We start from the raw sequence: 489,653 nt of genomic DNA, 5'->3' as shown, positions 1-489,653 counted from the left end.
TCCCTGAAACACTAGCCACCTCAAGAAAACCATACAGGGTGTGTGTAGGGGAGATAGTGGAGGGTCAGGGGAAGGTATGGAATCAGGCATAAAAAGAAAGCACAGGATTAGGCAATAAATGTAAATCAGAGAACCTGTAATATCTACATTTATCATATTCCCCCCAATAACCCCATCATCTAATCAATATCCAAGGCCAGGATTGTGACAGTTATCCCTGGCTTCTTCAAATCTATCATTCATTCACTCATTCAACAAGGATTTACAGATCGCCGGTGATGTGCCAGGCACTGTGCTGAGTACCGGGGATACAGCAGTGTATGCTCCCATCTGTTCTATCACATGTCCCATCAACATCTGTCTTAGACTGGGTACTATAGAATCAGTTTCTGAGATAAGTAATGGTATGCAGCTGTTTTACTGGGAGACCTCTCAGGAGCTACACCTGTAAGGGAGTGAGGACAATGCTGACCCATAATGCAATTGCAACTGAGGCCTCAGCTGATCCTATGGGGGGCTCTGGAGCTCTCATGGCCCTTCAATGTTGCCTGAGATTGAGGCCTTTGTTTCTCCACATCAGCAAGTCACTGGTCATGGGCAGGTTCACAGGAAGGGGCATAACCTTGGGCAAGGAAGATCTCTGTCACTAAAGCCAAGTCCCAGAGAAGGACACAGCTGTGAACCATGAACACCAGATATTCCCAGCAGCTGCATCAGCCTAAAGAGGGGGTCTGAGGGGAACACCACAATTATCTACTGCTATACCCCCTGCCAACCTCAGCATAGTCCCTGTTGGTCTTTAGGACATCTTGCTGCAGACCACTCACTCTTCTGCCTTCACTGTGGTGCCCTCTCATGGTGACCTTCTAGTCTTGTACTTGAAGTATCAGAAACACTTCAGTTATCTTTGGGAAAATATTTGAGATCTCAGCTGTGGAGGTCTTCGGGTGTATTCGAGAGGACTTTAAAATCTCTAAAAGAATGTTTTCCTCTGTTCGTTTCAATGGTATTAACATTTTTTAATACAATTATATTCTGAATCATCTGGATTTCCACTCTAAAACCAAGTACTAAACTGACATTTTACTGCCCACATTTGCATCTGTTAATAACCACATGGCACCAGGTAGTACTATTTTAATTTCTCCAGGTTAACGAAAGAAAGTCCGGAAATAAACGCTGAATAGATAATGGGCTTGGGCCAAATGAAGGTTGAAGTACTTCATGTCACTGCCCAAATTAAGGTTTCACAGTATTTGAATAGACAACAATGGCGAAGAGTTGAGTCATCTCTGACATGCAGTACAAGTCAAACTCAAAACAATCTGTCCAATAGCAGGATCATTGTCATATTGAGCGTGACAATTTGATTTCTCCAAAACAACGTGATCTGACACATTGAATTAATTTTTTTATTTTATTTTGTTTAGTTTTACAGTTTTATTTGTATTAAATTTGTAAATTGTCTTTGGTTTCATAGTTGCATAGCTGCTATAAATGTAACGACATTAAACCAGGTTTTATAGCTGTAAATATTTAGGTAAAATCACAATGCAATCATTTAAGTTAACACTGGGAGATTTTGAGGATTTTTGGCCAAAAGATAAAGTTGGAGGGTGTCATAAATTGCTTAAGTGGAAAAAGCAGATCTAAATAAACTCCTTTGCACAGCTTCTGTGGCCCCTCATGATCTGGTCCTCACCCACCTGCCCCAATCTCTTTCTCCTCACAAGGCTTCCAGCAGACTAGAAGAGTGAGAAAATTGTTATGTGATATCTAAACTGGCTGTAATGACTTTTACCTTCCAGTGGAAAAGCAGCCTGCATTATTTGTAAAATAAGAAATTAGGCATTTGCTCTACTCTATCCCACTTATAAAAGCTAAGGCTGGAGGGAAAATGGAACGACTGAAATTTCAATGCCTTTCCTGTGTCTTTCTGTTCTTCTGCAAAGTGAAGCCCAAAGCATCCAGCCCATTTGGCTGACCTCAGTAGGCTGTGTTTCTATAACAGGTCTCTTAGCCAAGGGGAGGGTTGATGATGCAGTAACAAAGGGAATTAGACCAAATAACAACCTAGATGTTGGGTTTTTAAACTGCCAGAGGAAGGATAGCAGACAAGGCCTGTGAAAGGTGTTGAGTTGGAACAAAGACCCTTTAGAACCAACACCCTCTAAATGCTGCAGGCACAGTGGGAAGGGAAAAAAGCCCACTAGGGCATAGAACAAGAAAACTTGTTTCTGCTCAGACTCAGGGTGAAAAGAGTGTCCTGTTAGGTATCAAAGCTGCAGAGATTGTGCTTTGCATAGTTTGAGAGGCTAGATTTTTACTACCCACATTTGTGAGAATATCCAGAGAAATCATTTGAAGAACTGTCCCTGAGCCAGTGGTCCCCTAGGTATCTTCAAAAACAAAAGCAAAGCCAGTCTAGGGGATATTTCCATGGCTCAAACCCCTTGAGATTCTCACAGCATCAACCAGCCCTGATGGAGCTATGCTTAGATAAAAGAATGAAAACACATGTGAAAAAACTCACCATAAGCACAAGTGTCATAAATATGATGACCCAACATCCTCGTTTGCACAGGAGAGTCTGGTTTATACCTGCTATAGATCAATTAAAATCTATCAATTATTTTTCATGTCCCTTTGCACTATAAAAATGTCTCTGCTTGGATGAAAAATGATATATATAGTTACCTTAATTATAAGGAATAACTAAGAATATTCTATATGTCAAAAGAAAACAATTCATAAGGAACATTTAATCTCAAACCAGTATTACATAACAACATAGCCTCAAAATACATAACGCAAAAACAATTACAAGGAGGACTGGATAAATCCAATCAGGTAGAAGACTTTTACATATGTCTCTTGGTAATGTATAGATTTAGCAGACTGAAAATTAGTGAAGATAAATAAGGTTTAAACAATACTTGATATACACATACAGAACCCTACGTCCAATCATTACAGGCTATATATCCATTTGAAACACACATGAAACATATATAAAAATTGACCACAAATATAAGTAGATACAAATGTATAGTTATACAAGCATAACCTTAACAAATACCAAAGAATCACTATCTTACAAATTATTTCTGATATCAGTACAATAAAATTAGAAAGCATAAACCAAAGGCAGAAAAAAAAACTTCAGGAAATTTGAAAACACACTAGTAAGTAACACTACTGGTAAAAAAAACTCATACCACAAATTATAAAATATTTAGAAGTGAACAATGAAAATATTACATAACAATATCAATGGTTTTCAACCAAAATAGTAGGTAGAGACACAATTACAGCCATGAATATATCTATCAAAAGGCAGAGCGGCTTAACTCAAAGCTCCGTTATCCCTATATATGGTTCCATGACACATTATTGAGGCCTTACACACTACATTCAAATTTTCTGTTTGCTATGTGCCTCCCCTACCAAAGCGTAAAGGACTTGAGATCCAAAATTCATATTTTCATGCTTGTTTTCCAATACATACTCCAGTTACTAGCACATAGTTGACACTCAGTATTTGTAAATGGAATAATAACATTCTAAAGAAAAACAGATACCCTAAAAAATAACAAACTCTAGCAAACAATACATGATAAGAAATGTATTATCAATATGCAGTAAAATACTCAATAGAAGTAATACCATTACGTTAAAAACAAGACTCAATGTCTTTCTTCTTTCAATGCCTTGTCTCCCTTTAAAGCCACTTAATGGGAATTTGCTCCTCTGCAGTGGGGATGGAGGGGAACTAAGAGGCTGACTGATGTTCAAAAACAACTCTTTCTTGTTTGGGATGCTTTTATGGGTTCCAAGGAAACTTTCTCATAAAACACTTGATTGCCCCCGCCTTAGTGCAAGCCATACCTCTTCTGCCCTTAGTTGCTTATAACTCCTTCCTCAGGCCCTGGGCATCTGGCAGTCTGTCCATGTCCTACCCATGGTTTCACTGCCCATCTGTGAGCCCATTCATCCCCTCGAGTGAAATCCAAAATACCTCCAGGCCAGCTCCCAAGTGAAGGTCCACAATTCCTAGAAAAATCATGCACCTTGAATTACCACTGACATCGAGTAGAAAGGTTGCTGTTTGCCAACACCACCATCCTTCTTCACTCCCATGCCAGACAGGGTGTTCCATCCAGTTCTCTTCTGTGGACCTTATCAGGCATGAGACAGTCACCAGTCCACTAGAGTCCCTAAACTCCAGGGAACACAAATCAAGGCCCCAATGGGTCTCTAAATTATGTCTCACCAGATATAACCACCCTCTTCCTTGCCCCATGCAGACGTAATGAGAAAGTTACAGAGCAATCCACCACCTTTCTTTAAAGATATTCTCTCTCCCTCTTAGCCTTTTCAAACTCAATCATGTTTAATCTCAATTTGAGGGTTGATTAAGGGTCACAAAGCTGCTTCCCCCTGACCTCTTTCACCACCTTGCGTAGAAGGTCTAGCACTCCATTTTAGAAACTGAGGGGAAGAATCTATTCTTTTGTGATTACATTTTTACAGCCTCCACTGAAACAAAGATAGAAGAGTCCTATTTTAACACCCTGTTAACAGAAGTGTAAATTCTATAAAACCTGGGTATAAATTGAGTAACAGAAGGCTGTCCTCTAAAATTAAATAGCAGATGATTTCAGAAGGTTTAAGATCCCTTTCTTTAATTCAAGATAAGAATTCTGTTTCTATGAGGACATGAGACCCTGCCACAAACAGTCAGCATAAGGACTCCATAACATCATCTGGAAAGAGAAAATTATCCTAAAATGATGGTGGAGTGAGAGAAGGAAAGGGGATCATTTGAGCAGAAGGTAATTTCCTGCTAGGCTGAGAAGGAGGCGACAAATATGGCATATAAGCAACAAGAGCTCAACACACAAGCAGCACTTTTACTCACAAAGTGGCTTCTAACGATGCACAAAACAGAGTAGAAGGGGATTTATGGCTGAATTTGGGATGACAGGAAGCAAAATAGGTTTGGAGAAATATGTTCACAACAGCCCTAAAGAAATGAGTCTTAACAACAGATGTTTCTCTGCACAATAAATAAAATAAAATAAAGAAATTGAACTTCATACGATCTTTAATACACAACTACACCCATTGGGATAAACAAGACCCCTGACTTTACTGGAATATTCATTTGAGCTTCAAACATATTCATTAACTTTCCACAGTTCTTAGGGAGCATTCAGGTTCTTGTTTTTTGAGAGAACAAAAGTCTATGCAGTCAGATTCTAAATGTCAGAAGTTTACAACAAGACTAAAGGACATTTAATTCTATTTTTCTATTTCTGATTTTTTTAATCCATTGATGTTATAAGGAACAACTTCTTTTCACTAAGAAGACATTTCTATTCCCTATTTCTTTGTGTTTCCAAGAAGAGACAAAAGTCTTTTAAATTTGATTGTGGGCCCTTTATCAAAGAATCAGATCAACTAGAAGGAATCTGAGAATTACAGCCCAACTCTCATCATTCTGTAGATGAGAAAACCAAAACTCAGATGAGGCAAGTGATTTATCCAGGGACATAGCTTATGTGTTTGCAGTGTTTTCTGGAAAGAAAGGCATGATTCAGAAACTCCATCTCAACATGTTCCCATGATGGCAGCAGCAACAGAAAGGGAGACGCAGAGTGCTATAATGGCTGTGAAAATGTGTGCCTGGAAGTGGCACCTATCCCCTCACAGTTCAATAGTCGAAAGCAATCACATGCCTATGTCAACTTCAGTGGGAGTGTGGAAGTTCCCTTTTACCATGCACTCCTCTTTGTGGGCCCCCTGTAGTAAAGGGAATGTGAATTACACCTCACTATTTCCCTGTGTGGTAGTAAATGCTGCTATCAGGAGGGCTCAAAATCTTTTCCAGCCTTAAGCCAACAGTCTCTCCCTTTATAAAGTCCTCCACTCATTCTCCTAGGCCCAATTCAAATCCACTTGTCAAAACTTCTTCCTTGCTACATGCAACCCAAAGTAATTTCTCAAGTCTCAAAATTCCTAGCCGGTGTACATGCCGTGGGCACTTTCATTAAGCAGTTTCCACAGCCTTCCTCATTTTTGTGTTTTTCTCATTGCCCAATTAAACAACAGACTCAGAGCAAGATACCCTTTCATGCTTGAGAAATCCATCCAGTGAACCAGGACAGTGTAGAATGCCCAAAGTAGATGTCATTCCTTAGAAATATCCAATTCACATCTAATGCAGACAACCATAGATTTCAGACTAAAGCTTCAAGTAAGTGTATTATGCACAAAATTAGTAGTCATCAAGACCAGAGAGGTTGCAATTGACCTTAAGGTTACATTTAAACTGAACTTCAGGACCACACTACAGCCCCCTCACTCTGAGAACAAATAACTCCCTGCAAGGTCTTTGTAACAGCTTGAGTTGGACCTGTTTAAGTTACATTTCCTAAAAGCAGGGACTGAGACAAGGATTTGTGTCCAAGTGATTTATTGAGGGAGTGCTCTCAGAAGAAATCTATAAAGGAGTAAGAGAACAGGACAGAGGTGAGACAGAAACTACACAAGGATAAGACTTTCAGGTGAAGTCTTGCCTCAACCTGATCTCATAGGGAGCTCTGGAGCATAAATTGCACCTTGGATCTGTCCTGTTTTGCTGTAAGAGAGCAGGGTTTTGTAAATCTCCTCCCATCCAGCCACAACAAGCAGTGATGACTACGTGTTGCTCTGGCATTAATCATGAAAGTGGGTGTAATTCTCAGATATCCCCAGGTAAGGTGGCTGCAGTCACCTGAGAGCAGTACTCAAAAGAAGGCAGCTACTGTAAGCCATTAGCCACAGCACCCACAGCACCTGGACATGAGTAAATCAGACTGGTAAAGTGGAGGCTAGGGAATCTGAAAAGGGCACCATCATCATTTGCTATGTCCCAAAAACCAGACTGTGCACAGAGATGGTCTTAACATTATCTTTCACCTCCAAAGGTACCCAAGGATGAGTAAGTGACCCAGTCATGGGCTGACAAGAGCACGTGCAACAGCTTCTCTCTCCCATAAAGAGATACTTAATAAGCATGTTCATTATTAAGAGAATCATGAATTTGAAATCACTGTGCCAGACAGACTCTCATCTCTGCTCTTCGTCATATCCAGGTAACTACACCTGGCTAAGGTCATTCTGACCCTAATATGCCATCCTAATTGCTAGGATGACTACAGAGGGCTTTTGATGGGAAATTCAGCGAAAAGTGGGATGAATTTTGCGTTTCGGCAGCCACAAAGGATTAGTTTCCATGGAAGGGCTGCTCTGAGGGATGATGTTTTGAGAGAATGCCTTGAATTGATACCTCAAAGGACTTCTTTCGAAGGGATGATTTATACATCTCAAGACAAAGAGGATTTATATTAAAGAAAATGGATTCCTTTTCTGAACTGTTTTGAGGAAGATGGATAGCTTCCTGTAAAGTGCAGTTCTGTGTCTGTGAGCTGAGTGTTTCCAGAAAATTACTAAGGTAATGCTGTCCCTGGGACCCACCACATCGTCCCTGTCACCACCCACACATGTGTGTGTGTGCGTATGTGTGTGTTTGTGTAAGAGGTGTGTGTGTGAGGCCACAGAAACTGTTTCCTAACCAGACTACCCCTACTAGACAACTCTCCAGAGAAAAATCTGTGTTATCCTAACTATACATGCTTAGAAGTTAATAATAATCATGATGAGGGAAATTTTCAGCTTTTTAAGTAGTGTAGTTATCGTTGCTGCTGTTGTTATTTGCATATTTGCCTACCCAATTTCTCCTACAAAAGTGCTACTCTTGTCTACTAAAAAGTTCATTATAAGGACAGTTCTTCACATTTTACATAACTCTAATGGATGCCCACATAATCTTCATGCCAGCTTTCATGTACATGTGATGAAGAAAATTCAACAGAATCTGAGATTTGTCAAAATGTGGGTAAGGTAAAGGCTTATCATTGCTAATCAGGCTTCAGCTCCCTCCCTGACCACTGGGGTGACTAGAAGTTATCAGAGAAGAAACAAGTGGAGTCATATAGTTAGTGAAAACTTCCCTTGAAAGATGAGAACAACTTCCATAAAGCAATCTGGAAAACTGTCTGAGGAGTCTTGCAAACACCAGGCTGTGGCACCAGCCTTCAGAAACCAAAAACTAAAACTGCCTTTTATTGACAAATTGACTACTAATCTCTCAATTTCATTTCATCCTTGAAGCAACTCGTACCCAGTACCGTACTGATTGGGGGTTGGGGAGCAGGGAGACTCTGACTTGCAGTGTTTGCTGACTTTTGCGGTGTAAATGCTCCCATTATGGCCAGTTGCAAACTACTGATGTGATGTCACCAAACAAGTAGTTGTGAAGAGATACACATGATTAGCTCTCACAAGGCAGAATAAGCTGGCTCTAAATGAGCACACTGAGAGGCACAAAAAGGTGGAAGTTTGAGCTGACATGCTGTGCAAAAACACCTCTTTCTACTTTTGTGTCCTCCACCTGCAGATCTGTAGATCACAAAAAGGAATACTGGCAAGTTCCTGGCCCTGAGTGCAAAAAAGTTGCATCACTCCAAGTGCGAGGCTTTGTAAGACACATTGCTAAGTCAATCTTTGTCCAACACAGGAAAAAGCTGCTTGAATACAGGACCTATGTGTTATCCAATTCTGTGTCACCCAAATGCCTAGCACAATGTTTTACTCATGGTGGTCAGTTATGGATCATTACTGAGAGAACAGTTTGAGATGATGAAAAAGTTCTAGAAATGGATAGTGATGATGGCTGCACAACAGTGTGAATGTACTTAATGCCACTGAATTGTACACTTAAAATAGCTAAAATGGTAAATTTTATGTTATGTATTCTTTACCACAATAAATAATAATAATAATAAGTGTGTTTCTTGGAGCTGGACTTGAGCCCTCCCAAGTCCTCTTCCATTATAGCCGAAGGCTTCATATAGTGAATATGCTTCCCTAAGATTCTGTAAGCACCAATCACATATTAAATACTTAACAAAGATTACTTCTCTTCCCCAGAGATTATTTATTGACACACTTTCTTCACTCTGTTTTATGATAGAGAACAGACAATTGTTTTTCCACATAATTATGTCTGCTACCCCAGTTACATATCAAAATACAGAAATATTCTTTAAAAATCACTTTTGAAAACTTTTGTCCATCACTATTTTGTTTCAAGACTGCAGTCTGTGGATTAAGAAAATGTGGCACATATACACCATGGAATACTATGCAGCCATAAAAAAGGATGAGTTCATGTCCTTTGTAGGGACATGGATGAAGCTGGAAACCATCATTCTCAGCAAACTATCACAAGGACAAAAAACCAAATACTGCATGTTCTCACTCATAGGTGGGAACTGAACAATGAGAACACGTGGACACAAGGGGAACATCACACACCGGGGCCTGTTACGGGGTGGGGGAAGGGGGGAGGGACAGCATTGGGAGATATATCTAATGTTAAATGCTGAGTTAATGGGTGCAGCACACCAACATGGCACATGTATACATATGTAACAAACCTGCACGTTGTGCACATGTACCCTAAAACTTAAAGTATAAAAAAAAAAAAAAAAGACTGCAGTCTGAGCTGTAACTGCACCATCCAAGGCCTCTATGAATCTCTTCCTGTGGGATTCTTAGTGGACCAGTAGAACCTTTTAATGATTCCCAAGCAAAGGGGACAGGGACGCATTATCATATCATCACAGGAGCAAAGTCAAAAAACAAAGGTGTCTTTCATAAGAGACCCTTTAAGCAGGAAACAATCCATCTGGGGTTAAACCAAAAAGAGAATGTTTTCTTTTTAGTTTGCAATATTCCCAATGTAGTTTTGTTTGTTTGGGGGCTTAGTTTGTTTTTAAATATCATGATCATTTATCATATTCAATATCTGTTGAAATAGCCACCTTCAATCAAAATAGCAATTCTAGCAACATCTAGTCTAACTAAAGTAACTTTTTCAAAGAAAAATCCAATCCAACCTAGTGTCAAATACTTTGCTATACTGTTATATTCAATTATTCTGGTTTTTCTCCACCTCTATCTTGTGTGTTACCAAAAATCCAAATATATTAAATTTATTTTTTCCTTTCATCCACCAATTCTATAATTCCATCAGTGGGAAGCTATCGGGGGGTTTTTTGGCATGATGCTTTGTTTACAGACCTGAACTGTTTATTGCTCATGATTCTATTATCCTCTGTATTATCGTCCGACTACAGATTTCTTTTCTCCTGGTACTTACTCCATTATTTTACCAGAAAATTAAAATCTCTTCCAACAGATATCCATTTTCAGTTTTCAATATCTTTCCCATTTTTCAAAACCTGTCATTACATCTACCATGATTCCATCTTTCAATATCTTCATTTCATAAATGCTTCTGCCATGATTGCTGGAGTTGATGACCCAGACCCAGAAAAACTGAACTAGGCCCAGAGACAGTGTACTCAGAGGGCATGCAACATACAGAGACACCAGCTGGGGCAGCTAAAGGAGTGCTGGCATCCCACCTCCTGACCCTCAGGCTGCACAGCTCCCAGCTCCAACAAACATCCCTTCCTAATATATTTATTTCTTTTCAATAGTTTTCCCTTGAGGGGGAAGAGAAAAAAACTTACAAGGACTCTGTTTTTCATGGGCTTTGAAGTCAGACAGACCTGGGTTCCAATCTCTGCTCCATCACTTACTAGCTAAGTAACCTCTGGTAAATTGCTAGACCTCTCAAAACGTCAATCTCACCTGCAAAATAAGGATAGTACCATCATCTCTTTGGGATTGTTATGGGATTATATAAGCAAGTCTATGTAAAAGCCATTAGAACATAAGAGGTACTTAAAATTTCCTTCCCTTAACCCCATTCCATCTTCTGCTCCCTCAACTACACACACCTCCACCTCATCCCAATACCCCACCCCAAGGCAGTAAAGAATCATTCTAGCAACCTCCAGGTAACCTCTATTTAGCCACCACCTCTTCTGTCTGTTGCCTCTCAAACAATAACTCAATGAGACCTGAAACTTCACTGAACACCGGAAATTTCGCAGTGACTTCATTGGTGGCAGAACATGGCTGTAATCTAGGATAGTAGAGGGGGAAAGTGGTCCAAGGACCTCCCTAAAAGGCTCTTGCTTTATTTTCCCAATTTTGAGTTCCCTAATCTGTTTATTTTGATCCTTAAGCCGTCACTGTAGAATCTCCCTGCATGAGTGAATCCTACCTGTTTGAGTCTTATTTTTAGTTTGTTTTGTTAGTTCCAGAATTTTCAGTACCTTGATTCCTTATTAAAAATACCTTCTCTTCCTCCTCGATTCTGCTCACCATCTTTAAATAAATACAACCAGAAATGTTTCTTTACCACAATGAACTCCAATTAGTTCTGCAGTAACAATGATTTTTTTTAAGCGCTATGATTATTCCCACATTTCCAATTGTCTCTTTCCTATCTTTTGCAATAAAGTTCAGAGGACTTCCCCTAGGACTGATTTTTCCTCACTTTTGGAGCATACATTTGCTGTCTTTATTGCTTGTTATTTATAATCCTCTTCTGCTTTCCTAAGAATTGAGCAACAAAGTTACTGTGGGAAGTCTTCTGGCCATTAAATATCCTAAAATATATTCAAGCAGACCTGCGAACTGTGATTTGACAAAGAGATCTTAATAGTTATAGTAAGAAACTAATTGAGGAGGGCAGCCTAATTTACTAAATTAGGCAAATGTCACAGGACTAATCCCATCTTGGAAATAATTACACCCTCATTTCCTAACACCAAATGAGCACTTACTATGTCTAGGCATTCTGCTTCACAGTTTACATGCACCTCTCACTCTATCCTCACAAACATATTATGATCTAACTGTTGTTGTTGTTGTTGTTGTTGTTGTTGTTATCACATCAATTTTACAGATAAGGAAACTAAAGCTTTAAAAGGCAAAGTAACTTGCCCAGTGTCACAAGGCTAACAAGTGATGGGCCCAGGATTCAAATCCAGACCAATCTGACTCCAAAACTCAAGCAGTCTATCCCATTGCTTTTATGTGTGCCCAAATAACCTGGCCTTTTCATAATGAGATTCGGGAATCTCATGCAAATCTTTGTGACATGGTGTACTAACAAGTAGAAGTCTCTCACTTGTAAAGAAAAGAATACCTTCTGATTCGTTTGTTAGGTGTAAGAGTCTACAAAGTAACAGTAGAGGCCCAGAAGTGAATTATAGACTGCCCCTCAGAAGAGAGTGATTGAATTATGAAATGTGGATATGGATTTGAAGTGTTGAAAGCAGTGCAAAGATCTAACAGAGGACACTTCAGCAGCAGAATTGAGGAAATTCTTTTCATTACTTTTTAAAATATTCCCCCAACCAAAAAAAAAAAGAAAAGAAAGAAAAAAACCTGTTGGTTTGATATCCAGACCAAATGAAATGCTAAATGGAAAAATGTGATTAATTTTTCCCCAGGCTATATAAAGTCCAATGGCAAAGAACCCAACTTTTTGCTGAATACACAATATTTTTTTATTTATCTGAGGTGAAAGTGGGGTCCAGAGGCTATTGCAAGACTGGCAGCTATGTCCATTCTACACCAGGAATTCCTGAGGACAAGGAAAGAGGGTATGAACAGAGTCACAAACAGCATGTGACCCACAAAGGTGGCTCACAGCCTTTTGGGAAATCCTTGTTCAAGCTGTCATCAGTGACATGGAAATGAAGGAGCAATATCAACTTTATATGTATCTTTTTCTCTGTCTCTCCAAACCAAATTTATATTGGAAATGGTAGTAAATATAGGACACATGTCTCCTTGCCCATCCTGCAATAAAGTTTCTGCTTTGTAATAAAGCTCCTAAAGTGTTCTTTATGGAAAATTCCCTTTTTCTGCTGCTTTTATTCTGTCTTCATAATCTCAGTGGTGACATGTTATGAAAGGGCTGTTTGTGCTGCTAATAAAAGCATTGCTTCTCCAGTGTTTGAGTGGCTACAGTTGTCTCCAGGCTGCTGGCAGGTTAATGCGGCACAGTTCCAACACAGCCTTGAAAAATAACAATAATGTGATTTGGGTCTAGTGTCATTAAACTTGATTAGCTGGGTGAGCTCATGAAAATCCATAATTAACTAGAAAAACAAGAAGACAGATGTTTTTGCCAGGAAATTGAGAGAACCTGGTCCTCAGTTAGACTTCTTTTCTTCCTATCTAAGGGCCTAGGCAACTCCATACCTCTCTTCCTACTCATCTGCAACTAACAATATCCCCAAATATGACTCATCTCTTATCTAATCGCACCACTTTTCATGAGAAGGTAGGAGAAAAGGAAATGCAATTCTCTTAGGTGCATTGAACCTCATCAGACAAGTTGGTAAATGTCTTGAAATACGTCACCATTAGTCCAGCCCAGCTCAGCCCCTCACTCTCCCACTCTGAGGTCTCCTGGGCCCAGCGGTTCTCAACTAGCAGAGATTTTGCCCCTCTGGTGGACATTTAACAATGTCTAGAGACATATTGGGTTGTTACAATGGAGAGCATGCTACTGGCATCTAGTGGGTAGAAGCCACGAATGCTGCTAAACATCCTACAATGCACAGGACAACTGCCACAGCAAAGAATTGTCTGACCCAAAATATCTATAGTGCTGATGTTGAGAAAACCTGCCAGAGCCAAAGACAAGCCCAGAATGGGGACATACTCCAATGTAGACCAGCTACGTCCCATCTCTGGGGAGTTAGATCCTCCGATCTCCAGGTCAGCACTGATTTGCACATATTGGTGATTCTGAGGGACAATAAACAGAAGGAACTAATATGCAGCAGCCCCACAGAGGTTCACTCAGCCCCTGAAAGAGTCATCACTTCAGGAAAGCCAGCCCCAGCTCAAGAAAGCGTGCTTAACAGGAGAACCACTCCTTAATGTCAGTATATGGTATAGAGGCTGTGACCTCCTTTATTACACTCTGCTCAACTCCTGGGGAAGGTGGTTTTGTCACAATCTTTCTCTAGATTCTCATTTTCAGTTTATGCCCTTAAAGTGCAGGGCAAGGGCAAGAAACCACAGACTGAGTAATGGAAGAACAGGTTCACTCACAGATTTTGTTCAACTTGGTACAAGTAACCTTTGAAACTTTGATTTCCCCAGGTGCTAAAATAAGGTTGCTTATAATATTTCTGTCTCACAGGGATAATTTAAAGAAGTAAGATGAGAAAGACATTCCAAAACTCCTATTAATATATTTGGTTGAACCACATGAAACTGCCATTTTTGTAGGACAAAATTGGTTCACTATTGGCATTTCATTTGGCTCAACTTAATACTGTGGATATTTGGAGAATACTAACTACAGCTTTTACACTTATCTAAACACTTTCAATTCTATCCCATCTGAATTCTCAATCATCCTGTGAGAAAGGCATTAATTTCCATTAATATGCTTATTTTGTAAATAGGGAATCTGAGGCTGGAGGAGTTTCAATAAGTAGCTCAGTGCAACACAGCTAATGTAGACAGAGGACTCAAATGCTAAACTTAAGACTTCAGAACCTGAATTCTTTCTACAGGCTACTCAGCCTTATACAAGTAAAACATGCTCATATCTACTATTTGATGAGACAATTACTCTGTACAAAAAAAAAATGTTTACAACTGAGTTTGGAATTAAAGTCAAGGTGAGAGTTGGCTTTATTCTCACCTAAGAACGTTTGCCAGAAGGGAAGACAAGTCTAGTCCAGGCTCACACAAAAGCTGCATTAATTCAGAAGGAAACGAGTCCCTAGGTTGATAGGAAAAGACCTCTGTGACTGGCAACAGCATCCTCACTTCCTCAACTCCCACCCCTGGGCCTGATGTACTCCCCTGTCTCTCAAGCCTGCAGATGCACAAACATGTTCTTAATGAGCTTCGGTGTCAAAAAGCAAGCGTCATGGGAGCAGGGCCCAAGTTCCTGATCAATGCAAGCAATATTTAGCTTCCCTCGGCCCTGCTGGTCTCCCTCACCCGTTCAGCAATTCTGCAGTGTTATTTTTAGTGTGTTAAGTTAATAGGGATCCCTGGAGTGATGTGGAAAGAGCCAAGTCACTGGAGGAACTCTACTAAATTTGTAACTGGAAAGAGGCCTGCAGCTACAGGGCTTCATGAAGGAGCCCACCCAGGAGTGAGATGAACAATGCACCATTGTTTCATATTTTAACAGAGGAATAATATTAAGGCTGCTGGGTGCCTGGGTAGGAAGAAGGGACTCCAGCACAATTCTTCTTCTGCCTCGATGATTTTTTTAAAAATTACACAATAAAATAAGAATAATGAAAGTATTTGGGGAGGAAAATAAACCAGTAAGTTTTTGTTGCATTAAAATATATGTTAGGAAATAAAAATCATTCATTCTTAACTGATGTCAAACCTTCGGTTTTATGTTTAAATAACCTCTACCCTAACACTCCTTCTGAAAAGCTGTCAGTGTAATTAGAAATGTAACAAAGGACATACAGACTTACCCAGGAAAGAAAATTATGACAGGCTTGATCAAAATTACCCTATAAATATCACGTTATTGTTTTAACTACCACGTTTTAGTTCTAGGGTCATGAAAATGAGTCACATGCTACCCAAACTAGGCATAGAGATGAAATTTGATTCATTCCTTTTATGTCATCCACATGTACAGATGTGCTCACTAAGAGACTCACCCCGTGATTAATGCATACAAGGTCTCTGGTGGGCGTGGTCCATAAGTGTGAAAGTCATACCACAAGGAAACCTGAAGGAATAAAAGTAAAACTTTTCCGCCACCTTTTGCAGCTAACCCACAAACCTTCAAGGTGCAATTTCCCCAGCCACAGAGATAGCAAAGGATCAAGTAACTCACAACCAAGGAAAATGCAACTGGTGCACCTGACTGCTCGATGTTGTACATTGTTCTGGCTTTTTATTTCATGATAACTTAGAAGGTGATGGGTTTTCACCAAATTCGAAATCTACACCAAGGAGCACAAAAGATGTGACAGGAAAAGAAAGAGAAAGAAAAAATATGTTTAAATCTTCCTTCTGGGAACAATAGTTTGGCTAATGAACATTTACAAATGATGATTTTTTTCCAAATGATGATCATTTTTGATGTTGTTCATTGAACTTCACTATGACGATTGAAGCTACAAAGCAAAATGTCTTATGAAGGGGAGAAAATGACTTAATTTTATCGTAAAACAAAATGAAGAAAGCATCCATACAATTTACTAGATTGTTTCATATAAACATGAATCATTTTACCTTGTTTCTGAATAAGGACACTCTCATAGATCACTTCTTCTAGAAGTGGAAATCAGAGGCTCTGAAATCTGTTCATTGATACAAGATTTGATTTTGACTGACTTGCCAGAGGAAAACATGATATTTTTGTCTCTCTGGGTCCAGGGGAAAAGGCTAGACTCTCTTTCATAAAGGCTTTTGTTTAAAATAGTAAATACTGTTAACTAAATTAAGATGATTAAATGAAATAATTAAGAGTTTCCAGAACCACTGGCCCAAAATATTAAGAACATCTAAGAGGTCAATCCAGGTAATATATTTTTTAAACAGTATTTTCCAGATTTGTCGTGATGCCACAGAGATTCACTCTCAATCTACTCAATTCCTGTTTGTTATGGGGAATTTGGAGACCTAGAAGGAAGAGGAGGCAGGAAATGTCCCAGAATGCATTTGTCCCATACATTCAGCCTCTCCACCTCAGGTCGGGCAGCTACTGTCCCTACTGGCTGCCCTGAGGAGCACTGACTGACAAGGTAGGGAGGAGAGAGGACATGGGGATGGGATGGGTAAGAACATTCCGAGGGGCAGAAAGATCATCAAGGCAGACTGAGGCGGTCTTGCCTAAGCCTGCTCAGCAATAACAGGGGGATAGAATTTGTCACCAATATGCCACCACTATGATTTGAATGTGTGTCCCCTCCCAAACTCATGTTGAAATTTAATTGCCATTATAACAGTATTCAGAGGTGAGGCCTTTAAGAGCTGATTAGGCCAGGAGGGTTCTACCCTTATGAATGGGTTAATGCCATTATCATAGGAGTGGATTCATTATTGTTGGAGTGCATGCCTTATAAAAGGACAAGCTCAGCCCCCTTTATCTCTTTCTTTCTCCCACCCTTCCTCTCCATCTCCTGCTCTCTCTCTTCCTCTCTCTTTCTTTGCTCTTCTGCCATGAGATGCCTTCTACCACATTATGACACAACAAGCAGACCCTTGCTAGATGCTGGAAACTCAACCTTGAACTTCCCAGCCTCTAGAATGTTGAGCCAATAAATTTCTTTCATTATAAATTATCCAGTCTGTGGCATTCTGTTATAAAAGCACAAAACAGACCAAGACAGCCACCATTAGTGTGCAGATCCTTCACATTTTGCCTTTACCAACACAGGACATTCAGCTATTTTCCAAGTGTCATTAAGGGCTGCTGTCAATCTGTCCTACCGAGGAAGCGCTGGTTTTGCCAACAGACTGCCTACACTATCTGTTTCAAACACAAATTGGTATTTTGGTTATAATGTCTAATGAAAACCAAGCATCAGTTTTCTTAAACCAGTCATTATCTCATTAATGTCTCATCAGAAACCATATTAGAAGCCCTACATCTGATGAGCACTATTTTTTACAGGGAAAACTCAGAGATTGCCATTACCCCTGAGTACCCAGTGCAGTTCTTGTGCCCACTAAAGCCATCCAAAAAGAGAAAAGCCTGAGAATCACTGTTCTGGGCTTTTTTCTAGCTTCTTGGTTTCCACTATCCCAGCACGTCAGTGGAATAACCTGTTCTTAAAATCCACCAGCAGAGATTTCAAACCTTCTGGGTTTCATTCATATAATGAGATGGTCCTTTTTAACAGATGACTTGAATTCCCCTGACTGCAATTTAAACTTATTCCCTCTTGTCCTCTCCTACTTCAGATCTGAACCACAAAACTGGAGAATACAAATTCAACTGACCAAACTATTTTCTGACCTTCAGCATTTCATTTTCACATTTCTGTCTGAGTCTCAAAACCAACTGAGGGGGGCTAGGGGAGAGAAGCAACCATTAGATTAATAAGATTCACAGGGAAATAATGATTACCTAATTTAGCAGTGAAGAGAGAATGGGAACAACCTTCAAATGTCATCATCGGAGGCAGTGTTGAAATGCCTCCTTTTTCTGACACAATTCTGTCAATTAGCTGAGCATGGCAATTACCTTTCTTTTCTCTTTTTTTATTTGCAAAGAACCAAAACTTTCTAAGGATGATAAATGACTCCCTGGAAAATTCTATGCTGGTTCTGCTAAATTTGCACTTTCCATATTCTAAGGGTTTAGATGGACTTTTTTTCCCCAGTTATGTCTCATAACCAATGGGGTGAGCAGCTAAAAAAGAAAATCCTGTGTAGAATTCAGAGCTGCAGACCTTAAAAGAAATCAAGCACACTCAGATCTGCCCAAATGACCAGTGAATGAATACATCCCTCAGTGTAATTAGTACAGTCAAGGATGTTGTTAGCCAAATGATGAAGTAAATTTCATTTTAATTGTTTTGAATTCTATCCCTATTGCCCTAAAAAGAAGAAAAGAAAATGTATTCAGATTATGACCTTTGAGAATTCTGGACTCATTAGCATTTCATACAACACAGCACTGAATTAAAGCAAGAAAATGGATCTGCAATGTTCCCTTAACTGCAGTGTGTATATCATTAATGGCACATAATTAAGGAGGTGTCAGTGTTGGTCCCAGTCTCTGTTGACAATGGCTCACAAACAGCATTTTCAGTCCAATGTAATAGCCAGCTAACAGTGGCTAAACCTGTTCATTAAAAAAATACAAAGGAGACCTAATTTTGCTCCAGTGCTAGGACAGGGGACAAAAGAAATGGGGGGAGTAGGCAATGATGCATATCCTGAACCAGGTTTCTGAAGTTTCTGTAGCCTTGAGGGCTCCCCACAGCTATCGAAGTGAAAGAGCAGGAAAGAGGTGAGGAAAACCAGGCACAGATACAGGCCATGGAAGGGATGGTGAAGGAAAAAATTAGAAAGAAGGGAGGTGGGGAGTGGGAGAGCCATCAGTACTCACCCTCTGCAGCCATTTGGGCAAAGGGGCCTAAGACATCTCTTTAGGAGACTCTTCCCAGAGGAGCCCAGCAATAGCCAGGGTCCCCCATTTTAATCTGTCTGAAGAGGTCTGCTTCAGTTCTCTTGCAGTATCACAAGCCACTCAAACTTAGTGACTTAACACAACAAGGTATTATTTTTCTCAGTTTTGTGGGTTGGTTGGGTTCTGCTCCTTGTGGAATAGCTGTGGTCACTTGTGTGGCTGCATTAAGGTAGGAGCTCTGCAGGGGCTGGAACTTTCAAGATGGCCTCTCATCCTTTAGGGCATCTCTCCTTGAGGCTTCTCATCATCCAGTGATCCATCTGAGCTTCTTTATAACATGGCAGCAAGCTTCTGAGAGACAGTTCCAAGAAGATAAGCCCCAGTGGGCAAGTGCTTATCTAGCCTCTGTTTGCTTTATGTTTACCAGGGTCCCATTGGCCAAAGCAAGTCATGTGGCCAAGCCTAGAGCCAGTGTAGGTGGGGGCTATCCAAGGGCATGAATAAATACCAAGATCAGTGGTTCACTGGAGAGCACCCATCTTGTTACTACAAGGGCACAGGACTTGCTAGAATCAAAGCCATCTTCAGAGGCGTCACTTCTTATTTCCATTGGAGCTGGTGGAAGACACCTAACACAGCAGTGCTGCAGAAACCGTCAGGGATGAAAGATCTCCTCCCAGCCCCGAACCCTTGCACCTCCCCCACTCCACACACACACACAGTCCTCCAGTGTTCCTTTATTCTATGAATGGTGCCATGATCTGTTCCATCACACATGTCCAGAGCCTGAGAGCCCCCCTTGATACTGTCCTCTCCCCTCACCTCCTGACTCCAATCCATTTCCAAATCCTGTCCACTTTTAATCCCCAAATCTGTCTTGAATCTTGCCACCTCTCAGGATCTTCAGGCATCCCTCCAGACAAATGCAGTAACCTCCTAATTGGTCACCCCAAGGCATTTACCACACTGCAACCAGAGCGAACTTTGCAAAACATAAATTAGATTATGTAATGCCCTCCTGCCTCTCTTCCACTCTTAATTCTTTCAAAGTCTTCCCATCACTCTTAAGATAAAGACCAGGGTCCTTTCCTAGCCCACAAGACCCTGGATGCTCTGGCTTCCTCCCGCCCCTCAGTCACTCCCTTGGCTCTCAGCTCTCCAGCCACATCAGCCTTCCTCACTTTCTCAAACACACCCACACTCCTTTCCACCACAAGGCTTTTACAGACTCTGCCTGGTCAACTCTGATGCCACAATCAAATCTCAAATATCACTTGCTCAGGAAATCTTTACCGGGTCTCCCAAACCAAGTGAACTCTCCTTCCCTCAAACCCAGTCATTCTTCACATCTATGTGTATCAGTTACTAGAATATAAGCCCATGAGTGCAGGAACTGGCTTTGTTTTAGGTTTCCTAGCATGAGATAATGTTAACAATAAATATTTATTGAGCACTTACTAGTTGCCAAGTACTATTGCATGTTGGGGATACAGCAGTAAAGAAGACGAAGTCCTTACCCACATGGAGCTTATGGTCTGGTTGGGGAAGCAGGTGACAAAAAAACAAATACACCTACATACTCTGTAATGTCTCCTAGTGGTAAGTTCTAGGAAGAAGATTAAAGTGGAGTAAGGAGGTAGAGAGTGAGAGGAGAAGATGCAATTTTAGATAAGATGTCCAGAATAGGCCGGGCGCGGTGGCTCACGCCTGTAATCCCAGCACTTTGGGAGGCCGAGGCGGGTGGATCACGAGGTCAGGAGATCGAGACCATCCCGGCTAAAAACGGTGAAACCCCGTCTCTACTAAAAATACAAAAAATTAGCCGGGCGTAGTGGCGGGCGCCTGTAGTCCCAGCTACTTGGGAGGCTGAGGCAGGAGAATGGCGTGAACCCGGGAGGCGGAGCTTGCAGTGAGCGGAGATCCCGCCACTGCACTCCAGCCTGGGCGACAGAGCGAGACTCCGTCTCAAAAAAAAAAAAAAAAAAAAGATGTCCAGAATAGGTCTCTCTGAAGAGGTGACATTTGAGCTAAGACCTAAGTAAATATGCAAACGAGTCATGGAACCATATAGGGAAGAATGTTGTAGGCAGTGGGGATGGCAAGTACAAGGGTCCTGAGGACCAAGTATATTCAACATGTACAGCAAGCAGTCAGTAGGCCAGTCCAAGTAGAGACTGGTTAAAAATGAAACTGGAGAAGTAGCCAGGAACATTGTAAGCCATGACAAGTGTATCATTTCCCTAGGGCTGCATAATTGCACCACAAACTACATGGCTTAAAACAAGAGACATTTATTCTTTTATAGTTCTGAAGGCCAAAAATCCAAAATCAAAGTGTTGGCAGAGTTGGTTTTTTCCTGGGGACTCAGAAGGATAATCTGTTCATTCAAAATTCATGTCCTTCCCTGAACAATGGAATACTGCTCATCAATAAAACAGGACAAGCCAGTGACATATGCAACAACATGGATGATTCCCACAGATCCCATGGATCATTCCCACAGATGATTCCCATGATGTTGAATGAAAGAAGCTAGACCCAAAAAAGTACATACTGTATGATACCATTTCTAGGAAGCACAAGACCAGGCAAAACAGATTTGTGAGAAAAGCCTCCTAGCTTCTGGCGGTTGTAAGCAATCCTTGGTGCCCTGGCCTACAGATGTATAGATTGGTGCAAAAGTAATTGTGGTTTTTGCCACCTCTTTTTTTTTTTTTTTTTTTTTTTGAGACAGTCTCACTCTGTCGCGCAGGCTGTAGTGCAGTGTTGCAATCTCGGCTCACCGCAACCTCTGCCTCCCAGGTTCAAGCAATTCTCTGCCTCAGCCTCCCAAGTAACTGGGATTACAGGCGCCTGCCACCACACCCGGCTAATTTTTGTATTTTTAGTAGAGACAGGGTTTTGCCATTTTGGCCAGGCTAGTCTTAACCTCCTGACCTCGTGATCCACCCACCTCGTGATCCACCCACCTCATCCTCCCACAGTGCTGGAATTACAGGCATGAGCCTCCGTGCCCAGCCGGTTTTTGCCACTTTTAATGGCAAAAAACACAATTACTTTCACAGCAACCTAATATCACTCCAATCTCTGGCTCTGGTGTCACATGGCGGTCTTTCTACTGTTTGTGTGTCACTCTGTGTCTCTTTTCTTCTTATAAGGACGCCAGTCATATTGGGTTAAGGGCCCACCCTACTCCAGTATGACCTCATCTGAACTGTACTAATTATATCTGCAATGACTCTATTTCCAAATAGTTCACATTCTGAGCTTCAGGGAAGAACATGAATTTTGGAGGGACACTATTCAACTCAGTAACATGAGGAGTTGGGGTTTTATTCTAAGTGTTGATAGCAATGAATGAATAAATGAGCAAACAGACAAATGCAGGAGTAAATGATCAACTAGGTGAAATAAGCAGCCATCACTTGCCGAGGGCACCAGATGGGCCTTTGTAAGTCACCAGTGGACACTGCTCTGTGAAGGGAAAAGGCTTTTGCCTCTGGCCCCTCTTTCTGACTGGCTATTCAAATAGTGTTTTTCAAAACTTTGCAGAAGGCATAAAGATATCGCTCAAAGTTTAAAAAAAAAAAAAAAAACAAACAAACAAACAATGCTCACAGCAATGAGCTTCCAGATTCCACACAGGGAGATTTTCAGAGCACACAATATTTCTGACAGGTGGCCACCCCCCTTGTCTCTTGCACCCCCAAACCCAGTTCTTCCAGACTATTGTGTATATATATATACACACACACATAATTAGGCCTGAATTTGGGTCTACCCAACATAATGACAAGTGCCCAAAGAAGGCCAATCTTATTTCCCTGCTCAGCCCTCATTATAAGTCTCAGCTGATGGGCTGCTGAGTCCTGACACTGCACATTTATTTAGAATTGCAAACACCTGTGTACTAGAAAACCAGGCCAGCAGAAAGTCTTGCCTCCTCCTCCCCACCCCCTTCCCCAACAGCCTCTATCTTCAGGGGCAGCCTGTCCTCCTGCCACCCCTGAGGCCCGAAGCCAGAAGTCACAGTGATGCATGCACCTAATGAAGGCAAACCTCACCCACATAAGAACCTGAGACAGCCTCATTAAGCTTCCCTGGCAGTGCAGTCCCATTCCATGCTAAGGTGCTATCCCACCAGGGGTTAAAGAAATAATTATTGTGGGGCTGGGAGACTTCGTAAATAGCATTCGCCTAAGGAGGAAGCAGGTTTCCTGAGCCCAGCTGAGAAATACAATTAAGCTGTAATATTTTGTCAGGGCTTTTTCCTCCTCCTTACTGTTTATCAGTGTTAAGAGACAATTTATACTTTGCAATTCTCTGGGATGGTGAGTGTACCTCACAGCAGGCAGGTAAGATTAAACTGTCTATCACAAGGCGCTGGCCTTCCATGTTGCTACATACACATAGCCGGGGAGATGAGAGCCTTGAGCACTAGAGGTCTTCTGACTTGAAACTTCAGTGGCTGAGAGCAGGGCACATCATTGCCTCCTCTGCCTAAACTATTGCCCAGAAGCTGGAATCAGGACCAATAGGAAAATTCAGAATTTCTCTTACACAATGGGAAGCCTACAGTCCTCTCTTCAACACAGAGATGTCTTGTAGCTTTACTCCCAAGGGTCGCTGCTTCCCCAGTGAGTCGAAAATGGGGTCCATTAGGAACCTCCCTTCCTGCAAGATAATCTATGACTAAGCTGAAGGCACCATGATTAATTCATTTCTTCACACAACTCATGTAATGAATACATTCAAATGAGGTAATGCATCTCAGAGGGGACACATTTAGCCTGTCTTGAAGTCCAATCACCCTTGGATTTCTCTGTTATAGTTTCCTCACCCTGAATAACTGAAAATCTTTTGACTCTCTTTATCTGTGTTTCATCCACTTTGAATGTGTATGTCCACAAACAGACTTGTACATGAATGTTCACTGCAGTGTTACTCAAAATAGCCAAAAACTAGAAACAATTCAAATGCCCAGGAGAAGGGATAAACAAACTGTGGCATAGTTATACAATGGAATACTGCTCACCAAAAATTAGAACAAGCCAGTGACACATGCAACAACATGGATGATTCCCACAGACATGATGTGGAGTGAAAGAAACTGGACCCAAAAAGTACAAACTGTATGACACCATTGCTATGAAACACAAGATCAGGCAAAACTGATTTATGGTGACAAGGCAGAATAGTGGTTTTCACCAGAGGGGGAATTGACTGGAAGGACATTTTCTAGGATGATGAAAATATTCTATGTCTTGATGGCCCAGTTGTCACATGGGTGTATATTCTTGTAAAAAAAAGCCACCAAATGTACATTTAAGATTTATTCATTTTACTATATGTAAATTAAACCTCAATAAAGAACTTCTAAAATTTACTCATGATGTCATTTAACTTGAATTGTATCCTCCCCTCCAACCTACTAGACTGTCCAAAGCCTCTAGCAGTCTGCTCAAAATAAACTTTTGCCAGCACTTTGGGACTGTTGGCTTCTCCACCAGGCTGTAAACTCCCAGCTCACCATGGGGTCCTTAGATGTTTGCTGGATAGATGAATGGGTGGATGGATGGATAGGTGAATGGATACATCATTCCCTCCACCTTACAGAAAGAGGGAAACCTATCCCACAATGCTTAATTCCTCACCCAGACGAAGGGCTGAATCTGTGCTCATTCAATCATCCACCCTCACCTGGGCCCCCAGGTGCCAACAACACATAGCAAGGTAATGACCAGTTAGGGTCAGACTACATGACCAGATGAAAGACTTAATTTAACGGTCCCACAGGTGATGAAACAATAACTTAGGCTGTATCAGTGGTCCATTCATCTGAGCTACTAGAAAACCATATTTATAAACTACAATGAAAAAAGTACTAATTTGGATAACCCATATTAATCCAAAAATGACTTATATATGTATCTTGAAAATTGTCACTGTTGTCTAATGGTTTAGTTCAAGATTTTCTTACTGGAAGAATGGCTACAATGAGCAGGAAGTACATCAAATTAGCTAGGAAGATGGCAGGGCGGAGAAAACACTTTTATGGGCAACTAAAGTCTGAGAATCTATTTCCAGTACAAATGCAATTAGTCTTTGGATCTCTGTTATCAGGGGCATCTTGTTTAGACTAAAACCGTCCATGTCAGGATCCATTTCTCTGCTTTGTACCAGAGTTTGGAGTCTTTATCCTTTTAACTCAATGTATACACAGGAATTTTCCTTGGAGGACCAAGAAAAAAATCTTGGCTATAAAATGCATTCTCAATTCCTTTACAGAGAGAGAGAGAGATTCCTCAGACTTCAAGGAAAGGTACACAGGGGAGAGCAGCAGCACCACCTTGCTTGAAAGGGGGATTCTTTCAGCCTTCTGGGGTAGAATAGATGCAAAGGTTTGAGCAGAAGCAAAGGTTACAGGTGTAAAAATGTTAAAAAGTGTATAGCTAAATGTTGAGAGTGCTGAGGTAATATTAGGCATTGATTTTTTTAAAGATAAATGCTAAACCAAACTTGCCACACATGTCTCTCTACATACTGAGTCTGTGATATCTGAGTTACAACTAGTTAGGCTTTCATAAACAAGGATGATGTTGTTCTTCTAAACCAACAGAGCATGCAACTGTAATGGATTATACAGCCTCCAGAAACCTGATCCTGGATGAGCCACCGCCTGTATTTTACAAAGCTTACTCTACACAGGGTGCTATCCTCAAGCAGCCAGGAGCCCACAGCCTACAGGTACCAAAGTTAATCAGGTGGCTATTTGTAGCAATCCCCCATAGACAAAGGTAAGTGTGTGCATGCACACACACACATATGTACACACACATTCACTCACTCATGCACATGCACACACATGCATGCGCACACACACACACACCCATCCCACCCTGCCAGCATCCCATCACCAGGTGCCAGAAAAACCCCAACTGTATAGCAGGTCCCCCTGGTCTGAATATACCACAGAGAATATAAGACTTCTGAAACTTGTATCCCACAGCTCCAATCTGTAAACTCAGTTTTCAGAAGCCTTTCTTCCCTGCACCTTGAGAAGCCCCATGTCACGTTTGTCTGACCATACACTGGGGCTGTCAGTGGGAGGGTAGCCACCAATGGCATGGGCCTCCCCACACTCCTTTTTCAGTGTTTCACAAGCCTCTGACAAAAGCAGCTGCAGAATGCCTGTGTAGCATATTTTCACACTGTCTCCCTAAGAAAATTCCACTGTCTCTCTCATTTATCATATTCGCATAAGGGGCATGGGGATGTGATCCACAACTTGTGGCTAATGCAACCACATCTTTGCCTGCACAAGCTGGAGACAGGAAGAGACAGAGCCAAATTGAAGTTTGAGGGCAGCCAATCTGGTCGGAGAAGGCTCTGAGAAGAAGTACTCACCTCTGGAATGAAAAAAGAATCAGGAGACCATGAGAAAACTGACCCCTATAGAGCAGGGAACCTAGGAAAGAAAAAGAAACATGTGTCCACCATGGTGTCAGGCAATCTACACCCTCGAGTTTAATCCCAGCTTCCATCCTGTCCAAGGACCAGCTGAGGCTTCAAAAAAGGGGTGGTGGCAGGAGCTGCTTCAGATCATGGGCCCTGAAGCTCTCAATTGTGGCACTCACTCACTGAGTAACACAGCTCTGGGCCTCAACACTTTATAAATGGGCCTCAGTTTGTCCATCTATAAGGTACAGATTAGGATTAAATGGCTAATGTATATAAGGCCCAGGGCATCATGTCTGGCACATAACAAGTACTCAAAATTACATTAGAGATTAACACAAAGATAAATAAGAATCTCAACAAGATCTGGAGGGCTGCTCTTAGTCCAGAACCACCACTGCTAAGGTTGTTTCCGGACAGAAGGCATCATTCCACTTGTGGCTCTTTCGTTATCACCTCCCCTGGACAGCCTGGGGGACCCTCTTCAGTCTCCGGATGTTCCTTGGGCCATTGTTATCACTATCCATTTTTCCTTCTGGTGACAGGAAGAGGAACAGAAAGGAAAGAGCAATGGGAGGGATTGCTATGTCCACCCTACTTTGTGCCATGATGGCCTCGTCACTCAGAGGCACCCACAGGCCTGGCATTTAGGGCCCAAGACTCGCTCTCCTTCCCAGAGAAAGCCCCAACTGCAGGCCTGTCCTGAGTCATTGGGTGAGTTCCCCAGCAATGTTCTCTGTCCCCCACCACCACCATAAGCCCATTCTTGGGGTTCCTTGTGCACGTACAGCCCAGGAAACTGGATGCCTCCATGGTCGAGACACCTGGTGATCTCCAGGCCCTTGGTCAACATCTTTTGAAGAAATTGATTATATTTTAAGTCAAGATGGAAATGAAGGAGCCAAGAAATCCCCCAGTCCTCTTTCTCCTGCACGAGGTTTCTACCTAAGAAAAAACCTCTTGTTCTTAGCCTGAGAAGACACAGTGGTGGAACCTGAAAGTTTATGAGACTAAAGAGACTTAAACAAGATGAAAAACAGGAGAAAGAGAAATAGCTGCACCAGTGTATGTGTGGGAGGAAGCTGAGTCCAGGGTGGGAATTAGAAGCCTGGATAGTGATGGTGAAAAGTGAGGGGCAGCAGGGAGGGAAGAAGTCTTGGGGCCCAGAGTAGGGTGAGGAAGGAAGACACAAGATAAACATTGAGAGGATAAAAGACCAGCCCAAGCTCCTGAATCTCTACCTCACATTCATCATCTCGAAAATAGGATGCCTGCCATCCCCACTCTAATCTTGACAGGAAGCACTTCATAAATATGCTATTCTATAGAGGTGTTTGTTGTCATACGAATGCCACCTTTTGCCAGGCCTCCCTGTCAACTTGCTCCTTTCGTCGTGAACTGCAGCTAATTGAATAAAATAAGAGTGGTTTCATACCCCAGAGCAAAAACACTGAGCATCCTCAGTGTTTAGGAGTGATGGCACACCTTCAGGTTTCCATTCCGAAAAATATATATATATTTTTACCAAATGTCTGTGAAAGGCAGATGACCTAAAATGGAAAAACGCTTACGGCAGAGATTAAGAGGGAATAAAGGAGAGAAAGGGACGAGTGAAACAGCTTCTACATCCCAGTTTCTTCCAGTTACGTTCGGAAGGTTGAAACATCCCCCAAATGCTCAGCTCACTCACTTCTCAGAATCCATGTGCTTACCCTCTGTACATTCCAGGGAATGACACTCCATGCAGAGGATGCCAGAAGGTGCTAGAAGACACTGGAACGTGCAGGTAGCCCTTGTTGACTGCACAGCAGCAAGAGATTTTGAAGGACCCTCAAGCTTTTCTCTCCCCATCTTTATGATCCCATTTACTGAACCACCCCACTGAACCTCCAGCTGCACAAGCCTTGTCTGCATCTTTATCCTCAGAGCCTGTCACGGGAAATACACATCAAGCTCAGGAAGTTCTCATGCACTTTTCTGGAACAGGAGGGCCTAGATACTCAATTTCATACACACTGATAGGTCACTGATGTAACAGGCATGGTTATCTGGTTGACCTGGAAACTCATAGTTCCTCTCCATGTTATAAATACTGAAGCACTTCAAACAGCAGAGACAGTGAAAAACCAAGAAAGCTAAAAAGATAGCAAATAAGGGGGGAAGGGTGGAAGAAAAACATAACAGTCTGGAGGCATTTGGTGCAAACTTGAGTGCAGTTCCTCAAAATATCCCCTAAGTGAAGCCACAGAGACGGTGCTGCAGCTCAGAACAAGAGGAGCCGCATCATCTTCATGCAGCAAATGATGTACTCAGCATACTCAGAATTCCTCATGCCTATCTCAAAATCCTTCTCAAAAATGAATCTTTTTCCATTTCTTTGCATCTATTAATAATGACTTCATTTTCAAAGGGAAAAAAAGTGCTACCACAGCACAGTACAATAAAACACCCTCATTTTTAAGAGATGAAAAGTCCTAAACTTCAATTCTCCAGAAAGAGCCTGTGAATGCCCAAGGTAAACCCGGTATTAAAATTCAGCTAGGAAAGTCTCTCTCAAACTCTATGTGTTCTTACTTAACATAGAATTTCAACACCTTTCCAGACTGGATTACAGAAGACAAACTATGGGAAGTTCTGGTAAAGGCAAGGATACAGATAGGAGAAATACACTGAAGGGTAATATCTACTACCACACATACTACATAAGTACTGTTCATAATGATGACCTTAGGTCCGCATAGAAAAGGTGAACTTACATAATCTATGGAAGAGGAGGGGAGTGGGAAATATAGATGGAATAAGGTTGGTCAAAGTTGGCTATGAATTGTTGAGGCTGGCTGTTGGGTACATGGGGTTTATCACATGACGCTCTCACTTTTGTATATGCTTGAAATTTTTCATAATTATAAAAAGATATTTCAAGGCTGAATTGATTTTAGGGCACTCTGCTTTAAAAGGGTAGAAATCACATCATACATTTTGAAACTATTTATTTCAAAAACAATCCCACTAAAATATGAAGGCACTTTAAAGGATATACTCCAAAAATACACATTTATCTAAAAATAACTCATTTCTCGGCAGTAATTTCTTTATGTGGGGAGAGGGGCTGTGTCTATGTGGATCCTCTCTCTCCCTCTCCTTCCCTCTCTCTCTGCCAGGGCCCAAGTCTATTCTTTCTGCACTGATAATCTCCTCCACACAAACCAGCCAGCTCTGAAACATGCAGCCCAATGCACTGGTAGCCATAGGAGATGAAGATGCTGGGCTTTTTGCCAGATCTTGCATCAGGAAAGATGCCTTCCCGAACTGAAGGGCACAAGTACCTGGAATCAGGATTTCTATCTGCCACTGACTGACTAGGTAGGCTGGTGAGGGCCAAGCTAGATTCAGGTTCTCAGATTTGGGGTTGGCACACATGCATCATCACTACCCTACTCCTGGAGCCTGAGGGGTTTCACCTACCCACTTCACGTTGGCCATTAGGGAAAATTGGTGCTGCAGAGCAATGCACTCTCAGACCAACACTAAATTGAGTTTGCAGGAAACATAAGCAGTCAAGTCTGAGCAGAATCTAATCATTCATTCCAAAGCAGGTTAATTTGTTCTTTATATGTTCACATCAACAATGTCGCAATGATTTGGGCTCAACATCCCGGGATTGTGGAAGGCAGCCAGCCTTGGTATTCCAGGGGGTGTGCTTTGAAGCTGCAAATTATTTGCTCTTTGTGAATACTTAGAGCTACTGGCCTTCCCTATGTGCTCCTGTCAAGAACCATTTGAGGGGGACCTTGGTAGTGATTCTTGAGGAAACAATGCACCAAAGTGGGTAACTCTTATGGACAGTCACTTAAGGCAATAGTGGCCATCCACTTCTTTTATATCAGTCCCCATCTCATGGAGTGGCACCATCAGCAATCTGAAAACAAACCTGGACACTCACCCAGATGCTACCTTCTCCACTACCCCACATCCAATACAGTCCATTTTAATTCCTAAATATCTCTCACACCCATCCCAACTCTCCGTTTCCACTGCCAATGCCCTCATCTGCTCTAATTTCCTTCAGCTTACTGAGAAAAACGTTCAAAATGAGGCCAAGGAAGGGAGGAAGCACCTCTGCACCCCAGGAAGGAAGATGCTCCGTTCCTGCAGGTAAAATGTGGTATCATTGAATGTCAAATCCTCCCTGTGTCTCAGCATCTGACTCAACCCATCATCCAGAAGTGGAGCCAGTCAGGCCCAGCACCCAGGAGGGAGATTTGCTTGAAGGGTTATCCCTGAGAACCACTCAAGGTAGGAAGCAGAAAATCAAAAGCTCCATCCCAAGGAGAATGAGAAGGTGGTTGAGGAACCCAGTCACGAATCTGGCATGAGGCTGCTGGGGTAAAAAGCTAATGGTTGCATCTTCCAACAAGGCAGGCTGGCTCCATGTGAAGCTCATTCTAACTCTTGAGGTACTCAGAGAGGTAGCCTGTTGACCCAACCAAAAGCATTTTGTTCATGGTGTTTTCCAAAACTGGGCTTCACAGTCTTTAGCTGGAACATGCCATCTCCATTTCATCCAATGCCCCACCATACCTGACAGCATGAAACATTTCTGCAACCTTCTGAACCCTCGACACATTTAATTTTTTACTCCCATAATTTGAGCCTAACTGTCAACAGAAAGGCCCAGGGGAGCACTTTTCTTCCTGATCCAGTGGTTTCTAGAAAAGGAGGAAGGTAGGGTCTGGCCCAGGACCTCATGCCAAAAACAAAAAGTAAGGCAAGTCAAATGTCCTTCAGGTATTCACAGGCCAATAGACCCAAAGAGAAAAGCAAACAGCCCTCAAAGTCAAACTAATGAGAAGTAGAGTGTACAGCAAACTTCCAAGACCAGGCGGCATGGGAGTGGCGGTGGTCAGGGCTATCACCCAGCTGAGGGGCTGGCTCATGTGTCAGCCTCCCTTGGTGCCAGCCACACAAATGGTTCGTTTGAGGAACCCCTACAGAGGTCTTCAAATGGATGGCTGCAGTCTCTTCCATAGTCCCTGCTCCTGCCTGTGCCTTCTCGCCAAGAGCAGAACATCCCTGGGTGAAAGAACAGTTGAAAGATCAAGGCTGCAGGTGTCCCTTCCCCTGTGCTTGCCCCAGAGAAGACTCTACTACCACTGGCCCTCAAGGGGATAGGAGGCCTCTGTCAAGTCCTCCCCATCCCAAGTGGAGTTCCTCATGTCCAGTAAGGTCCTGGCACTTCCATCTCCTGCCTTTTAAAGAATGTGGTTCAACCTGGCCGGGCATGGTGGCTCATGCCTGTAATCCTAGCACTTTGGGAGGCCGAGGCGGGTGGATCACCTGAGGTCAAGAGTTCGAGACCAGCCTGGCCAACACGGTAAAACCCTGTCTCTACTAAAAGTACAAAAATTAGCCAACTTGGTGGCAGGTGCCTGTAATTCCAGCTACTCAGGAGGCTGAGGCATGAGAATCACTTGAACCTGAGAGGCGGAGCTTGCAGTGAGCCGGGATCTCACCATTCCACTCTAGCCTGGGTGACAGGAGTGAAATTCTGTATCAAAAAATAAAATAAAGAATGTAGTTCAATCCAGCTATTTTTTTTTTTTACTTTTGAAACCCTTTATAGAAATCTATATTATCCAGAATCCCAAGTGGAAGGAGCCAATTTCTGGGTGGTTCTGGAGGTGGTAGTATCCCTCCCAGACAGAAGAGATCCTCTCCAGGAAGCCCAGAGGAACCATCATAGACTTGAACACAAAAAGGAAAATTCTCATGTGTAGATAAAGAAATTGAAACCCAGATAAGTTAAATGACTTTCACAAGGTCATGCATCTGTTTTACAATAGGCTAGAACTAGAAAGTACATTTTCTTATAGGAATATGTATGGCGCTGTCTCACCAGACATCATGTTCTCTTCCTAACTTTGAATAGCAAGCACCCTCACCTCTCAAGGAGGGACCTAGTTTTGCATCATAGAAATTGCCTGAAACTGAAATATAAATATGAGTCTAACTAATGATAGAATTCTTATCCTTAGGTGAATAACATTCTGTTAAGAATGTTAAAAGGATGGGAAAACTATTTGGCAACTTATAGAAGATCCTCATATGTCATCATACTTTCCAAGTAAAGTTATTTCCAAAAATATCTACCTGTAACTTCAATTGAATACAATATGCATAGATAAAATCATAAAGATTTATGTCAGCTACTTGAATTAGCATAAGTCCCCGGCCTGAAAGAAATTAAACAAGTTTTTTTTTAATGTAGTGTCTTGAAAGTGTTTGAGTTAAAAAAAAAAAAAAAAAGATACACTCTCATACACTGTGACAGACTATATGAAAAAATAGTCAAAAATTCTTTGCTATGTGACTTCACAACTTCTCCCATCAAAAGGTAGAGTCTATTTACCCACACTTTGAATCTGGACTCATCATGAGATTTGCTTTCACCAATGAGATGTTAACAATAAGTACAAGATAACTGGAGGCTAGAAAAGCAATTGTACCCTGGGACTTGCCCTCTCTCTTACTGCTCAAGGAACCATGCAAACACAACCACCATGTAAATGGGTCCAGCTAACCTCCTGGAGGATGAGAGTCCATATGGAGGAGAGCGGAAGTGTCCCAGCTGACAGCCAGCCAACCACCAGCCCATGCAAGTGAGGTCATCCTGGACTGGTCACAAGCCAATCCACTAACTGCCCACAGACTCAGTGAAAGCCCATCTGGAAGGCCATCATTCCAGCCATGCCAGGTCAGGAGAACCATGGCAACCCACAGAATCAAGAGCCACCAAGTGTTGAAGTGGCTTGTTATGCAGCAAAAGCTACCTGATTCATTTTCCAGCATGGCAGATACCTTCATATTATCAAAGTCCAATGACATCAGAAATCTCTTTCATTTTGTTAAGGAAAAGAAAAAATATTATGGAGTGGGCCAGCAGAGATTTCAACCTGGGACTGATAATTATTTCTCTGAGTTTTCTTCCACACCAGCCCAAGAAGCCCCGTGGTGAAAGGCCTCCCATTTGTTTTTATTTCTTTGCTGATAACCACCACTTCACTGTGGTTGAAACTTCAGTGTGGGTATCAGAAATCAATAATCAATACCAAGACTCATCTAATGTCCACCAAGGATTCCAAATGATGAAAGAAACCAACAGAGATTAAGTTACATGGTACCCACAGATTGGTCTCTTTAATTTCACCAACCATGTTCATTGTGATCCTGTCACTGAGCAGTATGGGATTGGATCTTCTCTGAGTTTCAAATCCTAGATGAGTTGTACATGTCAAGCAATGGCTGCTCTTTTCACCTGCTGGTATCATTCACTCCTGCATTCACTTTTTTATTTGCCCATTTGTTCATTCATTGCTATCACACACTTAGAATAAAACTTGAAGTCCTCATTTTGGCTTACAGGGTTAATAGCTACATCATATCTCAACACTCAGTTCACCCTGACCTCCTAGCTGCTCAAGTCACACACATAAAACATCCTTTGTCCTCAGGGCTTCTGTACTTGCTAAGGCAATTCATCAGCTCCATGTAGTCTCTCATCCTCCAGAAGCCTAGCCTGGGCCTGCCTACACGGTAGTAGGTAGCTCAGCAAGTTTCTGAGAAAAAGAAAGCAAGCGCATAAGACCTAGGATGGGAACTGGCACTTAGTCACTGCTGCCACATTCCACTGAACAGAGCTGGTCACAGGGCCAGCCCAGATTCAAGGGATGGGGAAGCAGACTCCACTTCTTGACAGAAGCAGCTTCAAAGTCACAGAGAAAAGAGGGATAGGTAGTGGAAGGAGAGAAACTTTGACCATTTTTGCTATCCATCATATTGACATAGGCCTACAAAAAGGCCTAAGAGAACCATCCCAGGGGTGGGAGCTGGGCTTTTTACTTTTTAAATTTTTTATTGGTCTGTAAGAGTTGTATATATTGGGTGGGTACATGTGATATTTTGATACATGTATACAATGTGTCATGATCAAATCAGGGTAACTGGGATATCCATCACCTCGAACATTCGTCTTTTTTCTTTATATGCTTTCTTATCTCTGTTGGATTTTGAACCCATTAAACGATAAATAGACAAATTTTAACTAAATTGTTTTGAACTTTTTTATTCTTAATGTCTAGTAAGGAAGGAGATGGAAACTTTTAGCTAAAGAAAACATGGGGCTTTGGGCAGGGCACGGTGGCTCAGGCCTGTAATCCCAGCACTTTGGGAGGCCAAGGCGGGCGGATCACCTGAGGTCAGGAGTTTTCGAGACCAGCCTGGCCAACACAGAGAAACCCCGTCTCTACTGAAAATATAAAAATTAGCCGGCATGGTGGCAGAAGTCTGTAATCCCAGCTACTCAGGAGGCTGAGGTGGGAGAATTGCTTGAACCTGGGAGGCAGAGGTTGGAGTGAGCCAAGATCGTACCACTGCACTCCAGCCAGGGTGACAGCGAGACTCCGTCTCCCAAAAAAAAAAAAAAGAAAGAAAGGAAGGAAGGAAGGAAGGAAGGAAGGAAGGAAGGAAGGAAGGAAGGAAGGAAGGAAGGAAATATGGGGCTTTACCATTTAAGATGAATAACCACATGTTGGCTGGGTCACATATCTCATTTGTCAACTTCTTTGCGTTTCGGTTCTTTCTAAAGTTCTACCTGTCCTTAAAGTGTGAGATAGCTGAAGTGTCAGTCCAGAGGGGCAGTATAATGTGATGTTACACCCAAGACCTCCAAGTCACACCTACAAGGGTTTGAGTTTGAGTTATGCCATTTCCTGTCTGTGGAATCTCAGGCAACCCATCCATCCTATTTCAGTTACAGTTTCCGCCTCTGTAAAATGGAGATAACATTTATCCTGTAAGATTTGGGTAAGGATTAGAGAAAATATATACGGAATACCTAGAGAAGTATCTGGCACATAAGAGATGCAACAAATGGTAAGTATTATTTAGAAAGTAGAAATTTGCATTTTCTTTCCACAAACCATTTCCTATATTACTTTTAAAAATAAACCCTTTCAGATCAGACAGCTAGCTAGTGCCCCCACAGGAAGCCTGTTAGTCAACTCTTGAAAAAGGCATGAAAATCTGCTTATTGTTTTTGATTTTCAAAACCCAGGTCTACTTAAGGTAAACAATGCTGGTGTTAATCATTGTCACTCAGAAAGCAAACCTATCCCCTAATCCATTAAATATACCATCAAAAGACACTGGGCATTTTTTACAGATATAAATGAGTCAGGTCTCCAGGCACCCAGAGGCTGGGACCAGCACAGAGACGAGTAGGGTTTGGAGAAAATTAGACTCTAATTCAGAATTTAGGTGGCTAATAAGAAAACAGTATGATGCTATATGCTCTGGAAGGTCTCCTATAAACTCCAGAGAAATAAGGCTCAGGTCTATAAGATGCCTCCTGGGATTTGAGCCTATAACTGGGATGGATCAAGTGGATTATCAAAATTTTAACTAGGCTGATTGCATTCTTGCCAGCTTAAGCACAAAGGCACATCTCTGGAAGGGTAGGGCTCCACCCTGGCTAAGAGCTCAGAAACAGAAAACTTGTGGTACCCAGCCAGTGGGGGTCAACACCGTCCTGGAAGCTAAGATGTGAGGCAGCTGTTCGGGGTGCCTGCTGGGTGGCTAAAGACTAAAGACATTTGCTTTCCAAAGACAAGCTCCAGCTCACGCTCATTCACACATACAGATTTATTACCCAAACACTGTCTGAGAAGCAAAATTTTATGTCTTTGACAAAGAAAGAGCATTCTGAACTAAGAATTTACAACAATCAAGAAACAACAAAAAGATACAGTCCTTTGCATCCAAACAGTGCAGCAGTCTGAGAAATGATCATGGCTGCGTTCCTTGAGGGCATTCATCAGAATGACAATGAGAAACTGGAAACTTCCACAGTGGAAGGGCCAGGGCTGGCACAAGTGTGATGAGGGCTGAAGTGCTCATCCAGACTGCTGGCTGTTCTCGCCTCCTAGCTAGCCTGCCCTGTGATTCACCCCTGTATCCTCTCCCTCCTCCATCCCATTCCTCCAACATCAAAAGCTAACCCTGAGGAATGATCGAATTAATCCAGGGACTATCAAACGTTTTTCTGTTAAATGCCAAATAGTAACAATTGGAGGCCTCACAGGCCACATGGTCTCTGTTGCCAACTACTGAATTCTGCCACTATAATGCAAAATTAGCCATAGACAAAACGTAAATAAGTGGCCATAGATGTGTTCTGATAAAACTTTATTTATGGATACAAAAATCTGAATTCCATATAATTTTGGTGTATCATGAAATCTTTTGCTTTTTTTTCCAACCATTTAGAAATGTAAAAATTATTCTTAGCTCACAGGTCACACAGATTCAGGCTGGCAGGCAGAATTTGGCCTTGGGGCTATAGCCTGCCAACTCCTGATCTAATCAATTCACACAATCTGAGGAGTAAATGACTACTGAGGTTGAAAGTGTCACCTTTCCCAGGGTTATATGCATGTAAGGGCTCAACAGAATCCATTCTTTCAGTAAGTAGTTACTAAGCACCTTCTAAGGGCCAAGCAACAAACTAGACACTGGTGATATACCAGGTGACCAAAAAAAGGCCTGGTCCCCAAGTTCCTGGAGCGGATGGGTTAGCAGGGAACTTCTCTGATTATATGATGTGAAGACATAGCTGGGCACTGGGGAGAGGATATCTTAAAATGACCACAAGGCTCCCTGGACACAGAATCCACACCACTGAGCCCAAAGTGGACCTTGGACAAACCCAATGGCTAAGCCAGCCACAACACAGCCCTGCCATTCTAGACAGTTTCTTCAGGCTCTAGAATTTCCTGAGGAAGCCACAACTGCTTTCTCCCTGCAATGCTGTTAGATGATAGGCCTTAACTGTGTGTATCTTGGAAAGACTCGTGCTTTTTGTTTTGTGGTTAGGGTGCAGTGCAGGGGTGAGGGGACCGGGCAAGGGAAAGAATTGAATGATATTAAAGCTCAAATCACAGAGTTGTGATGGGATTAACATCTGTTCCTAGGCAAATTTACCAATGATAATTCAGAACTTCACATTTTCTGGGCAACAAGACTCATTTACACAGAGCATTTGAAAATTCTGTTGTTCTGTCTCCCTAGCCTGTGAAGAGCATGCAGAACGCAATCTGCACTTGCTTATTTTGTATCTAAGCAACTGTCAGATTCCATATCTACTAATAAGAAAGGGTATAATTATACCCTGATACTTTAATTAGTAGCAGATGCCTGTGTTTGTGAATAAAATGTAAGATTTTTAGAGGTCCGGAAGCTCAATTATATGCAAACTTCAAGTGCCTGATGTTTAGGCCCCTAATTCTTCCTGTTGGTCAGCACAGACACAGAAGCCCAAACAGTAGCCTTTACCAGATTTCACAATAGTGAGGAGGGCTGGGGGTCTATTTACCTGAGATATTCATATCATTGCATACCACTGTGTAATAGATGCAGCCATTCACTAGCAATTTTCCAGAAAAGATGGTAACATCTTTATTTTTAATTCACCATTTCTTTCTACCTACAAAACCTACTCAAGTAATACACCCTAAAAGAAAAGAAATAGAACTTGGAGAATGAGGGCAGCCCACTGTAAATTGTGGTTGGGTTGCAGTTTGGACAGCATCTTCCTGGGTGTATTTTTGAGTTTATCTATCGCAGAAGGTGTATTTCCTCAAGCAAAAAAAAAAAAGAAAGAAAGAAAGAAAAGAAAAAAAAGCCTTTAAGTGTACTAGCTTGGTTTTTTCCCCCTCTTAGAAGTTAAAGCAAGTTCCCATAAATTAAAAAATAAATAAATTTGCTTCCTCAGGTCTAAAAGCACTATGTCTTGTATCAAGGCCTTTGGGGAAGGACAAAAGTGATCAAACATGTCCTTGGAATCACTAATATTGCTGCTTACTCATTTCCACCCGGTAAATGCAAAGCCCTCAAGGTTTAAAATATCATCAGAATTAAAAAAAAAAAATGAAGAAAGGAAGGAAAGAGGGAAGGCAGGGAGAGAGGGAAGGAGGGAGGGAGGGAGAGAAGAAAGAAGGAATGAATCCTTCCATAGTCTATGCCTGTGTTCATCACTCACCAGCAGGCCAGCCAGGTGACCTGGGCTTACAAGTTGAATCATAAGCTAGATGGATAAGCTGATCACTAATCCATATACTAATAGGTACTGTGTCTCATACTCTTCGTTATAACCTAGATCTCCAGCACAGGGATTGGCCCAGAGTGGGCACTTGCCTATGTTTTGCTGAAATAAACCAAATGGAATTCTCTGGGCCTCAGTTTTCCCATCTGAACAAGGCAAGAGAGAGACAGAATAATTTCTAGCATCCATCCTATAATTCTGAACCCTATTACCTATAGGCTTGTAGACTTCTGCACTGGTCAGCTGTCCAGCCAAGCCTAAATTCAGCTTAGAGAAAGAGAATAACTTGCAAAAGTCCAGATCCTGAACTTAAACACTGAAATCTCTAAGAATAATGTGTCTCTACCCACCTGTCATGACTCCAAGATATTTCAGGCAGCACTCTCACCAACAAGTCAAGAAAACATGGCTTTTTCTTCAACGACTGTCCAACAAAATTCTTCAACTTTTGGCTCCACTGACCAAATGAGAGGGTCCTACCGGAACCAACCACCATAGAATAAAAGAGGCCAGCTCTATAAGGTGACCCTACAATTTGGGGAATTTCACAAAACTTCCCTTTGCCTTGTTTTCTTAGAAGCCAAGTCCCTCAAGTCCAAAGATGGACTCCAGCCTCTCCAATATGAGTGCAACAGGGCTCCACCCTACAAGTTAGTCCCAGGGAATCTGTGGAGGGTGAAGAAAAGAGAAATTTAGGAGCCAGGATAATTCTGCTTTTTTTTTTCCACCCCAGATTCAGCCAAACAGCTGGACACAAGAGGACTGTGATCCAAGCACTTCACCTCCAAGTCTTTAAGAGGCATGAGGGTGTTACCCACGAGCACCGGGGCAGCATGTGGGCATATCATGCCAGCACAGGGCGTGGTGGGAAAGGATGTGCTCATTCCCTCAGGCCAGCTTTCACTAACCAATGTTGCAGAATGCCTGCCACTGCCTCCCTGACCTCAGGGAGTAGATTAGGAACTTTTGACCCATGCTTAATTCCCTCAGCTTCACCATACCAGCTGCTGACATCCCTCCCCTGTGGGGAGACTGGTGTGTTTAACATAGCTAGAGGCAAAAAAGAAGCAATCACTCTTGCCCAAATCTCTCACTCCACAAAAAAACCTTCCCAGACTTGCTGGTGAAGTCTCAGTTTCTTTAATATTATCCCAACAATCTCCCTTCACAACCCAACTGTGCTCAAGCGCACTTCCTCCCCCGGCACCTTGCCTTTATCATTTTGTCTTGCCCCTTGACAGTGACAGAGCTATGCCTGCTTCCCGCTCGTGCCTGGCCATCCATTGCCATCTAGCGTTTGCACACTGGCAGATCTGCCTAACTCAGAGAGCTGCTGAGAGTATTTCTTTGGGCTATTTTGTTCATTGCCCTGGAAACAGATACTAAAACTGGGTTTGGCTTTCCCCATCCCTTGCAGGGAAATCGTTGTTTCTGACAACAGGGACACACCAGCATGGGACTTCTAGGTATTGCATCTGCCCCAGCCCCCATTCTGAAAGAAGCCCTTGAACTAGCTTTTGTATAGCAAAAACACCTCTAGAGCTTCTCAAATGGTACACTGGACCAAGGAGGACCTTGTTAAAATGCAGATTCTGATCTAGCAGGCCTGGGGTGGGTGGATCCAGGAGTCTGCAGTTCTAATAAGCTTCCAGGCAGTGTCCATGCTGCTGGACAAGAGGCTGTGCTTGAAACACAAAGAGCTAAAGGAGAAACAGAGACTCGTCAACACTTAATTAGCAGCTAAGTACTCAAAAAGAGCCTCAGTTCTGTCTTTAAATAGCACAGTGGCCCCTACACAGTGCACAGGACAACCCTGTTGCAGACAGCTTGGAGTGTGCAGGAAGCCTGCAGCCGTAGTGGGCAGCAGAGGGGAGTGTTTTAAGTACTTGCACCTGGAGCTTAAAATCCGACTCCACCACTTACAATGTAGTCTCATCCTCAGTTTTCTTCTTAATAAAATGGGGACAATAATGACCAACTGACCGAGATAATACACATGGAACAATTTAGCCCTGTGGCTGGCACTGAGTGGCTCACTATTACTATGATTCACTGTTAGGAAACCACCAAGTCCCCCGTTGCACTGCCCTTGACTGTCACTTTGTTCTACGAGAGATGATGAGTATGAGAATAGACAGGGGCTTCTCGAGGCCACAACAGCAGACCCTTATATTAAAAAAAGCTGGGAGATGGAGAGGAGAGATGTGAGGAGCAGACGAGGTAATAACTGCTGCTGCCTTTTGATTTCTGCTGAAGCCTCTGGGACCTGCCTCCTCAGTCGTAAATTGTTCTCCAAGGGAATGCAACAACTGATAACCCATGGGGGGGTGGGGTGCGGCGGCTGTCCTCCAGCCTTGCTCGCACACCTCCTCCCCCGCCCCTCTACTTGATGGCCACAGCTTTTATTTTTGCAAGACCTTCCTTGCTTCTACCCACTGGGCAGGAGAAGTGGGTAGTCAAGTCCCAGCTCTGGGGGCTTTGGGCCCTGAGGTGACACCATGAAGAGTGGGTGTCGCCCAGGACAGTGGTGGGTGATAGGCAATCCTGCTCAGTTCTCAGGCTGAGGCCCCAAGGAGCTGACAGTGTGAGGAGTCAGGGAGGACAGAGCTTGTTTTCTTTATTCAAGTCATCTTGCCCAAACTAACCTGTATTAAAACTCCCACATAAAGGAATAAAGATTATAAACTTTTTTAACAAAGTTCATTCCTAGTTCCAGCTTCCTCAATCTGATAGCTAGAAAGAGTTGTCTGCCTGCTAAATCCCTTTGTTATTTGAACCCATAATCAGCCTGAGAAGCAGCCATGATCTAAAGCTTTAGAAGCACTGAGAGGAGAATACATTAGCATTGTTCTGATTAATTCTTCCCAAGGCCTTTTCCATTGTATTTTTCTTTTTCTTTTGTTTTCGAGACAAGGTCTGTCACCCAGGCTGGAGTGCAGTGGCACGATCATGGCTCACTGCAACCTCAAACTCTTGGGCTCAAGTGATCCTCCCCCATTGGCTTCCTGCCATTCTGTTTTTCTATATTTGAATAGCAATTCTATAGAAAATGATTTTTTTTAAGGTAGTAAACCTTTGCAGGGCTGGCAGTACTTTATAACACATCTCCAGGAAAGCCTTGGAACTAATGACTTCAGAGTTACAGATGGGAAGACTGGGGCAAGTTTTTGAAAGAACTGGAGCCAGAACATCCAGCTGAGGTAATCTCAGGGTAGGCCAGTCTCATCTCACTTCAAGAGGATGCCAGTGGAGTAGTCTCCTAGTGATGGTCTTTTGAGACACCTTGAGCTTCCCCCTCCCTTTCCTCCATATCTGCTGTCCTTGTTTTGAACCTGAACTATGTTCCTACTGACTATAAGGCAGCTTCCTCCATCCTTTCCACCATGGACAACTTTCTGCTAAAAACACTGCACTGAAGGACACTGCCATTTGTCCTTCCAGAAGTGGCCCCATTCTGAGGCTTCAGGGGCAAGAGAAAGCTCAAGCCCCATGCAACGAAGGGCTAGGTCAGGAGGGCCTGCTGTCCACCTTGCAGGCCTTCTGGTGAAAGGAGAAGACAAGAGGTCCAGGTGGTATACTCTTTCCCACCTGTAGGAGGTCACCTGTAGGAGGTCAGTGGGGTGGTGTGGAGAGAGAGATGTAGGGAGTGGGAGGAGAAGAGGTCATAGAGGCCAAAGACCAGATCCTCCAGGGCCTGGTGGGCCAGAGTAGGGACTCCTGAACATGCCAGGCACACCCTCCCTCCGGGTCTTTGCACTTGTGTTTTCTGCTCTGAAAGCTCTTCCCACAGAAATCCATATAACTCACTCTTTCACTTCCAAAAATCTCCTTCTCAGTGAGGCCTTTCCTGACTACCCACCAACACTTTGCATGCACCTTTCCTCCTTTATGTTTTTCTTTCTGGTATTTATCATTACCTACCATACTGCATATTTTACTTCTTTGTCTTATTTATTGTCTGTCTCCCCTATTTGAATAAAAGCTCCATGAGGGCAGGGGCTATTGAATCCTGAGTGCCCAGAACAGTGCCCATCACATAGTAAGATGTTCAATGAATTTGTGTGGAATGAATGAATGAATGAGTGAACCTGGGTTCATTATCGAACCTAAACCCTCAAATAATATCAAGTAGTTACGGAGCATTAACTACAGGCAAAACCCTGTGCTGGGTGCTATGAATTCAATGAACAATAATGCATTGTCCCTGTTACAAAATGCACACCGTTTTACCTGGAAGACAAGTCATAAATGTCAGGAAAGTTAAATAATAAAAAAGGACTTAACCTTTTGTGACCTATCAGTATTTTATGGTCTCTCTAAGACAAAGTCTTTATGGTTTAGGAGGCTGAGCTTCTGGTTTTATAAATTAGTGATTCCCTACTCATTGAAGAGTCCCTTATCCTCACAAAATGACAAAAACCTCTTAATATGTACATGGGGCAGTTTTACAGATATGATAAAGCTAGTACATCAGTCAAGGTGCCAAAACAGAGAAGTAATACACAAAATTTCAGTGTGTTACAAGCTCAATAAGAATTTAAAATCATCATTAAATAAATACCATGAGCAGGTATGTTTAACGTTACCATGTAAACCCCAGAGAATATTATTACCAAGGGAGTCAGGGGCAGTAGAAGTCACTTACGATGGCTTAAAGCAGGACAGGTCAGCGGGGAAGTCAGTTCTAGCCAGAGTCTCAGTTGACCAAGCCAATTTGAATGTTGCCTGTGGGGAGACCCACAACATAAATGGAGACATTTCCCAGAGACAGAGGAACTCCTCTGACCCATTAAAAACATGACCAAACCCCAGAACACTATGCTCTCGGAATTTCCTTCTCAGAAGCTCCCCCTCTCCCTCAGGGGTGTCTCGATGAAGCACCCTGAGGGCTTCAATCCACTTAGAGCACCTATGCCATGCTTAGTTTCAAGGATAGTGGTCTTCATTTCCCAAGAGATTTCCCTTTTGTCCTAGTCTAAGGAATGCTGAGCCTCGGGGTGACTTTTAGGACTAACAGTTCATGCCTGGTGGAGCAGGCCTGTCTTCTCATCCACAACTTCACTTACTGTCTTTCATTCATAAGTACCTCTCACTTTCACTACCAGGTTCAGTGAGTTGCTACTTGGTGAGGCTTTGTTGTGTTGGAAGTCTCTAGATGTGAGTAGGTGTCATGCTCAGGAGAGAGGGAAAGACAATTATCTGTTGAAATGTACAACCACCAAAATAGTAAGGTGGTGAGTCACTGAAAAATGTCAACCATGAAGATTATGATAGTGATATCATCACATTCAAAGAGGAAGAATGAGGGAGAAAAGAGGAAATACTCTCAAATTCATATTCTCCTTTAAAAAAAATAAGAGCTGGAATATGAAATGGGGGTGAAAGCAAGAAATTGTTCTCAGCAATAAAGATCATTCAGCAGAACATGACAGCCTCCTCACTCTTCCAGCCCTCAACCTACCCGCCCCTGGAAAGTGGGTCCTTGCTGCCTAAAGGAAATTCTTGAGATTCATCCAGCAAACATTTTCTGAGCACCTACTGTGTGCTGGGCTCTGTATTAGGATGAATCAAGTGAGCATCTAACACAAAGGAGTTCAGTCTTTGCAAGGTACTCTGAAGTCTGGTTTCCAATTCCTACTCACAAACTCATCTCGACCGTTTTTATTTTAAGCCTGTCTGAGAAGGAGCTGCCATCTAAAAATCAATCTTACTCAACTCAGCTTCCAAAGAGAGCAGTTTCATTCGCCCCTTGCAAGAGTCTATTATATCCTGTACATGACAACACAGAGCCAAGAGGGGAGGAGGATGCTCCTTTAAAGTCTAACAACAGAAAATCTATGTGCAGAGGTCACCCTGCGGAAGTGTAGATTCCATCTTGATCTACCTGCCTTCTACTTAGGGGGTCGATACAGCAAGACAAAAACTGTGGCCACACCGTGCAGCTTTGTGGAGCCAAGGAGGGTCCTCTCCCAAGAAGAATTAGATGTCTAAGTTACTGCCCTCTCTTGGGAATAGTTTTAACATCCAGCTGATTCCCTTATTAATTAATTAGTTAAATAAAAATTTGATACATTTTCATTCTATGTTTGTAGGAGAACAATGTTCTTTACTTTTTGAAAATTATGTTTTGATAAATCCAATAGCATTAGATAGCATATAGTTTCCAGTTTGGGTTTGAACTGATTCACTTGAAGGTTTAGGAATAGTGTTTAGTTGGGGACGGGGCAGTGGTGAGGCAGCTGAAATCTTTGGTTGGGAAGAGGAGCTGTTAATTTGATTGTAGTAGCTACCCATTATAGTTTGGGGTTCACTCCTTAGGCCCTACTGAGATCCTTTTATTTATGATCTTTTTTTATTCGTTCCTACCCTGCAAATATCTCAATTCATCCTCTTTCACAAAGAAAAATTATTATAAGGTCCTGCCCCCTTTTGACAGAGAAGAAAAGAAAAATAATATTGTTTCCTGCTTGGAGATATATCAGAAAAGCCTGCAAGACAAAATTAAATCCAAAATCAATCAGAACCTCAAAGAGAAGAGCCAGATTGCAGGGTTTAGCCCTGCAGAGAGCCCCACCACTCCTCTGGGGAAAAGGGACTTGGAATAGAGGAGCTGCAAAGCCCAGGGAACCCCCCAGGTGACCCCACCCCTGCCTCTGAAGGGTGCCCTGAGCTGCCCTTTCAGTCCCAGGGCCTTCTCTTCATGATGATGATAATTTTCTTAAACTTGCTCTGATTCCTGATTTCTAATGTGTTTTCTTCATCTTTTCTCACCACGTTTTCCTCAACAGTGATGTCAGTGATGAAAAGTAAAGAGTTGAGAACATGCTTATTTTAAATAAGCTGAGGATAGTCTTCGTGGGTTGTCAAAGAATGGCAATTAGCAGCTAAGCATTGTGCCCTTCCTCTGTCATTTTCCTTAACTTGGTAAGAAATAAGTTAGGTTGATTTGGGATTTTCTTTTTTTCATTTTAAATTGCAAGTAGCGGAAGCCTAAAATGTCACAAATACAAAAATAACATCTCTTTACACTTTGCAGCTTAAAAGTGTTTCACAGGGAGAACTATATGTTCTGTTTCTCTACATTTGTTTGGCTTACATCATTCTTTCCCTTCCATGTCTTGTTGATAAAAATCACTGGTTTCTTTCCTATCCCTTAATTTTTGCTTGCTTTCTGATCTTCTGCAGCATTTTTCCTTTCTCAACTTCCCTCTTTCCTGTGGGCTCTAAACCTGCCTATCAGAGTCTCCCAGCAGCCAAGTCTCCCCAGCAGCCCCATCTCCAGCCCAACTTTTGGTCCAGGAATGCCCACCCTCTTATACACAGGATCCAGTTTCCTTAGGTGATGGACTCTTCCTACCTGCTCCCAGACCTCTCTCATCATTCTCTATGTGATGATCTGTGGTTCAGTAGTTGGAGCTGAGGCTCAGGTGAATGGAGACCTGGGCCTAGCTCCAATGCTATCATTTATCAACTGGATGATAGGAGCAAATCACTCATTGCCTCGTCTACGTGATGTGAGTGATGATAGCCGCAGCATCTCAGGGCTGCTGTGGGGACCAATGAGATGATTTATGAGAAGGCACATCAAAGAGTCTAAAAAGCACTAAACAGATGCTAACTCTGGTTTTCTTTTGCCAAATGCATGGCCATGGTTTCTCTCACTCGGAAATTTCCTGCGAGGTTTTCCTAAGGCAATCCAGCAGAACACCTACCCTAGAGTAAGAAAGATGACTCTGGCTGAGAACTGGAGAACTGGAGTCCTGGCTTCTGAGCAGTTGTGTGGCCCTGACCAAGTATTGAGCCTTCCAGGGCCTCTGCTTCCTTATCCATGAAGTAGGAATAACAAATACCTCCCCAATCTTTCTCAGAAGTTATCAGGAGGAGTAAATTAACATTTTTTATAACCATCAATTTTATAGAAATGAAAGGCATTATTATTTCTTCATTTAGAGAAGAGGGGGCAGTCCTTGGCTTCTATTCGAAACTTTTTCTCATAACCTCCTGTCCCTCCTTATAGGAAAACTGGACTCTTAGATGATTTCCCCTAAGAAAGCTCATTCATTCGTTCATTTATTCAATCCATCAACAAAAATTTTCTGAGCACCTGCAATGTCTCTCTGCCAAGCAGTAGGCCTTAAAATTGAGTAAAACAGTCCCTGCTATCTAGAAGGTCACAGGTGAGCGGGAGATTCAAACGCCCAGGTGAGACAGGAAATGTAATGGAGTGGGACAGGGAGCTTCAGGAACACAGGGGAAGCGCAGCCATCTCCATCAAGGCGACGGGGAAACCTGCGCCCCTGTCCTTGGTTGATGGAGGCATGAGGCCAGTGACCTTCCCTCTCTGGGCTCAGGGGCTCCTCGCACGAAAAATGCAGAGGTTGAAGTAGACATTCTCTAGGACTCATACATGAATCTACCATGTCCTGTTATTCAAAATCCTATTACCAAAGGAAAAAAATGAAGATTAAAAAAAAAAAAGATTCTAAGCCTCAGGAGGTCTACATGCTCTAATCAAATTGAGATGCCACACACAAATTTCCTTCCACCATACCTCTCTCTCTCTCTCCCTCTCTCTCTCTCTCCCTCTCTCTCTCTGTCTCTCTCTCTCTACACACACACACACACACACACACACACACGCACCCTTACCATTCACTCTGAGGGGACTTGGCACATAATTCACAACCAGTCAGCCTTCCATCCATCTCCCACTCTTTTGGTCATGGCTGAAAAATATTGCAAGGGTCTTCTGGATGCAGCTGGAATAAATTCAGGTTGTAGCCTAGCCCGGCATAAAGCTGCTGAAGTTAATATGGAGGATATCACAGCTTCGGGAGGTGGTTCAGGACTTTGAGCTATTTATAGTCGTTGCAATAGGCAGAGCTGTTGCTTTACAGTTTCCATTAACCCCTCAGAGGTTTGAGCCATTAGATTAATTTCCCAGTTCCCTGAGGAATGCTGACCTTTATTAACCCCATTAGACCATTTTCTTTTGGGGTTCAATTCTCTGCATATGAAAAACACTCAACATCTTCATAGGCCTATTCAATTTACTTTGTACTTCTTATGCCAGAAAAGTGAAAAAGAGTTTCCAAATTGTAAAAATCCAAAGCACCCTTCCCCAAACACCTTTCAGGGCAAACAAATTCAACATTTGAGGTTGGTGGAAAAGTGGGGAGAAGGGGACATAATTAGAAGAAATAATGCATGACCCATGTATAAGCATGGTATTTTATATACATACATAAATGATAATATGCATGACTTTGTAAGTATTTAATCAAACTGTTTTAAAAAACTGTATACTGGCTGGGCGCAGTGGTTCAAGCCTGTAATCCCAGCACTTTGGGAGGCTGAGGCGGGTAGATCACCTGAGGTCAGGAGTTTGAGACCAACCTGATCAACATGGCGAAACCCCGTCACTACTAAAAATACAAAAATTAGCCAGGCTTGGTGGTGGGTGCCTGTAATCCCAGCTATTCGGGAGGCTGAGGCAGGAAAATCACTTGAACCTGGGAAGCAGAGGCTGCAGCAAGCCAAGATAGAGCCACTGTACTCCAGCCTAGGTGACAAAGTGAGACTCCATCTCAAAAAAGAAAAAAAAAAAAAAAACTATATACATGACCTGATTTTAGTCTGCAGCTCTGCCACCAACTATTGCCATGACCTTGAGCACAGCTTTCTACCTCTTTGGGCATAAGTTACCTTTTGTGTAAGATAAGAGAGTTGGAGGCCGGGCACGGTGGCTCATGTCTGTAATCCCAGCACTTTGGGAGGCCGAGGCGGGCGGATCACAAGGTCAGGAGATCGAGACTATCATGGCTAACACGGTGAAACCCTGTCTCTACTAAAAATATAAAAAATTAGCCAGGCGTGGTGGCGGGCGCCTGTAGTTCCAGCTACTCAGGAGACTGAGGCAGGAGAATGGCGTGAACCCGGGAGGCGGAGCTTGCAGTGAGCCAATATAGCGCCACTGCAGTCCAGCCTGGGCGAAAGAGCGAGACTCTGTCTAAAAAAAAAAAAAAAAAAAAAAAGGGATAAGAGAGTTGGATTAAATCAGTCATTTTCAAAATTTCTTTCTTTCTTCACATTATATTGTAGGGAATCTCAGTATATAAAAAAGATGCTCCAATATACAAGGAAGATGCTCCCACAGGCCCAATGGGCCTGAATCCCACCTGCCTGTCCTCTCTTATCCCCATCTTGGTTCCCCCAAGGCATCTCAGATACCCTTAGGGATCCCTGGAGCACAGACTGAAACTGCTTGAACTGAGTTTTAAATCCTCACCAAATCCCAAGTTTCATATTCTCATTGCCAAGTTCAGCCATCATCATCCCAATCACCATCTTAGGATGCTGTGCTGTTTTAAACGGTTCAAATATATAATGGAAAAATGTCTAGGACAAAAAATTATAATGATCATTTCACTTGGGGTAACGACATATGACCCAATTCTTCCACCACACAGCACTGGAGCACGGGGAAGCAAGAAGCAACAGAAGTGACCCCACTTCACAGGGGGCTACAGTAAAGTGTGAGGATTGGACAAATGGCTCAAGATCACCCAGGAAGATGCTGGATAAGTGATAATTCAGATCTCCACAATAGAGCATTCCTCGCACACATGGGTCCACCCATTGCCCACCTGCAGCTGTCCCTAGAAAAGGATGCAAAGATGCAGGTGAATCTTCAGGGGAAGTCGTCAGCCACTGGGCAGCATTCAGCTCTGAGTATGAGTAGCTCCAGCAACCATGGGCAAAGCCTCCAAAAGTCTTGGAATTCCTAATCCCTGCAAAGACTCTACAGCTTCCATAGTCCTCAGTCAAAAACTCAATTTAAGAAAGTATCTGCAGGCTTCATTGCCTGTTCCATTAGGCAGACAATCTCCTGCTGGACCTAATGAGGAAAGCTAGCAACTTGTCTCTTCCTTCAACAGATATTGAATGCTTATCATGTGCCCTGAAATGCACCAGGAATTAAGCAATAAATAAGACAAATTATTCCTGCAATGTCACTAAATCCAACAGACATTTATCAGTCTTTATTTTATGGAACTTTTCAGCATTCGACACAACTGACCACCCCCTTCTTGGATCACTTGCTTCCTGTGGCTTCTACAGATGAACTCTGGTTTTTCACCTACCCCTTGCATCTTTCTGCTTCTCCTGTGCAGCTTTATCCTTCTCTGCTTGATGGGAGACTCCATGCTAGCATTGTAGGTGCTCTCTTCCTCTCACTTTAGACCAGGAGTTTTAACTTAGGGTTGAGGGACAGTAAACATAAATGTGAAAATGTCTACTTTGGTATTTTCATTCACCTCTTCCTGAAATTTAGCAATTCCTTTGATTATGAATGCAGGCAACAAACTCCAGCAGTATTAGCAGTACCTGTGACTTTCTCTCCAATAATGATGCCAGGTGTCTTCATCCTACACAACAGTTGTAGAGGTCTCAAAATATACACCCATCACTGCTTTGAAATTATAGTAATTATAAGAACTGCTACTGTTTATTGGCATTTAAGGAGTTAATAAAATAAAGAAGCATATATACCTTCACATCACAAATTTATTTTTAATATTTGATAACTATATTTCAATGCAATTAGTTTCCACTGTTATCCTATGCATTTCATTTTGTACATTTTAAAACATTGGGCTGGGTGCGGTGGCTCATGCCTGTAATCCCAGCACTTTAGGGGGTGAGGCGGGGCGGATCACAAGGTCAGGAGATAGAGACCATCCTGGCTAACATGGCGAAACCCCATCTCTACTAAAAATACAAAAAATTAGCCGGGTGTGGTGGCACATGCCTGTAGTCCCAGCTACTCGGGAGGCTGAGGCAGGAGAATCGCTTGAACCCGGGAGGTGGAGGTTGCAGTGAGCCGCGATCAAGCCACCGCGTTCCAGCCTGGGTGACAAAGTGAGACGCGGTCTCAAAAACACACACACACAATGGCTGCCAAATGAGTCCAAGGCACCAAAAAAAATGGTGAGTCACTTCCCAGGGGATCTTATTTATGACTGTGGCTTCAGCTGTCACCAACTCACTTACAAGTGTCTTCAGCTTACACCTGTCCTCTGAACTCCAAACCTCTAACTGCCTGCACAAGATCAACCTTTGAATATCTCAAAGTTATTTCAAACTCAACATGTTCAAAGTTAAATTCATGATAGCCCCTTCCCAAACTCCTCACCTAGTGGAGAGGGCTCTGTGTGATCGAGTCCTGCCACCCTCCCCAGCCCCATGCTGTACAGGCAACTCCTTACTCTCTGCCCTCCAGCCTCTCCTTTCAGTCCTTTATATCCCACATTCTGCCTCCCACCAGGGTATGGTTACAGCTGTCTCACCACACCCTTCCCTTACCCTCAGCCTTTGCCTAGTAACATTTACTCTCCATATCTCAGCACTCAGCAAAGCCTTCCCTGGCCTCCTAACTGTATCAAATTGCCGCATTAGAGAGGCGTACAATGCCATGCACCCCCTCTTTTGTAGAACTTACCTCTACTGCAATTTTACTTTTGTTTGGTAGTTAGTTCTTAATGTTGGTCTCCCTATGTGATTATAAATTCCTTGAGGGCAGGAACAGGGTCTATTTGTATCACCACTACATCCCCAGCACCTTAGCACAATGACTAGCACATAACTGGTGTCTTAGTCCATTTTATGTTGCTATAAAAGAACATGTGAGACTGGGTAATTTATAAAGAAAAGAGGTTTATTTGGTTCACACTTCTGCAGGCTGTACGAGAAGCATGGCACCAGCATCTCATGTCAGAAGACAAAAGAGGAGTCACCTGTGCAGAGATCACATGACAAAAGGAAGCAAGGTGGAGGTGAGGAGATGCCAGGTCTTTTAATAACCAGTTCTCTTGGGAACTAATACAGAATTCATTCACCCCCAAGGAAGGGCATTAATCTATTCATGAGGGATCTGCCTCCACAACCCAAACACTTCCCACTAGGCCCCATCTCCCAACACTACCACACTGAGGATGGTGTTGAATGTTGAAATTTGTTGGGGACAAAAAAATCACACCCAAACAATAGCAACTGGCATTCAATAAACATCTGTTAAATAGATGACAAAATTAATTAATTAATTAACTAGTTACAGTCCATGGAGTACAGGAAAAGATAGATATTAAACCAACATTCAAAATAATTATTATTTCATTCCAATGGTCATAAGTGCTACCAAGAAAAGAAAGATGTGCCGTGAGAACTTATAACTGCAGAACCTCATCTAGGTCGTCCAGATTAATCAATAAAGATTTCCCCCAAAGAAAGAACATTTGAGCTGAGACCTGAGAGATGAGAAGCCACTGAAGAGACCAAGGAGGAGTAAATAGAACAGCCTCTGCCCCCATCAGATCTTGACACTCTAGTTGGAGAAAAAGATGGAATTCAAGGAAACTGGACCCCAACTGGAATAATGAGGAGACACTGGGGTTGACCTTTCAAAGCAGCCTCCCCAAAAGCAATGGGGGCCTTTCCAGTTGGAGCCTTTCCCGACTCCATGGCTGCCGTGCTTAATACTCCATGGTTCTGTATGTGGCAAACAAGGCCCTTCAAGGGCTGGGGCCTAAATGCCTACCTCCCTAGACTTAACTTCCCTCACTCTGACCTTCCACCTTCTGCCACAGCAGGAAAGGACAATGGTTACAAGCATAGGCTCCACCTTAAGGCTGCCTGGGGGCAAATCTTAGCCCCACCAGCTATGAGCTATCTTTCTGGGCGTCACTTAACCGTTCCCTGGTTTCCTCATCTGCAAAGTAGAGAGAAAATTGTACAGACCTGAATGTTGTGAGAATTAACTAAAATAATGTTTAGCACAGTGCTTGGCACTCAGTAAGTGTGCAGAAAGCATTAACTGCAATCATTAGATTCTGGCTATTATTATCATTATCATTATTATGGACTTTGAAGTCCAACAAACCTGATCCACTCCTTATTAGCCACTTATGAACGTAAATTTCAGATAAGTCATTCAACCTCCCTGTGCCCCAGTTCCTGAACTATGAAATGAGATAATGACACTTCTTACTTCTTAGGCATAGTGTGAGGACACAAGAGACAAGGCAGAGAAAACAGAACATTCCCTGGCACTTGGTAAATGAGCAATACATTTTAGCCAGGAGTCGCAAAGCAGTGTGGTGGTTGTCAAAATATGTCATGCTATTTGGCACCACTGTGACTTTCCTGTTTAAAATGCCCTTGTCCATCCACCAAGCATCCATTCATCATGGGAAACCTGCCTACACCCCTCTTCCCTAGAAGCTTCCCTGATACACATAGTAGCCCAGCCACCCTCTCCTGGGTACAGCTGCTATCAAGGGCACAAGATCTCTAATCCTTCTAACGTTGCCCATATCTCTTTGTGTTAAGGGTAACTGCTTACACATCTGATCTCCAAGAGTTTCCCAGACACCTCTGGACCCCCAGAGCCCAGCACAGGGCCTGGAACACAGCAGAGCTCAGTAAATGTTTGTAACACTGAACCTACTCGGCAACAGGGCACCTTTGACTCATAGTAAGGCTACAGCTGCAGAGTACAAAGCTCTGTGGACACATGGGTCCCTGAGAAAGGTGGGGAGACACTGAGACCTCAGAAGGCAGTCCCTGTGCCCTTGACTTCTTCCCTCAACTCCACCCTCTCACTTTTCTCAGCCTTCCTTGTACTCCTACCCAGAAGGGAAAATGGAAGCCCTGAAGAAGTAAGAGGCTCTGCAGGTAAGGACATGCCATCGGGACTTTTCTGCTAAGTGGCCTGAGTTTGCAGGTTTCCTGAGGGCCTAGCCCAATCCTTAATGAGTTGGCAAGAAAAGATTTCTCATCCCAGCTTGCTGCTCCAGCCTGAGTCAAAAAAATGCTAAATGACATCTTTCTGTTCCAAAAGGAAGGAGGGTCACACTGAGTCTGTCACGTTAGATAACACACCAGCAGGCTGGGACTTGTGTGAACCTGGATGCACCTTCCTGTCTCCTACTCTCCTGGTAATTGGCCAGGGCTCTCCACGCAAGCCCTTTTCCCTGTACTAATGGCCTCACAGCCTGGCACCACCAACTGCTTTGTGCACTTTACCCAGTGCTGCCTGCAAATGCTCTCAGGGCTCTCCTCGGTCATTAATTCAAAGTTCCTCATGTCCAAAAAGACTCTGGGTGGTAGGCCTGAACACCAGAAGCCACCTAAGTGTCCTATCAACTGTCTCCATCAGGACTGTTGTGTGTGGGTGGGAGGGACAGGCTTGGTGGGAAAGGACAGAAAGATGTTCTCTATTTTTCTTTAAAAATCTAACACAAAATGAAACTTCTCACTCATTTATTTATTCATGTTTTAAAAATGTATTGAGCCGGGCACTGGGGCTCACGCCTGTAATCCCAGCATTTTGGGAGGCCAAGGCAGGTGGATGACTTGAGGTCAGGAGTTCAAGACTAGCCTGGCCAACATGGTGAAACCCCGTCTCTACTAAAAATACAAAAATTAGCCAGGCGTGATGGTGGGTGCCTGTAATCCCAGCTACTTGGGAGGCTGAGGCAGGAGAATCACTTGAACCCAGGAGGGGTAGTTTGCAGTGAGCCGAGATCATGCCACTGCACTCCAGGTTAGGTAGCAGAGCAAGACTTTGTCTCAAAAAATAAATAAATAAATAAACAAACAAATAAATAAAAATGTATTGAACACCCACTACATGCCAAGTTCCATACCCATACTAGGCGCTAGGCTCACAGGAGGCAAAGCAGACATGGTCCCTGTTGTCTCTTGTGGGGTTTACACACTGGTGATGGAGCCGGATTTGAATCGAGGGATGTTGGAAGCAAAAGCTTAATTATGCTCTGTGATAGCTGTTACAATATCCAGAGTGATGGCGTTGGGGCCTGCACTACAGGACAAGAGGCCCAGACTGGGTGTGAGGCTGGGGTTTTGCAGAGGGCTTGCTCCTTGAAGATTCAACAGATGGAATGCATCTGATGCAGAAGCAGGAAGTAATAATGCCTGACAAAGACGGAGGGGAATGGGGAAGGACAGAATTAGGAGCATTTTACGGGAAACGGTATGTGTAAAGTCCCCGTGCTGAGAAAGAGCAGAGCCCAGGGAAGACAGTGATAGGCTCAAGTTGAGTCTGGAGAGACAGATAAGGCCAGATGGCGCCTGGAGAGCAGTAGTTGTTATTACATGAAGACAACTGTAAATATAAAAATGACTATAGGATCTAGTCACTGCCACTGTCGTCATAACACCTTTGCATTCTAGCATGAGCCTTTGATATTGTCACACAAAGGCAGAGGAATATGGCAGTTTCAGATAGAAGTGCAGAGTCAGCGGGGGCCATGCTTTGGGCGTATGCACATGTGCATGATTAGCAGCCTTCCTCCCTCACATACCTCACTCAGCTAGTAGGGAAACTGAGAGCTCTGAGGCTGGTTGTAGGCCAATAGCTGGGAAAGGACCTAGAAGGAGAGCCATCCAGGTTCTGAAGAGTCACCCCTGCTGTGGAACCCACCAATGGGCCCTCCAAGTGTAAGAACAGGGCATGTGAGTGCAGAGGTGGCTCATCAGAACCTGCCTGATCACAACTCCAGGGAAATCAGGCCCCAGGAAGCAGGACTCCAATAAGCAGGACTCCAACCCACCTAATCACAACTCCAGGGAAATCAGGCCCCAGGAGGCAGGACTCAGGAGAGGACACCAAGTGATCTGCAAAACTCAAGTCTCATGGAAGCCAGGTACAACCCTAGAGAGTGTCATCTCCATAAATTTTGCCCCTGCAAGTAGAAGTGGCATGAATGATAATCACAAAAATTGGGAGGAAAAAAGCAACCATGAATATAGATAAATTCTCATTGTTAAGGGCTTCTTTTAATAGAAATGAATAGAAAGATTTCATCCATTCATTCCCTCATTCATTCATTTTTTCAGCTAATATTCATTGGGTATTTACAATATTGGGGTCACTAGCATTATACTGGCATTGTGGAATTAAAATTAAATCATACAGCAATAAAAACATGCAAACTGTTGATACATAGAAGAACATGAATGAATTTCATAGACATGATGAGTTAAGGAAGCCAGATACAAAAGAGAACATGCTGTATGCTTCTACTTATAGGAAATTCAAGAACAGGCAAAACTAGTCCATGATGATGGAAGTCAAAACAGTGGAGATAAGAGAAGTTATTGACTAGGAAGGGTCACAAGAGAAACTCCCAGGGAGCTGGAAATGTTCTACATCTTTGATATGGGTGGTGATTCCACAGGTGTATCTATAAAAAAGTTTATCAAACTGTGCACTTAAGATTAATGTACTTTGCACATTTTATGTATGTTATGTGTCAATAAAAAAGAAAAAATAAGTTAAATTAGATTCAAGTTCAGACCTCAAATCTGATCACGTCCTGCCCATCTTAAAAAGAGACATCTGGTCACTCCTAGTCTTTAAACTAGAACCCACACTCCACATCCAAGGTGTTTGACTGTCAAGCTTCATTTCACTCCATCCCACTCCCTGTGCTCCAACAGCCCTGAATACTTCATCACACCTGAACATATTGGGTCTTTCTCTCATGTCTTCTCACAAGTTTTTTGGTTTTTGTTGTTGTTGTTGTTGTTGTTGTTGTTTGAGATGGAGTCTCACTGTGTTGCCCAGGCTGGAGTGCAGTGGCACAATCTTGGCTCACTGCAGCCTCCGCCTCCCAGGTTCAAACAATTCTCCCGCCTCAGCCTCCTGAATAGCTAAGATTACATGTGCACGCCACCACGCCCGGCTAATTTTTGTATCTTTAGTAGAAATGGGGTTTCACCATGTTGGCCAGGCTGGTCTCAAACTCCTGACCTCAAGTGATCCGCCCACCTCGGCCTCCCAAAGTGCTGAGATTACAGGCATGAGCCACCGTACCCGGCCATCTTCTCACATGTTTTTCCTTCCCTTGTCTTATCTGCCTAGCAGAATATCTTCATATATTCACTCACCAAATATTTATTGAGCACTGATTGGATTTCTGTCAGGCACTCTTAATCTTGCTTCAAGACTCAACTCGTTCATCAACACCTCATAGCAGCATCTCCCAGGTCTCTGAGCCCCAACACGTTGTAGAATCATCCATGACACTCATTCCCATGTCACAGATCTGTTTCCATAAAAAGCCTCTCCCTTCCAGACTGGGAAATCCTGTAGCACAGCACTAGGCCCCTCCCACCCTGTGACTTCAGTACCTGGTAGTGAAAGAGTGCTCACTCTGTGTATGAGGAAGGAGTGACTGGTCACAGGAGGCTTGAGCCAGCAGAGAATAGAAGACAGACATAGAAGCCTATAACACAAGGCTGAAAGTGACAGATTCCACACAGGTCCTAAGAAAGGGCTCCTGGACACCACAGGATGGAGAGGCCACAGAGACTAAAAGGTGCCATCCCCACATCCTAGACACTGTGCAAACTCAAGATTATAACAGGCCTTAGCTCCAGTGAGAGGCGCACCCCTTTCATGCCTAGAAGAATTACAGCTGTACAGACAGAGCAGAGCAGAGCATGGATGCACCAAAAACAAAGAAACAAAAATGAGCCAATCCTCCTTATAAATATCATTGCAAAAACTCTTAAATATTAGCAAACAGAATCCAGAAACAAATTTAAAAATTAATACTACCTGGCCAAGTGGAGTTTATTCCAGGAAAGCAAAGATGGTTCAATATTAAGTAATCTATTAAAATAATTCAAAAAATAGTTTAACCACCTCCAGAGATGTTCAAAAAGCATCTAACAAAACTATATATCTTCTTGAGGACAATTTCATTTAATAAAAATAGGACTATTTCAGAGACCTGTAGAAACTGTTAGGTGTTTCCAATATGCATCCTTTCCTTGCATAGTAATTAAGTACCTGAATACTATGTGGACACTTGGCTGCCTAGAATAAAAATGGTATTCTCCTAGCTAAGTGTAACCATGTAACTAACTTCTAGACAATGGGATATAGGCAGAAATGGCATGCACAACTTCCTGGACATATACTTAAAAGAGGAGAGAATGTCCATTTTAGTCCCTTCCCTCCTTCCTGCTGGTGGGAAAGTGGCACAGCTCCTGGTGCTGGAGCAGCCATCTTGGACCACAAGTGGAAACTGAACATTGAAGAGAGCAGAACAACAATGAACCTTAATGTAAACAGAATTTGGTATGCACAGGTAGGAAGCTTCAAGTTACAAAGCCTAAAAAGTGATATTATCCAGTACAATTAGGGAGACAGCAGACGGCAAAGACGTAGACATGGGTACTTGTCTAAGCTGCACATTTTTGCACATTCTTACATCTCTGAAAGTGATCTGCATCCTAAAGCTAAGAGCATCTGACAATTGTCATAGGCCTTTTTTTTATATGTTAACATTTTTGAGTAAGATGTGTCTAACAATTACTAACATCTTACATGAAATACAGTACCACAGGCTGATAATCTGGTGACTCTTACTCCATACAAAGCTCATGGGTGAGTTAAACCCTCACAGGTGGTATCTTGAAGACAACCTGCCAAAGGAGGCTGAAGCATTAGGAGAAAATCTTAGTTTTGGTGGGCATTAGCTGCTTTTTTGTTTTCTTTCATGCAACTCTACAAGACAGATGACCTCAGTCTAGAGCCAGCCCATCAGAAACAGAGATGGAAGGGAAAATAATTTTGCTAAGAGAGGTACTTTCTGTCTGTGGCTGAAAACCTAAGTTGACTGATAGTGCAGTATTTTTATGGCCATGAGCAATAAAAGACAAGGAAGAAAGTTCCCTTGGGCAGAGGCAGGGACACCAGTAGATAATGAACAGGGCATTTTTCCCAGAGAACAGAAACAGGAGATCCAAGTAGCCCCACCATGAAATGTGTTCTACAGCCAGAAAAGGGAATCTTTGCCATTAGAGCTCACTGTAATCTCTGCCATGGACCAACGTCTACAGCATTTCCCATTTTCCCTTTTGAGCATGGGAGTTTCTGTTGTGATTATCCTGTGTCCACTGAGTGACTGTATGTCAGCTGTGTTGTGACTAAATAACTTTTCTTTTAGTTTAAAGACCACCAGACCAAGACAGTGGCTCACACCTATAATCTTAGAGTTTTGGAAGGCCAAGGCAGGAGGATTGCTTGAGGCCAAGAGTTCGAGACCAGCCTGTACAACACAGTGAGACCCTGTCTGTACAAAAAAAAAATGTAAAAATTAGCCAGGCATGGTGGTGTGCCTGTAGTCCTAACTACTTGGGAGGCTGAGGCAGGAGGATCACTGGAGCCCAGGAGTATGAGGCTCCAGTGAGCCATGATCACACCACTGCACTCTGACCTAGGTGACAGACCAAGACCCTGTCTCTAAAATAATAATAATAATAATAATAAACCAAAGGAAGCCTATTTGGACTTCATGGGCAGAACTGGCCTTTGGTCAGAGGCAGGACCTAAATGGAACTCCCCTTGGGGCAGGAATTATTATGTTCCACATAGAAAAAAAAGCAGATACTTAGCTACCGTAAGCAGTTGGTTGTAGCAGACACTGCTAATGACAGATGCTTTGTTGATGTGATAGATATATGTATCTCAGTCTTTAAACCAGCCTCATATTTAATGGGAAAACACAAGACGCACTCTCATTAAAGTCAAGAAAAAGAGAAGAATGTCCACCATTGCCCTTATTATTTAACATAATTCTGGAAATTCTATCCAATGAAGTCAACAATAGATGGAAATATAAAGTACAAAAAAAATTAAAAGTGAAGACAAAGATAGGAGTACTTGTTACTGATATGATTATTAACCAATAAAAGTCCAAGAGAATAAGATGAAAATCTATTGTAAACAATAAAACATTTTGTAGGTTAGAGGGATAGAAAATTAATATGGAGAGCTTAATAGCCAGTTAGAAGGTAACATAGAGGAAAACATCTCATTTGTAATAACCAAAAATGATAAAATACATAGAAATAAACTTAAGATGTGCAAAATCTGTGTGAAGAAAAGTTTAAATTACCCCTAAAGGATGTATAAAAAAAAGACCTGTACTAATAAGAAGGTATACCATATTCTTAAATAGAAAAATCCTTTACATGGGCAAAGAAAGCTTTTCAACAAACATCTCATTTTAAAAAGCAATTTGAGACATTATGATATGTTACCATATTATAGTAATTAAAATAATAGGGCAGGACACATGAAAGAATAAATACATGAAAGGAACAGAATGTAAAGCCCACAAAGAGGCCCATGTGAGTCTGCATAAATAGATAAACACATCACATATGGTCAGGGTTACACTTTAAGTCAGTAAGAAATGGTTTTTTTTTTTCAACAAAATAATGTTTGGAAAACTAAATAACTGATAGCAAGGCCACCACATTACAAATATTTTTTCCTAATTTGTTGGGGTTTTTTTACTTTCCATATGGTGTTTTTTGCAACTCAGGTGTTTTTTTTAATTTCCATTTTTGTTTTATGTAGTCAAATGCATCAATCTCATTTACTATGATATCTGGGTTTGTATAGTTCTTAGAAAAGTCTTGCCCATTTTGAGATTAAAATAATTCTATTTTCTACTAATATTTTATGACTTTACTTTTTAAATGCCCAAATCTTTGATCTACCTGGAACTTATTTTAGTGAAAAATGTGAGGTAAGACCAAGTTTATTTCTTCTAGTGTGACTTCACAGATAACCAAGCTGTGTTCAGTAAGAAAAGAAATCCCTTCTCTGGTTCCAGGTTCTTGCCCCGGAACCAGATGACTTTACCATTCTTGGCATTAGAAAAGTACTTACTGCAAGGAGTCAAACAGCCTGCACTGGATGGGGCCCCTGTCTTCAGCACCAACCCTACACAATGAAATGTGTACCTGTCAGTGACCCTGCATTGCCTCCAACAAGAACAGGCTGAAGGAATTTGGGACCCTGCCCTGCTTTTCACTGCCATCTCACTGTGGCTTGCTCTCTAACCTCATTATCTGGGATGAAATACCTTGTGGTTCCTGAAATTCACTGCTCACCACATTCCTTGACTAACTCATTTTTCAAAACTAAACTTTGCCATTAGTACTGGAAGCCTTGCTTTACACAAGACACAGACACACACACACACACACACACACACACACACACACTAAACTACACTTTCCTTACCCACACCCGTCCCTCTGGGTAGTCCCTCCCTTTGCTCCCAAACCCCTTCACACACACTATGACCAAAACAGAAACCACATTCCACATTGTGCTGTTCACTGCTGTGTATCTTCCCTTCTAGACTCCAAACAAATATATCTGCTGCTTATGCTGTCTCTTCAGTTAGTGCAGAGGGGTGCTGAATAAATGGTTCCTGAATGACTAAAGGTCTTCTAAACCTGTTCCATTAGTAAGTATTTTTCTAATGCCAGGAATGGCAGTCTTCAAGAAGAATATGATGTTCATGAAACTGCTATACATAATGTCGAAAAATGCAAATTATAAATGCTTAATTTGCAACAGAGCCAATAGTCAGCCAGCCACCCTGGTATGCGACAGCATGGCAGATTTTTTTGCAAAAATAGCCCAAATTATTCTCCTCCCTATATCAACACCTCTTTTCAATGTGACTTTGCACATCCTTCCATCCAGAAGCAGAATCTGTGTCTGTCGTTTGGGTCTGACCCTGGGACTAGCTTTGGCCAATGAAGTATGGCAGAAGAGACATTTTTGCCAGTTTCGAGCACAGGCCTCGGGGATCCTTGCATGTTTTTGCTTGTTTTCTTGGAACTCTGTCCTACCATAAGAAAAGCCTAAGCTGGCCTTCTGGTGGATGAAATACCTGTGGCGAGTTATCCCCATCACTCCAATTGACCTTGCAAGATCCAGAAGCAGATTGCCTAACTGATCAGCAGCAGACCACAGACACATGATTGATGCTAGTCAAGGCCATAAGAATCACCTAGCTGATGCCAGCACAAATTGCCAACCCACAGTTTCACCCCAGGGATGCAGGGATAGTTTAACACATGCAAGTCAATAAATGTGATACATCACATAAACAGAATTAAAAACAAAAACCAAATAATCACCTCAATAAATACAGAAAAGTATTCAATAAAATCCAACATCCCATTATGATTTTTTTAAAAAAACCCTCAACAAACTAGGCATAGAAGGGACTTACCTCAAAATAGTAAAAGTCATATATGACAAACCCACAGCCAACATCATACTGAATGGGGAAATTTTGAAAGCATACCCCAACAACTGGGACAAGACAAGGATGCCCACTTTCACCACTTCTATTCAACATATACTGAAAGTCTTAGCCAGAGCAATTAAACAAGAGAAAGAAATAAAGGACATCCAAATTGCAAGAGAGGAAGTCAGACTATCACTCTTCCCCAGTGATATGGTCATATACCTAGAAAACCCTAAGGACCCCGCCAAAAGACTCCCAGATTTGATAGATGAATTCAGTAAAGTCTCAGGTTATAAAATCAGTGCGCACAAATCAGTAGCACTGCTATACACCAACAACAAACAAGTTGAGAATGAAATCAAGAACTCAATCCCTTTTACAACAGCTGCAAAATAAAACAAAATACCTAGGAATATACTTAACCAAAGAGGTGAAATATCTCTACAAGGAGAACAACAAAATACTGCTAAAATAAATCATGGATGGCACAAACAAATGAAAACACACCCCATGCTCACGGATTAGAAGAATCAATACCATGAAAATGATCATACTGCCCAAAGCAATCTACAGATTCAATGCAATTCCTATCAAAATACCAACATCGTTTTTCACAGAATTAGAAAAAAAAATCCTAAAAATCATATAAAACCAAAAAAGAGCCCAAGTAGCCAAAGAAATCATAAGCATGAAGAACAAATCTGAAGGCATCACATTACTGGAATTCAAATTATACTACAAGGCTGTAGTCACCAAAAGAGCATGGTACTGGTACAAAAAGTAGACACATAGGCCAGTGGAACAGAATCGAGAACCCAGAAATAAAGCCAAATACTTTACAACCAACTGATCTTTGACAAAGCACACAAAATCATAAATTGGGGAAAGGACACTCTGTTTAATAAATAGCACTGGTGATTCTAATGCCCCTTCCAAAGATGAAAAAGTTTGGGTATTAATGGAAAGAAAGAGAAATAGTAGCTAAGAGTAAAGAAATAAATAAGTGGGTTATTAATTGAGGAAAATTCAATATTACATTAACGACCCAAGAGTCTCAGAGCAAAAGATGACATTGTCTCTTAGCTCATTATTCCAGATACCTGTAAGGGTGAAGCTGTATATTTACCAAGGCCACTCCTGCTTTTGGAACCTGAAAAGATTGTGAGGAAACCTACAAATGTGAGTGGCCTCATCCTGGGAGACATTCATACAATATGATAGACTGAACTAGTTATTAATGATTGTGTATACAGAGATAGATAGATAGATAGATAGATAGATAGATAGATAATAGATAGATAGATAGATGTAAAGGATCCGTGGTTAAAAATCAGGAGTGGCCTGTGGTGTTATGATATATATTGATTTTCATCCACAGTTCTGGCTCATAACTCCCATAACCCTTGTTGCAGTCTTTTGTTATAATGCTGGGTGTGTTAGGCCTCTGACCTTCTCCCGCCCTCCTTTCACCTGCCCCAAGGTAGGACTCTAATGTTCTCCACCTTTCTGATTGTGGATGTTTAGACTCTCCCATGAGAGGGTCGCACACTATCCCCTGGGGCAAAGGAATACTGATGTAATGAAGCTTCCATAAAAACTCAAGAGGACTCAAGAGGGTTCAGTGAGCTTCTGGAGAGCGAACATAAGGAAGTTCCTGGAGCAGGGCCCACCCAAGGAGAGCATGGAAGCTCCAAATCCCTTCCCCTATACTTCATCCTATGCTTCTCTTCATCTGTATCCTTTGCAATATCTTTTATAATAAAATGGTAAATTAAATAAATTAATAAATGGTGCTGGGAAAACGGGCCAGCCACATGTAGAAGATGAAACTGGATGCCTATCTCTCACCTTACCCAAAAATCAACTCAAGATGGAGCAAAGAACTATTTAAATCAAAGACCTGAAACCACAAAAATTCCAGAAGATAACCTAGGAAAAACTCTTCTGGGCATTGGCCTAGGCAAAAAATTAATGACTAGGACCCTAAAAGCAAATGCAACTAAAACAAAACTAAATAAATGGCACCTAATTAAACTAAAAAGCCTCTGTACAGCAAAAGGAATAATCAGAGTAAACAGACAACCCACAGAATGGGAGAAAATATTTGCAAACTATGCACTCGACAAAGGACTAATACCAAGAATCTACTAGGAACTCAAACAAATCAGCAAGAAAAAAATGAATAATCCCATCGAAAAGTGGGCAAATGACATGAATAGGCGTTTCTCAAAGGAAGATCAGGGAAATGCAAATTAAAACCACAGAGAGATACCACCTTACTCCTGCAAGAATGGCCATTACTAAAATGAAAAAAAAAAACAATAGACGTTGGTATGGGTGTGGTAAAAAGGGAACACTCACATACTGCTGGTGAGAATGTAAATTAGTAAAACCTGTATGCAAAACAGTATGAAGATTCCTTAAATAACTAAAAGTAGAACTACCATTCAATCTAGCAATCCCACTACTGGGTATCTATGCAAAGGAAAAGAAGTCATTATGTCAAAAAGACACTTGCATGTGTATGTTTATTGCAGCCAACTCACAGTCGCAAAGAAATCAATCAGTGTAAGTGACCATCGAACAATGATAAAGAAAATGTGATATACATACACACCATGGAAAACTACTCAGCTATAAAAAAGCACAAAATAATGTCTTTTGCAGCAACTTGGATAGAGCTGGGGACCATTATTTTTTCTTCTTTCCTGGCCCACTGGCTACAAAGGAGAGGAGGCCATTATTTTCAGTGAAGTAACTCAAGAATGGAAAACCAAATACCATACGCTCTCACTTATAAGTGGGAACTAAGCTATGAGTATGTGAAGACATACAGAGTGAGATAATGGACTTTGGAGACTCAGAAGAGAGAGGGTGGGGCACAGTGAGGGATAAATAAACTACACATTGGGTACAATGTTCACTACTCAGGCGAAGGGTGCACTAAAATCTCAGACTTCACCGCTATGTAATTCATCTGTGTAACAAAAAACCACTTACACCCCAAAAGCTATTGAAATTTTAAAAACTATATTAATTTTTAAAAATTACAAACCCACAGAATTATGGGCTAAATGGATTGTTTCTTTTAAGTCACTCTGTTTTAGAATGGTTTGTTACACAGCCAAAACTAACTTATAAAACCGGTTATTAAATTGTTGCAGGGGCCAGGCACAGGGGCTCGAACCTGTTCCAGCACTTTGGGAGGTCAAGGCGGGAGGATGGCTTGAGCCCAGGAGTTTGAGACCAGCCTGGACAACATGGTGAGACCCTGTCTCTATAAAATAGATAAATAGATGAAAATGAATTGTGGCAGGAAGATCGCTTGAGGCAGGAGTTTGAGACCAGCTTGAGCAACCTAGCAAGACTCCCACCTCTACAAAAAAAGAATTTTAATTAAGAAAATAGTTACATTTCTTCCATATCAGTTAGTAAATATTCCCTACCCAACCTCCCAACCACCAACAATCTACCCTACAATCCAGCAACAAATGAATTAATGTCAGGTCCTACAGAGACCTCCAGGACATACTCTGTTTCTATAGCCTAGAGTGTTCTGATTGATCAATATGAATATCAGTTGTTAAATATTTTTGAAATTACCACTGGTCAAAGGAGCATGACTAAGCCAATTATGATATCTCAAAATATATAGTTACTAAAAATAACTATATGAACTGTATGTTTATAAAATCATGCTATAAAATAATATTAAATGGAAAAGAACAGATTACAATCAACTGATATGCATTCATTATAATAACACTAAATGCCTATGTGCACATTGACAAAGATGAGAATTGAAATTGTAGTACCAAAAGCTTGGTGGGGTTTTTTTCTCTGTACTGATTTTATTTTAGTGCACAAGAGAAAACAACTATAATTTTTCCAAGTAGAATGTATTTAGAAACTTTTCTTCCTGGAATTGGGAATCTCAGAGCAAAGCCCTAATCTTGAATATAATGCATTAAGAAAAAGTGTTTAGCTTCCTATAGGCAATATGTCCTAAATGCCCATTTAAATTTCTATTTTTAAAGGCTAAAAATTTGCAACATGAAAACAAAATCAATGTGCTCTAGAATCAATCATACTCATTTAGGCTAATATTTATTCATCTGTAAATAACTTTGCTTAATAAACTCCTATTCCCCAACCCAACATGGAAAGAAACCCTGTTTTTGCCAAGTCAGCTCCCAGATTTTTGTGATGCAAAAGTTATAAGATGAGTATGGCAGACATTGCTAGCTTCTTACACAATATCCATTCTTCCCTTATCTATTCAGGGCCTTATTTCCAAGGCTCCCTTGTAGCTAGCAATGGCCATGTGACCGTCTCTGGCCAATGAGTGTAGGGAGAATTCTACCGGCTGGGGCTTCCAGAAAATCAATTGTTTTTCTGATGTAAAGAGACCATTCAGCAGGCACATATCTTTTGCTTTTGGCCATTCCCCCTCTTCTAACCTGGAATGTAAGCATGACGCCCAAAGGTGCAGCAGCCATCTGTGAGATGAAGCAAACCATCCACCCTAACTGGCAGAGCAGAAAACCAGGAAGAGCTTCTGGCACAGCTGTGGAGCATCTGCCTATGGACTTCTTGTCTGGGGAGAGATTATAAATCTCTTACTTATTTTAGCCACTGTAATGAGGTTTCTGTAACATACTGCCAGACACAACACTGGCAGATAAAAGAGGGGAGATGAGTCCTGAGAGACAGGAAGAAGGTAGGGAGGATATGCGCAGAGAGGCCAGGTCAATCTCTTTAATAAAGAACTAGATGAGGAAGGAAGAAGCAAGAGAAAAATCAGCTCTGGATTGTGGTTACAGGAGCAGCTTGGGTGCTGGCACAAGAGACCATCCGGAGGAGCTGAGGAGTAGAGGCAAGGGTCCTTGAAAAGTGGAACTGTGGCTGGTGACTCTTATCCCCTCGAAGTTCAACAGAGTCATGCAGCAAATGGAATTCCTTCTCAAGTACTTCTGGCTGCTGAATTTTGTTTTGTTTTTGTATATGGAGAACTCTGCAGAGACTGAGCCATGTGGAGGCCCAGGGTTCACTAGGGTTATAGAAGAACTAATCTGGGAAAGTTATAGATGACAAGGACAAGTGTTGCTGTAGTGAAAAGGGCAGAAACAAGGAAGCAAGGGATGTGAGTTCAAGTCCTCATTCTTTCACAATCTGCTGTGAAGCATTAAGCAAGCACTTTGTCGCATCTTGCTTCAGGTGCCCTTTTGTAAAAGCAGAGAGGCAGACCAAATGTACCCTAAGAACCCTGTCAGCTCTGTGACTATAGTATTCCAAAAGCTACTGTAAGGGCAGGACATCTGGACTCCTAGAAGGATATCCCTTCCTCATGTAGCTTTTCTTCTTGTCTTTGATGGCACTATATTGGGTGCATGAGGGTGGGGTTTGCAAGGAAAAAGAGGTCCAATTCATTAACCGATATTCCAATTCAATAAACATCTGCTGATCACCCGCTCTGAGTTGAGCACTCAGATTAATATGGCCAGAGGATTCCATCTAAGCTCCTTAGCAAGCCCCAGAGGCCCCCACCATAGGGCCCTGTCTGACTCCTTGGGCTTACACCCCCTGGTTCTCACCCACGTCCTTACTTCTGGTGTCCCTCAGCCTACTGGGATACTCGGTACCTCCCCAGGCCTACTCCAGATATGCCTTCTTGCCTCATATGCCCATCCCTTTTTGACCTTCCGATCTGGGAAACTCCTACTCATCCTTCAGTGCCCAGAGGTGGAGGGGTGATGGGGAAGCAGCCTTGAGAGTTTTCAGCTGGTAGCTGGCCTCATCTCTACCTGCTAGACTGTGTTGTCCCCTGATGAACACAAAATCTTTCAGAGAATATCAGTAGCAGTTGAGAACTTCAGAAAGACTTCAGAAAGAACTTCAGGAGCAGATGGCTGCTCCATGATCAGACCTGAACAGAGGTAAAAACAAAGACCCTGTGCAATCACAAGAGTGACCAAACCTCCCTCTCCCTAGGCTAACATGAGATGCTGCTGCTTCTTTTCCAGTGATACCTCTAACCCCAGTATTAGTACACTAGTACTAGTGTAAGATGCTCACTCACCAAATTGCCCCACTTTCTGACAGCACCAATCCAGAACAGAGCCCAGCTTCATTGTACTCTTCCCCAAATCACCAAACACATGACCAAATCCTCCAGTAAGCCCCACTAACTCCCTCTTATCCACACATCCACGGTTCTCTGTGGCATTCACTCTCTTTTGGTGTAGCAAATTATGACTGCAGGTGTTTCCCTGGTGGCCTTTGGCAGGTGGCCATTGACAATCTTTTCCACTCTGATCTTCAATCCAGCAGAGCAAAACTTCTCTCTCATGTATTCCTGTGTTACCTGTGCACACTTCCAGCTTCCTTGAATCCTTTTTGGAACAACACTCTGTTACAACACTTCTCACTCCATATTGCATTTCCTGGTATCCATGTCTGTCTACATCTCTCCCCTGTGACTGTTTATTCACCAATGACAGGGTCCCTGTCTTCCTTATCACTTCCTTCCAGCACCTAGCCCAGGGTCCGGCACAGAGTAGGTCCCCAGGATGTCTTTGTTGAATAAATGCCCCAAGACTCCACACAAAGCAGCATGGGTGGACTCTGAGAATCTCAATTCAAAGCACCAATTGGTTCATAACTCTCTTTCCTTCACAGCTCACATCTCATGTGGAACCACAGGAGGAGGATATTAGAAAGTTGCTCTTCATCAGCACTTCATGCGGCTTCTCATTTCTGCCTCGTGTGCTGTTCTTAAATTTGCAAAGTTGTCATCACTGTTGATTATCCAGTGTGGCCACCTCCGTGACTTCAACATCCCCTGACAGTGCTAGGCCCGTTTATTGAAAGCAGAGGACTGCAACTGCAGGCAAATAACAGGAACACGAGCTAATGAGTTGGTAACACCAAGATCCTTCACGAGAGGGAAGAAAGGAAGAGTCCTAGGGTTTAAATCACCTCCATAAAACATCCACAAACAGGACTCTGTGAGGCTGTCAGGAGCCTATGGTTTCTGTTTAACATGCACAATTAGCATTTTTAGGAAGCAGCCTTTTGGGGATAAGTATGTCCTGAAGTGTACCCTTTTATTCCTTTTTCAGTTAAAACACATCTGCTTAAAGGCAACCTGCACTTGCCCTGGCCCATGCACCAACAGTGCACCATCCCTGGCTCCCCTCCCATCCCATCTTCAAAGGTGCTATGGAAGAAACTGCAGCTGCTTTCACTAAGGAAAATGTGATTTTTCTCAGTTTTACCAAATGTGAAGCAAATATTTTTTAAGTGGTCAAAAATAACAGAAGTTTTTTTGTTTTGTTTTGTTTTTTCTCTCCAAAATGGCTCCCTTGGATGACAAGGGTTGTACAGACCCCATTCACTGAAGCTTCAAATGAAAACTTTACGTCCACTCCCGTGTCCTCACTCTGCAGCCCCCACTCCTGGTACCTCGCTCACGTCAGTAAAGAATTAGGGTCATGGACAAATACACAGGAACAAGGCGCCCAGTGGGCTCTCTGAAAAAAGAAAAGAAACAGCTCTCTTTTTTCATAGTTGAGGGGAGGTTTAAATATAACAAAATGACCTTTTTTTCCAACAAAAATTAATTCTACCAGCCACAGGAAGGGTTGTAAACGAGATGTCACTTCTCAATGGTTTAAGAAACATGTAACCTGGAGAATCACCTCAATTTTGTCACCTATAAAGCAAGGTTCTGTTACCTGACCCCAGCATCAAAAAGTTGTTATAAGAAATATTTGTACAATATCTTTAAAGTGCCTGTGGTTTCTCAAAGAAAAAAAATGGAGTATGAGGCAAGACTATAAAATCAAGTGTGGGCATGTCCATAAATAAATGAAACAAGTTCTGAGACCACAAGCAGAAATTGATCTTGCAGCTTAGAATTCCAGCACACCCAGGACTGACCCAGGCGGAGGAAGCACCAGGGCCCTCTGGGAGAATAGCCAGGAGTCCTGCAGAGCTAGAATCAGGCACAAACCTAGTTCTTGAAGTTGGCACTACCATGGTGGTCACAGCAAGGATGGCCTCCAAGGAGTCAGAGAGAAGCGCTGCTCCTCCTATCTTGTCACCACTGCCAGAGCCTGCCACCACCAACTGCTGCCCCTACGGCTCCATCACCACCACCAACCAACTATTCCATCATCATTTTCCAACCTACACTACCAACAGCTACCTCCTCATCACTCCACCAACCCTTCATTATCATTCCATCAACAACACCAACACTACCTGTCCATCACTCCACCACCATCACAAACAGCCACCCCAACCGACCTACCACTCCACCAACACCAACCACCCCACCGTACCAACTATGCACCACCCCCAGTCCACATCATTCCACCAACACCACCTGACCATCACTCCATCACCCACTCCACCACCTCACGTCACCCCACCAATGATGACTACCCACGACCACCAGTACACATCATTCCACCAACACCACCATTACCCCAGAAACAACCACAGCACCAACAACTACCTCACTACAACCACCCAGGCATCATCACACCACCCGACCTTCACCCAACCATCACTCCACCACCGTGGTACCACCACAGTCCCACTGCCACTGATCAACTACCTCCACCATCACCCCCACCACCGTACCACCCAGGTTCATCCATTCCCATCCCATCCTCACCCCACTACCCTAGCATGTTGAGGAAACAGGTTCCAGAAGCATGAGACCACTGGTCTAGACTGTCTAGAAGATTCACACAACTCTTGAAATTTGTCATCAGAGAATGTTTAGCAAGTTGTCTAGGACAATAACAGTAATAATAATAGCTCATAATTTTGAGTAATTGCTAATGTGCCGGGGACCATTCTTAGTGCTTTTCATGCATTAACTCATAATAACTTTATGCAGAAAGTACCATTATGGTCCCTACTCTAAAGATGGGAAACTAAAGACAGAGACACTAAGGAACTTGTTTAAAGTCTTGCAGCCATAAGTCATATCTGGGACTTAGCCCAGGCCATCCAGCTCCAGGGCCCATGCTCTGCACCAACTTGTCACACTGTCATCTCACAAAATAAATCCTGGCACTTTAATGAAGAGCAGTTATTAAGTTCACCAGGTTATTGGCAGCACCAGTGCCATAAAGTGAGGCAGGATGCACCAGCAGCCCATGCTCTTGGCTACTATTTGTCTGTCCCATGCACACCATATGCTTAAGGAACAAAGCTGTGATCCTCAGTAACAATGGCCAGGCACGGTGCTAACTGTGTATACTATCTGTTTCCTTACTTCTCACCACAATCTCCTGAGGTAAAAGAATTCCCGTTTTATGTATGAGGAAACTGCGGCTCAGAGAAGATCAACAACTTGCTGGTCACACGGTAGACACACCTGAAAGGACCGTATTCAGAGGGGTTGTATTTACCCAACACGTGCCAAGCATCCTGTGAGCTCTAGGGATCCACAGCACTTACGGCTGGTTCTCTCCTGGCCCCAGCATTTAGGATGGAGCCTGTAAAGCCCTGCTTTCAACAGTGAGTTGTTCAATGTTGCTCATAACTAACATTGGGGGACAAAAAAAACAGGCAACAATCCCTAAAGGCCAGAGAGGCAGACAGTGTAACAAATGTTAATTTTGGAGTCACAAGTAGGTTTGAACTCAGAACTGTGTTCTGTGGCCGCGACTGCGCCCACGTGGACATCTGCTGCATTTACTCCAGCCTGACCTACTTCAGGGCAAGTGAGGGACTGCAGAGCTACTCCTCCGTAGGATGCTGACTTGTGAAAGTGGCTGCCGCCCTTTGCAATTAGACACTCTAAGACCTCAATTCTGTGCACTTAAATATATACGGTGACCTAAGTGCTGATGTGGCCAAACGACAAGGGAACGTGTGAAATTGTTCCCATTAAAATCAGCCCTAGGGGCAACCACTGCATAACCAAGTGGAAGGCCTGGCCAGGTCCTCGGGTTTTTATTATAGGATCACAGCCTCTCTCCACCTCTAAAGCTCTCATTTCCCTCCCTCCCACGCCAACCCTGCCTCTGCCCCCTTCCCACACATACACACAAACAACACATTCTTCTAACAGCCACTGTATTCGTGGAAAACCTTCAGCTGTGTTTCTAACCTGAAGAAGGAACTGTTCCTATGAGAATAAAAAAGGAGGTATCGTCTCTGCTCTACAAGGTTTCAGGGGGCAGGGGGAAGACAGCAAACAAGCTGGGGCACTAAACTTGGCATTCTCATCTAGTGCCTGGGAGACTCACTTTTTCATATCACGTCTTCCTGGGTTCATGAGACAGGGATGCTTCAGCTCTTGGCGGGGTATCCGCTACAGAGCCTCATCACAGCACCCCAATTACACTGCTAACAGTAAAGAAGAAAATTCGAACCAATTTTAGAACGAGTTAAGAGGAAATAAGAAAAATCCCAGCTATGATCTTTCTAAACATAAGTTGTGAAATAGTTCCCTCTTGTGGCTAAACTGGGAATTGCCACTTTATCCTTCCAGTTCTCCAATGTCTAGAAGTTTATCAATTTTTTAGTGTCAGAAGAAGCCTATGGACTTCTTCCGAAATTCATAATTACAAAGAAAACTAATTGCATTTCAATTAATTTATCCAATTATGAAACAAGTGGGGGCTATGCAGATAGATGTTCTTTTTTAACACAGTAAATAACAAGACCTAGTGGCAGGTCTAATTACCATAAATTCATGATATGCTCCTTTATGATGGGCATAAATGACATTTTGAGAAATCAGTGGCAGCTGTAACAATATGTGAAAAGCTGAGATTTCTAGAAATAAAGTCTCAGTTTCTGGTAATACTACAAAGGTTGGTTTGTTGCTATTTATAACTGAAGGAAATTCTAAATTTCAAAAGTTAAGCTCTAATCTCCCATTCTAGTTCATTGAGCTGTTGAAGCCTCGGCCTCCCAAAGTGCTGGGATTACAGGTGTGAGCCACCATGCCTGGCCCTCTAGTTCACTGATCCTTTGAATTCTGTTCCTGGGCCCCTTGGGCTTGGTGAAACCCAGCTGTTCTAATCTAGCTTAATTTATTCATTGAGCAGTCTCTCTACACGAGGCGAAGTTACCACTTTCGTAGTATTTCCGGGGAAAAATCCTCCAAGGTGTGTGAGAACTAGGAAATCTGAATTAAATGGTCAACCCAAAACATTGTATCCAGCTGAAGCAAATCCAAAAAAGTCAGGAGCACCAGCTTCTGTCCTGTCTTGGCTGAACATCCCCCTGTTGAAGTGAATTTCAGCAAAATAAAGTGTAGAGAGGACTGGGGGCAGAGGAGGGCCAATAAACCCAGCAAAGTCTCCACAAGCGTGGGGTGGTGGGGGCAGGTTTGCCTGTACTAGGAATAATTAAAACAGCCAAGTGTCTGAGCACCTACCAGGGCCAGTCTGTTCAGCTTTCTACCACTCTCAAGAAGGGATTATTACTCTCATTTCAACAGTGAGGCAATGGAGGCTTAGATGCAAAAGTCTTGCCCAGAGTCATACGGCTGCTTGGTGGTGAGGCCACCACTGCCTCCCAGAAGACCCCATGGGTCCCCACGGCTTGGGGAGAAAAGCCAGTCCACAGGGAGGCTCCCTGTTGTATCCGTGCCTCTGGGAGAGGCAGCGAGTAGGCAAGACTGAAGGTCAGTTGAAGGCCCCACAGCCACAGATAGTGACTCCCACAGCACAGCACCCATGGCCCACAAAGGACGCCCTGGATGGAGCACCCAGACCCCTCTCTATAAGCCTCTAATCTGCCAAGGAATTCCGCATCAAGTCCAAATGTACTCCTTCTCCCTGCTGAGCTATCTAACCCTCATCTGACCACTGCTCTCCTGTGCTTACAATTTCTTGAGGCTTTTTACATTTAATTGAGGTCTCCTGCCTGCTGCCCCTTCTCACCTCTGAACCCCTCAACACATGCCTCTTTGTCTGAAATGCTCCACTGCCCAGCCGGCACAAGCACCACCTTCCCCACTCCACATGAAAGCACACACAGAGAGGGCAGCAGTCTCCCCTAGGAAGGAGCACCAGTGGTGTACTACCAACTACTCTTAGGCCCACCCTGGATTCCTGCCCCCAAGCACTCCTCAGCCATTAACATCAACTGCAAGATTTCTTGATGGCTGAACACCCTGTGAAATGTCCCATGTCTCCCCACATGTCCCAGTGGCCTTGTCAGGACCAATCCCCAAGGACGGTATGCCTGGCTAACCTCACCGTGCCCCCCACCGGTAGGCCCCCGCCTCCCACAAAGGGCAGAGGGTAGACCCTCACTCTTGGGACCCAGAATCAAAAGCCCATTTCCCAGGAGTTTGGGAGGGTCCTTCAGGATAATTAGCTTTGGTGACATGTCAGCATGTGCTGGCCTGAACAGCAAGGCCTGGGTGCGAGCCACCAAAATCAGCTTTTCTCTTTGACTGGTTTCCGTCACCCGTTAGTACCCAGCCTTTACAGCGTCTGTGGTTGGGAGCAGGTGTGAGGGTGAGGGTCTGTCAGATAGAGCTTGGAATGGGATATGCCACTCAGGTTTGTCCACACCGGTTCTGAAGACACAGCCCTGGCTTGTGAAGTCTAGCACTGAGGACGAGCCCCTGCACCCTGTCCTCACTGGGTAGGTGCAGACACTTTTCGGCAGCCCACTGTGTGCTGGTGATGGTTGCAGCATCAAGAAAGCCTACTCTGGAGCTCTGAGTAGTCAGACTCAGCACTGAACCTTCCTGTGCTCTGAAAGCCCTGGGGCCCGAGGGCCTCACCCTTGTGATGTCACTGAGCTCTGCAGTTTCTCAGCCTCTGATCTGGTGCATCTCAAAAATGGGCCCCAGGGATCAAATAAGCGTCTTCTGACACTAAAAAGTTGATTAACTTCTGGTGCATCTCAGAAATGGGCCCCAGCAAGACTCGAATGCTCTTCTACTGGGGCCAAGTGGGAGCTTCATTCTCCCCAAAACACCCATTGTTTCCAGTGGGTTCATTTCCACCATGACAAAACAGCCTTCCCCACAGGTGGGGCAATGCATTGGCCTAGGCCTTACATGGCATGACCAGGCTGGGCCACTGTAGGAATATTCTTGAATGCCAGGATTCAGGTTCTTCTCTCTCAGTCATAGGGTATTTTGCCTGGGAAATAAGAAAAAAAAAAAAAAAGAAAGAAAGAAAGACGGAAGAATCTCAACACTGTGGAATAAGTGATTTACCTCCTCTCCATTCTGGTGACCCTCACATCTGACCAGTGGGTGAGAGCATTCAGGCTGCTCTTCAAACTCAGCTTCGTCTTCATCCCCTTCCCAACAGCGGCTTCTGAGAGCCTTATTTCTGCTCAGCAAATCTCCAATGGGCGTCATCATCAGACCATGGGGTGCAGTTGTGTGTGATGTAAATATTCTTTGCCATTCCAGAGATGGACCAAATGTGGTGGGTGGATGTGAATTGAAGCCCACCAATCCAGGGACACAAGAAATATTCACTGATTGATTGATTGATTGATTGATTGATTGATTGAATTTGTTTCTGCCTCAGAAGCTCATTCCTCAGGGTGCTGAGAAATTCCGTCTCAGTAATTACTGGTTCCCCACACAAATACCCCAGGGGTTGCCAGGCACTCCCTGGGCTGCTGCCTGGCCTCGCTGTCCCTTCAGATGTGGAAGCTCCACTGCGTTTGAAGCATGATACCTCTGGGAATGCTGTGATCTCCTAAACCAAAACCTCATCCCCTCTGAAATGTTACCACTCCCTTTGACTCCTGCCAGAGACCCCAGCTTCTGCTCCCACCCACCCTCCAACCCAACAAACAATCCCAGGGGCAGGAATATGCAACGGGTTTAGCCACCTGGCTGGAGATGAAAACAGGGACAAATACAAGAGCACTGCCACCCACAAATTCACATCTTAATACAGTATTCACTTGCAAACCTATCCTTCTAGTTCAATATCCTTCTCTTCTGGAATGCAAATTCCCAGGCACAGTTTAATCCCCAGCACCTAGAAGAGTAAGTAGTCTCTCAACATATAGTTTTGAATGACTGGGAAGAAAAAAAAAATGAAGGAATGAGAACAAAAGTCTTTCTACAAAACAAAACTCCATGAAACAGGAGAAACTTTGAAAACTAACATCTAACTGCAGTGAGATCCCAGCTTCATCACAGGCCAGTCCCAGGTACTCAAGCTCCCCTGTGCCTTGTTTCTTCCTCTCCTGTAAAATGAGAGATCAAATCAGTGGCCACCTCACAAGTGGTGCTCAGCTAAAATAAGTTAATGGACTTTAAATTCTTAGAAGAGGACCTGTAACATGACAAGCGCTCTATAAACATTAGCTGTTTTCAGCGGCAGAGGCAAGAGCAGCAGTCAAGAGGAAGCTACACTTGTTGGAGCAGTTCAGATGAGAGGCAACAGGGTGAAAGAAACCTGAGCCCCAGCTCAGCTACTTGGCAGCCATGTGGCCTTGGACAAGTTGCTCAGCTTCTCTACAATGAAGCTGACTCCTCTGTTTTCAATGAATATGAATGAAAAAATACCATTTTCATAGGGTTCATATGAAACTTCAATGAATTACTACTGGCTGGGCATGGTGGCTCATGCCTGTGTGAAAGGAAAATCTTGGAAATCTTGGGGCTCCAAAATTACTAAGCTAAAGGGAAAAGTCAAGCTGGGAACTGCTTAGGGCCAACCTGTCTCCCATTCTATTAAAAGTCAACCTTCTGCTCACTGAGATAAATGCGCATCTGATTGCCTCCTTTGGAGAGGCTAATCGGAAACTCAGAAGAACGCAACCATTTGTCTCTTATCTACCTATGACCTGGAAGCCCCCTCCCGGCTTGAGTCTTCCTACCTTTGCTTCAAGTTGTCCCCCTTTCCAGACCAAACCAATGTTCATCTTATATATGTTAATTGATGTCTCATGTCTCCTTAAAATGTATAAACCGAACTGTGCTCTGACCACTTTGGGCACGTGTCGTCAGAACCTCCTAAAGCTGTGTCACAAGCACATGTCCTCAACCTTGGCAAAATAAACTTTCTAAATTAACTCAGACCTGGCTCATATTTTGGGGGTTCACACCTGTAATCCCAGCACTTTGGGAGGCCAAGGCAGGAGGATCACTTGAGGCCAGGAGTTCAAGATCAGCCTGGGCAAAATAGTTAGACCCCCATCTCTACAAAAACAAAAATTGAAAATTAGCCAGGTGAAGTGGCACACACCTGTATTCCCAGCTACTTGGGAGGCTGAGGTGGGAGGATGTTTTTGAGCCCAGAAGATCGAGGCTGTAGTGAGCTATAATCATGTCACTGCTCTCCAGCCTGGGCAACAGAGTGAGACTGTCTCTGAAAAGTAAAAACAAAATGAATTATTCAAACACTCACCAGTGCTTAGAACTAGCAAGTGCAAATACATAGTTGATGTTGAGCGAGTCACTATTGTAAAGTCAGCCAAGAGAAAGGACCAGTAGACCCAAAGTCAAGCAAGTGAGTTTACTGACCTGCTGGGCTGCTCCTTGACAGGCAGAGGAGGCAGCCCTGAGCTCATACGCTGGGGTGGTTTATGGGGGTTGACTGTGGGGGCTGGTATGGCATACATTCTGCGTAAACACACATCCTAGAGTTGTTTTGCTAAATTCTAACAGCGCTGCATTATTTCTAGCTCAGGTTACGTAACATCTAAAGGAAATGGGGAGGGGGAATCCTTGCAGGAACAGGGGGCTAATTTTCAACTAACAACGATTATATAAAAAAGAGTGGCTACCATGATATCAGTGAAATCAAGCAGCTACTATCTACAGGGGAAAATGTGAGATCAGTAAAGATTGTACCAAATCATAAAATATCATGGCCATATTTGAAAATGTTTTGGAATGCTCAACATCACTAATCATCAGAGAAATACAAATCACAACCACAATGAGATGTCATCTTACCCAGTCAGAATGCTACTATTAAAAAGACAAAAATAACAGGTGTTGGTGAGGATCCGAAGAAAAGGGAACTCTTATACAGTGTTGCTGGGAATGTAGACTAGTACAGCCACTATGGAAAACTGCACAGAGATTTATCAAAAAGCCTAAAATAGGAGAGATGGAGCAAGGTGGCCAAATAGAAGCCTCCAGCCATCATCCCCTCTGCAGGAACACCAAATTGAACAACTATCCACAAAAGAAAGCACTTCACAAGAACCAAAAATCAGTGGTTGGACATATAACAACATTCTCTATAAAAAAAGAGTATATTGAGAAGTAAAACTTAGTGATGATTTTATTAAAAATGTCAGTCCCTAATCATTCTTACAGTATTTTGCTATGTTGAGAATGTAAAAGAAAAAAAGTAAATTGCAAAAAAATTATATCTATAAGCAATTTAAAAATCTTTAGTATTAAAGAGTTAATTCAAAAAAATGGTTTTTAGTTTTTTTTTTTAAACTAAAACTAGAATTGCCACTTGATCCAGTAATTCCTCTATTGAGTATCTACTCAAAGGAAAAAATATCAAAATACCAAAGGGGCACCTGCACCCACAGGTTTATGCAGCACTATCCACAATAGCTAAGGTATGGAATCAACCTAAGCACCTATCAATAGATGAATGGATAAAGTAAAGAAACTGTAGTATATATATACACAGTAGAATGTCATTCAGCCATAAAAAGCAAATACAATTATGTCATTGGTAGCAACACGGATGGAACTGGAGGTCATTATCTTAAGTGAAATAAGCCAGGCACAGAAAGACAGATACCACATGTTCTCACTCAAATGTGGGAACTAAAACATTTGATCACTTGGAGGTAAAGAGTGAAAAACTAGACAACAGAGACTGGGAAGGGTGAGTGGGGGCAAGAAGAAGAAGGGAAGTGGGGTAAAGGGCACAAACGTAGAATAAGATGGAATAAATTCAGTGTTTGATCGCAGAGTAAGGTGGTTATGCTTAACAGAAATGTATTGTTCTTGGGTGATGGGCACCCTGAATATCCTGGCTTGATCACAATGCATTATATACATGTATCAAAATGTCACATGTACCCCATAAGCTTGGACTAACTTTTTAAAATGCATTGGTGACAGTGTGTGGCAGACCAAGTGCTGCAGAAAAAGGAATTGTGAATTAGATTATTTCAAGAAACTTCTCCAATCAAGAAAAAGGTGGAAGATTAAAATAATGGGTAAAAAATAATAGTAGCTAACATTACTAAACATTTATTATGTGCTACACAGATAGAAAACATGTGGAGAGATCTAGTATCTGTAACAATAGAGATTCCAGAAGGCAGTCGAGAGCACATGGAAGAGAAGTGAAAAATCCTCCAAGCTTACTAAAGGCTTGAGTATTTGTATCCAAAGCTCATCTGGACTTCTGGGGTTCTGCTCTGACATGTGAAGAGCTCAGCAACCACCCCTTCATCCTCACAACAAAAAAGAGCTGAACAAACTGAAAATCAACAATTCTTTTTTTAATCCACCAGAGAATTGAGATCACAGGGCAAACAAATAGCCCCAAGACTGGAGAAACAGACAAATACAGAAGCAGGAGCCGAAGCCACTGGAGCCAGGATCTAGGAGGAAAAAAACTGTAATGGACAAACTGCTGGAAGCTGAGTGGGGCCTAGACTGTGTGTTAAAAACTCCTGGGGCCCAGGCCCAGAGGGGCCCCCATGTTTTCATGAGTTTCACCTGCAAAAGCCCTACCAGGGTCTCGTGGTGAAAATTTGGGGGAAATCCCCTGATGCTTCCAGCAGAAGGGGAAAGTAACCATCTGAGCATTCTGTTCTCCACTTGCCCTCAAGGGAAACTATACTGGTTACAATGTAGGGGAAAGGAAATACAGTCCCCACTCTGTGTCCATAGGTTTTGCATCCCTAAATTCAACTAACGTTAGACCAAAAAAAAATTTTTTTAATTGTATCACTACTGAACACGTACAGACTTTCTTTACTTGTCATTATTCCCTAAACAATATAGTAAAACAACTACATAGCATTTACATTGTATTTGGTATTATAAGTAATCTAGAGATAATTTAAAGTATATGGGAAGATGTGCATAGGTTATATGCAAATACTATGCCATTTTATATCAAGGACTTGAGTATCCATGCACTTTGGTATTTGTGAGAAGTCCTGGAATCAAGCACCTACTGATACTGACAGAGACAACTGTACCCAACTCCAGCCCCCTTTAACTAACTTCCTGTCTCACCTAAGGAGTAAAACAAAAGCTGGGAAGCACTTGTGAGGGTCACAGGCCATGGCCACAGGCTCCTTGAAAGATTGAGACCAAATCACAGGATTATAGAACACTTCTACCCTCACACCTCAACACCACATCAATAAGGCTCCTGTGTGACAACAGAGATTACAGCTGAAACAACTGCAAGCCTGAGGCTCTGTTTAAGAAAGAATGTCTAGGGAAAACCAAAAACAACAGGGAAAACAAAAATGAGGACACTGAAGAAAACTGAAATCTCAGACATCTACAGCTATGGTAAGTGATAAACACAGCCAAGTTCTTAGCCAGATAAACATAAACCCTTATCCTAAAGATCTGTTTACCTCAGGTCCTTTTAGCCAATATATCAAATCTGCCTTTCAACAGTAAATTACAAGGCACATTAAAAGGCAAGAAAAACACTCTGAAAAGATAAGCAAACAACAGAACAAGACTTACATATGGAAAAGATTTTGATACTATTTGACTGGGAATTTTAAATAACTATACTTAATATGCTAAGGGTTCCAATGTAAAAGTGGACAGCATGCAAGAACAGATGAGTAATGAAAGCAGACAGCTCGAAACTCTAAGAAAGAAATGAAAGAAAATACTAGAAATCAAAAGCCCTATAATATAAATGAAGAATGCCTTTGATGGGCTCACTGGTAAACTAGATACAGATGAGAAAATATTCAGTGAGCTTGAAGATATGTCAAGAGAAACTTCCCAAACTGAAATGCTAAGAATGAAAAATTGGAACAGAATAGCCAACAACTGTGGGACAATAACATAACATGTAATATATTCACAAAGAGAACACCAGAAGCTGAAGAAAGAAAGGAGAAGAATAAATATTTGAAGTAATAATGGATTAGAATTTTCCAGGATTAATGACAGATACAAAACCACAGATCCAGGAAGCTTGGAGAACACGAATCAGGACAAATACAGAAAAGTCTACACTTTAACAAATCATATTCAAACTTGCAGAAAACCAAAGACAGAGAAAATCTTGAAAGAAAGCAGAGAAAAACCTGCCTTACCTATAGAAAAATAAGGATAAGAATTCCATTAGACTTCACAAACAATGCAAGTAAGAAGAGAAGGGAAATATTTACGGTGTTGAAAGAAAATAATCACCAACCTAGAATTCTGTATTTGGCAAAATTATCCTTCAAAAGTAAAGGAGATGATCATAGACATAAATATAAAACACAAAACTACAAAATTTCCAGAATATAACATAGGATAAAAGCTAGGTAATCTAGGGTTTGACATAGATTTGATATAACACCACAAGCACGAGCCATGAAAGAACTGGTAAGTTTGACTTCATTAAATTAAAAACTTTTGCTCTGTGAAAAAGCTTTTGCTCTACAAACTGGAAGAAAATATTTGCAAAACACATCTGATAAAGGAACTACATTAAAATATACCCCAAAAAAGCATTAAAATTCAATGAGAAAATCCAATTCAAAAATGGATAGAGGTCCTGAACAGATGTCTCACCAAAGATACAAGATGGCATATAAGCATGTGAAAAGATGCTCAACGTCATAAATCATTAAGAAATTGCACATTAAAAATAGTAATATACCACTACACACCTATTAGAATGGCTAAAATCCAAAAATCTGACAATACCAAATGCTAGCGAGGATGTGGAGAAACAGGAACTCTCATTCAGTGCTGGTGGGAATGCAAAATGGTACAGCAACCTTAGAAGACAGTTTGGCAGCTTCTTACAAAGCAAAACATAGTCTTTTATGATCCATGAATTGTGCTTCTAGGTTCTCACCCAAATAAGTTGAAATTTTATGTCCATACAAACCTGCACATTAATGTTTATTCATAAATGCCAAAAACTGGAAGCAACAAGTGTGTCTTTCAAAAGGTAGATGGATAACCAAACTGATATATCCAGTATTCTCATACAATGGAATATTACTCAGCACTAAAAAGAAATGAGCTATGAAACCACAAAAAGGCACAAAGGAAACTTACATGCCAAGAAGGCGGTCTGAAAAGGCTACATATTGTATGATTCTAACTGTATGACATTCTGGAAAAGACAAAACTATACAGACAATAAAACGATCAGTGGTTGTCCAGGTTGGGGAGAAGGGTGAGTAGGTAGAGCACAAGGGATTTTTAGGACAGTGAAACTATTCTATATGAGACTGTGATGGTGAATACATGACATTATGCATTTGGCAAAATCCACAGATGTACAACACAGAAGATGAGCCTTAACATAAATTATGTACTTTAGTTAATAATAATGTGTGAATACTGGGTCATCAATTGTAATCAGTGAGCTACACTAATACAAGATGTTAACAAGAGGAGAAACTGTGAGGGGGTGGGGTAAGCGGGGTATAAGGGAACTCTATGCTTTCTCCTCTATTTTCTTTAAACCTAAAACTGCTCTTAAAAAAATCTGTTTTTTAAAAAAAGTTCATACATTACCAGGTAATTTGAGTAAAGACAGATCTTTGCTGGAGAAAAATTTCAACTCTAATGGTTAAAAGTTTTGTAACACATTACTTACAAGGAAAAAAAGGCAACAGATATCTCTTCCACAGCACTGTGGTCTGTTTCCAAGTGCCTTCCCTTGTGCAGTCGCCTCACTTCCATCTACATTGTATTTCCTTTCTGAAAACCCCAATAGTGATAAAAGACACTGTTATGGAAAGGGAATAACATAAAGACCCTAAAATACGAAACAAGAAATAAGAAAGTGAATCTTCCTTTAGGAACCAAATACTCTTTCATTAAAGGGAATGGTGCAGCCAACGCTGGGCCCACGTGGCCTTTGTGGAGTCACCACCGTGTTGTAAATTCCCACCTTCCTGCTGATGAGAGAAGCTAGAGGATGCAGTATACTCGGTATAACCCAGGGAGCAGAACAAAGAAGTTGCTAATAAACCAAACTGAGTATAATTTATTTCCTGTTGCTACGATAATAAACTACCACAAACTTAGTGGCTTAAAACAACACAAATTTATCTTACAGTTCTGGAAGTCTGAAGTCCAAAATTAGTCTCACAGAACTGACGTCAAGGTGCTGACAGGCCTGTGTAGGCCTTCCTTCTGTAGGATCTAGGGGTGAATCTTCCTTCCCTTTCCCAGGTTCTAGAAGCTGCCCACTTTCTGTGGCTCATGGCCCCATCTTCTTAGCCAGCAGCATTAGGTCAAGTCATTTTCATTCTGCCATCTGTCCTTTTCTCCTTTTTCCATCTCCTCCTTCCACTTTTAGGAAACGGAAATCACACGGATTCAGCCTGATAATCCAAAATCATCTCCCTATTTTCAAATCAGATGATTAGCAATCTTAATTCCCCTTTGCCAAAGAGCCTAACGTATTCACAGGTGCTGGGGAACAGGACACGGACATAGACAGGCCATTATTCTGCCTGACGTTGTCAAAAGGAATTAAATGTGGTTATGCTCTGTTCCCTTTCTAGATATAGCTATTCTCTGTGATTCAATGTTACAAGTTTCTTGCTGAAAAACTACTTAAATATCAGCCTAAAATGCAAATCTTTATAAAAAATTATGATATATACCTTGGATAATTTTGAAAGAACATGAAAGCATAGTGGGATTAGAAATTGGCAGCGATTCAGTACATGTTACTGTTCTTAATAATGTCAAGCGTAGCTGAACTTAGAAATAATTCTCTAGCTAAAAACAGTCTTTGGTCTCTATGAAAGAATAAAACTCCAGTTTTAGATGCAACTATCACAATTCATTGTGTGCCTTCCACAGAGGGTCACAACACACCTGCTTCTGGGAGCTGTTAAGTCTAAATACAATGTGAACCCTGTGCGCCCTGGTAGTGGAGACTGTCTTAAGGAAGAAAACTGGGTCAAGGGACAGGGGCAGGAAGGACACTTACTATCATACACCATTTTCTACCTTTTGAAATTTATACCGTGTATTGCCTATTCAAAAAACATACTACTTTTAAAAAGAACACATTATGCAGCCCAGTCCATTGTGGGAGGCTGATGAAGGCTGAAGGGGCCATTCTTGTGCACCCCTCTTCTTCCAGGGTTCAGTGGAAAAAGAAGACACTGGCCCCTCAGGGAGTTCCTCATCCAGAATCACTGGCACCTGCTGGCAACAGAGAAGCCCACAGGCTGGAGGCAGAGTAAGACTGGTCTAAGAGAGAGGGCAAGACCAAACCTCCTGAATGTTCAAAAGCATCCCAAGAAGGGAACAAGAGAAGAGGACCAGCTATAACCAAGTTATAATAGACCATGTTTACATATTTTATAAATCGAGTAATAAAAAAATGCAAACATTAACAATTATAATCGAGATGTACAATGTAAAAATAATAGTGCATTAGCAATTATGAGCCTAAACCCTGTTTATAAGTTTTCCCTTCCCCATCCCCCTCCTTTTTTTTTTTTTTTCAGACAGAGTTTCATTCTTGTTGCCTAGGCTGGAGTGCAATGGTGCGATCTCAGCTCACTGCAGTCTCCGCTTCCCAGGTTCAAGCGATTCTCCTGCCTCAGCCTCCTGAGTAGCTGGGATTACAGGCGCCCACCACCACACCTGGCTCATTTTTTGTATTTTTAGTAGAGACAGGGTTTCACCATGTTGGCTTAGGCTGGTCTCGAACTCCTGGCCTCAGGTGATCCTCCCACCTCGGCCTCCCAAAGTGCTGGGATTATAGGCGTGAGCCACCGGGCCCAGCCCATCCCCTACTTTTTAAGAAACAACATATGGCTGAGAAGGAAAAAAAGAATATTAATGCTTTCAAAAATTATAGGTAATAAACAATATTTCAAACAACTAGGAAACATAAAAGAACACATAATCCAAGCAATGACAGATATAGAAAATAGAAAGGATAAAATATTTGTATCAGACAAAAATATCAGATCATTTAATTTTACCAAAATTGTTAAACTTCCCTTTTAAATTACTAAAAAAAAAAAAAAGGTTGAGTCAAGTAACTAAATCTAAACATCTAAAACTAAAGCAGGTGCACACATTAGGTTAGAAAACCTGCTAATGCATCCAAAAACAAAACAAGAGTAGTCATATAAAACAGTAGCCGGGTGCAATGGCTCATGCCTATTAGTAATCCTAACACTTTGGGAGGTCGCGGCAGGTGGGTCGCTTGAGCTGAGGAGTTCAAGGCCAGCCTGGGGAACATGGTGAAACCTCCATCTCCACAAAAAAAAAATTAGCTGGGCATGGTGGCAGGTGCTTGTAGTCCCAGTTACTAAAGAGGCTGAGGAGGTTGAATTGACTGAGCCCAGGAGTTTGAGGCTGCAGAGAGCCAAAATAGCACCGCCGCACTCCAACCTGGGCAACAGCGAGAACTCGCCTCAAAAAATAGAATATACTGCAAGATGGAAAAGGGCCACTTCATGTTCACAATAAAGACATACTTGATGAGTGCGAATCATGTGGGCTTCAAAGTGTGTAAAGCTTAAAACAGTTAAAAATATAGGAACACTTAAAAACAATGGTAATAGACTTGAACCTCTTCACCTGTATCACCTGTGTTCATAACTTACGCAACTTTTAAGCAGAAAGGATCGCGGGAGCCACAGAACTGAGAGAAGCCAGGATCCTTTGCACAGCACCAATGAGGAGAAAAGGCAGACAGCTTGGATGTGCCCCAAATTGATAACTTACAAAGGCAAGACCGGTCATTGGGCAGGGACACTGACTGGCAGTAGCCTGTGGTCTGAGGCTCGGTGGCATGAAGCCCTCTGGTTCACAGGCTGTAGTCGGTCTGCTCACAGGGAGTTCCTAAGCCAATCCTGCCCTGTGATAGCAGTAAATACTAAAGCAGGCCAAGCACACAGCTTCTCAGTCATCTTCACTCGGGATGCAGCAGAACCCATCCCCCTTCCCCTCATCAGCTGATGAGTATAGTAATCTTGCTGATCATTTCCAAAAATTAACCTAAAAAGTGGTATTTGAAAAGAATACTCCTAGAGTAAATCACATAAGCAATGAAAAACATGGCCCATCCATGACCGCTAAATTATCAGGTTGCAGGTGTGAAAAAAAAAAAATTTAAACACTATCTTCCTTTTGTAGTCTCATGCATTTAGTCAAAGTGGGTATTTTTTTTACATTTTCCAATTCACCATTTGTCAAAGAAATAATGGAAACTATAAAGCTGAAGAATAAACACTTTAAATAAGAATTCATACTCCAAAGAAGTAAGAATCTTTCAACTTTTATTTCTAGCATACATTCATCTGGACCTTTTTGTTTCTTTACAATGTTCCCCCTAAGATAAATGAATACAATAAAAATATAATCCAACTACCAGCAATGTTTCTAACCAGAAAAGAATCTAAAATCTCTGGTGTGATAATATAGGATTTTTTTAAAAAATATAAACTTCATACCAGAAATAAAGCCTGAATATTCTCTTTCTTTAAAAATATAATTTTTCCTTCTTTGCTCTTCCAAGTAAATCTTAAAATGAACCTGTTCTAGTCTATTTTTAATCTAGCAATTATAACACTACCTAGCAGGGTTTTTTCCTTTATACCTTGTTCTGTACTGTGAATCAACTAATAATTGCAAACGTCTTTAAAAAGTGAGATGCCATTTGGCTGTAGCAAGATTCTTCAAGAGATGCTGAAAATTAAAAAACAAAACACAAAAAATCCCTATTAGCAAACTGAAACCCACTTAACAAATTATCCTGTTTCTGAAATTAGAAAATGTATAAAAGCACTTTTGCAAACTGTAAAGTTCAAATGGAAAACATTTTTTATAATCTGTTTGGACTATAAAGACTGCTGACTGGGACAGAACTTTAGGGACACAAGGCTCTGTGAAATCCATTTTTTTCTGCAACTCCTTAGTTTTGAAGGGGAGGTTTATAAATTGCAAACAAGCTGGGGTATGGATACAGGAATATCTCATAAAGATTGATTGGTTTGTCGTGACATGTGACTGTTTTTCTTAATTGAGAATAAAGACCAAGGGGCACAGGGAGAGTTCTCTTAGATCAATACTTTATACCAGACTGATAAAAATTAGACAGTGTTTTCCCCACTTCTGACTAGTTCCTCTATGCAGAGCTTCATTATTTAAGTACAATCCAGTTTAAAATAGTATTCCAAAGCTCAGCATAAATGGTCTGGGGATGATTTCCTTTCCTTGATTTAGGAAGATAATAAAGCCTAATTATAAATATGGGTACAACACACCTGAATCACAGAGTAGTACCCTTCCAACTCCAAACCAACAGTATGATCCTTAACAGTAATAAAGGGCTGCATTTATTGTGATTGTCTGTGCCCAGACACAGGTGATTAAAAAGAAACCAAAGGATGAGTGAACTGACAAGAGGGAAAGGGTTTGTGTTGCTACATTTAAAAGGTTACACTAACAGAGCCGAGTGAGTCAGGTGTGCTGTGGCAGGATCAGCTGTGGGGGCCTCCTTTCCTAGTTTCTGAATGATCTTCCTGTGGCTCTGTGAGCAGGCCCAGCATGGGGAATGGGCTAAAAGGCTTATACATCTCTTTTGGCCCTCAGATGCACTTACCCTTTTCTTTGGTGCCCTCTTTCCCCAAGAGAATATTCAGGCCAATTTTGCTTTTTTCCTTGTTTCTGCATTAGTAAGACATTATAAACTAGCAACTTGTAATACCTCTAACTCTCACTGTCTTATGTTAGTATAAAGTACCTCAAGTAATAAGAATGTGGAACTTAAATGCCACTTACAGAAGTCAAACAAGCCCATGTCACACTTTGATGAATCCAAAGTATTAAATCTTAGCAACTGATGAAGTAAAAAGCTATTTTTGCTAAGGTTTAACTATTGGACTTTAAACCAACTTTAATATTCCATGAAATCAAAGGTCATTTATATTGAATTAACATGCCTTCATGTTTCCTACACACAACAAAGTTTAAAATATACATATATTTTTAAACCAATTCACTCCCTTTTACAATCATACTTTCATTCGAACATTTAAAATATAAATCCAAACTCAATGAAAACAACAGTGGGACAAGTAACACTATCATTAAAATGAAACAATAATGCAAGAAAAGGTCAGCGTTGAAACTCAGAAAATAAACATAAATAGATTCACTGGAAATCTGCTCATATGCCTAATGTGTTCAGAAATGAACCTCACAAAAAACAGATCCCACTGTGATGTTAGACAACTCATTCCTTTCTCATTTTCTCATTCCATGATGCATGTCTTCACTATTTTTACTGAGGTTTATACAGTGAGTAGATATCCTAATGGCAGAGATTAATATTAAATACATAGCCTATTCCATAATTGGCATATGTTCCCAACCATTGTTTTGTATGCTCCTTGAATTATAAAATACTCCAATCTTTAAGGAAAAAAAATTAAATGGCTTAGATCTATTCATACATATTGGGCATTAAATGTCACTAAGTTAACACAGTAAGGTGGAAAAAGGATGAGAGGGTACAGTAAGTGTTCCCCAAACAATTCCATTACATTATGAAGTATTGCCAATGGCGTATTTATTTTAACCAGGTTATGGGGAAAAAATGCAAGAATTATTACCAGAATTTGCATCAATTTTCTGGAGAAGCTAACAATAAAACATTAAATATACACATTTATTTGTATGTTTATTTGAAGAATCTTTGGTAGCAACTGTTTGTTTCTTCCACATTATAGGACTTTCTAAAATAAATGTCAAAAATCGTTTACTAATCAGCATACGAAAGATAAAGTATGATAATATTCTTTTGATTTCCCTGTAAAACATCCTTGATAATAACTTGTACTATTCATGCACTTAAAAACAGTATCTGTTTAACTTATATACATACAAAATGAGACTAATACCAGAAAAAAAATTAGACAGTAATGAGAATCAATAACAAAACATAACAATGACAACTGTTCTTAAGTAATTTATTTTAAAATTATAAGATTTACAGTGCCTTGATTATGCAAAATAGCATAATGGAAATTAAACCAAATCAATAAACCAAAGAGAAAGAAAACTTAATTTTCTCTAGTATCCATACTTAAACCATCTTTGTAAGTATCTGATGTCCCAACCATGTCTTATGTAGAAAGTATAATCGTTTCAAATGTTTCACTTGCAGGTTTAATTTCTCATTTTCAATTTTTATGAACTGTAATGCAATTTCAAATCCTATTATACCTAGTGTTTATACTGCAACAGCAGCAAATCTCACATGTGTAATCAAATGTGGAACTGGGGCACAGCTTCTAGCTGTAGACAGAAATTATACACTGCATTCAGTCCAGGAGAGTACATTACATTAACCAGAGCGTAGAGTTTAGTACACTTATTGCAGGGTTGGTATTTCTTTCCCTCTGATCTGAATCAGCTGAGCTGCTGAGCAGACATATTACTGCTGTGGATAGTAAGACTGCTGTGGGGGCTGAGGGAAGGGGTATGAAGGCTGCTGGGGTCCCGGGTATGGAGCCTGTCCAGGACTCTGGTGATACACTGGTGGATATGGCATATTATACTGGCCATACGCATAAGGATTATAGCCCATGGGCATGGGCATTTGGCAATACCTGATAGAAGAAAACAGAAAAATCTTGATTGGTAAATCAAATACTAAAAAATAAAACAATAATCATTCTAGAACTACGTTTTTCATGAAAGTCATTTCTATTTTTTAGTCTATTAAAGAACAGTGGAGTGAAAAAAACTGTTTCAAGGCACTTGTCAGAGAAAAGCATTCCTATCCTGTTATTAATTAAAACAAAAGAGTACCAAGTGTTTAATACTATCCAAAAATAAATACTGAAGAAAATAAGATTAAATATTCGAGTATTAAAGAAAGAAAAAAAATGGAGACCCTTCATTTTAACGTGGCAAAACTAGTCATCTAAATACATTCCTCTTCCACAATATTCAATATTCACTGTGATATACATAAATTTACAACTTATAAAGTTCTAATATTTGGCAGACAACATGTACTTACTAAGTAAAATTTAGAGCACATCTTAAAAGGTAGTCAAATGTTTGGATTTTTAAAATTAAGAAATTACCACAGAGATTAACCTTTAAGAAAGTGCAACCCATAATTAGATAAATTTCTATTCAACTGTTTATTAAATGCCAAGTATTCTAAGTATAGGGACGTAAACAAGGCCTTATCAGTTTTGCTATGCTACGCTCAGAAAAGGTACCTGTTTATCACCTAAAGTCCAAGGAAACACCTACTAAACTCTATAATACAGAAAAGATTATTTAATATAAACCCAATATGTAAAATATAAAAACATAAATTTTAAAAGCCTAGGAAATAGCTATCCTATTCATGTAAGTGACCATAACATTATTTTCATTTCTGGATAAGCTGACAGTGTAGCTTATTCATTCATGACACCTCCATTTGGAGAAGGGATGACCCTGTTTTTAACAGGTTAGCCAGAGCCTAGAAACAACATTAGCCAACTTGGGATACACAATGTTGCAGCCTTACCCAGGATATCCTGGATAGGTGGGATAGGGTGGTCCCTGCGCCTGTGGAGGAGGAGCTGAGCCAGGCGTTTGTGATGGAGCTGGCGCAGCAGTCCCAGCCCCCACTGGAGATGGAGCAGTAGCAGAAGGAGCTCGATTTGCTGGAAGCACAGGTGGTGGAGGCCTGGCTGGGGGCTGGGGCTTAGTAGGCTATAAGAAAAAGTCAGCATTGACTATAAAATGTTTCATATTTCTCTCAAATTGCTATTAATTAAAATTAATAAGGACATATGAGAAACTCTAGAATCCAACCAAATATATTTTTAATTCCCATTCTTAAATACCGGCTTATTACTATAGAAATATATCATAGTTGAATAATTTTCCAACCTGTGGAAACTCCATAGCCACTGCTCTTTTCCTGGTGCCTCATATTTAATCATTTACTGCTTCCTCCAGTGGTTGGACATTTGAGGTGGAAGGAAGCAGCACAGGTACTGTTTACTACCATCATCTCCTCCTAGTCCCCAAACTTTACATGAAAAATGTCACACACCAGAAAATTTGTAAAAAATAGTATATAAAATAATCACACATCTACCAATGAAATTCAACAACTATTAACATTTGTCATTTCTGCTTTATCTATAACTACATCCATATATATTTGCAGAATCATTTGAAAGTAAGTTGCAAATTTCATGACACTAGCCCTAAAGACTTCAGCACTCAAGTTCTCATAAGGATATTCTCCTACATAATCACAATACCATTTTCATCCTTAAAAAACTAATGCTATTCCCCAATGTCATCAAATATCCACTCCAAATTCAATTTTCCCCTAATTAACACAAAAAAGCTCATATAGCTATTTTTATAAACCAAAAGCAAATAAAGTTCATATACTGCATTTGATTATAAGGAAACTTTCATCTCTTTTCATCTAGAATATGCCTCTTTTTTAAAAAATCTATGACATTCACTTTTAGAAATGATCAACTCAGTTATTTCATATAAATGTCCCATGTGAAAGATTTGTCCAATTGTTTCCTAATAGCATAATTTAACTTCTTATTTTATCATTTGTTTTATTTGCTATAAACAGAAAGTTTAAGGGCTTGATTACATTCAGGTTAAGCATTTTTTTGTCAAGAATTCTTGAATGATGCTGTGTTCTACATATTGCAAAATATCAGAAGGTTGGTTACCTGATGCAGGTGGTAACCACTAGATCCTTCCTATGTAAATCATGTTTTATCCGTTAGAACAAGTAATCATCGTTAATGTAAAACCTCTGTTTAAAATATTTATTTGCCTACTAACCGGCATGGTTCTTGGCGCTGGAGTTGGAGGAGTTGGTGCATGTCCTCCTGCTGGTGAGGACTGATACGCAGGTGTAGGAATTGAAGGAGCACTAGGTTCTCTGGCAATGCTTTGTTGCAAGTCCCTTATCAAAGACAGAGTGTTAAAAATTAACATGATAGAAAAAAATTAACACACATAAAATATCAGCTTTTCTTTTCTTCATACATGAAACATAGAAAATGGATTCCAAACAATGATGGTATTTTAAAATATACTACATTTCAAATTAGTACAGTGACTATGGAAAACAGTATGGAGGTCCCTCAAAAAACTAAAACTAGATCTACAATATGATCCAACAATCCCACTGCTGGGTATATATCCTAAAGAAAGGATATCCATATACTGAAGAGATATCTGTATTCCCATGTTTATTGCAGCACTTCCAACAGCCAAAATATGAATGCAACCTAAGTGTCCATCAGCAGATAAATGGATATAGTGTAGTATATATACACCATGGAATATTATTCAGCCATAAAAAATATAATGAAATTCTGTCATTTGCAGCAACATGGATGGAACTGGAGGCCATCATGATAAGTGAAATAAGCCAGGCACAGAAAGACAAATATTGCATGTTCTCCTCCATATGTGTGAGCTAAAAACAAGGAGACAGAGTAGAATGATGGTTACTAGAGTCAAGAAAGAGTAGGGGGTGGGGATGAAGAGAGGGTGGATAATAGGTACAAAAATACAGTCAGAGAGAATAAATAAGTTCTAGTGTTTAATAGCAGCATAGGGTGATGATAGTTAATGATAATTTATTGTATATTTCAAAATAGCTAGAAGATTTGGAATGTTCCCAACACAAAGAAATGATAAACGTTTGAGATGAATATCCTAATTGCCTTGATTTGATTATTATGCATTGTATTCATGTATCAAAATATCACATGTGCCCCACAAATATGTGATGAATATCCTAATTACCCTGATTTGATTATTACACATTGTATTCATGATCAAAGTATCACATGTACCCCATAATATGTATAATTATTTATCAATATAACAAAAACTGAAAAAAACAAAATATACTACATTTTTATTCTTGACTAGAATCTAAATCCTCTTTCTTCCTATTGTTTAATAAAATGAAGTTGTATCTTTTTTATATTTCTGAAGACTGGGGGAAAAAGTAAACATTTTCAGAGATCACAGTTACAGCTAGAGTAAGAAACGTGTCAAACTGGGCAAGTAATCCTAAAAGACTGCCCACCCTCTAATAAAAGGTAGTCCCTGGATTTAAAAAACTCCTAACATCATCTATCTAAAAGTTATCAGAAAACTACAGTGACTCATAGTTATGTAGCTAATGTTTTAATCACTATATCAGTGTTTATACAAAATAAAACAGGTGAAAAGGCTAACCTTTTATGCAAACCATTATGCAAATTTCTAGATAAAAACTTCCTGAAGATATTCAAAGAAATGTGGCGTTGAAATATTTTATATTAAAAGATAACACATCACCTGTCACTAAGATAAACTCATGAAAGATATATTGCTGAAAATACTATTACAATTTAGTATTAAATATTAGAAAATTCTGTCTCCTCTAACAGTAAATTGAAATTTATCCCAAAATCACACTAAACAATACCTAAGGTAAAATGCACTCCATGTAATACATGATGTCAATCATCTTTTCACTGCACTGATTAACGTACACAAAGAAGTAAATATGACATGTCCCAAAACATCTGAGACAGTACCTTTTGCCCTGATTTAACAATTAACAGCAAAGCCCCACACTGTCCGCATCCAACCTTCCCTCTCAAGAAGGGCCCCAGTCACTCCAGACATAAAGAAAACTAGTATACATTCATCAAAAAAAAAAAACAAAACTACTTCTTAAGTAAATAACTGCTTATAAAATAAATAAGTTTTTAATCAATATCAAAATTCTAAAAGGCCAGATTTTGAAATATCTAAAATATATACGTATATTATAAAGCTTTAACACAATACCTTTCTTTTCCTTTGATAAACTCTAGGGATGGTTGCAGTAAATAACACATTTATAGAGCAAATGATAATTTCCTAGCCACTTATAAAAGATATAAATCAATGCTATTAAATAAAATCAATAATGTAAAAGAGCAAAAAGATATAAAATAAAATGCCACTAGTACTATGCCCAACAACCTGACAGTAGTATTCAAACCATTAGTCAAAAGAAAGTAAAGCTCAGAGTAAAATATTCATTCTTCTTAAACGCTTTAAACTTCTGATGAAAGATTTCAATGAAAACAGAAATTAAAAAGCAAAGCCTCCAGCTAATAAGTATATAAAAAGGACATATTAGTCATCAGGAAAATGAAAAATTAAAATCATACAATGAGATAATACTACAAACCCAGCAGAATAGCTAAGGGCAAAAATGTGGAGCAACCAGGACTCTCATATATTGCTAGGAGGAATATAAATTAGTACAATCACGTTGGAAAACTATTTGACAATATCAACTGAGCATACACACATATCCTTTGACCTCGATATATACCCAACAGCACTGCATATAACATGCTCACCAAAAGCATGTACTGTCTAATACAGTAACCATTAGCCACACATGACTATCAAACATCTGAAATGTGGCTACTCTGAATTGAGATGTGTTGTAAGTATAAAATACATATTAAGCCGGGCTCGGTGGCTCACGCCTGTAATCCCAGCACTTTGGGAGGCCGAGGCGGGTGGATCAGGAGGTCAGGAGTTCAAGACCAGTCTGGCCAAGATGGTGAAACCCGTCTCTACTAAAAATACAAAAATTAGCTGGGCTTGGTGGTGGGCGCTTGTAATCCCAGCTACTCGGGAGGCTGAGGCAGAGAATTGCTTGAACCCAGGAGGCGGAGGTTGCAGTGAGCCGAGATCGTGCCACTGCACTCCAGCCTGAGCGACAGAGCAAGACTCCATCTCACAAAAAAAAAAAAATACAGATTAGATTTCTAAGACTTAGTGTGAAAAAAAGTAAAATATCTCTCATTTGTAATTTTACATTGATTATATGTTAAAATAATACTTTGGACATACTGGGTTAAATGAAATATTGAAATTAATTTCACCTGTTTTTTTTTTTTTAACTACGGCTACTACAAATTTTACATTTTCAATTGCATATGTCACTGCATAGTACTTCACCATATAGATGTAGTTTTATTTAATTAACCAGAACCAGACATTTGACTTGTTTCCATATTTTTACTGCTACCAGCAATACTGGACAGCAGTGATTTACAACATTCATGCCAGCACTATTTATAAAAGCTCAAAACTGGCAACTACTCAAAATATTCAACAGTAGAATAAATAACTTGTACATTCACATAATAAAATATATGCAGAAATGAGAATAAAAGATCTACAAATACACACAACTATACTGATGAATCTCACAAATATAATGTAGAATAAAAGCCAGTCATGGAAGAGTACATAATATGTGATTCTATTTATATACAATGCAAAAACAGGAGAAAGTAATCTATGTTCTTACAAGTTAGGATAGCGGTTGCCCTGGAAAAGAAAGATAAAGACTGACTGACTGGGTGGATGCATTAACAATGCTTTTAGGGTGCTGAGAATTTTCTGTGTATTGATTTAAGTGCTGGTTGCCTGGGTGTACGCAGTTTGTGAACATTCAACAAGATACACACTTATGTATACTTTTCCGGTATACATTATATCCAGTAAGATTTCAAAGGATTTTGGCCTTCAGTATTAACAACGACTTTAACAAAATAAACTCTCAGATATTCAAAAGCTAATATTATTATATGGCCTACTTTTCCATCTTTCATTCACCTTTCAATCACTGAGCTGAAAATACTTGACAAGTGTAAATAAAATATATACTTGTTTACAACAAACCTGATTTTTAAATTAGATATATGAAATATAAAATATTTTAAATGACGATATTCCAATCTTTCTTCCTTAGAATATCCAGAGCTTCCTTGTGCGTAAACAAGCCAATTTCTATATTTGTTATTTTCTTCCTTTTTACACAAAACATACTCTACACACTGTTCTGTGTCTTTTTACCATAACTATCTTGGAGATCTTTCCATATCAGTAAATTGAAAACACCCTGATTTTTAAAATAGCTGCACAGCATTTCACTATACAAGTATAGCTTTATTTCACCAGCCCTGGTCACTTTGTTTCTACTTTTTTACTGCTATTTGCAATGTAGAAATGAATAAGCTCATAAATATGTCATTTCTAGCATATTCTAATATATCCTCAGAATAGACTCCCAAAAACAGAATGGCTGGATTAAAGGATGTTTGAATTTGCAGTCTTATTATTCTTTACAGCTAAAATGCCCAACACAAGGATTGCACCATTGGGTATTCTCACGGCAATGTATGAAATCTATTTCTCCAACATGTGACAACAAAGCATATTATCAAACTTTCAGATTCTTGCCAATCTGAAAAATATTACTTCAGACTAATTTTAATTTGTATTTTATAATGAATGAGGGTATTCATTTTTTTTCATTTATTTAAGAGCCATTTGTATTTCCTTGTCTGCAAAATTCTGTTTGCGTCTTCTCCTCAGTTTTCTATTGGGTTTTCTTCTCGTTCACTTCTAGGAGTTCTTTTCTAAATAAAGTAAATTAGCCTTTTGCCTGTGAATAAGTTTCAAATATTGGATTCCCAATTTGTCATATCCTGACTCTGTTTATCATATTTCTATGAGAAACTTATTCTTTTCTTTTTTTTTAATGGCTTCTGGATTTTAAGTAGGAGTTATTAGATCCTGCTCATCCCAGCTTTATTACGGAATTCTCCTCCATTCTATTTTACACCTTATATTTCATTTACAAATTTCAAGTTTGGTCCACTCAGAACTTACTCTGGTATAAAGATAACTTTTATTTTCTAAATGGCTGGGCAGTTGTCCACCTCTTCTGGTTGGCTGAAGATCTTTTACACTAAATTCACGTATGTATTTGAATCTATTTCTATTTTCTATTCTGTCTTTGTCTAATCATGTACCAGTACCACTGTGTTTTAATTAAATATGGTATTATATACCTTAATATCTGGTAGAACTAGTATTCCTTCACTACTCTTTTTATTGTTTTCCTGGCTGACCTTGTTTCTTTTTCTACTTGAACTTTAGGATCAACTTGTCTAATTCCAAATGAAAAGCTGCTGATTTTTTTTAATCAAAAGCATGTTTGCATATCAAAAGCATGTTTGCATATCAAAAGCATATGAATGCATGTTTATTTCTTTTGTTTTGTTTTGTTTTTGTTTTTGAGACAGAGTCTCACTCTGTTGCCCAGGCTGGAGTACAGTGGTGCAATCTCAGCTCACTGCAAGCTCCGCCTCCCGGGTTCACGCCATTCTCCTGTCTCAGCCTCTCGAGTAGCTGGGATTACAGGCGCCCGCCACCACGCCCAGCTAGTTTTTTGTATTTTTAGTAGAGACGGGGTTTCACCGTGTTAGCCAGGATGGTCTCGATCTCCTGACCTCGTGATCCGCCCGCCTCAGCCTCCCAAAGTGCTGGGATTTCAGGCGTGAGCCACCGCGCCTGGCCGCATATGTTTATTTCTTTATTTATGTTTGTTATTAGAGATAGGGTCTCACTGTTGCCCAGACTGGAGTACAGTGGCTATTTACGGTACAATCATAGCGCACTACAACCTAGAACTCTAGGGCTCAAACCATCCTCCCACTTCAATCTCCCAAGTAGCTGGGACTAGAAGTGCATGCCATCACGCCCAGTTGATGCATAAGTTAACTTAGAATTGACATCTTTATGAAGTTGAGTCATCCTGTCCAAGAACATGTTTTTTAACTTGCTCAAGCCTTCTTTTTGAAATACTGTTTTCTTCACATAGGTCTCATATATGACAAACTTATATTTTATATTTTATCCTTTTTGTTGCTACTGTAAGTGGGTCTCTTCATCTTATCCTCTATAGGTTTATTTACATGAAAGCCACTGATTTCTACAAATTATTTTTATGATCAACAACTTCAGTAATAATAATTTTATTATTTGCAGAGTTTTGGGGTTCTCTTGGGTTTTCAAGTAGTTGTACAATCATAATGTCTGTAAATAGTGCTAGTTTTACTTCTTCCTTTCCAATTTTTTAATTTCTCTCTCATGTGATTGTCTTGGCTGGTACTGCAGTATAGTATTTAAAAATAGTGCTGACAGTGACATTTGTTGTCTGTTCTTGACTTCAGAGGGAACTGTTTATAGTGCTTCTCCATTAATCACTATACTGAGTTTTGGGCAGAAATATATACACACACATACATATATATATTTTCATGTTACGGAAGCATCTATCTTCTATCTATTCTTATTTTACTGAGTATCAGAACACTCATTTTCTCAAATGCTTCTGCCTCATCTATTAAGACAAACCTGTGATCTTTCCTTTGATGTGAAAATACTGAATACTGAAACTGGAATAAATGCCCCCCTCCCCTTGGTCAATAATTATTTTTTAACGTCCTGGTGACTATTACTGGCAAATACTTTATTTAGGACTTCTGCATCCATATTCATAACTGAAACTGGTCTGTAGACTGTTTTGTATTAATCTTTGTTAGGTTTTTTTATCATTAAGACTAATATGGAGAATACTCATCTTTTTTTAGGCTGGGGGGGTGGCTCACCCCTATAATTCCAATTACCTGAGGTCAGGAGTTCGAGACCAGCCTGGCCAACATGGTGAAACCCTGTCTCTACTAAAAATACAAAAATTAGCCAGGCGTGGTGGTGCACACCTGTAATGCCAGCTACTTAAGAAGCTGAGGCAGAAGAACTGCTTGAACCCGGGAGGCAGAGGTTGCAGTGAGCCAAGACTGCACCACTGCACTCCAGCCTGGGCGACAGAGCAAAACTCCATCTAAAAAAAAATCACCTTTTTTTAAACATTTAGAACCATTTTTAAAACATTCTAATTATTTGCTTTTTATAGGTTTAGTAGAAATATTCTAAAAACAACTAACCTGCTCTTTGTTAGAGGTAGAAGAAAATAACTTCTCTCATGAACATGAGCAGAGAGGTGAATGAACATGAACATGTTCATTCTCTGTTCATGAATATGAACAGAGAGATGAATAAAGATCTAGTTGGCTGAAAGGGTCATCGGTATAAGACTCTTTCAGCTCTTTATATTTATTACTAATGAATATATGGCTTTTTATGTACCCAAAAGACAGTCTGGATATAAAATCTTTAGCATGTATTTACTATATGATATAAAATCTTTAGCTCATATTTACTATCCTTGAGATTACAGCAATCACTCCACTCTCTTCTGGCATACAGAGCTGCCAGCCTAATTTTTTTCACCTTTTTATAAACTGGCTTGACTGTTTTGCCTGACTGCCTAAAGGATTCTGCCATTATCTTTTAAGGCCAATAATTTATATGCCTTGATGCTGACAGTTCTTGTCATTTTCCCCTACCATATGATATCCTCTTTCAACAATCTTCACTTAAGAAAATGTTCTTGAGTATCATTAAATAAGTGTTCTGTTTACAGAACGTTAAATAACTGTTCTATCTGGTTTTTCTTCTGAGAGAAATTCAGTTTTGCCTATATTAGATCTTCTGTGCCCATTTTCTCTCTAATTCTTTCTTGACTTTGGTTTCATTTTAATTTCCTCATTTCTACTCTGTGTTCCTGTGTGTTCTTTAGTGTTTATTCGCCCTTTGTGCTCTTTCCCATGTCACGGTTTTATTCTTCCCTTCTACTTCTTTCCTGAATTCTGACACCTCACATCTTATCACTTCCTGTTTTCTTACCATATTCCTGCAGTTCTGGAATTTCTGCTCAAAGTGTTCCTTAGAGGAGCAGTCCCCAACCTTTTTGGCACCAGGGACCGGTCTCATGGAAGACAATTTTTCCACAGGGGAGCGGAAGATGATTTCAGGATGAAACTGTTCCACCTCAGATCATCAGGCATTAGTCAGAGTCTCATAAGGAATGCACAACCTAGATCCCTTACACGGGCAGTTCACAATAGAGTTTGCGCTCCTATGAGAATCTAATGCTGTGGCTGATCTGACAGGAGGTGGGGCTCAGGCAGTAATACTCGCCCAGCTGCCCGCCTGTCTGCCACCCACCTCCTACTGTGCAGCCCAGTGCCTAACAGGCCACGAACCAGTACCAGTCCAAGGCCCCAGGATTGGGGACCCCGGCCTTAGAATGATTGCCTCCTTACATTTGTTGTTGTTGTTGTTTTTGTTTAGCTCATGGTCAGATGTTTGCTCATAATTTTCACCTATTCTGTGACAATATTATTTTGGTAAATGTTCTTCATCTATGAAGTTTTATTAAATTTTGTTAATGTTTTCCACCTTTTATCAGCACTGTGCTACTCTGTATTGATTACTCAGCAGGAAATGAGTCGTATGTTAACTGGCCCTGCTTTCTCAGCAGCCTCCTTCTGAAAGTGATTTTGCTGGTATTCTCTGAGCTATTCATGCTGTCTCCTCCATGTTCTATAGCTCTAGTTTTATGTAAGGAACCTATTTGCCACTTCAAAATAAATTGCTTGTATTTACTGGCACTTCCTGAGATCTGCCACCTGAACTGTTTTTATCATTTCTGTGACCTCACTGTACTTCCTGCATCTAGAGTTTCTGCTTCTTTTCATCCTTTCATTCCCAGATTATGCAGCTGTTTACTTGTTGCTTTGTAAAATACTCTATCTAGTTCCTTCTTCCATGAGAAGAGGAAAATTGCTATCTCATACTACCAAGTTCATACCAAAAGTCTCTACATGATTTTTTAAAAGAAAATTCTTTAAGTACAATTTGGTACACAAAACAGACTTACTTTAAGAGTTCATCTCTTTCTGTCTTCCGTGCAAAAACTATATCACTGCATTTGTTCTGGAACCTGACCAGGATTTCAGTCAACTCATTGTAAAACTATAAGCAAAGAACAAATACAAGTAAGGAACAAGAACAATTTTTTAATCCAGAGAGTAATGTGATCTAAAGCTAATTTGTCAATGATAGTTAGAGCCGAAGAACTGAGATCTGCATGAGATACATTTATACAATTTACTAGGCCCAACAACTTAATATTAAATATGATCTAAGACTCCTAAAGAAAATAAAAATAATAAAAGCATTTTTACAGAACATTATCATAAAAAATGTAACAAGTTAAAAGATTCATGATCATGAAAACCTTCCTAATTCCTAGAGAAAAGTCAATTGTTTAATAACATTAAACCTATTTAAGTGGAAGGATTAGGTTTTCAAATTCACTACAGAAATGCAAGCATACTTCAGAAACCCTTAAAAGAATTTCTAAAGGCTCTCTGGAGGGTTTTCTCAGCTTACCTATTTAAACAAAGCATTTTAAACCAAATTAAAATGGCATTTTACTATCCTCTCTATTTGGAAGGCTTTGCAGTATTTTCACCCTCTCTTCAGAGGGTTTTACATTTTACCTACTGTATTTATATCAAGGTAACTTTATTCAGTGATTATTATGAAGTTAAGTACCAAAAGGAATTATGCATCTGAAAAAACTTAAAAATCACTGTTCCCTCAAAAACAAATTGGTAAAAAGAAATATAAGCGAATTCCCTAAACTTTTTAAAGGACAAGGCAAGAAAGTACTTACATATTCAGTAAGCCTTCTGACACTTGGGCAGGCCACAAGTCTGTCCTCAGCAAACCACCGCAGAGAACATAAAAGTCATGCCCCTCCGCTTTTCCATCACAAATCAGCTTTGACTACTCCTGCCCCTCAAAATTCATCAAATTAGTCAACTTCCTATCCCTTAAAAAGGTGTCATTGACATCTCTGCTAATTCCTGCTACCTGGAATATTTATACCCCTTTTCTGCCAGTTGAAATATGCAATTCATTCTTCAAAGTTCCCATGAAATGTTGCCACCTTCATTAAGCTTTCTCCCTCCTATAACAAACTTCGCAGCAGCAATGGCATTAAAGCTAAAATTCTAGGCAAAGAGCAATTTGGTTCAACTGGAAATACCACTTAACTTCCAAACTATGCGTTCACATCTGTACTTGCTAGCTATGGTTCCTTTTGCATGTACTTCATACCTTTGTGCCTTCCTTCAAATTAGCTACAAGTTCAACAAAGTTGTCATATGCAGTAGCTAAATTCTTCAAAACTTCTTCTCTTAAGTTAGCTTCATTATTAGATTGTTTCATTTTTGAAAATTCCTGATGTGAGACCTTGTTAAAAGAAAGATTTACATATTTACATTTATTTATAAAATTAATATAGCTCATAACATTTTTATTGATCTTTTCCAATTATGAAAATCATATGTAATTAAATACATATGCAAAATTACTAGAATACCTAGTACACTCTTTTGAAGCCTCATTATGCTTTAAATCTTTCTTAAGTAAAAATTTCAAAAATCCAATAGGAGTCAAAACAACCAATAATGATCACAGATTTCTATTAGTATATAACACTTGTAAAAAATATAACATGAAAATTATTTTACCTTTTGGAGTTATTTTATATCATATATAGATACAATGTTTAGGAGTAGAAATATATGTTTAATTTTGCATATTAACTATTAAAAGGGCAAACTTTCAAGTATTTGTTAGTCCAAACTACCTATCTGTAAACACGAAAACTAACTTCAAACTTCTCAACATATTTACTTTGCATTATTTTTTTAAAAAATGACTGAAGTCTGTATGTATGTTAGCCATACAATTAAAGGTATCAGTAATTCCAACTAATTTCGATTTTCCTCCCATATGGAAAAAAAACCAAAGCTATTAAAAACTTGGAACCATGAAAAATATCTGAAGTATCAAGCACTCCTAAGTAATATGCAACATTTTAGCCATAGAAATGACTTTGTTTCTGCAGGGCATGGTGGCTCACGTCTGTAATCCCAGCACTTTGGGAGGCCAAGGCAGGAGGATCACGAGGTCAGGAGATCGAGACCATCCTGGCTAACATGGTGAAACCCCGTCTCTACTAAAAATACAAAAAATTAGCCAGGCGTGGTGGCGGGCGCCTATAGTCCCAGCTACTCGGGAGGCTGAAGCGGGAGAATGGCGTGAACCCGGGAGGCGGAGCTTGCAGTGAGCCAAGATCGCGCCACTGCACTCCAGCCTGGGCGACAGAGAGAGACTCCATCTCAAAAAAAAAAAAAAAAGAAGTGACTTTGTTTCATAGATAAAACTGATGTGCCAAGTTTAATTTTACAAAATATACATGTATTAAGTTCTACTCTTAACTACAGATATTCTCCAATGTCATTTTCCTAACTGAATATAGGTTTAGTCCAGACATATCTTTTCTGTAATTTTTAAAACACAGATCTTATTAAATATATAAATTTCACCTGAATATTTTTAAGAAGTCCCTCCTGTTTCTTTAGAGATTCTTGGACTTTAGTTGTAAGACCTCCATAGACTCGATCTAGTTCAGTAACAGAAAGAGCTTCTTCATTTATCACACCATCTTGAGCCAGGGCTGTCAAAAACTTGCTTGTCATGTCAAAATTCACAGATTTCAAGTCATTCTCCAGACCCTCTCTTTCCTTCTTTACTTCATCAAGATTTGACAATAAGGATTTTAAGACATTTACAACCTAAACAAAAAAGACACCTTAGTTTAACTGCAAAAAAAAAAAAAAAAAAAGCCAATTTCGAGAAGGAAATAATATATAAAGGTTCATTCGGGCTGAGAGAGAGATGATTTCTCAGAGAGCCAAATATAAATTGAACGTCAGGTTTATATAGATAGACACTGTACCTTCAGTTGACTCATATTAAAACAAAAGCAGCATTAATAACAATAGCCAACATCTACAATTTACTGAACTCTTATGTGTTAGGCACCATGCTAAAACACTTCAGAAATATAATTTCATATATTCCTTACAATACCCCATGGGGTATATATATTTATGACCTCTATTCCAAAGATAGGGATAACGAGTCTCAGAAAAATTAAGTGACATGGTTATACAGCTACTAAGGGGCAGAGGTGAAATTTGAGACCTAAGTCTGACTAGTTCCAAAACCAATCTCTTAGCCACTCTACATTCTACTCCCTCCCAATCATGGCTGTGAAGCAGGGGAAGGTATGATTTTGCTAGGTAAGTAGATATCCTATTTTGCCTAGAGAGACTGAGAGAGATATAGAGAAACAGAGGTGAAGACAGAAATAGAGACAGCTATGAAGCAAGCATGGTAGATGGAGAAAGAAATAGAGAAAGATACAGATATAAGTGTATATACCACATTTATTTTATATACTGGGAGAGGAAAAGGAAAGAGGGTTCTTGTGCCTCTCTTCATACCATTAAGAGTTTTAGGCCAGATGTAGAGGTTCATGCCTGCAATCCCAGCACTTCAGGAGGATCACCTAAGCCTAGGAGTTCGAGATCAGCCTAGGCAACAAAGTGAGACCCCATTTCTACATTGAAAAAAAAAAATTAGTTGGGTGCAATGGTGTGCACCTGCAGTCACAGCTACTCCAAAGGCTGAGGCAGGAGAATTGCTTCAGCCCAGTGGGTCAAGGCTGCAGTGAGCCATGATCATGCCACTGCACTCCAGCCTGGGTGACAGAGAGAAACCCTGTCTCAAAACAAAATACAAAAACAAAACAGAGATTTATCTCTTGTATTCAGTCAAGACACTCTCTGACCTATACCCACCTGATTCATAAATACCCCTTCATATTCATAGTGTTCAAGTGCCTTCTAATGAGCACTTTCAAGCTGCCCCTTTCACTCATCTCTTCATACTTTGCTAAGACCACCAAGAACATCAACCCAATCTCTCTATTCTGCTTGCCCCAATGATGCTCATAGAAAGAAAACTGGGGGAAAGACAAAGGAAGAAGAGGACATCACGAGCCCTGTCTCCACCCCTGTCTTTCTCACTACCAGCAGCAATTCCAATTCCCATGGATTCCCCTACCAACTGCCTGTTTCTAAAAATTCCTATTCTACTCTTTCTTCCACAGTCTTAGTTAGCTCCTTGATAGGAATGTCCAAAGTAACATCCCTTTGTGAAGACCAGAGACTCGAGGTTTCTGCTAAATGTAGGTGAATTTCCTTTTTGGCCTTGTTTACATCCATATCTCCTAAACATCCTAATTTTAAAATGGAAGGAAAGGAAAGGAACAGAAGAGGGAGGGGCGGAAGAGAGGAAGGAAGGGGGAAGGGAAGGAGAAAGGGAGGGAGGGAAAGAAGAGGGTACAGGGGAGAAGGCTGTGGAAAGAGAAAGAAATATGATTCCTAGAGTCTAGAAAGCATCAAACCACAGAAACTCTAAAAGGAAGGAGGAGGAGAAAGAATCATACGTGGGTGGATATGACAAAGTCTGTTTAAAGACCTAGCAGAACTTGATATCAGACGATGTGAATAAAAGTTTCCTTCCAAGTGACTTCCAGGACATATTATTAAATGAGAAAAAAAGGATACAAAAGCATATACAGTATGCTGCAATTTGAGTAAGACAGAAGGAAAATCAGAAAATAAATATACATATACATAATATGTATATATGTATACATATGTATGCATAATTTGGGGTGGGGGTTGTTTGTTGTTGTTCTTGCAAAAAGAAAATCAGTAAGGACAAACCAGAAACTAACGAATATGGTTACTTACAGCAAGTATACAGGAAAGAAGTAGAGGGAAAAGGAATGAGGCTTCTCTGTATGTACCTTTTGAATCATGAACATTTTTTACACACTCAAAAAACGAGATTAAGTTCAAAACTTGAATATGGAAACAAATGGGTCTAACAAAGTGAAACGTAATTACATAAAAAAATGTAATTACATAGAAAATAAAAAACACTTCAACTCTGACTATACTCCCTTAGAGACCATAATGGACTTAGTTACTGTGCAATCAAGGACAGGTTACTACTAAGAAAATTCAATTTTCACAACTGCAAAATGGGCATAATAGTACCTATTTCAGGACTGTTGTGCAGACTGAGATAATCTATATAAAGTGCTCAACATAACTTCTAACAAAGGGTAAGTATTCAATCATATTACTTAGATTAGGAAGAAAAGCTAACCACAACTTCCATGGTATCCAACCAGACTGATACAGAGAGGGTCAAATAGTTAACAAATTCTGTGATATTCAAAAATGCAATAATTCTAACTTTCTGGGGAAAAAAAAATGCCATTTCAAACAACGAATTTATGAACGAACTTGTGGACTACCACACAAAGATAGAGATCCCTTATATTATGAACATCTTTTTAAAAAAATTCATATGCAGTACACTAGTTTAACATATTTCAGATTATAAGGCACTGGCCTCATTTTAACAGAGTAAATGAAGTAGAAAATGAATTAAACTGCTTCCACAAATGAATGACCAAGATAATAAGAAAACCACTGCCTAAATTTTCTTATAAATTCAAATTTGAGGTTTAACATGTTATCAAAGTATATAAATAATTAGAATCCTAGCATATTTATTTCTTATACACAACTCCAGCTACCTTTCAACTGCAATTAAATGTATCCCTTTATTAAGTTAGGCTGCCAGTGATGATCATTCAAACAAATACTTTTGTTTTGGGTACCATTCTAGATGCTATGGACACAACTACTAACAAAAACAGTCTTTTCCTTCATTTGGGGACCAGAGAGGATTAAATAAATATGCAAAGGGGAGGATTAAACAAATACACAAAAATAGAATAATGTGGGTAGACAATGACAAAGATGGAGAAGAGGTGACATCTAAGACTAATGAAAAAGAGGTAACAGCCACGGAAATGGGAAGAAAGCCCTGCACAGAAGGAAACGCAAATGTAAAAGTCCTGTGGCAGGCACAAGCTTGGCAGGATCAAAGGAAAGAAAAAAACGCCACTCTGGCTGAAGCATAGTAAACAAAAGGCAGAACAGGAGATGAGGTCAAACAGAATGGCAGGAATGGCATCACCTAGGTTGTCAATACTTTGTCTTTCAGATCAGGAACTTAAAAACTTTTTTGGTAAAGGACCAAACAGGAAATATTTTTGCCTCAGTAGGCCACAGTCTCTGTTGCAACTCTTTTAACTCTGCTTTGTAGTGTGAAAGACAATGTGTAAATGAATGAGCGCAGCTATGTTTCAACAAAAATGTATTAACACTGAAATCTCAATTTTATATAATGCCCACATATTAAAACATTCTTTTGACTTTTTTTCAGCCATTTAAAAAATGAAGTAGAAAGTAGAGTTTTACATTTTAAAAATGTAAAACTCATTCTTAGCTCACAGAACATACAAAGAGAAGAGGCAGGCTGGATTTGGCCCACAAGCCACAGCTTCCTGACCCCAGTTTTAGATTTAAAATCCTCTGTGGCATTTAACAGCACCAAGTACAATATGAGACAAGAAATGCCCTCAATGGGCCGGGCGCGGTAGCTCACGCCTGTAATCCCAGCACTTTGGGAGGCCAAGGTGGGTGGATCACAAGGTCAAGCGATCGAGACCATCCAGGCCAACATGGTGAAACCCCGTCTCTACTAAAAATACAAAAATTAGCTGGGCACAGTAGCACATGCCTGTAGTCCCAGCTACTCGGGAGGCTGAGACAGGAGAATTGCTTGAACCCAGGAGGCAGAGGTTGCAGTGAGCCAAGATTGCGCCACTGCTCTCCAGCCTGGGTGACAGAGCAAGACTCCGTCTCAAAAAAAAAAAAGAAAGAAAGAAATGCCCTCAACAAAATCTTCTATTTTACTTTTATAACCTTGTCATTTTATTTTCAGAAAAGGCAAATAAGCAACTATGTCTACAGCAACGAACGCAGAAACTTGATACATTTACCCTACACTAAAGGTAACCTAGAGGAGTTTTTTGTCTCTTTATGTTAGGGACCAAGGTACTCAGCACAGTTCTGGAATAGTAGGCCTTCAAAAAACACTTGGTGAGTAAATAAATAAACAAACAGATTCCAGTCATTGTCAATATGTCTATAAACTTTCTGTCATGAGAAATCAGGAGTAAAAGCTGTGTTTGCAGATCCTCCACTAGTCTGTGAATCCAAAAAAGGCACTCCTCTGGGAGGGCACACAGTTTTAAACAATTCTCTTTATGCTCTACCTGTAAGGAGGTAAAGGGTTTTTTTTTTTAAAGGTACCCCCTCCATTACTCCCAGCAGATGTAACACTTTGAGTATAACTGAACATCAACCTTGTGCAAAAAAATACATGTTCCTTCCTCTGGCTAGACTCAGCCCCATATACATTAGGGCCAAGGCTTGGCCAGCCAACCATAGACTGGACTTCAGGCCACAGTACATCATAGGCAACCAATCACAAGCAGTGATCCTAGGTATTTAATACAAAAATCTTTAAATACAAATTACCACTAGTCTGCAAAATTTGTCAGAGTATCTCAATGTCTAAAACCAGATGTCCAAAGAGACTGAAAATAAGTAACCAGACAGTAGGCTTCTTCACAATAAAAGAAAAAACAGCCCTACCATCAAACTTGGACTTTTTAATAAAACATGTACATTTGCATCACTCTAATCAGCAATCAAAAAACTGAGTTTTTATCATAAAAATTCTGGCTAAAATCCGTCATCAACTATTATAACCAGTCTGAAATAGCTTTGATAAACCTGATGCTTGCCTTATTTGATTAAGGCACATGACAAACGAATATACAGAGAGTACTGAAATTTTTGTGGTTACCCCGTCAAGAAAATCTAGCTTCCATAAAATTACTTCGTATTGACTATAAAAGTTCCTTTCTCCTGTGTAACACAAGTAAGGATTAATAAAACTGATATAACTGAATAAAATAGCAATATATCAGTGCATACTAATGCAGATTTTGCTTAGCACAAACCATTTTTGCTTTTCTACTGAAAGCAGAAGAATCAAAGGACGAAAGCCACATAATTCTGAGTCATGTACAAGACACCAAAAAGAATACAAAGAAAGTACTAACCAGAAATCTTTTTCTAAAATAAAAAAGGTACCAAAATTTATTGCTGTTCGAAGGGTCTGCAGTTTCTTCTTCAGGTTCGTTGTTCTTCACAAGTTAATCTTCTGACCACCTCCTTTTCTCCCCTATGTCCTCAAAACAATAACTCACATTCCTTGTTCCATTGGGTTCCCCCGTTAGATCCAGGTTCAATGCACATTCAACTATGTAGCCTTCTCTTCCCTTTGAGAGGTGCCCAGTACCTGTGCATTTACTCTACACTAAAGGTAACCCAGAGCAGTTTTTTGTCTCTTTATGTTAGGGACCAAGGTGCTCAGCACTGTTCTGGAATAGTAGGCCTTCAAACACTTAGTGAATAAATAAATAAACAAACAGATTCCAGCCATTCTCAACATGTCTGTAAACCTTCTGTCACAAGAAATCAGGAGTAAAAGCTGTCTTTGCAGATCCTCTGTACCTCGGATAACTCTCTAGACACAGCCACTACTCAGCCCTTCTCCGATCCTACACGTTTACTTTTTCTGCCTATCCACTCTGTTCTCATAATGTGCCAATCTCTTAAGAAGCCTCTGAAGAGAACTACTCCAAAATTACTGAAATTTAAGTACTTCATCTAAATCCTCGTAACATACTTCCTATACTTTCCCTGTGACATTTTTAAACTTCTTCCCTATATTACAGTCATCCTTGTACATGACTAATATTCCACAATGGATCATAAATTGAGGGTAAAGCCTGTGTGTAATTTGTATGTTAATTTTCCAATGTACCTACCATAGTGCCTTACACAGAGCAGATATCCAGTAGGTCTTGGAATAAATACATGAAATATATAAAATGCTTCTATGGAAAGACAAATAAGGAACAAAACTCAAACTTTTCAAAACTTACTATCCCAGGAAATTCACTTTTTTCAAGAAGTTTTCAGCAGTATTTCTTGCCCTTTCGCTTGTTTTCCTGTGCAGAGATTTGGGACCTCTATCTTTTCCTACTAACTTACCCTATCTCCCTGTGATAGGTCATTAAATTATACTTGCACTTTCTCTTCTTTTAGGACTTTCCAAATCAGATGCCCTACTATTCAATTTTCTCTTTCCTGTCATCAGTAGAAATACCATGATGGTGCTATCCATTTATTAACATGCACACCTTGTCAATCTTCCTTTCAAAGGTAGTTCCGGTGAAACAAGGTGGAAAGGAGTATAGAATAATGTAAGAAATAAAGAATTTGTGTATCTGGCTATACCCAGTCCTTTCATTTCAGGAAATTTCTATACTTCCAAGCTTCTCTCTTTTATAAAACCCAAATTAAATACTGTTGACCTATGAAGTATCTAAAATTTAGTTCAAAAAAGGGCATTCAATAAATGGAAGTTACTATTACAGGACAGTTAATATTAGTATAATTATCTATTACACAGTCTATATACTACTTTAAATATAACAACCCCAATTTATTTCTGCATTTTTTTAAAGTTGACAATAAGAAATTGGCAGTTCATTATATAAAATGGCTTGAATGTGGTTTTCTTAAGCAGATGACAACCTACATCAAAGTGTCCTTCTTACCTCACTGCCCTGCATGGTCTTTGCTGGATTAGCAGAAGGGATGGCAGCATTCAGCTCAGGCTCTGGCTTACACAAAAGCACGATGGTGTCACGATGAGACTGGTAACATTCTTTCACTTGTCCATCTGCCTGCACAGCTTTATCTAAAACTGTTCTGAAGTTGGTTCCCTCTGGGAGAAAATAAAAGTTTGCAGAGCACAGAAGTGATTCTAACAGCAACGTTTATCGGCTGGTTATATGTTGAGTTCTAGTCTCCAACTTTACTTATCCTCCCCTTCTATAGACCCCAATTCACTTCATAATAAAAACAGCTCCTGACAGTCTTTGCGTTCTCGTTTTTAGAAAGATGACAAAATCACTTATAAAATCAAAAGCATAGCTATACCTTAAAATACATTTGGTGGTTACTATCTGCCAAATAAAAGTTAATTAATATTAATCTTTTCCTATAACTCATGAATGAAGAAGAAATCATTCTCTCCAAAAACTGGTCCATTTATTTTAAAAGTATTCCTCTGTCAAAAGAGCAATGTGACTTAAAAAAAAAAAAGATTTTTAGAAAAATCTCAATAATATATGAACTTTTTACAAAGATAAATAAAACTAATCTCCAGCCACCATGAAGATAGCATTTATCTCAGCAAGCACAAAATCTTAATAATCAAAGTCTTAAGAAGCATAAATTTGGCCTCAAAATAACTTAAAGCTCATTTTTTTTTTTACCACCCAGGATTCACTACTAAATGAAAAAAATTACAAAGCCATAAATGTAATATGCTCTCATTTATGTTTTTAAAATATGCACAGGGGCCAGGCATGGTGGTTCAAGCCTGTAATCTCATCACTTTGGGAAGTGGAGGCAGGTGGATCACTTGAGCCCAGGAGTTCAAGACAAGCCAGGGCAACATGGTAAAACCTCGTCTCTGCAAAAAATACAAAAATCAGCCGGGCATGGTAGCACATGTCTACAGTGTCAGCTACTCAGGAGGTTGAGGTAGAAGGATTGCCTGAGCCCTGGAGGTTGGGGCTGCAGCGAGCTGTGATCCTGCCACTGCACTCCAGCCTGAGTGACACAGCGAGACCTTGTCTCAAAAAAAATAAATAAAATAAAATATGCACAGAGTTTGGAACAGAAAATGAAAGTTGGAGGATCATTTTAACTTTTCACTTCATACCTTTCTTAAAAATCTGTACTTCTGACAATTGGCAGATTACTTTTGTGAACTTTTTTAATCTTTATACTAAAACTGAGGAAAAACAGTTTCGGTAAAAATGAATTTACAACTGAGCCTAATTTAATCAAGCAAAAACGTGGGTCGAAATTGGGAATTTATTCAAATGAAGGTCATTTATACACATTTTTACCTGCTCTTAAAGGCTTATACAGTTCATTGGATGGTGTCCTTTGCCAACGTTCCTTAAATTTTGCTCTTAAATCATTATCGGTTGCTTCTTCTTCATCCAACAACCTTAATGACTTTAAAAGGAAGCAAAAAGAACCCTGAAATGTCATTTCTGGTATAAAAACTTTAATACATTTAATAAATGTTCATACACAATATAAGTGAGAATTTGGTGAGATGGGAATACTAGGTTAGAATATAAATCGACTTTTTTCTTGCAGACATCTAAGTTATAATGCATTTAACAAAAAGTCTTATAAATTTAAGGGTGAATTAGCTATCACCTTTCTCAGTAAAAAAAAAAAAAAGGAGGAATAAATAAGAGACTATTTACATCCATATATCAATTTAAAGAAAGTTTTAAGATTAAAATAAATAAATAGAAGCCATAAACAAAAGGGGAAAACTGATCAATTACATTAAAAAATATAAAATTTAGACTTTCATTCCAATACAACAAACAGAAAATTATGTTTAATATATTTTTAAATGCCTTTTTAATGCACAGATAAGATGACAGGATAGTAGGGGGCCAGAAACACAAGGAAATACTAATCTACCAGTAGACACAGTGCTAGCACCAACAATGTATGACAATCCCTGATAGCTTAGGACAAAGAATAGCAAACTTGTGTCAAACACCACAGAGTAAATATTTTAGGTTTTGTGGGCCACAGTCTACGGTACATAGAATTCTTCTTTTTTGACAATGCTCTAAAAAAGATAAAAATTATCCTTAACTAGTGAACCATACAAAAAAAGTAGGCCACAAGCTAGCACTGGCCCACCATCCATAGTTCACCAGCTGTGTAGTTCACCATTGACTTGGATTGTGAATTTAGAACATGAAAAGTCAACAAGAAACATAGGTAGGGACAATAAAAGGTGAGAGGTCAGATCAAAAGCACTCTCCACCCTCAAACTGGTATACTTCCAAACAGGTGATTCTCAGTGGATGAATTTTTAAAACAGAAAACTGCCCTACAAAAGAAAACATGCCTGTCTGGACCTTGGCTCTAAAGAAAAAAGAAAAAACAAGAAGTATTATCTGAGATTCCTGATCAAAAGCCTGAACTTGGGACTAGAAACCGCACTATCTGTGTGACACAAAGTCTTAAGATAAATTACTACTATAATTAAAAGATTATAAAAGAAAGGAAAAAACCTCTTAAGTTTGAGGAGGTACCAGGTATATAATGCCTTTTTATGGCAGAAGCAAACACAAATTCTTTCTAGAATTCACCTTAAACCCAGATCTCAATGAATTCCCACAAATAAGTACAGGAAATATGAATGCACAATCAAAACTCACTGAACACTAAATGCAATTCAGTATTCTGTACTGGATCTTGGAACAGAATGAGGAACACTGGTGGAATAACTGGTAAAATCTGAGTAATAATACTGTACCAATGTCAATTTCCTAGTTTTAACAAATGTGCCATGACCGCATAAGATTTTAACTTTCAGGGAAGCTAGGTGAAAAATATACAGGAACTTTCTACACTAAATTTGCAAAGACTCTGTAAATCTGAAACTATTTTTTAAAGTTTTAAAAAACAGTAACAAAAAAACTGAACACAAGAGAAAACAAGCCACCATAAGCAAGAATCAGCAAAAATTACAAATCATAGACTCAAACCCACAAAAACTACAGATATTGGAATTATAAGATAAATAATATAAAACAAATATATTTAATATATTTTAAGAAATTAGGGATAAATTAAAGGGTTTAACCTTCCAGGTTAAGACAAATTAAATTAAAAAGAAAAATCTTGCTACATGCTATGCATAAAATAAATCAATAATTACAAAGACTGAACAGTTTGTATGACAGTTGATTTCTCACAGTATACTAGTTTTACACAGTGGTCATTTGAGTTTCATTAGTGTGTACTTACTTACCCTTAAGATAAGAATGAAACCCATTCTCACTCAACCAGAATTTCTCTTATGCTAAAGAGAAGGCTCTGGGCCACAGTAAATTCACCAAAGTGATGAATACTAACTACACTGTACTAGCATGAGGAAGTCTCCAGTCCCAATCCCTGCTGGACATCAAGGGATCACAGTGTTTATACTTGAAAAGCAAATCTTATAAAACATACCTCATCTAGGATTTCTCTATTTCGTTGCAGTAATTCAGGCAGTTCTTTAATCAACTGATCAACAGTCTGGATGCCTCCCTGTTCAATCACAGATCTGGATTTAGTCAATATAGACTGAGGTACAGTGTCTCCAGACACATCTTCAATTGCTGCTGGAAGATTAAGGGAAGCTAGCACCCTGAAAAAATGAGATACTATGTTATACTGAAGTCTAAAACAATTTAACTCCTCATCAATACTTACTTTATTTAATTTAGTATTCTATAACCAAATCAACAGCAATGGAGTTAGCACCCAGAAAAACTGGATAAGCCCTATCAATTAAAAGCAAAGCAAAGGCCGGGCGCGGTGGCTCACGCGTGTAATCCCAGCACTTTGGGAGGCCGAGGCGGGAGGATCACGAGGTCAGGAGATCGAGACCATCCTGGCTAACATGGTGAAACCCCGTCTCTACTAAAAATACAAAAAATTAGCCGGGCGTGGTGGCGGGCGCCTGTAGTCCCAGCTACTCAGGAGGCTGAGGCAGGAGAATGGCGTGAACCCGGGAGGCGGAGCTTGCAGTGAGCCGAGATCGCGCCACCGCACTCCAGCCTGGGCAACACAGCGAAACTCCGTCTCAAAAAAAAAAAAAAAAAAAAAAAGCAAAGCAAAGATTAACAGAAAAACAAAAAAAATCAGTGATTGATAAAATTAAACCAAAATCATTAAAAAATGAAGCCCACAATTCAGAATTAAAAGCCAAAAAATAGGCTGGTGCAGTGGCTCACACCTGTAATCCCAGCACTTTGGGAGGCCCAGACGGGTGGATCACCTGAGGTCAGGAATTCGAGACCAGCCTGGCCAACATGGTGAAACCCCATCTCTACTAAAAGTACAAAAATTAGTCAGGCGTAGTGGTGAGCACCTATAATCCCAGCTACTTGGGAGGCTGAGGCACAAGAATCACCTGAAGCCGGGAGGCGAAGGTTGCAGTGAGCCAAGATCTCACCACTGCATTCCAGCCTGGGCGACAGAGTGAGACTCCGTCTCGGGGGAAAAAAAAAAAAAAGTCAAAAAATAAGAAAAACTATGACCGCATTAAAATATATTAGGTATCGTCGGCTTACAGTTCAAACTTCTTTCAGTCTAAGTAATTAAAAGTCAAAAATTCTATCCTAAAAAAGCAGTCTTTTATACTTTTGATTGTTACAGCATCTCTAACAAGTCAGAAACAATACACAAAATAGTTATTTTTTTCTTTTTTGCTCTCTTTCAACAGAATCAATAGTTATAATTTCACATCATCTAGGCAAAATGTCAACAGAAAATAGATGATCTAAGTATTCATTACAGAATCTTCATCTGTTCTCAGTTTTGTAGCACAATAACAATTCCTCAGTTATTTCAGTTACATGATGGCGAAGGGAGGTACATATCCCTATCTACTATGTAACGACAAAAAGGCAAATGAAATGATGTAATACAATGAACTCCTCAGAAAATAAGCTCTGTAAAATCTCAGACTGCCTGTTTATCATATGCTAGAGTAAACTTACATTCCTTTCTTGTTAGAGAAAAATGATGGTAAAATCCATGCATTAATCAAAACTAAAAACATGAAAAGGCAAGCCAACTACAAGAGAAATACAGTTGGCCCTTGAACAACACAGATTTGAACTACATGAGTCCGTGTACCTGTGGACTTTCACCTCTTTCACCTCTGCCACCTGTAAGACAGCAAGACCAACCCTCCTTCCGCCTCTTCCTCAGCCTACTCAAACTTGAAATAGACAAGGATGAAGACCTTTATGATGATCCATTTCCATTTAATCATAGTAAATATATTTTCTCTTCCTTATGATTTTCTTAATAGTATTTTTTCTCTAGCTTATTTATTATAAGAATATACTATATAATACATATACAAAGTATGTGTTAATTGACTGTTTATCGGTAAGGCTTCTGGTCAACAGCAGGCTATTAGTAGTTAAGTTTTGGGGACTCAGAAGTTATATGCAGATTTGACTGTGCAGGGGGGTCAGCATCCATAACCCCATGTTGTTCAGGGTCACCTATATTCTCAATTATATGTATCTGACAAAGGACTTGCCTCCAAAATATGTAAAGAAGTCTTTAACTATTAAGAAAAACTCACTTTTAAAAACTGAGAAAAAGATTTCAATAGACACTTTACAGAAAATATATGAATGGCTAGTAAGCACATGAAAAGCTGCTCAGTATCATTAGCAATTAGGAGAATGCAAACTAAATCACAGTGAGATTCTGCTACACACACACTAAAGTAGCTAAAACTAAAAAGACTGACATACCAAGTATTGGTGAGGATGCAGAACAATTGTATTTTCAAACAGTGCAGATAGGATATAAAATGGAACAACCACTTTGGAAAACAACCTGGCAATTTTGTATAAAATTAAATATGCTAACCACACAACCTAACAATTTGTCTCCTAAGTATTTACCCAAGAGAACTAAAATATGTCCACACGAAGATTTATACATGAATGTTCACAGAAACTGAAATGCCCATTAACAGGTGAAAGAGTTAACAAACTGCTCTATAACCATAAAATGGAATACTGCCGTATAACCATAAAATGGAATACTGCCCTATAACCATAAAATGGAATACTGCTCAGCCATAGAAAAGACTGAAACTGATACACATAATATAGATGAATCTCAAAAACAGTAGCTAAGTGAAAAAAAGCAAAACACATTCTAAGTATATACTGTACATACTGTAAGTACTGTATATGCATATGCTAGAATGATTACACGTGTTTTAAATTGTATAAAAAGTAAAACTAAACTTAAGACAGGGAGCAGATCAATAGCGGCCAGGGGCTAAAAGAAGAAGGACTGGGAAAGGGGCATGAGAGAATTTTTTTAGGGTAACAGTAATGTTCTCTAACTTAATCATAGTGCCGGTTACATGGGTACATACATTTATCAAAACTAACTAAATGACCAAGCATGGTGGCTCATGCCCGTAATCCCAGCACTTTGGGAGGTCAAGGCAGGAGGATCGCTTGAGCCCAGGAGTTCAAGACCAGCCTGGGCAACAAAGTGAGATCTTGTCTCTATAAAAATATCAAAAAATTAGCCAGGTGTGGTGGCTTGCACCTGTGGCCTCAGCTACACAGGAGGCTGAGGCAGGAGGATCACCTGAGCCCAGAAGGTTGAGACTGCAGTGAGCCATGTTTAGTGTTTACACCACTGCACTCCAGCCTGGTGACAATAAGACCCTGTCCCAAAAAACAAAAAATATATATATATACATAAATATATATATATACACATACACACACACACACACATATACATATAATAATTGAACTGTGCACTTAGAATAGGTGTATTTTGTGTGTGTAAAATATACCTAAAAATTTTTTAAACCAATGAATTATTTTCTTAGTATTCAGTCCATCAGAAACAAAAATTGGTTCAGAACACTAAATGTACCATGTATCTGAGTTCATTTCTACTTCTCATTTCCAAATAAATACCTCTTAAAATACAAATTTTTAGTCCTCATATCCTCACCTTGTTTCTATAATTTCTTCCAACTATATTTGCTAGAGCTTCATAAATACAGTGTCCAACAAAAATAGTTGTAAGTGTGTGTCTACATTTTCTATTTTATATACTCTTGACATTTAGCTCTAAGCTCAGAAACTAAAATGTTCATAAACTAAAGAACAACCAAACGGAAAACTTTAGGCTCTAAAATTAAGCTCTACCTACCCATTTGCCAAAGTGGTGGCTTCTCTCATCTGAGCAATTGATCTGTTAACCAAATCGGCTTTCCTCTGATTATAGGCAGCCAAAGACTGCTGTACTGACACGGGAACCATCTTCTCAAACAGATCTAAAATTAGGAAGAGAAATTACAACAAAATTTTTAGACAAAAACCCGAACTGTAAAAGTGACTGTTTATATTTTCTTTCCAATATTCACATAGTCTATAAATATTTATTGTCTATTGACATTTAAAGATCAAAACTAAATCACTATTTAAAGCACAATGATAAAGAGAATTTTTAGATCACTACATTCATGGACAACGGCAACAATGAAAAGTTTCTTCTTTGAACTTAATTTTCTTTCTTTTTCAGATGTGTTCATCACTGAGTTTGAGGGATCTTCAGTGACACTGTTCATCTGTTGATTAAACTGAATGAGGGGCCGGGAGCAGTGGCTAAGGCCTGTAATCCCAGCACTTTGGGAGGCCGAGGCAGGTGGCTCACCTGAGGTCAGGAGTTCAAGACCAGTCTGGCCAACTTGGCAAAACCCCATCTCTACTAAAAATACAAAAATTAGCCAGTGTAATGGTAGGAGCCTGTAGTCCCAGCTACTGGGGAGGCTGAGGCAGGAGAATCGTCTGAACCCAGGAGGCGGAGGTTGCAGTGAGCCGAGATTGCACCACTGCACCACAGCCTGGGCAACAGAGCAAGACTCGGTCTCAAAAAAAAAAAAAAAATTGACTGAGTGGGTCACGGCAGCAGGATTCCATTTCTGGCTCCAACACTTCCTAGCTATGTGACCTTGAGGAAATTACTTAACCACTCTGTGCATCAGTATCCTCATCAAATAGGGATAATAACAGTACCCATCTCAGGGCACTTCTGAAAACAAATGAGCTAATATTTGTAAAGTGCTTAAAGAGTGCCTGGCACATGGTAAACACTTTGTGTTTGCTAAATAAACATATAATCACCCTTTCCCAGTAACAGAATATTCTCCTTGGAATCTCAGCTAGAGGCTACCATCTGTTGTATACATCTACAATATAATAACATGTATTTATCTCATACAAATACCACTCCAGAAGTTTACATGTTTAAAGAAATAGGCCGGGCACGGTGGCTCATGCCTGTAATCCAAGCACTTTGGGAGGCTGAGGCAGGTGGATCACCTGAAGTCGGGAGTTCCAGGCCAGCCTGACCAACACGGAGAAACCCCGTCTCTACTAAAAATACAAAACTAGCTGGGCGAGGTGGCAGGCGCCTGTAGTCCCAGCTACTTGGGAGGCTGAGGCAGGAGAATCACTTGAACCCAGGAGGCAGAGGTTGCAGTGAGGGAGACAGCACCATTGCACTCCAGCCTGGGCAACAAGAGCGATACTCCGTCTCAAAAAAAAAAGAAAAGAAAAAAATATATATTTTTGTGGTTTATTTTTATATTTATTTTATTTATTTATTTATTTATTTTTGAGAAAAGATCTCTCTCTGTCACCCAGGCTGGAGTATGGTGGCACGGTCTCAGCTCACTGCAACCTCCACCTCCTGGGCTCAAGCGAGCCTCCCACCTCAGCCTCCAGAGTAGCTAAAGCCACAGGCATGCACCACCATGCCCAGTTAATTTTTTTTTTTTTTTTTGGTAGAGACAGGGTTTTGCCAGTTGCTCAGGCTGGTCTCTAACTCCTGAGCTCAAGCAATCTACCCATCTCAGCCTCCCAAAGTGCTAGGATTACAGGTGTGAGCCACCACATCCAGCCATATTTGTTTATTTTTAATGGCAGCATCTTAAATAACAAAAGTTAACAAAATGACAAGTGCTACAGTCTTAATCAAACACACAGTTTCAAGTCTTCTAACTATTGTATACTTTACATATGCTTTATTATTGTTTACTTTCCATCTTAACATTGCACTGGCACAATATTTATTCTCATATTCATTTTAAACAACATGAATACAAATTATATTCAAAGCATACAACAGCAATTATGTGATTTTTAGCTAGGAAAAACAGAGTAAACTAGAGAAAAATGAGATTAAAGTGTGTCTGAATAACTGACATACCAGTAAATTTCTGACTGATGGGTACATTGACCGGGGTAGATTTCACAAGTGTGGCTTTGCCAATAGGATCTAGATCTTTAAGGTCTGGAACTCGATCATGATAAATGAAGTCATTATCCTTCTTTGCTGCAGCAAGGGCACGATTGATTTTGTCAGAAAAATCCTTCACATTAACATATTCATCATAGCGAGATGCCACTGTTTTAATCAGTTCTGCTGCATGCTAAAAAGAAAAACGTCAACAACAAAAAAAAAAAAGAGGGAGGTGATTTTATTTCTCTTTCCCCACCAAGTATTTAAGCATTGGTTTCAAAAAAAAAATCTTTAATCTGAAGACTTGCATTTCCAGCAATGTGGCTGACAGGGTTACCTGGAAATTCTCCGATCACAAAATACCCGAAAACTGAAGGATAATACATAACAGCTATCTCTATAAACACACAGGCAGATTATCAAGATAATAAAAGAAATCCATGAGCCCATCAGTATAAACTGACATTGAAGAAAGCTGGCTGTTGGGTTCTTTCTTTTTTTCCTTCTTTTTTTTTAGACAGAGTCTCACTCTGTGACGCCCAGGCTGGAGCACAGTGGCGCGATCTCGGCTCACTGTGACCTCCACCTCCCAGGTTCAAGCAATTCTCCCACTTCAGCCTTCCAAGAAGCTGGAATTACAAGCGTGCACCCCCACACCAAGCTAATTTTTGTATGTTTTGGTAGACATCGGGTTTCATCATATTGGCCAGGCCAGTCTCCAACTCCTGATCTTAAGTGATCTGCCCAACTCAGCTTCCCAAAGTGCTGGGATTACAGGCTTGCGCCACTGTGCCCTGTCTGGCTGTTGGGTTATTTCTACATCCAAAGAATTAGCAATTAAAACTTATTAAAGGCCCTCATGGAGAACTGAAACAAGGGTCTGGAAACCACACAACACAGAGAATTGAGATGCACCTCTTTCACTCCTTCACATGAAGGCAGGAACCTCAAACGGCCTAACTCTCAGTGAAAGGGTGGATCTGAAAAAAATTATCCAACAACACAGGAAGTGAACAACATGTCAACATCAATAAGAATTTTTTTTTAAGTTTGGCCTTATAAAAAAATGAACATAAGCCGCATACAAATTTAGGTGGTATTAGATATAGTGACACCATATAAAATAAAAAGCATTATTAGGGATAAATATAATACATAATCTTTTAATATTTGCCAATTTGCCAGAAAGATGTAAAATTTCTTATATTTTGCATGTAATAGTATCTATATAAACAATTATAATGAGAAATTGACACATTTACCCATAATCAAAGTGGAAGATTTTAACATATCTGTCTCAGCAATGGCTGGACCAGATTAAAAAAAAGTGTAAGATTATAGAAGATTTGAGCAACACAATTAACGAGTTTGGTTTACCAGACATAGAGAACACTAGACTCCACAAATAGAGAACACATTATATTCTCAGGCATATAGAAAGCATCTACATCTATAAAATGACCAGATGAAGAGATAAGGCAAGTCTAAAACACCAAAATAACAAGAATACAAAAATGGTTTAATACTAGAAAATCTACTTATATAATTCTCCAAAATAATAAGTTAAAAAATCAAATTTCTCCATAGATGTTGAAAAAGTATTTGATAAAATTCAATATTCTTGATTTTTTAAAATCTTCGTAAAATAGAAATTATAGTTCCTTAACATGATAAAAATCTTAACCTCCAAAGCTGGTATCATGCTTAGAGAAAGATAACCAAAACAAAACAAAAGCTACCCTTCAGTGTAAACTAGGAAACGGGAAATTGCACAAATTTAAATCACTTTTTAAATTTGTAAATCAAATTTGATTTGTAAATGTGGTTGAACCCTCCCCCAAATAGCAAACACTAGTACCAGAACCGTAGGTACGCTATACACAGAGGGGGAAGAAAGGGAAGTGCTAAGGGTGCCACCCTAAGTTAAAATTACTTTAAGCAAATCTGAAAACAACAAAACAGGATGAGAAAACCTTGCCAGGTGACGGTAAAGGCAAAGCCAACTGGCCCCTATCATGCCACCAGGGGACCACAGAAAAAAATGTGATGCTGAGGGGCCTCATCCCAAGAGAGCTGGTGAGAAAAAGAAGTAGACAGATTAACTAAAAAGACAGGGTTGCTAGGGGGAGCAGAAAGAGAGAACAGAAAAGTAGGGAGGGAGAAGAAAGGGCATAAGCACTCAGAAAATGCCAGCAAAATATAAACCCTAAAAGTAGATGCATCAACTTGAAATGCAAAGGCTGTGAGGAATTCAGGGAAGCACAGGTACAGAGGTAGTGGGATTCTTCCTAATCCAGGGTAGGCTTTAAGAGCCAGAGAAGTGGACCTTAGGAGGGAGCCCTTAACACAATGATGCTTGTAAAGCTAACCCCTGCCCATTTCCCTGCACAGGAACCCCCAGCAAAATCAATCTCATTCAAACCTAAGTAACTGAAAAGTCAACTCATCTCTCAATACAAAAAAACCATAAGGAAAAAACTGAAAACAAGCAGTATATCTTTCCAGTAGATAATGAAAGCTCACCAAAGAAATATTGCCGCAAAGCAGATGAAAACAGCATGCTAAAAACTAAACTAAACTAAAACACTTAAGAACACAATGACAGTACCAAAAGAACAGAGGACTGGATGGCCCAAACCAGAGTGAGTGATAGCCAAATAGCAAAAGAATATGAAACAGGAAGTGACAGAACTCACAAAAGTAAAGAAAAATACAAATTTATTTAAGAAAGCAAGACTGAGACATTTATACAAGGAGCAAAAGGGAAAACAGACATCACAGAAATCATAGTAAAAAACATACAGAACAAGAAAAAGTGAAGAAAACAACACAGAAGTTGGGAAGGAGGAGGCTGTTACAAATTAAAGATTTAGAGGGCATATCAATCAAATGCAAAGTGAGGACTTTGTGTGGATCCTGATTTGAACAAACCAAGACCCCTGAGAAAAAAATCAGGGAAAACTAAACTAGATGTGGATAATACTGGATTATGACTATTAACTACTAATTAATATTAATATTAATTTTGCTAGATTGGGATAATGACCCATCTAGCAAAATTTCTTAATTTTTTAAATTTTTGTTTTTTAATTTTTTTAAATCTTTATCTCTTAGAGACACAGGCTAAAAAACTTAAGAATGAAATGATACGTGAGATAGTTGTAAAATACTCCAAAAAAATGAGGAAAGGAGAAATAACTAAAACACAAAATAGCGAAATACTGATAATCACTTAAGTTGGGTAACAGAAGTTCAATGATTCATACTTTTATATATGTTTGACCATCATAGTTACACAACTACACTTTTATATATGTTTTCCATCATAGTTAAACAAAAGAAAATTCATATGAAGAAACACATGCAAGAATAGTCAGGAAAACCCAGAAAATGACAAAATTTAGGAAACAAGCAAGGACAGGCAGAAAAATTCAAAAAATGAGAGATAATACCTATCAGACATTAAAACAGTCTCAAGTATAAATAACTAAAATGATATGGAACTGGAGTATGAACAGATAAACAAGTCAATGAAACAATAAAAGCAGAAATAGATCCCAATATATACCGTGAATCTAATGTGTGATAAAGTCAGAATGTCAGATCAGTGAGGTAAACAAGGCTATTATAAAATAAATGGTTTGGGGACAATGGGCTAGCCATTTGGAAGAAGACTTTAAAAACTGGATCCATATCTAGCACCACACATCAGGATAAATTCCAAGTGGATCAACAATCCAAATATGTAACAAATTACAGACATATTTATATTTTGCTATTGGCAATCCCATTTCTATTAATTTATTTAAGATATACCTGCTGCTATGTACGGGACTGTGCTCCCCAAATTTCGTATTTTGAATCCCTAACTCCTAATGTGATGGTATTTGAACATGGGACCTTTGGAAAATAATGGGGTTTAGATGAGGTCATGAAGGTGGGGCCTCATAGGGGATTAGTTCCCGTACAAGAAGAGACACCAGAGGGCTTCCTCCTGCTGTTCACCATATGAGGACACAGAGAGAAGGCCATCTGTAAATCTCACCAGAATATGACCATACTGGCACCCTGACCTTGGATTTCCAGGCTCCAGAACTATCAGAAAATAAATTTCTGTTGTTTAAACCACCCAGTTTATGGTGTTCTTATGGCAGCCTAAGCTAAGACACCTGCTGAAGTACAAGATAACTTGTGTACGTGATTTTTTACTGTAGCATTGTTTATAACAGTGAAATCTTGGAAACATTCAAGTATCCAGCAACAGGAGACAGCAATAAACTGTGGCTTACACAGTGAAGTACAATGCAGCTCTAAGGATGGTCTCCCTGTTGCTGAATTAAGATGAAGAGATCTTCAGGATACATTGTTATATGAGAAAAGAAGGTACACAACACTGTATATATTAATAGCATACTACCACTTCAGTAAGAATGACAAGTGAGAATGTGCAATGTGTGTGTGTGTGTGTGCTGTCTATGTATATATTTGCTTCTATTTCAAAGAAAGAAAAAAAACAAGAAATTAATGGAAATTAACTATGGGGCAGTAGGAATAATGGATGGAGGGAACAGGATAGAGGGAAAAAGAGGAACAGGAATTGAACTATATAACCTTATATATACCTATTTTCCCAATTTTGAAAAATTTCAAGCCCACAAAATAATTAGCTAGGTTCAACAATTACCATTTTGCCACATTTGCTTTATCTATTCCTTTCCCATACAAACACATAATTAAGTACTATTTTTTCTTTTATTGCAGAACTACATGAAACTGAAGTTAGATGTTATAAGCCCTCATCCCTAAACACATCAGCAAGTATTCTATAATGACAATCTCCTTAATACCTACAACCTAGTACCATAACTAAGAAAACAATACTTGCACAAAATCAGATTTACAATCTTGCTAGGTCCCTCATTAATGAGTCAAATAAATCTTTGACATGTAGTCATTCTATGTGAGTCATGTTTTTATATCTGTGTGTGTGTGTGTGTGTGTTTCTGTATCTTTTTGAAAACTGTATTTCATCATCTTTGAAGATCCACCAAGATGACCAAGAAGATCCATCTTCTGGGGCCACATAAACTGCACTGTTCAAGAAGTGCAACTCATGAGCTGTATTAAGCTCAGGTACAATTTTTCTTGGCCCCAGAAGTGATTGATTCCAAGCAGTTATTTTACCTTTGCTGCCATTTTATCTATTGTTTTGATTTTCCTGATTGTGATTTTATTTTCATTTCTGGTTTGCACAGGACCAATAAGTTATTTCTCTTTGCTAGTAGCCATAACTAGAAAGTTGGTTTAATAGTGTGACCTCCTAAGATCTCCGTCAGAATCATGGGGTATTATTCTCTACTAAGTGAGAAACTACAGCGAATATGGTTTATTGGTCAACTTCTTGTCTGTTCTGTTTGTCTTCTTGGGAGTGCAAATCAATTAAAAAATATTTCATGCCTACCGGAAAGAATAACTGTCCTCTGAAATATGGATCAGTGAGTGTGTTCTGTGTTAACTTTTTTTTGAGAAGGGGTGTCACTATATTGTCCAGGCTGGCCTCAAACTACTAGCTTCAAACGATCCTCCCACCTCAACCTCCCAAGTAGCTGGACTACAGGCAGGTGCCATCACACCCAACTTCTGTCTTAACTTTAACCTATAACTAAAGCTGTAAAACTAAAGCTGCAAAATCTATGTGTCTATAACTGAGGAAAAGTATTTACCTCCCTCCCATTGTGTGAATCTGAAATAGTTTCCTTTTTCAGGGGTACTTAAAAATGAGATTAAATTTCAAAAGGAGTTCTTTCTCTGACTGATTTATAGAGACTAAATATGGGCTTACTTAAATCTAATAGTCCCAGAAACCAGAAAATAAAGAAACTAAACTTACAATTTAAATATGCTAGCCTTAAAAAAAGAATCCTTCCCACAAATTCCTTGTTCAGAATCATTTTTATATATAAATCTAAGTTACTGTAATCAAAGTGAAGCCCCAGACACATCTGGGTCTGACTTTTTTAAAAAGACTTTCTCTGATTTGGTCACTGTGAGATCCTTTCCCATGAAAAGGCTAATTAATTAATCTGAACCTCCTAAACAACATTTCCATTGTTATGGTCTGAATGTGTCCCCCAAAGTTCATGTGTTCCCAATCCCAAAGTGTTGGGACGTGGGGGCATAATAAGAGGTGATTAGGTCAAGAGGGCTCTGCCCTCATGAATAGATTAATGTCATTATCATGGGAGAGGGTTAGTTACCAAGAGAGGGGCTTCATTGAGCAGTTTGGCTCCCTCTTGCTCTCTCTCACTCACTAGCACTCTCTTGCCTTTCTACCTTTCACCACAGGTAACACAACACAAAGGCCCTCACCAGATGCCAGCACCTTGATATTCGACTTCTCAGCCTTCAGAATTGTGACAAATTTCTGTTCTTTATCAATTACCCAGTCTGTGGTATTCTGCTATAACAGCACAAAATGAACCAAGACATCCATAGTATCTTCTAAAAATCAGTACATATTTAAACTTCCCTAACTCAAATGCCATAAGTCATCTTTCTATCCTCTGTCTACCAATACTCAAAACACAAACAACTCATACAAACAGCTCTTGCTCCTGCTGGCAAGTTGCCTCAGGTGCCATAATGTCACAGCAAGTTTCTGACAACCCCAATGCCAACAGTATGAACACAACTGCATAGAAGGTACTCTGCTGTTCACAAGAGATATATGTGTGTATATATATATATATGCACACACATCTCTCCACTGTCGTCCTCAAGTTGTGGAAGTATATGCCCCAGTTTAGACAAAGACCAGGCCACAAGTTAAACACTACACATACTCCTGGAGCATGGCAATTAATTTAGAATTATTTTTACACTAAAATAAACATGACCAAAAAAGAGAACTGAATGCAAATTCTGCATGAATTTTTCAGATAAAATATGAGACCTCAAAAAACCATGCAGTAAAGTCTAAAGACAAAAACAATCTGGAGATGGCAATTAATTTAGAATTATTTTTACATTAAAATAAACATGGATAAAAAAGAGAATTGAATGCAAATTTTGCATCTATTTTTTAGATAAAATATGAGACCTCAAAAAAACATGCAGTAAAGTCTAAAGATAAAAACAATCACTTGTCCCTGCTGATAGGGGTGATGAACGGGAAAGGTTTTTATGGGCAAACTTGGAAATCTCACTAGGAAAAAAAAGAGAGATCCAAGTTAGTTACTTAAATATTTATTACCAAGAGACTCACCTGTAACCTTGCAATTTCTTCTCCAAATTTCTTCTGCTGTTTTGCCAGGATAGACTGATGGTACTCAGCATTGGCCTGCATGATACAGTGCTTTGCAGCCAAGACAGGGAACACCTCCTGGAAATAAAAATACTGACCAGGGGAGAGTCCAACCACACAAACCACCACAGACAACATGGGATGCAGGAAGAAAAAGGAAAAGAAGACAGAAATTAGAATCACCCCATTAATGGTTTAGAGATTAAGGTTAGTCATTAGGTGTAAACAGAGAAGACGACATGATTTTGTGTGGATTGAAATCTATGAATTAAATTTTTTTTCTTCCAATTGAAGGGGTTTTTTTTAACTGTTAACTGAAGCCAATTTAGGTTTTTACAATTCTCTTTAATTGATCCATGAAGTCAACATTTTGTTTACAAAAAGAAAAGCATGCATTATTAGAAAGAGAAGTAGAATGGACATTCACAGAGGAACACAAAGCACAGAGCTTTAGAAGCTTTCTTATGAGCCCTTACCCAGCCTGTAGAGTTAACTAAACCATCATTACTCACATATACTAATGAAATTGCTCTATAGATTACTGTTTCATCATGTTTTAAAAAAAAGACAGTAAATTTTCACTTAAATTCATATCCTAAGAGAGTTCTTACTGAAGATGATTTTAGCCATATAAAAATGATTTAGTATCATAGATACACTAATATTTCAGTGTCATATACTCAAAAACATATCATAGACAAATGCACTAAGTATATGACCAATGATAATGATAAAGTGTTATTTTGCCTATTTGTTTTGAAAATAATTCCAGTCAAAATTAATTTCAAAAGATCCAAAGACATAAAGCAGGAAAGCAATTATACTAGTGGTGGCTCTTCCAAAACGTCAAAATCTAACCTGTAACCTCACTGCTTTTAGGAAGTATATGATATTAAAAAAATCCAAGGAATTAGGCTAGACAATCACTATCTAAACAAAAAATGTAAGAGAATCAAAAACTGAATTACTACCTTGTGTGCTTTCCTGTCTCCCAGGGAATAATTTCCTACCTTCCTGGATCACTACTTGCAGACTTTTCAGTTTTATAACTAGAATATGAAAATACCTTATGAGCTTTATTAGTAAAAAGGAAAAAATAAAAGACATCTAAATTTCAAACTACACTCATGCCAGTTCTCAAGGTAAGGCTGGAGCAACTTGGTTCTGAAACAGGAGATTTTCAAGGAATACCAGGAATGCTGCAGAGGTAGCTTCCAAGTCTTTGTAGGTGACTTTCTTCTCTCCATGACAGGACTGAACTAATGGCCCAACAGGATGTAACGGAACACTGTGCAGCTGAACATGAGGTCTTTCAGATGAAAAAAACATGAGAGGAGATCCCAAGTCTCTTTTTAAGAGGAAGGCTGTTAATACCCAAGAATCCTGGGCAAATTTCTACTAGGCTCTTGGTGTATCTTAAATCCCCAGGAATCGTCACATTAATTCCTTATTGATCATTTTCTGAGTAATAAGTACTGTTAATGCACTTATGTGCATTTTTACTTCACCCCCAAGTTGTCTGCAATTTTTTAATGTACAAAGATTCCTGAATATGACTTACAAATCAATAAATTCCCCTACCAAAAAAAATCATGTAACAGATACCATATGATGAAACTAATTCCTTGAACATTTCTGAAGGAAGTAGTTGAAACATATATTTCACTCAATCTTTAAGTTTTCTTTATTAATCATTCCAAATTTACTAGTGATTTGCTTTGTCATTAACAAATGATCATCACTGAATAGTCTTTACAATTGTCACTTCAGAAAGGTTTACATTAAAACATTATACTTCCTGTGATATGTGGTTTAAGATGGTTGCTTTCCTTAGCTGTCCATTAGCAGCCCAATTTTTTATCCCTGTTGGCAAAACTGAATTCTAATCAAAGTATCAGATGAATTTGTTAAGTTTTCTTTTCCTTTTTTCTTTATGTCTGTTTTTGCGCTTTAAGGCTCATCTTTAAGAAAACAGGACAATAATTAAAAGTGTGAATCATCAACATGCTCAAGTATACATGCTTGTACCAAATCACCAATGATTCAGAACTACACAATGCCTTGATTTGATAAAAGTATTGAAAACAGATGGTCAACATTTTCCAGAAAGAGTTCTAGCTTGGAAAAACAAGTTTAGTAAAAGGTAAAGACAAAGGCATCCCCTAAACATAAAAGAATTGTTCATGCATCTTAAATTAAAAAAAAAAAAAAACTATTTCTACTATATACTTCAGATAACTCTATTAAAACTTCAAATTTCTTTATAAGTTTCAACTTGCTTCTTATACACAAAAAAGTCTAAATATTTCACATGCAAAGTAAGCAAGTGTTTATAAAAACAATAACTGACCTTGGGGAGAGTATCTTTGTATTGACACTGTTTGAAAGCATCACCAAAATAATCTGCAGCCTGATTAGCCAATTTAGCTATGATGGCATCTTTCATTTTATCTGGAATACAATATGACCATTATAATTAAAATAAATATGAGCTAATCTGACATGTCTCAGTATAAACACTGAGGTCACAAGTTTGTACACGCATCTGAAAACATCTTTCTTGATGAAATCACATTTTCTGCACAAAATTTAGAACAGACAAAATAGATTAGTGGTTGCCAGCAGTGGGGGAAAGGGGAGTGAGGAGTGACTGCTAATGGGTACATGGCTTCTTTCTGGGATGATGGTAATGTTCTAAAATAAGATAGTGGTAATCAAAACTCTATGAATATACTAAAAATCTTATGTTGTATACTTAGAAAGGGTGAACTTGAGTGTATATAAATTCTATCTCAATATAAGCTGTTATTTTAAAAGAAAAAAGTATTCCAATTCCTATTTCTTCCACATGATGACTTATCTCTTATTTTCAGTTTCAGCCCATATTACATATTCAGCCCATTTTCAATCTCTCATGCTAACTTATATGCCTTATAAGAATTATTCTTATTCCCTCATTCCCAGGGCTAGGGACTGTGCCTGGATGACTCCTTCTTGTCATTTAGGTCTACTTTAAAGAGGACCTCCTGAAAGAAAGCCTTCTTGACTAATGAATCTAAAATTAGCCCAGCTTCCCCTATATCCCTATCCCATAACCATACCACCAGCCACTATCATATAATTCTCTTATTTTTTATAGCAATTATTTCTGAAATCTTATAGCAATTATTTATGAAATTATCCTGTCTACTTAATTCTTGCTTATCATCTCTCCCGTCGCCAAAACCTAAGTTGTTTTCTAACTCCGTTTATCTAGAAACTAGAACAGTGACTGGCACAGAGTAAGTATCCAATAAATATTTGCGAATAAATGTCTGACATGTTAAAAACATACATAAATACTATTCCAGAATGGAGTGTTTAAAGACAATTACTAAAGATCTATTTCATGACTTCAAACACAGCCTACATTCTTAAATGTAAATTTGTGCCACAAATTCAGAAAAGGATAGCTGAAAATTTTCCATAATTCATGTATCAAGTTCAAGAAGGACAGCTCGACATTGAACATATTATATTCTAATCACTTTCTTAATTTAAAAGCCTTATCACTTTTTTTCACATGCAACAAAAAGATAAATTGGAGTTACCTCTTGTGGCTTTTAAAAAAAATACTTCTTGAGCCTGTGCCAGCATAATAAGACTGAGGGTCCCAACAGTATCTGGAGATATGTCCACGGTCGGCTCTCGACTTAAGGCAGATAAAACCGTCTCTTTAATATGTAAAAAGGCACCACTAGCAAACTAAAGGGGGGAAAAAGAATTTCTTTATAGGAACTCAGCAAGACTTAATTTCCTACTGTTACATATAAAAGTCATTTCAAATGTTAACTCAGTGAACAGTTAATATATTTAAATTTTTATATTATGCAAAACCAATCTAAAACATCTGACCTACAGACAATAAGGTTATCTTTCTAAAACTCTATAGCGTAACAAGAGATTTAACAAAGATTAAAAGTAAATTACAAGGAAAAACAAAGTAAACTAATGGAACAATCTGATTAAACTATTTTTAGATATACTTCCTCAAAATTAACATGAGAATAGAGGCGGGGATAAACATTAAAATATTTTTAGTACTGCAATGCTCTTGCTTTGGTCCCAAACAAATTCATCTTTCAAATAATTAAACATGCCGTAGTTAGGGGACACCCCAGGTAGTACATACACCTAGTCCTCTGAGGAACAGCATTACTACCCATTGCCAGTGATTTCTGTCTGGCCTTCAGAGCTCACTAGTGAAATGTTCCCCATCAGATTTTTCATCTCAATTATATTTTGTTAATACTAAAATAACTTTGCTTTCATGAAACAAATTATACTAAGAAAAAGAAATAAATCAGTCTGGGATTAAAAGGTGTCATGAGTTGGCCGGGTGCGGTGGCTCACGCCTGTTAATCCCGGCACTTTGGGAGGCTGAGGTGGGCAGATTACCTGAGGTCAGGAGTTCAAGACCAGCCTGGCCAACATGATGAAACCCCGTCTCTACTAAAAATACAAAAATTAGCTGGGCATGATGGCACACACTTGTAATCCCAGCTGCTCGGGAGGCTGAGGCAGGAGAATCACTTGAACCCAGGAGGCGGAGGTTGCAGTGAGCCAAGATCACGCCATTGTACTCCTGCCTGGGCAACAGAGCGAGACTCCATCTCAAAAAAGAAAAAAAAAAAAAGGTGTCATGAGTTAGATAAATAGACAACACAGAGAAAACTCAAAGTCAAATGTATTAAAATGAACAGCATGTTTCTGCAGTCAGTAAGTATTATAACACTAGAGTATCTGCTAGGAATGAACAACTGAACTTGTTCAGTAAACTAGTGAATCAAAGTCTACAACAGCAAAGTGTCTGAGTCTCTCATTTACAGATAAGGAACTGGAGGTACTAGAGAGGTTAAAGAACTTGCCCAACGGCACAAAGCTTCTGGGTGGCAAGCAGCCTAGACAAGGACCTAGGTCTAATACCACCAGTTATCTTTCCATGATACCAGGTGCCCTGCTGTGAACCCTCACAGAATGGAATGTTTCTTTCATAATTCAGAATGACCTTTCTAAAATCTCATATACTAACTAACTGAGTTACAGTTAACCAAAAGCTAAATAAAATTTTACTTCGTTTTCACTACTGTATTTTATTTTATTTATTTTGAGACAGAGTCTTGCTCTTGTCGCCCAGACTAGAGTGCAATGGCACAACCTCAGCTCTCTGCAACCTCCGCCTCCTCGGTTCAAGAGATTCTCCTGCCTCAGCCTCCCGAGTAGCTCAGACTACAGGCGCCCACCATCACACCCAGCTAATTTTTCTATTTTTAGTACAGACAGGGTTTCACCATGTTGGCCAGGCTGGTCTGGAACTCCTGACCTCGTGATCCGCACACCACAGCCTCCCACAGTGCTGGGATTACAGGCGTGAGCCACCACGCCCAGCTCGTTTTCACATTTTAAAATATTTGCCATGTATAGCCTCAAAAAGAAATAGCGTATGCATTATGTTTGTCATCTATGCCCATTCAAAACTGTAAGGCAAGCCACAATTTGGAGCGTGTTGTTTGCTTACGGTATATTTTCCTTTTACTTTCTCAGAACAGCATCACTCACCTCTTCCCTAAACATAAACAACGGGAAAAAGCAGACTACCTCTGAGACAAGCAAATTTCATGGGAGGTTTGGGAGTGAAACAGTGGAAGGACATTTGGAATTACATGAAATTTGGAATCAGAACTATTGAAACCCAAATAGACTGCTTTATTAAGACTTCGGACCTTTAGCCTCCTCGTATGTAAAATCGGAATGACATTATATGACATACATCACAAGGTTTATCTGAGAGTCAAATAATGTACATGAAAACACTTTGTAAATTAGAAAGTAATATAAAATGACAACATGATTATATATATATTATTTAACAGTAATCATTTACTGTTCTTTTAACCAAAACAAAAAAAAGCTGAATAAATAATAAACAACTGCTGGCCGGGCATGGTGGCTCACATCTGTAATCCCAGCACTTTGGGAGGCCGAGGTGGGTGGATCATGATGTCAGGAGATCAAGACCATCCTGGCTAACACAGTGAAACCCCATCTCTACTAAAAATACAAAAAAAATTAGCCAGGCGAGGTGGCGGATGCCTATAGTCCTAGCTATTCAGGAGGCTGAGACAGGAGAATGGCGTGAACCCAGGAGGCGGAGCTTGCAGTGAGCCGAGATTGTGCCACTGCACTCCAGCCTGGGCAACAGAACAAGACTCCGTCTCAAAATAAATAAATAAATAAAATAAAATAAACTGCCACAAAATAACATGCCATATTAGTAAATGATCAGTACGTAAAACAGATTAGGCAACTTATGAACATTATGTGTCTGACCATATTTAAATATGACCTCTCCACAAGTCTCAAAGTTAAAATTTTATTTTCTTGCCAATTTCTTGTCTTTATTTTTGTAACAACAGTGAAATTTCAAGTGTGTCTCACTCTAAGAAAACATATGAAAATAATGTACAAATTTTTTTTAATTAGGTAATTTATTTAAAATGGATTTACCCTAAATGCCTGAGATGAAATCTCAGACATTTCATAATTTCTTCAACCAACAATTATTGAGCCTCTATTATGTGCCAGGCACTGTGCTAGGTGCTCGGTATAAAACAATGAGGAATAACAGACCTGGTCTATAGACAGTTTATCTAAGGGCTTTAACAGTAAGAATAAATTCATTTTAAAAGTGCATTCGTTTTAGAAAACATCTGTTGCGTAAGAAGTATCTATAAACCTAAATGCAAATTATTTTCCACTTAATCCAATTTAGTGTTGACCATTATTGTAGTAACTACTTTTCAGCATACCTGGTAATGTTTAGCAGCGATTTTCAATCCTTCATCATTATCCAGGTTCTGTTCTGCTGCAATTTGGCTAGCTAAGGCTGCACAATTGAACAACACACAGCTCTTTTCATATCCTAAGCTTGCAAGAGCTGTAAAAAATTGAGAAGGAAAAATTCATCAGATTATTTTTTCTAAAGAAAACAAATGTTTCAAAGAGAAATACTATGACCTCTCTCATCCCGCTGACTCTCACAAAAACAAGTTTCCAGACCTGTTTTCTTGCTGTCATATGCTCCCATATTTCAAGCTGCCCTTACAGGCATTTATTTCCACAACAATATTCCCATCACCCAAAACGCTGAAGAACAGTAAGTTATTCTTTCTCTCCTTCCCTTTACTTCCACATTTCTATTACAATCAAATTCAAATGTAAAAGTCATTTTCATGTCATTTCTCTCAGTTTCTTAAATTTGAATAAATTATTTCCATTTTTCTGTCACCTCTCAAAATCACATTGTCCCACCACAATCAAACCAATTCCTCATTACCACAAATCTAAGTCAATGCAATTACCTCCTAGCTGGCCTTATGCTTTACTCCCTCATGCAAATACATTTCTCAAAGGGCTAGCAGGTTAGCTGGGCTAAAACCCAACTCTGATTAAAAAAAAAAAATCTACACACCTCACATCCACTTAGGATAGCTCCTATTAAAAAACAAACAGAAAATAAGCATTGATGAAGATATAGACAAACTGGAACTTTCCTGTACTGTTGGCAGGAACGCAAACTCGTGGTTGGGCATGGTGGCTCACTCCTGTAATCTCAGCACTTTAGTAGGCTGAGGCAGGAGGATCTCTTGAAGCCAAGAGTTTGAGGTCAGCCTGAGCAACACAGCAAGACCCCATCTCAACAAAAAAAAAAAAAATTGTTTTTAAACAGCCAGGTATGGTGGTGCATGTCTATAGTCCTAGCTACTCGGAGGCGGGAGGACCACTAGGGCCCAGGAGTTCAAGGCTGCAGTGAGCTATGATCATGCCACTACACTTCACCCTGAGCGTCAGAGCAAGACCCTGTCTCAAAATAAAAAATAAAAATTAGAAAAAGTACAACTGCTGTGGAAAACAATATGGCAGGTCCTCAAAATATTAAAAATAGAATTGCTATTTTATCCAGCAATTCCACTTTTGAGTATACACCCCCAAAAAAATGAAAGCAGAGTCTCAAAGAGATATACGTATGCCCATGTTCATAGCAGCATTATTCACAAAGCCAAACATGAAAGCAACCCAAGTGTCTGTGATCTGATGAATATATAAACAAAATGTGGTATATACATACAATGGAATATTAGTGAGCCTTGAACAAGAAGGAAATCATATGCTATAACACGGATGAATCTTGAGGACATTAAGCTAAATGAAATGTCAGTCACAAAAAGACAAATATTGTATGATTCCACTTATATGAGTTACCTAGAGTAATCAAATTCATAGAGACAGAAATCAGAATGATGGTTATCAGGGATGGTGGTAGGGGGAGGGGGATTGTTGTTCAATTAGTACAATATTTCAGATTTGCTAGATGAAAAAGTTCTGGAGATGTATTTTACAACAATATGAAATACACCCAACACTAGTGAACTGTATACTTAAAAATGATTAAGATAATAAATTTCATGTTGTGAAATTTTTTTTAAATGCAGTCTACGACTCTACTTGTATGAGGTACCTACAGTTTAATTCAGAGACTGAAAGAATGCTAGTTGCCAAGGGTTGAGGGGGGAGGGAAGAATGGGACATTATAATTGTTTTTTTCTTTTGAGACAGGGTCTCATTCTCTCACCCAGGCTGGAGTGCACTAGTGCAATCACACCCATTGCAGCCTCTACCTCTTGGACTCAATCAATCCTCCTGCCTCAGCCTCCTGAGTAGCTGGGACTACAGGCACAGGCCACCATACCCGGCTAATTTTTGTATCTTTTGTAGAGACAGGGACTCACTATGTTGCCTAGGCTGGTCTTGAACTCGTTGGTTCAAGCAATCCTCCCACCTCGGCCTCCCAAAATGCTGGGATTACAGGCATAAGCCACCGCCCCCAGTCTGTGAAGTTATCATTTACTGGGCAGAGTTTGTTTTGTAAGATGAAAAAGAGTTCTCGAGATGATGTTTGCACAATAATGTAAATGTACTTAATACCACTGAAGTGTACACTTAAAATGGTTAAGAAGGCATATTGTGTATATTGTATCACAATTGAAAAATAACTTTTAAAAAAGAATCTACAATAGCTCCCTATTACTCACAGAATTCAATCAGTTTGGAATTCAAGATCTTGCATAATGTGCAAGGCATTGACCACTAGGCAAAATAAGGCTCCTTACAAAAAACACTGAACAAACCAATCTAGGAGAATCAGAACAACACTACATTTGTATGTTTGTGCCACAGAGTTGTACCATAAAGTAAAGCCCTCCTTGTTACAGTACTTTGGTGGCCTCCTAGGTAATAAAGGCCAGTTTTCAACTTGCTTCCAAACCAGTTCTAGTCTCCTCATTCTAAACTAAAGCAGACATAAACACCAGCTACTCTAACCTACTTTATTAAACATATGGAAAATCCAAAATAACCAGGTTGTGAAAAAAGCCTGCAGCAAAATAAAGGAAGAGCAATGCGAACTGAAAAACTAAGCCCAAAATAAATAAAGACAATTCCAGTCATAAAAGATTATATTCCAAATATCACAATTAGCATTCCTTAAAGAGATTCAAAGACAGTACATCCATAAAAGAAAAGGATTTTTTAAATTAATAAGACAAAGCTCCTAAAAATTAAAAACTTGATTGTTAAATTTTTTTCAAAAGTTTTAAGGGCGGAGGAAGGAAAAAAAATTTTTTTTCAAGTTTTAAAATTAATATCTAGGCAATCTCAGAAAGAACAGAAAGTCAAGAAAAAATATAAAAATTACGAGTGAACAACTCAGAACAACCAACATCTAATAAAGTATTCCAAAGAAAGAGAGACAAAAGAGACAAGAAAATTATCAAAGAAATATAAGAAAACTTCCCAGAGCTTAAGGGAGATATAAGTGTTCAAACTAAAAGGGCCAAAAAGAAATGCCCTACACACGAATAAAATGAAATCCCATTAAGTCTTTTGAGATTTCTAAACATGAAAGATAAAGAGAAGACTGTAAAAATATTCCCAAGAGCAAAGAAACAGATCACTTATAAAATAACAAAAATCAGACTTTTCATCAGTAACACTAGATACTAAAAGGCAAGGGATTGGCCAGGTGCAGTGGCTCACGCCTGTAATCTCAGCACTTTGGGAGGCTGAGGCGGACAGATCACGAGGTCAAGAGAACAAGACCATTCTGGCCAACATGGTGAAACCCTGTCTCTATTAAAAGTACAAAAATTAGCTGGACGTGGTGGCGCACACCTGTAGTCCCAGCTACTCGGAAAGCTGACGCAGGATAATCGCTTGAACCTTGGAGGCGGAGGTTGCAGTGAGCCGAGATCGTGCCACTGCACTCCAGCCTAGCGTCAGAGTGAGACTCCCTATCAAAAAAAAAAAAAAAAAAAAAAAAGCAAGGGATCAATATCTTCAAGTTCTGAATATAATTTTAATTAATTCAATAAATATATACATTAGGCCAGTGTGGCAGGAGAGAGCAAGGAACAAAATTAAATATCAGCCAGGCGTGGTGGCTCACACCTGTAATCCCAGCACTTTGGGAAGGCAAGGTGGGCGGAGCTCTTGAGGTCAGGAGTTCGAGACCAGCCTGGCCAACATGGTGAAACCCCGTCTCTACTAAAAATACAAAAATTCGCCAGGCGTGGTGGTGCATGCTTGTAATCCCAGCTACTCAGGAGGCTGTGGCACGAGAATCACTTGAACCTCAGAGGCAGAGGTTGCAGTAAGCCGAGATCATGCCACTGCCCTCCATCCACCCTGGGCAACAGAGCAAGACTGTTCTCCAAAAAAAAAAAAAAAAAAAAAAAACAAGAATGAAATATATTCCAAACAAGAAATAAAAGTAAACTGTTTATATATTGGATACATATCTCAGTCTATTATGTTGCCCATAAATATTATCATACCAGACTGTAGTCTCTCATTTTATTTTGACAATTTGTCATGTATAAGAGCTTTTATGAGATTTTACATATAAGAGCTATTTTATCTTTTTTTCCTTTATTTTTTTCTATCCATCTAAACTTAAACCAGGTTTTCAAAACAATATTTAATTTTCCTTTTTTTCAAAGATGCCTTTCTAAGTATTTAACTGTATTCTTGTTTCTTACTTGCTCTCTTTTAAGTTTTTCTTTTATCTTTTTTTTTTCTTTTGAGACAAGGTGTCACTCTGTCACCCAGGCTGAAGTACAGTGGCGTGATCATGGCTTATTGCAGCCTCAACCTCCCAGGCTCAAGCAATCCTCTCACCTCAACCCCCTAAACAGCTAGGACTACAGGCACACACCACCATGTCTGGCTAATTTTTTTATTTTTTGTAGAGACAGAGTTTCGTCTGTTCCCCAAGCTGGTCTTGTACTCCTGGGCTCAAGTGATCCACCTGTCTTGGCCTCCCCAAGTACTGGGATTACAGGCACGAGCCACCACTTCCAGCCTCTAAGTTTTTCAAAACGAAAATAACTCATGAAAATAACAGCTTTCTAAAATTCAAACAATTTTTCTAAACTACAAAAAAATAATTAAAAATCACCCAACATCTCATCTTCCAGAGTTAACCAGAATTTATTTTTTGGTATCTCACAAATAACTACATAAACATTCACACACATAACTTTTCACAAAGTGGATACTATACCACACTCGAGTTGCCTGGAGTGCACAACTCGAGGGAGGAGGAATTACTCTGAGTTCTGTATGAGGAGTGTCCCAAGGAGCCCAATTCCGGGGACCCTAGAGTTGTACAATGCAACAACTCTGAACTAAGGCAGGCCTTTTATTCAATATTCCATTGATATAACTTTACATATCAACAAATACATATATGCATTTTTATTCTTAGTATTCCAAAAGTACACAATATTCAAATGAATGAGTAGCCTTTTATTTAACCAAGACATTACTGAAGGACATTTAATTACCAATTTTTGCTACTAGAAATGCCTTGATGAACCACCTCCTGTTTATGATCTAATTTTTTGCTTCCCAGTTCTTCTGGATACTTGAGTTCATCACTCAAGTGTCTCCTAGTTCTCCTGCCATCTGCTCCTTATTCTCAGCCTACCAAATTTCTTAAGTCATAACAATACTAAAAATCCTTTTCTGCACCTTGGCTCCCTCTCAGAATGATGCTCCCTTTGTCCCCAAATCTTTACTGTAGATTTCCTGAAATGAGCAACCCACATTTACTGTTTCCATTCCCTCACCTCCCATTCACCCCTCAATCTGATGCTTATTCAGGATACTCCAAGAGAAACTTCTCTCTGCTAAATCCAGTGACTTCTCCAACCTTACATGACTTGAGTTCTGCCACAATGACTCTGTCAAGGATGTTCCAGCCTGGACCTGGGATGATCATCAGAATCACCTGGAGATATTTTCTTTTTTTTTTTTTTTTTTTTTTTTTAGACAGAATCTTGCTCTGTCACCCAGGCTGGAGTGCAATGGCACAATCTCAGCTCACTGCAACCTCTGCCTCTCAGGTTCAAGTGAGTCTCCTGCCTCAGCCTCCTGAGTAGCTGGGATTACAAGGCGTGCGCCACTATACCTGGCTAATTTTGTATTTTTAGTAGAGACAGGATTTCACCATGTTGGTCAGGATAATCTCAAACTCCTGACCTCGTGATCCACCCACCTCGGCCTCCCAAACTGCTGGGATTACAGGCGTGAGCCACCGCACCCGGCCACCCGGAGATATTTCCAAAGATACTAATTCCAGTGCCCTACTCCAAAACTTTCTCCTATCACATCTGGCACTCTGTATCTTCATCTTTAAAGATAAACCTTTAACATTTTTCCCAGGTAATACTAATACGCAGCCAGGTTTGGGAACCACTGGACCACATCACCTTTGAAACTCTTCTGGCATTCCTTCACATCTCTATTTTACCCTGGTTCCTGTAAGATATGAAAGCTTTTTCTCAACCTCATTCCCAGAACCTCTTCCTCTATTTCCCCTGAATGTTATATTACTTAGCTCTGACTTTGATACTTTTCTCAGTCAATTATCTGCCAGAAGGAATAAATTTATTATCACCTAATAATTGTTCCCGAATGTATATCTTTCTCTTCTGAGCTTTAAATCCTTTATTTCAAAATGCCAGAGAAATGTCTACCCAGACATAACACAGAAAAATCAGAGTCAACCTTTCTACTAAAGAGGAATAAATATCCAACAGGTCAAACCAACTTATTAAATCTCAGAGTCAAGCCTCAACTCTTACTCTTCCTTCTGACTGGTAGTCAGCAAATTCAGTCAACTTCACCTCTGAAAAGTCTGAAATCCCTCTCTTCTGTAACTTGCACACACTAGCTTGTCTAACCTCATCATCTCTCATCAGTCTCCTCACTGGTCTGTTTCTCTCTAGTCCCGGGAGTTAGGCCTTCTAGATTCATATCCCAGCTTCATTAAATCCTAACCATATGACTTCAGAAAATCACGTAATCTTTCTAAACCAGTTTGTTCAACTGGCAATAATAGTGCCTTTTCCTCATTAAGCTATTGGAGAATTCAGTAAGACTATTTATGAAGTCCCTTCCAGAGTACCTGGGTAAAATAAATGCCCAATAAACATGCACTATTATTATATAAGAGGGAAAAGTACAAAGTCAGGAGCATAATATTTGCAACTCTCCACAATCTGCTTTCTAATATCATCACCCTCCATAATCCCCAATTCAACCTATGGTTACAAGCCATAACAATAATTATTATTAAATTAACATTATATATAATATCTACTATAAAATATATATTTCCATTTCCTCACCTATATATAAGTATAAACCTTATATAAGATATATAGATACATGTATGTATATGGTATGCACATACTATATAATACATATTATACATCTATATCTTAGAAGGTATATAGTATATATTATAGCATATCTTAATGTATATGTATACTATAAAAAGGATATACCATAAGGCATATTATACATACTTATATATAATGCATGTGTATATATACATATTTCTTATATATAATATATACATATATGTATATGTGTACATGAATATATATGTATATATGTATATACATATATGTATATGAATAATACATGCATATAGTATACATATTATATATACTATACATACACATAAATGTATATATGTATACAAATATACTATATATGTGTGTATATGTAAGTATATATACATATATGTATATAATACATTATATACTTACATATATACATACATATATATAATACACATTATATACACATATATACATACATGCATATATAATACACATTATATATGCACATATAATACACATTATATGTGCATATATAATACATATATACATATAATATACATGAAATATACATATATACATGAAATATACATATATCACATATACATTACAATGTTATATAATAATATAATTATTCATTGCAGCTAATAAAGCACTGTTCTTAGGACTTTACATGTATTCACTCATTTAATCCACATAAGAATCTAATGGAATAGGCCAGGGGCTCACACCTGTAATCCCAGCACTTTGGGAGGCCGAGATGGGTGGATCACCTGAGGTCGGGAGTTTGAGACCAGCCTGGCCAACATGGTGAAACCCCGTCTCTACTAAAAAAATTACCCAGGTGTGGTGGCGGGTGCTTGTAATCCCAGCTGAGGTAGAAGAATAGGAGAATCACTTGAACCCAGTAGGCAGAGGTTGCAGTGAGCCAAGATCGTGCCACTGCACTCCATCCTGGGCAACAAGAGCAAAACTCTGTCTCAAAAAAAAAAAAAAAAAGAATCCAATGAGAGAAATAGTATTATCTCCATTTCACAGATAAGAAAATTAAGGCACAGAGAGGTTATCTTGCTGGAGCTGGTAGATCAAATGTCCTCACCCTTCTGACCTATGGTTATGATTTTGTATCTGTAATATTATTTTCTACAAATCCATCCTTCAAGGCCTAACTCAAACATTGTCTGCTTTCAAAAGGTAGAATTACTTTCTTCCTCATATATGCTTCCATGAGTTTGTTCATAGGCTATTACATATTACACTTTTAAATGATCAACTATCTTCCCAAAAACTAAGTACATCGGTTTTATTCATTTTTATAACTAGGACAGTGCCTGGCAAGGCATGGGCTCTCTACAAATATTTCAAAATTGCATTAAAAGTTGAAGCTAAAAAGAGAATGAAATGTAAAAAACTTTAGTATTTACAAAGAGTCATTAGGATAACAATTTTAAAAACTAAAAACAATGCAAAGTAGTTAGACCAATTTTCCTATCACTTTTATTAAAAATTACATACCCAGTTTTACAGAGCCTCCAAAAAGTGAACCTTTATCGAAAGCATCCTTCCAGGTAAATGTCAAGCAGATCTGGATAGAATGAAAGAAAACAGAAAATTAGGTAACCTTCCTGAATCTCATTAAATATTAAGTCTTCTTTGAAGAAAAATCCACCATGAAAAAAAGGACAAAAGCTCAAAATATTATCTCCTATAACCACCCAACTTCCTTTCCTTCTCCTTTTAAATTGAAATCTAAAAAAAGTAAAATACTGGCACTGGGATATTTCAAATGGTCATTCTGCCTTGGTAATCATAAACACTATCTTATTCATCTTTATAAACACACAATGACTTCAACGGAACAAAATAAGTAGTAGATCCTTGTCAAATAAGCTAAGTGAAGCAAGGGAAATAAAAGTAAGTACTACAGGTTTCCTAGAAGATGAAATTAAAAACTATTCCATGATGACAAAAGTAGGAGAATGGTTATTTTGGGGAATAGGTTAATATTTTATTTATTTATCTAGGTGGTGGTTATACAGACATATTCACTTTGTAAGATTCAAGCTATACCCGTGATTTGTTCACTTTTCCATATGCTACATGAAAATTAAATGTTTATTAAAAAACTCTCTCTCTGCTCCTGAAATATGTATTATCACATACAAAGATTAGAAAGAAATAAACCTCATTTAAATTATTTATTGCAATCTAATACAAAAATTTCTAAACTCTTGATTAGGGAAATTTTCAAACATACAGAAAAACTAAAGAGAATAAAGAGAATGAACTCCAGTACATCCATCAGCAGCTTTAGTCTTTTGCCCTTCTTGGTTCATCTACCTCCCAATTTGCCCTGCCTCCAGCCACCTACACTTTTTTTCCAGGAATATATTAAAGGAAATCTCAACATATAATTATTTCACCTGTAAAAACTTTAGTACAAGAATGTTTAAAGTACTTTTCTTATAACTATTTTAAAATTTAAAAGTATCACTAATTTTAAAATCTTTATCCAATCTCCAAAATAAAACTATAAGAAATTATCAGCATTTTCAACATCTAGCCTTTAAGGAGAAAATAGTTGACATTCATGTAATTAACATTTAATCAAAACAGCATTTGCAACTTTTACATGCAAATGTAACTTGTGCGAATAATTTTTAAAGCACATAAACTGAGACTAATAATTCCTGAATTGTGCAGTTTCCTTCCTAATTCTGAAAAAGTCAAAGGAAAGGACACAGCAGATTAATCAGTCAACAGATCCTACTGACATAAAATGAAGTCCAAAGAAAAACAAACCATTGCTCTACATGAGCCCCAGAAGTGACTGAAGAATGACATGAACAGAATTCCAGGAGATTCTTTCTTCAGAAGCACATATATTCGCATTAGACAGATCTAAAAGCTCCTATTTTTATAACACTATCTCATAAAACTCTAAAGACAGTGAAGATATTGGCAGAAGGAAATGGGTGCTATTACCATATAATTTTAAGACAGAATTAATGACTTACCTGATTTTCAGAAAATGGGAATTTGGGTTCAATAGAACAAATCTGATCATAATATCTAAAAAATAGAGCAGAATTAATAATTACCAGAGCTAAATATTACATGCATTTATGTAATTACAACTGGTTTAAAATGATACAAAAATTATTCATGCTTACTTTGAGCAGCTATTTTATATGAAAAAAAGTTTTTTAATACGTAAACCAGAAGCTTAAAAAATATATGCAGTGAAAAACTATGAACAAAAAGTCATACCCACCACCACAGAAAAATATTTATCAACTGTTATTGGCTAAAAGCAAACTAACATCTGCTCTGAAAACCAAAATATTTCTTAAAAATACTATTTCTTACTAAAATAAATAAGTTTGTATCCATTAGACAAATTAGTATCTCTGGTAAACTGCCAATTAAAAACAGGTTTACCGACTTTTAAATGTTTTGGGTAAGCCCATCTCTATCTGTCTCCAGCACTGCCACACAGCACATCAAAGCTACCACTGTCTTTCAGCTAGAAATCCAAAAGTTTCCTAGACAACCTCTCCATCTCCTTTCTCATTCTTTCCGACCTGTTTTCTGCATAGCAGCCAGAATGATCACAAAATATAAAGCAGACTTCCCCCCATCAGGGTGAGCTGTCAGTCAGCAAGTCTGGCAGGGAAAGGAGGAGAAAAGGGTCAGGCCAAGCTTTCTAACTGGCCTCTAATCTTTCCTCCTTTCCTTTTTCCCTTATACTTCCCCCACCCCTTCATCAGGGGTATTTTTGTAATGATTATTTCTGGGGGCAAATTTTCAGCAGGAGTGGGCAACATATCTGAGACCAAGCTTTTGGCTGGCATGGCTATGAGTTTGGTTATAAACAGGAAAAACTATCCAATTAAGTAAATACATTGAAGATAATGGAAGCCAAGTTTCCCAAGGTCAGAGATACAAATACCTGAAAGGGCCAGGCACAGCAGATCACGCCTGTAATCCTAGCACTCTGGGAGGCTGAGGCAGGTGGATCACTTGAGCCCAGAGTTCGAGACCAGCCTAGGAAACACAGCAAAACCCTGTCTCTACTAAAAATACAAACATTAGCCAGGCATGGTGGCGCACACCTGTGGTCCCAGCTACTCATGAGGCTGAGGTGGGAGGATCACTTGATCTGGAGGTCATGGCTGCAGTGGGCCAAGACAGCGCCACTGTACTCCAGCCTGGGCAAGAACCTGTCTCAAAAAAAAAAAAAAAAATCCACAAACATGAGAAGGCAGAAGGTTAGAATAACTCCACAGTTTTAAACTGGAACTGGAGATATCAATGTGAACTTTTTTTGTTTGTTTACAGACAGGGTATCATTCTGTTGCCCAGGCTGCAGTACAGTAGCACAATCACAGTACACGGTAACCTTGAACTCCCAGGCTCAAGCAATCTGCCCACTTTAGCCCCTGAGCTGCCAGGACTACAGGTGCATGTCACCACACCCAGCTAGTTTTTAACTCATTTTTTAAAGGTAGCAGAGAGAAATAAAAACAAGTATAAATGTGTAACTATGTATTTCCTAAATGTATATGCTAAGAGGGCCTATAAGCAGTAACACTTCACAGTAGCAATAAGCACACCTACTGCCCAGATAATCTTTTGCATTAAAATGAGCCAAGTGCTCCTTAGAGAAATGGCTGACTCAAGGGCTGAGACTGAAAAAATTCAATATTCAAGTCTAAAACATCTTGCTATGCCAGAAAGTTAAGGAAGTACTCAAAAAATGATGAGGACATGTCAAAAGGGCACAGGAGGTAGCTTTAAGGGGCTCCCAATGGCTAAGCACTGAACCAATCTAAATAAAATAACAGTAAAAAATAAGAGCCCATTGAGGAAAAGACCACCATTCGGAGGTAAATAAACAGGTGAATAGGGAAAACTCTATCCTACGGTACCATAGTCTAGATGAAATTAGAAAAATTACCATTTGGTACCTTTCAGAGTATAATATCTAATTCTGGTAAGATTCATCAATAAATGATAAAATAATGAAAAGTGTGTAATGAAACAGGATATTACATAGTCCCAAAGTATCTCCCCACAAAATATTTACTAATTAGTACAACAAGCTTATTAACTGTAAGGTCAAGAAACCTGGCAAACACCATCTTAACCAAGCGATAAAAATAAACATTACCACTACAGAACAAATCCACATCTTATTTTTCCTGATATGCACTAGAAAGAACACAGCATCACTTCGCTGGTACTCCTATGCAAAAATGCAGAAATCACAAGAAAATGAGACAAGCCTTTATTGAGGAAAATTCTAAAAAGTAATTAGCCTGTACTCTTCAAAAATGTCAAGGTCATGAAAGACGAGAAAAACTGAAGAACTGGTCCAGATTGAAGGAGATTAAAGAGACGTAACAATTAAATGCACTGCATGATTCTAGATTAGATCCTGAACCTGTAAATAATATTAGGAAAATCAGCAATATTTGAATGAATTCTACAGATTAAATGGTAATAATGAATCAATGCCAACTTCCTGACTTTGAAAGTTGTACTATGGTTATACAGGAGAATATCTTTGTACTCAGGAAATAAACTCTGAAGTATTAAGTACTGAAACCCTTTGGTGGATTCCCATTACACTTAAAATTACATCCAAAAATGTTGAAGGTCTTACAGGATATGGCTATCATCCAACTCTCCAGCCTCATCTCAGGATATTCACTATACATTCGAGTCACTAAATTATAGGCTCTCCTTGCTCAGGGCCTTCACTCTTTTTACCACCATTTCTCACTATTGTCTAGGCTGACATTGTTATCAAAGAAAGTTTTCCTCATTCATTCATTCAACAAATATATACTAAGAGCTTACTATGCACCAGTTTTAGGACATTAAGAATTTAGCAGTAAACATCTAAAAATCTGTGCTCTTGTGAAGCTTTTAGAGGGGAAGACAAAAAAGCAAAAATATTATATAGAAGACAGTGGTAAGTGCCATGGAGAATAAAGAGACAAGAGGAATAAAGTGAATATATGAGGAGAGGTAAGAAGGTTGTCGTTTTAAATAACATGGTCATTTGACTACATGAAAAAAAGTTTTAACTCTAAAACAGCATGACCATAAAAGGCATGAAAAAGGTGATGAGGTGAGCCAAGCAGATATCTGAGAATTTCCAATCTAGGGAAAATCAAGTGCCAATACCCTGGGACAAGAGGGTACTTAAGAATGTATCTGGCATGGCAAGGAGACCAATATGATCATAGAGTGAGCAAGGGAGAAAATAGTAAGTGATGAAGTCAAAGAAGTAATGATGCCTTGAGTGCAACTGTAAGACTTCTGAGTTTTACTATATAGTGTAAGAGTGTGAATCATCAAAAGGTTTGGACAAAACAGCAATATGACTTATTTTCATACAGTCACCATGACTGTTGTGTAGAAAACTGACTGCAGGTGTGCACGAGCAGAAGTAGAGAGATCAGTTAGGAAGCTACCGTAGTAATCCAGTCAAGAGATGATGCTAGCACGGATCAATGGAGTCCACGGTGGCAGCAGAAGTGATAAAGTTAATCTAGGCCAGGCGCTGTGGCTCATGCCTGTAATCCCAACACTTTGGGAGGCTGAGGTAGGAGGATCACCTGAGCCTAGGGGTTTGAGACCACCCTGGGCACATAGTGAGACCTCATCTTTACACATACATACACACGTCAGCCAGGTGTGGTGGTGGGCCTACAGTCCCCCAAAGGGACTATGCAGCGGGATAAGGTGGGAGGATCACTTGAGCCCAGGAGGTCAAGGCTGAAGTGAGCTGTGATCCCACCACTGTACTCCAGGATGGGCCATGGCGTGAAATCTTGTCTCAAAAAAATACAGTCAATGTAACCCCTTTTTAAAATTAGTTGCCCCTCCATTTATAATCTCTCAGGTCCCTGAACATTTTCTTCATAGGATTTAACACAATTTGTGATATATTATTGGTGGGATTATGTTTATTGTCTTTTCTCTCAAAGGATTCTAAATTCCATGAAAGCAAAGACTAGATCTATTTGCTCTCTGTTTTGTTGCTAGCCCCAAGCAAATGAATCGGTAAAATGCAAAGTTTTCTTCTATCTCTGAAAAATAAAACCTAAAATTCTGGTTTGTGAATGAACAGGAGCTATCAAAGAACAAGCCCATAAGAAGGGAACAGCAAGTGCTAAAGGTCTGAGGCAACAACGCCTAAAGGTGTGCTTGGCACAGCAAGGAGGCCAATATGGCTATAAAGCCAGGACTGGCAAACTTTTTCTGAACAGTGATATTCTAGACTCTGCTGGGAAAAAGGCTAAATCAAGCATATAATAAGTATGTAACTACTTATATAACAAGAGGAAAAACCCCTGCCCTGCCCTGTACCTTTTTTGCCTAGGTTGGGCCATCCCAAAATTGTGGCACACGGCTGCCCAGGTGCCATCCTGGAGACATTCTCCAAAGAAAAAGTACCTGTCTGATGGAAAGGAGCCATAGGGAGACAGGAGGAGTGACCAACATGGTCAGTTTTACTCTACCCCAATGAGATCAAAATTCTCAGGGAGAGTCTACTGTGGGCACCTGCCCCAGGGGGCCGTAGGTGAGATAATTTGCTGAGTCACCAATTTCCAGACTGAGATTATACCATTTAGTGCCAAGCCAACGCCAAGCAGAATATTTACTCTGGTGTAGGCAGCACCACAGTAAGTCTGGGCAGCAATAAAGCATGGCCACTGGCCAGGGTGACAGGAGCTAGAAGCAAAGGGGAGAATGGAACAGAGGCAAACAGCTAAGCTAGTTCTCCAACACTCACAATGCTAACCCACTGGAGTGGTGCTCACAGGCCATACAAAAACAGGCAGCTGAGCAGGCCTTATTTTGCTGACCCTTGCTATAAAGTAAACAAGGAAGGGAGTAGTAGGAAATGAGGTTACTTCCTCTGCAAATGGGTGAGGAAAAGAAGAATGGCTAAACTGAATGCACTAAAATTTTTATACCCATTCTCTTCACCCCAAAGTTTTTGAGGCCAACTAACAAAACCTGAGCTGTATGGGGGGAACAGGGCATTTATATCCTGTAACTGAATGATTAGAAGCTATGTGATGAAACCCTCAAAGTAAAATGGCTATCTTAGGACAGATTATAGAAGTTGAAATAAAAGTACAACAGGAGGGCAATCACTGGAAATCAACAATGTCTGATCAGCATGGAGAAAACCCCAACAAAATGAGAGAGATCAACAAATGCTTTACAAAAGAAAGCAGCCATTGCTAACTGCAGTTACCATGAGCAAAATCTGTTCCAGGAGATCCAACTACCATAAGCTACTCCTTCAATATAATTCCACAAGGTATTATCCCTCATAGTTCAGCCCAGATCACAAGCATCAAAGTTCTCTAGATAGGGAATCCACAGAAACAAGAGAATCTACCACACCCTTCTCTTTAACATTTAAGTACACTTTACTATAGCAGCAGACTCTAGCCTAGGATGTATCTCTAACAAAGTAGACCTAGGCTGCAAGTTTTGTATAAGTAGGCACAGGGAAAGCCAGTATGCTAAGCCAGGAGTTGGCAAAAACTAGCACATTGTGGAAAATAATGGTGCAAAAAAATTGGTGTCTTCATAGATTCTATTTTAGAAATAAGCGAATTTTTTTAACCAAAACTATAAAATCCCAAATATATTTAAAAGGTATAATGTCACAGTCTTTCAAGTCAGATAGCCCTGAGTTTGAATCCCAACTCTTAGCTATGTGATCATGAAAAAATTATTCAATTTCTCTGAACCTTTCCTAAAGAGTAATAATACCTCCTTTAAGCGTGAGGAATAAATGGTACTGTATATGAAGTGCTTAAAATAGTTCCTGGACACACAGGAGTACATGTATGACAAATGGTAGTTACAGATTACTGTTTTGCAACAATGGAGAAGTACTTATATATGTTCTCCAGTATTTTATAAAACTCAACCACTTTGGCACAAATATATAATAACTCAACTTAAAAATCTCATGGGGAAAAAGAAACTAGGAAATAAATACATTTCTTTGAAATACCACAAATAGGTACAGGACAAATTCCCATTAGAAATTCTAGTTTAGGCTGGGCACGGTGGCACACGCCTGTAATCCCAGCACTTTGGGAGGTCGAGACAGGCGGATCACAAGGTCAGGAGATCGACACCATCCTGGCTAACACGGTGAAACCCCGTCTCTACTAAAAACACAAAAAAATTAGCCGGGCGTAGTGGTGGGCGCCTGTAGTCCCAGCTACATGGTAGGCTGAGGCAGGAGAATGGCGTGAACCTGGGAGGTGGAGCTTGCAGTGAGCCAAGATCGCGCCACTGCACTCTAGCCTGGGCGACCGAGTGAGACTCCATCTCAAAAAACAAAAAAAGAAATTCTAGTTTAAAAAAAAAAAAAAATTGGCCAGGTATGGTGGCTCACACCTGTAATCCCAGCACTTGGGAGGCCAAGACAGGAGGACTGCTTGAGTTCAGGAGTTCAAGACCAGCCTGGACAACACAGCAAGACCTCCTCTCTACTAAAAATTTAATAATTAGCCAGGTATGGTAGTATGCACCCACTTGGGAGGTTGAAGTAGGATTGCTTGAGCCCAGGAGATCGAGGCTGCAGTAGGCTATTGTGGCGCCACTGTACTCCAGCCTGGGCAGCTGAGCAACTGAGCCAAGGCCCTGTCTTAAAAAAACAAAAATGTTAAAATTTTTAAATAAAGATTAAATTCTATATTTAATTTTTAAAAAGGAAAAAAAAATTTTTTTTTTTTTTTTGAGACAGAATCTCACTCTGTCGCCCAGGCTACAGTGCAGTGGTGTGATCTCGGCTCACTGCAACCTCCACCTTCCGGGTTCAAGCAATTCTCTGCCTCAGCCTCCCGAGCAGCTGCGATTACAGGCACCCGCCACCATGACCGGCTAACTTTTTGTATTTTTAGTAGAGACAGTGTTTCACCATTTTGGCCAGGCTAATCTCGAACTCCTGACCTCGTGATCCACCCGCCTCAGCCTCCCAAAGTGCTGGGATTACAGGCATGAGCCACCACACCCGGCCGGAAAAGAATTTTTTAATTTAAGGGGAAGGTGTGGGGATCAAGAACAACCAATCCACATGGCCAAAATAATACTGCAATGCTAATTCACACAACCCTATTCAGCTGCAATCTGTATTTAGGGATGTGCAACTCCAGACCACCAACTAGAGGATGAAACAAGAGAATCAGAAAAGCTGGGCCAGAGATATTGGCTGGAGTTCATAGATTCTTTGTGAACTTTATTTTCACACTTCTTTCTTCACCCAATTTAACACATGAAAAATCATTAATCAAGCACTACTGCAGCAGAGAGTATGGCAAAAAGTAACTAGCTGGGGAATCAAGAGGTCAGGATCTTAGTCCAGTTCTGCCATAAAGATAGCTTTGTGGGCTTAAATCTCCTGTGTAAAGCACCTCAGAAGATTCTTCTTACAGATACACAGAATGATGATAGTCCTGATAAGATTTACTAAACACCAGAAAAGTCAAAACACAGAAAAACAAATCAGATTTTAAATCTTCCCATATGTTTATTCACCTATGTGGAATAAAATTACGGAGCCAAAAAGGTCTGCCAATTACAGATATTCCTTGAGACCAGGGACCAAGTATATCTTTATATCCTCCACATTGTCTCCTACAGTATGGTTCACACAGACTCTCCATTAGTATTTGGTTAACAAATTGTAGCAACGTCATTGTGCTAATATTATCTCAATATTGAGACAGCCAGGTGGGAGGGGGTCCCTGGAGAAATTCCAACCAGCCTGTTCACTAAGGTGGAGCCTTGGGAAATTCCATAGGGAGGAGACTGGCCCCTCCTCTTCCTGTGCGGAACCTGAGATTCAAGCTGCAGGCGGGATGTGCTCTAACTGGGACTCTAGCTTTGTGAGAGTTCCTGTTTCCCCCTTTTCTTCCTTTTCACCCAATAAAACCCTGCTTTACTCACCCTTCAAACCGTTTGCAAGCCTAAATTTTCATGGCCGTGGGACAAGGAAAAGTTCTGCAAAGAGTATGTTCACCACCAAACCAACAACGAGAATCCAAACAACAGTTATGAAGTAAAACAGAACATTTTCTTTACTGATCTATAAAACACTACCATGTAGAAAATATTTCAGAAATTAAAAGAGTATTCCATCAACTTCATTTTACAAATGAAAAAGTCAGTAGGATGCAACCAATACAGACTGAGAAAAAAATACACAGTCCTAAAATATATTAGAAAAACCAAAAAGATGGAAAACTAACCAATCAATACAAAAAGATAGAAAAAAGGAACAAAGAACATTTTTTAAAAAAATGAATGACAAGGGCAGAAAACCAACCAAAAAGCCTTGGTTTTAAACAAAGAAAAGGTGGCTCCAAACCTTTGGCAAATCTGAGGGAGGAAAATCACACATAACACATGCACAACATTAGGAATAAGAAAAAAAATGTTAACTACAGATTATGAGATGACAACACTTTTGGGAGAACTTCCATGTGACAAAAGATAGAATAAACACAGTTGAGAGACAAGAAACAGATTGGAAGATTTTTGCAACATACCTAATGAAAAAAGTATAAATATCCAGAAAATGCTACAACTCCTACAAATTAGTAAGGAAAAAACAACTCAATAGAAAATGGGCAAAAGAAAAGAACAAGCAATCACAGAAAAAGAAACAAAGTGGCCAGTAAACAAAAACTGTTCAACCTCAGTAAAATAAGAGGAATGCAAACTAAAGGTACTATCTCTCACCCATCAGTTTAGCAAAAAGCAATAAATTAAATTATTAATCAGTACGTATTAGCAAGGATATGGAAGAATAAAGTACTCCCATATACCTGCTGATGAGAATGTAAATTGTTACAAGCACTGTGGAGAGCTGAAAATGCAAACAAGTTCCTCTTACAGTTAAACAAATAAATCTGAATAAACATCCTTCTTTGCTCCCCGCCAAAACCCACTAAAACAAGAATTTAAAAATGTAAAAGATGTACATGAACATGGACAAAAAGAACGGGAAATGACACACAGGATATAAGAGGTTTCAACAAAATTTACTAAAAGGTGAAAAGTGAATGAAAAAGAGAAAGCCAAAATCTAACTGGCTAAGAGGGAAGGGAGCCAAAGCAGAAGCCAAATCATGCCAGAGAAGCCAGAAAAGGATCTGAATTAAGAAACATGAGGTACCTCTGAAGGTAGTTCAATGTGAGGCTGGAACGAGAAGGTATGGTTGAAAATCCTTCAAAGAAAACTTCAGGCTCCCAGATCCTCTACTCTGAAGGTAGGTTCACTCTCAAAAAAACGTCAGAGATTGGCCGGGCACAGTGGCTCACGCCTGTAATCCCAGCACTTTGGGAGGCCGAGGCGGGTGGATCACCCGAGGTCAGGAGTTCCAGACCAGCCTGACCAACATGGAGAAAGCCCGTCTCTACCAAAAATACAAAATTAGCCAGGCAGAGTGGTTCATGCCTGTAAATCCCAGCTACTCAGGAGGCTGAGGCAGGAGAATCGTTTGAACCCGAGAGGCGGAGGTTGTGGTGAGCCGAGATCATGCCACTGCACTCCAGCCTGGGTAACAAGAGCAAAACTCCACCTCAAAAAAAAAAAAAAGAAAAAAGAAAAAAATGTCAGAGATATCAAATATAACTAAGGTGGAGATCAAGCACTGCTAAGTGGGGTAGGGAGTGCTAATTGACTACATCATTATCAGTCTATCCTATTCCTTATTAACAAAACTGTGTCCCTTTAGCTGAGTATACAGCTGCTCATAATGAAAATTCCTTTTCCTAGCATCCTATCAGAAGGACACACAAAATGGCCGGTAACATATAGGCAGGGTGTTGTGGAACAGTTGCCAGGAAACACCCTAAAGGGCGAGCCCCGTGCCTTTCTCCATCCTACTACCTGGAACTTGGATATGATTGCAACCTGGACCTGAGAACAATATTCTAGGTTTCAAACAGCAGAAAGCTGAAAGGAATCTGAGCCCCAATTAACTCCACAGAAACACTACACCAGCCCTGGGCTACCAGAACTACCTACCTGCCAACTTTTTACAAAATAAAATCTTAACTCAGATAATTTGGGATCTACCACACAGAAATGAACCTAACCCTAATGCAGGTGTCATACTAAAAATAGATGTACCTGATAGACTGCATACATGATTGTTAAGATCCCCAACCTCCATTCCCCAGGATAAAATTTAGAAAGCTGATAAGCAGACTTTTTCATGGAAGACTAGAAGCTTTCTCTCTAAAGAAACTGATCACCACAAAAGAAATTACACAATGCTGGTAAATGGTATATCTGGAGCTTCAAATAAAATACAAAATAAAAATAAAAAACCAGCAGGGTTCCCATTTGATCACCCTAGGTCACCATTTACCAAGGTCTAATCAATTTTTAGTAAAAGCCACTTTATAAAGGAAGAAGTATCATATAAAAGGGTTTTTTGTTGTTGTTGTTTTGTTTTGTTTTGAGACAGCGTCTCAGTATGTAGTTCAGGCTGGTCTCCAACTCGTGGGCTCTAGTGATCCTTCTGCCTCAGCTGGAATTATGAGTGCATGCTACCACACCCAGAACAAATGAGTTTTTAAGTACTCATTCTCATTATTATAATATGCATAAATGTATATTTTAGGAAATTTTAATAGAACACCTACAAGTTAGTAATAAGAAAACAAGTCTATCACTGGAGCAATATATGGAGCTGCATATCAGGACTTATCAAGCTGGCTTCAATTATTTAGGAATTAGTTTAAACTCTGTTTTTCAAAGTTCATTAGTTTAAAAAGTTCATTAAGTTAAAAAATTAATGTTAAGTTTACACAATTATCCAAACATAATTATTAAAAATAAGATATTCTGCCGGATTTGAATGAACATCACACAACTGATTCACATCTAATTTTACAGCGTATATACCTACAAAACTTTTGTACCTACCTCCATTATAAACTTTAGTAATATCTCCAAGCTTACCCTAACCCCTCTAGAAGCCCAAAAAGTGAAAATACTTAATATTTGTTGAATTAATGTGGCAGGAGGGGATTATACAGAGGTGACTAAAGAAACATGGTTAGTTTCAAAGAGACTATATCTACAACAGGTCCACTACCTAGGAACAGTTCACACATTTAAGTCTGGTAAAAAGAATAAAGGAAGGAACAAATGAATTAAGTTTTAAAGTTGACAGGAGAACCGTATCCAAACCATTATCCACCAACCTCCCATGTCTGTTAGCTTAAAACCCATGCACCAAGTGCTTCTGAAGACCCCAAATCTGAGGGCTGGAACCAAATTTGATATATTCAACAAGATTTTTATCACAGGGCTCATTATACCACAACTATGTTTTCTTAATATTACTAATGGAAAATCCTCACTGAATGCTATTCATGCCTACATAAAAATTACCTTGAAATTGTTTAATTATGTTAATTCTAAAGAATGGCTAAGTATTTCTAGGTTAACTTTAAAAAAAATGCTTATGCTATTAGACTAATGATCCTTGCAGCCCAACAGTTGTAGCTCTAAAATTTGACACCAAGGGGTCTTAATTCCTCTGAGCAATCTATTCAGTACCCCTTCCTTCGGAGAACCAACCCTTCCCCAGTCCGGACTCATCTTGCTTTGATCCATGGGGTAAGGAGAAATTAAACCGGCTGGATGACTCAGATAAGGGCAATTAACTTAGCCCATTTCCCACCATCATAAATGGGTGCAAACAAACCCAGGAGCCTCCCATGGACTTCCACCAGAGCTAAGGAGAAAAGCACTCCCTTCTGTAAGATACTGAGTGTTGCGGACGATTGTTATTACACTACAGCCATCCCTCTCAATACATGAACAAAGCTTTCGAGGGAAGCATCACGGAGGCAAGACGATCTCCAGTGATACCTAAAGCTAAGGAAGGAATATCCCTAGACTTTTCAGTTAGCAGAATAAGTCTTACTTTTTTTTTTTTTTTTTTTTTTTTTTGAGATGGAGTCTCACTCTGTCGCCCAGGCTGGAGTGCAGTGGCGCGATCTCGGCTCACTGCAAGCTCCGTCTCCCAGGTTCACACCATTCTCCTGCCTCAGCCTCCCGAGTAGCTGGGACTACAGGCACCCGCCACCACGCCCGGCTAATTTGTTGTATTTTTAGTAGAGATGGGGTTTCACCGTGCTAGCCAGGATGGTGTCGATCTCCTGACCTCGTGATCCGCCCGCCTCGGCCTCCCAAAGTGCTGGGATTACAGGCGTGAGCCACCGCGCCCGGCAGAATAAGTCTTTTCTTAGCTCAAGCTAGTTTAGCCTGGGTTTCTGCTACTTGGATTGGAATACAATTGTGATTCTCCTGTGAAACAAGTAGAATATACTATACGGAGAAAACGAGATTAACAAGGTATGCAAAAGAAATGTTTAACTATAAAATCGTAAAAAATGTTCTTATAACTATTAAGTATCATGAAAGGAACCCTCATTAAATCAGCATGAGCTAAATAAGCGTTTGCTAAAATAACAAATTTACTCTACTGTGTATATATCTGTTTGTGAACAAACTGCTTTTAAACAACCTACCTTGAACGGTTCAACTATGTAACTAGAGTTTTATTTCAAATAGTTGTAGCTCCTAACTTTCAGAATTCTCCATCTATCATTTGATTATTTTGAACTGAGGAAGACGGTCCATTTCATGTGGACAATGTGATGAGCTGATCAGACATTTGGTCCAGTGTCCCAATTCCCCCACTTCCCCCACTGCCTTCAAGCAACTACTATTATGAAATCAAAATGTGGCCCAAGAAAGACAGTGATGGAAAAATGGGGCGAAAGGGGAAGCTTCAGTTAGAGACCCAAAAAAGTGAAGACTAGTTCTAAGTAAATGTGGCAAAAGAGATCAGTACAGGGCAGACTGCTGCTCCCAGGTATCTGATCCACGGAGCCCTCGCCGACCAAGGGCTAGAGCAGACGTGCAGGCAGGACAAGCGGGCAGTCACAGCGGGCCTGCAGGGCGGGTCCTGCTCACCAGCAAAGAATGCAGACCACACCTACGCGCCTGGTCAGGCCGGGACGGGGCGGCTCCGCCCAGGTTACAGGATTGAAGGAAGGGGGGAGACGGGAAGAGGAGCGGCGAGCGACGGCTGGCAGACAACCTACCCACTCCCAGCCCCGCGCCCACCTCAGGAGCGTCTCGAGCGCGCCCTCGTGCTTGTCCAGCGGACGACCGACTGCGGCGCGGCGCAGCTTGCTGAGCTCCTCCGCCGCGCGGCAGTACTGGGCCTGCTCTTCCCCGCCGCTTGGGTAAGTCTGCTGGATGAACTTCACCAGCGGCTTGGCCAGGTCCACCTCTGAGGTCTTTTTCAGCTGCACCGAGATGAATGTCGCCATGATCAGCGCCTCCGCCGCCGTTCGGGCCAAACAGACCGCGGACAGCTTACGAGGGCCGAGGAGAGAGAGGTACTGGGCTGGCGGACTGGCGGACTGACTGGCTGACAGACTTGCGCTCCGCCTGCGTTCCGGGTCCGGCAACTTCCGGGAGCTCCAGCGCAGGCGCACTGGATGCGGGGTCCTTAAGCTGTCCGCGGTCACGTGAAGGTGTCGCGGCGGCTACGCCCACCTGGACCCAGTTTACCCTGTACTGTGCTGCAAAATATTACTTTCTCCCCATCTGGAATTCTTCCCTTCCTCCTTCCTGCCGCAGTGGTGTACTGAGCACTTTCACGTAAGAGTATTCCTCCACTCGAACAACCCCCCGGAGAAGTACTGGTGTCACTGCCACCTGCGAGAGTTTGCGGCTACCTCCCCAAGAGGCAGTCCCAGGGTTATTGTGACCTATGATGTTTATTCAACTACTGTTGACGGGCTGCTGTGCACAGGGAACCTAGTAGGCAAGACCCCTGCCATCGTGCAGCTTACTGTCAGGTTGACACAGACCTTAAGGTAAACGGAAAAAGTATCAGGAAAAAAACAGGGTGCTTGGGACTTAGGAGATGTTAAGATCGCTTGGAGGACCCTAATTTAAATAAGATAAAGTAGGTTTTCTCCGAGTAGGTTAACTGAAAATGAACCTGTGTCTCTGGTTGCTGTTTTGTAGAAAGAACAAAATTTTAAATAAATTAAAAACGACACCTGTAATTTGAGAAGATGCTTGATATCAGAAGAGGAGAAGAGTGGAGAGGGGTGGAGTGGCAAAGGAGAGCCTCCAAACCAAAAGCCTGCGGCAGAGGCCCTAGGAGGCAAGCACTTAACCATGTTTCAGGACTAGAAACGAAACATGTGACAAGACCTTTAAAAACAAATAGAATGGGATGGAATAAAGTTGGATGAGTAAGCAGGCATCAAATCATTCAGAAACTTGTTGTCCAAGTTGAAGAATTTGTTTAGTATTGTATAATAAATGCAGAGGAAGCTATATACACTTATAATTTACATTTTTTAAAGGCCACGTTGTAGCTCAATCGGATAGTTTGTCTTTTGATGGGATGTAGTATACAGTATCATCATGGTATATTCCAGGCAAAAATATTTAACTTGAATCTGTCAAGCCTTTGCATCTAACACAGTTTATAAAAAATACAACAGATAGATGAACAAACTAAATGATGCCAGAGGAAGTAACTAGACAGATCCAGAAGGTGAAACATTCTGCAGGATAACTGGCCCATCTCTTCAACAATTTGTCATGATAAAAGCAACTGCTTTATGAAAAGAAATTTAAGGGACATAACAGTTTGAATTGGATCCTGGTTTGAACAGACTGTCTATAAAATGCATTTTCAGGACCATTAAAGAAATATGAATGTAGATGGACTGAGTATTGGATAAAATAGAACTGTATTGCCATGGAAAAGATCATTAACTGAAAAGAGCAAGTCACGAAATAGTATGTTACAGCATCTCATTTTGGTTTAAAAATGCACATATATGTATTTATGTACAACTAAAAAAATAGTGGGCTTATACCCTAAGGTGTTAGTATTGGTAATCTTTGGAAGTGGAAATGTGTATTTTTTTCTTTGTGTTTGCCTATCTTTTTCATTGTAACTTTTGCAGCACATAGACTACTTTCATTATAGTAAAAGTTTATTTTACCACAATTTTTTTTTTTTTAGAAAGAGTCTCACTCTGTCACCCAGGCTGGAGTGCAGTGGCACAATCTCAGCCCACTGCAACCTCCACCTCCCAGGTTCAAGCTATTCTCCTGCCTCAGCCTTCTGAGTAGCTGGGACTACAGGTGCACACCACATGCCTGGCTAATTTTTGTATTTTTAATAGAGACTGGATTTCGCGATGTTGGCCCGGCTGGTCTCGAACTCCTGGCCTCAAGTGATCCACCCGCTTTAGCCTCCCAAAGTGCTGGGATTACAGGCGTGAGCCACTGCACCCGGCCTATTTTACCACAATTTATAAAAATTTTTGTTTATTTTAATTAAGCTATTCTATGTTAAAATAAGTAGCCACCCTTGGCTGATGCATAAAGAAAAAATTAGAGGAAGGAAAGAATGGAGGCAAGGAGGCAAATCATGAGACCATTTCAGAAATCAAGACGAAATCAGGAAAGCTAACATTAGCAAGAGTGAACCAAACTGATAATATCTTTGAGTTTAAAACTGAAGAATTTACCAATGAACTGCATAGGAAAGTAAAGAAAAGAGAGTGGTCAAGATAGGTCCTGGTTTTGGGGCCTGAACATCTGAGTGGTTAGTAGAATCATTACCAGTTGATAACCCATGGAAGAGGGTGGGGGATGGGTGGTGTCTTGTAGGTTGGTTGACAGGACTGACCCATTGGGAAGATAACGAAGAAGCAAAGTATATGAAAAGAGGAGAAAGGGTAACCAGAGGAGGGAGGATACAAAGGGAGTGATTAGCCATCAGAAAGATGAGGGACATGACATTTGTTGAGGCAGATGGCGGAGAAAAGAAAGTTAACATAGATGTGGTTAGTTTTGTGGCATTGACCAAAGGAAGATTAAGGTGATACTATCTGATGGCTTGGAATGAAAACCAAACTCCCTGCCACAACATGATGATCTTTCTCTGCAACTTCATATTTTGCCTCTTGTTCCTCATTTGTTACCACTGAGTCACAATGGTCTTTTTAGTTTCTCAAACACACCAAGATCTTTCTTGCCTCATGTGACCTAGAATGTTTTCTCCCTTTCTTCATATCTCAGTTGAAAGGTCTCCTCTCCTCATCATCATACTATCTAAAGTAGATTCCCTCCCTTGTTAACCTCTAGCGCAGCCATTAGTTCCTTCATAACACTTACCCTAACTTGCAAGTATTTTGTTTGTTGATATAATTTTTATCTGACTTCCCCACTAAAATGTAAGCTCCATGAGGGCAAAAATTGTGTGTTTTGTATACTGATGCATCTCTAGCACTTGGTATAGCAGGCATTCAATAAATATCATTAAATAAGTTTCACCCTTGTAAAAAAAAAAAATATATATATATAAAATATATTCTCTACTTCCAAAATAACACACTTTCACCAACAACAAGCACTCCAGCTAATTAGGCAATAGGCCAATAAGCAAAGAATTATGGTATATTAGTCAAGATTGGCTAGCTTATGTTCTGACAATAAACAATTTCAAAATCTCAGTTTCAATTTTAAACTCAAAGATACTAATAAACATTTGTTCTTTGCTCACACAAAGTCTAATATGGAACAGGCTTAGAGTTGTCCTCCAACCAGTGTCTGAGCAATCCAGACCACTTTGATCTTGTAACTCTGCCATCCCAACATGAGATTCCACTTTCACTGCAGAAGAGGAAATCTGTAGCATCATGCAGCAGCTTGTCACTACCTCAGCCCTCCTACTTCCACTTGCATTTCACTAGCTAGAACCTTTCACATGGCTCCACCAAACTGCAATGGGACTGGGAAGGGAGAATCAGATATTAGGGAGCATTTATAATGCCTTCCAAGGGTGTGTTTCACTGCTTCCAAACTTGCTTATGATGATGTTTTTCATTTATGTAATGAAATGCCATATGTTCTTAGTGTGTATTCTCAGCATAACGAGTACATTTGGAGAATATTAAGTCAGTGGACTTTCCTTCTTGAAAATTCCTGGTTCTGGGCCTATCATTAACCCCACTGATTGAACCAGTGGAAATAGTTGCCTCTTCGAATGGAGAGAACCCTGCTGAAGGCAGCTTTGAGTTTCAAAATAGTGTGTTTCAAGTCCACATGGAGACGATAGCCTGAAAGTAAGCACTTATGATTTTTGGAGGAGTCTTTGTTATTAAGGAGAAAAGAGGCTTACAGAAGTCAGATTCAGAAGACTGTAGTATTTTTACAATAAATGAGAGTAAACAGTATAAGGATTTGATGTAAGGGAAGTTCCTGCAGTGCAAGAAAGAAAGTCCTTTTGGTGCTGAGCGGAACAGTCTAAGAGAGAAAAGGTGAAGAACAAAAGGAAAATGTAAATGTGGTATTCACACTTCCCTACTCCACACTCAGGATAAACCTAGAGTATGAGGTAGAGGCGGGAATCTAGAGGGGAGGAAGCATAGAATAGGAACACCCAAATAGACTTGATGAAACAAAAAACATCAAGGATGGCTCCCGTGTCACCTGGGAAGACACACTTCATGTAAGGAATGGAAAAAAGGCAATGGTAAGGGACAGGGGCCCTGGATTTTTTACAACATGCGATAGAGAACTATTTGTCTCCTTAATTTATTTAACTTTAAAAAATAATAATGAATGAAAGAAAAATTACCCATTTTTCAAATATGGGTGTGTAAGTTTTTTCCACTTTGTACAAAAAATTTTAAAGAAACGAAAACTGCTGAACACCTTATATTCAGAATTACTCCCTGTATAAGCCCATTCCAATTCCATATACTGCTGATTAAATTTCCATCAGTTGGCAGTTCTCTAATATCAGTTTCACTGCTATTTAACTAACTACTGCCCTTTGCTACCAGTGTCTCTCTTGGATGAGAGTCACTTTACTTGAATAAGATAACTTCTGAGAATAAATCTATGCACTATTTTGGAAGAATTGCTCTATAGAGTAAAAAATAATTCTGGATAATTGAAAGTTATCTTGTGAGTATCTGGACATTAAGGATACATTTCAAGACTCCTGTTTTCACTAAAATCCAATATTTGTTTAAGCACTTCAAGTTAAAGAGGAGCACCTTCCCCTTTCACCCTGACTATCGTTGTTAATTCGTTTTTGAAGCTATATAAGAACGTTTCTTTAATCGGTTTTCCCTTAGGCATACATTAGCTCTCTGTTCAAGACTTAGTAGCAGAGAGTAGTAAGTAAATGGTTATTAGTGGTTCTTCATATAAAACACATTTGAGTTTCTTAGAAGAAAACTATGCATAAAGATTACTTTCAGATATCATGTCTGTAGTTCGTTAATAGAGAAGTTTCTCTGAACGTGTGGAACACTGTAATAAGATAAATAAATTTTTAAAAAGAAAAAGTAAGCATATATACAAAATGTATGTAATTTCATTTGTCTTCACTTATTTAATATTTATAACCATACATTAAATGAAAACCAAATCCTACAAGCTTCATGGTACAAAGTTTTGGTAATACTTGGATGACCAGACTAAGTTATTCAGCAGATATTTTTTGAGCTTATACTGTGTGCCAAACAAAATGTAGTTCAAGAGAATTCTATGACCAATCTATTAATCTATTGTATATATTTACAGAGGTCTTTAATCCACCCTTATATAAGGTAGTTCAGCAAACAGTTCATAGGAGGAGGTCTAGGAAAGCAGTTAAGGAAAGTCCTAAAATGGCAGCTCTGCAGCAAGCAGAAAGTACAACTAGCCCAGAATAAGGAGAGGGTGGAGGGGCGCAGGAGGAAGATCCAATAGAGGGAAAAAAAAGGTTGAAGGGATTAGATAGAATAAAAACCACCAGGGTTCTCGTTGGAAAAATTATTCTTTTCCCTTTGTAATTAACAACTAATTTGTGGGAATATAATTCGAGGCTATTAAACATACTGTTCCACATTAAACTTTCTTCCACTAGTTTTAGCATACTTCGATGATTCTTCCATGAATCTAATATTTCTGTGATGATTGCAAAATGGTAATTTTCTTATCCATTATTCTGCCTATATCTATTAGCTGACATTATTCTAGAAAGAAGAATTTTCTTTTCTCCCTTATTTATTCATTTATATGTTTATACCAGCATGGACCCATAGATTTTTATTTAATTTGGTAGATTATAATCTGTTATTATTATTTATTTTGACGCTCAGATTGTCCAAGATTTGACTGATATGAACACCCTCAAGCTGGCTCCTGTGTTCTTTTTCTTCCAATATTTTCTTTTCTTTTCTTTTCTCTTCTTTTCTTTGTTTTTTTGTTTTGTTTTTTTGAGACAGGGTCTGGCTCTTTTGCCCAGGCTGGAGTGCAGTGGTGCAGTCATGGCTCACTACACCCTCAACCTTCCAGGCCCAGGCTCAAGCAATTATCCTACCTCAGCCTCCCAAGTAGCTAGGACTACAGGTGCACACTACCATGCCCGGCTAATTTATTTGTTTATTTTTTGTAAAGACGGAATATCCCTATGTTGCCGAGGCTGGTCTCAAACTCCTGGACTCCAGGGATTCTCCTGCCTCAACTTCACAATTCATTTTTAAAATTTCAGCCACAGCATAGAGTTTTGCAATAAACACTCACCTACCCACCACCTAGATTCTAACATTAACATTTTACTATGCATGCTTTATCTCACATTTGTCCATCTAATCTTCCCTCTATCCACCCATAAATCTACCTTGCTTTTTGGATCCATTTCATAGTAAGTTGCAGTCATCAGAAAGGAAAAGTAAAATAAGTAAATTTATTGGTAAATAGGCAATTGATGGGAGTCAAAAGATATTTAAATGATATCAATGAATGTCACTTAAAGTTAAAAAATCGAATAGCAGAAGGAGGTAAAGAAAAAAGGAAGTAAAGAAAAAGACTTTTAAAATGACTCACAAAAGAAAACCCAATGTGATAGATTATAAAATTGGCCACAAACTCTTCCTCTCCCTTTATCATGATTTTGCAGTGTGACATTGCAGATCTTCCCACCAGGAAGTGGAGTCTTTTTCTGCACCCTTTAAGTCTAGGTCGTTGATGTGAGCTGCTTTGGCCAATGGGGCATTAGCAGTTGTGATGCAAGCAGACACTTCAGTCATCAGGGTTTGTCCTCTCTTACTGCACTTGCAACCCCGTGACCTCCATGTGTACCGTCTTGCCTGCTGGATTATGAGAGACGTGGTTGAGTCACTCTCCTAGCCCTAACCAACAGTCTGCTAATTGTCAGACATATGAACAAGGCTATCTTAGATCATCCAACAACCAGGCAACACCCTAGATGACCTCAGACACAGAAGCAAGCACCTGAGAGATCAACTGAGCCAATCTAGACCAGAACTGTTAAGCCAACCTACAGAATTATGAGCTAAATAAATGGCTGGTTTTTAAGTTTTGGCATGGTTTGTTATGCAACAGAAGCTAACTGATACACTATCATTATGGTACATGCAAGCAACATACCTAAAACAAAATGATTCAGAAAGGCTAAATAGAAAGGAATAGACAGACATACTAGGTGCTGTGGACTGAATGTGTACCCCCAACAGTCACTTCTTGAAATTCAGTTCCAAATGCGATGGTATTTGGAGGTGGGACCTTTGGAAGGTAATTAGATTGTGAGCACAGAGCCCTCATGAATAGGATTAGTGCCCTTCTAAGAAGAGACGCAACAGCACTTGCTTCCTCTCTCACTCTGCTATGTGAGGATACAGTAAAAAGGTGTCTATATGCAAAGCAGTAAGAGGGCACTCACCAAAACCCAATCATGCTGGTACCCTGCTCTTAGACTTCACATCCTCCATAACCGTAAGAAATAAATGTTGTTGAAGCCACCCAATCTATAACAGCTTGAACTAACTAAAACACCAGACAAATGGAAACAATAGGAGTGCAGGGTCGTTCTTTTGATATCAGACAATTCAGACCAAAAAGGCTTAAATGTAATTAAGGACATTTCATAATGCTAAAGGCTAAAATTATCCAGAAAAAAAAATGTAGCTAAAAGCCACAATAAAGATAAGAGTTTGAAATATCAAACTTTTGTATCAGCTAACCCAAAATATCTGTGTACCAAGTAACACAGCAACCACCATCATAAAAAAGAAACTATGGGATTACATTTCCAAGTAATAATTTCTTATCTTTGGCCAACTCTGTGAGTAGCTAAGGGAATTTTAAAAAGTGTTACTCAGGGATGATCCAAAGAAGATACATTTGGAAGCAAGATAGGTGGATTAAGTCTGTGCTGAATAATAATTTGTCATACCTCATTATAAGAGATGTGGCCATGGCCAGGCGTGGTGGCTCACACCTGTAATCCCAACACTTTGGGAGGCCGAGGAGGGCAGATCTCTTGAAGTCAGGAGTTTGAAACCAGCCTGGCCAACATGGTGAAAACCCAATTCTAATAAAAATACAAAAAAATTAGCCGGGCGTGATGGCAGGCGCCTGTAATCCCAGCTACCGAGGAGGCTGGGGCAGGAGAATCACTTGAACCCGGGAGGCAGAGGTTGCAGTGAGCTGAGATTGTGCACTACTGCCTGGGTGACAAAGCGAGACTCCGTCTCATAAAAAAGAGAGAAAGAGAGAGATGGCCTTGTAAAATTACAGGACAGAAGGACAGATGGGAAAATATGTATCTTCTACCTTGTGGTTAGGCTGTACTCTATGAAAATTAATATTTGTCCTTGGGAGATGGTGATTCAGCAGTCCCCTGCAGCACAGTCAGGAGAGCAAAGAAGTTCATTGATGACTCACAAGAGAAGTGAGTTCCTTCACCTGTCCTTTACTTTTTGGTGAAACCTGGATAAAGTTCCCCACGTTCTCCACCCTAACTTGGAATATAAGAGAACTCCTCTACTCTCACCCAGCACAGTCTCCCCCAGAGTATTATTCTAGCTTACTTGTTATTAAATGGGTAATTTTGCTCTCCAGTGGTCATTTTTGGTTGTCACAACTTGGTGGGAGAGGATGCTACTAGCCTCTAGTGGATAGAAGCTAGAGATGCTTCTAAACATTCTACAATGCACAGGACAGTCTCTCATAGCAAAAATATTATCCAGCCCTAAATGTCACTAGTACTAAGGGTAAAATTCGCTTGAAAAGCATATTACTCAGAACAGGCTCCAAATTTTGAGAAATATACCGCTAGGGGTATAGTCTGATCTATTTGGAAGGGGTGGGTTGTTCAGAGAATGAATAAAGTCTTGCTTTGAAAGGTGAGAAGAAGGAAGCATTGTTGCAGAGATATTGGCTCCTAAGAATAGGGGAGAAAAATAAGGAAGTGGAGTACATCAATGAGGGGTGAACTTCCAGAGGAATTTTCCATTAAACTAAAGAGAAATTTACTGCCATTTTCTTTATTGACCCCACCCTCATTAAAGGCAGAATGAAGGAACAAGACAGCAAAGAATGTGACTGGCCCCATGGAAAGGAAGTTGTATCCTATCCTGGGGACTCTGTCCAGATGTTCCAGGTGGTGACAAACAGCAACATAATATAGTGGTTTATGCAGACTTCTTCACACATGTGAGGAGCAAGCTTGGAAGTTCAAAGGGTTTGATGTAAGTTGCTCTGTCTGGTAGGCATTGTGGTTCTTCTACCTCCAATATACTTTCACCCATTCACCCCTCTCTGAAGTTAGTATCCTCCTGATCTCACCCTGGGTGTCCTCGCCTCTCCCTCTTTGTTCTTTGTCTTAAGCCTTAAGGGATAAGAATGTGGCTCAGGCCTTAGATCATTATCATAATCCCGTCCTCAAGCCCCAGTAGTACAGAAAAAAAAAAAATGACCCAATTCTGACTATAGAGATGTAAAAAGAGGTTTGCCAGAGATAACAGAGAAGGAAGCTTCTTAGCTCTTTTGAGGGAATTTCTGAAAGTTACCCCACTCTCTAGATGTGGCTGAAAAAAAGTATCTCTGTGTATTAGGGTTCTTGCACACAATAGAAATGAACTGTGGATAATTTAAGCAGAAAGCAAATTTATTAAAGGATATCAATGAGTTCATAGACTCTCTGGAAGACCAGAGAATCCGGCTTCAGGGCCACACAACAATTTATCCTATTGTAGAACTGCTCCAAAGAAAACACCACCATTGCTCCCAATGAGCACAAATACCCCACTGGCAAGGGTGCTGGTCCCTAGGGACTTTCACCTGAACTTCTGCAACTGCTGCTTCTGGAGCTAGTACTGCCACTCTTGCCAGGAGGGTTTCTGCATGGTGATTGCATCTTCATGTCACCAGATTTCACAGAGCTGCAAGGGAGACTGGGAAACAATTTCTGATTTTCACATTGAGAAAATAAGGACTTATAAGATGGAGAACTCTCCATAGGAAAGGTTTTCAAGGGTGCCTTGTGGCCATAAAGAAAACATATGTCCACTATACCTTGGGAGTTGTTGTCAGCCATCTTATAACTTTGATAGGGAATTAGTTTGATGTCCCAGAAGCCAGAAAACGGAGTTAGAAAGAAACTAGGTGGACGATGATATCTCTGAGATGCTGAGTCAAACCCCAGGTGAAGTCCACTCTATTTCTGGGATCTCGGTCCATTGCCTAATAAATCCCCTCCATTGTTCAAACATGTTTGAATTGGGTTTTTTCATCGTTGTTCTTTACAAATGACTGCATCCTAATTGATACATTAAACAAACAAAAAATCATTAGAAAACACTCCTAAATTCCTTTTTTTTTTTTTTTTTTTTTTTTGAGACAGAGTCTTGCTCTGTTGCCCAGGCTGGAGTGCAATCAATGGTGCGATCTCAGCTCACTGCAACCTCCGCCTCCTGGGTTCAAGCGATTCTCCTGCCTCAGCCTCCCGGGTAGCTGGGATTACAGGCGCCCACGACCATGCCCGGCTAATTTTTGTATTCTTAGTAGAGATGGGGTTTCACCATGTTGGTCAGGCTGGTCTTGAACTGCTGACCTCATGATCCACCCACTTCAGCCTCCCAAAATGCTGGGATTACAGGCATGAGCCACCGTGCCCAGCAACACTCCTAAATTCTTAATGATGGCATTACTGGATTATAGAATATGTGCATTTTAAATTTGGGTATATGTTATCATAGATTATCTTCCAATTTTTTGCACGATTTTTTATTTCCAGTAACAGTTTTTGATAGTTTTCTTATACCCTCACTGACACTAAATTCTGTCCTACTTTTTAATATTTATTAACCTGTTAGATGAAAAGTAGTGTATCATTGTACTTTTAATCTTTAATGAATGAATTGTGAGTGAAATCAAAACTCAACATTCAAATTGATTAGGTGTACACAGTACATCATGTTTTCTACGTGTTTTTGTCCTTCCATGTTAAGTTCAGGAACAGAGTCCAAAAGATCAATCCTGCTTATAACTGACTTTAAGAAAGATAGAAAACTACTCCAGTCCAAACAGCCCCCAGCCTCTGCTACCTCTGCCCCACAAGGTGTCACTGTTGAGACACAGAATATCTACTACAGCACGACCTTTCGCAGGATGGAGCTATTAAAATTTAAATGCTCTGGGCTGGGCGCGGTGGCTCGTGCCTGTAATCCCAGCACTTTGGGAGGCCAAGGCAGGTAGATCACGCGCTACTCGGAAGGTTGAGGCAGGAGAATCGCTTGACCCCGGGTGGCGGAGGTTGCAATGAGCCGAGATCACATCACTGCCCTCCAGCCTGGCTGACAGAGCGAGACTCTGTCACCAAGAAAAAAAAAATGTAAATGCTCTGACAATCTATGGTTCCAAAGTTACAAACACAAAGGGCTTTTTTCCTAGGACACATGTGTGATGCTAGAGTAAAATTTGTAGGAACTGAGCTAGAAACTTGTTGTTGCTGCCAGGATTGTTAAGTCCAGGTAAGCAGTCCAGGCTCCCCTCTCCATGGCGAATTTCTCCTGTCTTTTGCTGCTGCCACGTCAGGTCAGGGCCATTCCAGTCCAGAGGTGATATAGCAATATTAACCCTCCTAAAGGAAGTGATCAGGGGTCTCAGTAACTGCCTTCCCAGAAGCTTAGTCTTTGGGAAAATTTGCTGACTTTCTCCCAGCAGCCTTTGAACTTCATGTACCAAAGAAAATGATGAAAAGAGCTTCATTGTCAATTCCCACATGTCCAGCTACAACCTTCCCCTGTGTTTCCTTACATCTACCTAATTAAAATGATCCCTCGGTATGTCTCCCAGAACAGAGGGCTATTAGGGGATCTCCACTAACGGAGATGCTTTACTTATTCGAGGCAGTTCAGCCCAGTGGATAAGAATGTCTGGAATCCTGACTTCCAGAGTTTAAATTCTAACTACAATATTTATCAGCTGTGTCACTCACTCTAGGCCGTTCACTCAACGTCTCTAAGCCTCAGTCTTCACACCTAAAGATGATAAAGAATACTACCTACCCCAAAGGGCTATCATGGGAGTTAAATAAAATACATTAAATACCTGACAGGCTGCCCAGAACACAGTAAGTACTCAATGTTAGTTACTGTTGCTTTTTTTTTTTTTTTTTTTTTTTGTAATTTTATCACTATCATTGCTGAAAGCCTCTTTTTTTTTTTTTTTTTTTTTTTTTTTAATAGTAATGGGGTCTTGCTTTTTGCCCAGGCTGGTCTTGAGCTCCTGGACTCAAGTGATTCTCCTGCCTTAGCCTGCCAAAGTGCTGGGATTACAGGTATGAGCCACCATATCTAGCCAAAAGCCCTTCTTTGTATCTCCTCAATGTTTAGAAGTAGAAATAGTTCATCTCTAGAAAGAAAACATTCTATTAATAAATGATGGACAGAGTGCAGAGAGTTTTTTTTCTCACCAAATCTCATTTCACTTCCCCAAGTCAACCTCTTACCAATAACGGCCACTTTTTATATGATAAATTTAATATGATATCTTGCTGTTAAAAAAAAAAGTTTAAATGAAATTAACACATTTATTTGAGTAAAAGAATGATTCATGAATTGGGAAGCACCAAGACCAAAAGAGGTTATGGGCTCTGCTCTGGAAGCACCTACCTATTATAGGCTGAACACAGAAGCAAAGTGAAGAAATTACCTGAATTGCTACAGCTAAGTGTTTGCCTTATTTGGGTATAATCTGATGGGAGACACCTAGTTATATAGCCAATTCACTCAGTGGCTGTTTGTGATTGGTTAGGGCTGTATTTTTGTTTGTCTATTTAAGTCAGTTATAAGAAATACCTCTAAATTAGGCTTTGGGCTGGGCACGGTGGCTCACACCTGTAATCCCAGCACTTTGGGAGGCCGAGGCGGGCAGATCACTTGAGGTCAGAAGTTTGAGACCAGCTAGGCCAACATGGTGAAACCCTGTCTACCAAAAATATAAAAAATTAGCCCGGTGTGGTGGCACGTGCCTGTAATCCCAGCTACTCGGGAGGCTGAGGCAGAAGAATCGCTTAAACCCGGGAGCCAGAGGTTGCAATGAGCTGAGATCATGCCACTGCACTCCAGCCTGGGTGACAGAGTGAGACTCCATCTCATAAAAATACATAAATACATAAATAAACAAATAAATAAATAAATAAGGCTTCAGCTTGCTTATGTAAGGGCTCAGGGTGCAGAGACAACCTCAGGCTAGTGGCCTTCTTATTTGCTTTAAAACTGCTGAAACATCCCATTGCCATGGGAGTGACTTAAGCCAATTGTCTATTTTTGAGTATTTAGGTTGTTTCTACTCTTTTTTTCTTTTCTTTTCTTTTTTAAGAGAGACAGGGTCTCACTCCATCACCCAGGGTGGAATGCAGTGGTGCAATCATAGCTCACTGTAGCATCAAACTCCTGAGCTCAGATGATCCTCCTGCTTCAGCCTCCTGAGTAGCCAGTACTACAGGCAGACACCACCATCCCCAGCTAATTTTTAAACTCTTTGTAGAGATGGGGTCTCGCTATGTTGCCCAGGCTGGTCTTTAACTCCTGGCCTCAAACAATCCTTCTGCTTCAGTCTCCTAAAGCACTGGGGTTACAGATGTGTCACCCCACCTGACCTGTTTCCACTTTCTTGATGTTGTAAACAACATGGCCAAGATGGTAGTTAACTCTTTATGTGCATTTGTCATTCATTATTATTTTGTTGGATTATTCCAACAAAGTACTGATTATTCTAAGTACTGATTTGTTTTTTTTTTTGAAACAAGAGTCTCACTCTGTCACCCAGGGTAGAGTGCAATGGTGCAATCATAGCTCACTGTAGCCTCAAACTCCTGGGCTCAAATGATCCTCCTGCCTCAGCCTCCCAAGCAGCTAGGACTTACAGGCACATCCACCATGCCTAGCTAATTGTTTTATTTTTTGTAGAGACAGGGTCTCACTATGTTGCACAGGCTGGTCTCCAACTCCTGGGCTCAAGTGATCCTCCCACCTCAGTCCCAACGTGCTCGGATTACAGGCCTGAGCCACTGTACCTGGCCTAACATGGACATTTTTTAAAGCTTTTGATCTGGCTTACGGAATTTTGCCTCATCTAGAAGAGATGGTTGACTGCATTTCTAACAACAGTGTATGAAAGTACTGAAACCTAACCAACATTAGCTATTTTGAGTTTTTTTTTTAGTCTTCACCAATTAAAAAGATGAAAAATTGTTCCTCACAGTTTTAATTTGCATTAATTTTATTTCTAGTAAGTCTATGGATTTTTCTATATGTTTCTTGGCTGATTTTTTGTACACTTTTGTACTTTTTTCCTTTTTTTCCCTTTCAGTTCTAGACCTACAGATGTACTCTTTAAAATGGCTATTTTGAATATTTCTTTTGTAGAATTTTTCTTCTAAGAGTGCTTTCTATTATAAGAGTAATAACCCTTTATTTTTCAAGTTGCAAATATTTTCCCCAATTTTTTGCTTGTGTTTTGGTTATATTTATGGAATTTTAAAGCATCAGGTTTCTGACATGTGGAATTTTCTACTCTTATAGGCCCATACATTGTGAAATATCAGAACATTAGAGACAAAGAGATAATGTTCTAAGTGTCTGGAGAGGGAGAAAAAACAGGCCATGTACAAGGAATGATAATAAAAATGACTCTGGGCTTCTCAGCAACATTTGAAGGAAGAAGACAATGGAAGAGTGTCTTCAATGTGATGGAAAATGCCTTCCAACCTAGAAATCCTATAACCAACCAAACTGGCAATGTGAAGATTGACTATAGACACTTGTAACATCTGAACAAAATTAGGCCAGGCGTGGTGGCTCACACCTGTAAACCCAGCACTTTGGGAGGCCAAGGCGGGCAGATCACTTGAGGTCAGGAGTTCGAGACCAGCCTGGCCAACATGGTGAAACCCTGTCTTTACTAAAAATATGAAAATTAGCCAGGTGTGATAGTGGGCACTTGTAATCCCAGCTACCTGGGAGGCTGAGGCAGGAGAATTGCTTGAACCCAGGAGGCAGAGGTTGCAGTGAGCCAAGATCATGCCTCTGCACTCCAGCCTGAGCGACAGAGACTCCGTCTCAAAAAAAAAAAAAAAAAAAAAACTGAAAAAATTATCATTTATATTGATTTTCTTTGCTGCTATAAAAAATTGCTACAAACTTAGTGGCTTAAGACAACACAAATTTATTCTCTTACAGTTCTGGAGATCAGAATTCCTAAATCAAGATGTTAGCAGGACTGTTTCCCTTCCAGCGGCTCTAGAGGAGAATCTATTTCCTTACCTTCCTCGCTGCCAGAGGCTGCTTGCATTCCTTGTCTTGTGGTCCCTTCCTTCCTACATCCATATTTAAAACCAGCACATCTCTCTCTTCTGTCTATCTCTCGCTGTCTCTGTCTGTCTTTCTCTCATGCATACATACACATGCACACATATACCTCCTACTATCCTATTATATAGACCTTCATTACTACCTGTGACCACCCAAATAATCCAGGATAATCTCCCAATTTAAACATTCTTAATGTGATCACATCTTCAAAGTCTCTTTTGCCATTTAAGGCAACATATTCACAAGTTTTAGAGATTAGAATGTGGACATTTTAGGGAACCAGTATTCTGTCTACTACATCACACAATCACATTGCCTGTACTAAGATGAGAGAGTCATCTGAGAAATAAGAAAATACGGAATATAGAAAATAAGAGATTCAACACAGAAAAAGGAAAAGACTCTCCATGCTGGTGGTGAAGTTGTGATATTCAAATGACAACTGCACAGCAGTCCTGATTGGGGCAGTGTGGTATGAGAGAGAGCCATGTCAACCGCTGTCCTTACCATGTTTCTGCCATTGTAACATACTTTTAACTTGATGGATATGCTTCACCAAATAGGGAATAAATCTAAATGTAGAAAGACAGATTAAGGACCCAGAGAATCTAACTAGAACCCATAAGGCTAGATAACAAAAACAAAAACCAACAGAAATAAATGATGTCAAACAGCCCTGAAAGAATCCAGATATTGGAATTATTAAACACAAATAATAAAACAACTATATTTACTATGTTAAAGGACACAAAAATTATGCTTGAAAATTTCAACAGGAAACTGGAAACTATAACAAGCAACAGAGCATGTTTTAAAAAGAATCAGATTGGATTTGACAATGGAAAGAAACCATAAATCAAGTTTAAGATCAGTGAATGGGTTTCCAGCAGATAGCAAACTGGAAGATATATTGAAAATACAATCATAAAACACTGCGACACTGCTGGGAATTATATTCGCATATATGTAATAATGTAAACATTGATTATTGATTTGACCAACTATTGTAATATAACTATATTGAGAATATTAAGGATAGCAGAAGACAGAATGACATTGTAAGACAGATAAATTCTCATCTACTACAATATGAAGCTGATAGATAATAGCTAAAGATAGTATATGCCTATTATTTACAAATTAGGTAGAGGTGTAAATGCCAGAGAGAGCTAAAAGCATAAAAAAATAGTTGTCTCTAGGAAGGAGGGAAGAAAGTAGAGAGGGATGGGGAAGGGAAATGCTGCATTTTATCATAACCTTTTTGGTACTACTTAATCTTTTTAAATATGTATGTATTATTTTAACAAAATAAAATTAAAATTGAAAAATAAAGATTAAAAAAGCTGTAGGACTGGATGAGATCATAAGGTAGACAGCTAAAAAAAAAAAAGCACCAATATATAAGCCTAGGTCCTTCCAATATTTAGAGGTCAGGTAAACGAAGAGGAACCAGCAAAGGAGACAGAGCAGCTGGAACCATAGGAGGAGAACCATAAAAGAATGGTGTCCTGGAGTCCAAAGTATAGAAAATATTTCAAAAAAGAGAGAATGATCAATCACGCAAAGTGCTGTTAGGAAGAATGAAATTTGATTATTAAATTTGCTATCATTAAGGTCAACCTTCAGGAGCAATTTTGGTGGAATGAAAGCCTAATCTAAGTGGGCCCAAGAGAGTATGAGGGTGGAAAGTAAAGATGGCAGGAATAGAAACTCTATGGTAAGGAAAGGAGAATAGAAACCAGTGGGTCAAAAGAGGGTTTTGTCTATGTAAGTGTGAGCCTGTGTGTATGGTTTCAATTTTTGTTTGTTTGTTTGTTTGTTTTGTTTTTTTTGAGACGGAGTCTTGCTCTGTCGCCAGGCTGGAGTGCAGTGGCGCAATCTCAGCTCACTGCAACCTCCGCCTCCCAGGTTCAAGCGATTCCCCTGGCTCAGCCTCCCAAGTAGCTGGGATTACAGGCACATGCCACCACACCCAGCTAAGTTTTTGTATCTTAATAGAGACGGGGTTTCACCATGTTGGCCAAGATGGTCTCGATCTCCTGACCTTGTGATCCAACTGCCTCAGCCTCCCAAAGTGCTGGGATTACAGGTGTGAGCCACCGCGCCTGGCTGGTTTCAAATTTTTAAAAAAATTTTTGGCCAGGCATGGTGGCTCACACCTTTAATCCTAAGACTTTGGGAGGCCAAGGAGGGCGGATCACTTGAGTCCAGGAGTTCTAGACCAGCCTAGACAACATAGTGAGACCTTGTCTTTCCAAAATAATACAAAAATCAGCCAGGTTTGGTGGAATGTGCCTGTAATTCCAGCTCCTCAGGAGGCTGAGGTGGGAGGACTGCCTGACCCTGGAGAGGCAGAGACTGCAGTGAGCTGAGATTGCGCCACTGCGCTCTAGCCGTTTTTTTTTGGTTTGTTTTTGTTTTTCGTTTTTTGTTTTTTGTTTTTTGAGACAGGATCTCTCTCTGTTGCCCAGGCTGAAGTGTAGTGGTGCGATCTTGGCACACTGCAGCCTCCACCTCCCCAGGTTCAGGCGATCCTCCCACCTCAGCCTCCCCAGTAGATGGGTCTACAGGCATGTGTCACCATGCCTAGCTAATTTTGGTAGAGACAGGATTTCACCATGTTGCCCAGGCTGGTCGAATAAAAATATTTGAATGTTGATGAGCATGAACTATTACATTATGGGTCAGAAACATGATTAATATGTATATATTCCTAAAATCTACTGTGTCAGATAGCATCTATCAGCTTCAGTAGCGATAAAGAATAATTGCTAAACAGGTATTATTAAAACCTTAAAGAGACAGCTATCTTACTTATGGCACACAGCAGGCACTCAGTAAACATTTCTTGAATGAATAAATGTTATGCTGGCATTGTATCTGCTTTGCCAATCTAAACTGTATAACTAGTTAACCAAAATTTAAACTGGACTATAAAGCTTCTAAATATCTTAAAAGGTATATATTGCTGCTTATGTTAAAAAGAGCCCCCAAAACATGAACTAAACCAGGAAGGGATATTTGACATAAAACTGGTTTAAGCCATCATTCATGTTGTTTCTAAGAAGTACACTGCCAGATTCATTGAAGAAGAATTGAATTAGGTGATGGCAAGCCAGTTGCAATAATGAATGAAATTTACAGAAAACCTGAGGCAGAGATGTGGTTCAAATGAACCATTTCAACCTGGCCCCAGGTAAGCTCATGAAACTGGCTTGGTCTATCTGTGTGGCCCCTAGATCCCCCCTCACTCCTTCAACCTTTTTTCTAGGCTAACAATCCCTTCCTGTTTTCTCCACTCTCCCCGTAACTTTTCCAAATTATAAAGAACATATGTAGTATGTTGAAATTATCACTAAAGATACTCCTAATTCGTGTATCAAAATAGCCTCAGGGCACATTCCCCAGAAACAGCATACCACCCCTGAGTTTAAATATGTTCTGGTATTTTCTCTGGAGGAAACGGCCATGATTTCTGGCCTTTATTTTCTACTTTTATCCCAAGAGTGTGCTTGCTGAAAGCCCACTTTCCTCCTCAAGTTTTGTACAGGTAGTTAGACAGGACTTGACATGGATCTTGTAGGGAGGCAGTGCAAGGAAGTAAGCTCTTTAACATGTTCAGTAATCACACAACAGCCTTGAATTCAGGGATTATTTGGTATGTAAACACAGCTCCTAAATAACATTCGCCTAGAAAAGAAGATAATCTAATGCGAAATGAATTTCTTTGGCAACTTATTTAGAATCTCCTGTTCCTGCATGATTAGACCTACCCATGATTCTCATTCTGACCAATATTTTACTGCTTCACTGCTAGAGGATAAAAGAATGTCACATTTTTAATTCAGTACATTATATCCAGTATATATCCAGTATATAACTGCTGAGAGGGATTAATGAAGACTTAATAAATCACTGTGTTACAGCATAATACAAGATAGCCCTTTAATATTGTGTATCTGGATCTGACATCTAGAACTGCTGCAGCCATCTTACATCCATGAAGAGAAGAATAAAATAAATTTTTGCTGAACTTTGAGTATGTGCATTCAGATTTGCACACTGTATAACCCAGAGCTCCAGAAGATGGAACCAAAGTAACCACTTTTCAGAAAGCTCATCAGAGTCAGTAGGAAAGCTGCCTGATGATAAATTTGTGCCTCTACTATCTGGATTCAACAAACTGACTTGGGGCATAACAGTCAGCTGTGCCAAACTCTACTGTAACCAACCAACTTTGAGCTGACAATCCAAGGGGTTGTTTAAACCAAGCAATCATTTTTCCTTGTGAAAATGTGTGATTTCTGCTTTTAGAGGTCCCATCCTTGCCTTTGGTTGGAGACACAGGCTTCAGAAATCTGTGCTTCCTTTTATATACCTATAAACGCGTAAATACTCAAGACTTTACACTAAAATTGTATTCAAATTATATCTTTTCAGCTAAAAACTTACTCTGCCCCAGAATTTCTATTTTTCTTTTGTTTGGAACTCAAAACTGATATACCAACGATGGCAAAGCAGAAAGAACCTGGTTCCCTGATGATATCCTTGTTACTAACTAAGAGCGCTCCTACCTCTGGACTTGTTGTTATGTGATATAATAAATTTCTTTTTTGGTTTGGGCCACATTCAGTTGGGTTTTCTCTTATTTGTACCAAAAGTAAAAGAACTGATATACCTTATTTTATTGCTCCATCAAAAAGAGTGTCTCCCACCGCATCACACACTGCTCCTTTATCCTTCTTTATTTCTCTTTATATGATTTAATCACTACCTGAAACTACATTATATATATATTTTTTTGTTTGTTTGTTTGCTTATTTGTTTACTTGTTCATTGTCTATATTGCCCACTAAAATATAAGCTATATAAGGGATGGAGAATCTGCTCCCAAGCTCTCTCATGTGGTTGTTGTTAGCCCTCAGTTCCTAACTGGCTGTTGGCTAGAGGCCCTGTTTCTCACCATGCAGGCCTCTGCATGGGGCTGCTGGACATGTAAGCTGGCTTCCTCAAGTACTAGTGATCCAGGAAAGAGAGAGAGAGAGGGCACCCCAGACAGAAGCCACAGCCTAATCTCAGAAATGACGTACTTATAAAGCTTTGCATTCAGACTCCAGGGTTTGAGTCCTGAGCCCTGCGGGTCACTGAATACTGTTTGCCTCAGTTTATACATACATAAAATGGGAATAATAATATATACTTTTTGTCAAGGACTAAAATAGCTAATATATATTAAAAGCTTTGAATGTTATGATATTTACAGGTGAATTATAGGACATCTGATATTTGCTTTAAATACTCCAGAAAAAGAATGAGCGGGGGGAATGATAGTGATAGATAAATAGGTATAGCAAAATGTTCAAACGTTGATAAATAGTTGAAAGTGGATAATGCACATATGGAAGCTCTTTTTGCTTTTTTCTTCATTTCTTAAGTGTGAAATTCTCCATAATAAAAAGTTACATAATGCTGGACGTGGTAGCTTATGCCTGTAATCCCAGCATTTTGGGAAGCTGAGGCGGGAAGATGACTCGAGGTCAGGAGTTCGAGACCAGCCAGGCCAACATGGTGAAACCCCCTCTCTACTAAAAATACAAAAAAATTCACCCAGCATGGTGGCACATGCCTGTAATCCCAGCTACTCGAGAGGCTAAGGCGGCAGAATCGCTGGAACCCGGGAAGTGGAGGTTGCAGTGAGCTAAGCTCATGCCGCTGCACTCACCTGAGTGACAGAGCGAGACTCCATCTCAAAAAAAAAAAGTTACATAATTGTTTACATAAAGTGTTTATAATAGTACCTGGAACATTAAATAACTCAATAAATATTAGTTATTACTTGTTTTTTCTTTTGAGACAGAGTCGCACTTTGGCCGGAGTGCAGTGGCGTGATCTTGGCTCACTGCAACCTCCGCCTCCTGGGTTCCAGCGATTCTCCTGCCTCAGCCTCCTGAATAGCTGGGATTACAGGCATGCGCCACCATGCCCAACTAATTTTTTGTATTTTTAGTAGAGATGGGTTTCGCCATTTTGGCCAGGCTGGTCTCAAACTCCTGGCCTCAAGTGATCCGCCCACCTCAGCCTCCCAAAGTGCTAGGATTAGACATGTGAGCCACTGCACCCGGCCAGTTATTACTTTTAAAATGCTGGTTAAACAGATTTTTCTTTATTCAAATGCTATAATTTCTTGCCTACTGGGTCTTCATACAAGCATAATTCTTAAATAAGTTAACTTAGGTCTTTACATTACTCATTTAAAAATTATCAGTGCAGGCCAGGCACGATGACTTACGCCTGTAATCCCAGCACTTTGGGAGGCCGAGGCAGGTGGATCGCGAGGTCAGGAGATCGAGACCATCCTGGCTAACACGGTGAGATCCCGTCTCTACTAAAAAAATACAAAAAATAGCTGAGCGTGGTGGCATGCGCCTGTAGTCCCAGCTACTGGGGAGGCTGAGGCGGGAGAATCGCTTGAACCCGGGAGGCGGAGGTTGCAGTGAGCTGAGATTGCACCACTGCACTCCAGCCTGGGCAACAGAGCGAGACTCCGTCTCAAAAAAAAAAAATCATCAATGCCTTCAGCTATAATCATCTTTCTACCAGTGCCCAAGTAATCTTTGCAACTGCAAAAATGCAGATAAAATTTCCTATCTCTTATATATCATATATCCTATGAACCACAAGAGGGAGCCTATGTTCAGAAACACACAAAAAGTAATTAAACTTTTCATGAAAATTTGTAGGAATTTCAGTTAACCCCTCAACAACACAGAGTTAGAGGCGCTTATTCCTGCACAGTGGAAAATCTGCCTATAACTTTTGACTCCCTAAACTTTTAATGACTAATAGCTTACTATTGACTTACTGATAACATAAATGGTTGATTAAAACATATTTCATATAACATGTATTATATACAGTATATAACACATATACTGTATTCTTACAATAAAGTAAGTTAGAGAAAAGAAAATGTTAGTAAAATTATAAGGAAGAGAAAATATATTTACTATTGATTAACTGGAAGTGGATCATCATAAAGGTCTTTATTCTCCTCATCTTCCACTTTGAGTAGCTGAGAAAGAGGAGAAAGAAGAAGGATTGGTCTTGCTCTTCCTGGGGTGGCAGAAATCCACATATAAGTAGAGCTGTGCAGTTCACATTCATGTTTTCCAAGGGTCAACTATACCATTACCAAGAATGGTAGTCCACTGAGCTATTCCTCTGAACAAACGGAAGTATCAGTCCCCAGATAACAGCATTCTCTACTCCTTCCCCCAGCAGAGAGGCCAAAATTGTTTCTAAAGATTCAAGAAAACTTAAACAGAATCTTCCCAGTGTGAGATGGTGGGGTGGGCTATCTTGGTAGGGAGTGATGTTGCGGTAGGGAAGACTGAGGACATACTTTGGTAGGCCTGGCAGAGTGACCTGTGTTTAGCTTTCTTGCAGTGCTTAGGAAAAGAGCCAGATACTATAGAGCCTGTCTCATGGGAACAAAACTCACAACAATATAAAGGAGCACCTAAAGGCATTTCCTTTTTTTTTTTTCCTTTTTTTTTTTTTTGAGACAGGGTCTCAAAAAAATGTTTTTGACGCTATGTTGTCCAGGTTGGTCTCAAACACCTGGACTTAAGCAATCCTCCTGCCTCAGGCTCCCCAGTAGCTGGCGTTATGGGTACATACCACCTCATTCAGTATCCCTAAAAGCATTTCCGAGCAAAATATAACTACTTGTTCTGGTGCCTCAGATTTTCCTGATTAGGATGATTCATTCCTTTAGAAGATGACCATGCTTAAAATGCACTTAATCTCTGGATGAGAAAGAAGACTACTTTTCACTATCCTGGGGCTATTTTTCAGGTTACCCAGGAAGAGCACTGGGAAAGGAATGAATATCAGGGTCACATGAAAAAGGCAGTTCTGGGAAGGTACCAGGCACCTGGATTGGCAAGCTAGAGGAGCTTAACAGACACTACCAACTTCAGACTGTCCCAGAGTCAGTGTGAAAAAGCACATAATAGATAATTCCAAAGACTGAGATTTGCCTAATTTTTATAATCTAGGATTCAGTCACATTTATTTTCAGCTTCGTAAACCATTTTTTGTAGAAGCTTTATGAAATATGCCCAGGGTTGGCAATTTTGAGGCAAACAAATTTTCCACTTTTTTCTTTTCTCCTGATTACTATAATTTTTTTAGTCTTATATAAATACTTCTCTCACAGAATTATGAACTTAAGTGCTCTGTGTAGAATGCAATTTTTCTTCTTTTTTTTTTTTTAAGAAAGAGCCTCACTCTGTCACCCAGTCTGGAGTGCAGTGGTGAGGTCTCGGCTCACTGCAACCTCCACCACCTGGGTTCCAGCAATTCTTGTGCCACAGCCTCCCGAACAGCTGGGACTATAGGCGCACACCACCACGACCAGCTAATATTTTCTTCTTTGTATTTTTAGTACAGACGGGGTTTTGCCATGTTGCCCAGGTTGGTCTCGAACTCCTGGCCTCAAACAATCCACCCGCCTTAGCCTCCTAAAGTTACAGGCATGAGCCACTGCCCCCAGCCTTTTCTCTTAATACATCGAAATTTTACCTATGTGGCCAGGTGTGGTGGCCCATGCCTCTAATCCTAGCACCTTGGAAGGCCGAGGTGGGTGGATCACTTGAGGTCAGGAGTTGGAGCCCAGCATAGCCAACATGGTGAAACCCCATCTCTAGTAAAAATGCAAAAATTAGTCATGCATGGTGGCACTTGCCTGTAATCCCAGCTACACAGGAGGCTGAGACAGGAGAATCGCTTGAACCCAGGAAGCAGAGGATGCAGTGAGCTGAGATCATGCTACTGCACTCTAGCCTGGGCAACAGAGTGAGACTGTCTCAAAAAAATAAAAAAGAAATGTTATCTACCTGTTTATGGATTTGGATCTAACTTTGGTTGTAGTAGAGCCTTTTTAAAAAATATCCAGCATATCAAGATCCAACCATGGTGTACAAATGACACATTTAAGCTTCCCTGCAATGTTAACTTTATATAATGATATCTAATAGACATGTATTAAAAGTAAACTATGTGGGAGTACCAACATGCATAAGATCAGTGGGGTTTCTGAGTCTGATTTTTTATTTGGCTGGGAGGAGGGAAGGTTATAATAATTAATGCAGCTTATGTTAAACCTGGGGATGTTCTATACTCCTACTTTTTAGTTATATCATCCTTAAGGTTGCAGAACAAAATCATAGAGATACCCTAGAGCAGCTAAGTAAAAGGAACTTTTTTCCAGGCAAACACATGCTTTTAGCATACCTGATACTTACTGTGATGGAAACAGAGTTGGTAAGAAATACTGATATCAGCAAGCGCCTCCTTCTCCTCTAATAAAGTGAGGCCAAAAATGGTTTTAGAGACCACTTGAAGAAAGCTTATGTAGGATTCTCCCAGAACAGGGGGGATGGGATGGACTGGCTTAGTAGAGTGATGTCAGTGGATTGGGAAAGTCTGCAAGGCTGAGGGAGGCATAGCATTTGGTGAGTTCAGTGGAGTGATTTGTGCTTAGCTCGTTAAAGCTCCTAGAGGAGTATTAGGCAAGCTTAACCTTGAAGCAGCAAAGCAGCCCTCTACCTAAAAACCTGGAATGGGACAACTGATGAGAGGCCCCAGAATTGGCCATCAGTGTCCCTCTCTGTTGTGACCTGTGCCCTGACCTTGCATCTCTTAAGTTGTCACGGAGGAGGGAGATACCCACATTGCCTTCCTTGTAATGTAGTGTAGTAGGGAAGTTCAGAGGAATTCCAAGGCATGAATCTTGTCTAGTAGTTAAAGAAGACAAGGCCGGGAGGCATAACCACTCATTATTGCAAAGTGAGGGATCTTTTTCTTTAAGATGGAAATAGCTTTACTGATTTTTATGATTATAAATATAACACATGTGCACCGCACTTGATCTTAGCCAAAAGGCAGAGAAGTGATAACACATGTGCACTGCAAAAATGCAAAAAATAAGGAAAGAATGAACTCTATGATTTCAGTGGGATTAGTCCATAAATGCTGTTTGATACCTGATTTTTTCACCAATAGTATATTTTAGACATCTTTCCATGATAATGAATATCATTATGGCCACCGGGTATGTCTTTGTGTGAATGTCAAACTTAATGCTGTCAAAAATTCACACTGCTTACAGTATAGTTTCTAAATGAAGAAATAGTGATACAATAAACAAAGAACTTTGCACATGGATTCAATTATTTTCTTAGGCTATATTTCTAGAATTAAAACTGTTAAGTCAATTATTACATACATTTTTAAAATCTTGATGTATACTACCAAGTTGCCTTCCAGAAATTTAGTACCAATTTGTATCCTTAGCAGCAGACTATTGATAGTATGTATTTTCTACATCCTTATCAATTCCACACATTGTCATTTTTAACTCAACAAATTTTATTCCTTACTCAAAATTTTAAGAAACTTCCAATCCCTAAATACCAATAATATGATACTTTTTTAAAGTTTATGAAAAAATAATAGTAGTCTATCAAATATTCATCAATACACTTTTTTTTTTTTTTTTTGAGGAGACATGGTCTTGCTCTGTCACCCAGGCTGAAGTGCAGTGGTGCAATCATAGCCCACTGCACCCAGCCAAGAAAACTATATTTTTAAATAGTCACTCCTGCTTCCCTCTTCTCCCAATCTCTGGCAACTGCAAATCTACTCTCTTTCTGTATGCAAATCTACTCTCTATCTACTTTTTTAAATTTTAATTTAACCTTATTTATTTTTGAGACAGGGTCTTGCTCTGTCTCCCAGGCTGAATGGAGTCCAGTAGCATAATCATGGCTCACTGCAACCTCAACCTCTCAGGCTCCAGCAATCCTCCCACCTCAGCCTCCTGAGTAGCTGGGACTACAGGCTCACTCTACCCTGCCCAGTTAATTTTTTATTTTTTGTAGAGACGAGTTCTCACTATGTTGCCTGGGCAGGTCTTGAACTCCTGGGCTCAAGCAATCCTCCCACCTCAGCTTCCCAAGCAGGGAGGCTGTGTGTCACCAAGATTAGTGAGATTCTTCTTAGCAAGATCAAAGTTTTGCAAAATGTCATTAGAAAATCTGGACCCAAGATAGGGCTATGGTAGGAGAGAAGATCTTTGCACTCTTGAGGAAAGTTACTTGGATGCTCCGGGTAGCAGTGAACAATCTGTGCCATAAACAGAACCAGCTCTGCTAATTCTTTGCTCAATTTATTTGGTTGGTATTTGAAAATCTCCACATTGGAATTGTGGTGATTATACTGCTATAGATACTCTTCAGTGTGGACAGGTGAGTCCTGCTTGATTAGATTCTGTCATTGCACCAGGATGCTGGGCACACTGTGGTTTCTGTTGGATGTGTTGGCTGCAGACTGGCTCCATGGTGAGCAGTTCTATGAAAACTCAGATGGCCAACAGCCACCAATCAGTTCTAGCTGCAACTTCTATCAGACATTTTTATTATAGCCATCCAAGCACTATGTGAAGTTGTATCTTTGTTTTTGATTCGTGTTTTCCTGGTGACTAATTATGTTGAGCATCTTTTCATGTGCTGATTGACCATTTGTATTTATTTATTTATTTATTTATTTATTTATTTATTGAGACAGTGTCTCACTCTGCTGCCCAGGCTGGAGTGCAGTGGCACATCCATGTCTCACTGCAGCCTTGACCTCCCTGGCTCAAGCGATCCTCCCACCTCAGCCTCCCCAGTAGCTGGGACTACAGGCATGCACCACCATACCCAGCTAATTTTTAAATTTTTTGTAGAGATGAAGTCTCACTATGTTGCCAGGGCTGGTCTCAAACTCCTAGCTCAAGAGATCCTCCCACCTTGGCCTCCCAAAATGCTGGCGTGAGCCATCACCCAGCTCTTGATTCAAGACTTCAACTTTCACTCTGGTCCTCAGTTCACTCCTTGGAATTGAGAACAGGATTCCACGACCTGGCCTTTGTTACTGCCCAGCACTGGACTCAAATTCTGCCAATGACCCCTTGTGTTTCTGGCACTTCTGGCAACTACCTTGCTTCCCCCACCTGCTTCCTGCAACCCCATCCAGACTTTGAGATGCCCCATGTAGGGTTTTCAAATAAAAATACTTACAATGTTTGGAACATACTTACACTAAAAATTAATTATTCATTTGAAATTCAAATGTGATTTGATATCCTGTATTTTTATTTGCTAAATCTGACAACCCTAGCCCCAGAGTTCTGCCAAGAGGATTCGGGGGAGGGGGGAAATGCATTGAAAAAAATTCATGAATACCTTTTATTTTTTTCTTCTCTTTCCTGGTATAGCCATTTTTCAAAGCACTACCTGGGTCTGTATGTCAAATACTTCAGCAGCCAAGCCAATAGTCACAAACTCAGATTTAAACACCTATAATCCTGCCTTCAAGAGAGAAGATATTGTACATTGAATCTGGTAGTGTTTTATTCCACTAGGATTCACCGTCATGTAATGTATTATGTTATAGCAAGCTACATGGTATGGCCATTTAACCACATATATTTACAATGTGCTAATTTATACTGAAAAGCGTATTTTCACAAATTGTTAAAAGTATGAATCTCATATAGTGAGTGTATGTCAAAGTTTTATTTAATTAATGAAGAAACCAGAAGAAAAAGACAGTAGTTTGATGAGAATATGAGAAACTGGAATATATGTGTCAGTGGGAACAGAAATGCTGAAATCAGATTGTTATACAAGATATGAGCTGGGCACATGGCTGATTCCTGTAATCCCAGCACTTTGGGAGGCCAAGGCAGGAGGATAACTTGAGCTCAGGAGTTCAAAACCAGTGTGGGCAACATGACAAAACCCCATCTCTGCAAAAAATACAAAAATTATCCGGACATGGTGGTGCACGCCTGTAGTCCCAGCTACTCAAGAGGCCGAGGTGGGAGGATCACCTGAGCTTCAGAGATCAAGGCTGCAGTGAGCTGAGACTGCACTACTGCACTCCATCCTGGGTGACAGAGTGAGACCCTGTCTCAAAAAAAAAATTAGATATAAAACTGGTTATAAGCTACAAGGCAATAAGGCTGGGCATGGTGGCTCACACCTGTAATCCCAGCACTTTGAGAGGCCACAGTGGTGGATAGTTCACTTGAGGTTAGGAGGTCAAGACCAGTTTGACTAACGTGGGGAAACCCCCTCTCTACTAAAAATACAAAAGTTAGCCAGATGTGGCCGGGCATGGTGGCTCATGCCTGTAATCCCAGCACTTTGGGAGGCCAAGGTGGGCAGATCACAAGGTCAGGAGTTCAAGAACAGCCTGACCAAGATGGTGAAACCCCCGTCTCTACTCAAAATACAAAAAAATTAGCCAGGCGTGGTGGCGGGCACCTGCAATCCCAGCTACTTAGGAGGCTGAGACGGAGAACTGCTTGAACCCCAGAAGCGGAGGTTGCAGTGAGCCAAGATGGTGTCACTGCACTCCAGCCTGGGTGACAAAGCAAGATTCCATCTCAAAAAAAAAAAAAAAATTAGCCAGGTGTGATGGCGGGTGCCTGTAACCCCAGCAACTTGTGAGGCTGAGGCAGGAGAATTGCTTGAACCCAGGAGGTGGAGGCTGCAGTAAGCCAAGATTGCCCCACTGCACTCCAGCCTGGGCAACAGAGCAAGACTCTGTCTCAAAAAAAAAAAAAAAAAGTGACCAGTCAATAAAACTATAACCTTTGGGTTAACTTCTCCACCAGAGAGAAGGAAAAACTGATACCTTACCAGGTTTTACAAGTTAACGTCTATTAATAACTTTCATAAAGTCACATTTCCTGAGCAATATCACCCTCAGGTGGGTCTATTAGAAAATGTCTAATGTGATTTTAGAAGGCCACTTAGTAGAATTATTTTTTTTGCCTTTTGTTCAATTTTTGGAAAATTTTTCCTGTATAACATGTACTACATTTATAACCACATAATTAGACATGGAAAAATAAGGGATAAAGACAAATAATATGCTCGATCTCCCTACCAGTCCATTCTGGGGTGAGCCTGAGATAAGGGATTAAAATATCTACTCGTCTTCAGTTCCTCTAAGCATCCTGGGGACTCAGATCGATGAATATGAGCTCAATGTTTAATGTTGTAGATTTTCCAAACAGAAGGTTACCTAAATGCAAGCCAACTATTAAATGTAGTGCTGGTCCAAAGAAACATAATCTGTTCCAATACCAGTGGAAAAAATGACCAGTTTGGGTCCCAAAAATTGCTAAGGATTTCCAAGGCTAACTTTTACTGTTTTAAATTTTGGCATACATGCTGAATTTAGAATCCATGAAAACCACCAAAAGAGATCCTTCTGTAATATTGATTTTTTAACTGATTTTTTTTTGAGGAGGTAAACACATATTTTATAGATTTCAGAAAATACAGTGAGGTTGTATCAGACACGTATCAGGCACAGATCTCTTTTTCTAATCTGGTCCCTTAGCGGCTCTGAAGGTGAATTGCTAATTGCTCAGAGCTGCCTCCTTTTCTAGAGAATTGTCCCGGCCAATAGGAGCCACCTCTCCTGAAAGGGTACTCCTCCTCCTGCGGGCAGCTCACAGCCAATGACTGACTGAGAAAGGTACAAAAGCCTGGCCCCTTTGTCTCCAGGTAGGACCAACTCGATGGAACTATTCACACTCCAGAGCTCTTCAGGGTTTCAAGTAGAAGCTAGGCTCCAGCTAAAACCACAACCTTGCTTGATTTTTTTTTTTTTTTTTTTTAGACAGAGTCTCGCTCTGTCGCCCAGGCTGGAGTGCGGTGGCATGATCTCGCCTCACTGCAAGCTCCGCCTCCCGGGTTCACGCCATTCTCCTGCCTCAGCCTCCCGAGTAGCTGGGACTACAGGCGCCCGCCACCACGCCCAGCTAATTTTTTGTATTTTTAGTAGAGACGGGGTTTCACTGTGTTAGCCAGGACGGTCTCGATCTCCTGACCTCGTGATCCATCCGCCTCGGCCTCCCAAAGTGCTGGGATTACAGGCCTGAGCCACCGCGCCTGGCCCCTTGCTTGATTTTTGATCCAGGCCCTGTCCTCCTTGCCTCACTCCTCTTAGAAGAGCACAGACTCAACAATCTCTGTCTCAGACTCTAATTATAGGGAAACTGATGTAAGATGAGGACATAGAGTGAAAAGTAATACTCCTTCTTGTGTCTTTCCTTCAGCCACCCAGTTCACTAAGAGGGGATAATCAAGGTTGCCAGTGTCTTGGGTAAACTTCCAGAAATATAAAAATATACACATATAATACATATATGTATAATAACTATATTAAATATGTGGTTTGTGGGTTTATTTTTGTTTTATACACAAATGGTATCATACACTGTCACTATTCTTTCCTTTGCCTTTTTATTTGATACTGTATCTTGGAGACAGCTCCTAACCAGTACATATAGTGCTGTTCCTTTTGTAAAGGCTGTTGAATATTCTTAATATCCAAAGCTATTAAGGTAATTGGTCCCTTAATTATGGACATATAGGTTATGTTATGCTATCAAATAATAGGTCTTATTCATTCTTTCTAACTAGTTTTGTACCCATTACCATCCCCACCTCCCCCTAGCTCCCCACTACCCTTCCTAGCATCTGGTAACCATCCTTCTACACTCTATGTTCATGAGTTCAACTGTTTTGATTTTTAGATCCCACAAATAAGTGAGAACAAGTGATGTTTGTCTTTCTGTGCCTGGCTTATTTCACTTAACATAATGATCTCCAGTTCCATCCATGTTGTTGTAAATGACAGGATCTCATTCTTTTTATGGCTGAATGGTACTCCACTGTGTCTAAGTACCACATTTTCCTTATCCATTCATCTGTTATGGACTCTTAGGTTGCTTCCAAATCTTAGCCATTGTAAACAGTGCTGCAACAAACATGGGAGTGCAGGTATCTCTCTTCAATATACTGATTTCCTTTCTTTGGGGTATAAACCCAGCAGTGGAATTGCAGGATCATATAGTAGCTCATTTTTTAGTTTTTGAGATACCTAAACTGTTTTCCAGTGGTGGTTGTACTAACTTATATTCCCACCAATGATGTCAAGGGTTCTCTTTTCTCTATATCCTTGCCAGCATTTGGTATTGCCTGTCTTTTGGATATAAGTCATTTTAACTAGAGTGAGATGATATCTCATTGTATTTTTTATTTGCATTTCTCTGATGATCAGTGATATTGAGCACCTTTTTGTATACCTGTTTGCCATTTGTGTGTCTTCTTTTGAGAAATGTCTATTAAAATCTTTTGCCCATTTTGATCAGAATATTAGATTTTTTTCCTATAGAGTTGTTTGAGCTCCTTATACATTCAGGTTATTAATTCTTTGTCAGATGGGCAGTTTGCATATATATATGATACTATATATATGCAAACATATGATATGTTTTATAATATAATATATATTATATCATATATGATACATATCATATGTATCATATATGGTATGTCCATTTTTGCTTTGGTTGCCTATACTCATGGGGTACCACTCAAGAAATTTTTGCCCAGATCAATGTCCTGGAGATTTTCCCCAATGTTAGCTTGTAGTAGTTTCATACTTTGAGGTCTTAGATTTAAGCATTTAATCCATTTTTATGTCATTTTGCATATGGCAAGAGATAGGAGTTTAATTTCATCCCTCTGCATATGGATATCCAGTTTTCCCAACACCATTTATTGAAGAGACTGCCTTCCTCAATGTATTTTCTTGGCACCTTTGTCAAAAATGAGTTCACTGTACGTGTTTTGATTTGTTTCTGAGTTCTCTACTCTGTTCCATTGGTCTATGTGTCTGTTTTTATTCCAGTACCATGCTGTTTTGGTTACTATAGCTCTTTTTATTCCTCCAGTTTCATTCTTTTTGCTTAGGATAGCTTTGCTGTTCTGGGTCTTTTGTGGTTCCATATAAATTTTGGGATTTTTTTTTTCTCTTTCTGTGAAGAATGTCACTGGGTATTTTGTTTTTTGTTTTGTTTTTGATGTCACAAATTACATGCTTTTTATTGTGTATCCATTAACATATTTTACAAATTATTTTTTATCTTTTTGTCTTTTTATAAATGATACTTTAAGTTCTGGGATACATGTGCAGAACCTGCAGGTTTGTTACATAGGTATACACGTGCCATGGTAGTTTGCTGCACCCATCAACCCATCATCTACATTAGGTATTTATCCTAATGCTATCCTTCCCCTAGCTTCCCACCCCCCAACAGGCCCCAGTGTGTGATGTTCCCTTCCCTGTGTCCATGTGTTCTGATTGTTCAACTCCCACTTATGAGTGAGAACATGCGGTATTTGGTTTTCTGTTCTTGTGTTAATTTGCTGAGAATGATGGTTTCCAGCTTCATCCACATACCTGCAAAGGACATGAATGCATCCTTTTTTATGGCTGCATAGTATTACATGGTGTATATGTGCCACATTTTCTTTATCTAGTCTATCATTGATGGGCATTTGGGTTGGTTCCAAGTCTTTGCTATTGTGAACAGTGCTGCAGTAAACATATGTGGAATGTCACTTGTATTTTGATAGAGATTGCATTGAATTTATAGATTGCTTTGAGTAGTATGTATATTTTAACAATATTTATTCTTCCAATCTATGAACATTGGAATATTTTTCCATTTTTTGGTGTCCTCTTCAATTTCTTTCAGGCGTGAGCCAAAATGCCCAGCCTGATTATTTTATATGGACTATTATATTCATCATGCCTTGTAAATATTTCTTGGCCACATAAAAAGAAAATGTGTCTCTGTTTGGAGGATATGAAGTTATATAAATTAGAGTTACATAATTATTTATTAGTTATGTCTTAAGATGTTTACATCTGTTTATTAATTAAGCCTTTAGGAAGTTATTAATTAGATGTTACCTTAAGATGCTTAAATCCATGGTGGAATGACACAGAAAAAAACATACTTTAAAAGATGTTTTTCAACAGATTGAAGTCTACTTGAGGTGGGAGGGGGGAGGGGGAAGAGGAGCAGAAATGGTAACTATTGGGTACTGAGCTTAATACCTGGGTGATATAATAATATCTGCAACAAACCCCCATGACATGTGTTTATCTATGTAACAAACCTTCACATATACTCCCAAACCTAAAATAAAAATTTGTTTAAAGATATTTTTAATACTCCCTTGTTGTAGGCTGTTTCTAGTATTGTAGGGACAAGAAAAAATATTGCTGTTTGAAAAATTATAGCCATAATTTTTGTCTTTCGCTTTATAGGTTATTAGGGAAAACAGTACAGTTCTAACAACCTATAAAGCAAAAGACAAAAATAAAGCAAAGAGTGTTAGTTGATACAAAATAATCAACATTTTACAGTATGGATGATTTAGGAGTAATGATGACTGATGATATACAATTTTTATTTTATTTTATTTTATTTTATTTTTTTGAGACAGGGTCTCTCTCTGTCGCCCAGGCTGGAGTGCAGTGGCGTGATCTAGGCTCACTGCAAGCTCTGCCTCCCGGGTTCACACCATCCTCCTGCTTCAGCCTCCCGAGTAGCTGGGACTACAGGTGCCCACCACCACGCACCAGCTAATTTTTTCCATTTTTTAGTAGAGATGAGGTTTCACCGTGTTAGCCAGGATGGTCTCGATCTCCTGACCTTGTGATCTGCCCTCCTCAGCCTCCCAAAGTGCTGGGATTACAGGCGTGAGCCATCACTCCCGGCCTTTATTTTATTTTTTGAAACAGGGTCTCGCTCTGTCACCCAGGCTGGAGAGCAGTGGCACAATCATGGCTCACTGCAGCCTCAAACTCCTGGGCTCAAGCCATCCTCCCCCTCAGCTTCCCAATTAGAAGGGACTACACGTGCACATCAGCATGCCCAGCTAATTTTTTTATTTTTTTGTAGAGACAGGGTCTCACTATGTTGCCCAAGCTGGTCCCAAACTCCTGGCCTCAAGCAATCCTCCCACCTCAGCCTCCCAAAGTGCTGGGGTTACAGGTGTAAGCCACTGCACTTGGCCTTGGTAAACAGTTTTAATGTTTTATTTTTTTCTATAACAATACTCTAATAATATGCTAAAACTTTTGGTAAGCCTGATATATGAGGTGCTGTGGGGGAAACTGAAGCAAGACATCTTTGAACACTTGATGAAGCAGAGGGCTGCAACTACCTGGGGCAGTTATGATATGGGAAATGGTGACTAGCAGGAAAGGGCCAGTTTTGGTGCTGAGAATTGAGACCATAAGGTGGCAAACAGGAAAGGTTGGATTCAAGTGTGGGTTATTCAGAAGTGGACTTGAGATACTGTCTTCTGCAATATATTAGATAGTGCAAAACGTTGAAACAAGAAGTGACAGCCTGCTGATCCATGGGTTGGTACAATCTGGTTTATATCTAGGTTATGCTATGTTGTAAATAATAATAGCTCAATGCTGTATCGAGCACTTACTATGTGCCAGCCATTAGGCTGAACCATATATATATATATATGGCAACCAGAAATGCCAACAGACATAAATAAAAGGGGAAAAATGTCCAAGAAAAGCCTGTTCTTTCTCACCAAGGGAAAGAACAAGAGAAACCTAGCAAGAGAGAAAACTTAGACAATAATTGTCCTACTGTAGTGAAATGCCACAGGAAAAATTGAGGTCCCCATCCCCACCCTTGTAGACTTCCACTCTCACCCAGCTGGCATGAGGTATTCCTCCTCTCCTCCTCCCCCAACACTGTGATGGTGTCAGAGAAGACCAGGTGGGGCACCTAGGATTGTCACCCTAATCATGCAGTAACAAGCCCCTCCATTCTCCACATTTTCGGGGGAGACCACATGAAAAGCTTGAACCTTCACTTCCACTTGGCAGTAACAAGGCGCATCAACCTTCCCCTGACTGGTGCAGTATCAGAGGAAACCTGATAAAACCAAAGACTTAAATAAGATCCAGAGCCTCACAACATAATAACCAAAGTATCCAGGATTGCATTTTAAAAATCATTCATTATTCCAAGAACCAAGAAGATCTTAACTAGAATGAGAAAAGACAATTCACAGATGGCAACACTGAGACGGCACAGACACTTGAACTGTCTGACAAGGATTTTAGAGCAGCCATCATACAATGACTCGATGAGAAATTTTGAACATGCTTGAAACAAATGAAAAGTAGAAAGCTTTGGTGAAGAAACAGAATATGTAAAGAAGAGCCAAATAAAACCTTTAACTGAAAAAAATACAATAAAATATTAAAACTCACAGGATAAGCTCAATAATAGACTAAGGAAGACAAAAGAATAAATCAATTAATCTGAAGTCAGATCAATAAAATGTAACCAACTTCAACAACATGAAGAAAATACACTGAAGAAAAAAATCAATAGAACCTCAGAGACCTGTGGAACCTTAACAAAAACCAATAAATTGTATTATCAGAGAGGAATAAGAGTGTGAGATTGAAAAAGTGTTCAAAAAACTCATGCCTAAAATTTTCCTAAATTTGGCATTAAGACATAAACTTATAAATTTCACAGGCTAATTGAGGCTTAAACAGAAAAAAACAAAGAAATATAACCAAGACACATTATAATCAAACTTCGGAAAACCAAAGACAATGAAAAATTTGAAAGCAATAAGACAGAAATGATTTACCTGTAGGAAAAAAAAACAATTCAAACAACAGATTTCTCATACAAAACCATGCAGGCCAAAAGGAAGTGGGACAAGATTTTTGAAGTGTTTAGAGAACTGTGGGCCAGATGCCGTGGCTCACGCCTGTAATCCCAGGACTCTGGGAGGCCGAGGCAGGTGGATCACTTGAGGTCAGGAGTTCAAGACCAGCCTGTTCAACATGGTGAAACCCAATCTCTACTAAAAATACAAAAATTAGCTGGCCATGGTGGTGCATGCCTGTAATCCCAGCTACTCGGGAGGCTGAGGTAGGAGAATAGCTTGAACCCAGGATGCGGAGGTTGCAGTGAGCCAAGATCGTGCCACTGCACTCCAGCCTGGGCAACAGAGTGAGACCCTGTCGAAAGAAAGAGAAAGAGAGAAAGGAGAGAGAGACAGAGAGAGAGAAAAGGAAGGAAGGAAGGAAGGAAGGAAGGAAGGAAGGAAGGAAGGAAGGAAGGAAGGAAGGAAGGAAGGGAAAGAAAGAAAGAAAGAGAAAGAAAGAAAGGAAAGAGAAAGAAAGAAAGAAAAAGAGAAAGAAAGAAAAAAGAAAGAAAGAAAGAAAGAAAGAAAGAAAGAAAGAAAGAAAGAAAGAAAGAAAGAAAGAAAGAAAGAAAGAAAGGAGGGAGGGAGGGAGGGAAGGAAGGAAGGAAAAGAAAGAAAGAGAGGTAAAAACTGTGAACCCATACTTTTACATATGGGCAAAAATAGTCTTCAGGAATGAAGGTAAAAATCAAGACATTCTGATATTAAGAAAAACTAAAAAATCTGTCACCAGCAGACCAACTCTAAAAGAATGGCTAAAGGAACTCTTTTTTTTCTTTTTTTTTTTTTTTTTTTTTTGAGATGGAGTCTCACTTTGTCGCCCAGGCTGGAGTGCAGTGGCACGATCTCGGCTCACTGCAAGCTCCGCCTCCCGGGTTCACGCCATTCTCCTGCCTCAGCCTCCCGAGTAGCTGGGACTACTGGTGCGTGCCACCACGCCCGCCTAATTTTTGGTATTTTTAGTAGAGACGGGGTTTCACCGTGGTAGTCAGGATGGTCTCCATCTCCTGACCTCGTGATCCGCCTGCCTCAGCCTCCCAAAGTGCTGGGATTACAGGCGTGAGCCACCGCTTCCGGCCTAAAGGAACTCTTTAAACAGAAAAAAACTAGAGAGAATCATGAAACATCAGGAAGGAAAAAGGAACAATGGAAAGTGTAAAAATGTAGATAAATACAACAGACTTCTCTTCTTGAGTTTTCTAAATTATGTTTGATTATTGAAGCAAAAATTATAACATTGGCCAATGTGATTCCCAAAATATGTAGAGGAAACATTTTAGACAATTATATTGTCAATGGGAGTGGGTAAAGGGAATTATAGGGAGGTAACTGTTCTATACTTCACTTAAATTGGTAAAATGTTGACACAAAAAAATAAAACAAAAGGCCGGGCACGGTGGCTCACCTGTAATCCCAGCACTTTGGGAGGCCGAGGCAGGTGGATCACCTGAAGTCGGCAGTTTGGGACCAGTCTGGCCAACATGGTGAAACCTCATCTCTACCAAAAATACAAAAATTAGCCAGGCGCGGTGGCAGGCGCCTGTAATCCCAGCTTCTTGGGAGGCTGAGGCAGGGAGAATCACTTGAACCTGGGAGGCGGAGATTGCAGAGAGCCGAGATTGTGCCATTGCACTCCAGCCTGGGTGACAGAGCGAAACACTGTGTCAAAAAATAAAATAGTTGGCCAGGCACACTGACTCACGCCTGTAATCCCAGCACTTTGGGAGGCCGAGGCGGGTGGATCACGAGGTCAGGAGATCGAGACCATCCTAGCTAACACGGTGAAACCCCGTCTCTACTAAAAATACAAAAAATTAGCTGGGCTTGGTGGCGAGCGCCTGTAGTCCCAGCTACTCGGGAGGCTGAAGCAGGAGAATGGCGTGAACCCGGGAGGCGGAGCTTGCAGTGAGCCGAGATCATGCCACTGCACTCCAGCCTGGGCGACAGAGCAAGACTCCATCTCAAAAAATAAATAAATAAATAAATAAATAAATAAATAAAATAAAAATCCAAAGAATACAAAAAGAAGAAATTGATAAATTATGCTAATCCCATTTATTTAAGTAAACCAAAAATCTTCTTTTGAAATGGAGATGTGAAAGACTTCACATTACTAAATTGCTCAGTATGACGATGATAAAATCTCTTCATACTATAGGCAGACTATTTTAGAAAAATGATTATATTCTATGCCCTAAAGAGCAGTGTATAAATATATGTGTGTGTCTGTGTGTGTGTGACCACGTTCAAGTTTATGGCTCAGCCTGTTTTCATCATTAGCTTTATGAGACTTTAATGCACTCAGCTGACAATATGCAATAGGCACTTATGGGGCGGGCATTCTCCCCACCTTGACTTGAGAGCCCACACAGCTCTGGCAGCCCTGGGAGGTAATAGGGAACTCGGGAGAAAGGACTCTTCTTGGAGAACCCCTACAGTCAAGGAAGCTAATGAGAAGCAGGAGCAGAAGAGTGAGAGTAATTTTGTCCGCATCATGTGAGACAACACCTGGGGAACTATGAGAACAGACAGGGCATATATGAGCAGAGATTAGGTTCTTCAGTGGGTAGGCAGAAGCTCAAAGTCATTGTAATTAGAATACTAAAGAAAATGTAGCTTTTTTTTTTTTTTTGACAGTCTCTCTCTGTCGCCCAGGCTAGAGTGCAGTGGTGCAATCTTGGCTGACTGCAACCTCTGCCTCCTGGGTTCAAGACATTCACCTGCCTCAGCCTCCCGAGTAGCTGGAATTACAGGCACCTGCCACCACGCCCGGCTAATTTTTGTATTTTCAGTAGAGATGGGGTTTCGCCATGTTGGGTAGGCTGGTCTCAAACTCCTGACCTCAAGTGATCATCCCTATTCGTCCTCCCAGAGTGCTGGGATTACAGGCATCGTCACTGCGCCTGGCCAAGCTTCATTTTTATTTTTAAGTTCAGTGAAACTTAGGCATATAGGCTATTGTTGCATTCTCAGAGGTCTTATGATATGACTTGTTCTTCAGTTCTAGGTAGCTAAATCACTTCTGATGAATGATCATTTCTAAAAATTATAAAAAAGAATTGTGTATATTCCCTCCCTACCTCTATTCATTGTGTAAGAGATGTTACTATTTTAAACTTGTTCCTACTTTTAAACTATACTCTCCCAAGATGTATTTAAATTTTATTTTCTCATATTTTGTTTTCATTTGAGTTGGAAAACAGCTGACCTTTATATTTATTTTTAAAATTGTATTTTAAAAGGGTATTATTAAATCATTCTGATTGCATTAGTTGGGATTTTTTTGTTGTTGCAAGTTACAAAAACTCAAAGTAGCTCAAATAAAAAAGGATTATGGTTACCTTCAACTACAGTTGGATCTGGGGGCTCAAACACAGTTCTCAGGGACTCATGTTTTTCTCTTATAATCAGCAGCTATGTCAGTCTCAAAAAACTCTCATTCCAACAAAAAAGCAAGAAAAGCCCTGGAGAGTACTCTAATTGGTCCAGCTTGGTTCACGTGCCTATGTCTGAACCAATCACTGTTTCCATGGAGAAGAATGGCTAGGCCTGGTCATGAGTGAGTGAACATGGAGAGCCTCACCAGAACCACATGAAATGGCTCCCCTACAGAAAAGGGGTGTCCTAGTACCAGAGTAAGAGGAAAGGAATGCAAATCACACCCATATGTCCAACAGATGTCTACCCACTGTTCCTGGCAACGTGAATACAGAGGTAATAAAACATGGACACTACCCTTAATGGGCTCATTCTCTCCCATCTTCTTCCTTTTTCCTCCTTGATTCATTTGACACTTCAGTAAAGTGCTTTACCTCATTTGTAAGGTGCTACTCCAGATTGGAGCCTTCTGATTTCTGTTTAAATATCTTTGTGATCTGGGGGTTTCCATTTTGGAATTATACTCAAGAAAAATTCCTGAACATTTTGGGACTCTCCCATTCACTGTGAGAACAAAAACATTTTAAATTAAAAACATTATTTGCCTAATGTTGTAAGGGGTTGTAAGTAAAATATAACTGGTAAGACCAGAGGCTCCTTTTATTAAAATAAGTAATGCATGATTGAAGCAATTCTGGGGAAAATAATTTCAATCTAGATCTACCAATCATGGTATAGGTGTGCCTCTGGCATGTGCACACATGTCCTAGGCATACCTTACATATGCACATCATTCATGCTCACCCCACCTCTCCCAGGAACCTGTAGAGTCAAGGAGTGTTTCAGTTATTACTAAGACTTGAATAAAGGGTGGGGGTGGGGGTAGGGGTAGAAGTGTATATGAAGCTGCAAATGCCAAGACCCACTATCTAATTTACCTGCCTCCTTCATTTTTAAGATTACCATTTATAATATGACTATTTAATGACTTTGATATGTATATCAAAATATCAAATATATATATAAAATATATATAGTCTAATTTACCGTCTCCTTCATTTTTAAGATTACCATTTATAATATGACTATTTAATGACTTTGATATGTATATCAAAATATCAAATATATATATAAAATATATATAGTCTAATTTACCTGTCTCCTTCATTTTTAAGATTAACCATTTATAATATGACAATTTAATGAGTTTGATATATATATCAAAATATCAAATATATATTTTATATATTTTAAAGTCATTAAATATGACTAATGACTTTGATATTATATATGTGTGTGTGTATATATATATATACACATATATATAAATATATATACACATATATATAAATATATATATACACATATATATAAATATATATACACATATATATAAATATATATATACACATATATAAATATATATATACACATATATATAAATATATATACACATATATATAAATATATATATACACATATATATAAATATATATATACACATATATATAAATATATATATACACATATATATAAATATATATATACACATATATATAAATATATATATACACATATATATAAATATATATATACACATATATATAAATATATATATACACATATATATAAATATATATATACACATATATATAAAATATAAAAGAGAAAAGAACCTGAACGATTGCTTAGTCTATTTTCTTGCTTCAGAGACAGATCTATACCTGATTCAACTTAGGAATTAATCCTTGGGCAATAACATTCCAACCACTCTTGGTAATTTACTGCACTGGGGCCAATCCCTAGTACCCAACCCAGAACTTAGTTGGATTGGAGAACAAGATGGGGCATAAATGAACAAGGTGGGGCATACATGAATGGAAGTATTAATGAGCGATAGACAGAAAGAGAGCAAGCAAAAAAGCAAAAGCAAAAAAAGGGTGGTTTTTGAAATGAGAATAGAATTATTCAAAAAGTTATGTGATTCGATTTTTAGTTAAACATGACAAATGAACCGTATCTATTTATTTTGCTACATTCTAAAACTTCACCAAAACAACTATACTTGAATTTTTAATGGATTTATTGAGGTACACTTGACATACAAACTATACATATTTAAAGTGCACAGTTTTATAAGTGCATGCGTGTGTGTGTGTGTATATATGTGTATATCCATCTCCACCATTAAAATCAAGATAATGAACTTACCTATAATCCCCAAAAGTTTCCTTGTTTCCCTTTGTAAACCCTTCTTCAGATTCTTCCCCATCCAATACCCTTTCCCAGGCACCCACTGATCTGCTTTCTGGTCACTATACATTGGTTTCCATCCTAGAATTTCATAAAAATGAAATCATACAGTTTGTAATCTTTCATGTCTGGCTTCTATCATTCAGCATAATTATTTTAGAGTTGAGATGTAGAAGGTATCAATAGTCCATTCCTCTTTATTGTGGAATAACATTTTGTTGTATGGACATACCACACTCTGTTTATCCATTATTTGATGAACATTTGAATTATTTCCTGTTTTGGGCTTTTACATAAACTTCCTACGTATATTTGTGAACAAATCTTTGTATGGATATATGCTTTCACTTCCATTGGGTAACTACTTAGGATTGGAATGGCGGGATTGTATGATAGGTATGTGTTTAACTTTTAAGAAATTGCCAAGTTGGTTTCCAAAGTGATTATTGTCCAGCAGTGTAGAAACATCCTTGACAACAGTTGGTATAGTCAGTCTTTTAAATTTTATTTATTTTAATAAGTCTGCAATGGTATCTCATTCTGATTTTAATTTACATCTTCCTAATGACTAAAGATGTTGAGCATCTTTTCATCCATATGTCTTCTTTGGTGACACGTATGTTCAGATATTTTGCCCATATTTTAACTGTGTTGTTTGTTTTTCTATTATTGGCACTAGAGAGTTCTTAATATAATTTAGATATGGCTCTTTATCATAATTTTACTTTGAAAATATTTTCTCTGAGTCTATGGCTTGGCTTTCCATGCTCTTAACAGTGTCTCTTGAAGAGTAGAACATTTTAAATGTTGTTGAAGTCCAATTTATAAATTTCTTCTTCTTTTTTTTTTTTGAGATGAAGTCTCACTCTCTTGCCCAAGCTGTAGTGCAGTGGTGCAATCTCAACTCACTGCAACCTTGGCTTCTAGGGTTCAAGCGATCTTCCTGCCTCAGCCTCCTAAGTAGCTGGGATTACAGGCCTGTGCCACCAAGCCCAGCTAATTTTTGTATTTTTAGTACAGATGGGGTTTCAACACGTTGGGCAGGCTGGTCTCAAACTCCTGACCTGAGGTGATCTGCCTGCTGTGGCCTCCCAAAGTGCTAGGATTACAGGCATGAGCCACTGCACCCAGCCTCTATCAATTTATTCTTTTATGGATTGTGCTTTTGACATTATATTTAAGCAGTCTTTGCCTAATCCAAAGTCACAAAAATTTTCTCTTAATGTTTTCTCCTGGGAGCGTTATAGTTTTATATTTATGTCCCGATCCATTTTGAGTTAATTTTTGTATAGGGTAAAAGCCATTAATTGAAATTTTTTTAATTTTTAATTTTTAAAATTTTTTTGAGACAGAATCTGGCTTTGTCACCCAGGTTGGCGTGCAGTGGTGCAATCCTAGCCCACTGCAGCCTCCAACTCCTAGGCTCAAGTTATCCTCCTACCTCAGCCTCCTGAGTAGTTAGGACTACCAGTGCACACCACCACACCCAGGTTTTTTCTTTTTTTAAGAGATGGGATCTCACTATGTTGCCCAGGCTAGTCTTGAGTTCCAAGCCTCAAGCAGTCCTCCAACCTCAGCTTCCTAAAGTGCTGGGATTACAGATGTAAGCCACTGTGCTTGGCCAAAGGCTTTGTTTTTTAATTTTTTTGTTTTGTTTTTGTTTCATGCATATGGATGCCCAATTGTTCCTGTGGAGGCATTTGTTGAAAAGACTATAATTTCTCCACCGAATTGCCTCTGCATACTTTGGGGAAATCAGTTGTCCATATATGTATGGGTCTATTTCTCTTCTTTCTATCCTATTCCATTGCTCTATTTGTCTCTCTTCATGCCAATACCACCCTGTCTTGATGTCCATAGCTTTATTCCTTTTGAAAGTAAGTGGTGTTAGTCTTCCAGCTTTGTTCTTCTTTCTCAAAGTGATTTTAGCTGTTGTAGGACCTTTGCATTTTCATTTGAATTTTAGAATCAGCTTGTCAAATTCTGTATAAAATCCTGCTGGGATTTTTATTGGAATTGCACTGAATTCAGAGTTCAATTTGGGGAGTGATATGGTTTGGCTGTGTCCCCACCCAAATCTCATCTTGAATTATAGCTCCCGTAATCCCCACATGTCATGGGAGGGACCAGTGGGAGGTAATTGAATCATGGGGATGGGTTTTTCCTACACTATTCTCATGATAGCGAAAAAGTCTCATGAGATCTGATGGTTTTATAAAGGGCAGTTCCCCTGCACATGCTCTCTTGCTTGCTGCCATGTAAGATGTGCCTTTGCCCCCACTTTGCCTTCCACCATGATTTTGTGGCCTCCCCAGCCATGTCAAATTCTAAGTCCATTAAACCTGTTTTTCTTTATAAATTACCCAGTCTCAGGTATTTCTTCAAAGCAGTATGAAAATGTACTAATACAGTAAATTGGTACCAGGAGTGGGGTGGTACTGTAAGGATACCTGAAATGTGGAAGTGACTTTGGAACTGGGTAACGGGCAGAGGTTGGAATAGTTTGGAGGGCTCAGAAGAAGGCAGGAAAATGTGGGAAAGTTTGGAACTTCCTAGAGACTTGTTGAATGGCTTTGACCAAAATGCTGATAGTGATATGGCCAATAAAGTCCAGGCTGAGGTGGTTTCAGGTGGAAATGAGGAACTTCTTGGGAACTGGAGTAAAGGTCACTCTTGCTATGCAAAGAGACTGGCAGCCTTTTGCCTCTGCCCTAGAGATCTGTGGAACTTTGAACTTGAGAGAGACGATTTAGGGTATCTGGCAGAAGGAATTTCTAAGTAACAAAGTGTTCAAGAGGAAGCAGAGCATAAAATTTCAGAAAATTTGCAGCCTGATGATGCAATAGAAAAGAAAACCCCATTTTCTGGGGAGAAATTCAAGCCTGCTGCATAAATTTACATAAGTAAAGAGAAGCCAAATGTTAATCACCAAGACAATGGGGAAAGTGTCTCCAGGGCATGTCAGAGACCTTCATGGCAGCCCCTCCCATCACAAGCCTGGAGGTCTAGGAGGCAAAAATAATTCTGTGGGCTGGGCCCAGGGCCCCCCGCTTCTCTATGCAGCTCCCCTGCTCTATGCAATATGATGTGCTGCGTCCCAGCTGCTTCAGCTCCAGCTGTGGCTAAAAGGGGCCAATGTACAGCTCAGGCTGTTGCTTCAGAGGATGCAAGTTCCAGGCTTTGGTGGCTTACATGTGGTGCTGGGCCTGCAGGTACACAGAAGTCAAGAATTAAAGTTTGGGAACCTCCTCCCAGATTTCAGAGGATGTATGGAAATACCTGGATGGCCAGGCAGAGATGTGCTGTAGGGGTGGAGCCCTCATGGAGAACCTCTACTAGGACAGTGCAGAAGGGAAATGTGGGGTGGGAACCCACACATAGAGTCTCCACTGGGGCACTGCCTAGTGGAGCTGTGAGAAGAGGGCCACCATCCTACAGACCCCAGAATGGTAGATCCACCAACAGCTTGCAGTGTGCACCTGGAAAAGCTGCAGACACTCAACGCCAGCCCATGAAAGCACCTGGGAGGGGTGCTGTACCCTGCAAAGTCACAGAAGTGGAGCTTCCTAAGGCCATGGGAGCCAAGTTCTTGCATCGGCATGACATGGATGTGAGACATGGAGTCAAAGGAAATCATTTTGGAACTTTAAGTTTCAATGACTGCCCTATTGGATTTCAAACTTGCATGGGACCTGTAGGCCCTTTGCAATAGAAAGGTTGAAAATTACAACAGAGGAAGTCCCCTAGAAAGCAGAACAAAAATCAAAGATATGGAAAAATAGAAGAAAAAAATATGAAAATTAGTGAGGGCATCTAGTCCAGGAAGTCCAACATCCAACAAATAAGAGTTCTGGAAAGAGAAAACAGAGCAAATAGAGGGGAGACATTTTCAAAGAGTTAAGACAAAATTTCTCCAAATTAAAGGACATGGATTTCCAGATTGCAAGGGTTAATGAGTGCCTGGAAAAATACATTACAATGAACTATGTCAAGATACATCATCTTGAAAGTTTACTACAATTGAAATAAAGCATTCTACAACTGCTCAGTGAAAACACTGAAATCCAGAAGACTTTGAGCAATGTCTTCTAAAATGCAAGATAAAGTTATTTACAACATAGAATTCTATAGACAAACCACTCAATAGTAAGTGTAGAATAAATGCAGTTAGAAATACTAGGTCTTAAATAATTTATCTTCCAGTGGAGGATATGCCTCACAAAATACAGGTATAAACCAAGAAGGAGAAAACTATAGAATCCAGACAATATGCAGGTATAAACCAAGAAGGAGAAAACTACAGAATCCAAGATACAATAAACCAGAGAAGGGAATTCCTTGAATTTTAGTAAAATGAAGTCAAGACAGCTGTGTAGCCCACCTAGAAAGCAATCAGCCTAGGCTAGGACAGAACAGAGGGCTCCAGGAGAAATATCAAGCAATTGCACTGATAAACTTCTATGTGTTTATAGCCATTGGGAAAAGTTTTATGATTCTCACAAATATTTTGAGAATGAATTAATGCTAAATATGTGAAATATTAAACAAAAAACCAAGGCAATTATATATTCACAGGTTGCATGCACAAAAAATTGCACAGAAAGGAGATATAATCACAATTTTCTATGTGGCTCAGTAATAAACAGTTACATAGTTCATAATAAAATTACTATGAATATTAAGCTAACCACAAATTGTGATTTAAATATATTGGAAAAATGGGATGAGAGGAAGTGAAAGTGAGGAAAGGAAAATGGAAATGTAAGAAAAATAAATTCTGAATTTCCATTTGGAAAAGAATAGCTAATATTTAATTTTGAAAAATTTTTAAAAATGGCCTCATAAACTGGTATTTAGAAATATGGTAGTAAGTACCAAAAAAAAATGCTTAAACAGGTTACTTATGGGGAGTGGAAAGGAAAAATGGGGAAAGGTGTGCTATTTTTTACTGTCAAGTTTATTGAACTATTTGACCTTTAAAAATTATTCATGGTGGGCAGATCACCCGAGGTCAGGAGTTTGAGACCGGTGTAGCCAACATGGTGTAATCCCATCTCTACTAAAAAGACAAAATTAGCCAGGTCTGGTGGCACATGCCTGTAATCCCAGCTACTTGGGAGGCTGAGACAGGAGAATCGCTTGAACTGGGAGGCGGGGGTTGCAGTGAGCCGAGATCGTGCCATTGCATTCCAGCCTGGGAAGTAAGGGCAAAACTCTGTCTGGGAAAAAAAAAATTATTATTCATGTGTATAATTAAAATATTTTATTGAAATACAATATGTATACATAAATGTTCACATTTACAAGTAAAATTTTGATTTAAAAAATACATTTAAATAAGTCAAAGGAACCATAAAAAGCTTTACAGATGTGGCCTCGGGCATAGTTCACTGTTGATGGAAATGATGAGCCACTAAAAGTGTTTCTGAAGGTATGATTTCAGAAGCATTGGTTTGTGGTTCTCAAGCACTTTGGAGTTTTCTGAAGAAAAAGCAATAAACAATATTACTCATTCTTTTGAAATAAAAGATTAACTGTGACTTTCTGAGAAAGCTGATTACGTTCTTATAAGTATTACAGTCTTTTTTTTCTACACTGTTCTGAAGGTACATCAGCAATTTCAGTCTTAAAGAAGGATCTGAACTGCTCATTTTGACTAAAGTTCAGTTAACCAGATATAGATTATCTTTGCCAGAGTGTTTTGGAGTTATTTCTATGTGATTGTTTACTTTTGTCAAACTTAATAACATGGCTCTTGGAAGCCAAAAGTTAGTAATGAAAACAGTAACTGAAATACTACTACTAAGAATAATTTAGCTATTCTAGGCATTTGTCAACATCATTTATTTGGGCTAAGCCCAATTTCAAGCCTTTAAAAATGAACAATAAGTGGAAATTTCAGAACTCCAAAGAAACAGTAATTAGTGAAATATTCTGCTGCTCCTTTTTCTCCATGGCAATGCCCCCCAACCTTGCTTGCACACTGGAATCACTTGGGGAGCTTTTAAAGTTCCAGTCCTCAGGCCACACCTCAGAACAGGTAAGTCAGAATCTCTGGAGGTGGGACCCAGGCATTGGTATTGTTAAAACTCCCCAGGTGATTCCAACATGCTGACAAGGTTGAGAACAACTGCTTAACGGAAAATCATAATGAACAACATTCAGGTACTATCACATTGGTTTCAGTCCTTTTTTTTTTTTTTTTTTGAGATGGAGTTTCACTCTTGTTGCCCAGGCTGGAGTGCAGTGGCCCAATCTCAGCTCACTGCATCCTCTGCCTCCCGGGTTCAAGTGATTCTCCTGCCTCAGCCTCCTGAGTAGCTGGGATTACAGGCACCCGCCACCACGCCCAGCTAATTTTTTGTATTTTTAGTAGAGATGGGGTTTCACCATGTTGGGCAGGCTGGTCTCGAACTCCTGACCTCAGGAGATCTGTCTCCCTTGGCCTCCAAAAATGCTGGGATTACAGGCGTGAGCCACCATGCCCGGACGGTTTCAGTCCTTTTCTTAAATAATCCTTAAACCTCTGCTGTGAGATCCTCCAACTTTTTTGAGGGGAAGGCATTAGGGAAGGGGAGATTATCCTCTCAACCAGACACTGGCTTTAAAGGAGATGTTTGCTCCAACCCCCAATATAACCCCGCTTAGGGCAGTAAAGATTGGCAGGGATGACATCCAATCATAACTCCACTACCCACTTGAGCTTAGCTTCATGAGCAAGTTCCTCTCTGCTCTTTAGTTGCATTATTAAATAAAAATTTAGCACATTTTAAAAAATAACAGTTTCATTGGGTTATGATTTATATACCATAAAACTCATCCTAAGTCTGCTGTCTTAAAAAAAGGTCACTCATTGAAAGTGCACAATTCAATGTTTTTTTTAGTATATTCAGAGAGGTGTGCCACCATCATCACTATCTAATTTCAGAACATTTTTGTCGCCACAAAAGAAACCCCACATCCTTTAGCAGTCACTCTCCATTCTCCCTCTAGGGAATTCCCAGCTCATAGGCACCACTAATCTAATTTCTGTCCTGTGGATTTGCCTATTCTGGGTATTTCATATAAATGGAATCATACAATATGCAGTCTTTTATGGTGGCATCTTTCACTTAGTGTATTCTCATGGTTCATGTTGTAGCATGTATCACTGCTCCCTACCTTTTTATGGATGAATAATATTTCATTGTATGAATATACCATATTTTCTCTATTAACTCATCAGTTGATGGACATTTGGGTCGTTTTTCTCTTTGGCTATCATGAATAATACTGTTATGAAATCTGCATACACATTTTTGTCTATTTTTATTTCTCTTGGGTATATACCTAGGAGTAGAATTGCTGAGTCACATAGTAACTCTATACTGAACTTTTTGAGGAACTGCCCAACTATTTGCCACAAATTTTGCAACAGTTTTTTTGAAGTCATGTGCAAGTATTAAATGTTTAATTTGTAACAATAAAATAGAATACAATTTATTTTTCTGAGAATGATGTTCAGAGATTTTTTTTTTTTTTTTGAGATGGAGTCTTACTCGGTCACTGAGGCTGGAGTGCAGTGGCATGATCTCGGCTCACTGCAAGATCCACCTCCTGGGTTCAAGCAATTCTCCTGCCTCAGCCTCCCCAGTAGCTGGGATTACAGGCGCCTGCCACCACACTCAGCTCATTTTTGTATTTTTAGTAGAGACGGAGTTTCACCATCTTGGCCAGGCTGGTCTTGAACTCCTAACCTCGTGATCCACCCACCTCGGCATCCCAAAGTGTTGGGATGACAAGCTTGAGCCACCGCGGCAGGCCGATGTTCAGAGATTTTAATGTGACTTTCTTGAGAAACGTAGTTAACAGCTGTCCTCAAATTTTAACTTTCATCCCTTCCCCATCCCTTTCTGGAGAGGAAAAAACTGTTTTATGGACGGTGAGGGGACTTAAGACTTTTAAAAGTGGATTGAAACAAGGATCTCTTGCTGGGTGTGGTGGCTCACACCTGTGATTCCAGCACTTTGGGAGGCCAAGGCGGGCAGACCACTTGAGGCCTGGAGTTCAAGACCAGCCTGGCCAACATGGTGAAACCCTGTCTTTACTAAAATACAAAAATTAGCCGGGCATGGTGGCACGTGCCTGCCATCCTAGCTGCTTGGGAGGCTGAGGCAGGAGAATTGCTTGAACCCGGGAGTTGGAGGTTACAGTCAGCCGATACCATACCACTGCACTCCAGCCTGGGCAACAGAGTGAGACTCCGTTTAAAACAAAACAAAACAAACAAACAAACAAACAAAAACAAGTAGCTCCTGATGAGTTGTCACAGATCTTTAGGACAAATATATAATGGATATGTGTATACAACTAGATTTTTTATATGACTATGACTATTTGGACATTTCGTGGGGAGCTCAGAAATTCATTTTTCCCTAGTCCACAGTATATAGTCTGTTCTAAAACTTTGTCAATTACTGGTATAAATTCATCAAAATGTAATTTTGTTTTCAAAAAGGAGCAGTGACCTTGCTGGTAAAAATCTATTGTGTGTCTTTCTTGAATTAGTGCAAAATAATGACTTCTAATAAAGCTAGTAAGTCTTGTTACAAACATAGGAGAAGAGACCCAAACTAGAAAAACATCATTCAACGTTGCACTCTAGGTAACAAAAACAGGAATAAATTCCATTATTGTTGGCTGGGTGTGGTGGCGCATGCCTGTAATCCCAGCACTTTGGGAGGCCGAGGTGGGTGGATCACGAGGTCAGGAGATCGAGATCACCCTGGCTAACACTGTGAAACCCCGTCTCTACTGAAAATACAAAAAATTAGCCAGGCGTGTTGGCGGGCGCCTGTAGTCCCAGCTACTCGGAAGGCTGAGGCAGGAGAATGGTGTGAACCCGGGAGGCGGAGCTTGCAGTGAGCCGAGATTGCGCCACTGCACTCCAGCCTGGGCGACAGAGTGAGAACTCTGTCTCAAAAAAAAAAAAAATTACATTGTTGTTAACAAATCTTGGAAATTCACGCAACAAAATTAATGACAAAGAAGCTTGGAGAGCTAAGAGAATGAACTATTGGCGCAAAACTGATTTATCAAATGACATTATTGGACGTAGAAAATAAATTATAATGTATGTATTCTCACAGATGTTTATCTCTTTAGTTGGACAAAGCTATTCTGTGCAGAGCAGGAGTCAGCTCTTGGCAAATAGGGAAGATTGCTCAATGACTTCTTGTTCTATTTATTATCAAAGCCCATCTTACAGGAGAATGTTTTCTTTTTTGAGTTTGAACCATCTCACCTTGGTCTCCCATCTCCTGTAAGGACTGGGGAAATAGCCAGAATAGCCAGCTCCTCTCATGTTCATATCAAGTCAATGCTCAAAAGCAGTGAGAATAGGAAGCTTCGTTGTCCCCCTTTCCAGATTTTCTCCATATGGTAGCACTGATAAGCAAGACAAGTGAGTCCATATGGATCCACAGATTCTTGGTTGGTTTCCACAGGTTGTAACTACACCAGGGGAAGAAACAATAGGTGCACATGGTGGCCAAGATACTGAGGAACTCACAGGTGCAGTATATTCCTTTTATCTAAAATCTATGCCAGATAATTTAATACATATATATATATATATTATAGGTGTAGGGTCTTACTCTATTGCCCAGGCAGGAGTATGGTGGTGTGATCATAGCTCACTGCAGGCACAAACTCCTGGGCTCAAAGCAGTCCTCCTGCTTCAGCCTCCTGAGTAGCTGGGATTAAAAGCAGACACCATCATACCTGGCTAATTTTTTTTATTTTTTGCAGAGACATAGTTCTCACTATGTTGCCTAGGCTAGTGTCAAACTCCTGGCCTCAAGTGATCGATTCTCCCACCTCAGCCTCCTAAAGCTCTAGGATTACAGGAGTGAGCCACCTGTGCCCAGCCTTAATTTTTAAGTCTTTTCCTCAAACTTTGTCTAATGACATATTTCCAATAAACCCCTAAGTGCTCCATTACCTCTGGTATACAACTTATTTTATTTTCCTGCAACATTGCCCATTACAATATAATTCACACGGGCAGAAGTCATTAGCATGCAATCATATGGTTATGCAACCTGTTTTCAGTCAAGATCTCCATCACCCTTGGTCAGATCCCACCTCTTTTCTTGTCTCACTTCACTTTTTGACTACAAAACTGTAGAAACTATACAAACGTTTCTTTTTTATAATGCCTATGCTCTTGTGCTAGACCAGTCTTTGCGTTGCTGTAAAGAAATACCTGAGACTGGATAATTTAATAAGAAAAGAAGTTTAATTGGCTCACGGTTCTGTAGTCTGCATATGCATGGCACTAACATCTGCTTAGCTTTTGATGGGGCCCTCAAGGAGCTTTTGCTCATGGCAGAAAGTGAAACAGGAGCAGCCACGTCACATGGTGACAGTGGGAGCAAGGGAGGGGAGGTGCCACACTTTTAAATAACCAGACCTCAGGAGTACACACTCACTACCGTGAGGATAGCCCCAAGCCAAGAGGGATCTAGCCCATGACCCAAACACCTCCTATCAGGCCCCACCTCCAACACTGAAGATTACATTTCAAAGTGAGATTTCGGCAGGACAAATATCCAAACCATATCAGTCCCCAAATACTCCACTGATTGAAACATATTCATCTAATTCCACTGATTATATTTTACACTAAATTATTTACAAAATATTTTTCACCAAACATTCCTGAGCATAGATAACCATATGATTACATATCTTCCTTTTCAAATCCTCTACTAAATATAAATTACTTATTAGCTATCTTAAATATCTGAAATCCAATAAAATAAATTAGTAATATTACTAATTAATATTATTTTTTATAATATTACTAGTCTGGAAAGTGTGCTTTTATATCTGGACTGATTACATAGACAGCAAGGGAGGGCACCAATATGCAAATAAAAAAGGTTGGACTGAATGTCAATCCACATACTGCTTTATTCACTGTTTTGGTGAGGAATGATATGCTAATTGACCTTGACTTAATACTGAAGGAAATCATGAAAATAAATATTGTAAACACAGAGACTGGAAGTCTGGAGAGGCCAAAGGGCACTACATCAGGTCAGCTGCAGACAGCAGTTGCAGAGCCCTCAGTCACTCAGTATTTATGCAAATAGAAAACCTCAAAGTAATCTGTTTTCAATGCAAAGTAGCTTCTGTTACGTTTTTAGGATTTCAACTGAACAGCATAGATTTAAAAATGGGCAGCCGGGCGCGGTGGCTCACACCTGTAATCCCAGCACTTTGGGAGGCCGAGGCGGGTGGATCACGAGGTCAGGAGATGGAGACCATCCTGGCTAACACAGTGAGACCCCGTCTCTACTAAAAAATACAAAAAAGTAGCCGGGCGTGTTGGCGGGTGCCTGTAGTCCCAGCTACTGCGGAGGCTGAGGCAGGAGAATGGCGTGAACCCGGGAGGCGGAGCTTGCAGTGAGCCGAGATCGCACCACTGCACTCCAGTCCGGGCGACAGAGCGAGACTCCTTCTCACACACACACAAAAAGGGCATATTGATGCTACACACTTGCTTAATTGTATAAGCTGCCAAATGATCCTGGCCATTCTGACCAATCCTGATGGATTTTCTCTGAACATTGAAGTTCTCAACTGACTCATACTCACGTATAGGTAGTCACAGTGTTTGAGATGCAGGCTGAGAAAAATGCAGTAGCAAACTGAGGTGGAGTTAGGCATTTGCCATTGTAGACAACTTATAAAGACGATCATGTTACCTGGAATTAGTAGTGATAATAGAGAATGAGGGTTATGAGGAGAAGGGACTATATGAGAATTCATAATATATTTGTTGATATTTTCCTGTAATTTTAAAATTTTGAAATAATTTTTAAAAAACAGAAAAATTTCAAGAGAGAGAAAGAGATGGTACAAAGAACTATTGTATCCTTTTTTTTTTTTTTTTTTTTTTTTTTTGCGACTGAGTCTCGCTCTGTTCGCCAAGCTGGAGTGCAATGGTGCGATCCCCGCTCACTGCAAGCTCCGCCTCCCGGGTTCACGCCATTCTCCTGCCTCAGCCTCCAGAGTAGCTGGGGCTACAGGCACCCACCAACACGCCCGGCTAATTTTTTGTATTTTTAGTAGAGACGGAGTTTCACCATGTTAGCCAGGATGGTCTCGATCTCCTGACATTGTGATCCGCCTGTCTCAGCCTCCCAAAGTGCTGGGATTACAGGCATGAGCCACGGCGCCCGGCTTCTTGTATACTCTTTATTGCAATTCACCACTTGTTAAAGTTATGCCACCTTTGCTTTATTAGTCTCTCTCTCTCTCTTTCTCATTCTCTCTTTTTTTTTTTTTTTTTTTTTTTTTGAGACGGAGTCTCGCTGTTGCCCAGGCTGGAGTGCAGTGGCGCGATCTCGGCTCACTGCAAGCTCCGCCTCCCGGGTTCACACCATTCTCCTGCCTCAGCCTCCCGAGCAGCTGGGACTACAGGCGCCTGCCACCAGTCCCAGCTAATTTTTTTGTATTTTTAGTAGAGACAGGGTTTCACAGCCTTAGCCAGGATGGTCTCGATCTCTTGATCTCGTGATCTGCCTGCCTCAGCCTCCCAAAGTGCTGGGATTACAGGCGTGAGCCACCATGCCCGGACCTCTCTCATATTTTTATTTTCTGGATCATTTGTGAGTAAAATTGCTGATGTCACAGCCCTTTACTCCTAAATGCTTCCAATTTCTCATGAAAAGAAAGAGATATACCATCTTCTCCCAGATCTCCTTCACTAAAGGAAAAAACTACTTACAGCCCTGTCATCTTTAATCAGAGTTAATATCATGAATAGCAGAACAAAATGGTGTAAGATTCTATGAAGAAACTTTTCTTTCTCTTCAAGTTTATATATCCCATCTAGCAGCTATGTATTGTTAGAACAGTATGTGATACTTAAAAAATTTTCCTCTTATGTTTACATATTTAGGCCAAATAGTCTAACTGCAGCTATTGAGTGAGATAAAAAAAAAAAAAAATCTAGATTATTAGAATGAAATCAAGAAACTATGTCAAAGACATAGTTGTAAACCTGTGTGTGTGTGTTTGTGTATGTGAGATGGTGTCTCCCTCTGTCGCCCAGGCTGGAGTGCAGTGGTGCAATCTCGGCTCACCACAACCTACACTGCCTGGGTTCAAGTGATTCTCATGCCTCAGCCTCCCAAGTAGCTGGGATTGCAGGCATGCGCCACCACACCAAGCTAATTTTTTGTGTGTTTTTAGTAGAGATGCGGTTTCACCATTTTGGCCAGGCTGGTCTCAAACTCCTGAACTCAAGTGATCCACCTGCCTCAGTCTCTCAAAGTGCTGGGATTACAGGCGTGAGCCACCATGCCTGTCCCATAGTTGCAAACCTTTCTTAACTTACAGAAAAATTGCAAGGACTCGTACAGATTTTCATATACTCTTTACCCAGTTTGCGTACATTTGTCTGCATTTGCTTTATCATTCTCACTTTGTATATGCAAATGTATGTATTCTTTCTGTATCATTTGGAAAAGGGAAACATTGTACCATTAAATACTTCAGTGTGTATTTCTAAAGTACTAGGAGATTCTCTTAGATAAGCACTGTGCAATTATCAAAATCAGGAAATTTAACATTGATACAATACTATTATCTAGTTCACTATCCATATTAAAGTTTATGGATTTTAATTCACCTTCTATTGCTGTGTTTCTGCCAGTCCAGAATAATGCACTACATTTAATTGTCATGTCTCTTTAGTCTCCTTTAATCAGTAATCAGGAACACTCCTAACACTTTTCCATGTATTTCTATATTTCTTGATCTTAACCATTATAAGACTTTAAAAAATTATTTCACCTGCCTTGCTAGCTTCATGAAAGAGATTCGGAATTGTAACCAGCTGTAACTATCAATGTTAGTACAGTTTATGTTAGCCATGATGTCATATTCTTGTTGGAAATGAAACATATCTACAGGGCCCTTCCATGACAGTCTTGATCAAAAGTTGCCACCATTTATAGCAATTGTCACCACCTAATTGTTGTTTATGGGAAACTTTCAGAAATTGGCCAATAGCTTGGTTTTATTTTACCATGTTATGCAAGTAGAGTAATAAAATAAATAGTTGGGAAAACTTTAAACATAAATTGCAACACATTACATATATGTCTTTCTATGTATATACTTTTAAAAGGGCAGCAACAAGATCTATATGAAAGAAACTACAAAGCTCTGATAGGGAAATCCAAGAAGAACTAAAACAATAAAGAGATAGTTCATGTTCATGGGTAGGAAGACTCACTATTATCAAGATAGCTATTTTTCTTAATTTATTCTCTAGATTCAACACAATCCCAGTCAAAATCCTAGTAAGTTATTTTGTTGTTTTCAACAAACTGATTCTAAAGTTTATACAAAGACCCAAAAGACCCAAAATAACTAACACAATATTAGATAAAAGCAAAGTTGGAGAATTGAAACTATTCGACTTTTAAGACTTGCTATAAAGTACAGCACCAAGCAGTGTTATTGGCAAAAGAATAGACAGTAGATCAACAGAACAGAATAATAGACATCCCAGAAATAGACCCACATATAAATACAGGCAACTGATTTTTGACAAAGGAGCAAAGGTAATACAATGTAGAAAACATAGTCTTTTCAACAAATGATATTGGAACAACTGGACACATAGAAAAAAATGAATCTAGACACAGACTTTACACCCTTCACGAAAACTGATTCAAAATAGACCATAGAACGAAATGTAAAATGCAAAACCATAACACTCCTAGAAGACAACACAGGAGAGAATCTAGATGACTTTGGGCATAGTGATGACTTTTTAGATACAACACCAAAGTGATGGTCCATGAAATAAATAATTGATAAGCTGGACTTAATTAAAATGAAAACTTCTGCTCTGTGGAACACTGTCAAGAGAATGAGAAAACAAACAAGCCATAGACTGGGAGAAAATATTTGCAAAATGCATATTTAATAAAGGACTATTAATAAAAATATACAATGAACTCTTAAAAGTTAATAATAAGAAAATGAACAAGAACTCAATAGCGAGAAAACAGATAAACACAATTTAAAAATGGGGAAAAGACCTGAATAGACATTTCTTAGATGAAGACATACTATGCCATAAATTTAAACAACTAAAAATAGTTTAAAAAGAAGACATATAAATGGCCAAACAGTACATGAAAGAAAATGCTCAACATCACTAATCATCAGGGAAATGAAAATCAAAACTAAGGCAGGCACAGTGGCTCACACCTATAATCCCAGCGCTTTGGGAGGCTGAGGTGGGCGGATCACCTGAGGTCAGGAATTTGAGACTAGCCTGGCCAATATGGTGGAACCCTGTCTCTACTAAAAATACAAAAATTAGCCGGGAGTGGTGGTGCATGCTTGTAATCCCAGTTACTCAGGAGCCTGAGGCAGAAGAATTGCTTGAACCAGGGAGATGGAGGTTGCACTGAACCATAATCGTGCCACTGCACTCCAGCCTGGGTGACAGAGTGAGACTCCATCTCAAAAAAATAAAGAAAATAAAGCAAAACTGAAATGAGATATTACCTTATACCTTAGAATGGCTATTATCAAAACATCAAAAGATAGCAAATGTTGGCAAGCATATACAGAAATTGAAATTCTTGTATACGGTTGGTGGGAATGTAAATTGGCACAGCCACTATGGAAAACCATATAGAGCTTCCTCAAATAATTAAAACTAGTACTACTCTATGATCCAGCAATTCCATTTCTGGAAACACATCCAAAAGACATAAAATCAGTATCTTGAAAAGATATCTACATTCCCAGATGCATTGCAGCACACACACACACACACACACACACACACACACACACATATTTACACATATACACAATGGAATATTATTCTACCTTTAAAAAGTAGGAAATCAGCCGGTCGCGGTGGCTCACGCCTGTAATCCCAGCATTTTGGGAGGCCAAGGTGGGCGGATCACGAGGTCGGGAGATGGAGACCATCCTGGCTAACACTGTGAAACCCCGTCTCTACTAAAAAAATACAGAAAAAATTAGCCGGGCGTGGTAGCAGGCGCCTGTAGTCCCAGCTACTCCGGAGGCTGAGGCAGGAGAATGGCGTGAACCCAGGAGGTGAGCTTCCAGTGAGCCGAGATTGCGCCACTGCCCTCCAGCCTGGGCGACAGAGACTCCGTCTCAAAAAAAAAAAAAAAAAAAAGTAGGAAATCCTGTCATTTGCAACAACATAGGTGAATTTGGAGGACATGATGCTAAGTTAAATAAGCCAGGCACAGAAAGATGAATACTGCATGATAACTCTTTTATGTAGAATCTAAACAAGTCGAACTCATAGAAGCAGAAGGTAGAATGAATGGTGTTTGCCACGGGATATAGGACAGAGGAAATGGGGAAATGTTGGTCAAAGGATACAAAGATTCAGTTATGCAGAAGAAATAAGTTCTGGAGATCTAATGTATAGCATAGTGACTATAGTTAACAATAACATATCATATACTTGGAATTCACTAAGAAAGTAGAACTTAAATATTCTCACCAAAAAAAGGTAACCATATGAGGTAATGGATATGTTAATTAGCTTGATAGTGGTAATCACTTTACAGTGTATACATATACCAAAATAGTACATTGTACACTTTTAAAATATATAATTTTTAATTTGTCATTAAGTTTAATTTGTCATTAATTTGTCTCAATTAAGTTGGAAGGGAGATTGGCAAATACTCTGAACAGATACCTTTTCAAGGAAGATACACAAATGGGAAATAAGCATGTTAAGAGATGTTCCACATCACATATCATTAGGGAAATGCAAATTAAAACAACAATGAGATACCTCTACACATCTATTAGAACAGCCAAAACTCAAAACACTGACAATACCAAATGCTGGCAAGGATGTGAACTCTCATTTATTGCAAAATGAGATAGCCACTTTGGAAGACAGTTTGGCAGTTTCTTAGAAAATTAAACATACTCCTTGGTATTTACCCAAAGGAGCTGAAAACTTATGTCCACACAAAACCCGTACACTCATGTTTAAAGCAACTTAATTCATAATTGCCAAAAACTTGGCAGCTACCAAGATGTCCTTCAGTAGATGAATGGATAAACTGTAGTACATCCAACGATGGAATCATATTCAGCACTAAAAAGAATGAGCTACTGAGCCATAAAAAGACAGGGGGGAAACTTAGGTACATATTACTAAGTGAAAGAAGCTAATCTGAAAAGGCTACATACTGCCTGATTCCAACTATGTGACATCCTGGAAAAGGCAAAACTATGAAGACAATAAAAGGATCAGTGGTTGCCAGAGGTTAATGTGAAGGAGTGACAAATAAGTGAAGCACAGAGGATCTATTCTCACTATTATAATACCATTCAGAATAGTTACATAGCCATTTCATATAATAGTGGATACATGCCAGTATAGACGTGTCAAAACCCACTGAATGTACAACATAAGAGTGAAACTTAAGGTAAACTATGGACTACGGGTGACACAGAGTTGTCAATGTAGGTACATTGATTGTAACAAGTCTACCATTCTCTGGAAGATGTTGATAGTTGGAGAGGCTGTGCATATGTGTGGTAGAAAGTATCTGGGAATTTTCTGCAGTTTTTGTTTAATTTTGTTGTAAACCTAAAACTTCTCCAAAGCATAAAGTGTATTCTTTTTTTACCCATATCCCATATTTTACCCATACATTTAAAACCCACATCCCTCCAACCCAGCCCCGGTTGGTCACAGAGTATAAAGTTTCAGCTAGACAAGATGCATAAGTTCTGGATATCTATTGTACAGCATAGTGACAGCAGTTAATACTATATTGTATACTTGAAATTTGCTAAGGGCAGGTCACCTGAGATCAGGAGTTCGAGACCAGCCTGGCCAACATGGTGAAACCCTGTCTCTACTAAAAATACAAAAATTAGCCGGGCGTGGTGGCGGGCACCTATAATCCCAGCTACTCGGGAGGCTGAGGCAGGAGAATCGCTTGAATCCGGGAGGCAAATGTTGCAGTGAGCCGAGATCGCCACTGCACTCCAGCCTGGGCAACAGAGGAAGACTTCATCTCAAAAACAAAAACAAACAAAAAGAATCCATTTTTTCTCTATTCCAAGTTGAAATATTTACCTTTCTAGTATGGGGCATATGTTCATGTAGTGTTGAAAATGGCATCAGTGAGAAATTGCTTAGTGATTTCAGGGCTTACACTTGATCATATATTGAGGAGTAGCTAACAGTGATAACCAAAACATGCTGCCAGTCCAAATGATCTGGAGTGGAGCTTAAGGTCAACTACTTTAGCAGGTATAACATTAGAAAATAAACCAAAAAATAAAAATAAAAACTCCACTGGATGTAGAGCTTGACCTACAGCTCAAGCTGTATAGAAATTCTTTTCGAAAGTCTTCAAGTAACATCATCTGTTTCACACACACTAACCTTTATTCACTATAAAAATGTAAATGAATCTTTTTTTAAAGTTTCCTAAATTTGGTGATCCAAACAGCCACCAAGTAGCCCATATAGGCAAAGTTGGAGAAACTATGTTGACCTCCAAGACTTACAAATATTTTGGGACGGTCTCCAACATACTTTGGACCAGGGGGGTTTTAACTATTTTAATATATATTTTTAAAATTTTGAATAAAGCTTTTGATTTTTCATGACTTAAACAAATTTTTAATTTGAAATAATCTCAAGCTCACAGAAAAACTGTAAGAATAGTACAAAGAACCCCCATACATACCTCACCTAGCTTTCCTAATTGTCAATATTTTACAGTAATTTTATTTTATGTAGTTTTATTTTTAATTATAGAATTATTACATGTTTATTGGAGAAAATTATTAAAAATATTCAATAGAATAAAGAACATAGATATCATCAATCATCCACTATGAAGAGAGAGCCACTGTTGACATTTATTTTATCTATGTCAGGCTAAAATTTTTATTCTTAACTGCTTTTTTGGTAATGATTGGTATTTCTTTCCAAGTCTGGGATTAGGGTGAGGCAAGTGATGTGTTTAGGGCACAAAATTTAGGAGGCTCTCATTCTCAGAGTTCTGTAGAGTGAGCATTTATATGATCCTGAGAGTGAGTATGTCCTTACATTTTGTGCTGTAGGTACCTCAGATGCCTCACTCTATTCCCTGCCCTGTTATTTTTTATGTTTTCTTCCACCCTCCATTTCGAGCTATGAGAGCAGAAAGAGAACAGGATGTCTCTTTCTCACTTCAGAGTTTCAAAACCCTTAAGGATGGAAAGTGCTCAATGAATAAACAATGTTTGGGAGGGAAAAAAACTGAATAATATTTGCACCAACTCCTGCCTTGTCACTAAATATTATTTTATGAGTACAGGGAAAAGAAGAGGGGAAAGGGAAATGATGGGAGTTTAAGGAAAAATGAGACCTTGCCTCTTACCCACTCTGGGAGAACATGAAAGCCAACTCCCAGAGTGCTAGAGTGTATCATGCTATAGTGTAGCATGGGAATAGCAGTGGGACCTGAAGGCAGCTTGAGTATAGGAATTAGGGTCAACTCAGCAGCGATTTGCCTATGCCTGATAACCTAGGTATCAGATGCTGAGTTGAAGGTTATCAGGGCCCTACTAAATTCCCCCAAAGGCTCCTGGAACTTAGATGATGCAACTTGAGAAAGAAGGTGTAGCTAGAGGGACACACAATTTAATGAAGATTACATTTCTACCACCCCAGTGGAATGGAGGTTTACAAGAACAATTATACAGGAAAAAATATGTAATGTTTTCTGTATACCTGAACATGTCCCCTAAGATGTGTGTCCATTATGCAAGAGCAGAATGACCCACTGATCCGAATCATATTATATGACCATGAGATATGGGTGGGTGAGTAAAGGTTGAAGTTATATAGCAGAGATTCAGTCTTTCAGAAGACAGGGGATCCTCTCAGGAACCCGTTTGCCACTATGGCTTTCTTTGTGTTCTCAACCTTACATGTCCAACTACCCATACTATTTCCCTCAGTTAACATACCCTCCACTTCCAACTTTTTGTTTGGAAATGTTATCTGCCTTCTAAAACCCAGAACATAAGACCCACTCCAAGACTTTCCTGATCATGAAGCTATGGGCACTTCTTCCCCATCTCTTTGGGAACCCACCATGTGTATTTAGGGGATATTTAATATTTTCTGCATGAATAAGTGATATGTGGTCTCAAATCATACTGTGAGTCTCCACATCTTATTAATAAATTTGTACTTTTCATGCAAGTATGAACTGTATCATACATATAAACATGAAGGTGTTTTAATAGTACTCAGTATGTATAAGAGGTATTCAATGTACATGTATGAAAGGATGAATTCCCACGTTGTCTGTCCACCAAAATGGAATACCTAGTGTCTTCGACTGACTTCTCCCAGGACTCTGAGCCAAAGTTTCAGGTGGAAGTGATTTATTAAGAAATTGCACCTAGGTCAAACTAGCAAGGGAGTGAAGGAAGCAGGATAGGAAAGGGGATGCAGACAAGCAGGGTACAGGTTTAGATGACTTCCTGGACTCACTCTGATCCTGTGGAGAGCTGTGTAGCATAAGATACATCTGTGAGTTCATCCTGTCTTGAGGCTAGGGAGCTGGGCTTTTGTATGCTAGTCAGTGGCTGGCTACCAGCTATTTTGGGGGATGTGAACTCCCAGGCATCTCCAACCTTCTAACTGGAGGTGGCTCCAATAGCCCAGGGGCCATCCTTCAAAGAAGGTTGCAGTATAGCCTGAGGAGATTCTGAGGGGATCTGAACGGGGTACCAGTATGTTCACTGCACCTGGTGACACAGTTTTGTGGGCTTCATTCTGAGGAAGATGCTCCTGTTGATCTTTGTTTTTCAGTCAGTTAATTCATTTCTTTTTTTGGTCTGTTTGCTAATTTATATCCTATCTCTTTGTGTTGGTTTCTACAAAACAATAAAACATTAAAAAGTTATCCTTAAAGAAAACCAAATATCAGATAATCCAAAGATTTATGTCTGAAAAAAAGGAAATCATAAAAGTTCTGGATGAAGGCTTAGAGGGGCTTTGGGAAGCAGGAGCTTAAGAAGGTTAAGCTGCTCTATAGAAGGACATAGAAAGAATTTTTTTTACATATATTTTTTAACTCTGAAAGGCAAGCACAGGGAAGAGAGAAGTGAGTACAGAAACAAAGGATGTAGCCAAAAGACTACTAAGAAGAATATCTGATGTTTGATCTTAAGATGACTATGTGGCTCCACCTCCCTAAACATTGATCGTAGACTGCCACCAACTCAAAACCTCGGGTAAATAGGAAATTTTTTGTTTAGTATTAAAACTAAGGAATGGATTGCAGACAGGGTAGAGATGAAGTTGCAGAATGGAAAGCAAGAAGTCAGTGGAGGCAGCCAGAACCAGAAGAACCATGAGACCATGACTCCACAGAGAAGAGCCACACATCTTGGCAGGGACACTGGGTTTCCCTTTCCCTAAGGTCTAGAATATGAACATTGTAGCGTACAAAAGCCCAATCTTATCTAGATCCTTCCGATAACTGGATTACTCTAAGGAAGCTAACAGCACTTTAAAATTTCTTTATAAGGGGCTTTTATAAAACAATATACAATCAAAATATGGGAGAAGTTATGTGAGTCACGTGAAAATGCAAAACGAGGAAGAGGCAAAGGCAGAACCAGAGCCCAGACATTGTGAGTCTTAGTCTGGTCTTCTGCTATATATTATTGTTCCCAATAGCAATTTGCAATGGCAGGAACAGAGTTACTGACTGTGTCTGAGGCTTCTTGGAAAATCTTAGTATTAAAACAGAGAGTCTGAAAAATGGGTTCATTAAATTCCCTATGTGTCATAGCTGAGAAGCTGTTCACCCACTCACTTTGGTTCAAATCCAAGGTATTCTATGGACTTGGAAAAATTGGCTGGGTGAACTTTTCTTTTTAACAGCACATTAAATCTCTTCTACTCCATCCTTCTTTTTAAAGACTTAACAAGTAGGCTTTGGTATTAAGGAAAAGTAAGCTATTCACGACCTGAAAACTTTTAGAATGGTGCAGGCAATTCCTGAGACCAGGGAGTCACTGTATGTATTCCAGGGACATAAGAAAGGCTTTGGGTTTTTCAAGAAACAGCAACTAGTTTCTTGTGACTGGGGATGTAAGGTATACAAAGCCTGGAGAAATCATAGGAGCTAGGCCAGAAATTTGTAATCTGTCTTTCAGCAATGGGAGGTTACTGAAGGTTTTTCAGTAAAGGAACAGTATTAAATCTATCTGGGAAAGATCATCGGTTGCAAAGTGCAGAAAAAGTCAAAGGGAAGCCGGGGGTTTTAGTCAGCTTGGGCTGCTATAACAAAATGCTATAGGCTGGGTGGCTTAAACAATAGACATTTATTTCTATTGTCCAGCATTAGAGTGCCAGCATGGTTGGGTTCTGTGTGGGTCCTCTTCTGGCAGATGGCAGTCTTCTTGCTGTGTTCTCACATGGGGTGGGGATGGGAGAACACTCTCTGGTCTTCTCTTTTAACCCCACACTAATTCTATCAGGAGGACCCCATCTTCATGACCTCATCTAAACCTAATTACCTCCTAAAGGCCCTATATCCTAATACTATCACATTGGTGGTTGGGACTTTGGCATATGAATTTTGGGAGGACGCAAACGTGACTTCAGAACACCAGGGAATCATTTTTTGAGGAGGCTTTTGCAATACTTTAAAAGAGAAAGGTTGTACTTCTACTCTTGGAGTGAGAGTCTCACTGACTATCAAAGATCTGACTAAGATATTAGGAAAGTAAAGTCCAAAGAGGATAGAATGATTTCACTATCAATTACTTCAGATACACACACACACACAAAACAACTAAAAGAAAAGTCAGCCTTCGTGCACTTAGCCTGAATGCTAAATGCTATGGTAAGGAAATACAGGATACTAAAGCTTCTCTGACTTGTGAATACCATGATATTGTTCCCCAAACCGGGGTGTCAAGTAAATGTGGCAGCTCATGTTTGGACTCAGGTTGGAAACATCAATGAGAGGGTAGGCGCGAGAAAACTGAAAGGCATTGGAAGGTCAAGGCCGCTTCTGGAGGGTGAAACCACTGCTCAACTCAAGCTAAGTGTTGCCTTTCGGGAAAGTGGGCTTAATATTGCAAGACTTTCCCATTTCCCAAAAGAAAGTAGTATTCCAAATTTCTATGTGGGCTCCACGGCATTTTAAAAATTGAAAACTAACTCTAATTTTTTTTTTTTTTTTTTGAGACAGAGTCTCGCTCAGTCGCCCAGGCTGGAGTGCAGTGGCTCAATCTCCGCTCACTGCAAGCTCCGCCTCCTGGGTTCACGCCATTCTCCTGCCTCAGCCTCCTGAGCAGCTGGGACTACAGGCGCCCGCCACCACGCCCAGCTAATTTTTTTGTATTTTTTTTTTTTTTTTTTTTAGTAGAGACGGGGTTTCACCGTGTTAGCCAGGATGGTCGCGATTCCTGACCTCGTGATCTGCCCGCCTCGGCCTCCCAAAGTGCTGGGATTACAGGCGTGAGCCACCGCGCCTGACCAACTAACTTCAATTTTAAAAAACAATGACATGGCCCAGGCGCTGTGGCTCACGCCTGTAATCCCAGCACTCTGGGAGGCCGAGGTGGGCGAATCATGAGGTCAGGAGTTTGAGACCAGCCTGGCCAACACGGTTAAACCTCGACTCTACTAAAAATACAAAAAAAAAAAAAAAAAAAAGAAAAGAAAGAAAAGAAAAAAACACAACAAAACAAACAAAAAGAAACAATGACACTGTATGAGCCCAATAATATATGTTTGTGTGCTACATTTGGTCTGCAAGCATCATATGACCTCTGGCCTCTTTCCTAAACTAATTTATGGAAAATCCACTTTACATAAAGCCCTGTGCTCTGCTCTAAAGATAAAAAGATGAATTAGGTACACCCTGCCCTAGAATCACTGGCAGTGGAGTAGGGGGTCAGATAATTATAATAAAATATGCTGATGCTCTGAGAGGTTGCCCATAAGAGTTGGTCCTACTAAGATGGTACCTAAATTGACATCTGTGTATCTATATTTTAATTGAATATTTCAGTGCTATATGCCAACTGGCCTAAAATAACATCTTTCTACAAGGGCTTATGTGATTTGGATCTGTGTCTCCACCCAAATCTCGTGTAGAATTGTAATCGCCAATGTTGGAAGTGGGGTCTGGTGGGAGGTGATTGGATCATGGGGGCATGTTTCTCATAAATGGTTTAGCACCATCCCTTTGATGCTGTCCTTGAGATTGTGAGTTCTCATGAGATCCGGTTTTTATAAAAGTGTGTAGCACCTCCCCTCTCTCTCTCTCTTGCTCCCTCTCTGGCCATGTGAGGTACTGCTCCCCTTTCTCTTTCCATCATGATTGTAAGTTTCCTGAGGCCTCCCCAGAAGCCAAGCAGATGCCAGCATCATGCTTCCTGTACAGCCTATGGAATCATGGGACAAATAAACCTCTTTTCTTTATAAATTATCCAGTCTCAGGTAATTCTTTATAGCAATGAAAGAATGGACTAATACGGCTTACATGTAGTATGATTGAAAACAAGGACTTCTGTGACTATCTGTAGGTTATCTTATTTACTGTTATTTTGGAGGGAAAAAGTTTTGCTGTATTTTTTGGCTCATGGGTAGATGCAGTAAAAGGAATCAGAAATCAGGGACATGAGATGTGGTCAAAGGAGAAAGCACCATGCTGGATGGAGTATTAGTTTCCTAGGACTGCCATAACTAATTGCTATGAACTTGGCTTACAACAGAAATCTATTCTCTCACAGCTCTGGAGGCCAGAAGTCCAAAATCAAGGGGCAGCAGGGTTGGTTTTTTCCTTCTGGAGGCTCTGAGGGACAATCCCTTCCATGCCTCTCTCTTGGCTTCTGGTTGCCAGCAATTCTTGGTGTTCTTTAGCTTGTAGACATATCACCAATCTCTGCTTCTGTCTTCACGTGGCTTTTTTCCCTCTGTGTCTATCTACTCCCCTTCTCTTCTAAGACCTTTGAGGTCTAAGGACGTCATCCCTAATCCAGGAAGATGTCACCCTGAGATCCTTGACTTAATTACATCTGCAAAGATCTTTTTCCAAATACTGTAACGTCACATTCACAGGTTCTGGGGGCTAGGATACAGACATACTTTTTGGGAGGCCATAATTCAACCCACTACAGATGTTCCAGTACAGTGGTTTTCAACATGAGTCAAAATTATTTTCATAATAATACTAAGACATTATCTGCCATTTGCATTGTGTTGACATTTGCCCTGATGATACAAAAGCAATAGTGGGCAGAACTGAAGTTTCCTTAGCATGAACAATGCAGTGGCAGCAACTGCACCTGAGAAGGTGCAGGTGTAGATGGTGCAGGGAGAGAGAAGTGGGAGAAGCAGGCCTGTTCTGGAGCTGGGTCTTTGGCAGCCGAGGGCCACCAAGGCTGGTCTTCATAGAGCCACAGTAGACCCCAGGAGGACCCAGCAGGAACAAATAGCTGAGGCCGAGGCAGAGCAGCAACTATGGTTGAGAGGATAGAGATACATACCAGGGTAGCCTAGAAGCAGGCACTAGCCCAGCCTGTGAAAGGGTCTTGGGTACCAGGCTGTATCTCCTTTTCCTGGATACAAGTTTTTAGGGCCCTAGTGGTACAAGATAAAGTATAGTCTCAGTGGCAAATTTCAAATGTCAAGTTTTTTCCTGAGGCAGTAAAATAAGTGTATACCTCCCCAGAGGGACCATGGTGACAACAGCTCTTAGAGAGCATAGATATCCAGAGGCTGGGTGCTGGGGTCAGACTTGATTGGATTTTGTCTTAGCCTGGGTTCTTCCAGAAGTAAGGATTCGGGTGCAAGTACTTGATTCAGGAGATAATCTCTGGACAGGTGGTGAGAGAGTGGGGAAATGAGACTTGCAAGGAAGGATAGACAAGAAAGGTGGTGTTAATGAATGAGTTACTGTAGGAGGCAACTGGGACTTAAGCCCTCTGGAGCAGTGTAGAATACTTAGAAGTGTCTCACAGAGAGGCAAGTAAGCTGGAGAACTTATAGTTCAATTCCTACACCCCCTTTCTGTTGAGGGTCGCCCCTCGGGTCTTAACTCCCCAGCCATAATTTCATTGCCGGAGAAAACCATCAAAAAGAGAAATGCAGGAATTGAGTGTATAGAATGGTCTGTAGGTAGGGGCACAGTCGAAGGACTGACAGTTTTGAAACTCCTTTCCCTAAGCTAATTAATTACATGGCTTTTATTCTCTGTGCTTCAATTTATTCATCTACAGAAGGATGATGATAATAATTGAAACTCATAGGGTTGTCATAGGAATTAAATGACAAAATACACATATGTAAAATGCTTACAAAATTCCAAGAAGCAGACTAAATACGATTATCAAATAACTTCTGGAATGTTCCTTAAATTAATTATTTAAATTAGTTATAGTTATCTCTCTCTTATAACTTAGGAAGATGATAATCTATTTGGCATTAGTTGCTGTTTCTTTAAAAAACGAATCTAATGGTTTTTCCTAACAGATTTTCAGCTTCACTAGTGTTTACAATTGTGAATTTCCCTCTGTCACTCATCAATATTTTTTAGCTGTGTGATCTTTCTTTTTCTATTTTACTTTTAGAGACAGGGTCTCACTTTGTTGCCCAGGATGGTCTACGAACTCCTGGCCTCAAGCTAACCTCCTACCTTGGCCTCCCAAAGTCCTGGAATTACAGGTGTGAGCCAGTGGGCCTGGCCAGCTGTGTGATCTTTCATTAACTGAACTGATTTCAGTTGTCTGGAAACCGCAACATTTTCGTTGGGGCCACAAATATAAATAGAAAACTGAAGTGTCTTTCACTTCACCTCTCCCAGAATGCCAATGCAAAATGTGATAAATGTATTTATATTTTCCAACTGCAGTATAGATTTCTACAGATATTCTGCATATATTTAACTAAAGTTTGCCTTCATAAGTACAGGTCCTTATTTATTTATTTATTTTGGCCTAGGCATCAACCAAGGTGGAGCTAATAAAACTGCTTCACGGATGGTTTGCTGTGCTTAGCAATTTTTTTAATACACATATCAAATTCTGTTGCACAAATGCATCTAGGAGCTCTGAATGATTCGGGACTAGAAAATACATCTCTCCTCACCTGTTTATATTTTTTATCTCCAAATGATGACTTAAACTGTATATCTTGAGTATCACCACCCAAACTGTGTAGTTTCCTCCCCTAAATGAGCATAGCTAAGACAAGGGATTTGGGGCAGGATTACTTGGACTCAAATTTTGGCTTTGACATTCAATAGCAGGGTGAACATGGGGAAGTTACCTAGTCTCCCTTTGCCTCTATATCCCCATCTGTCCATTGGGAATATTCATAGTATCTACCTCGTAAGTTTATTATGAGGATTAAATGAGCCTATATTGTACAGTACCCAGCTCTTAGTAAATGCTAAGAGTCTGCTTAATAAAAATACAAAAGTTTGCATATGTTGACTGTTTAGTATTCAGTATATACTTTCCCTTTTATGACTGGTGCTTTGTGTGGATCAGGTGGAAAGCAGTATAGGTACCCATTTATCTTTGTGGAGGCTGTCATTATTCTTTGTCTAGACAATTGCATTGAACTTTTGTAGGGGGTCTCATCCCTGGCCTTCTTTTGGCCATAATTCTAGTTTTTTCAAAAAGAATTTTTTTCTTTTTTGTAGAGATGGGATCTCACTATGTTGCCTAGGCTGGTCTTGAACTCCTGTAATCCTGAAGTGGAAGGACTCAAAGTGATCCTCCCACTTCACCCTTCCAAAGTGCTGCAATTATAGGTGTGAGCCACTGCACCTGCCTCAAAAAGTTTTAATAGTTCTGTATTAGTCGGGGTTCTTCAAAGACCCAATAGGAGACATACCTTTTTTTTTTTTCCACAAAGAAAAATAAAAATTCAACCTTGAGATAGAAAATTCTGACCAGCAGCTACTCTTGGCTAAGGCAGTATACATCTATACAGTAAAGAAAGCTTTCAAAATCAACATGTTCGTTATAAATTTGACTCAAAAATCAAATAAGCCATTTACTTTTTTAAAGCAACATTTACTTCTTTACTACTCCTCTGAGAAAATATAAAAATAAATTTTCTGCAACAAAGTATTCTTGGGCAGAAACCTTGAAATGGGTAACCTCTTCATGAAGTTCCGTCAGGTATTTGGCTTTATCTCTGCATACTTCCATAGATTCTTTTCCAGAAAATTATCTGTGTTAAAATACTTTACTATCTGGTTGAAAATGTTTTCACCAGTTATTTTACTAACATGCATCTTCACAGACATCACCATTACAAATAAAATAAACAATTGCCTAATCAATAACAATCATGCATTCATCCAAATATAAGAAAAAGAACTGGGTTACATATGACTTTTTAAAAAAAATAAATATTCGAATGTGTGCATTAACTATGCCGCTTTTATAAGAACATATTTTTTAAATGACTGGCGGCCTCTTTTGACCTAAACAGATATGGACATATCTACCTTTTAGGGTGTCACTAATTTTTCTTCTTTTTTATAAACTTCAGTTTCCTAAGGCAATTCAACAACCTCTTTTGAAGATTTATGCAATTTTTAATGATTAGCATGTTTAATTTTTTAGTACATTTAATTATAATACTCCACTCAGCCTTCTCTGTAACTGAAAAAAGTGATCATAGTTTTCTTTAAAAGTTTGTAAAATTGGTTGTTAAATGTCATTTCAAATATAATGGTTTCATGGCCAGGCAAAGAGGCTCACACCTGTAATCCCAGCACTCTGGGAGGCCGAGGCGGGTGGATCGCTTGAGGTCAGAAGTTTGAGACCAGCTTGGCCAACATGGTGAAACCTTGTCTCTACTAAAAAAAAAAAAAAAAAAAATTCGCCATGCGTGGTAGCAGGTGCCTGTAACCCCAGCTACTTGGGAGGCTGAGGCAGGAGAATTGCTTGAACCTGGGAGGTGGAGGTTGCAGTGAGCTGTCACACCACTGCACTCCAGCCTGGGCAACAGAGCAAGACTCTGTCTCAAAAAAAAAAAAAAAAAAAAAAGAAATAATAATGGTTTCAGGAAATTATTACTCAGTTTTCTCAAATAACAAATACCAATCTTTAGGCTCACTCACATATCCATAATAATGGAAATTTGTATTATAAGTAAACTTCTAAGCATATCCTGTACATTCTGGATGGACTTCAGCTTATTAGAATGGTGACTGGAATACCAACGACCACAGTTCAGGCTGTCAGTAATCTCAGTAATTTCAGGTTTTTCTGAATATTTTCTATTTTCACTGTTTCAAACTTAAAATTAAAACTTACTCCTTTTGGGGAGAACAAAGTGGCCCTGCTGAGAGTGCCCCATAGCTCTCCTCCACATCCACCGTGATCCACAACCACAGTGATACCACCATGTCTGACCTTGTTGTCTGGTCCCTGTTCAATTCGCTCTTCGTTGAACTGATGCTGCCTGAGCTTCATAGCACTGGCCTACTCTGTGAAATCTAGGGACAGGAAGATGGTTGGCAACCTGACTGGGGCCCTACCATGCTTCCACTGCAAAGTGCCTGAACATCTATGTCCTGATCTTCGGCATCCTTGTAGCCACTGCACTCATCATGATTTTCACCACTAGCTCAGGGATAATCTCCCAAGCAATTTCTCAGATGATAAAGGATCTCCAAGGCCAGTAGTTGTGCCCATATACTCCACCGTCCATTGCTGGCCTTGCACCTTGCCTGGGGCTGTTGGCCCTGCCCACTTGATTCTGCCCATTTATGCAGCAGTTTATACTCACATACTTTTCTACAATGGTATTTGATACAGGGCATGTGTTCTTGAAAAAAAAAATACTTACTCCTTTTAACCATTGACTCATGCTCCTATATGAAAATACAATGTAAAAAAGTATTACAATTAAAGATGGTGTGATAGTCAGCTTCCGAAATGGTCCTCATCTTTGCCTCCAGTTTTTTATGTCCTAGCATAGTTCTCTTCCACACTGAATAAGACTGACTTACATCAACAGTAGACTATGGTGGAAAAGATGGTGTGTGACTTCTGAGATTGGGTAATAAAAGATATTGTGACTTTCTCCTTGGTATTTCTTGGATTACTCACTTTGGAGCAAGTTGGCTGCCATGTCAGGAAGACAATCATGGTAGCCCTATGGAGAGACCCTTGAGGTAAGGAAGTGAGGCCTCCTGCCAGCAACCGTGGGAATGAGCCACCTTTCCATGGCTGACATCTTGATTCTAACTTCATGAAAGAACCTGAGCCAAAACCATCTGGGTAAACTGCTCTCAAACTTCTGGCCCATCAAAATCTGTGAGATAATAAATATGTGTTGTTGCTTTAAACCATTAACATGAAGATAATCTGTTACGCGGCAATAGATAAACTAATATAGAAAATCATATAGAAACCAAATTTGCAACACAAACTTTTCAGTACATTTTTCCTATCAGAAAACTCTGCTAAATGGGTCAGGCATGGTGGCTCACGCCTGTAATCCCAGTATTTTGGGAGCCCAAGGTGTGTGGATCACTTGAGGTCAGGATTTTGAGACCAGTCTGACCAACATGGTGAAACCCCGACTCTACTAAAAATACAAAAAAATTAGCCAGGCATGGTGGTGCGCGCCTGTAGTCCCAGCTACTCGGGAGAGTGGGGCAGGAGAATCTCTTGAACCCAGGAGGCAGAGGTTGCGGTGAGCTGAGATCACGCCACTGCACTCCAGCCTGGGTGACAGAGCGAGACTCCATCTCAAAAAAAAAAAAAAAAAAAAGAAAAGAAAAGAAAAAAGAAAACTCTGCTAAATGAAATGGAAAAGGTGTCATTTGGAACAAAACATCTGGTCATAGGCAACTGGGATGGGAATTTATTTTATGGGAGTTAATGAATAACTTTTTGTCACAAAACATTTTTCAGGTCTTTCATAAGGTGGAAAATTTAGTTTTGAAAATACTGGCTGGGTGGATCCTTGCAGACTAGGCAAGAAAGGTCATGTTAATACAATGGGTAGCAGTAATGTTTTCACGGTCTATCTTACCACCGTCTGACATGTTTTTGATACATTTGACAGGAAAACATCACTGGACACCCCGGCAACATCAAAGCACCAAATTTTCCTGTCATTAATTGCACATAAAAATGTTCTATTTCTCCTGGCTTTTATGGAAAACAAGACATTGACTGTCGTGAAAAAGTGGTATATTGTTTTATTTTCCTTATTACATGCATGTGACAAAACCTTTTTAGGACTTAAAAATTCCAACAAGAACTCTCTCATATAGGTCCCAGAAAGCAGCTGAACTAGCGTGGCCATGATTACTGAACTCTGCCTGGCATTTCCTCCTTCGGCCTCCAGACTTCTCATTCTTGGGGTTTCTTTTCTGCCTCTCCCTGCTGAAATCACCCCCATTGTCCCACTCACCCCATTTGCTCCCATATCAAGAAGCTTCTCTTGAATCTTCCATGTAAGAGTACTCTCTCCCAGCTTGGACCATACCAGTTTATGACTATTCCTATATTTAGCATTTATAATTTACACATTTTTGGAGTTGAATTTTTCTCCCACGGAAGAATTTAAATTCCTTCTGGATTTGAATTATACTTTATAAGAGCTTAGCTCAAATTCTTGAAAATGGTAGGAGGCCCAAAGGTATTTCCAAATTGAAGGGTTGCATGAATAAGTCTTTCTGCACCTTGAGGGAATAGTGGGATGTTAGGAGAATTGAAGCCATTGGTGGTACAGAGATGAGAAGTCTTTTCAATAGGCAAGGGGGTAGAAACTCTGCAACTCTCAATTTTAACTCCTAGTCACTTTCTTCAACGAAGCATTGCACTCATTGGGAACCTACCTTTGACTTTCTTTCATTGGAAATCAATAAGCAAATATTTAACTCCCAGAAAATGATTTTATTGCAAACATTGTTGGGACAAGTGTATTTACTCACAGAAATAATTTTATTGCAAATATTGCTTGGACAAGTGTATTGCATCTTTATTAATTTCTGTAGCAATGTATGAAGCTTTATTTGGCCTTCCTAGCTTAACTTTCTTAATATTGGTGCCAACTAATATTGGTATAAAAATATATTTACTACATTTATGGAGTCATTTCACTTTGTAATAGATTCAATTTGATTATTACCATAAAAGAAAAGAAAAAAATAGCCTTTGGTGGTGGGTGACAGGAGTTTTTAAACCCTGTTTACAAACTAATAACTTAGCCTATGACTATTTCATTGATGCTGGCAGAAGACCTGAGACTCCTGGGTCAGGGACAAAGGACTTTTTTACTCACAGCACAGCAAGTAGCATAAACTCATACACTTTGCCTCCCAAACCTCATGGAGAGAAACACTGAATTGGGGATTCTGCAATTTTACAGAAAGCAGTAAGCAAATCTGTTCTCTGTCTGGGAGGGAGACATTATTTCATCCCTCAAGATTGCTCGCTGCAAACATAACCCAGAGAAATAGCCCAGGTAATGAGTAGTCAGGGCCTTGTATTCTTGGCATACCTAGCAAAACATGTGCAAGACTCATGGAAGAGTATCTCTCCCAACAATCATTATGAATCTGCATTATTTAGACTGAAACAATGAAGCTCCGAGAAGGTAATAGATGACTTTATTACATTTACAAAGCCATTAGTATCAGAACCTGGGTTTTCCCAAGAAACTTGCACTAATATGTAAAATATTTTATATAATTTTTTTGTTTTAATCACAGGCTTAAATGATATTATTTGAATATAAATAAAATATTATTAAGTATAAATAATATATTATTAATATGAAATTTAGGCCGGGTACAGTGATTCACGCCTGTAATCACAGCACTTTGGGAGCCCGAGGCAGGAGGATTGCTTAAGCCCAGGAGTTCAAGACCAGCCTGGGCAACACTGTGAGACCCCTTGTCTACAAAAAATAGAAAAAAATTAGCTAGATGTGGTGGTACATCTGTAGTCCTAGCTATCCAGGGGGCTAAAGTGAGATGGTTGCTTGAGCCTAGGAATTTGAGGTTGCAGTGAGCTGTGATCTTGCCACTACACTCCAGCCTGGGTGACAAAATGATACCTTATCTAAAAAAAAAAGATATTTAATAAAGGCATACTAAAACATGATAACAGAACTTTATTAAATATTTTTTAAATATTGCTATATAAAATACTATTAAATATAATTTATATATTAGTAAATACAACTTTACCTTTTTTTAACTTTCTAAAATGTGTATACTAGAAAAATTTGAATTATGTATACTATATGCTCACATATATATTATATTTCTATTGTCTATCACTGAAATAGACTGTAACTGCTTTATCTCCTTTTTTCTTTTTAAATATCTTGTTCTGAATCTCCACCCCCCAGTCCTTTTTTGGGTACAACATGCATATAGTAAATGCATCATGTACTTATCTTAAGCACAGAACTTGCTGAATTTTTACCAATGCATATGCTCTTATCATCACCACCCAGATCAAGATACAGAACATTTCCATCAGTGCAGAAAGCTGTCTCAGGCCCTTTTCTAGTCAATGTCCACTGACTCCCTTCTTTTGTGATACCCACTATTTAACTTCCATCACCGTCAGTAAGTTTTTCCTACATTAGTAGTTCATGTAAATGGAATTACACAATATGTACTCTTCTGTGTCTGGCTTCATGTGCTGAATGTGATTTTTTAAAAGACTTAGCCTCATTGTTGAATATATCAGTAGTTTGGTTTTTACTGCTTTGTAGAATTCCATTGTATGGCATACAATGGAAACCACATTTATCTATTTTCCAGTTGATGGATATATGGGTTGTTTCCAGTTTGGGTTATAATGAATAAAGCTACTATGAACATTCATATATATGTATATCCCTTTTAACCTTTAAAGAAAGATTGTGATAAATCTTTGGCAAGACACTCCCATCTATTCCCCCACCCCCACCCCAGTACCTAACACAATGCCCTTCTTGAAGGATATTTGCTGAAGCATGATTTCAAACCAGCTGTGTGATGATTTATTTGTCTCCTAGCCTTCGTATGGAAAATAAAATCCAGTGGCAGAACAAAGTCTACTCAAAGTTTCCACTATTATCACAAATAATGAACAAATAAGTCAGGAAGTCAGTCTGCTGTATTTAAATGATCTATTTCAGTCTTGTTGCCAGTTAAAAATAGACTTCTGTTCCCAGATAAATTTTAGTGACTGATCATAAAAGAATGCAGATATTTCCTACACCATTTTCTTTTTTAAAATTCCTCCCCATTTTCTCCACCTCCTTTCTTTTTTCTTTTTAGCAGAAATTCAGAGAAAGGCGGGTCCTAAATGAAAATATAAATAAATATTCAAAGAAATACAATATGTTTTGCAAGGAGTGTTATTATTGTGGTAGTTAATTCAAAACTTTCTTCTTCCAATTTTCTTTTCTTTAAGTCTATCTATTTGAAAGACCACAGAAGCCAGACATCCTGGGTTTGAATCATGGATCTGAAATCATGAGTGAGTCTGGGAACTTAATCTCTGAGCCTCAGCTTTCTGCTTGCTAAGTTGGGGATATAATATCTTCCATACAGGGTTGCTTAGAGGATTAAAAGCCCTAACACATGATTAGGCATGAGTCTTTGTGAAGCCCAGTCCTTATTGAATCCATACCTTCTTCCTGCATGATTACCATTTGTTTCCTGTTCTCTTTGTCTCTCTGAAAACTTGGGCATCATCAGGCATCTGTCTGCGTCAAAGTTCCCAAATTGTGTGGCCAGCACCCTGGGGTGCCGAAGCACACACACCAAGAGCACTCCAGGATATTTTAAATTTTGAAGGGCAATGGTGATCATGGGCATTTGTGAGACATGTAATGGCTCCAAGTAGTGCATGGTTTCAATATGAGATTGTGGTACATTTTTTTTCATTGATGTCGTGTCTTTGTATTGTAGCACATTTTTTTTGTTGATGTCATATCTTTGCAAGGCTGTGTTTTTTGTGGTTGTGTTGATTTAAAAAAAATCAATCAAATCTTTGAGCCCAGGAGTTCAAGACCAGCCTGGGCAACAAAATGAGACCCTGTCTCTACAAAAAATAGAAAAATTAGCCAAGCTGAGTATTGATGTGCTCAACTGCCTGAGTATTGATGTGCAACAGGATGAGAATGATGATATTCAGTCTCATTCCAAGGTTAGAGAAATTGGGCAGTAACCAGTAGGCACCGATATCTCATTTGTAAGTGTGGTTGTTCAAGAATGAAATTTAAAATACAATTTTTGATTTGCATATTTTTTTCATATGCCTAGTAAGTTGCTAGGATATAAATACTAAGTTGTTTGGATCTCACCTATTTAGTGGACTTCTTAGGTGTTTCTTTTGGTCTAGGGATGCTGTGAAAAAATGACTGAGGTGCTAGCAATTTTGTGAACTTTCAGCTCTAACAATGTTGAACCTAGGACAGATAACAGTGATATAAATAAAGATGTAGATTTTGTAGTGGGTATATACTGATAATAACAAATGGTTAATCAAAATAGTTGAGACTACATCTTGTAGACAAACATGCAACTCCCCAGGAAACCAATTCTTTAATTAGTTAATTCCTAGTTATCCTCAAAGTTCAATTTAAATATAACCTCTTCCAAGAAGCCTTCTTTAATTTATAACTTTTCTACTCCCATACTAAGTACTATCTAGATAAGGAGCCTCTCATCTAGGTTTCAAAAACCCTCTGTTTACCCTATCACAGCATCTCAGAAATGTTGATTTTCTTGTCCCTACTAGAGCTTGTGGGCAGAGACCAGGTCTAAATGAATTTTGGGTCTTTGGAACTTTGGCACAGTATCTAGCACAATATAGGTGCTCAGAGGATATTTGTTAATGAATTAATGAAACACAGAAAGAATATATAAGTAATAGTGACCAATGTTTACTATTAACTTTATAGGCCAGGTGCAGTGGCTTATGCTTGTAATACCACCACTTTGGGAGGCCAAAGTGTGAGGATTGCTTGAGGCCAGGAGTTCGAGAATAATCTGGGCAACACAATGAAACTTCATCTCTACTAAAAATAAAACACAATAAATGATAATTAATAATAATTTTACAGGTTCTTCCAGAGTTACTCCTAAAGATGATTTAGTTAACTTATAACTTAAAAATGACCTAGTGTGATTTTCAATTTACATTAAGTTCAGAAAGGGAATAGAGACAACCAAGGGTGAAGAGCAGCAGTCACCTTTGGTCACAGGAACAGGTAGAGCTGAACCTAGAATCCAGGGCTCCTGCATTTTTTTTTTTCTATACCACATACTGCACCTGGTCACCAGCAATTACAGTGTAAAGTTCTTCTGGATAGGATCCTCTTTTTATATCTTTCTGCAACCCTTTAAGAACAGAACCTTTGGACACTCAAACCCAAGGAATAGTTACCATAATGTATTAGTCAGGGTTCTCCAGAGAAACAGAACCGGTAGATAGATATGTGGAGAATCATTTTTTTTAATTTTTTAATTTTTTTTTTGAGACAGGGTCTTGCTCTGTCACCCAGGCTGGAGTGAAGTGGCACAAACACAGCTCACTGCAGCCTCGACCTCCTGGGCTCAAGTGATCCTCTTGCCTCAGCCTCCCATGTAGCTGGGACCACAGGTGTGCACCACCATGCTTGGCTAATTTATTGATTTTATTTTTGGAGAGACAAGGTCTCACTTTGTTGCCCAGGCTGGTCTTGAACTCCTGGGCTTAAGCGATCCTTCCACCTCAGTCTCCCAAAGTGCCGGGATTACAAGTGTGAACCACTGCACTTGGCCTAATGAGAGGATAATTATTATAGGAATTGGCTCACACGGTTAAGGGAGGCAAGAAGTCTCATGTCTGCTGTTTGCAAGCTGGAGAACCAGGAAACCTGGTGGTGTAATACAGTCCTAGTCTGGAGGCCTGAGAATTGGAGGACTGATGATATAAGTTTCTGTCTGAATACTAAAGTTTGAGAACCAGGAGCACCCATCTTTGAGAGCAGGAAAAGATGGATGTTTCCGATCGAGCAGAGAGAGTGAATTTGGCCTTTCTCCACACTTGTGTTCTGTTCAGGCCTCAACGAATTGGATGATGTCCACTGACATTGGGAAGGGCCATCTGCTTTACTCAGCTCACCAATTCAAATGATAATCTCTTCCATAAACTCTCTCACAGACACACTCAGAAATAATGTTTTGCCAGCTATTTGGGCATCTCTTGCCCCAGTCAAGTTGACACATAAAATTAACCATCACACATAGTTTACTTGATTGAGGCATAGTCTGAGGGAAATTACAACCAATTAAAGATGGAAGAAACTTTACAAACTCAATACAATGTGAAACACAGAAATACTGAAAAAAGAACACAGAAAACAGTCAATTTCTTTGAATTTTGAGTTTGTTTATTCTTAGTTATTGTGAATATTTCAAATATCAATTTTTGTTGAATTCATTCACTCATTTAACTTAAATTGGCCACCCATTATTTGCTAGGCACCACCCTAGGAAAACACAAAGGTTCCTGGAGCTTTCTGTGTATTAGAAGAGAAAGATATTACATAAATAATCATTTTGTTGTGATTGGGAATAATTGTCAAGAAGATAAACACAGTGTGCTTTTGGAATGTATTAGACAACTTTACCCCCACCAGAATGGCTAAAACTAATAACCCTGACCATATCAAATATTGTGGAGCAACTGGAACTCTCAAGCATTGCTGGTGGGGATTTAATATGATCCAGTCACTTTGGTAAACAATTTGGCAGGTTCTTCTAAAGTTAAACATACAACTTACAAGACCTAGTAATGCCAGTCCTTGGTATTTATTTACCCATGAGAGAAGAAAATATATCCACACAAAAACTTGTGCACTAACCGTTGTAGCAGCTTTATTCATAATTATAAAAAATAGGAAACAACCCAAATATCTACCAACAAGTGAATGGATCGACAAATGGTAGTGATTCCACAGAATGGAAAGCAATAAAAAGGAATGGACTTCTGAGACACCAACAGCGCTGGATGGACCCCAAACGTTATGCTAAAAGAAACCAGACTCCAAAGAAGCACAGACTGTATGAAGTTCAGGAACAGGGAAAACTATGTTACCATGCTAGAAATCAAATTAGAATTGCCTAGGGAAGAGCAGATAATTGGGAAGTGTCCTGGGACTTCCTGGGGTGTTGGAAACGTGCTGTACCCTCACTGGGGTGGCGGTTCCACGGGTGAATACATTTGCCGAAACTCATGAAGTGTACGCTGAAAATCTGTGCGTTTTACTTTAGGCAAACCTAAGTTTTGTTTTGTTTTGTTTTTTTAAGTATTACACAGTGACTGTGGTGGTGGCTGGAAGCAGAAGTCAGGAGTGTATTCTTTTTTTTTTTTTTTTTTAAACCGGCAGTGGGGGCGGGAAAGGGGGATGCCAAGTACTTTCCTAAGTGTTGAATACAAGTGGAGGCAAACTTGGAAACGTTCCACATTTCACAGGGCGAGGGCAGGGTGCCCTGACAGCGGCTAGCAAAGAACGGCCCGCCTCCCAGGGGGCTCGGCCCAACTCGGACCCCAAGTCTCCCTAGAGGTCCTATCGCTCCCAGCGGTTTCCGCAGCCACCTCCACCACCTCCGCAGCAAAACGCTAGCCGGACTGGAGGGCCCTCGCCGGCGTCGTGCTGACGTCACGCGCGTGCTGACGTCGCCCGCGGCCGCGGCCTCTGAAGCGGGCTGGGGATCGGGGGGCGCCGAGTTTGACTAGTTTGGGGGCGGCTGGGCGCTTGGCGTTCCTCCCGCCGCCCGCTGCGCCCCGCAAGCCGCGCCCCTGGCGGGCTAAGTGAGTCCCGCCCGCTCCCGCGGGGACCCGCACTGGAGGCTGGGCGGCTCTCGGCGAAAGTTGGCCGCTCACAGACTGGCAGGCGGGCGGGCGGCCGCAGCCATGGAGCCCCGCAGCATGGAGTACTTCTGCGCCCAGGTGCAGCAGAAGGACGTCGGCGGCCGGCTGCAGGTCGGCCAGGAGCTCCTGCTCTACCTTGGCGCCCCCGGCGCCATCTCGGACCTGGAGGAGGACCTGGGCCGCCTAGGCAAGACAGTCGACGCGCTCACCGGCTGGGTGGGTTCGAGCAACTACCGGGTAAGCGACGGCGGCGAGGCTGGGCTGGTCACGCCCTCCGCGGCAGCCCTTTAATCCCGGACGCGAGCGCCGGGCCGGGAAAGCTCCCGTCCGAACCACTGCTTAAGAGGGGAAACACACTTTGGGAAGCACAGGCGGGCGGATCACGAGGTCAGGAGTTCGAGACCAGCCTGACCAACATGGTGCAACCCCGTCTCTACTAAAAATACAAAAATTAGCCGGGCGTGGTGGCGGGCGCCTGTAATCCCAGCTACCCAGGAGGCTGAGGCAGGAGAATCGCTTGAATCTAGCAGGCAGAGGTTGCAGTGAGCCGAGATCGAGCCACTGCACTCCAGCCTGGGCGACAGAGTGAGACTCTGTCTCAAAAAAAGTAAAAAATAAATAAAAATAGGGGAAACAGGGGGGTCCCGCGTCCCCACTGGGCAGACCGCCTCTTCGTACGCGAGCCGAGGACTGACTTGTGACCACATTTTTCTACACTTGTGGACAATGACAAATTCAGCGATTCCGTGACACGTTGCGGAGTTACTAGGACACAATGTTGATCACTTATTTTGAAAAAAAAATCAGTGAAAGACTTCGACATTTGTGTTCACCTGTGTAAACACTACCCAGACCAACAGATAGGACATTAGGATACGATTTTAGGTTGATGTGTCTTAGTAGATAGGCTAATGCTGGGGGGGAAAAAGTTACAAAGATGAGGTGCGAGAAAGAATGAGCCTTTCTGAAGAGTTGGTGGTAGGCAGGGTGTAATGTAGCCGCGTTGGGAGGCCAGGTAAATATTTTGTATTTAACTTGCCCCGTAGTCGTTAGTAGTTACTTTTCTTTCTTGTCTTCTGGTGGCAGTGTTGCTTTAAAATGCTGACTGCAGCTTCCCATGGATGAAGTGATTCTTCTTAGTAACATATTCTCATGATCCAGCGAATAGGCTGTACTTTGAAACCTTTTATTCAAAAAGAGAAGAAAGACAAACTCTAGAATTATGACGCAGATTTAATGGTAAAGCCCAGATGAGTTTTGGAAAGGTTAGACTTTTTACAAGGACAATAAAGTTTGAGAGTTACCCACGTCGATGCTTCATTACATACCATCTCTTGATTATTATTTTTAAAACGTTTGGGGAAAAGGTAATTTAATAATATATCATTACCATTTGGGAGATTATTTCTTTGGAAGAAACAAGCTAAATTTACTCTGTAAGAAAGGCATATACATATTCACACTCAAGATAGTTGATTTTATGCTACAGCATAGACTGTTGTAGAAAGACAGCGCTTTGGTAATGTTTGCACCCCTTCCGAAGTTAAGATTGGTGTGCCATCTTCTACACGGGCTGTTGTGAATTGGCTTTGGGCCATTTCACTCCTCAGATGTACCTCAGTGAATGACAGTTGAGCAATCACGCTGATATTCTGTGATACCACAGTATGCTAGTTTTCTGTTATGCCTCTAAGCCCTACTTCTACTCGGTGCTGTGTTTTTAACTGTTCTTTAAGAGTTAGAATCCATCAGGGGTCTCATCCGGGTTCTTTTCTGTTTTCACTACGTATTTTCTCCATGCTCCTCACTAGATAATGTAGCCCAAGACAATTTCAGCAGTCAGAAGAGAACTGCCATAGTCTCCCACCACCTGTCTATACACTTCCTTGTAGCTGTGACCATATAATCTTCCTTTTTCCTTGTTAGAATAGATAAATTGCCTGTTTTCCTCATTTATGCAATTCCCTCCACGAAAGTATTAGATTCCATGCCTTCTTGCTTACTCAAGGACATTGATCCATCAATTCTGCTCTCTTTCCTAAATCACTAGTTCTTCCCTTTCTGTTGAATTCTATAGCATAGAAACTTTTCTGACATTGCTAGGGAAAGGGCATTCTAATTAATCTGTTGCTTTAAGTTTTATAAGCTAAGTTACCCAACTGGGTAATCTTTTTTTTTTTTTTTTTTTTTTTTTTTTACTTAAGATACAATAAAACATACTTAACTGTTTTAAAAAGTGTGTCATAGGAGCTTTTGAACATACAAATAGAATCATACTTCAATTTCAGTTTATACTGAACAAAATACAGTTTTTCTTTGAATTGGTAGTACTTCAGAATCTGAGTGTCTTAACAGTCATTGTGTTAGTAAATTTGAGTGCCTCCTGTATGCTGGGTATTCAAGATGCTAAGGATCCATCCAGCTTTGAACAAGACAAGGCCCATTCATTCAGCTGCATTAGGATATTTATCGATGACCTATTATTATCAGGAACTTACTCTTCTAGGCATTGCAGATACAATGTGAAAAAAAGACAAATCCTTGTCTTTGTGGACTTAGATTCTAGTAGGAGGAGAGGAATAAGCAGGAAAGATAAATAAAATGTATAGTGTGTTAGATGGTGATAAGTGGTTTGGAGAAAAAAACAATGAAGGGAATAGGGAATACTAGGCAAGATGCATATGTTGGAATTTTAAATAGTTGGTCGTTAAAGACCTCATTGAGAAGGTGACTTAACAGAAGATGGGAAAGTGAGATCCCTGCCATTGCATTAGAAAGAGGTAGACAGGTATAGAAATTAGATCATTTCAGATAGCATGTGCTTGTAAATCAACATGGTATGAAATGATTATGAGACTCTACTTTGGGTGGTCAAGAAAGGTGACATGTGAGTGCAGACACTGAAGAAACATAAGAGTCAAGAATGATTGAAGCAGAGGAAACAGCAAATTCAGAGACCCTAGTTTTGTTGAGGAACATAAAGCCAGCCTGGCTAGAGTTTAAATGAGTGAGGTGTTAAGAAAGACGAAGTTGAGGAAGCAGCTGTAAAGTCATAGGATTTTATTCTAAATGTGGTGGCAGTAACTGGGCAGGTATAACATCATAGGATTTTATTCTAAATATGGTGGAGGTATAACATCATAGGATTTTATTCTAAATATGGTGGAGGTAACTGGGCGTGGTGGCTTATGCCTGTAGTCCCAGCTACTTGGGAGGCTGAGACAGAAGGCTCACTTGAGGCCAGGAGTTTGAGACCAGCCTGGGCAACATAACAAATTCCTGTCTAAAAAAAAATAAATACAGTGGGGGGTTTTATGTGTGTAAAGGGTGGCTGCTTTGTGGAGAGTCGACTATAAAGGAATAACAGAAGCAGCAGAGAGATAATCGTGGCTAGGCCTGGTTTGATAGCAATGGCAATGCTGAGAAGTGGAAAATTTGGGCTGTGATTTGGTGGTAGATCCGACAGGAGCTCCTGGTGGATTGGGTTTGAGGGTTGAAAGAAAGAGAGGAATTATGGATAATTGCCTTGATTGAGCAGTAGGTTAGATTGTGCTATTTATTGAAATAGGGAAGACTGAGAGAAGAACAAATAAATTGGGTGACGGATGTAAAAAGTTTAGTTTTTACTGTGTTAGGTGTGAGAAGACTGTTACAAGTTGAGATGATAGACAGTTGGGGTCCCAAGTTCAATGGAGAAGTCATAATTGAAGATTCAAAATATGGAAATAGGCATATATGTAATATATGTAGTCTGACATTTGACTTTTACTAAGAACAGTCCTGCAATTTCAGGAGTTCTCAAATTTTTAAATGGCATTATGGCAATAAAATTTGCCTCATAAAATACAGTTAAGTACGATAACCACCATTTACAGAGTCCTTAGTGAGTACCAGGCACTGTCTCAAATGCTTTATTTGCATTGTCTCATTTAATTTTTGAGATGGCCTTAGGAAACCAGCATACTATTATTTTCCTTTTTTTGTAGAAAAGGAGACATAAGTATATTGCTTTAGGCCATAGACCTGGTAAATTAGTGAAGGAGGTGCTTGAGCCTAGGGAGATTAGAATATCCATATTCCTTTTCTCTACTTTTATAAACCTCTTCAATATCCTGTTATTTGCCAGCTCTACTTTTACTTTTGTATATTATGAGGATTAGTAACATTTACATTTCATCTGCAACCATAGAGTAAGTTGACGTTAAAAAATGGAGAAAACACAGCCTGAGCAAGATAGTGAGACCTCATCTCTACCAAAAAATTAGCCCAGGATATTGAGACTGCAGTGAGCCGTGATTGGGCCACTGTACTCCAGCCTGGGCAACAGAGCCAGACCCTGTCTCAGGGGAGAGAAAAAAAAAAAAGTGAAAACATTTATAACTATGTAGCGCTATGTAGTGCAGGGCTGTGTGCTAGCATTTCATGTATTTTCTCAGAATTCAAAATCATAGCCCCTTTCGCATTCTGAGGAGGATTCTTCCCAACATTGGTGTCACCTCAATTATATATCCTATAAACTATTAAGAAATATGCCATTTTTTAGTTTGCCAAAAGAGATGAGGTTTATCTACCCATTAATACATATTGATGTTGCCTATTCCATTTACCTGCCATATAGGTGAACATCCAGGTTGTTTTTAATTCTTTACTCTTAACATTGTCCTTTTTGTCACCTTGTTACATATGCATAAAAAATTTTACTAGGGCAGTGATTCTCAATCCTGTCAGAGTCAGTGCCCCTTTTAATTACCCCTTCTCCCTTTTCAATTCTGAAATAAAATTTATAGATAATATCTGATACACATAAATTTTAAAAACCTCTATAATGTCTTAGCTGTACTATAAAGGACAATCACACATAATTTATGAGGTAAAATATATTTCAACATGTAAATATGTCATACTGACTACCCATGAAGACATAATGATGGTTACATGGTTGTAAATGCTGCCACTACCAATTCAGACCACTACAGGTGTATGGTTGCTGGTGATTCACACTTTCTTTTTTTTTTTTTTTTTTTTTTTTTTTGAGGTGGAGTTTTGCTCTTGTCGCCCAGGCTGGAGTGCAGTGGTCTCAGCTCTTTGCTCAGGTCTTTGCTCTTGTCGCCCAGGCTGGAGTGCAATGGATCTCAGCACACTGCAACCTCCACCTCCTGGGTTCAGGTGGTTCCTCTGCCTCAGCCTCCTGAGTACCTGGGATTACAGGCACGCACCACCATGCCCGGCTTATTTTGTATTTTTAGTAGAGACAGGGTTTCGTCATGTTGGCCAGGCTGGTCTCAAACTCCTGACCTCAGATGATCCACCCGCCTTGGCCTCCCAAAGTGTTGGGATTACAGGCGTGAACCACCGTGCCCGGCTTGACCCTTTCACCAGTGGCATTACTGTTGGTGATTATGATATTCCGGAACTCTAAATTCGGAACCTCATTTCTTTGAACTTGAAGAGTTTTACCACCCCACGTGACATCTGTTTCATTAAGCTTACCCATTAATCATATCCTTACATCCATTCTTTTTTTAAAAAAAAATTTATTATAATTTCAGTGGTTTTGTGGGTACAGGTGGCTTTTGGTTACGTGGATAAGTCCTTTGTTGGTGATTTCTGAGATTTTAGTGCACCTGTCATCCAAGCAGTGTACACTACCAATATATAGTCTTTTATCCCTCAACCCTCTCCCAACCTTCCCCTTGAATCCCCAAAGTTTATTTTATCATTCTTATGCCTTTGATTCCTTATAGCTTAGCTCCTAACTTATAAGTGAGAACATACGATCTTTGATTTTCTGAGTTTCACTTAGAATAATGGCCTCCAGCTCATCCAAGTTGCTGTAAAAGACATTATTTTGTTCCTTTTTGTGGCTGAGAAGTAATCCATGGTGTATGTATACCACATTTTCTTTATTCACTCATTGGTTAATGGGCACTTAGGTTGGTTCCATATCTTTGCAAATGTGAATTGTGCTGCTATAAACGTGCATGTCCCTGTGTCTTTTTTATATAATGACTTCTTTTCCTTTGGATAGATACCCAGTAGTGGGATTGCTGGATGGAATGGTAGTTCTACTTTTAGGATTCTTTAGGGAATCTCCATACTGTTTTTCAGAGTGGACACCAGCAGTATTAAAGTGTTCCTTTTTCATCACATCACATGACACCAACATCCATTGTTTTTTGACTCTTTAATTATGGCCATTCTTGCAGGGGTAAGGTGGTATCTCATTGTGGTTTTAATTTGCATTTCCCTGATGATTAGTGATGGTGAACATTTTTTCATATGTTTGTTGGCCAGTTGTATATCTTCTTTTGGAAATTGCCTATTCATGCCCTTTGCCCACTTTTTGATGGGATAATTTGGTTTTTTTTTCCTTGCTGATTTGAGTTCCCTGTAGATTCTGGATATTAGTCCTTACATTCATTCTTAATTCTATTTTCTGTCTTCATTCTTGTTTTATGGTCCTTATTTGATAAAATGCTATACTGCGCTGAGCATGGTGGCTCACACCTGTAATCCCAGCACTTTGGGAGGCTGAAGTGGGCCGATCACCTGAGGTTGGGAGTTTGATACCAGCCTGGCCAACATGGTGAAACCCTGTCTCTACCAAAAAAAAAAAAAAAGAAATAAAAAAATTAGCCAGGTATGGTGGTGCATGCCTGTAATCCTAGCTATTCGGGAGGCTGAGGTAGGAGGATCCCTTGAACCTGGTAGGCAGAATTTGCAGTGAGCTGAGATTGCGACACTACACTCTGGCCTGGGTGAGAGAATGAGATTTCGTCTCAAAAAAAAAAAAAAAAATGCAATACTGGTTAATCCCACTCAGCCTACCCTATAGCTACACTAGGGCAACTGAAGGTGTTTGGAGAAAAACACAAAACCTCTTTAACTGGCTTCATTTTAAATTCCTGACCATTATATGGGCCCTTAATGCTGCCTGACAGTCATACTATATTTTCTTAGTTCATTCACTCTTTCACTTAAACAACTATTCTACATCTTTTCCTCTCCCCTTGGTCCTACTAGTACCTCTTCTGCAATCATCATTGTCAGCTGAGGCATGTATTGCTTCCGACTTCACTGAGAAAATGGAAGGAAGCAGAATTTCTTTTTTGAGATGGAGTCTCACTCAGTCGCCAGGCTGGAGTGCAGTGGCGTGATCTCAGCTCACTGCAACATCCGCCTCCCGGGTTCAAGTGATTCTCCTGCCTCAGCCTCCAGAGTAGCTGGGACTACAGGTGTATGCCACCATGCCCAGCTAATTTTTGTATTTTTAGTAGAGACGGGGTTTCACCATGTTGGCCAGGCTGGTCTCAAACTCCTGACCTGTGGTGATCCGCCTGCCTTGGCCTCCCAAAGTACTGGGATTACAGGCGTTAGCCACCGCGCCTGGCCAACTCCTCGGTAATTTAAAGTGTTAGAGAGTATCATAAATGCTATTTGTTCTTTTGTATTTTTATTATTTATTTATTTTGGAGACAGGATCTTGCTCTGTTGCCCAGGCTGGAGTGTAGTGGCACGATCATAGCTCACTGCATCCTCCAATTCCTGGGCTCAAGTGACCCTCTGGCCTCAGTCTTCTGAGTAGCTGAAACTATAGGTATGAGCCACTATGCCTTTAAAAATTATGTTTTTTGGCATATAGAAATAAAATGGCATTTGGTATATTGATTTTTATGGCTAGCCTGCTTATGATAATAATTAAAAACATTTTTTATCCAATTTGTGGATTTTTAAAAGGTTTTCTATATGTATATCACAGACTAACAACAGTTTTGCTTGGTTTTGGTGTATTGGCTAAGACCCTTAGGATGAGGATGAATAAAAGAAAGTATGCCTCCTTGTGTTCTGGGTACCAAGGGTGTTTTCTAACATCTCACCATTAGGAATCATGCTTTCTGTAATTACAGAAACTTTACTATGGAGAATATTGAACATACGTAAAGGTAGACAGTAAAATAAATTCAGCCACAAAGCTTATCAGCCCGTGGCCAATCCTGCCCCATCACTGTGTCACAAATCACAGATATCATATTGTTTCATCCCCAGGACTTCCTAGTTACTGTGTCAAAGATATATGTTCTTTTAAAAAAATTATTAATGTAACCTCAACTTCATCACAATTATAAAACAATAATTCCTTGATGTCACATGTGCAGGGTTCACATTTCTAAATCTTTTAGTAAGTTATTTTAAGAAAAATTAGGAACCAAATAACAGCCACATGTTGTGATTCATTAATATATTATCTTCCTATTGCTGCTAACAAATTATGACACACTTACTAGCTTATACACTTATACATTTATTCTTTTACAGTTCTAGAGGTCAAAAATCTAAAATGGGTTTCATTGGGATAAAATCAAGGTGTCAGCAGGATTATATTCCTTCTAGAGACTTCAGGGGAGAATTTTCCAGCTTCTAGGGGATGCCTGCTTTGCTTGGTTCTTGGTGTCTTTCTCCATCTTCAAAGCCAGCAGTATAACGTCGTCACATCTCTTCATCTGACCTGTTCTGTCATAAAATCTCCTCTGACTGTGGCTTTTGGCCTCCTCCTTATAAGTACCCTTGTCTTTAAAAGGATTCCCCCTTATAAGGACCCTTCAAGTAAATCCACACATATATAGTCAACTAATTTTTGACAAAGACACCAAGAATACACAATGGGGAAAGGATAGTGTCTTCAATAAACAGTATTGGAAATACTGGATATCCACATGCAAAAGAATGAAATTGGATGAAATATGGTGAAATTATTTTACACCGTACACAATAATTACCTCAAAATGGATTAAAGACTTAAATGCAAGACCTAAAACTGTAAAACTCCTAGAAGAAAACATAGGGGGAAATATCCTTGACTTTGGTCTTGGCAGTGATTTTTTGGATTTGACATGAAAATACAGGCAACAAAAGCAAAAATAAACAGTGGAACTACATCAGACTACAAAGTTTTCTGGACAGCAAAGGAAGCAATCAACAAAACAAAATGGCATTCTACTGAATGGGAGAAAATACTGGCAAATCATATTTGATAAGGGTTTAATATCCAAAACGTATGAGATGCTCATCTAACTCAATGTTTGAGAAGATACCAACATCAGTAATTGTCAGGGTAATGTAAGTCAGAACCACGATGAAATATCACCTCATACCAGTTAGGATGTCTGCTATCAAAAAATCAAAAGAGAACAAGTATTGGAGAGGATGTGGAGAAGAAAATTGTACACTGTTGATGGGAATGTAAATTGGTACAGCTATCATGGAAAATGGTTAGGAGGTTCCTCAGAAAGTTAAAAATAGAACTACCATGTGCTCCACTTCTGAGTATATATCCAAAGAAAATAAATCACTATCTCAAAGAGATATTTGCATTCCCTTGTTCATTGCACCATTATTCACAATAGCCAGGATATGGAAACTGCTGTGTCCATAAACAGATGAATGGATAAAGAAAATGTGGGGGGTGTGTGTGTGTGTGTATGTATATATATATATATATACATATATACATATATATATACATATATACATATATATACATATATATATATATACATACACACACACACACACCCACACACACAACACATGACACACACACAAAGGAATATTATTCAGCCTTAAAAAAGAAGGAAATCCTGCCATTTGTGACAACATGGATGAACCTGGAAGACATTATGCTAAGTGAAATAAGCCAGACACAGAAAGACAAATATGGCATGATCTTACTTTTATGTCAAATATTTAAAAAAAAAAAAAAGTCAAATTTATAGATAGTAACAGAATAGAATATAGAATGGTGATTACCAGGGGTTGGAGGATGTGGGAAAAGGGGAGGTATTGGTCAAAGGGTACATGCTTTCTGTTATACGATGAGTAAGTTCTGGAAACCTAATGCACAGTATGGTGACTATAGTTAATGTATATTGTACTTGAAATTTACTAAGAGCGTAGATGTCACGTTCTCACCACAAAACAGATGGGGAAGGAGGAGCCCCTAGTGATACCTTTAGGCCTAGGATAATCCAGAGGAATTTTTCCCTCTGAAGATCCTTAATTATATCCACAGAGTCCCTTTTGCCAAGTGTGATACCATATTCAGAGGTTCTGGGAGTCAGGATGTAACGCCTTTGTGAGGTTATTATTCTGCCTGCAAGAGTCAACATATTTATTAAGTCTCTTTTAATGTTTCCCCCTCAGTCTCTATTTAAAAAAATTCTTGAGTTTTATTTGTGTAGATTTTCCCACAGTCTGGATCTTGCCGGTTTCATTCGTGTAATGATGTTTGACTGTTCCATCTGTTTTTCCTGTAAATTGGTAATTTAGTTAGATCTAAAACTTAAATTGAGTCCTTTTTTGTGGGGCAGGGAGGCAAGACTATTTAATAGGAAATACTCTCCTTTCATCTCCTTCCTGGAGACACATGAGATATGGAAGGCACACAAGCTCTAGGTCTCTTTTTTGTGTGTGTGTGATGTTAGAGGCCATTAACGTTCAGTGTCTAGATCTGTTAATTCATTAGAGTTTGCAAAATGGTGATATTTGAATTCTGTTATTTCTTCATTTATTGGCTGGAATAGTTTTATAAGGAGAAACTTTCCCCATTTACAGTTATTTGATTACCTAGTGATATGGTTTATATAGAATGGTAGGTATATTGCTATGATTCTTTCCATTTACTTACTAATTGTGAAAACAATGGTTTTTTTAGTGTCCTTCAAATGTTTGTTTTTGTTTTCATATAATTATGAACTCATATATTTAAACATATCTAATGTGTTTCAAGACAGTGCAGTTACTATCCTTTTTGATATTCAAACTGTCCTATCTTGACATGACCCTAGTAATCTTTGACTGCTTCTTTGCTGTCTGGTATCACAAGATGTATTTCCTGCTCCAACTGGGGAATGAGCCACCTCTCCAAGAAGCTCTTGATCTTTTTTTCATGGGAAGAGGTGCCTGGAAACTGCAATGTGGTGCTAGTGGTATTCATGTTCCTTGTTTGGTCATTGTTTCTAGATTTATTCAATGGACAGAGTTAGATTTTATTTTATTTGGTTTATTTTTATTTTTTGAGACAGGGTCTCTCTCTCTCTTTGTTGCCTAGTCTGGAGTGCAGTGGCATAAACACAGCTCACTGCAGCCTCAACCTCCTGGGCTCAAGCAGTGCTCTTATGTCAGCCTCCCAACTAGCTGGGACTACAGGCGCACACCACCATGCCCAACTAACTTTAAAATTTTTTTTTCTAGAGATAGGGTCTCCCTATGTTGCCCAGGCTGGTCTCGAACTCCTGGGCTCAAGCATTCCTCCCGTCTTGGCATCTCAAAGTGCTGGGATTACAGGCATGAGCCACTACACCTGACCTAGATTTTATTTTAATTTTAAAGAAAAATATGTCATGAGTTCATACTGATATTTCTAATTCAGATTTAAGACTACAGTTTTTACTTCTGTCTTCTGTCTGTATCTTTTTTCTGTCAACAACAATAAGATTTATAAAGACTGTTAACTGTATTTTTCAGAGTTTTGTTTTTGTCTGTAGGATATGTCCCATTGACAAGATAGAGCCAAATTACTGTGTTTCAAGTCACTTGAAAATAGTCTTTTGTGTGGTTATGCTACTAACTTGATGTAAATTTAGATTCATTTATTTTATTTCATTTTCAAAATAGTTGTTGCTAAAAGAAGATATCTTCAAATAACTCTAGTTTCTTTCTCTGTTCCTTGTATCCTGTTCTCACCGTTAAAACTTTATTTTCCATCATTGTGTCTTTGTGTGTTTTTTGTGTGTTTTTTGGGAGAGGATCTCACTCTGTTGCCCAGGTTAGAGTGCGGTGGCACCATCATGACTCACTGCAGACTTGACGTCCCGGGCTCAGGTGATCCTTCCACCTCAGCCTCCCCAGCAACTGGGACCACAGGCGCATGACACCATGCCTAATTTTTTATTTCTTGTAGAGATGGGGTCTTGCCATGTTGTGCAGGCCGGTATCAAACTCCTGGGCTCAGGTGATGCTTCCACCTTGACTTCCCAAAGTTCTGGGATTACAGGCATGAGCCACCGCACCCAGCCATCATTGTTTTTTATAAACATTTATGTCTGTCTATATCTATTTAATTCCCCTTTTTTTGATATACATACTTTTCCCAACTTTGCTTTTTTCACTTAACAGTATACTGTGGAAATCATTGCATAGCAGAATTAGGGTAGTCTTCATTTTTATTTTTAAAGTGTCATAGTATCCTGTAGTGTGGATACACCATGGTTTACTGAATCTGTCCCATATTGATGAATGTTTGGATAGTTTCCAGTCTCTTGTAGTGAATAATTTTTGCATGTCTTTTCATAATTTTACTTGTATATCTTGGGGATAGATTCCTAAGTATATTCTTAAGAGTACACATTTTTTCCTGCTTATTTGAGATACTGCTTGGCTCATATATGTGTAATTGAGTCTATTTTGGATTTTAAATTTTAACAGCTCTATTGATATCTCATTCTGTATAATTCACTCATTTGAAGTGTATATTACATTGATTTTGTAATAGCTACAGGTTTGTGCACCCATCACCACAGTAAATTTTAAAACATTTTCATCACCTCCAAAAGAACTCTTTACCTTTTAGCTATTATACCACCCTCCATACCCACCCCAACCTAGTCCTAAGCTACCACTATTCTACTTCTTATCTTTATAGATTTACCTATTGTAGACATTTCTTATAAATTGAACCATATAACATGTAGCCTCTTGTGACTAGCTTCATTGAACTATGATATTTTCAAGGTTAATCTATGTTATAGCATGTATCAGCCATTCGTATTTATGGATGAGTAAAATTCTGTTGTATGCATATACTACATTTTGTTTATCTGTGCATCAGTTGGTGGACATGTGGGCTGTTTCCACCTTTGACTATTGTGAATAATGCTGCAGTGAACATTGACGTACAAGTATGTATGGCTGTATCTGTTTGAGTCACTTCCTTTGGGTATATACCTAAGAGTGGAATTCCTGGGCCATGTGGTAAATTTATGTTTAACTTTAGGAGGAACTGCCAAACTGTTTTCTTCAATGGCTGCACCATTTTACATTCCCACCACCAGCATATAAGGGTTCCAATCACTCTACGTCCTTACCAACATTTGACATTTTCCATTTTCCTAGTAGGTGTGAGGTAGTATCTTATTGTGGTTTTGATTTGCATTTCTTTAATGACTAATAATGTTGAGCATCTTTTCATGTGCTTATAAGCCATTCATATATATATATATGTATATATATATTTTTAGACTGCGTCTCCATCTGTCACCCAAGCTGGAGTGCAGTGGTGCAATCTCGGCTCACTGCAACCTCCACCTCCCAGGTTCAAGTGATTCTCCTGCCTCAGCCTCCCAAGTAGCTGGGACTACAGGCGCGTGCCACCATGCCCAGCTAATTTTTTATATTTTTATTAGAGATGGGGTTTCACCGTGTTAGCCAGGATGGTCTCGATCTCCTGACCTCAGGTGATCCACCCGCTTTGGCCTCTCAAAGTGCTGGGATTACAGGCATGAGCCACTGTGCCTGGCTGCCATTTGTATATCTTATTTGGAGAAATGCCTATTCAAGTTCTTTGCCCATTTTTGTTTTTTAATAGGTTTTATTTTTTTAGAGCAGTTTTAGGTTCACAGTAAAATTGAGTAAGAGAGACAGATTTCTCATATGTCCGCCTGCTTCTGCATAATGCACAGCCTCCTCCACTGTCAGCATCCCCTACCAGAGTGATACACTTGTTATAATTGATGAGCCTACATTCACACATCATTATCACTCAAGGTCCACAGTTTACATTAGGCTTCACTCTAAGTGTTGTACATGCTATAGGTTTTGATAAATATACTTAACATTATAGTATTATGCAGAATAGTTTTACTGCCCTAAAAATCCTCTGTGCTCTCCCTAAAACTTCCTCCTTCCCCAATCCCTGGCAGTCACTGATCCTTTTACCATCTCCATAGTTTTGCCTTTTCCAAATGTCATGCAGTTTGACTCCAACAGTATGAAGCGTTTTCAGGCTAACTTCTTTCACTTAATAGCATACATTTAAGATTCTTTCATGTCTTATTCATGCCTTGATAGCTCATTTCCTTTTAGTGCTGAATACTATTCCATTGTCTGAATGTACTACATATTTATCCATTCACCTACTGAGGGACATCTTGGTTGCTTTCAAGTTTGCCAACTGTGAATAAAGTTGCTTTAAACATGAGTGTGGGCTGGGCATGGTGGTGCATGCCTGTAATCCCAGCCCTTTGGGAGGCCAAGGCCAGTGGATTGCTTGAGTCCAGGAGTTCAAGACCAGCTTGGGCAACGTGGTGAAACCCTGCCTCTGCAAAAAACAAAAACAAAAAATATGAGTGTGTAGGTGTTTTATGGACATCAATTTTCAACTCCTTTGGCTAAATACCAAGGAACATGAATGATCATTGGATCATATGGGGGAAAGTATATATAGCTTTGTAAGAAACTGCCAAAATAACTGTACTGTTTTGCATTCCCACCAGTAGTGAATGAGAGTTCCTCTCTCTCCCTACCTTTGTCAGCACTTAGTGTTGTCGGTGAATTGGGTTATGGCCATTTTAATAGGTGTGTAGTGCTATCATAATTTTATTTGCAATTCCTAATGACATACGATGTTGAGAATCTCTTCATGTGCTTATTTGCTGTTTATATATCTTACATCTTTTTTGGTGAGGCACTGTTTGGATCTTTTGCCCATTTTTTGAGTTGTTTATTTTCTTGTTGTTGAGTTTTAAGAGTTCTTTGTATATTTTGCATTACAGTCTTTTATCAGATGTGTATTTTGCAAATATTTTCCCCCAGTCTGTGGTTTGTTTTCCCATTCTGTAGACATCTTCCATAGAACAGAAGTTTTTAATTTTAGTGAAGCCCATCTTAACAGTTATTTCTTTCATGGACCATGCCTTTGGTGTCATATCTAAAAAGACATTGCCACATCAAGGTCAATTAGATTTTTTCTTATGTTATTTTCTAGGAGTTTTATATTTTACATTTAGTTTTATGATCCTTTGAGTTAATTTTTGGTGAAGGGCATAAGGTCTCTGTCTAGATTAATGTTTTGCATGTGGATCTCAGTTGTTGCAGTACCATTTGTTGAAAAGACTATCTTTTCTTCATTATATTGCCTTTGCTTTTTTGTGAGAGATCATTTGATTGTATTCATGTGAGTGTATTTCCAGACTTTCTATTCTTTTCTGTTTGCTCATTTTAAAAAATGGGTTATTTGTCCTTTTACTATTACGTTGTAAAAGTTCTTATGGATACAAGTCCCTTAACAGATATATGTTTTACAATTATTTTCCCCTATTCTGTTGGTTGTCTTTTCACTTTCTTCATCGTGTTTTTTTGAAGACTAGGTGTTTTTAGTTTTGATAAACTCTAATTCTTTTTTTGTTTGTTGTTTATGCTTTTTATGTCCTGTCTAAGAAACCATGGCCAAGGTCACAATGATTTACCCTATGTTTTCTTCTAATAACTATAGAGTTTTAGCTCTTACATTTAGGTTTATGATTCATTTTGAGTTAATTTTTATGTATGGTGTGAGGTAGTGGTCCGCATTCATCCAGTTGTCCTAGTACCATATGTTGAATCATTCCCCCATTGAATGGTCTTGACACCCTTGTTGAAAATCAGTTGCCCATACAAATGTATGGGTTTATTTCTGGACTCTGAGTTCTATTTCATTAATTTATATTTCTCTTCTTGTGCCATTGTCACACTGTCTTGATTACAGAAGCTTTGTAGGATGTTTTGAAATTGGGAAATTTGAGTCTTCCAACTTTTTCTTTTTCAAGCTTGTTTTGACAATTCTGGGCCCCTTGAATTTTCATATGAATTTTAGAATAGGCTTCTTAAACTCTACAGTGAACCCAGTTGGCTATCAGATAAGTATTTTGCAAATATTTTCTCTTAATCTGTGACTGGGTTTTTCATTTTCTTAGCCATGTCTTTTAAACAGCAGAAGTTCTTAGTGAAGTCTGCTTTATCAATTTTTAAAATTTTATGTTGTCTCCAAGAATCTTTTATGTTTTTTTCTTTTATGTTTCTTTTCATGTTGTCTCTAAGAATTATTTGTGTACTCCAGGTGTAAAGATTTTCTCCTGTGTTTTCTTCTAGTAGTTTTATAGTTTTAGGTTTTATGTTTATATCTCATACATTTTTGAGTTGATTTTTGTAAATGATGTGATGTATAGGTTGAGGTTCATTTTTTATTTTGCACATGGATATCCAATTGTAACATCACCATTTATTGAAAAAGTATATTTCTTTCCTTCATTGAATTGCCTTTGCACAGTTGTTGGAGATCAGTTGACTATATATGTGTATGTCTATTTTTGGACTGCCTCTTCTGTTTCATTGATCTATATATTTGTTTGTTCTTTTGAGACAGGGTATTACTCTGTTACCCAGGCTGGAGTGCAGTGGTGCATTCATAGGTCACTACAGCTTCAAACTTTTGGGCTCAAGCAATCCTCCTGCTTCAGCCTCTTGAGTAACTGGTATTATATGCCTGTGCCACCATGGCCAGCTACTTTTAAAATTTTTTGTAGAGACAGGTTCTCGCTATGTTGCCCAGGCAGGTCTCCAGCGATCCTCTTGTCTCAGCCTCCAGAAGTGCTGGGATTACAGGCATGTGCCTCTTACAGCCCCCACATTGTCTTGATTACTGTAGGTTTATATTAAGTCTTCAAATCAGATAATTGCACTGTAACTTCATTTTTCTTACTCAATATTGATATGAGTATTCTAATTCATTTACCTTTCTATATACATTTCAGGATCAGCTTGTCGATTTCTGCATCAAATTCTACTGGAATTTTGATTGGGATTGCATTCACACAAGAACAATTTGTGGGGTTTCAAATCTTTATAATATTAAGTTGTCCAATTCATGAACTTGGTGTATATATGTATGTGTATGTGTGTATATACCATTTATTTAGCTCTTTTTCTATCACTTTCATTAGCATTTTGTGATTTCAGCATGTAGATCTTGGACTTAATTGTTAGAATTATATCTAAGTATTTTGTGATTGTTGTTAGTTTTGTAAATGATACAGTATTTTGAAAATTCCCAATTGTTGAGTGCTGGTCTGTAGGAACACAGTTTGTTTTGTTTTATTTTTTTGAGACGGAGTTTCACTCTTGTCACCCAGGCTAGAGTGCAATGGCGCGATCTCAGCTCACTGTAACCTCTGCCTCCCAGGTTCAAATGATTCTCCTGCCTCGGCCTCCCGAGTAGCTGGGATTACAGGCACCCACCACCACACCTGGCTAATTTTTTTTGTATTTTTTAGTAGAGACAGAGTTTTACCATGTTGGTTGGGCTGGTCTCGAACTCCTGACCTCAGGTGATCTGCCTGCCTCACCCTCCCAAAGTGCTGGGATTACAGGCATGAGCCACCGCACCTGGCCCACAATTGATTTTTTTATAGTGACCTTTTATCTCATGACTTTACTAAACTCAATAGACCTAGTATTTGTTTTAGAGTGTCAGTTAGTTTTTAGAGTAATTAAATACATATATTTTTAAGGTTTTTTTGTTTGTTTGTTTGAGACAGTGTCTTGCTTTGTTGCCAGCTGGAGTGCAGTGACACAATCTCAGCTCACTGCAACCTCTGCCTTCCAAGTTCAGATGATTCTCGTGCCTCAGCCTCCTGAGTAGCTGGGATTACAGGTATGTGCCACCACACCCAGCTAATTTTTGTATTTTTAGTAGAGATGGGGTTTTGCCATGCTGGCCAGGCTGGTCTCGAACTCCTGACCTCAGGTGATCTTCCTGCCTTCCAAAGTGCTGGGGTTACAGGCATGAGCCACTGTTCCCAGCTTATTTTTAAGGTTTTAAATATTTATTTTAATTTCAACTATTTCCTGTTATTTCTTAGTGTAGATCTAAGTTTTTGTCTGCTGTCATGTATTTTTTTCCCTGAAGATTTTCCCTTAACATTTCTTGTGATACAGGTCTCTTGTAATGAATTCTATTAGATTTTGTTTGTTTGAAAAACTTTTTATTTCTCCTTTAGTTTTAAAATGTCTTTTAAAATATCTTTTATTTTAACTAGGTATAGAATTATGAAGCGACAGCATTCTTTTTTTTTTTTTTTTTGGTAGTACAATAATCTGTGGTTTTGCTTTCTACGGTTTCACTTACCTGTGGTCAGTTGTAGTCCCAAAGCAGGTAAGTACAATATAAATTTTAAGAGAGACAAGACACACGTAACTTTTGTTATAGTATATTGTTATGGTTATTATACTTTATTATTGTTAATCTTTTACTGTGCCAAATTTATAAATTAAACTTTATCATAGGTATATATTTGTAGGAAAATTTATATATAGGTCTCAGTACTGTCTGTGGTTTCAGGTATCCACTGGGGTCTTGGGATGTATTACTTAAACAGATAAGGGGGGACTACTATACTGTAACAATGTCATTCCATTGTCTCCTTACTCTCATACTTTTTGGCCGGAAATCTTCTGTACTTGTGTATTTAATGTCCTTTTGTTTTTTTCTCATTGACTTTAAGATTTTTCTTTCCTTTGGTTTTAACAGTTTGAATAGGATGTGTCTTGGTGTTTTTTGGAATTTTCTGTTTGGGGGTTTTCTGAGACTTAGATGTATGGTTTGATGCCTTTCATTATTTTTCCTATATTCTTGGCCATTTTCCCTCCAAATATTTCTTCTACCTTGTTCTCTCTTCTAGAATTCCTATGACATTATGTTGGGCAATTTAGTATTATCCCACTGCTCTTGAATGCTTTGTCTCTCCCCTTCCCTTTTTGTTCCTTTTTGTATTTCAATTTGAGTAATTTGTATGAACGTATTTTCAGATTCCCTGATTCTTTCCTTCTCTGTATCAAATCTTTTGATGAACCCATCAAAGGCATCTTAATCACTTTTACCTTGCTTTTAATGCATTTAAAAAATTATTTGTATTTTGACTCTGCCTTAAAGTTTTGGTCTCTCTGCTGGAATTCCTTTTATTCCTGCATGTTGTTGGCTCTTTTAACTAGAACATTTACTACATTAATCACAGTTATTTAAATGGTCTGATAATTCCAGCTTTCAGATTATCTATGTATTTTGTTCCATGCTTTATTCTTGATATTGGTATTTATCCCTCCTTGCTTTTTTGTGTGTCTCATAATGTGTGGTTGAAAACTGGACAGTGTTTAAGATGTTTAAGAGCAAGTTAAATAGTACTTATGCCTGGAGATGACATGCCTTTTTTCTGCTAAACTTACATATAGTGTGGAGCTATGCAGTCAGTCTAGTCAGGAGTTGAGTTAGGTTTCAATGTTATGATTGCTATAGTTGCTTTAGTTCATATTTGCTTCAGTTTTTTTGTCACTTGGTTAATTTTATGAAGGGTTTTCCTCAAGTTTCTACTCAACTCTGCACTTTAGGTTTTCCCTATTTTCTTGTGCTTCATAGAGGATTCTTCTTCGTGTTCTTGCCCCTTCCCCACTGGTAGACTGCTGTTGCTTCTTATTTCATGCTTGCTGGTCTGGTTGGGGGAAACAGCGTCATTCTTTGTTTTTCTGGTCTAGCTTCAGTCTTAGGAAGCTTTTTGTTCTGAGTCTTGGGGTAAGGCTTTATAAAGACCATGGCTTTCCCCAACTAGAGACCTTTAATTATATGGGCCCCAGGATGTTTTTCTGCTCCTTCCTCTGGGGTAGAAGGCTTTTTATCTTTTTCCTCTCCTTAATAGCATTGAGTTTTACCTGTGCCTTAGGCGTAACAGTGTTTGATATCCTTCACTGAGGAGCTTCAAACTTTTATTTCTTAGCTTCAAGCTTTTGTTTCTTACGGGACAAGGGTACTAGGAGCCTTTGTGCCTTTCCTGCACAGGCAGCGGTTTCCTTCCCCCAGGACTGTACCACCAAGAGATACTTTATCCAATATCCTTCTCAGCCCTTAGTCTTAAGAGTGTCCAGTGGAGGTTTGTGGAGAAAGAGCTTGCAAGTAGGTGTGAACTAGAGCCTGTAAGTAGGTATGAGTTCTCCTTGTGTCTGTGGCTAGTTGTGTTTTCATGCTAGCCCACACTCAGTTGTAAATAGTTTTGTTAAGTATAACTGACTTCTTCTTACCCACTTACATCATGGGTTTATTTTCCTCCTGTCCTCTGTCACATGTGACCTACTGCCTGTGTCCCATGTCTTTGTTTAGATTTCAGGTTAGTTGGTTATTCTCCAGCCTTAGCTTTTTGATGGATTCAAGAACAGTCATGATTTTGTAGACCCAGTGGGCTTTTTCTTGTTAGAATGAGAGGGATATTCTTTCCAGTTTCTACATCCCAGACAGAAGATGAAATTCCTCTGTAATTAAAGAGGCCTACATTTTTAACTGTTACATTTAGGAAACATTTCAAAGTTACAAATATAGTTATGCATACCACATAACAACATTGTGGTCAATGATGGACTGTATATACAATGGTGGTCCCATAAGATTATAATAAAGCTGAAAAATTCCTATTGCCTGGTGACGTCATAATTGTTGCAATGTTGTGCTTGCATTACCTTTTTATGTTTAGGTACGCAAATACCATTGTATTATCAGTTGCCTAGAGTATTTTGCACAGTAACATACTGTACAGGTAGTAGCCTAGGAGCAATAGGATATACCATATAGCTTAGGTTTGTAGTAGGCTATACTGTCTAGGTGTAAATGCACTCTGATGTTTGCACAATAACAAAATTACCTGATGATACATTTGTTAGAATTTATCCCTGTCATTAAGTGATGCATGACTGTAGAGTCAGTAAACTCCTGTGTGACCTTTGTCTAATTTACTAGTTAGCATTGTGCCAAATATGCTTTATTGCTATCTTCCTGTTTACACGTTATTATTGTTGTTTTTATTGTTGAATCATTTGAGATTAGGGTGCTTAACCTCATGACTGTTTACCCTTGAATACTTAAATCTCATTTTTAAAAAATGTAATATATTTATGAAGATCTTTTATATGTCAAAAATTAAATACTGATATTAAAGTATGCATCAGTAATTTATATTCATTAAAATCCCTTTTTATCTGTAGGTATCATTAATGGGATTGGAAATTTTAAGTGCCTTTGTGGACAGATTATCAACACGCTTTAAATCCTATGTAGCAATGGGTAAGTTAACTTTGTTTATTTACAATTCTAAATAAGATTTGACATGATGACTTTTTTCGTTAGTTTTTATTTAGCAGAAATAGTTCTCTGTAAATTAAAAAAATGTAATTTCTGTAATCCCAGCACTTTGGGAGGCCGAGGCAGGCAGATCACCAAAGGTCAGAAGTTTGAGACCAGCCTGGCCAACATGGCAAAACCGTGTCTCTACAAAAAATACAAAAATTAGCCAGGTGTGATGGCGTGTGCCTGTAATCCCAGCTACTTGGGAGGCTGAGGCAGGAGAATCTCTTGAACCTAGGAGGTGGAGGTTGCAGTGAGCTGAGATCATGCCACTGCACTCCAGCCTGGGTGACAGAGCAAGACTCTGTCTCAAAAAAAAAAAAAAAAGTAATGTTATGTAACCCAGAGATCTGCTACTTAGCATTTCAGTTTACCCAGAGACAAGGTTTTAAACTTACTTAAATCACCTTTGAGGCAAAAAAAAAAAAAAAAAAAAAAAAAGAAAGAAAGAAAATTGTTTTTACTGGATCTTTTACTATTTTGTGAAATGCCACAATTTGTAATATAACTTACAGTGCCATGTTTCAGACTATTTATGGGGAAGGATCAGTTTCTTCATTGCCAGCATGTTGCAGACCAATATTTTATAAAATACAATAAGAATAAATTATAGCAAAATTAAATGAAAAAAAAAACAAGACCCAATTTTTTATCATTAGATGCAACAAACAAAATTTCTTTGGTCAAATTGCTTTAAAAACATTTTCTAAGTACTCTAAATTTCCTTATCATAGACAGTCTGTAGATTGATCCTAGGCTGTAGATCATACTTTGAATAGCACTTACTTACAGTGTGTTTGTAGTACAGTGCATATGGTAGGATAATGCTCTTCTTTGTATGGTTATTAGGATTACAAAGTTGGCTCTGACTTATTTTCTAAACCCAAATGACCTTCATGTACCTTTAGAGTATGTTATAAGTGGATTTGATCCTATTATATAGCAGCATTATATAGCATATAGAAGGGTAGCCTCAGATGTTAGTGATTTTCTTTGCTTTTTTCTTTTGTATTTTAAAATAGAGATGGGGTGTTGTTATGTTACCCAGGCTGGTCTTGAATTCCTGGGCTCAAGCAGTCCTCTCACCTCGGCCTCCCAAAGTGTTAGCATTATAGGCATGAACCACCATGCCTGGCCAGTGATTTTCTTTTGTGGATTAAGTTAATGCCTCCTAATATCAGTATATCATCACATTTAACTTTTTGATATGTTTGGTTAACTTTTTTCTTCATGTTTGGTATGCTACCTACCATTCTGTCAGTTTTTTCTTTTATTTTCTAGTTATCTTTTCAACAGAAGCATCTGATGGGGTTTCCTATCTTTATTATTTAGTTTTAATCAACACCAGGTTCCACTTCATCCTTTGTGTTAATATTTTCTGAAAAGATTTTTTTTTTTAAGCTGTTAGTCTCCCCTTACAACTCTATAGTAGGCCCATGGACTCACTGGCTCACACCTGTAATCCCAACAGTTTAGGAGGCTAAGGTAGGAGGATTGCTTGAGGACAGGAGTTTGAGACCAGCCTGGGCAATAGAGTGAGACCATGTTTCTACCAAAAAAAAAAAAAAAAAAAATTAGCAGGCTTACTGGTGTGTGCCTGTAGTCCTAGCTACTCTGAAGGCTGAGATGGGAGGTTGGGCCCAGGATTTCAAGGTTACAATGAACTAAGATTGCACCACCAAGCCCTGGGCAACAGAGTAAACCTCTATCTCTTTAAAAAAAAAAAAAAAACTATAGTAGATATTGAAAACTGCTCTGCAAGTATTTTACTTGTTTATGTTTTGTTTCTTTCTTTCTCTCACTGTCTCTGTCTGTCTCTTTATTTTCTTTCCTTCCTTTGTTTTTCTTTTTTGAGATGGGATCTTGCTCTGTCACCCAGGCTGGAGTGCAGTAGTATGATCGTGGCTCACTGCAGCCTCAGCCTCCTCAACACTCAAGTGATCCTCCCACCTCAGCCTCCTGAGTAGCTGGGACCACAGGTGTGAGCCACCATGCCCAGCCTGTATTTTCTTAAAATATTTTGAATCAGTGTTTAAAATTGAGAAGTTTTACATGAAAATTCTTATTTCTGGCTTGTCTCAAGAAATTGCCTAATGTAGTGATGCTGATCAGAAGTTGCTTTGTAGTTTCTCCTGTGTCTAGGTGATGATCTTTCCAATTCGTAAAACCTCCTCCACCCCCAAAATCCTCTTGTCTCTTCGTAACTGAGAAAGTTAGGTATGATATGGTAAGGTTGGAATACTGCACTTCTTAAACTGGCTCAATTTCAGCATTTCCTGTGTCTCCTTGACCATAAACATTTGTGTTTGTGACTGTTGCCCTGTAGTAGCTCCCTGTTATTAATTGCTACAGAGAAAATTTAGACTTAAGAATAGTTCTAGGTATTATGTATCTCACTTATTTTTCAGACACCAGGAGTACCACATGGGGTTTTATGTACTGACTACACTCATATTGAGGCAATGGGAATATTGGAACCAGAATTCTAGTTTGACTCCCAACACTGCCCTCCTTTCAGAACTTAATTCTCTTAAGCTGTCTTTTACCATATATGTTCCTTCTCCATCTCAGTAGACTTTTTCTTTGTAATCTTTAGCAAGTACTTTGTCTTCACTCTAAGCTAATCAGAAACTTGCTCACTCTTTCTAGGCCTAGCTGAACTTGTTTGTGCATCTGCTGTGCCCTTATTTCGTTTTGAAATCTTCCCCTCTTCTCCATGGTCCTTTCTTTCCCTTCTAAAAATGTACTTCAGATTTGAGAATCTCAGGAATTTTCAGGTTAACCTCACCCCACATTGAATTTTTCTTTACTCTGTGATTCTTAATACAGTTAAATACTTAATAAATTACATTAACTTACTTTTGTTGGTTAGTGTTTTTCATTTGTATTTGTGCAACTAGATGGCACATGTTCACACACTCTTATGTATGTATAGTTTTTCCTTTTAATCTCCTATTCTTTCTGTTATCCCTGTGCATTTACTGTCAGTCAATATTGTTTTCACTTTGAATCATAAGTGCTCATCATTTTCCTTAATGAAACTTGAACTTGTTATTACTTTAGGGTAATATACAGTGTGGTATAATAGGAAAATTTTATCACAGCTTTGCTATCAATTAATTGAATGCCTACTTTTTACCCATTTTTGCCTATTTACCTTTTACCCTTTTACTACTTTACATACATGAAAGATTATCCTCACTTCATTTCTAATTTGTAGAACAGCTCTGCAAGATTGGCAGCATACCTATGTGCTCTTAGAGAGGTATGGAACTGGACTAAGAGTCCCAGAGTTAGCTTTTTGGTTTTATCTGTGTTACAGAACTTAGCCAGATCTCTTTAGGAGTCTTTCTGTAAAAGGAAGGAGTTGAATTGAATTATGTCTGGAAGGTTTTTTGATAATCTAACTGTAGATATATATAACTTGATTTGAGAGATAATGTTTAGTTTTGGTGCACTCGGGTTATTAGTTATCATTACATGTATTTTTAATATTCTTTTACGTTAAAAGTGAGAAGTGTTTTAGGAAAATTGAGATTCATTTTTGGTTTTAGATACAGTTCCAAAAAGAGTATGAGCTCTATTAATGTAATTCTTAAATATATGATCTATATACATAGTATTAATAATAGAAAATATTTGTTTCCTTTTGTGACCACATATATTGTGGAAAAATATAATTTTCAAACAAAAAATATGCAATTTACATTTAATATTGATCACCAGCCCTGGTTTTATAACTGATTCAGTAAAGGATCTCATATCTTATAAATTTTGTAAACTATTTTAAAATTTTAAACAATTTTAACCCAAAATGTTATTGTAGAAGGAATACAAGAATAATTAGGCTACCCGGTTATCACTTTTTTAGAATGGTTTGCATCTTGTACGAAGCTAAAAGAAAAAAAAATACTAAGAGTTACGTTTCAGACTTCTTCCATGTGTCATTGTCCAAATTCCAGTCTGTGATAGATTGATTCATTTGTTTAACACATTCATATGGAGAGCCTATTGAGTGAAAAATTCTGTTCTGGATACCCAATAAATATTTGTTGAATATTCATCATATTAAATGATAATTCAATGATCATGGGCTTGGTACAGGTGCTTTTTCCTTATTTTACTTCATCCTGTCACTAGTCATGTGAGGTATAGTTCTGTCATCCTTCCGTATTTTACAGACAAGGAAACTTTGAAGTTCAGGGAATTTTCTGTTTTGTAATTAGTAACTGGTAGAGTTAGGAATACAGTCTTGTTCTATTTGACTTCAAGGTAGTATGTGTTAAAAAGCGATCCAGTGCAAAAACAGTATGAATTTCTTGTTTAAATTATTAGCTGTAATAATTTTATGTAATGTGAAGTTTTTTGTTTTTGTTTATGTTTCGTAAAATGGTTTTTAATATTAAAGTGAGCCCCTGTTTGGGCCAACATTTGAATTTTCTTGTTGGAGTTAAATTTCACCTCTCAGGAATGAAGTGTCTTTTCTTTTTCCATTATTGTTATATGGTTGTTAAAATATGCACACACACTCAAACACCTCAAATTATAAGTAAATGGAAAATGGAGATGGTTATGACTTTGATCACACATTGTATAGATATTTATTTATTTATTTATTATTTTTTTGAGACACTGTCTTACTCTGTTGCCTAGATTGGAGTGCAGTGGTGTGATCTTAGCTTACTGCAGCCTCTGCCTCCTGGGCTCAAACCATCCTCCCACCACAGCCTCCCAAGTAGCTGGGCTACAGACACGCATCATCACGCTCGGCTAATTTTTATAGTTTTAGTGGAGATGGGATTTTGTCATTTTGGCCAGGCTGATCTCAAACTCCTGGCCCCAAGTGATCCACTTGCCTTGGCCTCCCAAAGTGCTGGGATTACAGGTGAGAGCCACTGCACCTGGCCAGTATAAATTATTAAAAACCTGGTTTCACTACTTGTTGTTTGCATGACCTTGGATAAGTTATTTAATCCTGCTGTGCCTTCTCTATCAAATGGGCCTACTCTGTTTCATAGGACTGTTGCAAGGATTAAATGAGATAATTCAGTGGTTAGTGCATAATAATATCTAACATTTGTTAAGTGTTTACTATTGTCTTCTGCCTTTCAGAAGCTATCAGAACCAGAAGCCCATAATGGCCAACCTTATAGATGTTGATAAATTCTTCTAGTGTTAACAGTACATCCAAGATGTATGAGAAGAATTTATATTGTTCCTATTGATGAACGTTGCCTCATAATTAGACTTATGATTCTTATGTTGAGGACATTGATTTCTTACACAATCATTTCTGTGATTAAGCTTAATATCTTTCCATTTGGCATGTTGCCTTCTCACTCTAGTCATTTTTTTTCCCAAAAAGAATGTAATTTCTTTTTTCTTTAACTCTTGTTCATTACTATATCAGTTTTGGTTATTACATTATAGATAATAGATTGGCTTCAAATTATATACACATTTAATTATATGTGTCTATAAATAAACCAGGGAAATATTTTTCTTGATCTGTTTCTTTCTCCTTCCCTTGTTTAAACTAGACTTAGTCCTCCGTTGATTCAGAGAAAGAAAAGCTATGTAGTAGTCCCCCATTATCTTCAGGGGCTGTGTTCCAAGACCCCCAGTGGATTCCTGAAGCCTCCGATAGTCCAAACCAGTCCATGACCTGTTAGGAACTGGGCTGCATAGCAGGAGATGAGTGGCCAGCAAGTGAGCATTACCACCTGAGCTCTGCCTCCTGTCACATCAGCCACAGCATTCGATTCTCAAAGGAGCACGAACCCTATTGTGAACTGTGCATATTGAGGGATCTAGATTGTGCACTCTTTATGATGCCTGATCCCAAAACCATCCTCCCCACCCCCTGCCACTGTGGAAAAATTGTCTTCCACAGAACCAATCCCTGATGCCAAGAAGACTGGGGACTGCTGCTATACATGCGATGTGTTTTTGATCTGATAACCAAAACAGCTACTAAGGGACTAATAGGCAGGTAGCATGAACAGTGCGGGTATGTTGGACAAAGGAAGGATTCACATCCCATACCGAATGGAGCGGGACAGTCCAAGAATTCATCATGCTACTCAGAATGGTGCACAATTTAAAACTTATGAGTTGTTTATTTCTAGAATTCTCCATATAATATTTTCAGACCACAGTTGGCCATGGGTAACTGAAACCACAGAAAGTAAAGCTGTGGATAAGGGGGGACTACTGTATAGCTGTAATATCAAAAGAGAAACAAGGCAAATTTTCTTGCTTTTGAACATGCAGAATGATGATAGTGATAGTGATAGTAGGTGGCATATTATAGAAAGTGCTTACTCTGTGCCCTTTACTCTTTGAGTTGTTTATGTGTATTATTTTTTAATTTTCAATAATCCTCTGAGATGAGTACTGCTACCCACATTTACGGCTGAGGAAATAGACAAAAGGTGTCTAAAAAATAGACATTTGGTCACACACCTAGTACGACCACACTAAATGGTAGTGGTAATTTAAGGGATTACAGGAAGATAATTTTGACTATGAGATACTTTGGCCCTATGAACTGACTTTAGAACCTGTTCCCTTTGAATTCTACTTCCTCCTTGTCCCCTCGTCTATACATTTCTCTGAGAAAAATAATATTTAGTTTTGCTGTTTTTTTAACATTATTATAAGGAGATATCATGCTGCATGTATTCTTGTGAAACTGCTCAGTTATTTTTTATTGGATTCATGTGTAAAGAACTTAAAACAATTTCTTTACCTCACAACTCTTCATTTATGGAAACAATTGCTATTTGTAATTTTGAAAAATATAGTTTTTAATGGAGATGAGTTATAAGTAATTACTCTTTTACTCCCTCCCCTTCTTTAGTTATTGTAGCTTTAATAGACAGAATGGGAGATGCCAAAGACAAGGTTCGAGATGAAGCTCAGACTCTGATATTGAAGTTAATGGATCAAGTAGCACCACCTATGGTAAGCCTACATTTTAAAATTCAGATTTTGCTAATGGTAATCACAGGAAATCATTAAAGCCACAGCAAGCATGAACACTGAAATTTTAAGCAATGATTTGTTGCTAATACTGTTAAGAAGTTGATATTTAAGATACAGTGTCAATGTTTGACTTTCTGGTTTTTTGCTTCTGATTCTTATTTTGTACTCTTAATGCTTTTTTTTTAAAAGCTAACTAATAGATTTCAGTGATTTGACAGTATACGGATTATGTTATACTTTAGGATTTTTTGGTTTCTCTTTTTTGTAAATTATAAAATGTTTATTGAGAAAGCTTATTTTGAGAACACTGAATGCTATATTGTTCATTTCTGCAACTCCTACAGAGAGCAGAAGAAAATTTTTTCACAGGTGGTTACTATGTTTTCCCAAATATTTTATATTTCAGAACTAATTTTTTTTTTTTTAAATATTGTGGTGGGTATCCTTCCACTCTCGTTTATTCATTTACATTTTAGGTTGTTTTTGGCTTTCTGTGACTACAAACAGTACCATAAGGGGCATCCCTTGTACTTCTATCTTTGAACATAAATATAGGTATTTATATGGAATAGCATTCCTGAGGTAGTATTGGTGAGTCAGGTTACTCACATTTAAGATTTTTTTTTTTTTTGTAATTTCTTAAGCCACCTTCTTGAAAGTTTGGTAGGGAGAGAGAAATATATTAATAGAACTGAATACAGACTCCAGAAAGAATACTGAGTACCGAAAGAGGATGGCTGTGTATGTTGTATATTTGAATTTAGTAAAGGGTAAAGGTGGTGTTTCCAAATGTGGAGAAAGGATTGATTGGTACAGTTGGCTTTACGTTTGTAAAAATAAAGTTGGATTTCTTGTTACGCCCAGAATAATTGGTTTAGATTATTTGTATAGGTTTATCTATGCTTTTTCTAACAGAAAAGTGTGGTAGGTAGCTATAAAATGAATTGCCCAAATACGTCTCTGAATTTGGATCCAGCATTAAAAGGAAAAAAGTCTGAATTATAAAATGTCCAAAAAAAAAGCGCCTGTTCCATGTGAGTCTATATTAGTTGCTAGGCAATGTTGGACCACTTAAATACTTACTGGACTGCTGGACTTATAATGGCAGCATTGTTATTGAAGGTTTCTTAATTATAGAAGAAATCCTGTGTCCTTGGAAATTCTAAGGTTTTCAGTTGTTGGACATGGTTCTTCTGAGAATATCAAAATCTAAAGTGAAATATATATAAGTACTAAAATGTGATTAAGGTAATAAAAATGGGTGAGAGCAATTGTGTAATTTGGCTTAGAAAAACTTGTAAGTAGTGGAGAAATGAACAACAGTCTGATGAAAACATTCAGTTACCGATAAGGTTGGTAGTAAGATTGGGAAGAAATAAAAGATTATAACATGAATAATTTAGTTTTTTGTTATACGTTTTTACTTTTCTTTCAAATAGTACATTTGGGAGCAGTTGGCTTCTGGTTTTAAACACAAGAATTTTCGATCTCGAGAAGGCGTGTGTCTGTGTCTTATTGAAACCTTAAACATGTAAGTTTTATGATTACTGAAAATAACTGTCTTGTTTTTTATTTCTCTAAAAAAAACCTCAGTTCACAAAGTCAAGGAAAGCTATGGTAATAACACATTTAAAATTATTAAAGCATATAACTTCATTTGATACCTTTACTGTTCATTTTTTGTGTATGTTATCTTTCATGTTCTTAATTTTTCAGTTATGTCAGTAATAAGTGTTTCTCTTTTTTTCTTTAGTATGTTAATAGTAGCCACCCAAAACAGATGGTCATGGAACTGATATGCTGATAACTTAGTATCTACTTCTGTTCTGGATTGAATTTGGAATTGCTTTTAATTCAATGATATTTCACATATTATAGTCATTTCCCATCCCCACCCTACCCCTAGAGCAGTGTGGGTGGGTACCAGAATCATAGACCAAGCAAAACTTTCCCAGGTAACTGGACAGTGAGGCTGGTAGCTGTGTGTAGAGTTCTGGCTGCCGTAGTTGCCACAGAACTATGACTCTGATCTGAAAAAATGCTAGGACTTTTGTTCTTGCTGTGGATTATTTTTTTAGGTTCTATGCAATGTCATAGGTCATATGTAGTAGCTTTCAGCTTTTCCTATAGTGCTACTTCCTTTTCTTAACTATATTTTCACTTATTTTCTTTTATTACTTTATAGTCCTTTCTGCCCTCTAGAGCCTATAAGTGTACTCAGTCTGCACAGCTCTTTGTGCTGGGTTTTGGCTCTCCTGCCATAAGCATAAAGATCTTTTAATTTACTTATTTCATTGGAATGCATTTATTTGAGACCAGAGTCTAAAAAAATCACAATTTTAAAAGTGAAAACTCTGATTTTCTTAAGTTATTCATAGGTTGCTAGGTTTAAGAGTGCCATTGTTGAACATTTTAATCTATTAGAGTATGTGTTGTCTTCACTGTCAGTTGTGATTATTCAGGTTTGCATACTACATTGCTTAGAATTATTTTTTGCTACATTGCTTAGAATTATTTTTTGCTTATGTCTCATATCCTTCATGTTTTAATGATGTGTGCCCATCCTGTCCACTATATTTGTTATATTGCTACAGACAAGAAGGTATAAGGATATTTTGTTTACTGTTTATTAAAAACAAATTTTCTTTATTTTTTTCTCAAATTATATTTAGTTTTGGGGCTCAGCCACTAGTCATCAGCAAATTGATACCACATTTGTGTATCCTGTTTGGAGACTCCAACAGTCAGGTAAAATTTTATTTACATTCAAGCATTGACTGATTTTTTGGCTACCATTTCTTTTCTAGTCCTCTTATTCTATTTTTAAAAAAGAAGAGAGAGGGTGGAGGGGGATGCTGAAATCAAGATTTTACCTCATTAAAAAAAATCCATCAAAGTTAGTTTTTAAAAACATTATATTCATGAAAGTTGCTTATGTTTGTCAGTTGTTTGGCTAGTAGTAAGGACAGATGGGACTTAATGGTTAGTTCTTGAGTGTGAGAGACTGAGTAACAAAGAGCTTCGATTCCCTGCTACAGTCTACCTGTATGTTAATTGTGGGCACAGATTGTCAGCTTCCTTTGGTTATTGCTGAAATTGGCTGCATAACATTTTGCAATTGTAAGAACCCTACTTAACAGAGAGGATTTATATCAGTGGTATATCAGTTATTAGAAACTTTTTTATCTGAACTGTCTATACCAGCGGCCCCCAACCTTTTTGGCACCAGGGACAGTTTTTCCATGGGCGGGGTAGGGATGGTTTTGGGATGAAACTGTTCTACCTCAGATCATCAGGTATTAGTTAGATTCTCATAAGGAGTATGCGACCTAGATCCCCTCGCATGCACAGTTCAAAATAGGGTTTGTGCTTCTATGAGAATCTAATGCTGCCACCGATCTGACAGGAGGTAGAGTTCAGGCGGTAAAGCTTGCTTCCCTGCTGCTCACCTCCTGTTGTGGTCCTTGAACAGGCTATGAACCCATATGAGTCCATGGCCTGGGGCTTGGGGATCCCTGGTCTATACTATAGGTATAATACAGGGATGTGTTCTGGTTCATGTCCCTCATGGTGAACTTGAATCTTGACTGTAACCTTTTGGCTCAGCTTGGCGATTTGGAGTGACCTCAGGAAAGATTTTCCCTTCTTTTAGATCCTACCTGCTCTGAAGACGTTTGCAGAGAATTCTACTGTCTCTTCAGTTGCTATTTCACAATGAGCTGTGCAAGGGAACTAGAGCTACCTTTCAAATTCCTGTATTCAGACCACATTCTTTTTTTTTCCTTTTATTATAGCAAATACAATATAAAATTTACCATTCTAGCCATTTTTAAGTGTAAGTTCAGTGGCATTACGTACATTCACATTGTTTTGCAACACCCATCACCACCATCTAGCTCCAGAACTTCTTCATCTTCCCAGACTGAAACCCTGTACCCATGAAACAGCAACTCCCCAGTCCCTGGCAGTCCCCCGTCACACCCCCGGCGCCCCCTCCCCCTCCCCAGCTGCTGGCAACCACTATTCTCCTTTCTGTCTTTGTGAATTTGACTGTTCTGTGTACCTCATAGAAGTAGAATGATAGAATATTTGTTCTTTTGTGTCTGGCTTGTTTATTTAGCATAATGTCTTCAAGGTACGTCCATCTTGTAGCATGTATCAGAATTTCCTTCCCTTCTTTTTTAGGCTGAATAATATTCCATCGTGTGTATATAGCACATTTGGTTTATCCATTTATCTGTGGATGGACATTTTGGTTGTTTCCACATTTGGCTGTTGTGAATAATGCTGTTGTGAATATTAGTGTAAAAAGTATCTGTTTGAGTTCAGGCCACATTCTTGAAATGCAGTCTTAATACAGGAAAATACATTAACCGTGATCATAATTTGTATTAATATAATTATTGGCAGTTGTTTACATAATCTTACTACAGATAGGATTTTTTTTTTTTTTTTTTTTTTTTTTGAGACGGAGTTTCGCTCTTGTTGCCCAAGCTGGAGAGCAATGGCGTGATCCTGGCTCACTGCAACCTCCACCTCCCTGGTTCAAGCGATTCTCCTGCCTCGGCCTCTCAAGTAGCTGGGATTACAGGGATGTGCCACCACGCTGGGCTAATTTTTTGTATTTTTAGTAGAAATGGGGTTTCACCGTGGTAGCCAGGCTGGTCTCAAACTCCTGACCTCAGGTGAACCGCCAGCCTTGGTCTCCCAACATGCTGCGATTACAGGCATGAGCCACCGTGCCGGGCCTACAAATAGATTTATTATTATTATTATTATTTATTTATTTATTTATTTATTTATTTTGAGATGGAGTCTTGCTCTGTCGCCCAGCCTGGAGGGCAGTGGCACGATCTTGGCTCACTGCAACCTCCACCTCCCTGGTTCAAGCAATTCCCCTGCCTCAGCCTCCTGAGTAGCTGGGATTACAGGCACATGCCACCATGCCCAGCTAATGTTTTTGTATTTTTCGTAGAGGCGGGGTTTCACCATGTTGGCCAGACTGGTCTCAAACTCCTGACATCAGGCAATCCACCCTCCTTGGCCTCCCAAAGTGCTGGGATTACAGGCATGAGCCACCGTGCCTGGCCACAAATAGATTTTTTAAAAGCTTAATAAGTAACTTTTATTGACAAGTTTCTCAAATTTCTGTAAAATCATCTTTTAGTAGTTTTTTCTAGAAGTATCTTGGCAGGCCCTCTTGTTTTTTTACTGATGACAAGCCATATATGCAGGGGCATTAAAATCCACTTAGAGCTTCAAGTTGGTCTGTTAGTGTAATGTTACCTTGAGATGAAGTATTTTATTGTATCATATATAAGTTTATTAAAAAGTTCTGAATTCTTTGACAGGTGAGAGATGCTGCAATATTGGCTATAGTGGAGATTTATAGACATGTGGGAGAAAAAGTGAGGATGGATCTTTATAAGAGAGGAATTCCCCCTGCTAGGTAAGTCTTGCTAAATTTGGTTCTTTTTTTTTTTTTCACCACTAGTTTTAAAAGTTTTCATTTTATTTGTGTATTTCAATGTATTTTTTATTTATTTATTTATTTATTTTTTTGAGATGGAGTCTTGCTCTTGTTGCCCAGGCTGGAGTGCAATGGCGCGATCTTGGCTCACCACAACCTCTGACTCCTGGGTTCAAGTGATTCTTCTGCCTCAGCCTCCCGAGTAGCTGGGATTAGAGGCGCTTGCCACCATGCCCAGCTAATTTTTTGTATTTTTAGTAGAGACGGGGTTTTTCCATGTTGGTCAGGCTGGTCTCAAACTCTCAACCTCAGGTGATCCACCCACCTCAGCCTCCCCAAGTGCTGGGATTACAGGCATGAGTCACTGCACCTGGCCTATTTTAATTTTTTTTTTTTTTTTTTTTTTGAGACAGAGTCTTGCTCAGGCTGGAGTGCAGTAGCACAATCTTGGCTCACTGCAACCTCTGCATCCTGGGCTCAAGTGATTCCCCTATCTCAGCCTCCCAAGTAGCTGGGACTACAGGCATACGCCACTACACCTGGCTGATTTTTGCATTTTTAGTTGAGACGGTTTCATCATGTTGACCAGGTTGGTCTCGAACTCCTGACCTCAAGTGATCTGCCCACCTCAGCTCCCTAAAGTGCTGGGATTAGGTGAGAGCCACCGTACCCAGCCTGTGTATTTAAATAGGTTCAAATTTTTGAAATTTTTTTTGTTTTGTTTGTTTTTGAGACAGGGTCTGGCTCTGTTGCCTAGGCTGCAGTGCAGTGTTACGATCTCGGCTTACTGCAACCTCCACCTCCCGGGCTGAAGCCATCCTCTCACCTCAGCCTCCCAAGTAGCTGGGACAACAGACGTGTGCCACCACGCTTGGCTACTTTTTGTATTTTTTGTAGAGATAGGGTTTCACCATGTTGCCCAGGCTGGTCTTGAACTCCGGAGCTCAAGCAGTCCTCCCGCCTCAGTCTCCCTGGAATTATGGGCGTGAACCACTGCAGTCAGCTGAAATGTTTTAAAATTCAAAAGATACAAAAGGATATATATGTTATCACCATTTAAAAAGTTCTTAAGGTCCTGTAATATTTTTTGTCATTGTTTCATTATATATTCATTTATTATTTAGTATGTAATTATGTACCATTATCAAGTAATCATCCTTTGATACCAGGTGGTAATAGTCATTATTTGGGAGATGCTTGAGCAAGGATTTACTAAAAATATTAATTCATTCATCAAGTAAATCCTTTAAAAGTATGTACTGTTGAAAGGTACCATACAATTTATTGGGTAACAGAAACTGTATGAGAATCAGTTTTTTAAAAGCTTAATAAGTAACCAATTGTAGGGTTCTTACAATTGCAAAATGTTATACAGCCTATTTCAGCAATAACCAAAGGAAGCTGACAATCTGTCCCCACAATTAACATACAGGTAGACTGTAGCAGGGAATCTAAGCTCTTTGTTACTCAGTCTCTCACACTCAAGAACTAACCATTAAGTCCCATCTATCCTTACTTCTAGCCAAACAACTGACAATTTGTTTTTGTTTTTGTTTTTGTTTTTTAAATTAGTCACTACTCTTAAAACCTGTTCAACTAAAAAGGAAATCAAGAATATATGAGTAGTGTGGCATTAGTCAGATCACTAAAGATCCTGCTGATAATCTTCTAGTGTATCAGAAAATATTTTTCAATGGCTTTTTTTCTTTACTGCTTCTCAGTTTATATACTTTTATTAAGGATATTTGTATTAAAGTATTTCTTTTTCTTCATAATGAAATTTTGAGGGCATTCACTAAAGGAATTTTTTAAAACTTTTTATTAGGGTATTTAGCATTTCAAACAAATACTCAAGTAGGTGGAATAAAATAATGAACCTTCATTTACCTATTACTTGGTTTAAACAATTATCAGTGTGTATCCAGTTTTTTGTGTTACACCCTAGACTACTTACCCTTGTGCTGTATTATGTTGAAGCAAGTCCAAGTTATAACATTTCACTTGTAAATATTTCAATGTATTTTTAAAAGAAAAAATTTTTTGTCAGTCACAATACCATCATCACACTCTATAAAGTTTTTTTTTCATATAATTCTATAATATCAAATATGTAGTTAGGGTTCAAATTTCCAGTTGTTTCATAAATATCATAAGTGTGTGTCTTAATCTGTTTTGTGTTGCTGTAAAGGAATATCTGAGGCTGGGTAATTTATAAAGAAAAGACGTTTATTTGGCTCATGATTCAGGGGCTATACAAGAAGCACCGTGCCAGCATTTGCTAGGCTTCTGGTGAGGGCCTCTCACAGCTTCTACTCACAGTGGAAAGTGATGAGGAGGTGGTGTTTGCAGAGATCACCTGGCCAGAGAGGAAGCTAGAGAACAAGAGTCAGGCTCTTTTTAACTACCAGCTCTCCTAGGAACTAACCTAGGGAGAACTCATTCACTCTTCCCTGCCCCAGGGAGGACAGGACATTAATCTATTCATGAAGGATCCACACCCATGACCCAAACACCTCCCATTAGGTCTCACCTCCAACGTTAGAGATCAGATTTCAGCTTGAGGCTTGGAGGGATCAAATTCAAACCATAGTAGTATGTATGTGCTTTTAACAGTTTGTTGAACCAGGGTCCAAATAAAGTCTATATGTTATATTATGTTTTGTTAAGTCTTTTAAAACCTTTATGTACTCCAACACTCTTTTATCCTTGTGTTTTATTTGTTGAATAAGCTGACAGTTTATTCTGTGAAGTTTCCCCCATTCTGGAGTTTGCCAATTCTTTTCCTGTGGTATATAGTTTAACATGTTATTTTCTCTTCATATCCTGTAATTGTGTAGTTAAATCTAGAGATTTCAACAGATATTTGGTGGGGGGATGTCAGGAAGAGCAAGGCGACTTTACGGGTGGTGATGTGTTCTAGTATGATGTGTTTCATTATATTTGATTGTCTCTCTTAGCAGCAGTTGTTTGCCAATACCAATTATTTGCTGGTAATAAGATTGTCTCAGAAATAAGCTTTTTGTTGACTTGATCATCTATTCATTTTCTACTTCCAGGGCTAACAATTCCATTTGAGTAAATTCTACATCATTTTATGGATGAAAGAAAGAAGTGATGTTAACATATGTATTTGTGTGTGTGCGTGTGTATGTATACATTATATCTTTTCTAAATTTATATTGAAATTACTTTATTCTTTTTTTTTTTTTTTTTGAGATGGAGTCTCGCTCTGTCACCCAGGCTGGAGTGCAGTGGCGCGATCTCGGCTCACTGCAACCTCCGCCTCCCGGGTTCAAGCAATTCTCCTGCCTCAGCCTCCTGAGTAGCTGGGATTACAGGCACATGCCACCACGCCCAGCTAATTTTTGTATTCTTAGTAGAGACGGGGTTTCGCCATGTTGGTCAGGCTGTTCTCAAACTCCTGACCTCGTGATCCGCCTGCCTCGGCCTCCCAAAGTGCTGGGATTACAGGTGTGAGCCACTGCACCTAGCTTTATTATTCTTAAATAGATTTTAATTTAATTTTTTTGAGACAAGGTCTTACTCCTGCCCAGGCTGGAATGCAGTGGCGTGACCACGGTTCACTGCAGCCTCAACCTCTTGGCCCCAAGCAATCCTCCCACTTCAGCCTCCTGAGTAGCTGGGACTACAGATGCACACCACAACACCTGGCTAATTTTTAAAATTTTTTTGTAGAGACAGGGTCTCCCTATGTTGTCCAGGCTGGTCTTTAACTTCTGGGCTCAAGCAGTTCTCCTGCCTCAGCCTCCCAAAGTTCTGGGATTATAGGCATGAACCACCATGCCTGGCTAGACTTTATTTTTAGAGCACTTTTAGGTTCACAGTAAAATTAAGTGAAGGTACAGAGATTTCCTGTATACTCTGTCGCTATACATGCCTAGCCTCTCCCATTATCAATATTCCTCAACAGAGTGGTACATTTGTTATAATTGATGAACCTACATTGACATATCATTATCACCCAAAGATTATAGTTTGCACTAGGGGTGACCCTTGGTGTTATATATTTCATGGGTTTGGACAGATGTACAATGACATGTGTCCGCTATTGTAGTATCATACAGAATAGTTTTACTGCCTTAAAAATCCGTAATGTTTCATCTGTTTATCCCTCCCTCTGGCCTAATCCTTGGCAACATTCATCTTTTTACTGTCTCCATATAGTTACATTCATACAATATGTAGCTTTTTCAAATTGTCTTCTTTCACTTCATAATACATATTTTAGGTTTTCTCCATAACTTTTCATGGCTTGATAGCTCATTTCTTTTTAGGGTTGAAAACTTTTCCATTATCTGGAAGTACCACAGTTTTTCCATTCTACTGTGGGACATCTAATTTGCTTCCAAGTTTTGGCAATTATGAACAAAACTGCTAAAAATGTGAGTTTGCAGGCTTTGTGTGGACATACATTTTTGTCTCCTTTGGGTAAATACCAAAGAATGCAATCACTGTGTTGCATGGTAAGAGTATGTTTAATTTTGTAAGAAGTTGCCAGACTGTCTTCCAAAGTGCTTGTACCATTTTGTATTCCCACCAGCAGTGAAGGAGAGTTCCTATTGCTTCACATTCTCGCCAGGATTTGATCTTGTCAGTGTTTTGGGTTTTGGCCATTTTAACAGGTATTTAGTGGTATCATGTTTTAATTTTGCATTTCCCTGATGACCTATGATTTGGAGTACCTTTTTGTATGCTTGTTTGCCATCTGTATATCTTCTCTGGTGAGATGTTTGTTCAGATCTTTTGCCCTTATTTAAAATGGATTGTTAACTTCCTTATTGTTGAGTTTTAAGAGTTCTTTTTTTATTTTGGGAAGCAGTCCTTTAACAGATGTGTCTTTTGCAAATATTTTCTCCCACTCTGTGGCTTGTCTTCTCATTCTCTTGATGGTGTCTTTCAAAGAGAAGAAAGTTTTAATTTTAATGAAGTTCAACTTATCAGTTATTTCTTTCATGGTTCATGCTTTTGGTGTTGTTTTAAAAAGTCATCACCAAACCAAAGGTCAATTAGATTTTCTCCTATGTTATCTTCTAATAGTTTCATAGTTTTGCTTTTTATATTTAGTTCTGTGATCCATTTGAATTAATTTTTGGGAAGGATGTAGGTCTGTATCTAGATTCATGTTTTTGTTTGTGAATGTCCAGTTGACCTAGCACAGTTTTTTGAAGAAACTATCTTTTATTCTTTATATTGACTTTGTCCCTTTTCCAAAGATCACTTTTATCATATTTATGTGGTTCTCTTTCTGTTCCATTGATCCATTTGTCTGTTCTTTCACTAATACTACACTGCCCGTAGTTTTGTAAGTTAGGTAGTGTCAATCTTCCAAATTTGTTCTTTTCCTTTAATAATGTGTTAGCTATTCTAGATCTTTTGCCTCTCCCTATAAATTTTAAAATTGTTTTGTTGTTATCCACAAAATAACTTGGCTGGAATATTGATTGGAATTGCATTGAATCCATAGATCAAGTTGGGAAGAACTGACATCTTGAAAATACCGAGCCATCCTATCCACGAATGTGGAATATGTCTCAATTTATTTCTTATTTTTTGGTTTCTTGCATCAGAGCTTTGTACTTTTCCTCGTAAAGTCTTACACTTATTTCGTTAGATTTATACCTTTATGTAGATCTGAGTTTTTGACCTGTATCATTTTCCTTCTCTCTAAAGAACTCCTTTTTAACATTTCTTGCACTACTGGCAACAAATTCCTTCAATCTTTTTTTGAGAAAGTCTTTATTTCTTCTTTACTTTTAAAGGATAATTTTACTGGGTATAGAATTCTAGATTGGTAGAAAAGAAAACTAAAAAGAATTGTAGATTAGTGTGTTTTTTCTGTCAACACTTTAAATATTTCACTTCACTTTCTTCTTGCTTGCACAAGGAGAAGTGGGATGTAGTTTTTATCTTTGCTCCTCTATAGGCAGTGTTTTTTTCCCCCTCTGGTTACTTTGAGAATATTTTTCTTTATTTTTGATTTACTATAGTTTGAATATGATATGTGTAAGTGTAGTTCTTTTGTCATTTGTTCTGCTTGGTGTTCTCTGAGCTTCCTGGATCTGCGGTTTGGTATCTGGCATTAATTTGGGAAATTCTCCATGATTATTGTTTCAGATACTTTTTTTCAAGTATTCTTTCTGTTCTTTCTTGTTCTATTATCCCCATTAACATGTATGTTCCATCTTTTATAGATGCCCCACAGTTCTTGGATAGTCTCTTCTGTTTTGTTTTCCAATCTCTTTTTTCTTTGCTTTTTCAGTTTTGGAGAATTCTATTGAGATTTCCTCAAGCTCAGAGATACATCAGTGTGCAGTCTAGTAATAAGCCCAATAAGGACATTCTTTAATTTTATTAAGTTTTTCATCTCCAGCTTTTTTTTTTTTTTTTGGTACTTTGTTAGAATTTCTTTCTCTCTTCTTACCTATCTACTTTTTTTTTTCCTTTTTGGCATGCTATCTGCCTCATTCTTTGGAGCCCTTAGCTATTAATCATAGTTTTTGTTTTTAAACTTTAGATAAATTTTTTATTTTATAAAATAGGAATAATTTTTTTTTTTCAGGCAGCAAGCCCCACGTGTGTTAGACATTTTTTTTTATTTTTTATTTTTTATTATTATTATACTTTAAGTTTTAGGGTACATGTGCACTGTGCAGGTTAGTTACATATGTATACATGTGACATGCTGGTGTGCTGCACCCACTAACTCGTCATCTAGCATTAGGTATATCTCCCAATGCTATCCCTCCCCCCTCCCCCCACCCCACAACAGTCCCCAGAGTGTGATGTTCCCCTTCCTGTGTCCATGTGTTCTCATCGTTCAATTCCCATCTATGAGTGAGAATACGCGGTGTTTGGTTTTTTGTTCTTGTGATAGTTTACTGAGAATGATGATTTCCAACTTCATCCATGTCCCTACAAAGGACATGAACTCATCATTTTTTATGGCTGCATAGTATTCCATGGTGTATATGTGCCACATTTTCTTAATCCAGTCTATCATTGTTGGACATTTGGGTTGGTTCCAAGTCTTTGCTATTGTGAATAATGCCGCAATAAACATAAATGTGCATGTGTCTTTATAGCAGCATGATTTATAGTCCTTTGGGTATATACCCAGTAATGGGATGGCTGGGTCAAATGGTATTTCTAGTTGTAGATCCCTGAGGAATCGCCACACTGACTTCCACAATGGTTGAACTAGTTTACAGTCCCACCAACAGTGTAAAAGTGTTCCTATTTCTCCACATCCTCTCCAGCACCTGTTGTTTCCTGACTTTTTAATGATTGCCATTCTAACTGGTGTGAGATGATATCTCATTGTAGTTTTGATTTGCATTTCTCTGATGACCAGTGATGGTGAGCATTTTTTCATGTGTTTTTTGGCTGCATAAATGGCTTCTTTTGAGAAGTGTCTGTTCATATCCTTCGCCCACTTTTTGATGGGGTTGTTTGTTTTTTCCTTGTAAATTTGTTCAAGTTCATTGTAGATTCTAGATATTAGCCCTTTGTCAGATGAGTAGGTTGCGAAAATTTTCTCCCATTTTGTAGGTTGCCTGTTCACTCTGATGGTAGTTTCTTTTGCTGTGCAGAAGCTCTTTAGTCTAATTAGATCCCATTTGTCAATTTCGGCTTTTGTTGCCATAGTTTTTGGTGTTTTAGACATGAAGTCCTTGCCCATGCCTATGTCCTGAATGGTAATGCCTAGGTTTTCTTCTAGGGTTTTTATGGTTTTAGGTCTAACGTTTAAGTCTTTAATCCATCTTGAATTGATTTTTGTATAAGGTGTAAGGAAGGGATCCAGTTTCAGCTTTCTCCATATGGCTAGCCAGTTTTCCCAGCACCGTTTATTAAATAGGGAATCCTTTCCCCATTGCTTGTTTTTCTCAGGTTTGTCAAAGATCAGATAGTTGTAGATATGCGGCGTTATTTCTGAGGCGTCTGCTAGCCAGTTTTCCCAGCACCATTTATTAAATAGGGAATCCTTTCCCCATTGCTTGTTTTTCTCAGGTTTGTCAAAGATCAGATAGTTGTAGATATGCGGCGTTATTTCTGAGGGCTCTGTTCTGTTCCATTGATCTATATCTCTGTTTTGGTACCAGTACCATGCTGTTTTGGTTACTGTAGCCTTGTAGTATAGTTTGAAGTCAGGTAGCATGATGCCTCCAGCTTTGTTCTTTTGGCTTAGGATTGACTTGGCAATGCGGGCTCTTTTTGGTTCCATATGAACTTTAAAGTAGTTTTTTCCAAGTCTGTGAAGAAAGTCATTGGTAGCTTGATGGGGATGGCATTGAATCTATAAATTACCTTGGGCAGTATGGCCATTTTCACGATATTGATTCTTCCTACCCATGAGCATGGAATGTTCTTCCATTTGTTTGTATCCTCTTTAATTTCATTGAGCAGTGGTTTGTAGTTCTCCTTGAAGAGGTCCTTCACGTCCCTTGTAAGGTGGATTCCTAGGTATTTTATTCTCTTGGAAGCAATTGTGAATGGGAGTTCACTCATGATTTGGCTGTTTGTCTGTTATTGGTATATAAGAATGCTTGTGATTTTTGTACATTGATTTTGTATCCTGAGACTTTGCTGAAGTTGCTTATCAACTTAAGGAGATTTTGGGCTGAGACAATGGGGTTTTCTAGATATACAATCATGTCATCTGCAAACAGGGACAATTTGACTTCCCCTTTTCCTAATTGAATACCCTTTATTTCCTTCTCCTGCCTAATTGCCCTGGCCAGAACTTCCAACACTATGTTGAATAGGAGTGGTGAGAGAGGGCATCCCTGTCTTGTGCCAGTTTTCAAAGGGAATGCTTCCAGTTTTTGCCCATTCAGTATGATATTGGCTGTGGGTTTGTCATAGATAGCTCTTATTATTTTGAGATATGTCCCATCAATACCTAATTTATTGAGAGTTTTTAGCATGAAGGTTGTTGAATTTTGTCAAAGGCCTTTTCTGCATCTATTGAGATAATCATGTAGTTTTTGTCTTTGGTTCTGTTTATATGCTGGAATACATTTATTGATTTGCATATATTGAACCAGCCTTGCATCCCAGGGATGAAGCCCACTTGATCATGGTGGATAAGCTTTTTGATGTGCTGCTGGATTCGGTTTGCCAGTATTTTATTGAGGATTTTTGCATCAATGTTCATCAAGGATATTGGTCTAAAGTTCTCTTTTTTGGTTGTGTCTCTGCGCGGCTTTGGTATCAGGATGATGCTGGCCTCATAAAATGAGTTAGGGAGGATTCCCTCTTTTTCTATTGATTGGAATAGTTTCAGAAGGAATGGTACCAGCTCCTCCTTGTACCTCTGGTAGAATTCGGCTGTGAATGCATCTGGTCCTGGACCCTTTTTGGTTGGTAAGCTATTGATTATTGCCACAATTTCAGCTCCTGTTATTGGTCTATTCAGAGATTCAACTTCTTCCTGGTTTAGTCTTGGGAGGGTGTATGTGTCCAGGAATTTATCCATTTCTTCTAGATTTTCTAGTTTATTTGCGTAGAGGTGTTTGTAGTATGCTCTGATGGTAGTTTGTATTTCTGTGGGATCGGTGGTGATATCCCCTTTATCATTTTTTATTGGGTCTATTTGATTCTTCTCTCTTTTTTTCTTTATTAGTCTTGCTAGCAGTCTTATCAATTTTGTTAATCCTTTCAAAAAACCAGCTCCTGGATTTATTAATTTTTTGAAGGGTTTTTTGTGTCTCTATTTCCTTCAGTTTTGCTCTGATTTTAGTTATTTCTTGCCTTCTGCTAGCTTTTGAATGTGTTTGCTCTTGCTTTTCTAGTTCTTTTAATTGTGATGTTAGGGTGTCAATTTTGGATCTTTCCTGCTTTCTCTCGTGGGCATTTATATTTCCCTCTACACACTGCTTTGAATGTGTCCCAGAGATTCTGGTATGTTGTGTCTTTGTTCTCGTTGGTTTCAAAGAACATCTTCATTTCTGCCTTCATTTCTTTATGTACCCAGTAGTCATTCAGGAGCAGGTTGTTCAGTTTCCATGTAGTTGAGTGGTTTTGAGTGAGTTTCTTAATGCTGAGTTCTAGTTTGATTGCACTGTGGTCTGAGAGATAGTTTGTTATAATTTCTGTTCTTTTACATTTGCTGAGGAGTGCTTTACTTCCAACTATGTGGTCAATTTTGGAATAGGTGTTGTGTTGTGCTGAAAAGAATGTATATTCTGTTGATTTGGGGTGGAGAGTTCTGTAGCTGTCTATTAGGTCCGCTTGGTGCAGAGCTGAATTCAATTCCTGGGTATCCTTGTTGACTTTCTGTCTCGTTGATCTGTCTAATGTTGACAGTGGGGTGTTAAAGTCTCCCATTATTAATATGTGGGAGTCTAAGTCTCTTTGTAGGTCACTCAGGACTTTCTTTATGAATCTGGGTGCTCCTGTATTGGGTGCATATATATTTAGGATAGTTAGCTCTTCTTGTTGAATTGATCCCTTTACCATTATGTAATGGCCTTCTTTGTCTCTTTTGATCTTTGTTGGTTTAAAGTCTGTTTCATCAGAGACTAGGATTGCAACCCCTGCCATTTTTTGTTTTCCGTTTGCTTGGTAGATCTTCCTCCATCCTTTTATTTTGAGCCTATGTGTGTCTGTGCACGTGAGATGGGTTTCCTGAATACAGCACACTGATGGGTCTTGAGTCTTTATCCAGTTTGCCAGTCTGTGTCTTTTAATTGGAGCATTTAGTCCATTTACATTTAAAGTTAATATTGTTATGTGTGAATTTGATCCTGTCATTATGATGTTAGCTGGTTATTTTGCTCGTTAGTTGATGCAGTTTCTTCCTAGTCTTGATGGTCTTTACATTTTGGCATGATTTTGCAGTGGCTGGTACTGGTTGTTCCTTTCCATGTTTAGTGCTTCCTTCAGGAGCTCTTTTAGGGCAGGCCTGGTGGTGACAAAATCTCTCAGCATTTGCTTGTCTGTAAAGTATTTTATTTCTCCTTCACTTCTGAAGCTTAGTTTGGCTGGATATGAAATTCTGGGTTGAAAATTCTTTTCTTTAAGAATGTTGAATATTGGCCCCCACTCTCTTCTGGCTTGTAGAGTTTCTGCCGAGACATCTGCTGTTAGTCTGTTGGGCTTCCCTTAGTGGGTAACCCGACCTTTCTCTCTGGCTGCCCTTAACATTTTTTCCTTCATTTCAACCTTGGTGAATCTGACAATTATGTGTCTTGGAGTTGCTTTTCACGAGGAGTATCTTTGTAGCGTTCTCTGTATTTCCTGAATCTGAATGTTGGCCTGCCTTGCTAGATTGGGGAAGTTCTCCTGGATAATATCCTGCAGAGTGTTTTCCAACTTGGTTCCATTCTCCCCGTCACTTTCAGGTACACCAGTCAGACGTAGATTTGGTCTTTTCACATAGTCCCATATTTCTTGGAGGCTTTGTTCATTTCTTTTTATTCTTTTTTCTCTAAACTTCCCTTCTTGCTTCATTTCATTCATTTCATCTTCCATCACTGATACCCTTTCTTCCAGTTGATCGCATCAGCTCCTGAGGCTTCTGCATTTTTCATGTAGTTCTCGAGCCTGGGCTTTCAGCTCCATCAGCTCCTTTAAGCACTTCTCTGTATTGGTTATTCTAGTTGTACATTCATCTAAATTTTTTTCAAAGTTTTTAACTTCTTTGCCTTTGGTTTGAATTTCCTCCTGTAGCTCATAATTTGATCGTCTGAAGCCTTCTTCTGTCAACTCGTCAAAGTCATTCTCCATCCAGCTTTGTTCCGTTGCTGGTGAGGAACTGCGTTCCTTTGGAGGAGGAGAGGTGCTCTGCTTTTTAGAGTTTCCAGTTCTTCTGCTCTGTTTTTTCCCCATCTTTGTGGTTTTATCTACTTTTGGTCTTTGATGATGGTGATGTACAGATGGGTTTTTGGTGTGGATGTCCTTTCTGTTTGTTCGTTTTCCTTCTAACAGACAGGACCCTCAGCTGCAGGTCTGTTGGAATTTGCTAGAGGTCCACTCCAGACCCTGTTTGCCTGGGTATCAGCAGTGGTGGCTGCAGAACAGTGGTTTTTCGTGAACCGCGAATGCTGCTGTCAGCTCGTTCCTCTGGAAGTTTTGTCTCAGAGGAGTCCCCGGCCATGTGAGGTGTCAGTCTGCCCTTACTGAGGGGTGCCTCCCAGTTAGGCTGCTCATGGGTCAGGGGTCAGGGACCCACTTGAGGAGGCAGTCTGCCCGTTCTCAGATCTCCAGCTGCCTGCTGGGAGAACCACTGCTCTCTTCAAAGCTGTCAGACAGGGACATTTAAGTCTGCAGAGGTTACTGCTGTCTTTTTGTTTGTCTGTGCCCTGCCCCCAGAGGTGGAGCCTACAGAGGCAGGCAGGCCTCCTTGAGCTGTGGTGGGCTCCACCCAGTTGGAGCTTCCCAGCTGCTTTGTTTACCTAAGCAAGCCTGGGCAATGGCGGGCACCCCTCTCCCAGCCTCGCTGCCGCCTTGCAGTTTGATCTCAGACTGCTGTGCTAGCAATCAGTGAGTCTCCGTGGGCGTAGGACCCTCCGAGCCAGGTGCAGGATATAATCTCCTGGTGCGCCATTTTTTAAGCCTGTCGGAAAAGCGCAGTATTCAGGTGGGAGTGACCCGATTTTCCAGGTGCCATCTGTCACCCCTTTCTTTGACTAGGAAAGGGAACTCCCTGACCCCTTGTGCTTCCCAAGTGAGGCAATGCCTCGCCCTGCTTTGGCTCGTGCACGGTGCGCTGTACCCACTGACCTGCGCCCACTGTCTGGCACTCCCTAGTGAGATGAACCTGGTACCTCAGATGGAAATGCAGAAATCACCTGTCTTCTGGGTCTCTCACGCTGGGAGCTGTAGACCAGAGCTGTTCCTATTCGGCCATCTTGGCTCCTCCTTAGTCATAGTTTTAAAAAAATTCCTGGTCTGGTAATTCCAACATATCTTCCATAACTGGATCTGGTTCTGTTACTTGCTCTCTCTTTTTTTTGTCTTTTATAATGCCATGTAATTTTTTTTTAATAGTTGGACATGATGTATCAGGTAAAAGGAACTACTTGAAACAGGCCTTTAGTAATGTGTTGGTAAGGTATGGGAGAGGAAGTGTTCTGTAGTCCTGTGAGTAGGTCTCTTTTAGTGAGCCTCTGTCTCTGAATTGTGAACCTCACAAATGTTTCTAAGTGTTTCCCACCCTCCTCTCACTTAGGTGGGACAGAATGGCTAGCTAGAGTGGGCTGGAATCATATATTTCCCTTTTTTTTCAGGTGGAAGGGTATAGGAGACTGGAGTTCGGGATTTCCATTTCTCCACGTGGAAAACTAGAGCAGCAGGAGATGGGTATTTTCCTAGGTCATTTAGGCTCTGATAAAACCCCAGCAGGTTAAGTCTAATTAAATAGTTTCACTTAAGGTCAGACATTGTTAAGGAGAACAGAATACACTCACATATTTCAAAATGGTTCTTTTTCGGTTCTCCCTGCTGGAAACATGATAGGATTTTGCATTGATATTCTGAAAACCAAGTTGAACTCCTGGAGGTAAAACTCAAAAAGTGTGATCTCCCTCTGCACCACCATGACTGTGTCCCCTGGAGTTTTTAACTCTCAAGAGTTGTCCACTCTGATCCTCCACCAATTTGTTAACTACAGGTCAGGTTTTCCTACCCTGGCACTGGTTTTCACAGAGGTTTCTGCTGATGGGTTATGCTCTGGTAAGTTGTGATTCTCTGTTTTCATCTCCCCATCTCTAATTTTTGGTGCGGCGGTTTGCCATGTGACCTCACTTTTCTTACAGATCTAAGAAGAGTTGTTGATTTTGTAGTTTGTTTAACTTTTTACTTGTTGTTAGGGCAGAGTAGCAACTTTCCAAGCTTCTTACATATGGAAATCAGAGGCAGGAATTACTTTTTAAAAAAATATTTTAAATGTTTATTCAGCTAGGAACTCCATACAGAAAAGTGCACGAATCATTAGTATACAAATCTATAAATTATAGCAAAGTGAATGCATGCATGTATCCACCACACAGATGAAGTAGAACATTACAACATCCCAGAAGCCACTTCAAATCCTTTTAAATGTTTACCTCTTCTCTTCCTAAAAGTAACCACAATCCTGACTTCTAACACCATAGTTTAGTTTTGCCTGTTTCTGAATTTTATATTAATAGAATCATATACTTTTTTGTGTTTGACTTCTTTCTGTTAAAATTATGTTTTTTACGTGTGTGTGTGTATATATATGTGTGCGTGTATATGTATGTGTGTGCATGTGTATGTATATATATAGATTCTTTTGGGTTGTTGGATCCAGCTACAGTTCTTTTTGATAGCCTTATAGTTTTCCATTGTATGAATAGACTACAAATCCAAACTATAGATGGATATTTGCATTGTTTTTGGTTTACGGTTTTTATGAGTATGCTGCTAATAACTTTCTTGTATATGCTTTGTGGTATACATACTAATTCATTCTTTTGGAGGCATTTAGTTGATATGGACAGTTTTCCAGAGTGGTTGTATCCCATTTGTATTATCACTGGTACTGTTTGCAAGTTTCCATTATTCTACATATTCACCATTATTTTGTATTGTTAGGCTTATTTTTACTAATTTTAGGTTTTTAGTGGGTGTAGTGTTTCATTGCAGTTGTAACATGCATTTTTCTGATTACAAATAGAGAGAAGCACCATTTAATCTGTTTATCAGCCATTTGGATGTCTTCTTTTGTGGTGTTCTTTTCAGGCCTCTTGCCAATTTTTTTTTTTTTAAATTGAGTTCTCTTTTTAAAAACTTGATTTGTAGAACTTTTTTATATGTTCTGTATACAAGCCATTGTCAATGCTATATGCTTCAAGTATCTTCTCTCACTCTGTGACTTGCTTTTGTACTTTCTTGGTGATACCTTTTGATGTACATAAGTTCTTAATTTTAATGTAGTTCTTAGTCATTTTCTTTATGAGTAGAAATTTCTGTGCCCCATTTATGAAATCTTTGCTTACCCTAATGTATGAAGACATTCTTGTATGTAATTGTCTTAACGTTTTATTCACATTTAGAGCTATAATCCACTTGGATTTGTTTGTTTGTTTGTTGGCAAATGCAATGATAAAAGACTTCAGGTAAAAATTTTTTTCGTGTGGATACTCACTTGACCCAACACCACTTATTGAAAACATCTTTCTTCATTTCTTATTTTGTTATAAATTAAGTGTGCACATATGTGCTTAGAATTTTTGCATCTATGCTCAAAATGATGACCTATAATTTTCCTTTCTTCTTGATTTATATCTTTTGTTAGTAATGTTACTTGTTAGAGGAAACTCTTTATTTGATTTTCCTCTTATCAGAATTAACTTCATAGGGGTTTTATCATATGCAGGTAGCTAATACTTTAATGTTCTTACTGAAATAGGCCAATGACTTATTACCCCTAGCCATTCTTACCATTTCTCCCTCCTCGAAGTGGGTAGTCACTTGGCAGATGAAGACTCTGAGACCCAGAGCAGTGACAGCTAGTCAGTAAGAGGTTGATGGCTTCCTGACACGCAGTCCATTGTTCTTTCTTCCATGCTGTGCTTGTGTCATTCTCCTTGGTGATGCTTCTTTAGCAGGTAGTAGGCAGTGGAGGACTCTGGGTACGTGAGCTTTGCTTTTCAAACATGCAGAGTGTTTTCTATTCTTGACGCCTATGGCCTTATTATTTTATAGGTAGTATTTCGAATCCTCAAAATAACAACACATATTAAACAGATCTTAAACTTCTGTAAGTTAAAGCGTAGATTAATTTCGGTTTACACCTTTCTTCAGACTATTGTTCCACTATTTCCCTTTTTCCACTACCATATATTCTCAAGAGTTTATACTGAATATTACATTCATTTGAAACAAGTATTCTTTTGTTATAGTGATCAAATTCTAACTTTAATGTTTAGAAGGCATAGTTTTGATTCTCAAATACTGCTCCCTTTATGGTTTCCAAATTTTCTGTTGGATATAGCCCTCTAAAGTTAAAGTTTGTTTTTGCCCACTCTTAAATTTATATCAGAACCATTCTTCTTTGTTAAAACAACTAAACTTAAGTATGGTTCATAAAGACATTAAGTCAAATAGTTTTTTGTTTTGTTTTGTTTTTTTGAGTTGGAGTCTCGCACTGTCACCTGAGCCGGAGTGCAATGGCACGATCTCAGCTCACTGCAACCTCCGTCTTCTGGGTTCAAGCGATTCTCTTGCCTCAGCCTCCCAAGTAGCTGGGATTACAGGCCCCTGCTACCACACCGGGCTAATTTTTTGTACTTTTAGTAGAGACGGGGTTTCACTGTGTTGGCCAGGCTGGTCTCAAACTCCTGACCTTGTGATTTGCCTGCTTCAGCCTCCCAAAGTGCTGGGATTACAGGTGTGGGCCACTGCGCCCAGTGAGGTCAAATAGTTTTAAAATAATAATTAAACAATTTTTTTCTATCAAATATTTTTTAAAAAGTAAGTTCTGGTGGTATGGTACTAGCATAACACTAGATATAGATCGATGGAACTATACTGAAATAAACTCATATTTTTGGTCTGTTGATTTTTGTCAGAGGTGCCAAGACCATTTAATAGAGCAGGAAAGAATAGTGTTTTCAGCAGTGGTGCTTTATAAACTGGATATCCCCAGGCAAAAGAATGAAGTTGCAACTCTTCCTCACTCCACACCCAAAAATTAACTCAAAATGGATCATACAACCAAATGTAAGAGCCAAAATAATAAAACTCTTAGAAAATACTAGGCAATGGTTTCTTAGATACAACACCAAAACACAAGCAACCAATGGAGAAAAATAGATAAATTGGATATCATCAAAATTAAAAACTTATGCTTCAAGGAACGCCATCAAGAAAGTAAAAGAAAACTCATATTATGGGAGTAAATACTTGCAAATCAAATGTCTTTTTTTTTTTTTTTTTTTTTTGAGATAGTCTCACTCTGTCACCCAGGCTGGAGTGCAGTGACACGATCTCGGCTCACTGCACCCTCCATCTCCCTTCAAGCAATTCTCCTGCCTCAGCCTACTGAGTAGCTGGGATTATAGGTGCACACAACCATACCCAGCTATGTTTTGTATTTTCAGTACAGATGGGGTTTCACCATGTTGGCCAGGCTGGTCTTTAACCTTTGACCTCAAGTGATCCGCCTGCCTCGGCCTCCTAAAGTGCTGGGATTACAGGCATGAGCCACCGTACCTGGCCAAAATCAAATATCTTCTAAGACACGTATCTTGACTGTTATAAGGGGCTCTTTACAACTCAATAGTAAAAGGACAGATAACCCAATTTTTAAAACAGACAAAATATTTGAATTTCTTCAAAAAGAATATACAGATGGCAATAGCACATAGAAAGATGTTTAACACCATTTAACCATGAGGGAAATACAGATCAAAACTATTATGCACCCCCAGGATGACGAAAATAAAAACTGATAGACAAATAAAAATGATAGACAATAACAAATATTGATGAGGATGTAGAGCAATTGGAACCCTCATACATTGCCATTGGGAATGTAAAATGGTGCAGCAACTTTGGAAACAGTTTATAATTCCTCAAAATGTCAAACATAGAATTATCATATAACCTAGTAATTCCATTCCTGGCTGTATATGCAAGTGATATGAAAACATTCCTCACAAAAACCTACACACAGGTGTTCATAACAGCATTATTTATAATAGCCAAAAAATAGAGACACCCCACATCTACATATGTCCATTACTTGGTGAATAGATAAACAAAATGTGGTAAATCCATACGATGGAATATTATTTGGTCACAACAGGGATGACTGATACATCATGCATCAACCTTGAAAACATTCATGAAAGAAGCCAGTCACAAAAGGCCACATATTGTATGATTCCATTTATATGAAATGGCCAGATATGGCAACTCATAGGCTAGATATAGTCTTTAGAGAAAGGAAGTAGATTAGTGTTTGCCTAGGACTGGAGAGATCAGGGTAAATGGGGAATGATTGCTAATGGGTATGTGGTTATTTTTTGGGGTGATGAAAATGTTCTAAAATGGATTATTTGGTTGCACAACTCTGCAGATATACTAAAAATCGTTATATTGTACAGTTTGAAGAGGTGAATTGTATGGTATTGAATTCTACCTCAATAATACTGTTATTTTAGAAAGATAAAGTCTGAGATACCTAATTGTCTCTTTCATGTTATACTTGGGATTTACTATTCTTATTCTAAACTTTTAAGTCTGGACTTTGGTTAGGGTTGCTTTTCTAATTCTGTCCTCCTTACCCTATGAGTTAGAACCTTCCTAATACTTTACTGGCCTCTATCCTTATCCTAAGTCAGAACCTTCCTAGAGCTTTGTGGGCCTCCTAAATTGTGTTTATAATCTTTTGGACAATCCAGTCTCTGTTGTATTTTTCTTCCATTGAATTTCCTAATTTCTTCCCCTGAATTACTTAAAATATCTTAGGCTCTTCTTTCTGCTCTTAAATTGTTTATTTCTTCCTTTTTTCACCAAATTATATGTATAATAATCATCTATTATAAATGCGTTTGTTTTTCTAAAATAAGTGTATAGAGTTTGATGATGGGGTTGGAGGGATTCAGTGAGGGCCACGTAGAAAATTATACTGTGTTGTTTTGTTTGCTTTAAAGATAAGTTATGAACTTATCCTTTATAAAATTTTGAACAAGTGACTAAAATATTTTTAATAAATACCAAACAAAAGTCAGATGTTAATTTTACTTGAAAGTTGGTAAAGTGAGAATCATTAGAAGGAAAGAGTGACTGAGAAGAGAGAGTAGAACAGTCATAGGAAGAGTGTATTGAGTAACTGAAGAGCTGGCAGCAAGGTTAATGCTGCGAGGCAATCATCTACTCTGTGTGTCTTTCTTAGCCCAACCCAGTCCCAAAAGACCTTTGGGTGATACCTTCTACTCTGGCCCCTTTTTCTTCTTTTCCCCTCCCCTCCTCTCTCCCATATTCGTATTATATTTGCCTACTATTTCATTTGAACCCTCTTCCACTAAAGCTGCTTACATCCAGATTCCTGTCTCCATGTATTATCTGCCTTACCTTAATTCCTTGCCAACCCACTTCTCTTTCTGAGCTTTCTGTCCTAAAGTTTTTACTCCTGTTCTTCTAATCTATAGCCAAATGTTATGCCCCTTCATGTCTTGTTCTGCTTTTTCTCAAACAGCTCTCCGAAATCCTCTCCTTTCTTTCTTTCTTTTTTTTTTTTTGAGACAAAATCTCGCTCTGTCACCCAGGCTGGAGTGTGCAGTGTCAGGATCTCGGCTCACTGCAACTTCTGTCTCCCAGGTTCAAGCGATTCTTGTGCCTCAGCCTCCCTAGTAGCTGGGACTACAAATATGTGCCACCACGCCCAGCTGATTTTTGTATTTTTGGTAGGGATGTGTGTTTTGCCATGTTGGCCAGGCTGGTCTTGAACTCCTGTGCTCAGGTGATCTGCGCTGCTTGGCCTCCCAAAGTGTTGGGATTATAGGCATGAGCCACCACGCCCAGCCTCCTTTCTGAGGTTCCAGCCTCCAATTCCAATGCTTCCTTCTATCTTATGTCCACCTCTTGTGTCTGGGCAACCTGCTTGGTGTCTGTTCAACCCTCCAGAATATACTACTCTGTAGGATAAAGAGACCTGTGTCTTTGAACTGAAATGCTTTCTATATGTAAATAGTTGTATTTGTTGAATTTATTGGAAGTAGGAGGTGATGTTAAGGTTTAGAAATCCTATTATAATGAATTCCTAGGAGATTTCAACTAAAAAAATTTTTTAGTTCTTACTGAAATAAGCCAATAATTTATTTCAAAAAGTATCTGTATCTATAATTTACTGGTAAGAAATGACCACGATGAGGACCAAGGCTTAAGTAAGGTTTTAGGAAATGAAATTTGACACATGTATATGGGTGAGTCAGAGAAGAACATTTGGCAACTAAAGGCAATATGTCAGTGACCCTCCTCTCTTCCTCAATTCTCTAAGTCACAAATTTAAGAATGAATCATAGCACAATATATTGGAAAGAGAAAGAAAAGCAAACTAAAAAAAAAGTGCTGTCAGTTTTATCCCATTTCACTCTGAAGAAAATTTGTATATGAATATAAAAGTATCAGAAAGGATACAGTTAATAAATACATTCTCTGAATGATAGAAATGTGGTTTTTTCTTTGTTCCTATTTATATTTCCTAATTTTCTTTTATAATGAATGTACATTACTTTTGTAATAAATACATTTTTAACTAAGAAAAGTGATAGCAGAAGTGCAGAAAGTGTAATTATCCTGAATATAAAATTAGAAGGACCAGTGGAATTGGTGTTGTATGAAAACAGTCGTGTGAAACAGGGATAGCATCAGATTATCAGTGATATTAGCCATCTCTTTAGTTTTTGATATTTTATATTTTATTGTTTGTATGTTTGCCTTAAGTTACTTTGGCATGATTTTTATATGCCTTTAAAAGATGTCTTGGTGACTGAGTAGACTTATTATGAGGTTGAAACTAGGATATTTTTGATGGATTTGGAGGAATGATTTTATGATGAAACATGAGAAACTGCTTTGTGTAAAAATTGTCTTTTCACAAACATACCTGCAAATATGTAGAGTCCTACCTATATGTGACTTCTTTCAACTGAAGAGAGATGGGTTTTGTGTCTTCTTTCAGTGCGTTAATTGTGAAAGAGAGTTGTATAGAAAACTAGCTGAATCCCTACAATTGTTTTTTCTAAGGGAATGGTGAAGGAAATTGTTTCTATTTAATCTATATGTTTTAAAAAATCAAACAAACCCAATTTATTCTTTATTCCCAGATTAGAAATGATATTTGCCAAATTTGATGAAGTGCAAAGTTCAGGCGGTATGATTTTGAGTGTCTGCAAAGGTAAGAGTAATTAAGCTCTCAAACATTTCTAAGACTATTTAGCAAAGTTTTAGGCACTAAAATGTATTATATATCACTGATTCAAAAGAGTTGATTTTGTGGCTTGAAAACTTAGTTGAGATATAATAACAAAATATTTACATCCTGCTGATAATTATCTATCCTCTGATTCTTTTGGAGTGAGTGGAAATTTAATAGTGAGTCAGTTGTGTAAAATGATACTGTTCTTTTTTTTTTTTTTTTTTTTGGTGATACTGCCTTGTTTTTTGTGTCTTCTGGGTTGAGGTATGATGACCTTCTTGCCCTCCATTTTCCATGCATACAATGTGTTTTTATACCTAGAATAATTGTTTTACTTAGTTGTCTTTAATAGAAATTGTGGGGTTGATGGGTTCTATTATATCTGTGTACAGACTATAATAGATCAAGAGACTATAACTGATCAAGAGACTCATACACAGGAACTTCACTAGCATAATCACCTCAGGCTTAAGTAGAATGAGACCAAGTTGGAATTCAGGGAGGTCTGGAGTTAATATCTGGTATTGATTTGATTTTTGTGGTTCCTCTCCTTTTTGTAAAGTTGATAAATTATGTTTAGCTTTGTTGGGTAGCATTTACCTACACTTGAGACTTTAAATATTAATTAGCCATATATGTAAAGAATATATTCTATTTCCAAAGATAATATAGGTTGCTTTTCCACCTAGTAAAGTAGTTTCATATTAAAGAGAGTGTGGTTAGTTTAGTAATATAAATGATGTTGGAGTAAAAATTTGGTGTGTGAATTTACAGTCAAATAATTGGAAAACTAGTTACTAATATAATTTAGTTACTGTTCTTTGGGTTAAACCAAGACTGAGGATGTGTTGCGGGAAGTCAGATGGAGTAAGTGAGTGTTAGAAAGATTGTGTTTACCCACATCTAAACTTAGTTCCAGAAGCATAAATTGACTTCAGTGCTACCAGTCCTCACCTTGAATGCCAGAAGATTCTCACTTCACTTCTCTGAATAGAAAGTGTTTTAAGTATCTTCTCCTTATTTTTCTAGCAGTTACCTCTGTCAATTTCTGTAGAAACCAGAAACAGTAGGAAGAGATTTGACAAGATGCTTGAACTTGTGTGTTTTCATAACATGATCGTTTGTGTATTTCAGACTAAGTTAGTTACAACTCTAAGGAAAAAAGTAGAATACCTATAAAATCTAAGGTATTCATTGCTTGGGTATGGTTTATTTCGAAAGCACTGTTATTCTTGTATTTTGTGACATTATTTCTGTTACCTTCAAAATAGAGCTTTTTTGTTTCTTTAGTTCCCATTACTTTTTCTCTTGTTTATCACTCCATAAACAGGGAGGTTCGGAGTTAGTCTCTGGCATTTATTTTTTTTGAAGAAGACTTCAAAGATTGTTTGCATTGATGATTACAGTCTGAATATTGCAAGTATGGTCAAATGTGAAAGTTAAAGTCATATTGGTCATAATGTTTTTGATGATAATATGCTGTCACTGAAAAATTCCTTAATGAATTAATTAACAAGAGGATGCTAGAAGAAGGAAACCTATTTATCACGTTGGAAAATCCCAGGGCCCAGGCCTCCTCTTCCCTGTTTTTATTCTCTCTTTCTTAGTGATCCAACCCCACTCAAAGGCTTTAAATGATAACTCTTTGCTAATGATTCCCAGTATGTAGGTCTAGCCATCATTCATCTCTCCTTTGGGTTAGGTCTAGACTTGTTAGCCTGTGGCCTTGATGACGTTCCCATTTGGCTGCCTAATAGGCATTTCAAGCTTCCTATGTCCAAAAATGAAACCCTGTTATCTTTTCTTGCCTCTCAGATCTGTTCCTTCTCCAGTCTTAGCCATTTTAGTCAGTGGCACCATCATCAGCTCAAGCTAGAAACCTGACTTGATTTCCTATTCTAACTGATCAAACATTTCTACTTCTGAAATACTAACATATCCCAAATTTGCTTATTTTTTCCATCTCCACTGCTAATATCCTCTCTAAATCTCCTTTAGCTTTTGCCTGGACTACTTCTGTAGACTTCTGTTCCATGTTTGCCCCCAGGAATCCATTTGCTACTCAGAAATCATAGGGATCTTCTTAAAATGTAAATTAGATCATGTCACAACAGGAAGAAGATAATGAAATTTCTCCCCTTAAGGAGCCTATAATCTAGTGATGGAGATAGATCATAAACAAGTAAATAAATGGATATACAATGTGGTTACAGTTGGTAATGGAGGAAATATAACTACTCCTTGTTTAATGAGTTTAAATTATTCCTAAATACCCTGCTGCCAAGTGAAAGACCATTAGATGAAAAAATTATTTTCACCAGTGTTAATGAGAAAAATTACGGTGTGTTTCATCCCAGCCCATGATACTTGAGTAGTTTTCCCAGGTAGAAAAATATATCAATTGAATACTGAAAACAAATTTTTATAAGTAACAATTTGAAGGGAAATTGTACATGAAGTAATATCATGGAGTTTAATTCAACTTCTTCTTTATTTCTGCACAATTTTTCCCCACAAAATTTTCAGGCCTTTGTTGATTCATTTTTATTGCACACTAAAACTAAAACTAAAACTGTAAATAAAGTGATAGAAACAGGAAAACATTTTAGGACAGAGTAAAGGCTCGGCATGAAATCTTGTGGAAATAGTTCATGCACACAAAGAGCTGTTGAAGATACTACCTTTTCTCTCCCTCACTTGGTGCATTTATGCAAAATAAATTGTTTTGGGTCTGTCCAAAAATGGCACGCAATTCAAATTTGTTCCACCTGATATTCTGTGACCAGAAACTATTATGGTAAACAAAATTTTTTGGTGTGTCTTTGCCTGAAACCATAATAATGACACATCATACATCTTACAGCATATTGATTTAGAGTGTTTCGTGATGAAAAAAATCATTTTACTAAATACAAGAAACCAAAGGATTTGTTGTAAAGGTGATATAACTTTTTTATAGCTAAAAGTTGTCATCTGAACAGTCATTAAGTGAGTTATAGAGTATTTGATGGTTTTTTGAACTCAACTTGTTATATTGTAAAAGTAAGTTAGGCAGAGTCCCTAAATGCAGTAGAATTAGCTCTGCTGTTAGAAGAAAACTGGATTTAAAATCTGTCAGATCGTGACTAGAAGGAGGGAACACCAGCCCTGTAGGAAAGAAAAGACTGAAAGTTGGAGACCCCCTGCGATTATGGCAGGCGCTGGTGTCGTTATGGAGCTTTCTAGACAGTCTCCTGCACAAACCAAGGATGTAAACACTAACAGTGTTGGTGGCTGTAATTGCAAATCCTTTTCTCTTTCACTGTGAAAAAAACTATGCATAATTCTTATTTGTCGAGTGTGTGTTTAGGACCTAATGCAGTCTTGGCCATGCAATCATTAGTAAAGTATTTTCTGGCTTCTCTGTTTGAAACAGTTGCTAGGAAAAGAATTGTTCTTGGAGGCTGGCAATAAAATAAAACCTGGAAATGAGGCTTTGAAATTACCTTAATATTTGGCTTCTATGAGTCAATAAGATAACTTCCAGTCTAGTTTTGTATATTTTTATAACATACCCTTTGGTGAAAAGCAAAGCAGCTCTTTTCTTTGGTTGATTTTTAAAATGTATCTGTTTGTGATCATGAGCTCCAGGGCCTGCCTTCAGAGCTTGACAATGTGCTGATGGTTGTCAGCTTGGATAGAGGGTGCTCTGCGCCCCTGCAGCTGCGCATTGGCTAGGTTCTGTCTCCACCAGAAGTAAGCTTTGTTCCGTGTGGCCCTGCTGTCCGCGCACAGAGCAGCCTTTGATGGGCTGCCTTTGACGTGATTTGTTTACGGCAGCCAGAAATGCTTCCTGCATAATGAGAGCAGTTAATCATGGAAACTGGGCTATTCCTGTTTATGCACTTCTAGCAATCTTCTGTTGTAAATATTAAAAGGTAACGACAAAAGGATGAAAACCTTTTTAAAAAGGCGCAAATCAGTTAATCCATCAGATCATGTGATTGCTACTGATTACATGGATATCTTTAGGGAAGCAGAAAATGATTGCTGAACACATGCCTTGTGTTTTGATGATTGCATTAAAAGTCCCCCAGCGGGATGGCATTTATTGGCTCTCAGAGCTTTTCTTAGATTAAATTTCAGGCAGCCAGTACAAGGAGAAACATCATAACCTGTATCCAACAGCATATGTGCAGCTAAAGAGTAATCTTAATCAAGTCCTTCTAGGCTGTGCTAAATAAACGAGGGTTTTCAGCAAGACCCCAGACTTTTATTTTGAAGTGGAGTAGCAGCTGTTGGCTATTGCGGTGCAGAGCTGCAGCGAGGCCTGGGTCACACAGTGCTCCGGGTGTCTGCAGGCTGCAGGCCGAGCCCAGTGGCGCAGGCACTGAGCTGTACTTATTTGCTGTGCTATTTGACCTCTTGGTTTCAGAGAGCTCCCTGGACCATCTAATGGCTATGGGAGATGGTGAGTAAGATTTATTTTTCTTCTTTTGCTTGTGTTATACACTTCCTTTTAAGGTGACGATCATTTGCTGTGTAAGAAATATATTTCTCCCTAAAGAATGAAGGACACTTGTGTGTTTATGCATGTGTGTACACTTGTGTGTACATTTATGCATGTGTGTGCATGTCATTTGACATCTTTTTTCACTTGATGTGTCTGTGTGGGATCTGGCAAGCATGAGGTGACAATTTACCTTGCAACCCAAGCAAGCTTCAGTCTTGGTGGTAGATATGAAGGGATATTGGAAGAAACGTGGAATATGTGCAGAAGCTTAGAGGAAGAACATTGCCTTTGGAGGAATGACAGATTTTAGCAGGAAGATTTGACTAGCTAGCTTGATATCCTTCCTGTTGTATTTGACACAAGTAGAATTCTGTGGAAATAAAATATTTAAAGAAGCAAAATGGCTTGCCATGGGCATTATTTTAATTCATATGATTGTTAATTGTCAGTGTCCCAACATTTTTCTAGAAAATATTTAGCCTTTTAAGATTATGCACAGGGTATAATTTGATTAAAAATTGATTTTGCCAGTGTTTTAGTTTGGTAAGGATAATTTTAAAAACACATTATTTCTATAATGCCTTATTAGGCATTATAGTTCTCCAAAGCACTTTTGTATACTTAATATATATTAACTCCTCAGGTGTGAACAACTCTGTGAAGTGTTCAGAGTGTTTTGGTATTTCCATCTTACAGATTGGGAAACTGAGACCTGCTGAGACAATATGTCCCAGATCCAGGCACAGAAAGCAAACCAGTACCAAATCTAGGGTCCCAAATGTGTGTTTGGTATTTTCCATTATAACACTTAATACTTGAGCTTTTTTTCTTTTTTCATTACACCTTTTTTTGTTACGAGGCCTAGAGATATACTTTATAATCACATCAACATCACAGATATGTATGAAGGGAAACCTGAGGTTCCTCAAAAATGTTTTGAGTGTTTTTTTGCCAGGTTCTTAAGGAAGACTGGTCCATATATGGAGGTTTTAACTCTTAACAGTTTCAGCCTTCCTTTGACTATGTATGTAGTGAACTCTTCTAAGAAGTAATTCCCCTAGGGGCTATGAGAGATAGGATACAAATATATCAAAATGATGGTGTTGGTAGACAGTCATTTGAACTATTATGTACATTTAAATGGAAATCTGATAGAAAATTTGGTTTGGCATATCGTTATGATTTATTCCAAGAATTTATGTAACTATTTTATATGATCTTATGGAAATAAATGAGAAAATAATTTTTCAACTACCAATTTTTAAGACAAAAGCAGGATTAACAAATAAGTTCTCATATACTTAAGGGCATTGCCAAGTTTCTTCCTTTTTAAAAAAAAAAAACCAAACCTAATTTGTAGATAACCCTAAATGTTGCATTTGGTGTGGGCCATATCCAGATTTTATTTTATTTCTTAAACATTTTAGGTTCAATGGTTATAGTTTTATATTTACTTAGTTTTTCTTTTTTCAAATAATACATAACATTTGGACTGTTGAGGAATATATTAATTATTTTTAAAAAAGTAACAACCTCTGACAAAGATCAGAGGGTAACATTTCAGCTAATTCTCTTCTTCAAAAATATATACCTTTATAAAAAATTTAAACAATAAAGATATGTATATAGTGATAGGCTGTCTTGGGATTTATATAGTTCTTAACAGTTTGATATATACTCCTGCGTATTAGTCTTTGTCACATCCAGTGCACATACACTATACCAGAATCATGTAAACATATAAAACATGAACATATAAAACAAATGGATTATACTGCCCCTACCTGATGTTTTTTGTTTATTTACGAACTTACAAACTTTGTTTATTTACGAATATACAAATGTCATTTCCCTTTCAAAATTCAAACAATGAAGGTAAAGCAAAAATCCCTTCAAAACCACCTTCAAGCCCCGAGCCCAGGTGTAAACAGAGGAGAACACTTTTATTAATACGTAGCATGTCTTTTTCTACCTGTTACTGTGCCTTTACATACATACTAAATATCAAAGTATATGGTTTTGCTTTGACTGTGTTTACGTAAATGATACCATTCTGAATGTAATTTTGCCATTTGCTGTGTTTACTCAGTATGGGATGGAGCTTTTTAAAAAAATACTATCGTGTTATTTCGCATCATTTTTTAAAACGGTTGCATAGTATTCTATAATATGGACATATCATAACCATTTTGTCTTCTATAGAAATTTGTTTACTATATATAATTTTTCTAAATGGTTCTGAAATAAGCACCTTTGTACAAACTACATGTGTTTGTGTATATACACACAGATATATTTCTTAAAATAGTCTGGACGTGGAATTTCTGAATCAAAGTTTTCATTTATTTTAGAATTGTGTTAGGTATAGCTAATTTGCTCCAAAAGAGGCTTTACCACATACACTCCCACCAGTAGTGTCTGCTGTCCTACATTCTTTTCAGTTCTGGTTATTATTAAAATTTGTCTATCAGATGGTTGAAAAATATCTCACCCTTTATAAACATCTATGCTTTCTGATAAGATTGATCACCTTCATGTGTTTGGTTATTTATATTTCCTTCTCTGTAGATGCCTTTCAGCATTGTAGCCAACTTTTTGGTTGTTTGACCTTTTTGTGGTTGTTTATTTATACTTGCTTTTTATATATTCCAGTTATTAATCTATTATCTATTGAATATGTTATGTAAGCTTAACTTCAAGACCATGTGAAAGATTTCATTAGCAGTTTTATTTCTAGGCAAACTTGGGTTTGTGAAGCACTATAATGGCTTTCACTTATGAATTGAGGGTGGGTTTGGGGGGCTTTTCAATTTAGTTGTCCTCACCCTTACCCATGAGTATTAAATCAAGTAGTCAGATAATCATGCAGTAGCTCTGGGCAATCAAACCAGATAGAGTTAAAAACCTGTAGGATTATTATGTGGTGCTGAGCCCTGCAGTCTGCCTCAAAAAGCGGGCAAGAGGAATTTGGCCTTTTGTTGTTATGCTGCAGAGTGGCTGGAAAGAAATAAGGTTTTGTTGTAAATAGATTCTTTCTAAACTTTTAACATTTCAGCACAGTCTATTATTCCAAAAATGAGTCTTTAAAAATATATATAAAAGTGATGATATAACCATGGCTTTCTAGAGACCAGCCTTCTGGGACTACACCAAACTAATATATAACTTGGTATGTGTGTATATATATATAAAACTTGATTTACAATTGTTTATAGAACAATAGCAATAAATTAGTACTAAATAGATCTCTCTTCTTCCATGCTGTTGAATATTCTTTGTGATACACTGGGATCAGGTAATTTAAATTAATGAAAGAAAGCAACCATTTGACTTACTGGCAAGAAGGCTAACTTTTCTTGTAGGGACATTGATAGAGGGAAAAGAAGTCTATAAGGTGAAAAAGTAAATTACAAGAGACAGAAGATTGGGCATTAGCAGTAATACAGGCAGTAAGTAGCAGGCACTAAGATTGAAAATAGACAATGACTAAAATAAAGCCACCCTATGGTACCTTCCTGCTGTAGCCATTGAAGGTGTTGTACAACCATCCTGTGTTTTAGGTCTGTGTTAAGGGCATCTAAGTGAATATACTGTACCTTTGAATAAATAGTGTCCTTCTAAGGCAGTCTCATTTAACGGGTGCAGGGGGTTGGGCACCAATAGTAACATATCCTCAAACCTGATGTTGCTAATAAACTTGAATCTTCAAGAAAAGGTTTACATGTTTTCTTTGTACATATAGAATAGTACAATTGATGTTCTTAAAGCTGCAGTAGGCTAAACTGTCTTGAAAATTTAAGTAGTTGAAATGACTAAATTTTGTAAAGGTTCTAAATAAACCTGATTCTGAGCCTCATTTATTATTTAGTTTGCTGTTATGGCTATTATGGCATGTGTTATTTAATTTCATTAATACCAAATAATGGTTTAAATTGTGATTGTCCCGTTACTTCATTGGACTGTTCAAAGTCTTGAATTTTTAAGGGACCCCTTTAAATAAAAGGGCAAAAGTCTTCAAATATATTTTTAACTAGTCAGTTATATCTACCTAGAAATTTCAAGATACTTTATCAATTATCATGGCCTCTATTAAACTTTGTATAGAACTGACTTTATTTCTTATAAATAAAATAGTTAACTAAGGTTGTGCTGCTGAGAATACTGCATCTGCATGTGAATATTAAAATATAGCCAGTTGTCTTATTTTTGAAGTCCTTGAATTTTCAATTTCTAATAATTTTACTAAATTTTTTCATTTTAGTTTAAATTGAAGATGTTTTAAATTTTTACTATTTGATTCTTTTACTTCTGAAAGCTTGTGATTTTCTTTAGCTCTGGGAAGTTTTCTCCTATTATTTTTTCGTAAGCTTTTCCCCTTTATTAGTTTAGTCTTTTCTTACCTAATTGTTATTCAGATATTGAACTTCCTGGGTTGATCCTCTGTCTTTTATGTTTTGTCTTCGCTTTCAAGTTTTATGTCTTTCTCTTATTCTATATTCTGGGAGATATCCTTGACTTTCTCACCCAATCCTTCTATTAAATTTTAACTTTGACAAACAAAAGTTTAAATGTGTCCAAGAACTTGCTTTTTCCTTTTTCCGTGGTTCCATTTCCACAAAATCCTGTGTGTGTGTGCACTCATGTGCACATTTGTGTGTAAAATGTTGTGTTCCCTGAATCAGGGATGGGAAAGAGTTTGATAAAACGATTCCGTAGATTTTCAGTTGCTCCTTGTGCTCATCCCTGTACTTTCTGGCTTAGAAATAGTCACTTCTCTGTTATTCTGCAAGGTAGATAAATTCTCTGCTGTTTTAGCTTCTGAGAATCACAAGTTGTGGCTTTACTGTGGTGTTAACGGTGTTATTCTTCAGTAGCTGTTCGTTCTTTTTTTTTTTTTTTGACAGTTCAGAGCAAAGGGAATGTGCCTTCTTTTTTTGCATCTTTTAAGAATTCATTGTGATTTTTTAGATGCTGATTTCACGTATTCCACCCTCGTCTTATTTTCTTTACCCTTTTGAGTTATTTTATTGGGATTCCAGTGCAGGATTTTAAGCAAGGGAGTAAAGTGATTAAAATTATTATAATTTTTTAATGAAGCATTTCAGACATACCCAGAAATAGTATTATAATGAATTTCCATTACTACTTATCATCCAGTTTCAAGAAATTATCAATACATGACTAGTATTTATTCATCTAGATCCCTACCCCATCTTTTCCCAGCCCTGCTATCCTGCTGGACTAAGATGTGTGTGTATGTGCACATGGTACTCATCATGTATATCAAATAAAGTGTCTTTTAGAAAGACAGTTACAATACCATTGTCACACCTAAAAGTTTAACCCTTAGTGTCAAATGTGTTCACATTTTCTCAATTGTTTTATAAATATCTTTTTACAGTTTGTTTTGAATCAGTATTTGAAGAAAGTTCACCATTGCAATTGGTTGATATACCTCTTAAGGCTCTATTCATCTATAGGATTTATCTCACTTTTTTCTCCTCTTGCCATTTATTTAGTGAAGAAAAAAACATCTGTTAAATATTCTTCCTGCACACTAGATTTTTTTATTGTGTTGTGTGGTGCTTTTATATTTCTGCTTTTTAATGTTTATCTCCTGTATTTCCTCAAAATTGAAAATTTTTCTAATGGCTTGATCAGAATCAAGTCTAATTTATTAGAGTGGGGTTGGTACATATTTTCATGTGTGGTATTTTGGATTTCTGTCAGAAGGCATACACTGTCTGATTGTCTTTCTTTGTGATCCTAATATTGAGCAGTGGGTTTAGGTGTTATCAGCCTGATCTGTCCTTTATACAGTTCCCCCTCAGCCTTTCATTTAGTGTTTTTGGCAGCTGTTGATCCAAATTATTTTTTAGAGGATTATATTGTCTACTTTGTGGTTTGGAAAGAAGTCAAAAATAGAAGCAAGGAGACCAGTTAAGAGGCTCTGGTAGTAGTATAGGCAGAGACAATACTGGTCTGGCCTTAGATTAGGAGTGGCAGCAGAGGTAAAGAGAAACAGTGGATTTAAGCACAAGAACTGTTGGTAGACGATCTCTGTGGGTCAAAGGAAAACTTGAGCACATTATGAGCCTGAGCAGCTGAGTAGATGGTGACGTTATTTACTGGGATTGGGGAGGACTTAGGGAGATCAGTTTTGGATGATGTTGGTTTTATGTGTCTATATGAAATTAGAGTGGCTTGGAGATACCCATGGGGGAGATACCTAGTAGGCAATTGGATATATAGGTCTGGAACTCAGAGATGGTCTAGGCTAGAGACAAACATTTGAGAGTTGTCAGCATATAGAAGGTATTTAAAACCGTTGAGAATGAATGAGGTCATTTAGAGAGTGTATAGTCTGGAGAGAAGGAGAATATTCAACATTTAATTGTTGGGTAGAGAAAGAACAGCCAACAGAAGAGACTTAGCTAGAGGGACCTGTGAGATTAGAGAAAAGCCAAGGAGAGCTTCCCGTTGTAAAAGCACAGTGTGGGAAGTGTAGACAGCTAAAATTTGAGTTTTCCAAGGTATCTGTGGTATAATAGTTTATAGGGATTAATGTTTCCTAATCTCAGTTTGTAATTTAGCTGTTAGATATAACCATAGTCACTGCTGGATATGCAGAAGTGTAAAACAGCTCAGAAATCCCAAGTCTTGTTGTTCATTGTTTTAATTAGAACAAGGAAGGATACAGCTTCAAGGGAAGAGAGGAACTTTGGTATAAGAAACTACTTAATGTGAATCAGAGCATATTTTGTGCATGAAAATTTATAGTGTTGGGGGTTCTTCTTACTGAACTGTTTGTTTCACTGAAGAAAATCCACATAAGATGTATTTTTTTCTATGAGATGTGGTATAAATTTTGGCTTGCTCTTTTATTTGCCATGTAAAATGGTGCAGTTTATATGAATTTGAGAAGCAGAAGTTTCGGGTTTTGGAATACATGTACCCATAAAAGTGAAGTGGAGGCCAGGTGTGGTGGCTCATGCCTGTAATCCCTGCACTTTGGGAGGCCAAGAAGGGCAGATCACCTGAGGTCAGGAGTTTGAGACTATCCTGGCCAACATGGTGAAACCCCATCTCTACCAAAAAGACAAAATTAGCTGGCCGTGGTGGTGCATGCCTGTAATCCCAGCTACTTAGGAGGCTGAAGCAGTGGAATCGCTTGAACTCGGGAGGCAGAGGTTGCAGTGAGCCAAGATCACACCATTGCACTCCAGCCTGGGTGTCAACAGCAAAACACTGTCTCAAAAAAAAAAAAAAAAAAAGTGAGGTGGAAAGTTTAAAAAGCCATTTCAATACATGTCTTTCCCGAAGTGAGAAAAAGAAAAAAAAAGGACAAGGTGTGATTAATATAAATTCACAGACCCTTATCTGAAACCTTGGGGACCACTTGTGTTTTGGAATTCAGAATGTATTAGATTTTAGAAAATTAATAAGGTCATACCCCATGTATTATGTAACAGTTTCTGCTGGGCTTGGGGCAGCACCCTATAATCAAGCACATTAATGTTTTCTGGGTTTTTTTTTTTTTTTTTTTTTTGAGACAGGATCTCGCTCTGTTGCCCAGGCTGAAGTGCAGTGGCACGATCTTGGCTCACTGCAGCCTCCACTTCCTGGGTTCAAGGGAGTCTCCTGCCTCAGCCTCTCAAGTAGCTGGGATTACAGGCATGCGCCACCATGCCTGGCTAATTTTTGTGTTTTTTGTAGAGATGAGGTTTCACCATGTTGGCCAGGCTGGTCTCAAACTGCTGGCCTCAAATGATCCACCTGCCTTGGCCTCCCAAAGTGCTGGGATTACAGATGTGAACCACTACGCCCAGCCATGTTTTTGCCATAAATGTATGTGAATTCATACTGAGTAGAATACACATAAATAGCCTCATATCAGTTCACATCATGTTTTGTTATAAACTGAGTTCAGATGAGTTTAATGCCACCAAATGAGTTTAAAAGACAAAACAAAAGTTGGGTTTTTAGAGCTTTTTGACTTTCAGGCATGCAGATAAGTCATTGTGGGCCTATAGTGTCTCAGTGCTTGCTAGGGACAGTTTCCAAGTGTTACTTGAAGGCAACAAAAAGTAAAACCTTATCTTACTTGGTCTTCTTTTTCCTTCTCTTCTCTTTCTGCCTGTTTGTCCCCTTCTCCCTTCTTGTACTCCTTTCTTCCTCCAGTCTCTCCCTCCTCTTTTTCCTTTTATCGCTTCCTCCATCCACCTCCTCTTCCCCTCCATCTCTTCCATTGTTCTCCATTTCCTCTTCCTGTATTTCATCTCTTCTCCCTCTCCTGCCTCCTCCATTTCCATCTATTCCTACTTCATTTCCATCTCTTCCTTCTCTATTTCCATCTCTTCCTTTTCTCCATTTTCTTTCCTTCTTTCCCATCTCCATTATATAGAAAACCACTGCAGCCTGCTCACTTTAATAATTTCTATCCTTCAATATATTTTAATATGCTTATCTTGTTCAGTTTCTGCACCCAATCATACCAGTCTCTTTTCGAAACTTTGGAGCAAGAACAAAAGTGCCAATGTCAACACAGTTGTAATTTGTAATTTGCTTTTTGTGTTTAATTCTTCTTTTGTTTATTCAGTAAATATTTTAGCACCTACTGTATGTATCCTAAATGGTATCTTCTGATTTGTCTTTCAATTCACTAATGATCCCTTGAGTTGTGTCTAAGCTACTGTTATGCATGCCCACTGAATTTAAATTTCAGTTACTATATTTTTATTTGTAGAAATTGCATTTGGTTATTTTAAAAATCTATGTCACTTTTTATAATTTTTCAATTCCCAAAGTCAAGTTTGCTCAGTTATTGTATAGTCCGTGTCTGATAACTCTAGGATTTTAAGTGGGTCTTTTCCTATTGTCTGTTTCTTTTTATACTGTTCTTGGCTCATGGTTTCTTGTTTCCTGTTGTACCTGGTGCCTTTTGGGAAATTATTTGTGGGAATAATTTGAGGCCAGACACCTTCTTCCAGGGAAATTTTGCATTTTGTTTGGCTGTTGGTTGGGAGTACTACCAGTCTGAGCCCACAGAGTTTAAGGTCTTGAGTGTCTGGACCACCCAAGCAGTTGACCTTAATGAAGCACTCTATTTGATTCACTTCTCTGTTATTCTCTTTCAAGAAGAGCTTGAAAGGAATTGACTATAGGAAAATAAGATCTTACTTATGATTTACTTTAACCTCGAGGGTATAGTTGTTTGGTATACCAGCTTTTGGTGGGAAGAGTCCTCTGTTAGACTGCATCTAATGTGGGTTTTGAATTCTGTTCCCTTTGCCCCACAAGGCCTTCAGAATAGAAGTTCCACTGTACTGGTTTTATCCTTGTATTTTTTACTATATTATAAAATATTTATTGCTTTTATTACGTATAAAAATTTGTACATTATTTAGTGTGTATCATTGTTTGTGTTTGTAGTATTACTTTAAATAACTTAGTAATGCTTTCACTGGAGACTGAAAGTCTCCATACTGTGAAATGTGTGCCGTTCTAGATATTGTTCCACATGTTGAAGATATAACAGGGGCAAAGTTGACAAAAGTTTTTAATCCCACAGCTCATATATTTCAGTAGCAGGACACAGATAAGCAAAATAAGTAAAATATATAGATGATAAGTGCTAGGAAAAAATAACACAGGCAGGGATACATCAGAGTACCAGGGTGTTGGGAAGTTTGTGATTTTAGTATCCAGAGAAAACTTCTTTGAGAAGGCAGCAGATGAATAAAGACATGAAGATGGTGAGTGAACAGTATGGATGTGGATGAAAAAAGCATTCTAGGCAGAAGAAGCAAGGCAAAGGCCCTGCCATTGAATCATAGAAGGGAGGCTAGGCTGGTGGGGGGATTAGAGAGAAAGAAGTAGGAGATAAGGTTGGAGAGACCTGTGTGACCGTTAAGATCTTAGAGTTCTGGTAGACCTTTTTATGTAGTCATAGGAGGATTTTGAACAGTGATGTGATATGACTTTGTTCAACCCAGGATGCCATGTTGAGAATAAACTTTAGGGGATGAGGTAAGCAGCAGGAAGAGTTAGTTGGCTGTGACAGTTATTCCTAGACTGTTCTAGGTAATGGGGTTGCAGCATGAACAAGACAGTTTCTTCTCCTTAAGAAGCTTCCAATCCACATATAAAAATCAGTGTCTATTATTTCAGTAAGTGATAGCTGCTAGGAAGAAAATAATTGAGGCTTGTTTTGATATTTCATAGTTATTTAGAAAAAAATTCAAGCCCAGAATATTTATAACCTTTTACAAATGTTTAACAAAAATTTTAAATTTTAGGGCTAGTGATAATGAATTAGTTTTATGAATTCTTTTAGCTGATAGTAATAAAAACCATAACCTTATTGGAAGTGGGTAAAATTTTATTTCTTCCTATGTTTCTAGATTTATTTATTTTTCCTTTTTAGTTTTTCAGTTTTTGTTTTATATATATGAAGCTGTGTTACTGGGTACATAAATATTCAGGGTTCTGATTTTTTTCCCGTGGAATAACCGCTTTCTCATTATTAAACATCTCTCTTTATCTCCAGTAATGCTTTTTCAAGCTGCTTTGTTTGAAATTAGTGTAGCTACACCAGCTTTCTTTTGATTTGTGTTTTCCTTTAGTCTGTCTTTCCCTAACCTTTTTGTGACCTTATAGGTAAAAATATATCTCATTTAAGCAACCTATTTTTAAAAATTCAGCCTGGGTCTTTCACTTTTACTAGTTCATTTATATTTAAGAGAATTACTGATATCCTTGGTTTTATATTTACTATTTTATTTTCTATCGTATCCACTTGTTTTATTTTTCTTTTTGTATCTCTTCTTTTCAGTTAATCAGATATTTTAAATTTATTTTCATTTTCTTCTATGTGTATACTTACTCTTTTTTTTTTTGCAGACGGAATCTCGCTCTGTTGCCCAGGCTGGAATGCAGTGGTGCGATCTCAGCTCACTGCAACCTCCACCTCCCAGGTTCACGCCATTCTCCTGCCTCAGCCTCCTGAGTAGCTGGGGCTACAGGCGCCCACCACCACGCCTGGCTAATTTTTTGTATTTTTAGTAGAGATGGGTTTCACCGTGTTAGCCAGGATGGTCTCAATCTCCTGACCTCGTCACCCACCTGCCTCGGCCTCCCAAAGTGCTGGGATTACAGGCGTGAGCCACCGCGCCCGGCCTACTTACTCTTCTTTTAGTAGTTAGCCTAGAGCAGAGATTGGCAAACTGTTGCTTGCGGATCAAAACCATCTGCCCTCCTGTTTTTGTATATAAAATTTTATTGAAGCACAACTGCACTCGTTTGTTTACATATTGTGTGTATATAACTGCTTTGGAGCTATAATGTCATAATTGAGTAGTTGCATGGAAAGGCCGTATGTGTATGGTTTACAAAGCCTAAAATATTTGCTGTGTGGTCCTTTATAGAAAAAGAATGCCATCCCCTCCCCTAGGGGAGTGATTCTTAAACTCAATCATGCATCAGAATGACTGGGAGGGCTTGTATGTTAATACATAGATTACTCTAGAGTTTCTGATTCAGTAGGTTTGGGTTGGGGCCCAGGAATTTGCATTTTTAACAAATTGCCCGGTGATGCTCAGCTGCTGGTATAGGGGCCACATTTTGAGGACTGGTGCCATAGATATTACTATGCATCTTTGACTTATAATCTAAAATAAATTATTAATCTAAAATCTAATTATATATAGTTATAATCTAAAATAATCTAAAATAAATTATTGTGTTTACTACTTCCTCAGTAAGGCTCAAATCTTTAGAAACCTTTGACTTTGTTTGCTTACCTTTTAGTAGTACCATTTTATAATAACCTCATACTGGAACAGCCCATGTCTTGTCGGTAGTAGAATGGATATTAATAAATTGTGGTACTTTCACACAGTAGAAAACTATCAGCAATGAAAATGAATCTTCCAAACATTATCCTTCCAACATTGAGTAAAAAGAAGCTAGATACCAGAATACATATTGTATGATTCATTTTATATAATGTTCAAAAATGAACAAAACCAAGTGTTAGAATTCGAGACTAGTTAGCTTTGGTAGTAAATGTAGACTTTTAGGAGTCTCGAGGGTACTTACACGATGCTGGTAATCTGTGGATCTGGATACTGGTTATACTGGCATGATCATTTTGTGAAAATTAATTAGCTGTGTACTTATGATTTGTATACTTTGCTGTATTTTGATAAAAACTTTAAAAATTAATTTCCCAGTAGTTTGAGAAAAGAGTTAATTTTTTTTTTAATGGTAGGGACATATTTACTCTTTTCAATTCTTGTGTGTGTGTAGGAACAGAATACTGTTTCCATGGGAACTTCTGGCTGCTCTGTGTTTTAGTGCTTAACTTTCTGTAGATTTGTATGTCTACTCTTTCTTAGCTGCATTTTTTTTAACATAACAGTAGCAAAGAAGTTTATTTGGAATTGTATTAGTGTTTTTAACAAAGCCGTCTATGTACTGCATAGGTTTTAAGCTTATTAATTTATCCAAACTGACTCCCTAATAGTGTTATGCTAAAAAAATAATTTTTTAAGAGTAGAAGATAATTTTTTCCTGCAAGTTGTATTACTTAAAAACACTTTCTGAAATAGAATGTGACTTTAGAGTGTCTATTTGATTCTTTTTTCTTTTAATAAATAAGTCTTAAAACTTTCTTGGCATATTTTAAGATATATTTAATAGTTAAATAGTTATATATTAAAAATAGTTATTTTTCTTTAAAATATTTAATAATATCTCTTTATAGGAATTATTTAATTCTAGGTGATTGGGTGTTTGTTTAAGTAAAGAAAGTTCATTGAAAGGAAAAGATTCTGGCATATTCATCTGAAGCGTGTGGTAAAGCTGCTTCTCTGCCTCGCCCATGTTGTTTGTCATGGTTGATTTGTGCAGGGTCCTAGAGAAAACCATCTCTTCTCAGGAGAGTAAAATACATTGTGTGTGTGTGTGTGTGTGTGTGTGTGTGTGTGTGTGTGTGTGTGTATGCTGGGAGATGTTTCATTTGCATATAAGTAGATGATACTAGTGTGGTCATTCATATTCCGAAAGGAGCCTTGTAGAATCATTTATGAAAACAAATTGTTTTGTTTGGTTTCTATGGCTTAAATAAAGAGCAGATTTTAAGATTACAGAGTTAATTATGCACAGTAATGAGCACTGTGGCAGTCTATGCTTTACTGATGCAATAAGCATCCCAGCAGAATGAATATTGCATAAAACCTTATTTTCTATTTATATAAATTTTCATGTCAAATAAGAAAAACAGATTTCTAAGCCTTTAGTTTTGAATGCCTTTGAAATTTTGATATAGAATAAGGATTATAGCTAATAGAGAATTTTTTAGATGCATGGAGAATTTTTACCTTTCATCTGGCAGTAGCTGCCATAAGATGATGTCACCTTGTAGCTGATTGGCTGTTACAGCACCTAGGGCAGGGAAGAGAAAGAAAAATGCCGGCACAAACCTCAGTGGTGGTTCTGTGGTTGTTTCTGTCTTTTTTTGATAGAATCTTTGATTAGTATCGAATTTACTGTATTTGGCCATGTGAACTATTGGGAGCCTCCTAGGGTGAGGGAAATTAAGAGCTTTCAGAGGAATGAGGCGACTGATTTGCAAACGGATCTGTGATTGTAAGTTGCAGAATCTGGGTATAAGGAATAAGGCAGGGCGTGCTAGAAGATACACTATGGGAGGAGCTGGCAGAAAATGCAGAGTAGCAAAAACATGAAAAATACTTTTACTACCTTTAGAGTTAAAATGTTTTATGTTTTGACTTAATATGTATAAGTAAGAAGTATGAAAATACTGCATTTTGATTTTGAATTACAGAGGATTATTTTATATGGTGTTAGCCAATATATAAATGCTTATTCAAAGGACCTTTATTTCGTATTATATATCTTACCAAAGTAATGATTTTATATATGGCTTTATTTTATTTTTGAGCTTTAGGGAAAATGGAACAAAGCTTAGTTCTCTTAAATACATTTTTCTGATGCTTTGTGCAGATAAAAGCTTCGATGATGAAGAATCAGTGGATGGAAATAGGCCATCATCAGCTGCATCAGCCTTCAAGGTTCCTGCACCTAAAACATCCGGAAATCCTGCCAACAGTGCAAGGAAGCCTGGTTCAGCAGGTGGCCCTAAGGTTGGAGGTAATGTAAATCCATTTCAAATCTGTTATGCATGCTCCATGCCCTTGATATGGCCACACATACTTGGAACTTCAGAGGAATATGTTTATTCATGACTGCAGCACGATTGCAGATCTGGAGTCTGTTGCAACATTCAGAAGAATACGATGCCCTTTTGAAATGTATAAAATATTGTATACTGCTATTTCCTCTAAGAATGTATGTGAATTAGTCTCTTCTTGAGGGTATTTATTTTTCAGATGCCATTTTGAAAAAGATTTATGGAAGTTTTTTGGGGTTTTTTTGTTTTTTTTAAGCAGAGAACAGGTTTTTCAGAATTTGGCTACTAATTTTCAAGTGCAATAGCTGTTACAGAAATGTTGAATTATGTAATGTTTTTACACATTCCTCTAGGTAGTAAGTCTTAAATACTCCAGCATTTAAAAAATGGTTGAAGATACTGGGTACTGAATCATTTGTCACAATAGGAGATGGGTGGTGGTCAAGTAAAATTGCCTCAAAAATGGTTCCTGGATTAAATCATAATAGGAAAATAAGAAAAATCAGGTTTCATGCAATTTTATAATTCATAGCATATTCATTGATCATATTAGAACTGTTTCTAGCATATTGTTTATCTTTAAATTTTTTAATGGGTATTCTTTCATGTGTTAATTAGAAAGCCGTGAGTATATTTCCGGTGTTAGTTTCTGCTACATCTTTCTGATAGAATGAATCTGTGAAAATAAGGGTATTTAATTCTAAAAAGACAGTAATCTCTTTCTCTTTTCCTTTCTTTCCTTTTTAAAAATAAATGTATGTCTTAGTTGTGATATTTTGGGAAAACATATCTTTCCTTGTTTACAGTAACTGGTGAGAAAATCATGGTCTTGAGGATTTTTGTTTTTTCTTTTTGTCTATAGTTCTTTTTATTAAAAACCAAAAAGGAAAGAAAAATAAACTGTATATTTTGACCAGGTTCCATAAGGAGTTGTGTTCCCTTGATCTTTCTATACAACCCCCAGTTTTTTCCCATCATGTGAGATTCTAAATATAGAAAAACTATCATAAGTATTTCATTTAAACGATCTTCTGTGTCATATAACTAGCAATAAAGATGGTGTGATATATATACATACACATATGGGTGTATAAATATATATATAGATGCACATATAACTAAATAGCTGAAATTAAAATGTCTTGCTGATTTCTCTGGATGTTTCAAGTAATCTATACTTTAGATTTTTAATTATTTTCTTTTTGTCTTGTAATTTTATGGTTGTATTCTCATCCAAATGTTAGTTATGATATCCCATTAGAAGATAGTTTTTATGTTGCATTCCTATTTACCGCTAGTAAAAAGTATATGACATTTTTTGGTTTCTTCCTTTTATAACAAATAGCTCTCTTCAGTTATTACAAGGGGAATCTTTTTCTTAATTTTGAATTACAGAATTCTAATCTATGATATTATAATTTTATGAAGCTGTCTTTTTAGCTTAAAATGGATGAATATTTGAGATTTGTGGTGATAATATATAACATTTTATGAATTGAACCAGTGGCTTATAATTTTTTTTCGTGGTTTGGTATCTTTTTAGAAGAAAATTGAAATTTACCTATCATTCTGATATTAATCATATTGATATAATCAGATACTCCTTTGTAAAAAGGATAAACTTTCTTAAGCTCCTCCACCCCCATTCTTGTAGTTTCTATTCCTACCAGTTAAATGAAAAGGTTAAGTAGCTTTCATGAGTATAGTAATTAATCACTTAAAGATTTTATCAGCCATCTAAGCAACAGCCTTTCTGCCAAAAATAAGGTAGAAGCCTTCATTCCTTTCTCCTTTTTCTCTTCCTCTTCCTCCTCCTTTTTCTTCTTCTTCTTCGTTTTGGCAATTGCAGGTATATTCTTGTTTCTTTTTTTTATCAGAGCTCATTTAGGTTTATTGCCCATTTTTCTATCTAAGAAAAGAGCTACTGGCCAGAGGATATTGATATTACTTCTAAAATGAATGCCATTCTTGACTGTCAGTCCTTTGAAAATTTAACTTTAGTTTTTTTGGTCTTGGCAAAGACTTGTTGATTTTTAAATTGGTTGTAGAAAGTTTTCTTAGAGTTGTAGAATTTTTGAGTTGGAAAAGACCTTGGGAGTCACATAGTTTCTTTAATAAAATTCCTGATAGATGATTATTCAACTTGATTAAAGTAGTACTATCTGCTCTGAATTAAAATTTAGAACAAAAATCACCTGCCGTGCCACTACACATGGACATAATCAACTGCTAAATTATGATTTGTTTTCTTCCAGTTACTTTTCCAATTATTTTTACATATACAAATATTTTCTTGGTAGAAGAACAAAAGTGGCACTATTCATTGTGTAGTTTTTTTGTAACTTATATTTTACCCTAAGCATTTTCTCGTTGTCTTAAATTATTAATTGAAAATTATTCATGGCTAAATAATGCCTAGGTTGCCATGAGCCTTTTCTCCTTCTATAAACCGTGTCAGCATTCTTTTATATATATCTTTCAGCACATCTGCAATGATTTCTTTGGAATAAATTTCTAAAGTTCGCTGGATCGAAAGATTCAGGGATTTTTAGTGTTCTTTCAGTTTGGCAAAGTATTTTCCAGAAACAAGCCCATTTCAGTTCTGAATAAACAAATTCTTTTTTATGTTGCATTAAAATCTACCTCCTTGTAGCATATGCAGGGAAAATGAATTATTTGTCAACATGCTTTCAGATACTTGAAGATTGTTCTATTTCTCTTTATGACTATTCTGTTTTCTGGACTATACATTATCTTTCCCATGATTTTACATTGAATGGTGGTGATTCAGTCTCAATGTATTATTTGCTACTCCGAGGTATATAATAAATAGATAGATGTGATTAGCTTCTAATTAAAGGGATATAGTAGGTGGAAATGTATAATAGTGGCGTAAGCCAGACACAGCCACTGGGTTTGACAAATCTCTTTTCAAGTAAGATTACCAAAATAAAAAAAAAAAAATACAGTGAGCTTCTTTGGAATCGTGACTTAATCTGCTTTTGTAGTTTGGGAATGTATTTTACTTCTTCTAGAGATATATATCCAGATTAGGGCTGTATGCAATTTTTAGCAAAGTATCCTATCCAGTTAATTAAAGCTCATAAGTCTTGTGTTTAATCTTTAGTGTATGTTAATTTGCTTTGTTCTTTGGCCTTCGTATGCCACCCTTTTCTTCTCATATTGTATTAATAAATGTGTAGCCTTTAAGCCAAGGAGACTTGAAAAAAAGGCTATGGCTAGGTTCATACAGTATATGTATCATTGCTATAAAAATCCATATTATGTAAGTGTCGAAAGTGTTACCTTTGTGCCTTACTAATTAGAATAAGGATAAAGTAAATTCTCAAATAGTCTATTTTCTGAATAACACTTGTAACTTCATAATAGAAATTTAGATAAACACATTTTTCTTTCTTTTGGCTCAATGGTTACTAGAATTGCTGAAAGTACCTGATTATTTAAAATATTTATATCTTTACAGTATTTTAGGTAACAATTTTTAATACAATTCTTTAATGTTCTTATATATATTCTTTCATTTAAATTTCAAAATGAAAGATTCTGAGATTTAAATGAAAGAATGTATATATAAGAACATCTCTGAGCAAACTGATTTTACTGATGAGCAAACTGCAATTTGGAGAAGTAACCTGCCAGGGTCATTTATCTAATAAGAGGGCAAAGCACAAAAATCACTTTGCTATACTGCCATCATACTAATTTCTATTGGTAAATAAGGTTTCTTTTAGATTCTATAGCACTGAGATTGTAATCTACAGAAATGATCACTAATTTTCGGCATCCATAAATCAGTCGTTTTAAAGCTCAACTAGTATGATTCCCAGCAAAATAGAGCATTTGGAATAAGCAGACCTTTAATTTTTACATTGTAAATAAAAATGCTTTTCAGTATTTTCTTGTTGAAATTGCCTTCTTCAAGTTTATTTTCTGGGTTATAATATCCCTATTCCTGTATCAATCATTTTGGCTGCTACTCTTTTTAAAAAAATAAGGGTTGAATTAGATGATGATATAATTATCATTTTTAAAATAACTAGTACCAGATTTTGAGGTTAGTGATTTGTCATTGAAGCTTGTATGTAATCATTGAGACACATCATTGACCAAATCTTCAATTCTTAAAGTTCTCTTTTACTCACTCACTCACTCACTCACTCATTCATTCAAGTGGACAGTGTATTTTCTCTGTATTGTTTCTATCTAATGTCAAAGACTACTTTGAAATGGTTTTAACTTTCAGTTCTTATAATTAGGTAATTGCTGCCATTTTACATTTAGTAGTACTTACTAATCTTTATGATATTTTCTATTTGTTTTACTTCACTTTATGTCTAACCTGAGATTTAAAGAATGTCCAAATATCTATTTTCTACAAATGATGCTAGTTATTCCCATTTTTCCCATCATGCAGACAACAAAATTGTTTTTCTTTTGACCAAATAAAGATCACAAGAATCAGTATATGTAATAAAATAAATCTTAAGAATTTTGTTTTTTAATTCTGGAATCCAAAATTTTGACTAGTAGACCTTATTATTTTGTTTTTCAGCTTTCTGTGAAACCAAGTAACACTTCTGTGTTTTGGTTTTGGTTTCTTCCTCTCTTCTTCCCTTACTGAAGAAGATACTAAAACTCAGAAGATTTTCACCTTAAAGGGGCGTTAAAGATTATCTGACCCAGATTCAGGAAAAGAGATTGAGCCTCAGAGCATTGAATGATGTGCCCAAGATCACATGGTTATTAGTAACCATCTAATGAGATGAGATGAGACGAGAACTCAGTGCTTGACCCACTGTCAGGGGCTTCCTCTTGGATCATCTCCGGGTAATCTCCTAAGTAATACTGCATATCATACATATTTATTATTTTTAATCCCATATAGCAGATCACTTTTATTGAAATCTGGAATTTAGGGATTGACCAGTCGCCAGTCTGTCTGAAATTACTGTGAATCCCAGATCATTGACTATCCATCCCTGATGCTTTCTCTCCTAACGTTGATTATACAGTACGTATGATTTGAGTAAATAACATATAAATTATTTTAACTATAAAATAGTAAGTTGCATTATTTCTTACTATGTATAAGAATATGTGTTTTACTGTAATTATATTATTTGACCCCAATTTTGTTTTACTTCCTGTGCAAAAATTAAAGTGACAAAAACATTTTATTATACAAGGTTTATTTTTTGAGGAATTCAGAATGTTTAAGAAAAGAGAAATTAAGCCAACTAAAGACCTAGCCTTTCTATGGATGTTACTGTTTCTATTTACATTTGTATATAGAGCTTACTATGTGCAAGGCTCCACGTTAATCAACAAAGAGGACCATATTGGGACATGGTGGCTCACACCTGTAATACCAGCACTTGGGGAGATGGAGGTGGGTGGGTTGCTTGAGCCCAGGAGTTCGAAACCAGCCTGTGCACCATGGCAAAACCCTGTCTGTACACAAAATACAAAAATTATCTGGGTGTGATGGCCCATTCCTGTATTCCCAGCTACTAAGGAGGCTGAGGTGGGAGGATCACTTGAACCCAGGAGGTTGAGGCTGTAGTGCACCGTGATCACACCACTGCGCTCCAGCCCATGTGACAGCGAGACCTTGTCTCCAAAAAAAAGGACCATATGGAATGTTTAATTCATGGTTTTAAACTTACAAAAAGATATAGTACCTGCCCATTATTCTGCCAACTAGTGTTAATTATTGTTAGCATTTTGGTCCTCCCATACTTTATTTGCCTATACTTTTTGACTGAAATTTGGGTGTTAGAAAATTGTGAAGTCTCTTATAGGAATACAAATGAAAGTTTACCTCAGAAAAGAGTGAAATGTTATTATTATAGATCTCACATATGAAGAATTTTCCATTAGTTAGAATCATTATAGTTGATCCATATGAAGTAGAAGTTACAATAACTGCATGCTTGGCTTACATTTATCACATACATTCTAATATAGTTGACTTGGTAAGAAGCATTGTTTCTATAAAGGACATGTGAATATAAACAATTTTTTTCATCAACTGATCATTTCTGTCTTTAAAAACCAGTTTATGTGTTTCTTACTAATGAAAAGAATTGAGGCCGGGTGTGGTGGCTCATGCCTGTAATCCCAGCACTTTGGGAGGCCTAGGCGGGCGGCTAACAAGGTCAGGAGACCGAGACCATCCTGGCTAACACGGTGAAACCCTGTCTCTACTGAAAATACAAAAAAAATTATCTGGGCATGGTGGCGAGTGCCTGTAGTCCCAGCTATTCGGGAGGCTGAGGCAGGAGAATGGCATGAACCCGGGAGGTGGAGCTTGCAGTGAGCCGAGATTGCGCCACTGCACTACAGCCTGGGCGACGGAGCGAGACTCCATCTCAAAAAATAAATAAATAAAAATAAAAAAATAAAAAGAATGAAAATCATTCTCATTGTTAAATCAAACAACGGAGAGTTTTAAAAAACTTTAATAACATCTTGCCTCTCTCATCACCCTGAGGTGTAACTAATGTTAAGTTTGATATGTACCCTTCCACGTATTACTCCGTGTTTATTTATGTAGGCACTCATATTAGGTTTTATTTTTCCCATATTAAACATACTGATAAAAACTTCACAAGTTGCTTTTTTTCACAGAACATCTTTCAGCATCAAGAATGACAGCTATTGCATCCTTTTAATTAGTGATACAGTATTCCACATTATTGATGTACCATGATTTAATAAACTTTCCCTATCGATGTCATTCAGGTTGTTTGCATGTTTAAGTCATTACAGAAAATGCAGATCTTTATGTACTTACATGTTTTGAAATTCTGCTGCTTCTATTTTATAAAATAGATTCCTCTAAGTGGAATTGTTTAGTCAAAGGTTTTATGTGTTTTTAATTTTAATAAAGACAACATTTTACCTTCTGCAGCACTGAATATACCAGCCTCATTAGTTATTGCCATTGTGATGGGTAAAAAACGATGATTCGTTAATTTGCATTTTTTTCCTCCACCTATCTGTCTGGCCAACAGCTTGCAAATATTTACTGAAGGCTTTTAGTGTGCTGCTAGTTTTGAAGTCTCTGGGAAATGTAAATGAACACGAAGACCTTGGCCTCCTGGAGTTTATATTCTAGTGAAGTTCAGATTTTTTCTTTTTCTTTTTTCTTTTTTTGTTTGATACGGAGTCTTGCTCTCTTGCTAAGGCTAGAGTGCAGAGGCATGATCTCGGCTCACTGCAACCTGCACCTCCCAGGTTCAAGCGATTCTCCTGCCTCGGCCTTTCAAGTAGCTGGGACTACAGTTGCCTGCCACCACCATGCCCAGCTAATTTTTGTATTTTTAGTAAAGATGGGGTTTCAGCATGTTGCCTGGCTAGTCAGGATTTCCTGACCTCCAGTGATCCGCCTGCCTTGGCCTTCCAAAGTGCTGGGATTACAGACGTGAGCCACCACACCTGAGAATTCTATAATGTTATCTGTAAAACAGTTTCCTCATCAGTTTTTATCTCTGTGACTTTGACTTTTTGGAGTCTAGGCCAGTTGTTTTTTAAGATTGTCTTGTGTTCTGTATTTGTCTCATTTCTTTGTGATGTTATTTATTTCTGTAGCTCTTTTATTTTCTGTAAGTTTATTAACCTATATATTCACTTCCTTTTAGTCAGCTTACCTACGTATTTAAGTTTTCTCAGTTGTCCTAAGAATATTTTTTATAGCTTTTAAAATTCAAACCAGGATATACTTATTCTCTCTTGGATAGTTGGTAATTTACTGTTTATTTCTCAGGTGATTTTGTCTTTAAACAAAATTTTTGGCCAGGCATAGTGGCTCACACCTGTAATCCCAGCACTTTGGGAGGCCAAGGTGGGTGGATCACTTGAGGTCAGGAGTTCAATACCAGCCTGGCCAATATGGTAAAACCCTGTCTCCACTAAAAATACAAAAATTAGCTGGGAGTGGTGGCACGTGCCTATAGTTCCAGCTGCTATGGAGGTTGAGGCAGGAGAATCGCTTGAACCCAGGAGGTGGAGGTTGCAGTGAGCTGAGATCACACCACTGCACTCCAGCCTGGCAAGAGAGCGAAACTCTGTCGCAATAAATAAACAAACAAAAATTTTTTTCCTGACTTTAGCCAGCTGTCTTTTCATATCTTCTATATATATTCAGAATTTTTTATATTCTCATTCATCTTTCTTTTATACCTGTAATTGCTGTTTAGTTAATATTGAATTTATGTTGGAGAATTGTGTTATAGTTTTTTCCTTCTTGGTAGGTGTTTTTTTTAATTTTAGGGAGTTACTTTTATCAGCAGAAAATATTTCTGTTCCTTTGTTTTCTTATTGGAGCACAGTATAGATGTCAGATTATTTTGTTTATGATGATATATTGGATTTTCATAGACCTCAAGTAACAAGTAGATTCCGTGGGGCCAGGAAAAAAAGGTTTGCTTAGTTTTTAAGTTTAAGAGGGCCCTCTTCTGTTGGTATAGTGAAATGCACCTTCTTTACTACGTGATTTGTTGGGGGCTTTCTACTTCTGATTCTGTGATTACCATCTTATTTGAACAGAGCCCTTATTTTTTGTTTCTTCCTTTTCTTTATCCACCAGGATTCAAAAGGATACCTCCCACTTCTAATTGCTATTTACTTCTTGTCCTAGAGAGAACCTTAGTTGGTGTCTACGTTATACAACTAACTACCAGGATTCTTTTCTACACAGTTTCCTCTGATTTTTTTCAGTAAGGGCTCTGTAGTTAACATTGCTTGTCTTGGATGTTTATATTTTCCTCAATTACTTGAAATGAAATTTGAAGTGTTATTTGTCTCTTATTTGTATTAAAAGCAAGGGCTATGGGTAATTTTATTTGCTCTCTGTGGGTTTTGGAATATTTGTTTGTATATTTGATTTGAGTTTGGATGCCTATCATTTTCCTAAGGGAAGTAGAATGTCTACTGTAAGTTTTAATACTGGATAAGGAAAAACTTTTTTAAAAAACTGAATAATCCATTGTCTCTGCATTTTGTTGAATTTTGGGACATTATTATTGAATAGTTTCTACCTTCCCCTTTGATCTGAATCACTTCTTTTTCATATATCAAAATTTCTTACATTTGTGGGTCTGTTTTTGAACTTTCCATTTTATTTATTTGGTTAGTTGGTCTATCCCTGCACTAAAACCTAATTCTCCTAGTTATTTCAGCTTTGTAAGTCTTGTTGTCTGATAGCGTAAGTAGCCCCTCTTTTCTTCTGCAGGAATGTTTGGCCTATTGCTCTTCCAGACAGATTTTAGAATCCGCTTGACAAGTTCCACAAGAAACCTTTTTGGAAGCTTGATTATTATTGCAACACCTAGGGAAGACTGGACACTTCATGATACCATTCCTTCTTGTTCATGAGCCTGCAATATCTCTCCGTTTATTTCATTTGTAATTTTTTTTTTTCTTTTTTGAGACAGAGTCTCGCTCTGTCACCCAGGCTGGAGTGCAGTGGCACGATCTCAGTTCACACTCACTGCAACCTCTGCCTCCCAGGTTCAAGCGATTCTCGTGCCTCAGCCTCCCAAGTAGCTGAGATTACAGGCACACACCACCACTCCTGGCTGGGTTTTTTTTTTTGGTATTTTTAGTAGAGACATGGTTTCTTCATATTGCCCAGGCTGGTCCCAAATTCCTGAGCTCAGGCAGTCTGTCTGGCTCAGCCTCCCAGATTACAGGTGTGAGCCACTGCGCCTGGCTCTCCATTTATTTCAGTGCTTTAATATTACATTAAAAATTATTATTTTCCCAAATTTTTTCACTCTTTCAAATTTCTAACTTCGTTGCTAGTGCTTAGCAATGAAATCGATTTTTGTATATTGATTTTATTTCCAGCTACCTTAGGAAGTTGAATTTTGAATGATTTTACTATATAGACAACTAAAATTATATATATTTATTGTGTACCACATGTTTTGAAATATGTATCCATTGTAGAATGGCTAAATTGAACAGTTAATCTATACATTATCTCACTTCAGTTTTTAGTGGTGAGAATACTTAAAATCTCTCAGCAATTTTCAAGAATACAATGCATTGTTGTTAACTGTAGTCATGTTGTACAATAGATCTCTTGAAATTATTCCTTCTATCTTAACTGAAATTCTATATCCTTCGTTGGTCAAAGGATATTTTTTGACTTTTCTGTCTACACCAGTGTGTGAGAAACTGCATCTGGCAGGCCATATCTGGCTATCTGGTTTTGTAAATAAAGTTTTATTGAAACACAGCCACACCCATTCATTTGCAGAGTTGAGTAATTGCAGCAGAGACCATATAGCCCTTGACGCCTAAAATATTACTGTGTGGCCCTTTATAGATAAAGTTTGCCACTCCCTGATACCATCATACCATTTTAAATAGTAATGATGGTTTTGTTTTATTCATTAAAATGCGCATCTAATTTTTTCCACTTGTCTAAAAATTACTTTTGCTAGGTACACAGTTTAGATAATATTTTGCCAATATTTTCTTCTTTCAAAACTTGCAAGATATTATTAGTATATTCTCCCTGGCTTCCACTATTGCACTTGAGAAATCTGTTGTTCAAATTGTTGTTCCTTTCTAGGTGATCTCTTCTTTCTCTGATTACTGTCTCTGTCTTTGGAGTTGTGCAGTTACACCGCCAAGTTCTAAGTTTGGATTTCTTTTTATTTATCTTGCTCGGGTTATGTTGCACATCCTGAATTTATAAAGATTCTTGTTTCATTAATCTGGAAATTTCACAGCTGTTATCTCTTGTTAAATATCTTTAAGACACCCCAATAGACATATGTTAGTTAGATATTCTCATACTGTCCTTTGTATCTCTTTATGTCTTTCCATTTCCTTTTTCTCTTTGCCACATTTTGGGTAATGTATTCAGGTATATCTTCTAGCTCTCTAAGTTGTTCTTAAATATGTTTAATTATTTAAAAAATTTAAACTCTTGTATTACCCAATTCAGATTGTTTCATCCCCCCACCCCCAAGTTCATCTGTTTATTCCTAATGGCCTCTTGTTGATTGGTCATCTTTGTGAGTCCATCCTTCTTTGTGAGTCCATCCTTGATTTCTTTAAACATATATATTCACATCTGTTCTGTAATCTGTACTGGACAATTCTAATATCGACGGTTCTCAAATCTATTATCTGTTCCCTGTGACTCTTGCCTTCTTGTGTATTTGATCTTTGATTGTGAACTCATTGCTTGAACTTAGCTGGTGGGAGTCCTTTGGGCCTACCAGAAACAACTTTCTCCCAGAGAAGATTTATTCCTGCTTAACACTGGGGAGTCGTCAGTCAGAACTGCGTCAGCCTCTCTTGTCTCAACTCAAGAATTCTAGGGTACTCTGCCCCACTTATTGGTTGGGGACTTCGTTTTTGGATAGGATGAGCTGCAGAGTCACATTGTCAAAGGAGCCTACATTCAGGAATGAGAACTCAGGGGCTCCACAGATCTGGGACTCAGACCTCTAAGGAGAGGGTGGAGGCTAGTTGGTGCTGTGTGATGGCACAGTGAGCTGATTCAGTGAGTGTTAGAAAAACTGCAAACTGGAGTCAGGTGCTGCTCCTGGAATGAGTGGTCTACCAGAGTTGCTAGGATTCTACTGCAAATAATGGAAAGCAATCAGGAAGAAACAGTTCCCTTCCTTTAGCTTCCAGTCTCTCTCCAACACCCCCTATTGCCAGAGTTTAAGAGGAGAGGAAACCATTAAAATCAACAGAAAAATTGGTTTAATGAATACTAGGTTCAGCATCTTAAAGCAGTGTATATATAGAAGAGTAGGTTTAGAACTGAAAGAATAGCTTAGTTATTGGCTCTTCAATAACTACTGCCTACTAAGTTTACTTTTTTATTGTCAATGTGCAATAATGGAAGATTTGTTTGTGTAATTAATTTCAAGACTCTCATTTCTTTCATGCTTTCCTGACCATAGTAGCATACACAGATTTTCTGCATCACACTATCATTTATTGACATTTAGTGTCATTTTAAGTTGCTGTTCAACTTTTAAAATGTTTGTCCTTACTTATGTTTATTTGTGTTTGCTAGTGCATTGAATAGGGAGGCGGGTTTCAGGGCTGTGTTCTTAACAGTTTGAATATTACAACCCGCCTAGCCTAGTACCTTATAATGAATCGGCATTACAAAGTACATTGACCTTTCTGAAAGTTGGAGATTTTTTAAATGCTTTCTTATAAAATGGAATATCCCTTAAAATTATACTTTTGTTGATATCAAAAGAGTTTTATTTTTCATGTTGTCATTAATGTTAAGATGCTTAAAAATGAACCTTAGGAAATTAATTTCCTTTTAATTAGCAGGTGCTTCTAAGGAAGGAGGTGCTGGAGCAGTTGATGAAGATGATTTTATAAAAGCTTTTACAGATGTCCCTTCTATTCAGGTAAGGCTACCAGTGGCACTCCCCGTGAATATTGCCTGTGTGCCTGTTCATATAATTATTTGTCTCTGTCCCTTTTTAAGAATTCTTTTTTCCTTATATAGCTATATAAATGAAATATTTGACTTATTAATACCAAGCCATTATTTGTTGGTACAATTAGATTTTCAAGTGATTTTTCAGTGAGGCTGAAATAAAATTGAATCATATTGTTGAATCACATTACACTGCAGTGTTCAGATTCTTAAATTAATGAGTTTTGAGCTCAGAGAATTAGATTAGTTGATGATAGAAGTTTGGAAGTCATTCATATAGATATAATTGAAGTAAAGTGGACACATGCATAAATAAGAGTATTATTTCCATGACTTAAAAATACACATAAATGTTATATTGTACATAACATTCTACAACCTGACTTTTTACTCAGTGCTTTTTTTTTATATTTTTTCGTGATGTAAAATTTGTGATTCTAGTTCATTCATTTGGATTGATGGATGGTATTCTATTGTATGTACAGACCACAGTGCATGTATAGTTTGCTTCTAATTTTTGGCTATTCCATATCATGCTGCAATGAATTTTTTTTTTTTTTTTTGAGATGAAGTCTAGCTCTGTTGCCCAGACTGGAGTGCAGTGGCACAGTCTTGGCTCCCTGCAACTTCTGCCTTCTGGGTTAAAGTGATTCTCCTGCCTCAGCCTCCTCAGTAGCTGAGATTACAGGCGCCCTGCACCATGCCCAGCTAATATTTTGTATTTTTAGTAGAGACGGGGTTTCACTATGTTGGTCAGGCTGGTCTCGAACTCCTCACCTCAAGTGATCCACCCACCTTGGCCTCCCAAAGTGCTGGGGTTACAGGCGTGAGCCACCACACCAGCCTGCAATGAATATTTTTGTACATATGTCCTTGATTATTTGTAGGTAGGAGTTTCTTTAGGATATAAACATAGGAGTAGAATTTCATAGTTATAATCTTTAAGTTTACTTAGATGTTACCCTGTAGGGTTGTTTTACCAGTTAAAACTCCTGTGAGAAAGGTATGATAGTTCTAATTTCATCATATCCTTGCCAATACTTGTTGTTGTCACTCAAAATATTTTTACCGGTATGATGAGTATGAATACTCTTTAGCATGTCTATTTGAAAATATTCTCACATTGCTTTACTTGCAAACTACCTTCTATTGCCTGTATTACCTTTTTAGCTCTCTGAAAGGAAAATTGTCCTTAAGGTATTTAAGATCTTAAAAAGTTACAAGAAAGCCTTAAAAAGTTTTCTGATTTGACTGTATTTTATCCCTTTATTGAGATATATGTTTTTTCTTATTTTAAGATACTTTTTAAATAATAGGGAAAACATATCCCTTCCTCCTTTTGTGTTTTACAGGCTTTCATATAAGGGAAAGATTAGTGTTGTAGGAACAATCAGTAAAACTTAGTTGAACTTGAATATTTTTATTGTTTGATATGTTCTTGTCAGACTGGTAACATCATGGTATGGGCAGCCAAGGGCTATTCAACTATACGGAGGGGAAAAAGCTATTTTATAATTACTCATTGCTTTCTTCCAGCTGGCCCTCTCTGCCACCCTCACCACCCTGTAAAGGTGTTCCACACCTTCCATTGTTCCCTTGGAAACATCTTTTTCATAAGCAGCAACTCCCCTAAGTCTTTAACCCCATTTTTAAAGAGTCCGTTCAATGTTCTTGCCTTGATTAGAATCTGATTTTTTTTTTACGCTCTTTAAAGATAAAGCTGTTTATTATTCTCGGCTCTCATACTCATAGTAATTGATAATAAGTTTATTGTGCTTGCACTCCTCATTATTACTTTGTGACCATTATTCCTATACCCATTTATATGAGGTTCATGCTCCCTGACCAGCCTTCTTATTATTGGCATGTACTGATCTTGACAACATTCCAGTGCTGCCTAGGTTTGAATCCCAGCTCTGCCACACTAGCTGTGTAACCTTAGGTACATTACTTAACCCTCTGTACTTCAGTTTCCTCATCTTAAAATAGGAATTATTCGTACATATGCCGAGGGTTATTGTGAGGCTATGACAGTACAGATGAAGTGTAAGAAGTATATGTTAGCTATTATTATTTTCCTAAATTTTCACACATTCTTGATGAATTCAGTTTCTAGACCTCCTCCTCACTTTCACTGTAGCTACCCAGTTCATAGTCACACATTGGATTTTGATATCATCTGTGTGTTACCGTTACGTTTCCAAAGTCATTAATTGAAGTATCTCATTACTGACTAGGATCTCCTTGCTTTTTTAAGTACTCTAACAACTACTTCTGCACGATTTCAAGGATCGTCAGTCCATTGTTTTTTCTACTCACTCTGAATTAATCATCTGTCACTTTATACTTTCCTTCTCATCTATGCTTGATTTCCTTCTTATCTAAGCTTTGATAACCATGGTTTCTTGCAGTAGGACTGTACATATTATACTAAAATCCCTTGGTTCTCTCGTTTTTTTTTTTTCATAGCAAAGTATTAAGCAATGATTTTTTTTTAATACTCATTTTGCAAAACTACAACTGTGGATATTCCCAACTTTTTATTTTCTCTGTGTCCTGAAACCGTGCTGCTAGAGAAAGTCACATGTTAGGGCTCATGATTTTTACTGGAATTCACATAAAATGAACCCTCAACAATCTGATATGCTTACTATGTTTCTGTGATCAGTTATTTCTCTGCTTAATATAGCTATCAGACATGTTTCTTTCCTTTCTATCCATCAGCCAGCCTGTCTCTGTCCTCCTCTCTTCTCTCAGTATATGACCTAGCCCCTTACTTTAGTAAATAAGTAGTCACCATCAAATGGAAACATGATCTTTCTGTTACATTCTTCTCTGCTGTGCATTCCTTCTGTCCTGTTGCTCCAGAAACATGGTCCTTCTTCAAGGGCCAGCACCTCCACCAGTGCTTCAAAGCCTAGTATTTTCTGCTTCCTTAACACATTTACACAATCAGTAATCTCATGTAGGTTCAAGCTCTTTCTGTTTATCTCTTAACGTGGCTGGGTTCTTCAGTTTAAAAAACAAAAGTCTCACTGGACTCCATATCTTCCAGATACTATTTTTTATTTTGGCCCTCACAGTCAACTTTTCCAAAAGAGTTGTCTGTACTTGGTATTTCTGTAACTTAACTTGTTACTCACTTCATCCCACTTCTTTCTAGCTTATTCTTACATTGAAACAGGTCTTGAGTAAATCACTGATCATCGTTGAGGCACCAAAATCAACCAGTTTGGGATTTTTTTTTTTCTTGTTCTTCTACCAGTATTTAGCACTGTTGACTATAGTCACTGTTTTGTTGTTTAATTTTAGGTGCTTGTGATATGATGTTCTTCCATTTTATTCCCCCTACATCTTTGTCCACTTCATCTCTGTCTCTTTATAGGCACATCCTTCTCTACTTGCCTGTTGAATATTGGAATTTCTTAAGGGTTAGTTCTGGGCCCTGTCTTCTCATTCTCTATTTTCTTACTGAGTCACCTCCTTCAAACCCCTGGCTTCAGTTCCCACGTTTATCTAGATAATGCCGAGATTTTAACCTCCAAGCCAGACCTCTCCTGAGTTCCGAAATGATTTATCCACTGTGATTGTTTACCTGACACCCCCTTTCAGATGTCTCAAAGACACCTCAAACTTATCCTGTTTGAAATTGGAATAATGGTCTTCCAGTATTCTGTGTGTGTAAACCATTACTTAATCAATTACAAAAGTTAGAAACCTAGGAATCACTCTACTGCAACAGACACCTAACTTAGTGGGTTTTCAAGCTTCTTTTGCTTGTATGCCTGCTAAAAGAATGTTTGAAGAATTATGTACCCCCTCACTGAAGTACGTTTTTGAGTTGACTCTCTTCTTCCTTATTGGGGGAAGGGGAACCTTGCATTGTGTTCCAGGGGAATGCATCATAAGATTAGGGGTGGAAGAAGGTTCTGGAAAACGGCAGAGGGGTATTGTGAAGAGAAGGTGAGAGGCAGGAAAGAGCTAGCTCAGAAGTTTCTTTAACCACATAACAGTGTTACCTGGTCACCATCTACCTCTTCAGCCTTGTCTCATGCCTTGTTCTCCTTTGCATTTACACGCATTCTTTCTTTCTCTCTTGCTCTTGCTCTTACTCTCTGTTAAGCAAAAGGTGAATTTAATAGCTGTTGAAAGTGAAAGATGTAAGGCGGTTTGATGAAGGTACTCAGTTGGTATCACCAGGAGTCTATTTCTCATTTCTAATTCCTCTGCATTGTCTCCTTCCATGGTCAACAATATGGTTATAGCTGTTCCATCCTCACACCTGGGTCATTGGCTCTTCTCCTAGTCCCTTTATACTTTTTATTCCTTACTCTGGCTTTCTTTCATTTACTTTGTCACAGAGCCTTTGCACATGCTATTAACTCTCCAGGGAAAGCAAATCTGTCCACTTTGCCTAATGATATCCTACACATTCTTTAGCTCTCAGCTCAAGCTTGACTTTCCTCATAGGTCAACCTCCTCTTATGTATAAACTTTCATTTTCTTTTGTGGGACTTGCTACTTGTAGTTTCATATTTGATGTCATTTGATTGATTTTTAAAATCTCCCTGAGTGTATTGTACTCTCCATAAGGCAAAGACCACGTCTATCTATTTTGGCTAACCATAGTTTCTCCATTGCCTAGCATAGTACCTCTGTGTTATGTGAATATTTGTTAAATGAATGAAAGAATAATGGTGAACAGCAGTTTGACAAAGGGTTGGCTCCAGAGGAAACAAAATGTAGCTATCCTGACTACAGTTTATCATGACTGAGGAGAGAAAATTAAAACTAACTTATAACATGTCCTTTTTGTAATATTGGGTAATATGTATATGAATGCAATAAGATAGGTTATACACTTGAAGTCATTTTGAGAAATTAGACTTTTATTTATTCTTAGATATTTTACATCTTGTTTTTAAAATTACAAAGCATTTTGAGAGCATATTTGAAGTTATTCATGAGGGAAGAAATAGCAAAAATGGTAACAAGTAAGGAAGAAAAATAAAGCATTTTGTGTTATTATTGTCTATAATGTATTTCTATTCTCCATTAGAAATGGTGCTAGAATGGGAAATAAACTTAATAGGTGAAAGATTATTTTAAACATCAGGGCATAATTTTGATATTGTTCATGGCAAGAAACATTGTTATAATTCTGAATCTTTTTTTTAAGATTTATTCTAGTCGAGAACTCGAAGAAACATTAAATAAAATCAGGGAAATTTTGTCAGATGATAAACATGACTGGGATCAGCGTGCCAATGCAGTAAGTTTTTGTCTTTAATTTTCTTATCTTCTTTCTTTATTGATGTTCCTTTTAAAAAACATGGAAATTCAGTAGTAGTACTATATGGTATTCACTTATAAAATAGAGAGTCTGATAGGTAACATTTCTTTCTGGAGAATATATTGATATAATACTCATTTTCTGATTTAGGATCGATTTTTATTTTGGTTTGGCTGATCAGGTGGTGCCTATCCTACACATTTGGTAGCCTCACCACGTGTGCTGTTTTTGACTGGTTAGTAAAATGTGAGATTCAGAGGGCTTTAGCCTTTCTGTGGACTTATATAGTTGCTTATTAGCACTATCCTCAAGTCATATAAGGTTTACCAATAAAGCAGTTCACTTTACCTGCATGTTCAGTGTTTTCATAGCATCAATGTAAATTCACAACAGGATATGCATTTATCTGGGTTTTTTTCTTCTCATGTGAATGTGATGAATATTTCTCCTGTGATTTCATTTATAAAGGTCAGATACCCTTGAGTTAAGAATATTTGATTTGGTCTAAATCCCTTAAGGAAAATATTTGATAAAATTTAAAATAATATTTGTGTTGACAATAAGCAATATATTTTTTAAATTTGTGAACTTATTGTTTACATAACCAAATTACATTTACCAAATGAGTACCTCAGAGTTTTCAAGAAGCCAGAGAAAAGGGCTGCATTTGAAGACTGTTCTGCTTTGAGAGGTCCCAATCTGGCTGATCATGAAAATCCCTATTTTGATGAATTAAATCAAATGCAGGGCCTTTTGACAAATATGGCTTTTATGACACTATGAACAAAGGACCATTTTTGTCTTTGTTAGGAAGTCTACATATCTTAAAACATTGAAATACTGTTTTTAACAGAGAGTATTCCTCCAAATTTGTTAAATATGGCTCCTATTCTTCAATTCTGAGATGAGTCTGATACAGAAAGATTTTTTGTCACAGGTGATCTGTAGAGAAACATGACAGATTAAGTGTTATTAGTATAAAATGTGAACTTTTTACTTAAGGGTTTTTTTGGTTTTACTTAAAAACTACCCATTTGGAAACAACAGATGGTCTTTTGATTTTTTTTTTATTAGAAAAATGACACAGGCTTATTGTAATAAGTGAAACAATGCAGAAAACTACAGAGAAAAAGTTAATAGTTTCCTGCCTATTAAAGAAACAAACTTTTGTTGAGGCTAAGATGGGAGGATTGCTTGAGTCCAGGAGTCTGAAGTTACAGTGAGCTATGATTGTACCACTGTGCTCCAGCCTGGGCAACAGAGTGAAACGCTATCTCTAAAAAAAATAAAAAAACAAACTTCATTTTAGAGTATATCCTTTTCTGTGTTATATGTATTTAAACATATATGACAAGATATGCACAATTTTCCCCTACTCTTTTTGTAAACCAAAAAAAAAAAAAGAGAGAGATCATACTTGATACATTACTTAGAAACTTGCTTTTTTTTTTTTGGCTTAACAAATGGTGCTCATTCAGTACACCTGGTATAGATGTCAGGCACATAATAAATAGTTGCTCAGATATTTATTGAGTGCAGGTTAATATGTACATATATTCCTTAGTGTAATATATATACATGTAATGTGTGTGTGTGTGTGTGTTATAGGAATCTGATCTTTGTTTGTTTTTATACTTTAAGTTCTAGGGTACATGTGCACAACATGCAGGTTTGTTACATATGTATACATGTGCCTGTTGGTGTGCTGCACCCATTACTTGTCATTTACATTAGTTATATCTCCTAATGCTATCCCTCCCCCCTCCCCCACCCCATGACATGTAATTTTTATAATCATTTACCATTTGATGGATTTTCAGTTATTTTTTATTGTTTTGCTATTTTAACAGTGTTTCAATAAACATCCTTACACACTTTTGTAACAATGGTGCTTTTATTTTTGTAGGTTAGATTTTAAAATGTGGGTTGTTGGGTAAAGAGTTGCTGCAATTTTATTTTAGTAGATGCTGCCAAAATATTTTGAACAAAGGTATTAGTCATGTATAATCTTACAGTGTTTGAGAGCATCTGTTTTCTTTTCAATTTTAAAAAATTTTTGCCATTGTGATGGGGAGAAATGTGTCTTTGTGAATTTATCACTAGTAACTTTTAACATATTTAAATGTATTTATTTTACCCAATTTAATCACAGGTTACAATAGTCTCCCCTTATCTATGGTTTCAGTTTCCATGGCTTCAGTTACTCATGGTCAACCATGGCCAGGAAATAAGAACGTACTTTGATAGAGAGAGACCCACATTCACATAACGTTTATTACAATATATTGTTATAATTTTTGTATATTACTACTGTCAATCTCTTACTGTGCCTAATTTATAAATTAAACTTTATCATAGGTAAATATGTATAGAAAAAAAAGCATATATAGGGTTCAGTACTATCTGAGGTTTCAGGCATCCACTGGGGGTCTTGGTACATATCTCTTGCAGGTAAGGGGAAACTACTATATTTGTCTTTTTCTTATTTTATTGTCGTTCTTTGTGTATCATCTTATACGTTGCAGGTAATTTTATCCTACCATATTGTGATTTTTATTTTGTTTTTAGTTATAATTTAGACACTTGAAAATTCTCCTCTGTTTGTGATAGTTTTCCCTTCCTTATATGCCCAAGATTATATAATATTCTTTTGATTTTTTTTCTAATGTCCATAGCAGGGTTTTTTTACATTTACATCTTTATGCATCTGATTTAACTTTAAAGACATATTTTAAAATTTAGAAAACCTCGAGTTAAATGTGAAATTATATACAATAATGGTGTGATAAGTAGACTTTTAGCTTCTAAGTGTGTATGAACACAGATGTACACGTGTGTGTATCTCTTTTTATCAATGTAGTTTTATTATGTATGTCTGGTTTTCATGTGGATAACATTTGGCAATCAAATATTGAAAAAGTAATGATTTTTCTTGTCTAGTTGCTCTGGCTAGGCCTTCTAGTACTCTGTTGAATAAAAGTGTTGAAAGCAGGCATCCTTGTCTTATTCCAGACCTTAGAGGAAAGGCTTTCTGTTTTTCCCTGTTCAGTAGGATATTGGCTGTGGGTTTGTATTGTATTGTATAAACCACATGCAGGGAGAACAGTATGGAAGTTTCTTAAAAAATAATAAAAATAAAAATAAAACCACAATATGATCCAGCAATCCCACTGCTGGGTATATATCCAAAAGAAAAGAAATCAATATATTGGAAAGATATCTGCACTTTCTTGTTTATTGCAGCACTATTCACAAAAATCCAGGAGATGGAATATACCTAAATGTCCATCAGTGAATAAATGGATAAAGAAAATGTGGTACATATACACATTGGAATATTATTCCACCATAAAAAGGATGAAATCCTGTGGCTTGCAACAACATGGATGGAACTGGAGGACATTATGTTTAGTGAAATAAGCCAGTCACAGGAAGAAAAAGATTGCATGTTCTCACTAATATGTGGGACCTAAAAAAAAAAAAATTGAACTTGAGATAGAGAGTAGAATAATGGTTACCATGGACTGAGAAAGGTAGTTGGGGGTTGGGTAGGGAGAATAAAGAGGAGATGGTTGAAGGGTACAAAAATACAGTTAGAGCAAGAATAAGATCCAGTGTTAGGCAGCACAGTAGGGTGACTGTAGTTAACAATAATTTATTGTATATTTCAAAATAACTAAAAGAGTGGAATTGGAATGTTCCTAACGGAAAGAACTGATTGATGTTTGAGGTGATGGATACCCCAGTTACCCTGATTTGATTGTTACACATTGTGTGCTTTTATCAAAATATCACATGTACTTCATAAAAATGTACAACTATTATGTATTCATAATAATTAAAAATGTAAGAAATTAAAAATTCAACAGCAGGCCAGATGTAGTGGCTCACTCCTGCTGGGAGGCCAAGGTGGGTGGATCCGTTGAAGCCAGGAGTTTGAGATCAGCCTGGCCAACACAGTGAAACCCCATCTCTACTAAAAATACAAAAATTATCCAGGCACGGTGGCATGTATCTGTAATCCCAGCTACTGGGAAGGCTGAGGCACGAAAACCACTCAAACCTGGGAGGTGCAAGTTGCAGTGGAGCTGCAGTGGCACCACTGCATTCCAGCCTGGGCAACAGAGCAAGACACTGTCTCAAAAAAAAAAAAAAATGTTCTACAGCAAAAATAAGTAATGCTAGAAGTTTCCAAATTTGGCACTTTTAAAAATAGGCTCCCTTAGTAGATAGTGATGGTAATGGTCACACAACATTGTGAATGCACTAAATGCCACTGAATTGTATACTTTAAAATGGTTAAAATAGTAAATTTTGTTCATTTGTATTTTACCACAATTAAAAGAAAAACTCCCTATTATCACACTGGGGATTAAGCTAAAAGACAAATGAATAAATAAATAAAATAGATTCCCTTAAAACTTTAGAATTTATATACTTATAGTTTACATTTCTCCGTCGTGCTTATAACTAAGTCTGTAATGTTATTTTTCAGACAGCTTTTTGTTGGCATATTTATTTACAAGATACATTTAATGCTACTAAGATGTCTGAATATAGTAATGTAATGAAACATTATATATGTTTCATTTATTAGAAAGTTTTTGTTTGAATAATGAAGTTTAGGTAGCTTCTTTTTTTTGCACTTCCACCTTTTTTGTCAATAATGAAAATTCTTTATTTCAGCTGAAGAAAATTCGATCACTGCTTGTTGCTGGAGCTGCACAGTATGATTGCTTTTTTCAACATTTACGATTGTTGGATGGAGCACTTAAACTTTCAGCTAAGGATCTTAGATCCCAGGTGGTTAGAGAAGCTTGTATTACTGTAGCGTAAGTATATTCCTTTTATGATAAGTGTTTTTTATGAATGAATTTAGTATTCACTGATTCATTGCTCATTAAGTCAAGCAGTAGCAAGATAGCTAAAAAAGTATATGATCCAAAAATCATTTTTATTATACATAAGGATTCAATCTGTATGATTTTTAAAAAATTCCTTAACAGCTCTTTATACCAACATTTTAAGGTTGGTATACAGATATTTAAAATATCTAAAGCCTACTGGTGGATTTTTTATCATTAATTCTTCAAGTATAAGATGAAAATGAATGGGTCTGGAAACTGGCTGTATTCACTTTTCTCACTACTAATTTGGGTATTAAACACTCAATTTCTGATATTTTAGCAATTATTCTGGCATTACAACATGCATCATTAACTTAGCAAAACCTAAACTTTAAGTTTGTAGTCTTCCACAATACAAGGATGATAGAACTTCTATTTATTACTATTTCTGACCTAAGCAGTGTTGTTGCATATGCATTCCTTTGAAGATAGGGAACAAAAAGTGCCTACTAGCAATATTTCTAATCAGGATTGTATTAGATATTCTAGTCAGAAACGAAGAAAAAAAAGGCAATATAAGGATTGCAAGAAAAGGAACAAAACTGCCATTATTAACAGATGATATAACTATCCATGCAGAAAACTGCAAGAGAATCTACAGATAAATTATTATAATAAAGGGACTTTGGCAAAGTTGCAAGATACAAGTCCCAGTATACCAAAATGACCCAATATCTCCAACTAGCAAAGAAAACCCAAATTAATACAAAAACCCATAAAACGTAACCATGAAAAATACACTTAAAACATGACTAGCTCTCTTGCAGAAAATTGGACAATATATGTAAAACATCTGTTTCCACGTAATAGACAGCAGACAGGGTAGGAGTGGATTTCTTAAAAGATGCAAGTGATGTTGAACAGTATGAATTTTGTCCTGGAGGCACTATGGGGAAGGAAGGGGGAACCTAAGCAGAGCAAGGCAGTCTCACTGAGATGAGGAAACAGAGACTAGAGTTTCAGAGGCTGAAGTGGTCACAATTGGCAGTGCAGAATACTGGAGAGAAGAGGGGAGATTCACACACACACACACACACACACACACACACACACACACACACAAAGAGCTACAGAGATCATAATATGGGAATCCATGAGTCTAGATGTATACTAACCTGCCCATGTAAAAGGTACAACTCTCTGAGGAAGGAAGGGAACGAATGCCTGGGAGCTGTAAGATAAACAATTCCCAGAGCTCATATAGGGGTAGGAGAGGTTTAAGATCTGACCAACCAGAATGGAAAAATCTTGGTGAACACCAAAGGCAGTCAGTAGAAACCCCAGAAAGGCCATTGCATAGGAATAGTACTAAACCAGCTCTAAAGTAAGGCAACTCTTGACTCTGCCTCTCCCAACAAGCTTACAAAGATCAAGCTGATTCTCAAGTACATTACCTGCCTACCAAAGTAAAACTCATGCTCTTTAAAGGAAGACAACATCCAAACATATCCACACCTCCCTGCTTTTCATTTGAGGTTCCTTTTTGCCTGTGAGTTCAGACATTGGAAAACTAATATTATAACAGTGCATAGGTCGGAATCTGAGCTCTTTGAATCAAGAACCTGAATTATTGGAGCTAACTCTATCTCAACCATGTTTTCAGTAAGATACAAATATATAAAAATTAACCAGTATTGCAAGCATTGTCAGCACTTTGAGTAGTTACAATATCCCTCCTAGTTTAACTAAAATCATACAATGAAAGTCTGGTTTAGTTGTTTAAGTACACAATTGGAAAGAGAAGTCAGATGTCCTAAAGATCACCCAATAAGATATGGTAGAGTTGTATTTTTGACTGCGGATTTGGAAATCCTACTCCAAAAAAGTGAGGGAGTATTTATGACTAAAAAAGGCGTGATACTATTAATAGAAATAAAGAATATCTTGAGGAGCATTGATTTGAGTAAGATTTTGAACTTGTTTGTAAAAATATGCTGAATTTAAGATTGATAATGGATCATCAAAATGGAAATAACTCATGGATCAAGACCAAAGGTCAGAACCATCAGAGCTGATTATTTCACCTGATGTGTCCTCAGTTAATAATTAAATTCTGAAATCAAATGGCTTCTCCAAGTGCTAATTGCAAAGAGATGAGGAAAATGCCAGATTTCAACTTTGGACTAGCCAGTTAAAGATGGGGAAAAGAAGGAAATATGTAGTATCTAGGTTTCCCTTTCTTTCTTCTGTTTTTCTGCCATTACAACTGATTAAAATACAAATTCCTAAGTTAATTCAGTAAAAGAGTATTTTAAAATTATATGGTTCTATCTATATTTAATGTTAAACTATTAAAAAATACTTTTTGTCTTCCTTTGTAGCCACCTTTCAACAGTTTTGGGAAACAAGTTTGATCATGGCGCTGAAGCCATTGTACCTACACTTTTTAATCTCGTCCCCAATAGTGCAAAAGTCATGGCAACTTCTGGATGTGCAGCAATCAGATTTATCATTCGGGTAGGTTTGCTCTCTCGTTTTCTACTGCTGCCTCCTCCCCCCACTTTTGTTTCTTCTTCCTCCCCCTTTTTCTCTCCTTTCCCCACCCCACCCCTCTCTCTCAATGTAAGTCATGGAGTTTCTTTTTGAACCCCAAAAGCAAATCATTTTTGAATTATTTTTCTGATAGTGAAAGCCACAGATGGTCATTATAGAACTAGAGGATTGCAAAGTAAACATGTTTGTATATGGAATAAAATACATACATACATGTACATATGAGTACATATATGTATCTACAGTTACGTGTGTGTATAATCACAAATGTTACAGAAAATAATAAAAGACAGGCAAATTTTTAATGTAGTTATGTGCCACCTCACAAAGTTTCCGTCAATGGTGGGCTGCATATACAACAGTGGTCCCATAAGATTATAATATTATATTTTTACTGTACCTTTACTACTTTACTACTTTTGGATATGTTCCGATACACAATACTTACTATTGTGTTACTCTATCCTAGAGTGTTCAGTACGGTAATATTTAGTACAGTATTCAGTACAGTAATTCAGCTACAGGTTCGTAGCCTAGGAGCAATAGGCCTTAACATATAGCCTAGGTGTGGAGTAGGCTATACCATGTAGGTTTATGCAAGTACACTCTATGATGTTCATACTATGATGAAATCACCTAACGGATTTCTCAGAACGTATCCCCATCATTAAGTGAGGTATGACTGTATTTCTCTTCACTCATATCTTGAGGAAGTCTGAAAGAACAGAGTTGAAAAAACAAATCTCTCCCTTTGAATTCTATTCCTTTGTTAGTAATCACTTTAGCAATTTAATGTGTACTTTTCCAAACTTCTATTCTGTGCCTATACAAATGTATTTGCTACACATATAGAACATGTAAGTATACATAGTATATTCTTTAACTTCCTTTTTTTTATTTTTTATTTATTTGTTTATTTTGAGATAGAGTCTCACTCTGTCACCCAGGCAGGAGTGCAGTGGTACGATCTCAGCTCACTGCAACCTCTGCCGCCCGGGTTCCAGCTATTTTCCCGCCTCAGCCTCCAAGTAGCGGGTACTACAGGCACCCACCACCATGCCTGGCTAATTTTTTTGTATTTTTAGTAGAGACAGGGTTTCACCATGTTGGCCCAGGCTGGTCTCAAACCCCTGGCTTCAAATGATGTGCCTGCCTCAGCCTCCCAAAGTGTTGGGATTACAGGCGTGAGCCATCATGCCCAGCCTAGCTTCTTTTTAAACTTCATGTACTTGGGCAACATCCCTTATCCATATGTGTAATTCTTTTTAATGTCTAAATTAGTCTTCTCTTAAGGATATAGCATCAAATTATCCTCACCAGGCCGGGCGCGGCAGCTCACACCTGTAATCCCAGCACTTTGGGAGGCCAAGGCAGGCGGATCAACTGAGGTCAGTAGTTCGAGACCAGCCCGACCAACATGAAGAAACCCAGTCTCTACTAAAAATACAAAATTAGCCAGGCATGGTGGCGCATGCCTGTAATCCCAGCCGCTCGGGAAGCTGAGGCAGGAGAATCACTTGAATCCGGGAGGCAGAGGTTGTTGTGAGCCGAGATTGCACCGTTGCACTCCAGCCTGGGCAACAAGAGTGAAACTCCATCTCAAAAAAAAAAAAAATATATATATATATATATAATAATAATAATTATCCGCACCATTCTTATTCCTGCAGTCTTCTTCCTGGAGTCCTTTTTCTCCATTCCTTTGCCAATATTGTCTTTTATCAGTATCTTTGGCATTTTATAATTTAATAACCATTATTTCATATTCTACTTTGCATTTCCTGCATTATTAGGGATGTTAGCTATTTTTTTCCTTCTATAATTCTATGGATTGTCAGTTTATACTCTGCATTTTTTCTCACTTCTAAGATCTTTTTATATATCAAGGATATTAATTCTGTGTTGCATATGTTGTGGTATTTTCTACAGTCTGACATTGCTTCAAATATTGTATAAGCTCTTTTGTTATATATCAGAATTTTAAATTTTTATGTATTGAGACTTGTTCATTTTGTGGGTTTTGTTATAGTTAAAACAACTTTCCCAATTTCACAGTTACACAAAAATATTCAATCATTTAGAACTTCTGTCATTTTTTTCTTAGGTTTAGATCTAACTGGATTTAATTTTTGTGTGAAATATAGATTTCTAACTTCATATTTCCCCCAATACAAAGCCAATTGAGCCAGTAGCGTGTGGTGAATTACAATGTAGCCTTTTTTTGAAATGGTGTTGTTTTCATGTAATAAATTTTCATAAATATGTAAGTCTGTTTCTTAAATGTGTTTTCAGTTTCCTTGATCAGTTTGTCCTTTCCTGTTAAAAAAAAGTAAGTTTATTCCTAATATTACTTTCCCAGGAAGTGTTCTTTTTCACTATTTTCATATTTTAAATTAAATGCTAATTTTCGTATTTTATATTAAATGCTAATTTAAAATACGAAAATGGTCCTTTTTTCCCGTTTCAGGCTTTTTTTTTTTTTAAGATTGTAGACAACCTTAATCCAGAACCTTTGTAACAATGTTAGAAAATATAGAGGCTGGGCATGGTGGCTTACGTGTGTAATCTAGCACTTTGGGAGGCTGAGGCAGGTCGATCACAGGAGTCAAGACCAGCCAGGCCAATATGGTGAAACCCCATCTCTACTAAAAATACAAAAAAATTAGCTGGGCGTGATGGTGCATGCCTGTAATCCCAGCTACTCTGGAGGCTGAGGCAGGAGTATTGCTTGAACTTGGGAGGGGGAGGTTGCAGTGAGCCGAGATTACGCCACTGCACTCCAGCCTGGGCGACACAGCAAGACTGTCCCAAAAAAAAAAAAAAAAAAAAAAAGGAAGTATAGTGGGAATTATTGAAATCTTTGTTTTATCCTTGAATTGGGTGGGATCATATTTAACGTTAATTAAATATGATTTTTAATGTGTTTCTATGGATATAGTATATTAGATTATGGAAATTTCCTGCTGTTCACATTTTGCTAAAGTTTGATCAGGAATAGATGTTGAATTTTATCAGATAGCCCTTTAATATCTTTAGAAATGATTATCTTTGTTTTTTCATTTATTCATTATACATTCAGGAACTAAATTCTGCTTGGCCATTGTACATTAAGATACTGCTAGATTCGGTTGGCTAAGTTTAGTAAGATTTTGGCATTCATTTAAATGAATAAGTATTTTGTGAATTTTTTTTCCTGTTTTACATATTTTGTTAATATATTGTTCTGCTATTAGGGTTTAATGACCTTTAAGATTATATAATAACATTTCCATTGTTTTAGGCTCTGGGCATCTTGAATCTTTTATTTTGAAATGTTGGCAATCCTCTCGCCTCAGCCTCCCAAGAAGCTGGGATTACAAGTGTGAGCTCCTGCACCCAGCTGACTTTTTCTTTTTAGAATGTTATACATTCTTTTATATATACTTGGCAGAGGCATTATTTTGGGTTCTTTATAATTCAGTTTATAGTTTTATTGATTGTAGTGAGATTATTTAATTTTTCTAATTCTTTAGTTTCTATTTTTTTTTCAACTTTTAGCTCATTTTATTTTTCTAGATTTTTGTGGTATATCTTTAGACAATTTGCACTGCTTTTTCTTTATTATTATAAGGCTTTGGGTTTTCTTCTGAGTTTGGCTTTGGCAGCATCTCAGTGATTTAAATTTACCATGTTTTATTTATGTTTTCAATCATTTGTAATTTCCATTTCAACTTCTTTGAATTACATAATAATATTTTCATTTTCAGATGGTGCTTTTGTTCTTATTGTCATTATTTTTTAGTTTCATGACATTCTGATCAGGGAATTTGGTTGTATGATTTATTCTTTAGTGAATGTCTTGAAATTTTATTTGTGTTCTAGTATGTCATCACTTTATATAGGTAGTTGGTTATCATTTACAAATGTAGAATTCTTTGGCATAGAATTGAGTACTTTGTTCATCACTAAATCTAGCTTATGTTTTATTTACGTTATTCAAGTTCTTTATGGTCTCTTTTTTTTTTTAAATCTGCTTTATCTGGTAAATTCTGGTTCTAATTTTGTCAATTTCATTTTTCTAACAGTTCTTGATATATGTACTTTATGTATGGTCAAGGTTTTTTTACTATTATCATCTTGAAATAGTATTTTTTTCTTATATTTTGTTTCCTGTTCGTTGTGCTGCTTTTCTTTCCTTTTTTTTTTTTTTTGTAATTTAGAAGTTCCTTATTGTCAAGAATAAAACCTTTGTTATGCTCCTCTCTGCCTTTTAAAAAGTATACATTTTATTTCATTCATGTCATTTTTTCCCTTACCCATTGAATTAAATTTAACAAAGATATTTTCATTTTCAGCAACTGTAATTAACTGTAGTTTTTTACTGCTTTTATTTCTGACCCATTTATTGGTATACTGTCACTTCCCTTTTTTTAATTGATTCTGGGTCATTCTTGTTTGGCTTTAGTGTTTTCTCACTTTTCATATATATTTTTATCTTTGTATAATTTGGTTTGGCTTTTCCTTGCCAATTCAGAATATGGGGACTAAAAATTTGACCGTTGAACTTCAGGTTCACTTTCCTTTTCTTTCACAAATTTTGTTGTTGTTGTTATGGAGTCTCGCTCTGTCACTCCAGTGGCACCATCTCCACCCACTGCAACCTCTACCTCCCAGGTTCAAGCTATTCTTCTGCCTCAGCCTCCCAAGTAGCTGGGCTTTCAGGCACCTGCCACCACGCCTGGCTAATTTTTGTATTTTTAGTAGAGGCGAAGTTTCACTATGTTGGTCAGGCTGCTCTCGAACTCCTGACCTCCTGGCTCACTCCTGTAATCCCAGCACTTTGGGAAAGTGAGGCGATCCGCCTGCCTTGGCCTTCCAAAGTGTTGGGATTACAGGCGTGAGCCACCATGCCCAGCCCGTTTTCTTAACTTTTTATTGTTGCCTCTAAAAATGAGACTATTTGATTATTTTATAGCAAAACAACCACCACCACTACCAAGCAACCTTTAGGAAGTTTTGTAAGACAGTCCCTTTGTGTGAAGATTTTCCCCACAGCAGGTCTAGGAGTCAATTGTCTTTCACTAATACTATTCTTATACAGTGGACAAGGATTTTTGACAGAAATTGGTTATCTTAAATTTATGTTAATTTTCATGGATCTTTTCTTTATTTAGTACTTCTGTCTTATTGGCTCAGATCTTTTCCTGCTGTTACTTTTGTTACACAAATTCTGAAATCCTTGATGTCATTTATCATTTTTTGAATAACTTCTTGTCTCTGTCTTAACAGCTGTATGTAAGGAAAAATTCCTTTAAATTCTACTTATTTGAAAGTACCCATTTTGTGATTCTCAGGCTTTACTCTTTATACTTTGTTTTCAAATTGCTCATTTTTCACGTTATTATACTAGCCTATCATCTCACCAATAATGCAATAATTTTTAAATATTACCCCTGTTTTTCTTTGCTTTGTTTATTTCCTAAGAGTCTACTTCCTTAGATTGCTGTACTTAATTTCTAATTCTCTTTTTAATTTTAGGAAGCTTTTTTTCCCCTGTTGTCAACTTATATTAATAAAGTGTAAATTGTTCTGACTTAGTGTTTGATTGAATGCTTCATCTGTAATTGATGTAAATTTTTACTTTCCTTTGGTACAGCTCCCCCTGAGTATGATGTAGCAATGGTTAGGTTAGTTTATCTCTCCATCCTTGCCACTGTCATGGATGTGATTAACCCAGCATTAGGATTTTGCAGAAGTTAGAAGAAAAATGGAGAAGTGTGGTAGGTAAGACCTCCTTTATAGTTGTTGTAGCTAGGGGATCTCCATGGGTTTTACCTCCGTAGTAATGTTTGAGAAGTGGGCTCTTGTGAATGCTGTAGGGAGCAGGTCCACAGAGTCCTTTCATGCTGAATTAAACAGTTGACTAACAGGCATGTCAGCACACTTTCTTGCATTATTCTCATCTTCAACAGCTTCAAGTCTATAGATCGTTTCTCTTTAGTGGCTGAAAAAAGGGTTTTCATTTATTTTGGTTGAGTTAGCTGTGGCAAACACTGATGTGCCATATGCACTTTCCTTCAATGAAAGACTTGTTTCCCCAATGCTAGGAGAACTGTTAGTAGACAGCCTTCTGTTGCCAGTGTCTTAAAGGATTATTTCAGCTAGAGAGCTGCCTTTCCCAAGGTGTTGCCCCTTCCCAGTATTGCCCATATCCAATAACTGATTGATGTGGAAGTATAAAGGTTTGGCCATCTTGGACCAATTCAAGAGTATTCTCAGGGACTATTTCAGTTTAGAGCTTCGTAATGGTTTTGGGCAAAGATAGCCTTGGGCTGTATCACAGTTCAATTTCTTCCTCTGCCTGCTCCACTCCTGCTTCCTTCATCTCACATCCACAGATGGTAACCCCAAGGGCATTTACAAAAAATTAATATGTAATGTACATATTTTGGGGGTACATGTGATATTTTAATGCATTCACATGTGTCAGTGTCAAATTAGGGTAATAGGGAATTAATCACCTTAAATATTTATCTTCATGCTAGGAACATTCTAATTATTCTCTTTTAGCTATTTTGAAATGTACAATAGATTGTTGTTAACCATAGTCAACCTACTGAACTATCGAACACTAGATCTTATTGTTCTAACTCTATACCTATTAATCAACCCCTTTTCACTCCCTCCTCCCCCTATCCTTCCTAGCCTCTGATCATGACTAACCTATTCTCTATCTTCATGAGATCCACTTTTGTTTATCTCCCACATGAGTGAGAACATGTGATATTTGTCTTTCAAGGGCACTTCCTAATACATATCCTGCATGCTAAACTCCATCTCATAGCCTGCTTCCTAGATAACCCAGCCTGTACCATTAGCTCAGAAGGAATACAGGAGATTTAAGGAATTAAATATGTATGCTTATGTTAATGTCTATTATGAACTTTTTACTGTTTGCTTCACTAAAGAAGGGCATAAGAATTACTAATAGAAATCAGAAGATTATGTCTTTATGGAACTTCTACTTGAATTCTAGAGAGATACGATTCAGCCAGAATGAAGTGAAAGTTCTATTAAGACCACCATTTCAAAGTGCATTCCCAATAGTTAAGGAAATAGATTCACTCGACTACCTGCTTTGATGACATGGCAATTATGATTTTTTACCAGCAGTAGCCATGGTACTTCAGAAAATGTGGCCAGTACATGCCCAGTCCCTCTTAGTGCTCCCTCTCCCCCAAAACTATATTGTCTTAACAGTTCTTTGCAGTTAAACAGTTAACTTTTCTTTGTTAGATCATATTATATCCATACCTGTCCTTTTGAAACTGTATCATCATTACATTACATTAATTCAGGAAAACTTTTCAAGACTGGTCTTAATTTCTTTCAAATCTAATATCTGGTCTTTTTGTCCTCTTGTAACATAACTAAATACTTGAATGTAAGGCAAATAGAAGAAAGGACCACATGAAGTGTGTAGTATTTTCAACCTTTTCTAAAACATCTTTTTCAGCATACTCATGTACCCAGACTTATACCTTTAATAACAAGCAATTGCACATCAAAATCAGTTCCCGTGAGGAGGTAAGTTTAATTTTTTGTTGTTGTTGTTGTTAGTATAGCTCTGATACTGCATTGTTTAATTATTTGTCTGCTGCAAGAATTGGTCATTCATTTCTTGCCTTCCAGAAAACCATAAAAAAGTGTTTTGTTTTGTTTTTTTAATCATATCTCATGTAAGGGAAAAGGGATGAAGTGATTATTATGACCACCCACTTTTCTTAGTTTTATCATATTAAGCTTTGGTTTATTTGGGCTGCTGGTTGCCTTGGTTTTCAGAGAACAAGGAGTACAGAGTCAGGTCTGGGCTTGAGTCCTACAACTGCCATTGACTGTTCTACCTTAGGCAATTATTTAACTGCTCTGAACCTTAGTCCCTGCATAGGTTAGTAGAGCTAATAATGTCAACCCCGTAGAACATAAGGATTAAATGAGATACACATTAGTAGAATGTAGCCTGGTGTTTGGAACGGAGTATATAGCCCTATCAGGTCTTTCAGTTAGTGTCTGCCTCTGTCTCTGGTTTCTACAATTCTTAACATCACACCTGTAAACCTGAATAACAAGAGAGTTTCTCTGAAAGAAAATGATATTAGTATTTATGCAGGAATGAGGATTACAGTGGTATTTTGCATACAGTAGTAAACTATGCGTATTCAGGGAGGTAAAGGAAAACAAAGGTTTTTAAAGGAAAAATGAGGAAGATTACATAATCATTTTGAGGTGGTTATCCTGGACTACAAGGATCAGTAACAAGGGTGATGCCAACTTGAGGTTGGACAGGCAGTTGCTGCGTAGATGTCCTTGCAGAATTTTTGTTTGTTTGTTTGTTTTTGTAAGGTTGCGATAGCCTTTGTGCAAGGTTGTGTTTTTTTGGAGTCTTTTGTGATAGCTCTTGTTATCAGTCATTTATTCATAAGAACTCTCCCTTAATGGCCTTCCTCAGCTCCATTTGTCAAGTGTATGTGTATGTGTGTGTGTTGTAACACAAATGACTTCATTTTGATTCTGACAACTTCACACCACTATCGCCAACAATAATAAAGACAGGAAAAACAAGATTTGTACATTTGATGTTTAAGAAGATTGTAAAGAACTCTGCCTTTTTAAATTAGGTAAATATGTTTAATTAAATACTGTGTTAGGAAGAAGCTGAATAAGACATTGTTATTTGAAGTGGTTCAAACTTTTGACAACAGTTGTTCAGTCATCTCTGTCTTATGTCAGGGGTCAGCAAACAACAGCTTGCAGGTAAAATGTGGCCAATAGTCTGGTTTTGTACAGCCTACACATGCTAAGGGGGTTTTTTACGTTGTTAAAGGGTGATTTAAAAGGTAGGGGATGGGGGTGAAGAATATGAGACAGAGACTGTATGTGGTCCACAAAGCTTAAAATATTTACTGTCCAGCCCTTTACAGAACAGTTTTAACCAACCCGTCTTACATTGAGGAAAATGGTAATTGGAAAAATAAGAATGTGACAGAAGACAAAATCAGAAAATGTACCATAGAATTGCCTTAAAAATGGGGAGCAATCCATTAACTGTAGGGAGAGTGAGTGGAGTACAACCTAAGCAGAAATGTAAAGCTATGTCATATGCTGCAGAGCCATCAGATAGGCCCCTGAGGCCAGAACATATGATAAATGAAAGGTTTCAGTGGGAAAAGAAGGTGGTTGAAGGCTGGGGAGTAGGTTGAGATCATAGTGTGGAGGGCTTTGAATGTTATGAAAAGGAATTTTGACTTTATTTCATAGATAGTAGGAATCTTTGACAGTTGTAGATTTTTGGTGAGGAGGTGATGTCCAAGCCTAATTTTTACTCCAGCTATGAAAGTGATTGAGAAGAAACAATGAAAAGCATTGTTTAATTAGATAGGAGTTGTTATAATTCATGGAAGAGAGAAGCAGAGTCTGAACTAGAACTGTGTTGAACTGTGTTGATAATTGATTGAAGGTTTTATTTAATTAACAAGTTCAAAACGTATTTCATGTGTAGAAATGAGACTTGATAATTGGATATAGATGAGGAGGGTGGTGTTAAGTGCTTCAGACTGTGAGTTCTGGAGTCAGAATGCCAAGGTTTAAGTTTAACTCCATCACTTTGAGCAAGTTAATTTAACCTCCCCATTTCTCATTTCCTAATCTGTAGTATATGAGCTAAAAGAGTAGATTTGAAAGGGTACGAATTAATTCCTTGTTTTCTATGTAGTGTTTGAGTTGACATTCACTGCCTATGTAGAGACATCCATAAACCAGTTGGAACTTTGACAGCTGAAGTGATACATCAATGCTGGAGATACAGGACTAGATGTGATAATTATATCTCATAAGCAGAACTAAGGGTACAGATTATGTTGCCTCAATAAAAAGACTATAAAAAGATAAGTGGGCTAATATTGGTACCAACCAGGTGAGCATCTGTTTAAGGGAAAGTGGAGGAAAAAGTGTTAATAAAGGAAGAAATACAGGTCAGAGCTGTGTCATCAAATGCCAAGGAAGGAGAGGAGCTCAAGTATGAGACAGTTGAAGAAACTGAGAAATAGAGGACTTAGGAGAAAATGTACACAAACTTTATGTAAAGTCATATACATACATATGTAAGGAAACAGTGTAAAGATGAAAGATCCAGATTGTTGTGGCTTTCTTGATCACCATTGTATATCTTCACTGTCAAGTGCATAGATGTTTAATAAATATTTTTAAATTAATAAATGAAACTTGTTAAATTTTATTTAATTTATTTTTGAGACAGGTTCTCACTGTGTTGCCCAGGCTGGAGTACAGTGGCAGGATCTCGGCTCACTGCAACCTCCGCTTCCCAGGTTCAAGCGATTCTCTTGCCTCCACCTCTCAAGTAGCTGGGAGTACAGGCATACACCACCATACCCAGCTAATTTTTGTATTTTTAATAGAGACAGAGCTTCACCATGTTGGCCAGGCTGGTCTCGAACTCCTGACCTCAAGTGATCCACCCACCTCAGCCTTCCAAAGTGCTGAGATTACAGGCATGAACCACAACGCCCAGCCTTAAGGTTTATATTTGACACACATTTTAAGTTAAAATTATGAGGAAGTCTTAAAGTATTTTTGAACTGTTTAGCATAACAATAATTGGATCCTGAGTAAGTTCAGTATTCACAGTTACTTGGGAGGCCGAGACAAGAGAATCACTTGAACCCGGGAGGCAGAGGTTGCAGTGAGCCGAGATCGCGCCACTGCACTCCAGCCTGGGCAAGAAGAGTGAAACTCTGTCTCCAAAAAAAAAAAAAAAAAAAAAAAAGATATCTAAAAACATGTCTTATGCTTTAATTTAGGGGGCAAAGTGTAGTAGTATAAAAGAAAGTGTTAATGTATTTCTCAATACAACATTTAGTTATCATTCAACTTTTATTTTTCAGACGTTCATTTGAATTTTTAGATTTATTGTTGCAAGAGTGGCAGACTCATTCATTGGAAAGGTATGCATTCCCTCTTCCTTCCTCCCACTTTCCTCCCCATTGTCACCAGTTCTTTAGAAGTTGATGGTATTGGTTTTACATTATTTCTCATTTTGCTTCAAAGGTTATTTGTACTGGTTTTCCTTTAAAGCTGTGGTGGTGTTGTGCTCCTCTTACTCATTACAACCATGAATAGTATGATTTTCTTCTTTGTTTGTGGGATGGGTAAGGGTTTCTCAAATAGAATGGGTTATATAAGATACTCCAAGTTGAGTTGGGCAAAAGTTTAAAAATGTATCTCTAGTCATATGATGTAAGTTTCCTGAAGTGTAATCAATCATGTAATGAATGATTTAAGATGGAAGGAGCCTCCTTTCAGAGGAAAGAGATTTTTAAGAAGAGATATTTGTTGGGAGGTTTCTCCACACCAGCTGTCAGATGTCATTGGTCAAGTATATACTGGGCAATGTCTAGTGTAACTCTGAGATGACGGAGAGGAAAATGTGGGCAGCTGATTGGTGACTGGCTATTTGCATGGCTATATTTCTCATTAACTTCAAGTTTGAAGCTTGGAAGACATTGTATTTACCTTGAGTATATTGCTGATTTTTCATTTTCATGGAAATTCTTGAATTCTTAAAGCTCATTTTTAAAAAATAGAATTTGTTTTTTAATGTAGGCATAATATAATTTCAAGTTTTCTTTGCGTTCTTCTGTGGCAGCTACTATTCAAATTTGGTCAGATCACAATTGATCACACTTAGCAAATCATTTCTACAGTGGTGGATTAGTGAGGAACCACACAGAAGATTCTTTTTTTCTCTAATTTATTAAAAATTAAAAATTTAGGTACTATGTATTTATACACTATCTGAATTCCATGTAAAAATAATTACTTTTAGATTTATAATAATTGGATTGTCAGAAGGAAACCATACATGAATAAAACATATGGGGCAGATAATTAGAAAATCTTATGGTCTTAGATTTATTATTGTACACTAATTAATTTTTATTTTCCTCGCCTACCTGTTTGTGATTAATATGTAACATATAGGCCTTAAGTACCATTTGTGGTGAAACATACAGCTATATCATAACTCTAAAGATGTATTTTATTTTATAGACATGCAGCCGTCTTGGTTGAAACTATTAAAAAGGGAATTCATGATGCTGACGCTGAGGCCAGAGTGGAGGCAAGAAAGTAAGTCAGTGTAGTATAGTTTTGTGACAGTTTAATCTTTTTTAAAAAAAAATGTATTAGGAGAATGAAAATATCAGAAGTGTCCAAGTATTTTACTTGACTAGCCCTCCAGTAAAATTAAGATTGTTTTTTCTCCATTACATCTGTATTAGACATCTAACAGCCTCCTACATGTTGCCACTGACATGTAATCATCAGTATTCTTTTTTTGTCATAACCTATTCACTTTCATCATGAATAAAAAGACTATCACTTATCAAGTTTGTATTGTGAACCTGATATTGTTTGAAGTACTTGTTATATGTTATTTTCTAATCCTTAGAATGATCCTCCGAAGATAGTGTTATCTCCATAGATGGCAACTGAAATTTGGACACTTAGGGGTTTACCCAAGGCCACACAAACTATAAGTGGCACAGCAGGTTTTGAACTGAGATCTCCTTTTCTCAAAAGCCTTCAGTCTTTCCACTGGAACTTGTTCAATTTAGAAAGTGTTCACCTGACAAATATCAGATAATGCTGAAAACCAGTGGGCTTATCTTCATCCTTCTTGAACGTACACGTTACTGTTAATGTCTAATTATGTAAAGCTATTACTTCATCTGCTTTTCTTTTTTTTTAACAGGACATACATGGGTCTTAGAAACCACTTTCCTGGTGAAGCTGAAACATTATATAATTCCCTTGAGCCATCTTATCAGAAGAGTCTTCAAACTTACTTAAAGAGTTCTGGCAGTGTAGCATCTCTTCCACAATCAGACAGGTCCTCATCCAGCTCACAGGAAAGTCTCAAGTAAGGTCATATAAATAATGATTACTAGTCTCTTCCTCTCCTCAACTCCCTGAAGTTTCATAAGTTGGATACTTGAATATCTGTTTGCTTTCACCTAAAGCCTTGAAAGAATGGTAACTCTAATACACTTATTTATTTTGGTCTACTGTTTCAAGAGTTGGATTACTTTCCAGCATAATTCCTTCTCTTTGGATAAAGAGTTCTATGATTCATATTTTGCTTCAATATGTTCACGTCTGTAGAAGCCTGGGAAGCACTACATTTTTTTTTAATACCACAAAAACAGTACTTACAATAAATAGCCCATTTAATGGAGGAATTGTAATGGAGATTCAGAAGTTATCTTGAGAATTCTACAACACTATGTGACTAGTCTGCTTTCCTTCCTAACCTGTCGCACAGCTTAAAAATTCAGGAAATCCCTCAAGGGACAACATTATCTAGTATCTGACTTAGTTCTCTGTAACTCCATTCTCATCTTGATGACGGCTACCTCAAATCCTTACTGCTTAGCAGCCATAACCCTGTTTTCTGTCTCTCTAGCCCTATGAGATTGCTAAAATTACTGATGCCTTCTCCACTTCCTAGCACTGGCCCTGTCCCTCTTCGTGACCTCTTGCCCTGTGCCATGTATCTGCAGATTTCCCCCAGGGAAGAGCAGCTCAGAGAATGTCAGCTTAGGCCAGGCATGGTAGCTCATGCCTGTAATCCCAGCACTTTGAGAGGCTAAGGCGAGCAGATCACCTGAGGTCAGGAGTTCGAGACCAGCCTGGCCAACATGGTGAAACCCCATCTCTACTAAAAATTAGCCAGGCATGGTGGCGGGTGCCTGTAATCCCAGCTACTTGGGAGGCTGAGGCAGGAGAATCGTTTAAACCTGGGAGGTGGAGGTTGCAGTGAGCTGAGATCGTGCCACTGCACTCCAGCCTGGGAAACAGAGTGAGACTCTGTTTCCAAAAAACTTCTCTGTAATTTCTTTCTTTTTGGGATCTTGACCACCACAAAGATTGCCGGTTTCCTTGGCAACTCTGATGCAGAACTGGGACCAGGGTGAGGCAAGTGAGGCACCTAGGGTACAGAATTTAAGCAGGCACTCACTGGGTCATTCAAATACTGTACTAAAGTTCAGTTGCTTATAGGTTTTCAGAGTAAAAGCAGTTATGATCTGATTTCAAAAATAATTGTTGTAGGAATAATGACCTATCTAAACTTTTATTTAAATTTCTGTTTAAACTTCTATTTAAATTTGTGATAAGTTCCTCATCTGAAATGAGCTGTCTTTGTTGCTTTTGTTCTCTTTTTATTAACTATGCTCAGACTTTAAAGTATATACAAATCACCTGAAGATCTTTTTAAAATCTAGAATCTGATTCAGTAATTTTGGGGTGGGGCCTGAGATTTTTCATTTTTTGCAAGCTCCTAGGTGATGCTAAATGCTGTTTGTTCATGGACCATATTTTGAGTACAAAGGATCTAAAGGAAGATATTTTATATTGCTCTAATGTAACATTTTTAAACATAAACAACTTTAGATTCTGTGAACCTTAAAGTGATCCGCCTCAATCTAAGAGAATAACAATTTTGGGAGACACTTATAAAAATAATGTGATGTTAGCTTAAACATTACACGGACATTACAACCTTACAACTTAGGTGAGAGAGGCTTTGGTTATGCTGAGTTGCCTATGTGCTAGTGATAACACTACCCCTTTCTTCTAAGTAAAATATCTCAGGATACAAGTGAAAAATAATAGTACTGTTATCGAGTTCTCTTTGGTGGTCACCATGATGTGTGTTGAGGAGCAGAGTGAACAAAGGCAACCTGATCCCTGTCTCTGTAGAGCTTAGTCTTTATTCACTGCCAGTATTTTATTTTTGCTTCATAGCTAATTGAGACACATTGATACCTGATGATTGGGAGGAACTGTTCTAATGCGATTTGTAAAAGGAGAATTCAAATTGGAAGTACCAGCTAGGCACGGTGGCTCACACATATAATTCCAGCACTTTGAGAGGCTGAGGTAGGAGGATCACACTTGAGCCCAGGAGTTTGAGACCAGCCTGGGAAACTTAGGGAAACCCGATCTCTATTAAAAATTTAAAAATTAGCCACGCTTGGTGGCAGGCACATATAGTCCCAGGTAACTTGAGAGATTGAGGTGGGATGATCACTTGAGTCTGGGAAGTCAAGACTGCAGTGAGCCATGATTATGGGACTACACTGTAGCCTGGGTGACACAGCAAGACTCTGTCTCAAAAAAAAAAAAAAAGAAAAAAGAAATACTTCTCAACTTTCCACAAAATTCAGTAGTATTTTATTGGTTTTTATCAGAGGAGTGTTAAATTGTCTTCTTACTAAAAGCATTTTTTATACTTTGCAGTCGCCCTTTTTCTTCCAAATGGTCTACAGCAAATCCATCAACTGTGGCTGGAAGAGGTAATTTTCTCTTTAAATAAGAGTTATAACCTATTTTATCTTTGAAACAGTAGCCTTCAAACTCTTTTGATGTGCTCCATAGTGAAAAGATCGTTTTACTTGGTAACTCAGTACCACACATATGCACTGTACCTGTATATGTATACGTGTATACATATATAATAAAACCCGAAGTTCCAGGAAGCCATACTTACTCTTACTTGTGATGCACTCTGTTTTCAATTGTTTCATTTCTTCATAATGCTTCTCATGACGCACTCAGTTGATTTTACAACCTATTAATGGGTCATAACTCACAGTTTATAAAACTCCTGACCAGCCTGGCCAACATGGGGAGACCCCATCTCCACTAAAAATACAAAAATTAGCAGGGCATGGTGGCACGTGCCCATAATCCCAGCTACTCAGGAGGCTGAGGGAGGAGAATCACTTGAACCCAGAAAGTGGAGGTTGCAGTGAGTCGAGATCGCGCCACTGCACTCCAGCCTGGGTGACAGAGCGAGACTTTGTCTCAAAAAAAATAAAATAAATAAAAATAAAAAACTGAAAAACTGAAGACCAGAAATTGAATGACTTAATTTGCATTCCCATGGAGTGGCAGAACCTCCATTAATTTTTTAATATCTCTACTCCTGGACTAGTTTTTCTTGTATTTTTATCATAGTAAAAAATAATACTGCTGCTTTCTATTTATCTTGTACAGTGCTTCCTTTGCACAAATCAGTCCTAAACATCATCTCTTCATCTACAAAACAGTCCTATGAATTTTACAGTCACAATGTCACCATTTTTCCCATTTTTATGGGAGAGAAATAAGGTAGAGAAATATTGAGAAAATTGCTGAAGACTTAGTTGTGATTGAAACTGAGGCATTCTGACTTTAAAATGCTTAATAGTACTGTCCATTTGGCCACAGCCTTTTTGTTGACCATTTGTCATCAGATTAGCTCATGGTGGTCAGGTTTATATAATTTTCATGTTTTCAGTGATTTAAATGATATAAGTTATCTTTGCTTTGTATTTCGTAGTATCAGCAGGCAGCAGCAAAGCCAGTTCCCTTCCAGGAAGCCTGCAGCGTTCACGAAGTGACATTGATGTGAATGCTGCTGCAGGTGCCAAGGCACATCATGCTGCTGGACAGTCTGTGCGAAGCGGGCGCTTAGGTGCAGGTGCCCTGAATGCAGGTTCCTATGCGTCACTAGGTAAGAGAACTGATTATGGAAAATTGTACCATGTTCTCTCCCTGATCTCTGTGAAGACAAGTTCATATACCTTAATCATTTCTATTCATTCTTGTTATTTAAGGATAGTCCATATGTTTTAATATAATTCTATATTGCGGACACACTTCTGAGGAATCTGAGCTGCCTTGTTTCTCCTTTTCCCTTGTTCTCATCATCGTCTTGATCAAAGAAACAATTCTTGAATCCATGATTGCCTGTAGAATTTTCATAACTGCACTTCTACCACATCTAGCCACTGGTTTCTAAGGGGGTTTGGGAAGGGAATTGGCTTGTATCTAACTTTCCTGTTTTCTTTCTCCTACTTCTCTTCTCTTACCAAGAATGTGAAGCCTTTTGGAGATCTGGGAGAACTGCAAAGCTCTACTCTGTCTAACCAAACCCTAAACATATATTCCAAAACTCTATTCAGTTTGATTTCTTCATGTTTTTATGTCTATCAAATTAAAAAGTTGACGTTGGTTTGCGTATCTCTTCTTCATGCTTCCATTTTTTTCTTTTGGGTAGTACTGCTGGAACACTAAGCAGGCAGATCGCCAGAACACAATACAGGTTGAGCATACCTAATCTAAAAATCTGAAATCTGAAATGCTCCAAAATCTGAAACTTTTTGAGCACCAACATGACACTCAAAGGTATTTTGGACTGAGGCGGGCAGATCACCTGAGGTCAGGAGTTCGTGACCAGCCTGGCCAAAGTGGCAAAACCCTATCTCTACTAAAAATGCAAAACTTAGCCGGGCATGGTGGCTCATGCCTGTAATCCCAGCTACTTGGGAAGCTGAGGCAGGAGAATCACTTGAACCCAGGAGGCAGAGGTTGCAGTGAGCCAAAATCGTGCCATTGCACTGCAGCCTGGGCGACAGAGTGAGACTCCGTCAAAAAAAAAAAAAAAAAAGGTATTTCGGATTTTGGATTTTTGAATTAGCAATGCCTAGGGATGCTCAGTCATTTAAGTATGAATGCACATATTTCAAAATCTGAAATCTAAAACATTTTTGGCCCCAAACATTTTAAATAAGGAGTACTCAACCTGTTAGAAGTGCAGAGAATTTAGGTATGAGTATAGTGCATGATAAAGTTGGCACAGCTGCATTCAGAACCGTGAAGAGGAATAGATCATTCAGTAAATTGTGTTTAGACACATGGTTTACAATCTGGTATAAAATTAAGTTAGAACCATGTTACACACCATATAGAAATATATTCCAGATGATAAAAACATTAAAAACATAAAGCAACTTGATGAAAACATAATAGGTGAGTATTCATCAAATCTCAGGTTGAGACAGGAATTCCTATACATAAAAGCAAATAAGCCATGAAGGAAAAAAATCTCTTGAATTTAAATCTAAAGTATGAAAATATGAAATCTTAAGCAAAAACTAAAAGGGAAAAATATTTTGCCACATAGTAGTAAAAAAGTTAAAATGTTGAGGTTTTTCAAGTCTGTTAAAAACAGATGAGCTTATTTTTATAGAAAAAATTCTACATATATCAAGAAAAGCATATGTCAAAATGGCCAACAAATACCAGAATAAATGTTGAACCTTAGCTATAATCAAACAAATACAAATTGATAGACCTGTAACTATAACACAAAAGTTAAGGGTAGTGCCCACTGTTTTCAAGAATGTGGTAAAAAGGGCCTTATCGCCGGGCACGGTGGCTCACACCTGTAATCCCAGCACTTTGGGAGGCCGAGACAGGTGGATCACGAAGTCAGGAGATCGAGACCATCCTGGCTAACACGGTGAAACACCGTCTCTACTAAAAATACAAAAAAAACTAGCCGGGCGTGGTGGCGAGCGCCTGTAGTCCCAGCTACTCGGGAGGCTGAGGCAGGAGAATGGCGTGAACCCGGGAGGCGGAGGTTGCAGTGAGCCGAGATCTTGCCACTGCACTCCAGCCTGAGGGACGGAGCAAGACTCCGCCTCAAAAAAAAAAAAAAAAAAAAAAAGCCTTATCAAGCAACACTGATGTGAATTAGTGATGGGACACTTTTTCTGAGTTCCAATTTAGGAATTCCATGAAGCATTTTTAAATCAGAATGTTTGCCCCAGTAATTCAATGTTTACATAATTATGTTTTTAATAACGTTATTAGCATCAACCTTAATGTGTAACAGAGGGGATGGTTGAGTTATATTGTATCCTTATATATGTTGTGCAGCCATTAGCAAGTCATATTTTCAACAAAGGTTGAATTATGCAGACTACCAAATAGTATGTAGTAATTTCATCATTTTGTGTAAAATTATACATAGAAGAAGGACTGGTGTGATATATACAAAGGTGTTAACAGTGTGTTGATTACTGCTTTTAATTTTCAGAAAACTTTTTGTTTCAAAGCATTACATTGCCAAGAATGCAAGGTTATTTCAGTATGTGAAGACCAGTCAACAAATGTACCATATTAATAGAAGAAAGGACCAAAACCACATGATCATCTCAGTAGCTGCAGAAAAAGCATTTGACAAAATTAACACCCTTTCATAATAAACATACTCAACAAACTAGGAACAGAAGTCATCTTTCTCAACCTGATAAAGAGAATCTGAAAAATCCACAGCTAACATCCTACCTGACGATTAAAAAACTGGATATTTTTCCCTAAGATCAGTAACAAGACGAGAATGTCCACTCTTGGCCCTATTTAACATTACCTTGAAGTAATGTTAAATTGGAGGTGCTAGACAGGGCAATTAAGCAAGAAAATAAATAGAAGGTATCCAAATTGGAATGGAAGAACAAACTGTCTCTCTTTGCAGAAAACACAATCTTGTGTTTAGAAAATCCTAAGGAATCCACACACACACACACACAAAAAAAATATATATATGAGCAAAACACATTACATTGAATATCTATTATTTTTACCGAAGAAAAATACTGTATTTAAAGTGCTTTAATGTGCACTAGAAAGCCAATTTGGGACAATTTTTTTTTGTGAGAACCTATTGTTGTTCTTTAAGGTTTGAATTTCATGTTTCATTGTAAAAAGGAGAGTGCCACTACTTTTTTCTTTTCTTCATCTGACCCAGGTTCCCACTCAGGGACAATCAGCTACCTGCCTGCGGCTTTTTCAGGGGTTGGATAAAGGATGTTCTCCTTCTTACCCTCCTTCCCTTTCTCCCTTCACCCCACCCTACCCGCTGTGTCTCATGTACCCTTCTTACACACGTAAGACTGATATAACCTCTGTTTTCTTCTACTTTGAGCCTCACTTATGGCTATACATGTATGAATTAGAGGGAGTGTTCTGTTAGTTTTCAGCACACACTTGAGCACTTAGTTTTTGCTAGGTACCAGGGATCCAGAGGTATATGCTTCTATACTGAATCTCTCTCAGTCTATTGGTAGGTTGCTGAAGGATGAGCAGCTAAAAGTTTGTTGCGTTTTATGCATTTTGAGTTTGAAGTCCCTGTGAGACTTCAAACTGGAAGTTTTCAGTGGACACTTGGTATATAGTAGTATAGAACTTGGCAGAGAGGCCGGCACAGTGACTCAACACCTGTAAACCCAGCACTTTGGGAGGTTGAGGCGGGTGAATTGCTTGAGCTCAGGAATTTGAGACCAGCCTGGGCAACATGGCGAAACCACACCTCTACCAAAATAAAAATTTAACCAGGTGTGGTAGCACATGCCTGTGGGCCCATCTACTAGGGAGGCTGAGGTGAGAGGATTGCTGGAGCCCAGGAAGTAGAGGCTGCAGTGAGCCGTGATCACACCACTGCACTTCAGCCTGGGTGACAGAGCGAGACCTTTCCACGTTCTCCAAAATAAATAAATAAATAAATAAATAAATAAGACAACAACAACTACTTAGCAGAGTGATGATGATTAGATTCGATTTGGAAGTCATTAGATGATTTTACTTACTGTAATCAATATTAAACTCAGAGCATTCCTTCTTAAAGCAGTTGCTACTGGTTTTTGTTATCTCTAAAGTACTGAATTTTTTGGCAGCAGGGATATTTTAAGTGTTTTGAAGTTCACTCTTTAACTTCAGCCTGAAGAGGAAACTTGGTGGTAGGAAACAGGAATTTAAGTTAAGGTAACCTTGATGTTTGAGTACATATTTATGAATATTTATTCTAACAATTGAGTTTATGGAATTGCTTGAGTGGAAAAGAAAATATAGTTTCAATGAGGTCATATGGACAGAAGTCAGATTTTAGTTGGTTGATATAGAAGTTGGAAAGAGAATCTGTGTAAATTATTGTTACGCCTGACGGTCAAGAAAAGGGGTGAAAGAATGGTAGGAATTATCTGTGGTTGAAAGAACTTATCATCTTATAAGATTGGAGAAGTTAATTATGTTTGTATCCTAAGGTGGCAAGTCAGTAGAGATGGAAAAGTTAGAAGTGTAAGGATGAAAGGAGATAATTAATAGCTAAGTTGCTGTGGAAGGTGTGAGGAATGGGATATGGAGCATAGCCTGGGAGTTAGTCTTGAATGTGGAAGGGTGAGCCATTTCACAGATGTAGAAGGGGAGGAAGTGATGGAAGGGAAGGAATTGGAAGAGGTAGTAGATATCAGATACGATATTTTGGAAAGTTGGACATTAAGAAGAGTGTGATTGGGGAGGTTGTTGTGACTTTCTGCCTGAAGATTCAGAGTCAGGATCATGTGCTAACAGGTGACTTGAAGTTTAGAATAGCCATTTGGGGAGAGTAGACACAAGAGGTGGGGCACTCATGGCTGACATTTGTTAGAGCAAAAGGATTTATTAGAGTGAAAAAAAAAAAAAGACCTGTGAGATAGTCTGAAGGAGTCTAGACGCAGGCTTTCAAAGTTTGTCTCCCAGAGCTAGGGTTGAGGGGCTACTCCTTCCTCAAGCAATGAAATAGAGCAATGTGGGCTGGGCACAGTGGCTCACACGTGTAATCCTAGCACTTTGGGAGGCCTGGGTGGGCAGATCACTTGAGGTTGGGAGTTTGAGATCAGCCTGGCCAACATGGTGAAACCTCGTCTCTACTAAAAATACAAAAATTAGCCAGGCGTGGTGGCACATGCCTCTAGTCCCAGCTACTCGGGAGGCTGAGGCACAAGAATCACTTGAACCTGGGAGGTGGAGGCTGCAGTGAGATGAGATTGTGCCATTGCACTCCAGCCTGGGTGACAGGGCGAGACTCTGTTAAAAAAAAAAAAAAAAGAAAGAAAAGAAAAGAAATACAGCAATGCAACATGTTCACAGTGTTTCTGCCCAAGGAAGCTAGCTTAAGACTCACGCTGGGGGGCCAGTAGGGGATTGGCACTCTGCTTGCACAGCCAGCCACAATTAGGCACATAAGGCACTCTGCTTGCACAACCAGCCACAATTACCAGAATCCCAGACTCCCAAAAAGAAAGGAGGTTTTCACCATAAACCACACTGTTTGCAGAAACAGCTTAGGCAAACTGTAGCAGAGTTCAGTGTCCCCACAACTTCTGCACACACACTTAAAATAACCTTATCATTAATACAGGGAGGATCCAAAACGATTACCAGAGGCCAGCCCCACAAGCATACACTTCTTAAGAACAATATCAGTCCTGCTATGTTAAATCCTTTTAGCACAGGCACTAAACACCAAGTCAGATATTTATTCCAGTTTCTAGTAGTGCCAGTATGCATGACTTCATGGTTGTGTAATTTTCTCTATGGGACATCTCAAGTAATAGAATAGAGAAAGTGAGTTAGATTCATCCAGATGTGAAATTTTAAAGGGGCTGAAAGTTCTAAGAAAGGATGTGGGTGGGGAAGCAACGAGGTGGTAAACAGAGGCTAATGATGAGAGGGCCTAAGTGTGGAATTTGGGGGTATATTATAGGCAAGAGAGAAAAGAAACAAGGCAATGTGACTGTCTGGGAAAAACTCACAGACTAGAGCAGGGGATTGGCATGATGGCAAAGTCCAAAGCTGGGACATGGGCCTCACTAACTTTTCTCTTTTTAGGCTAGTGAAATAGACTCATTATCAACTTTTAAAAAATTCTCTACTTAGTACATTAGGTGAAGTCTTTATCTCACATCTGGTTTAATTTCCTAGTCTGTTTTAGTTGAAAACAAGCTTGATATATACGTCTGTACTATGAATTCTGTCTTCTTAAAGAAAATGTTTTCTAGGAATTATAAAAATCATTTCTTCTAATATACTAAGTTTTCCTCTGTTCTTTGCTTGTGCTTTCATCAAAGAGGATACTTCTGACAAGCTGGATGGTAAGAACTTCCTTTCCTAATTCTACTAAAGATTTTTATGGAACCTGGATTCTATATAATATCCTTGTTCATTCTTCTCTTAATTTCTAAAAATATATTATTAATACTTATTTAGTGATAATGTTAATGTGAAAATGGCTACATAATTCTCTGAATGAATTTGGGGTTAGGGATATCTATTGGGCATACCATATCCCAGTCTGCTCAAATACTAGGTAACTATTTTGTTTTAACTTATAAAATGTTTGCCTGAGCTCTTAGAAGTTCGCCTCTGAATATTCTCGATTCGTTAAGTCTTAATAAAAAATATTGGATTCAGAAGAATGGAAAGAAATCTCCTAAGTCATTTCATTCACCTCTTTAGTCTATTAAGTGATATGACAAATGACATATTTCGTAAGTTCATATGATTGTTTTTGAAAATGAAATGCAAGTTACAGAGGCCGACTTTTTAAGAGTGCGTTGTAAACTAACATTTAGTCAAAATTGAACTTTAAACTTTGCCCTTTTAATTTCAATATTCAATTGATTACAGTTTATCTGTAGTGGCTTGGTTCAGTAACAACCCTGTATGATATTTTTTGTCTGATACTAGATAGTATATTATCCACACTTTCCCTTCACTTCAGCAGATACCATAATGTTACCTATGAGCTTGACCTTTTTTAAATAACTTAAGATACTAAACTAAATCTGTATGTCACATTATGAGATCTAGGAAAAACAGACACTATATATTTTTCTGTAAATTATTATGTAAATGGAAAATTGATCTAATATATCTTCTGTTTTAATGAGATAGAACATTTATTAAACCTTGGGTTAGGTACATGACTGCTAGTTATATTAGTGTCTGCTTTTCTATATGATTATAATAAAATATTGAATGAAATGATAGCCCATCAAGAGATGGTTTCTATGTATCAAACCCCTTAGACATCCTAATATTGATATTCTGGATCCTTTAAAAACGAACTTTTATCACTTTCCAGTTCAAAATATTTTCCTGTTTGGGTAGGAAATCTCAATCTATTTGAGAAGTCACTACTGTTATATGATGTGTTACTCTTACTGATGTTCAATCCTATGTTTAAAAAAAATACACAGACGTATATTATTGCGCTTTAGTAGTAGTGAGTTATGATGTTTGTACTTAGTCATTTTTTATAGATTTCATTGACATCTTAAGGAATGCACATAAATGTTGAATAAATAGCTAATGAATTGGATTGATAGGTTTTTGCTTTGTAGATGCTTTGATAAAAATGGGCAAGTGAGGCCTAGGTCATAGATTTTATTCCTATGTTTGTCAGTTAGCTTTTTCTGATTCCTTCATGGGCTACCTTTTGAAAATGCAGAGAAAACATTTCTACTCTGGAAAGGTCTATAAAATTTCATTTTCAAAGAGTAATTACAGAGTTACATTTTTTTGAGTGATGAGTTTCTCTAATTTTTTATACCATTTCAAATTTTAAGAATGCAATATAGCAGACAAAAAGTGTTTCCTATAGAATTTTGTTATTTTTATTTGTCTAGTTTCCGTGTGCTGTGAATCATTGGATTACCTCAAATTTTGTTTTTCTCAAAATGAACCTTCCCGCAGTTAATTTAAGGCTGTCAGACTAAAAGTTAATTTTTTGTTTTTACCCTTTCATTGTAGTGTTGGGTGGGGACTGTGAGGTAGGTCTTAATATCAACATTGGCAGAATTTGTTGAAATGTTGTTTTATTTTTCTTATTTAGGAACAGCATCTGAAGATGGTAAGAACTATACATTTTGTTAGTAACACAAATACATCTACATTACTATTTTCATTGGTAGGAATTAAATATTAGAACTAAAATAGGCTAATTTCTTTGCAACTCTTTATAATTTGCCAGTTGTAGTAAGTTCTACATTTCATATTTGGTTGTCTTAGTAATGTGTGGATTTTTTTTTTTTAATTCTTCATCCTGCTGGTTTGCTTTGTACTTTGGATCATCTCATGCTGGAAAAACATAATTGCTTAACATGTTTAATAATATCTAGTATGAAGTAAGCATATAATTCATTTTTTATAGTAGTGACATTAATGCTTTTCTTACATGTTTGTGTTTTTGTTTTTTTATTTATGCCAATTCATTTATACTTTGAGAGATCATGCACCATTGTTTTATCATTGAAGTTTTAAATGCATTTACTTAGTCTGCTTTTAAATATGTCTTCTACTTTTGAATCAGTAACTGGGGAGTTGGTCACAGATTCAAATTGAATTTGAGATTACACCAGAATTGCTATACATATCTTACTGAGCTAGTTCACCTTAAAAATAATTTTTATAGTTTTCAATTTGTAGAAAGGAAAGTAATTCAATGTTTATATTCACTCTACCTGAAGTCTGTCTTTTTAAAACCTCCGATTCAAAATATAAATTTTTTTCCTCTAAGTTTTACGTGGATGACTATTTTTTGTGACACAAAACCAAATAGATTAACTTTTTTATTTGGTCTCATATTTACTCTGATATATTTAAAATAATTTTGTATTTTAAGTTTTAAATTGGAATACTGTATAAAAACATGATTTCTGTCCAGGCATAGGGGTTCACACCTGAAATCCCAGCACTTTGAAAGGCTGAGCTAGGAGGATTGGTTGAATCCAGAAGTTTGAGACCAGCTTGGACGACATAGTGAGAACCCATCTCTACAAAAAATTTTAAATTTAGCTGGGTGTGGTGGCACCGTCCTATAGTCCCACCTATTCTGGAGGCTGAGGTGGGAGGACCACTTGAGCCTGGGAGATTGAGGCTACAGTGAGCCATGATCATGCCACCGCACTCCAGCCTGGGCAACAGAACAAGATTGTGTGTCAAGAAATAAATAAAAATAAAAACATGATTTCTCGCACTGTGGAATTGTAATTTCAAATGTTAATATCAAAATACTTAACATACTCTCATTTCTTTGTTATATACAATGTAGATAAATTCTCCATTTCAAAAATAATAATTTGGTCATTTTGTTTTACTTTTTAGTCAAGAGAACTTTGTGTCCTGCTCAAAATAGACTGTAAAAGGGTGAGAGGCCTGAACCATGGGCTCATTAGGGGCCTTGAAGTTGATAGTATGCTGGTATTCTACCAATTAAACTTCTGGTTTTGATTCTGTTTTATTCCTAGTTCTTATTACTCTCTTATCTTTTCTCACTCATTTCTTAATTTTGTAATATCTCCTTATTCTTTGAGTTTTTATTCTTATTATTTAGTATGTTTTTTCCTAATTAATATGGTCATATTGGGCTAGCCAGTATTTCATGTATACCCTACAAATTGTATCTTTTATCTAAAAATAATTCTGAGCCCTTCTTTTTGAATGACAAACCTTATTGGTTCTGATTTGATAGCAGTTGAGACTATTGCTTAAGAACACCAAAGTACCCACCAATAATATATTCTGTCCTCACTTATTTTTATTAACTGCAGCTAACTTAAGCACTTGACAGACATGCTGCTTGTAGTTCAAGAGCCCTAGAAATAGGGTGAGGATGTTTGTGGCCTAGTTTTGTGGAGGGGAATGAGGCAGAGTGGTAGAATAGAAAGGAGTGCAGTTCGGGAGGTATGAAAAGAAATATATTGAGAAAAATGCTAACTCTTATGTGATATGTATTTCCTCAAATCACTTTCTAAATGAAATAGTTGATTGGAGGAAGAGAGCAGTAAACATGTCCATATACCATATGTAGTAATCTGATATAAAGAGATTAAATCTTTTGCCTAATTATATCTCTTCCTTCAGATCCCTTTAGAAGTACATTTTCAGTCAAAAGGATGGTTTGAATTGTTTCCAAGCTTAGGCTTATATTTAAAACTGTAGGGTTGACTTGAGAATAATCTGAACTTCATGGAAACTGAAATTTCAGAATTGCAACTACCAATTGAGAAACAAGTGACATGCTTATGGTGATTATCTTAATTGTAACTGCTGGACTAATATATAAACTAAGAATGTAAATCTTTTAGTTTGATTCTTCTTATCCTTGAAGGAAAATTAGCTTATGGTATAACACGTAAAAAAAAAATTACTGTTTATAAAATTTTTAAGAGAAATAGAACCCGTAATTGATGATTACATTATTACAGAATTTGGCAGTACCTAAAAATAGTGAGATTTTCTCCTCTCATTATTAAACATTATTATAGAAAAATGTTTTTAATTATGTAAATATTTTATTTCTCAGGCCGGGTGAGAGCAAAACTTTCAGCACCACTTGCTGGCATGGGAAATGCCAAGGCAGATTCTAGAGGAAGAAGTCGAACAAAAATGGTGTCTCAATCACAGCGTATGTATTGCTTATCAGCCCTCCTATATTTGTCACTATGTTAGGATAAGTGTGTTGCTTTTGTATTACTGTATTAGACGATTGACCAGTGGATAAAGACAAAGCTAATTTAAAAAAAGACAAGCCACATACTGAGTTCTTGTTCTGTACTTTAGGTTCATCATCACCTGACAAAAATGAAGGTATTTTTTTCAATGTTTTGGATCAGTTGTTGTGCATGTTTTGGAATTTTTTGAGTGGGTGTTGTCTTGTCTTTGGTGTTTTATTAGGGCTGCATCATTGATATCTGCCACTTACAAAGAAAAACTTCATTTGCCATACAAACTTTTGCATGGAGATATTTTAAATAGCAGAAATCCTTAGCATTAAGGTGTTCACATTCTACTCAGAAACTTGCTAATGTAGAAAATTATGCTTTTTAGAGACGAAATAATTGCCATATATTAGCATCAAAATCTGGTTATATCTTAGGTAACATAATTCAAGGACAGATACATGATATCTTATTTTCCCAAAAATCTGTTAGATTATCTATTTTTGATTACCATTTTTGGCAGGTATATACTAATTTATAGTGAGGAAACATAATTTGAAATGACTGATTCTGTTTCATTCATGTTAAATTTAAGATTTACATTTTTGCTCTTTCACTGGAAGCTGAGTTTGTCATAAGCATGATTATTAAAAAGTACAATTTTGAGGTCTAGCTAAAATTAATTATTTCTATGTTTCAGAATAGTAAACATATTTATGGCATTTTTTAAAAGTATTTATTTATGAATGAGAGATGGGGTCTTACTCTGTTGCCTAGGCTGGAATAGAGCAGTGTGATAATAGCTCATTGCAGCCTCCAACTCCTGGGCTCAAGCAATCCTCCCACCTCAGCCTCTTGAGTGGCTGGTGCCACAGGCTTGCGCCACTGCCTGGCTAATTTTTTGTTTGTTTTAAGAGATGGGGTCTTGCTGTGTTGCCCAAACTGATCTTGTTCTTCTGGCCTCACGCAATCCTCCCACCTCGGCCTCCCAGAGTGCTGGGATTACAGGTGTGAGCCACCATTCCTGGCCTCATTTATGGCATTATTAATTTAAAATCATTTGTTCCTCTTCCTTCTTTATCAAGAGATTTTCATTAGTGCTTACCTCTGAAAACAGGACAGTTTTCTAGGGAAGTAATTGTAGGAGTTATTCATGTGCTTCACTATTTGTTTTTCTTTTTTTGAGACAGGATCTCACTCTTGTCACCCAGGCTATAGTGCAGTGGCACAATCACTGCCCACTGCAAGCCAGGAACTCCTGGGCTCAAGGGATCCTCCTACCTCAGCCTCTCAAGCAGCTGGGACTAGAGGTGCATGCCACCACTCCCGGCTAATTTTTTTTTATAGAGGTGGGTTCCCACTGTGTTGCCCAGGCTGGTCTCAAACTCCTGGGCTCAAGCCATACTCCTGCCTCTGCCTGCTAAAATGCTGGGATTATAGGTATGAGCCACTGCACCCAGCCTACTTGGCTATTTTTGAAAGAAATAAATTTAACTCTCTTCTGCCATTGTTTAGGTGATTTATTAGGATATGGATGTCCTATTTGTTTGTTTTTAACCTGATTCCTGAATTTTGAAATCAGGAAAGAGAATGGGGCATTGAGGGGCAGGATAGTGATTACGCAAGTCTTACCCACCAGATCCTTCTCTTTTTTCAAAGTCAGAAAATCCAGGCAGAATAATGATTAGAGCACCAAGAAGAGTCCTAAAAATAAGCGGAAGTAAATTGGTTTGCAACTTGAGGGTTATTTATGAATGGGAAAACTTTTATCTCAACTAAATCAGTAGATCATATCATATTCTTCCCTGATCTTGTATATTTTTAGAGTAACTTAATCTTTAGCAGTATATCATAGTAGTTAGAAGACGTGTGCTTCCATATGTGCTGCCCAGACCAGTATTAGCATCATCTGGGAGCTAGTTAGAAATATACAATCTCATATGCCATTACAGCTCTACTGAATCCAATCTTTAACAAGATCATCAAGTGATTTATATCACAGTTAAGTCTTGAGAAGTACATACTGGTTTAGATCATAGATACTGGAGTCTGCCCAGGTTTGAATACTGGCTCTTTGAGGTTATTTGAAGTTACTGCACTTCTATAATTTCATCTGTAAAATGAAGAGGAGAATAGCATCTACATAGGATTGTTGTGAGGATTAAATGATGTAGCATATTTAATAGACATAAAATATTGCTTAGCCCTGAATAAGCACTATATATGTTGGCTAATAAAATTGTCATTATTTTTTAATTTTTTAAAATTTAAAAAAATTTTAAATACTGCAGATGATCCTTATTATTTTTAATCAAATGTCAACTGAATTTTAGACTGCTTTTGTGTACTTCTGTACCTTGTTATTCTTACTGCCTTCAGTAAACAGAGAAATAAACAATGAAGTTAGGAAAATTGAAGCATAAAGATAACCAACCAGGAATTTCCATGTCCATTGTCTAAGGATAAAAATTAATTGTGAGATATTAGTTCTTTTCTGAAACAATACTGAGGCTGATCTTAGGGCAAAGACTCAAAGGGCTTTTTTTTAAAAATACTTAAGAGACCTCCTTTTCAGGTACATTGTAAGTAAGGATCACTTCACTGGAAAATAGAATAATTTTTTGCATTTGGCTTTTCACTTTGAAACCCATTCCATAATCCTCCACATCTTCTCCTAAATTGTGAAAACACAGTAATTGACTTTCTTAGACCAAATAGGACTTTAAGATTAGAAGACTTTCCCTCTGTAAAATCATTTGGGTTTTATATTGGAGGGACTTTTGTTTGTTTGCTTGCTTATTTATTTGAATGACTATATGTTCCATTCCGAATTCTTTTGTAAAAAAGGTATTATGTAATTTGTATGCAAGTTTCTTTACAATATATTTGCACAGAAATATTACTGTGATCATCATCCTTACTTTGTCATAAAGTAATTCATTAGGGCTTGCATGGTCTTACCATATCTTTGTATCACTACTTAGAAAAAAAAAGTCTCTCAGATCAAAGCAGGTGTGTTCTGATGGCTAACCAAAATAAATAAATAAATGGAGACTCAATGGAGAGAGCACTAGATCTATATTTATGACAAAATTGTGTCTCTTTTTCTGTTGGTAGTGGCTGGTTGTATACAAATGATTGTACAGCCCGTCAGAAACTTTGTCTCCTCTCCTCCCATCTTTTGTTTTTCTTGGTGCATCTTAAGAAAGATGACATTTGTAGCTTTTTCATGTAATTTTTCTTCAGCTGTACAATATTGTAGTTGTTCCTTATGAGTAGTTTTAAATTAAATGTTTAATGAAAACATTTAATGATTTTGATTTTCGACTGTCAGTAGTAGAAAAGCTGAAGAATTTACATTTACTGTTGCAGTCTCATTTCATCTGCTTTGTACATGAGTGTCTGATTTCAGTTGATTAGCTTTAAAAACAACTAAATGTACTGCTTTTGTTAAAGACATCTGTGCTTTTGGGATTTTTTAAAGTTTGCTTTTTTTGCCTTAGGGTTTTTTAATTTTCTGAGAACTGACTAAAGCTTTCTTATTTCCATCTGCCATCCATTTAAAAACTGCTCCTTCCCTCTTCATGGATTATAATCCTTACCCTAATTCTGCCTTTACACTTGTTCAGGATCACAATCTGCTAATACCATTGGTGGTAAGAATCTATAGACTTTATGTGTGCATCTGTTGTTTGATCACCTATTTTCATTATGAAGAATGGGTTCTATTCAGCAGAAATTCTTAACGTCATAGTCTATCATTTGTAGTCATACTGGGGCAGAAATTGCCAATTGTGATTTTTCTTTGGCCTTTGTCTTATTACCAAAATTTTGATTTTTTTTAAATGACACAAGTTAATACCGTGGATATAAACATTCAAAAGAAACAGGAGCTTTTGTCATGCTTTGAAATGCTATAAAAACTATAAAATGGTAGTTTGAAAACTTTAGGTAGCACAAGAGAAAATAGGTGTTCGATGTCAAGTTTTGCAAATATGGGTATTTTCTGGTAGCATGCTATTCCTTGGATACATCATGACACTTTTCAACAACTCTGGTTTTCCCAAAAGAAATAATTAGCGTTGGTGGCTCTTTACTGGGGAAGGAGCCTTGGTATTTTTTTCCAAGTATGAATAATTCCAAAGTGGGTCATAGGTACTAGAATTATCACACTCTTGGTGGGAATCAGGAGTATTGCAGAGGAGAGGGTTAATGATTAAAGCAAAATGAACACTGACAATTTTATTTCCTAGGATAGGGCAGGACTGAATTTAAATTTGTAGAGTGCGCTTGCATAATTTTAATAAATTCAGTAAATCTAGAGTAGAAAGAGAAGTTACTCTGTTTCTGAACTACAAGTTTCCTATCTGCTGAATAGACCCACATTTCAAGAAATTCTGCAGTCTCTCCTACCAACACTTCCACCCCCCAAATTTATATTGGTTTTAATAGAATACCATATTGTATGTGCTCAGTTCATTATTTATACTTTTTATATTGTTGCGAGTTTTCCCATAAAACATTCCATTGGCCTATCTTGCATTGTGAGTTGTGGCATGTTGGGTGTTTGGATGTTTTTGGTGTGTATGTTCAGTTTAGACACTGCATGGAGAAAACAGGTTCCTTATATGAGTATCCTTAAGGTTATAACTGAAAGAAATTGGATTTAAAGATTCTTTGCTTGAAACATCATGAAACATTCAAATGAGCTATTTTAAAATACACTTGAATAATTTCCTTACAATAATTTAGAATTCCTTCTATACAGACAGTAAATTGTTAATTTCATTGGAAACACTGCTTTGTTTTACAATATTGTTATCACTAATAGGAAATAAGTTTCATTTTGTATGCTGGTAAAGTTTAAGAATTAAGCATTAATATAAATTGTATTCAGCAAGACCATTCCAAGAAAACTGTAGTAAGAATCACAGATCGGCCGGGTGCGGTGGCTCACGCCTGTAATCCCAGCACTTTGGGAGGCCGAGGCAGGCGGATCATGAAGTCAGGAGATCGAGACCATCTGGCTAACACGATGAAACCCTGTCTCTACTAAAAATACAAAAAATTAGCTGGGCGTGGTGGCGGGTGCCTGTAGTCCCAGCTACACAGGAGGCTGAGGCAGGAGAATGGCGTGAACCTGGGTGGCAGAGCGTGCAGTGAGCCAAGATCACACCACTGCACTCCAGCCTGGGCGACAGAGCAAGACTCCGACTCAAAAAAAAAAGAAAGAAAAAAAAGAATCACAGATCGCCAGCCCATGGACCATGTCTAGTCTGTCTCCATTTATGTATTATTTGGCCTATAGAACATGCTAAAAATCTGGAAATATCAAAGCTTTCATTTTTGAAAAATCCCAAGACCTATCCACTATTACCTCAAGACAAAGGTGGCTAGAACTAAAAAGTCACCTCTCACTTTAGGAAAGGGCAGGCACCCCCCCTCTTGATCAGTCATCTTACTACTCCCTGCTTTACACAGTGCCCCTCTCTTTTTTGACATCCTGTGCTTGTCCCATTGGCATTTGAGTCTCTGTGGAAATGAAGCCTGATTGGGTAAGACTGTATAACATATAATCATACAGCCCTCTTACTGGGTAGAAGTAGTGCCCACGAAGGGAAAAGGTTGCTTTCATGAAGATTTATTTAATTGCAACTTTAGTTTTTCTGTTACTTTTCTGAATCTACATTTAGATTATATCTTGGAGTTCTTATCTAGTACTTTTTCTATTCAACGTAGACATAAAGTGCTTTGATTGACAGGGAGCTTATCTCCTTAAAATTTAACCCTTGCATTTCTAGTTTAAAAACATGTTTTTAAAACTTTTTTTAAACCCATGCACAGTCTCTGAAAAGATTTTACTAACTCTACCTGTGTTCCTGACCACATGTCCACCTTCCAAAACTGAAAATTACTCATTTGAAAAGAGGCCAGGCGTGGTGGCTCAGGCCTGTAATCCCAGCACTTTGGTAGGCCGAGGCAGGCAGATCACAAGGTCAGGAGTTCGAGACCAGCCTAGCCGACATGGTGAAATCCTGTCTCTACTAAAAATACAAAAATTAACCAGGTGCGATGGCAGGAGCCTATAATCCCACCTACTCAGGAATCTGAGGCAGGAGAATCACTTGAACCCGGGAGGCGGAAGTTGCAGTGAGCCGAGATCGCGCCACTGCACTCCAGCCTGGGTGACAGAGCAAGACTCTGTCTCGGGGGGGAAAAAAGAAAAGAAAGAAAAGGATCTGATTCATTTGATGTTTTCCCCTTACTCCCCTTCTACCCTTGGGACTTCTATAACCCAGAATGTCACTACCCAAGAGCGCTTTGCTATTTGAAGACAAATAGCAAAAAACAAGTTTCTTTTTCAGCTGGCCCAATTTTGTCAGCATTTAAAATTTAATTTTGTTAAGTTTAAAAATACGTCTAATAGTAAGACAGATAGCTTTGCTGTACCATTCAGAGAAATCTCAGCAGGCAAACTATTTTAAAATGAAACAGATTATCATTATTATATACTTAACAAAAAATAGTGATAGAATTACCGGGTTTTTTTTTAATACAGTCATGCTCTGCATAACCACATTTAATCAGTGACCACATATGTGACAGTAGTCCCGTAAAATTATAATACTGGGAAGGAGATGAGGAACAAAAGACTGCGTATTGGGTACAGTGTACATTGTTCGGGTGACAGGTGCACCAGAATCTCAGAAATCACCACTAGAGAAGTTATTCATGTCACCAAACACCACCTCTACCCCAAAAACCATTGGAAATAAAGCTTTAAAAAATTATAATACTATATTTTTACTGTACCTTTTCTGTGTTTAGGTATTTTTAGATACACAAATATTTACCATTGTGTTACAGTTGCCTACAGTATTGTTAATGGCATACTGTATAGGATTTGTAGCCTAGGAGCAATAAGCTATATACCATATAGATCTGTAGTAGGCTATACCATCTAGGTTTGTGTAAGTACACTCTATGATGTTCACACAATGATAAAATCACCCAACAACACGTTTCTCAGAATGTATCCCATTGTTAAGTGACATATGACTGTATATAGCTTATTCACGTAGAACATGATAGCCATATGAAATGGATTGTCAGATAAGTGATTTCTTTGGAAATCTTGTATACCATTTGTGTTCTAAAAATTATAATAATGTTCTCCTTATTAAACATAGTGTCTTATACCTCCAAAACTGAAAGTATATTTTAGATGATTTACCATTTAGTGCTCATATATGTAGTATACCTTTTTTTTTCCAGGTTATAATTATATTTAAATCTTCCTCGGTCTATTTCCTTTGAGCGTAGAACCTGCCATACTGTCACAGTTTTCTCTGTATTATCAATATTTCTTGAATTTTTATCCTTTCAGCAAATTCTCTTGGCATTTACATGTTAACATTTGTATATGTGTTTGGTGTTCAGCTGGTAGCCGGTCTGGGTCTCCAGGAAGAGTTCTGACCACAACAGCCCTGTCCACTGTGAGCTCTGGTGTTCAAAGAGTCCTGGTCAATTCAGCCTCAGCACAAAAAAGAAGCAAGATACCACGGAGCCAGGGCTGTAGCAGAGAGGCTAGTCCATCTAGGCTTTCAGTGGGTAAGATTTTTTTTTTTTTTTTATGTGAGACATGTAACCCTTTTTTTTTTTTTTTCAGGCTTTGGCAGCATTGAAGACTTTGGAATACAATTAGGACTTACAAATTAGAAGAAAATAACTTAAAAATTCAACAATTGAAGAATAGTTTATGAGTTGAATTAGGTATCTTAAATGTGTAATTCAGGGCCTGGCACAGTGGCTCATGCCTGTAATCCCAGCACTTTGGGAGGCTGAGGGGGGTGGATCACTTGAGGTCAGGAGTTTGAGACCAGCCTGGCCAATACCCCCGTCTCTACTAAAAATACAAAAATTAGCCAGGCATGGTGGTGCATGCCTGTAATCCCAGCTACTCGGGTGGCTGAGGCAGGAGAATCTTTTGAACCTGGGGTGGAGGCTGCAGTGAGCCAAGATCACACTGCACTCCAGCCTGGGCAACGGAGACTCTGTCTCAAAAAAAAAAAAAAAAACCCAAAACAAAACAAACAAACCCTATAATTCATAGGAGCTTTGAAAAATATAGCTAGTACTTTAAAGGAAAAGGTTATTGTGGAATTTTATAACATATTTATCACATATACACATATATACACAGTTTCTTGTGTGTTTGACATTCGTGTTATAGTTCAGCCCTATTCAAATACTAGTAAACTTTAATATTTTCTCTGTGTATTGATTAGGATACTTTCAATTTCAGATAATAGTAATGATAGATGAAGCCAGCTTAAACATTAAAAATGGATTTATTAGTTAAGTTTGAAGATTGTACGGCCTTCAGGATTGACTAATTAACATTGCTATGATGAACCCAAAATCTGCCTATTTTCCCTTTCTCTCACTCTCTCTTCCTTCTTTTCTGCTTTATCAACCATGTTGCTGACTTTGTCCTTAGGATAGCTGCTACTTGATCCGTCATTTCCAGAGCAGAAAGCCCCTAATTATTCCAGTTTATTTTTAATAATTTTTTTTATTGTTTTAAGTCTTTTGCAGATTACCTATGTAACTTTAAAAAATATTCTCATATTTAAAGAAAATACTCATATTTCTATTTCTTGTTTCGTCAACCTCAATCAGTATCTCAACTTCCATACTTTTTCCTTCACCTTCCACTCTTAGAGTTATCAATTTTTACATTATTAAAGTTTACACATACATTTTCTTCTGTATCCACAAGCAAGTCTTATGTACTTGTTCCATAAGTTGGCTTTAAAAGATGAAAAGCTGTAAATAACATATACTGTGTTATGAGTAAATGAATGTTGTTTGCAGCCAAGACACCTAGTGTACTGTGAACCCATTTCTTCCCAAAGGTACAGTGAGTTCCCTAGGGACCACTTGAAGGAGAGTGTTCCTGTTATAAGGAGATGAATTCTCTTTCCTTACATTCCTACCAGTTATTTACTTATGTCATTATAACTTATACCAGTTATTTACTTATTATGCCACGTTTTCATTTGCTGTGTATATAGAAAGTGACTAAGAATAGTGTGCACTTCTCATATCCTTTAGGATTGCTTTCCCTTCAGTATTGCTGAAAGGAAATATGCAGTTCCTTATTTTTTCCAGACTTTCTTTTCAGTTCTCTCTGGATTAGTTGCATCTAGGCCTCTTGCTCAGCTATCTTCTTGAGATTCCTATTTGCTGCTTTCCTGGTTTGAATCACTCCCTCCTGGATCCTCTTTCTCTTCCTTTGCTCTTTTGCTTTGCTCGTACACATTCACAAATAATTCCTTAGAAATAGTGTGTAGGAGTCAAGCTTTTTGAAACCTTACTTGTCTGAGAATGTCTTTATTGAGTAGATGGCACCGATTTCGTTTAGGCCTACAGACTGAATTACTGTTCCTAGCGCTTTTCATTTATTCTGTGCCTGGTATTTGGCCCATGAGCCTCTGAAGTTTTCATCTAACTAATTCACTTCTTTTTGTTTTCCAGACATTATTTTAAATTCTCTACTCCACCTTTAGTCAGTCTTCACCCCTGTTTATTGTTTCTTTCGTTCCATATTTGTGGGTTTTTCATTTGTGAGGAGGTGAGAAAAAGAATGGGAATCGAAAGCATTGGCTTATTTTTTCCTCTTTTGTTTTTGTTTGTTTTAGAGACAGGGTCTTACTCTGTTACCCAGTCTGGAGTGCAGTGAATGATCATAGTTCACTGCGGCCTCGACCTCCTGGGCTCAAGCAATCCTCCTGCCTCATCATCTTAAGTAGCTAGGACTACAGGCATGTGCCACCATCCCCAGCTAATTTTTGTATTTTTTTTGTAGTGAGACAAGGTCTCACTATGTTGCCCAGACTGATCTCGATCTCCCAGCCTCAGGCAGTTCTCCCCACTCACCTACCCATGTTGCTGGAATTACAGGAATGAGCCACTGCACCTGGCATTTTTTCCTCTTTATCTTGAACTGAGAATTTAAGAATGGGTATTTTACTTTAGATTAATATTTGATAAGTATAGGGTTTTTCTCTCTATTAAAAGCAAGATTTTAACCTAAGATACCAAAAGTGTTAGAAGCCTCTATAGTTCAGTGAACAAAGAGAAAAATTGAGTTTTACTGTATTGTACAGTATGTTAAATATTTTTATTTGCAGCATTTTTAGTTTGGTAAAATATTATTTGCCCTTCTAATTTCATACAAACTAGAGGACCATATTTAAGAATTTAACTGTATTCCTGGTAATGCTTCAGCAAGAGTAATTTCTTTTCAGCCTTAGAAAAATTTAAGTTACTGTTCAGTCTTTAAGAAAGAAAAAAACAAAATTTTTTAAAATGCAAACTCTGTTCTGTTTTCTCCCTTACTGTGTGTGCTGCTGTTGCTTCACACCAGCCCGAAGCAGTCGTATTCCTCGACCAAGTGTGAGTCAAGGATGCAGCCGGGAAGCTAGTCGGGAGAGCAGCAGAGACACAAGTCCTGTTCGCTCTTTTCAGCCCCTCGGTACGTATTCGGGCAGGTGTTATGTGCATTGCTTATCCATGGTGTTATCACTATCTGTTAACTTCAGCATACCTGGGATTTAGCTTTCTTTGTCGACAGATCTTTCTCTCTACCCCTTTTCTGTCATTTTGAGGAAAGGAAATTACATGTTTGGGAAATTCCTTTGACTTGATTTACATGTCTGAAATGAATATGTTAGTCATTGTATTAACAGATTGCCTTCATAATCAAGTAAATGTCACACAGGTTTAAACTTCAGAATATTGAAGTCTAGATCTTTCTTAACAAGTAAACCTGCAAATTTAAAGATATTTAAATATTTAATCTCAAGTGAAATGCGGACTAGTTTGATAAAATACTTTTGTCTTTTTCAGCGGAAATGTTAACATTTCAGCTTAGATCATTTAACTTAGGTTACTAAAAAGAATGCCACAAAATAACATCTGAACTACTTATTAATGGTAGGGATTAACATTTTTATAATATTTTACAGTTTAACAGTCATTTCCTATGAGCTAATGCTCTTGTCACTGCGGTAAAACTTGTTTGTCCCCAACTGTATTGTAACCTTGATTGTAATACTATATTTACCTCAATTATAAAAATATTAAATGATTTTTTAAACATTCAGTATTAGGATAACTGGAGAGGTACAGTTTTGTATGTACATTGAGAATCTTTAGAATTTCTGCGTGATCCTTCAGCATTTTAACTAGTATTTTGTTTAAATGCACAAGCCTGTAGCCATTTTAGATTTTTTTTCTTCTTTTTCTTTTTTTTCTTTCTTTCTTTTTTTTTTTTTTTTGAGACGGAGTCTCGCTCTGTCACCCAGACTGGAGTGCAGTGGCACGATCTCGGCTCACTGCAAGCTCTGCCTCCTGGGTTCACACCATTCTCCTGCCTCAGCCTCCTGAGTAGCTGGGACTACAGGCGCCTGCCACCACGCCCGGCTAATTTTTTTGTATTTTCAGTAGAGACGGTGTTTCACCGTGTTAGCCAGGATGGTCTCGATCTCCTGACCTCATGATCCGCCCGCCTCGGCCCCCCAAAGTGCTGGGTTTACAGGCGTGAGCCACTGCACCTGGCCAGATTTTTTTTCTTTAACACAGTGTAGTTTACTGTAATACTTAGAAGGTTGCTCTTTGGACTTTGGAATGCTCAGGGAGAACCTAGTTCTACTTATCCAGTGGAATTCTTATTTCCTCAGATACATATGGTAGTATAGAATTTCTTTCATTGTTGTTGTTGTTGTTGTTTTGAGGTGGAGTCTCACTCTGTTGCCCAGGCTGGAGTGCAGTGGCACGATCTTGGCTCACTGCAACCTCCACCTTCCAGGTTCAATCGATTCTCCTGCCTCAGCCTCCTGAGTAGCTGGGATTACAGGCACCCACCACCACACCCAGCTAATTTTTCTATTTTTAGTAGAGATGGGGTTTCATGATACTGGACCAAGCTGGTCTCGAACTCCTGACCTCAGGTGATCCACCTACCTCGGCCTCCCAAAGTGTTAGGATTACAGGTGTGATCCACTGCACCTGGCCAAGAATTTCTAGTGGTTAATTTCTCATTCTCTGGGCCATTTGGCTCAAATATACTAGGCTTTTTTGTACTGACCTAGAAAACCCCATTAAAGCTAGAATCACAGGAATATGCCCAACCCTTGTTTGTGTTCCAGCCCCAGGTGCCAGAGAGTTTCCCTCTTTCTTTTCCCTCTGTGGGGAGGTGCCAAAGTAAAAAGAACTGTTCCACATCACTAAGGCTGTGTGTGGCAGGTACTTTGTCAGAGATATTTTTAGTTCATATGCAATAGAGTTAGTCTGCAGAATGTCTGTATGTGTGCATGTGCATGCGCATGCACATATACGTGGTGCATCCTCATGGATATACATTTAAAGAAATGAAATAAATCCTACATGTGTATAAAATAATCATCCTACTTTCAGGAGTGGAGGGAAGTGGAGTTGGGTGTGTGGTGGTTTAAGAATGTATATCATAGGGTCAGGTGGCCTGGGTTCATTCCCCAGCTACGTAACCTTTCTATGCCTGAGTTTCCTCATCTATAAAACAAGGATAATAATAGTGTGTACTTCTTAGGATTGTTTTGGAGACTCATAAATGAGAAATACGTGAAAAACTCCCTCAAGGCAGTGCTTGACACATAATGAGCACTCAGTTATCATGGTCATCATGGTCATCATCACTGCTACCACCACTGCTGCTGCTATTACCACTCTACCTCTTCCCCCTGAAACTCTAATCACTTACCCTAGAAACAGTTAAATTACACTTCAGTGGGAAGGATCTCAGATTTCTTAATGGCACCTGCATTTATATAATGTTGATATTGCACGTTCCTAGAAAACATATCAAGAAGAAACCAAAATGTGTTTCTGTACTTTGTAAACCTGTACAATAGTTAGAGATTAGAGGACCTTTATAATCTACTACTAATTACTGTGAAAGTAAACATTGTTTAATATACCAGTTCTTAAAGAAATATTTTGTCTAGTCATTAATATTCTAGTTCATCTCAAAGCTTCCATTTGACAATTTAAAATTACTTAAATTTTAATATTAAAGGAAACAGTTTTCCTGATTCTCATGAAAGTTCCTATTTGCACTGAAGATGACTAAACCTTTTAGTCATAGTTTTAGAAGAATTGGCTTTTTTATAGCCATTTTATTTACATATGGGTACTGCATAGCAAAGGCAGCAGATTAGCCCTGTTTGTTTTGCAGGGATGAAAGGTAGCATTCCCAGAGATTAAGTTGTTCTTGCTATTCCCATTCTCTGCTACATTTGCCTACATTCTTTGGTCCTTTCTATTATTTGTTTCTTTGGTGGAATCCCCTTGTTGCTTATGGCTGGATATTGTTATTCAGCAGATGAATCACAAGTTTAGCCTGAGGGCCCTAAAGCATCAGAAATAAATTAGAGCCGAGCAAAGTTTAACTTCTCTGGAACTTGCACCTTTAGTTTCCATGTATTTCTGGAACCAAGATATTTCAAAGGCTTACTTTATTTCAGACACCTATTATCTTCAAGTCACAGATAACTATTGATTCTGTAAAGTGTTTCAAAGATTTTTGTCCACTAGACATTTTTAAATTTGTTCAACTCCTCCTCATCATTTTAGAAATTATTTCTGTTAGGTAAAATTAAAACTAACAATGTATTTTAGTTTATTTTTCTAATGATACCAGTCACCTTTCGGGGCTAACTAAACATTTTGTGCAGCATTCTCTTAGTTTACATCCTCCTTTCTTTCAGTCTTCCTGTTTATTAAGGCTGTCCTGTAGCAAACAAAAGAGTGACTCATGTTAAAAGTATTTTAACTGCTCTAATATATCTGAGGAAGAATAACTTTCTAAATTAAAGTAATGTATTTTATTAAATATTAAAATGCATTTTTTGGCTATTCATTTCTGTATGTAAAAGAAAAGTTAACTTTATGGTGTTATGCAAAATATGCTAAATTTAGATTTTAGAGCAATATATAGGGAGATATGTCACAAATTTCTACATTTTGGTTAAATTATTAGTATTTTTTTGTATTCAAATGTGCCTTGATATTTAAATAATATACTGAATGCAGAATTTATGTTATGTGAACCATTATGGAAAATGTTAATGTTAACAAAATGAGGTGTATTGACTTTTCAACAATGTAAATTAAAGATGGTACATCTACTGTTTAAGGGCAGAGGAATTAAAAGAGTATAGATACTGAAATGTATCACTTACTAGTAGTGTGGCTATAATCAAATTAATTAATCTCTCTCTAGGCTTTAGCTTCCTCATCTTAGTTTGTTCAGGCTACTGTAACAAAATAACATAGATTATGTACTTTTAAATGACAGAAGTTTATTCGGCATGGTTTGGGAGACTAGGAAGTCTAAGATTAAAGAACCAGCAAATTTGGTGTCTGATGAGGACCCATTCCTTTGTTCACAGATGATGCCTTCTCATTGTGTTTTCAAATGTTAGAAGGAGCTAGCTAGCTTTCTGGGGTCTCTTTTGTAAAGGCACTAATCCCAGTCATTAGGGCAAATTGGCTCCTACAGGCCCCACCTATCTCCTAATACCATCACCTTGAGGATTAAGATTTCTACATATGAATGAAGCAGGTGTTGTAGAAGGTCAGTCAGTTAGACCATAGCACCATCTGTAAAATTGAATAGTAATTTACTGCCTCATTGGATGTCAGGATTAAAGGAGATAAGATTTTATTAGTTACTAGTTACCATAGTGGTTTTTTTTTTACACTATAATGTTCGTTTTTTTGTTTCATGCTTGTACCTTCAACATTTCCTTCCATTTGAATACTTCTTTTGTCTCCTGTAGGCCTGTCTGTCCACTTAGGTGTAAGATGTGTTTTTGTGTCAGGAATGATGGTGCAATGCTAATGTTCCATTGCCCTATTTGGCAATACTCTGATCATTAACTATAAAGAATAACACCAGTGTTAACTAACTCTCCTTGCCTGACAGTAGTGCTGCCACTATTCCTTGTTTCTGTGGTAATAGATGAGGTTTGTATGGTCCTGTTATTCCAGCCTCCAGACACCATTCCAGATCAACTGGTGCCCTCTACGCCCCCGAAGTGTATGGGGCCTCAGGTGAAGGATGAGTACATTTTCACTATCATCTGGCATTCATCTCAGATTTTATCCTTTTCAGTTTCCATTAAATAATATTCATGTTTTAAAATTGATTTTTTATTATTTAAATTTAATTTGTTGGAGAATAAACTTTTTTTTTCTTTTCTCCCAAGTAACGTTTTCCCCTTTAGCAACTGTATTGAGCATTTTTCTCACTGGTATATGGACATTTTTTTGTATAACCTGTTGTGTCATTTTTAAATATAGAATTGTTTTTATGTTCTCATCTTTGTATATATGTTTAAAAAAAAAAAAACCAAAATGGTGGATGAAGTGTTTTAATTGTAAATGATGGTATAGAAAGCAGTTGAGGGGGAGAATTCATCTCTGGTTTGTCTCTGTATGCCTCAGAATGTCGGGCACATAGTAGACACTTAACAGTTATCAAATGGATGTCTCTTAGTTGTAGAATAAAACCCACTTATCTTGAAGGAGAGGAGATAATAATTAGAGCTTATTTTCCTTGTAAATTTCTAGTGTGCCTTCATGGATCTCCCTAACCACTATTGGTTGAGGATTGATCTTTGTCCTGGGTTACTCTGTGATTCAGCCGTATGGATGATATTTGCCTGAACTGATAGAGCTGGATTACAGGGCTATAGACTTGCAAGCCCTTAGTCTGCCAGCCATGCTTCCTTCTACCTTGTGGTTGTAAATGAATAGTGACCGTTCTTTATTTTTCACACATTGTCAGTAATTTTAATTGTCTTTACCCTTTTATTTTGCCAAAAACTAAATGTGCCCAGAAAATACAATATTGCTTTTAAAATGCTTTGCCCCATTGGTTTTTTTTCCTTCCCCTGTAAAGGTCTTAAAGTTTCCCAACCTGACACTGTTATATTTATGACTCCTTCAAATCTATTTTCCTTCTTTTGATGAATTAGGTCCAGGTTATGGGATCAGCCAATCAAGTCGACTGTCGTCTTCTGTTAGTGCCATGCGAGTCCTGAACACAGGTTCTGATGTGGAGGAGGCGGTGGCAGATGCCTTGGTACTCTTCTCCATTTTCTTATCATTATAAATGTTCCAATTACGAAACTGTTGAATGAGTAGGCCAGTCTATCCATGTGGGAAAGGGGTTGGGGAAAAATCAGTGATTAAATCTAAAGATAAAACGTGGGCAGTGTAAAAAGCAGAATATAATTAATTCTTGATCCTTATTAATCAGAATTTTATACCAGGGCCAGTATTACTGATGGCCTATCAGAAATATAAATATAGATGTCTTTAATATGGTAATGTGTTTTATACACTATAGTATACTTAAGGGAGATAAACTATATAAATATGTACACTTAAAATCATGTAATTTCAACTCTAGCTTAAACTTTGGTATTTAGGAATTATTTTACTTTGGGGCTGGATTTTGTTTAGTATTTTATCTGTGTTTTTTGAACTAAAAGAAAGTACAACCTCAAGGCAAATTATAATTAAGATATATTATATCTTATAGTTAGATATAATTCTTTATGTCTGACACATTAAACAGTGAGATTTAAAAACATATTCTACAGATCCATGATAGCTTGTCAGAAGATTGCAATACATATATCGTTGTTTTTGTCACTTAAAATTATGTAAGAAGTAGCATTTTTAAAAATGTATGTAATTGGCTTTGGCTAATTTCCCAAGTCAATTCAGTATCACTTCCTCTTTCAGATTATGATATTAATCCTATGTTTGAGAAACATTTACTCAGCTTCTTACCCAGAACTTGTAAGAGGCCTCATCTTTGTTTTGAAATTAAAAAAAAATATGCTTCCTAAAATCATAGATCCCATCTTAACTAGTGTTGATATAATACAGTGTTTGCCACATAGATTTGAAAAGGCAGGTTTTTAAAAATATTCATTGGTAATAGCTATAATTTATTGAATATCACACGTGTAGTTCTGCGCTAACCATTTCGCTGTGCTGAATTTTTCCCGTTACTTCAGCCACTTGATTATTTTTTATAAATTAATATAATTAAGTAGGGACTTTGTTCTCTTCAACATGGGATATATTGATCACATCTTGTTCTGATGATATTAAATTAATGAGATGTTTTTGATTTGCTATTCCTCATCCCTGTATCTCAAATCATGTTTTCTGGGTTTTTTAAATTGGATAATTTACCAGTTAAATTCTGCTTACATAAATGTTACGAATTGATTGGGTTTTTCTTGAACTATTACTTAGAACACTGAGATGGTGTGTTTGAATTATATGAGGAATGTTTAACTACCAAGGCTAAAGTTTGACTCCCAGTAATCTGATTCTGAATACTTCCATTATTTGCAGAGCACAGAAGTTCCACTTACAACTACCAATTTTTAGGAAAAAACTTTCCAGCTAGTAAGCCTAATTTGTGCTGGAGAAAATCATAGAAATACACTTAACTTTGGAAATGACAAAAGGATCCAAATAGGAAGAACATTTAGGTTTCTTTGAGAAAACTGGTTATGGGAATATTTTTTGTAGCATCACTATTTCTCTTTGAACTAAAGAATATTGACAAGATTAAAGACACAGCCTGCTAATAAGCAGTTCTTTGTACCTATGTGTGAAAAAAACGTAATGTTTCTGATCATAGGCATTGTTAATGCCTATTTCACTGTGCTGATTAGCAAAATGTTCTTCATTATTTTCAATTTTTCTCTTTAAAAATTTACTGCTCTCAGCTCTTAGGAGACATACGGACTAAGGTATAGACATTGCTATTTTCTGACATCTTATGATACCATAACTTTTTTTTCTTTCATCAATTTAACAAATGATGGTCTTCTATTAAAAATCAAAGTAGAAGTAAAATCCTTAGACATACATCTATTTTTCTGTAAATATGGTTATCGAGAGAGATACTGCTTGAATAATGTCCTCTGGAGGTGCTCATTCTTTCAGCTTGACTACTTCATACAAATTAAATGAGGTCATTCACACTGAATTATTGTGTTTAATCTGTTTTATAGACATCTTCACCACTCATCAGCCAAAATTCAAGTATCAGATAACATAAAGATTTGTTTTCAGCTCTTTTAAGGAAATCTTAAATAAACTATTCTTTCTCATTTCACTTGAAATATGCAAGGTATAACTGGCATTTACATATATTAAACAAATAAGATTTAGATGTAAAGAAATCAAAGGAATCTGAATATGCTTTCTTATATTTATTGAATTAAACAATATAGATACATTGAGAAAAGCATAGAGGGCTCTCAAGGAGTTCGCCTCCTTAAAATAATAGTAGACTAAATAGTTTTTCATCATTCTTTGTATTTTATTTCTCTAGGAGACATGAGGGTTGGGTACAAGGGAAGGAATAGTGGCAAGAGAAGTGGTAATGGAGGTAAAAGGAGAATAAAGAAAAGATAGACAGAAAAAAATGGAACTTTATACATGGAAAATGTTTTTCTGATCCATTATACTCTTTCTTTAAAAAGGTAATATTTTCTTCTTACCAACTCAAATTTCTAGTATAGTTTCTGTTCATTTACATTCTAGTAGTTCTTGGTTTTTCGTGAAAAGGGGAAAGGAAAAACCCACATTTTTTAGCGCTTCCCACTTTACATATCTGAACTTCCATATAGTCTTACTCTGCTTCTACCACTTCCCATAGTTAAGGATTATTTTACCTTCTACTAACTTCTAAAACTTGTTTTCTGAAGAAAAACTAAATACTGACATTCTGTTATTACAATGATTAGGAGCATGCTTTGCACTGATTTTAAAACAAAAATCAATCCTTTTGTGGTCAGTAGAAATTATGAAATACCAATATATTCTTTTGGCTACTGCTAATGAGATTCTTGATGTATAACAGAAAAAACCAGCTCGAAGAAGATATGAATCATATGGAATGCATTCAGATGATGACGCCAACAGCGATGCATCTAGTGCTTGTTCAGAACGCTCCTATAGTTCTCGAAATGGTAGTATTCCTACATATATGAGGCAGACGGAAGATGTGGCAGAAGTCCTCAATAGATGTGCTAGTTCCAATTGGTCAGAAAGGAAAGAAGGCCTCCTAGGTCTGCAGAACTTATTAAAAAATCAGAGAACACTAAGGTGAGATGCGTTGTCTTAAAATGATTTTACTATCAGGTTAGCGCTTTTTGATTTTACTTTGTTTCTATAACACTTTAGAGATACTGGTGTAGAAACAGACTTGTCCTGAATTCATATGGTTGCTTCAAAGTGTTTTTCCAAAGCTTCAGTCTTTTAGGACCATCTATACTTTCATTACTAAAAAAAAAAAAAAAAAAATTATTTGTTCTATTAAGCAAAACATTTTGAAAGGAAACTTTTTATTCACACATAGAAATTAAATTTAAAATGTTATTAATTTTAATATTTAATAATAAAAAGTACATAGTGATAAAACTGACTGGTTTATTAAAATTTATTTCTGGTAAGTTTTTCAATGAGAAGAAGAATGTTTATGCTTATTTGGAAATGAAGATATATTCTTAGTGTGCATGTAATATGTGAATTTTAGTGTAATACAAAGTTGAGTTGGACTGAATTTCTTTAAGAACAGATATTTGTTAATATTTTGGGTTTGGGGTTTTGTTTCCTTTACTAATGGTATTAGCTTGTTTTTTCCCCCTACTTGCCTTATTGTCCTTGTCTGTGTGATGTTTTAAACCTATAGTTGACCCCTTTGAGAATCTAGCTTCAGATATTTCATAGGTTTAAGCATGGTGGAATGTGCAGGGTTACTTCCTGACTTGATACCTGTGAAATAAGAGTTTGATGTACTTACTTCCTGTGTATTTATTTTAGGAAGTATTAGAACTATATAATTTAAAATAAATGTTTCTGTATCACCTAAATATATTTTCATGTGTTCATATCACATGTCATGAATCATTGCAATCCACCATCATAATATTGTTCCCAGCCCATCAAGATTAAGTTAATATTAGATTCAGCGTGCCATTGTAAATGGCAAGGGAGTAGGCATAGTTTAGAATGATTTTAGCCCGTAAGTATAGCAACATTTAAGAAAATGTCTTAACACCTAAAAGGATAGGATTCATGTGTTGGTCATTTTAAATGGCAAGGGAGTAAGCATAGTTTAGAATGATTTTATCCTATCAGTAGCAACATTTAAGAAAACGTCTTAACACTTAAAAGGATAAAATTCATGTATTGGGAATGCCATATGTAAAATTTCTCCTGTCACACTCCATTAATGAAGGATAATTGTATTTTTCTTCTTAACTTTTAACCTTTAAGATAGTGTGGGTTACAACAGAATAATTGTTGTATTTGGTAACTTTGTATTTAGACCTGACTGGTACATCCCACAAATTTCTCAATTTTTAGGGTTGATTTTTTCTATTGATTTCGTTGTTGTTTCTGTTTTTAAAGAGATGAGATCTCGCTTTGTCACCCAGGATGGAGTGCAGTGGCACAATCATTGTTCACTGCTGCCTTAAATTCCTGGGCTCAAACAACCCTCCCACGTAGCTGGTACTACAGGCGTGCACCACCACACCCAGCTGATTTGTTTTTGTTTTTTTGGTTTTTTTTTTTTTGAGACAGAGTCTAACCCTGTCGCCCAGGCTGGCATACAGTGGCACAATCTCAGCTCAGTGCAACCTCTGCCCCCCGGGTTCAAGCAATTTTCCTGCCTCAGCCTCCCGAGTAGCTGGGATTATAGACGTGTGCCACCATGACCAGCGCAGCTACTTTTTTGTATTTTTAGTAGAGACAGGGTTTCACCATGTTGGCCAGGCTGGTCTCAAACTCCTGACCTCCAGTGATCTGCCCACCTCGACCTTCCAAAGTGCTGGGATTACAGACATGAACCACCGTGCCCGACCATTGCAGCTGTTTTGTTAAAAATTTATAGAGACAGGCCGGGCGCGGTGGGTCACGCCTGTAATCCCAGCACTTTGGGAGGCTGAGGCGGGCGGATCATGAGGTCAGGAGATCGAGACCATCCTGGCTAACACGGTGAAACCCCGTCTCTACTAAAAATACAAAAAATTAGCTGGGCGAGGTGGCGGGCGCCTGTACTCCCAGCTACTCGGGAGGCTGAGGCAGGAGAATGGCGTGAACCCGGGGGGCGGAGCCTGCAGTGAGCCGAGATCGCGCCACTGCACTCCAGCCTGGGCGACAGCGAGACTCCGTCTCAAAAAAAAAAAAAAAAAATTTATAGAGACAGGATCTTGCCATCTTGCCCATGCTGATCTTGAACTCCTGGGCTCAAGCGAGCCTCTCACCTCAGCCTCCCAAAATGCTAGGATTATAGGCGTGAGCCACCATGCCCAACCTAACCTTTTTTTTTTTTTTTTAAAGAAAATTATATGTAAAGTTACTTTTACATGACTTCTTGCTACAGCAAGATATTAATTAACCGCTGTATTATCTTGGCAGTCGAGTTGAACTGAAAAGATTATGTGAAATTTTCACAAGAATGTTTGCTGACCCTCATGGCAAGGTATGTTTTAGTATTTAAGATTATTTATTTCTATAGGGTATCATTTGTATATTGTCAAAGCAGAAAAACTGTAGGCCATTTTTATTTTATTGTCCCAAAATGGCAGTAATATTTTCAAGCATAATTAAAATTGTTTGGTATCATACGTAATTTAGAAATTAATCTCTGGTAACTATTTGAGCTTCTCCAATGATAGATGGTCTAAGACTGAAATAAAGGGGATACAGTTACAACTCAAGTAATTTAGTCAAGTTGGTGTATTTTGTGTTACTAAGACTGTTTTAGTGTTTGTAAAAGACATAATTGGGGTAAGTTGAAAAGGTTTTTAACATTTTATTTTGTTTTCGTCTGTGATTAATTACAGCATTGATGTAAATATGTTTCAATTTTGAAATAATAATTTTGTAGAAAAGAATTGTCATTAACACAAAGGCACAAAATGTGGTTCCAGCCATAGTTTGGTAGTAATATAAGAGACATTTCTTACATTGAAGTAGTCCATAAAAATTTTCAGAACTTTGTTCATTTTTAATGTTGATTAAAATATATTTATTTAAGTACTTATATGTAATGTGCATGTGTACTGTGAAATTTTGGTTTACCTTGATGCATAGTACTGTTATAAAACTGTGGTCACATATTCTGTTTCCAGCAATATGTTTGATAATGGTGAAATCTTCCCTTAGGATACCAAATGTCTACAGGAGACTTTCTAACCTAAGTGAGCGGGAGATGTGGCAAGGAAATAAGAAAAATATTAATGAATTTCACTTTACTGTTTCTTTTTATTGTCTTCACTTTATTGTTGCACATCTCATTTCCTCCTCATTTTTTTCTATTTTTAGTATTTTCATTACTTACAACACTACTTAAAGATAATGAAATCCCACATTGTACATAAACTAAAATCCAGCTAAAGATTTAAATGCAGTGGGGGATATACTTAATTATTTAAATAAATTGCTTATACTTTAAAACAATATTTTCAAAGATTATTCTATCAGAAGTTATATTTATTTGAGGGTAAAATATCCCATTAAAAGACAAAGAAGAAAATACATTTGGTAAGCAGTTTACTAAAATCTTTTAAAGTTTGTAACTTATAATTGAACATGTAGATAACTATACCATTCTAGATAGATATTGCTATCACTGATTACAGCTGTTAGTCTTACTTTAATGTAAAAATTTCTATAAATCCTGAACAGATTAACTGTTGATATTTTTAGTTGGCAATATAAGCCAAAGGACAAGACAGTTATTTGGGTTAATTTGTTTTATTAAACATTTAAATTAACAGTCTGTTCAACTTTGAAATATATAGTTATTAAGCATCTTCAGTAATTCCTGCTACTGGAAGATATAAGACCAAAGCTAGATTATTTCTTGAAGTCACAGTTTTTGACTTTTTGTTAAGTCAGTAATGCAGTTTGGTTGGATGCCATGATGTATAGTGATAAAGACAAACTTTTTTAAAAAAGATCAAATAGGAAAGCTGAGTTTAACACTGGTATAGGAACTTAACTGAGCACAAATGTTTGGCCTCTCTTAATACAGGTGGAGAACCAGCTACTATTTTCCCTAGGATTGCATCAGATTTCTCTTCTTAGGGCTTTATAGCAACATAAAATTCTTATCTACCCATCTTGTTTGTTTGATTTTGGTTTTTGTTTTTTAGTCAGTTCTGTGAAGACAAATGTAATGGGAAGATTTTCTGATTTTTGTGTGGCCATTGATTGTCCATCAGAGACTCTGTCAATAATGTAATTCATTAAGGATACTAGACATGTCACCATCCTGTGCCGAGTTAAAAATGTTTGAGTTTTTGCATTGTATTCTGATATTTTTTAAATAGCTGCACCCCTCCCTTTTTAATGTATTTTTAGACCAACAGTTCCATCTTCAGAATCAAGCAACTTTTTTTGATATCTTCTTTCTGAATGCAATTTTGTTCTATATCAGACTCAGCAACTATTTTCTGTAAATAATGTGGCTTTGCAGACCATAAGGGTCTCTATCCCAGCTACTCAATTATGCCATTATAGCATGAAGGCACCCTTAACAGGCAATGAACAAACAAATGTGTGTGTTGGGTTGCAATAAAACTTTATTTATGAACATTAAAATGTGAGGGGGTGTGTGTGTGTGTAATTTTTTTTTTTTTTTTTTTTTTGAGACAAGATCTCTTTCTGTCACCCAGGCTGGAGTGCAGTGGCATGATCTTGGCTCACTGCAACTTCCGCCTCCCGGGTTCAAGCGATTCTCATGCCTCAGCCTTCCAAGTAGCTGGGATTACAGTCATGTGCCACCACACTCTGCTCATTTTTCGTATTTTTAGTAGAGACGGGTTCTCACCATGTTGGCCAAGCTGGTCTTGAACTCCTGGCCTCAAGTGATCTGTCCATTGTGTCCCCCCAAAGTGCTGTGATGACAAGCGTGAGCCACCATGCCTGACCATGTGGTTATATAATTTTCATGTATCACTAAATAGCCTTTTGATTGCTTTTAAAGTCATTTTTTAAAGTGTAAGAATTAGAAATAGCTTGCAGGCCATAGTTTGCTGACCCCTGTCATATATGATCAACTCTTTGTCGTTGACACTAAAATAGAAACATATGTTCAGGAACCTATACCCTTGGAAGATGAAATTATTTGATGTCTGTAATTTGATAAATGAACTTTTTTTCCTTCATATACCCATATAGAAATAAATAATTAACCACAATATCTGTAAGACAATAATTTAGACCATAAATCAGCAAATGTATAATTTAAAGCCTTTTAGTATTTTTTATAAGTGAAGCAGTACAACACATATTGTACTGCAAAATGGTAGGCTTTGTTTGGACATTATCTTGAGGGCAGTGAGCAGTCACTGAGTAGACAAGACGTACCTTTTGGAAGGATTACTTAAGCAGTGTGAGGGAAAATTTAAAATAACAGGTATGGATAGTGGAGCTAGATTGCTTGGGTTCAAATTCTACCTCCAATTTATTAGCAGTATGTACTTTAATTATTAATTATTAATCTGTAAAACAGTTAATAGTAATATCCACCTCATGTAAACCCTTAGAACATACCAAGTACCATATATACGTTTTTTAAAAATCAAATTTTTTAAATTAAGGAGTTTGCAGCAGATTTTTATTTTGACTGCTCTGGACCCATTTTTTGCCCCTCAAATGCAAGCAGTATCAGTTGCCAAAAGCCATCCCATATATTTCTGGCACTTGACTCTGGAAAGAACTGCCTTCACTGTGGTGCATGCTTTGAATTGGCATTTTATGGTATTTGTAACACTACCTCTTGAACCATACTCTTGAGTCTTGGACAACTACGGTAGAAATTCAATCTGTGGCTACTAAAATGAGGCACAGTTGAATCTCCTGACGAGCATTCTAGGCAGCTCAGCTGCCTGCAGTCTTTAGATCAGGAGACCATAACACACATCTTACCTAGGGAAAATAAAAAGTAGTAGTATAGTTACTTTTATTACTTCCAAGCAATAGTTATTGTTTCAAGCCTTCACAGAAATATTTTAACTTGTGAAAGTATTGCTTCTGAGAGGAGGAAAAAAAAGAGAAAAGAAAGGAAAAAATTCTATGGACTATGCTTTGGAACCAAATGTTGGCCCCATTCAGAAGTGGGAGTATGTGTCTATTATTCTTGGATTATTTTCAGATGTTTAACCTCAAGGATTGATAGGGTCTGGAAAAAAAAGAGTTTTTGTCTTTAGTTTTCTTAATTTTCCTGGCAAAGAGGTGCAAGAGAAACAAAATCATATGTTCTTCTCCCATACTATTCATTTAAGTCTTGTTTTAAAAACTATTTTGAGTTTATCATAAAACTTCGAAAAACATTTGTCACTATTATTTTCTGAGTGTTTTTCTTCCATACAGGAACTTTGCATTGATGGCGACTAATTTGTGTGTTTTTCTTTTTTTTCTTTTTTTCTTTTTGCATGCTGTCCCCTGTGTTGGAACTCTCAATAGAGAGTAAGTTGGTTCAATATTTGTTGGAAACCTAACTTTACTGCATGACTGTGAAATTAACCCTTTTTCTCTATTTTCTCTCCCAAAGAGTTCATGCAGTGTTGGAACCTTTGCAATCCACGAAATGCTATTTGCAGTTATGCAAACTATCATTCTGTTTGGAGATATGCTTTTTAATCTACTAATTAATCTAATTTGATTATGTTCTTCTGTTCTATTTGATGACTGGCACACCTAAGATATAAGGGAGTTAAAGAAAAGTCTGCCTCAATTGTAATAGCTCGAATATTTTAATTCTTTTCCAACAAATTATATTTATGAGATATGTGGGATAATAAATTGATTCTATTGAAGATTGCTTCCATTGAATTATTTTAAAATGATTCTGAAGTTTCACAATTTTTAAAAAAACATTTAACCCCTGCCTTCCCACAAATGACATTTTATTAATGTCATTCCATAAAAGCAAACAGAGTAGATTATGGGATAGTAATTCTCATCTTTGTCTTCTGAAAGAACATGTGAATCACTAGTTTTATATTAGCATAGCCACTTTCCACTTTGTTCTTTAATCATAGATTAGGAAATGGGGGCATATTAACATCTGACAAGAACCCTTTGTGTTAGGGCAATCAAGTAAGATGTTTTATATATAACTTTCAATAAATTTTGGATATGGATAATGAATGAAGATAGATATGTATGCATGTATATGTAAGTACAGTTGACCCTTGAACAATGAGGAGGTTAGAGAGGGACACAGACGCCTGTGCAATAGAAAAATCTGTATATAATTTTTAACTCCCCAAAACATAACTACTAATAGCCTAGTGTTGACCAGAAACCTTACCAATAACATAGTCAATTAACATATATTTTATTTATTATATATATTATATACTGTATTTTTTTTTCTTTTTTTTGAGACGGAGTCTCGCTCTTTCACCCAGGCTGGAGTGCAATGGCTCAATCTCAGCTCACCACAATCTCTGCCTCCTGGGTTCAAGCAGTTCTCCTGCCTCAGCCTCCTGAGTAGCTGGGATTACAGGCATGTGCCACCACGCCCAGCTAAATTTGTATTTTTAGTAGAGACGGGGTTTCTCAATGTTAGTCAGGCTGGTCTCGAACTCCCGACCTCAGGTGATCCACACACCTCGGCCTCCCAAAATTCTGGGTTACAGGCATGAGCCACCACGCCCAGCCTATATACTGTATTATTATAATAAAGTAAACTAGAGAAAATAAAATGTTATTAGCCAGGTGTGATGGCTCATGTCTGTAATCTCAGCACTTTGGGAGGCTGAGGTGGGCAGATCGCCTCAGGTCAGGAGTTTGAGACCAGCCAGGCCAACATGGTGAAACCCTATCTCTACTAAAAGTACAAAAAAATTAGCCGAGTGTGGTGGCGCTGGCCTGTAATCCTACCTACACAGAAGGCTGAGGCAGGAGAATCACTTGAACCTGGGAGGCAGAGGTTTCAGTGAGCCGAGATCGCACCAGTGCACTCCACCCTGGGTGATAGGTGAGACTCCGTCTCAGAAAGAAAATAAAATGTTATTAAAATTATAAGGAAGAGAAAATATATTTACTTACTAATTGTTAGGTGGAATGGATCACCATAAAGATCTTTATTATTGTCATCTTCACCTTGAGTAGGCTAAGGAGGAAGAGGAGGGGTTGGTGTTGCTATCTCAGGGGTGGCAGAGGTGGAAGAAAATCCACGTGTAAGTGGACCCACACAGTTTAAAAGCATGTAGTTCAAGGGTCAGCTGTGTGTGTGTGTGCATATGATCATTTACTAAGTACCATTGATAGGATATAAGCATTTTTGAAAAATAATAGTACAGGCCAGGCACATGGCTCACGTCTGTAATCCTAGCACTTTGGGAGAATGAGGTGAGAGGATTGCTTAAGGCCAGGAGTTCAAGACTAACCTGGACAACAAAGGTAGACCCCATCTCTACAAAACTAAAAAAATTAACTGGACATGATGGTGCATGCCTGTAGCCCTACCTACTCAGGAGGCTGAGGTGGGAAGATTGCTTAAGCCCAGAAGTTTGAGGCTGCAGTGTACCATGATCGTGCCACTGTACTGCAGACTGGGTGACAGAGTGAGACTCTGTCTCAAAAGTGATAACAAAATTTTTAAAATAGTACAATTTCTTATGTAGAGTACAGCAAATAACATGTCCACATTTTTATTTAGCTACTCACATTTTATATAATCAAAACAAATTTCTACTTAGGAAACTCAGAGAAGTCTTCTTGAAGAAAATGGCATCTCAGATCTTAATAGAACATAAGCTTTGGATATGTCAGAGTGAGAATAAAGGGCTTATTCGAAGTAGCTAGCCTGAGTCCAGAAAAAGAAGTGGGAGATGCTAGAAAGTTTATAGGAAATAAAAAGAAGTTAATCTTGGCTAGACTAAAGGGAAGGTCTTCCCTTGCATTGAAGAAAAAGGGTTGGCTACCAATTAGAGGGTAAATTTCACTTGATTTCATTGATAAACTTTTTATTGGGTTCTCAGCCTCTGATAACCTTAAGCCTGGTTCTAGTTCTAATTGGTGACACACAAGACTGTATAAAAATATAGTCTTTATTTTCAAATGGTATGTGTTAGAGATGGGAAAATAACATAAATACAGAAAAAGCTAAATAGCACCATAAATAGTTTGCCCCTCTGTGAGTTCTAAGTCAGGAAGATCAGTGGCCCTGACTTGCAATCCAAGAAGTTTCTTGACTAGGACTTGAATAGTAAATTCTATAGAGAGTCACATACTGTGTGTAAATGAATGGAGTGGGGATGTGTTAGGAAATCAGGGTGGATATATGAGGTGTGTTCAAGGATAAAGAGTTTATGTTTCCAGATAGCCCAAGATCAGTTTGGAGTTAGAAACTTGTCCAGGTATTTTAGACATTATCTTACAGACAGTGAAGGAACAGTAAAGGATTTTGTTTCCATCCAAAGAGTCATATCACAATCTGATGGTAACAAAGAGACATGAGTTGACAAACTACAGCCTGCAGGCCACATCTTCCCTGCTGCCTGTTTTTGTGAATAAAGTTATATTGACACACGGCCATGCTTATTTGTTTATGTGGTGTCAGTGGCTGTGCTAAATGGCAAAGTTGAGTAGTTGTGATAGAGACCATATGGCTTGCAAAGCCCTAGGATATTTACTATCTGGCCTGTTACAAAAATGGTTTACTGAACCCTGGTATACAGGAAATATAAAACTAAAGTCAGGCTACTACAGAAATCCAGACCTGAGGTCAGAAATGCTTGGTGCCTTTAGTGATGGTGTGGTAAACAGATTTGGAGAAGGCCAGGAAAAAGGCCTCATGGGATAGATCAGAGAGACTGTGTCAAGTAGGTCACACTTATGATGAAAAGAGAATCAGGATGAAGACATGCAAAAGGAGAATTCCTGGCAACCAGAAAGAAGGGAAGTAAGAGGAAAGCAGTGTCAAGTTACAGAACGGCCAAACATACTAAACTTAATGAAGAAGCTATTATACATCATGATTAGAAAGTAATTGGTGGGAGCAATAGGATGGAAGCAGAGAGATAATTTCTTGAGATGACTTCTGCATCTGTAAGCAAAGGATTTCGGTAGAGAATAAAAAGAGTAAAGATAGTAGAGGAGACCATGTTTTAGAGAGCAGGAATATAAAGTAGAAAGATTAGCCATAAAATGAAGAAAATCACTTCTTTCTTGGATAAATTAGAAGGATAGGTATAGAGGAAATCAAATTGAGGGAAGAGTCAATGGAGAATTTCATGTTGAATGACAATAATGAAGATAAGTTAGGTCATCTGGTAATAGAGTGGATAGAGCACAACTGAAAACCAAGTGACCTAGCTTTAAGTCCTGGCCTAGCTATTAACCATCTGTGAAACATTGGGCAGGTCATGTAATTCTCTGCTTCCCTGTTTCCTCATCCATAAAATAGGAGGTTGACCTAGGCATTCTAATGTCTGTGATTTTCAGAATGGATTTTCATATAGGAAAGCTAGAGGTTGTAATCTTCAGGAGCATAGACAAGTGTTGAAACAAGGGTGAAAGTGAACCAAAGAATAGGACAATGGTGTCCTAGTAAATGAGCTTTGGGGGAGAGGCAGGAAGCTCTGATATGTAGTGTTTGCCCATTTCTGAGATGTAAATACTCCTATCCCGTGGTAGATTTCAAGCTACCAACCACTTCACAAGATTCCTGAATATTTAACAATTGACTCTCTAGACAGGTGCAAACTGATGCCAGCACATGACTGAACAGATTTGCTAGGTAACAGTAAGAATGAGTACCAGATTAGTTACATGCATTTGTCATAGACTATGTCTAGTGAAGCTCCTTGACAATATTCCTGGCCCTCAGGAGAAGGCCAGAGACAGTTTAATGAAGCAGTTGGCCAAGTTTGGAATCTAAGAGAATCCAAGTTCTTGGGGGATTATGGGGGTAGTGGTGGAATGAGAGTTAAAGGAATCCACACTGTGAGTAGGAACAGTGTTGAAGCACACACTGTCTGGGGACCAGAGAATACTCAAAAATTTAATTATAGTTTCTGCTGTTACAGGTATACAGCGTCTTAAGCAAATAGCTAAAGTATATTTTTATTTTTAACTCAGTTTAAATGTTGAAGCTTAATTATAATTCTGATAAAGAAAATCCTTCATTTCTAAAGAAAAAAAAGAGTTCATCTATAACTGTATGAAGGGAATTCAAGAAATAAAATATGCATTGAGAGCAAAACTCTTAGTTCTCAAATTATCATATTTACTTTTTGAGATTAACTTGAAAAGTTAATAATTTTAAGTTTTTTTAACCCATAGTTTTTAATCTGTGATCAAAATGTTTATTATGATTTGTCCAGTAATACATTATGGCTGACAGTTTTTTCTTCTTTATCTAGAAACTAATTTTCCATTATGGTGTTGACTATCTTATAAAGAGATACAGCCTTGATAAAGGTCACTTTTCATAAGTATTTTAATGAGCTACATCACTTATAAACATTAGCTTCCCTTCACTATAATAATTTTTTTCTACCTTATAAAAATGTTAAAACAAATAGATTAATATTGGAAGTAAGTAAAAAACCCATAAATGGGTATGGAGACTAATAGTATGCCATCTAGGACTTTTTAAAAATCACTGAAATTTAAATGTAGACATTCATCTTGGATTTATTTTAGATGCAGTTACAGTTAAATCATTTAAAATTACCATTGAGGCAGTTTTAATAAATAATACATCCCATACCAAATTATTTGTGACAATTGTCATTTTGAGAAATCTGAGGATTCTCTAATTAGTCTATTATGCCAGATAAATTTTATACTTTAAGGTCATTGTAGTCATCTTCTCATTTACTCAGTGCCACTCTTCAGAAAAGCTGAGAGTTACTGAAACTATAGTTTTTTTCCCCTACATTTTACACAAAACAGATTTCACTTTACCCAGTTTAAGCTGTGGCATCATTGATAACATTAGGTGTGCCAGCCATTATGGCCAAACTTTCTTTACCAAGTGATGCTGCATGGAGTAGCTAATTGTCGAACTTCTGCAGAAGTTGGATAACAGTTCAAAGGTACTCTTGTATCACAGAGTCCAATGAAAAGCAAGAGAGATTGTTTTTCCGCTTGGCTGCCAATCGCTGTGCCTCTGATTCCTGTGTTCCTTTCTGTATTCGCTTTGAATTGAACATAGAGGTCAATATTTCCTCTTTTTTTCTCCCTACCTCTCCCCTTTATCAACTGTAGGTATTCAGCATGTTTTTGGAGACTCTAGTGGATTTCATACAAGTCCACAAAGATGATCTTCAAGATTGGTTGTTTGTACTGCTGACACAACTACTAAAAAAAATGGGTGCTGATTTGCTTGGATCTGTTCAGGCAAAAGTTCAGAAAGCCCTTGATGTTACAAGGTAATATTTTTTTCATATATTTCAAGTTAACCTGATAATAACTAGGAATATCTAACCCCTGTGTTAATAGTTCAGATTTCTGGGTCCCTTTGAACAATTTAGACTGCATGGATTCCGTTTGAAGATTGTTAATTATGCCCATTCATATTGTATATTTAAAGCAACATTTTTCCCTAGGTCAAGCCCTGCATTTTTTTTTATAAAAATTGTATTAATATTGGTTGAGTAGTTCAAGGTGGTATTTTATCTTAATTGATGTATCAGCAGCTGGGCATGGTGGCTCACACCTGTAATCCTAGTACTTTGGGAGGCTGAGGCAGGCAGATCACTTGAGGTCAGGAGTTCGAGACCAGCCTGGTCAACATGGTGAAACCATATCTCTACTAAAAATACAAAAATTAGCCAGGCATGGTGGCAGGCACCTGTAATCTCAGCTACTCCAGAGGCTGAGGAAGGAGAATCGCTTGAACCTGGGAGGTGGAGGTTGCAGTGAGCCGAGATTGCACCACTGCACTCCAGCGTGGGCAACAGAGCGAGACTCTGTCTCAAAAAAAAGAAAAAAAAAAAAGAAGTATCAGCGAAGTAAGGTTGAAGATTGAAGATTTTATTTAGTCTACTATAAAAAGTATTTTCTGTGTATTTAAACAACGTTTTATTATGCATTTAAATATTCTAAATCTCTTTTCAGAAGGTTTTGAACCAATGATATATTTCTACTTTCTTGTGTAGATTGTTGAAGTCACTTATTTCAAATATCTGTTTACTAGGTTGAGGTGAGTCAGAATTCAGATTTTAGGTATAGAGAAACATTTCTAAGAATGTTAAACTTTTTACTGAATACATTTTTCTGATTAAATCTATAGTTGAGGCAAGATAGACTATTATTTCCTATAGTGTTGCTTTTTTTTTCTTTGAGAGGGAGTTTCACTCTTGTTGCCCATGCTGGAGTGCAATGGCGCAATCTCGGCTCACTGCAACCTCTGCCTCCTGGGTTCAAGCGATTCTCCTGCCTCAGCCTCCCGAGTAGCTGAGATTACAGACATGCGCCACCATGCCTGGCTAATTTTGTATTTTTAATAGAGACGGGGTTTCTCCATGTTGGTCACGCTGGTCTCGAACTCCTGACCTCGGGTGATCCGCCCGCCTCAGCCTCCCAAAGTACTGGGAATACAAGCGTGAGCCACCGCTCCCGGCCTGTAGAGTTACTTTTTAACCCTGTACTGAGTACAAATTCAGATGTTCATATTCTTCTGAGGATGCATTTATTGTATACTATACCAGGTAGTTTATACCACATGCAGATACTACTTCATGGATGTTTTTTGGATGACATTATGTTTTGGTATTAAGCATAGTCTTTTGCTGTTACATGCGTACTTGCTAACTAAATTTTTGTTTCGTTTTGCTTTGTTCTTGTTTCAGAGAGTCTTTTCCAAATGATCTTCAGTTCAATATTCTAATGAGATTTACAGTTGATCAGACCCAGACACCAAGCTTAAAGGTAAAACTTTGAGATCTTTTGAAGACATTATAAAGAATTGAAGTATTTATTAATAAAGTTATGTTGATATTTGTATTTCTGTCACATGAGAAGCTGTTCAATCAGTGGGTTTTGTTTTTATAAACTTTCAGACAGTCAAGCCAGCACTTCGGGACCAGCTTCACTCTTTTTGGAGCTCCAAGGTTTTATTGTTTTTGTTTTCATCTGCATTATTTCTTTTCTTAACTCTCTGCAGTGTTTGCATCTGTATTCAACTACTAACCTTTGTAAGCCTTTTACGCATGCACACATTTGATTTCAAATGTTATTTAAATGCAATGCCAGACTCTAAGTCTTTTGGAGAAACTTAATGGTGATACACGTTTGGAAGGCATCACATTATTGCCATCTAACCCTAAGCTGGTAATGCAAACTCACTCTATAAAGTCTTATCTAATTTTATGTTTGTGATTTCCCATTACTTTTTTTTTTTTTAAGTGTCAGGCATTTTAACGGGTATTTTAGGCAAAATGTCAGTTTTGCCTATGTATTAACTAAGCAAAATTTTTTAAATTTAATCTCAGTCCCTTTCTTCAATTATCCTTAACTGAAATAGTAACTTTCTTTTTTTTTCTGATGTATGCATAACATTTGGAGTTATAATTAACTTTCTCGTTTGTTATATACACACATTTTTCAGTTAATATGAAAACTAAATGGATTCCAATTTGTGATTTAAAGTGATTATTAAATTTTACATAAAAGAAAAAATGTAAAAGAATAGCTCCTGAATTCTTTGCTAAAGGTTTTTTTTTTTTAGTGAGTTTTATTAAATGAGATTAAAGTCAGGGAAATAACAAGCATATGTGCTTATACGAGTCCTATATTTTTCTGCTCTATCCTGCACGAAATATATTTCTACAAGCGTTACTGCCCAGGATTGATTTTTCCCTTAAGTTTCTGAATGCAATTGTGCCTCAGAATCACAATTATGTTTCTTATCAGGGCTGACTTTGTAAACCGAAAAGTGTCTGAGACAAGTCTCAATCAATTTAGAGGTTTAGTTTGCCAAGATTGAGGATGCATCCAGGAGAAAGAGACACAAGAAGAAAGCCTGTTCATTCTTCCAGAGAGGGTTTTGAGGACTTTAATATTTAAAAGAGAAAGAGCCAGCTTGAGGGGAAAGAGGAACAGTCAGGCATTCATCTCGTGCTCAGTAAATCTGCATCTTACCTAAGAGAAAGTAAACACAGAGTAGAGGAAGAAGTAAATGTATTTGTCTCTGGGTGAGTGGGGGATGATTTCTAGTCTCATCGTTGTCCTCTACCTGTGAAGATAAACTGTTAATTTACATTGTCAGCATGAGGGAGACCACCTGAAGAACTATGTAGCCTTCTATCTTGCAGCTGTCTGTTTATGAACAAATGGGAGTCAGTTTTCTGAATGACTGAGTTCCCAAGCTTAACTTTCCTTTTGGCATAGGCCGTTTTATTTTCCTTTCACAACTTACACTCAATATAATGTTGTTTTCTTAGAGCTGCTTGGGGAAAGAGATTTCATCTGTTTGATTTTGAAAAGTGACCTGCAGAAGAATAATTTACTTGATATTATTAATAGATATTTTTTAACTCATTTTATGACCAAGGCAGTGTGCTAGGTGTTCCTGGGAATATAAAGCTTGTAATTTTATCATTATTAACTATAATATATAATAAACTCTAAACAGTAATAAAAGTTATGATATAGGTACCTGTAGTGGTGTTCAAGTGCTACTGAAATGTATGTGGAGTTAACTAGGTGTGGTAGTTCATGCCTATAGTCCTAGCTACTCAGGAGGTGAGGCAAGAGGATCGCATGAACCCAGGAGTGAGGTTACAGTGAGCTCTAATCACACCACTGCACTCCAGCCTGGGAGCCTCTTTTTTTAAGAGACAGAGTGAGACCCTGTCCATTGAAAGAGAAAGGAAAGAAAGAAAAAAGTAGATAATATATATAGAGATGTTTCATGAACCAGTGCAAATGAAGGTCTAAACCAGCTTAAGAAGTAAGGGTGAGGCTGGGCACCGTGGCTCACACCTGTAATCCCAGCACTTTGGGAGGCTGAGGCAGGCGGATCACTTGAGGTCAGGAGTTTGAGACCAGCCTGGCCAACATGGAGAAACCCTGTCTCTACTGAAAATACAAAAATTAGCCAGGGGTGATGTTGGGCACCTGTAGTCCCAGCTACTCGGGAGGCTGAGGCAGGAGAATCACTTGAACCGGAGAGGCGGAGGTTGCAGTGAGCCAAAATCATGCCACTGCACTCCAGCTTGGGAGACAGAGTGAGACTTGGTCTCAAAAAAATAAATAAATAAAAATAAGGGGTTGATAGTTGAGTTCAGAGAGAATAAGTTGCAGGAGACTTGAAGAGAAAGACAAAGCGAAGATTGAAATGAGATATGCACAAATTAAAATTAACTTTCCTATTAGAAAACATTATGCTGGAAACTGGAATCACAGATTGTTTCTCTAAAAGCCTAAATTATTTATAAATATGTATTTAATATAGATAATAGATGTATTAGCAAATCCATGAGGGAAAATCACTTTTTGGCTGGGCACGGTGGCTCACGCCTGTGATCCCAGCACTTTGGGAGGCCAAGGTAGGTGGATCATCTGAGGTCAGTAGTTTGTGACCAGGCTGGCCAGCATGGTGAAACCATGTCTCTACTAAAAATACAAAAAGTTAGCCAGGCGTGGTGGCAGGCATCTGTAATCCCAACTACTCGGGAGGCTGAGGCAGGAGAATCGCTTGAACCCAGGAGGCAGAGGATGCAGTGAGCCGAGTCTGCGCCACTGCCCTCTAGCCTGGATGACAGAGTGAGACTCCGTCTCAAAAAAAAAAAAAAGAAAGAAAGAAAATCACTTTTCAACTCTTACACCAGTGTTTAGAATAGCAGGGAAAAGTTATATTGGAGCCATACTTTATGCCAAAAATAAAACCAGCTTTCAAGTGAGTGACAGGATTAAGTATAAAAAATTTAACAGATTATAGAAAACCACATGTAACTTGAGTATCAGATCTAGAAAATTTTTTTATTGATCTTTCAGATAAATGATGGATGTTTATATAAAATTTTACATCTCTTTCAGAGTGTCATGTGATTACATGTCAAGAGGAAGCAATGGGGGAAATGGCAATACAAAGTGATTTTATTTGAATTAGTAATACTTTAAAGATAAATATAATCTTTGCTGACCTCTTTTTCTGGGTTTCACAAACAATTAAAGAATTTCACATCCTTTAGCAGCTAGATTGTTTTTCCTTCTCTGAAAAAGAATGCATGTTTGCTGTATTAAAATTATAAACTAGGTATAACCTTGTAAAATATCCTAATAAATATACATGTTCAAATGATTATATATGTATTGTGGTTATGTTGCCTATTAGTATAGTAAACACATACATTCTGTGAAACCCTTGTAAAATTTTGCATGACGATAAATTGCTAAGGCACTGCACTAGTTGAATCTCACATAGTGTAAATAAATATATTCAGTTATTGATGGTGGCAAATTATAAACAAAATACATTGATGTTCATTTTTTGATTTAACATAGTCACCTTCCAGCTATTCACACTGAGAGAGGATGACATTGCTTTAGGAATTCAGAATATTGGCCAGGGAATGGTGGCTTATGCCTGTAATCCCACCACTTTGGGAGACCAAGGTGGGCAGATCACCAGAGCCCAGCAGTTCGAGACTAGCCTGGGCAACATGGCAAAACCCCATCTCTACAAAAAATTTTTTTTAATTAGCTGGACGTGGTGGTGCACACCTGTAATCTTATCTACTCGGGAAGCTGAGGTGGGAGGGTCACTTGAGTTGGGATGTCAAGGCTACCAGTGAGCCGAGATGACACCACTGCACTCTACCCTGGGTGACAGAATGAGACCTTATCTCAAAAAAAAAAAAAAAAATCAGAATATTATGTGCTGTCATAATTTAATTGTGCCCGGTATGTTAAAACTAACCAGAAGTCTCTTTTCCTGTCTACTGCACATTTCTGATGGCTAATAGGTCAACTTTTGTTTTTTTGCAATAAATTTATTTAAAGTTATAAATATGTCTTTTAATTGACAAGTAAAAATTCTATATATTTATGGCATATAATGTTTTGATATATGTATGCATTGTGGAATGGCTAAATCAAGTTATTTAACATTTGTATTACCTCATAGGTGTATCTTTTTTTTAGGTAAGAATACATAAAATTCACTCTTTTATCAATTTTCAAATATGCAATATATTGTTCTTAACTGTAGTCACCATGATGTACAGGTCTCTTTTTGTTGTTTTAATTGTTTATTTATCAAGAGAAACTATTTCTTACCCCACATATTCATAATTCATAGTTCAGAAACACAAGTCAGTTACAAACTTCTAGGTCATTCAACCTGAAGAAATTCTTTATATTCCATAATCCCTTTGCACTCTGAAATATACCAGCCTTTCTCATCTCCTCAAAATCTTTCATGGAATCATAATTTCTGTAGAAATCTTCATGTGCCTTCTTTCCTGGTTTAGATACAGCAAACTTATAAAGAGCTGCTACCCCCAGGGATACAATGAATGCTCCTACAATATGAAATTGCAGACACTTGGCCAGAAGGCCGTGCATCTGAGGTTTTATCATAGCACCGGGAGTCATGGTAGTTACTGTCCTTGATAGCTATGTCGGCCTCTACACCAACATCTTCCTGGCTGATGGAGAAATCAAATCTCTTAAACTTATTCCTCCTGTCTAACTGAAATGTGCCCTTTGACCAACATCTCTCCAGTCCCCTGCCCTCTGGTAACCTCCATTTTACTCTCTGTTTCTATAAATTTGACTTTTTACGTGCTGCATGTAAATAAGATCATACAGTATTTGTCTTTCTATGTCTGGCTTATTTCACTTACGGTATTGTCCTCCAGGTTCATCTTCGTTATCACAAATGACAGGATTTCCTTCTTTGTAAGGCTGAATAGTATTCCATTGTGTATATATACCACATTTTCTTTATCTTTACAACCATTGATAGACACTTAGGTTGATTACATTTTTTTTTTTTTTTTTTTGAGACAGTTTCGCTCCTGTTGCCCAGGCTGGAGCGCAGTGGTGTGACCTCGGTTCACTGGAACTCCACCTCCCATGTTCAAGCGATTCTCCTGCTTCAGCCTCCCGAGTAGCTGGGATTACAGGCGCCCACCACCACGCCCGGCTAATTTTTGTATTTTTAGTATAGATGGGGTTTAACTACGTTGGCCCCGGCTGGCCTTGACTTCCTGACATCAGGTGATCCGCCCACCTCAGCCTTTCAAAGTGCTGGGATTACAGGCGTGAGCCACTGCGCCTGGCCGATTCCATATCTTGGTATTATGAGTAATGCTGCAGTGAACATGGGAGTGCAGATGTCACTTCCACGTTCTGATTTCATATCCTTTGGGTATATACCCACTAGTGGAATGCTGGATCATATGGCAGTTCTATTTTTAATTTTTTGAGGAACCTCCATATTATTTTTCATAATGGCAGTACTAATTTACATTTCCACCAGCATTGTGGAAGAGTTTCGTTTTCTCCACATCATCACCAACACATATCTTTCATCTTTTTGATAACAGTCATTCTAACAGGTGTGAGGTGAATATCTCAAATGTGGTTTTAGTTTGCCTTTCCCTGATGAATACTGATATTGATCATTCTTCCATATACCTGTTGGCCATTTGTATGTCTTTCTTTGACAAATGTCTATTCAGATCCTTTGCCCATTTTCTAAATAGTTTATTTGTTTTCTTGCTATTGAGTCATGTGAGTTTCTTATATATTTTGAATGTTAACCACTTATCAGATGTATGGTTTACAGTACAATATTTTCTCCCATTTTGTAGTTGTCTCTTCACTCTGTTGATTGTTTCCTTTGCTATGCAGAAGCTTTTTAGTTTGATGTACTCTCATTTGTCTATTTTTGCTTTTGTTGACTGTGTAAAATTATAAATACTTCTTAAAATTCATTATGAAAGAAAAATGTAATTTTATCTCTTCTTTTTTTTAACTGGAAGTAGGAAGGGAAAAATGTACAAGTGTCAGAACCTTATTTTAATATTTTACTTCCTGTGAATTTATTCAGTATGGCACTTCCCGGAGACCTTATTTCACCTGAGTGACAAAAATGACATTAAAGTCGATAGTAAGGGAAGAAAAAACATAGAAAAACATATTACCTTAAAATTTGACAATTTTTTCTCAAGTTTCAATCATACATTTAAACCTTCCTTATTCTAAGTCAGCAAATTCACATTGAATATGTGTTTAGCATCCTTGCTGTATCCAAGGACTGTGTACTATGTCATATGCTGTTTCTTAAGTGCACAGGTACAACATGGTGACTATAGTTAATAACAATGTATTGTATACTTGAAAATTGCTAATGAGGGGATGTGGAATGGGGAGATGTAGGTCAAAGTATTCAAAGTTGCAGATCTATAGGATGAATAAGTCTAGAGATCTAACAGACAACATGAAGACCATAGTTCATAATATTGTGTTATATTTGGGATTTTTGCTAAAAGAGTAGATTTTAGATGCTCTTGCTACACACAGAAAAGGGGTGACTGAAACGATGGATTCATTGATTTGCTTGACTATGAGAAACGTTTCACTATGTATATGTGTATCAAAACTTGTACACATTAAATATATAAAACTTTAAAATTGAATTTATAAAAAGAGAATTGCCAAGAGAATAGATTTTAAGTGTTCTCACCACAAAAAAATAAGTATATGAGGCATATCTTAATTAGCTCAATTATAACCATTCCACAAATATACATATTTCAAACATCTGCCTTCCATGCACCTACACATCAAGAATTACTGGGAGAATAGGCCGGGCACGGTGGCTCACGCCTGTAATCCCAGCACTTCGGGAGACTGAGGCAGGCGGATCATGAGGTCAGGAGTTCGAGACCAGCATGGCCAACATGGTGAAACCTCGTCTCTACTAAAAACACAAAAATTAGCTGGGTGTAGTGGCGGGCGCCTGTAATTCCGGCTACTTGGGAGGCTGAGGCAGGAGAGCCGTTTGAACCCAGGAGACGGAGGTTTCAGTGAGCCGAGATCGCACCATTACACTCCAGCCTGGGCGACAGGGTGAGATTCTGTCTCAAAAAAAAAAAAAAAAAAAATTATAAACCCACACATAACATTTTTATCCACGTAAGTGTTGTCTTTTCTTCAGTGGTACTTGTATAACTCATTTTTGTGACAGTTCTTTTGGGAGGCATTTCTAACAACTGGTGGACTCATTAAGGAACCTCATCTCATTGTGTGAGTCTGTGTTTTACCAAAAAAAAAAAAAAAAACTATATTGCCCACCTTGATTGCTACCTTGATTTGCCATACCTTATTTCCAAAGCACTTTGGTTCATTTTCCCAAAAACAAAATTACAGAGTTAATAAAGACTAGCTCCCTGTGAGGCTAGCCAAGAGTCAGCCATAAGCTCTGAGGGCTGATTTAAGGAAATGTTTATAATCTTGTCAAGATAGTCTTCAGCAGTTGTTCAAACTTGGGGAATGAAACACCTGGGACCTCGAAGTTCTGATTGTGTGTGAAAAACAAAAATCATCAACACTGTCATATACTTGTACCTCAGGTAGGTAGGTGATTGTAGTATTAATCACCTGGCTGGGCATGATGGCTCATGCCTGTAATCCCAGCCCTTTGGGAGGCCGAGGTGGGAGGATTGCTTGAGGCCAGGAGCGCAAGACCAACCTTGCCAACATAGTAAGACCCTATCTGTATATAAAAAAAAAAATCATCATCATCACCTGATTATTTTTGAAATGTTCTCTAGTGTCTCACAATAACCATCTTTCTGTCCTTTCTCTTTGTGCTTTCCTCTGCAGGTGAAGGTTGCTATCCTTAAATACATAGAAACTCTGGCCAAACAGATGGATCCAGGAGATTTTATAAATTCCAGTGAAACTCGCCTAGCAGTGTCTCGGGTCATCACTTGGACAACAGAACCCAAAAGTTCTGATGTTCGGAAGGTATATTTTAATATGAGGTTTAGAAGATAAATTGGGAAAGCAAGTCAGTTATTATGGATTGCCAGTGAAGGAAGCTAATATTTTCAGGACCTTAGCAATTAGCAGTGAGTTATGAAGAGCTTTTTAAAAAATCTTTAAAATTGTTTCAAATTTTATCCAATTAATGTGAGCATAATTTTCAAACCTAGAATCAAAAGTAGCTGCCTTTACCACAATCCTCCCTCTAATTTTATCACCATTCGGAATATTTCAAATCATTCCCCTTGCATTTACCTATACATTTCAAATGAGAGCTTACACTGTTGTTTGATTTATCAATTTTTAGACTTGTTTTTAATCTATTGATGAATGTAGACATTAGGTATATCCGTCTATTTTGTTAAGTGAGGACCTAGCTTTCTCATACTTTCTGTATCCTTTCTAAGGTATTCATAAACTACTTATGAATCAATTACTAGTTATCAGTAGAAAAGATTTACATTTGACTGTGCAGGTATTCACTTTTATACCAAGTGATTTGCGACTGCTTGCTTTCTTATAGAAACGTTATTTTTCCTGGAGTTGATAATTTGCCTTGCTTTTTCATTTGCCTACTTTTTTTTTTTAAGTATCATAATATTTTCAACATCTCTGCTACATGTGTATGGCTATTATTTTTCATATGCTCAAAAGCATAGATTATTATTTTATTTTCTAGAGAGCTCCTTCTTAGACATTCTGTTGTTTTCTCCAGTTTTGACATGTTTCTCCCCAGGCCTGCTGCACACACGTCTGTCTGGAATTTCTCTTGAGCATCTTCCTGAGACTTATCTTCATCCCTGTTTACTTCTTCTATCTTTTTTTTTTTTTTTTTTTTTTTGAGGCAGTCTCGCTTTTTCACCCAGGCTGGAGCACAGTGGCATGATACTGGCTCACTGCAACCTCCACCTTCCAATTCAAGTGATTCTCATGCCTTAGCCTCCTGAGTAGCTGGGATTACAGGCACCCACCACCACACCCAGCTAATTTTTATATTTTTGGGGTTTCTCCATATTGGACCAAGCTGGTCTCAAACTCCTGTCCTCAAGTGATCTGCCCACCTTAGCCTCCCAAAATGCTGGGATTACAGATGTGAGCCACTGCACCCAGCCTGTTTCTTGCATCTTATATTTACTTCTATTTACTTTCTTTTCTGGTGAATTATTTCCATCAACATTTGCTGCAAAAGGAGTACACATAGGCCGGACGCAGTGGCTCACGCCTGTAATCTCAACATGGTAGGCTGAGGCAGGCAGATTGTCTGAGCTCAGGAGCTTGAGCCCAGCCTGAGCAACGTGGAGAAACCCTGTCTCTGCTAAAAATAAAAAAAAATTGGGTGCATTGGCATGCACCTGTAGCCCCAGCTACCTGGGAGGCTAAGGTGGAAGGATCACTTGAGCCCAGGAGGTCGAGGATGCAATGAGACAAGATCATGCCACTGCACTCCAGCCTGGGTGACAGAGTGAGACCTTATCTTAAAAAAAAAAAAAAGAAAAAAAGTACACAGAATATACATTTTTTGTGATCTTTATTTCCAGTGATGAGCACTGCACCTAACAACAGCAGAATATTCTTCTCAACTACACTAGGAACATTCTGCACGCTAGGCCATGAAACCTCAATAGATTAAAATGATAGAATGAATACACAGTATGTTCTCTGACCACAATAGAATGAAATTAGAGTCAATAATAGAAAGGTATTTAGAAAACCCACAAACAGCTCACTCTTAAATAGTCAGTGGGCCGAAGAGGAAATCAAAAGAGAAATAAGAAAATACACTAAGAAATACATTGAGATGAATGAAAATGAAGACATGGCATACCAAAATGTATGGGATAAAGCTCAAGCAATGCTTCTAGGGAAATTTATAGCTGTTAATGCCTACAATAAAAAGAAAGCTCTCAAATCAGTAATCGATTCACCACCATAAGACACTGGAAAAAGAAAAGCATACTAAACCTGAAGACAGCAAAAGGAAGGATGTAATCAAGATTAAAGCAAAAGTTAATGAAATAGAGACTGGGAAAACCAGTGAAACCAAAAGCTGGTTCTTTGGAAAGATCAACAAAATTGACAAACCTTTAGCTAAACATATCAGGGTAAAAAGAGAAAACATTCAAATTACTGGAATTACAAATGTGCTGGGTGTGGTGGCACACACCTGTAATCCCAACACCTGGGTGTGGTGGCTCACACCTGTAATCCCAAGGTGGGAGGATCACTTGAGGCTGGGAGTCTGAGACCAGACTGGGCAATATGACAAGACCTCATCTATGCAAAAAAAGAAAATTCAAAATTAGGTGGGTATGGTGGTGCATGCCTGTAGTCCCAGATACTCAAGAGACTGAAGCAGGAAGATCACTAGAGCCAAGGAGTTCAAGGGTGCAGTGAGCTATGATCATGCTGCTCTACTCCAGCCTGGATGATAGTGAGACTCCCAACTCAAAAAAAAAAAAAAAAAAAAAAAGAAATGAAACCGTAGTCGTTACCTATTGTGGCAGGAAATCACTAGAAAATGTCTCAAGCTGATAATGAAGAGATAATTGTATAAGCCTGTCAATCCTATCAGTAAAAACAAGCATTACAAAAGGGAACTCTGGAGAGCTGAAAAAGGGAATTAAGATTTATAAAATGATGGCTGGGCACAGTGGCTAACGCCTGTAATTCCAGCACTTTGGGAAACAGGCGGGTGGATCATGAGGTCAGGAGATCAAGACCATCCTGGCTAACATGGTGAAACCCTGTCTCTACTAAAAATATGAAAAATTAGCTGAGTGTGGTGGCACGCACCTGCAGTCCCAGCTACTCAGGAGGCTGAGGCAGGAGAATGGCTTGAACCTGGGAGGCAGAGGTTGTAGTGAGCCGAGATTGCGCCACTGCACTCCAGCCCGGGCAACAGAGGGAGACTCTGTCTCAAAAAAATAAAAATAAAAATAAAAAATTATAAAACATTTTCTAAAACTTTTTTTAAAAATCTGTAAGTATTTGATTTAAAGACTTAAAAATTATTTTAACTACTGAGCTTATAAAAAAACTTAGATGAAATGGACAAATTCCTAGAAAAATACAAACTACCAAAACTGACTGAAGAAGAAATAGATAGCATGAATAGAACTATAACAGGAAATTGATCTAGTATTCAAAAACTATGCACAAGCCAGGCACGGTGGCTCACACCTGTAATCCCAGCACTTTAGGAGGCTGAGGCAGGTGGATTGCCTGAGCCCAGAAGAGACCAGCCTGGGTAACATGGTGAAACCCTGTCTATACAAAAATTAATTGAGTGTGGTGGCATACACCTGTAGTCCCAGCTACTCAGGAGGCTGAGGTAGGAGGATCATTTGAGTCTGGGAGGTCGATGCTGCAGTGAACTGTGATTACACCACTGCACTCCAGCCCGAGTGACAGAGCAGCACCCCATCTCAAAAAAAAAAAAAAAATACATAAAATAAAACTGCACAAAGAAAAGCCCAGGCTCAGATGGCGTCACTGGTGGTAAATTCCACCAAACAATTAATATCAATTCTTCACACATTCTTCCAAACAAACAGAAGAGGAAGGAACACTTCCCAGTTTATTCTATGAGACCAGTTTTATTCTGATACCAAAACTAGACAGAGACATCGCACATCAAAAAAGACACTACAGACCAGCATCTCTTTATGAATATGAATGCCTTAATCTTCAACAAAATGCTGGCAAGCCAAATTTAGCAACATATGTAAAAGAAGTATATACCATGACTGTATTAGTTCATTTTCATGCTGCTGATAAAGACATACTTGAGACTGGGCAATTTACAAAATAAAGGTTTAATTGAACTTACAGTTTCATGTGGCTCAGGAAGCCTCACAATCATGGCAGAAGTCAAGGAAGAGCAAATAATGTCTTACATGGATGTCAGCAGGCAGAGAGGGAGAATGAGCCAAGTGAAATGGGTTTCCCCTTATCAAATCATCAGATCTCATGAGACTTATTCACTACCACAAGAACAGTGTGGCAGAAACCACCCCCATGATTCAGTTATCTCCCACCAGTCCCTCCAACACGTGGGAATTATGGGAGTATAATTCAAGATGAGATTTGTGTGGGGACACAGAGCCAAACCATATCAATGACCAAGAGGGATTTATCCCAGGAATGTAAGGTTAGATTAACATCCAAAAATCTATTAATGTAGTAGACCATATCAATAGTAAAAATACAAAAACCACATAATCATCTCAATAGATACAGGAAAATAAAACACTTAAAACAGGAATAAATCTTCATGAACTCCGATTTGGCAGTGGATTCTTGGATATGGTATCAGAAGCTTAGGCAACAAATGGAAAAACAGATAAGTTGGATTTCATCAAAATTTAAATTTTGCAGTATTCCAAGAACAAGAATACTGATGTGACTGTAGAAATTATTGGCACATTTTTAACTCACAGAGTAATATGATTTATGTTTTTAAAGATTATGCTGTCTGATGTGACAAAAATGGGCTAGTATAAGGGAGAAGAAAGAAGAAAGGTAGAGCTGATGTTGAAAGGAACCTAAGTCCTCATCTATTGTAAGAAATCACTAGAAAATGTCTCAAGCTGATAAATGAAGAAATAATTTTATAAGCCTATGAATCCTATCAGTAAAAACAAGCATTACAAAAGGGAACTCTGGAGACCTGAACAATGGAATTGAGATTTATAAAACCTTTTGTAAAACTGGTTTTTTAAAATCTGTATGTATGTATTACTTTGATAGACTTCAAAAATTATTTTAAAAGAAATATGAAATCTAGTAAAACAAATATGACATTAGGAAATTTAAAACCGCAAGAAAGGAAGGATATGATCGAAATATACTAACGGTATAGTATTTTAAGTCATGTGGTGTTAGTACAGAAATAGACAAATAGATCAATGGAACATGAAGGAAGGTCCAGAGATACTTAGGTTTATATAGGAGATTAGTTCATTATACAGGTGTCACTTCAAGTCATGAGGAAAGGATATACTCATTGGTAAATGGTTTGGGAGCAATTGGGATGTCTGTCCCTACAGGGGAAATAAAGCTGAATCTCCAAACCAAAGTAAACTAGATGGAATAAAGTATATATTAACAATTACTAGTTCATTTGCTCAAGTTTACTTGTGGTCCATTCAATGTGGTGGTTCCAAAAAAAAGTATGAGATCGTAACTTTTGTTTTCAAACTGCAAATATTAATAGCTTTATTTAAGCACTATTAACATGTTAGATACCCAGAGTATATACCCACACAACTTACACTTCTTTGTTTTTAACAAAATGTGCTCATAACACTCTTTTTTTTTTTTTTCCTTTTAAGTCTCACTTTGTCTCCCAGGCTGGAGTGCAGTGGCATGATCTCTGCTCACTGCAACTTCTGCCTCCCAGGTTCAAGAGATCCTCTGGCCTCAGCCTCCCAGGTAGCTGGGATTACAAGCACACACCACCACACCCGGCTAGTTTTTGTATTTTTAGTAGAGACGGGGATTCATCATGTTAGCCAGACTGGTCTCGAACTCCTGACCTCAAGTGATCCACCTGCCTTTGCCTCCCAAAGTGCAGTGTGAGCCACTGCACTTGGCCTGTTACAGCAGTCTTATAGTTTTTCTTCAGCAGTGTATAATAGACCTTTCTCAATTTCTACATTGAGAGCTGTATCATCTTCCAAGATTGTGTTGTATAGTATTCCATTGTTCCAAAGTAACATAATTTAACCATTCCCCCTAGTGTTGTATATTCAGGTGTATTTTTCATAGAGTGGGTTCAGAAAAGTCCAAAATGAAGTGTGCAGATTTGGATACAAGTCATGTGATCATAAATGATTTGAGTTTCTCTCTCCTTAATTAAGTCTCTATATAATTTGAATTTCAAAGTTTGTCTTTTAGTAATGCAGTTGATTACTTCAGAAGCGGAGAAGAATTGTATAACTTTTCTTGACTGATCTGAGTAAGCTTTATTTTGTTCCCATTTCCACAGAACGGACTTACTTTAGCTTCAAATTGTAGAGTTGTTTAGTTAACTGCTTGTGAGAAGATTAGATATTATTTCTCCTTGTAATCGTTTATTAGGAAAACTAAAATACTGTAGTAGTATGTAACAGAGTAACCCTGGAAACCGTCATGGTTAACTTTTCCATTGTCTGTTAGGTCATATTTGTTATGCTTTTCATATTCCCTTCTTACCTTAAAAAAAAAAAAGGTAGGTCAATATTTTTTTTTTATCCTTCCAGCAAAACAGTTTGAAAGCAAATAAGAATATCTTCCTTTTCCCTGGGAAAGATGGTCAAGCTTCGTGCTATTGAACAGAAATGTAGGGGAAGAAAACGGTCTTGTTTGAGTAACAAAAATATATTCATCTACTGTATGCCTTTGTTTTTTAGGCAGCACAGTCAGTGCTGATTTCATTATTTGAACTCAATACCCCAGAGTTTACAATGTTATTAGGAGCTTTACCAAAAACTTTTCAGGATGGTGCTACCAAGCTTCTTCATAATCACCTTCGAAACACTGGCAATGGAACCCAGGTAATTGTTACTTATTTTCTTGGCTATCATATAATGTGATGGTTGATTTAATAATAATTGCTTTCTTTTATACGAAGTAAACTTGATCCTTAATATATAATTTTTGCATCTTTATTTGGCAGCATTTCCTGAGCAGAATTAAATATTGTCTTGGAAAGAACAGAGTCCCTATTCCTGTCCTGTTTATATTATATTATAATTTGTGTGCATTAGGATAGTGGTAAACAGTGGCCAGGTATGAACAAGAAAAGCAAAACGTGAGCAAAACATAGATGAGAGCACCAGCTGGAAGCCATTAGAATCAGGACATGCTCTTTAGATGAATCAATTCTTATTTGAGGACTAACAAGGATGACTTATTCCAGGGTTAACAAATAAGATTCAAAGGAGGTAGTGCTTTAAGAAGTGTGGTCACATTAAATGATCACAGGCTTGTCAGTCCATTTATACTTGGATGTGCAGGAATTTGTTTTGAAGAAGTAAGTTCTGAGTAAATGAAACATTGAAATATGTATATTTGTGTGTTTGTGTATACATATATATATTTTTTACTGGTATGAAATAACTTACATTATATGCCTAAAGAATTGAACTGAAGCATTAAAAAGAAAGACATTTAATGGCAAATAAAGGAGACACACTGATGGCAGGCTTAAGGTAAAGTCTGAGGAGGGTTAAAAGTAATTCTAAAACAATTTCTTGTGAACCAGAGTCAGTCATCTTTTTAAAAGGAGTAGGGATTATTTCATCATATCTTAAGAATAGACATATTAATAGTATGACAAGATTTAACTCCCTTGGTGTAAAGCAAAGTCAAGGAGGGATAAAATTTGAGCATTAGTAATGGTTAGAAGAAGGAAATTAGCTCAGAACAGGAAGCTAATTTAAAATTACATTCAATCCTTGAGGGAAATGATGTTGATAATATTTGAGAGCAGGAAGCAGGTGAGAACAGAAAAAGACTAAAGAGTTACATTCCTAAGTAGGGAGAAATTTTCCCCCTGGAAACCAGACGTAAGTACATGAATATTTAAAATATTGACCTGTAAATATGGCCCTTTAATATGGTTCAACCTAATGTTTGTGTGGCTTCCTTAAGAGTTTTTTTAAGTGAACTTACCTGTAATATGTTAATATTTCTTTGACTCCCTTCATCAGAGTTCCATGGGGAGTCCTTTGACAAGACCAACACCACGATCACCAGCTAACTGGTCCAGTCCTCTTACTTCTCCTACCAATACATCACAGAATACTTTATCTCCAAGGTAATAAAAGGATGATTTTTCATGATGGTTTGTATTTGTAAATTCCCATTCTTTCTTTTTGAGACAGAGTCTTGCTCTGTCGCCCAGGCTGGAGTGTGGTGGTGTGATCTCAACTCACTGCAACCTCTACCTCCCAGGTTCAAGCAGTTCTCCTGCCTCAGTCTCCCAAGTAGCTGGGCTTACAGGTGCATGCCACCACACCCCGCTGATTTTTGTATTTTTGCTAGAGACAGGGTTTCACCATGTTGGCCAGGCCGGTCACAAACTCCTGACCTTAGGTGATCTGCCCGCCTCGGCCTCCCAAAATGCTGGGATTACAGGCGTGAGGTACCACCCTTGGCTGTAAATTCCATTCTTAAAAAAGCAAGCACTAATATAATTCAAGTCAGTTCCCACTTGACTTGAAAGGTCTTAGAAAAGTAGAAACTTAGCAAATGAAAAAAATTTTATTTGAAAGCCAACTACTTAAATGATAATATATAGGATATGGAATTTTTTAATAAGTGGAAAGAAAACCTGACAGCCTTTTTAAATAAATTACTGCTTATTACATTAAATGGCATAGTTATATTTCTCAGAGATGCTGTATAAATCCAGTAAATTGCAAACTATGTCTTTCAATTACATTATACTACTCAGTATAAGTGGTGATGAGGTCAGTTATAATGATGAGTTTAAAAAATTAAGCTTGCAAACAAAACATATAAATAACAAATAGGGGAGTGTTAAATATATAATGAATATATGACATTATATATGTATCATATATAATGAATTACATATATGTCATATATAATGAATTACATATATAACATGTCATATATCATAAATATGACATTAGGTCATACTATGGTTTTCATATTCAGAATGATGTATTTCATATTCAGAATGATTATAACAGAATGATTTATATTCATATATATTTATTACATTTTTATATAATTAACCCTGTTTTTATATTTATTATATATTTAACCCTTCCCTATTTGTTATTTTTATGTTTTGTCTGTAAGCTTAATTTTTTTCATTATATATGTAATGAATCATAGTTATTATAATTCATTACATATATATGTAATTCATTATATATATAATGATATATGAATTATATATATAAACATATATAATAAGTAAATAGTGAATATATACCTCTGAGGAAAAAATATGACTGACTGAGAGATTGGTCCTTAATGCAAAATAAAAGATGTGTACAATTTTCACACACTTGTATGATTCAAGCATGAGCTAGATTTCAAATGACATTCTTGACTGCTTAGTAGACTAAAATTTTATTTCCTTTTCCTAGCCTTTTGGAAAATTATTTGCATAGAAGTTCAGCATCACTGATCATCAGAGAAATGCAAATCAAGCCCACAGTGAGATACCATCTCACACCAGTCAGAATGGTTATTATTAAAATGTCAAAAAATAACAGATGCTGGCAAGGTTGTGGAGAAAAAGGAACACTTTTACACTATTGGTGGGAGTGTAAATTAGTTGAACTATTGTGGAAGATAGTGTGGCAATTCCTCAAAGACCTAGAGACAGAAATATAATTTGAGCCAGCAATCCCACTACTGGGTATATACCCAAAGGAATATAAATCATTCTGTTATAAAGATACATGCACATGTATGTGCACTGCAGCACTGTTCACAATAGCAAAGACATGGAATCAACCTAAATGCCTATCAGTGATAGACTGGATAAAGAAAATGTGGTATCTATACACCATGGAATACTATGTGGCCATAAAAACAGAATAAGATCATGTCCTTTGCAGAGACATAGATGGAGCTGGAGACTGTTATCCTTAGCAGACTAACACAAGAACAACAACAAAAAAATACTGCATGTTCTCACTTACAAGTAGGAGCTAAATGATGAAAACACATGAACACATAGAGGGGAACAAAACACACTGGGGCCTACCAGAGGGCAGAGGGTAGGAGGAGGGAGAGGATCAGGAAAAATAATTAATGGACACTAGGCTTAATACCTGGGTGATAAAATAATCTATACAACCAAACCCCCATGACACACGTTTGCCTATGTAACAAGTCTGCACATCCTGAACACATACCCCTGAACTTAAAAGTTTTTTTAAGAAGGAGTTGGGGCTGGCTGTGGTGTATTCCGTGGTGTATAGATACCACATTTTCTTTATCCAGTCTATCACTGATGGGCATTTAGGTTGATTCCATGTCTTTGCTATTGTGAATAGTGCTACAGTGCACATACATGTGCATGTGTCTTTATAACAGAAAGATTTGTATTCCTTTGGGTATATACCCAGTAGTGGGATTGCTGGCTCAAATGATATTTCTGTCTCTAGGTCTTTGAGGAATTGCCACACTATCTTCCACAATAATTCATTCACACCTGTAATCCCAGCACTTTGGGAGGCAGAGGTGGGCAGATCACTTGAGGTCAGGAGTTCGAGACCAGCCTGACCAACATGGCAAAACCCCATCTCTACTAATAGTACAAAAATTAGCCGAGTGTGGTGGTGCATGCCGGTAGTTCCAGCTACTCAGGAGGATGAGGCAGGAAAATCACTTGAACCCAGGAGGCAGAGGTTGCAGTGAGCTGATGTCGTGCTACCGCACTCCAGCCTAAGTCACAGAGCAAGGCTCCGTCTCAAAAAAAAAAAAAAAAGAGTTGGTATTTATAGTTAATAGCTTGATTTTTGTCATTAGCCATATATTATAGTGTGCTTCATCAAGTTATTCATTAACATTATTGGATAATACATCAACATCTAAGAAAAATATATTGCAAACATTTCCTAGCCTATTTTTTCCATGTTCTACATATATGATAAATTTGGTAGCTAAATTCCAGCTTCAGTTGAATTTCAGCATTTGATTTTAAAGTTCATGTCTATAACATATAGAGCAGAATGGCTCACACTTGCAATCCTAGCACTTTGGGAGGCCAAGGCAGGAGGATCACTTGAGGCCAGCAGTTTGGGACAAACCTGGGCAACATATTGAGACCCCATCTCTACAAAAAAAAATTTTTTTAAATCAGCCTAGCATGGTGGTGTGTGTTTGTAGTCCTAGCAACTTGATAGGCTGATGCAGGATGATTATTTAAGCCTAGGAGTTCAAGGCTGCAGTAAGCTATGTTTGCACCACTGCACTCCAGTCTGGGCAGCAGCAAGACCCTGTCCCTTAAAAAAAAAAAAAAAAAAAAAATTTGGCCAGTCACAGTGGCTCATGCGTGTAATCGCAACACTTTGGGAGGCCAAGGTGGGCAGATCACCTGAGGTCAGGAGTTCGAGACCAGCCTAGTCAACATGGTGAAACCCCATCTCTACTAAAAATACAAAAAATTAGCCTGATGTGGTGGCAGGAGCCTGTAATCCCAGCTACTCGGGAGGCTGAGGTGAGGCTGAGGCTGGAGAATCGCTTGAGCCTGAGAGGTAGAGGTTGCAGTGAGCCAAGGTTGCGCCATTGCACTCCAGCCTGGGCAACAAGAGTGAAACTCCATCTCAAAAAAAAAAAAAAAATTATATTCAGTATTAAAAATCCTCTATCTTCTTACAAATTTGTGTTAAAATACATTTATCTCTTTGTCAAGCAGTACCATTACTGGGAGTTGATCACAGAGATTGATAAACTTTCTGTAAAGGGTCAGGTAGTAAATATTTTAGGCTGTTTGAGTCATGGTCTTAGAGTCTCTTCTCAACTCTGCTATTGTATGAAAACAGCCATCAACAATAGAAATAGAAAACAGCCATAGACAATACCTAAATAAATAGGCACGACTATGTTTAATAAAATTTTATTTATGGGCTGGGCGCAGTGGCTCACGCCTGTAATCCCAGCACTTTGGGAGGCCGAGGTGGGCGGATCACCTGAGGTCAGGAGTTCGAGACCAGCCTGCACAACATGGTGAAACCCCATCTTTACTAAAAATACAAAAATTAGCCAGGTGTGGTGGCCGGCGCCTGTAATCCCAGCTACTCGGGAGGCTGAGGCAGGAGAATCAGTTGAACTCGGGAGGCAGAGGTTGCAGTGAGCTGAGATCACGCCATCACATTCCAGCCTGGGGGAGAAGAGTGAGATTTCGTCTCCAAAAAAAAAGAAAAAATTTATTTATGGACACTGACATTTAAATTTTATCTAATTTTCATGATTTTTTTTGTTTTTTTCCAATCTTTTAAAAATGTGAAAAACGTTCTTAGCTTACAAGCCATCCATAGTTTGTTGACCTCTGGTTAATCAGAACATTTTTCAAGGTGGAAAGACAAACTAGTTATTAAGGTCTGTGCATTCTAGAGTAACTGTAAGGTGTCCTTGGTGGAAGGACAAAGAGACATGTACTTTAATGATATATAGCTGCTATTTTTTATTTTGCTAATTATGCTCTGAGAATATACATTCTCTAATCCTGTCTTTATAAATATCCTTATATAATCTCCTCAGATGTGTTTGTATTTTAAAACTACACCTAAGTAAAAATTAGTGTCGTCTTTTTCATAGTGCATTTGATTATGACACAGAAAATATGAACTCTGAAGATATTTATAGCTCTCTTAGAGGTGTCACTGAAGCAATCCAGAATTTCAGCTTCCGTAGCCAAGAAGATATGAATGAGCCATTGAAAAGGGATTCTAAAAAAGATGATGGCGATTCAGTAAGTATTTTAATATCCTTACTTTCCAGACTATTTTATTGTTCATTAATAATTTTTTAAATTACATTTTGCTTTCTGTCATTTTTGAATATACTTTTCTAGGGATCAGTCACTCTACAAGTATTTACTGAGTATCTACCACATACCAGGCACTGTTTGAGGCATTAGATTTATACAACAAAATCACTGCCTTCAAATTCCTTTTAGATTTTCATATAGAGATGAGTATTATAGAGTTTTAGGATAGAATGTGCTTTAGAGGAAAGTGAATCTTAGATTGTGTGGTCTAAGATGCATTAGATTTATACGACAAAATCACTGCCTTCAAATTTCCTTTTAGATTTTTCATATAGAGATGAGTACTACAGAGTTTTAGGATAGAATGTGCTTTGGAGGAAAGTGAGTCTATTTTAGATTGTGTGGTCCAAGAAGGCCTCACTCCAAAGGTAGCATTTGCATTGAAACCTAAATAAAGCCACATAAAATCTAGAGGAGAATTCCTTGAAATAATTAGCAAATCCAAAGACATTTAGATGGGAACAAGCTTTGTATAGTTGAGGACTAGGAAGAAAACCAGTGTAGTTGGACCATTGTGAGAGAAAAGGAGTGGAACATGGGCCAGATCACATTGAGTCTTTTTTTTTTTTTGAGACGGAGTCTCGCTCTGTCGCCCAGGCTGGAGTGCAGTGGCGCAATCTCGGCTCACTGCAAGCTCTGCCTTCCGGGTTCACGCCATTCTCCTGCCTCAGCCTCCTGAGTAGCTGGGACTACAGGCGCCCGCCACCATGCCCGGCTAATTTGTTGTATTTTTAGCAGAGATGAGGTTTCACCGTGTTAGCCAGGATGGTCTCGATCTCCTGACCTTGTGATCTGCCCACCTCGGCCTCCCAAAGTGCTGGGATTACAGGTGTGAGCCACTGCGCCCGACCCACATTGAGTCTTGTAAGAACACATAAGGAGTTTAGAGTTTTTTTTGCCTGTTAGGTGTAGTGATAGTAATTTGCATTGTCAGTTTATGCGGCTACAGTTAAGAATGTGTTTTGTTTTGTTTTGTTTTTTTAATAATGTGGCAAATGTTTTATTTCTCTTGTATGCAAGTAACTGACTCTCAAGTATTTTTAAAAACACATCATTACACTTAAGTAAGAATGTTATAACCTACAACATTCTTACATATTTAATATTATTGACATATTTGAATATTGTTTATTGCTTCTGCCATTATACACAGAATAGTTTTTTACTTTCCTGCTTCTTAGACTTTTCTCTGACAGCTTAGACTTTTCACAAAATGAGCCATCCCACCAGTTCCTGTGGAATTCATTGTTTCTCAGTGTTTGCAAAGTTACAGAACATTGTAGTGCTTCAGCACATCTCCAAAGGGCTCCTTCCTCTGCCTTCCTGCCATCTTTCCTGCTGTTGTTTTTCTCACTGTGCCTATCTGGCAGAGCAAGATTGTGGTGAGCCTAGTATACTGGCTGCCAAAACCAGCTTATCACTGATATTTGAGGTTCCCTACCCTTCAAAGCTGCATGTGGTAGCAATAACAGATTAGTAGGAATCACTGCTTCATTGAGACTCAGTTTTTTTTTTGGTTTTTTAGACACAGCATGGTACAGGGTAGGGAACTCAAATTGTGAATTTTGGGAAATGAGTTCAAATCCCGGTTCCTGGCAGTTATTAGCTAATCAGGTGATCACCTCTAAGCTTCAATGTCTTCATTAAGAAAATAGGGATATCACTGCTTACCTTAAAAGTTGTTGTAAGTATAATAAATCCTATGACTCTATTCAGCTCAGACCTCTTTCCTGAGTTCCACATTCACATTCAGCTGCCTGTTTGAACTCCTGGTCTTCTCCCCTAAAGCTGCTCTTTCCTATCTTAGTTAATGGCAACCCTAGTTGCCTAGCCAAAATCCATGGACAAGAGTTGTTGAGACCTCTGTTTTTCTCATCCTCCATACCAAATCTGTCAGGAAATCTTTTGTCTCCACTGCAGAATGTATCCAGAATTCAGCCTATTCTCACCACTGCCTTTCTGGTTTGAGCCATCATCTTCATCATTTCTCTCACCTGGATTATTAAAATTTGGCCTCCTTGATTATGCCCTTGACCTCCTATAGTCCACTCTCACTCTCACTCAACTCTATAGGAGGTCTCTGTCTCAGAGTAAAAACCAAAGTCTATACAATAGGCTTTTTTTCTGTTACCTCTCTGGCCTCATCTCCTGCTAGTTTCCTCCTTGTTCACTCTGCTCCTGCCACACTGGCCTCCTTGCTATTCCTTGAACTTACTATGCACGTTCCTGCTTCAGGATCTGTGTATTGGCTGTTTTCTCTACCTGAAACACTCTACCTCCAGATAGCCCCTTGGCTGATTCCCTTACTTCCTTCAAGTGTTTATTCAAGTGGCTTCTCAGTGAACCCTACTCATCCTATTTAATCTGTGAACTCCATCCTCCCACCTCAGCATTCATGATTCCTTCTTCTAACATGTCGTATACTTTATTCGTTCATTAAGTTTTTTTTTTTTTTGGTCTGTCCCTCCACTAAAATATAAACTCCACTGGGGTAGGCATCGTTCTCTCTTTTGCTCACTGATGTATTCCCAATGCTGTGAACAATGCCAGGCATATAATATGTGCATAGTAAATATTTTAAGAATATTTGTAAAGTGCCTAGCAAATGGCTTGGCACATAGTTGCCCAGTGGATGGTGGTGATGCTGATACCCATGGTAGTAATTATTTTGATACCAGTATTTGTATCAATATTCATATTCATATTTTGATAAGTATGTACCCAAATTCTTTTGGCATCCTTCCAAAAGTTATGCAGGCCTTTTAAGCCTTTCTTTTTTTTTTTTTTCTCCTTAAAGCAAGCCTTTTTAAATTTGATTTTATTATGCTTTTTTGACATACTGTTGTATGATATACCATTACCTTAATAATGGAATCTGGCAGCTTGTAGTACTGTATTGCTTATGAAAGTTCTTTTGTATCTTTAACTGACATGGAGAAGTTGCTGGTAATCACACTGTACATATTGTCTGGTCAAGTTGTTTGCAAGGGAACTGTAATAATCATTAGAGGCAGCATTCTTTTACAGTTCTTATTTGCCTTCACAGCTGTAGTTTATATTTTTAAGCTTTGACGTCTGGAATATAAATTGTAACTCATAATGTTGATTGCCATTACTTAAATTTTTTAGCTGGTTATTGTTATCTTTTTAAAATTGTCTTTTAAGCAGTAGAGAAATATCTTTTTAGAATGTTAAATAGATACTTGAAAAATGAGTTAATTTGCTGTGGCTTTCACTTCCCATTGATAGATGTGTGGTGGTCCTGGGATGTCTGACCCAAGAGCAGGAGGTGATGCTACTGACTCAAGTCAAACAGCTCTTGATAATAAAGCTTCATTGCTCCATTCAATGCCTACTCACTCCTCTCCACGCTCTCGAGACTATAATCCATATAACTATTCAGATAGCATCAGTCCCTTCAACAAGTCTGCCCTCAAGGAAGCCATGTTTGATGATGATGCTGACCAGTTTCCTGACGGTATGTTCTGGGTCACACTGCTACTGTCTGTTTTGGAGAACTTGGTAATTGATGAAGTAAAAGAAATGCATATGCTTTTTTATTATAACTCCCAAAAAGTAACAATTTTTAGAATAAGAATGTTTTCTCCCATCTTCTAGGAACTCATCTCTAGTGCTTTGGTCATTTTCTTCTCCTGAATGAGAAACAGGGTAGTCATCTTGAGATCATGATCAAAATCAAGAAAACCTTAGTTACCACCCAGAAATAACTAAAACCAATTGTAGCTTATAAATTTACTTTACCTCTAGACACAATTTATTTGGTCATTAATTTTTATACCACGATGACAAAACCTTTGAAGAAATACCCATTCTTTATAGTAGCCCTTTAAGCATGAAGTCATAAACTTTTTTATTAATAAAATACATTTCAAGGACGAAATATAAGGAAAGTTACCATTAGGATTTGAATTTGGGTGAAATGGGCTTAGTTCTAAGCTCTAACACTTACTAAGCTGCATAGCCTGGCAAGATGGTTAACTTTCCCGAGTCTCAGTTATCACCTCCAAAAGAGGATGATGATGATTATACTACCTAATCCCAGTGTGCAGTAAGATGCAGGTAAGTTGTATAAAAACTGATGATATAGTACAAAACACTACAAATGTTTTAGTGTTTTGTTTAAGAGACTGGGTGTCACTCTGTTGCCCAGTCTGGAATGTAGTCGCTCAAACATAGCTCACTGCAGCCTTGTCCTCGTAGGCTCAAGCGATCCTCCCACCTCAGCCTCCTGAGTAGCTGGGACTACGGACCACCATACTCAGCTAATTTTACCTTTTTAAATAAATGTTCTATAGAGATGGGGCCTCCCTATGTTCCCTAGGCTGGTCTTGAACTCCTGGCCATAAGTGATCCTCCCACCTCAACCTCTCAAAGTGCTGGGATTGTAGGTGTGAGCCACTGTGCCTGTCCTAGTTATTTTTTATAATAAGGAAACATATTTTTTCTTAATTACTTAATTCATTAATACTTTTCTTAAGATTCTAGTACTATATAGTAATATATAACTATACACAGATAAACTTGAAAGTCTTTCTCTCAACACTATCCCATGATTCTATATTCAGGTTTTTCTTTATTCCCATAATGTTGCTGTCAGTGAACATATTTCTGCATAAACCTTTATGCCCATAAATAATTCTTTTTGTGTGTGTCAGGCATCGTAAGAACAGTCAGTGGCCAGGCGCAGTGGCTCACTCCTGTAATCCCAACACTTTGGGAGGCCGAGGTGGGTGAATCACTTGAGGCCAGGAGTTCGAGACCAGCCTGACCAACATAGTGAAAACTTCTCTACTAAAAATATGAAAATTAGCTGGGCGTGGTGGCACGCGCCTGTCATCCCAGCTACTCGGGAGCTGAGGCAGGAGAATCGCTTGAACTCCCTGGGAGGTGGAGGTTTCAGTGAACCGAGATTGCACCACTGCACTCCAACCTGGGCAACAGAGTGAGACCCTGTCTCAAAAAAAAAGAGCAATAAAGATAATTCACTTTTAAGAGATTTCTAGAGATGGAATTGCTCACTTAAAGGATAGGTGAATTTAAAGTTTTAAACTTACTACCTATTTACATCTCAGAATAGTTGGCTAGTTTAAGTAATGCTGATTTTCTCACCAACACAGAATGTTTAAAAATTTTTCTGATTGTGATGAATGTACATTTCCTTGATTATTAGATATTGAGGAATTAAATATTAGAGATATTTTTAAATTTTTAAAATTTTTATTAACAAGAAATAGCTTCACTTGTAGTTCTTTGATTACTAGCAAAGTTGAGGAGTGTTTTTGTTACCTTCTCTTTAATATATTCACAAATATCAAAAAGCCAAAATTATGACAGTTTACCAAACTAAGTCCAAATTGCATAAGGATGTAGAAAATTGCCACAATTATAGACTTTGATGTGTTTTAATCTGTCACAAATAGTTGACTGTCTTTCTGAGGTTTAGTCATGATAGTGGTGTAACATTGGTGAATAAATTGGACATAGCATGAAAGTATCCATTGAATACTATGTAGTAGCAACAGCCTGGTAAATTGAGACTTAGCTTCAGTAGCATTAATTATTTAAAAATCATTTATGCACATGGGTCACAAACTGTCAGACTAAATGTCAACTGACTTTTCTTGCCTTGATTGTACTATAAATATGTATTTTTTAATCTTAAAATGATCAAGAGCTTAAAAATTGGGAGTACAGTACAAAGAACTTTTTCTTCATGAAACATTTGAAAGTAAATTACCAACCTGATGCTCTGTCACGTTAAACACTTTAGGATTTATTTTCTACAAAGACATTCTCCTGCATAACAACAAAATACTCATCAAAATCAAGAAATTAGCCAGTGCCAGTAGTCCCAGCTACTCAGGAGGCTGAGCCAGGAGGATCCTTTGAGGCTTGGAGTTCAAGGCTACAGTATACTATGATGATGCCTGTGAAGAGTCCCATACTAAAGACTGGACAACAAATGAGATTCTGTCTCTAAAAAACTAATAATTACAAAAAATAAAATTTCTTTTCTTCCCCCTAAACCACAGAATTTTTTAAATCAGGAAATTATCATTGGTACATTAATAACCACCTAATCCTTAAAACCCCATTAGAATTTTGCCAGCTGTCCCAATAATATCTTTTTTCCAATTTGTTTTGCTGTGTTAAAATACACATAACATTTATTATCTTAAGCATTTTATATATACAGTTTAGTGATATTAAATATATTCATACTGTTGCACATCCATCAAGACCATCCATCTCACATAACTCTTTTCAGGTTGTAAAACTGAAACTCTATACCAATTAAATAATAACTCCCCAATTCCACCCCCACTCCAGCCCCTGGCAACTACCATTCTCTTGTCTCTCTGATTTTTGTCTACTCTTAAGTACTCTATAAGTGGAGTCATACATTACTTGTCATTTTGTGACTGGCTTATTTCATTTAGCGTGGTATCCTCAAGGTTGATTCATGTTGTAGCATATGTCAGAATTTTCTTCCTTTGTAAGGCTGAATAATACTCCATTGTGTGTATATGCCACATTTTGCTTATCCATTCATCCACTGATGGACACTTGTGTTGCTTCCAAGTTTTGGCTGTTATGAATAATGTTGCTATGAACATTGGTGTGCACATACCTCTTCAATACCCTGTTTTCAATTTTGATGGGTAAATACCCAGAAGTAGAATTGCTGGATCATATGGTAGTTCTGTTTTTAATTTTTTGAAGACACTGTACTGTTTTCCATAGCAGGTATACCATTTTACTTCCCCACCACCAGTGCAGAAGGGTTTCAGTTTCCCATATCCTCACCAATACTAGTTATTTCATTGTTGCTGTTGTTGTTTTATAGTAACCATCTGAATGGATGTGTGGCGATATCCCATTGTAGGTTTTGTTTTTGTTTTTGTTTTTGTTTTGAGACAGAGTTTCGCTCTTGTCGTCTAGGCTGGAGTGCAATGGCGCGATCTTGGCTCACTGCAACCTCCACCTCCCAGGTTCAAACAATTCTCCTGCCTCAGCCTGCTGAGTAGCTGGGATTACAGGTGTGCACCGCCATGCCTGGCTAATTTTTGTATTTTAGTAGAGACGGGGTTTGTCCATGTTGGTCAGGCTGGTCTCGAACTCCTGACCTCAGGTGATCCACCCTCCTCGGCCTCCCAAAGTGCCGAGATTACAGGTATGAGCCGTTGCACCTGGCCGTCATTGTAGTTTTGATTTGCATTTCCCTAATGATTAGTAATGCTGAGCATCTTTTCCTGTGCTTATTGGCCATTTGATTACCATCTTTGGAAAAATGTCTTTTCTATTCCTTTGCCCATGTTTGAATCAGGTTGTTTATTTTTGTTGTTGTTGCAGGAGTTCTCTGTATATTCTGGATATTAATATCTTGTCAGATATATGATTTGCAAATATTTCTTCCATTCTGTGGGTTGCCATTTTACTCTGTTGATATTATTTTTTGAGACACAGAAATTTTTAATTTTCATTAACTTTAATTTGCCTATTTTTGTTGTTGTTGCCTGTGCCTTTGGGGGCTGTATATTCTATTCTTGTTCTATGTGTCTGTCTTTATGCCATTAAAATGCTGTTTTGATTACTGTAGCTCTGTAGTAAATTTTGAAATCAGGGAGAAGTATGAGTCCTCTAGCTTTGTTCTTTTTCAAGACTGTTGTGACTATTTGCTGTCACTTAAGATTCCTTATGAATTTTAGGATAATTTTTCTATTTCTGTAAAAAGTGTCATTGGGATTTTGGTAGTGATTGCACTGAATCTGTAGATCTCTTTGGATAATATTGGTATCTTAACATTATTAAGTGTTCCAATCCATGAAAATGGGATGTGCTTCTATTTATGTGTATTTTCTTTTATATTTCTTTCAGCAGTCTTTTCTAGTCTTCATTGTACAAGTCTTTCACCTTGGTTAATTCCGATGTACAGCCATGCAGTACATAACATTTCATGCAGTGTCAGACTCCATTTATGACAGTGGTCCCATAAGATTAAAATGGAGCTAAAAAATTCCTATTACCTAGTGGTATCATTGCTGTCATACCATCATAGTGCAATGCATTACACGTTTGTGATAATGCTGGTGTAAACAAACCTGCACTGCCAACTGTATAAAAATATAGCACATACAATTATGTGAAATACATAATACTTAATATCCTTAATAAACAACTGCGTTACTGGTTTGTTTATTTATTTGTTTATTTATTTTTGAGACAGGGTCTTACTCTGTCACCTAGGCTGGAGTGCAGTGGCATGATCTTGGTTCATTGCAGCCTCACCCTCCTGGGCTGAAGCTGTTCTCCTACCTTAGCCTCCTGAATAGCTGGGACAACAGGTACACGCCACCATGCCTGGCTAATTTTTTTTTGTAAAGTTAGGGTTTTGTGATATTGTCCAGGCTAGTCTAAAACTCCTGGGCTCAAGCAGTCTGCCTGCTTTAGCCTTGCAAAATGCTGGGATTACAAGGCATGCACCACCATGCACAGCCTGGTTTTAGTATTTACTATACTGTACTTTTCATCACTATTTTAGAGTGTACTCATACTTATTTTTTTTTTTAAGTTAATTGTAAAACAGCCTCATTCGGGTCCTTCAGGAGGTATTCCACAAGAAGGCATTGTTGTCATAGGAAATAACAGCCCCATGCATGTTATTACCCTTGAAGATCTTTTTTTTTTTTTTTTTTTTTTTTTTTGAGACGGAGTCTCGCTCTGTCGCCCAGCCCGGACTGCGGACCGCAGTGGCGCAATCTCGGCTCACTGCAAGCTCCGCCTCCCGGGTTCACACCATTCTCCTGCCTCAGCCTCCCGAGTAGCTGGGACTACAGGCGCCCGCCACTGCGCCCGGCTTTTTTGTATTTTTAGTAGAGACGGGGTTTCACCTTGTTAGCCAGGATGGTCTCGATCTCCTGACCTCATGATCCACCCGCCTCGGCCTCCCAAAGTGCTGGGATTACAGGCGTGAGCCACCGCGCCCGGCCGAAGATCTTTTAGTGGGACAAGATGTGGAGGTGGAAGACAGTGAAGTTGATCTTGACCCTGTGTAGGACTAGACTAATGTGTGTGTTTGTGTCTTAGGTTTTAACAAAAAAGTTTAAAAATTTTTAAAAACTTTGATAGAAGATGGCTCCTCAAATATGAATGTAAAATGGCTCACAGATTTGCAGTCTAATTTCTGGCTCTCTATTCTGTTCAGTGGTCTATGTGCCTGTTTTTGTGCTAGTACCATGCTGTTTTGGTTACTGTATCCTTGTAGTATAGTCTGAAATCAGGCAACGTGATGCCTCTAGCTTTGTTCTTTTTGCCTAGGCTTGCCTTTGCTATTTGGGCTCTTTTTTGGTTCCATATGAATTTTAAAATAGGTTTTTCAAGTTCTGTGAAGAATGTCGTTGGTAGTTTGATAGGAATAGCATTGAATCTGTACATTGCTTTGGGCAGAATAGTCATTTTAATGATGTTGATTCTTCCTATCCATGAGCTGGGATGTTTTAACATTTGTTTGTGTCTTCTCTGATTTCTTTGAGCAGTGTTTTGTAATTCTCATTGTAGAGCTCTTTCACTTCTCTGGTTAGCTATATTCCTAGGTATTTTATTCTTTTTATGGCAGTTGTGAATGGGATTGCCTTTCTGATTTGACTCTTGGTTTGGCTGTTGTTGGTGTATAGGAATGCTAGTGATTTTCGTATGTTGATTTTATATCCTGAAACTTAGCTGAAGTTGTTTATCAGCTTGAGGAGCTTTTGGGCTGAGACTATGGGGTTTTCTAAATATAAAATGATGTTGTCTGCAAACAGAGATAGTTTGACTTTCTCTTCATGTTTGGAGGCCCTTTATCTGTCTATCGACCTCTCTTTCTTTCTCTCTTTCTTTCTTCCTTTCTTTCTTTCCTTCTTTGTTTCTTTCTTTCTTTCTTTATTTCGAGATGCAGTCTTGCTCTGTCACCCAGGCTGGAGTGCTGTGGCGCAATCTTGGCTCACAGCAACCTCTGCCTCCTGGGTTCAAGCAATTCTCCTGCCTCAACCTCCCAAGTAGCTGGGACTACAGGCACACACCACCACTCCAGGCTGATTTTTGTATTTTTAGTAGAGATGGGGTTTCACCATGTTGGCCAGGCTGGTCTCAAATTCCTGACCTCAAGTGAGCCACCCATCTCGGCATCCCAAAATGCTGGGATTACAGATGTGAGCCACCATGCCTGACCTGGAAGCCCTTTATTTCTTTCTCTTGCCTGATTGCTCTGGCTAGGACTTCCAAAACTATGTTTAATAGAAGTGTTGAGAGAGGGCATCCTTGTCTTGTGCCAGTTTTCAAGGGGACTGCTTCCAGCTTTTGCCCATTTTGAATAATGTTGGCTGCTGTGGGTTTGTCATATATGGCTCTTATTATTTTGAGATATGTTCCTTCAATACCTAGCTTATTGAGAGTTTTTAGCATGAAGCAGTGTTGAATTTTGTCAAGTCTTTTTTTGTGTCTATTGAAATAATCATGTGGTTTTTGTCTTTAGTTCTGTATATGTGATGAATCACATTCATTGATTTGTGAATGTTGAGCCAGCGTTGCATCTAGGGATGAGGCCTACATGACCATGGTGGATTAGCTTTTTGATGTCCTGCTGGATTCGGTTTGCCAGTATTTTCTTGAGGATTTTGCATTGATGTTCATCAAGGATACTGGCCTGAAGTTTTCTTTTTTGTTGTTGTGGTTTTTTTTGTTTTGTTTTGAGACAGTCTCGCTCTGTCACCCAGGCTGGGGGGCAGCAGCATGATCTCGGCTCTCTGCAACTTCCACCTTCTGGGTTCAAGTAATTCTCCTGCCTCAGCCTCCTGAATAGCTGGGATTACAGGTGCATGCCACCACGTCTGGCTAATTTTTTGTATTTTTAGTAAAGATGGGTTTTAACTATGTTGGCCAGGCTGGTCTCAAGCTCCTGACCTCAGGTGATCTGCCTGCCTCAGCCTCCCAAAGTGCTGGGATTACAGGTTGTTGTAATGTGCTGGGGTACAGGTGTGAGCCACAGTACCCAGACTCTGCCAGGTTTTGGTATCATTCTGTGATGCTGGCCTCAAAATGAGTTGTGAAGGAGTCTTTCCTCCTCACTTTTTTGGAATCATTTCTGTAGGAATGGTACCAGCTTTTATTTGTACATCTGGTAGAATTCAGCTGTGCATTCATCAGATCCCATGCTTTATTATTATTATTGGTAGGCTGTGTTTTACTGATTCAATTTTGGAGCTTGTTATTAGTCTGTTCAGGGAATCAGTTTCTTCCTGCATCAGTTTTGGGAGGGTGTATGTGTCCAGGAATTTATCTGTCTCTTCTAGGTTTTCTAGTTTATATGCATAGAGGTGTTCGTAGTAGTTTCTGATGGTTTTTATTTCTGTGCAGTCAGTAGTAACATTCCCTTCATCATTTCTAATTGTGTTTATTTGGATCTTCTCTCCTTCTTTGTTAGTCTAGCTAGTGGCCTATCTATTTTATTAATTTTTTCAAAAACAACTCCTGAATCCATTGATCTTTTGAAAGATGTTTTGTGTCTCAATTTCTTTCATTTCAGCTCTGATTTTTATTTCTTGTCCTCTGCTAACATTGGGGTTAATTTGTTCTTCCTTCTCTAATTCTTTCAGTTATGAAGTTAGGTTGTTATTTTGAGATCTAACTTTTTGATGTTGGCATTTAGTGCTATGAATTTACCTCTTAACACTGCCATAGCTGTATCTCAAAGATTCTAATGTCTTGTATCTTTGTTCTCATTGTTTTCAAAGAACTTCTTGATTTCTGCCTTAATTTCATTATTTACCCAAAAGTAATTCAGGGGCGTGTTGTTTAATTCCATATAATTGCATGTTTTTGAGCAATTTTCATAGTCTTGACTTCTATTTTTATTGTGCTGTGGTCCAAGCTTGTGTCTGGTATGATTTTGGTTCTTTTACTTTTCTTGAGGATTGTTTTATATCCAATTATGTGGGCAATTTTAGAGTATGTGCCATGTGATGATGAGAAGAATGTATATTCTGTTGGTTTGGGGTGGAGAGTTCTATAAAGGTCTGTCAGATCCATTTGGTCCAATGTTGAGTTTAGTCCTGAATATCTTTGTTAATTTTCTGCCTTGATGATCTGTCTAATACTATCAGTGGAGTGTTGAAGTCTCCTGCTGTTACTGTGTGGGAATCTATGTCTCTTTGTAGATCTCTAAGAACTTGCTTTATGAATCTGTGTGCTCCTGTGTTGGGTGCATATATATTTAGGATACTTAGGTCTCCTTGTTGAATTGAACCCTTTTCCATTATGTAATGTCCTACTTTGTCTTTTTTGATCTTTGTTGGTTCGAAATCTCTTCTGTCTGAAATTAGGATTGCAACCTCTGATTTTTTGTTTTACATTTGCTTGGTAGATTTTCCTCCATACCTTTATTTTGAGTCTCTGTGTATTATGACATCTGAGCACTTTGGGAGGTCAAGGCAGGGCAGATCACTTGACACCAGGAGTTCAAGACCAGCCTGGCCAACATGGTAAAAACCCATCTCTACTAAAAATACAAAAATTAGCTGGGCATGGTGGTGCACACCTGTAATCCCAGCTATAAATTAAAAAAAAAAAAAAGAAGAAGCAGCAGCAGCAGCCTGCCCACGCTTTGGTGGAGCAGCTATGCTGGAGGAATCCCTTCCGCCCCCTGGTCAGATCAAACTCTATAAAGCCGGAAGACTGGATCAGCCAAGTCACCCAAACAGCAAAGATGGCAGCCTGCCCCTCCCGCTGGGAGCTCCTTCTTAGGGAGGTGCAGTGCCGTTAACGGTGGCTGTCTGGAATTCCAAGCCAGTGGGTCTTATCTTGTGAGGTGCTGTGGAAGTGGGGCTGCAGGCTGTCACTGCTCAGCCCCCTAGATTCAGCCTCTTTCCTAAGGCTATGTACAGGGGTCTAACCTCCCACTTTGCCGGAGCTGTAGCTACCTTTGCCTGAAAGCCCGAGTATCTGAGGCTCCAGGGTTTCCATGCATGCCTGAGTGGCTCCTCTGCCAAGACTCCACATAGTTCTGACAGACTGAAGGCTAGTGGAGTGGGTTCACAGGGAGATCTCCTGACCTGAGGGTTGCAGAGATCTGTGGGAGAAGCATGGTCCCTGGAGTCACATATTCACTCACCGCTTTCCTAGGCAGGGGAGGTTCCCCTGGCTCGGTGTTGCTCTCTAGTGGGCTGCTGTCCTGTCTTACTTTTCTTTGTTCTCTGTGGGTCAAGTTGTTTCCTTGATTAGTCCCATTGTGAGCACCTGGATGTTTGAGTTGAAGGTGTGTGTGTTTACTCACCCCTTCCCTTCCTCTCTGTGAGAGCCATGTACACTAGCTACTTCTGGTCAGCCATCTTGCCCCTTTATCCTTTCTCATTTTTAAGTTAACACATTTATAGCTATAAATTTCCCCCTTAGCACTGTTTTCACTGTGTTCCATAAGTTTTGGTATGTAGTTGTTTTTATTCAGTTGTCTCTCTATATTCTAGTTTCTCTAATTTCTTTGATCCATTAAGAGTGTGTTGTTTAATTTCCTCAAACTTGTGAATTTTCCAGTTTTACTTCTGTTACTGATTTGTAACTTCATCATGTGGTGGGAGAAGATACTATGTTTTATATCCATATTTTAAAATCTGTTGAAACTTACTTTGTGTCCCAACATATAACCTATATTGGAAAATGTCCTGTGTGCACCATATATGTCTGTTGGATGTAGTTGTTTTATTGTATTAAGTCCTCTGTTTTCTTACTTCTGTCTCTTTGTTCTATCCATTATTGAGAGTGAGAATCCAATAGTGAGAGTCCAACTATTATTGTAAAACTATTTTTCCCTTCAATTCTGTCAGTTTTTGCTTCATATATTTTGATGGTCTGTCATTAGCTGCATACATGTTTATAGTTGTTATTTATTCTTGATGCATATTGAATCTTTTTAATATATAATGTCCTCCTCCTTTATCTGTTGTAACCTGTTTTTCACTTAAGGTCTATTTTGTCTGATTATTATTATTTTTCTTTTTTTTATCCTAAGACAGGGTCTCACTTTCATTGCCCAGGCTGGAATGCAGTGACTCAATCATGGCTTACTGCAGCCTCAACTTGTGGGCTCAGGTGGATTCTCCCACCTCAGCCTCCCTAGTAGCTGGGATTATAGGCACATGCCACCACGCCTGGCTAATTGTATGTATTTTTAGTAGAGATGGGGTTTCACTGTGTTGCCTGGTCTGGTCTTAAACTCCTGAGCTTAAGTGATAAGTGATCTGCCTCCTTTGGCCTCACAAAGTGCTAGTATTACAGGCATGCACCAACGCACCCAGCCTATTTTGTCTGGCATTAGTATAGCCACCCCTGCTCTCTGACTATTACTTATTGATATACCTATTACTATTACCATTGATATACCATGCAAATAGTAATAGTTTTACTATTATTGATATACCTATTACTATTACTATTGATATACCAGGCAAATAGTAATTACTATTTGCAAAAGGATAGAATATCTTTCTGTCCTTTTTCATCCAGTCTGCTAATCTCTGTCTTTTGACTGGGTGATTTAATTCGTTTACATTTAAAGTAATTACTGATAAGAAAGGACTTACTTCTGTCATGTTGCTATTTGTTTTCTGTATGCCTTATAGCCTGTCACTTTTTACATTACTTTCTTTTGTGTTTAGTTGTTTTGTAGTGAAATGTTTAAATTTCTTATTTCCTTTAGTGTATATTTTATAGCTATTTTCTTGGTTGTTTCCATGGGGGTTACATTTAATATCCTAAATTTATAATGCTACTTTAAATGTATGCCAGTTTAATTTCAATAACATACAAAAACTCTGTGCTTTTCCAGCTCTGACCCCACCCTTTTCAGTTGTTGGCATTATAAAATTACGTCTTTATACAATTGTCTCCAGAAATATAAACTGTCTTTTACTATATTAGTCTCTTAGATTATGTAGAAAACAAAAAATGGAGTTACAGTCTGTTATTACAATAATAGTAGTTTTTATAATTGCCAATGTATATATTTACGTTTATTGAGATCTGTATTTCTTCATATGGTTTCAAGTTACTGTCTAGAGTACTTTTAATTTCTCCCTCGCTTTTGAAGGACAGTTTTGACAGATGTAGGATTCTTGGTTAACAGTTTTTTTCTTTTAGCACTTTGAATATATCAGCCTACTACCTTCTGACCTCCAACGTTTCTAATGAGAAATCTGCTGATAATCTTACTGAGGATCCTTTTTATGTCACTGGTCACTTATCTGTTGCTGCTTGCAAGATTCTGTCTTTGCCTTTTGAAAGTTTGATTATCATGTGTCTTGATGTGGCTCTCTTTGAGTTCATTTTACATGGAATTCATTGAGCTTCTTATATGTTTATGTTCATGTCTTTCATCAAATTTTGGAGGTTTTCAGCCATAATTTTTTCAAATAGTTTTTCTGTCTTTCTGTTCTCTTCTGATACTCCCACAATGAGTAGATTTGTTCACTTGATGATGTCTCACATATCCCTTAGGCTCTGCTCACTAATTCTTTTGCCTGCTCAAATATGCTTATTAAGTAATTACACTAGTGAATTTGTTTGTTTGTTTGTTTTTTGTTTTTGAGATGGAGTCTCTCTCTGGCTCCCAGGCTGGAGTGCAGTGGCGCGATCTCAGCTTACTGCAAGCTCCGCCTCCTGGGTTCGTGCCATTCTCCTGTCTCAGCCTCCCCAGCAGCTGGGACTACAAGCGCCCACCACCACACCTGGCTAATTTTGTGTGTGTGTGTTTTTAGTAGAGACGGGGTTTCACCGTGTTAGCCAGGATGGTCTCGATCTCCTGACCTTGTGATCCGCCCGCCTCAGCCTCCCAAAGTGCTGGGATTACAGGCGTGAGCCACTGCGCCCGGCCACTATTGGATTTTTTATTTCAGTTACCATACTTCTTAATTCCAGAATTTCTTTTTGGTTTCTTTTTAGGTTTTCTATCTCTTTACTGATATTTCCATTTTGTTCATACATTATTTTCATGAATTTATACACATCTTAACTTCTTAGAGCATCTTTAAGACAGGTATTTTAAAATCTTTGTCTAGTAGATCTGCCATCAGATCTTTTTCAAGGGCAGTTTCTGTTTATTTATTTTTTCTCTGAGTATGCTGTATTATCCTGGTTCTTCATATGCCTTGTGATTTTTTTGTTGAAAACTGGATATTTGAATCTTAATAATGTGGTTACATTGGAAATCAGATTCTCTCAATACCCCAGAGATTGGTGGCTTTTGTTATTTTTGCTTGTTGATTCTGGTTCTGATTGTTGCAGGCTTTCTCTATGCCAAAGATCAGCCTCAGCCTGAGGTATAAAGTCTTCTCAGATCCTTTCTGAGCCTGTACCTTTTTCTGGGCATCCATTGTCACTTTCTAACTCTCCATGTGTATGCAGTTGTTTTTGAATATGCTGGTCTTTAATGTCTGGCTCCCAAAAAGGAAAAAGAGAAAAATGAAAAAGGAGGGGCAGGACCTTTAAGCCCCTGGAAGTCACTTTAGCTAGAGGGGGAAGGGCTTGCAATAGTGAGGAAAGGTGCAACAATAATGGCTGCCAGCCTCTTTGTCTGTACCTCTGTTATCAGAAGCAGCTGTGACTAGGACTTGGAAAGGGTCTTTGGAAGAAAAAAAAAAGCAGCAGTCAACAGTGCACAGGTCCTCAGTATCCGCAGGATAAGGTTCTTTTTTCATGCCCTGATTCCCACAAGCTGTGTGCAAGCTGCTCCAGCAACATGTGCACAGCTGCCTGTCAAGGGGCTGGGGCTGGTGGAGGGGGGAGTGGGTAGTTGCTACTGTACTGAGAGCTGAAATTGATAGAAATTAACCACACTTTACCATCCAAGACCTTCCCTAGAAGTTCTAAGCCTTCAGTAGACTAGAGTTCCAAAATAGTTACATCAGACAGATTCTGTTGTCTGGTTGAGGAGACAGAGTCCTGATGCTTCCTAATCTACCATCTTCCCAGAATCTCTCAATAATATCTTACAGCTAAAGGATCCATTTCAGAACCACACATTGCATTTAATCATCATGTCTCCATCAGTGTTCTTCTCCTCCAGTGTTCAGTCTTTCCTTAGCTCTCATGACCATGACACTTTTGAAGTTATTTTGTAGCATTTCTCTGAATGTAGTTTTGTCTGATGTTTTCTCATGATTAGAATCAGGTTATACATTCTTTGCATCAGTATTGCAGAAGTGATGGTGCATTCTTTTCATTGCACCCTATCTAGTAACACATGGTTTCACTGTGCTCCATCACTGGTGATGTTAACTTTGATCTCTTGATTATGGTGGGGCTTACCAGACTTCTTTACTGTGAAATTACTTTTTCTTTTTGTAATTAAGTGTTTTATCAGGAGATACTAATATTTTTAAACAGGTTACATATTCTTTTCATCAAACTTGAATTCATTTATTTAGGAAATTTTTTATTTTCTATTCTAGAAAATTTATTTGAGAAAATTGACATACATTTTTGTAACAGTAGGGACTCATAGTTTCCCATTATAACAATCATTATTTATTTATTTTGAAGCTCAAATTGCCCTTGATTTGACCAACAGGATTCCATTCAAGCCGGCTTTTGTTGTTCTTCTAACATGTCCCCATCCTTGCATTCTGGTACTGTTGTACTATCCCTGTGCTTCAGTCCTGGAATCAATCATTTCTTCAGGGATCCATTGTTCCTATTAAGGGAAGATGATTTTAAAGGCTAAGATCTGGACTCTAGATGTACTCACTGTTAGTGATATGTCACTGCTCCCCAGACCTCTCAGTGGGCAGAGCTAGGGAGTGTGTGTGTGTGTGTGTGTGTGTGTGTGTGTGTGTGTGTGTGTAGAGATTTACATCTCTGTTTCCATATCTATCAAAAACCATGTTTTTACACTAGTAGTTCCATTCTGGCACCAAGGAAATTCTAATTTCCAGATTGATAACCCACTTTTCTGACAGAAACCTAGCTTTCGTTATCTTTAATATGTTTACCAATTTGATCAGTCCTCTGTATGCTACCAGTTTTTCTGCTATCTCTGCTATTACCTCCTTACTTGCACAGATCTACTCCTCATCCTGCTAGGCTTTGCCATTCCATCCTCACTCAAAACCATGAATGCCCTTCTTATTCCACTTTGGCTCCAGCAGCTTACACCTGATTACCACTCTATGTGGACAGCCTTCCTACCTGTCTGGGCTGAAAGCTGATACATTCACCAGTGGATACCCTCCTTATAGTTTGTTTGGGAATCTGTGTACTAATGCCTGGTCATTTGTAATTTTGATAACTTTTTAAAAATTATCCTTTGCATTTCTTTGATTACTTTTACCAGCTTCTCATGTCAAGAGACAATATATCAGCCAGCTGCAGTGCCTCACGCCTGTAATCCCAACACTTTGGGAGGCCGAGGCAGGCAGATCACCCGAGGTCAGGAGTTCGAGACTAGCCTGGCCAATATGATGAAACCCCATCTCTAACAAAAATTAGCTGGGCGTGGTAGCAGGTGCCTGTAATTCCAGCTACTTGGGAGGCTGAGGCACGAGAATGGCTTGAACCTTGGAGGTGGAGGTTGCTGTGAGCCAAGATCACGCCAGTGCACTCCAGCCTGGGTGACAGAGCAAGACTCTGTCTCAGAAAAAAAGAAAAGAGAGAGATAACATATCAAAAATATCATAAAGCCAAAATTATGACAGTTTATCAGGATCACTCCCTTGTTCTGTAATTCTCTTCTCCTTTACTAAGGATCACATATTTTATATTTGGTAAAGGAAGACGTTTTTGGAAACTATAACTGAAATCTAAATTGGGTATAGTATTTTTGAGCTTGGGAACACTACTTCATCATAGTCTAATGTGTGATTTACTTCTGAAACATAGGCAGCCATTTTATGTTGAGTAAACATTCTTTGAAGATGGATAAGCCCTCAGTTAAACTACTGTAGTACAAAGAAAAGAAAAAAGAAAAAAAACTAAAGCAGTAGTAGTCCCATGCTTTGTATGGCAGTTGTTTTCATTTATTATCTATTTTCATTTTTAATGTTGAGATGAGGAAGACCCTGTTTGACATTATTTTATTATGAACATTGTTAACATTATTCTTTTTTAAATTGTTCTCTATTTCTGTTCTGATTTTTCTTTTATTCTCCTCCCCCATGCACTTTCTCCTCCTTTTTTGTTTTTAAAATCTAAAATTTAGCAAAAGATAATTATTCAAGTCAGAATTTCTATAACTTTTATAGAAATTATTTCAATATCTGATACCTATTGATTATGTCTCTCACCCAGTGTTTCTGCCCACATTACAATCGGGCACACACATTTATCAAAGTTAACAAGTCCAAAAAAAGCCACTGATAACCTTTGTAAAGTTTACTAGGAACTATAATATTCTAGAATATTACCTCTAGTGAGGATAGTGCAGTTATTCAGGAAAGATTCATATAAAAGTTTGCCAACCTGAAAGACTATTTTGTACTTCTTGAGCACTGCCACAAAAATATTATCAGAATTGTAATTGTGTCAATATTTGTCAGAAGGACACAGGAAAATTAATATTAATGATCTTACTGTATTCTAGGCCCAAGTCCTCACCATGACCCTAGGAGGCAGATGCTATTTTCCCATTTTACTGATAATAAAACTGCACCTTGGCAATAATTAGGAAACTGCTCCAATCACAGAGTATAAGAAGCAGAGATTTAATGAGACTACAGAGCCTATGTTCTTTTCACTTGACCATGGTGCTGCTCTCTGTCAGAAGAGGAAAAATTCAGCAACTTTGGATTATCTCATTCATATAGATAATTCAGTTTTGTAACAATCTGTGCTTTCTCTGGAAGAAATTATTTTTCTGCCAGTCATCTGTCCAGATCATTATATGTCAGGTCATTTCTAATTATCTGCTAGAGTAATTACAAAGCTTACTTTCATGGAAAAGATAACTGACTACCGTGAAAAGCATTTTCTTGTGAATCACATTCATCCAGCTGAAATAAAAGACACTCTTAGAATGATCCTTTAACATCTTTGAAAGTCTGATAAGTTATAAATTTCCGGGAGTGATTTTTTGTGGGGTTTATAGAGACACATTCATCCTGCTGGCAATAGTTCTTGTTAAAACCAGCAATAGTGTTATATTGGTCTGCAGCGTGCTCTGTGGTTGTTTCATTCCAGAGAGATGGGAAGGAAATTAGTCTATGGCCCAAGCCCAGGGCACTACCTGCTGAAATCCCTCAAGGTCTGAATTTATAGTGTATTTGATCATAAAAAAATTTAAGAGGAACTCTGGTATTTTGTTACATTCAAATGTGGATTCTTAGATTTAACTGTTATTCCTACAAAAATGATTTAAAGCACTGTCTGATAAGTTGTTTAAAAATAAGCAGTGAGTGACTTTTCATGGTTATAAAATCCATGAGTTTGTAATTATGCTTTTAAAAAGAAGGCAAAAACAAATCAAAACTCCTTGGTAACCACTGGGCCCAATTCTTGATGCTAAAATTTAAAGAGAACTATATTAAGAATCTGTTCTGCTTTTTCTATAAAACTGTATTTCAGGATAATCAGAATAGGTCTAGTTGATAAAGTTATTCTCTACAGAAGAATTCTACCCCATGGAAGGAGTGGTATGATTAGATAATCACCATTTTTAACTCATATTAAAATAACTGATTCAACAACAATCAGTGACTGAAACCTTTGGTTAAAAGATTGATAGTCTGGGCATGGTGGCTCATGCCTATAATCCCAACACTTTGGGAGGCCAGTAGATCACTTGAGCCCAGGAGTTCCAGACTGGCCTGGACAACATGGCGAAACCCCGTCTCCACAAAAATTAGCTGGGTGTGTAGGTACACACCTGTAGTCCCACCTACTCAGGAGGCTTAAGTTGGGAGGATCAATTGAGCCTGGGAGGTGGAGACTGCAATGAGCCATGATCACACCACTACACTCCAGCCTTGGCGACAAAGTGAAACCCTGTCTCAGAAAAAAAAGGGGGATGATTTATGGAGAAGTTTACAATGGTGGGATTAGATTGTCACTACCTAAATCCAGTGGTCGTTTTTATCATCCCTAAAAGCCATTTAAGCCTCCTGGCATGAAACCATAGAAATACATACTGAAGTATATAAAGAGGAAATGACATATATGGGATTTGCTAGAAATACTTCAGATAAAAGGGAAGAGGGGACAAAGATGACGTAAGAATGGTAAAATCTTAAAAACTGTTAAATCTGGGTGATGGGAATATAAGGGTTCATTATACTGGTCTCACTTTTGTGTATTTTTATTATACAAAGTTTTAAGATAGCACCAGTGTTTTGGGAATGACAAAATTGAAAAGAAGATTACTTAATGTCTTTTTTCTTTGTCTTTTTTACAGCAAACATGATGGTTATATCTGTGTTTCATCATATAAAGTTGTTATCCCCATACTTGTGAGAGTCACCCTATAAAGTTATAGAACTAATACCATGTCCTTTTGACAGATCTTTCCCTAGATCATTCTGACCTAGTTGCAGAGTTGTTGAAGGAGCTGTCTAACCATAATGAGCGTGTAGAAGAAAGAAAAATTGCCCTCTATGAACTTATGAAACTGACACAGGAAGAATCTTTTAGTGTTTGGGATGAACACTTCAAAACAATATTGCTTTTATTGCTTGAAACGCTTGGAGATAAAGAGGTAAATGGCAAAATATGTAAACAGTAGCCTTTCCTTCCTGTCTCTTTTACATTGCCTGTTAATCTAATGCTACACGGATTTAGCAATTGGGAGAATGAATCTCTTCTGCTGCTGCTTTCTGCATGAACTTTTCACTGTGAAGTACTTTTTCTTCTAAACCAAGTAGCTCAACAATTTTGAACAATTAACAGGAAAAATGAAAGGTCGCAGGCTGAATTCTTATAGAAAAGTACATGTTACTTGTTTTACATATTTAGATTAGTTGTTCAGGAGCAACTTTTATTTATTTATTTATTTATTTATTTATTTTGAGGAATAATCTCACTCATTCTCAAGCCCAGGCTGGAATGCAGTGGTGTGATCTCAGCTCACTGCAACCTCCATCTCCCAGGCTCCAGTGATTCTCCTGCCTCAGCCTCCTGAGTAGCTGGGATTATAAGCACGTGCCACCACCCCCGGCTAATTTTGTGTTTTTGGTAGAGATGGGGTTTCACCATGTTGGCCAGGCTGGTCTTGAACTCCTGAACTCAAGTGATCCACCCACCTCAGCCTTCCAAAGAGCTGGGATTACTGGCATGAGCCACCGTGCCCAGCTCCAAAACTTCTTTTTATAGTCTGAATGTAGTTCTTGATTTCTTGCAAATAAAATAAGTATAATATAAATTTTCAATTAGAGATAAGAAAACTTAATTACATAGTATACCGCATACTTTATGCAGTTATCTACAACTCCTCCCCCAATATTAAGACCCTTAAGTTACAAAAATTGAAAATGTTAAAGATTATCTACAACCCAAAATATTAAAAACATTTAAATGTTTCTTCTTAGCCTACAATCAGGGCTTTGGCATTAAAGGTTTTAAGAGAAATCCTAAGGCATCAACCAGCAAGATTTAAAAACTATGCAGAATTGACTGTCATGAAAACATTGGAAGCACATAAAGATCCTCATAAGGAGGTAAGTTACCTGGCCGGTAAAGTATTATTCCATTATTTTATTTCATGAAACATGTAACCATTGTGTAAAATGTAGCCTTATTAATGATTTTCTTGAACATTTGCCTTGACATTCAGGGTAATACCTGATCGAGATGCAAGCATATTTTTTTCTATTAAATGAATTAAACAGTGATATCATGACCTTTCACCTAAAACAGGCCAGCTCTAGGAAATAATTTATTTTATTTTGTTTTCTCCTTCACTTCACTTTTAGTTTTCTACTTAGAGTTTAGCAATCTTATTTTCACTTTTCATTTAGCAATAAGAATTTGATTTTTTAAAATAACTAATGAAGATAAGAAATCATTGTTTTGGGGGGGTTGTTTGTTTGTTGAATCAGGATCTCACTCTGTCGCCCAGGCTGGAGTGCAGTGGTGTGATCACAGCTCACTGCAGCCTCAGCCTCCCGGTTCCAGTGATCTTCCCACCTCAGCTTCCCGAGTAGCTGGGACTGCAGGCATGCACCAGCACAACTGGCTGATTTTTGGTATTTTTTGTAGAGATGAAGTTTCACCATGTTGCCCAAGCAGGTCATTGTTATTTTTAAGTGATAAATTGCCTAGAGGAGCTATATATCTGTTGCAAGTTTATTCACCAAAGTAGTGAGGATAGCTTTCATGGAAGAGTTCCGTGAACCTGTTTCATAGTACTTGGTAGCCATGATATCTCTCTCCCCTTCTTCACCAGTGACATCGATTAGGTAACTATGAGGATTGAAAGAATTAGAAAAAAAATGTTCAAATAGGGACTATTTTTTTTATTTCAATAGGTTTTTGAGGAACAGATGGTGTTTGGTTATATGAATAAGTTCTTTAGTGGTGATTTCTGAGATTTTGGTGCATCCGTCACCCTAGCGGTGTACACTGTACCTAATGTGTAGTCTTTTATCCCTCACCCCACACCCACTCTTTCCCCCAAGTCCCCAAAGTCCATTGTATCATTTTATACCTTTGCACCCTCATAGCCTAGCTCCCACTTATGAATGAGAACATATGATGTTTGGTTTTCCATTCCTGAGTTACTTCACTTAGAATAAAAGATCGCCAATTCCATCCAGGTTGCTGTGGATGCCATTATTTCATTCCTTTCTATGGCTGAGTAGTATTCCATGGTGTGTGTGTGCGTATATACACATACACATGGTGTGTGTGTGTGTGTGTATATACATATACACAATTTCTTTATCCATTCATTGATTGATGTGCATTTGGGCTATTTCCATATTTTTGCAATTGCCAATTGTGCTGCTATAAACACCTGTGTGCAAGTATCTTTTTCATATCATGACTTCTTTTTTTCTAGGTAGATACCCAATAGTGGGATTGCTGGATCAAATGGAGTTCTACTTTTAGTTCTGTAAGGACTGTATTTCTAAGAGAAAGCAACTGAGCAATAGCATTAGGTATCTATGGTAGAACCAAGACAGAAGCAAAAGACAAATCAAAAAAGGAAGGTTAAAATAGCAGTGAGATAAAATGAATGAGAGCCAAATGCAAGAGCTAAAGCTATAAACCTCTCCGAAGAAAGCAGAGGTATAAATCTTTGTTACCTTGGATTAGGCAGTGATTTCATAATATAACTAAAAGCAGAAGCAACCAACAACAGAAAACACAATTTGGACTTCATCAGCATTAAATCCTTTTGTGCTTTATTAGCTTAGTGGTCAGCTAGAGGTAACATTTAAAAAAAAAAATTGGCTGGGCATGGTGGCTTACGCCTGTAATCCCAGCACTTTGGGAGGCCAAGCAGGTGGATCACTTGAGGTCAGGAGTTCGAGACCAGCCTGACCAACATGGCAAAACCCCATCTCCACTAAAAATACAAAAATTAGCCAGGTGTCATGGTGGACACCTGTAATCCCACCAATTTGGGAGGCTGAGGCAAGAGAATTGCTTGAACCAGGGAGGCGGAGGCTGCAGTGAGCTAAGATCATGCCACTGAATTCCAGTCTGGGTGACAGAGCAAGACTCTGTCTCAAAAATAAAAATAAATAAAAAATCAAAGGAAATCTTTTCTGTCCTTCAAAGGACATTATCCTGAAAGTGAAAAGGCAACTCATAGAATGGGAGAAAAATTTTGCAGACATGTATCTCATAAGGTACTAATATCCATAATATATATTCTTACAACTCAGCAATGAAAAGATGGCCCAGTTTTTTAAATGGACAAAGGATCTGAATAAACATTTCTCCAAAGATATACAAATGGCAATAAGCACATGAAAAGATGTTCAACATCATTAGTCATTAGGAAAATGTAACCAAAGCCACAGTGAGAGACCACTTAACACCCAAAAGAAATATAGACAATATGTTGGTGAGGATGCAGGGAAATTGAAACCCTTGGGGTAATTACTTTTTTAAGAGATTTCACTGTGACTCTTTTAGAAGAGTGAATCATAACTTTTAAATATATCTGGATTTTTGCAGGGGTTTTGGGGTTTTTTTGTTTTGAGACCGAGTCTCGCTGTCACCCAGGCTGGAGTGCAGTGGCACGATCTCAGCTCACTGCAACCCTTGCCTCCTGAGTTCAACTGGTTCTCCTGCCTCAGCCTCCCAAATAGCTGGGATTACAGGTGTGCACCACCATGCCCAGCTAATTTTTGTGTGGAAACGGGGTTTCGCTGTGTTTGCAAGGCTGGTCTCGAACTCCTGGCCTCAAGTGATCTGCCTGGCTTGGCCTCCCAGAGTGCTGGGATTACAGACTTGAGCCACCTTGCCTGACCCAGTTTTGTTTTCTGTTTTTGTTTTTGTTTTATTCAACCGTGTTTGGTAGTGGTACATCTATGGCATTTCACTGAAAGTTTAAAAATGATACCTAATATTTGTAGTTTAGTTATCTACCTTTTGACCCAAATAAGGCCTGTAGCATCCCTACAAAATATAAAATTGACACCCTTAAGGTATTAAAGCTGAAATTAGCCCTGGGTCTTCTAACGTCCAGTGTATTTTCTTGTTTTTTGTTTGTTTGGTTGGTTGGTTGGTTGGTTTTTAGACGGAGTCTCACTCTGTCGCCCTGGCTGGAGTGCAGTGGCACGATCTTGGCTCACTGCAATCTCTGCCTCTCTGGGTTCAAGCGATTCTCCTGCCTCAGCCTCCCTAACAGCTGGGACTACAGGTGCATGCCACCACACCATGCTAATTTTTTTCTATTTTTAGTGGAGACAGGGTTTCACCATGTTAGCCAGGGTGGTCTCGATCTCCTGACCTCGTGATCTGCCTGCCTCAGCCTCCCAAAGTGCTGGGATTATAGGCTGAGCCACCACTCCTGGCCTTTTTTTTTTTTTTTTTTTTCCAGTGTATGTCCCACTGTACCTTTCTAAGCATTTTTCACCTATTGAGATCTTAAGTGAGAGACTGCCAAAGTAGCATCAAAAGCAGTTATTTTTACGTGTTCTTTTTTTTTTTTTTTTTTTTTTTTTTTTATTATACTCTAAGTTTTAGGGTACATGTGCACATTGTGCAGGTTAGTTACATATGTATACATGTGCCATGCTGGTGCGCTGCACCCACTAATGTGTCATCTAGCATTAGGTATATCTCCCAATGCTATCCCTCCCCCCTCCCCCGACCCCACCACAGTCCCCAGAGTGTGATATTCCCCTTCCTGTGTCCATGTGATCTCATTGTTCAATTCCCACCTATGAGTGAGAATATGCGGTGTTTGGTTTTTTGTTCTTGCGATAGTTTACTGAGAATGATGGTTTCCAATTTCATCCATGTCCCTACAAAGGATATGAACTCATCATTTTTTATGGCTGCATAGTATTCCATGGTGTATATGTGCCACATTTTCTTAATCCAGTCTATCATTGTTGGACATTTGGGTTGGTTCCAAGTCTTTGCTATTGTGAATAGTGCCGCAATAAACATACGTGTGCATGTGTCTTTATAGCAGCATGATTTATAGTCATTTGGGTATATACCCAGTAATGGGATGGCTGGGTCAAATGGTATTTCTAGTTCTAGATCCCTGAGGAATCGCCACACTGACTTCCACAATGGTTGAACTAGTTTACAGTCCCACCAACAGTGTAAAAGTGTTCCTATTTCTCCACATCCTCTCCAGCACCTGTTGTTTCCTGACTTTTTAATGATTGCCATTCTAACTGGTGTGAGATGATATCTCATAGTGGTTTTGATTTGCATTTCTCTGATGGCCAGTGATGATGAGCATTTCTTCATGTGTTTTTTGGCTGCATAAATGTCTTCTTTTGAGAAGTGTCTGTTCATGTCCTTCGCCCACTTTTTGATGGGGTTGTTTGTTTTATTTTTACGTGTTCTTAAGACTATCTTTAGAGATTACAGACTCTGGTAAGAAGATAGACAGCCATTTCTTGTCTTCATCACAAAACCAGTGTTTTACCCTCCCCAAGCTCAATACAGAAGGAAGAAAATATTAGGAAAACAAGGAGGAATAGTATGTTAACTTTTGACAACACATTAATCATATTATTTTTATATTTTATTTCTCATTAATGTGATACAGAGGGCTCAAGGACTCCTAGAGATGAGAGTACTAATAATGAGCAGGGCTTCAGCATGGCTTATGCAGGGGACTCCAGTCACATTGTAGTCTAAGTAAATAGAGCCTCCTCACACTAACACAACTAGACCACAATTTGATTTAAAAACTACTTTAAGGCCGCTCACGGCAGCTCACATTTGTAATCCCAGCACTTTGTGAGGCCGAGGCAGGAGGATTGCTGGAGCTCTGGAGTTTAACATCACCGTGGGCAACATAGCAAGACCTTATCTCTACTAAAAATAAAAATAAAAAAAATTAGCCGGGCATGATGGTGCATGCCTGTAGTTCCAACTACTCAGAAGGCTGAGGTGAGAGTATCACTTGAGCCTGGGAGTTTGAGGCTATAGTGACTGATGATCAAGCCACTGCACTCCTTCCTGGGTGACAGAGCAAGACCCTGTCTCAAAAAAAAAAAAAAAAAAAATACTTTAGCCAACAGCAAAAAAGAACACAAGAAGGGAGAATAGTGTAATAAAGCCCATGTATCCATCATCTAGCTTCAGCTGTTACTGACATTTTGCCAATCCTTTTTATCAGTAATCTGTACCCTCACTTTTCATGTTTGTTTACTGTAGCATTTTCAAAGCAAATTCCATATATTATATTGAATACTTCATGAAGTTTATACTTCCAGGATGTAGTGTAATATTTTAAAAATTACTTTCTGGCTTAATTTCCTATTTTTTTTAGGTGGTGAGATCTGCTGAGGAAGCGGCATCAGTGTTGGCCACTTCAATTAGTCCAGAGCAGTGCATCAAAGTGCTTTGTCCTATCATTCAAACTGCAGACTACCCAATTAATCTGGCTGCAATCAAAATGCAAACAAAAGTGATAGAGAGAGTGTCCAAGGAAACCCTAAACCTGCTTTTGCCAGAGATTATGCCAGGTCTAATACAGGTAAGCAACAAAGCTTGGAGAGGAATAAGCCATGATACATTTGGGATACAGTTATTTTAGGTACTTTCCAGGCATCATTACTGGCATGATCAAGCCTTCCTCCCGTTTGTCTGCAATATTCAGGACAAAGACTTTTCATAACTAGCCAGGGGGTTATAGATGTGGGTGTGGTAAAATTTACATAACATAAAATTAACGATTTTTAATTGTACAATTTAGGAGCATTAACTACATTCACAGTGTTATGCAACCATCACTACTATCCACATACAGAAATTTTTCATCATCCCAGACTGAAACTCTGTACCCATTAAGCAATAACCCCATTCCTTCCTCCCTTCATCCCCCCCAGCACCTGGTAACCTCTATTCTATTTTCTGCTAGATTCCTTATAAGTGGAATAATACAATATTTGTCCTTTTAAGTCTGGCTTATTTCACTTAGCATAATGTTTTCAGAGTTCATCCATGTTGTAGCTTGTATTAGAATTTCATTCCTTTTTATGAATGAATAATATGCCATTTATGTATTTGCCACAAATTGTTAATCTGTTCATCTGTTGATAAATATTTGGATTATTTCCTTTTTATTGACAAATATTGTAATAATTTCCTTGTAATATCTTCATGCACTTATATATATACATCTAGAAACAGAATTTCTGGGTGTTGCCAGATTTCACTCCAAAGTGGTTATACTAATTTATAGTCATAGATGTAATGTGTTTCTCTTTAGCTACATAAACCCCATCATAGAAACATTTTAACAAAAATGAGATGTGTTTTATAACATGCTTTAAAACTTAACCATACATTGTGAACTCTTTCCATCCAATAAATAATATTTTACAATATGATTTTAATGGCTGACTAATATTACATAGTATGTATATTAAGAACCCTCCTAAAGAGAACTAATCATTATGCATCTATAGTATTGTATTTTTTATTCTAGTCTAAGCTTAATATTACTAAATTGGGAGGTCCTAACATAAGATCTAGATATCTTTGTCTATGCCTTAGTACTAAGAACAGAGTATAATAGGCTGGGCACAGTGGCTCACACCTATAATACCAGCACTTTGGGAGGCCAAGGTGGGCAGATCACCTGAGGTCGGGAGTTCAAGACCAGGTTGACCAACATGGAGAGACTCTGTCTCTACTAAATATACAAAATTAGCCAGGTGTGTTGGCACATGCCGTAATCCCAGCTACTCGGGAGGCTGAGGCAGGAGAATTGCTTGAACCCGAGAGGTGGAGTTGGCGGTGAGCCAAGATAGTTAGGAAAGATGCTGGTATGGTTATTTTTTAATAGTAATAACATCAATACACATATCAGATAGATAAGATAGATTAGGACAAAGCAAATAATGATGTCATAAAATGAAGTAAATCTTAAAACCTTAACTTTGAATTGGGTATGTCAAAATGAAAATATTATTTAATTTCTTATCTCAAAAAATGTTTCCTACTAGCCTCTGAATCAGTATCAACTCAGTAACACTGAGCATCCCTACCACCCAGATTGTGGTCTTCAAATACCATTTTCCACTCAAAAGAGTCAGGTGTCTTTGGGAAAATGACTGAGTCCAGGTTTGGAGCAGGTAATGTATAAAATGAGCCTGAGAATTATTGACTGAAAGCAAGGAAACTATTCATGTTTGAGGGTCAAAAAGAATAATGCTACAATGAATTAAAATACATCAAATTTTAAAGTGAAATTCATGAGTTTATATTGATACTTTAAAAACTGGCCAACTTTGAAGATTATTGGTTATTCCCAAAATTGGTTAATAAAGAGAAAGAATCAAAGCTCATAGACTACCTATCCTATTTTCAGGATAACCAAATATTTGATGAGATAAAGTACTTTTAGAAGGATTCCAGCTAGTAAATTCAGAAGAAATTATTGACTTACAAAATTATTTTTGGCCAGGTGTGGTGGCTCATGCCTGTAATCCCAGCACTTTGGGAAGCCAAGGAGGGCAGGTCACTTGAGGTCAGGAGGTCGAGACCAGCCTGGCCAACATGGTGAAACCCCATATCTACTAAAAATACAAAAGTTAGCTGGCTGGTGGCAGACGCCTGTAATTCTAGCTACTCAGGAGGCTGGGGCGGGAGAATGGCGTGAACCCGGGAGGTAGAGGTTGCAGTGAGCCAAGATTGCAGCACTGCACTCCAGCCTGGGAGACAGAGTGAGACTCCATCTCCAAACAAAAAATATGTATATATATTTCTTAGGCAGTGTGTGGTAGCTCACACCTGTAATCCTAGCACTTTGGGAAGCCAAGGTAAGAGGATCACTTGAGCCTGGAAGTTCGAGACCAGCCTGGGCAACATAGTGATGCCTCGTCTCTACAAAAAAATTGTTTTTAATTAGCCAGGTTTTCTTACCTGGGTTGGTGGCTCACAGTGGCATGCCTATGGTCCCAGCTATTCAGCAGGCTGAGGTAGGAGAATCACCTGAGCCTGGGAATTTGAGGCTGCAGTGTGCTGTGATCATGCCACTGCATTCCAGCCTGGGTGACTAAGCAAGAGCCTGTCTCCAAAAAATATATATATATATTATATATATACACACACACACATATATATATATATATTTGGCCTCATTGAAACAATGGATATATGAAGTGATTTTCAGTAGCCACCAACATCGTTAGGTAAAAAGATGTTGCGGCAGGGTATATAATGGAGGAGTTAGACTAACAACATCTGAACCTACTGACCAATCTTAACATCACTGAAGGTGGGACAACTAGACAAAAGTTTTCTTGCCTGGCTTGGTGGCTCACGCCTGTAAACCCAACACTTTGGGAGGCTAAGGCAGGAGGATTGCTTAAGCCCAGGAGTTGGAGACCAGCCTAAGCAACATAATAAGAAACTGTTGCTACAAAAAAATTTTAAAAATTAGCCAGGCGTGATGGCATGTGCCTGTAGTCCCAGCTACTTGGGGGGCTGAAGTGGGAGGATCACTTGAGCTCAGGAGGTAGAGACTGCAGTGAGCCACAATCATACCACTGCACTTCAGCCTAAGTGACAGAGCAAGATCCTGTCTCCAAAAAATAAAAATTAAAAGTTTTCTTTTCTAAAGCAATTGAACCTAAATCTAATCCAGTCTTCAGTTTAACTGTCAGTTTAAAGGAAGTTCAGAGAATAGAGAAGCATGTTAAATTGTACCTTAAGGGTATATTCTGTCAAATTCAGAATGTAGGAAATTCTATGAGGAAAACTGCCAAATTTCTTTAGTAAAGAAATGGCATGAAGAAAGAGGAAGAGGAGGTTATCAACTGTTAAAGAGTCTCAAGAATCTAATCAACTTGGCTGGGTGTGGTGGCTCACGCCTGTAATCCCAGCACTCTGGGAAGCTGAGGCAGGCAAATCACCTGAGGTCAGGAGTTCAAGACCAGCCTGGCCATAGTGAAACCCCGTCTCTAGTAAAAATACAAAAAATCAGCCGGGTGTGGTGGTGCGCCTCTGTAATCGCAGCTACTCGGGAGGCTGAGGCAAGAGAATCACTTGAACCTAGGAGGCAGAGGTTGCAGTGAGCTGAGATTGAGCCATTGCACTCCAGCCTGGGCAACAAGAGCGAAACTCCTTCTCAAAAAAAAAAAAAAAGAATCTAATCAACTTGAAAAAGAACAAAATTGGAGTACTTACACTCTCAATTTTAAAACGTATTACAAAGCTATGATAGTAAAGACAACATGGTACTGTCATAAAGGTAGACTTAATAGATCAATGAAATAGAATCCAAAAATAACCCTCACATTTATAGGCAATTGATTATCACAGTTTTTTGTGGGGAAGAAGAGTATTTTTAATAAATGTGATGCTAGGACAACTGGGTTTCCACATGAAAAACAATGAAGTTGAACCCCTACCTCACACCATATACAGAAATTAACTCAAGGAGTGATGCACAGAAAATGGCAGACAGAGTAGGAAGCTCCAAGAATTGATCCATCTACTTAAGCAACCATTGAGCTGGCAAAAAATGAATAGAATCAACTTTTTTGGAACTCTAGGATCTAACCAAAAACTTATAGTAACCAAGAGAGTACTTAATGAAAGAAAAAGGCTTACTTTCAGTACTTTAGAATAATACTACAATGAATTAAAATACATCAAATTTTATTTCAAAGCAAATTCTTTTTTTTTTTTTTTTTTTTTTTTTTTTCGAGACAGAGTCTCACTCTGTCACCCAGGCTGGAGTGCAGTGGCACAATCTCGGCTCACTGAAACCTCTGCCTCCTGTGTTCAAGCAATTCTCCTGTCTCAGCCTCCTGAGTATCTGGCTGGGACGACAGGTGCCTGCCACCGTGCCCGGCTAATTTTTGTAGTTTTTAGTAGAGACAAGGTTTCACCATCTTGGCCAGGCTGGTCTTGAACTCCTGACCTCATGATCCACCTGCCTCGGCCTCCCAAAGTGCTGGGATTACAGGCATGAGCCACTGCACCTGGCCTATTTCAAAGCAAATTCTAAGTATCATGTCATATTAAATACTTCATGAAGTTTACACTTTCAGGACATAGGATAATGTTTTAAAAATTACTTTCTGGCTTAATACTTCCAGGACATAGTATAATATTTTAAAGATTACTTTCTGGCTTAATTTCCTGTTTGTTTTAGGTGGTGAGTTGCCTGGATAATTTTTTTAATTTTTTGTAGAGATAGTGTCTTATTATGTTGCTTAGGCTGGTCTCCAACTCCTGGGCTTAAGCAGTCCTCCTGCCTCCACCTCCCAAAGTGTTGGGATTACAGGCATGAGCCGCCAAGCCAAATAAGAAAACTTTTTTAGGTGGCATCTCATTGAATGACACATAATGTCTAGTTGTCCCGCCTTCAGTGATGTTAAGATTGATCAGTAGGTTCAGATGTTATTAGTCTAATCCCTCCATTATATACCTTGCCCCATCATCTTTTCACCTAATGATTTTAGCAGCCACTGAAAATCACTTCATATATTATTGTAGCATGATTCTATTCATTTTGGCCAGCTCAGTGGTTGCTTAAGTAGAGGGGTCAATTCTTGGAGCTTCCTACTCTGTCTGCCATTTTCTGTGCATCACTCCTTGAGTTAATTTTTGTATATGGTGTGAGGTAGGGTTTCAACTTCATTCTTTTTCATGTACTGAAAATACTTTTTTATTTTCAGTAAGAAACTTACCTAACTGCCTACCATCCCCCATGCTCAGTAGCCTTGATGATGGTGGCCCATATTTGTGGTGTAGCTTGCTGGTGCCAGGAGGGACATGGACCTTGTTCTCAAAAAATTGTGGTTATGTTTTGTTGTTGTTGTTGTTGTTGTTGTTGTTGTTGTTGTTGTTTTTATCTCTGGCATTCCCTGAGAGGCTGGCACAGAGACTAGCCTTTGTTTCACCTCCCATCAGGCTGAAGTGGCTTCCTAAGTGGAGTCTATTGAAAAGATTTAAAAACATACTACCCATAGCCACCTGAGGCAAGGGAGAGCAGACAAGACAAGCAGCAAACAAAAGCCTGGGAAGGAGGAAGCTGATGAAGAAGATAATTTGTGAAATAAGGGTTTTGCTGGGCCCACGTGTACTGAGGAATCCACCAAAAGTATGCTCAGAAAAGACTTTAGAGCAGGGGTCCCTAACCCCCAGGCCATGGACTGGTACTGATCCATGGCCTGTTAGGAACTGGGCCACACAGCAGGAGGTGAGCAGTGGGCAAGCGAGCATTACCACCTGAGCTTCGCCTCCTGTCAGATCAGCAGTGGCATTAGATTCTTACAGAAGTATGAAGCCTATTGTGAGTTGCACATATGAGGGATCTAGGTTCCATGCTTCTTATGAGAATCTAATGCCTGATGATCTGAGGTGGAACAGTTTCATCCTGAAACCATCCCCCCATCACCCTTCCCCATCCGTGGAAAAATTGCCTTCCACAAAACCAGTCCCTGGTGCCAAAAAGGCTGGGGACCACCGTCTTAGAGGGCCCTAGGCTTGGACCTCTGGATGTTCTTTGGGCTCCATGCAAGTAGGAGTTGGGCTAAGACAGAATTGTAGGCAGCCTAGCTAATTGAATGATTACGCAGCTCAGAGTCAATCTGCAAAGACTGGGAGAGTTTGTCTTGTTTTGTTTTGACCCCAGGCATTTAAGGAAATCTCTGTCAGGTCACTGGCTAACTGCTGAGGTAACAAAGAGACTTCAGTGACCACATACCGTAAACAAAATTTACTCAAACAAATCAGTGATCTAAATATAGCTACTAAAACTACAAAACTCATAGAAGAAAACATAGCGATAAATCTTTATGACCTTAGATTTAAGTTCATCCTCTATGGCAGTGGATTATTAGATATGACACCTAAAGCATCAATGATAAATAAAAAATAGGTTAATTGAACTTCATCAAAATTAATAACTTTTGTTCATCTCAGGACCTAATCAAAAAACTGAAAAGACAACCTATAGTATGGGAGAACATTCTTGCAAATTATATATCTGATAATGGTCTACTATCCAGAGTATATATAAAGAACTCTTATAACTCAACAGCAAAAGGATAAATAACTTTTAAATGGACAAAGGACTTGAATAGCTATTTCTTCAAAGAAGATGTACAAATGGCCAGCAAGTACGTGAAAAGATGCTTGGTGTCATTAGTAATTACGGAAATCAAAACCACAATGAGATACCACTTCATACCCACTGGGATGGTTGTGATCAAAAGAACAAAAATAACAGGTTTTGATGAGGATGTACAAAAATTGGAACCCTTATACATTGCTTGCATAAATACAAATTGGTGGTACAGCTGCTGTGGAATGCAGTTTGGCAGTTCCTCAAAAAGTTAACATAAAGGCCGGGCACGGTGGCTCACACCTGTAATCCCAGCACTTTGGGAGTCCGAGGCGGGTGAATCACTTGAGGTCAGGAATTGAAGAGCAGCCTGGCCAACGTGATGCAACCCCATCTCTACCAAAAATACAAAAATTAGCCAGGCATGGTGGCGGGCGCCTGTAATCGCAGCTATGTGGGAGACCGAGGCAGGAGAATTGCTTGAACCCTGGAGGTGGAGGTTGCAGTGAGCTGAGATCACATACTGCAGTCCAGCCTAGGCAACGGAGCAAGACGTCATCTCAAGGAAAAAAAAAAAAAGGAAAAAGATAAAGTTAACACAAAATTGTCATATAACCCACCTATTCTATTCCCAGGTATATACCCAAAAGAAGTCAAAGCAAATATTTAAATAGTTATACATGAATGTTCATAGCAGCACTATTCACAGTAGCCAAAAGGTGAAAACAACCCAAATATCCATTAATAAATGGATAAACAACATGATATATCATACAATGGAATATTATCCAATCATAAATATTACATTCCTATTCCACTCCTTGCCCATAATACCTCATTCTGCCATGCGATTCCCTAACTGTTCTGGGAAGGGACAGTGCGTGTCTTTTTGGACACTGAACATTATTTACCTGGCCTGTTCTTGTCACATACCAGGCACTTAAATATTTAAACATTGAATGCCATACTCTTTGCAGTGTTATTTGTAATAGGAAAAATTTAGCAGGAAGGAGGTTATTGGGGAGGAAGATGTAAACTTACAATACTCTAGAATGGTTAAATTAGGAAGCATACTAAATGAATGCCTCATATCATTATTATAAAGACCATATAGAAAAATTAATTTACATTATAATTGCAATTATATTAAAATGATGGAAAATAAAATTAACAGTTTGATTGCATGACTTAGGAATAATGTACTTCTTTTAGCTAGATATCTATTGATATTTTAATGTTTCTGCAGTTGTTTTAGAAAGATAAAATGATTAGGATTTTAGTGGAGATGAGCTCTATTTTTTCCCTGGAGTAAAATGTGCATATTCATTCAGATAATTCATTCAAAAATATTTCATGGATAAGATTGCTGTAGAGTATTGAAATAGAGTAAGTAGTGTGATCAAAAGCGTAAGTGGGAGAGATGGACAGAGAAAGGGAAGATGTTGGTCAAAAGGTACAAAGTTTCAGTTAAAGAGTATTAGGTTCTAGCTACGTATTACACAGCACAGTAACTAGTTAATAATGTATATTTCAAAGTAGCAATTATAAAAGAAAATGCATTTTAAATGTTACCACAAAGAAATGATAAGTATCTGAGGTGATGGATATGTTGATTAGCCTGATTTGGTCATTCCACAGTGTACATGTATTGAAACATCACATTATACCCCATAAATATATACAATTATTATTTGTCAATTAGAAACAAGTTAATTTTTTAAATAAAATTAGGTTATTAAAGGCACAGTAAAAGCATAGGGGAATAGTTTACATAGACTAGATTTATTAGAGAAAGTAATTGCAGGGATGGAACAGATGTAAAACTTAATCGGGCCTGGATTATGTGACTACCTTGAGCTACCAAACCAATGAATTTAGGTTTTATCGGATAGTGAGGAGTGCTGACTGCCTTAAAACCTAATGCTTTAGGAAAGTTAGTCTGGAGACTTTTTTCAGGGTGAATTGGCAAGTGAGCAGCCTCAGAGTCAGAGAAGTGCAGCTTTCCAGACTAAGTAAGAACCTGATATAGAGGGCTAACAGTGAGGGCGCAGTAGGGGAAGTGAAGGGAGAGAAGGGCATTGTCTATGCTTGAAAAGGTTAAAAAGTTAACTTTGATCTGCACTTTTCTCTCCTTAGTATGCTCGAGATTTCATCTTTCAGCTGCATCTTCTGACCCTGTTAAAAAGGGAGTACTAACAGTGGACTTCTCTGGAGTACTAACAGTGGACTTCTCTCCGTAGGGTTATGATAATTCAGAGAGCAGTGTTCGGAAAGCTTGTGTCTTCTGCCTGGTGGCTGTTCATGCGGTAATTGGTGATGAACTAAAACCACATCTCAGTCAACTTACTGGCAGTAAAGTAAGTAGTGCTGCTGTGTTTTAGAGATGGTGGCCATAGTACATCTTTCAAAACTTAGTTACATGTCTGTAACAGTAAGCTTTTTATTTGGCATTTAATAAGTCAGGCTTTGAGCATCCAACTTGCCCTTATTATTTCTGTTTTGTATTTTATCTTTTTCTACTCTAACATTTGTTAGATGTTCACTCAGGTGAAGTCAGCAGTTTGTTGGGGTGATGGGTAGGTTTCTGTGAGAGAAAATGCCTGCAGCTTCTGGTTATTTATAATAGTTAGCTGACTCCTTACCAAATCCCAGACCCAAATCTTTACCCCTGACCACTGTTTTATTAAGAATAAATAGACTGTTGTGGTTATATATATTAATGGATTACTGTATATCTCTCCAAATATAGAATACTTGCACATTTAAAAATTTTTCCCCTTAAGAACTATGATAATCAAATATTTGTTCTTCTCTTTCTATTATCCAAATTAATGTGCAACTTTAACTTGGTGTGTTAAAATAAAAGTTTTCTAATTCATTGTTCAGACTTAAAAAAATAAGTAAGTCTTGCCTTTCTCATTTGATTGCTACTACCAGTACTTTAAAATTCATTCTGCTAAGGTGGCCAGGCAAAGTGGTTCATACCCGTAATCCCATCACTTTGGGAGGCCGAGGTGGGAGGATCACTTGAGACCAGGAATTTGAGACCAGCCTGGGCAACATACTGAGAAGACCGTGTCTCTAATAATAAAAATGATAATAATTGTTTTGAATTAGAAGTTTGTTCTCAAGGGTGAAGATAACTTCTGATTGTTGAATCATGGCTTATGAACCATTTAGCAGAAAGCACTCACCGTCACTTAAAGAATTTCTGAAACCCTAAGGATTGTCTTACTGTGGTCAAATTTATCTTTTAATAGCAAAAAAGCAGAATATACATATAATGGAAAATGAGCCTAGGTAACACACTTTACATTAAGTTATAGATAGATTTAACAATAATTCTTAACTCGGGTTATAAACCACCTCGAGACTTAGGTAAAATCTCATCTTAAGAAAAATGCATTCAGATAAAACCATGAGAGACAAAGTTTTAAAAAAAATAGAAAAATGCACAATGGAAACAATTACATGTCGTTTCAGAGGGTTCTGTGATCCCGTGAATCCCATGGCTAGCAGGTTAAAAACTCTTGGATCAAAGAGTTAATGTTTAAAAAGCAAACCTTCCAAAACAATTAAAATTCAGCACTTTATCAGAACAGTAGGTAGCCAGTAATAATGTTACATGTGAAGACAGTAGGTAGGTGGAAAAAATATTTTGGAATAACGTTAGATGAAACAAGTAGGCCAGATGTGGTAGCTCCCACAGCACTTGGGAGGCCAAGGTGGGAGGATCACTTGACCTCAGGAGTTCAAGACCAGCCTGGTCAACATAGGAACACCCTGTCTCTACAAAAAAAGAAAAAAAATTAGCCAAGCATGGTTGCATGTGCCTGTGGTCCCAGCTACTTGGGAGGCTGAGGTGAAAGGATTGCCTGAGCCCAGGAGATTCAGGCTGCAGTGAGCCGTGATCACACCACTGCATTCCAGCCCAGGCAACAGAGCAAGACCCTGTATCAAAAAAAAAAAGTAGAACACAGAATTGTATATTTATTGATTACAAACTTCATAAAGTCATGATCTCATACAAAGACTGCAGAATGACACAGAGATATTTAAAACATTCTTGGTAGGATGACAGTGGCTTCATGGTCTAAGATCTTAGGTCCTGTAACCCAAATACCTGAATTCCTATTTTTGCCCACTTCTTACCCACCCCTGTGACCTCAGGCAGTAACTTAACCATTCTATATTGTTATTTCCTCATCTATAAAATATAAAGATAAAGATATAATGTAAAACAGCATATCGTGTAACACCTAGTACTCAATTGTTTGTTATTATTGCTTTAATGGTGACTTCTGAGTTTACTTTAATGTTATATTAGTCTGTTTTCATGCTGCTATAAAGAACTGCCCTAGGCCAGGTACGATGGCTCACAACTGTAATCCCAGCACTTTGGGATGCCGAGGTGGGTGGATCACAAGGTCAGGAGATCAAGACCATCCTGGCTAACACGGTGAAATCCCATCTCTACTAAAAATATAAAAAATTAGCCAGGCATGGTGACAGGCGCCTGTAGTCCCAGCTACTTGGGAGGCTGAGACAGGAGAATGGTGTGAACCTGGGAGGTGGAGCTTGCAGTGAGCTGAGATTGCGCCACTACACTCCAGCCTGGGTGACAGAGTGAGACTCCATCTCAAAAAAAAAAAAAAAGAACTGCCCTAGACTGAGTAATTCATAAAGAGATTTAATTGACTCACAGTTCCGCATGGCTGGAGAGGCTTCAGGAAACTTACAATCATGGCAGAAGGGTGAGCAAACATGTCCTTCTTCACATGATGGCAGGAAGGAGAAGAATGGGAGAGCTGCAGAGCGAAGCGGGCAAAAACCCCTCACAAAACCATCAGATTTTGTGAGAACTCACTATCACTAGAGCAGCACAGGGGAACTGCCCCCATGATTCAGTCACCTCCCACAAGGACCCTCCCCCAACACATGGGGATTACAATTCAAGATAAGATTTGAGTGGGAACACAGAGCTAGACCATATCAAAAGTTTTATATGTGATCCCTACAATATATTTTGAAAAGACATGATAAAATACTCTGTCATGAACAACTTTCAAGACTTAGAAACTTTTTTGACTTTTTATATTTTTTTCAGATGTGCTAGGCAAAAAAAAAATAATTTGTTATTCCTAATTATCAACAATAACTTGGGCATTATAATAACCCCCAGCCTAAAATCTATCTTTCAGAGCTCACATATATGTATATAATATTTTAATGAGTATCTTATAATTTGGAGCAGCTTGCTCAAATGACATTTATTTGGCTTGAATCTGCAGATGAAGCTACTGAATCTTTACATCAAACGTGCACAAACAGGTTCTGGAGGAGCTGATCCCACTACTGATGTTTCTGGACAAAGTTAGTGAAGCTCATCACAGCGAACCAGGTCTCTCAAAAGAAAGGACAGATAGACCACCCTCATCAATGAAAGGAAGTTCTCAAACACATCCTTTGGAACTTACTATTGTTTCCCAGTTTTAGTTTTTTGTTTCGTTTCGTTTTGTATTTTCTGTAACAGAGGACTATCCTCAGTCTGCATGTAACTTTTATGATAGTTATTCCAAATTCAAGAAGAAGCAGTATTAACATCAATTGATCGACACAAAGTAATTTTTAATTTAATTCATCATTTCACATGTTTGTACTTTGTCTTCCCATTAACCTTTGCCAGTGTTATGATTGTATAAATTTTTTTAAATGCTGGTTAAACAGGAATGCTTAAAGCTTTAAAAGTTTAACAGTCTAAAACATTTTTGCTTTTATTCAACTGCAGAATAATATTTTTATTGCTACTTTGAGTTTTGTTTCGTATCATGTCCTATGCTAGAAATATTTAAATGATGTGAAACAAAGCAGGACTAATTTGAACTACAGCTGGACTCCGTTTGTGTGATGGTGATACATGTCATTAGTTGCAACTTCTTTGGGGTGATCTATAGTTTGAAAACTAAAACCTCAAAGACAGATGTTACAGAATCAGCCAGTTCTGTAAAACTGATATTGTCTATTGGTTATTGATCTTGCCATCTTTATTTAAAACCATGTCCCTTCTATGATCCCTTAAGAAAGCTGCACCAAATCATCTGCCTGTTTTTTCTTGATACTTACTGAAATAGAAGGTTTTATTGCAGGGTTTATTTTGGTTTGTTTATATCTTTGTTGTGAATGATGCTTTTTTGTATTTATTAATATCAAATTCACTTATGAATAAACTTGATAATGGAAACGGACAAAAAAAATCAAGTGCGTGTGTGTCCTTGACCGTCTTCTGTTTCTCACGTAATAAACAAATTATCGAGACATGGGAGTGACCAGCACCTTTTCTTTAAATGGTGGAACCTGGTTTCCTTTTACCATGAAATTGTCTTACTTGAAAATATTGATCCTGATGAGAGAGAAGATGGTGCCAAGGCTGTCTTTGTATAATGGGCTCAAATTCTCTACCTCTTCAGGGCTAATACTTTTAACTGAGCTGCTGCCTATAGTGTCTTTTGGAAAACTACTTAAAGGGTGATTTTCTGTTACTTTTTAGCAAATTTTTTTAATCACCTCTTGCTACACCCATTCTTTTCATGTGCAGCCGACTCAAAAATTACCAGTTTTGGTGAAAGGCTAAATTAGATAATTTGGAACCAGGATACTAATGATTTCTCATCTTTACTTTTTTTTAATCCTAATATAAAGTGAATTTGATTGAAAAGGCAAATAGCTATTAGGGAAGCAGTTTGCCATTGTTGCAGAGTTATCTGTACTTTGTTTAACTGAAAAAAATGTAGAAATATATGTAAAGAATTTAAGACAAGAGTACTGAATGGATGATTTGTCATAGGCTTTCCCCTTTCTTTCTGTTCTAGCAGCAGGAAAAGTTTCTCTATATCCTCTCCCTCTACCTGTAACAATTTTGTTTTCTACTGTTAATTACATTGTGTATTTATAGTTCTATGCTTACTGTTGTGCATATACTGGCAATAAAACTGTACATAACATTACTTGAAAAAGTTAATAATGTATATCAGTTTTTCTGTCTCACTGTGTAACAAGTCACTCAGTTTTATTTTAACTTTAGACGGTCTTGTATCAGTGGTGGTCTCTTGAATTTTGTAAGTTCATCTGAGGAGAAAAGATTTTTCAGGTGTAGCTACCACAATCAAAGGTATATAGCTACATACGCATGTATATATTACAGCTTATCTGTAAGAAGAAAATGCATTTTAAACACAACTCTTCTCAGTAGCATTTTATGACCTTTGGATATGTTTGTAATCATTTCGAATCAAAATATTGATTTAATTTTGACCTCTGGTTTAAGATACTGCTTTAACTACTGTTGACAACCAAGTAGAGTGACTTAAGCTGAACAGTAACTAACTGGAAAATTAGATAAGCACCTGGCATCTAATGGCAGGCAGGCACTCAAGAAATGAATTAACTACATAATGGAAAAGTATGGTTTAATGTGTCCAAATGAAAGCTAGTAGATGTAAACATGGAAAAATTGTGTTTACAATTTTATAATCTCAGTTGATAAGACTATAAGAAAGCTGATTATTTAAATCACTATATACAATACACCCTTAATTTGTTCATTCCAGAAACATACTGAGATGTCAGCTACTTAAAAATGGTCACAAAAAGCTACTGTTTATATTTTTCCTCCTGCTATTCTCTCCCAAATTAATTATTAATAAGTGTTGTTCATTTACTGCACTGCTGAGAACTAATTAAAATTATATATTCCAGATTGTAAAACATGTTTATTTCTTCTGGGTTTCAAAATCTATAATATACTTCTGACATTTTCAAGTAACACGTGGTTTGAACCTGAGGCTTCAATTTTGTAGTTAATCTGCTGTGTTCCTTCATATTTTGTTCTTACAGACTTTAAGTCAAAATTACTTTTATTATTAAGTTATGTCTTACAGTAAAAGACTGGAATCTTACTGATAACATCATTGATAAGGCCAGGTCTATTTGTTAATTCAAATGTAGCTTATAATTGCTCAATTAGAATAGCATTTACAGTAAATAGAAATGATAATTAGCATATTACTCCATAATACATGAGGCTTTTTAAACTTAATTTTTTATATCTTTGCTTCTGGTATTAGTTTAATTCATTTTGTTGCAATTAGTACAGTTTTGCAGCCATATAAAAGGTTTGGAATTCCGTTGTTGAAAAAAAAAAAAGAGAAAGGCCGGGCACAGTGGCTCACACCTGTAATCCCAGCACTTTGTGAGGCCGAGGCGGGCAGATCACGAGGTCAGGAGATGGAGACCATCCTGGCTAACATGGTGAAACGCTGTCTCTACTAAAAATACAAAAAATTAACCAGGCGAGGTGACGGGCGCCTGTAATCCCAGCTACTCGGGAGGCTGAGGCAGGAGAACAGCGTGAACCTGGGAGGTGGAGCTTGCAGTGAGCCGAGATCACACCACTGCACTCCAGCCTGGGGGACAGAGCAAGACTCCATCTCAAAAAAAAAAAAAAAAAGAAAACCTATCAGTTAAAAAAATTATCCATCTTTATTGTAGGATATTTGGAAAATAATGAAAAACTGAAGAAGAAAAAAATTATTTTTAATATCACCACTAAAGATAATCTGTATTGCTTGCTGTTTTTTAGAATACTAAGATAATGAGTTTGATGTAATACTGAAAACTGAAAGGAAACATTAAATTTTGTTCACTGGAAGAGTGACAGGATTAGAATTAACTAACATTTTGAATACTTTTGTTCTGTGCATGTTATTTAACAATACTTTTGGGGGTTTTGTGGGGTGGGGTTTGTTTTTTGAGATGGAGTCTCACTGTCTCCCAGGCAGGGTGGAGTGCAATGATGCGATCTCAGCTCACTGCAACCTCAGCCTCCCAGGTTCAAGCAATTCTGCTTCAGCCTCCTGAGTAGCTGGGATTACAGGCGCATGCCACCACGCCTGGCTAATTTTTGTTTTAGTAGAGACAGGATCTCACCATGTTGGCCAGGCTGGTCTTGAACTTCTGTCCTCAAATGATTCACCCACCTTGGCCTCCCAAAGTGCTGAGATTACAGGCGTGAGCCACCATGCCTGGCCCTTAACAATACTTTTGAATATATTCTTTGTTCTAAAAGGTAGCTTCTAATGGAGCAAAGTGTTCCATTCTATGTGTGCAGCATTAATACTTGGGTTGTTAATATTCACTGAATATTCTTATAACAAATAGCTACATCTTTGGCAAATCTACAATTATTTCATAGTAGGCAATTTTATACATGACTTTAATATGGAATTGCTAAGTGTAGAAAGTCATTGTTTATTTGAAGATGACAGTAGTTGCTTAAATAGCAATGTTTATTATTATAATGGTAATCTACAGTAGAACAGGGAAACAAGATTTTTTTACTTTATACAGACCCGATTTTCAGTATTCAAATTTACCTGCATTCATTCATGCAACAGATATCTGAGTACCTCCCTTCAAGGACACAGTAAAGCACATAACTATAATACAGTGTGGTTAGTGCTATGATGTAAACAAAGGGTACAATGATGGGAGCTAGGAGCTGGGGCTGGAGGAGTTGCAAATAAGGTATAATCATTAGACGCTTCCTAGAAAAAGAGGTGATGCTTAAACCTAGTCTAAAGGCAGAATGTATCTGAGATACATTGGGGGTTATAGAGTGAGCAGAGAAAAGAAGCAAAAGTAGCAAGGCAGCGATGTATAAAATGGCAAGAGGCATTAGGGCATGTCACTGGAACTTTATAAACCACTGTTTATTTTCATAAATTTAAAAAATCTCCCTCCCTTCTCCTTTAAAAATATCTGCAACAAAAACAGCCACGAGTGGTGGCACATACTTGTGGTCCCAGATACTCAGAAGGCTGAGGCAAGAGGATCACTTGAGCCCAGGAGTTTGAAGCCAGCCTGGGCAACATAGTGAGACCCCATCTCTAAAATACAAAAGAAAAAAAAAATCTGTGCATCCTTGCAAGCAAGCAAACTTGGATATAGCTTTTCTTTTATTGGTTAGTATTTCAAAAGTTTTTCTCATCTTGTAAAGTTATACTATTGAATTTCCTTTTCCAAACTGAACATAGTATCTCCCCAACTGGCCACTGTTAAACACAACTTGGTTTGACTAGAACATGAGATAGTGGGGAATGGCCCAAGATGGAGTCATAGATATTCTAAGATATATATTCTATGGTATAGTCTGTGAGCTAAGGATTCCACTGAAGACTTCAGCAGAATAATGCAATTAGAATTAACATCTCAAACACTTCAATTTTACATAATCTGAAAACTTCAGAAGTGAGATGGTTTAGACTCCAGTTTTTTACATATTGGCCTCTACTACTAACCTGGTTCTGATGTCCTTCATTCACTTATTAAATATTTGAGCACCTGCTGTGCATCTGACACCCCTAAAGTCTGCATGCTATAAATATGTAGTTGTGGACCTGGTAATGGGAAAAACGTGTTAATGTGTCCTCGGAAATTAGAGTGATATGGGAGGGGCTGGCTTGTTACTCGGGGTAGGAAAGCGCCCAGGGATGCTGCTTTTTGCAAACCATGCTGACCAGCATGCTTTGTGCAGCTCTGGTCTCCCTGTATTCATTCAATGTTAATGGCAGACTCATGGGGCAGTATTTTTCCCCTTAAGAAACTGTAAATCTATTATTTATTGGAAGTGAATGCAAAAAGAGATTGCCTGACAGTTTTGCTAGTTTTAGTCTAAAGCCACATTTACAATAATTTTCATCAAAGTTTAGGTCAGAGTGGAGATGTAGAATCAAAGTTAGATTACATCAATAAAGCAAAAAATGTGCTTTTTCTTCTCTATCTTCCTAAAGCAGTGGTTCTCAACTGCAATAACTTTTGCCTGCTAGAGGACATTTGGCAGTATCTGGAGACATTTTTGATTATCTCAATTTGGATGTGGAGGCACTATTAGCATCTAGTGGGTACAGGCCAAGGAAGGTGCTAAACCTCCTACAATACACAGGACAGCCCTCCACAGCAAAAAATTATCTGGCCTCAAATGTCAATAATGCACAAGTTGAGAAACCTTGCCCTAAAGCAAAGGAATTCCCATAGATAGGTCCTAATATTGCCCTGGTTAAAAGCACTGAATCAGTTTTGATTTCTTACTTTGTCTAGAGATATGTTCTCACTTTGTCACACAGGCTGGAGTGCAGTGGCACAATCAGTTCATTGTAACCTGAACTCCTGGGTTCCGGCAGTCCTCCCACCTCAGCAACCTGAGTAGCTAGGACTATGGGCACGCACCACCATGTCCAGCTCATTTTTTTTTAATGTTTATTTTTTGTAGAGACGGCGTATCACTATGTTTCCCAGACTGGCCTTCAACTTCTGGCCTCCAACTTCTGGCCTCAAGCGATGATCTGTTCTCTGCCTCCCAAAGTGCTGGGATTACAGGTATGAGCTACCACACCCAGCCTGAATCAGTTCTTTTACACTAATAAATAGAAAGGTGAACAATTTGGAGATCACTTCTAGCTGATTGATTTTAGGATAAATTTTCTCATTTTTAATGATGAACTCACATGTCAAATATTCAACACAAATCATTGATCCTCAACTCAGGCCAAACTGTCACTGCTCATTTTCTACTATAGCTTATTCAATTTTGAAGTTTCTGTTTAATGCTATGCTAGTCCCTCAAATTTTGGTCTCATAAAAGTGATTTTTATTTCAAAAAACTGATGTTCGGCCCCAGAGGTGAGAGAATTTCCTTACAGTGAGGTTTACTCCAAGCAGGTTAGCAGCAGTGAACGACTTTGGGGTTGGCTGGGCAGTATTAAACATTAGATAGTCATTCATATATTGTATGTTTATGCTTATACGAAGTACCTAGAGTAGTCAAAGTCATAAAAACAGAAAAAAAAAATGGTGGCCTATGGCCATACCATCCTGAACACGCCCAATCCCGTCAGATCTCAGAAGCTAAGCAGGTTTGGGCCTATTTAGTACTTGGATGTGAGAAAATAGGATGGTGGTTGCCAGGGGCTGGGGGCAGGGAGAAATGAGGAGGTATTTAATAGGCACAGGGTTTCTGTTTGGGATGATAAGAGTTCTGGAGACGGATAGCAATGATGGTTGCACAACATTGTGCATGCACTTAGTACCGCTGAGCCAAACACTTAACAATGATTAAGATGATAAATTAAAATGATTAAGATGACAAGATGATAAATTTTGTTACATGTATTTCTCCACAGTTAAAAACAATAAAATAACTTGATAGTCATTAAAATGAGTTCAAGGCCAGGTGCAGTGGCTCACACCTGTAATCACACCACTTTGGGAGGCCAAGGTGGAAGGATTGCTTGAGGTCAGGAGTTTGAGTCTAGCCTGGCCAACATGGTGAAACCCTGTCTCTACTAAAAATGCAAAAATTAGCCAGGCTTCGTGGCACAGGCCTGTAATCCCAGCTACTCTGGAGGCTAGGGTACAAGAATCACTTGAGCCCCTGGAAGCGGAGGTTGCAGTGAGCTGAGATTGTGCTACTGCACTACAGCCTGGACGACAGAGTAAGGCTCGGTCTCAAAAAAAAAAAAAATAACCATGCCTGTAGTCCCAGCTGCTTGGGAGGCTGAGGCAGTAGGATCACTTGAGCCCAGGAGTTTGAGGCTGCAGTTAGCAAAGATTGAGCCACTGCACTTCTGGTGACAGCAAGACCCTGTCTAAAAAAACAAAAGTTAAAAAAAATCTTAAATGAGTTCAAAATATAAAAGTGATTAGAACCCTGTTTACTACCTAACCTAATGATTATATGTAAGGATGTTGAGACAGAATATATAGAATATCTACATAGATGATTTTATATGCATATGAACACAGTAGGCAAATTGAAGCAACTTTTTTAAAAAGCAGCTGTGTTGAGAGTGTTTGCCCACAGGAATTGTGAGATTTCTGTCTTTGCTTCCTCTCTCACTTTCTCTCTGCTTACCTTGTTCCTAATGTCAATTTCACTGATTCTGACTTCATCACTGATCTCTTTGTTTTTCTAAATTTGGCACATATGATCAGACCCATTTTATCTAAACCCTACCTCCTTTAAGTTTCATACCATAGGCAGATCTACCACCTCCCTCTCATTATCACCCTTGCATTCTGCTGTTGCTTCAAGGACTTGGCATCTGGCCCACAAATTTCCCTATCTCCCCAAGGGAGGTAGAGCAGAGTGGTTAAGAGAATGGGTTATGCATTGGAACTACTCTAGTGGAAATCACTGTTTCCACCAGTTGGACAAGTTACTTAACCTCTGAAAACATTGAGTTTTTCATCTACAGAACTGCAAAAACAATAGCACTTATCATATAAGATTGGTTGTGATAACTGAAATAATGTCTGTCTCTTGAGCATAGCCTGATATCTGCAAGTGATGGCCTTGAGGACTATAGTCTTAATGGATGGTGGTAGCCATCCAGCTGACGTCCCTGACTGCTGCTGCCTTCCTTCAAGCTCAGTTATTTCCCCAGCCTGGCCCTGAACTGTTCCACCTTAACGATCGTAAACCCAGCAGTTCATTTGCCAATTGCACGCTTTAATTTTTTAATTGTGATAAAAAATACATAGCATTAAATTTGTCATCTTAACCATTTTTAAGTGTAAAGTTCGAGTGTTAAGTATATTTACATTGTTTTGCAACAGATCTCTAGAACTTTTTTATCTTAGAATACTGAATCTCTATACTTTCATAAAATACTGATTCGGCCGGGCACAGTAGCTCATGCCTGTAATCCCAGCATTTTGGGAGGCCGAAGCAGGCCGGTCACAAGGTCAGGAGTTCGAGACCAGTCTGACCAACATGGTGCAACCCCGTCTCTACTAAAAATACAAAATTTAGCTGGGCATGGTGGCACGCACCTGTAATCCCAGCTACTCAGGAGGCTGAGGCAGGAGAATCGCTTGAATCTGGGAGGCAGAGTTTACAGGGAGCCAAGATCATGCCACTGCACTACAGCCTGGACGACAGAGCAAGACTCCATCTCAAAAAAAAAAAAAAAAAGCACTGATTCCTCTTTCCCACTTCCCTCAGTCCTTGGCAACCACTTTTCAACTTTGTTTTCATGATTTTTGACTACTTTAGATACTACATATAAGTGGAATCATATAGTATTTATCCTTTTGGGACTGGCTTATTTCACTTAACCATAATTTCTTCAAAGATTCATTCATATTGTAGCACATGACAGGAATTCCTTCTTTTTTAAGGCTGCATAACAGTTCCACTATATGTATTTATCACATTTTCTTTATCCATTCATCCACTGATGAATATTTGGATTGCTTCCACCTCTTGGCTATTGTGAGTAATGCCACACAGGCATTTGTTGTTGTTGTTGTTTTAACCATTTATGTGTTTCCAGCACTGTGAACAATACTTGGAACATAATAAGTACTTAATAATCATTTAATAAACGAATACAGGAATGAATTAGTGCAGTGAGCCTTTAGAATATCCAAATCCTGGATGGGCAGGGTGGCTCATGCCTGTAATCCCAGCACTTTGGGAGGCTGAGGCGGGCAGATCACCTGAGGTCAGGAGTTCGAGACCAGCCTGGCCAACATGGTGAAACCCTGTCTCTACTAAAAATACAAAAATTAGCCAGGCGTGGTGGCACACGCCTGTAATCCCAGCTACTTGGGAGGCTGAGGCAGGAGAATTGTTTGAACCCGGGAGGCAGAGGTTGCAGTGAGCCGAGATCATGCCACTGCACTCTAGCCTGGCCAATAGAGCGAGAAAAAAAAAAAAAAAAGAATATCCAAATCCCCTAAAAACAATAAAATTGTCCTATGGCTTTTCACATTCAGACTTTTGTTGCTGCTTTATATTTCAGCAAAAAAATACATAATAAATGCTTTATGCTAATTGTTCTTTCCTATGTGGTCTTGCACCAAGTACATTAGATGCATTACTTCTTTTAATTAGAATATTTAAGGCAGGTGTTATTATTATTATTATTTTATCATCATTCCTACTTTACAGAAGAAGAGACTGAGACTTAGAGAAGTTAACTGATTTGCCCAAGGTCTTGTAGCCTACAAGTTGTGTAACCAGTCTTTAAACCCAGACTGTCTGAGGCCAGAGATAGAAAACTTAATCTCTGTGTGTGCTATAAATGCCCTAGCTATTCTACATGAACATTTTTAAGATTTTTCCCTCTTTATGAATATGAGTGTCCATTAAGACCTTAAAAAAAATCCTATGGCATTTCAAAATTGCTTTTGAATGACTGGTGCATGAAAATACTGAGTTTCTAAAAATGTACATATGCGACCTAGGTAAGTACTCAAGTAAAGTAATATTCATAGTTGTTAAAGAAGAAGATGCAGTTTCTATATCCTCTTTTTTACTGGAAGCATTAATATAATGAGGCCTCACAATGCAACTCAAACAACATTTGTCTTGGAGGTAGATGTTGAATAACCTAAAGCAGGGCTGGTCAGGGCAGCAAGAGCTCCGTGGTTGCAGCTCCCTCACCTCCAATTCCCAATGTTCCAGCAGCTCACTGAGACTGCTGATCCTTCTGATTACATCATCCTTTCCCAATTGTCCTTTCTCGCTTTGCTTGTCTGTCTTCAAGACTGGATGGTGAAGAGAGTCTCAGGAAGACATCATACAACATCCTGATGGAGGAGTAGCCAGCCCAGATGAGAACTGGGTATAGTTGATTCTAGGAGGAAGGTCTCCAAGGGAAAGAAAGAGGAGGATTTACTTGATGAGTGGATACATTGAGGGTACTTCTTCAGATTTGGGAAGTGAATTAACATAGGTAAACTTCACAATAAAGCAAATGAAAAGCAAAGGCTGTATCACAATACACTATATCCTCATGTATGACTAATATTTAAACACACATAACAATAATGGAAGCTGACTTAACCAAAAAGTTGATATAACCGTGATGATGCAGGAGGTATGTAGAGTTGAATCCTCACCTTCCACTGTAAAAAGCCAATAGAGCCGGATGCAGTGGCTCACACCTGTAATCCCAGCACTTGGAAGGAAGCCAAGGCAGGCCGATCACTTGAGGACAGGAGTTCAAGACCAGCCTGGCCAACATGGCGAAACCCCGTCTCCGCTAAAAATACAAAAAAATTAGCTGGGTATGGTGGCACGCGCCTGTAATCCCAGCTACTCAGGAGGCTGAAGCACAAGAATTAGTTGAATTTGGGAGACGGAGGTTGCCGTGAGCCAAGATTGCACCATTGCACTCCCGGCTAGGCCACACAGTGAGACTCTCTGTCTCAAAAAAAAAAAAAAAAAAAAAAGCTGGCCGGGCACAGTGGCTCATGCCTGTAATCCCAACACTTTGGGAGGCCAAGAGGGGCAGATCACCTGAGGTCAGGAGTTCGAGACCAGCCTGGCCAACATGGTGAAACCCCATCTCTACTAAAAATACAAAAATTAGCCAGGCATGATGGTGGGTGCCTGTAGTTCCAGCTACTCGGGAGGCTGAGGCAGGAGAATTGCTTGAACCCAGGAGGTGGAGGTTGCAGTGAGCCGAGATCACGCCACTACACTCCAGCCTGGGTGACAGAGCGAGACACCTTCTCAAAAAAAAAAGAAAAAAAAAAAAGCCAATAGATATTGTCTAGAACAGAATACCAGATAAAATCACTAAGAGTTAAAAGCGACTCCTTTTTGGAAAGTAGCAATCTCATGAGCCAGGAGAGTGGGACAGTTTTGTTAAAAGCCTAATGGTATTAATGGATATTCTAAAGGTTTCTAAGATTTTCCTCTCTTTGATTTTCTTTAAAAAATAGATAAATTACACCAGCACTTCCAGATGTGTGCTGTTCATGATGACAAAAACAATAACCAAAAAAAATCAATGCATGTGTGAATGATATATGATTTTAAGTTTGGGAAAAGATGCAAGGATACATTCAAGATTGCAGACATGCAACATGGAGGTGGGGTAGGAGGACTAAGGAAGAGAGAAGAAAGAGTGTTTGACATGTGGGATATATTAATAATTTCATTTATGTAAATATAGATTTGTATTTATGAAAGTCTTACCCTATGATATTGTTTGGTTGTATCCCCACCCAAGTCTCATCTTGAATTATAGCTCCCACAATTCCCACATGTTGTGGGAGGGACCAAGTGGGAGATAATTGAATCATGGGGATGGTTTCCCCCATACTGTTCTCGTGGTAGTGAATAAGTCTCATGAGATCTGATGGTTTTATAAGGGATTTCCCTTCACTTGGCTCTCATTCTCTCTTGTCTGCCACCATGTAAGACATGCCTTTTGCCTTTCGCCATGATTGTGAGGCCTCCCCAGCCACATGGAACTGTGAGTCCATTAAACCTCTTTTTCTTTATAAATTACCCAGTCTCAGGTATGTCTTTGTCAGCAGCGTGAAAACAGACAAATACACCCTACAAAAAATTAAGTAGGCGTTCCAGTCTTTTCTTCTGCTTCCTTGATCCCTCGCCACTCCTCAGTCTACTTTTCCACAGTCTGCCTTTTTCCCTGCCTTCATGTTTAAACCAGCCGTTATACATCACAAATGTCAGTCTTCAGTGCATGATGTTTGGTCAAAGGAAAGTGATATTTCAGTTCAGAAAATACCCTATCACATCAGTAACCCATGATGGTACGATTTGATCAGACTGATTCTTGCTTCAGATTCCCAGACTTCAGCTTTTAACATCTTTCCTACAAAAGAAAAAGTATTACTTTTGAAATTTCTGGTTTTAATGTCATGAAACATTTTGCTATTCCACAGAACAGCTGCATCAACATCACCCAGAAACTCAATACAGAATGCCAGACCCTACCTCAGACCTACTGAGTAAGAATCTGCATTTTTGACAATGTTCCCAGGTAATTTATATGCACATTATAGTTTATGATTCATATGCATATTAAAGTTTGAGAAGCACTAATCTAGAGTTATTTATGATAACACAAATTTTAATATTGCATGATACTCTGATTTCAAAATTCTTTATTTTAGCAACTAACAAGCAGTTCATGGATTCCACTTTTAATGCTTCCAGTTAGCAGCTTCTTTTTTTCATTACACATTCCCATAGGAAATCTATATACAAATGTATTAACTGCAATAAGGGAATTCCAGTACTGCATCCCTAAGATTACACACCCTTTGTTAATGAAATTTCATGTTGTATCATCATGAAATACCAACTAGCCTGACTCAAGTTACCAATCAAGTTTATTCTTCTGAGAAATAAATACTACAAATATAATTACATTCCATTAAAAATATATATATTCAACTGTACTTGGACATCTATTCAAATGTCAAGCATTGTTCTTGGCACTAGGAATACAGCACTGAAAAAGTAGACAAAAATCTGTTCTCTCATGGAATTCATATTCTGGTTAGAGACAAAAGATAAATAAGAAAAATATAGCATACATGAGATAGTAGTGAGCACTAAAAAAACGGGGAAGGGGGATTTTTTTTTTTTTTTTTTTTTTTTGAGATGGAGTTTTGCTCTTGTCGCCTAGGCTGGAGTGCAATGGCGCCATCTCGGCTCATTGCGACCTCCACCTCCTGGGTTCAAGCAACTCTCCTGCCTCAGCCTCCTGAGTAGCTGGGATTACAGGCACCCACCACCATGCCCAGCTAATTTTTTGTATTTTTTAGTAGAGATGGGGTTTCACCATGTTGGCCAGGCTGGTCTCAAACTCCTGACCTCAGGTGATCCAGCCACCTCAGCCTCCCAAAGTGCTGGGATTACAGGCGTGAGCCACCGCACCCGGCTCAGGAAGGGGGATTTTTTAAAGGCAGAGACATAATGCGATCTTATGAAGGCTGGTCAGTGAAGACCCTACTGAAAGGGATATTGAGCAAAGACGTGAAGGTAGTGGAGTGTGACAGGCAAAATAATAGCTCCCCAACAACGTCCATATCCTAATGCATAGAACCTATGAATATGTTACCTTATATAGCAAAAGAAACTTTGCAGATGCAATCGAATTAAGGACCTTGAGAAGGAGAGATTATCCTGGATTATCCTTACAAGTGAAAGAGACAGGCAAGAGAGTAATTACAGGGATCCTTACAAGTGAAAAGAGGCAGACAGGAGAGTCAGAGAAGAACATGAGATGGCAGAAGTAGAGATTGTGATAATGCAGACATGGAGGCCGCTTCTGGAAGCTGAAAAAGGCAAGGCAGTCGATTCTCCCCTAGAGCCTCCAGAAGGAAGGCAGCCCCTCCAACATCTTGACTTAGCCCATTAAAACGAACTGTGTGCCGGCGCAGTGGCTCATGCCTTTTTTTAAAGTGGGATGGCTTTTATTAGCATTTCAATGGAGGAAGTATAACATAGGGCTATAGAGTGAGACTGTCTGGGTTCAAACACTGGCTTGAGCTTGGATAAACAGTCTGGCAGTTTCTTAAAAGGTTAAGCAGGCTGGGTGTGGTGGCTCACGCCTGTGATCCCAGCACTTTGGGAGGCCAAGGCCGGCGGATCATGAGGTCAGGAGATGGAGACCATCCTGGCTAACATGGTGAAACCCTGTCTCTACTAAAAATATAAAAAATTAGCCGAGCGTGGTGGCACGCACCTCTAATCCCAGCTACTTGGGAGGCTGAGGCAGGAGAATCGCTTGAACCTGGGAAGTAGAGGTTGCAGTGAGCCAAGATTGTGCCACTGCACTCCAGCCTGAGCGACAGAGCGAGGAGGCAACAGAGCGAGACTCTGTCTCAAAAAAAAGGTTAAGCATAGAGTTCCCATATGATGCAGTAATTCTGCTCCTAGGTATATATGGAAGAGAATGGAAAACATGTTTACACAAAAACTTCTACATACATAGTCCTAGCAGCATTATTCTTTTTTTTAACCCTCCCTAGTCACAGCTAGTAAGTATTATTCTTAATAGCCAAAAGGTGAAAAAGTGAAAACAACCCAAATACATCAACTGATGAATGAATTAAACAGAATATTGTATATCCATACAATGGAATAATTTTTCAGCCATAAAAAGGGATGAAGGCAGCCATAATAAAGGATGAGTTCATGTCCTTTGCAGGGACATGGATGAAGCTGGAAACCATCATTCTCAGCAAACTATCACAAGGACAGAAAATCAAACACCGCATGTTCTCACTCATAGGTGGGAATTGAACAATGAGAACACTTGGACACAGGGCAGGGAACATCACATACCGGGGCCTGTCAGGGGGTGGGGGGCTGGGGAAGGGATAGCATTAGGAGAAATACCTAATGTAAATGATGAGTTGATGGGTGCAGCAAACCAACATGGCACATGTATACCTATGTATCAAACCTGCACATTGTGCACATGTACCCTAGAACTTAAAGTATAATAAAAAAAAGGCATGAAGTACTGATACATGGTACAACATGTATAAATTTTGAAAGCATAAATGAAAGAAAATATAATAAGCCAAACTCAAAAGGCCATATATTATACTGTGAAAGTTTTCAGAATAAAAATGAAGTCACTAATATTAAAAAACACCCCGACAAATAGAACTGGGAAAGGCTATGAAGAGAAGGTTTGTATGCCTGATAATGAAAGCTATCGAAAAGACTGCAAAAACCACTGCCTTGCACAAAGGCCATTGCGACCTTATACAAAAAATACTTCAGCAAGGATATTTGCCCAGCAACTGCCTTATTGTTTATCTTTGTAGCCAAGAATAACTATTTCAAAACAATTATGTAATCCTCATTTTCTTCCTTTAAGATTCTTTGTCAGCCAGGTATGGTGGCCAGTGCCTATAATCCCAGCACTTTGGGAGGCTGAGGCAGGTGGATCACCTGAGGTTAGGAGTTCGAGACCAGCCTAGCCAATATGGTGAAACCCCGTCTCTACTAAAAATACAAAAAACAAAAATAATATAAAAATAGCCAGCCGTGGGAGCAGGTGCCTGTAATCCCAGCTACTCGGGAGGTTGAGGCAGGAGAATCATTGAACCCAGGAGGTGGAGGTTGCAGGAAGCCAAGATCACACCACTGCACTCCAGCCTGGGCAACAGAGTGAGACTCTGTCTCGAAAAAAAAGAAAGAAAAAAAGCCTTTATCTTCCTTCCCTTACCTCCCTAAATATGCACATAGTTTACTATGGCATGTGTATTTTCATTGCAATGCTCTATTCCCAAAATAAATACCCTTTCTTTTAGAGAGCCTCTCTGTTTGGAATTTAGGTTGAAATATATGGTGTCTGAAAAGGGACCTGAAAAAGATCATTCTTGGAAAGAATCAGTGATATTTGGAACTGGCATGTGTTACACGGTTCACCTTTTATTCCCTGGTGAGTTTTCTCTCAGGCTGAGCCTTTCTCTTTTTTGGTAGAGGCTTTTTGATATTATTTGGGATCTGATTTGGATTAAGCCATCTAAATAAAGGACTGTGCCTACCTCCTGGGATGATACAAGGCCTTTTAGCTTTTCTAATAAGTCCTTTCTGGTGTAAAGACCTATGTCTTTCTGGACTGAGAACAGTGATTTCTACAGAATTCACATTCCATTTGTGAGGCATGTCTTTTCTGGTGAATTTACTTTCTGTTTGGTCTGTGCACCTAGTTTAATATTTTGTTTGATCTGCATGCCTGTGCTTAAAATTTTTGTGATTACTCTTATCTGATTTTTGTTATTTGGTTTGGCTCTTTTCCCTTGCTTATTTCTGAAAATTGCCCAAGAGCAAAAATAAACATTCTAAATGGCAGGCGCAGGATGGATAATTAAAAGCCACTAGTGCAGTTGCCACCATCTAAAACACCAGTTTAAACTCCTGACATTCCCTGGCAAGATTTATAAGATTTTCATTGCTCTCAAGAGATTATTAAGAAATAAAATGGGATTCTCAAACATTAAAGTATGCCAGATCTTCTGGGACTCCAGCCAGCTACATATTATGGCCTGTTCTTATGCACATTTTCATTTTTAAATATATATCTATATATATATATATATATATATATTTTTTTTTTTTTTTTTTTTGAGACAGCGTTTGGCTCTTGTCACCCAGACTGGAGTGCAATGGCGCAATCTCAGCTCACTGCAACCTTCGCCTCCTGGGTTCAAGTGATTCTCCTGCTTTAGCCTCCCGAGTAGCTGGAATTACAGGCATGCACCACCATGCCCAGCTAATTTTTGTATTTTTAGTAGACACAGGGTTTCATCATGTTGACAAGACTGGTCTTAAACTCCTGTCCTCAAGTGATCCGCCTGCTTTGGCCTCCTAAAGTGCTGGGATTACTTGCATGAGCCATCATGCCTGGAACTTATGCACATTTATAAACTGATGGGCAAAATTACATCAAAAAAAATTCAGAGCTCAAATGGTCATTATTTGAAAAATCTGCAACTATACATTAACATGTAGAGTGTTCTAAATTCTTTGTCTATTTTTTTCTGCCTACTTTAAGTCAGCTGACTTTTCTACTGTGTTGAGATAAAACTCATTGCATATGCCATTCCAGCCAAGATTTAAAATAGAAAAGTTTTAAGGACTTTTAAGTTAATGGCTTTACAAGTTACAATAGCTCCATGGTAACCAATAACCTAGACACCTTTTAGGTTTGCCTGACTAATAACTGTATATGGTGATGGAACACTTAATTGAAAAATTAGTTATCTAAAAGAAAAAGAACTACAACAATGTTTATAACAGTTAGGCTCTCAGATCAAACAGGTCAAAATCTTGAGCTCAGAGTAATGATATAGGGTATCTCTCCAACATAATTTTTTTTCTGCCACATAGAGGCCAAAATGAAAAAGCAGAAAGTCCAAGCATGTCATCAACGTCTAAGTCATGATAAATGTTACGAAAAGAGAATACATCATCAAAGGAATTTTGTGTATGATCAAGTTGGCTATAATTAGAAGGGGATTATTTATAAGTCTTTCTAAAGATTGAACTTTGTAAGTTTATTTTATTTTTTAAACTGACATATAGTAGTCTGGGCATGGTGGCTTATGCCTGTAATCCCAGCACTTTGGGAGGTCTCTAAAATAAAAATAGAAAAAATTAGTCAGGCAGAGTGGGACACACCTGCAGTCCCACTACTCAGGAGGCTGAGGTGGGAACATCGCTTAAGCCTGCAAAATCAAAGCTGCAGTGAGCTGTGATTGTACCACTGCACTCCAGCCTGGGTGAGAGAGCCAGACCCTGTCGAGAAAAAACAAAAAGACATGTAATAATTGTATATATTTATGAGGTACATAGTGATGTTTAAATACATATAATGTATAATGACCTGATCACTGTAAGTAGCATATCTACCATTTCAAACATTTATCATTTCTTTACATTAGGAAACTTCAATATCCTCCTTCTAGCAATTTGAAACTATACATTGATAAGTACAGTCATCCTAGAGTGGTATAGAACACTAGAACATATTCCTCCTATCTAGATATAATTTTATATTTTTTAACAGATCTTTCCCTATCCCCCTACCCCCCCAATTTCCCCTACTCTTCCCAGCCTCTAGTATCCTCTCTTCTACCTTTTACTTCTATGAGATCAAGTGTTTTTATGTTTTTAGCTTCCACATGTGAGTAAGAACATGCACTGTTTAACTTTCTGTTCCTGGCTTTTTTCACTTAACACAATGTCCTCCAGTTCTGTCCATGTTGTTGCAAATGACAGGATTTCATTATTTTGATGGCTGAAGAGTGTTCCATTATGTATATATACCACATTTTATTTATCCGTTCATCTGTTGTTGAACACATAGGTTGATTCCATATCTTGGCTATTGTGAATGCTGCTGCACTAAACATGGAAGTGCAGATGTCTCTTCAGTATATACTGATTTCGTTTCCTTTGGATGAGTGCCAAGTAGTGGGACTGCTAGATCATATGGTAGTTGTATTTGTATTTTCTTAAGGAATCTTCATACTGTTCTCCATAGTGGCTGTTCTAGTTTACAGTCCCACCAGTGGTATGTAAGGGTTCTCTGGGAATGCATATACACTGTTGATGGGAATGTAAATTAGTTCAGCCACTGTGGAAAGCAGTATGGAGGTTTTGCAAAGAACTAAAAATAGAACTATCATTATTCAACCCAGCAATCTCTTTACTGGGTATATACCCAAAGGAAAACAAATTGTTCTGCTAAAAAGACACACACAGTCGTATGTTCATTACAGCGCTATTCACAATAGCAAAGGCATGGAATTAACCTAGGTGCCTTTCAAAAGTGGATTGAATAAAGAAAATTTGGTACATATATACCATGGGATACAACACAGCCATAAAAAAGAATGAAATCATGTCCTTTGCAGCAACATGGACAGAGCTGGAGACCATTATCCTAAGCTAACTAACACAGGAACAAACCAAATACCACATGTTCTCTCTTATAAGTGGGAGCTAAGGGTCGGGGCATGGTGGCTCATGCCTGTAATCCCAGCACCTTGGAAGACCAAGACAGGCAGATCACTTGAGGCCAGGAGTTTGAGACCAGCCTGGCCAACATGGTGAAACCCCGTCTCTACTAAACATACCCCTCAAAAAATTAGCTGGGTGTGGTGGTGCATGCCTGTAGTCCCAGCTTCTCATGAGGTTGAGGCAGGAGAATTGCTTGAACCTGGGAGGCAGAGGTTGCACTCCAGCCTGGGTGACAGAGTGAGACTCTGTCTCAAAAAAAAAAAAAAAAAAAAAAGGCGGGAGCTAAACATTGAGTACACATAGACATAAATATAAGAACGATAGACACTGGGGACTACTAGAAAGGGGAAGAATGAACAGAAACCATTTTGAGTTGTGATTTTTGTATAGAATGAGAGGTGGGGGGGGGTCTAATTTCATTCTTTTGCATATGGATATCCAGTTTTCCAGAGCTGCTTATTGAAGATACTCTCCTTCCCCCAGTGAGTATTCTTGATGCCTTTGTAAAAAATGAGTTGGCTCTAGATACATGGATCAATTTCTGGGATCTCTGTTCTGTACTATTGACCTATGTGTCTATTTTTTCTTTTTTGTTTTTGAGACAGAGTCTTGCTCTGTCACCAGGCTGGAGTGCAGTGGCGTGATCTCGGCTCACTGCAACCTCCGACCCCCTGGTTCAAGCGATTGTCCTGCCTCAGCCTCCCGAGTAGCTGGGATTACAGGCACACACCACCACGTGCAGCTAAGTTTTGTATTTTTAGTAGAGACAGGGTTTCACCATGTTGGCCAGGATGGTCTTGATCTCCTGACTTTGTGGTCTGCCTGCCTTGGCCCCCCAAAATACTAGGATTACAGGTGTGAGCCACCATGCCCGGCCCCATACAAATTTTAATATTTTTTTCTATTTCTGTGAAGAATGTAATTGATATTTTGATAGGGATTGCATTGAATCGGTAGAATGCTCTGGGTCGTAAATATTGAGATTTTTTAATATTAATTTTTTTTTTTTAAGAGACAGTGTCTCACTCTGTCATCTGGCCTGGAGTGCAGTGGTATGATCATGGCCCACTGCAGCCTTGAACTGCTGTGCCCCAGTGGTCCTCCTGCCTCAGCCTTCTGAGTGGCTGGGACTACCAGTGCATACCACCATGCATGCCTGGCTATTTTTTATTTTTATTTTTTATTTATTTATTTTTTTGAGACGGAATCTTGTTCTGTTGCCCAGGCTGGAGTGCAGTGGTGCAATCTCCACTCACTGCAACCTCTGCCTCCCGGGGTCAAGCAATTCTCTGCCTCAGCCTCCCTATTAGCTGGGATTACAGGCACCTACCACCACACTCAGCTAATCTTTTTTGTATTTTTAGTAGAGACGGGGTTTCACCATCTTGGCCAGGCTGGTTTTGAACTCCTGACCTCATGATCCACCCGCCTCAGCCTCCCAAAGTTCTGGGATTACAGGCGTGAGCCACCACGCATGGCCATGTCTGGCTATTTTTTTAAATTGTTTTGTAGAGATAGGATCTCACTATATTGCTCAGGCTAAGATTGAGCTTTTATATTGAAAACACACTCGTACAAAATTTATTTATTTATGAAATGGAGTCTCGCTCTGTCGCCCAGGCTGGAGTGCAGTTGTGCCACCTTGGCTCACTACAACCTCTGCCTCCTGGGTTCTAGCGATTCTCCTGCCTCAGCCTCGAGATTAGCTGGGATTACAGGAGCATGCCACCACATCTGGCTAATTTTTTTTTTTATTTAGTAGAGACAAAGTTTCACTGTGTTGGCCAGGCTGATCTCAAACTCCTGACCTCGTGATCTGCTTGCCTCGGCCTCCTAAAGTTCTGAGATTACAAGCATGAGCCACTGTGCCCCACCCACTCATACAAAATTTAAAAATTTCATCTCCTGTGTTAGAACAACAAGGTTTTCTTTTTCTTTTTTTTTTTTTCTTTTTTTTTTTTTTGAGACAGGGTCTCGCTCTGTCGCCCACGCTGGAGTGCAGTGGCATGATCTCGGTGCTCACTGCAGGCTCCGCCCCCCCGGGGTTCACGCCATTCTCCTGTCTCAGCCTCCCGAGTAGCTGGGACTACAGGCGCCCACCATCTCGCCCGGCTAATTTTATGTATTTTTAGTAGAGACGGGGTTTCACCATGTTAGCCAGGATGGTCTCGATCTCCTGACCTCGTGATCCACCCGTCTCGGCCTCCCAAAGTGCAGGGATTACAGGCATGAGTCACCGTGCCGGCCTTCTTTTTTTTTTTTTTTTTTGAGACAGAGTTTCACTCTGTCACCCAGACTGGGTTGCAGTGGCTTGATCTCGGCTCACTGCAACCTCTGCCTCCCTGGTTCAAGCGATTCTCCTGCCTCAGCCTCCTGAGTAGCTGGGATTACACGTGTGCGCCACCAGGCCTGGCTAATTTTTGTATTTTTAGTAGAGCAGGGGTTTCATCATGTTGGTCAGGCTGGTCTTGAACTCCTGACCTCGTGATCCGCCCACCTTGGCCTCCCAAAGTGCTGGGATTACAGGCGTGAGCCACCGCCCAGCCTCAGAGCAACAAGGTTTTCTTAAAGTATTTATTTGTTCTTAGTAATATTGCCAGTGGTTTTGATTTTGCTTCTAAAATGTTTCTTTAAAAACCATCTTCTAAAAACTGTAAACAGTTTCTATTTCTGCCACATTTCTTCCTGAGATCTATTTAATTTTCTTAGTTTCAGGTTGGAAATGCTCTATTTTTCATTCGGAATAGTAATTTCATTTCTTGAGGTAAAATTTTCTTTTTGAAACTTCTCAGATGTCTGTCTCAGAAGTTCAACTTTTGTGTACCTCGCTGCACATGATGAAGACATCATTGCCTTCTCTTTTCTCCTTTATAAAAGATATATCTTTTTGCTTGGCTGGGTTGATAACTTTCTCCTTCATTTTTCATCAATTTCAGCAACTTTTTTTTTTTTTCTGATTCTCTGTCTGTTGTTATGGCCTGAGGCTGAAATGTTTATTATAAAGGCCTAGAAAAGTAATGTTTTCTTCAGTATAACTTGATTCTGTACTCATGGCTCTTCTTGCTGTGTCTGAATTGTTCCATGTAACAAAGAAACTTCCCATGCTGTTACCAACAGCCGTGTATTGCCCTACTCAAGGTATCAGTTTTCTTGTTTATATTTCTCTATATAGTGTATACTCACAACCCTGGAGATGTTCTTCTTGTGTATGATTAATTTCAAGCACCCGTTCCATTAGGTTTGACTTCCAGTTTATATAAATGGGCTTCCTATAACGAGAAGCAATCACACTGCAGAAATTAAAAAATATATATTTCTGGTAATTGGCCTAAGAACAACAACAACAACAAAGATTTTATGTTTTAACAAGATAATTCCTGTGTTGTCTTTATTAGATCTTTGATTATTCAGAAGAACTGGGCTTTGAAGGGGTTAAGATATTTACATCCATGTAACTTTCTGTATTGCTTCTGAGAATTCTTGATATCATTCTGCTTAAATGAATGACAGTTATTTTACAGTAACCTGAGAGTCTGTTTGTATCAAGTGTTTTGAACCTTTTGATATCTTTGGTAGGCTCTGCCCACCAAATCAAAATCCTAAATTAAGTCTTTTTGACATGATGTTAACTCTGAGATTTTCCAGTTGGGCCCCTGGAGAGCATCAAAAAATGTATCTCTCATCTTGTAGAGATGTAAATGATTGGGCTTATTGGGTAAATTGTATGAGAGGCATTGTCAAATGATAAGTGATACTATATCTTTCAGTTACATGTATGGGTATGTTATTGATATAAATGTTTCTAAATTATATAAATTCATAGAAACCTACTATGTTATCAGCCATAATTTTAATAATGTTACATCTTTTGTGAAGTTATATTTGTATAGATATTATTAATGTGAATATTCTAAAGGTTATACGAAATTTATAAAAGGCTCATGGTCCTATCAGTCATAATTCTGGTTGTTATCATAAAATGCTACCTGTAATAAAAATAACTCGACTTCATTATCAATTGAGAACTTCCATCAGATTTTTAACTTTAAATATTCTGAGTTTTTGTCATCCACCGTTATTATTTGAATTATTCTCTAAAAGCATTTGTGATTAGCTATAGTCCGAAATTGTTTTTCATGAAGAAGACATGGACAAATACTCTTGAACACAGATTGCTAGTAATTTTAGGATCAGTGGAATAAATCGTAATTTTCAGAGCTCTAATAAAGAAACCGATGGGTTCATGAAATTGCTAATGAAGGTCAAGCAAAACAAAAAATTAATTACATGAAGTTAAGTAATTGATTAAATGATGTTTTATGACTTTTATTTAAAACAGTGTTGATTCTTTACTTCAATGTTTTGATTTCCAGATTTAAGGACATTGTTTTCTCATAAGCTATTTATAGTTTACAACAATTTGGTAAAATATACTTTTGTTTTGTTTTGGTTTGATTTTTTTTGAGACAGGGTCCCACTCTGTCACTCAGGCTGGAGTGCAGTTGCACAATCACAGCTCACTGCAACTTCCATCTCCTGGACTCAAGCCATCCTCTGAGCTCAGTCTCCTGATTACCTGGGACTACAGGCATAGGCCACAACGGCTGGCTAATTTTTTTTTTTTTTTTTTTTTTTGGTAGAGATGGGGTTTTGTGATGATGCCCAGGCTGGTTTTGAACCCCTAGGTTCAGGCAGTCTGTCCACCTCGGCCTCTCAAAGTGCTGGGATTACAGGTGTGAGCCACTGCTCTAGGCCTAATTTGGCAAAATACATTTTTGTGAACAAAGGTAAAAGCATTTGCTTTGTCTCTGTACATGATTCCTCCAAAATTCAGAAAGTATTCGTGTGGTTTTTTTGCCTTTTTTTTTTTTTTTTAGATGTAGTCTTGTTTTGTCATCCAGTCTGGAGTGTGGTGGGGCGATCTCGGCTCACTGCAACCTCCACCTCCCAGGTTCAAGCGATTCTCTTGCCTCAGTCTCCCAAATAGCTGGGATTGCAGGTGCCTGCCTCCACCCCTGGCTAATTTTTGTATTTTTAGTAGAGACGGAGTTTCACCATGTTGATCAGGCTGGTCTCGAACTCCTGACCTCAAGCAATCCACCTGCCTCACCCTCCCAAAGTGCTGGGATTACAGGCATGAGCCATAGCACCCGGCCTATTTATGAGTATTTTTAATTTGCGACAATATGGTTTAAATAAGTTCAATAAAAATCTATTCTCTCTCTCTTTTTTTTTTTTTTTTAAATGAGACGGGGTCTCACTCTGTCATCCAAGCTGGAGTGCAGTGGCATGGTCTCAGCTCACTGCAACCTTGACCTCCCAGGTTCAAGCAGCCCTCCCACCTCAGCCCCCCAAGTAGCTGGGGACTACAGGTGTGCACCCCCACACCTGGCTTTTTTTTTTTTTTTTGTATTTTTTTGTAGAGACAGGGCTTCACCAAGTTGCCCAGACTGGTCTCAAGCCCCTGAGCTCAAGTAATCCACCTGCCTTGGCTTCCCAAAGTGCTAGGATTATAGGCGTGAGCCACTACGCCTGGACTTTTGTCTCTCTAGAAGCAGAAAACAGCTGGAAATGTTGGTGATATTACCAAGGCTTGGATTGAAATGTCTTATTTAAGAATGTGCATAAAATGCCTGACTTCAAGAGTTCCCAGCCTTGCAGCAGTGAGTAAAAATTGTCACTTCCTGACAAGTTCAAGAATCTTAATATTGTAAGTAAAATCTGAAGTCTGCCTTGGTTGGGCTTCCTAACCTCTAGAGGTTTTTAAAATCTGAGATCCCTATATGACCAGTGTAGAGTAAAAAAGTTATGTTTCTAAGGAAAAATTATAATACATCTGTTATTAGATTATAGCCCTATGCATTGTTTTCAAGTTCTGATTATCTACCTGTAGACTGGACTAGATCCTGAATTTTCCTACTTTCTTCTTGGCTACAACTCTTCAACTAAAAACAAAAGCTACTCTGTTCCTAAAGCCCTGTAAGCTGAAACTAGATGAAGTTTAAGGAATTAGTTTCATGCTTGATGTATGGGCTACTCAAAATGTTTACCAACCCAACTGATGTCTTGACCAGCGATATTCAAACTGCAAACCAAAAGTTGATGTTTTCATGCTATAGCCAGTTTTTCCAAGACATCAGAGCAAGACCTGTGTCTGTTTTTTTTTTTTTTTAGATGGGGTCTCGCTCTGTCGCCCAGGCTGGAATGCAATGGCGCACTCTTGGCTCACTGCAACCTCCACCTCCCAGGTTCAAACGATTCTCTTGCGTGAGCCTCCCAAGTAGCTGGGATTACAGGCATGCACCAACATGCCCGGCTAATTTTTGTATTTTTTATTTTTTAGTAGAGATGGGGTTTCGCCATGTTGGCCAGGCTGGTCTTGAACTCCTGATCTCAGGTGATCTGCCTGTCTCGGCCTCCCAAAGTACTGGGATTACAGGTGAGCCACCGCACCTGGCCAAGACTCTGTATCTTAATATGACTTTTCCCCACCTTAATGCTACCTTTCACTTGGCAGGATAACAATAGTTTAATTGAAGTTTCACAACCAATAGTTTCTGGCTGGTAACTTAACAGAAACTAACCTAAGAAATCCTTCAGTATTCATTGGTTAAATAAGAAAATGTCTAGGCTGTTGCTAACACTACATGCTGTACCTGGATAAATTCCTTTGGAAAAAGGTGAGACCAATATATACAAAATTAGAAAACAGGCCACATGGTTACAAGAGGTCTCACTCAATTCTCTATGGTCATTTGATTTCTTCAATTGGTTGTCTTTAAGCCTAGGTTCATGGCTCAAAACAATTATGCAAACTGGAATGGTCATATTACTATTAATTTTACTTTGTATTTTCCATTTTTAAACTTTGTATCTGTTACTTGTTAAAGTTTTGAAGAAGTACAACTCCTAGAAAAATAATTCTGGCCTAGCACTTTGAAATGATAGCAAAATACTATCAGACAGAGAAAATTAAACTTAATAGTGGACTCCAGACTCTCATGGAACCTGAGAGCCACGCCATTCAAACCTCCCTATTGCTCTAACGTGACTAAAATGGTTTTGACACTGATTCCTAGTCACCAGTCCCTCTCCCCAACATGACATGAGGCCAATACATAGGACAGTTTCATCTTGCCACTAAGGGACATCAAAATCTAAAGGACGATTGACCAGTGACAGTTTTGGGTAAAAAATCTTGATCAAATAGGGGAAACATGAAAGTTGTCAGAATCAAAATGGAATCACAAACATTAAAAAATATCCTGGCTGAGGCCAGGCGCAGCGGCTCACGCCTGTAATCCCAGCACTTTGGGAGGCCAAGGCGGGCAGATCACAAGGTCAGGAGATCGAGACCATCCTGGCTAACACGGTGAAACCCCGTCTCTACTAAAAACACAAAAAATTAGCTGGGCGTGGTGGCGGGCACCTGTAGTCCCAGCTACTCAGGAGGCTGAGGCAGGAGGATGGCGTGAATCCGGGAGGCGGAGATTGCAGTGAGCTGAGATCGTGCCACTGCACTCCAGCCTGGGCGACAGAGCGAGACTCTGTCTCAGAAAAAAAATAAGAATAAAAATCCTGGCTGAGTGCAGTGGCTCACGCCTGTAATCCCAACACTTTGGGAGGCTAAGGCAGGTGGATCACCTGAGATCAGGAGTTTGAGATCAGCCTAGCTAACATGGTGAAACCCCATCTCTACTGAAAACACAAAATCAGCCGGGTGTGGTGGCATGCACCTATAATCCCAACTACTCAGGAGGCTGAGGCAGGAGAATCGCTTGAACCTGGGAAGTGGAGGTTGCAGTGAGCCAAGATTGCGCCACTGCACTCCAGCCTGGGAGACAGAGCGAGACTCCATCTCAAAAAAATATATAGATAGATAAATAGAAATGTATATATATCCTGACAAATAGATTTGGGGAAGGCCATGAAGAGAGGGTTCTCATGCTTAAATGCCTGATAACAAAAGACTGCACAAAAACCACAATCTTGCACAAAGGCCATCACAACCTTACACAAAAAATACTTCAGAAAATACATCTGCCCAGCACCTGCCTGTCCAGCCTCAGACTGATGTCACCCTTGTTACTGATCTTTGTAGCCAGGGATAATTATTTCAAAACAATGATGTGATCCTCTTCATTTTGTTCCTTGAAAAAAAAAATTTTTTTTTGAGACGAAGGCTGGCTCCTGTCCCCCAGGCTGGAGTGCAGTGGCACGATCTTGACTCACTGCAACCTCCACCTCCCGGGTTCAAGCAATTCTCCTGCCTCAGCCTCCCGAGTAGCTTGGATTACAGGCATCTGCCACCACGCCCGGCTAATTTTTGTACTTTTAGTAGAGACGGGGTTTCACCATGTTGGCCAGGCTGGTCTCGAACTCCTGACCTCACGTGATCTGCCCGCCTCAGCCTCCCGAAGTGCTGGGATTACAGGCATGAGCCACTGTGCCCAGCACCTTGAAAAATTTTTGTCTTCTTTTACCTCCCTGAATATATTAATACACACAGTTTACTATGGTACATGTATTCCCATTGTAATGCTCTATTCCCAAATAAATACCTTTTTCTTTTAGAGAGCCTCTGTTATTTAGATTGACAGCATGATTCTATTTATATGAAATATCCAGAACATTCAAATCCATAAACATGTGAATTGTATTAGTGTTTGCAAGTAAATGGAGAGAGGTGGGAGTTCTTTTTCAGGTGTTGGAAATATTCTGGAATTAGGTGCATGGTATTACAAATAAAATAAAAACAATTACTCATGCATTTTAAAATGATTAAAATGGCAAATTTCTGATATGCAAATTTTATCTCAATAAATAAAAATAAATTTAAAACCAGAACAAAACACTGGATATGCCAATAGATGTAGATTTTTGCAAGTGAGAATATCTTAGCATGTGTTTACCCATTTTGGGCCTTTTCTTTCCCTTTATGTCTTGACTAGAATTTTTTTTCTAAATTGTTATAGATATAATTCATAGATACATCCTATTTACAAAACAGAAATATTTACTGGTTTATGTATTTATCCTTCTTTTCTACATATCAGGGTGGCCCCTGGATTTATCTCATTGTTGAAGGACTTCCTCTGATTATTTCAAAGGTAATCTTTCTTGGTAAACCTTTTGATGCTTTGTGTGCCTGAAGATGCCTTTATTTAACCCTTAGAAAAATGGGAATGAAGCACAAAATTTTGGGTTCAAAGTTCTTCTTCTTGGCTGGGCACAGGGGTTCATACCTGTAATCACAACATTTTGGCACGCCAAGGAGGAAGGATCACTTGAACCTGGGATTTGGAGACCAGCTTGGGCAGCATAATGAGACCCCATCTCCACAAAAAGAAAGTTTTTCTAATTAGCCAGGCGTGGTGGTACACACCTGTAGTTCCAGCTACTTGAGAGGCTGAGGCAGGAATATCACTTGAACCCAGGAGTTTGAGGCTGCATTGAGCTATGATTGCACTACTGGACTCCAGCCTGACTGACAAGGCAAGGCCCTGTCTCTTAAAAAAAAAAGGGGCGGGGTTGGACACAGCGGCTCATGCCTATAATCCTAGCACTTTGGGAGGCCAAGGCGGTTGAATCACCTGAGATCAGGGGTTCAAGACCAACCTGGCCAACATGGCGAAACCCTTGTTTCTACGAAAAATACAAAAATTAGCCGGACGTGGTGGTGCGTGCCTGTAATCCCAGCTACTCCAGAGGCTGAGGCAGGACAATTGATTGAACCCAGGAGGAGGAGGTTGCAGCGAGCCAAGATCACGCCATTGCACTCTAGCCTGGGTGACAGTGAGTCTCTGTCTCAAAAAAAAAAAAAAAGAAAAAAAATTCTCCTTCTTCAGTATTTTGAATTGCTCTCTTACTGTTGAACATTCAGTGTCACAGTTGAGTAGTCTGATGTTAGTTAAGCATCATTCCTTTAGAGAGAATCTGCTTTCTCTCTTGGTAGGTTTTAAAGAAAAGTTTAATTGTGGCTTTAATGTGGCTTTTAAGTTTTTCCCCCTCTAATTTATTGTGTTTAGCATTTGAAGAGTCCTTTCCCTTCATAGCCTTTTTTATTTTAACCCTGGAAAATTCTAAATACTTCAAATATTTCCTGAAAAATTTTAAATTCTTCAAATAAGCCAAGCGTGGTGGCTCAGGCCTGTAATCCCAGCATTCTGGGAGGCCAAGGCAGGTGGATCACCTGAGGTCAGGAGTTCAAGACCAGCCTGGCCAACATGGTGAAACCCGACTCTACTAAAAATACAAAAATTAGCCAGGCATGGTTGTGCATGCATGCATGTAATCCCAGCTACTGAGGAGGCTGAGGCAGGAGAATCGCTTGAACCCAGGAGGCAGAGGCTGCAGTGAGCTGAGATTGTGCCACTGCACTCCAGCCTGGGCAACTGAGCAACACTCTGTCTCAAAAATAAGTAAAATAAAATAAAATAAAATAAAATAATTCAAATATTTCCTATTGTTAAATTAAGTCTAAAGTTGTCTCTATAAATTTGGCCTAAACATTCTTTTGTATATGGTAAACTGTAACCTAACTGGGTGTATAAACAGACTATAACTTGCTCTTGTACTAACCAATGAGTTTTGGCCAATCACAGGCAGCCAACTGCTTAAATTAGACAAATGCCAAGCTGTAACTAATTTAGTTGTTTCTGTATTTAACTTTTGTTTTCTGTATGTCATTTTTCATTTTCTGTCCATAAATTATCTCTGACCATGTGACAGGGCTAGAATCTCTCTGAACCCATTCTGCTTTGGGGAGCTGTCCCATTCACAGATAGTTTTTTGCTCAATTAAATTCTGTTGCATAAAATTTGTTTAAACTTTTTCTTTTAACAGATGGCATCAAAAGTGGAATCTGAAGTACAACTTATAGCAGTCCTCAGGAACATCAAGTGACCAAGTGAGAAATCCACCAGGCCATTATGTCCATTACTCTCTTGCAGCAACTGGGATCATTGGTAAGTTCTCTGTTAGATTCTGAAGCTCCATGGATTTGTGTTTTAAGCTTTCCAAGTTTCTTTGAGCAAATGTTTTATCTGAACTGGATTTGGAAGTCACAGTAGAAACTAGACTGGGTCCAGGGTCTGATTTGCTCTCATAATTAACTGGCTTGGATCTATTTGGAGGCTTCAGATTGTTGTCAACCAAACTTGGGTCGGCCTGCCCAGCACAGGAAAGCCAAATACTGACATTGGGATTTGCAGCAAGAGAAAGTGAGGCATTTATTGCAAGGCACCTACCAAGGAGAATGGGGCAGGTCATGCTTCAGATCTGAACCCTCTCATGGCTGACATGTACGAGTTTTTAGAGGTGGGGAGACAGAGGTTACAGGCAAAGTCATACATCAATACATGGAGGCTATACATTAGTTTGGACTAAATAGGCAGGAAACCTCAGAGTGGGGGCCCACAGGTCATAGGTAGATTCAAAGATTTTCTGGTTTGCAACTGGATATTGTTTGTTTAAAAACTTGGGATCAACAGAAAAGAATGTAGAGCTCTGGCCTTGTTACAGATAGTGATAGAGGCAGGAGGCAGACAAATGCCTAGGCAGATAAGGAAGGGTCCCTGGAGAATCTCCACCCTTCCCCCCTACCAAGTATTTACATCAGAAGTTTTTTTGCAGATAAGGGAACATGCACAGGGTCTTGCCTGGGCATGCCCGCAATGGACTGTAGCCTACATGAACTGGGGGAATGGGATGGAGCCACCAGAAATTCACGCCTTATGCAGGGGAGGGAGCCTGGCTTCTTCAGCTCGTGTGTGGTGGCCTGGTATTCAATCTGTGAGGTGGGAGGCTGCTGGCAGGACCACTCTCTTTGCTGATAGCTGCCCCCCTCCTTTTTTTTTGAGACGGAGTTTCTCTCTTGTTGCCCAGGCTGGAGTGCAATGGCACGATCTTGGCTCCACGCAACCTCCACCTCCCGGGTTCAAGGATTCTTCTGCCTCAGCCTCCCGAATAGCTGGGATTACAGGTATGGACCATCACGCCCAGCTAATTTTGTATTTTTAGTAGAGATGGGATTTTTCCATGTTGGTCAGGCTGGTCTCAAACTCCCAACATCAGTTGATCCACCTTCCTTGGTCTCCCAAAGTGCTAGGATTACAGGCCTGAGCCACCGTGCCTGGCCGAGAGCTCCCCTTTTGTATTATAAATTCCATCCTCCTCACCCTTCAATGTGTCTGTGTGCCTAATTCTTCGTGGTCATGAGACAAGAACCCAGATTTAGTTGAGCTAAGGAGCAAACAATCCTCCATCATTTCATTGACCCATAAGGGGACAAGAGGAAGGGTGAGTATAATGTGGACTCAAAAATCTCTTTCCCTTTTGTTTCCGAGCCTTCTTTTCCTCAGACTTTTTCTAAAAGCAGAAGAAACGGCCCCCACCACTGTCACTCTTGGGGGTTGGGAATGTTGGCCTCAGTCTAATCCAGTCTTTTCTCTGGGATTTTTCTTCTTTTTTTCAGGATTATAATGGCACCTATCTTTGTTTTACAATATTAGGGGTGTTCCACCCCCACCCCAATGGCCACAGGTGCACACAGAGGATAAATGGTTGAGTGGCGGCTCCCAGCCCCCTCCCCCTCCCACACAGGATGCATAGCCCAAGAGCCCTGTATGGCCAGCTGGCCAGCATCTCCCACTCACAGTGCCCTCCCACCACGTACTAGGGAGAGCCAGGAAGAAGGAAACAGCAATTAAAAGTTTCTTGGGTTGGGTGCAGTGGCTCACACCTGTAATCCCAGCACTCTGGGAGGCCAAGGTGGGCAGATCGCCTGAGGTCAGGAGTTTGAGACTAGCCTGGCCAAAATGGTGAAACTTTGTCTCTACTGAAAATACAAAAAAAATTAGCTGGACATGGTGATGTACACCTGCAGTCCTAGCCACTCAGGAGGCTGAGGCAGAAGAATTGCTTGAACCTGGGAGGTGGAGGTTGCAGTGAGCTGAGATCATGCCATTGTACCCGAGCCTGGGCAACAAAGCCAGACTCTGTCTCAAAAAAAATTTTTTTAAATTAAAAGTTTATCTCCCTGTTGGAGAAACCATTTGCATACGAATAAGAGGTTTCTTCCCCAGGCATTTCCCCGCCCTACACTTAAGCTGTTTCTTTTTCTTTTCTCCACCATATCAGGAGTTGGTGTGTTGGTGCAAAGGTAGTTGCGGTTTTTGACATTACTTAGAATGGTGGGGACTGCACTTGCTTTTGCACTAACTTAATAACCCATCCCTGCGAGTACAGGGGCTTCTCTGTGCCAGAGGCTTTTTCTTGAAAGGCG

At 38.5% G+C, this 489,653-nt stretch overlaps 2 protein-coding genes, 2 long non-coding RNA genes and 3 pseudogenes across 89 annotated transcripts, besides 15 other annotated features; 3 read left to right on the top strand and 4 right to left on the bottom strand.

The window, feature by feature from the left end:
• Positions 36,851-37,352: an enhancer, noted in NCBI's record as "NANOG hESC enhancer chr3:33960144-33960645 (GRCh37/hg19 assembly coordinates)". NCBI's record gives its function as "activates a minimal SCP1, AML or CMV promoter by ChIP-STARR-seq in primed H9 embryonic stem cells {active_cell/tissue: H9 hESC(primed)}" and the evidence as "EXISTENCE:reporter gene assay evidence [ECO:0000049][PMID:30033119]".
• LOC105377024 (uncharacterized) lies at positions 75,729-77,150 on the bottom strand. Its single transcript, XR_940701.3, has 3 exons — positions 77,107-77,150; positions 76,022-76,102; positions 75,729-75,891 (listed from the first exon to the last, which is right to left on the bottom strand). It is a non-coding gene; the product is annotated as an uncharacterized LOC105377024 (long non-coding RNA).
• PDCD6IP (programmed cell death 6 interacting protein) lies at positions 86,301-157,374 on the bottom strand. Of its 5 annotated transcripts, none has more exons than NM_001162429.3 (18): positions 157,067-157,374; positions 143,878-143,932; positions 142,376-142,445; positions 133,922-134,049; positions 130,664-130,817; positions 129,424-129,524; positions 127,035-127,166; positions 119,738-119,960; positions 117,677-117,800; positions 113,930-114,107; positions 111,781-111,892; positions 110,416-110,585; positions 103,268-103,516; positions 101,991-102,125; positions 100,744-100,838; positions 91,875-91,998; positions 90,574-90,761; positions 86,301-89,653 (listed from the first exon to the last, which is right to left on the bottom strand). In NM_001162429.3, the coding sequence occupies exons 1-18, from the start codon at positions 157,273-157,275 to the stop codon at positions 89,479-89,481; spliced, it is 2,622 nt and encodes an 873-aa protein (NP_001155901.1). In that variant the 5' UTR covers positions 157,276-157,374; the 3' UTR covers positions 86,301-89,478. The 5 variants fall into 5 exon arrangements, with proteins under 5 accessions (NP_001155901.1, NP_037506.2, XP_011531554.1 ...); NM_013374.6 differs by having other exon boundaries at positions 127,035-127,151; XM_011533252.2 differs by lacking the exon at positions 157,067-157,374 and adding an exon at positions 156,466-157,041.
• Positions 156,678-157,211: an enhancer, noted in NCBI's record as "H3K27ac hESC enhancer chr3:33840285-33840818 (GRCh37/hg19 assembly coordinates)". NCBI's record gives its function as "activates a minimal SCP1, AML or CMV promoter by ChIP-STARR-seq in naive H9 embryonic stem cells {active_cell/tissue: H9 hESC(naive)}" and the evidence as "EXISTENCE:reporter gene assay evidence [ECO:0000049][PMID:30033119]".
• Positions 156,678-157,507: a biological region, named in NCBI's record as "H3K27ac hESC enhancer GRCh37_chr3:33840285-33840818".
• Positions 157,158-157,507: an enhancer, noted in NCBI's record as "active region_19652". NCBI's record gives its function as "activates an Ori minimal core promoter by ATAC-STARR-seq in GM12878 lymphoblastoid cells {active_cell/tissue: GM12878}" and the evidence as "EXISTENCE:reporter gene assay evidence [ECO:0000049][PMID:35858748]".
• Positions 157,485-162,360, top strand: PDCD6IP-DT (PDCD6IP divergent transcript). 2 transcript variants are annotated; one of them, NR_183731.1, is made up of 2 exons: positions 157,485-157,609; positions 157,982-162,360. It is a non-coding gene; the product is annotated as a PDCD6IP divergent transcript (long non-coding RNA). The 2 variants fall into 2 exon arrangements; NR_183730.1 differs by having other exon boundaries at positions 157,485-157,827.
• Positions 165,858-166,755: an enhancer, noted in NCBI's record as "NANOG-H3K4me1 hESC enhancer chr3:33830741-33831638 (GRCh37/hg19 assembly coordinates)". NCBI's record gives its function as "activates a minimal SCP1, AML or CMV promoter by ChIP-STARR-seq in naive H9 embryonic stem cells {active_cell/tissue: H9 hESC(naive)}" and the evidence as "EXISTENCE:reporter gene assay evidence [ECO:0000049][PMID:30033119]".
• Positions 168,484-168,543: a silencer, noted in NCBI's record as "silent region_14192". NCBI's record gives its function as "represses an Ori minimal core promoter by ATAC-STARR-seq in GM12878 lymphoblastoid cells {active_cell/tissue: GM12878}" and the evidence as "EXISTENCE:reporter gene assay evidence [ECO:0000049][PMID:35858748]".
• SDAD1P3 (SDA1 domain containing 1 pseudogene 3) lies at positions 183,709-184,041 on the bottom strand (annotated as a pseudogene).
• Positions 237,389-237,478: an enhancer, noted in NCBI's record as "active region_19651". NCBI's record gives its function as "activates an Ori minimal core promoter by ATAC-STARR-seq in GM12878 lymphoblastoid cells {active_cell/tissue: GM12878}" and the evidence as "EXISTENCE:reporter gene assay evidence [ECO:0000049][PMID:35858748]".
• Positions 237,679-238,018: a silencer, noted in NCBI's record as "silent region_14191". NCBI's record gives its function as "represses an Ori minimal core promoter by ATAC-STARR-seq in GM12878 lymphoblastoid cells {active_cell/tissue: GM12878}" and the evidence as "EXISTENCE:reporter gene assay evidence [ECO:0000049][PMID:35858748]".
• Positions 237,750-459,759, top strand: CLASP2 (cytoplasmic linker associated protein 2). 81 transcript variants are annotated; one of them, XM_047447755.1, is made up of 44 exons: positions 237,750-238,196; positions 259,071-259,149; positions 266,072-266,175; positions 267,636-267,727; positions 268,869-268,944; positions 271,548-271,645; positions 292,489-292,559; positions 311,101-311,247; positions 323,633-323,712; positions 328,924-329,016; positions 333,724-333,869; positions 336,266-336,401; positions 343,933-344,003; positions 347,378-347,437; positions 348,543-348,620; positions 349,246-349,413; positions 351,795-351,850; positions 352,879-353,052; positions 359,270-359,293; positions 361,036-361,053; positions 363,508-363,609; positions 363,765-363,791; positions 367,273-367,299; positions 371,084-371,254; positions 374,076-374,183; positions 378,740-378,802; positions 379,729-379,835; positions 381,508-381,531; positions 382,650-382,894; positions 385,214-385,277; positions 389,270-389,272; positions 395,033-395,196; positions 396,619-396,697; positions 396,829-396,879; positions 404,609-404,752; positions 411,163-411,306; positions 412,465-412,571; positions 417,062-417,215; positions 420,543-420,771; positions 438,830-439,023; positions 439,853-439,981; positions 445,240-445,446; positions 454,236-454,352; positions 457,287-459,759. In XM_047447755.1, the coding sequence occupies exons 1-44, from the start codon at positions 238,002-238,004 to the stop codon at positions 457,371-457,373; spliced, it is 4,713 nt and encodes a 1,570-aa protein (XP_047303711.1). In that variant the 5' UTR covers positions 237,750-238,001; the 3' UTR covers positions 457,374-459,759. The 81 variants fall into 81 exon arrangements, with proteins under 81 accessions (XP_047303711.1, XP_047303710.1, XP_006713104.1 ...); XM_047447754.1 differs by having other exon boundaries at positions 323,630-323,712; XM_006713041.2 differs by lacking the exons at positions 363,765-363,791; positions 367,273-367,299.
• Positions 256,381-256,581: a silencer, noted in NCBI's record as "peak4601 fragment used in MPRA reporter construct". NCBI's record gives its function as "represses an SCP1 promoter by STARR-seq MPRAs in K562 erythroleukemia cells {active_cell/tissue: K562}" and the evidence as "EXISTENCE:reporter gene assay evidence [ECO:0000049][PMID:32103011]".
• Positions 258,001-258,201: a silencer, noted in NCBI's record as "peak4600 fragment used in MPRA reporter construct". NCBI's record gives its function as "represses an SCP1 promoter by STARR-seq MPRAs in K562 erythroleukemia cells {active_cell/tissue: K562}" and the evidence as "EXISTENCE:reporter gene assay evidence [ECO:0000049][PMID:32103011]".
• Positions 296,588-296,637: an enhancer, noted in NCBI's record as "active region_19650". NCBI's record gives its function as "activates an Ori minimal core promoter by ATAC-STARR-seq in GM12878 lymphoblastoid cells {active_cell/tissue: GM12878}" and the evidence as "EXISTENCE:reporter gene assay evidence [ECO:0000049][PMID:35858748]".
• Positions 376,728-377,309: an enhancer, noted in NCBI's record as "OCT4-NANOG hESC enhancer chr3:33620187-33620768 (GRCh37/hg19 assembly coordinates)". NCBI's record gives its function as "activates a minimal SCP1, AML or CMV promoter by ChIP-STARR-seq in naive H9 embryonic stem cells {active_cell/tissue: H9 hESC(naive)}" and the evidence as "EXISTENCE:reporter gene assay evidence [ECO:0000049][PMID:30033119]".
• Positions 377,689-378,199: an enhancer, noted in NCBI's record as "OCT4-NANOG hESC enhancer chr3:33619297-33619807 (GRCh37/hg19 assembly coordinates)". NCBI's record gives its function as "activates a minimal SCP1, AML or CMV promoter by ChIP-STARR-seq in naive and primed H9 embryonic stem cells {active_cell/tissue: H9 hESC(naive and primed)}" and the evidence as "EXISTENCE:reporter gene assay evidence [ECO:0000049][PMID:30033119]".
• Positions 378,200-378,710: an enhancer, noted in NCBI's record as "OCT4-NANOG hESC enhancer chr3:33618786-33619296 (GRCh37/hg19 assembly coordinates)". NCBI's record gives its function as "activates a minimal SCP1, AML or CMV promoter by ChIP-STARR-seq in naive and primed H9 embryonic stem cells {active_cell/tissue: H9 hESC(naive and primed)}" and the evidence as "EXISTENCE:reporter gene assay evidence [ECO:0000049][PMID:30033119]".
• On the bottom strand, positions 401,015-401,433 carry COX6CP10 (cytochrome c oxidase subunit 6C pseudogene 10; annotated as a pseudogene).
• RNA5SP128 (RNA, 5S ribosomal pseudogene 128) lies at positions 463,906-464,021 on the top strand (annotated as a pseudogene).
• Positions 487,377-488,576: an enhancer, noted in NCBI's record as "MED14-independent group 3 enhancer chr3:33508920-33510119 (GRCh37/hg19 assembly coordinates)". NCBI's record gives its function as "activates an origin of replication core promoter dependent on BRD2, BRD4, P300/CBP and CDK7 cofactors, and independent of MED14, by STARR-seq in HCT116 cells {active_cell/tissue: HCT116}" and the evidence as "EXISTENCE:reporter gene assay evidence [ECO:0000049][PMID:35650434]".

Source organism: Homo sapiens, chromosome 3, assembly GCF_000001405.40.
Source record: "Homo sapiens chromosome 3, GRCh38.p14 Primary Assembly".
In the NCBI taxonomy this organism is placed as follows: domain Eukaryota; kingdom Metazoa; phylum Chordata; class Mammalia; order Primates; family Hominidae; genus Homo; species Homo sapiens.
This window is presented reverse-complemented; position numbering and strand designations above follow the sequence as displayed.

Coding starts and splice junctions, on each gene's coding strand:
- PDCD6IP (NM_001162429.3), bottom strand. CDS start 157,275: ATGGCGACATTCATCTCGGTGCAGCTGAAAAAGACCTCAGAGGTGGAC. Junction 134,050..142,375: donor TGGAGGCTCTGTAAAACTGG/GTATGTAATTTT, acceptor AATTTTTTACAG/CTCTTGCAAGCTTAGGATAT. Junction 91,999..100,743: donor GAAAGAGATGAACTCTTAAA/GTAAGTCTGTTT, acceptor GTCTTTGATAAG/GGACTTGCAACAAAGCATTG.
- CLASP2 (XM_047447754.1), top strand. CDS start 238,002: ATGGAGCCCCGCAGCATGGAGTACTTCTGCGCCCAGGTGCAGCAGAAG. Junction 238,197..259,070: donor TGGGTTCGAGCAACTACCGG/GTAAGCGACGGC, acceptor TTTTATCTGTAG/GTATCATTAATGGGATTGGA. Junction 439,024..439,852: donor AAACGCTTGGAGATAAAGAG/GTAAATGGCAAA, acceptor GTTTCTTCTTAG/CCTACAATCAGGGCTTTGGC.